This window comes from Nycticebus coucang, chromosome 10 (genome assembly GCF_027406575.1).
Source record: "Nycticebus coucang isolate mNycCou1 chromosome 10, mNycCou1.pri, whole genome shotgun sequence".
In the NCBI taxonomy this organism is placed as follows: domain Eukaryota; kingdom Metazoa; phylum Chordata; class Mammalia; order Primates; family Lorisidae; genus Nycticebus; species Nycticebus coucang.
The window spans coordinates 54,450,108-54,984,509 of record NC_069789.1 but is presented as its reverse complement, the minus strand read 5'-3'; the positions used below and the strand labels follow the sequence as shown (position 1 = coordinate 54,984,509).

Sequence of the window (534,402 nt, the reverse complement as noted above, 5' to 3'; positions counted from 1 at the left end):
CAATATGATGAGATTTCAATTATTAATATCTATGCACCCAACCAGAATGCACCTCAATTTATAAGAGAAACTCTAACAGACATGAGCAACTTGATTTCCTCCAACTCTATAATAGTCGGAGATTTTAACACTCCTTTGGCAGTGCTGGATTGATCCTCCAACAAAAAGCTGAGTAAAGAAATTCTAGATTTAAATCTAACCATCCAGCATTTAGATTTAGCTGACATCTACAGAACATTTCATCCCAATAAAACTGAATACACATACTTCTCATCAGCCCACGGAACTTACTCCAGAATCGATCACATATTAGGTCACAAGTCTAACCTCAGGAAATTTAAAGGAATAGAAATTATTCCATGCATCTTCTCAGACCATCATGGAATAAAACTTGAGATGAGTAACTACAGGAATCTGCATACACATACAAAAACATGGAAATTAAATAACCTTATGCTGAATGATAGCTGGGACAGAGATGAGATGAAGAAGGAAATTGCCAAATTTCTGGAACAAAACGGCAATGAAGACACGAACTATCAGAACCTCTGGGACACAGCAAAGGCAGTTCTAAGAGGGAAATTCATAGCACTGCAAGCCTTCTTCAGGAGAATGGAAAAAGAGGAAGTAAGCAACTTAATGGGACATCTCAAGGGACTGGAAATGGAAGAACAATCCAGCCCCAAATCCAGTAAAAGAAAAGAAATAACCAAAATCAGAGCAGAACTAAATGAAATTGAAAACAAAAGAGCAATACAACAGATCAATAAGTCAAAAAGCTGTTTTTTTGAAAAGGTCAACAAAATAGATAAACTTTTGGCCAACCTAATCAGGAAAAAAGGAGTAAAATCTCTAATCTCATCAATCAGAAATAACACAGATGAAATAACAACAGACTCCTCAGAAATCCAAAAAATCCTTAATGAATATTACAAGAAACTATACTCTCAGAAATACGAAAATCTGAAGGAAATCGACCGTTACTTGGAAACACATCACCTTCCAAGACTTAATCAAAAACAAGTGGAAATGTTGAACAGGCCCATATCAAGTTCAGAAATATCATCAACCATACAAAATCTCCCCCAAAAAGAAAAGCCCAGGACCAGATGGTTTCACGTCAGAATTCTACCAAACTTTTAAAGAGGAATTAGTACCTATACTACTCAACCTGTTCCAAAAGGTAGAAAAAGAAGGAAGACTACCCAACACATTCTATGAAGCAAACATCACCCTGATCCCCAAACCAGGAAAAGACCCAACAAGAAAAGAAAATTATAGACCAATATCACTAATGAATATAGATGCAAAAATATTGAACAAGATTCTAACAAACAGAATCCAGCAACATATCAAACAAATCATACATCATGACCAAGTCGGTTTTATCCCAGGGTCTCAAGGCTGGTTCAATATACGTAAATCTATAAATGTAATACAGCACATAAACAAATTAAAAAACAAAGACCATATGATTCTCTCAATTGATGCAGAAAAAGCTTTTGATAACATCCAACATCCATTCATGATTAGAACACTTAAGAAAATTGGTATAGAAGGGACATTTCTTAAACTGATAGAGGCCATCTACAGCAAACCCACAGCCAATATCATATTGAATGGAGTTAAATTGGAATCATTTCCACTTAGATCTGGAACCAGACAAGGCTGCCCATTGTCTCCATTGCTCTTTAACATTGTAATGGAAGTTTTAGCCATAGCAATTAGGGAAGAAAAGGCGATCAAGGGTATCCACATAGGGTCAGAAGAGATCAAACTTTCGCTCTTCGCAGATGATATGATTGTATATCTGGAAAATACTAGGGACTCTACTGCAAAACTCTTAGAAGTGATTAAGGAATACAGCAGTGTCTCAGGTTACAAAATCAACATTCATAAATCGGTAGCCTTTATATATACCAACAATAGTCAAGTTGAAAAAACAATTAAGGACTCTATCCCATTCACAGTAGTGCCAAAGAAGTTGAAATACTTGGGAGTTTATCTAACAAAGGACGTGAAAGATCTATAAAAAGAGAACTATGAAACTCTAAGAAAAGAGATAGCTGAGAATGTTAACAAATGGAAAAATATACCATGCTCATGGTTGGGAAGAATCAACATTGTTAAAATGTCCGTACTACCCAAAGCAATATATAATTTCAACGCAATCCCCATTAAAGCTCCACAGTCATACTTTAAAGATCTTGAAAAAATAATTCTTCATTTTATATGGAATCAGAAAAAACCTCGAATAGCCAAGACATTACTCAAAAATAAAAACAAAGCAGGAGGAATCACGCTACCAGACCTCAGACTATACTACTAATCGATAGTGATCAAAACAGCATGGTACTGGCACAAAAACAGAGAAGTAGATGTCTGGAACAGAATAGAGAACCAAGAGATGAATCCAGCTACTTACTGTTATTTAATCTTTGACAAGCCAATTAAAAACATTCAATAGGGAAAAGATTCCCTATTTAACAAATGGTGCTGGGGGAACTGGCTGGCAACCTGTAGAAGACTGAAACTGGACCCACACCTCTCACCATTAACCAAGATAGACTCTCACTGGATTAAAGATTTAAACCTGAGATATGAAACTATAAAAATACTAGAAGAGAGTGTAGGGAAAACCCTTGAAGAAATTGGGTTGGGTGAGTTTTTTATGAGAAGGACCCCCCGGGCAATTGAAGCAGCTTCAAAAATACACTACTGGGACTTGATCAAACTAAAAAGCTTCTGCACAGCCAAGAACACAGTAAGTAAAGCAAGTGAACAGCCCTCAGAATGGGAGAAGATATTTGCAGGTTATGTCTCCGACAAAGGTTTAATAATCAGAATCCACAGAGAACTCAAACGCATTAGCAAGAAAAGAACAAGGGATCCCATTGCAGGCTGGGCAAGGGACTTGAAGAGAAACTTCTCTGAAGAAGACAGGCGCACGGCCTTCAGACATATGAAAAAATGCTCATCATCTTTAATCATCAGAGAAATGCAAATCAAAACTACTTTGAGATATCATCTAACTCCAGTGAGACTAGCCTATATCACAAAATCCCAAGACCAGAGATGTTGGCATGGATGTGGAGAAAAGGTAACACTTTTGCACTGCTGGTGGGAATGCAAATTAATACATTCCTTTTGGAAAGAGATATGGAGAACACTTAGAGATCTGAAAATAGATCTGCCATTCAATCCTGTAATCCCCCTACTGGGCATATACCCAGAAGACCAAAAATCACACCATAACAAAGATATTTGTATCAGAATATTTATTGCAGCCCTATTCATAATTGCTAAGTCATGGAAAAAGCCCAAGTGCCCATCGATCCACGAATGGATCAATAAATTGTGGTATATGTACACCATGGAATATTATGCAGCCTTAAAGAAAGATGGAGACTTTACCTCTTTCACGTTTACATGGATGGAGCTGGAACATATTCTTCTTAGTAAAGTGTCTCAAGAATGGAAGAAAAAGTACCCAATGTACTCACCCTTATTATGAAACTAATGTAGGACCTTCACATGAAAGCTATATCCCAGTTATAACCTAAGAATAGGGAGAAAGGGGAAAGGGAGGGGAGGGAGGGGGGACGGAGGGGAAGCAGGGGGATTAATGGGATTACACCTGCGGTGCATCTTACAAGGGTATATGTGAATCCTAGTAAATGTGGAATGTAAAGGTCTTAGCAAAATAACTAAGAAAATGCTACAAAAGCTATGTTAAGTAATGTGATGAAAATGTGTCAAACGATCTATGAACCAAGTGTGTGGTGCCCCATGATCATACTAATGTACACAGCTATGGTTTAATAAAAATAAAAAAAATAAAAAAATAAAAAAAAAGAAATGAAAAAAAAAACATAATAGGTATAAAAGGAACATTTCTTAAACTGATACAGCAAACCCACAGCCGATATCATATTGAATGTAGTAAATTGAAATCATTTCCACTCAGATCAGGAACCAAGCAAGGTTGTCCATTGTCTTCACTGCTTTTCAGCATTGTAATGGAAGTCTTAGCCATCACAATCAGGCAAGAGAAGGCAATCAAGCATATCCAAATAGGATCAGAGGAGATCAAACTGTCGCTCTTCGCAGATGATATGATTGTATATCTGGAAATCCCAGGGACTCACTACAAACTCCTAGAAGTGATCAAGGAATATAGCAGAGTCTCAGGATACAAAATCAATACTCACAAATCTGTAGCCATTATATATACCAACAATAGTCAAGGGGAAACAATCAAGGACTCTATTCCCTTTACAATAGTGCCAAAGAAGATGAAATATCTGGGAGTGTACCTAACAAAGGATGTGAAAGATCTCTATAAATAGAACTATGAAACTCTGAGAAAATAAATAGCTGAAGATGTTAACAAATGGAAAAATATACCATGCTCACAGCCGTGAAGTACCAACATTGTTAAAATGTCTATACTACCCAAAACAATGTACAGATTTAATGCAATCCCTATTAAAGCACCTCAGTAATACTTTAAAGACCTGGAAAAATTAGTACTTCATTTTATATGGAAACAGAAAAAAACTCAAATAGCCAAGCATAACTCAGAAATAAAAACAAATCAGGAGGAATAATGCTACCAGACTTCAGACTATACTATAAATCTATAGTGATCAAAACAGCATGGTATGGGCACAAAAATAAGAGGGAGATGTATGGAACAGAATTGAAAACCAAGAGATGAACCCCAACACTTATCGTCATTTGATCTTTGATAAGTCTATCAAAAATATAAATTGGGGGAAAGATTCCATATTTAACAAATGGTGCTGGGTGAATTGACTGGGGATTTGTAGAAAACTAAAACTGGACACACCTTTCTCCTCTAACAAACATCGACTCTCACTGGTTAAAGGACTTTAAACTTAAGATATGAAACTATAAACATTCTTGTAGAGAATGCAGGGGAAACACTTGAAAAAATTGGCCTGGGACAATACTTTATGAGGAGGTCCCCCTGGGTAATTGAAGAAACACCAAAAATACATTACTGGGATCTGATCAAACTAAAAAGCTTCTGCACTGCCAAGAACACCGTAAATAAAGCAAGTAGACAACCTTCAGAATGGGAGAAGATTTTTGCAGGTTGTATTTTCACAAAGGCCTAATAACCAGAATCTAAAGAGAACTCAAACTTATTAATAAGAAAAGAACAAGTGTTCCCATTTCATTGCAGGTAAGAGAAATGAACAGAAACTTCTCTGAAGAAGACAGGTGCATGGTCTATAGACACATGAAAAAATGCTCATCATCTTTAATCATCAGAGAAATGCAAACTAAAACCACTTTACCTCTTTCATGTTTACATGAATGGAGCTGGACATATTCTTCTTCTTTTTTTTTCCCTAGTTATTTTATTTTTTTATTTTATTTTTTTCCCCAAGAAGTCTTTTTTTTTATTATTAAATCATAGCTGTGTACATTGATATAATTATGGGGCACCATTCACTAGCTTCACAGACCATTTACCAAGTTTCACATATACCCTTGTAAGATGCACTGCTGTTGTAATCCCACCAATCCCTTTCCCTCTACCTACCTTCCCTCTCCCTCCCCTCCCTTTCCCCCTTCCCCCTATTCTTAGGTTGCAACTGGGTTATAGCTTTCATGTGAAAACCCTAAATTAGTTTCATAGTAGGGCTGAGTACATTGGGTACTTTTTCTTCTATTCTTGAGATACTTTACTAAGAAGAATATGTTCCAGCTCCATCCATGTAAACATGAAAGAGGTAAAGTCTCCATCTTTCTTTAAGGCTGCATAATATTCCATGGTGTACATATACCACAATTTATTAATCTGTTCGTGGATCGTTGGACACTTGGGCTTCTTCTATGACTTAGCAATTATGAATTGGGCTGCAATAAACATTCTGGTAAAATATCTTTGTTATGATGTGATTTTTGGTCTTCAGGGTATATGCCCAGTAGAGGGATTACAGGATTGAATAGCAGATCTATTTTTAGATCTCTAAGTGTTCTCCATATCTCTTTCCAAAAGGAATGTATTAATTTGCATTCCCACCAGCAGTGCAAAAAGTGTTCCCTTTTCTCCACATCCACGCCAACATCTCTGGTCTTGGGATTTTGTGATATAGACTAGTCTCACTGGAGTTAGATGGTATCTCAAAGTAGTTTGGATTTGCATTTCTCTGGTGATTAAAGATGATGAGCATTTTTTCATATGTCTGAAGGCCGTGCGCCTGTCTTCTTCAGAGAAGTTTCTCTTCAAATCCCTTGCCTGGCCTGTGATGAGATCCCTTGTTCTATTCTTGCTAATGCGTTTGAGTTCTCTGTGGATTCTGGTTATTAAACCTTTGTCGGAGACATAACCTGCAAATATCTTCTCCCATTCTGAGGGCTGTTTGCTTGTTTTACTTACTGTGTTCTTGGCTGTGCAGAAGCTTTTTAGTTTGATCAAGTCCCAGTAGTGTATTTTTGAAGCTGCTTCAATAGCCCGGGGAGTCCTCCTCATAAAATACTCACCCAGACCGATTTCTTCAAGGGTTTTCCCTGCACTCTCCTCTAGTATCTTTATAGTTTCATGTCCTAATTTTAAATCTTTGATCCAGTGAGAGTCTATCTTAGTTAATGGTGAAAGGTGTGGGTCCAGTTTCAGTCTTCTACAGATTGCCAGCCAGTTCCCCCAGCACCATTTGTTAAATAGGGAATCTTTTCCCCACTGAATGTTTTAAATTGGCTTGTCAAAGATTAAATAACGGTAAGTAGGTGGATTCATCTCTTGGTTCTCTATTCTGTTGCAGACATATACTTCTCTGTTTTTGTGCCAATACATGCTGTTTTGATCACTATTGATTTGTAGTATAGTCTGAGGTCTGGTAGCGTAATTCCTCCTGCTTTGTTTTTATTTCTGAGTGAGTAATATCTTGGCTATTCGAGGTTTTTTCTGATTCTATATAAAATGAAGTATTGTTTTTTCAAGACCTTTAAAGAATGATAGTGGAGCTTTAATATGATCACATTGAAATTATATATTGCTTTGGGTAGTATGGACATTTTAACAATGTTGATTCTTCCCAGCCATGAGCATGGTATGTTTTTCCATTTGTTAACATTTTCACCTATTTCTTTTCTTAGAGTCTCATAGTTCTCTTTATAGAGATCTTTCACGTCCTTTGTTAGATAAATTCCCAAATATTTCATCTTCTTTGGCACTACTGTGAATGGGATAGAGTCCTTAACTGTTTTTTCAACTTGACTATTGTTGGTATATATAAAGGCTACCGATTTATGAATGTTGATTTTGTAACCTGAGACGCTGCTGTATTCCTTGATCACTTCTAAGAGTTTTGTAGTAGAGGCCCTAGTGTTTTCCAGATATACAATCATATCATTTGCGAAGAGCGAAAGTTTGATCTCTTCTGACCCTATATGGATACCCTTGATTGCCTTTTCTTTCCTAATTGCGGTGGCTAAAACTTCCATTACAATCTTAAAAAGCAATGGGGACAATGGGCAGCCTTGTCTCGTTCCTGATCTGAGTGGAAATGATTCCAATTTAACTCCATTCAATATGATATTGGCTGTGGGTTTGCTGTAGATGGCCTCTATCAGTTTAAGAAATGTCCCTTCTATACCAATTTTCTTAAGTGTTCTGATCATGAAGGGATGCTGGATATTATCAAAAGCTTTTTCTGCATCGATTGAGAGAATCATATGGTCTTTGTTTTTTAATTTGTTTAGGTGCTGCATTATACTTATAGATTTATGAATATTGAACCAGCCTTGAGACTCTGGGATAAAACCGACTTGGTCATGATGTATAATTTGTTTGATGTGTTGCTGGATTCTGTTTGTTAGGATCTTGTTGAATATTTTTGCATCTATATTCATTAGTGATATCAGTCTATAATTTTCTTTTCTTGTTGGGTCTTTTCCTGGTTTGGGGATCAGGGTGATGTTTGCTTCATAGAACGTGTTAGGTAGTCTTCCTTCTTTTTCTACCTTTTGGAACAGGTTGAGTAGTATAGGTACTAATTCCTCTTTAAAAGTTTGGTAGAATTCTGACGTGAAACCATCTGGTCCTGGACTTTTCTTTTTAGGGAGGTTTTGTATGGTTGATGCTATTTCCGAACTTGATATGGGCCTTTTCAACATTTCCACTTGATTCTGGCTAAGTCTTGGAAAGTGACATGCTTCCAAGTATCGGTCAATTTCCTTCAGATTTTCATATTTCTGAGAATACAGTTTCTTGTAATATTCATTAAGGATTTTTTGGATTTCTGAGGAGTCTGTTGTTATTTCGTCTTTGTTGTTTCTGATTGATGAGATTAGAGATTTTACTCTTTTTTTCCTGATTAGGTTGGCCAATGGTTTATCTATTTTATTGACCTTTTCGAAAAACCAGCTTTTCGATTTATTGATCTGTTGTATTATAATTTTGTTTTCAATTTCATTTAATTCTGCTCTAATTTTGGTTATTTCTTTTCTTCTACTGGGTTTGGGGTTGGAATGTTCTTCCTTTTCCAGTTGCTTGAGATGTCCCATTAAGTTGTTAACTTCTCTTTCCGTTCTCTTGAGGAAGGCTTGAGGTGCTGTAAATTTCCCTCTTAGAACTGCCTTTGCGGTTTCCCAGAGGTTCTGATAGTTCGTGTCTTCATTGTTGTTTTGTTCCAAAAAGTTGGCGATTTCTTTCTTAATCTCATCTCTGACCCACCTATCATTCACCATAAGGTTATTTAACTTCCATGTTTTTGTATGAGTATGCATATTCCTGTTGTTACTCAGCTCAACTTTTATTCCATGGTGGTCTGAGAAGATGCATGGAATAATTTCTATTCCTTTAAATTTCCTGAGGTTAGACTTGTGACCTAAGATGTGATCGATTTTGGAGTAAGTTCCATGGGCTGATGAGAAGTATGTGTATTCAGTTTTGTTGGGATGAAATGTTCTGTAGATGTCTGCTAAATCCAAACGTTGGATGGTTAGGTTTAAATCTAAGATTTCTTTGCTCAGCTTCTTATTGGAGGATCGATCCAACACTGCCAAAGGAGTGTTGAAATCTCCGACGATTATGGAGCTGGAGGAAATCAAGTTGCTCATGTCTGTTAGAGTTTCTCTTATAAATTGAGGTGCATTCTGGTTGGATGCATAGATATTAATAATTGAAATCTCATCAAATTGAGTATTACCCTTAACAAATATGAAGTGACCATTCTTGTCCTTCCTTACTTTTGTTGGTTTAAAGCCTATTGTATCTGCAAATAAAATTGCAACACCTGCTTTTCTCTGATTACCATTTGCCTGAAATATGGATGACCATCCTTTCACCCTGAGTCTGTATTTGTCTTTTAATTTCTGACTCTTGTATGCAACAGATATCTGGCCTGAGTTTTTGCATCCAGTCAGCTAACCTGTGCCTCTTTAGAGGACAGTTTAAGCCGTTCACATTAATGCAGAATATTGATAAGCCTGGTGAAGTTTTGGGTATCGAGTTTTTCAAAAGTCCAGTGGGCATTTTTAATCCTTTCACTAGTGTGAAAATTGGGGTTTGATCCAAAGTTTCTGAGTGAGTTTACTTTTGTGGTATAGGATTGGGTTGGTCATTATCGAGGATGGGTCTGAAAATATCCTGAAGAGCTGGTTTGGTTATGGCAAATTTCTTCAACATATGAATGTCATTAAAGTATTTAATTTCTCCATCATAAATGAAACTCAGTTTAGCTGGATACAAGATCTGGGGTTGAAAGTTATTTTGCTTTAGGAGATTAAAAGTCGGTGACCATCCTCTTCTGGCTTGAAACATTTCAGCAGAGAGATGTGCAGTCATTCTTCCCTTTGAAGGTAATGGTTTTCTTTCTCCTGGCAGCTTTGAGGATTTTCTCCTTCATATTAACTTTAGTGAAGTTAATTATGATATGCCTGGGGGATGTCTTATTGGGGTTGAGTCATGCTGGGGTTCTGAAACTGTCCGCTATCTGAATTTCAGAATCTCTAGGCATGTCTGAAAAATTCTCTTTCATAATTTCACGCAGAAGGGCCTCTGTGCCCAGCAAGGCCACTTCATCTGTTTCTGGAACTCCTATGATTCGGATATTCGCCTTCTTTGAATTATCCCAGAGCTCTCAGAGAGAATGATCCATTTTTGCTCTCCATTTCTCTTCCTCTTTGAGAGTTTGGGAGCATTCAAAGGCTTTATCTTCGATGTCAGGAATCCTTTCTTCTGCTGTTCCATTCTGTTGCTGAGGGATTCTACTGTATTTTTCATATCTTTGAGGGCTGCAAATTCTTGCTTCAGTGTGTCTAAGTCTTTGGTGGTTTTGTCTTTAAATTCGTTAAATTCTTGAGATAACTTTTGAATTTCTCCTTGAATTCCTAATTTCACTTTGTTAATCTTGTCTGCAAGCCAAATTCTGAATTCGATTTCTGACATCTCAGCCAGTTGTTTATGAAAAATGGGATCTTCAATTACATCTGCCATATCTTTCCTTGGGGGGGGCGGTTGATCTATTCTAGTTGTTCATGTTACCAGAGTTTTTCCACTGATTCCGCCCCATGGTTGTTTTACTCCCTTTGATTTTTTCCCCTGGGGCTTTGTCGAGGGCCTGTACAGTGTTGTGGCCTGAGAAACTGGGGCCCTGTCTGGTGTGGTTGGGCTAAGTGGTTCTGTCTTGTTTTCAGCTGGTTTCTGTTCCACCCTAGTGAAACAGATACTCTGGATTGAAGTCTCAGCTGTGGAGAAATATCAGCAATTAAGTCACCCCACCCCCCACCGGCAAACAATTGGAAAAGAAAAATCAAACCTTTCTACCACCGTGCACCCAGAGCACCACCTGATTTGTCCTCAGGCAATTGGTTCAGTTCAAAAAGTCCAAATCAATTGTCTCAGTCTGCACCTATCTCAGGTGAGAGAGTTTGAGAGGTCTCTGGGAACTGGATCACAGGGGTCTGGTGACTACTCTGGAGTGGCTTGCTCCAGTGCTGCGTGGAGTCAGGAGGAGCCACCCAGCCAATAGATCAGTCTGGGAAGGTTGATGCCTCCTTCCCCACCTTGCACCACTGTCACACCCAGTCACTGATAGCCCTGCAGTTGGCTGACCCAGTTGCCTGTAGTGAATTGGTACTCCAGGAGTTTGTACCTGCCTGAATCACAAGGACGTCTGCCAGGCGGCTGTGCTCTGTCTCTCTCTAGCAGGAGGAGGTGAGGCCTGACAACCTCAGGAGCTTGATGAAGGTTGAGGGGTTTTCACTCAGGTCCAGTCTCGCCCCTGATTAATGTTACTGACAGAACAGAACAGAACAACTCTGCGGTTCCCCTTTTGTTTGTATCCTTGTGGTCGCAACTTGCCTCAGCGGCATTGACATGCGTTCTTCAACCTTCTCTCTTAGTGAAGCTCAAATCCACCAGGTTACTTGCTGAATTTTTGTCCTTTAACTCTCCTTCTTGGTGGGAGCCTCTGTGGAAAGCTGGCTTCAGTCAGCCATCTTGTCTCCTCCCCTCCTGGAACATATTCTTCTTAGTAAAGTATCTCAAGAATGGAAGAAAAAGTACCCAATGTACTCAGCCCTACTATGAAACTAATTTAGGGTTTTCACATGAAAGCTATAAACCAGTTACAATCTAAGAATAGGGGGAAGGGGGAAAGGGAGGGGAGGGAGGGGGGAGGCGGGTAGAGGGAAGGGGATTGGTGGGATTACACCAGCGGTGCATCTTACAAGGGTATATGTGAAATTTGGTAAATGGTCTGTGAAGCTAGTGAATGATGCCCCATGATTATATCAATGTACACAGCTATGATTTAATAAAAAAAAAATTAAAAAAAAAAACCACTTTGCGATATCTAACTCCAGTAAGAGCAGCTCACATCACAAAATCTCAAAACTACAGATGTTGGTGTGGATGTGGAGAAAAGGGAACACTTCTGCACTGCTGGTGGGAATGCAACCTGGTACATTCCTTTTGGAAAGAAGTTTGGGGAACACTCAGGGATCAAAATGTAGGCCTGCCATTTGATCCTCCTCTACTAGGTGTATATCCAAAAGACCAAAAATCTCTTGGCAACAAAGATATTTTCACCAGATTGTTCATTGCAGCTCAATAATTGCCAAGTCATCAAAGAAGCTCAAGTGCCCATTGACCCATGAATGGGTTAATAAATTATGGTATATGTATACCATGGAATACTATGCAGCATTAAAAAAGGATGGAGACTTTACCACTTTTATGTTTACATAGATGGAGCTAGAAAATATTCTTCTTAGTAAAGTATTTCAGGTATGGAAAAAAAAAATCCAATGTATTCAGTATTACTATGAATCAATTTATGATCACTCACACTTTCATATGAAAAATGAATCCCAACTATAGCCCAGGATGAAGAAGGGAAAGGAAGGGGGATGGGAAGGGAGAGGGGTGGTTTGATAGAGGGAGGGTTAATGGCAGGACCACACCTATGGAGCATATTACAAGGGTACAAGTCAAATCTATCAAGTATAGAAACACAAATGTCTTAACACTGTGATTAAGTAAATGAGGTGAAAGCTATGTTAATTAGTAGGATATAAGCTCTCCAATTTGTGCAAATAATCAACACACTGAATACCACAAAGGCATAAATGTATTCATGATCTATGTATATATGTCTTTTTTTTATTTTATTTTTTTATTAAATCATAGCTGTGTACATAGATATGATCATGGGGCATCATACACTAGCTTCATAGACCGTTTGACATATTTTCATCACAATGGTTAACATAGCCTTCCTGGCATTTTCTTAGTTATTGTGCTAAGACATTTACATTCCACATTTACTAAGTTTCACATATACCCTTGTAAGATGCACCGCAGGTGTAATCCCACCAATCCCCCTCCCTCTACCTCCCTCCCTTTCCTCTTTCCCCTATTCTTAGGTTGTAACTGGGTTATAGCTTTCATGTGAAAACCCTAAATTAGTTTCATAGTAGGGCTGTATATATGTCTTAATAAAAGAAAATAAAGCTTTGTATCTTCACCTTTCCCCTTCATGGAGACTAAAATAAATAATCTAGGCATAGGAACAGGTTGGTATTAATGGTCTAGTCTTAACCCAGATAGCTATTAACAAACTAAGTCTTTTGGTTAACAAATATGCCTTCTATGACATATCTTTTAGTACTTTTTTCAGAGGTATAAGGGTGAGATGGAAAGGGTTTTCCTCTTATTCAGCACCATTGAAAACTTCTTAAGGCTGTCACAAGCCTTTCTCCACCTATACTGCTTTATCTTCTACCATTTAATTCTCCATGCATGTGTTACTGTGCTGTACATACTACTCTGAGCAATTTACCTTTACTTTCCAAATAGTGTACTCTCAAGGTTGATTAATTTGGTGTCATAAATACATGAAGAAACCATAAACATTGAGAGAATAATTGTTTGAACTATATGTTCATCTTTTTACAATTATACAGCTGCATGCATTACACTGATCGCATTTGTTAGCTAAAGTCTCTCTTACAATTGTTTCTTGACCACAAAAGGTGTGTCACATACCGAGACCCCAACCCCCTCACTCCTTCCCTCTCTCTGCTCTTCTCTTCTCCCAACGATTTCCTCTTTCCTTCTCTTTGCTCTTCCTTTCTCCCACCCTCTCCCTCCTCCTCTCTCTCTCTCTGCTCTCCTCTTCCCCCACACACCACTGTGTACTCGATCATTAATTGTCCTCATATCAAAATTGAGTACATATGATTCTTCCTTCTATATTCTTGTGATACTTTACTAGAAAAAATGTGTTCCACTTCCATCCAGATTAATACAAAGGGTGTAAAGTCTCCATTTTTTTTTAATGGCTGAATAGTATTCCGTGGTGTACATATACCAGAGCTTGTTAATCCATTCCTGGGTTGGTGGGCATTTAGGCTGTTTCCACATTTTGGCAATTGTAAATTGAGCTGCAATAAACAGTCTAGTGGAAGTGTCCTTATGATAAAAGGCTATTTTTCCTTCTGGGTAGATGCCTAGTAATGGGATTGCAGGATCAAATGGAGGGTCTAGCTTGTGTTCTTTGAGAATTCTCCATACTTTCTTCCAAAAAGATTGTATTATTTTGCAGTCCCACCAGCAGTGTAAAAGGATTCCCTTCTCTCCACATCCATGCCAGCATCTGCAGTTTTGAGATTTTGTGATGTGGGCCATATTTGATGGAGTTAGATGATATCTCAGGATGGTTTTGATTTGTATTTCTCTAATAATTAGGGACAATGAGCATTTTTTCATCTGTTTTTTAGCCATTCATCTGTCTTCTTTAGAGAAGGTTCTATTCATCTCTCTTGCCCATTGATATATGGGATTGTTGGCCTTTTTCATGTGGATTAATTTGAGTTCTCTATAGATTCTAGTTATCAAGCTTTTGTCTGATTCAAAATATACAAATATCCTTTCCCTTTTGTAGGTTGTCTATTTGCTTTGGTTGTTGTCTCCTTAGCTGTACAGAAGCTTTTCAGTTTCATTAAGTTCCATTTGTTTATTTATGTTGTTGCAAATGCCATAGAAGACTTCTTTTTTTTTTTTTTATTGTTGGGGACTCATTGAGGGTACAATAAGCCAAGTTACACTGATTGCATTTGTTAGGTAAAGTTTCCCCAGGCCAATATCTTCCCGTGTTTTTCCTATGCTTTCTTTGAGTATTTTTATCATTTCATGCCTTAAATTTAGGTCTTTTATCCATCTTTTTTGTGAGTGAAGAAAGGTGTGGGTCAAGTTTCGGTCTTTTACATGTGGATATCCAGTTCTCCTAGCACCATTTATTGAATAGGGAGTCTTTCCCCCAGTGTATGTTCTTGTTCGGTTTATCAAAAATTAGGTGGTTGTAAGATGTTAGTTTCATTTCCTAGTTTTCTATTTGTTTTCAAATGTCTATGTCTCTATTAGACCAGAAAGCTGTCTGTTGAACCTGAAAACATCTCTACCCAGTACAGCTCTGGATATGGTATCACTTGTTCAGAGAACAGAAACTGGCACCCAGGGATGCCCACATCTAAGTGTGTAAGAGGCATAACTCCTAAAACTAGTGGCCTCCCTCAAAGCTCTGTCCCAGTCATCATTGGTGACATTTAACTCAGGATTCATTTCTGAACCACTTAAAGGGAATTTTTTTTTTTTTTTTTTTTTTTTAGCGAATCATGGCGATTTAGGGGTGGCAAGTTCTCATGCTTTCACTTGAGAACAGGAAAAACTGAACCTTTTTTTTTTTTTTGAGACAGAGTCTCACTATGTCACCCTCAGTAGAGTGCTATGGCATCACAGCTCACGGCAACCTCCAGCTCTTGGGGTTAAGCAAATCTCTTGCCTCAGCCTCCCAAGTAGCTGGGACTACCAGCACCTGCCACAATGCCCGGCTATTTTTGTTATTGTTGTTGTAGTTGTCGTTTTTGTTTGGCAGGCCCAGGCTGGGTTCGAATCTGCCAGGCCCAGTGTATGTGGCCAGTGCCGTAGCCAACTGTGCTACAGGTCCTGAGCCGAAAAACTGAATCTTTACAGAGAATGGTACCCTAAACCTGGTATTGCTTATTACTAACTTAACACTTGCTAAACTACTAAACATATTGTTGTTCTATTTCTGGAGGGTCAGCAGAAAAAGCCTCTGTTCTCATGGAGGTCCTCTGAGGATCATTTTCAGAATAGATCCATGTCCCTTTGGGGAAGACTATTGTGGGATGAAAATGATTTCTGGTTTTCCTGCTCACCTCAGTTTGATGTTGGCCTTAATCCTGATCCTGTAATGTAGTTTTCCCTCAGTATAGAGGATGGTGGAGTATTGGTGTGAGGGCCCTCTTGGATCCCAAAATCCATCATGCTAAAGTCCCTTATATGAAATTGCATATAATCTAAATCATCTCTATATGAGTTATAATACCAAAGACAATGTAAATGTTATATAAATAGTTGCTTTATGTATGTTTATTTGAATAATTTAAATAATTGTTTAAATAATATAATTTAAATAATTTATGTATTTTTATTTGAATAATTTTTTAAAAAATTTTATTAGTTTTTTTCTTCCAAATATTTTTGATCTGAGGTTGGTTGAATTTTCAGATGTGGAGGACTGACTGTTTGCTATTGTCAGGTTGCAGTTTCCCTTATGGTGTGGAGAGGCTTCCCAGCCACATTCATTGTCTACATCCCTTTCGGCAGGTCACTGAAGGCTATGAGTAAGTACTCACAGGTAGAAAACTCATGCAATGTGTCCCAAGCCCAGGGGATGTGAAAATGGCCCTAGAGGTGTATAAGCTCTCCATGGAGACTGATCTAGTGGAACTACAGAGAACCAAGGCAAGAATGTTCATTCCAGAGAAAGAACTATAATTTTCCCAAAAGAGGGAGGGAAAGGTGCTTGCTGGTTTCAATTCAATATGGGCCATTTCTGTAATTTTACCATCCCATTGGCAGCAATATTTACAATAATAAATATTCATATATCAAAACTACTTTGTCTTTGGGGTCACTTATGATCCCAAAGAATGAGGGTCCTAAAAATGCTCATCACATAAGTGAATGCTTTCCTGCTATTTGTGTACACCTGGACATAATATACTTGAGTTCACAGCAGTGTGTATCCTTTGACTGCCTGTAATGCCCCAGAGCCTGTGCACATCACTTAGGTCCTCCAGGTGTGGATTAGATGTCAACACACATCGAAGGCTTGTCCATTCTCCCCATGTGAGGGAGTCACATTTTCCCAGAACTCACCTGCCAATTGCCTCTTTCACTCATGGCATATCTCCACTGCTGCTTTCCATGAGGGTTTTATAATTACAGCCCCAGAGAAGGAACTCTGAAAGACAGATGAAGGGGAAGGCCACATGTCAGCTTCCTGTTCATTGCTAAGTCTCCCACCTGATTTGGTTACCATTTTCCTCACTGCTAAATTAAAATGGTTTGAGCAGCTACCCCACAGATGAGAGGAACCCTGTATCAATCTCCTTTCTATCTCTGAGTACTCTGGAGGATTTTATTCCTTCAACTCATCACTTCCTCTGACTTCTTACTTCCTCAAAACTATCTTTCTCACATATTTCATCTCTTCTGGCTGTCACATCTCTTCTTGCACAAAAAAGTCTATGGGTAACATTGATTGGCCTCTTTGCTTTAATTTCCCTGACCACACTCCTAGAGGAAATGGTGTTTAGCAGGCTTTCTCCTTTTCATGAAAAAGAGGAGCTTGAAATGCTAGGGAAACCTACTTAGTATGAAAGGTGGATTTCCTTTTAAAGACCTAAGTCTTTAAAAGCCATTACCTACTAGGACACTAGGAATTTTGTTGTTTGATGTGTATTTTATAATTTTTGCTGATGCAAGGATTTATGGGCAACTAGTTTCCTTGGAAGGTGGTCACAGAGAGTACTGTGAATGGTGGGCAGTAAGATGAGAAGGGAGGAGAGATAAAGAGGAAACATTGCTGAGGGGACATTGCTGTTGCTAATGGGATCCGCCATGCTGACAGCTTCAGAGAGCATATGGAACTCAAATTTGAGTTGTCTGCTTCAGGATGAGGACCTGGGATATTACTTATCACCTTTTCCAATTCCCTCAATGGTGAAGTCTAGCTCTAGCATCACTGGCTCCCAGACACAAGGGTCCCACACTGTTGGCCAGCTAGGTGCAGGCTCGAAGGACAGTGATCTCCATGAGGCAGAGAGACATGGGTAGCCAATGAGGTTTATGGGGCTATTTACAGTAATCTCCATGATAGGCCCAGGGCATAGATGACCTCTCCTGCAAGGTGCAGCAGACCTTGTTGATGTCCTGTCATTATCTGTCTCCAAAGTCTACAGTGACTGGAGGGGAGGACGCTGCATAGTTTTCTGGGATCTGATATGGATATATTAATACATCTGGCAGTTCCGATTTCACTTACTGGCTCTGACTAACTCTAGCAAGAGTGACTAGTATCCCCTCCCTCTTCTTTTCCGCCACACCTGTCTCAGAAAAGTCTTCAATTATTACATTATATTTTTAAACATTAATTTCTTTTGTATTTTCTTCATTAAGTGTTACTAGATTAGTTTTATATCTTTAACAAGGTATTTTACTGCTTCTTCATATTAGAAGAAATGGACTTTTTTTGAGAGTAGAAGGAAAAGCTGATTTGTACTCTGTATTCTATCTTATCGTCACATTTTGCATGTAAAAATCCACTCATGAGTCCCTGAGTGCTAGATAATTAGGTAATTGATGTATGAACCATTATAGAAGTGTGTGTTCAAAAATGCAAAGGTAGTTCTTAGTAGTAAAAACAAAGCCAGGGGCATCAGCCTACCAGACTTTAGGCTGTACTACAAGGCCTGGTGATCAAAACAGTATGGTATTGGCACAAAAATAGAGACATAGACATCTGGAACTGATGACATCTGAATAGAAAACCAGGAAACGAAATTAACATCTTACAGCCACCTAATCTTCAACAAACTAAACAAGAACATACACTGGGGGAAAGAATCCTTATTAAATTTAGGCTGGGAGAACTGGATATCCACATGTAAAAGACTGAAACTTGACCCACGCCTTTCTGCACTCACAAAAAAGATGGATAAAAGACCTAAATTTAAGGCATGAAATGATAAAAATCCTCAAAGAAAGCATAGGAAAAACACTGGAAGATATTGGTCTGGGGAAAAACTTCATGAAGAAGACTGCCATGGCAATTGCAACAACATAAATAAACAAATGGGACTTAATGAAATGAAAAGCTTCTGTACAGCTAAGGAGACAACAACCAACGCAAATAGACAACCTACAAAATGGGAAAGGATATTTGCATATTTTGAATCAGACAAAAGCTTGATAACTAGGATCTATAGAGAACTCAAATTAATCCACATAAAAAAGGCCAACAATCCCATATATCAATGGGCAAGAGAGATGAATAGAACCTTCTCTAAAGAAGACAGATGAATGGCTAAAAAACAGATGAAAAAATGCTCATTGTCCCTAATTATTAGAGAAATACAAATCAAAACCACCCTGAGATATCATCTAACTCCATCAAATATGGCCCACATCATAAAATCTCAAAACTGCAGATGCTGGCATGGATGTGGAGAGAAGAGAATCCTTTCACACTGCTGGTGGGACTGCAAACTGATATAACCGTTTTGGAAGAAAGTTTGGAGAACCATCAAAGAACTCAAGTTAGACTGCCTGTTTGATCCTGCAAACCCATTACTGGGCATCTACCCAGAAGGAAAAAAATCCTTTTACCGTAAAGACACTTGCACTAGACTGTTTATCACAGCTCAATTTACAATCACCAAAATGTGGAAACAGCCTAAATGCCCACCAACCTAGGAATGGATTAACAAGCTGTGGTTTATGTATAGAATACTATTCAGCCATTAAAAAGGATGGAGACTATACACCTTCTATATTAACCTGGATGGAAGTGGAACACATTCTTCTTAGTAAGGCATCACAAGAATGGAGAAAGAAGAATCCTGTGTACTCAATTCTGATATGACAATAAATGACCTAGTACGCAGTGCGGGGTAGGGGAAGGGAAGAGCATAGAGAGGGAAGGAGGGAACAGGTGGAAGAGTCATGTGTGTGACCCACCTTTTGGGGGTGGGACAAATTATAAGAGAGACTTTACCTAACAAATGCAATCAATGTAATCTGGTTCTTTGTACCCTCAATGAATCTCCAACAGTTAAAAAAAAATGTTTTTGCAGTTAAATTTGAGTCATAAAGTGGGGCAGTGAAGGAGAGAAGGGAGGGTAACCATTAAGAGGTACATTGTCAGGTCTCCTACCACTGTGGGTGCTGATAGACTAATTTCGCAGGGAAAGATGGAGAGGCATGAAACACTTGCTTGAGGCTCATTCCACCAAAAGGGCAAGAAAGCTAGAGTACTGATACAATAGCCCCCATCACTCGTGGAAGTCGGGACCTGCTTCTGGGAAGTGTTAACTACCTGGAATTTCTGGCCTTCTCTGTAAGAAGTCAGAGTAGCTGTGGATGCTTCTGAGGAAAGCCTGGGCACAGCAAAGCAGACAGCATGGAGCTGCACGCTGCTCAGAGAGGGCCAAGTGGCAAGAGCTTAGTGATACCGACAGACATCCACAAGGTCTGGCTCTCAGTCTGTGCTCTCCACTTCCCACTTTCTGTTTGCTTCTGGCATTCACGTTCTACTCTTTCTCAATTTATTTCCTCATTTCATTGGAGCACAGCTTCTAGGAGCTGCCCGAGGAACGATACACTCAGGAAGTCAAATATGGAGCTCCTGTAAACTGTCTTTATCTTCACACTTGGCTGATAATTTGGTTGTGTATAGAAAACTGGGTTACAAATAATTTTCTTTTGCTAATTTTAAAGAATATCTTCTTTGTATCATAGTTGCCAAAATGCCAATAGAAAAAGTCAGAAGCCATTTTAATTCCTAATCATATAGGATTTTTCTTTATTTCTATCCTTCTATAAGAAAACTCATCTTATTCTGAGACAATTTTTGGTATAATTTCTTCAGTTTTTTGTTGGGGTGCTGGCTTAAAATTTTTTTTTTTCCTTTATCCTTAGAGAAATCCTGCTGGTCAGATAGCGGACCTCTTTCTCAATTCTGTAATTTTCTAACATTTTTCTCTCAGTTTACCATCTCTTCACTTCTGCTTTATCCCTCCTTCACATCTCTTGGGGATAGTTCCTCGATTTTGTATTTTAACCATTTTACAAATTTTAAAAATGGTTCCTTTCATTTCAAAAAAGTATTTTGTTCTTTATGCATCCAGTGAGTGCCTATATAAAATTCTCAGAGAATATTAGTATGAGTTTCCTTGTCAGTTTTATTCTGCTGTCTGCAACTTTCTGTTGATGATGACTCTAGGTTTTATCTTTATTTTTAAGTGGGAGGCCCATTTCAAGTTCTATGCAAGTGGGGAGATTGGGCAAGGAGCTGTTTTTTCTTACAGGGAAAGTATCCAGAGGCAGTTGTAGCAAAGACTGCCAACTAATTTGCAGTATCCATTTCCCCCTACTTGCTTTGCATAGTACAACTGCCCTCACCCCTTTCAATATTAGTAGGGCACTTGTTGCTCTGTGGCTCCTCCCTTGGACTAGCCTCCCAGTGTGTGCAACACTCTGGTCACTTTCTTCAAAGGAAAGCACTTGCTTGTCATTTCCTTTCCCCTCCTCTTGAGGGATGAAATGCTGACAGAGTGCTAGTGAGCTGGTTTCCACCACACTGAGGAACACAGTGCCCTAGGGATGTTAGTGTAAGGGAGAGGAGAGGACCTTGTCCCTGGATGACTTTGTCACCCTGGGTCAGAGTTGCTGACCAATCTGAACATACTTCTGACTCTGGACTGTTACATGAGAGAGATAAACTTCCCCCTGTCCACTGGTCAGCTTTTGTGTTTGGGGCTGGGTTTTTCATAGAAACTCAGCCTATGTCCTAACAAATTCAGACAGATCCCCAAATATCAGCATTTATTGGTATGTCCTCCATTGCCAACTAGTTTCCCTAGTCAAGGATCCTCCAGTCTTCTGCTTGTTTATGAACTTGAATTTCTACCATGCAACACAAGGAGATAACTGTTCCTATATTCTTGTTAAACTATGTTTCTTCTTCCATTCCTCAGTTTGTGCTACATTGCTTTTACACTGTCCACATTGAATATTTATACATAGCAAATGATGCATATTTACACACTTAAAGCATTGTTTTCCTGAAGAGTTTTCTATATTTTGTGTCAAACTCAGTGCCCAGCAGAAGCTTAACAATTTCAAAAAAACATGAGAATATGTTAGTTTATAATAACATGCATAATTTAAACTTGCTAGAGTGAAAATGAACAATTAAAATTATGTGAGAGATGTAGTTCTCTAAATTTAATTTTATCTATTGATTGTGATTCAATTTATTTCCAGTCACATGAAAATGGAAAATACAATGCACCAAATATTTACATTGCTTGGTAAAAGTAAATGCATCTGTTTTATAAGAGAAGATTTTCACCCCCTGTTATGAAAATAGAAAATAAATTTATTGCATGGATTACATTCCAAGGAACAGTGAATAAGATAATACATAATGCCTTCAACACTAGTTGATGAGCTCCTCACAAAGCCAAATATATCATCCCTGTATAAAAACTGAGATAATAGAATAGAACATCAATCATCATTGACACTCTTGCAGGGAAGTAAGCTACTGAGTTGCAGGCATGTATATAGGAGATCTAATTTTCTCAGAAAGATAGACCCTGCAAGACACAGAAAAATGACTGAATAGTATCTCTCTCAGAGCTCCTTCAACTGGTTGGTTTTGTATGCAGAATTGATTTAGAATTAATTTTTGCACATGGTAACAAGGAAGAGGCAAGTTTTATTTATTTATTCATTTTTGTATATGGATATACACGTGGTCTGGCATCATTTGCTGAAAAGATCACCCTTTCTCTATGGAATTATTATTGCATTTTTCCCACAAGCAATTAACCCTACATATATTGGTGTGCAGAGCACTTCATTTCTTAAATTCATGTATAGGCCCATTCCTGTGCAATTCCATAATGTTCTGATGATTGTGGTTTTATAGCAAGTGTTGGAATCTGAAGTGTGAGAACTTTGACTTTTATTTCTCTTTTTTATTTATTTATTTTTATTATTATTAAATCATAGCTGTGTACATTAATGTGATCATGAAGCACCATACACTGGTTTTATAGACCGTTTGACACATTTTCATCACACTGGTTAATATAGCCTTCCTGGCATTTTCTTAGCTATTGTGTCAAGGCATTTACATTCTACATTTACTAAGTTTCACATATACCCTTGTAAGATGCACCACAGGTGTAATCCCACCAATCACCCTCCCTTCCCTCCCTCTCCCTCTTCCCCCTATTCTTAGGTTGTAACTGGGTTATAACTTTCATGTAAAAGCCATAAATTAGTTTCTTAGTAGGGCTAAGTACATTGGATACTTTTTCTTCCATTCTTGAGATACTTTACTAAGAAGAATATGTTCCAGCTCACATGACTTTTATTTCTTTTGCAAATTTTTTAGTTATTGCCAGGTCTTTCTCATATCCATGCACATTTTAGAAATAGCTTCACAATTTCTGTATCTACTATGACTTTGATTTAGAAGCTTTGACTATAGATCAATTTGGGAAGAACTGACATTCTAATGATGTTGTCTTTCAATCCGTGAACATGGTATATTAATCTATTTGTTTATTTTCTTTGACTTTTTGTTCCCAAATGTTTTAGAGTTTTCAGTTGCCATGCACTATAGAAAACTTGTGTCCTTTATAAAGGACGTAATTGTTTAAATATAACTCTGGCTTCACTAGGAAGTTGTGACTATACCATAATATAAGGAGGTCATATGTACCTTTTGCCCAGTTCTCCTCTATGATTATATCTTACAAAATTATAATATAATTCTAAAATCAGGAAATTGACTTTGTTTCAATGTGTGTATATTTTTATGCTATTTTACCACATGTGTAGACTTATGTAACCACCATAGCAATCCAGATACAGATTATTTAACTCAGCACCTGTAGCACAGTGGTTATGGTGCCAGCCACATACACTGAGGCTGGAGGGTTCAATCCCAGCCTGGGCCAGCTAAACAACAATGACAACTTCAAAAAAAAAAAAAATAGCTGGGCGTTGTGGCCGGCACCTGTAGTCCCAGCTACTTGGGAGACTGAGGCAAAATGTCACTTAAGCCCAAGAGTTTGAGATTGCTGTGAGCTATGATGCCATGTTAGTCTACTGAGGGCAACATAGTGAGACTCTGTCTCAAAAAAAAAAAAAAAAATGATTTCCCAGGTACAGATTATTCCTTCACCACAAAGATCTCCCTGCTGTAACCCTTTCTAATCACACCTGCTCCTTTCCTGTGGCTAACTGTCTCCAACTCTGGAAATTACTGATTTCTTCTTTATCTCTATCATTTTATCATTTTAACAATGTTTTATAAATAGAATCATATAGTATGTGACCTAATGAAATTTTGTTTTCACCCAGCATATAAAGGCATTTCAGATTATAGAACTTTTTAAATTTCAATTAACAATTTTTCATTGCAAGTGTATAGAAATACTGATTTTTGTATTTTGACCATGTATCTTGTACCCCTATTAAGTTCTCTTCTAAGTACTCCCAGGTTTTCTATCAATACTTTGGGATTTACCATATAAATAACCATGTTGTCTTCAAACAAACACAGTTTTATTTCTACCTTTCAAACTGAATGCCTTTATTTAATTCCTTGCCTTATTGGACTGGCTAGACATCTAATATATGGCTCAGTGGGAATGATGAAAATAACATCCCGGCTTTGACCCTGATCCTAGGAGATAAATGTTTAATGTTTCAGCATTAAGTGATATTATTTATAGACTTTTTTGCACGAATTTCCTCACTAAAGAACTCTCATTCCAAAGGTATTGGACCCAACAGGAAGGTCCTACCAACTGCTATACTTTTTGGAACCATGGAAAGACAAATAGCTGTGTCCATAGTCATAGTAGATCTCTATGAGATGAACATGAACCAGGTATTCTCTTTTTTTAATGTTTTTTTGTTTTGTTTTGTTTTGTTTTTGTAGAGACAGAGTCTCACTTTACTGCCCTTGGTAGAGTGCCATCACGTCACAGGACTCACAGCAACCTCCAGTTCTTGGGCTTCCGTGATTCTCCTGCCTCAGCCTCCCGAGCAGCTGGGACTACAGGCGCCCGCCACAACACCCGGCTATTTTTTGTTGCAGTTCGGCCAGGGCTGGATTTGAATCTGCTGCCCTCGGTATATGGGGCCAGCGCCCTACTCACTGAGCCACAGGCACCACCCCCAGGTATTCTTTTATTGCTTGGCCCCTGTAGCTCCTACTTTTAACGGGGGTCATAGTAATGCTTTCTGTTCCCAGGTAACAGAGACAGGCTCTGTCCAACACGTCTTTAAAAAGCACAGCATAATTACTTAAGTCAATCACTGCAGGTTCCTTTTGGAAAGAATAGAGAATTACTAATATATGTATCTACTGTGAGATTGTGTGGTTCTTCCTCATAAGGAGCTGTCCTCTCTTTCAGTCTGAGAACTAATTGGAAAATTCTCAAGAAAAGCAAAGGTATTGGCAAGGGAAAAGCTAAGACATCATGACTTCTTATTGGAATGGCAGACATCAGTCTTGACCTCTTCTTATTATACATCAAGTGATAGCCAGGTTGGCTGATTCATGTCCTTAGGAACACCTCTTTATAAAGTCCTACAGGTCAGGACAACTGCCTCCAGCCTTCATTCCCATCTTGCTTGCTCTTCATGACTCACTCTTTTTTTTTTTTATTAGATCATAACTGTGTACATTACTGCATTTATGGGGTTTTATATACAATTTGGAATGTTTACATCAAACTAGTTAACATAGCATTTACCTCACTTATGTAATTGTTGTGTTTAGACATTTATACTCTACTCTTAATATATTTGACATGTACCCTTGCAATATAAGATATTTGCAGGTTTCTGACAAAGGTTTGATAATCAGAATCCACAGAGAACTCAAACTTATTAATAAGAAAAGAACAGTGATCCCATTTCATTGAGGGCAAGAGACTTGAACAGAAGCTTCTGTGAAGAAGACAGGCGCATGGCCTACAGACACATGAAAAAATGCTCATCATCTTTAATCATCAGAGAAATGCACATCAAAGCCACTTTGAGATATCTTCTAACTACAGTAAGAGTAGCCCACATAACAAAATCCAAAAACTACAGATGTTGGTGTGGATGTGGAGAGAAGGGAACACTTCTGCACTGCTGGTGGGAATAAACTAATATGTTCCTTCTGGAAAGAAGTTTGGAGAACACTTAGGGAACTGAAAGTAGACCTGCTATTCAATCCTGCAATTCCTCTACTAGGTACATATCCAGATGACCAAAAATCACTTTACAACAAAGACATTTGCATAATAATGTTTATTGCAGTCCAATTCATAATTGCCAAGTCATGGAAGTGGCCATTGACCCATGAATGGATTAGCAAATTGTGGCATATGTATACCATGGAATTTTATGCAGCCACAAAAAGATGGAGACTTTTCTTCTTTTATGTTAACGTGGATGGATCTGGATCATATTATTCTTAGTAAAGTATATCGAGAATGGAAAAAAGTACCCAATATACTCAATACTGTTATGAAACCAATATATAATCACCCATACTTTCATACGAAAGATAAAACACAATCATGACTCACTCTTAAAGAGGCACTCACCTCTCAGGGCCATATGAATTCAGAGTTAACACTTGCATAACCCTGAAAACAAGTGCTTCCTCAAATTTTGCAACCTAGATATATCTCTTGCATCACCTCAGTCCTCATTTTGCTGTCCATTACAGTATTTTCCACTCACCTTGCTTCTAAAGATGAAGTGCTGCCACTTAGCCCTGTTATTCTGGGATGTGACATCTCCATTGCTACTAGGCTGCCTAATTTGGTAACAGTATCTCCTACCACAAGATGCAGCCTACAAGGGGTCAGCCACTGTTGAGTTTTATAATAATATTGGCCCCTGACACTGGTGCATTCCTTGTTGCCCTCATAAACTGTACATCCTCAAGGTTCTCTTAAAGAAAATAGCTGGTTGATTTCTCTGGTCTCATAAAATAGATCATTCTAACATGTCTATATCCTTGAGCCTTTTATTCCTTCCTACTGACTCATATTTTGTTAATGAATAATATGCTCATATGTATAATGTGCATCTAAATTTTTCAGTCTAAATGTTCAGGGAAAAGACTTTCATTTAAATTTTTTAATCCGAAAATTTACTTGTTTAGGTACTTGTTTTTGTATTGTAAGAAAATTTTGTACAAATATCATGTAGTTTGTTCCCACCTAAGCTGTACAAAGAAAAATGTGTTTTCTTTTTGTGCGTGTGTGTGTTGGCTGAAAATGCTTTTGTTTCAAGTTCATTGTAAGTTAAAAAAAAATGATTACCAAAGGATACAACTATATCTCAGACTTTAGACTTTACCTTAGAAGCACAAATAATGTAACATAATAATAAATACTTTCACACTAACCCAAAATAGAAAAGAGAAATCAATAACCACATTCTGGGAGATTATTTTGCATATGGGTATTGCTTTTTAGAGTTATGCTTTTAATCCATAAGCATAAATGAGAGAATTAAAAACATGTATAAAGATATGGAATTGCTACTACCCATGTATAATGTTCTCATACTTACTTTTCCCACAAAAATTTTCGTAAAAGTAGTGTGCATTATACATGGCAAAATATGGTAGTCTGGAATGGCAGTTCAGGCATCTCTACCCTACTTAATGTTGAACATCTCTTTTCCTAAGTGTAACGAAACTTCCCAGCACCATACAAGACAAGAACTGATGCCTAGGCTTCTTGCCGGCGTGTCCAATCCTGTACTATGGGAGAGTGTCCCCAAGCTGACAGACTCTGCCCTGTCCCACGTTAGGATCCACTCCCAGGCACACTCTTGCAATTCCTTCTGACACAAGCTAGCTAGGTCCCACAGGTCCTGGGGTTTAATTTCTCTCCCCTCTTAGTATACCAACATTTTCTTCATTAGTTCATGCTGAGATTTAACCCCAGCTATGGGCCTGCTTAATTGTAGTGAAGGGACATACGGGCAGATCTTAGGGGTGACAAATATGGACTTATAAGTCACCTGCTTTATTTGATTCCTCTGCACAGTCTACAAGCAGGGAGGAGGGTTCCCTTACAACAAGGGAAAATTGGCCAATGATACAGGTCCTGTGTGTTTAGGAGAATCCAGGGTGCAAGAGTCTATAATACATCCATCCAGATAGCCTCATCCCAAATGCAAAGGCACCACTCCTTCTAACAATTACACAGGAGCAATAAGGTTGGTTTGTTGTTATTATGATATGCTACACCATGCATATAGTACTTCAGGGACAGTGGATACAGTGAATAATAATATATTATACATAAAAACCTTTTTAGTAGGAGACCCTTGAGAGAGCTAAGATGTCATCTTTTGTTGCAGTTCTCATATTCTTTTACAATTAGGCCCCGAGCAGGTCCTTAGCATTGTTAACCCCTAGCCACCTCAGAAAAAAGTTTCTTTAGAAACTAACAAGGAGGTATCTGTTTTTCACATTTGGATTTCAATTAGGATTGATTGCCTTGAGCCTTCTTGGTCAGTTAAGGGGTGCTTCTCAGCCACGCAGGTTTACAATACTATTGCTAGTTCCACCTTGCTTCTCAGATATCAGAGATATTACACAAACCAGTGCTCTCCACCTATGTTTACCAGGTGAAAAATAGGAATAGTTACTTTGGAACAGCAAGCAGGGCAGCTATTAATACTCCTTAACTGCCAGTTGGCCATCCACAGGGTTCACTTCCCAGGTTGCTTGTGGTCAGGTTGCTGGCTTTGGTCAGTTTCCCTTGAAGGGATTGAGGCATATATGAATTTTTGAGGATGTACTTTTCATGAAAAAGAATAAGGAAAAGAGGCAGGCAGAGAGGGAGGGAAAGGAGCTAAACCAGGATGTGTTCTCAGGAAACTTGTAGCCTTCACCAGATCCATAGTGGGCTCCAGACTGTACGTTGCACCTCAGAGCTTTCCGGACTTGAAGTAAGGGCTCAAGGCTTTTGTACCCCAATATCAGTCCAGCATTGGTTGCTCTGGGGGCTGGGATATAACTTCCTGGTTGGATCTGGTTGATGTGGCTCCTGTCCTCCAGGGCATTCAGTGGAGAAGATCACAGGTAGAACCCATTACCTGTAGCACCTGTAGCATCTGGAGGGTGAGCAAATTGTATTCACTGTATCAATGTACTCCCAAGTGGCTGAATTAGTGTCTTGATGTATAATAGTTATTGGCCAGTGAGTGGAAATTACTACAGTATAAGGAAAAGCTTGGATTTTGGAATCAATCTTGAACAGATTTTAGTTTAGCCACAAATTTTCTGAAAGACTTAGGGACATATATTTAATCTATCTGAACCTGTTAACTAACCTATGCAATGAGAAAAATAAGAACCATGTCAAAGACTTGTATGAAATTAATTATGACAATTAATTTAAAATTCTGATGTACCGTGTGTGTAAAAAAAATAACACCAGGTTAACAAAGGGTTCCGGTTAGTCATTTAAACATTTCCTCAGGATGGGTCCTCTTTTTACAAGAAGCAGCTGCTTAATGGATTTGTTATCCTTTCTCTCTGGGATGTTGAACTCAATTGTGCTTTCATCAATTTCCAAAGAAAGTTTCTCAGTTTATATAGTAATTCTTCCTATTTATTTTTGGAAGGTAAGCATTTTGGCTATTATTGGTATTTAGCAGTCATCCCAACATAACTGGCTGTGAAGATCATTTTAGGACAAGTTCTGGAGCCTACTCTCTTGTTTGGACAACTGTCTCTCTGTCGCTGGAATAGACTCCCACAGTTGGCAGGTGAGGCATAGAATCTAGATTGGTAGTTTTATCAGTCTCACTTTAGGAGACTACATTTCAGAAAGTATGGATGAATATCTAGACACTTCTGCATGACTGAGAAAAATGTTGTGGTTAGCTACCCATGAAGAAAACCAAGTGTGCCTTTCTATATTTTTTCTTTCAGTTTTAAGAGAGAAATTCTGAGCTTCACCATCACCGTATATCACTCAGATATTCTGAAAGCTTCAATAATCATCCCTTTTTCTTAATTCATCATCTTCAATCAGTAAAGTTTCAATGAGTGTTTTTTTGTGTGCTGTGAACACAAACTATTTTAAAAAAGTTTTCAAAATAAAATAGTATCACCAAGTGAATCATTTGGTGCTTTAGGTATATCAGTGGGAAACAGGTTTTCTTTTCCCACTGAAGGTTGTAAAACTAATTATTGTTTGGATGACATTATTGAATATGTTCATAGTTAGAGACTTGTATTACTCTCTTCTGGGGCTGTCTTGTAAAGAAATTTAACTTTGTAAGTTTTGTTAAAAAATTTATTCCTTTGCGAGCAACTCATACTATCAATTGAGGAAACCACTTTCCCTGGACAAGAACTGCTTGTCAGCCTGGGCTTGCTCTCTGGCTGTGAGTTTTGTTTTTTTTTTAATTTCAGGTTAATATGAGGGTACAAACAATTAGGTCAGGCTGTGATTTTTAATTCCTGTAGAGCCACCACATACATGGTGCCTCAGGAGCTGCAGTCCCTTTTGCCTTTTGTTCTTATATACCAAGAGAGGAATCATGTATACCCAGAAAGGGACTCATCACACGCCTACTAAAATACACACAAGAGTCACAGAGGGCTCTTGCATCAAGTTCCAGACTCTTCTGTCCAGGAGAGGGCCATAACAGCTCTTCAGGTCACTCCCCCTGGCCCTCCCCTTTAGTGAACTTACTGGGTGCTTGACAAGGCTGAGCTCCTTAGCTTAGGTACCATTTCAACTGTTACTTAGAGACAAGGTGTCTGGAATGTTGAGCCCCAGGGCGGCCCCTCTGAGATTCTGGGCCATGTCCTCCGAGTTCCAGAGCATTTTCCCAGTGTGGTGCCTATTTGGCATCTTGACTCTACTCTTGTGCCCTTCTGGCTTGTGTGGTGAGTACAGTGGTTATGGGGAAAAGGGAGAGTTTCTCCCAGGTATGGAGGAGGTTCCCAACGATGAATTAATCAACTACAGTTACCGTGTGGCAACTCACAAGGTTACTGAGAGAGTATAATGCACTATGTTATGAATAAAAGTAAAGAATTTTGAAATAACAAAGAAATGGTTGTAATCCAGAGAGAGGCTGTTATTAGAATAACAAAATGCTAGTATGCAAAAAGCTTCACAGGGCGGGTTTAATAAGGAATAAGTTTAATTTTTATTTATGTCAACAAATTGTTAGAAAATTATCTTATTTTAACAAAATTGTCATATTGTGATAATTATTTTGAACTATAAATAATAAAGTATCCTGAGGAAAAATACCTTCTTGTAATTTGCACAAAAATATTTTTTGGATCAGCTATGATACTGACAGTCTGAAGTTATAAACTCATATGGAGTCCATAAAGTAATGATAATTGTAAGAATAGTTTAGCACTTGACAAAGTACATAACAATAATTAACTCAATGAATCCCTTCAATGATTGTGGGCACTATTATTATCATCATTTTCCAAATGAGAAGACTTTTCACAAAGGTTAAAAGACTTGCCCAAGATGATGCACCTGGGGTGGGGAGGAAGCCTTTGATACCTTATGCTCTTACTTTTGCTCTGATGAAATGACAGTAACTATATCCTGGGGACTTATGGATCAGCGGTGTGAGGAATTTGAGGTGACTACCTTTGAGGTAGCTACAAAGCTAGTCAAAATTAGCAAACCATTCAAGGTCTCTGGGGATTGATCAAAGTGCTTATAACAAATCGAGAAGCATTTATTTAGCAAATATATGGTGACTTGTTATGAACACTGGGAGGACATCGAAAGAGAACTACGGATTGCATCCAGCCACCAACAGCTCTACCTTGTAGAACTGTTCCTGTGGGTTCACAAGTGGCACTTCCCATTTTCCCCAGCTCCCTGGTGTGTAACAGGGTGGATCTGACAACCAGAGAACATTGTATGATAGCATGTTTCAGAACTCTAAGCTGTGGAAGGCCTATATTGGATAGGTGGCAGCAGCCAGACGTCAGTGTCTGCTTCTCTACCCGGATTTCCATCATATAGGGAGGATGGAGGTGGGAAGGTGGTATGGAATTTAGGCCCCCTTTCCTGCTTGGCTTTCTGTTGCAGGAGAGCTGTTGTGGTGGGCTCAGTGGCAAAGTGGTACCTCTCATCTTCCCCAGTTTCCTAGACTGGAAGAACTATTATGAGTAGATTTGAACTAGCGAACATTGGCAGACTTCATTCTCCCAGTTCTGGTCTTTGGATTATGTGCACTTAGTTGTGGGCAATACCATTTCTACTGCCTCTTCCCTCCTCTTTTTCACAGCTTCTATACCATAGGGAGGACTCCAGTGAAGCATCTAGTAGTGAATGAGTTTTCTAATTGGCCCCATCTCCTGATCTGTACATGTAGAACAGATGTTTGTCCACAGGAGATATGGAAAAAGCTCCAAAGATTTGTCAACACCCTGCCCCGGCCAATGGGACCAACTGAAACTGGATCAGACTGTGAAGCATCCAGCTTTCTCTTTTCATCTCCTGTCATTTGTTCCCACCCTTTTAGCTTTCCCAGTTTCCTCTTCTTTTCTGAATCAGACTATGTCTAAGAGATTAAGCTGAACTTTTCAATTACTGTGTTTTGTTTCTTTGGATTTATTCTCTTTTCTTCCTCTATTTCTGGCCCATATGTCTTAATCTGCAGAAAAACACTTGTCCAAATCTATTTGAACCTGCCTACCTGAGCTTTTTTCCTCCAGTTGCCTCCAAACCCTCTAGTCAGACTGTCACTCTAATGTGAAATTCCTCCCCCACCCACCACCAAGAGCCTATAGTACTAAACACATCCCACTGTTTCCACCCTCCCCCCACCCCGTGTGTTTGATTGGCCCTTATGTTGTTGATCAGGACCCATTCCCCTGGTGGCAAAATCACGTGTCTTCTGGTAAGAAGGCCAAAGGAGCCCAAAGTGGCCAGGCCTTAGTTGTAGCTTATATGTTAATGCGAAAACCCCTGTCTCCTCTGGAAAAAATGTTTCCACTTTGCCAACCAAGACTTTTAAACCTGCAGATTCCCGAATTTCAGGGATGGAAATCACAAATTCCCTAAACAGGTCAGTTAGAGTGGTGGTCTTGGAGCCACTCATGCTTCCCTCTTGTGGTTACTAGACCCATGCCTTTATTTTATTGGTGGAACCCAGAGCCATACAAATGTCCAGCCTTTAACTGGCCATTCCAATGTTCTCACAGGTGAGCAGGTTCAGGTGATACTCTATGTGATTTGAGTAGTGGATTTCGTGACCATGGTCCCAATGCCACATCTTCTCACCATGACTGGGTCTTCTAGTTGGATGTGGTGGATCCTATGCCAATTGTTCAAACACTCTGTAACAGAATAGGCAATTTCATACCTGCAATCTTTGTCTATTTCTGTCAGAATACATTTTTCTTCCTTCCAGGGATAGGAGGGGTCTACTATAGTTAACCTGCTGCTAAATGGGTTTTTGGTTTCCTGAAGGGATGGTGTCACATTAGGAACTTAGCATTGTTGCTGGCAAGTTGAAAATTCAGTGACAACAATTAGCCTTGGTGCGTGGGGGGTCCATGATATTAGGAATATGCTTATTCATTGTTCATGCTACCATGGCCACTTTGCTTCTCTTTCTGGCCTTCCAAAATGCTGGGTTTACAGACAAAAGCTACTGTGCCAGCCTTAGTGGGTTTTATTTTTTTCAATAGGTTTAGGGAGTACTTTTTGATTGGTGAATGGATTATATAGTGGTAAAGTCAGAGCATGTAGGATATCCATCACTCGAAAAGGGTGCAAGGTACTCAAAAGGTAATTTTTAATCCCTCCTTCTGAGTCTCCAAAGCCCATCATACCACTTTGTATGGTCATGTATGTCCATTGTTTAGCTCACACGTGTACATGACTACATGCAGTACACTTTTATCCATTCCTCAGATACTTCACTTAGAATAATGGCTTAAAGTTCCATCCATGTTGCTGCAAAAGACATTGTTGCATTCCTTTGTATGGCTGAGTAGTGTTTCATGGTCTATATACATAACATATCATATTTTTCTTATCCACTGATCAGTTGATGGGCATTTAGGTTGGTTTCATATCTTTGCAATTGTGTATTGTGGTGTGATAAACATAGAAGTTCAGGTGTATTTTGATCAAATTACTTCTTTTCTTTTGAGTAGATAACCCATAGCAGGATTGATGGATTGAATGGTAGGTCTATATTTAGTTCTTTGAGGAATTTCCATCCTGGTTTTTGGTGAGTTTGTTCTAATATACATTCCCACCAACAGTATATAAGTGTTCCTTTCTTGCCACATCTGTGTCAAATTCAATTGTTTCTTTTTTTTTCAATTTTTAATAATGGCTATCCTGAGAAAGGTGAGGTAGCATCTCATTGTGGTTTTAATTTGCGTTTCCCTGATGATAAGTGATGGTGAGCATTTTTTCAATGTTTCTTGGCCATTTGTATATCCTCTTTTGAAAAATGTTTATGTCTTTTGCCTGCTTTTTAATGATTTTTTTTTCTTGCTGATTCATTTGAGTTCTTGGTCCATATTGGGTTTTAGTCCTTTGTGAGATGAATAATTTGCAGATATTCTTCTCCTCTAATTTATCTGTCTACTCTGTTGATTATTTCCTTTACTCTACAGGAAATTTTTAGTTTAATCATGTCTTTTTTTTTTTTTTTTTTTTTTTTGCTAATTTTCATTTGGGTCTAGCTGATAAGATTCTTTCCACAGCCCAATGTCCAGAAGATGATCATCAGGTTTCTCTTTTTCCTAAGTTTTCTTCTAGAATTTTTATGGTATTGAGCCTTACTTTTAAATCCTCAATCTTTTGTGAGTTACATTTTGTGTACAATGAGAGACAGTGATCCAGGTTCATTTTTCTTCGTGTGGCTCTCTAATTTTCCCAGCACCATTTATTGATTGGGCATTTACTTTCCAGTATTATTTTTGTCTACTTTGTCAAAAATTATTCAGTTTTAGGTATATGATTTTATTTCTGGGTTCTCTATTCTGTTTCATTGATCTATGTCTCTACTTTATACCAGTATCATGCTATTTTGGTTACAGTTATAGCTCCACAGATCATTTGAATTTGGGTAACGTTACACATCATGATTTGTACTCTTTGATTAGGATTGTGTGGGCTGGTTGGGTTGTTTTTGATTACATACAAATTTTACGATAGTTTTTTTTTTTAATTATGTGAAATGATGCTGGAACTTTTGTGGGAATTTTCTTGCATCTGTAAATCACTGTAGGCAGTATGGAAATGTTAACAATATTGATTATTACAATTCATGAGCATGGGATGTTTTCCATTTATTTCTACCATCAACAGTTTCTCTCATCAGCCTTTCATAGTTTACTCTTAGAGATCCTTCATCTCCTTGGTTAAGTATATTTCTAGGTATTTTATGTTATTTTGTTTTATTTTATTTTTGTAGCTATTTTAAATGTTATTGAATTCTTGATTTAATTCTCACTTTGGCTGTTAGTAATGTATTAGAAATGTTACTGATTTGTGTACATTAATTCTGTTTCATGAGAGTTTACTGAATTTATTTGTCTAATCTAGTAGTCTTTGGAGAAGTCTTTAGAATTTTCTAAATGTAAGAGCATATAATTGGCAAACAGGGATGGTTTGATCTTTTCTTTTCCAATTTAAATGTCCTTTATTTCTTTATATTGCATAATTGTTCTGGCTAAGACTCCTAGTACTATATTGAATAGAAGAAGCAAAAGTGAGTTTCTTGATCGTGTTCCAGTCCTTAGGGGGAATGTTTTTAATTTTACCCTATTCTTTATGAAGTTGGCTGTGGGGCTGTCATACATGGCTTTTATTATCTCGAGGTATGTTCCTTCTATTCCTAGGTTGTTAAGGGATTTGATCATGAAGGAGTATTGGATATTATTGAATGCTTTTTTGTCATGTATTAAGATGATCATATGGTTTTTGTTTTTAATTCTGTTATATTATGAATCCCATTTATGAATTTGTGTGCATTGCACCATCCTTGCATTCCTGGGATGAAATTCCTTGATTGTAGTGAATTATTTGTTTGATATGCTGCTGGATTGGGTTTGCTAGTATTTTACATTTGTGAAGCATATTGATGTATAGGTTTGTTTGCTCAGCACCATATCCTCTTTATTATTTCAATGTGCAAATTACCATTTTAATTTGTCTTATGAGCGCTTTTCTAAATCATTAAAAATGCAGTAAGTGTTTTCCTGGTGAGGATAGATGAACAGTTTTGACTGGGAAGCAATAACTGAGAGATTGTGGCTGTTTTAACTTCCTCACAGTTCCTCAAAGATGCACATCTTTGCATTTAGCCTGAAAGAGACTATGTGTACCACTAGTATGGTGTGACTTGGGGGATGGATGCAGACTTCATGCCAAAATGATCTCTAAAGAATGTGAAGTTGAGTGAACTTGTCAATAAGATGAAGGAAAACCTAAGGGCTTATAACTCAAGCCTTTCTACAGTTCTTCAGCCTGAAGCTTACAGGAGGGCAGCCTGAGCATGTGGGTTTGGCCATGTGACTTTATGAGCAGAAAGGATAGAAGGACAGAATGAAGCCTCCTCTAAACCATACACATTCTCTGTCATTTTATACTTTCTACTTGCTCATGCTCTCTCATTTTTGTTTCTCATAATTAAGGTTGCAATATACCTCCCTCTATCGCCCATGGACATCATACAGGAGTTCAATCATCAGTAATATATCATTATACTAGTTATCAATGTGATGAAGGATACACTCTTGTTGGAGAGGCAAAGCTCTCCTGCCGTTTTTCACACTGGTCACCTTCACCCCCTCAATGTAAAGGTAAGTCCATTGCCTTTTCACCCACGGCTAAGTGGGTGGAACTGCCATGAGAGTACTGAGAGAAAAGATTCTTCCCTGGCGGAGGCAGCATGAAAATATTTAATTTGATTTTATTTATTTTCAACAATCAATATATGCAAATATTACTCAATACAAAAAGTGTAGAGTGTAAACATGAATACAGAACTCTTCTACTTCTTTCTCCTAGTCACAAAATTCAACTTTCTTGAAGCAGCTCTTAGTTTCTTATAATATTCTATTACTAGAACTATCACATTTTATAGTTTACCTGTAGGCCTGTGGAAAATTTTCATGGAAAGTTGCTCTAGCATGAATGTGGGGTCTCCATGAGTGACAGGTATTTTTCCAGATCATTGTTCAGGGCAGCACCCACCAGGGCATAGTTTTGTGAATGTGACAGTGCCTCCTAGGTCTTAGTCTGTTACGGGACAGGTGGGATCAAAATTGGGTCACATTTCAACAGGCATGCCAATTTGCTGTTAACATGTGTCATTTTGCAATGCAATTTCAAGATTTGTTTGATACTACTATCTCCAATGCATGCAGGAGAATAATATGTGAGAAGGAAAATTTTATACTTAGAATCTTGTAGCAATCAAGACTGGGAGTCAGAATCACCTCGGTAGCTGAGAATTTGTGATCATGCATCTTATTTTAAAAATATTCTATCATGTCATTCAAAAAGGTTATGGCTTTGAGAAAATTTTGTAACCTCAGTGTAACTCAACTTTCTTCTCAATAAAATGGAATAATAACAGTATTCACTTCATAGGACTGATGATAGAATCATGATATGTTTAACCCAATGTCTGATAAATAGTCATGCTCTATCATATTGTGCCCTAATATTATTCTTATCAAAATGACAAAAGAGAAAATAATTAGTAACACCTAAATACAGTTCATTCTTACACTAGACTATTATAATGTCTTTCCTCTTGGATTTAAAGATTGTTTAAAAATATGTCTCAATTACAGCTCTGTGTGTGAAACCAACAATAGTGAATGGAAAACTGTCTGTGAATAAGGATCACTACTTTGAACTTGAAACTATCTCCATATATTGTGACTCCGGCTATAATAGAGTTGGTCCTCAAAGCATCACATGCTCAGAGAACAGAACCTGGGGCCCAGAGATGCCCAGGTGTGAGTGGGTAAGTGGTGCAATTTGAAGATGGTCTGTGCTATCAACTCTGGATTGTAGGTCAATCCTTCAAATCTCTGTCCCACTCAGCAATGGTGAGATCTGACTTGACAGGATTCATTTCTGGGGGACTCAGGAGAACTCTTTATTTTTCTGTAAAGCACTCTGAGTTAGGAGTGGCAAGTTCTGCTTTCACTTGAGAACAGGAAAAGCTAAGGTGCTACAGAGCACTGTCCCATAGACCGAGGAGTACTGACTCCTATCTTTACTTTTTCTATGCTATGTAGTATACTGACATTTCTGGAGAGTCATGAGAAATAACCTGTATCTCCTCCAGAGTTTTTTTGGCAGTTGTCATGTGGGACAGGTGGGATCAAAATTGGGTCAATGTCACTCTTAGATAAAAACAGGTCCATGTCCCTCTTAGAAAGTCTATTGTGAGACAAAAGTATTTTCTGGTTTTCCCTGCTTAACTATCATCTAAGGCTGGTTTTGGTCCTGATCCTGCAGTTCTTCCATTGTTCCTCATTGTGCGGAGAAGTCTCTCAGCCACACCAACCATCTATATCTTTTTTAGGAGTTTGCCGAAGGCTGTGAGCAAGTGCTTGCAGGCAGAAAACTCTTGCAGTGTCTCCCAAGCTCAAGGGATGTGAAAATGGCCCTAGAGATGTATAAGCTTTCCATGGAGGGTGACCTGCTGAAACTACAGAGAGACAAGGCAATATTGTCCAGTCTGGGGAAAGAACCATAATTTTACCTGAAGAGGGAGGAAACATCATCTTCTGCTTTCAAGTCAATATGAATCATTTCTTGTTTGCAACTTTACCATCCCTTTGGCCTGAGTATTAACAGAAATAAATATGTATATATTAATACTAGCTTGTCTTTGTGGTCATTTATGAGCCAATGAACGAGAATCCCGAGAAAACTCATCACAGAAATTACGACTTTGGGTTTACTGTGTATACCTTGTCAGAATGTACTTGAGATTACAGCAGGGTGTGTTCCTTGACTGCCTTTACTTCCTTGGTACACAAGTATACACCACTCAGGTCCTCCAGGTTTAGATTAGAACTCCATGCCTCCTAAAGCCCTGTCCATTCTCTCCATGTGATGGAGTCACACCTTCTCCTCAACTCACATGTGCTTTGCCTCTTTCCCTCATGGCACCTCTCCACTGTTGTTTTCCATGAGGGTTTTATATTTACAGCCCCAGAGAAGGAACTCTGAAAGACAGATTAAGGGGAATCCTACATGTCAGCTATCTGTGCATTGCCAAATCTTCCACCTGCTTTGGTCACCATTTTCCTCACCACTAAATAAAAATGGCTTGAGCAGCTACACCACAAATGAGAGAAACCATTTCATCACTTCCTCTTAACTCTTGCTCCCCCAAAGCTATCTTTCTCACACATTTCATCACCTCTGGTTATCTCGTATCTCTCTGCACACAGAACTCTATTGAGAATCTTGGCCTTTTGTTTCAATTTCCTTGACCACAAAATTAGCAGGTAAGGGTATATAGATAATAGGCTTTCACTAAATTTTATATATAACAAAGGGCTTTGAAATGAGAAACCCACTTAATTTGGAATGTATCGATATAGGTTCTTAAAAGCCATTATCTATTAAGATACTAGAAATTTCTTTGTTTAATATTTATTGTTTAATTTCCCCTGAGATGAGGATTTGGGGCAGCTGGTTTCACTGGAAGGTAGTCCTGGAAAGCAAGGTGAATGGTAGGCAGAACATTGGTGAGAGATTATTGCTGTTGCTAATGGGATCAGCTAGGCTGATAGACTCAGAGAACAACTCTGAGTTGTCCATCTGAGGATGAGGACCTAAGATATTTATCACCCACTGCTATCCCTCACTGGTGGAGACCTAGTCCAATACTACTGAATCCCCAACACCAAAGACTCACACTGTTGGCCAGGTAGGGGCAAGCTCCAAGGATGGGGATCTCTGTTAGGCAGAGAGACATGTAGCCAGTATGAGCCTGGATGCAGTAACCTTCATGGTAGGATGAGGGCATGTGGGCAGGGCACAGATGGGCTCTCCTACAGTTGCCTTTTCTGCATGGCCCTGTGTGTTGACACATCTTTCTAGTCTTCCACTCTCTCCCTGCTCCACTCTCTGATTTTCCTGTCAGAACCCTGGATCACTATGGTTTCATTGCCTCCAATATAATTTCCTTTACTTTATTAGAGTGAATTTTTTAGTTTCCCATTGGGTTCTGGATCTATTCTCACATGTGTCATTATCTGAATTCTTACAAATCGATTATTTGCTAAGCCTGTCTGCAAAACAACTGAATTAACATTTACTAAAAAGTCAAACATGCATGGTAATGAAGATTCATTTTTGATTCAGGGGATGGGGACATATCATGAGGCCTTGGTGACTCACACATTCTCTGAGTAAGATCACCTCCTCTGCTGTCATTGTCAAATGACTTGTGCATTATAAATATCACCTCCACATTATTTATCAAAAATGTGATGTCAAAAGTGGATGAGACTGTTAAGTATGTAAATGAGGACTAAAGAAACCTTATCAACCATTTACATGAGAGAAATGTGTCAATCTTTTGCTCATTGATGGTTTGAGTAAGAGGAAGAAAATGGAGCCAACTATTTTATACTAAATACTAAAAACAAACAGAAAAAGAATTATTATTGCCTAATCCAGAGGTGGGCAGATGTATTGCATTTTTTAAAAATTGAATAGCCAACATAGGCTCATGTTAGTATTAGTGTGTGACTGTGGAAGGAAGGGAAACTCAGAGAGTCCATGCAACCGTGTCTGTGGCTTCCGCATTGCTTGTTTTTATCTGTCTCCAAAGTCTGCAGTGACTGGAGGAGAGGACACTGACCAGTTTTCTGGAGTCAGAAATGCATACATTAACACATCTGGTAGTTCCTGTTTTACCTACTGGATTTGATTAAGCAAGAGCTTCCCTTCTCCCACCAGCCAATGATTACACTCTCCCCTCCCTCCTCTTTTCCAATACACCTTTCTCAGAAAAGCCTTCAATTATTAAATCATATTTCTTTTTTTTTTTATTGTTGGGGATTCATTGAGGGTACAATAAGCCAGTTACACTGATTGCAGTTGTTAGGTAAAGTCCCTCTTGCAATCATGTCTTGCCCCCATAAAGTGTGACACACACTAAGGCCCCACCCCCTTCCCTCCATCCCTCTTTCTGCTTCCCCCCCCCATAACCTTAATTGTCATTAATTGTCCTCATATCAAGATTGAGTACATAGGATTCATGCTTCTCCATTCTTGTGATGCTTTACTAAGAATAATGTCTTCCACTTCTAACCATTAATTTATTTTCTATTTTCTTTGTTAAGTGTTACTAGAATTAGTTTTATGTCCTTATCAAGATATTTTACTTCTTTCACATTAGAAGAAATGGGTTGTTTTGGAGAGTAGAATGAAAAGCTGACTTGTACTTTGTCTTGTATCATATCATCATATTTTGCATGTAAAAACCCACTCATGAGTCCCTGAGTGCTAGCTAATCAGGTAATTGGTGTGTGAAGCATCTTGTATAATCAGACATCCTCAGTGGACCTTTATACAAATGTGTGTTCAAAAATGTTTCTGCAGTTATTTGAGTAATCAAGTAGGGGCAGCTAGTAAGAGGTACGGTGTCAGGCCTCCTGCCACTGTGATCGCTGACAGACTAATTTCACAGGGAAAGATGGAGAGGCATGAAACGTGAACTTAGGGTTACTCCACCCAAAGGAGAGGAGAGCTGGGGTATTGATACAATAGCCCCCATCACTCGTGGAAGTCGGGACCTGCTTCTGGGAAGTGTTCACTACCTGGAATTCCTGGACTTCTCTGTAAGAAATCAGAGTAGCTGTTGATGCTTCTGAAAACCTGGGCACAGCAAAGCAGACAGCGTGGAGCTGCACACTGCTCAGAGAATGCCAAGTGGCAAGAGCTCAGTGATACTGACAGGACGTCCACAAGGTCTGCTGCACACTGCAAAGCAGTGCAGGCTCTCAGTCTGTGCTCTCCACTTCCCGCTTTCTGTTTGCTTCTGGCATTCACGTTCTACTCTTTCTCAATTTATTGCCTCATTTCATTGAAGCACAGCTTCCAGGAGAGGCCTGAGAAATTATACACTCAGGAAGTCAAATATGGAGCTCTGGAGCTCCTGTAAACTGTCTTTATCTTCACACTTGACTGATAATTTGGCTGTGTATAGAAAACTGGGTTACAAATAATTTTCTTTTAGTACTTTTAAAGAATATCTTCTTTGTATCATAGTTGCCAAAATGGCAATAGAAAAAGTCAGAAGCCATTTTAATTCCTAATCATATAGGATTTTTCTTTATTTCTGTCCTACAAGAAAGCTCATCTTATTCTGAGACAATTCTTGGTACAATTTCTTCATTTTTTTTTGGTGGGGAAGGGGCTTATACATTTTTTTTCCTTTATCCTTAGAGAAATCCTGCTGGTCAGACAGTGGACCTCTTTGTCAATTCTCTAATTTTCTGGTATTTTCTCTCAGTTTACCATCCCCTCACTTCTGCCTTATCCCTCCTTCACATCTTTTGGGGATAGTTCTTTGATTTTGTATTTCGACCATTTTATTAATTTTAAAGATTGTTCCTTTCATTTAAAAAAGTATTTTGTTTTTTATGCATCCAGTGTCTATTTAAATTTCTCAGAGAATATTAGTAACAGTTTTGTTGCAGTTTTATTCTGCTGTCTGCCTATTTCTGTTGATGATGATTCTAGGTGTTACATTTATTTTTAAGCGTGAGGGCAACAGGTGCCTATTTAAGTTCTGTGCACATGGAGAGATTGGGCAATGAGCTATTTTTTTCTTACAGGAAAAGTATGGAGAAGCAGTTATAGCAAAGATTGCCAGTTGATTTGCAGTATCCACTTCCCCCTACTTGCTTTACATAATACAACTGCCCTCACCCCTTTCAATATTAGTAGGGCACTTGCTACTCTGCTGGGCCCTCCCTTGGACTAGCCTCCCAATGTGTGCAACATCCTGGTCTCTTCCTTAGAAGGAAGGCACTTGCCTGTTACTTCCTCTCCCCTCCTCTAGAGGGCTGAAATGCTGAGTGACTGACAGAGTGCTAGTGAGCTGGTTTCCACCACACTGAGGAACACAGTGCCCTAGGGGATATTAGTGTAATGGAGAGGAGAGGACCTTGTCCCTGGATGACCTTGTCACCCTGGGTCAGAGCTGCTGACCAATCTGAACATACTTCTGTCTCTGGACTGTTACATGAAAGAGATAAACTTCCCCCTGGTCAGCTGTTGTTTGGGGGGCTGGGTTTGTTATAGAAACTCAGCCCATGTCCTAACAAATTCAGAGAGATCCCCAAATATCAGTATTTACTGGTATCTCCTCCATTGCCGTCCAGTTTCTCCAGAAGAGAATCCTCCAGTCTTCTGCTTGTTTATGAACTTGAATTTCTACCACAAAACATGAGATTACTGCTCCTATATTCTTGTTAAACAATGTATCTTCCTCCCTATTTTCACACTGTCCACACTGAAAGCATTTACGTTCTTTCTTGTAATAATTGTTCCCATCCTAATATGATTATTGCATTCATTTAATTGAATGTTTAATTGAAATATTTTCCCTTCCACTATGAATAGTTCATTTTTATATTTCCCTCAGATGTTTGCGTGCAGTATGTGCTGAAGGATTATATCATAGCATAAATAGTACATGACATTACATGAGATGCTACCTTGGAAGTAATGCAGTCCAGCAGTTCAGTTATAAAATTTCTCCTGCAAATATTCTCTGACTAAAGGGAGAAAAATTTTTAATATGTGATTTATTTTCTCTCCCAATAAAGAACTTGGGAGGAGGAAGTTGGTGAACCAGAGACTTTCACTGGAAAAATTATATATCAATGGAGACTAGGGTTGAACTGCCCTTTTGTAATGAGGAAAACTAAAAGAATAGGGTTTTCCTAAAATTTATCTGATCCAGAAATAGTCTTATGAATACACACCAGTCGTGTTTTCACATCATGTTTAGTGAATTATTAGTATTCTGACCCTGATTTTTTAGGTTTGAAGATATTCTGAATTGTCCCTCATTGTGAATATTTCTATATAACAAATGATGCATATTTACAGAATTGAAACAATTCTTCCTGAAGAGTTTTCTTTTGGTTTTCTATATTTTATGTCAAACTCAGTGCCCAGTAGAAGCTTAATAATTTCCAAAAAACTGAGAATATGTTAGTTTATAATAATTTGCATAACTGAAACTTGCTAAATGGAAAATTAAAATTATGTGAGAGATGTTGTTCTCTAAATTTAAATTTATCTAGTAATTGTGATCGAATTTTTTTCAGTCAAACTAAAATGGAAAATACAATGCATCAAATATTTACATTGCTTGGTAAAAGTAAATGTATCATTTTTATAAGAGAAAGTTTTTCCCCCTGTTATGAAAATAGGAAATAAATTTATTGCATGGATTACATTCCAAGGAACAGTGAATAACATCATGTATAATGCCTTCAACTCCAGCTGATGAGTTCCTTACAAATCCAAATATACTCTTCCTTCATAAAATCTGAGATGATAGAGTAAAACATCAATTATCATTGGCACTCTAGTAAGAAATTAAGCTATTGAGGTGTGGGCATGTATGTGTTGGAGACCTAATTTTATAACAAAGATACCCTGTAAAACATAGAAAAATGACTGAATAATATCGCTTTTAGAGGTCCCCGAATTAGCTGGTTTTACGTTTATCCAGAATTGACTTAGAATAAAGTTTTTCACATGGTAGCAAGGAAGAGGCAAAATTTATTTATTTATTTTATTTTATTGTGTATTTATTCATTCCTTTTTGTATATGGATATCCAAGTGGTCTGGTACCATTTCTTGAAAAGATCACCCTTCCTCTGCTGAATTATTATTACACTTGGTTCACAACCAATTACCCTTACATATATATTTGTGTATTTCTGCATTTCATTTCTTAAATTCATCTATAGGCTCATTCCTATGTCAATTTCACAATGTCCAGATCATTGTTTTAGAGTATGTCTTGAAATCAGAAGTGTAAGTCCTTCAACTTTTATTACTTTTGCAAAATGTTTTGGTTACTATTAGTCTTTTGCATACCCAAGTATATTTTAGAAGTAGGTTGTCAATTTCTATAAAAATGTCTACTGTGATTTGGATTGGGATTCCTAGAGCAATTTTTATTGTTTGTTTTTTTATTGTTTGTTTGTTTGTTTTTAATATTAAGTCATAGCTGTGTACATGAATGCAATCATGGGGCACCATACACTGGTTTTATAGACCATTTGACATATTTTCATCACACTGGTTGACATAGCCTTCCTGGCATTTTCTTAGTTATTGTGTTAAGACATTTATATTCCACATTTACTAAGTTTCACATGTACCCTTGTAAGATGCACTGTAGGTGTGATCCCATCAATCACCCTCCCTCTGCCCATCCCTCCCTTCCCTCCCCTCCCTCTCCCCCTTCCCCATATTCTTAGGTTATAACTGGGTTATAGCTTTCATATGAAAGCCATAAATTAGTTTCGTAGTAGGGCTGAGTACATTGGATACTTTTCCTTCCATTCTTGAGATACTTTACTAAGAAGAATATGCTCCAGCTCCATCCATGTAAACACGAAAGAGGTAAAGTCTCCATCTTTCTTTAAGGCTACATAATATTCCATGGTGTACATATACCACAATTTATTAATCCATGCATGGATTGATGGGCACTTGGGCTTTTTCCATGACTTAGCCACTATGAATTGGGCTGCATAAACATTCTGGTACAAATACCTTTGTTATAATGTGATTTTTGGTCTTCTGGGTATATACCTAGTAGAGAAACCATAGGGTTGAATGGCAGGTCTATTTTTCGATCTCTAAGTGTTCTCCAAACATCTTTCCAAAAGGAACGCATTAGTTTACATTCCCACAAGCAGTGTACAAGTGTTCCCTTTTCTCCACATCCATGCCAACATCTCTAGTCTAGGGATTTTGTGATATGGGCTAATCTTACTGAAGTTAGATGATATCTCAAAGTAGTTTTGATTTGCATTTCTCTAATGATTAAGGATGATGAGCATTTTTTCATATGTCGATAGGTCATGCACCTGTCTTCTTCAGAGAAGTTTCTCTTCAAGTCCCTTGCCCAGCTTGAGATGGGATGGATCACTTGTTCTTTTCTTGCTAATATGTTTGAGTTCTCCGTGGAGTCTAGTTATTAAACCTTTGTCAGAGACACAACCTGAAAATATCTTCTCCCATTCTGAGGGCTGTCTGCTTGCTTTACTTACTGTGTTCTTGGTTGTGCAGAGGCTTTTTAGTTTGATCAGATCCCAGTAGTGTAAGTTTGAAGCTGCTTCAATTGCCCAGGGGGTCCTCCTCATAAAATATTCACTCAGACTGATTTCTTCAAGAGTTTTCCCTGCACTTTCTTGTAGTCTTTTTATAGTTTCATGTCTTAAGTTTAAATCTTTAATCCAGTGAGAGTCTATCTTAGTTAATGGTGAAAGGTGTGGGTCCAATTTCAATCTTCTACAGGTTGCCAGCCAGTTCACCCAGCACCATTTGTTAAATAGGGAGTCTTTTCCCCACTGAATGTTTTTAATTGGCTTGTCAAAGATCAAATAACGGTAAATAGCTGGGTTCATCTCTTAGTTCTCTATTCTGTTCCATACATCTACCTATCTGTTTTTGTGCCAGTACCATGCTGTTTTGATCACTATCGATTTATAGTATAGTCTGAGGTCTGGTAGCATGATTCCTCCTGCTTTGTTTTTATTTCTGAGAAAGGTCTTGGCTATTCAAGTTTTTTTCTGATTCCATATAAAACAAAGTATTATTTTTTCAAGATCTTTAAAGTATGACAGTGGAGCTTTAATAGGGATTGCATTAAAATTGTATATTGCTTTGGGTATTATGGACATTTTAACAATGTTGATCCTTCCCAGCCATGAGCATGGTATGTTTTTCTATTTGTTAACATTTTCAGCTATTTCTTTTCTTAGAGTTTCATAGTTCTCTTTATAGAGATCATTCATGTCCTTTGTTAGATAAACTCCCAAATACTTCATCTTCTTTGGCACTATTGTGAACAAAATAGAGTTCTTGACTGTTTTTTCACCTTGACTATTGTTGGCATATATAAAGGCTACTGATTTATGGATGTTGATTTTATAACCTGAGATGCTGCTGTATTCCTTGATCACTTCTAAAAGTTTTGTAGTAGAATCCTGGTGTTTTCCAGATATACAATCATATCATCTGTGAAGAGCGAAATTTGATCTCTTCTGACCCTATATGGATAACTTGATTGCCTTTTCTTCCCCAATTGCAATGGCTAAAACTTCCATTACAATATTAAAGAGCGGTGGAGACAATGGGCAACTTTGCCTGGTTCCTGATCTGAGTGGAAATGATTTCAATTTAACTCCATTCAATACGATATTGGCTATGGGTCTGCTGTAGATGGCCTCTATCAGTTTAAGAAATGTCCCTTCTATACCAATTTTCTTAAGTGTTCTGATCATGAAGGAATGCTGGTTATTATCAAAAACTTTTTCCGCATCAATTGAGAGAATCATATGGTCTTTGGTTTTTTTTCTTCTTTTTTTATTGTTAAATCATAGCTGTGTACATTAGTACAATCACCTGTACCCATTCTAAGATGCATCATAGATGTGGCCCCACCCATTATCCTCCCTCCACCAAAATGGTCTTTGTTTTTTTACTTTGTTTATGTGCTGAATTATATTTCTAGATTTATGTATATTGAACCAGCCTTGAGACCCTGGGATAAAACCAACTTGGTTATGATGTATAATTTGTTTGATATGTTGCTGGATTCTGTTTGTTAGGATCTTGTTGAATATTTTTTCACCTATATTCATTAGTGATATTGTTCTATAATTTTCTTTTCTTGTTGGGTCTTTTCCTGGTTTGGGGATCAGGATGATTTTTGCTTCATAGAACATGTTGGGTAGTATTCCTTCTTTTCTATATTTTGGAACAGATTGAGTAATGTAGGTACTAGTTCCTCTTTAAAGGTTTGGTAGAATTCTTTTGTAAAGGCATCGGGTCCTGGGCTCTTATTTTTAGGGAGATTTTGTATGGTTGATGCTATTTAGAACTTGATATAGGCCTGTTCAACATTTCCACTTGATTCTAGCTAAGTTTTGGACGGTGACGTGCTTCCAAGTATTGGCCAATTTCCTTCAGATTTTCATATTTCTGAGAATAAAGTTTCTTGTAATATTCATTAAGGACTTTTTGAATTTCTGAGGAATCTGTTATTTCTTATTTACCATTTCTAATGGATTAAATTAGAGATTTTAGTCTTTTTTTCCTGGTTAGGTTAGCTAAAGGTATATTTATTTTATTGACCTTTTCAAAAAACCAACTTTTTGATTTATTGATCAGGTGTATAATCCTTTTGTTTTCAATTTCATTTAATTCTGCTCTAATTTTAGTTATTTCTTTTCTTCTACTGGGTTTGGGGTTGGAATGTTCTTCCTTTTCCTGTTGCTTGAGCTGTCCCATTAAGTTGTTAACTTCCACTCTTTCTGTTCTTTTGAGGAAGGCTTGCAGTGGTATAAATTTCCCTCTTAGAACTGCCTGTGCAGTATCCCAGAGTTTCTGATAATTCGTGGCTTCATTGTAGTTTTGTTCCAAAAATTTGGTAATTTCCTTCTTAATTTCATCTATGACCCAGCTATCATTCAGCATAAGGTTATTTAACTTTCATGTTTTTGTGTGAGTATGCAGATTCCTCTCGTTACTGAGTCAACTTTTATTCCATGGTGGTCCAAGAAGATGCAAGGAATAATTTCTATTCCTTTAAATTACTGGGGTTAGACTTGTGACCTAAGATGTGATCGATTTTGGAGTATGTTCCATGGGCTGATGAGAAGTATGTGTATTCAGTTTTCTTTGGACAAAATGTTCTGTAGATGTCTGCTAAATCCAAATGTTAGATGGTTAGGTTTAAATCTAAAATTTCTTTGCTCAGCTTCTTATTGGAGGATCGATCTAACACTGCCAAAGGAGTTTTGAAATCTCCAACTATTATGGAGCTGGAGGAAATCAAGTTGCTCATGTCTGTTAGAGTTTTTCTTGTAAACTGAGGTACATTTTGGTTGGGTGCATAGATATTAATAATTGAAATCTCATCATATTGAGTATTACCCTTAACAAATATGAAGTGACCATTCTTATCTTTCCTTACTTTTGTTGGTTTAAAGACTATTGTATTTGCAAATGGAATTGCAACACCTGCTGTATTCTGATTTCCATTTGTCTGATATATGGACAACCAACCTTTCTCCCTGAGTCTATATTTATCTTTTAAGGTAAGATGAGATCCTTGTATGCAGCAGATATCTGGCCTAAGTTTTTGTATCCAGTCAGCCAACCTGTCCCTCTTTAGAGGACAGTTTAAGCCATTCGCATTAATGGAGAATATTGATAAGCCTGGTAAAATTTGGGGTATCAAGTTTTTCAAAAGTACAGTGGGCATTTTCTATCCTTTCACCACTGTGGAAGTTGGAGTTTGATCAAAAGTTTCTGAGTGAGTTTACTTTTGTGGTAGAGGATTGGGCTGGTCATTATGGAGGATAGGTCTGAGAATATCCTGGAGAGCTTGTTTAGTTATGGCAAATTTCTTCAACATGTGAGTGTCAATAAAGTATTTAATTTCTCCATCATAATTGAAATTCAGTTTAGCTGGATACAGGATCCTGGGTTGAAAGTTATTTTGTTTTAAGATATTAAAAGTCAATGACCACCCTCTTCTGGCTTGAAAGGTTTCAGGAGAGAGATCTGCAGTCATTCTAATATTCTTCCCTTTGTAGGGAATGGTTTTCTTACATCTGGCTGCTTTCAGAATTTTCTCCTTCATATTAACTTTAGTGAAGTTAATTATGATGTGCCTGGGAATGTCTTATTCCAGTTATGTCATGCTAGGGTTCTGAAACTGTCTGCTATCTGAATTTCAGACTCTCTTGGCATGTCTCGAAAATTCTCTTTCATAATTTCATGGAGAAGAGCCTCTGTGCCTTGTGAAGCCACTTCATCACTTTCAGGGATTCCTATGAGGCAGATATTAGCCTTCTTTGATTTTCCCAGAGGTCTCTGAGAGAATGATCTGTTTTTGCTCTCAATTTCTCTTCCTCTTTGAGAGTTTGGGAGCATTCAAAAGCTTTGTCTTCAATGTCAGAAATCCTTTCTTCTGCTTGCTCCACTCTGTTACTGAGGCATTCTACTGTATTTTTCAGATCTTTGAGGGCTACAAATTCTTGCTTCAATGTGTCTAAATCTTTGGTCATTTTGTCTTTAAATTTGTTGAATTCTTGAGACAACTTTTGAATTGCTCCTCGAATTTCTCATTCCAACTTTTTCTCCATTCTATTAATCTTGTTTGCAATCCAAATTCTGAATCTGATTTCTGACATCTCGGCCATCTGTTTATGAATGAGATCTTCAGTTATGTCTGCCATATCCTTCCTTGGGGGGCATTGATGTACTCTGGTTATTCATGTTACCAGAGTTTTTCCACTGATTCCGCCCCATGATTATTTTACACCATTTGACTAGATGAGTGGATAAAGAAAAGGTGGGTTCGGGGCTCCTGGAGTTGCAATTAACCAGCACTTTGCCCAAAAGCTGGAACTGGTGTCTGTACCTATTCCCCTGGAGCTTTGCCAAGGATCCGTACAGTGCTATGGCCTGAGAAACTAGGGACCTGCTTAGTGTGGTGGGGGCAAGTGGCTCTGTCTTATTTTCAGCTGGTCTCTGTCCTACCCTAGTGAATCAGTTACTCTGAGTTGAAGCCTGTGGAGAAATACCAGTAATTAAGTCACCCTACCCCACACAGGCAACAATTGGAAAAGGAAAATCAAACCTTCCTACAACCACACACCCAGGGTACCACTTGGATATTCCTTGGGTGATTGGCCCATTCAAGAGGTCCAAATCAATTGTCTCAGTCAGCACCTGTCTCAGTTGGGAGAGTTTAAAAGGTCTCTGGCAACTAGATCACAGGGGTCTGCTGACAACTCAAATATGACTTGCTCCAGTGCTCTGTGAGGTCAGGAGGACCCACCCAGCAAATAGATTAGTCTGGGAAGGTTGATGTCTCCTTCCCCACCTTGCACCTCTGTCACACCCAGTCACTGATAACCCCGCAGGGCTGTGACCCAGTTGCCTCCAATGAGCAGATACTCCAGGGGTTTGTACCTGCCTGAATCACAGGGATATCTATGTCTCTTCAGCCAAGCTGCTGCTCTCTGCCACTATCCGGCAGGGGGAGGTGAGGCCTGACAACCTCATGTGCTGAATGGAGGCTGGGGCTGTTCACTCAGTTCCAGCCCTGTCCCTGATTGATGTTACTGACAGAACAGAACAACTTGGCAGAATTTGTTTCTGTCCCAGCTATACTCCCCTGCATAAGAGAAGCTGTTTGAGTCCATAGAACCTTTGCCTCAGGCCCTGTCTGTGCCACTGCCTGGTCTTGGCTTCCATTTGCATTTGAGCAGCATGGGTAGCTGTCATTTCCAGCCTATGCCTGCCCTCCTTTGTCTCAGCTAATGATTCCCTGAGGGCTGGGTACTTCCCAGGCAAACCTTCCCAGGTACCACTTCCCAGGTACATCCTCACACAAACCCTTTATTCAGAGGACCTGTGTTTTGGTCCCAGATCTGTTCCACCAGTGGCTGCCACTGGAGAAGATGCCTGGTCTCCTCTTGTTGCCCAAAGAGACATAGGATGTGACTCTAGAATATCTAGGGGTGAGCCCTACTGTTGCCAAAAACGCCTGGTGCTCTATACCTCGGGGCACCACCACTCCGTTGTGGTTCCCTCTCAGCCGACCATCCTCTCCTCACTCCCATGCCGCAGAATCAGCACTGACCAGCAGCAGTCCATGCCTTATGCACACCTCTCAAGAGAATACCCAAGAATCTGGACTCCTGGGGGGACAGGCTTCCAGACCTCAGAGTGAGAGTGGAGGGGAGTGCTGGGAGCTCAGAATTGCAGGTAAAGAGTATATATAGTTTTATAAGTTTTATGCCTGGCAGGAGCGTACCATGGCATCCTAGTAGGGGAAGTAGGTCCAGTTTATAGAGGGTCTCTCCCATGGGATATAATGGGAGGACTTTTGAACTCTGCTTGTTTGTTTATGGGGTACTCCGAGCCGTTCTCATGGGGGAGGGGACTCCTGTCCACTTGGCAATGGATTTTGTATATTTTGTTTGTATTTTGGGGGTTGCAGCTCACCTCAGCAGGGTTAATGTGCATTCTTCAACCTTCTCTCTTGGCACAGCTCCAATCTGCCAGGTTACTTGCTAAATTTCTGTCCTTTAACTCTCCTTCTGGATGGGAGCCTCTGTGGAAAGCTGGCTTCAGTCAGCCATTTTGCCCTGCTCCTCTCCTAGATCAATTTGGGAAGAACTGACCTACTAATAATGTTGTCTTTCAATCCATGAACATGATATATTAATCCACTTATGTATTTTCTTTGATTTTTTGTTCATGAATGTTCTGGAGTTTTCATCTGCTAAGCACCATAATACTTTCTCTTGTATAAAACTTTTACTTTAAAATGATTATAGCTTCACAGAAAGTTAAAAAGATATTATAATATAAAGAGGCCTCATATACCTTTCACCCAATTCGACCTTCATGGTCATAGCTAACAAAATTATAATACAATAGCAAAACCAAGAAATTGACATTGTTTTAATACATGTGTAAATTTCTATGCTATTTCATCATATGCGTAGACTCATGTAACTACCATAGCAATCAAGAAACAGATTATTCCTTCACCACAAAGATCCCCCTTGAGCACCCATTTATAATGAAGCCCATTCCATTCCCAGGCCCCACTGCCTCACTCTTGGCAATTACTGTCTTTTCCTCCTATCATTTTGTCATTTTGACTATGTTTTAAAATGGTATCATTTAGTATATGACCTTTTGAAATTTTAACTTCACTTAGCATATTGCCCTTTATGGTATTACATCTTAAATTTCAAATTCCAATTGTTCATTGTAAGTATAGAGAAATATTGATTTTTTTGTATATTGACCATGTATCTTGTATTTTTATTAAATTCTCTTCTGGCTAGGCACAGTGTGCCGGTATTCCTAGTACTCTGGGAGGCCAAGGTGTGTGGATTTCTTGGGCTCTGAAGTTCAAGATCAGCCTGAGAAAGAGTGAGACCCTGCCTCTACAAAAAATAGAGAAAACAGTGCACATTGTGGCCAGTGCCTGTAGTCCCAGTTACTCAGGAGGCTGAGCCAAGAGCATCATTGAGCCCAAGGGTTTGAGGTTGCTGTGAGCTATGATGCCACACAACTCTATCCCAGGTGACAGAAAGAAACTCTGCAAATAAAAAAATTGTCTTCTAAGTATTATCAGATTTTCTACAAATTCTTTGGGATTTACCACACAATCAATCATGTTGTTTGCGTATAAACACAGTTTTATTTCTACCTTTCAAACTGAATGCCTTATTGGACTGACTAGTACCTCTAATATTTTTCCGAATGAGAATGATGACAGTAAACATCTTAAGGGATGTTTACTGATCTTAAGGGAAAATTGTTCAGTTTTTCAGCACTAAGTGATATTATTTATAGACTTTCTTCATGGATTTTCTTGCCTAAATAGTTCATTCTAAAGGTCTTGGACCTAATGTGAGGGTCCGACAAGGGTTCCCATTCGGGAACCATGGAAAGATGACCAGGTGGCTCCATAGACACATTGGATCACTGTGAGATTACTATGAACCAGGAATCTTTTTTATTGGATTTTAGTAAGAGCCCCTGTAGCTTTTACTTTAACTGGGGTCATAGTGATGCTTTCTGTTCTCAGGTAACAGAAACAGACCCTATCTAACAAGTCTACAAAAAGCACAGTGCATAGTTACTTAAGTCAATTATTGAAGGTTCCTTTTGAAAAGACTAGAGAATTACTGCTATGAATACCTACTGTGGGATTATCTGATTCTTCCTTATATGGGACTGTCCTCACTTTCTGAGAACTGATGGGAAATTCTCAAGGGGGAAAAAAAAACAAAAAACTATTGGCAAGGTAAAAGGCAAGAGATCATGAGTGTATAATGGAGTGGCTGACCTCAGTCTTGACCTTGTTTTATTATACATGAAGCAATAGCCAAGCTGGCTGATCCATGTCCTTAGGAACACCTCTTTCTAAAGTCTTACAGGTCAGGACACCCACCTTCAGGCTTTGTCCCCACCTTGCTGCCCTCATAACTCTTAAGGAGGCACTCACTCTCAGGACCAGGCAAGTTCAGGGTCAACACTTGTACAACCCTGAAACTAAGTACCTTCTCAAATTTTGCAACCCAGATAGATCTCTTGCATCATCTCAGTCCTCACTTTGCTGTCCATTACAGTATTTCCACTCACTTTGCTTCTAAAGATGAAGTGCTGCCACTTAGCCCTGTTATTCTGGGATGTGACATCTCCATTGCTACTAGGCTGCCTAATTTGGTAACAGTATCTCCTACCACAAGATGTAGCCTACAGAGGGCCAACCACTGTTGAGTTTTATAATACTATTGGTCCCTGTCCCTGGCGCATTTCTTGTTGCCCTGGGAAATGGTACATTTTTAGGGTTCTAATAAAGAAAATAGCTGGTGGATTTCTTTGGTCTTATAAGCTAGATCATTCTAACATGTCTACTTCTCTGAGCCTTTGATCCTTTCCTATTTACCCATATTTTCCCATGTATAACACTCTCCTGGGACACCCAAATTTTTTGGCCCAAAATTTCAGAAAAAAAATCCTTTATTTTAATTTTATAATTTAAAAAGTTATTTGTTTATATTTAGATATTTCTTTTTGTAGTATAAAAAAAATTGTCTATCAGCTAGATTGCTAGCTTCCACCTAAAGTCTGAAGAGAAATAGATTGCTCTTCATTGGCTGAAAATACTTCTGTTGCAAGTTTATTATAAGGTCAATAAAACTGATTATTGCATTCCAGGGTACTATTTTGCATACAGATACCATAATTTCTTTCTGGAGTTAAACTTTTAATGTGTAAGCATAAATCAAAAAATTATAAACAGTAATATAGGTACTGAATTAGTACCACCCATGTATAACACATGCATCCTTATTTTTCCTTCAAAACTTGGGGCAACTATGGGAGCACTGTACACTGGCATATGTGTGGTAGATCATGTACATGGCAGTTGAGGGATCTTCACTCCACTTCATGTTGACCATCATTTTTCTTAAGTGTTCAGAAACATCCCAGCACCATACAAGAACTTACTCCTGTGGCACTGGCCCAGGTGTCAAATTCTGTACTATGGGAGAGCGTCCCCACACTGGCAAACTCTGACTTACCTGGCTTTGGGACCCACTCCAAGGCACATTCTCCCAGTTTCTGCTGACACATGCTAGCTAGGTCCCACACCTCCCAGGTTGAATTTCTCTCCTCTCTGAGTAGCCCAAACATTTTCTTAGTCAGTTCATGCTGAGATTTGACCCAAGCTATTGGCTTGCTAACTAGAGGGGAGGGAGAAGTGGGCATATCTTGGGGAAGGTTTTATGGGTTTAAAAGGCACCTGCTTTATTTGGTTCCTCTGCATAGTCTACAAGCAGAGCGGGAGAGGCACTGTCTTATAACTAGGGAAAATGGGTCAAGTGTATGGGTCCCGTGGGTTTAGGGATATCCAGGTTTCAAGTACATCCATCCAGATAGCCTCATCCCAATTCCAAAGGCACCACACCTTCCATCAGTTAGTCAAGAGAAATAGGATTTTTTTTTTTTTGGTGGTATTTAAGTGAATTTCTTTATGTTCTATTGTTCTTATTTTTTTTTAAAGGAAGTGTTTTCCAAGAGAATAAGTATAAGTCCATTTCAAGAGCTGAAATACATTTATTAATTCCAGTTGACTAACAAGCAAACTAGATTTTCCATCTATTTTACTATTTATACCACAAATTAAATAATACATTTATCTTATGTGTGATTTGTTTGTTTTTTCAAAGATGTATCAGAGTGTATATAGTATTTTGGGAAGAGTGGATATAGTAAATAATAATGTATTGTACCTAAGCACCTTTCAGTAGAAGACTTGTAAGAGACAAATTAATTATTTGTTGAAGTTCTGCTATTTTTTATTGGGAGGTCCTAAACCTGTTTTTCAGCATCCTTAGCCTCCCAGCTACTTGAGAAAAGAGTTTCTTTAGAAACAAACAAGAGGCCTCTGGCTTTCACACTTGGATTTGTATTGGGATTGATTGCCTTGAGCCTCTTTTTCAGCTAAGGGTGCTTCTTAGCCACCCAGTTTTACAATCCTTATTGCTATTTCCACTGTACCTCTCAGATGTCAGAGATATTGCACAAGCTAGTGCATCTCCTCCTGTGTTTCATGGCAGTTTACCAGGTGAAAAATGGAAATAGTTACCAGTAACAGCAAGCAGGGGGGCTATCAATACTCCCCCTATAATCAATTATGTGATCTAAACTGCCAGTTGGCCATCCTTAGAGTTCACTTTCTAGGGTCTAATTGGTCCATCCATTGTCTTCCATTAGTTTCCCTAGAAGGGATTCAGGTGCATATGAATTTTCGAGGACATGCTTCTCAGGCAAAAGACTATAAGGAAAAGAAGCAGTCAGAGAGGGAGGGAATGGAGCTAAGCAAGGACAGAGCCTTCACCAGATCCCTGGGGGGCTCCAGACTATAAATTGTGCCATAGAGCCATCTAGACTTGAAGCAAGGGATCAAGGCTTTTGTACCTCAGTACTCCTGGGATTGGTTGCTCCTGGGGCCTGGATATAACTTCCTAGGTGGATCTGGTTGTTGTGGCTCCTGTCTTCCAGGGCATTTTCTGGCAAACATCACAAGTAGAGGTCACTTACTGAAGCATCAGCAGGATCTGGAGGGGCAGCAATTGTCCTCAACAGATTTATTACCAAGTGGTTGAGTGTCTTAACACATAATCGTTATTAGCCAATAAGTGGAAATTACTTGAGTATCAAGAAAAAGCTCAGAGTTTGGAATCGGTCTTGTATATGTTTTGGTATAGCTATTAATTATCTGAAAAATTTAGAGCCATTTATTTAATCTATTTGAACCTGTTTCCTCAGCCTGTGCAATGAGGAAGATAAGAACCATAACACAGAATTGTTTGAAATCAATTATGACAATTATGTAAAATTCTGGTGTATTACATTTGTGAAAATTTAAACCAGGTGAATATAACCTTCTGGTTAATCATTATTATTTTTTTTGAGAAGTTAGCATAAGCATTTACTGTCATTAAAATAATTAATGGTATTAATAATTTTGTTATATAATCCTCACAAGAATCCTATGGGTTGGTACTGTCCAGAAATACTACTATTCCCATCTTACAGATGAGAAAGTGATGCTTAGAGATAACAAGCTGTTTAGAATCACAAAACTAGTTACTAGAGTCTGTGTCGGAATTAAGGGTCTGGGCTCTTGGTTACTTTATATTGGCTCCAAAGCTTCCTATTTAGGCACTGAAGATACAGCCACAAACACAAGTAATTATTATTTTTTTCAAGGTAAATTTATTTCAAGTGAATGTGAGGGTACAAACAACCAGGTCAAAATCTTTGATTTTGTTACGATTGTCCCTCTTGTGGTTGCGTCCCACACACAAAAGGTATGCCAAACACCCCCAGCCCATGCCCATTCAGTGAGAGCACCCCAACCCCTTCTTCCTCTCCCCCTTTCCCCCTCCTTCCAACTTGAAATGAAATGAGTTTTTCTCCTCTGTGGGCATGCCTCAGATAGTGTATTGGCTTTATAGTAGCATTGAGTACATTGGGTAATTGTCTTTCCTTTCTTGTGATACGTTATTAAGAAGAATGTGTTTCGGGCGGCGCCTGTGGCTCAGTGAGTAGGGCGCCGGCCCCATATGCTGAGGGTGGCGGGTTCAAACCCAGCCCAGGCCAAACTGCAACAACAACAAAAAAAAATAGCCGGGCGTTGTGGTGGGCGTCTGTAGTCCCAGCTGCTCGGGAGGCTGAGGCAAGAGAATCGCATAAGCCCAAGAGTTAGAGGTTGCTGTGAGCCGTGTGACGCCACGGCACTCTACCCAAGGGTGGTACAGTGAGACTCTGTCTCTACGAAAAAAAAAAAGAATGTGTTTAAATTCCATCTAGGATATTACAAAAGATATAAATCACCATCCTTTTTGTGGTTGAATGGTGTTCCATGGTGTGCATGTACCATAATTTGTTAATCCATTCCTGAATTGATGGGCATTTGGGTTGTTTCCACAACTCGGTGATCGTAAATTGAGCTGTGATAAACAATCTAGTGCAAAGGTGTTTATGATAAAATTATTTTTTTTCTTCTGGGTAAATGCCTAGTAATGTGATTGCAGGATCAAGTGGGAGGTCTAATTTAGTTCTTTGAGGATTCTCTGTACTTTTTTCCAAAGAAGCTGTACTAGTTTGCAGTCCCATCAACAGAGTTCCCCTATCTCCACATCAATGCTAGCATCTGCAGCTTTGGGACTTTGTGATACGGACTAATCTTACTGAGGTTAGGTGATATCTCATGGTAGTGTTATTTGTATTTCTTTGATGATTAGGGATGATGAGTATTTTTTCATATGTTTGTTAACCATTCATCTGTCTTCCTTAGAGAAGGCTCTATTCATGTCTCTTGTCAGTGATATTTGGCATTGTGACCCTTTTTTTTTTTTTTTTTTTGCTGATTTCACTTGAGTTCTCTGTAGATCCTAGTTATCAAGCCTTTGTCCAATTCATAATATGCAAATATTTTTTCCCATTCTGAAGGTTGTCTATTTTCTTAGGTTGTTGTCTCTTTAGCTGTGCAGAAGCTTTTCTGATTAATCATTTAAATTATTTCCTTATTATAGTTCCTCTTTATAAAGGAAGCAGGTGCTTAGGGGATTTATTTGTTTTCCTTTCTCTTTAGGAAGTTGAAACTCAATTGTGCTTTCACTAATTTCCAAAGAAATTTTCTCAGTTATATATAGTAATTCTTCTTATTCTTGAGAAATAAGAATTTTGGCTATTATTGGTATTTAGCAGGTATTTGAATTTAACTGGCTGTGAAGGTCATTTTAGGACAAGTTCTGGAGCCTACTCTCTTGTTTGGACAACTCTCTCTCTCTTGCTGGAACAGACACCCACAGTTGGTGAGTGAGGGGTAGAATACAGATTGGTGGTTTCATCTGTCTCACCTTAGGAGACTATATTTCCAAAAGTATGGATAAATATCTAGACAGTTCTGTATGACTTAGGGAAATTTCATCTTATGGTTAGCTACCCATGAAGAAAATCAAGTGTGCCTTTCAACTATTTTTGTTTCAGTGCTTCGAGATAAATAGCAAGCTTCACCATGACAAAGTACCATTCAGATATTCTGAAAATTTTAATAATCATCCCTTTTTCTTAACTCATCATTCTCAATCAGTAAAGTTTCAGTGTATGCATTTTTTCTGTGCTGTTATAGGATAGTTTTAGGATTAGAACAGTATCATTAAGTAAGTCACTCAAGTCTTAGATGTATCAGTAGAGAAAAAAGTGTTTCCCACTGAAGGTTGTAAAACTAATTATTGTTTGGCTGAGATTCTTGAATATGTTCATATTTAGAAACTTGTATTTCTCTGTTTTGGTGAGGTTATCTTATAAAGAAATTTAACTTTGTAGGTTCTGTTAAAAAAAAAAATTCATTCTTTTGTGGACAATTCATACTCTTGATTAAAGAAACCATTTACCATGGACAAGAACTGCTTGTCAGCCTGGGCTTTCTCTCTGGCTGTGACTTTTAATTCCTGTAGAGCCACTATGTACACTGTGCTTCAGAAGCTGCAATCACTTTTGCTTTTTGTTCTTGTTTACTAAAAGAGGAATTAGGTTTTCCCAGAAAAGGACTCATCACGTGATTACTAAAATACACAGAGACTCACAGAGGGCTCTTGCATCAAGTTCCGGACTCTTCTGTGCAGGAAAGGGCCATATCAACGCCTCTTGCCAGGAGTGTGCTCAGCACCTGGTATTCTGGTCACTCCCCCTGGCCCTCCCCGTTAGTGATATTGGGCCTTGTTAAAGCTGAGCTCCTTGGCTTAAGCATTTCAACTCTCTGGGAACATTGAGCCCCTCTGAGTGTGGCCCCTCAGTGTGTCCACTGAGACTCTGTGCCATGTCCTCTGAATTACAGGGCCCTGGCCCAGCATGGTGCCTATTTGGGGTCTTGACTCTACTGCTGTGCCCTTCTGGCTTGTGTGGTGAGTACAGTGGCTATGGGGAAAAAGGGTAAGTTTCTTGGAGAGAAGTTCCCAGTGAAAAAATAATCAAAGATAGTCACATTGTGGCAATTCACAAGGCTTTTCAGGAGAATGTAATGAACTATGTAATTAATAAAAATAAAGAATTTAAAAATACCAAGGAAGTGGTTGCAATCTAGAGAGAGGCTGTAATTAGAATAATAAAGTGTTAATATGCAAAAAGCTTTGCAGGGGTGCTTTAAAAAAGGAATAAGCTTTAATTTTCAAATTAGTTTCTCACATTCAAAGAATTGCTTTCAAATGCTTAAAACACATTTCTTTTCCAATTAGGTTAGTTATGCCATGTACAATCTTAGTGATTGATTAGAAAACATTTCCATCTACAAAGTAATAATATTATCTATGCTCACAAGTATTGAGTGAAAGCTTTGCAGACTGTAGTGCATTGTAGAAATGTAAGGCATTGTTATTGACATGTAGGGAAAATTTTATCAATAAATGAGAAATGTACGTGTTTGAGTGATGTTGCCAGAACTGGTTGAAGAACTATTGCTATGGAATTTAGTTATCATTACATAATTCGAACGGTAATGTCCTTTTAGAAAAGTGATGTTTTCTTCAAGCAGTCAACATTATTTTTATCTGTGAGGATTAATTTTTATAATAAATTAAAATATTTGCAAACATATTTGAATTAATTTTTATAATAAATTAAAAATATTTATAAACATATTCCTTAAAACAGATATCATGGCATCAAAATGGGGGATTTGGATAGTTTAAGAGAGACTATTCCAATCCTAAAATAATAGCTGCATGTTCTTCTGTGAGCCAGCAGATTGATATAAAACGTGGTAGCTGTGCTTTCTTCAGCATTGAGGGTGGTATGGGGGAAGCATGACTTATTAAGGAAATATCTGTATTTGGAAGATGATTCTTTACATCAGAAGCATGAAACTTATTGAGGAAGGGTGTCAATCTAGGTAATGGTGTTAGTACAGGATAAAGTGGCCAACTGCATCTTTTGAGTTCCCCTCTCTTATATTCTGAGGTAGTGGAGGAAGGCCTTACCTAATTTATTAACCAGTCTTTCAAGTATTTATCCATGTTTCTATTTATCTTTCTCTTTTTTCCTCGGATCTTCCCATTCCTTATGATCCTAACCCCCCTGAAAGGGCATTTAATGTCTATCAACTTGAATCTCTCTTTCTGCTGCTATCTTCCACTTGTCTTACAATAATAATCTTCTGATACCAGAGATTTATTAATCAGCTCAATATAATCTGCCTCTGCTATTTTCACCTACTTGGCTTCTACCTATCCTTGAAGATGTATTTTCAACTTATTCCATGCATAATTCCCTTGATCCTCCAGTACCTTCTGTTGTCACCACCTTCTATAGAACTTGTTCTCTGTCTGAATCTTTTAGCATTTCTTTGGCTTGTGCCATAGTATAACTACATATAGGGCTGTAGCTTATCATTTTAAGTACATTGCAAGTATGGCCCTTAATATTACCCAAAAAGCCTAGTATGGTGTTATACCAATGTACTTTTTCATAAACATTAATAGCTATTTTTGTATTTCTATGGAGGTTCTTAATCTGAGGTTTAGGAAAGGTAGTATGCAAGCCGTAGACTCACATACAGGTGAATTTCTATTCCCCATTACTAAAGCAAATACTGAGTGTGGAATGATGGTTACTATGCTTTCTGAACCCCACAGAGTAGAAGCTTTGGGAGAAGAGGGAAAGGAAACAATGCTTACCCAGAGCTGCTTCTTGGTCTCACGGGTGTTCAAAGCTTGCTCTTTCTCTTGGTGTGAATGTGTGCTCTTGAGGAGCTGCTAACTATAATTCCCTGGGTATGGTCAAACCCAACTCCTATTCTGGTTGACCACTTGTTCTTTTCTACCTCTTAGACATCTGGTGGCTCATAGAGTTTTGTTTTGTTTTGTTTACTGAAGCTTTTCTCCCACTGCAGTGTTCCTTTTAGATAGGGCTAAAAACAACTCCACCCTGACTGTTTTTCTCATGCAGCTCATTTCTAATCCACTGGAAGTACTCACTTATTCTTTGTTCTGAATAACATCAGGAGTATGAGCCAAATCTCAAAACAGCAGATATCTTTCATTCAGTCTTGCCATCGGAGCCACTAGGCTAGCCAGTCATCTGTTGTTATATTTCAGCTTCCCTTGCAGTGGTCACCCACTAGTCCACTGTGTCCTGCCCTTTCCAAACTGAAAGGAGACATCTTTGGCTTTTTCAGTGGACTCCTTAGAGTGTGGGGAAGTATACTCACAGTTTGCCTTACCTGGGTGATGGGGCTTGCAGGGCAACAAAAGCTTCACTCTAAAAAATCTTCTCCAAATATTATTCTTATTTCAATTATTTAATTTCTGGCCTTCCAATGTCTTTGATTGGGGTGAGGGAATTAAATGCTTTCTAATTGGTTCTGAGCCTCCTGCTCCATCAATTAGGGAGTGCTAGTTGACTTTGCAAGTAACAGGAATACTGTCCTTCAGCTTAAATTTCCATTTTACAGCCTTTTAAATGTCCAATGATGCCACATAAAGTATCTACCCAGTGATTGCTATAGACTGCAAAAATAATAGTATTCTAAGAAGGAGCAGTGGATGTGGTTCAAGCACAAGCCCAAGTTTAATCCCTAAGTTTGATTCATAGCACTGGCACTTAATATCTGTGACCTTATGCAGAATATCTGACTTCTCTAAGGTTGTGTTTCTTTTTCTCCAGAATGGATATATGATTAAAAATTACCTCACAGACTTACTGTGAGGATTAAGTGCTTAATACATAAATAAATGTATCATATATCTAAAATCCAAATGGTTAAGAACTAAATAAATCATTTCTACTAAGCGCCATCAGCAACCCAAGGCAAGAATGGTCACGTGTGCCAGTGTAATGTGTAGAGAAGGGCAAAGAACATCACAGCAGGGCTGATGGAGCAAGGATAGAGAAGTAAGAATGCTTGAGGCTTGATAGGAAAAAAACAGACCGATGACTTGCCTAAGAGCAGTGTTCCTATGGAGGAGGAGTTCTTAATGAGGATGCAGTCCATGAGAAAGGCCAATCAGGATTTTTCTACATTCTCATCGATCGGAGAGTGTTTTAAATAGTTTTTTGTTGTTGTTGTTTGTTTGTTTTTTTTTAGGAAATAATAGTTTTTAACTTTAACTTGGATTTATCCCTAAAAAGAACAATCTTCCCTTAATGTGGCTTTTAGTGACATACTAATGCACTAAATTTATTAAATTGCACTAAGCTTATTAAATTGAACTAAATTTCCTTTGCAAAACTTTTGGAACTGTAGATAATTCCTTTTCTGATAGGCTAAGTCCACATGATACATATATTTCTTAGGTAAAAATATGTCTTCGTTTTACATAATCTCAAGAAGTCTCTTTTCAAAACGTTGCCAAATGTTAAAACATGCTCATTGAGGAGGGTATGGTAGTTGGGAGAGTTAGAGATTGCATAGAGATTCCAGGTTCAGTCACTCTTTACACATTTTCAAAGAAAACTAATTCTTTTTTTTAAAAGCTTATTAGAATATAACACACATATGGAAAAGTACACAAATTGAAAACGTGCAGCAAAATGATTTATCAAAAAGCAAACACTTATGAAAACCTCAGCCCGGAAGAGAAGTGGAACATTGTTAGTTCCCAGACGTCCCATAGGTCCTCTCTTTTACCACCCCATCCTTTTTCAAATGTAACCGCCATCTTGATTTGCAGGGTAATTGTTTCCTTCATTTTATTTGTAGCTGTACTTATAGCTTAGTTTTGAATCTTTTAAATAAAAATGGAATCATACATCAGTGATCTATCTACTTTTGTTCAATGTATTTGTAAGACTCAACTACAGTACTTTATTCATTTTTAGTACTTTATTCATTTTTATTGCTGAATAATGCTCCATTGAATGAAAATACTACAATTTACTTACCTTTTCTGAAGTTGATGGACATTTAGGCTCTTTCATGATTGGCCTATTACAAATAATGTTGCTCAAAATATTTCTAAGCTTGTCTCTAGGTGCACAGGATCATGTATTTCTGCCACAGGAATGTCCATGATTGCAATTGTTATGGTCTAAGATATGACTATCTTCACCTCTGGGGGATAATAGTATGTTGTTCTTGAAAGTAACTGTAAGAATTTACATTCCCTCAAGTAGCACATTAGTGTTCCATTGTGCCATATTCTTGACAGTACTGATATTACCATTGTTCTCAACTGTAGCCATTCTGGTGAGTGTGTAGTGGTTTCTCATTGTGGCTTTTATTTGCATTCTCTGATGAACTTTAAAGTTGAGAACCTATTCATTTGCCTGTTGACCATTTGTATGACCACCTTATAGAAGAGTCTATTCAAGTCTCTTGCCATTTTTATATTGTATTATCTGACTTTAAAAATATCTGTTTTTAAGGCATTCTGGCACTTTTTATTTAGCCTCATAATTACTGAATATAATTCTCTTTCAGAGTAATTCCCTGTGGCTGAAATAATACTTTTGTACCAAAAAGTCCATGAATAGTGTCAAAAGTTTAGTGACATGAAATACATGTCTGTAGTATATTAATTTAATGACATAGTTCTATATAAGGCAGTTCACTGCTCTGAATTGTTAACTAAACTAGATCATTCTCTTCTATCCTTCACTTTCACTATTCCAGATTGCAAAATGCCTCCCCTCATTGACCATGGATTCTATAAGGATATGAGTTCATTTTTATCCTTTACTACTATGATCCACTATGAATGTGATGAAGGATATGTTCTGGATGGAAAGGCTAAGATCACCTGCTCACACTCACGTTGGTCATCTCCAGCTCCTCAGTGTAAAGGTAAATTCAACATAACTGCCCTTGGTAGGAACATATAACCACCAGGAACATTCTGATAATAGAGTTTTCTCCTAGACAAAGGCAATGCTCAGAAATTTGAATTTTACTTATTTATTCAATTTGAGTAATTAAAATATGAACCATCACACACTTTAACACTCTTAAACTACTACCATCAGTGTGTATCTTTCCAGAATTCGTCTGGAGGGCCACATTTTGCTCTGTTTTAATAGAAGCTTTAATTTAGAAATAACATACTGTAGCACTGTATACAAATTTAAAGTCTACAGGTCAATAAATTATCATGAAGTGAAACCACCCATGCAAACCACCACTCAAGTCAAGAAACATTACCATTACCAGAACTCCAGAAGTGTCCCCATGTCATCACCTAGTTACTCCTCAACTTTCATCCCTAACTCTTCTGACTTTTCACACTGTGGATTAGTTTTGTTGACCTTTTAACATGATATAAAGGAAATCCCATTTGTATTCTTTTGTGCCTGCGTTTCTTTAATCAACATTATACTTTTGGCAAATGTAGTGATAGCTTATTCATTTTCACTGGTCATGAACAGATCAAGGTTTTGAGATATAGCAGTTTTGAAAACTCATTTTCTAGGGCTATTGCGCTTAGGTTTATACATGATTTCCTATTCCAAGGAAAGCTATGCAACCTTGGATGAGTTGCATAAACTATCTGTACCTAATTTTTCTCTTTAACAAAATGGAGATAGTAGTGTTTGCATTAGTGTTTACACTGGTATGTAGTATGCACTATAACATTATCATTATTATTAACCTAATTATAATCATAAAATAAATGGAGGTAAAGAACAATTCTCAGCATGAGGTATGATTTAGCAGTTTTCTCATCCCTCAATACTCTTTACTATTGTAAGATCTTATTTTAGAAGCACAGGATGGTCACACTTTTTTCCTTTATAGCTCTGTGTCTGAAACCAGAGATAGAAAATGGAAAGCTGTCTGTCGATGAGAATCAGTATGTTGAGCATGAAAATATTGCCATCCTGAATCATTATATTGAACCTGAAAATGTCACTGTTCAATGTGACCCTGGCTATGGTGTGGTTGGCCCCAAAACTATCACCTGCACAGAGAACGGAACCTGGTACCCAAAGGTGCCCAAGTGTGAGTGGGTAAGTGGCACAATTCAAGGATGGTCACAGTGATCACCTAAAGCTCTGACCCAGGCAACATCAATGAGATCTGACTTGTGTCAGGATTTATTTTTGACAAATCATTTATAGAATTAGCACTGTCATTCTCAAAGCTCTTGTAAAGGCAAGTTCTAATTCTCTCCTTTTGTAGCAAGAAGGATCAAGCCCCCACAGGTGACCTAGCTTCTAGCCTTATGCTTTCTATAATAAATGCTATGCTTTTGCTCCATTTCAGATGGATCATCAGAACTCTTCCTTCAGTAGTCCCTACAGAGGCTCCTCGGTGTCCTTGGTCCTTCCTTGCTTCAGCAGTTATTTATTACTGCCTGAGAGTAGAGATGGTCTGAACTCCAGGATGAACACTGCTGAGTCATAAGTTTGAGATTTTATCCATCTGTCCTGAGGAGGGTTCTGATATTCAAATTTTGGTGTCATTAGTGATGCATCCAAAAGGAATCATATCTTTGGATTTAGTTTGGAGAGAAGCCTCTCAAAAAACATCTTTTTATTTCCTTTAGGATATGCCTAATGGCTGTGAGAAAGTGTTTACAGGCAAAAAACTCATGAAGTGTCTCCCATCCCCAGAGGATGTGAAGATGGCCCTGGAGGTGTATAAGCTGTCTCTGGAGATTAAACAACTGGAGCAAAAGTGAGACTTGAAGAGGAAGAGCACCAGTTAGAAACTCATACATCTACCTGCCTCCCGTATACAGCATTTGGTATACTATATTTTTCTCCAGGAATTCTACTGCTCCTTAGGTACTATTATTCACTAGAGCAGAATTTTTCAACCTCCTTTTTTAATCTCATGGCACAGTTGAACATATAGTGAAACTTCCACAGCACACTGAAATTATGTTGATCAATAAAAGAGAACTTACTGTGCTTTGAATTTCTTTTGAAAATAATTTAATTAATGATATTTAAACATTTTTTGCGGCACATCTAAGATCCTCTCACATAACACCAGTGTGGTGTGGCATATGAGTTGAAAATCACCACACTAGAGGAGAAAATACTCAGTGTTACACTGAGCACAGTGGCTTGTACCTGTAATCCCAGCTGCTCCGGAGGCTGAGGCAGGAAGGTCCCTGAGGTTAGAAGTTCCAGACCAGCCTGGGCAACATAGTGAGAGCCCTTCTCTAAAAAAAGTTAAAATAAAAATAAGAAATCAATACACCTGTAGTCACAGAAATTTGAGTAGCTAAAGGGCAGGAAGATCCCTTGAACTTGGGAGTTTGAGGCTGCAGTGAGCTATGATCATACCACTGCACTCCAGCCTGGGCAACAGAGTGAGACCCTGTCTCTTATAAATAAATAAATTAATTAAGTGGTCCTGATAATATGCAGCTATTCATGACTTATATCTTAGCTCAGTTTAAATTTCTGCTTTCCTGGATTTGGTGGATTGGCTGAAACAAATAATTACCCATCAAAAATAAAATAATTATTTTCACTTTGATTTTTTTTTTTAAAAAAAAATTAGAGTCCTATGCAAATCACTTCCAAATGTTCCTCTGATGAGCTTTCTTTACTATTTTACTGTATCACAGGGTACACATCCCCTTTGTCTGAAGTCTGTCTACGCTACACGATGGGCTTCCTTCCTACTCATCTGACCTATCTCAGGTCACGTCCCACATAGTTCTCTGTTTCCTTCCTTCTCACCCCATGTGATCATAAGTTTCTCTGAAGTAACTCCACATTTTCTCTTTATGTTTAATACATGTGGTTTTGTTTGACATTCCTTTAACCCAACAATAACAAATCTGAAAGTATTTGAAAGTATGATCTATGTGTAACCAAAGTATTCTTTTTGGGCATACTCAAATCTTCCAGTCCAATCTGAACACTTTTTAATGTTTTAATTAAAATGGCTTTGGTGACCCTTTTATGTCAAATTCTTCAGATTCATGTGTGAGTAATGTATTAAGCAAGTGGTCCCAGGAAAAACAGGAAAAGCAGCAGAGTCATCAGGATTGAAAAGGAATGGGCCTTTCAAAGCAACCAGGCAAAGTCCTAAGAGGGGTGGGGTAGTGCATCTTTATCCTGAAGAACTTTGTACTATAAGTTATGCCACAGAGTTTGCCCCATCCAGGCAAAGGAATTGGGCTTTTGTTCTGCTACACCAGCCAGTCACTGGTTCACCAGCTGGGGCACATAGCCCTGAGGGCATCTAGCTCTCTCAGTGTGTGGGCAAAGGTGCCAAACAGCGAGGGAATACGTTCAATAGAGCAGTAGATATGGCCATCAGAAACAAAAGCACCCAGAAGCCTGTAGAGGAAGGCATAGAAATGGTAAAAGGGATCCCAGAGGGGCTGGACAGAGCTCTTCTGGACTCCTCCACAGGTGTCCCTTTTATATATCTCTGGGTATTCTTGGGAGCCTTGTATTCCTCCTTCCCTCCCTTCTGAGTCTCAGTTTGTCACCGTGGGTAGAATGCTGTGGCATCACAGCTCACAGCAACCTGGAACTCTTGGGCTAAAGTGATCCTCTTGTCTCAGCCTCCCCAGTAGCTATGACAAAAGGTACCTGTCACAACACCCAGTTATTTCTAGAGACAGGGTCTTGCTCTTGCTCAGGCTGGTCTCCTGGTCTTAAGTGCCTGAGTTCAAGCAATCCACCCGCCTTGGTTTCCCAGAGTGCTAGGATTACAGGTGTGAGCCACCATGCCTGACCTGGAGCTTTCTATTTCTGACAGTCACCTCTATAAAAGCAATCTTGAAACTGAACAAAGCCAAAGGATCAATACTATTAGATTTCAGGACTGACTACAAAGGCATATTAACTAAGACTGTGTATTGTTAGTATAAGTACAATCAAAATAACTATGCAACTGAATGGAATGTCCAGGATTAGCTATATTACATATTATTTTGCATACATCTATGATGCATATTAGAAATACATAGATGCAGATAAATAAGCATAATTTTTAAACCTTAGTTGTAATAACTGTGACTCTTCCTGATTTTCATGATCTTAAAGTAGGCAAATACTTTCATATATAACAACAACAACAAATTATCTATAAAGGAAAAAAGTTATAAATTTCTCAATATTAAAAGAAGCATTTCTTTTTATTTAAAGATACCATTAATGTTCTTCAAAGAAGATACATAAAGGGGAAATAAGCATATCAAAAGATGCTCAACGGCATTAGTCATTAAGGAAATACAAATCAAAACCACGATACCACTATCCACCCATAAAGATGGCTATATGTTTTTTTGAAAATGGAAAATTAGTGTTGGGGAGGATGTGGAGAACTTTAAAGAGTCATGAATTGCTGGAGAATATCAAATGCTACAGTTCTTATGAAAACACTTTGGCAGCTCCTCAAAAAAAGTCACCTGCTGTCTCAATCTTTGCCTCCTCTGAAATCTCATTCTCACTCCTACTTACCTTCGGTGGCCAGCCTCTGGTTCTCCACTGTATCTTGCCCATCACCCCTATTCTTTGATGTCCTCAGAAGAGCAGCCACACACATAGGTTTTGGAGCAGACACTAGTAAGAGGGTGAAAGGTAAACCAGTCTAGAAAGCAGTATTCTCCATATTTGTGTCCAAATAAGAATCAAATCCAAAATACCTAAAGAAAATTTATAAATAAATAAGAGAAATATAATCAAATCACCAAAAGAATAGACAAAAAGCATGAGAAATCTTTATAAGCAAAGATAGCCAACTGGCCTATAAACACATGAAAAGTTGATCAACTTCATTTATCATCAGGGAATCAAAAATAAAACCACAGTACAATTTCAGCAGGTGCCCCAAAGAATAGTTAAAATGACAAAATACCCAGGGCCCACACAACAGATTGCAACTGTAACTCTGAAAAACTGCTGCTGGAAGTATAAATTGGTCCAATAGGCTTGCAAAATTCTTTGGCAGTAACTACCAAAGCTGATTGTGTGCCTACTCCCTGATCCAGAAATTCAACCTCTAGATATCACCCCTCTGAAACACGTACAACCATTCAACAATGGATACACATTAGAAGTATTGCAGCAGCCCTATTTGTAATAAACTTAAATTGGAAATGACTGAATGCTCATGAGCAATAGAGAGAACAAATTGGTGTATCTCATGCTGAAATATACCACAACAATGGAATGACTATTTGGATGAATTTCAAAACTTAAAGTGTCTAGGAGGCGGAGCAAGATGGCGGCCGAGTAACAGCTTCCTTGCATCTGGGCACCGTGAGTCTGGGGAGATAGGACTCCAGGCATCTCTGGCTGGTGGGATCTGCCTATCATCACCCCTGTGAGGATACAGGGAGTCAGCGAGAGACTTCTGGACCCCAAGAGGAGGACTAAAACAGTGGAAAACCTACAAGTGGTCTAAACCCGCCCGCAACTGTAAGTTCAGTAGCAGTAAGACGGCAAACCAGAAAGGCCTTACCTGTGAACTGTTTTGGTGTCTTTGGACTTGGCACTCAGTTGAACTGCTTTGGGGAGAGCCTGAGCGGGAGTGTGGAGAACTTTGGCTGTTGTCTAGGGCCCCAGTCTGAGCCACTGAGCCAGACGGAGCTAATAGTGTTTGGCTGTGAGTCACAGGGAGCCATTGTGAGCGATCTGCCCTGGCAAGCTCCACCCTCAGGGTCGCGGAGCTAGAATTGGGTGGGAGCTGGTAACCCAGTGACCAAGTAGCCTAAGGGCGGGGTCTGAGCCGCCTTGCAGCCCTAACCCTCAGGGGCAGAGTGAGACTGGTTTTGGCACACTGGGTAAGTGGATAGCCACTTCAGCAGTGATTTCAGCGACAAGCACTTTACTGGGAAAGCTTCTGCTCAGCAAGTTTACAAGTTCAAAGTGCCTTTTAAGTGGGCTGAAGAGAGATTTAGGGTGTCTACCTGCTGGGGTTTGAGAAATCAGCAGCCTCCAGTCGCATCAGAACTGTGATTAACATCTCATACCCCGAAGACCACGTGTTGCCTAGACAATATTCAATAACATATACATACTGCTTTGTTTTTGGTTGTGTTTTTTTTTTTTTTTGGTTTGGTTGGGTTTTTTTGTTTATTTTTATGTTGTTGATGTTGTTTTGTTTTTTAAGTTCAACCTTTTCCATACAGATTCTTTTTCTTTCTCAATTTTTCTAGTTTAATTATAATTTCCCATTGCTGCCTTTTTCAAAAATTAGAACTTCATTTTTGCTAGTGTTTCTATCACTATTATTTGGTTTTCCACCCAATTTTATCCCATAAAGTTTTCTGTTTGCTTGTTTGGTTTGATTTATAGTATTTTTGTCTTTCCTCTCTACTTGGTGGAGTTGGGGTACTGTGTCTGATCAGGTTAGCAAAGAGCTGCTGACCTCAAGGGAACCACGCAACTGGGCACCCCCAGAAGGTGGGGTTTTTAAGGTTGTGTCAAAGTACCCTACTGTACACATATATTGCTCTGTCTCCCTCTTTCTGTACCTCTCTTCTTTTTGTCAATATTCCTTATCCCCACCCCTTCTCCTTTCTCTATCTTTCATTTTTTTCTTATCACTCGGTCCTCCTTTCTTTCATCCCTTTTTTGCTCTTCAAACTTCTCACCCTTCTGGTCCTGTAACCCTTAGTCCACAGGCACAAGAACTTAAAGAGCAAGAGGAAGTGAAAGGAAAATTAGGGCAAGGAAACAGATAAAGCAAATCACTCATGAGGAAGAATCAGCAGAAAACTCCAGGCAACATGAAGAACCAGTCCAGAACAACCCCGCCAAGGGACCACGAGGTAGCTACTGCAGATGATTCCACCTACAAAGAAATGTTAGGAATGACAGAAAGGGAATTTAGAATACACATGTTGAAAACAATGAAAGAAATAATGGCAACAATGAAGGAAACTGCTAATAAAGTGGAAAATAACCAAAAGGAAATCCAAAAACAGAATCAGATAAGAGATGAATGATATGAAGAATATAAAAAGGATATAGCAGAGCTGAAGGAACTGAAACAGTCAATTAGGGAACTTAAAGATGCAATGGAAAGTATCAGCAACAGGTTAGACCATGCAGAAGAAAGAATTTCAGAGGTAGAAGACAAAGTTCTTGAGATAACTCAGATAGTAAAAGAGGCAGAAAAGAAGAGAGAGAAAGCAGAACGTTCAGTGTCAGTATTAGGGAACTTTATGAAGTGTTCCAACATACCAGTTATAGGAATTACAGAAGGGGAAGAAGAATGCCCCAGAGAAATGGAAGCCATACTAGAGAATATTATAAAAGAAAATTTCCCAAATATCACCAAAGACTCTGACACACTGCTTTCAGAGGGATATCGGACCCCAGGTCGCCTCAACTCTAACGGAGCTTCTCCAAGACACATTGTGATGAACCTGTCCAAAGTCAAGACAAAAGAAAAGATTCTACAAGTTGCCAGGAGTAAGCGCCAGTTGACCTACAGGGGCAAATCCATCAGAGTGACCGCAGACTTCTCTAATGAAACTTTCCAAGCAAGACGACAATGGTCATCTACCTTTAATCTACTTAAACAGAATAATTTCCAGCCCAGAATTCTGTACCCTGCTAAGATAAGCTTCAAAACTGACGGAGAAATCAAATCATTTACGGATATACAAACATTGAGGAAATTCGCCACAACAAGACCAGCTCTACAGGAAATACTTCAACCTGTTCTGCACACTGACCACCACAATGGATCAGAAGCAAAGTAAGAACTCAGAAATTAAAGGACAGAACCTAACCTCCACACTGATGCAAAAGATAAAACTAAGCAATGGACCCTCACCAAATAAGACGAATAGAATACTACCACACTTATCAATTATCTCAATAAATGTTAATGGCTTGAATTCCCCACTGAAGAGACATAGATTGGTTGACTGGATTAAAAAACACAAGCCATCCATTTGCTGTCTGCAAGAAACACACCTGGCTTCAAAAGACAAATTAAAGCTCCGAGTCAAGGGTTGGAAGACAACTTTTCAGGCAAATGGAATTCAGAAGAAAAGAGCAGTTGCAATCTTATTTTCAGATACATGTGGATTTAAAGCAACTAAAGTCAAAAAAGACAAAGATGGTCACTTTATATTTGTCAAGGGAAAAACACAACAAGAAGACATTTCAATTCTAAATATTTATGCACCCAATTTAAATGCTCCCAGATTTTTGAAACAGACCTTACTCAGTCTGAGTATTATGATATCTGATAATACCATCATAACAGGGGACTTCAACACTCCTCTTACAGAGCTGGACAGATCCTCTAAACAGAAATTAAACAAAGATATAAGAGATTTAAATGCACCCTAGAACAACTGTGCTTGATAGACGCATATAGAACACTCCATCCCAAAGATAAAGAATATACATTCTTCTCATCACCCCATGGAACATTCTGCGAAATTGATCATATCCTGGGACACAAAACAAATATCAACAGAATCAAAAGAATTGAAATTTTACCTTGTATCTTCTCAGACAATAAGGCACTAAAGGTGGAACTCAACTGTAATAAAAATGCTCGACCCCACCCAAAGACACGGAAATTAAACAATCTTCTGTTGAATAACAGATGGGTGCAGGAAGAAATAAATCAGGAAATCATTAACTTCCTTGAGCATAACAACAATGAAGACACAAGCTACCAAAACCTGTGGGACACTGCAAAAGCAGTTTTGAGAGGAAAATTCATCGCTTTAGATGCCTACATTCGAAAAACAGAAAGAGAGCACATCAACAATCTCACAAGAGATCTTATGGAATTGGAAAAAGAATTACAATCTAAGCCTAAACTCGGTAGAAGAAAAGAAATATCCAAAATCAAATCAGAGATCAATGAAATTGAAAACAAAAGAATCATTCAGAAAATTAATAAAACAAGGAGTTGGTATTTTGAAAAAATAAATAAAATAGATAAACCATTGCCCAGACTCTAACGAGGAATAGAAAAGTAAAATCTCCAGTAACCTCAATCAGAAATGATAAAGGGGAAATAACAACTGATCCCACAGAGATACAAGAGTACAACTCTGAATACTACCAGAAACTCTATGCCCAGAAATTTGACAATGTGAAGGAAATGGATAAATATTTGCAATCACACCCTCTCCCTAGACTTAGCCAGGAAGAAATAGAGCTCCTGAACAGACCAATTTCAAGCACCGAGATCAAAGAAACAATAAAAAATCTTCCAACCAAAAAATGCCCTGGTCCAGATGGTTTCACTCCAGAATTCTATCAAACCTTTAAGGAAGAGCTTATTCCTGTACTGCAGAAATTATTTCAAAAAATTCAGAAAGAAGGAATCTTCCCCAACACATTCTATGAAGCAAACATCACCCTGATACCAAAACCAGGAAAAGACCAAAATGAAAAGGAGAATTTCAGACCAATCTCACTCATGAATATAGATGCAAAAATCCTCAACAAAATCCTAGGCAATAGATTACAGCTTATCATCAAAAAAGTCATTCATCATGATCAAGTAGGCTTCATCCCAGGGATGCAAGGCTGGTTTAACATACGGAAGTCCATAAATGTTATCCACCATATTAACAGAGGCAAAAATAAAGATCACATGATCCTCTCAATAGATGCAGAAAAAGCATTTGATAAAATCCAGCATCCTTTTCTAATTAGAACACTGAAGAGTATAGGCATAGGTGGCACATTTCTAAAACTGATTGAAGCTATCTATGACAAACCCACAGCCAATATTTTACTGAATGGAGTAAAACTGAAAGCTTTTCCTCTTAGAACTGGAACCAGACAAGGTTGTCCTCTGTCACCTTTACTATTCAACATAGTGCTGGAAGTTCTAGCCAATACAATTAGGCAAGACTAGGAAATAAAGGGAATCCAAATGGGAGCAGAGGAGGTCAAACTCTCCCTCTTTGCTGACGACATGATCTTATATTTAGAGAACCCCAAAGACTCAACTACAAGACTCCTAGAAGTCATCAAAAAATACAGTAATGTTTCAGGATATAAAATCAATGTCCACAAGTCAGTAGCCTTTGTATACACCAATAACAGTCAAGATGAGAAGCTAATTAAGGACACAACTCCCTTCACCATAGTTTCAAAGAAAATGAAATACCTAGGAATATACCTAACGAAGGAGGTGAAGGACCTCTATAAAGAAAACTAAGAAATCCTCAGAAAGGAAAGAGCAGAGGATATTAACAAATGGAAGAACATACCATGCTCATGGATGGGAAGAATCAACATGGTTAAAATGTCTATACTTCCCAAAGCAATCTACCTATTCAATGCCATTCCTATCAAAATACCAATATCGTACTTTCAAGATTTGGAAAAAATGATTCTGCGTTTTGTATGGAACCGGAAAAAACCCCGTATAGCTAAGGCCGTTCTTTGTAACAAAAATAAAGCTGGGGGCATCAGCATACCAGATTTTAGTCTGTACTACAAAGCCATAGTGCTCAAGACAGCATGGCACTGGCACAAAACAGAGACATAGACACTTGGAATCAAATAGAAAACCAAGAAATGAAACTAACATCTTACAACCACCTAATCTTTGATAAACCAAACAAGAACATACCTTGGGGGAAAGACTCCCTATTCAATAAATGGTGTTGGGAGAACTGGATGTCTACATGTAAAAGACTGAAACTGGACCCAGACCTTTCCCCAATCACAAAAATTGACTCAAGATGGATAAAGGACTTAAATTTAAGGCATGAAACAATAAAAATCCTCAAAGAAAGCATAGGAAAAACACTGGAAGATATTGGCCTGGGGAAAGACTTCATGAAGAAGACTGCCATGGCAATTGCAACAACAACAAAAATAAACAAATGGGACTTCATTAAACTGAAAAGCTTCTATACAGTTAAGGAGACAACAACCAAAGCAAAGAGACAACCTACACAATGGAAACGATATTTGTATATTTTCAATCAGACAAAAGCTTGATAACTAGGATATATAGAGAACTCCAATTAATCCACATGAGAAAAGCCAACAATCCATATATCAATGGGCAAGAGACATGAATAGAACTTTCTCTAAAGATCACAGACGAATGGCTAACAAACACATGAAAAAATGTTCATCATCTCTATATATTAGAGAAATGCAAATCAAAACAACCCTGAGATATCATCTAACCCCAGTGAGAATGGCCCACATCACAAAATCTCAAAACTGCAGATGCTGGCGTGGATGTGGAGAGAAGGGAACACTTTTACACTGCTGGTGGGACTGCAAACTAGTACAACCTTTCTGGAAGTATGGAGAAACCTCAAAGCACTCAAGCTAGACCTCCCATTTGATCCTGCAATCCCATTACTGGTCATCTACCCAGAAGGAAAAAAATCCTTTTATCATAAGGACACTTGTACTAGACTGTTTATTGCAGCTCAATTTACAATCGCCAAAATGTGGAAACAGCCTAAATGCCCACCAACCCAGGAATGGATTAACAAGCTGTGGTATATGTATACCATGGAAAACTATTCAGCCATTAAAAAAAATGGAGACTTTACATCCTTTGTATTAACCTGGATAGACGTGGAAGACATTATTCTTAGTAAAGCATCACAAGAATGGAGAAGCATGAATCCTATGTACTCAATTTTGATATGAGGACAATTAATGACAATTAAAGTTATGGGGGGGAAGCAGAAAGAGGGACGGAGGGAGGGGGGTGGGGCCTTGGTGTGTGTCACACTTTATGGAAGCAAGACATGATTGCAAGAGGGACTTTACCTAACAATTGCAATCAGTGTAACCTGGCTTATTGTACCCTCAATGAATCCCCAACAATAAAAAAAATAATAAATAAATAAAAACTTAAAGTGTCTTGAGAAAGATGCCACACACAAAATAATATACACTGCTGTGTTTCATTTACGTAATATACAAAAACATATAAAGTAATCTTTTTCAAAGTCAGAATAGCAATTGCCCTTGGAATGGAGGCATGAGGAAGAATTTGGAAGCTGGTTCTGTTTTGTTTCTTCATCTGGATGGTGTTTCCTGGTGTGTTCAGTGTATGAAAAGTCAACTAGCTCCACACTTAAGATACTGCTCTTTTTTTATGTATAATGTATTTTAATAAAAACTGTAAAGAAGGTATATCCTGTATACTCTAGTGATCTAGGGTAAGTCCTCTATACTCTAGTGATCTAGGGAGGTTTTCCCATTTACTTACAATATCCTTACCAATGATGCATTAGATAAAGAAGGAATATTCCTCACAACAGGATTTATGTTTTCAACGTTTATATTGGCTGTTATGTTTTGCCCTTTTACAGCTATATATCCCCAAGGTTACCGTGTCATCAGTTAAGTGAAACAATGTTAAGTCCTAGAATTCAGAAGCTTCATATGTGCTGTTTTAGCTCCCTCTGTTGGCTCACTAATTTTCACCCAGTGCAGTAAACAAATAAAACAATATCCAAGATATTAGATTCTGCTCTTGTTGCTATTGTCTATGTTCTTCTAATCTTCTTTCACTGGGCCAGATCCTTGAGAATTAGTGGTAGGGCTTTCTTTCTTTTTTTTTTTTATTGTTGGGGATTCATTGAGGGTACAACAAGCCAGGTTACACTGATTGCAATTGTTAGGTAAAGTCCCTCTTGCAATCATGTCTTGCCCCCATAAAGTGTGACACACACCAAGGCCCCACCCCCCTCCCTCTGCCCCTCTTTCTGCTTCCCCCCCCCATAACCTTAATTGTCATTAATTGTCCTCATATCAAAATTGAGTACATAGGATTCATGCTTCTCCATTCTTGTGATGGTTTACTAAGAATAATGTCTTCCACATTCATGCCTCATTAGTAAGGTCTACTTCTCCCCATGCATCTCAAGGATTTAACCTCAAGCTCTGGATGATAAGATGACTTGGACTTCCCAATATTGTTGCCAAACTGAAACCGGCTTTGTTGCCTGTCACTACAGCCAAACACAGAGAAAGGGGGAGTAGATCCATAGATAGCTTTATTACTAGAAAAGCTGGCAGTTCTGGAGAATAGGGAGAGTAACCTTACTAATGCTCAGCCTGTGGTATAACTTCAGCAGTTTTTATAAAGCAATTTAAGGAAATAAGGACTAAAAATGTAACATAATTTATGTGACTGAAATTACAAGAAAAATAATGATTAAGAAATTGGAACAATTATTGAAAGGTAGCAATGATCAAAAAAGGTACATCAATATCTTACAGTCACAATGATTGAAAGGCAACAATGATCAAAGAAAGTACCTCAAGGTCTTACAGTTACTTTAAAGTTTCCATTATGTGCCATCACCTCCCAAGTTTCCCTTTAAGATGACCTTCTTTATGGCCGATCGCCAGCTGGGCCTGTGCTCCTACACGTACATTCTCCGTTTACATCTGAGTTCACAAGAACAATGCCTTTGGCTGTTCTATATTTTATCTTTAGTGAGATAAATAGTGTTTGTGTCCTGCTTAATTTTATCCTGCGTCAATATCATACCTCTCCTTTTCATTGTCCCATTTTTTCCCTCACAATGATTTAAACATATCGGTGTGGGGACTTTCCATCAAACCCACTATCTACCCACTGACAGTATTTGTAGCATTGCTAAAGATCAGGGCTGTGATGGATGGGAAGATCAAATGCTTTGGCAAATCAAATCACTTGCTTATTGAAAAAACACAGAAATATGCAAGGAACTCATCAAGACCGGGATACAGGGCAGAGGCAGTCACACTATCTTGGGTAGGTAGAGGTCACATTTTTGCCTTCAAAATCTTTATAGCAGATTTACCACAGCTGAGATGATTTCATCCAAGTGAGAGCCTCATGAGAACTTTGGTAATTCAAATTTTCCCTTAGAAGCACTGCTTCTTTATAAGTCTGGGGCAGTTCTACACATTGGCTGTTCCACGCATCCAAGCCCCATCAATATATAAAATAACTAAAAGCATAACGACTCAGCCTCCTGGCCAACATAGCTCACTCCTTATACCTTCCTGAGTTGGAACAAGGGTTAACTACTCAAACATCTCTTGGCATCAGACCAATAAGGCACTAGGGTCTATCCTATATTTACTCTCTGTACCTGAGTGATTATAATCTTCTTAAATAGAACCATTCTCTCCAAGACTGAAAACCATAGCTTTCTTCTCTTCCTTTTTCCTTTGCACTCTAAATGTAATCAGTCATATGATTCAGTTGCTTATCCCTCTGAAATATTTTTGAGAGAATAGAAAAAACGTGTATGTTAGGATTATGGAATTATTTCTACAATATGCATCTATGTTACAAATTTAAGTTATCCTAATTCTAACAATTCTTTGGCCCCAAATGGATCTCCATAAAGTCCTTTGACTCTTTTACTCCCTTTTTACCAAGCAGGCTTATAAGTCTTTTCAAGCAAGTAAATTTAATAATGATTAAAGAAAGAGGTTGAGAGTACAGGCAAAGAAATCACCATGGAGATCAATGATAGACTCTAAATGCATCCTCAAGTCTGTCATTTTTAATCAGAATACTAACCTGGCCTAAGACATTATCCTTCTGTCTTTAGTTTATCTCTCTTGTCCTTATGGAGAGCTGATGTGGTCATTCCTCTATTCAAAATTCTTGATTAGTTTCTCCTCACAGACTAAATTTCAAAGTCCTCATCAGGACCGGTCAGTCCCTATTTGGTCTAATCTCCCCTTATCACTCTGACATCATCTACCATCCCCTATACTTGCTCACACAGTTTTGCTATCCTGGCTGTGTTGTATGGCCTTTCCGTGTTCATTCTCATTCTGTACTTTAAACCTGTTGGTATATTGTTTTCTACCTTCTGTTCATTTCTGATGGAAGTCAGCAATTATTCAAAATATTCTCTGTAAGTGCTATTTTCTTTTCAAATGCTTTTAAGATTTTCTCTTTATCTTTAATTTAGTAGTTTCACTATCATGTGCCTAGGCATGGTTTGTCTTCCTGTTTATCCTGTTTGAGTTTCACTGACATCTAGAATCTGTAAATGTTCCTCTTTTATCAAGTATTTTTTCAAGTAATTTTTCTACCCTAGTATTTTCTCCCTCTCATTATGGGACTTCCACGACATGTATACAGGGTGGCCATAAAGTTCATATGCAATTGAAAATTTTAAATTGCACACAAACTTTATGGCTACCCTGTATTAGATTATTTAATATTATCCCCGAGGCTCTGTTCCTTATATATAATTTTCTTCCTCTTCTTTGTGTTGGATAATTTATACTGATTTATGTTCAGGTTTGTTGACTCTTTCCTCTGCCATTTTCACTCTGCTTGCTGCTAAATTCCTCCAATGATATTTTTATTTCAGAGATTGTATTTTTTGGTTCTAGATTTTCCTTCTGATGCTTTTTTATAGTTCATTTTTCTACTGAGATTTCTTATCTTTCCATTCATTTCAAGTCTATACTCATATATCTTTATATCATTGAACATAATTGTAACAGTTGTTATAAAATACTTGTCTGCTAATTTCAACATTTGGACCATCTTGAAGACAGTCTCCACTGATACTCTTTTCCCAGAAGGATGATTCATATTTTCTAATTTCTTCATATGTCTAGTAATTTTGGATTATATTTTGGACATTGTAAATGGATTCTATCATATTATCCCAAAGAGAAGGGTTTTTTTTTTTTTTGTTTGTTTATATTGGCTTTTTTTCTTTGTTTAAGCAGACAATTTAGTTGTACCCAAACTGAAAATCCTGTCTCTTGGGTAGCAGCTCAAATCTCAGCTCAATTCTCTTATTCTTAGCTGGGCTGTTTTTAGTCCATCCTGTTTATGGGTGATTCAGACATCAGCCAGATGTTTGGACAGAGTTTATGCATAGAATGAGCTCCCCTTCTTTCTGTTTTTCTAATTTCTAGGTCCTCTTTCATTTTCCAATGGTTTTTGCTGCCCAAAGCACTTTCTGTTTCTTTAAGCCAGAAAGACTGTTTTCTATCAGAGTTTTAGCTATCCCAGATGATGCTAACCTTGATCTTTTCTCAGTCTAAAAGGCATAACAAATGAGAAACTTATGCTATGGTTTCCCTTATTACAAGAGTGAAATCTCTTCTAGATGTTGGTATACTCCAATATACCTTCTGTTTATTTCTGATGGAAATCAGCAGTCCATGCTAACTTTTGTCTTCTTTTGTTTACTCTTTAGTCTATTCGGATATGTTTTTGTTGCTGTTTTCTTCTCTGTCTTTACAGTTTTTGATTTTTATCTTTGGAAGTTTAGGTGAAGTAGAAATATATATACCTATAATGAAAATGGAACTTTCCATGTTCTTACTCATTGTCAGTCTTATGAACTTCTAACTTAGTGTTCCCTCTTCAGAGAAAGTTATCCTCTAAATACATCCATGGCTCAATTCTTTACTTAATTCAAATGTTTACTCAAATACCACTTACTCAGAGAGACATTTCCTGACCATATTATCTAACATACGCTACTTACCCCACCTCATACATTACTACTTAGCATTTTATACTGTGTTATTTTATACTGTGTTATATTGTGTACAACTCTCCTTGACCTTGTGTTATAAAAAGATGGATTTTTTTCTATTTATCTTCCTTGCTGGACTATAGCTCCATGAATATGGAATTTTTTGTCTTCTTTGGGTAGAGTGGTAACCCCAGCACCTAGAATAGTGCTTGGCTCATAGTAGGAGCTCAGTAGATACTTGTTCAATGACTAGCCCATGCAAGACACTTAATACATCTATACACAAATATGTTGAGAAAGGATAGCCTTTTCCACCAATAATGCTAGAGTAACAGGACATCTATAGTCCAAAAAACAAACAAACAAAACACCTTGGTTTAAACCTCATATCTTATACAAACCTTAACTGAAAAGAATTCTGGACTTAAATGTGCAACATAAACCTAAAAAAAAGAAAAAAATGGAACCCTGCCCCCAAACACACACAGGAGAAAACCTCTGAATTCTAAGAATTAAATGTAAAGTCTAAAACTCTACTTTACAAAAACAATAGGAGAAAATCTTGAAATACATAGGATAGGAATAGGCAAATATTTTTTTAAACTTGACACCAAAGGCATTATCCATAAAAAGAAAAACTGATAATTGGATCTCATTAAAAGTACTATGGTATAGTCATACTATGGAACGCTACTCAACAGTAAAAAGGAATGAACTACTGACACACACAAACTTGAATAAATGTCAAGAGACTATGCTGAGTGAAAAATATATAATACCCAAAGGTTACACACTGTGACATTCTGTTTATATAACATTGTCAAAATATCAACATTTTGGAAATGGAAACCAGATTAGTGGTTGTCAGATTAGAGATAAGGGAATGGGCATGAGGGAGGTGAATGTGGTTATAAAAAGGCAACACAGGAGATTCCTGTAGTAATGAACTCTTCTGACTCTTGATTGTGGAGATGGATACACAAACCCATATATGTGCTAAGCTTGTGTAGAATTGAATACACACAGAAACATGAATATAAATAAAACTGGAGGAGATTTAAATTCAATCAGTGGATTGTATTAATGTCTATTCATTATTCAGTATCTTTTTCCTTTTCTCTCTCTCTTTTTTAGTGAGATAAGGTCTTACTCAGTTGCCTGGGCTTGAGTGCAGCAACCTCATCAAAGCTCACTGCAACTTCCAATTTCTGGGTTCAAGTGATCCTCCTGCCTCAGCCTCCTGAATAGCTGGACTACAGGCTCATGCCACCATGCCCAGCTCATTTTTCTATTGTTTGTAGGGATAGAATCTCTTGCTCTTTTACTCAGGCTGATCTCAAACTCTTGACCTTAAGTGATTCTCCTTTCTCAGCCTTCCAGGTTGAGGATTACAGGTGTAAGTCACTGTGCCTGCCAGTAGCTATTCCTTAATTTGGTCTTTTCACAGTGGCTTGGAGGAAGGAGACAAGTGTTTCCATTTCCTAGATGTTAACCCCATTTCCTTATCTTCCTTTTTTTCTACCTAATTACCTATTTTTCTGTGACAGTCATTTCCATTATTTAAAAAGGACTAGATTGTAGTGGAAAGTACAGATCTGGTTTTGGTTCTAGCTCAGCCACTTATTATTAATAAAGTTTTGGGCAAATGTTACTTACCCTTTTTTAAACAGGGATTTAAAAAACCATAAGGTTGTTATAAAACTAAATGTAAATCATTTACAGAAAGTACTTAGAATATAGTAGGTGCTTAATAAGTAAAGGAATAATTCAAAGTAGTCTTCTACTAAATGCCCTAAATTATTTGTTTTTCTACATAAAATTCAGTTAGCTTCTTGGATTCTCTTTCTAAAATTGAGTCATTTCATTGATGAATTTATTTGCTTCCTTTTCTTTCCACAAAGGTTAAAATATAATTGTGCCATAATGAATACTACATCATAATTTGCCCAGTTATTTCTGATAAGTGAAAACTAATTACTTTGGAGTTGGAATTAGTGTAGCAATAATCTCTGTGTTTGAATGGCATAGGTAGGTTTTTTAGGCCTCTATAAAACATAACTTTTTTTAGTAAAAATCAACATATCTTCAAGTATCCCATGGAAGATAATAATCATGCACATAAACAACTTGTCTTTTATGCTCTTGTCAAAGACATACCGAAGGATGAACGTTCCTTCTTGCTGGTAGAATGCTGTGCAAGTATTCTTAAAGTCTTGTGGAACCTTCCTCTCTTCATGGTTTTCCACTCCCAGCCACTTCCTTGGGTGCTGGTACATGCTTTTCAAGGCTTAAGATGCTACTGTTCCCTCTCCTAACAGAACAGAATGGCACCACAGTGCGATTCATTAGGCGACTTAGGAGAACTGGGAATAGCAAAAAGGAATGTCCTACTCAAATACCGTCTGAGTAATTTTGTCTGGCCTATCCATATTCTTGAGTTTTTTCATGTTTCTCTTGCCCCATTAGGCTTTAGAACTTCTGGAAGGAAAGTCAACTTTCTCCACCATTTTTGTTTTGTTTGTTGTATAATTTTATCTTGCCATTGGCAGTCCAAATTCACAACTGAAGCCACTACTTTCCCTAAATAGGCAGCACTCAGTAAAGGCTTTCTCACACACCATGATTTCCAGGCTCCGGTGGACCTCACACTTAGCTTTGTCACAGTCAAAGTTTGCTTTAGGAGTGACTAAGTCTGCCCACTCTGAACCAAAGTCCTTTTTCCCCCACCCTTTGTTTGTTCTGTCGTTCATAAGTGAATTATTTACATTTCTAGATAACAATTGAAGATCTACAACTACAGCGAAAAGAAAAGAGTAGGGTTATAATTTGAAATACCCTCAAAGTTTTGCACTTACTCCTGGCATCAGAACCTTGATGCTATAATTGAGGTTTTGAGGTTCCTTTGACTTGACTGATTCCAGGAACCCTAATTCCACCCTTTTCCCCTAAGTGTCCTTCTAATTCAGAGCTCAGCTTGACCTGACTTTGCTCCAGGGCGCAACTGCTCCTGAGTGCTACACAATCAATCTCCAGTTTGGCAGGTGCTGCTGCTAATTCACTGTCTTTCTTCCAGGTATTTCCAGGTGCATTCCAAAGCCTGAATCAGGGAGCAACTGCCCATCTCTGAGCCTCTGTAGGGTTCTGACCTTGCTCCTGTGCGTACCCCGCCTACAGAGGGAGCAAGAGAATAGATGGTGTACTGGGCCCCAGGAAGCATGAGTAAAGTGCACTATCAATGAAGGAGAGGCAATTTAAACCCATCAACTGCAGAGACATTTCTTCCATGTTAGTGTTATAGCCTATCCAGGTTCATTGTCCAATGCTCAACAGGAAGACAATATACTAGGGCAGTAGGGTTTACAGCAGAGAAAGGGTTTAATATATCTCAAGTGCCATGTGAAGAGATGGGAAGAATTTCTCAAATCAATTTTCCTGAAAATTTAGGGAGAAAGTGTTTTTAAAGATAGTTTGGCAGGCAAAAGGCTAGGCGATTAGGTCTGCTAATTGGCTGGGTTTAGGGCAGAACCATAGGGGAGTAGTAATTTTCTTCTTTGTTGAGTTGGTTCTTGAGTGGGAATCACAATACCAGTTGAGTTAGTTTCTTGATATAGGCCCCTGGTCTATGTGGGTTAGCCAATCCATTGGAATGCAGGGCCTGGACAATATTTCAAAAACTCCAGGTTTCACGAATGTGATGTTATTATTGATGGGGACAGTTAAGAATCTTTATGACCATTAGCTATGATTCTTGAGTAGCAATTTTAGGAAAGCAAACTAAGGGACAGTGGCTGGTTATTAGAATTATGTTTAGCTATACCTGTGCCTTTGAAAAGTTTAGGACTTAACACAGTTCTCACCTTGAATCCCTCTATTAATCTGTAAAAGGAAGTTTCATTAGGAATTTTAAAGATATGGTCAAATTGTAGCAAATTATAGCAATTTGTGAGCGGTATCTAAATTGCTGCTACAGATTTATTAACAATAAACAAATTATTTTATAGTGGTATAATAAATGGTTTGTTAATTTCCATTTTATTAATGAAGAGGTTTAACTACAAAATATTTTTAAAGGTTTTAATCCTTTTAGTTACATACTATTTCCATTACTAGAGAAAAGCTTGGTTTGTATATATTCCTGGGGTTCCACTCTAGTAAACAGATAAGGATGAATTATAATTTCATTTTCTTATATATCAATATAAATACAAAAATACTTGAAACTTGTTTACTTTTTAAATGAGTTCATTTTCCCATGCTTGATTTACTAATTGGTTATTATATTTTTACCTCTGTAAAGATAACAGCGAAGTTGTTTTGGTGTCCAAATTCTGAGAAAATTAATTAGATCCTAAATTCATAAGTTATGTGTATAAAAATTCCCTATAAACCATAAAACATTATATAAACATAAGGTTTTATTTTTGCAGTTTGGTAAGCAATGTTCATTATTCAAGTAATTAAAAGCATTTCCCCCCTAAAGTTTTTTTTCTATAAATGATTCAAAAACACAGGGTATTCTTGGGGTTGGTGGGTGAAGAGGTGCTTGGAAATTCTGGATTTGCACGATCCTTGTAAGTTTTCACAAAGCAACATCTTTTTAACTACAAATTTTTCTTGAACAATTTCAGTTTAAAAAAGAAAAAGTCTCTTCTGTTGCGGACTTTAGGCTTTATACCTAAAGGTCCTTCATATCCCCAAGTAGCACAGACAGCATATTGTCAAGAGCATGGACCATAGGAGCAACACGACACTGTGTTCCTCACTGGCAGTGGGACCTTGGGCAAGCGACTTCACCTATCCGTGCTTCTGTTTCCTGGTTCATAAGAAAAGGGTAACACCTACCACATGGTATTCTTGTGGGGAGGGGAATTAAATGCTTAAGCCCTTGCCAAAGCAAGCACTTGCACATTTTGATGAATATTTAAAATTACTAAAAAATTAGTTCTATACAAGGTGAAGCATTAACTCTGCTTCCCTCAAAAACACACGTATCCACTTTCTTTAATTCTCAACCACACAGTAATATGAAGGGGGACACCCCTGTTTTGTGAACTATGCCATGTTATTTTGGAGGCAATGAAATTGGAAAGAGTAAAAGTCTTCCAATAAATCCTCTTAGTTCTGAGCAGTTTTCTTTAATGAATCAGAGACAACTCTCCCTTCCTCTTCTCTCCTTCCTCCCCTCCTGTCCTCACTATGGAAGGCTGCAGCTCACCTCCCAGGATTACACATGGATGCTGTGAAGATATTGGTGAACCATCACTCAGAACTGGGGTGCAGTATGAATGCGAGGAAGGATAGGCTCTGGAATAGCTAAAATCTCCTGAAGGCTTTCTGGATGATCATCTTAAAACTCCTCAGTGTAAAGGGAAGCCAAGCTGCCCAGGCAGAATAGTGCTATAATATGGCTCAAGAAGTGACTCAGAGAGCAAGGGTCCTCACAGCCAGAGGCAGAATTGGCAGAGTTGTCCGGGGTATGTGCTTGAGCCTGAGTGAGGTCAGTCCTGGTTTAATTTTAAATAGCCAAAAAAAAGCACCTTTCAGTTTTTAATGCAGTCTAATCCCTTTCATGAGGAAATTGACCTGTGAGGTTTTCCTCCCTTTTTGGTCAAATGGCTATTAGGGCAGAACAAGCAAAATGCTCCCGATCAGAAGGCTTTTCAGAAGAAGCCTGTGGCCTGTGTTGGAGACTGCCCCTTTATGGTACAGGGTAGAAAAGGACCAGCAGGGCTTCCTGTTCTTGTAGCCATGCTCTTGGGCTGCCTTGTGATTTCTTTGGTCAACGGAACAATAGCAAGTACGATGCCAACAGAGACTTGCACAGAGCACTGTGTGTGTTGGGACTTGTCCTACTATGCCCTTGGAAACTCTGTATCCACCACCATGTAAATAAGCCCAGGCTGGCCTGTTAGGTGGTAAAAGACACATGATCCTTCTTTGCCCAGCTGATAGATAAGCCACAGCCAACTGCCAGAAAAATCAGTCCACAGGCAGCTCCCTCATGGACTACACTGCACGTGAGCACATCTAACCAAGATCAGCTGAGCCTGGGCCACTCCAGAAAGACTGGTAGTAGTAGTAGTCACTTTGGGCTACTAAATTTTGGCATTGTTTTACAACAAAAGCCAATCAAAATACCCGTTTGATTGCCATTTGCTAAGCAAGGTGTAGAAAGGACTACAGTGGCATGTGAATTGTCAGTGTTATCAGCCCTGGGCATCTTACAGAACTCATTATATGTGGGGCAGATTCAGCCTACAAAGAACTGATCTAGGCTTTGACACATGAAATTATTCACTTTCTGTTGTTTTGTTGAGCTGATAGTAAGTATGCACTTTGTGTTAGACTATATGGATGAAGAAACTGAGGCAGGGCACTCACCAGTGTATTCTATCCCTGGGGTGAGAGTCAGACACATTGAGCAGGCTCTGACTCAAGACTTGAGAGGAGGGGAAGGAAGTGTGGCAGAGGCTTGTTCTCCTCCTCCTGCCACACACCCTTCCTGTCACAAGCCAAAGGGCTTCTCTTTGGGGTGAGTAAGGGAGGGGTTCCAGAGATGACAGTGAGGATTTACACCTTGGTTCTAATGTAGCAGGCCAAGTGAGAAAACAGGAAACAAGATGAGTTTCGGAGACCTTCCTTGCAATCCCCTGAGAGAACCATGGTTCAGAGTGGGGACCACAGGGAGAGGGGGGTATGCTTCAAAATAACTTCATATTTGCTTTTTTCTGATTTCTCTGAGAGAGAATTGTGTAACAGATTCGTTAGGGTAACAAATTCTTTTTCTTGGAGGAAGGTAGCAATGGATAAGTTTTTTTCAGGAAGTGACTCAGAGGAGAGGAGGACTGTATTACAAGGGTCATGTGTTCAGAGCTCTGTGCCTAGACCTGGGGAGGAAGTGAACTTGCTCAACCCCGCCCCCAGCAGAGGAAGTAAGCACCTAGACCTGGGGGAGGAAGCAAGCACCAGGGTCCACAGAAGGTTCTTAGGGGCTGCAGAGCAGGCAGCAAGGTCCTACCCTTTTCGTATATTTAGTTAGGAGGAAATAGGTTTGCTGTCACAGCAGACAATCCCCAAATCTCAGGGGCTTTAACCATTAAGCTTTGTTTCCAGTCAACACTACTATATGCCCATCTTGGGTTGGTGGGGGTGGGGGGAGCTCTTCTCTGGGACCTACACAGAAGGAGTCTTTGCTTTGGGGGACGAAACATGACAATCCCACGCCGCTCTTTAGAATGTAACATAGTACTGGCAAAAGGAAATCATTTTAAGGGAGCTGTAAAAGGAAAAGGGAAGGATAGTTTCAAAATGTGCCTGGATGGGGAAGAATCAGAATCATTGGTGAACCATTTGAATGACCACCACACTGGGACTATGGAAATTTCCAGAAAAATGTACAATCATACATGTTCATTTTATTTGAGTTTCTTGTGATTCATCAAGGTATTCAGCTAGTCAGCACAAGAAGAGCCTAAACAGCAAACAGATACGGGAACACAGGCAGAGGGAGTGAGGAGGATGTGAGGAACACAGGAAGTGACCCTGCCAAATCTATTTAACTGAAGACAGCTCAAATGTTTATTAATAGGAGACTTGTTTAACTATAATGTGCATACAAACAGTGGAATTTAATCATTCAATAATTTACCAAGTGTTCATGGAGTACCTATTATGTTCCAGGCTCTGTTCTAGGCACTGAGGATACAGCACTGATCCTTAAAAAGCCATTAAAATGAAATGCAGCCATTAAAAAGAAGGAGGTATATTTATGTTACTGATGTAAAAGATACCTAAAATGTGTAAAATTTAAAAATCACATTACAGAACAGCATGGATCAATGATGATCCCATTTGTGTATATATCTATATATATACATACGTTATAAATAATCTCATAGTGATTATCTCATAACCATTAGCATAGCATTTAGTGGCTGGTTGGGAAGAGAAATCATTTATTTGACACTTTATACTCAGGTACCATTTGTAGTAATAATTTTTCTTTTAATCTTTATAATAATACCAGAAAACATGAGCATAAAATAATTTTAAAGACCAATAATTATATTTGGCTGCTCAAGGATGGAAAGACCGGGAGTAGGCAGTATTTTGAGCAGGACATCAGGTTAAGGAATACATTGGCTCCAATAGATGGGAGAAGAGGGATAGATGGGACTGGGATGAGAGAATAGTGCACATTTTTCCTGACAGAGCTGTAGGGGAAGAGATTCAGGACTCCTTAAGGAAATGACCTCAGATAGGATTTCTCCATTTTATGGGCAGGGGGGAAAGAAAAGAATGGGTGTGGATGCTCTTTGTGTATCAGGCATCCTCTATGATGGCTTCTGTTTTCCCAGTGAGGTAGGAGTGAGAACCCCCCTCAGAGAAAGGGAAGAGGTACACAAATTTACACTTTAAGAAAAGTAGAGAAGGGTTGAAAATGTTGCAGAAAGTGCAAGAGTGGAATTCCTAAAAGGGAGTTAGAATTTCCAGAGAGGCAGAATCAAGGTAAATTTATAGTTGTACCAATGTACTTAATTTGGGTTTTTTTTAAAAAAAATTTCTAGAGCTCTGTTAACATGGAAGAAAAGATCTTTGATTCATATACAACTGGTATTTTGTTAGATGGACATGATAAAGGGACAAAAGGAAGTAATAAGTTTACAATGTTGATGATACGTTGAAATGGGGCACCATTGGCTTTCAGTGGGGGAGTGAATAAAATAAATAAAAGGAGAGAGACTGGTGGACAATGACATGGAAGAAAAAGTGTTTGTAGATAGATTATTAAGAGTAAACAAACTCCAAAGACAAAGGTTGGGTCATAGAATGGAGTAGCTAAATATTTCACTCTTCAAGTGAAACAGTGCTGGGTAATGACAAAGTCTAGGCTGGCCATTGAAATGGGTGCTAAGTGAGCAAGATGAAGGCACTGGAGCTGTGGAGCTGAAAGGAACTGATGGGCCGGGCCCTGGCTGGGGTCATTTCCTGACCTCATGTCTCCCAGTTAGGAGCAGGAATGAGGATAGAGCAGTAACAGGGAAAGGGAGTTTATTTGGCAAGGCATAATTCAGTTGTTTCTGATTCCCATGGTCATATTGCTATTTATTCGTTGCCACCCAAATCCCTATGTAGTGTCTAATAATGAGATCCCTCTGGAGATCAGAGCTCCTGACTTAGCTCCTGCCTTCTGGGACCTCAAATTCCATCACTGGCCTGACTCATCAATCTTCTAGATCCTGTAAAAAGGAGGGCTTAGATATTTTGCTGTAAATATCCTTTTCCTTTATAATGCCGTTTGCTAGGCCTAGTTTATGGTCACGTCTATTCATTGTTTCTGGAAAACCTGGTACCAAGAGAGGATCCAGCCTACTCCCTCTCAGAGCTAACAGCCCTTGAGGACTAATTAGCAGAGGTTCTGCTGTAGATATTTTCTTTCTCATACAAGCTGCTTTTCTCACACAACCCTCTCAACCCTCCTTGTTGTTGTCTAATTGCCCCCAACCTTTCCCTATTTCAAACTGCTGAATTGTGTGAGAGAGTAATCTAAAACTAGAAATAGAAGTACTGGCTTGGTGCCAGTAGCTCAGTGGCTAGGGCGCCAGCCACATACACCAGAGCTGGCCGGTCTGAACCCAGCCCAGGCCTACCAAACAACAATGACAACTACAACCAAAAAATAGCCAGGTGTTGTGGCGGGTGCCTATAGTCCCGCTCTTGCCCCGAGACTGAGGCAAGAGAATTGCTTAAGCCCAAGAGTTTGAGGTTGCTGTGAGCTGTGATGCCATAGCACTCTACTGAGGGCGACATAGTGAGACTCTGTCTCAAAAAATAAATAAATAAAAGAAATAGAACTACTATATGATCCATTAACCCCACTACTTGGTACTTATCCAAAGGAAAAGAAACCAGTATATCTAAAAGATACTTGCACTTCCATGTTCATGACAGCACTGTTCACAACAGCCAAGGTAGGGAATCAACCTAAGTATCTATGAATAAATTAATGTGCAAATAAAATGTGGTATTATATATACAGTGGAATACTATTCAGCCATAAAAATAAAATTCTGACATTTGCAACCATATGTATGGAATTAGAAGTCATATTAAGTGAAATAAACAAGGCATAGAAATAAATAAACATAGCATTTTCTCACTCATATGTGGGAGCTAAAAAGATTGATCTCATGGAGTGAAATAATAGATACCAGAGGCTTGGAAGGGAGGACAGGAGAGATGAAGAGAGGCTGGTTGATGGATATAACAAACATATAGTTAGAATAATTTTAGTGTTCAACAGCACAGGACTGTGACTATACTTAATAATTAAGTGTAAATTTCAAAAAAGCTAGAAGAGAAGATTTAAAATGCTCCCAATAAAAATGACAACTGTTTGAGGTGATGGATATCCTAAATGCCCTGATTTGATCATTATATAGTACATACATATGTCAAAATATCACATGTACTCCATAAATATGTACAATTGTTATATATCAACAAAAATTTGCTTGCTAAAACTAAATAATTATAAAATATAGAATAATTATTCATTATATCAGTGACATTTTTACACATTTTCTTGACATGTTGGCATAATGACCTTTAATAGTGCTATTGAGTTATTTTATTGAATTTAGTCCACTATATTTTTATAAATATTTTCTGTAGAGACTTACCGAAGCAGAATGAAAAGGAAAATGTCAATGCTCTTACCTCAAAATTTGAGAGAGAAAATTTCCAAATCATATATAACATTTGATATTGTCATCAATTTGAATTTAGTAAGGTATTATAAGACATATAAGGAAATGAAAAAATTGTTAAGAAAAAATGAAAATAGTCCCTCAAATATCTTGCTCTTGCCCTTACCTCAATTCAAAGAGAGGGTTTATGAGGTGTCATAAGTAGGTGGTAGAGTAACTGTAAGAGCAATAAAGCATCTAACAGCACTAATAAATTCCTATTCCTGGATGAAGGCAAACTTTTAAAATTGACTACTAAATTTTCATAATACATTTGTAATAATTATAAACTGTTTTGGCTAAAACTTCTAATTTTGTATCTGAAGCCTCCAAAGCAGTTCATGATACTATCATAAGCTTTGTCCTCTACTTTGATCAAATATTATACTTTAATACTTGGCCATTTGGCTTTCGAACAAAATGTATAAAGGAGCGTCCCTGGAGACCCTTCCCAAAATGGGACACTTCCAACTTACAACAAAACTTCAAGCTTTTCCAGGCATAGTCTATATGAGGGCCACCTAGCCACTTCTATAACTTCTCTTCTTATGGCTCAAAATTTACTACAAGATTCTTCTTTTAAATTTATTTTTACTTATGTATTTCAGGGGTACAACACGATGTTTTGAGGTACATATACATAGTGAAATAATTACGACAGTCAAACAAGTTTGCATATTCATCACCTTCCATAGTTACTTTTTGTGAGTGTGGTAAGAACACCTAAAATTTACTTTATCAGCAAATTTTCAGCAAACAATAGGATATAATCAGCGACAGTCCTCACGTTATGCTTCAGATCTCTAGACGAATCAACGTATCTAACTGCAAATTTCTATACTTTGACGTACTTCTCCTCATTTCCTCCCCCTCCTTGCCCCTGGTAACCACTGTTCTGTTCTCTGATTTATTTTAAACTCCTAGAAGAAAACATAGAGGAAAAAGGCCTTGATAGTGGCCTTGGAAATGACTTGGATATCAAAGGATTTTCAACAAAAGCAAAACTAAACTATTGGGAATACAGCAAACTAAAAAGCTTCTACAAGGTGGTGCCTGTGGCTCAGGGAGTAGGTTGCTGGTCCCATATACCCAGGGTAAGAGGTTCAAACCTGGCCCCCGGCCAAAAACTGCAACAACAACATCAACAACAACAAAAAATAAATAAAAAGCTTCTACACACCAAAAGAAATAAACAACAAATGAAAAGGAGCCTGTGGACTGAAAGAAAATATTTGTAAACCATATCTCTGACAGGAGGTTAATATCCAAATATAAAAGTATATAAAATATAGATATAATACATTTTATGTATACAATATATAGCATTTATTTTATATTTGAATATATTATATATAAATATATTATACATAATGTACATAAAATACATAAAATTGTTTTAAATATACAATATATTAATAATAAGGAATTCATACAACTCAGTAACAAAAAAAATACAAATAACCCAATTACAAAATGGGCAAAGGAACTGAATAGACATTTCTCCAACAAAGACACAGAAATGACCAACAGGAAAATGAAAAGATACTCAATATCACTAGTTGTCAGGGAAATGCAAATCAAAACTACAAAGAGATACATTATCACTTCACCCCTGCTAGGACGACCATTAATCAAAAGTCAAGAGATAACAAGTTATCTAAGAGGATGTAAAAGAAAGGAACACTTGTTGTTGGGAATGTAAATTGATGTAGCCAATATGGAAAACAATATGCAGGTGCCTCAAAAAATTCAAAATAGAACAGCCATATGACTAGGTAATCCCTTCGTTGGGTACACACACCCCAAAGAAATGAAATTATCATCTCATAGGGATAGCTATACTGTCATGTTCACTGCATAATTTTTCATGATAGCCAAGATATAAAATCAACCTAAGTGCCCATCAGTGGGTGAGTCGATAGAGAAAATGTGACATAGATACACAATAGAATGTTATTCAGCCTTAATAAAAACAAGATTCTGTCATTGGTGACAACGTGGATGAACTTGGCATACATCGTGATAGTGAAACAAGGCAGGCGCAGTAAGACAAACACTACATGATTACACTTGTATGTGGAATCTCAAAGAGTCAAGATTCCTTTTAAAAGCCCTCCTTAGTGCTCTCCACATTTGTGTTCAATGAATATAGACAAAATGTATCAGGTCAATCCTGAAATAATTCCTTCACTGCTTCCCTCTGAGCAGGCAACATAATTAGATATCACCTTGCTACCACAGTGTTCTCTGCACATCATCTATATCCTCTCACTTAGAACACATTTTACATAAAATACTATTTTCATCCTTCACACTTTGTCAAACCAATGAACACCACCAAATCCTCAGCTTATCCTTATAAACACTCAATAGATCTTTCTGGAATACCCTCAGAATATTCTCCAAAAGCTCAAAGAATAACACATTTAGTCACAAAGAACTTGAAAAGGAAGAACCTAGTCAGAAAACCCACTGACTCTCCTCCTTGTTCGTACACATTTGCAGAAGGCAACGCTGTGAGTCCTGCATAGTTCACTCAACAACTTCTATTCTGTAGCCCCTGGGCCATAGACTTTAACCAGGGTAAAAGCAAGTAATACGCCTGCCTTGCGCATAAAATTTATGGGGTGGGGCGCCAAACTCAGTAACCAAGATAAATAATATATTAGTGTACTATTTTATTTTTATTGTTTGGGATTCATTATAAAGAGCATAAAGGTTATAAAGAATTGGTTACATTTATTGCATTTGTTAAGTCAAGTCCCTCTTATAATTGTATCCTGCCCCCAAGAGGTGTGACATACACTGTGACCCCCCCCCATTTCCCTCTCTCCTCTCCCCACTCTTTCATTCCTTTACCCTCTAGTGTACTATTTAAAGAAATAAAAATCATAGCCCCCCAAATCATGATGAACAATTCTGGAAGGAATTGATGAGACAACTAACTAGAAGTAGATAGAAATAAACATGAATTAGTAACCAATTCAGTAACCAATGTATGAGAATTAGTAACTCTATATTGTAAGCTGTGGATAGTGGGCTGGAAAGGAGGGTTAAGAAAAAAAGAAACCAACAACTAGAATCTCCAGCCTGCCTGAAATGGCATCATCACTAGGTGAATGGATGGATACTCCATTTGGGAGTAAATGAATAGTTCAGTTATAGACATATAAAGAAAAATAAAAGCAGCACTTAAGAGTTTTATATTAAAAGGAAGAAGAAAAATAGGATGATATATGAGTGGGCGCCAGGGTCAAGCAAATGTTTTAAAGTCTAGAAAAGCTACAGAGAAGGCTCCCAAGGAAGCCAAAGAAAAATTAAGTAAGAGGGGTATTGCCACGTACTGGAGTGTGGTTATTGACATAGAAATAATCTGAAGAATCAATTTGGGTGAGGCTACACTGACCACCTTCCACTTTATTAAGTAGAAGGTAAGATTAATTACTCAAGAGTGGGTCAAGTGAGGGGTTCAGAGTCGCAGCTTAACTATAGTAAGAAATTACAGAAAGTATCTTGGGGAATTCATGAGTGATTCAAGAAAAATGCATAACCTTTGTCTTGAGAAACAGGCAAATTACAGGGGGAACAGACTAAGAAAAAACTGAAGATACTAAAATCTCAGAAGAAATAATAGCCAAATACTTTAATACTTGCTGCCTGGACCCTGTCTCCATAAAAGCTGTTTTGCTCCTACCCCTTTCTTCTTTCCTCTCTCATCTGCGGCAACCCTTAGAAGGGACTGTACGGTAGTCAGGTCTGAGAAGAGAATATGCCCACGGAGTTCTGGGGGACTCTCCCTCCTGTTGCTGCTTTCATCTGCCATGCTTTCCTGTCCTAGACACGGACTTCTGGACACCAGTGCTGATTTCCCTCTCAGGTGGCTACTTCTGATCTTGTGGATTTTGTCACAGTGCTACTCTGCTCATATGCCCCACAGTTGCCATCCTGCTGGAAGTTCCCATTCTATACATTTACTGATCAATAACTCCTCCACTGAGGTCCCTAATTCTCTCCACTTCAAGTGGATGAGCATTTACCCATGTGTCCCATTTTTAAAATCCAATTTAAATAATTCAACCTCTAGGCAACCATATCTTTCCTGATCCCTAGCAGGTAGGGAATGAATCACAGTGGGGATATTTGCGTTAAATCACTCTGTCATACAACTTCCTTATGCCTGTGAGCAATGTTAAGGGTAGCCTTCAACTTTTTAGGTTGGTTTGCCTCATAGGCATCCAGGTACCTCATGAGGTCAAAGACTCTGTCCTCCCAAACCTTGAATTAGCATTGCACCATCCTTTGGCCAACTTATTTTCAATTTTCATCAATCTCTATTGGAATTTGCCCAAAGGGACTAAATGGTCTGTCTTGATGTCCCTGAGTTTCTCCCAAAATACATAAGCCAGATCCCACTACAACTCTTGATATAAAAGATTTTAAGCAACAACCAAAGTCTCATGGGAAATGGATATTAATTAAACAGAAGTTAAAGTATGCTAGCTGCTATCATAAATAAGCTGTTCAATTTCAATGCTGTAACATGGAAGTTTCTTTTTTTTTTTTTTTTTTGTAAAGACAGAGTCTCACTTTACTGCCTTCTATAGAGTGCCATGATGTCACAGGACTCACAGAAACCTCTAGCTCTTGGGCTTCCGTGATTCTCCTGCCTCAGCCTCCCGAGCAGCTGGGACTACAGGCGCCCACCACAACGCCTGGCTATTTTTTGGTTACAGTTCAGCTGGGTTTGAACCCGCCACCCTCAGCATGTGGGGCTGGCGCCCTACTCGCTGAGCCACAGGCGCCACCCGGAAGTTTCTTTTATCCTTTACTTAAATATTTATTTTTGGGACAAAGTCTCACTCTGTCAGTCACTTGGGCTAGAGTGCAGTGGCATTGTCATAGCTCACTGTAACCTACTGGGCTCAAGTGATCCTCCAGACTCACCTTCTGGAGTATATGGGACTACAGGCATATAGCATCACCCTTAGCTAATTAAAAAAATATATTTCATGTGAGGTGAATTTTTTTGTGAAGACAGGGTCTTGCTATGTTGCCCAAGCTAGTCGCAAACTCTTGGGCTCAAGCCATCCTCTCACTTTAGCTTCCCAAAGTGCTAGGATTATAGGCATGAGCCACCATTTTGGGCCTCTTTTCCTTTTGAAAAGTCTAAAATGGTTGCTCCTTGTCAGTGGTCCTCCAGACGGTAATGCGGAAACTCAGGATGCTGTTCTTGAATCTCCATCATTTGAAGCATTCAGCTTCCAAAGTCATTGTATTTATCTGCATCAAGCTGGAAAGAGAGTGTAAAGAAGATATATACTCTTCTTAACCACCTCTCGCTGAAAAAAACACACTTTACGTATGTTCACATTCCCCCATCTTTGAAGTTACTAGAACACTGCTTCATGGCTAAAACTCCTTTCTAGGGAAGAGGATTACAGGTATTTGGTGGGAGACTGGCTAACTTTGTCATACATCATGTGAGTAAGATTTTCATGCCTCTGGATCCTTCCACAGGAGTACTGTAGCTGGGCCCAGTGCAGAGTCCAGAGACACAGGTATGATACTAGGGGTGATCCACAGTTAGAAAATGTCAGGGCAATTATGGCAGAGGGTGGGCAGGACTGCCTATTTGACATCTCTACTTGGGAAATCTCAGAGACATGTCAAATTTAATGTGTTTCGAAAGGAGCCTGTTACCTACTCTGCCTGTTGTGATCAGCCCATATCCACCAGCTCTGTCATGACCATGTAAGTAAATAACACTGTGAGCAACCTTTGGTCCAAGTGAGAATCCTAGGGCTCATCCTTGATTCCTTTCCCTCCTTTGGATTCTCAGTTTAATCTTCCTCAAATTCTGTCAATTCTAGTTCTAAAATATATTTAAAATACTTTCACTTCTTTCTATCTTTTCTGCCATTTCTTTGCCATGATATCTGATTGGCAAAAGTAAGCAAGTGAGTAGTTCTGGATGAAGTTGGAAGGTGAGATAGAATTCCAATCCTACAAAATCTTGCAGGCCACATTATGGTGTTTTGAATTTGTTCTGCCATAGAAAGTTAATATTAGAGGATTAAGCAGTAGGTTTAAAGGCTAAAAGAAGTCAATAAAATTAGGTTTATGGGTTGAAAGACAACTGGATATACATTTTCCTTCCACTATAAAACATGTGGGTATAAGAGGTGGAGATTTCACATGAAGGGCAGCCAGGCACAAAGCATCATGATAGCTGAGTTTCTGTTTATCTGTATGATAAGAAGGAATGCAGGCAGAGCTGTTCAGTAAGCCAAGTGTGGGAGTGGCCCTAGCAGTGACGTCTAGAAGTGGAGAGCAGGGTGGAAGTCTGAGCTGCCATGATCTGATTCATAACATCTACAACATCCTCCTAATGGTTTTCCATGCTTCTACTTTTGTTTTCTACAAGGCGTACCAACAGGTCTTTTTAAAATGTAAGTTTCATCACATTAACTTGCTGCTTAATCCCCCTAATATTAACTTTCTACTGCAGAACAAATTCAAAACACTATAACATGGGCTGCAAGATTTTGTAGGATCAGAATCCTGCCTAACTCTCACCTTCATCCAGAACCACTCCCTTGCTTACTCTCGCCATACTGGCTCTTCTTGTCCTCAAAAATGCCCCAGCACATCCTACCTCAGGCCCCACATCCACGCTGCTCCTCCTGCTTTGCAGTCATTTCCCTGTCTCTTGCCTGAATAATTGAATAATTCCTACCCATCTCTCACACCTTAGCTTAAATGCCACTTCCCCAGAGAGCACTTCCATGAATACCCCCACCCCAAACCTAAAGAGAGACTCTGTTATTCTCTCTTGGTAGCCTTCGCAGATCTTCTTTGTAATTTGTAATTTATTTGTACACTTACTTGTCTAATATCGCTCTTCTGTTAGACTTTAAACTTCATGAAGACAGAGATAATGTCTGTTTTCTTTTTGAGTTGTATCCCAGCACTTAGCCTATAGGATACCTGGTACCTACTGAGTACTTGAACAATGTTTGTTACAAGAAGGAATGAATATGCAGATTATAAGGAACTGTTGAAAACCTGAAATCGGTTAAACTGGGAATTGTGTAACTATAACAGATTGAGTGGGAAAATAAAACGAGACACCAGAGATACTGGTAACAGTCAAAAGTTGGTTCAGTGGTGCTAAGGAAATGGTACAACTGTGGGTAAAGACAGAAAGAAGTGAGGGGATGGCTCAAGAAAGGAATGTGGAAATGGACTTCTGGGGTTTTGAGACGATTAGGGTCAGGGTGGACACACTGATGTTAAGTACAGAGCAGATGAAGATTGGCGAGCTGGGAAACAAGAATTGGGACACCACGGTGGACACAAATAGTTGGCACGTGCGGGTGGGGTGGGGTGGGTGTGCTTCAAAAAGGTTATTCCATGAAATGAATGATAATAGCAGGATCCTGGATGGAAAAGAAAAGAATGGGAGAGCAAATCCTAACGGAAGTTGTGAGGATCATAGATTTATATTCTAGAAATAAGTAAATATAGGAAGGGCTGGAAGGACTCAATAAAATTAGGTTGATGGGCTGAAAGTACAACAAGATAGACATTTTCCTTCCACTATAAAACATGTGGGTGTGAGAGGTGGGGATTTCACATGAAGGGCAGCCGGGCACAAAGCAGCATGATAGCTGAGTTTCTGTTTTATCTGTATAAGGAGGAACACAGGCAGGTCTGTTCAGTAAGCCAAGTGTGGGAGTGGCCCTAGCAGTGACATCTGGAGGTAGACAGCAGGATTGGAGTCACTTGGATTATTTTGAAGAGAAAATAGGGCTGATGGTTTTGGTTGGTTTGTTTTCAGTTTTTTTGTTTGTTTGTTTATTTATTTATTTATTTATTTTTCGAGAGAGTAAGAATAGATAGAAGAAATGAAGAAAACTGAATGGAGGCTTAAGGAGTAGGCTGGCAACAAAATTCAGCACTAGAGCAGAGAAGAAGCATCAGAGTCTATCTTATGAGCTAAGAAAGTTTGCTGTGACTGGCAAGGAAATAGCAAGTTGATTCATGGATGTGTAATTTCTTACAAATAGACACTCCCTGTATTCTAGTAGATATTCAACATCTAAGCCATAAACGTTTTCTGGAGCTATTTCCTTTCCCAACAACTAGAGAATATTTTGTCTGAATTCATATTTATGATCTCTGTGGGGTCATGGTTATATCCAGTTTCTATCAGGCTTCAGAGCACAGATGTGGGAAATAATGCCCTTTATTCCAGCTCAGTCACCACTGTTTTCAAAAGAAGGGAAGACTCTTGCCATAATTCAACGGTTTACATTTCATACTCATTAGCTTTCTGACATTTGTCATAAAATTAAAATAACTGAATTTATAATGACAAATATACCCACTCTCAATAGCGACCAAAATATCAAACCCTTTATTTTGGTAACATGAGCTTGTCCATTGCAAGCCTAATTCCACCTGACTCCCGTCTTTTCCTTGCAAAGGCTCACCCAAACTTCCCAGGTAAATCCAGGGTTCTGTGTAGGTTTGGGCAAGCTGATCTCATGAGAACATAGAACAGTAAGGATTTTATGGTGGAAATCTCATGCAAATAAATCAGTAGTTGTCACTTTATATAAAAAGTATAGTGGTAGAAAAGTCATCAAATCTCTCTGTTTTAACAAGCACTCTAATGACATAAACCCACTGATGAGCTACTGGGAAAGGAAAAATTAGGTAGTTTTCAATGTTAATTTAAGGGGGAGGATAACTTATATAGAGTTTTACAGGGCAAAGTATAGTTCTGAAGTGACTCCAACTTCATACTTAGGCTCACGGTATGGACAGAGGAATGTCATGTTTATTAATCATTTATGGTATTTTATATGATTGAATCTCTACAGGATGAAAGCATCTTCTGATTTATGGGATAGGGGAATCTCCTGTAAACATTTGTGTTATCAATCCCTTGGCTAAAATATGTGTTTTCAAGACCAGAGCCTAGGTCTCTAATGGCAACATATTTTTACAGGCTCAGGACTAAGATTCATTGCTGACCTTTTTAGTTGTTTTCATTCCAGGATACAAGGTCATCAAACAGCTGGGAGAGATGATCTCTCCATTTTAAAGTAAAGCAACCCTGGGGCGGCGCCTGTGGCTCAGCGGGTAGGGCGCTGGTCCCATATGCCGGAGGTGGCGGGTTCAAACCCAGCCCCGGCCAAATTAAAAAAAAATAAATAAATAAATAAAGTAAAGCAACCCTAAGGGATTTGGGCAGCAGTATTTGCCTTCTTATTTTTGCAAGAAACATTTATTATGATTACAGCTGGCCTCCCTGTCAGTAGTTGCTTACTCAGAAATAAAAAAAAAAAAACACACATACATTATTTTGATTTGGACTGGGCTAACGTTTGAATTTCTGTCACTAACAATGTATTTGTGTTAATCAGCACTCTTTTTCTGCATCTTCTAAGAATTTTTCCTCACAGAGAAAAGTTATCAAGCCCCCTTTGCTTATAACAAGAGGTGGATTTTTTTTTTTTTTTTTTTTTTTGTAGAGACAGAGTCTCACTTTATGGCCCTTGGTAGAGTGCCATGGCCTCACACAGCTCACAGCAACCTCCAGCTCCTGGGCTTAAGCGATTCTCTTGCCTCAGCCTCCCGAGTAGCTGGGACTACAGGTGCCCACCACAGCACCCGGCTATTTTTTTGTTGCAGTTTGGCTGGGGCTGGGTTTGAACCCGCCACCCTCGGCATATGGGGCCGGCTCCCTACTCACTGAGCCACAGGGACCGCCCGAGGTGGATATTTTTTAAATAGTCAAGAGTAATATTAAAGAACTGGCCAATTTATAGTAGAAAAAGCAATGGGTTTGGGGTGGGATAGAAAAGTGAGCCTGTTAGTTAAGTGTTAGATACACTTGGGACAAACTTTTCTTAAGTCCACTCTGCCAAGAATTGGTCATAGTTGCTCTTTTTGCCATATTTCTTTTCAGTTTACAAATGGGAACAACCTTTAGAATGGGACTCAGAATGATATAAGAAGTATATAATTTAGCTTTTAACCCAACTTTTATCATAACTTATGTTATCTGTTTTCCCTTATTTCAATTTCACCGTACTTGGAAAATAAGTTCTATCCCCTTCCTTCCTCTAAAGGTCATTGCCAGGTTAAAGGATGAAAGCAAAAAGAGCAAGTTGAATGTTTCATGTTGAAAACTTTAGCAGCTTTCTCTTCCCTACACAATGCATGTTTGATTTTACTGCAGCCAGTCTTTGGAAGATTAATAGAGCTGCAAAAACAGTTTGCTAGTTGGACTCTAGAGTGTCAAATGTTGAGGGAATCAATTTAGTCTGATGGGAATGAAGGAAGAGAAGAGAGGAAGAATTGTTCATTAATTAAACAAGCATTTAATGAGCGTTTAATATGGGCTTATTGAAGCCGCTGTCACTAGGACATGAGGAAAAAGCTATAAAAAAAGCCCTCCACCCTCTCACAACCCAAATCCACTTGGAAACAAGATATTAACAGAAAATAACTAAGTGGAAGTTCAGACATGTTTGGGTTGAATGTCAGTGTAGTATATAGGAATTTAGGGCCAAGAGATATCATTTTAGTTGGAAGCCTTTATAGAGGAGGGGTTTTCTGGCCTTGAACTTTACACTAAATAATTGCCTCTTATCCCTTATTCAAAACTAAAATTTTTGAATATTGCAATTTTTTGAGTCCTCTATTAGTTCAACTAAGCACACAGCAGAAGCAACATGGCACTTTTGTGGTTCAATGGAATGGGTGAAATATGATGACCTATCAAGTGGCTAGATTATTTTTTATTTATTGAGCCCCACAGATGCTAAAACCTCAGGGGGAAGATATGTTTTTTGTCCTCTAAGGGGCATTCAGAACAAAGCAAAAATCTGTCTTTTTTGAGTCTGGCAATATAATTATATACAGCTGGAACCTTTCCATTTCAGCTTCATCCAGCCAGGCCTTGAGCTTAGCCAAAGGCCTTGTAAGATGCTCAGCAATGTCTCTTTCCATGGTTATGAATTAAATCAGATGCTTCTCGGTATTTTTCATGGAAACCTATTCCCATGTGAAACCGGGTGGTCTTGAGCCTGCCAACAGGCTTGCTCTCCAAATGCTAGAAAGAAATATGAAGAGGAACATAACTCCAGGGTGGCATGAGGAATGGGAACTCTACAGATGTAGGGAGTGAAACAAATATGAAAAACCATAATAATTACTTATCCCAGCAGAACGAATGCCTGTGAATTCTCTTTTACTCCTAGAACAACGATTGCCACATGGAAGGTAATAATCTCAGTGGTATCTTAGTTCTTAGCCATGTGCCTGCCTTTTATTTCCCTGTGTTGCATCTCTCTAGTTCTAATAAGGAAATCATGTTGAGGGTTGAATTACTGAGGGTTGATGCACATGCACCCGGCACAGTACACTTTGCACTTTCCCTTAAGTAGCAGGTAGTAGCTCTTGTGCCACTCTCCCCACTTTTACCAACAACTCATATTTCTTTCCTGTCATTTTGTGGGCAAGCCCCAGAGACTGAATCTTCCAGGAACACATCAGGTTTAGCATTGACTGAACCACTATGAGATGTGTGGTTTAAGAGGGCATGACTGTTTGGCCAGAATCTGCCCTACCCAAAGTTTCCCACTTTATTTTTTTTTTTTTTCTCTTTTTCTTTTTTTTTTTTTGTAGAGACAGAGTCTCACTTTATGGCCCTCGGTAGAGTGCCGTGGCCTCACACAGCTCACAGCAACCTCCAACTCCTGGGCTCAAGCGATTCTCCTGCCTCAGCCTCCCAAGTAGCTGGGACTACAGGCGCCCGCCACAACGCCCGGCTATTTTTTGGTTGCAGTTTGGCCGGGGCCGGGTTTGAACCCGCCACCCTCGGTATATGGGGCCGGCGCCTTACCGACTGAGCCACAGGCGCCGCCCCAAAGTTTCCCACTTTAAATATCTGTGGTAAGGGATTTCTCAGGCAGACAATAAGAAATTTCCAGTTGTGAGATAATGTGTCAGGGAAATGGAAGGAAGTGGTACTTGGTCAGTAATTTCTTTGTGGCTCAAAGTCAGTATTATTCACATTCTTGGCTATTTCTTGCAGTAAGACTGCAGATTCTAAAACAAGGTTCATAAAGTATTTATACAGACACAAGATGGGTGTGCCTTTCTTTTAAAATTCCCTCCTACAGAGTGTTTATTTCTCCTTACTAATTTTCTTCTGGATTTTGGCATATCTGTTTTAAAGAATTACTAATAAAAACCAATCCCCACCACGTGAATATTAGGCATAAAAGTCACAGATTTACTTTTTGGGGAAAATTTGTTTTTCCTGCAGATTTTCATCTGGTCTACAAATTAAAAGGGACTTGCTCAGCATAATTGTCTTTGGGTGGGCAGAAACCCACATTCAGAAACACCAGAAACAAAAAGGAGAATGTTTTTGTCTGCTGTGAAGTATTTTATATTCTGACTTTGCATCAGCTATGCTTAAATTAACAAGAAAATAAATATTTTAGTGTCATTAGGGTATAAAGCTTCCTTTCTGCTCTAAACTAATAATGCTTCTATACTTTGCAACAAAATTCATCTGCAAAGCAGACAATTTGTTGTAGAGTGGGGAGAGATTCAAAAATTCTTTGGTGCTGATAGCACAGACAAATGGCCATCACCCAGTGTTTGTAAACTGTTTATTCCCTTTGATAAAGACTAGATGAATCTGGCATTTAGACTTGCTATCATCAGCACGTCATACCACTTTACAGTCTCGGATCACTAGGTAATTTAACAATGTGTTTTCTCTCCAGAAGTCCCCTTCTCCCAATAAAAAAGTAAGTTTAAAACCGGCATAATACCTTCCCGGGGTCTGCTTTGAAGGTCATTAACTAAATGTGATGACACTGATGATTCAAGGAACCTCAAATTTGTGATGTCCACAGTTGCACTTGAAATTGATGCCAGTTTTAAACAGCAGCTTCTAAGAAAATCTTTGGAAATATCAAGGCCCATAAACTGTTGTAAAGTTTATAGAATTTTCCTCAAAAATATTTCTGGAAAGATGGGAAAGTTGGTAGTGAACTTATTTTTTATTGGGAGAAGGAGGCTTCTAGGGAGAAAACACATATAAGAGTTTGAATTCATGTATCAGCTTCAGGTTAATTGAAGACCAAAAAAAAAATTATTTACTCTCCCTTAAATCTTCCACTCTGGCTGCTGCTGAGCAACCTCAGAGGATCCCGAGGGCCGAGGTGGCCAGCTGGGTTAGGCAAGCCATTTGGCATATATACCATGGGGATTCTGTAGAGCAGCACAGCCTACGATTCCCAAAGTGAGAATACAAGAGGGAAAGGGGAAATAAATAGATCTCAATTGAAGTACATTCTAACCAGTCACAGCTCCCTTTGGAAGAAATGAGCTCAAAATGTCCCTGGGAGTCACTCAAGTTGAGTCCAGTGATTACCACAAGAGAGTACAGCAAAAATATAGGTAATGTAAAATTGGGGTAAAATGCTCTTAACAAGGCCAAAGTCATTGGCTCAAATAGGCAACTGACTGGAAAAAAGTTTTACAAGTGTGGTCTGCGTGTAAATGGGAGATTTAAACTTTAGCCTTTACAAAAGTTGCTCCCAGTGGTGACCATCTCAAGAGCCAGATAGAGAGTTGCCAAGCAACCAGAGAAACAAAGGTAAGTTCCAAGAAGTTCATTAAAATCCACAGCTGCAGAGTTTTACGCTAATGTTCTCCACCCTAATGGAAAGGATACTCAGTCAGAATTAATAGCTCCTCTCTGGTTCTACCCTCCACCCTCTTTCTTCTGTGCTCCAAAACACTCTGGTTACACTGTTAACTTTAGCATGAAATACATTTTGCCTTATACTACAGCTTTTAGTATATCTCTATACATCTCAATTCTTTTAAGGCAGGAACCATGTCTTGTCTTCTTATTAAATTAATACCTGGAACAGTTATCCTTCTGTATATACAAGGTTGACAATAAATAAATTGAAATGTTAACTGCCGATTAATGATCTCTGCCCATTGAAGTTATAGCTTTCCTTTAAGGCCTATTTCAAATGTTCCCTCTTTCAAGAAGCCTTTTTCTTATCTCAAATGTGCTGTCATTTCTCTCTGAATTCCTACAGAATTTTTGAATCTCTTTCGTAGCATTTATTTTGCCTGTATTATGAACATTCTATAATAGTTCAATCTTAACTGTGTGAACTTTCAGTGTAGGAACAAGGTCTTAACTCTGTTTCCTTGGATACAAAGACTTGTACAGTCTGGCCCATTCACTTATTCATTCATTCCACAAACATAACTGAGGATCAACTATGTGGCTTCTGTTCTCAGATAGCAGATAGAAAACAAATAAAATAGACATAGCTTTTATTCTCATAATGCTTAAAATCTTAATGGGAATTTGGACAAGTAAAAGGAAATTAAACCTCAGTACTTTGATGAAGAAGTATACAGACCACGAGATCATTTGATATGATTCTGTGGTCAGAGAAGACATTTGTGAAAAAATCTTACACTCACACTGAGACCTAAAGAATGAAAAAACAATATACAGGCAACAGACAGGAAGTGTTAGACTGGTATAATTAGGAACTTAATGAAGGTCAAAGTTCAAACCGACTCAAGTTAAGAATGCTTTCAATTTACATTATATCTTTCCTTCTAGAAAACTGAAATCAACAGAGACAAGACATAAAAAGGGGAAAAGCATATATCAATGCCCAAGCCAGCAAGGAGCTCATGCATTCTACCTCCCATATCAGTTCTCTTTCCACTAAATATTTCTATTGCTTCATTTCTTTCAAGGCCAAGCCTTTCTTTCCGTATCTAAATCATGGAAACCTGTTGATGCAGGAAATACATATACACAAACATTTGATGTAGTTTATGTCTCCCCCAAGTCATTCATATCTTTCTATATTATAGTTAAACAGAGTTGCCTCTGATTAATCATTCTTAACAGAAAATCTGAAGCTCAAGAATGATGCACAGTGCTTTACCACAGTAAGTTGACTTTCAATATGTGGGAAACAATTTTATAGTTGGTGAGCATATACAACCAAATGTGACCTGGGCAAGGCTGGTTTTAGGAAACCAGTGTTTAGAAATCTTTTGTTTTGCCCATCTACAAAGTTTCAATGAAGAGGGGAGAAAATCAAACTGTAAGTATGGCTACCATATGTATTCTGCCATCCAAACAATGGGCACTTTGAAAATGAAAAGGAGAATTATTAATAATTATGCCAAAAAGACAGTTGGTGCAAACCAGACTCACCAGGAAAACTGGGACATGTGATTATTCTACCCATTACTAAAAGACCGTCACAGATATGCAAATGTTAATGTTCCATTTTCTTTGCCTTTATTCTTTTTACAGAATATGATCTGAAAATAGTTGATGTTGAAAAGTATCACTAACTCTACCCTAGAAAATAGGAGGGCCAGTTTCTCTTCTCTCAAATCTAGAAAATTGGGTCTGATGTCTACAATTACAAAATTTCTAAATTCTGGCCAACAGCACAACCAATTTTCTTGAATCTGTGTAGATGTCCAATGATTTTCTTGAGTTTACATAACTATCTAATGAAAGGAGAGTATTGATAATAAAGTAACAGAAAAAAGGGCAAAGACCCCAAAGAGAAAGATTGATAATAAACTAACAGGAAAAAAAGGGCAAAGACCCCAAAGATAAAGATCCCAAGGCACAACTGACCCTTTGTCTGATTAGCCACTTGTGCCTTAATTTGTTGTCTTTAAGCCCCCAAATGGGGTTTAACTTGTGGTCTTTGAAAAGTTGTTTCTATAGGCCTTCAAGAGCTCCCAAACAGACAGCAGGGGTGTGAGCTCTCTCCCACTTCCACCAGATCACTTTACAAGAAGTCTGATAAACCAGCCTCAGAGAGAAGAGAAAAGAAAGAAAAAAAAGAAAAAAAAAATGCAACCACTTCGTAGCTTTCTTCTACTATCAGCTGGCAGCAATTACTTTCTTTTTTCTTCCTCTTTATCCCCCCACTCCCAAAACCCCGACCACTTCCCTTCATCGCCAGCACTCCTTCTGTCTTTCACTTTCATGCAGAGAGAGCCCTTTCCTCTATCTGGGGCAGCGGTGGTGGGGTGGTGGGGAGTAAATAACTTTTTACTGCTATCCTAATCTTAGTGTTGAGAATTCTTTCTTATCCCCACATTGCAAGTTCCCACCCTGACACCTAACACTACATCAGAGCTGTTCAAAAGAATCTGCTACAATGACAGAATGTTCTATATATGCTCTGTCCTGTGTGGCAGGCTCTAGCCACATACATTATTGATGAGTTGAAACATGACTAGCACAACTGCAGAACTAGGTTTTAAATTTTATTTAATTTCCATTAATTGAAAAGTAAATTTAAATACCAACATGTGGATAGTGGCTGACATACGGAATAACACATCTATAGTGCTATATCTTGGTGACATCACTCGTCCCATCTATTTTTTTTTTTTTTTGAGACAGAGCCTCAAGCTGTCACCCTGCGTAGAGTGCTGTGGCATCACAGCTCACAGCAACGTCCAACTCCTGGGCTCAAGCGATTCTCCTGCCTCTGCCTCCCAAGTCGCTGGGACCACTGGCACATGCCACAATGCCCAGCTAATTTTGGTTGCACCTGTCATTGTTGTTTGGCGGGCCTGGGCTGGATTCAAACCCGCAAGCTCAGGTGTATGTGGCTGTGGCGCCTTAGCCGCTTGAGCCACAGGCGCTGAGCCCACTCTTCACATCTTTTTACTTCCTTTTACTTCTATATATGAGGAAGTAAAAAGGTGATGAGCGAATGTCATGAGGATAAAACCAGAACATCTTCCCCCACCTCACCTTTTTTTATCTCATGTACATACACCTAGCTCTGATCCTAGTAGGCCAAGGTCTCAGCTTTTTTTTTTTTTTTACTCTACCTCAAGAATTAATTTCATCTGTCTTAAATATAGGTAAAGGAAAACCTTAAAACATATAGGAATCAATAGTATTTGCAAAGCAGAACATTGACATGACCATCCCTTCTACTTGAAACACTATAAAAAATATTCCTACGGGTGGGAACGATGATAAACATAATCACAGGACTTCTTCATTCCATCACGTACAATGCCCAAAAGCAATCCAAGATTTCTAAGGAAAATCCTATTTCTGCAAAAACCTTCTATAAAGGGATCTTAAGGCTGTAAAGCATTTTATTCTTCTTAATGCAAAAAGGACAAGGCTCAAAGCAATTGGTATCAGATCTCTCCATCTCATCAAACTTTTCCTTCTATCCTGCCTTCTCAGTAAACTCCTTGTATCTCTTCTATGGCTCACGTTGCTTTATGTTTTGTATTAGCTGGGTAAATAATACAAAAGAGCAAAAATTGGATACTGTGGAAGGCAAGTAATCTTACCTCTCTTTCTGCAGAGGAAGTTCCATGAGGGCAAGGACTGCGTTTTCCACACCAGAAATAGTTCTTTGTGTATAGTAGATGTTCAGGAAATGTTAGTTTACTTGGAATTTTTTTGTGTAGATACCTCATATTCTGTAAAAATTGTTTCTACAATATGAAATGGGATAAGATATAGTCTTTATTCAGACAACAAGCCTACTGAAGGAGAGTTGTGGGAACTCAGGAGTGCCTTCCAGCTAAACTGCCTTCTAGATTAGTATTGCATATAAAATAATTAAATATAAACTGGAAGGTGTGGTGAGGTAAATTTCTTTTTCTCTTAGGATCGCAAGCTGGTACAATTCTTTTGGATGGAAATATAGAAATCTGTATCAAAAGCCATTGATGTAATAATTTGTATTGGGGACTTTTCCCAATTAAATGATTTTAAAAACTATTTCAAAACTATTTTTAATGATTTTTGACCTATTTTTTAGGTACAATCAAAATACAAAAAGCTGTACATATGCATTTGGAGGAAAGTATACACTTCTGAGATCATCACTACAATCAATGCCATGAACATATCCATCGTCTCGAAAAGTTTCCTCCCACCCTCTATATTATTTTTTGTGTGAATGCGTGTGAGAGAAAGAAAGAGATAGAGAGAAAAGATCACTCAACACTATCCTCTTAGCAAGTTTTTAAGTATGCGATAAAACCAGTGTGTGGTGGCCCATGATCGCATTAATGTACACAGCTATAATTTAATTTAAAAAAAAAAAAAGAAGTAACAATACCCCAGGCAGGTAAAAGCAGGGCAGTGCTGATAACCCAGGACGAGCCGTGCTTGTAGTTTCAAACTGTTAGTAGCCATGGGATAAAAAGTAAAAAGAAACACAGAAAAATAATTTTAATAATATACATCATTTATATTAGGTGAATAAAATATACACCTAAAAAAAGTATACGATACAGTATTATTAATTATATGCACTATACAGCAGACACCTAGAACCTACTCATCTTGCATGTTCTTCCGGTATTTACATTTCTACTAACAAGTGTACCTGAAATTTGTACACTCTAATAGGTCCCCATTTTTTCCTACCCCAGGCCGTTGGCAACCAGCATTCTACTCTGTACTTTTATGAGTTTATTTTAGATTACTCGTATACCATATAGTATTTTTCCCTCTGTGTCTATCTTATTTCACTTAGAATAATGTCCTCCAGGTTCATCCATATTGTTGCAAGTGTCAGGATTTCCTTCTTTTAAGGCTGAATTATATTTCATTGTATGTATACACCACATTTTATCTATCCATTCATCCATTAATGGATGCTTCCATGTCTTGGCTACTGTGGATAATGAACGCTGCAATGAACATGGGAGTGCAGAAAGCTCTTTGAGATCCTGTCTTGGCTACTGTGGGTAATGAACGCTGCAATGAACATGGGAGTGCAGAAAGCTCTTTGAGATCCTGTCTTGGCTACTGTGGATAATGAACGCTGCAATGAACATGGGAGTGCAGAAAGCTCTTTGAGATCCTGTCTTGGCTACTGTGGGTAATGAACGCTGCAATGAACATGGGAGTGCAGAAAGCTCTTTGAGATCCTGATGCCAATTCTCTTGGATAGACGTTGAATTAAATACTTGGAAGTGGGATTGTTGGATTACATGGTAGTTATATTTTGAATTTTTTGAAAAACCTCTATACTGTTTTCCTTAGTGGTATTATCAATTTGCATCCCCACTGACAGTGTACAAGGGATTCCTTTTCTCCACATACTCACCAACACTTGTCTTGTTTTTGTTTTTTGAATGTAGCCATCCTAATAGGAGTGAAGTAACATCCCATTATAGTTTTGATATAGTTTTCTATCCCATATAGTTTGATTTCGGTTTCCTGATGATTACTGATGTTGAGCATCTTTTCATATACCTATTAGATATTTATGTATCTTTTTGGGAGAAAGATCTATTCAGTTCCTTTGCCTATTTTTAAAATTATGTTATTTGCTTTTTTACTACTGAGTTGAAAGAGTTCTTTATATATTTTGGATATTAACCCTTTAACAGATATATGGTTTGCAAATATTTTCTCCCATCTGTAAGCTGCCTTTTCATTTTGTTGATTGTTTCTTTTGCTATGGAGAAGCTTTTTAGTTTAATGTAGTCCACTTGTCTTTTTGCCTGTGTGCTTTTGGTATGATGTCCAATAAATCATTACTAAGAACCAACGGCACGGAGTTTTTTTTTTCCTCAAGGCTTTCTTCTAGGAATTTTATAGTTTCAGGTCTTCTGTTTAAGTCTTTAATTCATTTTGAATTGACTTTTGTGTATGGTGTAAAATAAGGGCCCAGGGAGGAAACAATTTAAATATTAGGACATGTACACATGGGACATTCATTTCTGCCTCATTTATGGTAGTGAAAAACTGGAAACAACCTAAGCATCCAACAATAGGAGAATAATTAATAAATCACCGACCAATTACAAATAGACAACTATTGTAAACTATTGTAGAACAGTTTTTATTCATGTAAGAATGATCCTAACATAATCTTCAGTGGAAAAAATTCGAGAGAAGAAAGTTGGGAGGGAATACACTGAGATACTGAACACTCTTGATTGTACAATTAGAAGTGAATTTTATCCCATTCTTTTACTCTTTACATTTTTTAAATTTACCATCATAAATATGAAACCCATATTAGTAAGTAGCATGTGATTTTGACACTAATTGTTTCCCCTTTTTAGGGCTAATTCTAACTAACAGAGGCTTAGGACAAAAATCAAACTTCTAGATAGCTAAGCACTTCTAGGTTACCTATTTTGTTTCTTTGTTTTTTTAATGTGGGGTGTGTGGTAAGTAGGTGGGCTACCACACGCCAATCTAACATCATGATTTTGAACAAGAGGCTGAAATGCTAAGAGTTTGTGACTGAGTAAGTGAAGACTAATTAAAGATGAATTTCAAACTGAAAAGTGCCAAAAATATTCATGACAAAATGTATCTCAATTTTTATATGTACTATTTTTTAAAAACTGAGTTTTATAAAAGAATAAATATTAGCTCTCTCAGGAAAACTATCAATGATATGGGATACAGCTGTAATTATATTATTATGTGAAACATACTCTTGCATAAGTTGCGTATCTTTATTACCTCCCTGTGACAAAACGCAGACTGCTTTTCTGGCTGGCAGATTAAAGAACTGGTCAGTATTTGTGTAGGACATAGAGGAGAAGAGAAAATAGGAAGTAGAGGAAAAAGGAGTTGGGAAAAGTCCAGATGTAGATGTAGTTGTGTAGGTGAGGCTGTAGTTCTGATAGTCTATTTGGGAATCTGAACCAGAATAGTGCAAAGCTTACTGCACAAAGCTTTGCACACAGTAGACAATAGTTAAGTACTGAATGAATTGAAAGCATATGGGGTTCATATTTCACTTACTCAGAATATTTGTTCTTCAGAGTTTCTCTTTAGGTGGACTCTGCCTCTTCTAACAAGGGATAACTTAAAATGTAGCAGCTAAAAAGGAGTTAAGAATTATAGAAAAACCTAAGAAAGGTACAAACAGTGTTTTCCTAGAGGATTTGCCATTTAAAATTGAAACTGTTCTTAATGCCAGGTATCCTTGGTGGCCAATGCCTGGTGAAAGCACAGAAGCTGCAAGGGTAGGGTTCAAGTGCTCCCTGCGGGCATGGCTTGTAGCTTTCCACTCATTATGGAGTCAAGCCTTGATTGCCAGTCCCTATCTGAACTCCATGCACTGCCCTGCAGAGATGGAGAGAAGAGGTAAGAGTATAAAATGGAAGATACAGGACCAGTGATTAAATTTAAGGGATCTAACATTTTCTTAACTCATGCCTCATGTAACCATGAAGAGAGGAACCAGAGAACATATTTTAGGCTAATAACTAGGCTGAAGAAAGGTGCAGAAAATAAGGTTGCATGAAATCTCCTGTGCAGTGTCCTTGGAGTATGGGCCGTATGATACTTTCCCGGTCCTCTCAAAATTAATTTCAATAATATCAAAAGACTCTGTCTTTGCTTCCTCCTGATTTTCCTGCACTATTCTCCTAAGTCCCTCAGGGAAATGCAATGGTTATCATATTTACGTCTAACATTTCAAAATCGTTTTTAATACAACCATGTTTGTGTGGGAAAATAAGAGCTTTGGTGCCAGAGAAATTTGAGCCTGGTCCCTGCTCTACTATTTCCTAATTGGGTGTTCCTGGGCAGATGCTTAACCTCTCTGGCCCTTGGCTTCTTGAGGTGAAACGATGCTACCCACTTCCCAGGATGTTGTGTGAATCGGTGCTGCAGAGGACAAATCTGCCCTGAAATATCTGTAAAAGGGGAAACAGTAGCTCGCTCAGGCATACAGCCCCTAACTTTATTTCTTGCAGGCTTATACACTCAACAACACTAAGTTCTGTACATACACATTCTAATAATAAAACTAATTGGCAGCCGATGGTTTATATGATAAGAATACAAAGAAACTTTACAGAGCAAGCATAAAAACTTATTCAGCCATTTGTCTGAGAAAACAGGTGCAACAAGTAACTGAAATGCGCAATAGCTTATCTTGTTTTCCAATTCCGAGGTCCCTTCCAGGACATTCCACAGATAGCCAGACTCTGCTCACAGAGTCTGCCTCCCATATGACTAGCTTGCTAATCAGTCTGGAGGGTCTTAAAGGAACATCCCTTCATATGGACTCTGAGAAAGCTTCTTCAAACATAAGTCAATGGCACTTGAAGTTACAATGAGGCTACACAGGATTATTGTACACAGTAGGTGGTGCACAGTAACCACATGGTGAATTTCAGTTGTTACTATGTGCTCAACAAACAGTATGTTTTGGGCTTTTTATTTGCTACTAATCTAAGTCCTTGCCTTCCAAATCTAGAAAAGAGCAAAAGGTAGGCAAATGCAGGTATCAAACGAACCTAGATAATTAAAAAAAAAAAAAAAGATGAAATGACAGGGCAAACAATAAATAGCATGGGAATCTAAGAAAAAAGAGATCACAGAGATAAGACACCTTCAAACCTCCTATTTCATTTCATTCTCACTACAGTTCTGTGACAGAGGTAGAGGAAGTGGTGAACACATTCAACAGACTGGAAAAACAAAAGCACAGGTGGGTTTCAGCTCCACGGCAGCTGCTGTAAAACGAAATGATGGGGTCAAAAAAAATTGTGAAGTTTCTTTGAAGGCTGCAATTCTTTTATTCTTTGGCCTTCTTCCTAAAGTAAGCCTAGTAGTAAATGTAAGGGCTGATACCAGAACTCAAATTTCTGGATTCTCAGCCCAAGACTTGGTGCTAGGCCAGAAGAGCTTAGGGAGCAGGAGAACCTTGCTGTAAAGAAGAACGAAAATTCCATTTGCACAGGAATGTCCTCCTGCTTTTCTACTGGAAGCATTTTCAGACAGCCTTAAAATCTCAAAACAATGGCTTTGGCAATGTTTGTTCAAGAATGCTCATGCCTGAATGATGATTTCTACCTTCAGACATTAAAGAGCTTTCACTGTTGTAACTGCACCCAATTCCTGCTTTGTGTTGTTTGTTCTCTTTCAAAATCCTCCGTACTAAAGTGTTTCCTCATGCTGGAAGAAAAACAGCTTTCCACCTCTTGGATTTACTTCACTTATTTTAATTCTTTGATCTATTAAAATAAATCAATCTTGCTTTTCAAAATAAATATTCACACTTGTAGTTCTCATCTTCTGTCTAATGACAAAATAGACACCATAGCAGAAGAGCAAATTACACAGAGGATAGTAACGGTGGAAGCCAAGTATTTGTTTGTGGATGCATTCATGTGTAGGTGTCTCTTGTGTACTTGATGGTTAACTTCTTTAACTCAAGTTTGATCTGAAGTCCAAAGTGGCCTCAGCTCCCTAAAGACATTGGCCTTATTTTGTTCCAAGAGACAATGCCATAGCAATATCATGTTTGCCTGGTTACAAGGTCTTCCACAGAGGCCAACGTATTCCTGGCAAGGTTTTAGCAGAAACTATATTTAAAATAACTATAACATTGTTAAAATTTTATTCTTCTTGCTTTTATTCTATGAATCTGGATGTATGCAGCAAACCCCTATTGTGGGGATAAGAGGGGCTCGTTTTTTTAAATGTTGGATTAATTCCATTTGCAGTAGAAGTAAAAGAGTTACCTTTGTATTGCTAATTCATCTCTTTTTAATGTTTTGCCTTCTCACAATTATATTTTATCATTTTTTAAAATTTCAGAATATTAGTGGGGTACACATATTTTGGTTACATAATTTGCTTTTGTACATTTTAAGTCAAAGTTATAAGTAAAATGTGCCCTTCACCCAGAATGTGTGCATTGTACCAGTTAGGTATGAATTAAACCAATTCCTCCCTTTCTCCCACCACCTACATTCTTGATTCCCACTGAATTTTACTTCTATTAGTTTGCAGTTCCACCAGCAGTGTAAGAGTGTTCCCTTCTCTACACACCCATGCCAGCATCTGCAGTTTTTGTTTGTTTGTTTGTTTGTTTTGCAGTTTTTGGCCGGGGCTGGGTTTGAACCCGCCACCTCTGGCATAGGGGGCCGGCGCTCTACTCCTTTGAGCCACAAGCGCCGCCCTGAATTTTATGCATACAAATGTCGATCAACTGGGGTTGCAGTTTAGTATTGAGTACATGTGGTGTTTTTGGTTCCACTTTTGTCATACTTCACTTAAAAAATGATCTGTAGTTCCATCCGAGTTGTTTTTTATGGCTGAGTAGTACTCCATGATATACACAGACCACATTTTATTAATCTTCTCATGTATTAATGGGGTAGTACCAAACAGCATGGTACTGGCACAAACACAGAGATATAGATCTAGGAAGCAGAACAGACAACCCGAGAGGAAGCCATCCCCATAATTTATCTTTTTAAAAATGTATTATTTTATCATATTTACTAGATTATAAGCACCTTGATGTGTGGAGCTTGTATAAGAACAAGCTTGCCTTCATCTGGAACCTGGAATAGAAATTGGTACAGTAGAGAGGCGGAGCAAGATGGCGGCTGAGTAATAGCTTCCTTGCATCTGGGCACCATGAGTCTGGGGAGATAGGACTCCAGGCATCTCTGGCTGGTGGGATCTGCCTATCATCACCCCTGTGAGGATACAGGGAGTTAGCGAGAGACTTCTGGACCCCAAGAGGAGGACTAAAACAGTGGAAAACTGGCAAGTGGTCGCATGTGTTCAATCCGTCTAAACCCGCCCACAACTGTAAGTTCAGTAGCAGCAAGACTGCAAACCAGAAAGGCCTTACCTGTGAACTGTTTTGGTGTTTTTGGACTTGGCACTCAGTTGAACTGCCTTGGGGAAAGCCTGAGTAGGAGTGCGGAGAACTTTGGCCGCTGTCTAGGGCCCCAGTCTGAGCCGCTGAGCCAGATGGAGCTAACAGTGTTTGGCTGTGGGTCACAGGGAGCCATTGTGAGCGATCTGCCCCTGCAAGCTCCGCCCTCAGGGTCGCAGAGCTAGAATCAGGTGGGAGCTGGTAACCCAGCGACCAAGTAGCCTAAGGGCCGGGTCTGAGCCTCCTTGCAGCCCTAACCCTCAGGGGCAGAGTGAGACCGGTTTTGGCACACTGGGTAAGTGGATAGCCACTTCAGCAGTGATTCCAGCGACAAGCACTTTCCTGGGAAAGCTTCTGCTCAGCAAGTTTATAAGTTCAAAGTGCCTTTTAAGTGGGCTGAAGAGAGATTTAGGGTGTCTACCTGCTGTGGCTTGAGAAATCAGCAGCCTCCAGTCATATCAGAACGGTGATTAACATCTCATACCCCAGAAGACCACGTGTTGCCCAGACAATATTCAATAACATATACATACTGCTTTATTTTTAGTTTTTTTTTTTTTTTTTTTTTTCGGTTTGGTTGTTTTTTTCTTTTGTTTATTTTGATGTTGTTTTGTTTTTTAATTTCAACCTTTTCCATACAGATCCTTTTTCTTTCTGAATTTTTCTAGTTTAATTATACTTTCCCCATGATGCCTTTTTCAATAACTAGAACTTCATTTTTGCTAGTGTTTCTACTGCTATTATTTTGTTTTTCACCCAATTTTATCCCATAAAGTTTTCTGTTTGCTTGTTTTGGTTTGATTTATAGCACTTTTGTCTTTCTTCTCTACTTGGTGGAGGTGGGGTACTATGTCTGATCAGGTAAGCAAAGAGCTGCTGACCCACAGAAGCTGTTTTTTTTTTTAAGATTGTGTCAAAGTACCCTACTGTACACCTATATTGCTCTGTCTCCCTCTTTCTGTGCCTCTCTTCTTTTTGTCAATATTCCTTTTACCTACCCCCTCACCTTTCTCTATTTTTTTTTTTTCTTATCACTTGGTCCTCCTTTCTTTCATCCCTTTTTTGCTCTTCAACCTTCTCACCCTTCTGGTCCTGTAACCCTTAGTCCACAGGCACGAGAACTTAAAGAGCAAGAGGAAGTGAAAGGAAAATTAGGGCAAGGAAACAGATAAAAGAAATCACTCATGAGGAAGAATCAGCAGAAAACTCCAGGCAACATGAAGAACCAGTCCAGAACAACCCCGCCAAGGGACCATGAGGTAGCTACTGCAGATGATTCTACCTATAAAGAAATGTTAGGAATGACAGAAAGGGAATTTAGAATACACATGTTGAAAACAATGAAAGAAATGATGGAAACAATGAAGGAAACTGCTAATAAAGTGGAAAATAACCAAAAGGAAATCCAAAAACAGAATCAAATAAGAGATGAATGATATGAAGAATATAAAGAGGATATAGCAGAGCTGAAGGAACTGAAACAGTCAATTAGGGAACTTAAAGATGCAATGGAAAGTATCAGCAACAGGTTAGACCATGCAGAAGAAAGAATTTCAGAGGTAGAAGACAAAGTTCTTGAGATAACTCAGATAGTAAAAGAGGCAGAAAAGAAGAGAGAGAAAGCAGAACGTTCACTGTCAGAATTATGGAACTTTATGAAGCGTTCCAACATACCAGTTATAGGAATTACAGAAGGGGAAGAAGAATGCCCCAGAGAAATGGAAGCCATACTAGAGAATATTATAAAAGAAAATTTCCCAAATATCACCAAAGACTCTGACACACTGCTTTCAGAGGGATATCGGACCCCAGGTCGCCTCAACTCTACCTGAGCTTCTCCAAGACACATTGTGATGAACCTGTCCAAAGTCAAGACAAAAGAAAAGATTCTGCAAGCTGCCAGGAGTAAGCACCAGTTGACCTACAGGGGCAAATCCATCAGCGTGACCGCAGACTTCTCTAATGAAACTTTCCAAGCAAGAGGACAATGGTCATCTACCTTTAATCTACTTAAACAGAACAATTTCCAGCCCAGAATTCTGTACCCTACTAAGCTAAGCTTAAAAATTGACAGAGAAATCCAATCATTTACGGATATACCAACATTGAGGAAATTCAGCACAACAAGACCAGCTCTACAGGAAATACTTCAACCTGTTCTGCACACTGACCACCACAATGGATCAGCAGCAAAGTAAGAACTCAGAAATTAAAGGACAGAACCTAATTCCACACTGATGCAAAACATAAAACTAAGCAATGGACTCTCACAAAATAAGACGAATAGAATACTACCACACTTATCAATTATCTCAATAAATGTTAATGGCTTGAATTCCCCACTGAAGAGACATAGATTGGCTGACTGGATTAAAAAACATGAGCCATCCATTTGCTGTCTGCAAGAAACACACCTGGCTTCAAAAGACAAATTAAAGCTCCGAGTCAAGGGTTGGAAGACAATTTTTCAAGCAAATGGAATTCAGAAGAAAAGAGGAGTTGCAATCTTATTTTCAGATACATGTGGATTTAAAGCAACTAAAGTCAAAAAAGACAAAGATGGTCACTTTATATTGGTCAAGGGAAAAATACAACAAGAAGACATTTCAATTCTAAATATTGATGCACCCAATTTAGATGCTCCCAGATTCTTGAAACAGACCTTAGTCTGCGCAATATGATATCCAATAATACCATCATAACAGGGGACTTTAACACTCCTCTTACAGAGCTGGACAGATCCTCTAAACAGAAATTAAACAAAGATATAAGAGATTTAAATGAGACCCTAGAACAACTGTGCTTGATAGATGCATATAGAACACTCCACCCCAAAGATAAAGAATATACATTCTTCTCATCACTCCATGGAACATTCTCCAAAATTAAACATATCCTGGGACACAAAACAGATATCAACAGCATCAAAAGAATTTAAATTTTACCTTGTATCTTCTCAGACCATAAGGCACTAAAGGGGGAACTCAACTCTAACAAAAATGCTCAACCCCACTCAAAGGCATGCAAATTAAACAATCTTCTGTTGAATAACAGATGGGTGCAGGAAGAAATAAAACAGGAAATAATTAACTTCCTTGAGCATAACAACAATGAAGACACAAGCTACCAAAACCTGTGGGATACTGCAAAAGCAGTTTTGAGAGGAAAATTCATCGCTTTAGATGCCTACATTCGAAAAACAGAAAGAGAGCTCATCGACAATCTCACAAGAGATTTTATGGAATTGGAAAGAGAAGAACAATCTAAGCCTAAACCCAGTAGAAGAAAACAAATATCCAAAATCAAATCAGAGATCAATGAAATTGAAAACAAAAGAATCATTCAGAAAATTAATGAAACAAGGAGTTGGTTTTTTGAAAAAATAAATGAAATAGATAAACCATTGGCCAGACTAACGAGGAATAGAAAAGTAAAATCTCTAGTAACCTCAATCAGAAATGATAAAGGGGAAATAACAACTGATCCCACAGAGATACAAGAGATCATCTCTGAATACTACCAGAAACTCTATGCCCAGAAATTTGACAATGTGAAGGAAATGGATCAATATTTGGAATCACACCCTCTCCGTAGACTCAGCCAGGAAGAAATAGAGCTCCTAAACAGACCAATTTCAAGCACTGAGATCAAAGAAACAATAAAAAATCTTCCAACCAAAAAATGCCCTGGTCCAGATGGCTTCACACCAGAATTCTATCAAACCTTCAAGGAAGAGCTTATTCCTGCACTGCAGAAATTATTCCAAAAATTTGAGGAAGAAGGAATCTTCCCCAACACATTCTATGAAGCAAACATCAACCTGATACCAAAACCAGGAAAAGACCCAAACAAAAAGAATTTCAGACCAATCTCACTCATGAACATAGACCCAAAAATTCTCAACAAAATCCTAGCCAATAGATTATAGCTTATCATCAAAAAAGTCATTCATCGTGATCAAGTAGGCTTCATCCCAGGGATGCAAGGCTGGTTTAACATACGCAAGTCCATAAACGTTATCCACCATATTAACAGAGGCAAAAATAAAGATCACATGATCCTCTCAATAGATGCAGAAAAAGCATTTGATAAAATCCAGCATCCTCTTCTAATTAGAACACTGAAGAGTATAGGCATAGGTGGCACATTCCTAAAACTGATTGAAGCTATCTATGACAAACCCACAGCCAATATTTTACTGAATGGAGTAAAACTCAAAGCTTTTCCTCTTAGAACTGGAACCAGACAAGGTTGTCCTCTGTCACCTTTACTATTCAACATAGTGCTGGAAGTTCTAGCCAATACAATTAGGCAAGACTAGGAAATAAAGGGAATCCAAATGGGAGCGGAGGAGGTCAAACTCTCCCTCTTTTCTGACGACATGATCTTATACTTAGAGAACCCCAAAGACTCAACCACAAGACTCCTAGAAGTCATCAAAAATACAGTAATGTTTCCACAAGTCAGTAGCCTTTGTATACACCAATAACAGTCAAGATGAGAAGCTAATTAAGGACACAACTCCCTTCACCATAGTTTCAAAGAAAATGAAATACCTAGGAATATACCTAACGAAGGAGGTGAAGGACCTCTATAAAGAAAACTATGAAATCCTCAGAAAGGAAATAGCAGAGGATATTAACAAATGGAAGAACATACCATGCTCATGGATGGGAAGAATCAACATTGTTAAAATGTCTATACTTCCCAAAGCAATCTACCTATTCAATGCCATTCCTATCAAAATACCAACATCGTACTTTCAAGATTTGGAAAAAATGATTCTGCATTTTGTATGGAACCGGAAAAAAACCCGTATAGCTAAGGCAGTTCTTAGTAATAAAAATAAAGCTGGGGGCATCAGCATACCAGATTTTAGTCTGTACTACAAAGCCATAGTAGTCAAGACAGCATGGTACTGGCACAAAAACAGAGACACAGACACTTGGAATCGAATTGAAAACCAAGAAATGAAACTAACATCTTACAACCACCTAATCTTCGATAAACCAAACAAGAACATACCTTGGGGGAAAGACTCCCTATTCAATAAATGGTGTTGGTAGAACCGGATGTCTACATGTAAAAGACTGAAACTGGACCCACACCTTTCCCCAATCACAAAAATTGATTCAAGATGGATAAAGGACTTAAATTTAAGGCATGAAACAATAAAAATCCTCCAAGAAAGCATAGGAAAAACACTGGAAGATATTGGCCTGGGGAAAGACTTCATGAAGAAGACTGTCATCTCAATTGCAACAACAACAAAAATAAACAAATGGGACTTCATTAAACTGAAAAGCTTCTGTACAGCTAAGGAGACAACAACCAAAGCAAAGAGACAACCTACACAATGGGAAAGGATATTTGCATATTTTCAATCAGACAAAAGCTTGATAACTAGGATCTATAGAGAACTCAAATTAATCCACATGAAAAAAGCCAACAATCCCATATATCAATGGGCAAGAGACATGAATAGAACTTTCTCTAAAGAAGACAGACGAATGGCTAACAAACATATGAAAAAATGTTCATCATCTCTATATATTAGAGAAATGCAAATCAAAACAACCCTGAGATATCATCTAACCCCAGTGAGAATGGCCCATATCACAAAATCTCAAAACTGCAGATGCTGGCATGGATGTGGAGAGAAGGGAACACTTTTACACTGCTGGTGGGACTGCAAACTAGTACAACCTTTCTGGAAGAAGTATGGAGAAACCTCAAAGCACTCAAGCTAGACCTCCCATTTGATCCCGCAATCCCATTACTGGGCATCTACCCAGAAGGAAAAAAATCCTTTTATCATAAGGACACTTGTACTAGACTGTTTATTGCGGCTCAATTTATAATCGCCAAAATGTGGAAACAGCCTAAATGCCCACCAACCCAGCAATGGATTAACAAGCTGTGGTATATGTATACCATGGAATACTATTCAGCCATTAAGAAAATGGAGACTTTACATCCTTCGTATTAACCTGGATGGACGTGGAAGACATTATTCTTAGTAAAGCATCACAAGAATGGAGAATCATGAATCCTATGTACTCAATTTTGATATGAGGACAATTAATGACAATTAAGGTTATGGGGGGGAAGCAGAAAGAGGGACGGAGGGAGGGGGGTGGGGCCTTTGTGTGTGTCATGCTTTATGGGGGCAAGACATGATTGCAAGAGGGACTTTACCTAACAATTGCAATCAGTGTAACCTGGCTTATTATACCCTCAATGAATCCCCAACAATAAAAAAGTAAAAATAAAAAATAAAAATAAAAAAGAAATTGGTACAGTAGAGATTCTAGATATGTGATTGACAGAGATGCTGACAGCATGTGACAGAGGATAGCAGATACTAGGCAGTGGAAAAACTAAAGACGTGTTCAAGATCCAGGTTTACTGACAAACTTTGTAACCTGACCAAGTCAGCAGTTTCTTCCTATGAAAAATGGTGATAATAACAACAACATCCTCAAGTGTTACTGTGAGGACTCATTGTGAAGGTAAAACGTAATTACAAATGGATGTGCCTAGCACAGTATTGGGCACATACGAGGTGCTCAATAAAGTTGGTTAAATCTAAACTTACAAATTTAAAGAAACATACTGAGAATGGGCATGAGAAGTTTCTTGGAGGAGAAAAATGCTGAAGAATCATTAAAAGAAATAAGGAAGAATGTAGTTTTGTAGTTGGAATATCTACAAGGAGGCTGGCAATATCCCGGAGGTAAATGAGGACTAAAAGAAAGTGAGTAGGGCGCCGGCCCCATATGCCGAGGGTGGCGGGTTCGGACCCAGCCCTGGGCCAAACTGCAACAGAAAAATAGCTGGGCGTTGTGGCAGGTGCCTGTAGTCCCAGCTGCTCGGGAGGCTGAGGCGAGAGAATCGCGTAAACCCAAGAGTTAGAGGTTGCTGTGAGCCGTGTGACGCCACAGCACTCTACCCGAGGGCGGTACAGTGAGACTCTGTCTCTACAAAAAAAGAAAAAAAAAAAAAGGGCAAACATGGCAGGAATGAAAAGGGAGTACCAGTGACAGGTTGCAGGGTGTTTTGTTTTAGTGGTCTATGAATCTTCATGCTCAGTGAAACCTTTTCTATAGGACAAACTGATATTTATAAAAGTGCATGGATGCTACTTTGCTTAACCAAATGAACTTAAAAGTATTATATTTGTGAATTCACAAATTTTTTATCATGTATAGTTTATATTTGTGAATTCACAAATTTTTTATCATGTATATTTTAATCAAATGATACCAGAAATACTATTAAAATACTAAGATCCAGGTTTTGACACTGAAAACAGGTTGTAATACTGGGCTGGAAACCACTGGTTCAGAATGACAGCAATTGAGAGGCTGACTATAAAACTTGGTATAAGACCATGTTGGCCCCGTCTTTGAGTCAATTTTTGAGAGTTAATGTGTTCCCCAGTAAACTCAATGTTTTTCTTAAGAGCATGCACAAATTATATGTTAGCTTTACATATTTATATATGAAATTTTAAAATTCCCCCATGCCAACAACATGAAAATAGCTTCACATCAATTATTATAATAATAGCAACCACACACATTGTGGCCACATTGACAGAGAACAAACTGCAGCTTCAGACAAACAGTGGTCAGAGGGAATAAAATAGCCAGAAAATGGAGATACTGCAAAGGCCAGAGTCCTGAAGAGCAATCGCTCTCCATGTCTCTGTCTCATACACAGATGGGCTCACCTAGTCCCTCTGAGCTAAAAAGTTGTTTATTTTGCACAGGTCCTAGCAAGCCACAGTGGGAGTTTCTGGTCTTGCAGTTAGAGCAGGCAGTTGGAAGTCCAAGCTATCGGCTCTATTATCATGTATAATGCTGTCAGTGACTCTTCTCCCTTCTCTTAGCTTATCTATCAGTTAGAAAGAGAAAAGAATTGCTGCCTTAGGAAATGTTATGCTTCTTTAATGAAGATCTGTTTGTATCAGGCAGAGGATAGACAATATTTATTATGGGAGAATGTTAACATTAATTTGCTATAAGATAGAGGGCTGTGGTAAATGTCAGGAATATAGCACCCTGCAGGGATGTTAGATGACAGAGTCCACGCTTACTGTGCTAGTTAATCATAGGTGGACCAAGAACTTCAAGACCAAAAACAAATTGGCATCTGTGGGAGGCTCACTCAAACTCTAAAGGAGCTATATGAAAGCTTAGGAAAAGGAGGTGAAGTCACGATGGCTTGCATATGTGAAAAGAAAACATAAAACATACCCAATATACAACTTAGGGAAAGTTGACATCAGTATGATCTCAGTTTATGACTTCTTTCTCTGCTGCCTCAAATACTGACTGAAACCTTACTATCTCTTAAGCTTTGTGCTAGGGCTTAGAATACAAGAGTGAGCAAGACAGACATGACCTCTTCCCTCCTGGACCTGTTGTTGCTTCTAGTTATTTACACACATGGCACTGACTGATCACAAATCAAACCAACCCCCAAGTGGAGGATAGGGAGTGGGGATTCCTTAAATTGAAATGGATATTCACACTACAAAGGTTTGAAAAAGTAGGAGGTCTCTGAACATAGGACTGTTATGCAGCTCTGTAGGATAAAGGACCAATAATGTTAAGTGGGGTCTGTGTGTGAGGGAACCCCTAAGAACCTGACTTTTTTCTTGTTTTCTGTTAGGTTATGGTTACAATTATGTTTAACCCAAAGCTTTTGTTATATATCCTTTAAATTTTCCTTTATACAATAAAATCTCTACTACCAACTCTTAAGACAAATCTATCAAGATAGCTTTATGTAATAATATTGCAAGTAATAAATGGATAAAGTTTAAAAAAAAAAAAAAAAAAGGAAGGAAAACAGCCTGCCTTGTGAATGTGAACTCCTCTGCTGAATCCTATACATGCCTTTGATAAGGGTGTGCCCATGTGTTCCCAGCGACAGCCAGCAGCAAAGAGAAACTTTTCCTTAGGAGAAAGGGTAGGAGAAGCAGGCAATATGCAAAAGCAGCTTCCAGGGGCCCAAGAGACAAGCCTTGCTCCTAAAACACTAGGGAACTGAATCTTGTGGAGTGTGTTGACTGAAGGCTGACAATTAGAAGAGGAAATCTTCTAGCAAGGGTCAGAGAAATTTGGGGGGAAAGGGCAGAGACTTGAGAAAAGTGAAACAAAAATATGAAATAGGTGAGGTAGAAGATAGGAGAGAGGGTGATGAAGAAACACAGGCAATTCTAAAAGTTCAGTGAAGATGGTTTAGTGTCCATTGGTTTTCTTACTTTCTCCAGCAGATTATCTGAAGATTTAGAAATGAGGTTTATCCAGTTTTGTTATTTTGCAGGGCAGGTACAAAGGAAGAATAACAAGGTAGGAAAGTTATGGGCATAGAAAAGAAAAGGAAATGTGATGGGCCATAGAATGTCAAGGAGGAGAGGAAACGATGAAGACAGACAGGAACCGAGAGGATGACAACAGGTAGGATCCAGGAACTGGAGGTCTCAATGAGGACCAAGAATGCAGAGTGAGAGTAATTGGTTAAGGTTATGCTCAGAGAATCTGATGTCTGAAAAAAAATGTTTTCAGTGTAGGAGTAGTTCAAGGTGATAAGAAGTTCCAGGGTGTGTGTTTATGGGAATGGGTGTAGAGGCGGTCACTGGAAACGAGTAAGTCAAGGATATACGTGCCCAGGGTGACAAACAAGGAGATGACATCATCCTAAAAGATGGGTGGGTGTGGGGTGGCCAGGAAGACTAGAATGGTGCCAAAATCTGCAGTGAATCAAAAGCAGTGGCGAAGAGACATCCTTAAGAGCCAGGAAGCAGAAGCTCAGAATAGTATACAGTATTGCTCAGAATAGGACTGTCCCTGTCTCCAAAGGAGCAGGGACACTTTTTACAAGGGGGTGGAAGAAAAACGATCTAAAACCGAAAGTGTGGAACAAACATAGTGCTTCTGTTTACTAACAGAAACCACAGAATTGGTGAGGCTGAGTTGGTATTTTTAACTTTTTCTTTTAGAAAATCTTAAATGGAAAATGAATTAGCATCTTAGAAATGGCATGTAATTCTCTTGCTTGCATATTTTCTTTGAGTTACGTTTTCTTCCCCTTGAATTCACGTTAGTTTTAGGTTCTCTACTGTTCTACTCTGTTCCTGGTAGAAGGGGTTACTTGTTTGCACAGAATTTATATATACACATAATTAATATTATGACAGTGCATACCAGGTATAATGTACTATCTCCAGATCCTATGACTCACAATTCCTAGGAAAGACTAAGACATTTAATCCCTCATTTACAGATAATTGATCTGTTATTTATTGTTTTATCATTAAAAGGCTGTGAGATGATATCTCTTACCTATACAACCCATGAGACAGAGATTGCTAACAGAAGGAAAGACAATCAAACCAAATCTCTGTTCTTGGCAGCATCACTCATTTGTCCATCCATTCATATGTTTATTGAATATATCTCATATGTCACCCACTGCATTAGTTGCTAGGGATAAAAAGATAACTGATTCTTTGTCCTTAATAAGTCATGGGCTAGTGGCATAAACAAATAATTGCAGGTCTTTGTTAAATGCTATAATAGAATATTGTGCAAGGTGTATATGAAGGTCACAGAACACTTCATGAGATTGACAGTAGTGAATCCACATTCTGAAGTAAAAGAAGTTAGGCAGGTATGAATGGGAACAGCACTGTAGGCAAAATGCAAAGCATTTGAGGTGAAGAGAACACAGAACATAGAAAAGTGTAAACAAATCAGCGAGGCTTGTGAGGGATCAGGCAAGTGATTGAAATGGAAAGGCAGACAGGGAGTAGATCCTGTAGGGCTTTGAATGCCATGATAAGGGGTTTGATGCTAATTATAAAAAGTCAGTGATACGTAGGATTTAACATGAATCCTACGAGATCAGCGGTTCTCAACCTGTGGGTCACGAACCACAGGAACTGTATTAAAGGCTCGCGGCCTTAGGAAGGTTGAGAATCACTGCATTCGATGGTAATGCTAAGAATATGGATTGGGAATGGAGGTGAGGTGAAGGTAGGAGGAACTCAAGGCCAGAAGATCATTTAAGAGATTATTACAAAAACCAAGGCTGGGGCAGGGGTAAAACCTGGTGTGTGTGTGTGTGGAGGGGAACCCCAAACCAGAGAGAGAAATAAATAGGAGAGGTCCAGAAGGTAGAATGAATGAACTCCCCATGGGGAATGGGAGAGAAGTAGTACAATTCTAGAAAGATTCCAAGTGTCTGGCCCATCTTGGTTAGGGGTAACCCCATCATTTCAGGTGAGACCCCCAGATTCTGAGAGCTGTCTTTGTGTGGCGCTCACTTCTTTATTCGCCTAAGGCTTTTACTCTAATGTTCTTTTCTTGGGAAGGCCTTTCTTTGCCACCGTATTTGATTTTGTAAACACTCCATCACTATCTACACCACACTCTTGCTTTATATTTACTCAGTTCTTCCCTCTCTGCCTATCATACTATAGATTTTACTTATTTATTTTGGCTCTTTTTTTTTTTTTTGTGATTTTTTTGGCCGGGGCTGGGTTTGAACCTATCACCTCCGGCATATGGGACCGGCGCCCTACTCCTTGAGCCACAGGCGCCGCCCTACTTATTTATTTTATTGTGTATGTCCCCACATTTGAATGTCAACTTCTTCCAGGGAAAGGACTTCAATCTTTTCATTCACTGCCCAAATCTCCAGATTTTAGAGTGTTGCAGGAGGGGCTTGAAAATCGGAGCTCATTTTTTTTCTACCTATTAGGTTTGAAATGGTCTACTAGACCTCAAAATGGCATTGCCAATAAGGAAACTGAGTGTATATATTTATAATTCAGGAAAGTGATTTAGGCACGTGATTTGGGGATCACAGCGTTTAATACTATATGACTAGATGTTATCAGGGACATCTCCACAGAGAGGGGAAAAGGTCAGAGGGCTGAGCACTAAGGCACTCTAGTTATAAGTAGAATTTGGGGAGATGAAGAGCTGGCAAAGCCAACTGAGAAAATAGAGCAAGACAGGCCTTACTGCTCAGATATTTTTATCTTAGGGGCAAATAAGATTTTTCAGCTTATGCCTCTGTTCTCTATGTTGATAAACACAGTATTTACAAAGTGCCTAACTAGATGCTAAATAAATATTGTATAAAAGGGAGTCTCTGTTCTTTAGGTGATAATAAAGAGCATTATATGAAATGGATAAGCAGTGATACATGTGTGTGCGTATGTGTGTATATATCTCTATATATACACACGCACACACATACAGTGTTCGTAGTGACTTCCAGTTTAAAATGATAGTCTCAGAATACTGGTAGCTAGGCTTATACCTCTCTGCTCCACTCCAGGTAAGAATTTAGAGGATTTCTTCAGAGTGAAACGAATGTGTCTAGGAGAAAATACTTGCAGATGACGACATATGAAGTTTCTTCTCACACTGTCAAATTCCTAACCCAATAACCTACACTCAAGCAAACTAGGAAACCAGTTTGGACTATACACACAGAGTTTCAACTAGGGTTTGGAGCTTCATTCCTAAATATTAAAGGAAGGTCATGGATTGTGGACACTTGAGAAAGCCTTCAAAATGAACAGCAGAGACCAAAACTAATAAATACACACAAAAAGGAACTCAGAAGACAGATAATCCAAACAGAAGAAAACACCCCACCACAATACAGAATCCTGCATAATTAACAGCATCAGATATAAAAGACGCTATGTATTTCAAATGAGAAAAAAATGCTAGTTTAAAAAAAGATGACTCAGAGAATAAGTATTTTCATAGAAATTAAAAATACAGCAATAATAAAAGTTCAGTAGAACTGGCTGATAGTGTTAAGGGACTTAAGAAAATATAGTTGACCATTCAAGGGTCAAAACAGTGTTTGCCAACCTTCTATGAAGTCAAAAATCTACATGTAATTTTTGAATCCCCCCAAAGTTTGTTGGTAATAGTCAACTATTGCCGGCAAGCCTTACCAAAAACATAAGTAGCTTATTAAGACATATTTTGTATGTTATATGCATTAGTGCTGTATTCTTACAACACAGCAAGCTACAGAAAGTTAAGGAAGAGAAAATATATTTGCTGTTCATTAAATGGGAATTGATCATGATAAAGATCTTTCCCTTGTCTTCACATTGAAGAGGCTGAGGAGGAGGAGGAGGAGGAGGGGTTGGTCTTGCTGATTCGAAGGTGGCAGAGGCAGGAGAGGCAGAGGTGGTGGGAGGGCAGGCAGGAGAGACAGTCACACTAGGTGTAACTCTACGGTCTCTTACATCATAATTTCTGCCTTTTTTTCATTTTAATTTCTCTAAAAATGTCTGTCTTCCACTGTTTGTTTTAGTTTCAGTGCCTTTATGATAAAAGCGTCTGTATCATAAAACAAAGCAAAAGCAGTCTTGAATAACTGGACTTCTGCCAGACCGTCTAACGCCAATTTGTTTTCTAGCACTGCTTCTTCCACTGTCCTTCCTCATCATCTGGCCCTGGTTCAGAAGCATTCGTCTCCATCAAGCCCTCTTCTGTTAATTCCTGTGGTGTGTGGTGCCTGTTAGCTTTTGAATTTCCAAGATCCATCTCTCGAAATCCTTCACTCATTCCCATTTCTTTCTTCATATCCACAGTGTCTTTCATAATTTGCTTGATTGGTTCTGTCTTCAATTTTATGAAGTCATGCACAATAGCTGGACATGCTTTCTTTCAGTAGCAACTTCCTTTTTAGGGCTTAATGGCTTTTGTGGCATTTCCTATAATGATGATCGCATCTTTAATGGTGTAATCCTCCCAGGTTTGCATGATGTTCTCTTCCATAGTACTGGCAATCCTTTCCATAATACTGTGTGTAATGAGCCTTAAAGGTCTTTATGGCTCCCTAAAGGCTGAATTAGAGTTGTTAGGTTTGGAGGTATGAAACACATGATTTAGGTAGACCTAAATACAGTTCCTGTGGTTCGTGACCCACAGGTTGAGAACCACTGATCTATTAAGATTTATGTTAAATCCTATGTATTACTGACTTTTTATAAATTAGAATCAAACCCCTTATCATGGCATTCAAAGCCATACAGGATCTACTCCCTGTCTGCCTTTCCATTTCAATCACTTCTTGGTAGACCATTTCAATACCTTCAGTGTTTGAATTCACGGGTTTTTCGGTGGCTATGGGCATTGTCCAATATGAAAAGAACTCCCTGTGGACCCCACTGACCCAAACCAATTTACTATCTATTTTCAACAATACACAAAGTCAGCAACTAATAAGTAAATGAACGATTTTACCAGACTCTTGGGATTAAGTCACCATTAATGAAACAGGATTTCCAGTTTCTCAGGCTATAGACTAAGACGGCCAAACTAGTTTTCCAGGAGGTCCACAGGATTAAATGGTAATCCCTTAATGGCAAAATACTTCCTGACTTCAGAGAAAACATCAAAGGAACCAATTCAGAAAACGGGTTCTCATTGTCCAGGTCCAAGTGTTATACAGTCTAGACACTGGCAGTTGGTGTTTATCTTCCCTTCAAGGTTCAAGGATTAGCAGCTTTATAGCTAAGGGCAGTCCTGATCATAAACCTAATTGTATTTGCACAAAACAGTACAGTTAGCCTGTCCCTTCCTACCTTAAATCTAATGTTTGCTTTTCTTCCTTACTAGTAAATGTTTTTTGTAGCTTTTCCCCTCCCAAGCATAGGGCACTTTCATCTACATCAAAACCCTGTTTTGGTAGAATCATTTCCCCTCCAAGATTCTTAAGGCCTCTTGGTCAGCAAAAGCTACTTCTCCTGTTACCTTTTTTTTTCCTTAAGCCAAACCTCTTTCTAAAATTATCAAAACATCCTTTGCTGGCATTAAATTCTCCAGTTTTAGATCCTTCACCTTCCCTTTAAGTTGTTGTGTAATTACTTTGCTTTTTTCTCAAATCACATTGGTCTATAACAGCAGTTCTCAATCTGTGGGTCGTGACCCCTTTGGACTGTATTAAAGGTTCACGGCCTTAGGAAGTTTGAGAACCTCTGGTCTATAGGTACACTTCCCTTAGAGCAATCCTGTACCCATTTAAAGCTGTATTTTCGGTAAGAATTAAAAGGGTATTTCACAAAAACTTACAGGGGTCCTCAAACTGCAGCCCATGGGCCATATGAGACGGTGTGATTGTATTTGTTCCCGTTTTGTTTTTTTACTTCAAAATAAGATATGTGCAGTGTGCATAGGAATTTGTTCATAGTTTTTTTTCAAACTATAGTCCAGCCCTCCAATGGTCTGAGGGACAGTGAACTGGCCCCCGGTTTGAAAAGTTTGAGTAGCCTGCAGTAGCTGCAGAAACACCTTTCCCTTTTATTTTTTTTTTCACAATGACCTTTACATTGGATTCATTTGCCCTGAAATGGTGCAGCTGCAGGAGCAGACGTCAATCTATGGTGCATAACAAGCAATTCAGCTTTTCTTATAATGTGATGACTTTGCTTCTTGGAAGCACTTCTAGCATCACACTAGTGGCATTTCATATGGGCCCCATTCTGTTATGTAAAATAAAAATGATGAAAAACTTACAAAACGTGTGAGAGGTCACGTTTTACTACCATCCATAATTTACTGGAGAGAAAATTGTTCTGTGAAGATTTAATGTCACGTGATGTTTTAAGCTGACATTTGCAACACTTGAGCTCATTGCAATGAGCCAACAGCAGGTGGCTATGAAATTACCAGAGTAGCATAGTTACTGTAGCAATTTTGTGCAGTTATTATTAATACTGCATCTTTACATTTGTTTACATTTTATGACACCATACAGACTGTAAGTGTGGTGAAAAATACTGCAAAAAAAGAAAAAAAGAAATATAAAACATAATCTGTGGGGAGCAGACTTTGGGCAGCAGGTCCCCCATAGCCTGGGAAATGCTCACATCTCCTTTAACAACATTCTTTCATGTGGATTAATTTGAGTTCTCTATAGATCCTAGTTATCAAGCTTTTGTCTGATTGAAAATATGCAAATATCCTTTCCCATTGTGTAGGTTGTCTCTTTGCTTTGGTTATTGTCTCCTTAGCTGTACAGAAGCTTTTCAGTTTAATGAAGTCCCATTTGTTTATTTTTGTTGTTGTTGCAATTGCCATCCTTCGTATTAACCTGGATGGAAGTGGAAGACATTATTCTTAGTAAAGCATCGCAAGAATGGAGAAGCATGAATCCTATGTACTCAATCTTGATATAAGGACAATTAATGACAATTAAGGTTATGGGGGGGGAGCAGAAAGAGGGATGGAGGGAGGGGGGTGGGGCCTTAGTGTGTGTCACACTTTATGGGGGCAAGACATGATTGCAAGAGGGACTTTACCTAACAATTGCAATCAGTGTAACTGGCTTATTGTACCCTCAATGAATCCCCAACAATAAAAAAAAAAAAAGTATTAAAAGTAAACTAGAGATGATTTAAAGTATAAAGAATGATGTGTGGGAGGATAGGTGGTGGGAGGGTGATTGGTGGGATCACACCTACGGTGCATTTTACAAGGGTACATATGAAACTTACTAAATGTAGAATATAAATGTATTAACACAATAACTAAGAAAATGCCAGGAAGGCTATGTTAACCTTAAGGCTATAAAACCAGCGCATGGTGCCCCATGGTTGCATTAATGTACACAGGTATGATTTAATAAAAAGAAATAAAGAAAAGAGAAAAAAGAAAAAAAAACATTCTTTCCATTTGCCAGAAGTCAGGTAGCCCATGCATATTTTCTTTGTTATCGGCAAGTACACATTTTTTTCCTCTTTAAGGTTGATCTCTACCTCAATTGTTAAGATTTATGCAACCTTATTAAGATACTGAATAAATAAAGCTGTTTCCATGGTTCAGATGCTGGCTGTAGCCATCAGCTGCACCAGTCCTTCCGACGCCATCCTATCTCTCATCCCCTACCTTTCTTTGTCTCTCTCTCTGTCTTTTATGACTTACTTCTTCATTTCCCACTATTTCCACTCAGGTCAATTGCCAGGTCACCAGAGGTCCTCACACCAGCTTGCAAGAGGTCTTTGCACTGGCTGGCAAGAATAATCCTTACACTAAAATGGCTTCTATGGGGCGGTGCCTGTGGCTCAAAGGAGTAGGGCGCTAGCCCCATATGCTGGAGGTGGTGGTTTCAAACCCAGCCCCAGCCAAAAACTGCAAAAAAAAAAAAAAAGATGTATTAAAATGGCTTCTAATAACCATTATGACAGCAAATATTTAATTGTAATGAAATGGGCACCATTCCAAGTTATTTACTTATATTATTATATTACGTACTTTGTTCTATGAGCTAGATATTATGTGCCTAGAAACTGAAGCACGCTAAAATGAAGTAATTTGTCCAGGTCACGGAGCTCCTAGGGAGGCAGAATTTCAACCCAAGCAGAATGCTTTAGAGTCTGTATTGTTGTCTGGTGTGTCAAACTGCTTTATAATTTAGTTGAGAAGAACAAATAGAGCTAACTAAACAACTTTATAAGATTTAAGAAATAGTTTAACATAATGCTGGAGGAGACATCACAAATGAATACAAGCATACTTTAGGGAAACTGGTGTATTCCTCCAGGAGCACAGGAGAGGGTGAGAACTCTATCCGCTGATGGCCAAGGAAGCATTTCCCTGGACCACACTGGGTGGGGAGGGCATTCCTTGTGAGTGAGTCAAGATGCATGCCAGAAATCAGCATGGTGGGTAATTTGATCAGGGCACAGCAAGTTTTGTTCATCCATGAAATAGAGTGGTGAGGGCAAAGCAGGAATGGTCGGACATAAAATTATACAGGGTCTTGAAAGCAGGCTAAGAAGCTTGGACTTTATCCTATGGAAATGGGAATAATTTTGCAGAGCATAATCTGGATATAATCAATTGACAGGAGAAAAACATATAATGGTTTACTGTGATAGTCTGGGTGAAATTTATTTATTATGTATTATTTATTTATTTATCAAAATCTTGAACGAGACCAGGGTGGTGAGTGAGAATGGAAAGAATGGCCTGGGTCCTGAATGGGAAGATGCACTAAAAGGACTTAAACAATTTGCATTTTATCATCTCTAGATTTTCAAACTAGAAAGGATAGAAGGAAAAGAGAATCAAGTTGCAAAAAGTTCATGTATCTGCTTTGTAAAAATAAATCTCCAGGTTCAAACAAGTTATAACCAAGTGTGATCAAATACTTAGTTTTTATGCTTATGAATCAGGTGATTTCTTTTAAAATCAAAATGAAGTTTTCTAGATATAATAGTAATACATGCTCAATATGAGAAATAAAAATATAAAGAAAAAATCAGTAAGATTATTCCTATATCTTTACCTAAAATTTTGGCTTTTTTCCCAATCCTTTCTATATGTATAATTTTGTTTCCATGTTAATGCATAGTCAAGATTGAGTCCCATATTATACATAGAATATATCATTTTCATCTTGTTCAAATGATTAACATTTTAATAAAATATTTCATATTCCATTACAAATTTATTTGTATACATAACTCTTAATACTTGCCTAATATTTGGTAATATGAGTATAGGTGGAGAAAGATTTTTAACCATTCCCCTACCATTGGATAGTTAAGCACGTTCTAAATTTTCTTTTTACCTAAGTATAATGTCTATTTGCCTAAAACCTATTTTCTGTATTACAGATTACCTCTTTAGGCTAGTTTTCCAGATAAAAATCTTTAGGAAAAACAATGGAGAACCAAAGAAGTAACCAGCTTAAATATAACTTCTATTTAAAAGGGCATGAAACAGTTAAACTGCAAAACCTTAGTGAGGCAGCAAAATGATCGCTTTTAACCACACAGCCCCTGAAGGGCAGCAGATAATGACACAGGGGAAATAATCATAGGTAGAAAACATCTAAGGAGACACAGCTCAGGTCTGATAATTAACATCAGAACCACACCATAGTTACATACACATCTATATTTGAGTGTTACATATTGCATTCAATGTATTTACATTTAAATTAACCAGTAAAATGGACACAGTAGATTTTAAAGTGTGGGTATAATTATTCTCTTAATTCATCTTATTGTTGTTTTAAAACTCTGAATAGAATCTACATACATTATGGCAAAGAGATATCCAGATCAGTTAATAGTACTCACTGCCCCTTACAGAGAAAATTCTGGTGCTCACCATGAGCAGACCAAATACATAGGACCCTTTAAATATGGTATCTGCAGGAAACTGCTTTATATTTTGTTGTTTATTGGGAAGTATGAGTGGCATAATGGGCTAAGACAGATGATGTGGTTTCAAGTTTTGCCCTATCATTACTAAATGTATGACTTTGAACTCATTAGATAATCATTAGATAATCCTTGAAATTCAGTTAGTGAATGAAAATAATAGACATCTCGCAGAGTAGCTCTAACAAGTATATGTAAAATTGGTGAAGAACACTCTAAATTGCTGCTGTTATCACTTCTGTCTGCCACATTATCCTTGTGAAAGATTTAGCAGAAATTCGCTGAGCGAGGGAGTGGTCATTTGGAGGACAGCCATAAACCCATCTCATTAGCTCCAGGAATGTATCACTAGCTCTTCGCATGGAACAGTAAGAAAGCAGGTTGGGATTAAAAGAAAACGGACAATGGTGGGAAGTCACAGACCCTTCTGATGTAATGGGTGAGCACTCTGATTTGGCACGGTGCCTCTCAGACTATGCTGTCCAAATCAAATGGTTAATGTAATGTGATTATGCTTGTTTTGTGATTTTTTCCCCAATTTTCTCCTGTGTATAACAATTCAGTTTTCCAGAAGTCAACAAAGTGCACTAATGTTATAGGCTGATATTACTTCACAGGGTTGGTTAACACTACTAAAGGCTGATCTATTAAATTAGGAGGCAAAAAGAGAAAAAGTATGTTTGGTAGTGCTTTTCTTGACACAATGACCCAGGTAGTTCCCTGCTGGCCTACCAACTCCTCAACTGAAATCTTTGAAGCCATTTTATGATTTTTAATCAACTTCATTGAGGTGTAATTTACATAAAGCAAATGGAAACATTTAAAGTATCCAGTTTGATGGGTTTTAACAAATGTATAGACCATGGAACCACTACCCCAATAGATGTATAGAACATTTTGTAGTCAATTCTCCTACCCTTTTGCACTCCTCACTTCCAACAGTCATTAATTTGATTTCTATCATCAGAAATTGATTTTGCTTGTTCTAGAACTTGATATAAAGGGAAAAATATAGCATATATTCTTACATGTCCAGTTTCCTTTGCTCAGCAAGTTTTTGAGATTATCCCAATTGTATCATTAACTTGTTCCTTTTTAATACCAAGTAGTATTCCATTATATGGAAGCACCACAATGTGTTTATCCACTCAGTTACTGATGAGCTACTTCCAACTTCTAGTTGTTATGAACAAAATTTCTATGAACATTTATGTACTGTGTTTTGTAGATACTTTTATTTTCCCTGTATCCATACTTTGAAAAGGAAGTATTGGACCATATAGTATTTGTTTAACTTTAGAAGTTACCAAGGTTGTTTTCCAAAATGGTTGTTTTCTATACAAATCCTGACATAATTACTACAGACCTTTGGGCAGAATGGACAAGGAACAACAAGGAGAGGCCCTGTGCTTTGGAAACACAAGATGGAAGAAAGGATGTCAGGGAAGCGGTGCTACCCTATTTTCCCGAAAATAAGACATCCTCCAAAATAAGACCTACTTACAGGAAAGATAAGACGTCCCTGAAAATAAGACCTCGTGCATCTTTGGGAGCACACCTTAAAATAAGACTCTGTCTCATTTTCGGAGAAACAGGGTAGTATTAGTTGCGGGCTTGAGGAAAGAGCAGTATTGTCTGCAATATTGTTTGGTTGATGTAAATTACCTTCTTCATAGCAGACCATTTGGCTTCATGAGAAAGTGCATTTTATCCTAAGGAAATATTCTTCATTTCAGTAAAAGGCTTCTATTTGACAACTCAAAAGTGCCGGGAAAATACTTCCTAATGAATACTTCTGAGAATCATCAAGGAAACCCTTAGCTTTAATTATGCACCAACAAATATTAGGTAACACATATAGCAGAAGAAGCATAATTGCAGAGCTACCCAGACTCGGATTCAAGATTTGAATCATTTTCTTCTATTAACCTCTGTTTTAACACAAGCAAATGGATGCAGTAATAGTTTACTCATGACATTGCTGTGATGGTTAAGTGACGTTAGGTCTCAAACTGAGCAGTGCAATGGAAGATGATTCTTCCATATAAATTTTTTCTTTCTTCTCCCCTTATTCTTGTGCAATTCTAATAAGCTCAGATTGTAAGACTATGTCTTCATTTGCATGCCCATAAATCAAGGCAAACAAACTGCAGATGGGACTACAGTGGAGGTAGGGAAAGAGTCCAATGCTTAAATAATTCTGAATCTTTGTAAGTGACCTAATCTTTGCCAAAGGATGAATTCTATTTGGTGGAGACAGAATAATGAGAACAATTGGATGATCTCAACACTGTTAGCCTCTCTTCTGAAAATTTTAAATTGCTTTTAACATTTTTCAGATATTATGTCATGACATGTCCTTTTTTATAGATGACATGAAAAGTGGGCAAGTCCTATTATATGAAATGTCCATTCATGTTAGTCACTGCCATTAATTATTGCTCTTATTTATCGTGTATTTACTGTGGGCGAAGCAACATACGACTTTTTTTTTTTTTTTTTAAGATAGACTCTCGCTTTGTCACCCTTGGTAGAGTGCTGTGGCATCACAGCTCACAGCAACCTCAAACTCTTGGGCTCAAGTAGATTCTCTTGCCTCAGCCTCCCAAGTAGCTGGGACTACAGGTGCCACAACACCCGAAGGTCTCGCTCTGGCTCAGGCTGGTCTTGAACCTGTGAGCTCAGGCAATCTACCTGCCTCAGCCTCCTGAATGCTGGTATTACAGGCGTCACCACCATGCCTGGCTGTACCGACTTTTTTATTTACATCATTTCCTTTATTTTTCACAAAAACCCTGTGAGGTAGGTAATTAGATCACATCTGTTTTATAAATGAAGAATGTGTGTCACTGAGAGGTTGAATACTGGGCCACACAGAAAACAAGGAAGCAAAGGTATCATCGGTATTTGAGCGTAAGTCCGCCTCCCAAACCTGCCCACTCTGGCCCCGCTATGTTGTCTCCCATCATATGCTCTCACACTCACACAAGTTTTCTTGTATCCTGTCAGACGAAAATGTCACAGGGTATTAAGCCACTTCTAGATACTGCTGAATCTGCACCTAGTTGGAGACAAAAAAGATGCTATCTCTGTAGCAGTGCACTGACACCTTGATTAGTGAACTCTTGGAGAATACAATCCTTTAGAAGAAAGAGAAAGTCCGCTCAGTTGTTCACATTACTTTTAAAAAATATACTTCACTTATTCTGTAAAGCAGAACTACCTGTATTTCCAGCTGTGAGACAATAAAGGCTTCAATATAAAGTTTTCATTTGTCCTTGGACATTTTAAGGTAAGTTTGCGAATAATTCTAGGCTGAGCTATGATTCCAAACATGAAACAGACTGGTTCCTTAGATATGAGGAACTGAAAGGTACATGGAATATTTTGGAAGCAGGACCTGGGGCATGATGTCCTGGCTAGAGAGATTTCCTGGAAGTGTGATGCCTGAAGTCTGACAGAGGTGTTGAGCTCCTAAATCCCAGCTCTTCATCTGGTAAGTCACGGGGCTTGGGGTAGTTACTTCACGTCCTTAAACACCAGCTGCCTGAACTACAACACAGGCGATTAATATTTAGCTCACAGTTCTGTATTCTTTGGTTTTGACAAAAATTGCACTAACCTCTTCCCTTTCCACTATTTTCTTCTATCCTGTTACTACTTGTACTGTCGAATGTGGGGGTTCCTTAAGGCTCACCCCTTGGGCCTCCCTGTATTTCTATTGCTACTCTCTCCCTTGGTTACCTTACCTGCAGCCAGGTCTCTAGTTTACTCCAGCTCAATCTTGCCTCTATTTCAATCTCATGTTGTACATCTCCATGTAGACTGTTGCCTGCCAATTGTAAATTCAACAAACCTAAAGCCAAAGTTGTTATTTCTTCCTCCTCCTGACTTCGGAATGGACAGTTCTTTTAAATAAGGCCCCCAGTTTTACAGACTCCAAACTTCTGAGTCACCTTGAATACTTTTTTTCTCGTTCTTTATCTTATCAGTCAACACATTCTGTGGGTTCTAAACTTTGAAACTTCGTTGGTCAGAGCAGAGATGAAAATTCATAGGTGTATAATAATTGTGTCATAGGTCTTTACAGAGTAACATGATTCTTACTCCATAATATAGATTTATTAATTTTAAAATTCTAAAATTAAAGAATTCTGCCCTCTAATCTTAAATGCCCAGACTATACTACTGTTTGCTAAATTAGATTTTTGCTTACATAGTTACTCCCATTCTGTCATCTTGTACACAACTTCCAAAGTAACCATGTGCTTCTCTGATAATAACCTTCAACAGTTTTTTAAGTGCTTCTGAATAGTGCAAAAGGGAGGGGTGTTGCATTAATTGTGGTTTCAAGTCTCTTTCCAGCCTCTTTCAGCCTTTCCTTGTATTGTTCTGATTCCATTTCCTACATTCTCCCTAATAAAGTGCTTATGTTCCGTAGAATCAAAAGACCTTCTCCTGACCCCAGATTTTGCTCATTATCTCTTTTCCTATTTTTTGCTCTTCAGAGTAGGTATTCACTTGTCACATTTAGCTGAATCACTAGGCCCTTAGGCTCCCCCTCCTCAACTGCCACACTTTATTCTCTTTTTTGTGAAGCCCCACACCACTTTGGCTATGGCATTTGCACAGCATTTATCACACGCAACCTTACTACTAGATTATAGAATCTTGAATGCAACTATTGACACTTAGTGTGCTTCTGAGTATTAAGCATTCCCTAGTTCATTCAACAGTCTTTGATTCAATCTTTGTATGGTTCCTTGGAGCTGTATTCTGTAGCTCTGCCAAAATTCCATTTTATGTGTTTTGACCTAATTACATAAATTTGTTGTTTTGGATTAGAAAGCTCTGTGGAGACTATTTTAGTGCCAAACCTTTTAAATCAATGTGGAAATGAGCCCCTGAACGGGAGAGTGATAACTCAACTAAACATATACTGCTAGCTTTTAATAGATGAAGATGAATCCTTGGGACTACTTCTCACACCAAAAGACCCTGGGTTTCCAAATCACCTCCTAAAATACCTAATTCAGTGTTTTCCACATAGAAGAAATTTTTTTGCTGACTGATACCAGTAATAAGAATGCAGTGTGATCAAAAAGTATAGGTTTTAGAATATAATTAGATTTAGATTCTGTCCTGGTCACGTGTTAGGTGCACAGATTTTGGTAAACTGCCTCTCAGCATTATTTTCTCATCTATAAAATGTGGATAGTTCACTTCACGAAGTTGTGTTGGTGAAATGGTGTAATGGCTTCACAATAAACTGAAGTCATTCTTTAAAAAATCTTCAATAAGTTACTCATTTGCACATTTAAGTCAATGCTTAGATTTTTATCATAGGTCCCTTTTCTAAACTGAATAAATGCATAGTGGATTTCTTTTTATCTTCCCCTCAGAATGTTTAAATTACTTGGGTGGTTATAAGCATTAAGTGAGTGTCCATCAGTTATTTCTCATAAAAGTCTCTTTAAAAAAAATATTACTAGCTGGGCACAGTGGCTAACCCCTGTAATCCTAGCACTCTGGGAGGCCAAGCCGGGAGGATCACTTGAGACCAGCCTGAGCAAGATTAGGATCTCTCTCTCCTAAAAATAGAAAAAATCAGCCAGATGAGGTGGTGCTCACCTGTAAACCCAGCTGCTCAGAAGGCTGAGGCTGGAGTTTCACTTGAGCCCAGGAGTTTGACATTGCAGTGGACTATGATAACACCATTGCACTCTACCTGGGGTGACAGAGTAAGACTCTGTCTCAAAAAAATAAAACTAGAACTGTTTTGGAAGGTGAATGCTTAGAACATTTTGCATAGCTAAGCTGGGAAATAGAGATAACATTTTTGACACTTTACAGATCCCATTGTTTTCTCTAGTTAAAAAGCTATGACATGTACTTAGTGAACACTTAGGTCTAACAGGCCTCAGTGCTAAGTATTTCAATAGCTCCATAACTGTTCTTAACCTTCAGCTCTTTTTCACAATGTTACCTTGCCTTTCACACCAATTCTATGAGCCCAAGCAGGAATGAAGACTACCTGTCTGTAATGGCATGGTGGAAGAGAGTTGATCTTAGGGGGACTAAAGGAATAAATACTTGGTACCACTTCTAAAATACTCTTGGGCCCTGATATACTTTGTTTATAACAAATGTGAGAGTAAGAGGTGTTTTAATATCCAATATGAGGCTCATACTAGATGGTTTTTAAAGCACCACCCGCAAACTTCTAAACTCTAAATTGTTCAAATACTGTTAGGTTTCAATGAAAGCCTACAGTAAGCCCTTTCTTGGAATCCCTGTAGAATTGGTTCCAACACTGGACAAGATGAGATCCGGTTCAGTACAGGGTAAGCGTGAGTTAGAGAAATGCTATTGTGCTATTGTTGAATACTGTTGTTTCCTCTTTATAAAGTTCCTATTAACCAGTAAGAGGCAACAGAAGTCATTCAGGGAATAGCATGAAAGGATGTAACAAACATCCCCTTAGGTCCAAGGATCAAGGCATAATTCCAAGTGAGGGATTTCACTTAACCATTTAAGGGAAAAGGAATCTAGGCTAGGACTAACCAGACCCACATAAATTATTAAAGAGAATCATGTTGTCTGAGCCCCCATTAGGATGCGCAACCCACCTTGCCATCAATCTTTTAGTATTTTTGACAACGGCAGTGTTGGGCTGAAGGGATCTTTATTCCAACCGGTACTATATAGATCTGTGGTTTTCAAACCTACCTGAACAGTGGAGCAATTTTAAAAATCCTGATACCCAGTCCCATCCCTAGAGATTTTGATTTAATTTGTCTGGGGTGCAGCTTGGATATCTGGATTTTTAAAAACACCTCATGTGATTCTAATGTATGGCCAGCTTTGCAAACCGCGGGCTGTTCCTAGGGTCTTGTTTCAAACCTTCCTCTTAAAATCCACCAACACACCATTTATGAAATAGCTTTCTGAGCCAGTTTGTTTGTTGTTGTTGAGATCTTTTCCCATCTTTCCCCCCACACACATAAACACTCTGGAGGCGGGGAGGGTGAATCTCTAAGACTCAAACAATCCTAAAAGGTAATTCAGGAGTGACCGTGTTAAACAAGAACCCAGGTGAAGAAAAGTGATTCCCACCCAAACATGGTATGAACAAAGCTCACTTCCTGCTGTGTTGCTCAACTTGTTTTTTAGGTCCTTTCCCACTTGCTGTTTTCAGTTACGGAGTATTTTAGGAAACAACGCACTCCTTGGTTTCTTCCCCCACCCTCACCTTGGCATTTGAGACCTCCCAGTTGAAGGTCGGTGTGGTCAGTCTCTCAGTTCCAGAATTTCCCTGCTTAGCGTGGCTGCACGCAAGCGCGCCGCGGTCCCGCAAAACCAATTCAGAGTCCAGGGCAGCGACGCCTGCGCTCTTAAAACCACTCCCCTCTCCCCTGCCCGCTCTCGGTTTTTCTTTACTTAGCAAGCAGATGCGTTTATAATTCAAGTCCAGCCGACGGCTTATCGCTGGTCCCACAGAGCAGTGGAAAGAAAATGTCACTGCGTCCCGCACCTGAAAGCCCTCCCACCGTCCCGGAACCCGGCTGGGTGAGTCCTAGTTCCCCGGGGGCGGGTGACGCAAGAGCCCCGCCCAGCACCTTTGACCTCAACAAACCCTTAATTGCCCCGCCCTTTTGGTAACTCAGTCGGGCTCTGACACAGCTCAGCTGCTTTGCGGGACCTACGCTGCGCCGGCTGGTGTTCTTACAGATCCTCGCTCCAGCTGGCTTCCCCTCGCTGCAGCCTCGGCGGAGTCCGGGAGCCGGGTCCCTGTCCCCGCCCACCATGAGTGTGGCGCGGCCGGGCGCCCCGGCAGTGCTGCGCGTCCTCGGCGGTCTGCATCTGCTCCTGCTCCTGCTCCTGCTGTGGTCACCAGCTGCACTGAGTGAGTGGGGGCCCGGGTACCCAGCCTGGCCGGTTCAGCCCTTAGGCTCTGTGTGTGTGCGTGTGGTGGGATGGGGGGTCCGAAGGGTGGGCGGGTGGGTCTCCGTGATTATGCAAAGGGGCCAGGGACCTGGGAGATAAAGAAAGTGAACATCGGTAATTGTTCCCGTAACCTTTAAGGCTCAGCACTCCTACTTCCTTAAGCTCCAGTGCTAACCAGCATGTGGGAGATCTTGTTGTGACGGACCCCAACTGGCAAGCATGATTTTAGGGGTAGGCGTGGAGGCACTGGCTGAGTTTGCCCAGCAGTCTAACCTGGGAAAAGAAAAAGAGAGGGCTCAGAGAGTGAATTCCCGACACTCCAATAAGCTGGCCAAAAGGGTGGGCGGCCAAATACCTGACCACTCCTGCCTCTCAGCATTAGAGTCCAGTCGTGTGGCGCACACAGCCTACAAACTTGCATGTCATCTCCTTCAGGTACAGCGTTCCAAGGGGTCTAGCAGCGGTATCTACGTGGACACTGGGTACATTCCAAACCACCTTTTCTTATTTTTAAATAACGAAGGGGAAAGGGTTTATTTACTTTCGGTTTATTTTAGTCTTCAATTAATTGACAAGACGTGAAGCCTAGCAAGTTCTTGGTGTATATCAGCACAATACTGGGTAGAAATACCACATATTCATCAAAATGAATTGTTTCCCTTATTCTAAGTCTGGGAAGCAATATGGCTTTGAGTTGAAAAAACGTATTTCCTTCAGTTTTACTTTTTCCTCATTAGGTGACTGCCCCCCTCCTGCAGAAGTGCCTAATGCCCAGCCAGACTTGAGAGGTCTTACAAGTTTCCCTCTGAATACCACAGTAACATACAGATGTAATGATGGCTTTGTAAAAATTCCTGGCAAGGCAGAGTCGGTGGTGTGCCTTGATAATGATCAATGGTCACAGATTTCAGAATTCTGTAATCGTAAGTTCTTCATTTCTGTTCAGAGAAGTAATGGGAATGGAATGTATCTTAAGTTTATTTTTATATCTCTTTGGAGTGACTAGTAATTGATAGTTTTCTAGCATTATTAGACTCCAGGGAATACCATGTTGGCCCATCACACTCCTGCTAATTGAAGGCATTGCTTTCCTGAGCAGGTCCTGCTTCTTCACTAAGAGGTTTTTTTCTTCCTAACACTGTACCTCCTGAACAGCGAAGGTAAACAAAAGGTACTGTTCAGAGAGTAAATTATTTATGAGCATATTTGGCATTTACCTTGAGACACATAACATAGGTGGTCTGGTTTTTTAGATGCCATTTCATAAAATAGGACTTATGAGATCCAACTTTATAGTGGCATTTTAAAAAACCTTTAATATTTACTTCAAAATCTATTAGAATAATTATACATATTTATGATGTACCTGTGATATTTTGACACATACATGTAATGATCAGGGTAATTAGGTTATCCATCGCCTCAAACATTTCTTATTTCTTTGTGTTGAGAATATCCCCAATCTTCTACTTTGAAATACATGTATAAATTAAAAAAAGTGAACAAGAGGCGCAGTGAAGAGTTGTTGTAGGTCCAACAGAGTAACAGTGTTCAATATTAAGATAGCAATAGAAATAAGACAAATGAAGGTGTCTTGGTTTGGGTAAATATATACATTAAGTCATCCACACCTTTGGGCCCTTTGTTCAGTAAAATAAATGTTAGCATTATCTCAGAGGAAAACATTCTGTTATGTACACAATCCTAAATTAGCTTTGAGATATACAGTAAAGATACTACACTTGATCTTAGCCAAGAGGCCGAGAAGCGATGAGATATACAGTAAAGATAAAGACTTTGAATAGCTTAAAAGCTCTAGTAAATATAGAAACTGCTCTAAATACTTTTCTTACAAATGCCATGTATGAAATAGGCTTTAACTTTTTTACCTATCCATAGTAGAGACAGTACAGACATATCATGTTTTAGAGTTGATAACTTTTCCTCATGTATTTTTTTTATCAAATCCTCCCAAACAACTTCATGAGGTACGTAGGGACTCTTATCCCCATTTAGCTGTTGAGAAAACAGGCCCCCAGAGGTTAAATTGCTTCCTCAAGATCAGAAGTTCTTATGCCAAAGAACCAAGGCTCAAACTTGGGCTTTTCAACTGTAAAGCCAGTGCCCCTTTCACTATACCATGCCTTTCTAGATTCACACTTGCCTGGCTGTTTACAGTTGTTTTTTTTTTTTTTTTTTTTCTGTTTACAGTTTTTAAATACTGTGTATATACAATTGACTCATCTGATCCTTGTCCCCATGGCTTGTTGTGGGAATTAAATGAGTTTGTGTGTAAAATATTTATGTATTCAATAAAATTAGCAATTATTATTGCTGTTATTGCTGCTGTGCTGGACATTAACCCGGGGATCTGGAAATATCCATTCTCGTTTATCCCTGTGCCATATGGTGCCATGTAATTTCTTAGGGCAAGGTAAGGGAGCTAGCATTTATTGAATGCCAGAACTACCCAGGCAACTTAAATGGGTTATATTTTTTGAAAAGTGGGGATGGTAACATCTGTTTACCAAATTTTCTACCTACACCCTAGTAACTAGAAAATAAAGTATACATGTGAATACATCTGATACATTGCAAATAACATAGTGATGTTAATATAGGTAAATACCAAATATGTGCAAATAAATAAAGAAAAGGGGGTGAGTAAAGATCCAGATCATTCTAGATAATTAAACATAGATTATAAAATAAAAAGTGATACTACTTTTTGTGTTGTTGCTTTTGTTAATACCTTTAGGTAGCTGTGAAGTTCCACCCCGGCTACAGTATGGAATTCTCATACAGAAATATAGGAGCCTGAATTATTTTCCAGTCGGGTTCACTGTGGACTATGAGTGCCGTTTGGGCTACAGAAGGGCCTTTGGTGTATCAGCAAGACTAACTTGCCTTCAGAGTTTAGAATGGACCACACCAGAAAAATTTTGTGATAGTAAGTATTTTTTTTATAGTATAAGTTTTAAAAGTATTCCCTGTGTTGGAAATTTCCTCCTGCCTCCCAAATAAGTATTTCAATAATTTGGTATTTGGAGGAAATAATATCTCTTAATTTTTTCATGCTGGTAGTCTATGTGTGTGTGTGTGTGTATATATGTATATATATATATATACACGTATATGTGTGTGTATATTGAGGTATACTTTATAATAATTTTTACAAATTCCAAAGATTCTTTTTTTTTTTTTTTTTATTGTTGGGGATTCATTGAGGGTACAATAAGCCAGGTTACACTGATTGCAATTGTTAGGTAAAGTCCCTCTTGCAATCATGTCTTGCCCCCATAAAGTGTAACACACACCAAGGCCCCACCCACCTCCCTCCTTCCCTCTTTCTGTTTCCCCCCCATAACCATAATTGTCAAATTGTCCTCATATCAAAATTGAGTACATAGGATTCATGCTTCTCCATTCTTGTGATGCTTTACTAAGAATAATGTCTTCCACATCCATCCAGGTTAATACGAAGGATGTCAAGGCTACATTTTTTTTAATGGCTGAATAGTATTCCATGGTATACATATACCACAGCTTGTTAATCCATTCCTGGGTTGGTGGGCATTTAGGCTGTTTCCACATTTTGGCGATTGTAAATTGAGCTGCAATAAACAGTCTAGTACAAGTGTCCTTATGATAAAAGGATTTCTTTCCTTCTGGGTAGATGCCCAGTAATGGGATTGCAGGATCAAATGGGAGGTCTAGCTTGAGTGCTTTGAGGATGGGAAGAATCAACATTGTTAAAATGTCTATACTTCCCAAAGCAATCTACCTATTCAATGCCATTTCTATCAAAATACTAACATCGTACTTTCAAGATTGGGATTTTTTTTTTTTTTTTTTTTTGGTAAAGACGGAGTCTCACTTTATCATCCTCGGTAGAGGGCCATGGCATCACACAGCTCACAGCAACCTCCAACTGCTGGGCTTAGGCTATTCTCTTGCCTCAGCCTCCCAAGTAGCTGGGACTACAGGCACCAGCCACAAAGCCTGGCTATTTTTTTTTGTTGCAGTTGCCACTGCTTTTTTAGCTGGCCAGGGCCAGGTTTGAACCTGTCACCCTCGGTATATGGGGCCGGCGCCCTACCCACTGAGCCACGGGCGCCGCCTACTTTATAATAATTTTTAAAAGAACCATGATTATCATTTTATTTTAAGTTCCACAAATAATGTATGTGGTAGGAATACTTAATTCATTCACAAATTTCACATGTAATTTGTTTGCAGTTACCCAAAATGAAATAAATATATACTGTAAATATGTTTTTTTGTTTTGAAACTTACAAAGGCAGAAATAAAGAAGTCTAAACATAAGAAATGTCAATGGTTCAGATGATGAATTTGCGTTTGTGTGCCTAGCTTTTTAAATTGTTTCCGTCTTTATTAAGGTATATTTGACAAATAAAAGTTTAATTATTTAAGGTCTACAAAATGATGTTTGACTTATATATGCATTGTGAAATGATTACCATAATCAAACTAATTAACATATCCACTATGTCAGATAGTTAACTTTCTGTGTGTGTGGAAGCACAAATAATTTAATGAAAAAAAAATTGTATTCTTTTCTAGAAAAATCATGTCCGAATCCTGGAGAGTTAGTAAATGGTCATATCAATATAACAACTGATATATTATTTGGTGCAACCATTTACTTCTCATGTGACACAGGGTAAGTTTTGGCATACTAATACTCTATATTTAAGAAATGAAAAAATAAATTAGGACTTAAGATGCAGATTGTTAGTTTCATGACTGGTATTTACAGGCTGGTAGCAGGTAAAACAACCTTTCTTCTCAGAGATCCTTTGTCATGAACTCATCAGTTAAATTTAGTAAAATGGGACAAGAAAGGAAGATTTCTGAGATCACCAAATTCTCTAAATTCTTGGATTTCAGTATGTACGTGTTTCAATATCACATTTTACTTGTAAAGATAGAAATTTGAGATGTTAATCATACTTGCAAAAATAATCCTTCAAGTGTTAGATGTGATACCAATTTTTAATTGACCTAAATATTGAATTTGCATATGGATTTTTCTATATGGAAACAAACTTACAAAATATAGTAGGCCAAAGACATTTATTTCTAGTATGAAAATGGTCTGAAACATAATTTCTTTTATAAGTTCTCTATGCAGAGGAAAGGCACTCACTGAGTACCATCACTGTCTCAGACACTGTTGAAAGTTTACATTTATTTTCTTATTTCCTATATGCAGATTGAATTATGCTAGTTTATGTGTGTGTCCCTATTCTTTATAAAATAAAAACATCAGTATCACTTGTCTCCTACACCAAACATAGATGTCATTTGGTTTATTAACATAAAATCTGGGGCCAGTTAACAGTGGCTAATGCCTGTAATTCTAACGTTTGGGGAGGCCAAGGTGAGAGGATCACTTGCCAATAGTTCAATACTGTCAATATAGCGAGACTGTCTCTACACACACAAAAATATCTGGGAAGTACTCTGTGTGTGTGTACAAATATAAGTACATTCTATTATTATTCTGTGAAACCTATATTAATCCTTTAGAACTCAGAAATATAAAATAGTTAATCATCTGTATCATTTAATAATGTTTTAAAACACTTTTATGTTTTCTAACATATGCCCCAAGCACAGAAAAAATGTTCTACATGTCATGCGTTTTTACCCTTTGGTTGTCACCTTTTTAAACTTAATTTTTTTTCCTTTAAATGTCTACGTAGAGACTTATATCAGTTATTGTTTTATCTCCACCTACTGCTGCAATAAATAAGATGATATTCTGGACAATTTGAGGAAAGTCAAACATGTAAATGTAACACAGTCTTTTTTTCTGCCCCGCCTGCTTTAGGTACAACCTAGTTGGTGAATCTTCTAGTCTCTGTGTTGTTACAGGCAATAATGTTGAGTGGAGTAACCCACTTCCAATTTGTAGAGGTAAGACTGTTTAAAAATCTAAGCGTTCAGGTTGTGGGGCTGAATAATCAATATTAAATTACTTTCTGTTAATTAAGAATTATGGACAGTGTATGTGTAGTACCCTCACCTTGCAGTGTGTGAGGGACCTTTTCTACTGATGTTCCTTAATTTATTAGCTGTGGAGATAAACCATTAAGCTTTTTGAGCCCCAATATCCTTAACCTTAGAATGAAAATTAAAAACAAACTTAGGTTTGTATTGTGCTTGGTTATTATCTAACCATTCTTTCTGAAGTCAAGTAGTTTAAATAGGGCATTCCCACCCACAATTTTAGGGTAGAAAATACTACGAGTCAGAGAGTCAGTATCACTTGACTCCATATGCTAGAACAATATGGCAGTAGAAAGTGTTTAACCTAGGTATCTTCAAAGTCATCATTTTTGTAAGATCCAGTGTTATCTACACGCCTCTTCTTAGGACTATAATTATTAGCTAATTATCTAGAAGTGTTTCAATTATCATATTTTTTTATTAAATGAGGTTATACCATAAAAAAGAAATATGGTTTCTGCACTTGAGAATCTTAACTTCTCAAAGAAAGATAGTACACAAAAATAATGACATAAATGGATATGTCTAGTCAAATTTACATCCATTAGAGACCCCTTTCTCCTGAAAATTGAAAGGAGTAAAAACCATGCAAGATTTTTTGTATATAGGTTTATTTCTTCCATCCTGTTTTTCCTTACACTCAACTTAATTTTCTGCAAATGACTTCTGAAAACCCTATTGTCAAAATTATTCCTAAGTTCAAGTTTATTTTATTACTAGGAGTGGGAAACTAGAGTTAATGTAATTGATCAGTAATTTATTGATTGACACTGTATAGTAGGTGACATGTGGGGTCAACTGATAGGAAGGCAAATAACATGAAGCTTCGCTATCAAGGAGCCTACTCCTGTCACACCCACCCTGTGTCCCACCCTACTAAATCTTCTACTTTTCCTTTTTTCCTCATTATGCTTGTTTTTAAATTGTCATCATTACTACCCATCACCACCATTCCTATTTTCATTATATGTGATAATAAATTAAAGATGGAGAGCAAGGAAGAGCTGGACCATATGTGTGTGTACACTCCCCCCTGCCTTCTCCTCCAGCCTCTTATGGAGCTGATCTCATGGCTCTTACACCACAGGTATACTGCTGCTCTCATTTCTCATACTTGTTAGGAGAGCTAAATCCCTCCCCATGCCCTTTTCACCAAGGTGTTCATACACACATACATACACACACACTTTTTTTTTTTTGCCCAGGCAATGTGTCACAAAGTCCAGATAAGCAGCATCCCATCTGAGGCCAGCAGCAGCAGCTCCTATCCTGAGTTTCATAGGAATGTGGACACCAATATATATTCTAGCATAAAAGAACTTTGGCACTGCAAATCCACTGTGCCCACATCTAGGTCACAGTTCTACTCCGTATTTGGTATCTTGAACTCCATAGTGAACATCTTGAGGTTCATATTTTTCTCCTCGAATCTTCTATCCATCTCTCTAACTCAGCAACCACTGACATCTGTATTCTGCAGAAAAGAGTTCTTTTTCTTAAGCAACCCAAGTGTCTTCAACTGTTTTAGAGAGGCCTCCTCCTTTTAGGATCTAGTTTTGATTTTTCGCTTAACTTACATTTTTGTTTTGACCATACCAAAAAGATGGGGTGAGAAGTACATTATTAATGAACTGCTTTACCTCAAATATGCAGCCCTGGCCTATCAATGCATGAAGTTGCATTGATGTCCATGTGTGAATATGGATTTGAATATATGGATATGAAGAAGGAAGGAAAAATGGACACATTTAAGAATTGTCCTTAGTTACACATCAAACAGAAGTGGTACTTGTTTACCTTTGAGTGAAGCCTTAGTATCAAAAGAACCCCTTTGCTTATCTCTCTGCCAGTGTTTTCTTTTGCAAAATTAATTTTAGTTGACTGCTGATACCTGCTGGCCTGGAATCAATTCTTGCTATACATGTATAAGGAGTTTCATCACTCCCTTCATTTAACTCCCTACGTCTCATCACTAATTCATTTTGCATTACCTCCTCAGTATATTTTTCAAACCTGTATTTCACCCATGTAGACTACTGCAATGAAGGCCACTCCTACTATTTTCAGGACCCAGGCTATAATATAATTGGGGGTCCCTGGCATAAGACCCATCCTATCTCAAATACCCCTTCTTCTTTCCACACTGTGAGGGGTCCCTGGTACACATAAATAGACAACTTGACCTATGTACCCAAGTCATATCCTCCATGTCCCCATGATCCTTACCCCAACTCCATTGATCTTTTGGTTAGAAGTGAGTTATGTAAACAGCATAGATCACCCTGAAGAATGTGGACCAGGGAAACAGTCCTCTTAGGCACTAGAAAGGATATTAACACAGGGAATTCTGGGCGCTAGTTGTGGAGCATATTCTAGAATGGAAGAAGGGTTAGTCACTGAGCATATCCTCTCAGCCCTACAGATATTCCACCAAACAAGGGCCAGAGTGTAGCCTTCTAAATTGTGCTGGGGAAGGAGACTTAGTTGCATGTGTTCAAGAGTGATACTGAGGCAATGGCTTCCTGCCGCCATTCTTTCACTCTATTAATGTTTCATTTATAATTTACCCAAACTAATTATCTGAAAAACAGGTAGGACTTGTCCCTTTCCTTCTTAAGGTTATTAGTATCTCCCATCACTTATAAAGTCCAAATTCATCAGTATGGTGTATAAGGAAGCCATGGTCTACTTCTCCACACTCAGCGTCTTACTCCCATGTTTTATGCTTTATCCATACAAACTGCTTATCATTTCCCATGGACCTCATGCTTCTTTATCCCCTACATCATTCTTATGTTGCTGCCTGGAATGTTTTTCAGCCCCTTTTTATTTGACTATATTTTCCTCAGTAAGAGTCAGTTCTAGTCCTTCAGGAAGATTTCCAGGCTGGCTTCTTCTATGATACTGCTCACACTTTGTATTGAAATTTTCTCTTTGGGCTTGGCACCTGTAGTTTAGCGGCTGGGGCACCAGCTACATACACTGGAGCTGGTGGTTTCGAACCCAGTCCCAGGCTGCCAAACGACAATGACAATTACAACAACAACAATAACAAAAATAGGCGAATGTCATGGCAGGTGGCTGTAGTCCCAGCTACTTGGGAGGCTAAGGCAAGAGAATCACTTAAGCTTAAGAATTTGAGGTTGCTGTGTGCTGTGACACCACAGCACTCAACCAAGGGCGACATAATGAGACTCTGTCTCAAAAAAAAAAAAAAAAAGGCCAAGAAATTCTCCTGGAATCTTTTTTCCCCACTAGATTTTAAGGTAGAAACTATATTTTGCTCAGTTTTATATTTGCATTTATAAAACAATGCCTGGTACGTTTCAGGTGCTCAGAAATGTTGAACTGATGGTATCCCTGCACACTCGTAGTGTAAACCAGAATAGCTCCTTATTTTAATCAAAGGCCTAAGAGTAATTTATAAATTTGTTTGTATTCTCTTGGTACTTAAATACGTTTGGTGTAATATAATTCGACATACAGATGTGATTATTGCCCTCCTTCTTAAAAAAGAAAAAATAACTTCGTGCCTATACAGAACGTGGAACCACTGAATTTTTATCTCAGGGCAACTGCCAGGCAGAGGCCTCTTTTTTACTATGTAACTAGAGCAATTCTGCTTGTGTTTATTTTGCAAATTCAGCTGCTCAGTAAGATTTATTTTGAATAACAATTTCTTTGAGTCAATATGTGGTAAAAAATGTTATTCTAGAAGTCAAAATGTAATCAAGACATTTAAGATCTTTGCTTTATCCAAAATGTTCTGCATGCATTTCTCAAGCATGCCGCTTCAATTCCCAACTCCTTTCATTTGTCATTATTTCCCCCGAGAATGAAGAGCAATGCCCTTTTTTTCTGTTTTTTTTCTTAAAAGAATGATACATCTTAGAATTAAACTCAAGTTTAAAATCATTTCCTCCCTAAAGTCTTCTCTGACAGGTCTACTTTCGCCTCTAAACTCCTGCAGTATTTTCTTTTTATAGCACCATTTTGATATGTAACATGTTGTAATTTTTGTTTTGCATGTGTCTTCTAAATCTTATTTCTATGACTTGGTCTCAAGGTTAGTCTTCATGTCCTACAAGATTTGCATTCAAAGCTTGAAATATACTACCAGTTACTTAATAACCATCTATAAAACATTGCTTGTTGATAATGCTGAATTTAGAAAAGTGGTAGATTTTGATTTTTTTGAATTAAAATTATTAACATACTATAGTCTTATTTATAAAAAATACTTTGCCAGTTTTATTTATTTAAAAAATGTTGGATTTTTTTTAAAGTTATTTATTGTCGAGACCCACCAACAATTGACAATGGAAGAATAATTAGCGGAGAAAGCGGACAGTATACATATAATCATGCTGTGGGGTATGCATGTGACAGAGGCTTTACCCTGATTGGAGAACGCACTATTTATTGTACTGCAAGTGGTGAAGAAGGAGTGTGGAGCAGCCCACCACCTCGATGTCAACAAGGTAATCATGTTGGGTCTATCTATGGGCTGTAGAGATTCCATGAACTGCCTGAGAACTGAATGTAAAATGTTTCATATATGCATATTTGCATTTTTCTGCAAGACACAGTTTTTCATCACACTCTCAAAGGGAAGGAGTCTGTGGCATATATGTACACATATATGATGTATATACATATACAATCTCATTTTTAGCAAATTAACTTACATTTGCTGTTTCATACCATGTTACTTTCAGTAAGTTAATATAGATATGTCTTTGTTAATAAAAAGAGTGTATGAGTGATTTATTAAATTGGCAGAGAAATCTCATATTGAACTGAGGGCTCTAGAGTAGTGTTCATACATAGTGTGACACCTGAGAAACTCTTGCTTAGCCATTGACTTAATTGAATTAGATTTTCTGCCTCCAGAATATTTATTATTGACCATTCTTTCTTCTTCATCCTTCTAGACTTATTTTCCCTAATGTCTCTTTATACCCAGTCTGTCCTTTCAGAATCCTCAGAATTGTTTTTAAAAGAGATTTGAAAGATTAGTGAAGCTGGATTAAACATTGCATAGTACCAATAGGTGGCAGGTGTTTAAGTAGAATGCCAACGTAACATAAAAATAATACTATTTTATAATTATAACTGAAATTCTGTTAGCATGAATTTTTAAAACATTGCTTATTACTGAAAAATTAAGGAAATTCTTCAAATAGAATAAAAATAATACCAGGTAAAACATAAAAATGCAAGAGGAAATAAAGAACACAAGGGTTCTTGCAAGGGTAAGTGAATACTGAGTTTACAAAACAATGCATAGTCTTTGGATTTGATTTATATGTAGAATACAAATGTGCCATATCAGTAAAGCAAAGGCCAGAAAGAGGTAAATTCAACTTAAAAGTTACAAGATTCTAGTGGTGCTGAAAAAGAGGCGAAAGTGAAAATTGCATAATTGACTTATAGTCAATATATATTCTCATCTCTAGAGTTGCCATAAAAGAATAGTAAAAGAATGCATAAATCACAAACTCATAATGGAATCATAATAAATATTTAATCCAAAAAAGAATGAGAGAGAAAGAAAAGCAGAAACAAACATAAAATAAATGGGTGGAGTAGAAAACTAATAATTGAGTGGTTGATACAAAACCCAATTGTATCAGTAATTGCATTAAATGTAATTTAACTAAGACTGTCAGAATAGATTTAAAAAGAACACCTATTTATGGTTTATAAGAGATGCAGTTTAATTATAAGAATATAGAATAAAGAATGGAGAAATATGCATACATTACCCCCCAAAATAAATTGGTACAATTTATATTGAGATCAGTGCATATTTTGAAACAAGACAGTTTTTAATGATAAGGAGCCAACTCAACAGGAACATATCACAAGCTAAAATCTATATGCACTTGATAAAATAACTTCAAGTATGTAGCAAAAATGAACAGAATTAAAAATAGAGAAATCCACTTTCATACTTTGAGAATTCACACCTATCTCAATAGCTAATAGGACAAGCAGTTAAAATTCAGTAAGAATAGAAAAGATGTGAGCAACAATTAAGCACATTTACGTAAAAGAGCATTGAGCCTCATAATGACGGATGGCAAGTTTTAAGTGTACATGAGGCATTTATCAAATTCAACCATACCGTGGGCTCTAAATTGCAATGCATTCCAGGAGACTGAAGTTGTTCAGAGCATGCTTTCTGACCACAGTAGGATTAAACTAGACAGCAAGAAAAAGATAATTAAAAATTAACTTCCTGGAAATTTAAACTCTATAGTAGTATATAAATTCTCTGGACCAAAAAATAAGAACTTAACTCAGTAGAAGAAAGAATATATGAGAGCCTTAGAGTGAAATTTCATACAAAAATATCACTTACCCTTAAAATAATATTTATCATTTTTTGAGTCCTTGCTAAGTTCTGTGTTACTTGCTGTGCCTTACAGCACCCTGTGAGACAGGTAAGGAAGCAGGAAGAACTGACATGCACCATCAGTTTGTGTAGAGAAGCAAGGGCATGATGTGTAAGATGGGAGTAGTAGTACTGGATGATATAACTTTTTGTTTCGGGGACAGACACTGTGTGAAGTAACTTACTAAATTGTTTCCCTTAATTCTCATAATAATGTTATGCCATCTGGTCTCTTTTTATCCTCATTTTACAGATGAGAAAAATATAGCTTAGAGGGATTAGAGAATATGCCAAAGGTCACTATTATGTGGTGAAACTAGAATTCAAAACTACTTAATAATTGCCTTATTAGGGAGTTTACATAAATGACCCAAAGACAAACTGGCTTTGAACACCAAGGACATTGCTATGTTGTTAGATTTGTTATTCTCAGAATATATTCTTACCGGAAGTTTAACATTAGTAGTTATCTAACCTGAAATCCAAAGAGGAACTAAAGTAATACATGTAAAGCTGGTAACCAGCACGAGTTATTTTTATTCAGACTGATACATTACAAAGAAGTACAACAAAACAAGTTCTCAAGCTCACTAACGTGTCATGAAAGCAGTGGAACTGGGATTATCTCCGTTGGTCCAGCGATTGCATCTTGTTCTCTAGTCTTGGCTTGAGTGAAGGAAGGCAGTTTTGAAGAGAAAATAGAGACATAGCACAGAATAAGATTACTTTCTCCTCCAACTTTGGTTTCCTTTTCTTACACACACAGCAGCTTAAGGATCTCAGTACTACTTTGATACAAATCTGCTTCAGTGACCTAGAGATATAATTTATATCAAACTAAAAGCAATGTCACATTTCAGCTCCTTGGGAAATATGCAATAAGGCTTGCTTTCTTAAAAGTCACATCTAGGTGTTTGTTGGGAGAGAAAGGCAATAACTATAGAGCAAGTAACAGCTAAGAAATCTTAAGTTGGACAATAGCATTCAGTTAATTTTTCCTTAACATTTTTTCTCCACAGGAAAATCTCCACCTGGCAAGGGCCCAACACCAGGTCCTATCCCTACCACTTCGAGTACAGTGCAAGTACCTTCTCAGAAACCCACCAAAGAGACACCTCAGAGCCCAGGTATAGAAGCCCTATTAATTCTTCAAAAACACAACACAATAAATGGTTCAGCTACAGGAGTCCCACCAACTCTTCAGAAACCCACCACAGTAAATGTTCCAGTGACAGGAGATTCATCAACTCCTCAGAAACCCACCACAGTAAATGTTCTACGTAAAGAACTCTCATTAACTCCTTGGAAACCCACCACAGCAAATGTTCCAGCTACAGAACTCTCACTGACTCCTCAGAAACTCATTACAATACATGTTAAAGCTATAGGAGTTCTTCAGAAACCCACCACAGTAAATGTTCTACGTACGGAACTCTCACTAACTCCTCAGAAACTCATTAAAATACATGTTAAAGCTATAGGAGTTCTTCAGAAACCCACCACAGTAAATGTTCCAGCTGAAGAACTCTCACTGATTCCTCAGAAACTCACCATGGTAAATGTTAAAACCATAGGAGTTTCACCAACTCCTCAGAAACCCACCACAGTAAATGTTAGAACTCCAGAGCCCTCACTAATTCCTCAGAAACTCACTACAGCAAATGTTCCAGCTCCAGAGCCCTCACTGACCCCTCAGAAACTCACCACAGTAAATGTTAAAGTTATAAGAGTTTCACCAACTCCTCAGAAACCTACCACAGCAAATGTTCCAGCTCCAGAGCCCTCACTAATTCCTCAGAAATCCACCACAGTAAATGTTAAAGCTATAAGAGTTTCATCAATTCAGAAACCCACCACAGTAAATGTTAAAGCTATAGGAGTTTCACCAACTCCTCAGAAACCTACCACAGCAAATGTTCCAGCTCCAGAGCCCTCACTAATTCCTCAGAAATCCACCACAGTAAATGTTAAAGCTATAAGAGTTTCATCAATTCAGAAACCCACCACAGTAAATGTTAAAGCTATAGGAGTTTCACCAACTCCTCAGAAACCCACCACAGTAAATGTTAAAGCTATAGGAGTTTCACCAACTCCTCAGAAACCCACCACAGCGAATGTTCCAGCTCCAGAGCCCTCACTAACTCCTCAGAAACTCACTACAGCAAATGTTCCAGTTCCAGAGCCCTCACCAACTCCTCAGAAACCTACCACAGCAAATGTTCCAGCTCCAGAGCCCTCACTAATTCCTCAGAAATCCACCACAGTAAATGTTAAAGTTATAAGAGTTTCATCAACTCAGAAACCCACCACAGTAAATGTTAAAGCTATAGGAGTTTCACCAACTCCTCAGAAACCCACCACAGTAAATGTTAAAGCTATAGGAGTTTCACCAACTCCTCAGAAACCCACCACAGTAAATGTTAAAGCTATAGGAGTTTCACCAATTCCTCAGAAACCCACCACAGCAAATGTTCCAGCTCCAGAGCCCTCACTCACTCCTGAGAAACTCACCACAGCAAATGTTCCAGCTCCAGAGCACTCACTAACTCCTCAGAAACTCACTACAGCGAATGTTCCAGCTACAGAACCCTCACTAACTCCTCAGAAACCCACCACAGCAAATGTTCTAGCTACGGAGCCCTCACTAACTCCTCAGAAACTCACTACAGCGAATGTTCCAGCTACAGAGCCCTCACTAACTCCTCAGAAACCCACCACAGCAAATGCTCTAGCTACGGAGCCCTCACTAACTCCTCAGAAACTCACTACAGCGAATGTTCCAGCTACAGAGCCCTCACTAACTCCTCAGAAACCCACCACAGCAAATGCTCTAGCTACGGAGCCCTCACTAACTCCTCAGAAACTCACTACAGCAAATGTTCCAGCTGCAGAACCCTCACTAACTCCTCAGAAATCCACCACAGCAAATGTTAAAGCTATAGGAGTTTCACCAACTCCTCCGAATCCCACCACAGTAAATGTTAAAGCTACAGAACTCTCACTAACTCCTCAGAAACCTACCACAGCAAATGTTCCAGCTACAGAACTCTCACTGACACCGCAGAAACCCATCACAGATATTCGCACTACAGGAGTTTCACCAATGCCTCAGAAAACCACTATAGTAAATGTTCTAGCTATAGGAGTTTCATTGACTCCTCAAAAAATTGCCACAGTAGATGTTCCAGCTACAGAAGGCCCACTCACTCCTCAGAAACCTACCCGAGTAAATGTTCCAGCTACAGAAATCTCACCAACTCTTCAGAAATCCACCACAGTAAATATTCCAGCTATAGGAGTTGCACCAGCTCTTCAAAAAGCTACCACAGTTTATTTTCCAACTGCAGGAGTCTTACAAACTCCACAGAAACCTACCACAACAGATAATGTAGCCACAAATGCCCCAGCAACAACCCAGACACCTGTCACATCAAATACCCTATCCACTAAGGCCCTACCAGCACTTCAGAATCCCACCATGACTAATGCTTCTGCTATACTGGCCACACCAACTGTCCAAAGATTCACCACCCCAAAGGCATCACTTACACAAAGTCTTCCAGCAACCCGAAAACCCACTACTATACATGTCACAGTGACTAAGGGTCTCCAGATTATACAAAGATTCACTTCTGCTCATATTACAGCAACCCAGACTGAACAACCTTCCAGGACAACCATGCGTCCTCTTGCAACAAGTATACCTAAAGGAGGAGATGTCCCTTCAGGTCAGTTGACACTGTTCAGGTTTCCTGAGTATGGATCTAATTTGCTGTGGTGGAAATACGAACTTGACAAGATTATAAAATTAAAGTCTCTATTGTAGCCAGGGTTTTTCATACTAATGCTTTTAACTTTCTTTAGAGGCAGACTTGGATTGTGCCAGGGCAAATATTAAAAAAAAAGTATTTACAATAACATAGAAAAGGATTGTGCCCCATTAAAAAACAATGTTAAATTAAGATTGGTAAAGAAATTGTTTTCTATGATAGCTTTAGGGAGTCACTGAATTTGTCATTTCAAACAACCAAATATATATGTGAGTCACCATGAAAGTTTTGAGATAGATTGTTGTGATACATTATTTCACTCCCAAGAAATAGTTGACAGCTTCCTTTCTGATTGACTTGTGCAAGTTTCAACCTGCTCGGCTTATTGGTATTGCTGGGAGGGCTTTATTTGTCTTAGTCCGTGCAGATTTTACATTTCTTGATTTTTGTGTATCTCAAAACTTTTGTAATGATCAATGTACCATCCTTGAGCTTGAGTCCTAGGTCTGCTTTATTGATAGAGACCCATACCTCAAAGCGTATTAAGAGATCAATCCAGATTTCCTCAAATTGTTATTTTAGTACAGTATTTCAACAGTGTCTTCTAAGTAATTGCAAATACAGAGATTCTTTCAAATAGTTTACATGATTACAGGGCTCTATAAATGATAATAATATGAAAGTAAAGTATGCTGTAAGCTTCAGAATAAATATTGAATGAATGAATGAATGAAACCTGTCTTACTAATTGATGCTGTTTCAGGCCACCAGTGTGACTTCTTGCCTCGTAACTTGCCTAATACGTGTGTATATAGCCATTTTATTAGATATTCTTGCTCTCTAACGAAGACTACCTGTTTTATCTTTCTTAGAAAATATCAACAGGACTGAGTCAGGAGACAATTTTTTAAAAATTGTTTTAAATTTTAAAGTTAACACATAGAAAACTGCATAAAAATAAATGTATGGCTCCATAATTTTTCTGAAGCAAGTATTTGTGTCACCACTACAAATGTCAAGAAATACATTATCAGTTCCCCCTGTTTTCCACATGCTGTGTCAACCGAGAACTCTATCCTCTGACTTCTCAAGCTAGTGAGACTGGGGCTGCCTGCTACCCATACCTTGTGGCTTTGGGCCCTTCACTGCGTGAATGCACATGTAAACCTTGCCTGTAAACCCCATTTACTTCCCCTTTTTAAAAGAGGAACTTCAATTCCTGCTTGCTTTTGGGCACTTTCTAGTGGCATCGAATAATTGTTTAACTATATTTTTATAGTTTATGACCATATTTTCATAAGGATTTTATGTATGTTATAAATGTTATCTTGAAGCCAATTTTTCAGGTACCTAGTTGTTTTTAAGACTTTAAACATTACAGATATTATTGTTAAAATTCCCTTGTACATTTCCCTACTCCCAGTTTTTTCTCCCTAAGACAATTACTGCCCTGAGGCTGGTGGGCTTACTTACCTATACATTCTTATACTACATGTGTGCATCTATAAGTAGTTACTAATGTTGTTTTCTATTTTTTATAATTTAATAAACAATATGTCATGTTTCATTATCTACCTTTACATTTAACACTCAATATTGGTTTTGTCGTTTATATTGATTCATTTAGATTTAGTTTACTAATTTTAACCCTTGCATGGAGGTTTTGATGTCCTAAATTTTTTTTTTTTTTTTTTTTGAGACAGAGTCTCACTATGTCACCTCTGGTACAGTGCCGTGGCGTCACAGCTCACAGCAACCTCAAACTCTTGGGCTCAAGCATTCTTCTGCCTCAGCCTCCCAAGCAGCTGGGACCACAGCCCACCCCCGACAACGCCAGGCTATTCTTTGTTGCAGTTGCCATTGTTGTTTAACTGGCCTGGGCTGGGTTCGAATCTGCCACCCTTGGTGTATGTGGCTGGTGCTGTCACTACGGTGCCACCGGCGCCGAGCCAGATGTCTTATAATTTTGTAACATCTCTAGGTCTAAAATTTTAGATTATGTGTACCCAGTTTTTAATAGGGCAAGGCAAAGAAAAATAAAGTTCACTTTATATAAATTCGTTGTTGACCTAATGTGGAAATATTTGTTTCTATAAAATGTACAAGATAAATTTAATAAATTTAAACCTAATGAATTAATTAATATCATAAAAATATAATAAATGTAATTATATAATAATATATAATATACAGAGGGTGCCAAAACACATTTTAAGAAAGGAAAAAACTATATTAAAATTGTAAATCTTAAACTCACATTTGACTTGTGCAATCAAAGCAGTACTCAACATGTCTTGTACTCATCTTTTGTTAATCAGTATATATTGAGTATTACAATTTTAACACAGTTTTTTCCTTTATTAAATTTTGTATGCATGTTTTTGGCACCCTCTGTATAATAAAATAAATGGATCAACTTTTGTTCTTATGTACAATTAATTAATTCTATCAGGGAACAATGTAATATACCATATTTAGCACTTACTGAAAAATTATAGTAGTTGCCACTTAATGAGTGTGTACTCTAATGGCATGTACCATGTAACCTTCCATTTGTTAACACTAGTTCCTACAACAGCCTTGCAAAGTAAGTATGTTTACTTTCGTTTTATTGGTGAAGACTTAGATAGAGGCTTAGAGATTAGCTCATATAGTTCGTACCTAGTGCATAATTAATGGGGAGGTTTAAACATATATTTGTTGAGTCCAAATCCTGTGCTTTTTCTTGTGCATAGTATCACCTATTCTGAGTGGTCATCTGTAGTCATTGCAAGTTAAAAATAATAAGGTGATAGGGTAATTTTGTGTTTTGGTAGAGTCTACTGAAAGGGATTTGGGTTTCTTATAGTTTCTTGCTAGCCGGAGGGAAGCAGCAGTTATTTACTATTTAAACTTTTCAAACTTTTTTCTTGCCATGTTATATTACCAAATTTAGATGGTGTTTATTTTGTTATTTGATAACTCCTTATTATAATTTATGTGTAAAGTGTTGATTCTGTTGAACAGACATAGGAACTGATTAAGTTAATACTGTATAATTATTTTCATAAATTTCTTTACAATTCTTTGACTTACAGAAATTTGAGTTGCTTTGGAGTTTTCAAGTGCAGTTGATTGATACTATATTAAATTGCTAAGCAAATCAATGGGCTTTTAAATTTTTTATTTTTGTAATTCTTTTTTTTTTTTCTCCCTTCTTCTGTAGGTACTTCTCCAGTTGTACATGGTAAGTTTGCCTCTCAGGCATGAATTATCATTGTGGGATGAACAATCTATATTTCTGAAAGATAATGTCTTCTTTTTTCTTAAATTTTTTTTCTATTTTTATTTCAGATTAATGTAAGGGTACAGTTACGTTACAATATTTGTATTTGTTAGTTAGAGTCCCTTTTGTAAGTTGGGTACTGCACCCAAAAGGTGTGCCATATACTCTTACATTGGTGCCCCTTCAGTGGGAGCACCAATCCCCCCTCCCTTCTCTCCTCTTCCTCCTTCCTCCTTTTCCCTCCTCCCAACTTGAATTGAATTGAGTTTTTCTCTTAATATGAGCAGGTATTAAATCATCTACTGGCCTCATATTGATATTCAGTACATTGGACACTTGCTTTTCTAGTCTTGTGATACTTCACTAAGAAGAATGTTATTCAACTCCATCCAGGTTAATACAAAAGATATAAAGTCCCCATCTTTTTTTATTGTTGAATGGTAGGTTTATGGTATACATATACCACAGTTTATTAATCCATCTCTGGGTTGAATGGGCATTTAGGTTGTTTCCGCATTTTGGTGATTATAAATTGAGCTGTATATTTCATTACCTTTAAGCTACTGTGAAGGGAATTGTGTCCTTGATTTGCTTCTCAACTTCACTGTTATTGGCGTATACAAAGGCTACTGATTTATGGACATTGATTTTATAGCCTGAGACATTACTGCATTTCTTGATCACTTCCAATCTTATTTTTTTTTAAAGGTTTTATTTATCTATTTATTTATTTATTTTTGGTGTCACGGCTCACAGCAACCTCCAACTCCTGGGCTTGGGCGATTCTCTTCACCCTCCTGAGTAGCTGGGACCACAGGTGCCCACCACAACGCCTGGCTATTTTTTGTTGCAGTTTGGCCAGGGCTGGGTTTGAGCCCACCACCTCTGGTATGTGGGACTGGTGCCCTACTCACTGAGCCACAGGCGGTGCCCACTTCTAATCTTATAGTTTAGTCCCTGGGGTTTTGTAAATATAAGATCATATCATTGGCAAAGAGCAAGAGTTTGACCTCTCTGCCCCCATTTGGATGCCCTTAATGTCTTTCTCTTGCCTGATTGCATTCGCTAGACATTCCGGAACTATGTTGAATAGTAGTGAGGCAATAGAGGACATTCTTGTCTGGTTCTAGTTCTAAGTGGAAAAGCTTTCAGTTTTACTCCATTCAGTACGATGTTAGCTGTGGGTTTGTCATAGATGGCGTCAATCAGTTGAAGAAATGTGCCACCTATGCCTATTTTTTTAAGTGTTCTTGTTAGAAGAGGATGCTGAATTTTATTAAGTACATTTTATGCATCTATTGAGAGGATCTTATGGTCTTTGTATCAGTCTTTGGTCTTTGCTGCTATTGATATGGTGAATTACATTTATGAATTTGTAGATACTAAACCAAATGTGCATTCCTAGGTTGAAATCTACTTTTTGATGTTAAATTTTGATCTTGGTATATAATTATTTTAATGTGTAGATGTAATCTTTTGGCTGAGATTTTATTGAATATTTTTGCATCAATATTCATTAGTGAAATTAGTCTGTAGTTCTCCTTTTTGGCTGGATCCTTTCCTGGTTTTAGAATCAGGGTGATAGAACATGTTGGATAGAACACATCCTTCTCTGTGTTTTGGAATAGGTTCTACAGTATAGGTACGAGCTCTTCTTTAAAGATTTGATAGAATTCTGGTGTTAAGCCATCTGGTCCAGAGCTTTTTATGTTTCGCTGGAATCTTTTTTATTGTTTCTTCCATTTCAGTGCTTGATATTGGTCTGTTCAAAAGATCTATTTCTTCCTTTAAGTCTGGGGAGGTGGTGTGATTCCAGGTGTCGGTGCATTTCCTCCACGTTGTCAAATTTCTGGGTGTACTATTTTTCTGTTATTGCCCCTTGGTTGTTGATTGAGATTATTAGAAATCTTACTTTTATGTTTCTAATTAATCTGGCCAAATTTTTATTGATTTGGTTTATCTTTTTGGAGAACCAATTTTTTTTCATTAATTTTCTGAATGATTCTTTTGTTTTCACTTTCATTTATTTCTGATTTAATTTTATTTATTTTCTTTTTTTATAATTTTATTTATTTTCTTCTGCTAGGGTTTGGGATTGGATTTTTCTTCCTTTTCCATTTCTTTAAGATGATTCATTAGGTTACTGATGTGTTCTCTTTCTGTTTTTTTGGATGTAGGCATGTAGTGTGATAAATTGCCTCCTAGGCCTGCTTTTGCAGTATCCCACAGGATTTGGTAGCTTGTGGCTTCATTGTTGTTATGCTCAAGGTATTTAATAATTTCTTCCTTTATCTCTTCCTTGAGCCAAATGTCATTCAGCAAGTTGTTTAGTATCCATGCCTTTCTGTGGCATGAAAATTTATGTGGGGTTGAGTTTCACCTTTATTACATGGTGGTCTGAAAAGATAAAAGGTATAATTTCAATTCTTTTAATTTTGTTGAGTATTGGTTTGTATCCTAAGATGTGAGCTATTTTGGAGTATGTTCCATGGGGTAACAACATATATTCATTAATTTTGGGATGGTATATTCTGTATATATAGTCTATTAAGTCCAGTTGTTGTAGGGTCACATGGAAGTCCCTTTTATCTATGTTTAGTTTCTGTTTAGAGGATCTGTCCAGTTCTGTCAGAGGGGTGTCCCTAGCTATTATGGTATTATAGGCTATCATATTGTTCAGACCAGTTAAGGTCTGTTTCATAAATCTAAGAGTATTTAAGTTAGGTGTATAAACATGTAGAATTGAAATGTCCTCTTGTTATACTGTTCCCTTGAGTGGTATGAAGTGACCCTTTCTGTCCTTCTTAATTTTAGTTTGTTTAAATCCACTTGTCTCTGAAAATAAGATTACAACCCCTCTTTTCTTCTGATTTACATTTGTCTGAAATATTGTTTTTCAGCCCTTCACCTTGAGTCTTGTTTTGTCCTTTGAGGTTAGATGTACTTCCTAGAGACAGCATAGAGATGGCTTGTGCTTTTTTTATGCAATCAGCCAGCCTGTGCCTCTTCAGAGGGGAATTCAGGCCATTTATATTTATTGAGAGAATTAATACATATGGTAGAGTTCTATTCATCTTATTTTGTCTGTTGCTTAGTTTTATCCTTTATGCCATTGTGGAAGCTAAGTTGTATCTTTTAATTTCTGGGTGTTTACTTTACTGGTGGTCTGTTGTGATGGTCAGTGGGAGAATAGGTATAATTATTTCCTATACTGCTGGTCTTGTTTCCTCAATGTTTGGATGTCAGTAAAAGATTTGATCTCTCCATCAATTTTGAAGCTTAGTTTAGGAGGATACAGAATTCTGGACTAAAAATTAAGAAAGTTAAAGGTAGATGACCACTCTCTTCTAGCTTGAAAAGTTTCAGCTAAATGTCTGCTGTCACCACGATGGATCTGCCCCTGTAGGTCAATTGGTGCTTACTCCTGACTGCTTGCAGAATTTTCTCTTTCATTTTGACTTTGGACAGGTTTATTACAATGTGTCTTGGAGATTCTGTGTGTTGAGATGACCCAGGGTTTGATATCCCTCTAAAGGGAATATTTTGGAATTTTCGGTGATGCTTAAGAAATTTTCATTTATGATATCCTCCAGCAGGGCTTCCATTCCTTTGGATTATTCTGCTCCCCCTTCAGGGATCCCTATAATTTGTATGTTTGAATGCTTCATGAAGTCCCATAATTCTCTAAGTGATTGCTGTTTCTCTCTTCTGCCTTTTAAATGCCTGGGTTAGCTGAAGAGCCTTATCCTCTACCTCTGTTCTTTCTTCTCCATTGTCTAATCTGTTATTGATACTTTCCACTGCATTTTTAATTTCCCTGATTGACTCTTTCAATTCCTTAAGCTGTATTTTTTCTCATTTCTTCATGTCTTTCATTCATTACTTGCATGAGTTTTCGGATTGCCTTTTATTGATTTTCTACTTTTCCTTCAATTCCTGTCGTTTTTGCCATCCATATTTTAAATTCACTTTGTCATTTTCATAATTTTTTTTATAGGTGGAATTCTCTGTGGTAGCTACCTCATGATTCCTTGGGTTGAGGGTGGAGTTGTTCTCTTCTGGTTTTTCATTTGCCAGAATTTTTCTATTGGTGCCTCCTCATGTGTGTTTTCTTCTTGCTCACTTTCTTTCCCTACTTTTTTCTCTCACTTTTTCCTTCACTCTAAATTATCTTGTCTCTGTGTTTGGGTGTTGAAGTGTCCATCAAGGACACTCACCAAAAGGAAGAGAAAAGAGTGAGAAGGGAGTAAAGAAAAAGATAAAGAGAATAAGAGGAGGGTGGAGGTTTGAAAGGAAACAATTGAGAGAGAAGGACGGAAAGGGAGAGAGGAGAGATAGTGGTGTTTGGCAGGGTGCTTTGACTCACACAATTCCAGGACTCAGTGGGGCTGGAGGGTGTGCATCCCTCAAGAGCAAGAGTTCCTTACCAGCCTGAGCAAAAGCAAGACTGTACCTCTGACAACTATAAAAAAAATTTAGCAGCATATCACAGTGGAGACCTACCAATACCATCTTTCCAAGTGCCAAAGCTAGAAGGACACCCTAGTCCAGGGGCTCAAGGCTTCCTTTAGTTAGGTCAACACTGTGACACCTCAGCCCATGCCTCAGAGTGAGGCTCTGTCCCATAAATAGAATACGGAATGAAATAGAATAAAGCAGATTAGAAAAAAGAAAAATAATAATAGTATATAAAGAAAATTGAAAATAAAATTATATAAGATGTAAAAATAAAGGGATGTATAATTGTTTTTTGAGAAATTTATGTGGGAAAGATATGAAAAGTAGAAAAATCTCTACTAAAAGAGAAAAGGAGAGAAAAAGAAAAGAAAGAATAAAAGGGGTGGAAAAACCATAGCAAAAATGGAGCCTTTGCTATTTTTATCTAAGTATAATGGAAAAAACAAAAATACAACAAAACAGAAACCAAAAACAAAACTAAGGAAAAAATTAAGGAAAGAAAACAAAGTATTATTTTTGCCTGGACACCTGGTGCTCCCAATAGGAAAAAAGAGAAAAAAGGTATATAATGCAAGTATTTCCTGGCCCCCAGGTGGCGCTGTGGTATTAGGAGAAGCAAAATAAGCAAGTGATTTTGCTATATAAGATGGAGGCTGGAAGCCACTATCTACTTGCCAAGGAGCCCTAGTCCTGACTTCCTGATTTATTTGTCCTCAATCAGGGTTAGTTTGCTTCACTAGCAATCGATCTGCTCAGGTTTAGAAGCCGGAAGCTCTTACCAGACTTCTCAGGAGGCACACCTTGACCTTCCAGTAGTGCTCACTGGCCCCACAGGGGTGCGGGAGCTGCTCAACTCACCCCAAATATGACTGCCCAAGCTCAGCAAAGTTATCTTTTAAAAAATTCTGTTGCTGGAATTATGAGGCCAAAAACTTATTTGTTTTGCAGTTTTTTTTCTAGGATTTGGTTCAGTTTTTTGTTCATAAATATGTTATTTGATGTTATAAATTTAGAAGATAAGAAAAATGTTAAGGAGCAATACAGCTAATTTGGTATGGTGATAAATAATGTCCAATAGAAAATACACTTTTATAAAAATACTTATTTTTAAAATATGTACTTATAAGCTGAAGTCCTCCATCTTATGCATGTGTAAATTAACCAAGAGGTGACAAAACTGAAAACAAAAATAATATTACTATTATTACTATTATGGTTATTTTGCTCTTTGAATGAACCTCTTGTAAGCCAAAAGATTCACCCTGCAAGATCCCAACGGTTTGTATTTCACTTTGTTCTTTCTGTATTTTAAACAGAAATAAATATTCTAACTGAAAATTTGTGGTTTCATGTTTTAATGTTCACAAAAATGATGAATTTTTGATGAGCATATTCTCATTTGCTCAGTAGCATTCAATGAAGACTTGACGTACTTAATTTTTCGCTGAATTTCTCCAAGTATATATTCTGTGGCTTTCAAGAAAACCTTATTTAGTATTACGTGTAATTTCAGCTCCCTTCTTCTTAAATCAGAGATATGGCAACATTTGTTTTGTGATCTTATACTTTGTAAGATAAATCTGAAAATTATCTTTATTTCTTAGATTTATTCTGTGAATCAAAATAGTAAACTCTACTTGCAAGAAAACTGTTTTTGTCATTACACTGTAGTATAAGTGAATGGTACAGAAGATCTTAGAAGTATTTGACTTTTTTCCCCCATTTAATTCTGCTGAGAGGGAGAGACTGACTAATCTGCAGAGAACTTTTAATTTGCCTTGTAAATGATGCTTGTGTTGTAAATTTTTAAAGTATTCTTCCATTTTTCTGTATCAGTGTTTCTCAATTTTTTTTTCTTGCCCTTTCCTCACCAAGGACCTTTATAGATACTTTTTCTTTATCTTTCCCACCACACATATACAGAAAATCTGTTTCTATACCATATATATATGTCTATATATATAAACATATATATATATAGAGAGAGAGAGAGACCTTATACATTAAAAAAAGTAAACTTTGGCTGGGTTTGGTGGCTCACGCCTGTAATCCTAACACTCTAGGAGTCCGAGACGGGTGCATGGCCTGAGCCAGGGCAAGACCTCATCTCTAAAAATTAGCTGGGAGTTGTGGTGGGCGCCTATAGTCCCAGCTACTTGGGAGGCTGAGGCAAGAGAATCACTTGAGCCTAAGAGTTTGAGGTTGCTGTGAGTTATGACACCACGGCACTCTACCAAGGGCAACAAAGTGACTCTGTCTCAAAAAAAATAAATAAACTTTTTTTACACCTTCAGATATCAAGCCAATTGAGAATACATGCTTTATGGTGTTTGTTGCTGCTGTTGTTGTTAAGACCATATCAGGTAGAAGAAAGAACTCGTGCTTTGGAATTAAACCACTTGGACCATGATTTGAATTCTGTTTTTTTTTTTTTTCTTTTAGTAATTATTCAACTTAAAACAAGATTAATTTAATCTCTGAGTCTCAGTTTTCTCATTTATGAGATGGCAGTTGTGATTCTTGTTTAAAGTCTTTGAAGCTTAATGTGATGGTGAATATGAAAACTCCTAGCACAGTGGTAAAAGTTGAAAAAATATAAACTTGAAGAAGTCATGGCATGCAGTCGCTATTATTTTCCTTAGGTGGATTTCTGACAATTTTATTATTTCCCTGGCCACACCAAAGGATAAGAATATTCTTTCATTTGGGTAACATTTTCATGTTTGTTCTGTGGCAAATACTGGAACCTTGAGGATTGTATGTATTATGTTATGTACTTATCACAGCAGTCCTACAATGTGACATTTGTTCCCCACTTTCAGCTGAAAGAACTGTGGTTTTACAAGATTAGTAACTTACCCAAGGTCATAGAGCTAGTAAGCAGTAAATAGAGGCAGATGACAAGTACCAGGTACTTTATAGCATAGAAAAATTCTCTTCCCAGTGACAGCCTAAAAGATTGCATAACTCAAGTTAGACAATTAGACACTCCTTAGTAACATTAGCCTCAGTTGTTTTTCTAGTATTATCCATAATTTCTTTTGTAGTACAGATCAAAGGAATAGAGTCCAGAGTCATTTGTGGAGGTGGGAGGTGTTATGGAAAAAGGAAAGGGAGAATGAGCATGGTAAGAGATGAGGGCAATTGAGTGGTTATCAGAAGAAAGAATATAAAGCAAGCTATAAAAATGATTTGTCCTTGACCAACATATTTGACCAATTATTTGATATGGTTTGGCTCAAAATAGAGCTTTTAACCTTAAAAGTAAATATAACTTTCATAAATGAAATTTCATCTATTATACAGTGGATTGAACCCTGAAAAGCATATTCTGTAGGCAAAGTAAATGTATTTTGCTCTCCAAATCCCAAATGATAATAGTACAGGTAGCATCTTTCCTATGATGGGGAAATGCCTACATATTTGTAATCTGTATTATGAACTAAGTAAATGCCTCTCATTAACCACATGTGTAACTTCCGTCTTTCTGAGATTTAGTTTACTTACCTACAAAATGAGGGTGAACCTTAGGATACCCTTGAGCTCTAAAATGACATTCCATTATATTTGTTTTTTTTTTCCTTTTTTTATTTTTATTAAATCATAGCTGTGTACATTAATATGATCATAGGGCACCATACACTTGGTTCATAGATCGTTTGACACATTTTCATCACACTATATTTGAATGATCAATGATCAAAACATTTAAAATTGAGCATGGATGGATAAAAACACTTCAGGATCTTCTCAAACCCATCAAAAAAATTGTATTTGAGGATTGTGACCCTTTAAATATTTTATTTTATTCTTTTTTTTTTTTTTAAAGAAAACAGAATGAATAACAAGCAGCATTATTGTCAAACTTGTGACATTAGGAAGCAAAATGCAATCCACATTGCCTGTTTTTTCTTTAACTTCATAACCAATATGTATATCATGTGAAACTACACTAATGTAAAAGAATATGTAATTGCTCATGTTTCTATTAACTGTGTTACCATGTTTTCCCCCCTCAAGGACTTGTTGCTGTTTTTATAATAATTACTACCGTAAGTCTAGGCATGGCACTATGGAGATACAGGGTGAGCAGAATTCTGATGATTTTTAAAAATTTATTCTTTGCTTCTTTCCAGTAACATTTGATACTGTCCACTAAAATTAGCTAACTCTCTCAGCTTCGTTGCATTTTTTGACTTGCTATCTTTTCATTGTTTCTGCATATAATTGCTATCCTGGGTGAGTAGCCCTGGTGTCTTTTTTCCTCTCAGTATATTCAAGAACACTAAGCACATTTCAAAGGGAAGTGACTTTTAAACCCAAAGTGTCAGTTTGTGATCTAAACAACTTATCTTTTTTTCTACTCAGTGTAATCTGTGATAGTATCTGTCTGTTATACAGAAACAAATCTAGGAAAAGTCAACCTCTAACATATTGTGAAATTGCTTGTTTGGACCTTTTCTGAGATATATTATAAATAGATGCTAGTCTAAAACAGAGTGGGCCCAAAACAGCTCATTGGTTAGGAAGGCAGACTGTGGTGTCTGAATGCTCAGTCTGGTTCTGATTCTACCATTGAGGAGCTGTGTGACTGTGAGCAATTTAACCTCTTGTACCTCAGTATTCTCATTTGTAAAAATAGGAAATATAGTACCTACCTTATGAGAATATAGTAAGGATCCAAAGAATTATCACCTGTGAGGTGCTCAGAACATAGTAAGCACTCAGAACACAGCAACACTCACACACAATTAGTATTATTTGAAATATCTACATTGAATCTGTATATGTTAAGTAGATTGTTACCGTTTCTCTGATGTATCCTGTAAACAAACAGCAAGATTTAAATTGACACTTTCTGTTGTAGATTTAGCTGTACAGAAAACTAATTGTGGAGTTCATACAGACATGAGTTATTTCCAGGCTGGCTATGCCTGTTCATTTTTTTCATTAACTAATAAGAAAAACAATTTAATATTATTAAATTACCTGTTTTAATTCTTTGGACAGTGTGAGTTATTTACTTTTTATCCCCTATAACCTTTTCCATTCCACTTAAATTAGCCATATTACTTAAACCTGTTATGAACTAAAGTATATAAACATTTTTTAAATCTCTAAATGGATCAGTCTTATAGTAAAATATTTGACCAAAAGGTCCAGGGGCGGAGTTAATAGTTTTTATGGATATTTGTCTAATATCAATAAAATATTCTAGATGTTAAAATATCAAATTTAGTAAGATGTAACTTCTCCTCAAGATTTTTTAGAAACTTCTTAGGAATGTGGTTTAGAGCCTAGCAAAAACTAGCAGAGTTCTAAGTCACATAAAGTGAGTGAAGTCGGTACAGATGCCTCAGCCAAACTACTCCCCCCACAAAAAAAAGCACCAGTCTTCTGTACTTTCTTGCATTTGTTTCAGATCCCTTTTGAAATACTATTATCAATTTATCAAATTGTAAGTTACCAATTTATGGAGTAGTGTCAACTTACCAAAACCAGTGCTTTCAGGTTCTGTGAGTCAGGAGGGTGGAATGTGACTCACCCTCACTCACACTTTTCTATGGCCTTTATCAGTTTCTTTATGTACTTTGGTAAAGTGAGTGGCCATGATACTTTTAATAGGACAAAAAGTGCTAGAATGTAGAAGGGGAGAATACAGTATCCCCCCCTTTATCTGTAGGGGATACTTCCAAACCACAGATAGAACCTAACCCTGTATATAATCTATTTTTTCCTATACATACATACCTGTAAGATAGTTTAATTTATGAATTAGGCACAGTAAGAGATTAATAGTGAAACAGAGCAATTACTCAAAAAGATACTATAGTATATGTGAATGTGGTCTGTCTCTCTCAACATATCTTATTTTACTGTACTCACCTATTTTCAGGGTGCGATTGAGAACGCCTGTAACTGAAACCATGGATGAGGGGACTACTGTATTTGTTTTGAATTGTATTTTGGGATTTTGCGGTAAATCTACTCGTTCAGTTCCGAATCAGAGCAATCATGCAAACCTCAAAAAAGAATTGGCCATTTTCATGTACACATAAAGATCACTTCATTTGCCTTACTTTAGAAGTATAAAGCTGTTGAGGGTAAGAGTTAACTTTATATATCCCTGGTTAGCTGTTTGATCTCATACTGATTTAATTAAATATTTGATCTTAGAACAGAAAATATAATGCATGTGAAAGTCATAATGTAACTTCATCTAGTGATTCTTTATCTACCAAAAGACTTACTTCAGAAGCATTGTATTTGGATGATAATTTTTAGTTTAGGGATAAGAGTGTAAACAACTGCTTGATTTTGCTTTTTGAATGAAATTTAAATTATATAATTCAATTATTTTTTCTTCTCTACTATTCAGCTCTTAAAAAATAAGAACAACACAATATTCAGTGTTTTATAATTTAAGTGTGACTGTTGGTGCCTCTCAGAAATAAAATCTTCTGGAGAATTATAAGAGGTATATATGGCTTAATAAAATCACATTTTTTTTATCATGTAAAATATTCATTAATGCAGTTGTCTTGGTGTTCTCCATGACTTTTAAAGGATAATAGCAGTTTAAATCTTTGCTATTCCAGAATTATTTCTTCTTTGTTGAATGAATGACTAACACATTGAGTCGCTCATTACTCTGCCATATTGTCAGTTCTGAACTTGTTAGCAATGTGCTTATCATCTCATCCTGTATTTTGCACTTAGCGTGTTGTAATGTCATAATGGCACCAATACTGGGGGTGGGCATATGGAACATGAGGACTTAAAAAGAATGCCTTCATTATGACGATTTGCATCATGAGATGATTGGCCTATCTTATATATGTTTTTCCTTTGCTTGCTTGCTTTAGAGTTTTCAGTGTTTAAGAAATGTTACAATATGTGTTAAGATATTTTTCTATAGGTCATGTTTATAAATCTTAAATGACATCTGTTTTTGTGTTTACACAAAAGTAACTTGATATAAATGTATGTTTAAAACTTTGTAATTCTCTTAAGGAATCTCTCCTCTATTTTACATGTAGTCTTCAGGGGGTTTTCACTGACTTATTTATATATTTTTCAACATATTCCTCACATAGGAATTCATTGACTTTTCATCTGAATGCATCTTAATTGATACTAGCTTGGCCACTATTAACCTCAACTAAAAACTCAACTGTCATATTGTAGTTGTTGCTGTAGCTGCTAAACTATAACTGTAAAAGTTTGTGTATACTTTATAACTTACTAATTTTTCATTTTTTTGCACTACAGATTAACCATTTCTTTTTTATAATTTATCACATAGTAACTAAAAATTAATGTGTCTCACTAGTAAATAAAATAGTTTTGATTTTAACTTTTTCTATTTTTTATTTTTCAGAGCAAACGTGTTTCACACTGACAGTTTTGCTTATAATGCTAATAACCACTGGCTCACTGACCTAGCCAAAGAAGAATTAAAGAAGTCCACACGGAATGTTTCTACTTACTTAGACCTGTCTGTTAAAATGGATACAATAAATGTAATAGTCCTGTTCATTTCTAACATTATCATTGTGTTTAAGGTGTATTAGGAATGTCAACAAAGCAAGGAGAAAGAAAGAAGTCAACCCTGGAATCACAGACTTAACATACCTCAGCCTCTTGAAAACAGACCAGCTCACGTAATTGAGAATGATTGTTTTCCTAAAAGGATAGAAAGATGTAGACATTTGCTAAGACTGAGAATGGAAGCATGAAAGAAAGAAAAGAAGTGATTTTTTTCACTGGCTGTATAATATTTTTGCTTACAAAAGAAAATTTTTATTTGGAAAAAATGATTCTGCGTTTTGTATGGAACCAGAAAAAAACCCGTATAGTTAAGGCAGTTCGTAGTAATAAAAATAAAGCTGGGGGCATCAGCATACCAGATTTTAGTCTGTACTACAAAGCCATAGTGCTCAAGACAGCATGGTACTGGCACAAAAACAGAGACATAGACACTTGGAATCGAATTGAAAACCAAGAAATGAAACTAACATCTTACAACCACCTAATCTTTGATAAACCAAACAAGAACTTACCTTGGGGGAAAGACTCCCTATTCAATAAATGGTGTTGGGAGAACTGGATGTCTACATGTAAAAGACTGAAACTGGACCCACACCTTTCCCCACTCACAAAAATTGATTCAAGATGGATAAAGGACTTAAATTTAAGGCATGAAACAATAAAAATCCTCCAAGAAAGCGTAGGAAAAACACTGGAAGATATTGGCCTGGGTGAAGACTTCATGAAGAAGACTGCCATGGCAATTGCAACAACAACAAAAATAAACGAATGGGACTTCATGAAACTGAAAAGCTTCTGTACAGCTAAGGAGACAATAACCAAAGCAAAGAGACAACCTACACAATGGGAAAGGATATTTGCATATTTTCAGTCAGACAAAAGCTTGATAACTAGGATCTATAGAGAACTCAAATTAATCCACATGAAAAAAGCCAACAATCCCATATATCAATGGTCAAGGGACATGAATAGAACTTTCTCTAAAGACGACAGACGAATGGCTAACAAACACATAAAAAAATGTTCATCATCTCTATATGTTAGAGAAATGCAAATCAAAACAACCCTGAGATATCATCTAACCCCAGTGAGAATGGCCCACATCACAAAATCTCAAAACTGCAGATGCTGGCATGGATGTGGAGAGAAGGGAACACTTTTACAGTGCTGGTGGGACTGCAAACTAGTACAACCTTTCTGGAAGGAAATATGGAGAAACCTCAAAGCACTCAAGCTAGACCTCCCATTTGATCCTGCAATCCCATTACTGGGCATCTACCCAGAAGGAAAGAAATCCTTTTATCATAAGGACACTTGTACTAGACTGTTTATTGCAGCTCAATTTACAATCGCCAAAATGTGGAAACAACCTAAATGCCCACCAACCCAGGAATGGATTAACAAGCTGTGGTATATGTATACCATGGAATACTATTCAGCCATTAAAAAAAATGGAGACTTGGGCGGCGCCTGTGGCTCAGTCAGTAGGGTGCCGGTCCCATATACTGAGGGTGGCGGGTTCGGACCCAGCCCCGGCCAAACTGCAACCGAAAAATAGCCGGGTGTTGTGGCGGGCGCCTGTAGTCCCAGCTGCTCGGGAGGCTGAGGCAAGAGAATCGCTTAAGCCCAGGAGTTCTCTTGCCTCAGCCTCCCGAGCAGCAGGGACTACAGGCGCCCGCCACAACACCCGGCTATTTTTCGGTTGCAGTTTGGCCGGGGCTGGGTCCGAACCGCCACCCTCAGCATATGGGGCTGGCGCCCTACTCACTGAGCCACAGGCGCCGCCCGGCTATACAGCATTTTCTTCTTTCCTTACTCCATTGAAATGAGCCTGAATGGATTGGCAGAATGTTTTGAAGGAAAAAGTGCTAATGAGCAAGTATTGTTGGTGGCAAGGGAAGAATATAGAATGAAAGTTTGGTTCTTCCTTTGTAGTGTAAACACGGATAATGAACCAGGATTTAGCTCACGATTTGTAAGATGACATGCTGCAATTTTTTTTTTTTAATGAGGACCATGAAGATATCTTCTTTGACTTAATGTCTTTAAAAGTATCAGGGATATGGCGGTGCCTGTGGCTCAAGGAGTAAGGCGCCAGTCCCATATGCCGGAGGTGGCCGGTTCAAACCCAGCCCCGGCCAAAAAATCACAAAAAAAAAAAAAAAAGTATCATGGATATTATAATATTAACATCAGAAAAGAAGTGACATGTTCACAGCCAAATTATGAATTTTATTCTTTTATAATAATAATATTTATGGTGTGTCAGTAAACAGTGGTTTTACCTGTGTAACAAGGAAATTTCAAGAAGATATGTAAAATATTTATTTTCACAAAATATAAATAACGGTGATTTTATATGTATAACAAGGAAATTTCAAGAAGATAGGTAAAGAAAAATTTGTTTTCTCAAATAGAAGTAAATCATTAATCACTTTTTGTTCTCATGTAGTATTTGAAATTGATTTTTTTAATATAAATATTTGATTTCTAAATCAGATATTCTCTCTTAACCTCCCACAAGTAGTTTAGGCTGTCCTTTGGTTATCCTAGGGTGAAGTATTTTCAGTTACTTTTAAATTATACTATATTCACTTTTTCAAGCAGGCCATGTTCATCTTACTGATTTACATAAAGTCAATCACATTAATTTCTAGGCTCTTAATATATTCTTGCCAATTACATCTTAAGTATTAGACTGGACTGGAATACAGGCAGTCTTGGGTTACAAATAACCTGACTTACAGTGTTCCATACATATGAACGAGCTCCCAAGGTTCACATAAGGATAATCTATAACTAATCAAATTAGTAATGAATCATAATCTATAACTAAATAATCAAATTAATAATGAATCCAAATGGAGTAAGCAATTGATTGGCACAGCATCTTTATACTAGCAGCTGATCTCATTGTTTAGAGTCAGGCTTAGCATCACTTTAGTCTTAACTTTTTATTTGATTTTGTGAGTCTTAGTTTACTCTGCCTCCAAAGCTAATGTCCATTGCAAGTTTAGGTGAGCCTGCAGGGAAGGCAAAGGTGATTATAATAGAAACAAAATGTCATTATTCATTGAAAGCATTAGACGTAGTCACTCAACTGTCAGAACAATTATAAAGGATAAGGTGAGAATAATGGAATATGTGAAAGGCGGAATTCCAATGCAAACATCAATTACTAAGCAGCATAGTGGATTAATTATTGAAATGGAAATGTTGTTATTGATTTGGTTAGAAGATCAAAATAAGTATAACATTCCTATTAGCCTAAGAAAAGAAAGAACAATAGTTTCTGTAACTTACTATATTATAGTACCAGTATGATTATTATTATAGTATTACACTGTATTGTTATTACCACATATGAGCCACATATAATTATAGTATTATTACCATATAGTGCTATTCATCAGAAATCTGAGTTACATACAGTTCCTATCTAAAGACATTCTTAGGTACCTATCTCGTCTGTAACCCAAGAATAGTTTGCCACAAGAAGTCCAAACATATTTATGTACACTAGTTACATAAATATAACTAGATTTCACAATGATTATTTTATTATATTGCCTCGTGTATTTTTTTTATTGTTGAAGTACTTTAAAATTCCATATGCTTCATGGTATTTCCAATCCTGCCATGATGATTTCAACTACCAGTCCTCAGTCAGCTTACAGTCTCACCTTATTAAGGCAAAAAAAGTCCCTACTTTTAGAAATACATACAATATTTATATTGAAATACTTCAAAATGTATTTCTAAAAGTAGGCACTTTTTTTTACCTTAACCACAATCATCACAACAAGATTAATATTTTCCTAATAGTTGCTAATAGGGGATTCTTTGAATGTTCCTAAAAGTTCTGGTAATAGGCACCTATCTACCTATTCATTTATTCATTTGTTAAATCTAAGGGCCTGCTGTGCCTGTTCTTGGGGGAGCAATGATAACACCAATTCACTTATTCAGAAAAGTATCTTAGAGCCTACTGTGTGCAGGTACCACAGCTATGAATGTAACTGTACTGTGTCTGCCCTCAAGTTGCTTATAGTTTGCCAAAAGAAGTCCAAAACTGAACACTTATAACTGCAAAAAAGTATGTAGAGTTTTTAGTGCTTACATAGTACACACTATCCAGAATACACTGAGTACTGAAGCTGTTGTTAACTGGATGAGTGGTAGGGAAGAAAACATTCAACACAGGAAGCTGATTGAGAGGACTGGTGGTTGAATTAACTAGCATATAGTGCAGTACAACCCAAGTAGGAAAGTCATAGAAAAAAGGCCAAGAGGATGCCATGGGTTCAGTATAGAAGTAAAAGTTATAAACTCAAGGTTTTTTATTCTGTCTTGATCAAATTAAAAGTTAGAATCAATGGATGCAGGTTTGTAATACCAAGAGCTTTAGATGTTGTCAACTATTAAACTTTTAACAATATAATACCTCAATGTTTTCTTCTTATTATGAAATTATTAACTATGAAATGTCCCATTTCCTTAAGTCCTAAGTTTGACAGTTGATATCTCTGACATTTCACTTTGGCAGTTCTTTTTTTTCTTTTGTTGAGACAGTCTCACTTTGTCACCCTCGGTAGAGTGCCGTGGTGTCATAGCTCATAGCAACCTCAAACTCCTGAGCTCAAGTGATTCTCTTGCCTCAGCCTCCCAAGTAGCTGGGACTACGGGCACCCGCCATAATGCCCAGCTAATTTTTGTTTGTTTAGCAAGCCCAGGCCAGGTTCGAACCCCCCAACCCCAGAGCATGTGGCTGGCACCTTAACCACTGAGTTACGGGTACCTGACACTTCTTGTTTTATATTTATTGTGAAGGTACATCCTCCTTCAAATGCAGTTTGTCTTGTGATTATCTTTCAAAATTATTTTATAGACCAATTTTTGCGAAAACATGAGCAAGTCAAAAATTTGTGTTATTTTTAAATATGAGTTCCATAATGGAAACAATACAGAGCAGACAACTCAAAACTCATAAATGAAGTGTTTAAGAAAGATGTGAGTAGTGAGTGCACAGTACATCAATGGTTTGAGAACTTCCATGCCGATGATTTTAATGTCAAAAATGAGCCACATTGGGTACAGGCGAAACCTACTAAATGCAGAATACAAATGTCTACGTACAATAACTAAGAAAATGCCATGAAGGCTACGTTGAACAGTTTGATTAGAATATTTCAGATTGTATATGAAACCAGCACATTGTACCCCTTGATTGCACTAATGTACACAGCTATGATTTAACAATAAAAAAATAAATAAATAAAAATGAGCCACATGGGTGACCTGAGATGAACTGAAAGTTGTAGTGGAAATGCATCTGTCTCAGCCTACGCGTAAACTATTTGAAACAAATCAGCAAGGTATAGAAGCTGGAGAGATGTGTGTGAATTAAATGAGCATGAGAAGAGAAATCATCTCAAAGCTTGCTTTTCTTTGCTGTCATAGCATGAAGGCAAATCATTTCTACACTGTATTGTTATGTGTGATGAAAAATGGATTGTTTTTGACAATCTAGACCAGAACAATGGTTGGATACAGATGAGGTGCCAAAGCACACTCCACAACTGAACATTCATAAGAGGGACTTTACCTAACAATTGCAATCAGTGTAACCTGGCTTATTGTACCCTCAATGAATCCCCAACAATAAAAAAAAAAAAAAATGATGACTAGTTATGATAAAATTCCTGGGGCTCACAGTCCGTCACTGCCCACCTCTCCATTTGTCTAACCACCTTCCTCCCAGCCTGCTGTGGTCCAGACACTGTTCTCTTTTCTGTGTTGTGGCTGTAGAGCTTCCTAGGGAATCCCCTGGGCAAAGGGAGATTAAAAAAAAAAGCTAGTGCAGTCTGTCTAATGGTCCAGTTTTGGTATTATCCACCACAGCTTCAGGAAATCTGGTCAATCAATTATAGTGGATATCCCCTGCACCCAATTGCATAAAATGATAAGGATGCTTGTGATTAAGCAGCCAAAGTTGAGACAGGCGCACCCTCTTGCAAGGCAATGTTCAACCACATGTGGCATAAACAATGCTGCTCAAACTACAAAGGTTAGACATGGAAACTGTCATCCACCATCTTCCCCAGACCTTGCGCCAATGGACTACCACTCCTTCCAGGCTTTGGACAACTTCTTGCAAGGAAAAAATATTCAATTTCTCAGCAAGCTGTGGAAAACATGTTGGCATGATTTCATACTAAGCTACTATTAAAATGGCAAAACTGTGTCAATAGTTTAGGTGCGTACTTTGATTAATTGTTATACTGCTTCTTGTTTGAGATATAATAAACTAAACTTTTGATTCAAAATCAGACATTTCATATTTAATGACTAAATCTAGATAAGGGTAAAAGGTAAAACATTAATATTTAACAGTTTCCTTGAAGACAATAATAATATAAATAGTAGGCATGTTGGGGACAAAGGACTTTCTCATAGTACTTATATTCATTCTGTATCCTGTTACCATTGGGTAAAGCAGTTTTATTTTTTCTCAAGATAATCTTTCCTATGAAATTTTACTTCGATTGCAAAGATTATATTGCTTTTTCTATTGATTCTGATGCTTATTTGTTGTAGTAAATTATATTTGCTCACCACAGAAATCTGAGTTTTTTTGTTTTATTTTTGTTTTTTGTAGAAATGAGGTCTTGCTTGTTGCCCAGGTTGGTCTTGAACTCCTGGCCTCAAGCAATCCTCCTGCCTTGGCCTCCCAAAGTTCTGGGTTTATAGGTGTAAGTCACCACACTTAAGTTTGAGTTTTATAATATTAAACCCAATATTCACTGTCACATTTCTGGGAACACTTAAACATTAATATTTTTGTCTTATTACACTCTAGCCTTGTTTCATTTCATTTTGTTTTGTTTTTTGGCTCTTGGCCAATGTATAAATGCCTCATTTTCAACTCACCTACCTTGAGTGTTTCCTCCTCCTTAACTAGACTAAAAACAACCCCTTCACTGAAGGTGCTGCTTTCTTTACAGTCTGTGCCAGTGGTGGCTGTTCTGTCTTCTTATTCCATATGACTCATTATTGAGAGGGCAGAGGTGGTGTTTTCCTTGTTCCTCATTGCCACTATTCCATTTCAATACCCACACACACTTTAGAAAGAGTAACTGTTCATCTTCCAGGCCTTGTTACTGCAGTCTCCCTACTTACTGGTTGCTCACCCGTATCTATTGAGGGCTATGGAACCTGGCTCACTATTTGACAATTGTCTTACAACTTGACGTTACCCTTGATTATTTCACCATCGACAAGGATCCAGATTTCCAAATACCTTTCTCCAATAAAAGAAAAATATTACATACATGTTCTCACATACAAGTAGGAGCCAAATGATGGTTATATATGGTAATAAAGTATTGTCAGTGGAATCAAGAGGGAGGCTGAGAGGGGATGAGGGCTAAAAGTCTCAGGGGGTACAAAGTATACTATGCTGATGATGAACACACTGATTTTAGCATTATACAATTCATCCATTAACACAAAACACTCATTTTCTCTAAATCTATTGAAATTAAAAAAAGGAAATTAGAGTTCCTAAAAGAAATGCCTGATTCTAGGGGTGGGGCAGGGAAAATAAAAGGTAAATCTGAAATACCTTGTGGTATCAGAAATTAAGTGTTCCAGAAAAATAAGTGCTCAAAATATGATGTTGACGAGCTCCAGCTGACCAAATCTGGGACTACTTTTATCGCAAATAAATAATGATGGAAATGGCTTATAACACATAGAATAAAATAAGAATTTGAGTTCATACTGGTATAAATGAACAAACAACTCAACAGAAAACTTCTTACTGTAGAATTCCCATTACCTAAATGTAAAAGGAATGGTGAAGTGGACCTGTGGCTCAAAAGAGTAGGGTGCCGGCCCCAGATGCCGGAGGTGGTGAGTTCAAGCCCAGCCCCAGCCAAAAACTGCAAAGAAATAAAAAAGGAATGGTGTAATGAGAAAGCCAGCATTTGGCAACTGTCAAAAAATTATTTCAGGCAAGAATAGCCAGTGGATGCTAAATTAGTAAGTGAAAATCTGATGAGAAATAAGATAATTATATAGTCTCCAATTTCCTCCCTCACAAAATACTAATTGCAGATAGTAAACTTGCAGTGGAGAAAATCTGACAGACGCAATTTTAACCAGGTTGTCAAAATTAACATCACTGAGAATGGAACAAATAACATTTAGAACATTGGAACTGAAGGTGCTGCTTTCTTTGTATGTTGGCGGGTCAATTTTCTTACTCCATCTGACCCATTATTGAGAGGGCAGAGGTGGTGTTTATAGATAGAATATATTGAGAAGAATTCAGCATCATTTCTGTGGTATTGCTGCAAAAAGATGCATAGTATTTATCAAAATATGAAGAGACTTTTTTTGTTTTAGACAGAGTCTCACTTTGTCCTCCTTGGTAGAGTGCCATGGTGTCACAGCCCATAGCAACCTCAAACTCTTGGGCTAAAGCAATTCTCTTGCCTCAGCCTCCCAAGTAGCTGTGACTACAGACACCCACCACAATGCTGGCTATTTTTTTTTTTTTTTTTGGTTGTAGTTGTCGTTGTTTGACAGGCCCATGCTGGATTTGAACCCAACAGCTCCGGTGTATGTGGCTGGCACCCTAGCTGCTGAGCCACAGGCACTGAGCCTGAAGAGGCATTTAAAAAAAATCATTTGAGGAACATTCTATAAAATAGCTAACTTGAACTCTCTCAAAGTCAAAAGGTCATGAAAATCAAATAGAAGAAAGCAAATAAAAATAGTCAACTAATTTTAAAAATTAAAAGAGAAAATAATGCATATAAGTATAAAAATCATTGAAATAGAAATAAAAATATAGAGAGAAAATAAATAAAACAAAAACCTGGGTCTTTAAAAAATCAGTAAAATTGATAAACTTCCATTTAGACTTATAAAGAATAAAGAAAGAAAACAAAAACTACTACCCTGTTTCCCCGAAAATAAGACAGTGTCTTATTTTAAGGTGTGTTCCCAAAGAGAGGTCTTATTTTCAGGGGACATCTTATCCTTCCTGTAAGTAGGTCTTATTTTTAGAGGATGTCTTATTTTCTGGGAAACAGGGTAGTTATCAGTAATTCAATAGACTATAACACTACAGAGCCTAATTATTTTTTTTTAAAAAGAAAAGTAACAAGTACCTTCATACCAATAAATTAAAAAAAAAAAAGATGACATAAATTTATTGAAAGACACAAGTTTCCAAGCATGACCTAGTAAGCAATACAAAACTTGGATAGTCCTATTAATTTAAGAAATTGCATTTTTAGTTAAAAATCTTTTCAAAAATAATTTATGCCTAAATGCCTTAACTTGTAAAACTCTAACATTTAAGGAAGAAATAATGTCAATCATATGCAAACTCCTTCAAATAGAGAATACTTCCAAACTCACTTTCCGAGGCCAAAGACATCATAAAAGAAAGTTAAAGACAAGCATCCTTCATGAATACAGACGCAAATTTCCTGGAAAAAAAAATTTTTTTTTTTTTTTTTTTGAGACAGAGTCTCCAGCTATTGCCCCAGATAGAGAGCTGTAACATCACAGCTCACAGCAACCTCAAACTCTTGGGCTTAAGGGATTCTCTTGCCTCAGCCTCCCAAGTAGCTGGGACTACAGGCACCTGCCACAACACCCAGCTATTTTTTGGTTGTAGTTGTCATTGTTCTTTGGCAGGCCCAGGCTGGATTCAAACCTGCCAGCTGGATTCGAACGCACCCTAGCCTCTGAGCTACAGGCACCGAGCCACAAAATTTTAACAATCAAATCAAACAATATATGTAAAAGAATATTATAAATTATGATCGAATGGTGTTTATCCCAGGAATGAAATGTTTATTTGACATCCAAAAGTTAATCAATGTAATTCACCATATTAATAGAAGAAAATCCATATGATAAATTCGACAAATGTAGAAAAACCTTCTGATAAACTTCAACACCAATTTGTAATAAGAATCAATGTTTAGGTATTCCTTCTGCTATATCTCAAGTTATTGCCTTTGTAGGGATATCAGCATACTACCTAGCAAACTCAGTTTGCTCCAGAGGTTCAGAAGGATTGTAGCAAGCAGCTGACCCACTAGGGGGCACACATATTTGCTATTGGGTGTTTTATTATATATGCAAGTACCTTCAGGCTTTCCTGTATATTCATAATAAGAGTAAACCCATAACACAATTTTGACAATTTGTCTAGTTTGGGTTACCTTTTGGATACATTTTTCACAACCTTCATTATGTCTTGTACCTAAAGAAGGAAAGTGAAAAAGTCCAAAGCAAAGAATCAGTAATCAGTCCCACACCACTGCTGCTCATCCTCAAGCTTCTGCCGTGCGTAGACCAGTCAGCTCCTGGTATGTTATTTGTTCTTTTTGTTACTGCTTAATCCTTCCTCCTAGGACACCCCAAAGTCTCAAAGGGGCTAATGATACTCCCTACCCCCAATCCATTTTACTTATTGACCTGAAATAGTATATTTTTTGTGTACTTGTTTATTTTCTGTATCTACCCACCCCCAACTAGAACACAAATTTCATGAGGAGCTCTATTTGTTTCATTCATTGCTGAATTCATGCCTTAAGGTATACAAAGTCCCAGGAGAATTGTGCGTGTGTGGGTTCCCTGCTTGTAAAAACAATTTGATTTTAAAATGCATTATATATACTCAATACTAATATGAAACCAATATATAAACAACTACATGCCCACACAAAAGAAAAACCACTAGTCTAACAAGGGGGAGGGGAGAGGAGAGACAGGGGAGTGGAGAGGAAGGAGGGCGATTGGCTGGATCTCACCTAATGTGCACAATGTGAGTCTGTTCAGCATGCCCCATGGGTGAAGAGCTCAATTACAGCTTGAACTTTATCTTAGAATTGAAAACAAAGTAACCCCCCCCCAAAAATGTTTTGTTTTGTTTTGTTGTTGTTGTTGTTTGTTTGTTTGCAGTTTTTGGCCAGGGCTGGGTTTGAACCTGCCACCTCCAGTACACAGGGCCAGCGCCCTACTCCTTTGAGCCATAGGCATCGTCCAACCCAAACATTTGTACCCTCACATTCATCTGAAATAAAAAATAATAAAATTAAAAAATAAAAATGCATTACAAAATTCATGATCCCATGTGAAGTATAGTCATTTATCAATAAAATGTATTCATCCATTTCCTAATCATTCCCTATGAGGCTTCTTGAGAGAGTCCAGGTATCACCTCTTTCTTTTTGGATCCTGGATCCTCCATGTTTTTTTATTGCCAAATGTTCCCAATGTGCTGTTCCTGGGTAATTTTATATCTCTTACCACCATAAAAAAGATGACAATGCTGCTATCAATGCTAAGGCTCCTTAGAACCTGTTTATATAGGTTGAAATGATACAGATTTCCCTGCCCTTGTGGTTCCTAATGCTGTTTATTTATTGTTAATTATACCATTACTCCTGATGCTGATCATCCAGCATACTGCCCACGAACTCTAGCTTCCTTCCAATGACTCTCAAAGGTTGTTACTGTGCTTCATTGATGATAACCACAAATACAAACTTTATGCAGGAAAGGGAAATCTAAATAATATTTCAATTTCTCATCTTGTTAAATTTATGCTTTGGAATTTATAGCGTGTCTTAGTCTTGTACTCTTTGGGCCATAATCACTGCATACTTAAAGTGGGATTTCTTTCACTGTGTACTGTATCTCTGCCATCCTCACATTGTCACCGCAGAAGGACGGGCCATGGAGGAGTGAAAAAGCAGCCCCTTGATTTTTACTTTGGCACTGCCTATGTGGCCCTCACAAGGGAATTTGCCAACTTTGTCCTCCAAGACCAGCACGCACTCGACTTATTCTCCTGGTCCCAGGATACGTACAGCCTAGATGAACACTTCTGGGTAATGCTCAATAGGATTCCTGTCCACAGGCACGGGAACTTAAAGAGGAAGAGGAAGTGAAAGGAAAATTAGGGCAAGGAAACAGATAAAGTAAATCACTCATGAGGAAGAATCAGCAGAAAACTCCAGGCAACATGAAGAACCAGTCCAGAACAACCCCTCCAAGGAACCATGAGGTAGCTACTGCAGAGGATTCCACCTATAAAGAAATGTTAGGAATGACAGAAAGGGAATTAAGAATACACATGATGAAAACAATGAAGGAAATGATGGAAACAATGAAAGAAACTGCTAATAAAGTGGAAAATAACCAAAAGGAAATCCAAAAACAAAATCAAATAAGAGATGAACGATATGAAGAATATAGAAAGGATATAGCAGAGCTGAAGGAACTTAAGCAGTCAATTAGGGAACTTAAAGATGAAATGAAAAGTATCAGCAACAGGTTAATCCATGCAGAATAAAGAATTTCAGAGGTAGAAGACAAAGTTCTTGAGATAACTCAGAAAGTAAAAGAGGCAGAAAAGAAGAGAGAGAAAGCAGAACGTTCACTGGCAGAATTATGGGACTTTATGAAGCGTTCCAACATACGAGTTATAGGAATCCCAGAAGGGGAAGAAGAATGCCCCAGAGGAATGGAAGCCATACTAGAGAATATTATAAAAGAAATTTTCCCAAATATCACCAAAGATTCTGACACACTGCTTTCAGAGGGATATCGGACCCCAGGTCACCTCGACTCTAACCGAGCTTCTCCAAGACACATTGTGATGAACCTGTCCAAAGTCAAGACAAAAGAAAAGATTCTGCAAGCTGCCAGGAGTAAGGGCCAGTTGACCTACAGGGGCAAATCCATCAGGGTGACTGCAGACTTCTCTAATGAAACCTTTCAAGCATCTACTTTTAACCTACCTTTAATCTACTTAAACAGAACAATTACCAGGGCGGTGCCTGTGGCTCAAGGAGTAGGGCGCCGGTCCCATATGCCGGAGGTGGTGGGTTCAAACCCAGCCCCGGCCAAAACAAACAAACAAAAAAAAAAAACCAGAACAATTTCCAGCACAGAATTCTATATCCTGCTAAGCTAGGCTTTAAAATTGACAGAGAAATCAAACCATTTACTGATTTTATATGTATATTATCTTTTTACTACAGAAAACAATTTGGGCCTAATGTCCCTGGTGTCTTGTTTTTCTCCTTTGTCCTTTTCCTGTTTGGTGATTACTGGTTGTTGTTAATTTATATATATATATTTTTTCTGCCTTGTAATTCAGCCGAGACAGTGAGGCCTTTGAGTCTCAGTTAGTTTTCTTTTTCTTCATCCAAAAACTTCCTCAAGGATAGTAAGCGTTTATACTAGGAAAGAAAAACATTTTCAGTAATAATTTAGATTTTTCTACACATCTATGCATTTGTATTTTGTTTTTCCTTTTGTTATAAGGTAGCTTTATCTTTAGCCAATGATGACATAACACAGTTGAATGGAGCAGTACTTTTTAGGGGAAGGCAACATTTTTCAAGTAGAGAAAACATTTTAAAACTTGATTACCAGGTGGCACCTGTGGCTTAAAGGAGTAGGGTGCCGGCCCCATATGCTGGAGGTGGTGGGTTCAAACCCAGCCCTGGCCAAAAACTGCAAAAAAAAAAAAAAGGATTACCTGAATATTCATTTCCTTATCTTATATAAGTAATGGTTATCTTTGCAAACACAGTGGTTGCAAGAAATTTACTTCCATTTTCTTTTAACTTAAGAGAGGTGATTGTTATTATTTAATTGTCATTTTTGTTTCAGAGATAGCAACATTTTAAATTGTTAGGAATGTCATCTTGATTTCTTAATTTAGTTGGAGTTTTTGAAACTCCTCCCAGATTTATATATACATGTAGTGGTCTTTTTATACTAATGCTACTGAAATTGCATTGCATTTGAGAGACTTTATTGTCTTTGTATTTAAGAATTAAACACACACTGGGCGGTGCCTGTGGCTCAAAGGAGTAGGGTGCTGGGCCCCATATACCGGAGGTGGTGTATTCAAACTTGCTCCCAGCCAAAAACTGCAAAAAAAACAAAAACAAAAAAATTAAACACACAAACTGATCTTCATCAAATTTTCCCTTATGGAAACTGGGTTATAGCCAGAATATATCAAATATATCAGGGTTATCTTCAGTGTATTCATTTCATGTCTCAGGAAACACATACATCCTGATACCTAATAGCTCTGTATCTAAAAAGCTACAGCCCTAGGTAGGATGCTTGGATTTCCCTTGGACTCGGCATTCATGGGCTTTTATTTAGGGGGAAAGTACTGAACACTTGTAGTGAGAGAATTTTATCAAATGCTTGAGCAAAATGGAGGTTATGGCCATCATTTTTATCCAAGGAAAAGAAAGGAAAGGGATAGGTACCTGGAGCAGGGCAGATAGAGGCTGGCTTTGTGGACTGTTCCACGCACAGCTTCCTAGGACTACTCTGAGGTCCAAGAATACGAGGTATCACTTTGTATTCATCCACTAGGGGGTGGCAAGGGCCTCTTACTGAGGAAAGAATCCGGGAGGTCCAAGGTTTGCCTGCCGTTCTGAGAGACAGAGCTCCACTGCTGGTCACTAACTCTGTGAAAGGAAAACCTCCCTCTGCTGGGCCCTGCGTTGCTGGTGGTCACTCACACTGCAGAGGAAGCCTCCCTCTGCTGGGCCCGGAGTTTGCACACACAAAGAAACCCATAAGCATCACAAGAATGGAGAAGCATGAATCCTATGTACTCAATCTTGATATGAGGACAATTAATGACAATTAAGTTTATGGGGGGGGGAAGCAGAAAGAGGGATGGAGGGAGGAGGGTGGGGCCTTAGTGTGTGTCACACTTTATGGGGGCAAGACATGATTGCAAGAGGGACTTTACCTAACAATTGCAATCAGTGTAACTGGCTTATTGTACCCTCAATGAATCCCCAACAATAAAAAAAAAAAAAAAAAGAAACCCATCACTGGGTGAATTCTCAAACCAGAAATGCAGATTTTTGGAATTTAATCATTCTCCCTTAAATTCAAAGCTGTGTACATTTTCCTCCTGTCATTAATAAAGTTCTGGAACCTAGGGATCCAACCTCGGTAATATCTAATAGCCACATAGATGCCAGCTTCTCTGTATTCCGATGGCTCTGCAGATGCTCTCAAACACTCCTTTCAGTGGTGCTCTGAGCAGGTTGAGGATGAGATGGTAACAACGGCTGTCTTCTCTATGAGCCACAATGGAAGTTAACCTTTCCTGTGGGATATGCCCCATCTTAGTGTCATCATTCAATCCCCCCACAATAGTTAATCTACAAGAGACAAGGACTCAATTCTCTGTTTGAATAAAGAATCCACTATATGGGTTTCTATGTTTTGAAAACCAGCAAGAAAAATTCAAAACTCTTCCTTAAAAATAGGACACACACGAATTTATATCTTTGATAAAACAGATATTTGAATTTAAATGTTATCTCCAGGGCTAAAATTATTAAAACAGTTAATCAGAAGCCCATTGTTTTAGGAGATATGTTATGAACCACAGGATAGCTTTTACATAGCAGTAGTTCTGAGAGTTTTTGTAGGAGGGGTGGGGGAGAGATACATTCTAGCCAGGCTAGCATAATTAAGCAGCCAAGGCAGGCTTTCCCCTCCTGAAAGTCCCCTTCGGAGAAAAAGGCCTTTCAGTTAAGTTTAGGTAATTTGTAATGGGACAATACACCACACAGCTACCAAGATAACGGAATTATTTACTGCAGGGAAAAAAATTCAAATCAGAACAATAAAACAATTCATTATGGAAAAAAACTTAAAACAGCATTGTGTTGTGTTTAGGTTTCGGGAAAAGTAGGAATCATCTTGATTTACGACTTCAGATGCTTCAGAAAGAGGAATAAGCATAATTATTCATCTTCACCCTCAGAAGTTCAGGAGTTATACTGAATTTTAGAGTTCTGTCATTAATTTTAACACTAGCCATTTTTTTTTGTATCTTTGTTAATTATTTAAAACAAACTTTGTCAAAATATAAAATTAATCACAAAGGGCTATAATATGTATTTTATAATAGATAAACCAATAGAGAATAACACATACAATACGCAAACAAATCCAACAACATGTGGAAACTTAATTTGGAAGCTGACATCTCAATTCAATAGGAAAAAATGACATATTTTAAAAATTCAGCCATCATAAGTGTGTATCACTCTGGAAGTACAATTGTTGCACATACCATTACACATAAGGAAAATCCATAAGTACCTAAAACTTAAATGCACATGGATAATTTTATTCTGTATTATGTATATATGCATATATATGATAAAAATCAAGAATTCAAATGGAATAAATTTTAATAATAACAGAAACTCAGAAAATATAAAGGAAAATATTTGATTACATTATATGGCAACAGTCACTGTAAATGTGAGCCAGAAAGAAAATATTTGTGAACAATGTAATAGACAACAGGCTCATACCCAAGGTAATATTCTACAAGTTGAAAAGACAATCAAATAAAAAAAAATGGGCAAAGAACATGAATAGGCATGGACAGAGGGAGAATTGCATGTAGCTAATAAATACATGGAGAGGAATTCAACCTCACAGATATTCAGAGATGTACAAATAAAAAATTATAAGTTAGTTTTTATTCATCAAACAGGCAAAATTTTAAGCATTCAGCATTGAAAAGATTTTGGCAAAACATACATCAGTAGTAGAAGTGCAAATTTCTACAGTGAGAAAGTACTCAGAAAGTAATCTGGCAGTATCCAATAACACCTAAATATCTGTAATGCTTACCCTAGAAATCTGACTTTTGTGCTATCTATTCTATAAAAGGATATATGTGTAAATTTACATGTGCCTGTGTACATGTACATTTATAAGTACATAATAATAAACATAAGACATTTTCATAAATATAGAAATAATAAAGGAAATTGTCCTAGCTTGAAGATAACCTTGAATTGTAGAGAAAATAAGATCACAGAATTTAAGACAGACTTTATAAAGCAAATAATAGGCTTACCCTGAAAAAGGTTCTCTGAATTATGAGACAGAAAATAATGTCATATGAAAGTTTTCTGTTATTATATATAGTAGAAAATTTAATATTTCCTTATATAGAAGAAAATATATTCTGGACACTGTTATAAAAGCTGCATAAATGCTATTTTACTTTATTTATTAAAACTGACTTCTGCTGCCCAATTCCAGAGATTTGGGATATGACACATAGAAAGTACTTGAAACCTTCATAAATGGCAAAATCTTGTATTTCTAAAACATTGAAGATTCAAAGAAGTATATTGTATTAAAATAGTAAGGAAGTCGTTATGTTGGGCTGTTAATGAATATACTTCTTTCTATATACAATTATTGATTGGAGGGTGAGATGGGTTTTTTTCTTTTTTTAAATTTATTGTTGGGGATTCATTGAGGGTATAAAAAACCAGGTTACACTGATTGCATTTGTTAGGTAAAATTGCATTTGTTAGGTAAAGTCCCTGTTACAATCGTGTCTTGCCCCTTTAAACAGCAAAGTGGACTTTGATCAGTTATGGTTATGTCTCCATCTAGTGGTAAAAATATATTCTAAGCTGTGTGAAGCAAAGTGTTAAATAAACAGGAATTACTGTGATTCTTATAGGTTACATGTCCTCAGGATCACCACAATGTATCTTGCTATTCAGGAAAGAAGTAATACTTTCCCTTGATGATAATTTTATTTAAATGTTATAATCTTAAATACAAATTAGTATCATCACTTAAAAAGTTTTTTTTTTGCCTGTAGAGATGGGAGTCTCACTCTGTTGCTGAAGCTGGACTCAAACTCCTAGCTTCAAGCAATCCTCCTGCCTCAGCCTCCCAAAATACTTAAATTATTGCTGAAAGCCACCATGAACAGCCAGTAGCATCATTTTTTTGAAGTATCACAATGTCTTTTCCTATTGACTAAAATTCTAATTTTATAAAATATATATTCTGCAGTGGTTCTCAACCTTCCTAAGGCCTCCTAATGCTGCAACCCTTTAATACAGTTCCTCAAGTCGTGGTGACCCCCAACCATAAAACTATTTTGTTGCTAATTCATAACTGTAATTTTGCTGTTGTTATGAATCGTAATGTAAATATCTGATAGGCAGGACGTATTTTCATTGTTACAAAGGAGTCACAAACCACAGGTTGAGAACAGCTGAATTAAAGGCATTAGTGGCCCTTATTTAAGGTTTCAATTAGCTATATGAGCATCTTATCAGTTTTTCCCAAACTTTAGAACTGAGCTTCTTTTCCACACTTACTTATATCCTTCAGATTTCTTAAATATGAAGAGACGCATGTATACCATTTATACACTTTTGTGATGACTCTCCTTCATCTGTCAACTGAACTTTTTTTTTTTTTTTTTTTGTAGAGACAGAGTCTCACTGTACCGCCCTCGGGTAGAAGTCAACTAAACTTTTTTAGGCCTTCCTTCTTATCTGAGACAATGTCAATAAGCAGGTGACAAATCTATACTACTCTCTGCATCTATACACATTGTCTTATTCATCCCCTCCCACATCCGTGGGGTGACAGGGAAGGTGTGGTCTCTGTCTTACAATGAAGAAAATGTGGTTCAAAATGATCTTACAGCTCACCCAAACTCAATAAGCAGGTAAATGGCAAAGCTGTAAAATTAGCTTAGATTTCTTAATTCAAAGTTCAGTTCTCTTTGTAAGCTATGACTCCATTTACAATTATGATAAAGTGAGCTAATATTTATATAAATGCTTATTAAGTTCAATAGGAAGATAAATTATCGTGAAATTACATAATAAAGATAATAATGAGATCCCTGAATGTTAGAAGCTGACAGGGTGAGCAGGTAGAGAAATACGTCATGAAAGTATATACATCAGGCTAGTTTAGCTGACCATCAAAACAAAAAAAATCCAGAAATTTGAAAGCCCTGATGTACATATAATCTATTCAAACATATATTTTTCTATCTTCTCACTCTTTTTCTGTGGCCATTTTAAAACACTACTGGGTGAATCATTACTAAATGAAGGTTTCTGCTGCAAATGAGAAGAGTAACAAGAAGAAAATTCTACAGTTTAACAAACACACCTGTATAATAACAAAAAAAGTTACGTATGATTGTGTGAGTGTGTATGATTGTATGTATAAGGTGCTAAGTGTACGTGGGGGCTGGAGGCTGCTGTAGGGAAAAATAATACCAGGTTCTTTCCCTAAATGAATTTCACCCCCATCCTTAACCTTTCCCATTTCACTCTGTTTCCATCAAAGAGATACTGACCTGTATAACACTGTGGAATGGAAGAGAGAGATTAAAGTGAATCACATCTTTTTTTGCTCCTGTTTCATACAGGTAGCCTCCCAGTGTCAGTTCAGAGGTAACTTAAGTACCTTCTCTATGTCTGTAGAAAAGCCAATTCTGGATATATATTGTATAGAAAGAGCAACTACACTGCAACCTCAATTTCTCTTTATTTCTGTCTCCTAAAACACACCCCACTCCACCCATGAACTCAATGAAAAATGATGGGAAACAAAAGCCAAAGAATTAATCTCATACTCCTTGTCTTCTTTTTCAGCCAGCACAGAAAACAGAGGGAGATTGGAATTACTGTGGCCCTTATAATCTAATCAGACATACTCAAAACTGATCACAGATTTTTATTTTAGAATAAATATAAGGCCGAAAAATGACTTTGGAAACCTAGAATTTCTTCCCTTCTCACCACAGGCAATAAATCCAGGCTGGTGGCTGATGCACATCTTTTCTTGCCCCTGGAAAAGTTTCATTATGTGTAGTCAAGTGATATCCTAGCCCAAAGTCAATACTATCTTAATCATATGTCACAGACAGGCTAAAACAGTGTATTTTCTAGCCAAGAAGAGCTTTTGAGTTCTATCTGGAAAAAGATGGTAGGCTGGATGTCAGGACGTCATATTCTAGCCCTAGCTGTCACTGGGTTATGTGTTCCTGGGTGAGGCACCTACCTCTCGGGGCCTTATCTCCCTTTCCTGAGAATTTAATGGGTTAAAGTTGAGAATCTCAAAGGTTTCTCCTAACATTAGCAAGCTGATTTATTATCTAATCAAGAGCTGGAAAAGAATTGCTAGCCTGTGTTTCCAAGTTCCTGGTACTGAAATCAAACAATTCTGTTAGTGATCTTTGCCAAAAAATTGCTGGATAGACAGCTGAAGCAAGCTTGGTACAAGTTCTTCCAAGGAAGGATCCCACCACTTTTCCTTTAGGTTTAAAATATTGTTTGTCAACATAGTAAGTTTTTGGTCTTTCAAATGTCAAAAAAATAGACATTCAACTTCAGGGTTGTGTTTATCAACCTCTGAAGAATCACCATTATCATTGCTGTCCTTCTTCTTTCTTTTTCCTAGTAAGCTTTAATCTAGATTTTAAAATTTCACAGAAATTGCAGGTATTTGTATTCTTTTAGCTTTTTCTCAATATACTGTTTGAGTTTTTTTCTTTAGGTTGCTCTTTTGAACCTCTCTCTGAAAGAGGAGTTGCCCATGGATGGAATATTGTACTGTGTCCTCAATCAGGCAACAAGGCTGTCTTGCTCCATGCTGAGGCCATCCCACTCCTAAAAGTTCCCCTCATTCCTTACTACTTGGCTACTTCAGGGATCTTGGATTCTTTTGGAGAGAGGTTCCCTAAAAGCCCAATAGAAGAATCAGACATCCAAACAAGTTATTTTCCTGCTGTATTCCTCAAGTTTCTCAAATTAGTGTCACACTCTTCCCTATTTTTTTATGTGTCCCCCACTAACAAAAATTTTAAGAGTCCCAAGTTTTCCAAATGATTCATTTATTTGCAGAGGCCACAAGGAGTCCTGTCTTCTTCAGGAAAGTCTGGGGCAATCCAATTGACTAAACTTCCAGCTAGGGATCTCTAGGGATTTTCTTAAAAATGAGGAGGTGTGGAATACTTCGAACTACTCCTGGAAGTCTCCTGCTAACCAGAGACCCTTTCAGTCCAGCACTACGTAAGTCTTCTGGGAGACACCACTCCTGTAGCTTTAAGCAGAAGTGAAGAGATATCTCAGGGTACCTACTAGCTCCCCACTCCTCCTCACAGAAGGGTGCTTCTGCTCCTGCTTCTGACTCTGTTGTGGCTCAAGACCCTGATGTTTTCCATGAGCAGAACAATAACAGCCACTCAAGAGAACCACTGATCACTCCTCCTCCCCCCCCATTTGTAAGATTTTGTTTCTTATGCTGGTTGGTAGATATTTATTATATCCTTCTCTATACATTTTTATATATCTGAATTACTTAATTAAAGCAAATAAAATTGAAAGTGATTGGATCTATTTTATCACTTTTCACTCCAGCTAATGGAAGCATTGCTTCCTTGAGGAGGGAAAAAAATCTTACTGAATTTTTTTCTAATGCTATATTTTCTTATCAAAATTAGTAGAGAAAATAAAAAATAGCTTCTAGTTGAAAGATCACTTCACCCTTAAATATTTAATAATTATCTTGAATCTAACAAGAGTGAGATTCTGTCTTAAATTTAATTTTAAAGAAATTGAACTTAATAAATACAAGTTCTTGGTACAATTTTAGGAGACTTTTTGTTTTCTTTTCAACATATTAATCATTATACAGGGTGGCCATAAAGTTCATGTACAAAAACTTGCACACAGGGGCAGGGGGTGAGTCAAGATTGCCACCTGGAGCCAGCTTTCCACAGAAGCTTTCATCCAGAAGGAGAGTTAATGGACAGAAGCTTATGAAGTAAAGCTGAAGGTTTGGAGCTGAGCCAAGAGAGAAGATTGAAGAGTACACATCACCCCTGCTGAGGTGAGCTGTGAGGAAACAAACAATAGGTACAAAACCCATCACCAAGCAGACGGGAGTCCTCTCCCCCATGAGAACGGCTCACAGTGTACTTTCTACAAACAAACAAGCAAGCAGAGTTCAGCTCTCCTCCTATTTTATCCCATGGGAGAGACCCACTAAAAACCGGAACTCCTTCCCCAGAGAGAACCCACTTGTGTGCCTTGGCATTCTTCCACCAGGCATAAAACTGAACATATACTCTACCCACAAGTCTGAAATCCCAGCACTCCCCTCCACTCCAACCCTGAGGCATGGGCGCTACAAGTCTGTGCTGAATCAGCAGCATGGGTGTAAAGCAGGGACTGTGGAGTGAGGGAGCTAACCAGGAGAAGGGCAAATGGTGCCCTGCAGCAGAACACGGCAGTGGCAGCTCTGGCGGGAAGAATAGGGCTCACACCCCTGGTTGTATTTTGGAGAAACACTTCCTGTCTCTTTTAGCAATCAGAGGGAGCGAGGCCTCTGTTCCAGGGACAGCCATGGGTGGAGAAGATCTGGGATGGAAATGCAGGCCCCGTGAGCAAAGGGTATGCCTGTAGCAATTCCCGCCCAGGTGGGGCTCGGAGGGGACTGAGACTATGATGGTCACTTCATATTTGTTAAGGAAAACACTCAACATGATGAGATTTCAATTATTAACCTTTATGTGCCCAACCAGAATGCTCCTCAATTTATAAAAGAGACCCTAACAGACATGAGCAACCTGATTTCCTCCAGCACCATAATAGTTGGAGATTTTAATACCCCTTTGGCAGTATTGCCTAGATCCTCCAATAAGAAACTAAGCAAAAAAATTTTAGACTTTAAAATTAACCATTCAACAATTGGATTTAATAGACATCTACGGAACATTTCATCCTAACAAAACTGAATACACATTCTTCTCATCAGCCCATTGAACATCATTCAAAATTGATCACATCTTAGGTCACAAGTCTAACCTCAGCAAATTTAAAAGAATAGAAATTATTCCTTGTATCTACGCAGGCCATGATGGAATAAAAGTTGAACTCAGTAACAACAGAAATCTGCATATCACACAAAGACATGGAAACTAAATAACTTTATGCTGAATGATAGCTGGGTCATAGACACGATTAAGAAGGAAATTACCAAATTTTTGGAACAAAACAATAATGAAAACACAAATTATCAGTATACCTATGGGATACTGCAAAGGCAGTCCTAAGAGGGAAGTTTATAGCGTTGCAAGCCTTCCTCAAGAGAACGGAAAGAGAGGAAGTCAACAATTTAATGGGACATCTCAAGCCAACTGAAAAAGGAAGAACATTCCGATCCCAGTAATGTATTTTTGGTATTACTTCACTTGCCCTGGGAGTTAATCATCAGAGAAAGGCAAATCACACCAAGGGTCTGGATTTGAGCCTAAAGTCCCAGGCAATACTGGCACCTAGAAATGGACCCTTTAATGAATCTGGATATGAAAATTAGAATCCCCTGGCCACTAAACCAGTGAGGCAACAAAAAAGCAAGCCAAGTAGTCTGTGCTGTGGGAGAAAAAAATAAATAGGAAGCTCACCTCTTGAACCTTCCTGAGAGGGTTGTGTGAATTTGCATTATCCTGTCTGTGTGGAAAACCCCAATTGTCAAATTCTTATATAAACAGAAACCCCTGGGGCCTTGATAGAGGGTAGAGTCAAATATGCTCCTGTCTCACACAAAAACCTTCATAAACCAGTTCACTTGATTTCTGTAGGAACAGCTGCCACTGGAGATGAGTTCTTAGTAAGAATTTATCATCCACAAGAAATGACCAAGAACTAAGGAAGAGAGAGAGGTGGGATGCAGTGATCTAAGGAAACCACATCAAAGAAACATAGGTAATAGAAAAATATGAAAATACTTTAGGGATATTTACAATGCTCACAGAGAAGTAAGGAGGAAAAACCAAAATGCAGGAACAAGATATCATGAAAAGGATCAGATATCTTTTAAAAAGGACAAAACAGGGATTCTAAAAATTAAAACTAAAGTAATTCACACTTCCACATTCAGTCAGATAGCATAGTACTAGACTTCTTCTGCTGTCATAAACAACAAACAAATTGAATAAAACACACGAAGCAATTCTTTTCATATACTAAATAACAGCCAGGACAGAACTATGACCACTGAGAGAAAGGAAGTAAATTCGATGACCTATACAACTGCCTAGCATTTTGCATAAAGACACATTCTGAATCACAGCAGGAAGAGGGAAAACCCAAGCCAAGCAAAGTGGGCTCTTATACTTCATGAAAGGGAGTTCAAGTTTCGGGGAGTCTGAGGTGGCAGGAATTTTCTGGGGAAACTACATAAGAGAGTTACAGAAAGAAAGAGCTCCACAGATGTAAGGGTCACCTCAAGCTACACATTGTGTAGGAGGCAGCAGGATTGTGATCTTTGCAGGAAGGAAAATAACCAAGGTTAGCTTCATCACAGGAACAGCTTGCTTCCTGGAGACAGTCACTAGGCTGCAGACCACAGGGCCAGCAGTGTCCCTGATAGGGGAGACAGAGGTTGGCCTCGCTGTGGGCAAAGTGGATAGAATTTTCATGGCAGAGGAGCAGTGAGGAGGGAGCTACATGGAGACTTACAGTGGGGGGGCGGGGAGGATGAGTCTTTGGATGAGTACCACTTACAAATGGATGTGAAATTACTTAAGGCCGGAGAAACAATCACCTGAAAGACACAGCCGAAAGTTATTAAAGCTCAGCTATTCTGGGAATAATTTGTGATGTCACTAGTTAAGAATGGAAAGACCTCATAACACAGAGTATCAGGTAGAAGCCTAAAAAAGTGTTGCCTTTGTACTAAGGCTAAATTAACTCTATCTAGACCACCTGCTTAATAAAACTTAAGAACAGAAAAAAAGAAATGAATGCTTCTTTTAAAGATATTTTTATTATGGTAAAATACACAGCACGGAAAATTTAATTTTTTTAAGCATTTTTAAGTGTACAATTCAGTGTCATTAATTATATTCATCCTGTTGGATAGCTATCACCTCACTATCCATTTCCAGAATTTTTTCATCATCTTAAACAGAAATGATACATGTTAAACAAGAATTCCTTGTTCCAGCCGGGTGCGGTGGCTCACACCTGTAATCCCAGCACTGTGGGAGGCTGAGGAGGGAGGATTGCTTGAGCTCAGGAGTTCGAGGTTTGTCTGAGCAAGAGTGAGACCCCGACTCATGGAAAAAAATGGAAAAACCCAGCCGGGCGCCGCGGCGAGTGCCTGTAATCCCAGCGGCTTCGGAGGCTGAGGCAGCAGGATGCCCACAGCCGGAGTCTGAGGTTGCAGTGAGCTACGATGCCATTGCCCTCTGCTCAGGGCATAGGGTAGAACTCTGTCTCAACAAAAAAAAAAAAAAAAGAATTCCTTGTTCCTTACTTTCTCCAGCCTCTGGTAACCTCTGGTAACTTTGATCTCCATCTCTGAAAGTCTAGGAGCCCACTTTGCTTGGCCTGGGCTTTCTCTGTTGATATTCAAAATAGAATGGGTACAGGTTGAAACTTATTAAATGCAGAATACAAATGCCTACATACAGTAACTAAGAAAATGCCATGAAGGCTACGTTGAACAGTTTGATGAGAATATTTCAGATTGTATATGAAACCCGCACATTGTACCCCTTGATTGCACTAATGTACACAGCTATGACTTAACAATAAAAATAAATAAAAAAAAAATGAGTCTCCATGAAGAAAGGAATTGTCAAGGCCCATAATTCGTTTCTTTTCTTTCAGGTTCATATTTCTCTTAGGACGTTATCGTTATGGAGTTGTCTATGCCAGCTATCTGAGTGGAATCATACAATATTTGTCCTTTTGTGTCTGGCTTATTACACGCAGTATGTTTTCATGGTTTATCCACATTATGGCATTTATCAGAGTATCATTCTTTTTAAGGGTAAATAATATTCCATTATACATATGTATCACTTTTTAAAAGTCCATTATCTGTTGGTGGAAATTTGAGTTCTTTCCACATTTTGGCTATCATAGATAATATTTCTGTGAACATAGGTGTCTATGTATCAGTCCCATGTTATCAACATTTTTCTCTCCGTGGGAGAAAAAAATCCTGTATCCTGTATCTGTGATGGGTCCTTATTCTGGATATTCAAGAATGAATGAAACTCAAGACCATGCAAATATGTGACAGGACAAAATTTGTTTACAGGGAAAGACATAGAAAGAGGGGTAATAAAGAAGGGTTAAAAAAGCCTTGAGCAGTGGAGAGGGGGAATTCCTAAGTGGGAAGACCTGTGTGGGTCTTTTCTCTAGGAGTTCATACAGGGTGGTGAGTGGGGGGTTAGGGGTGGGTGGGTGAAGAGAGATGGTCTTGGAACCAAACAGAAAACATCCCGACCATGTTGATTAGTGAATGAATGTGTGTTAGGGAATGAATGCAGTCCCCACAGTTCCTGTCCCAGGCAAAGCAGCAGGGTGTTGGTGTCACTTCAGGAAGAGTGGTCCAGCTGAGATACTGGTCAGGCTGCTTTTCTCTGATCCTGCTTGTGTCCAGGGAGTATGGTTTGGAAAAAGCCTGTTTGTCGAGGCCTACAAAATGGGAGTCCCTGTCCAGCTCTGAATGGGGGAATCCTGTATCACCTGCTTTCAATTCTCTGAGTATATACCTAGAAGTGGAATTGCTATATTATATGCAATTCTGGGCTTAACTTTCTGAAGAACTGCTTTCTGCAACAGCTGTACCAGTCTACATTCCTATCAACAAATGTAAAAGCTTTCCAATTTCTTGACATCCTTTTAAAAAAATATGTGAATTAATTTAATCTAAATTTTAAAATTCTTCCTATCCATATGGTAGAAAAGGCTACTTCATTCCTCCTTATGTCCTCCACACCCAACCCAACGCTTTATCAAAGTCCAAAGGACTTATACAGGATGTTGGGGGTTGGGCCCCTTGGTCCACAGAGGTTAACTGCTAAAATGATCTTTGCTGCTATCTGACACCTTCAGGGCTGGCAGGTGTCCGTGTCTTCCACACCACTCTTGATTTTTTTTTTCTTTTTTTCTGTTCTCTCTTTCTTTTCTTTCCTTTTTTTTTTTTTTTTTCTTTTTGAGTCTCTGTTGCCCCTGGCTAGAGTGGCATGGCATCATAGCTCACAGCAACCTCAAACTCCTGGGTTCAAGCCATCTTCTTGTCTCAGCCTCCCAAGTAGCTGAAACTATAGTGCCTGCCATGACGCCTGGCTTGTTTTTCTATTTTTAGTAGAGACAGGGTCTCACTCTTGCTCATGCTGGTCTCGCACTTCTGAGCTCAAGCAATCCACCTGCCTCAGTCTTCCAGAGTGCTAGGATTACAGGTGTGAGCCACCCCACATGGCCTCGCATAACACTTGGGAGGTGAGACATTCTTGTAAGGCAGGGAAACCCAGTACCTGTAAATTCTGCTCCCTGTAAGATCATGTAGATTCAGCACCACCAGAAAGGGTATTCCTGGTCCCTCTCACTCTGAAATGTACAAACCTCTCTCTTAACACCTAGGAATCATTTTGTTCTCTGGAGGAAGTTTCACTGACCCCCACTTTTGTTTTATTCTAATTTCTCTTAAAAATTTTGCAAACATTTACACCCTCAAAAAGAAGACCGGAAATCTTGTAGTAACTTCTGCTTTCTTACTAACCTCACATCTTCCCAGAAACAATAAAGCACAGTCACAGTCAGTTACCTGAATAATTGATTGGTGAAGGAAATAGGGAAATTGGGAAGTGGATAGGTGAGGGAGGTCGTCAATACTTCAAAATACTATCTAGACAAATAAACAATCATCTATTTAAGCCAATACAAAAATAAAAATTTGCTCGGGGAGAAAATTTCAGAAATTCAATAAATTTAAAGAAAAATAGAAAATATTTGTAACCACACCACCCAAAGTTAAAATTTTGATATATATCATTCCAATGTTTTCTATAAGCCCAGACATGTACTTTACTATTTTAAGTTCATAGAAAAAAATATATATTCATATATGAGTGTATGTGTGTGTGCACGTGTGTGGGTACACATGGGGCTGGTGCCCTACCCACTGAGCCACAGGCTCTTGTCCTTTGTTGGTTACTCATTTTTTTATCTACTGCTTCTGGCTCTCTCTCAACACTCTGTGCTCTTCAAAACCATAGCAACAAACAACATATGGTTATTTAAATTTAACCTAATTGAAAATTCACTCCCAATCTCACCAGCCACATTTTAAATATTCAGTAGTTATATATGGCTAGTGGCTATCATATTAGTCAGTGCAAATCTAGAATATTCTGCCTTTAGACAAACTTTTATTGGACAGTGTGCTTTACATTACCTAAACTCAATCTGAACCCTCCCCTACACCTGTTACCATCTACCCAAAACATCAAAACCACATTGCTGCTGGTTATGTTATTTGAAAAAGATTTTATGAAGGTTTAACAATAGCAAAGGAACATTATTTAAAAAAAAACAGAAGATAATTTAAAAATGAATAGCAGGTGTCACTCTTGCAGAAATTCACTGACCCTCACTGACCCAGTGTATTAGCTGAAAACTCTTGTTACTTTATCATGCTCAACAATTTGGCTCTTGATTTTTTGAAACTTCTCTCTATCTAGGCTGGCCTGTGGCCTTGCCTTCCAGAGCTAAAGAGATTCCTTCATCATGGTTCCCTAAACAAAAGGGCAGTTTTTCCCCCAAGAAGAATTTTGTCATTCTGTCATTTTTCTAAAATGCTGAAGTAGCTACTGGGAAATTTGGTTTTGTAAATAACCTTTTTTTCTTCTTGTTTCATGCTACTTTTTCCAAGTCTCAATATTTCATAAATAATTTCTTTATTATTTTTTGTGTCCATAATAATATTTCATAGTTACACCCTACTTTATTTAACTTAACCTTGTTAGATATTTAGGTATTCTATTTATTTGTTTTTATCAAGCTACAAATACGGGGATTAGTAACTTTTTAACATACTTCTGGTTATTTCTTTTAGATATATTTTTTAGAAGTGAAATTATTTGATCCAGAATAGTGTAGCAAACACTCATTCCACTCTTACTGTGAGTTTTCACTCTTCCCCTTCACCTCATTGATGATGAGCTTGGCCAAGTGGCTTACTTTGGCCAATTGAACTTTAGCACATTTGATACAATTAGGAATTTTAAATGTACTTGCGTTGTTGGTCTTATGCTCTTGCACTTCTATAGTCTGCCATGAAAAGATCACACTGTGGGTAGCCACTGACCTTCAGCCCGATCCCCTAAAAAACATGTGGACTACACTTCAATCTAATCCATAGACTGGAACCAAACTCAGCTAACTCCTATAACTAAGTCACCCAGCTGAGAACATCATAGATCAGCCAAAATGGAGTCAACCTACAGAATCATGAGCATGAGAAAAAGAGTACTGGTTGATAAGGCACTGAATCTTAGGCTTGATCATTACATAGCATTCTCATAGTGTTTGCTAACTGATGTACTTTCCTTTTTAAGATTTTGTTTTGGTAACAAGACTTCTAAATGTTCTTCAGACATAAGTTCTGTAGCCAGAACTTATGTTTGTATCTCTAGTAAGAACAAAAGGTGAAAAACTTTTACAATACTAGAGAACTTTTTACTATATATGTACAACCAAAACCAAAATCTAACCTAAACTAATCTAACCTAACCTAATTTAAACCAGAATTTATATAACTCAAAGTATTAATTCATGGTTACAAAATCCTGTGAAATTTAGTTTTTCAACCCCAAGCAAGAATCACTGTGATGAGTTTAAAGTCCTTAAATTTAAAGACTGTAATAGTCCACAAGAAAATAGCTAAGTAACTCTGCTACAAACTGTAGCTTCTTGGCAGGCACTGGGTAAAAAGGAATATCCCATGTTTAGGAGTTCTATGAACAAGTACAACATTGTAGTCTCTACAACTGTGAAGAAAATAAGCATGCTTCTCATTTCTGCATCATTCTACAAAGCCAGTTTTAATGGAAGTGAAGAGAATCTAAGGACTATATGGTTTATCAATTAATTCTAAATGTAGAGAGAATGTGAAGAAAGTAAATCATAAGCTAAAGACTTTAAATTCTCAATATAAAGAAGAGAAAGGGTAAAAATTTTTCTGAAGCTGCAAAAATTTTTCTTTATCTGCTATTGCCAAAGGTAAAATAGTTCTGAAAAAAAAAAATTTTTTTAAACACTAAAGTTTTATCCTAAAAGTGACAGAGTTGCAATTAGATACTTTTATTTTGAAGAAGCTTAAATGAACTTCCCAGAGCTGTTATCTTGTAGGGAATGCTGATCCTTACTAAGACCTACCTTTACCAGTTCTCATTGTTTCTAAGCCTATAACCATTTTCAAATTCTACCAGTTCCATGGGTTTGGGTACATGTGTGACCTGGGAAGAAGTATTACATGCATGAAAAGAATGTCAAGATTTTTCTAATTTATGTCCACAAAAATTTAGGAGATATAAACAGGGATCCTAACCATGTTAGATTAGTTGGAAGAAATATGTTGTCATATTTTTTTCCAAATTTGGGGTAGGTTCACTAACAAGACATTCTGGATTTGTTGTATTAGCTTAGATAACTAGAAGTGGCTCTAACAGTTTGCTCCACTGGTTGACTAAAACCTAGATTTAAACATGTCCTATGATGAATAAAATTGAGATGCCAGAACTTTCTAAGTATATTGTAGAGGAAGGTTTCTAACCATAAGGAAATTTCTGCTTCTTGCAAAGATGGAGAGATAAGTACCAGATTTATTCTTTCACCTATAATGATTAAAAAATGTATAAAAAATATAAAAACAAAGAAATTGGACATTATGAGAGTGCATGTAGTGAGAATAAGACGGAGTTAGGGCCGACATGACACAGCTAGTCTGATTGGTTTGGGTCCTACGTGACCTTTACCTCATGTCTCCCATTCTTGTGTTTTATAAACTCAGCTTTAACCTAAAAGTGTGTGTCTTGAATAGTTTAGGGCAACTGATGTAGGAGTTTAACTTTTGAATTAAAAATATTATTTTGGGTTGTGGGTTATGTCAATTATTGTTTATTTTGAGTCATGTGTTATAGCAATTACTGTTGTTTAAAATAAGTGTTAATTACTATGGTTTTAAGTGTTAATTACTATAGTTTAAGATAAAGGTTATTATTGTTTTTGTTTAACTTTTATATATAAAACTGGTTTTGGTAAATGAAGAATAGAGCAGTCTTAGAGCATTATTCTCACTGTTCTCCAGAACTGCTGGCCTTCCAACAAATAAAGTTTGGTGGACCTATTACTGTCTCTGCATATCGGCAGAGACATATGACAGATGGCTGGACCCTCTTCATCTGGTAACAGTTAGAGAATGAAGGACAGTGATCCTGATCTCTGTGAGATCAAAACAAATAATATGAGACCTGTGATGGTCATCTTAATTCTCTGAAAGAATTTCCAGACTGCTACACAAGGAAAGGGAACTAAAGTAGACTGCAATAAATTCATAAGCTGAGACAATAGTGGAGGTCTGGGAAGACTTAGAGACCAAGGAAGGTAGAGGTCATAGGACAGACACACAGAAAAGAGACAACCACACAAAAAGAGAACTTGGGATCTACAAAAGGTCCTCTTGAGTATTCAGCTGAGTACAAAACAATTCATGCATGTGAGCAAGATACCTGTGGCTAGGAAAAGATTAGCTATGATAGTACTTGCAGCTCACAAATGAGCAGAAACAGTGCCTGTTCTCACAAGTTTGACTGTAAACCTAAAAATTCATTGGGCATTATGTAGAGAACCAGAAGATTTTGGCTCTAGGATGAGAATAATTATCCCTAGATTGAGTATTGTTCTGATCTCACCTGAAAAATCTTAAAAACAAGACCCCCAAACATCAAAGAATTGCCAAGCAAGTAAATTTTACCAAAGGATAAAAATGGAAGAATATTTATAGAAGTACCAAAATATTCAGCATCCAGCAAGGTAAAACTCACAATGTCTAGCATCTAATCAAAAATTAGCAGCCATGCAAAGAATCAAGAAAATGCAACCTATAATGAAGAGATAAATCAATCAGTTGAAATCTACCCAGACTGACACGGATGTTAAAATGAGCAGATAAGAATATTAAAACATTTATAACCATATTTTATATGTTCCAAGAGATAAGCAAAGATATGGAATGTATTAAAAAAGGCCTAAGTTGAACTCCTGGAGATGAAAATTATAATGTCCCAAAATGAAAATTATACTGGTTAGGATTAACAGTAAGTTAAATGCAGAAGAAAAATTCAGAAACATGAAAACATAGTAGTAGAAACGACCCAAAATGAAATGTAGAGAGAAGGAAAAAGAAAAGGTCAGAGCATCAGTGAGTCATGGGATAATTTAAGTGGTGTAATAGACACTAATAGGATAGATCAGAGGACAGGAAAATTATTGAAGAAATAATGGCCAAATATTTTACTAATTTGCTAAAACTATAATGCACAGATCAAGGAAGCTCAATGACCCCGAGGCACAAGAAACATAAAAAAATTAATAGTGGGGGCATATTGTCATCAAATTGTTCAAAACTGATTTTAAAAAGAAAATCCTATAAGCAATTGGACATAAACATTTATGTACAGAGGAGGAATGAATATAGATGAAGGCAGATTTATTGTCAGGCACAATGAAAGCAAGAAAACAGTGCAGTAGCATCTTTAAAATGGTGGAAAAAAAAAAAAGCCCTGCTAATCTAAAATTCAAGTCAAAATATCTTTGAAAAATGAGAGCAAAATAAATTATTTTTCAGGCATACAAAAACTAAATTAGTCACCTGAAGACTTATAAAACACAGTTAAAGGAAGTTTTTTAGGAAGAAAGAAAATACTAGTTGCAAATATTAACCTCAGCAAAGGAATGAAGAGCGCCAGAAATGATAACTATGTAGTTAAAACAACCACATAGAAGTTTTTTTTCTTATTATTCAAACATTGATGGATACAGGAATTCTAAAATGAAATATGTTGTAAGCTATTCATCTGCCACCTAATTGTGTTTTGCAGGATGTACAGCATATGATCTTCCCAAGAGTGTGAGAAATACATTGGTGAAAGGACTTCCAGAACTCTTTTAAGTCCTTTGCATTAGATGTTTTATTCAGGCCAGAAATAATGGCAAGAAATTCTGCCATTGAAAAAAATGGAGAATTCAATAGAGATAATCAAATCTTGAAGTGGTAAAGGTCAAATGGTAGACAGCACTTATTCAGGAGACCAGAAAGATGTGACTATTGTAATTAACATCCAGGGCAGAGCAGTAATCAGAATGGTTGATCCACAGGTATACTTGGCATTGGCTAACTGATTAAGTTTATCTCTTTGATTGATATAGGTAAATGATAAGTGGAGTTTTGACTCAGTGGGTTCATGTGGTCCCTGAACACAGTTCATGGCTATTTTCCACTTCTGCAATGCACAGTTGGAATATGCATAGCAACCTGCAGATCTAAATATTGTTTTCCTAATTAGTGTCTTGAGGGCTGGTCAATATCCTGACTGTTTCCCTAATACATGTATTTTCCTAACAGGAAAAGCCAAGTAATCGCTCTTAGAACTTTCTCTACTTAACAAAAAAGTAGTCAAAAAGCAACAGTACTTTACTGGAAAAATTACAGAGATTGGTATAATCATCAAAAACCTAAAGGATTTAGACCTGAGGATTTATACAAAACCTTCCTTCAACTCACCTGTTTGGCCTGCACAGAGAAGAAATGGTCTGGAAATGATTTTGGCATAACATTAATTTAATGGAAGTCTGATCTGATTGATAGAGCCAATCAACACAGTCTCTTCTACCTGCTATTGACTTGAAAAAATATTTTTCTCTGTACATGTTCATAAAAACCACCAGAAGCAGTTTGCTTTTCCATGGCAGAGCCATCAATACATCTTTTCTCTTCTACTTAGGGTCATATCATCTCTTAACTTTCTAACTCATTCTAGTCTGTAGGAACCCAGATCACTTCTTCATTACAAAGAATATTATAGCCCTACAGTGTGACTTAGAATGGAGAGAAAGCTAGGAGGATCATGATAGAAGGTGAGCTAGAAATATCAAGAGCCAGACAATGCAGGTTCTTATAGCCAAGAACTTTGATAATGTTAAGGATTCTGGTCTATAGCTTTAAAATAATGCAAAGTCTTTAAACATTTTTAAAGGTTCAGGTTTTGGCAAAAGTGTGTGCGTGCATGTGTGTGTGTGCGTGGGGGGGGTGATGATGATATTTTTTCTATTATTTCAATAATAGTGAGTCATTAGTCTAGCCAAGAAGAACAAAAAAAGGATTGCATTTTGAAAATATCAATCTTATCATGGTATAAAAAAATGGATTAGAAGGGGAGGCGCAAAACTTGAAGGGAAATTTATTAAAAGGCTAGTGTGTTATTTCAAGTTAGAGATGGTAGGACCTTGTAAATTAGCCACAGAAGATAAAAAGAGCATGAATGGATAGAAGCATTGTTTAGAAGAAACAAATAGATGAATCTCAAAAATGGACTCAATATTGAAGAACAAAAAGAGCGAGAGATTGTGGATGAATCTTTGTAAATTAGACAACTAGAACATTATGGTATTATTCAATGAGATTTAGACATATTGGTGGGAACAAACTTCAGAGGGAAGACCATGAATTTGACATATTGAGATATAAACATCCACATGAAGAGGCAAAATGAGGCATACCTGGTGTCAGGCCTAGAAGAGAGGTAGGAACTGAATTTAGAATTTTTTAAGTTCAGTATTAGATGTATTCACCTGTGGAGATAGACCATGAAAAGAATCTGGAATTGAGCCTTGAGAAATTGTGACATTTAATCACCAGGTAAAGGGGAATACATCTACCAAAACAAAAATTATAGAGAGGAAGTGTGGCCAGAGAGCTTGGTGGGAAGCTAGTAGATCATGATACCCATGGGAGTCAGCTGAGTAAGTTGTTTTAAAAAGAAATGAATGTTTAACATTAAATTCTACTGAGAACTGAAAAATGTTCATTGGCTCTGGTGACATGGAGGTTGATTGTTAACCTTAGTGAAATAGGCAGGGGTTAAATCAAAGTAGGATGAACATTAGTAAAAGGTGATGAAAAATATGGGCCATCTATAACTCAAGTGGCTAAGAAGTTGGGCTTCAAAAGTGAGAAGAAAGGGCTTTAGCTAGAACAGGGCTTGTGGAGAAGAGGTCAGGGGAAAGAAGCCTGAAACTTTTTTTTTTTTTTTTTTAGCACTTGTTTGAATTAAGGATTTTGGAAGTGTACAATATTAGGACATGACAAGATGTAATCTGTTTTATTTTAAACCATGCTTAATTTTCTGACTCTTCAAAGTCAATACAATTACAATTATAATTTTTAACCCTGGCCCTGGGGTTTATACTATTAAAATGCATAAATCCAATAGGAATGAGTTTTCTTCAATCTCTGAATCCATACTCATAGACTTCATTTACATGTCTTCAACTGGTAGCAACTGTAAAAATTTATATTTAGGGTTGCATACTTCCTCTTGATGGCATTTAAATTTTTTTACCCATTTAGCAGAATTTCCTAAGGCTGTGGTTCACAACCTTGGCTGATCATCAGAATCACCAGGTGAGATTTTAAAATTCATAAATTCTCAGGCTACCCACAGTTAACCTGTTCCAGTGTTGGTAGGTGAGACATGAGAATTTGTATATTTTAAAAGTTTCCCAAGAGATTCTGACATTTGGTCACGGATGCTAACTATTGCTCTCAGAGTTGGGAAGTATTCCTCACTTCATCTGTCTCTGATTTCTCAATTCCTCAATGCAAAGTTTGGAAACTAGACATCTCAACGGAACCAATAAGTGCTGGAAGAAGGGCCATGAACTGTAAACATATGAAACAAAAATGTACATTTCTTAGAGTTAATTTGTGGAATCTGATAATTTTTAAATATTGATACAATTCTACTATTTTACCTTCTGATTATCTAAAAGGAGCTACCTATTTCATAATTTCTCTATTCAAGAGTAATACTCACACAATAATAATTTTATTAAATTATTATGTTATAGTTACATGACAGACTTTATTGTAAAATGGTATAATTATTTGTGATATAAATTTCAAAAATTTCTTATTATCTTATATTATCTTCCATGTCTGAGTTTTAGACACTGAAAAAAGGGAAAACTTAGGAAGCCTGGGTTAGATGATGACGATGAAAGCTACAAAAAAAGCAGAAAGGTTCCAAAGAGGAAAAAATAGTGGAAAGTGATTTATAAGATAGGAGAGAAAAAAATTTGGATTATAGGTGGTATCTTCACATTTCTATAGAAGTTTGAAAACTAACTTTCTGCTAATCATATCTTTAAGAGCAACAAAGTAGAAAGCTTTTTTACTTTGAAGACAATATATTCAATCTTATTTCAAAGTATATGATTATTCCGAGTATTAGCTTTTTTTTTTTAACAAAAAACAATCAAAGACTTAAAACCAACTTTCAAAGTTGCTGTTGTCATAAACCTTCTTTAACCTAAAAGAAGAATTGAAAAGCAAGTGCAGTGTACCTTGGTTCCTATTTCCTTTGGGAACTCTTACTAGAGTTTGTGAAAAAACCCATGGGGGATGGAAGGAAATGAACGTAATTATGTAAGTCAGATCAACCAGGGAGTAGCTAGACTAAAATAGTAATAAAATTCACCAACTCTAAGTGGAGGAAATTATACCCTTTAAAGTCTATATGTTTAGAATGTAGTTCAACTACAACCACTATTGTGAAGCACGTGCATGATCTGAGTTTGTGCTTAAGTTAAATTCATTTTATTTTTACATTTATCTTTGCAAAAGAATTATTCCTGGCACTTGTCAGTTCACTCCAAATGGAAGCTTTACTTTGGCACTCTGAGTAACCTGGAAGAATTTTTTATTGTTGTTAATTTCTGGTTAATGTGAGGGTACAACCAGGTTATGATATTTGAATTTATTAGGTAGAGTCCCTCTTGTAGTTATGTCCCACACCCAAAAGGTGTGCCATACACCCCTACATTGTGCCTATTAAGTAGGAGCACCCCATTCTCTTCCTCCCCCCATGTTCCCCCTCCCCCCAACTTGAATTGAAATGTGTTTTTCTCCTATGTGTGCATGAATTAGATCATCTGCTGGCCTCATATTAGTATTGAGTACTCTGCTTTTCCATTCTTGTGATACTTTACTAAAAAGAATGTGTTTCAACTCCATCTAGGTTAATACAAAAGACCGTCTCCTTTAATGGCTAAATGGTATTCCCTTGTACACAAATACCATAGTTTGTTAATCCATTCCTGAGTTGATGGGCATTTAGGCTTTTTCCATATCTTGTCAACGGTAAATTGAACTGCAACAAACAATCTAATGCAAAGATCCTTACAATAAAATGGTTTTTGTTCTTCTGAGTAGATGCCTAGTAGTGGGAGTGCAGGGTCAAATTGGAGGTCTAAATTGAGTTTTTTGAGGATTCTCCATACTTCTTGACCTGGAAGAATTTTTGATAATGTATGCATTAAATTTATGATTGAGATGAAATAGGAGCCAGTAGCTGGAGCTGGTCAAAAAGATAGGATCCAAAATAATATTAACCTAGGAAAACTTTAGGCCAAATCTAACATGAAGAAATATTACAAATATAATTAAATACTATTGTAATACTTTGTTCATTAAAAAAATCTTCAAGTATTCAAACATGTAAGTTCACTACAGATACTATTGATAACATGGGTTAGGAATGGCACATGTGGGGCGGCGCCTGTGGCTCAAGGAGTAGGGCGCCGGTCCCATATGCCGGAGGTGGCGGGTTCAAACCCAGCCCCGGCCCAAAACCACAAAAAAAAAAAAAAAAAAAGGAATGGCACATGTGAAAAACAACTTCAGGATGTAATTAACTCAGTATGAGTTAATAATGTAATGGAACTGCTTAAATCACTTTTGATGTTTTGGACCACGTTAGTACAATTTGTAGTGTTCAGAAATGGGGAGAAGATAATCTCATCCTTCACTTTGCTGATTACACTGACCTATGTTGAGGTCAGCTTTGCCCATCACGTTTTAGAAGGAGCATGAGCAAAATGTGTTGTATGCAACAGTGAGTGAAGAAAATGGTACAAGAACTTGAATCCATAATTAATTAAAGAAGCAAAACACTTGACATGTAGAAGAGAGGGACTTCCTAGCTGGTGTCAAACAGTGAAGTAACATTCTGTGTAGTTCTAAATGACAGGACTCAGTAAGGTTTATGGTTGAAAAGAACAGGTAGGCAAATTTGTCTCCATCCCAATATATGGAAGGAGAAAATGTCTTGACAAATTTCAGGTCAAGAGGGAGCTCATAAGTCTCTCTGTGGATAATGGTAAAGTATACTGCCTTCCATAAGGCAGGGGAATGAAATGTTTAGAGGCCCTGAAAGTTCTCAAATACTAGTGCCAAGCTGAGAGCTGACAGCTGACACCCTTGAAATAATCACCTGGAAGATCATTAAGAACACAGATTCTAAATCCTTTACTCAGTGCCTAATTTATTTGGCCTGGGTCCAGACATGGGAATATGTATTTTTAACATGCTCCTAGGTGATTGTGATGGGTAGCCATGTTCAGAAATTACTGAATCATATTATTTCTAAAATTGTATTCCAAATCTAAACCTAATATGCTATTTTCAAATAGCGCAACAAAATATTCAATGAATTTAAGATTTAATTTATATTTATTAATTTATCATTAATTGACTTATAAGAATATACTAAAAATACGATCTAAAATAGAATATGGAAGCATTTAGAAACAAAAACAAATACTAGTTTGTTTATTGTCTAGTTATTTCACTAGATTTATTTTTAAAAAATTGATGTTTGTAAGACATCATGAAGTCCTAGGGTCAAATATAATATCCCTTTACTATCCTGCAGAAAACACTGGCCTTTCTTGGTTTGATACAGGGATTTTCCAAAATGGAGAAAAGGATCTTTTGTTCAAGTATCCAACAGCATTCTCTTATGGTCACTCATATTAGAAAATCACTTGTGATTAAAAGTTTCACAACACACAAAAGTCCTCTAGTCAGCATAAACATAAGCCAATAACACTCGAGAATTGTTTCTGTGATATCTGTTATCTACTTCTGGATTATGGTTCCACTGTGTGTGTGGAAGTCAAATATTTGGCACCAGGGCCTTGGAGAGAAATTTGTTATCTGAAAAAAAAAAAAAAAAAAACAGGATAAAGGCAAGAGTTCTATCACTGAAAACTCTGTTTTCAATAGCTCAGTCTTGAAAGTGATAAGGAAGAGCATAAAAATCATAACACGTAAGAGATGAAGTAGGTTTTAAGTATTGTAGAGTTCAAACCCATCAACTTTTATAAATGAGAAAATAAAGGTCTAAATAAGGAGTATGGATTAATCGAAGTCTTTCCCTTAGATAGTGTTAGGATTGGGACTAGAATCTTAGCTTCTATTCTCAGGCATGTAAGAGTGTGTGTTGTGAAACTTGTAATCACAAGTGATTTTCTAATATGAGTGCCCATAAAAGAATACAGTTGGATATTTGAAAAAAAATCTTTTTCTCTCTTTTGGAAATGAGAGATGACAATGAGAACTGGATGGTGTGTGTAGAAAATATGTATGTAGGGCAACAGTGATAGGGAATCAATGATTATGGTAAATCAAAGTCAAGGGCCTACAGAGAAAAACTGGAAGAGAAATTCAGGTTTAGGGGATGGAAATTTAATCTGAAATCTCTAGGTTTGTATTTACTGAGATGCTATTTATATCATAAGCAAAAATTTAGAAATATGAAGAGAGAACCAACAAACTTAGTGCACAATGATGATAGTACCCCTAAGAAAGAGATTTAGATGCATAGAACATGCTGGGGATTTTTAGGAAGGTGAAGGGGAAAAGATGATATCTGACAAGAAGCACTGGGTTTCCCTCCACCACCATGGTGTCTCACTATTTGTCACAAACCAGTGTGGCGAAGGGGAGTGAACCAGTGTGGAACTGGTGGGGAATGAGGAAAATACAGCATAAGAGAAGACACAGAAATGAAAGATGGGATCGGGAGGTCTAACTGAGTTGATGGCTGCAGCCAGCAACAAAGCACAAAATCAGCTTTATTTTATAGTATCTGTACAAGGTCATCCACGGGGAAGTAGCATAAACGATATGGGGAAATAGCATAAACAAAAGACATATTTTTGGACTTGAGTACAATTGGGAAATGTAAATGATTTTAATAAAGACAAATCATCTTGATAATGATTTTTGCTCAACTTCGTTAATATATGACAAAGAGTAAGAAGGAAAGATCACAAGGCTCTCTAAATAGTTAACGAAATAAAGGAAGAACTATGTGACTTGGTAGTTTCTACTCAACTTTGTTAGCATATGACAAGGAGAAAAAAGGGAAAGATCTCAAGGATCTCTGCATAGTTAACTAGACAAAGAAAGAGCTATTTGACTTCTGGAAGAAGGAGCATGAAGAAAGGAATATGGTTGTTTTGGGAATGGAGGAGAAGCAGTTGGGGGTTCACTCCCTGAATGTTCCCCAGGCTATGGGGGCCCTGCTGCCTCACAGCCTACTCTCCACAACTATTGGCACTAAAATAATTTAAAGTCATAGAACAATTTTAAATTTGGGATAAATATTAGAAGAGTCCTCAAATGAATCAGGGTCTAGGAGGGAATAGTTGGGCACATATAAGAAGAAAATTAGAGTTTTGGTTCTCCTGTCAAATTGGAAAACAGCCATATATTATAAAATAAGACTTCATAGAAAGTCTATAAATCTAAAATGTATGAATTGTCATTCAATCTTTTTGAATAAGAGTCTGGAGTTGTAGTCAAATTGGGAAAATGATTAAGTAATTTATGGAATATGTTTAGTAAGATATTTTGTGAATATTAAAGCAATACATTTGAAGATTTTAGAAATGCATTAAAGAAATTTTAAGACCTAAGATCAGTAAAAAACAAAGATATATATATATATATATATATGGTTTTCTGATAAACACTTGATATGTAAAGTAATATGTATTTTAAATATATATTTAAATATATAGTAATTTAAATAATAAAGTAACAAGATATAAAGTACTATTATTATACTACACAAAAATTATTCTTGCAGTTAGATAAAGATTAAGAAGGCCACAGAACACATGTTTTAAGATGATTGACTTATGGGGCTAATTTTTTGATAAAGTTGTTCAAATAATAAGCTTTTGTTATGAATAGTTAAAGTGAATCCTTGGCCAAAAGTGAGAACCCATGTGTAATATAATCTTTAGGGGGATTGATATGAGAAGTCATCACTTACCTTCTCTGCGCTGGAAATTGTTAGACTATTTCACATTCTGGCTTTTCTCCCAAACCCATGTTCTACATTTCCTGGCTATCAACAGAACTCGGACATCTCAATATTAACCTTCAAAATTCCAAATCCTTTCTCATTGGTGTAGATAAATTTCTGTCTTTTCACAAATACATTGTTAAAAGCACCCCCTAACTAGGGTGCTAGGTATTGCCTAGGTAGTGGGGATATGCCAATGAACAACTAGATTTGCCTTCACATATTTTGAAGTCTGAAGACATATATGAGAACATAGGCAAGTAAATAGGTGATCCTGGAGAGAGAAGCCTTGAAAATGGGAGTTCAGAGTGTTATGGGGGGTGATGGAGGGGCTGTGCCTTGGGCGTAAACAGTTAGAAATGCTTCTTGGAAGAAGTGAGGCCAAGAGTGAGACCAAATGGATGAATACAAATTAATGAGTCTTATCAAGGCTATTTTCTCAAGACTCAGCACAGAGGCTAGAGCAGAGGATTCTCATTTGTGTCAAATGCACAAATGACGGGAAAATGCCATTTCTGATAGATTTATAAACAGAAGACTCAAAGCTCTGAAAGGAAACCCTTTGCATGTTAGCATATGGACATTATCTTGTATGGGTTGGAAACAGATGACTGTCCATCTGAGACAAACTGTACTGATGACAGAGGAGAAGTATCCATTCTAACAGGTAGAAATGTGACCATCAACTAATGGCATCCATGTGCACTCCCTCCTGGCTACAATGACATTTAGAACAGTTAAGTAATCTAGTCTTATGGAATTGAGAAAGATCACCAGGGAATGTAAGCTCCAATTGGAAACCTGAGAAATTGAGAAGAAAATAGAATAGAGAAAAGAGAGATGGTAGTAGAACTGGCATCAGAATCTAGACATCAGAGGGTCACTTCTTAAGTTGGAACCAAAGAAAAAATACAAGGAAGTATATTGAGGGATATTTCACCCAAGCTTGTGGTTCTCAACCCTAACTGTACTTTAGAATCACTGGGGGAGTTTTTTAAAATCACCAATTCCCCTCTTAGAACAATTAAATAAAAATCTGTGGGGGTAAGCCCCAGTTTGGTTTTGTAAACCATGTAAATCATGTGATTCTAACATGCAGCCACTGATCTAGGACCTCATGAGACAGCTTCTCTGGTGAGTAGATGCTCCTGTCCCTCCAAATTCAGCATTTGCCTGCTGAATAAGAATGCACGCACAATGCCAACTTTTTTTTGAAGAAATTGAACATGGACTATAGCCTTTTATTTAAAAAGTGTTGCTAGTCCTCCCTGGGGCTCCTATACAAAAACAAAACCTAAAGTGAGGTTTACTCATGAACCCAGAGACTGGGGGAGGGTGTTGGGAGGCAGGGGGCACAGGACTGGGACTCAGCAAATGGAATGTGTGCTGGAGAGGGCGACCTGGAAGCCCCCAACCCCGAACTTCAAGGACAGGCTGTCCTCATGCCTCTCCTTGATGTTCACTTCAGCTGTCGGACAGCAGATCCAATCCTATCCCACAGACAGCATTCTGGAGGATCAGTCAGAGCAGCATATCTCCTTGCCAGAAGATGAGGAGAGGCTCCAGTGGGAGCCGAGCACTGGTGGGCTAGTTACCAGGCTGGAGTGGTGTTGGGAGACATCTCATGTGCCTTGCGTTCCCATCCTGGTCACAGATTTTCATCTCCATCTCAGCATTAGTCAGGATCTCCACGGTGGGCACCACTGGTCTGCATTGCCCATGTTCCGAATGGATGGGGATCTCTACTATGGGCAGGGGTTTCTCACTGAAGGCATGGGTCTTCTGATGCCAGCGCAGCTGTCCCAGGATGCTGTATGTGATGGCTGTAACAAACCCCCCGCCTAGCCCCAGCTCTGAGTATAGCTTCAGGGCAAACTTTTCTGGTGAGTTCTCCTTCTTCAACATGTCCACTCAAACTGGTTCACCAAGGGAAGGTTCCCCACATGGATGTTCAGCTTGATGATAGATAGATAGATAGATAGATAGATAGATAGATAGATAGATAGATAAACAGTTTGCTTGTATATACATTTATTTATTTGTATATTTACTTACATATATACATATAATTACACACACACACACATATATCTTTAACTTTACTAGACATGGCTAAATTATTTTCCAAAGTAGTTCTAATTTAGTTTCCCATCAGCAGAGTAGGAAATTTCCCTCTGAGTCACGCTCTCATCAATATTCAGTATTGTCAGACTTCTGAAGTTTTGCAAATATGATGGATGTGAAATAATATGAGTTTTAAATTGCAATTCATTGATTACTGTGAGGTTGAGTATTTTTTCATACATTTGTTGGCTGTACAATTTTTATTTGCTAGGAAACAAGAATTATGAAATTTTTCAGGCAGCATCAAATTGTTTAGCCAACATGGAAGAAATTCATGGTATTCTTTAAGGAGAAATTTTTCAAAAATGTGTTTATCAATGGAAACGTAAAACTAAATAGCCATTTGATCATGGATTATTACAAATTATATAGAATTACTTGAGGAAAATATTATATTGTTACATAAAAACATAAAGTAGAAAAACACGAGTAATTATACACTTTAGGAAAGCAGAGGACTGGGATGAAGCAATGAAAATTATTTCAACAGAAAAGGAGATGGACTTTTCATTGTTTTTATGAACTCCACATTTTAACAATCAGATAAATTATGTCTCATTATAGATCCAATGAATAGAGAGAATTTGCACTATAACCTTTCACAACATAAAGAACTTCTAGAAAGGAGATGAGATTTCAATAACAATAAAATCTTTAAGTCTTTTGGGAGTTAGAACATGCATAAAATCATTTTGTTTTTCAAAGATCTGAGGCTTGGAATCAACCTTTAGGACTATCTAATTACACTAGAATGAGACCTTTGATTTGTCTAGCGGCCCACACCATGTTGTTTAATAAATATTTATTTTCAAGCATTTTTCCCACAGGCTTTTCTAGAAATTTTACTGTTTTCTATCTTAAATTTAAATCTTTTATCCAGCCAGAATCAATTTTTGTCAGTGGTGAGGAGTGTGGGTCCAATATCAGTCTTCTACAAGTGGCTAAATTCTCCCAGCACCATTTATTAAACAGGGATTCTTTTCCGCAGTGCATGCTTTTGTTAGATTTATCAAAGATCAAATGGCGATATTTGACTGGGTTCATCTTCAGATTATCTATTCTGTAGATCTTTATCTCTATTTTTGTGCCAGTATCATGCTGTTTTGATCCCTATAGACTTGTAGCATAACCTGAAGCCTCCAGATTTGTTTTTATTTCTAAGAATTGTATTGGCTATTCGGTTTTTTATTTCTGGTTCCATATGAAATGAAGTATTATTTTTTCAAGTTCTTCAAAGTATGACATTGATGCTTTGATGGAGATTGCATTAAATATATAGATCGCATTGAGTAGCACAGACATTTTAACCATGTTGATTCTTCCCAGACACAAGCATGGTATGTTCTTCCATTTGTTAACATCTTCTGCTATTTCTTTTCTCAGAGTTTCATAGTTCTCTTTATGGGGATCTTTCAAGTTTTTTGTTAGATATATTCCTAGGTATTTCATCTTCTTTGGAGCTACTGTGAAGGGTACTGTGTCTTTGATTTTATTCTCAGCTTGACTGTTATTGCCATATATGAAGGCTACTGATTTGTGGACATTGATTTTATATTCTGAGATGCTGCTATATTCCTTTATCACTTCTAAGAGCTTTGTATTTGAACCCCCTGGGGTTTTCCAGGTTTAAGATCATGTCATCCACAAAGAGCTAGAGTTTGGCCTCCTCTGTCCCCATTTGATTACCTTTGATCTCTTTCTCTTGCCTGATTGCAATGCCTAGGACTCTAGCACTATGTTGAATAGCAGTGGCAACAGTGGGTATCCTTGTCTAATTCCAGTTCTGAATGGAAATGTTTTCAGTTTTACTCCATTCAATATGATATTGGATGTGGGTTTGTTGTAGATATCCTCTACTCGTTTAAGAAATGTCTTATTTATGCCTAGTTTCCTAAGTGTTCTTATCAAGAAAGGACGTTGGATATTGTTAAAAGCTTTTTCTGCATCATATGGTCTTCATTTTTTATTTTATTTATGTTCTAAATTAATTTATGGATTTACATAAGTTCAACCAACTCTGCGTCCCTGCATGCTTGATCATGATGTATAACTTTTTAAAAGTGTCACTATGTTCTGCTTGCTAAGATCTTATTGAATATTTTGTCATTGTTATTCATTAATGATATTGACCTCTATAGTTTTCTTTCTTTCTTTCTTTTTTTTTTTTTTTTCCTTTCCTGGTTTTGGAATCAGGGTAATATTTGCTTCATAGAATGTATTGGAGAGGATTCCTGAATGCTGGCTTGGGAAAAGAATTTATGATGAAGACCCTCCTAGCAATTGCAACAACACTAAAAAGAAATAAATGTGACATGATAAAGCTAAAAAGCTTCTGCATAGCTAAAGGGCAAACAGACAGGCTTCAGAATAAGAGAAGATAGTTGCATGCTATAAATCTGACAAAGGGCTGATAAGTAGAATCTACAGAACTCAAATTAATCAACAAGAAAACAATCCCATTTATAAGTGGACAAGAGACTTGAACAGAAACTTCTCTGAAGATGACAGATGAATGGCTAACAAACACATGATAAAATGCTCATCATCCCTAATCATCAGAGAAATGCAAATCAAAAGCACTCTGAGATACTACCTAACTCCAATAAGATTAGCCCACATAACAAAGTCCCAAATTTGCAGATGCTGCATGGATGTGGAGAGAAGGGAACACTTCTATACTGCTGATGGGATTGCAAACTAATACAACTTTTATGGAAAGATGCATGGAAAATTCTTAGAGAACTAAAAGTCGACCTTCCATTTGATCCCACAATCCCATTTCTAGGTATCTACCCAGAAGAAAAAACATTATTTTACTACACAGACATTTGCACCAGAATGTTTATTACAGCTCAATTCATAATTGCCAAGTTGTGGTAGCAATCCAAATGCCCATGAACCCATGAATGGATCAGCAAATTGTGGTATATGTATACCATGGAATGCTATTCAGCCATTAGAAAAGATGGAGATTTTGCATCTTCTATGTTTACCTAAATGGAGCTGAAACACATTCTTCTTAGTAAAGTATCTCAAGAATGGAAAAAAAATCCAATGTACTCAATGCTAATATGAATCAATATATAAACAATTACCCACACTAACAATAAAGCACAAATATGGTCTAGCAAGGGAGAGAGGAGAGGAGGAGAGGGGAGGGAGAAAAGGGGAGGGCAATTGGAGGGGAGGGAGGCCAGTTGGTGGGATCTCACCTAATGTGCACATTGTGAGGGTGTTCAGCATGCCCCTGAGTGAAATGCTCAACTACAACTTGAACTTTACCTTGGAAATGAGAACAAAGGAACCTAAAAATTTGTACCCTCACATTAATTTGAAATAAACAAATATTTATTATTGAATGAGTGAATAAGAAAAAAATGAATTCATATATTTAGTTTGTTAGTGTTGCTACAAAGGAATACCTGACACTGGGCAATTTATAAAGAAAAGAGGTTTATTTGGCTCACAGTCCTGCAGACTGTACAAGAAGTACGGTGCCAGCATCTACATTTGGTAATTACCGCAGGAAGCTTTTAATCAGGAAGGGGAGCAGGCATCATTGTGGCTGGTGAGAGGAAGAAAGCAACAGGAAGAGGGGAGGGAGGTGACAGATTCTTGTATCAATCAGCTGTCTCAGGAACTAACTGAGGGAGAACTCACTTATTACCATGAGGGTGGCACCAATCCATTCACAAGGGATCCACCCTCCTGCTTGATTATCACACCTCCCATTAACCCCATTTCCAATACTGGGGATTATATAAGATTTGGAGGGGTCAGATATTCAAACTGTATTGGATACTAAGACGTAAAGATATCATTGCCTTTGCCTATGATTTTTTTAAAATAATAAATCATATTTCAGCATCATATGCCATAGAAACATAGCTCTTAGATGGCAATGTAAATGAACAGTGTGAGACCTGAGCAGGGTGTGCCAGTTCTTTTGGAGTCTCAGCTTTAAAACCCCCTGAGGATTTACAGCCCCTTCAAGAATCACAAAACCGAAGATAAGCATGAGATAAATTGAATTACACTTACTGTGAATGTGGAATTTCTGGATAGATTTTTTTTTCATATTAGGAGTCCCTTTGGGAAGGCATGCTATGGGAGAAGTGGTGGCTACTATGTTTTCATGTATTTATTTATTTGTTTTTCCTTTTATTAAGTCTTATACACGTTTATCTATATGTGGAGTACAATGTGTTGATTTTTTGTACAATTTGGAGTGCTTACATCAAACTAATCAACATAGATTTTGCCTCATTTACTTGATTATTATGTTAAGACATTTATGTTCAATACTTCATAGATTTGACTTGTACCCTTGCAATATGCTCCATAGGTGTAGTCCCACTATTTACCCTCCCTCTATCAAACCTCCCTCCTCATCTCCCTTCCTCTTTCATTTCTCTCCTTCATCCTGGGCTATAGCTGTGCTACTAATTTTTCAAAAGAAACTGCAGATATGGCATGTTGCAACCCCTAATGCCCTGTCTCCATTTGAAGGGAACAGGCATGACAGGGATTGAAGTACAAGCTTGCAAGAGGTGGGCTAACCATAAGTGCAGGGTAGCCCACAGCAACCACCACAGTAGCTATTTATTGAGATGGTACATGACAGGTGAGGGGAATATTAGCAATGACCACGTGCTTAAGGATTGCCACAGTCTGGGGCTCTCTCTTTGAAATTCCAGAGGGTGATTAAGCTTTAAAACCTGGGGATGAGTTGCCCAAGGTCCACCCTCAAGCTGCAAATCATCTGGCTCAGAGGCCGTCTGGCTCTCAGTGTCCTCTACACTGGCAGCTTTATTCTCCACCACTGATTGTACCTCCGAGAGACAAACCAATGCTATAGACGCCACTGTGATCTGTTCATCAGCATTACAACAAAAACACTAAGATGCCTAATAATTCTCAAAACCCTACAAGACTTGCTCTTCCATTATATGTTAGGGCTAGTAGAAATAGGGGAGTAAATACAGAAACAGAATATTGAGATGGAGAAAAGGACCAAAGCCAAGTTAGCTGTGAAGAAACCTGTTATGCTAGGAGGAAACTGTGAAATATATTACTGCATGTTGAAACTGGAGACTGACTTTTGACTCACTGGGAAGCATCCTTGTTTTTACAAATACACTTCAGAGTCTGTGGGGAGAATCATGACAAAATTTACTGATCGTAAAGTTAATTTTTAACTAAGAAACTAACATTAAAAGAAGAGAGTCATTAAGATATCAGAGTGATTAAGAATTAATGCAGTAGGGGAGGGGGGCTGACTGTCAGACAGCAGCAAAGGTGCGTGCAGGGCCGGCGGGGAGGATCTTGTTAAGGGGCAAGCATCTTCCACTTTTGCTCCCAGCCAGATGATTTGCCTTCCAGCTTGGGGCCTTCAAAGCATTTCACTAGACCTCTGTCTGTTATGGCCCACTCTCTTTAGCCAAGCAGAAAGCTTATACACAGCTTTGAGTAAAGATGACTTCCTTGTTTGTTCAAGAAATTTGCCTCTCTAAAGACATGAAGAAATGCTCCACATTGTTATTAAATGAACTTTAAGCCTCTTAACCAAGGCTGGCTTGATAAATGTGACCTTTACACAGCCAGGCTCTGTATTTGGTTTAATGTTCCGATGACTTGAGAGCTGTGCCAAGACAGAAGGTTGAAGAACTCACATCAACCCTGCTGAGGTGAGCTACGACCCCAAGGATACAAACAAAAGGTACAAAATCCATCGCCAAGCAGATGGGAGTCCCCTCCCCCATGAGAACGGATCGGATTACTTCATACAAACAAGCAAGCAGAGTTCAAAAGTCTTCCCATTGTATCCTATGGGAGAGACCCTCCAAAAACTGGACCTACTTCCCCTATTAGGGTTCCATGGCACTCTTCTGCCAGGCATAAAACTGTATAAAACTGTATATATTCTCTATCTGCAATTCTGAACTCCCAGCACTACCCTGCACTCTCACTCTGAGGTCTGGAAGCCTGTCCACCAAGAGTCCAGATTCTAGGGTATTTTCTCAAGAGGTGAGGACAGGGCATGGACTGCTGCTGGTCAGTGCTGATTCTGTGGCACAGGAGTAAGGAGAGGACAGTAGGCTGAGAGGAAACCATACAGGAGCAGCAATGCCCCGAGGCACAGAGCAGCAACCACAGTGACAACAATAGGGCTCACCCCTGGATATTCCAGAGTCACACCCGCTGTCTCTCTAGGCAATCAGAGGAGGCCAGGCATCTTCTCTGGGGCAGCCACTGGGGGAACAGATCTGGGACAGAAAAGCAGGCTCTGTGAGTAAAGGGTTTGCCTGAGGCAGTACCAGCATGGGTGGAGTGTGGAAACTAGAATATACACATGCAGAGCCTACAGATTCCCAGGGCAGGGCTGACCCAGAGGATTGCTTTACTGAGCTTTGCATGCACCCGGCCCTCAGGGAATCATAGCTGCGACAAAGGAGGGCAGGCAGAGGCTGAAACTGACAGCTAACCATGCTGCTCAAATACAAACTGCAGCCAAGATCAGGCAGTGGCACAGACAGGGCCTGAGGCAAAGAAAGTTTCTATGAACTCAAACAGCATCTCTTTGGCAGGGGAATATAATCGGGACAGAAACAAATTCTGCCAAGTTGTTCTGTTCTGTCAGTAACATCAATCAGGGGCAGGGCTGGAACTGAGTGAACAGCCCCAGCCTCCATTAAGCCCCCAAGGTTGTCAGGCCTCACCTCCCCCTGCTGAATAGTTGCAGAGAGCAGTGGCCTGGCTGAGGAGACATAGATCTCCCTGTGACTCAGGCAGGTGCAAACCCCTGGAATATCTGCTCATTGGAGGCAACTGGTCACAGCCCTGCGGGGTTATCAGTGACTGGGTGTGATAGAGGTGCAAGGTGAGGAAGGAGGCATCAACCTTCCCAGACTAATCCTATTTGCTGTGTGGGTCCTCCTGACCTCACAGAACACCAGAGGGAGTCATATTTGAGTTGTCAGCAGACCCCTGCGATCTAGTTGCCAGAGACGTTTTGAACTCTCCCGCCTGAGACAGGTGCTGACTGAGACAATTGATTTGGACCTCTTGAACTGGGCCGATTGCCCTAGGACTATCCAAGTGGTAACCTGGGTGTGTTTGTGGGAAGGTTTGATTTTCCTTTTCCAATTGTTGCCTGGGGGTGGGGGGGCGGGATGACTTAATTGCTGGTATTTCTCCATAGATGAGACTTCAACTGATTCACTAGGGTTGGACAGAGACCAGCTGAAAACAAGACAGAGCCACTTAGCCCCACCAGACCAAGCAGATCCCCAGTTTCTCAGGCCATAGCACTGTATGAAAGGTACCGGTCCCAGCTTTTGGGTAAAGGACTGGTTAATCACTACTCCTGGAGACCTGAACCCAACTTTTCTTTATCTGCTCATCTAGTTAAATGATGTAAAATAATCATGGGGCAAAAACTCTGGTAACATGAATAACCAGAGTATACCAACCCCCCCAAGGAAAGATATGGCAGACGCAACTGAAGATCCCATTTATAAACAGATGGCCAAGATGTCAGAAATATAATTCAGAATTTGGATTGCAAATAAGATTAATAGAATTGAGGAAAAGTTGGAATTAGAAATTTCAGGAGCAATTCAAAAGTTGTATCAAGAATTCAACAAATTTAAAGACAAGATTACCAAAGATTTTGACACATTGAGACAAGAATTTGCAGCCCTCAAAGATCTGAAAAAATGAATCCTGCAACAGAGTGGAACAAGCAGAAGAAAGGATTTCTGACATTGAAGACAAGGCTTTTCAATGCTCCCGAACTCTCAAAGAGGAACAGAAATGGAGAGCAAAAATGGATCATTCTCTCAGAGAGCTCTGAGATAATTCAAAGAAAGCTAATATTTGCTTCATAGGAATCCCTGAAAGCGATGAAGTGCTTCACAAGGCACAGAAGCTCTTCTCCATGAAATTATGAAAGAGCACTTTCCAGACATGCCAAGAGATTCTGAAATTCAGATAGCAGACAGTTTCAGAACCCCAGCATGACTCAACCAAATAAGACATCCCCCAGGCACATTATAAATAACTTTACTAAAGTTAATATGAAGGAGAAAATTCTGAAAGCAGCCAGACGTAAGAAAACCATAACCTACAAAGAGAAGAATATTAGAATGACTGCAGATCTCTCTGCTGAAACCTTTCAAGCCAGAAGAGGGTGGTCATCGACTTTTAATCTCCTAAAACAAAATAACTTTCAACCCAGGATCCTGTATCCAGCTAAACTGAGTTTCATTTATGATGGAGAAATTAAATACTTTAATGACATTCACATGTTGAAGAAATTTGCCATAACTAAACCAGCTCTCCAGGATATTCTCAGACCTATCCTCCATAATGACCAGCAAAATCCTCTACCACAAAAGTAAACTCACTCAGAAACTTTTGATCAAACTCCAACCTCCACAGTGGCAAAAGGATTAAAAGTGTCCACTGGACTTTTGAAAAACTCGATACCCAAAATTGTACCAGGCTTATCAATATTCTTCATTAATGTGAATGGCTTAAATTGTCCCCTAAAGAGGCACAGGTTGGCTGACTGGATACGAAAACTCAGGCCAGATAACTGCTGCATACAAGAATCTCATGTTACCTTAAAAGATAAATATAGACTCAGGGTGAAGGGATGGTCGTCTATATTTCAGACAAATGGAAATCAGAAAACAGCAGGTGTTGCAATTCTATTTGCAGATACAAAAGTCTTTAAACCAACAAAAGTAAGGAAGGATAAGAATGGTCACTTTATATTTGTTAAGGGTAATACTCAATATGATGAGATTTCAATTATTAGTATTTATGCACACAACCAAAATGCGCCTCAATTTATAAAAGAATCTCTAACAGACATGAGCAACTTGATTTCCTCCAGCTCCATAATAGTCAGAGATTTTAACACTTCTTTGGCATTGTTGGATAGATGCTCCAATAAGAAGCCGAGCAAAGAAATTTTAGATTTAAACCTAACCATCCAACATTTGGATTTAACATACATCTACAGAACATTTCATTTCAACAAAACTGAATACACGTACTTCCCATCAGCCCACAGAACATATTTCAAAATCGATCAAATCTTAGGTCATAAGTCTAACTTCAGTAAATTTAAAGAAATAGAAATTATTCCTTGCATCTTCTCGGACCACCATGGAATAAAATTTGAACTCAGTAACAACAGCAATCTGCATACTCATACAAAAACATGAAAGTTAAATAACCTTATGCTGAATGATAGCTGGGTCATAGACGAGATTAAGAAGAAAATTAACAAATTTTTGGAACAATATGAGAATGAAGACATGAATTATCAGAACCTCTGGGATACCACAAAGGAAGTCCTAAGAGGGAAATTTATAGCACTGCAAGCCTCCTCAAGAGAACAGAAAGAGAGGAAGTTAACAACTTAATGGGACATCTCAAGCAACTGGAAAAGGAAGAACATGCCAACCCCAAACCCAGTAGAAGAAAAGAAATAACAAAAATTAGAGCAGGATTAGATGAGATTGAAAACAAAAGGATTATACAACAGATCAATAAATCAAAAAGTTGCTTTTTGTAAAGGTTAATAAAATAGATAAACCTTTGGCTAACCTAATCAGGAAAAAAAAGGGTAAAATCTCTAATTTCATCAACCAGAAATGACAAAGACAAAATAATAACAGACTCCTCAGAAATTCAAAAATCCTTAATGAATATTTCAAGAAACTTTATTCTCAGAAATATGAAAATCTGAAGGAAATTGAACAATACTTAGAAGCCCGTCACCTTCTAAGACTTAGCCAGAATCAAGTGGAAATGTTGAACAGGCCTATATCAAGTTCTGAAATAGCATCAACCATACAAAATCTCCCTAAAAAAGAAAAGCCCAGAACCAGATGGCTTCACGTCAGAATTCTACTAAACCTTTAAAGAGGAACTAGTACCTATATTACTCAACCTTTTCAAAAATATAGAAAAAGAAGGAATACTACCCAACATGTTCTATGAAACAAACATCACTCTGATCCCCAAACCAGGAAAAGATCCAACAAAAAAGAAAATTATAGACCAATACAACTAATGAATATAGATGCAAAAATATTCAACAAGATCCTAACAAACAAAATTCAGCAACACATCAAACAAATTACATATCATGACCAAGTGGGTTCTATCCCAGGGTCTCAAGGCTGGTTCAATATATATAAATCTATAAATATAATTCAGCACATAAACAAATTAAAAAACAAAGACCATATGATTCTAAAGCTTTTGATAATATCCAGCATCCCTTCATGATCAGAACACTTAAGAAAATTGGTATAGAGGGACATTTCTTAAACTGATAGAGAACATCTACAGCAAACCCACAATTAAATTGAAATCAGGAACCAGGCAAGTTTGCCCATTGTCTCCACTGCTCTTTACAATTGTAATGGAAGTTTTAGCCATCACAATTAGGGAAGAAAAGGTGATCAAGGGTAATTCACATAGGGTTGGAAGAGATCAAACTTTCTTTTTTTTTTTTTGTGGTTTTTGGCCAGGGGTGGGTTTGAACCCACCACCTCCGGCATATGGGACCGGCGCCCTACTCCTTGAGCCACGGGTGCCGCCCGAGATCAAACTTTCACTCTTTGCAGATTATATGATTGTATTTCTGGAAAACACCAGGGATTCTACTACAATACTCTTAGAAGTGATAAAGGAATACAGCAGTGTCTCAGGTTACAAAATCAACATTCATAAATTGGTAGCCTTTATATATACCAACAATAGTCAAGCTGAAAAAACAGTCAAGGACTCAATTCCATTCACAGTAGCGCCAAAGAAGATGAAATATTTGGGAGTTTATCTAACATAGGATGTGAAATAAAAAAGAAATTTAAAAAAAGGATGTGAAGTATCTCTATAAAGAGAACTATGAAACTCTAAGAAAATAAATAGCTGAAAATGTTAACAAATGGAAAAACATACCATGCTCATGGCTGGGAAGAATCAACATTGTTAAAATGTCCATACTACCCAATGCAATATACAATTTTAATGCAATCCCTATTAAAGCTCCACTGTCATACTTCAAAGATCTCAAAAAAAAATAATACTTTGTTTTATATGAAATCAGAAAAAAACTCAAAATAGCCAAGACATTACTCAGAAATAAAAACAAAGCAGGAGGAATCATGCTACTGGACCTCAAACTATACTATAAATTGATAGTGATCAAAACAGCATGGTACTGGCACAGAAACAGAGAGGTAGATGTATGGAACAAAATAGAGAACCAAGAGATTAACCCAGCTACTTACCATTATTTGATCTTTCACAAGCCAATTAAAAACATTCAGTGCAGAAATGATTCCCCATTTAACAAATGGTGCTGGGTGAACTGGCTGGCGACCTGTAGAAGACTGAAACTGGACCCACACCTTTCACCATTAACTAAGATCGACTCTCACTTGGATTAAAGATTTAAATTCAAGACATGAAACTATAAAAATACTAGAAGAGAGTACAGTGAAAACTCTTGAAGAAATTGGTCTAGGCGAATATTTTATGAGGAGGAGCCCCTGGGCAATTGAAGCAGCATCAAAAATACACTACTGGGACCTGATCAAACTAAAAAGCCTCTGCACAGCCAAGAACACAGTAAGTAAAGCAAACAAACAACCCTCAGAATGGGAGAAGATATTTGCAGGTTATGTCTCTGACAAAGGTTTAATAACCAGAATCCACAGAGAACTCAAACATATTAGCAAGAAAAGAACAAGTGATCCCATCTCAGGGTGGGCAAGGGACTTGAACAGAAATTCTCTGATGAAGACAGGAACACGGCCTACAGACATACGAAAAAATGTTCATCATCCTTAATTATCGGAGAAATGCAAACCAAAACTACTTTGAGATGTCATCTAACTCCATTAAGATTAGCCCATATCACAAAATCCCTAGACCAGAGATGTTGGCATGGATGTGGAGAAAAGGGAACACTTCTACACTGCTGGTGGGAATGTAAACTAATGCGTTCCTTTTGGAAAGATGTTTGGAGAACACTTAGAGATCTAAAAATCTGCCATTCAATCCTACAATTCCTCTACTAGGTATATACCCAGTAGACCAAAAATCACATTATAACAAAGATATTTGTACCAGAATGTTTATTGCAGCCCAACTCATAATTGCTGAGTCATGGAAAAAGCCCAAGCGCCCATCGATCCACAAATGGATTAATAAATTGTGGTGTATGTACACTGTGGAATATTATGCAGCCTTAAAGAAAGATGGAGACTTTACCTCTTTCATGTTTACATGGATGGAGCTGGAACATATTCTTCTTAGTAAAGTATCTCAAGAATGGGAGACAAAGTATCCAATGTACTCAGCCCTACTATGAAACTAATTTATAGCTTTCATATGAAAGCTATAATCCAATTAGAACCTAAGAATATGGGGAAAGGGGAAAGGGAGGGGAGGGGAGGGGAGAGGATGGGTGGAAGGAGGGTAATTGGTGGGATCACACCTATGGTGCATCTTACGAGGGTACATGTGAAACTTAGTAAATGTAGAATATAAATGTCTTAACACAATAACTAAGAAAATGCCAGGAAGGCTATGTTAACCAGTGTGATGAAAAGCTGTCAAATGGTATATAAAACCAGTGTATGGTGTCCCATGATTGCATTAATGTACACAGCTATGATTTAATAATAAATAAATTAAAAACCAAAAAAAAAAAAAAAGAATTAATGCAGTAGAAGAGAGAAGTAAGGAAATAAGCAAACAACCGTAAAACCTTTTGCAAAGGCCTGAAGCAGGTCCTCTATGTGTGATTATGCACTTTTGTTCTGCCCTAACGCTGAAGTAGAGAGTGAAGTCTAGTCCAAGCCAGGGTTGCCAGCACTGGGCTCTTTCTGTCTGGAGGGGGCCCTGTTTTAGTGGCTATTGTAAAATGGTACAAAGTACATCAACAAATCTGCATAACTGCTGTTAAGCTTTCAAAACCACCAGCAGAAGTAGCAGTGGCTTATAAAAAGCTCCCTAGGGGAAAACTACATGTCTAATCACTTTGGGCAAGACCACATTTGATTACTTATGCTACTTCTTATACTAACTGTTTTGGAGAGGTACAAGTGTTAGTTTTATGATGGATAATATACTGAGAATTATTATCTATAATTTATGGTGGCTGAAACCCTCCACAATGCTAAAAGATAAATGTTACTAATAGAAGTAGTAAACATATTTAGATGTAATGGTTCATCTATATTTTCATGTTATTAGTTTTGTTGCATGAACTGTTTTCTAAAACTTCTAAATGAAAATAGATTCCATTTCCTTTGATTTGCCAACAGTAGAACTTGAAATATATTGACAGTGGAACTTGAAATGGCTGTTAATTGCCATTTAAAATTATATGTTAGCTAGCAAGAATTTATAGACGTTCTGGGAAGTTTACATTTTGGGGTATGTAGACTGAGTTTCCTATCGTATGATTTTATGTATCTTTGCTCCACATTGACTAGAATTAAGGTGAAATCCAGCCTGTGTAAATGTGCATCAAGGTATTGACTCCCTATTGTTATGTGATTATAAGTTATATAGAGAGATCCTTTATAAACTTTGAATTTTTATCTATTTCCTATATTTCCAAACATCAGCTATCATTGATTTGCTTGTATCATATGCATATGTATGTACACATATAAATATATATGAAAGTGACATCATCTCAAATTATTTTATGTTACCCAATGACCTAGGAAGTTTTAAAAGAGACCTTCAAAACTGTTTATAAAATTAAGGTTTTGTTAGGTTTATTGTTGCTGTTATTTTTGATTGCTTTTGAGTTTAGAGAAATTGCTTTTATTTTAATCTTCAAATCCTATAAACTCACGTGAGCATACTAATTTGGAGCTCTTACAGATGTGATAAAATTGCCTTAATAAGTTTATCGACTTTTCATGTAAGTTGTTACTTCTGTGATGAAGAAATTAAAATTTTCACTGGGTTAATTATGATATTTTTCATATTAATAAGTAATTTTGTAGTCTATTAATTTGAAAGACATTAAAAACTTCTTCAATTACTCTTTATTTCCAGTACTGAGACTAATTCTTTCTATTGCAAAGTGAATTTTAACTTATGAAAGTCATTTTGCTTTCCATTAGAAAACCAATGTCCTTGGACTTTAGAAATACCTTTTTAAAATCCAACTTTGTTCTTCTTTTTGTAAACTTGTATATATGTCAATTAACTAGCAATAATCTGTATAGCTTGGCACTATCTTTTCTCAAATCTCCAGTGAAAACATTTTAAGAAAATAATAGCTGGATAAATTAGGACAGAGAGAATGATTTCTTCTAAATAAAGTTACATTTTAGGTACTTTTAAGTTCATTTATTGTTGTCAGTAAATTAGTTTATTGGCATTCTTTCTAAACTGAACTCCAGATATGAACTTCCTACATGTCAGGGAGATACAGAAACAAAGTTGATTAGACATGGCTAACTCTGTGTCTTCTTGAAGCTAAGCATATGTGTTTAAATAAAAATCTGGATAAACCGCAAGTAAGAGAAACAAAGGCTCTATTAGGAAAGTGTGGAGACGTCTGGAAGGAGTGTGAAAGGACACTGTCTTCTACTACTTACTGGCCCCTCCCTGTTGTTCCTAATCGCAGCCCTCTGAGGAGGCAGACATAAGGTGCCCTCATGACAGCCCAATTCCGTCAGGATGATGTTCTGGTATTCTGCCATTCTGCCCCCTGCAAACTGTGAATGGTCAGGTTTGAAACAAGTTAAATACAGTAAAATAGGATACGCAAATCCATGAGTTTTGTAGGAAGGGAGATTCAAATCGCAGCAAAATCTATGCCTTCAGTTCCAAAGATTGAAAACAGAAATGGTGATGAAATGGTTGCCAAGCGGCCTGGAAAGCCCCAGTGAATGTCCCTGTCCCCATCCCCCAACCATCCCACACCAGTTATCATTACCAGCATCACCAAGTGCTGTCAAAGTTCTGAACTGCAAAGAGATGGCTCGCCACTTTTGTGGATGGCTCCTTGGTGCGCACTATGGCATAGAAATCTTCTGGGGTAATTTAATCTGGCCACACACTGAGATAATCAAGGGTTTGGGAGGAGGAAGGAATTATCCTAGCCAGGATCTAGACACTGATTCTACTCATTTTGATACTACATTTTAATTCTGCTTCCTCCTTCTGTGACTCCTGAATGAACTTCTTTCTCCACTGAGGGCCCAACGTTCCACAGAACCCCATGCCAGTGTGGAAATCCCCCAAAGAGAGTAATTCCTATTCTTTTCGGATGAACTGAGCAGATGTTTCTTCAGGAAATTTCTAGGAATTGATTTTTTTAATGTATGGATTTTAGGTTATATTCAAGATAACACATTCCAAGTAATGTTCATTTGCTTAGATTATAAGAGATTACGGCTGTTTTAATTCCATGTAGTGTCACAACAGAAAACTGTAACTTATTTTTAAAATATTTGAGTTGGGAAAATTTAAGTCTCATGGAGAATGATCTTTCTTCTCTTTCAGCTGTCTGTGTCCTCTCTGCTATGCTCCTACATCCACTATAATATGTGATCTTGGCAATACCCCAGAAGGTTGAGGCCCCAGACTCCATAGAGTACCACAACTTGCCGATGTATTAGCCCCAATTGAACAATGGTGTTGCTTTGTGCTAGAACAAGGATCTGATCCCACAACCTGTGGTCTAATGAACTTGAATATGGATGTAATTCTGCCAAAAAGAAGAGGGACTTAACATCAATCTCTTATAATTCACCAGAAGCTAAGAAGTTCCAAAATTGATGCTAGTAATAGTGCTTTTGGATAAATCACAGATTAGGAAGCATTTTTCCAGGAACTTCTGGGTTGGTTCATTCAGCAAACTTGCCAGCTCTTCTTGATCTACCTGCAGTAATGGCCCCTTCCACATTTAGAATAGTCATCTTTACTTTTATATTTATCCTTCTCTCTATTCTTGATCACTCTAATTAGTTGTTAAATTAATTAGACTTTATAAAGAACATGATTGGGCTCTTTTTTGTTTTCCATTTGGTTGATTTTTCCTTTTAGTTTTAGTAACTCCTTCCTTCCACTTTCTTTGAAATTTTTTTCTAACCTCTCACAATAGGTGCTTGTCAGACTCTCTTCTTTTCAATATATCCATGTAAGTCATTGAATCTCTTTATAAAACATGCATACCACAAATTTTAATATGTAATTTTCCCCGTAGTTAAGTTTGAAATACATACTAATATGTGTTAATTTCTATTATGATTTTGATTTTCTTCTCTGGCTCATGTGTTATTTAGATTCATCTATCGATTTTCTGCTTTTTAAGTTACCTTTTATAGTGGTTTCTGATTTCTACCTTAATGACATTGAGCTCAGAGAACATATTCCTTATGACTTCAACTTTGACGTTATGGTCAATTTTTGTAAATTAACCCTGTGTACAAAAAAAAAAAAAAAACACAGTTGTATTCTGCATGTGCCTGGTACAGTGTTCTATATGCTTCATGTGACTTGCATGTTAATTAGATTGTATAAATATTTTTCATTTTTTAAAATTTCATTAATAGAGAGTATAATGTTTAGGTTACATTGTTTTCATATCTAAGGTAAAGTTCAAGTTGTAGTTGAACCCTTTAACCAGGAGGTGTGCTGTACACCCTTACATTGGGCAATTAAATGAGAACTTGCCAATCACCCTCTCTCCTCCCCTTGAACCTTTCCTTCCTTCCTTCCCTCTCTCCCTCACTTGAATATACTTGTGATTTTCTTTCATGTGAGCATGTAGTTGTTTATTCATATTGATTTCATATTAGTATGGAGTACATTGGATACTTGCTTTTCCAATGTTGTGGTACTTTACCAAGAAGAATGCATTTCAATATCATCCATGTAAATACAAAAGATGTAAAGCCTCCATTCTTTTTATGACTGAATAATACTACATGGTAGACATATACCATGGTTTGCCAATCCACTCATGAGTTGATGAGCACTGGGGTTGCTTCACATCTTGGCAATTGTGAATTAAGCTGTAGTTAATATTCTAGTGCAAATGTCCTTTTAGTAAAATGATCTTTTTTCCTCTGGGTAGATATCTAGTAATGGGATTGCAAGATGAAATAGGAGGACTAATTTTAGTTCTTTACAAATTCTCCATACTTCTTTCCATAGAGGTTATATTACTTTACAATCTCATCAGCTGCACAAAAATGTTCCCTTCTTGCCACATCCATGCCAGTATCTATAGCTTTGGGATTTTGTTACATGGGCTATTCTGACTTGGATTGGGTGACACATCAGAGTCATTTTGATTTTCATTTCTCTGATGGTTAGGGACAATGAGCATTTTTTCATGGTTGTGGTACCCTTTATCTGTGCAGAAACTTTTTTTGCTTGATCAAGACCCATTTATTTATTTTTGGTGCTATTGCATTTGCCAAGATGGTCTTCTTCATAAAATCTTTTCCCAGGCCTATTTTGTCAAGAGTTTTTCCCCATACTTTTGTCTACTATTTTTTTTTTTTTTTTTGGTTTTTGGCCAGGGCTGGGTTTGAACTTGCCACCTCCGGCATATGGGACCGGCGCCCTACTCCTTGAGCCACAGGTGCTGCCCGTTCTTCTACTATTTTTATTGTTTTATGTCTTACATTTAAATCTTTTATCGAGTGAGAGTTAACTTTTGTCAGTGGGTCCAGTATTAGTCTTCTACATGTGGCCAACTTGTTCTCCCAGAACCATTTATTAAATAGGGATTCTTTTCCCCAATGTGTGCTTTTGTTTGGTTTATCAAAGATCAGGTGGCAATATGTGTCTGGTTCATCTATAGGCTTTCTGTTCTATTCCATAAATCTATATCTCTATTTTTCTGCAACTACCATGCTGTTTTGATCACCATAAATTTACATTATAACTTGAAGTCTACTAATGTGATGCCTCCAAATTTGTTTTTATTTCTTAAAATTGTATTGGCTATTCAGGGTTTTTTCTGGTTCCATATGAAATGAAGTACTATTTTTTCAAGTTCTTCATAGTATGACATTGATACTTTGATGGGGTTTGCACTAAATCTGTAGATAGCTTTGTGTAGCATGGACATTTTAACAATGCTAATTCTTTCCAGCCATGAGCATGGTATATTCTTCCACTTGTTGATATCTTCTACTATTTCTTTTCTCAGAGTTTCATAGTCCTCTTTATAGAGATCCTTTACTTCCTTTGTTAGATATATTCCCAAGTATTGCATTTTCTTTTTTCTTTTCTTTTCTTTTTTTTTATTAAATCATAGCTGTGTACATTAATGTGATCATGGGGCACCATACACTAGTTTCATAGACCGTTTGACACATTTTCATCACACTGGTTAACATAGCCTTCCTGGCATTTTCTTAGTTATTGTGCTAAGACTTTTACATTCCACATTTACTAAGTTTCACATATACCCTTGTAAGATGCACCGCAGGTGTAATCCCACCAGTCCTCCTCCCTCTAAACACCTCCCCCCCGCCACGTCCCTTTCCCCATTCCCCCTGTTCTTAGGTTGCAACTGGGTTATAGCTTTCATGTGAAAGCCATAAATTAGTTTCATAGAAGGGCTTGAGTACATTGGATACTTTTTCTTCCATTCTTGGGAAACCTTAATAAGAAGAATATGCTCCAGCTTCATCCATATAAACATGAAAGAGGTAAAGTCTCCATCTTTCTTTAAGGCTGCATAATATTCCATTGTGTACATATACCACAATTTATTAATCTATTCATGGATGGATGGGCACTTGGGCTTTTTCCATGACTTAGCAATTATGAATAGGGCTGCAATAAACATTCTGGTACAAATATCTTTGTTGTGATGTGATTTTTGGTCTTCTGGGTATATGCCTAGTAGAGGAATTATAGGATTGAATGGAAGATCTATTTTTAGATCTCTAAGTGTTCTCCATACATCTTTCCAAAACAAATGTATTAATTTGCATTCCCACCAGCAGTGTAGAAGTGTTCCCTTTTCTCCACATCCACATCAACATCTCTGGTCTTGGGATTTTGTGATATAGGCTAGTCTTACTGGAGTCAGATGATATCTCAAAGTAGTATTGATTTGCATTTCTCTGATGATTAAAGATGATGAGCATTTTTTCATATGTCTGTAGGCCACGTGCCTGTCTTCTTCACAGAAGTTTCTCTTCAAATCCCTTGCCCAGCCTGCAAGGCTGGGATCACTTCTTCTTTTCTTGCTTATACGTTTGAGTTCTCTGTGGATTCTGATTATTAAACCTTTGTCGGAGACATAACCTGCAAATATCTTCTCCCATTCTGAGGGTTGCTTTACTTACTGTGTTCTTGGCTGTGCAGAAGCTTTTTAGTTTGATCAGGTCCCAGTAGTGTACTTTTGATGCTGCTTCAATTGCCAGGGGGGTCCTCCTGATAAAATACTCGCCCAGACCGATTTCTTCAAGAGTTTTCCCTGCACTCTCTTCTAGTATTTTTATAGTTTCATGTCTTAATTTTAAATCTTTAATCCAGTGAGAGTCTATCTTAGTTAATGGTAAAAGGTGTGGGTCCAGTTTCAGTCTTCTGCAGGTTGCTAGCCAATTCACCCCGCACCATTTGTTAAACAGGGAATCTTTTCCCCACTGAATGTTTTTAATTGGCTTGTCAAAGATTAAATAACGGTAAGTAGGTGGATTCATCACTTGGTTCTCTATTCTGTTCCAGACATCTACTTCTCTGTTTTTGTGCCAGTACCATGCTGTTTTATAGTATAGTCTGAGGTCTGGTAGTGTGATTCCTCCTGCTTTGTTTTTATTTCTGAGTAATGTCTTGGCTATTCAAGGTTTTTTCTGATTCCATACAAAACAAAGTATTGTTTTTTTCAAGCTCTTTAAAGAATGACAGTGGATCTTTAATAGGGATTGTGTTAAAATTATATATTGCTTTGTGTAGTATGGACATTGTAACAATGTTAATTCTTCCCAGCCATGAGCATGGTATGTTTTTCCATTTCTTAACATTTTCAGGTATTTCTTTTTTAGGGTTTCATATTTCTCTTTATAGATATCTTTCACATCCTTTGTTAGATAAACTCCCAAATATTTCATCTTCTTTGGCACTACTGTGAATGGGATAGAGTCCTTAAATGTTTTTCAACTTGACTATTGTTGGTATATATAAAGGCTACCGATTTATGAATGTTGATTTTGTAGCCTGAGATGCTGCTGTATTCCTTGATCACTTCGAAGAGTTTTTGAGTAGAATCCCTAGTGTTTTCCAGATATACAATCATATCATCTGCGAAGAGCAAAAGTTTGAGCTCTTCTGACCCTATATGGATACACTTAATTGCCTTTTCTTCCCTAATTGCGGTGGCTAAAACTTCCATTACAATGTTAAAGAGCAATGGAGACAACGGGCAGCCTTGTCTGGTTACTGACCTGAGTGGAAATGATTTCAATTTAACTCCATTCAATATGATATTTGCTGTGGGTTTGCTGTAGATGGTCTCTATCAGTTTAAGAAATGTCCCTTCTATACCAATTTTCTTAAGTGTTCTGATCATGAAGGGATGCTGGATATTATCAAAAGCTTTTTCTGCATTGATTGAGAGAATCATTTGGTCTTTGTTTTTTAATTTGTTTAGGTGCTGCATTATACTTATAGATTTATGAATATTGAACCAGCCTTGAGACCCTGGGATAAAACTGACTTGGTCATGATGTATAATTTGTTTGATGTGTTGCTGGATTCTGTTAGGATCTTGTTGAATATTTTTGCATCTATATTCATTAGTGATATTGGTCTATAATTTTCTTTTCTTGTTGGGTCTTTTCCTGGTTTGGGGATCAGGGTGATGTTTGTTTCATAAAACGTGTTGGGTAGTCTTCCTTCTTTTTCTACATTTTGGAACAGGTTGAGTAATATAGGTACTAAGTCCTCTTTAAAGGTTTGGTAGAATTCTGACGTGAAGCCATCTGGTCCCGGGCTTTTCTTTTTAGGGAGGTTTTGTATGGTTGATGCTATTTCAGAACTTGATATAGGCCTGTTCAACATTTCCACTTGATTCTGGCTAATTCTTGGAATGTGACGTGCTTCCAGGTATTGTTCAATTTCCTTCAGATTTTCATATTTCTGAGAATAAAGTTTTCTTGTAATATTCATTAAGGATTTTTTGAATTTCTGAGGAGTCTGTTGTCATTTCATCTTTGTTGTTTGTGATAGATGAGATTAGAGATTTTACTCTTTTTTTCCTGATTAGGTTGGCCAAAGGTTTATCTATTTTATTGACCTTTTCAAAAAACCAACTTTTTGATTTCTTGATCTGTTGTATAATTCTTTAGTTTTCAATTTCATTTAATTCTGCTCTAATTTTGGCTATTTCTTTTCTTCTACTGGGTTTGGGGTTGGAATGTTCTTCCTTTTCCAGTTGCTTGAGATGTCCCATTAAGTTGTTAACTTCCTCTCTTTCTGTTCTCTTGAGGAAGGTTTAAAATGCTATAAATTTCCCTCTTAGGATTGCCTTTGCGGTATCCCAGATGTTCTGATAATTCATGTGTTCATTGTCGTTTTGTTCCAAAAAATTGGCAATTTTTTTCTTAATCTCATCTCTGACCCAGCTAGCATTCAGCATAAGGTTATTTAACTTCCATGTATTTGTATGAGTATGCATATTCCTGTTGTTACTCAGCTCAACTTTTATTCCATGGTGATCTGATCTGAGAAGATGCAAGGAATGATTTCTATTCCTTTAAATTTACTGAGGTTAGACTTGTGATCTAAGATGTGATCGATTTTGGAGTAAGTTCCGTGGGCTGATGAGAGTTACGTGTATTCAGTTTTGTTGGGATGAAATGTTCTGTAGATGTCTGCTAAATCCAAATGTTGGATGGTTAGGTTTAAATCTAAAATTTCTTTGCTCAGCTTCATGTTGGAGGATTGATCCAACACTGCCAAAGGAGTGTTGAAATCTCCGACTATTAGGGAGCTGGAGGAAATCAAGTTGCTCATGTCCGTTAGAGTTTTGCTTATAAATTGAGGTGCATTCTGGTTTGGTCCATACATATTAATAATTGAAATCTCATCATATTGAGTCTTACCCTTAACAAATATGAAGTGACCGTTCTTATCCTTCTTTACTTTTGTTGGTTTAAAGCCTATTGTATCTGTAAATAAAATTGCAACACCTGCTTTTTTCTGATTACCATTTGCCTGAAATATGGATGACCATCCTTTCACCCTGAGTCTATATTTGTCTTTTAAGGTAAGATGTGACTCTTGTATGCAGCAAATATCTGGCCTGAGTTTTTGTATCCTGTCTGCTAACCTATGCCTCTTTAGAGGACAGTTTAAGCCGTTCACATTAATGGAGAATATTGATAAGTCTGGTAAAATTTGGGGTATCGAGTTTTTTGAAAGTCCAGTGGAAATTTTTAATCCTTTTGCCACTGTGGAAGTTGGAGCTTGATCAAAAGTTTCTGAGTGAGTTTACTTTTGTGGTAGAGGATTGGGCTGGTCATTATGGAAGATAGGTCTCAAAATATCCACAAGAGCTGTTTTGGTTATGGCAAATGTCTTCAACATATGAATGTCATTAAAGTATTTAATTTCTCCATCATAAATGAAACTCAGTTTAGCTGGATACAGGATCCGGGGTTGAATGTTATTTTGCTTTAGGAGATTAAAAGTCGATGACCACCCTCTTCTGGCTTGAAAAGTTTCAGCAGAGAAATCTGCAGTCATTCTAATATTCTTCCCTTTGTAGGTAATGGCTTTCTTCCGTCTGGCTTCTTTGAGAATTTTCTCCTTCATATTAACTTTAGTGAAGTTAATTTTGATATGTCTGGGGGATGTCTTATTGGGGTTGAGTTGTGCTGGTGTTCTGAAGCTGTCTGCTATATGAATTTCAGAATCTCTGGGCATGTCTGGGAAATTCTCTTTCATAATTTCATGGAGAAGGGCCTCTGTGCCTAGTGAGGCCATTTCATCGGTTTCAGGAATTCCAATGAGTTGGATTTTAGCCTTCTTCGAATTATCCCAGAGCTCTCTGAGAGAATGATCCTTTTTTGCTCTTCATTTCTCTTCCTCTTTGAGAGTTCGGAAACATTCAAAGGCTTTGTCTTCAATGTCAGAAATCCTTTCTTCTGCTTGCTCCACTCTGTTACTGAGAGATTCTACTGTATTTTTCAGATCTTTGAGGGCTGCAAATTCTTGTTTCAGTGTGTCAAAGTCTTTGGTGGTTTTGTCTTTAAATTTGTTAAATTCTTGAGACAACTTTTGAATTTCTCCTCGAATTCCTAATTCCGACTTTTGAATTGCTGCTCGAACTTCTAATTCCAAATTTTCCTCCACTTTTTAATCTTGTTTGCAATCCAAATTCTGAATTCGATTTCTGACATCTCAGCCAGTTGTTTATGAATGGGATTTTCAATTACATCTGCCATATCTTTCCTTGGGGGGGTTGATCTATTATGGTTATTCATGTTACCAGAGTTTTTCTGCTGATTCCACCCCATGATTGTTTTACTCCCTTTGTTTTTTCCCCTTTCGCTTTGTTGAGGACCTGTATAGTGCTGTGGCCTGAGTAACTGAGACCCTGTTTGATGTGGTTGGGCTAAGTGGTTCTGTCTTGTTTTCAGCTGGTTTCTTTTTGACCCTAGTGAAACAGTTACTCTGGGTTGAAGTCCCAGCTGTGGAGAAATACCAGCAATTTAGTCACCCCAGCCACCACAGGCAACAATTAGAAAAGGAAAATCAAACCTTCCTACAACCACACACCCAGGGCACCACCTGAATAGTCCTCAGGTGATTGGCTCATTTCAAAAGGTCCAAATCAATTGTCTCAGTCAGCACCTTTCTCAGGTGGGAGTGTTTAAAAGGTCTCTGGGAACTGGATCACAGGGGTCTGGTGACTACTCTGATATAGCTTACTCTAGTGCTGCGTGGAGTCAGAAGGAGCTACCCAGCAAATAGATCAGTCTGGGAAGGTTGATGCCTCCCTCCCCACCTTGTACCTCTGTCACACCCAGTCTCTGATAGCCCTGCAGTTGGCTGACCCAGTTGCTTGTAGTGAACAGATACTCCAGGGGTTTGCACCTGCCTGAATCACAAGGAAATCTGCCAGGCCTCTGTGCTCTGCCTCTATCTAGCAGGAGGAGGTGAGGCCTGACAGCCCTGGGTGCTTGGTGAAGGTTGGGGTTGGGGGTGTTCACTCAGATCCAGCCCCGCCCCTGATTGATGTTACTGACAGAACCAAACAGAACTGCTAAATTCCCCTAAAGAAGAGAAGCTGTTTTGAGTTCCAAAGCCCTGTCTTTGCTCCTGCAGTTTTTGTATTGGGTTACCTGTCAGTTCTATCCTGCTGCCTTCCTTTGTCTATAGGCTGATGATCCCCTGAGGGCCAGGTGTGTCTTAGGCTCAGTAAAGCAGTCTTCTGGGTCAGCTTTGCCCTGGGAGCTTCCCAGGTCTGTGAGTCAGTACTGCCTCAGGCAAATCCTTTACTCACAGGTTGTTGCTGGCCTCCTCTGGTTGCCCAGGGAGACAGGGAGTGTGGCTTCAGAATATCCGTGAGTGAGCCATATTGCTGCTAAAAGATGGCTCCGAGCCTCAGGGAACTGCTGCTCTGGTGCAGTTCCCTCTTAGCCAACCATCCTCTCCTCACTCCTGCGCCCCAAAGTCAGCACTGACCAGCTGCAGTTTAGGCACTGTCCACACCCCTCTAAAAATCACCCAAGAATCTGGACTCCGGGGGGACAGGCTTCCAGACCTCAGAGTGAGAGTGGAGAGGGAGTGCTGGGAGCTCAGAGTTGCAGGTAGAGAATATATACAGTTTTACACAGTTTTATGCCTGGCCGTATTACTGCTAAAAGATGGTTGCTGCTCTGAGCCTCAGGGAACCGCTGCTCTGGTGTGCTTCCCTCTCAGCCGACCATCCTCTCCTCGCTCCCATGCCCTGAAGTCAACACTGACCAGCTGCAGTTCAGGCACTGTCCACACCCCTTGAGAAATCACCCAAGAATCTGATCTCCTGGGGGACAGGCCTCCAGACCTCAGAGTGAGAGTGGAGGGGAGTTCTGGGAGCTCAGAGTTGCAGGTAGAGAATATATACAGTTTTATACAGTTTTATGCCTGGCAGGAGAACACCATGGCACCCTGGTAGGGGAGGCAGGTCCAGTTTTTAGAGGATCTCTCCCGTGGAGTGTAGTGGGAGGACCTTTGAACTCTGCCCATTTGTTTGTGGGGCACTCTGAGCCATTCTCATGGGGGAAGGGACTCCCATCCACTTGGTGATGGATTGTGTACCTTTGGTTTGTATCCTTGTGGTTGCAGCTCACCTCAGCGGGTTTGATATGCATTCTTAACCTTCTCTCTTAGTGCAGCTCAAATCCTCCAGGTTACTTGCTAAATTTTTGTCCTTTAACTCTCCTTCTGGATGGGAGCCTCTGTGGAAAGCTGGCTTCAGTCAGCCATCTTCTCTCCACCCCCCCACCCCCCAGGTATTGCATTTTCTTTGAAGCTACTTCAAACTCCTAGGCTCAAGCAATCCCCTTTCCTCAACCCCCCATGTAGCTGAGACTATAGGTGCCCACCACAATGCCTGGCTAATATTTTTTAGAGATGGGGTCTCGTTCTTATTCAGGCTGGTCTAGAACTCCTGAGCTCAGGCATTCCACCTGCCTCAGCCTCTCAGAGTGCTAGGATTGCAAGTGTGATTACCCACCCCTACTCAAAATTTCTTATTTTTTCTAGTTGAGTTATGAAGTTTAACTATAGTTTCAAATGTGCCATGAGATAAGAAAGGTTGAAAAACACTATTTTAATGGAATGATTTGTTTAGTTAACCCAGGACACAGCATTACTGAAAGTAGAATTTCATTGTTATGCCAATTTTTTTATTGATATTCTTTCCTGATTGATATGTACAAGCCCTTTATATATTCTGCATGATAGTCTCTTTTTTGGTTATATGTTTTGCAAATATCTTATGTAGTTTATGTGATTTTGCTCCTTTAATAGTATCTTTTAATGATCAAAATTCTTAGTTGATGAATTCAACTGTATTAATGTACTCTTTTATCATTTAAATTTTCATGTTTATTATAAGAAATACTTCCTTACCCCAAGATTGTAAAAATATTTTTTCTTCTACTTTTGTTCCTTTTTTTTTTTTGAGACAGAGTCCTACTATGTTGCCCTCAGTAGAGTGACATGGCATCACAGCTCATAGCAACCTCAAACTCTTGGGCTTAAGTGATTCTCTTGCCTTGGCCTCTCAAGTAGCCGGGAGTACAGGCACCTGCCACGACGCCCAGCTATCTTCTACATTTTTGTATGTCTCTCCATTGCTATTTAAGCCTTCATCCATTAGAAACAATTAATATGTGTGAGGGCAGGATCCAATTTCATTATTTCATAATGTGTAACTTATTGTCCCCAAATTACTTATTAAATACTCTCATTTTCATCAGCAAACTTCAGTGCCACCTGTGCAATAAATCTAGTTTCTGCATATGAGGTCTTTGTCTTTTTTTCTCATTAATATATTTGTCTACCCATTTACCAACACCACACTATCTTAAATACTAACAATTTATGTCTTGATACCAAATAGCAAAAGTATCAACAAATGTCACTTTAGCTATTCTTGTCCTTTTGCTCTCCTAAATTTTAGAATAACATTGTCAGGTTCTATGAAAAATGTTGAATTTTGACTAGATTTGCATTGAATGTATAGAACAGTTTGTAGAGCAATGATACATTTTTTAATCATATATTTCTATTCGTGAATGTGTTTGTTTATTCTCTTTAGTTAGGTCACATTTAACTTCTCTGAATAACATTTTATTATTTTTTAATAAAGATTCACATATTTATGTTAGATTTATTCCTATTATGAATGTCTAGTAAACATCCCATCTTTTTTAGATTTAAAATGAAACTAATTTATTTTTTTTTATTTCAGATTAATATGAGGGTACAATTAGGTTACAATGTTTACACTTATTAGAGAAAGTCCTTGTTGTAGTTGTGCACTATACCCAGGAAGTATGCCATATACCCTTACATTGTGCACCTTAGGTGGGAGCACACCAATCCCCTTCCTGCTCCTTTCTCCCTCCCTCCTCTGCCTCCCCCAACTTGAAATAATTTGAGTTTTTCTTTTATGTGGGCATGTATTAGATCATTTACCAGCTTCATATTAGTATTGAGTACATTGGATACTTGCTTCTCAATTTTTTTGATATTTTACTAAGAAGAATGTGTTTCAACTCTATCCAGGTTAATACAAAAGTTGTATTCTCCAAAATTGATCATATCCTAGGGCACAAAACAAACCTCAACAGAATCAAATGAATTGAAATTTTACCTTGTATCTTCTCAGACCAAAAGGCACTAAAGGTGGAATTCAACTCTAACAAAAACATTCAACCCCACCCAAAGGCATGGAAATTAAACAATCTTCTGTTGAATAACAGATGGGTGCAGGAAGATATAAAACAGGAAATCATTAACTTCCTTGAGCATAACAACAATGAAGACACAAGCTACCAAAACCTGTGGGATACTGCAAAAGCAGTTTTGAGAGAAACATTTATCGCTTTAGATGCCTACATTCAAAAAACAGAAAGGCAGCACATCAACAAACTCACAAGCCATCTTATAGAATTGGAAAAAGAAGAACAATCTAAGCCTAAACCCAGTAGAAGAAAAGAAATATCCAAAATCAAATCAGAGATCAATGAAACTGAAAAAAGAATCATTCAGAAAATTAATGAAGCAAGGAGCTGCTTTTTTGAAAAAACAAATAAAATAGATAAACCATTGGCCAGACTAATGAGAAATAGAAAAGTAAAATCTCTAGTAACCTCAATCAGAAATGATAAAGGGGAAATAACAACTGATCCCACAGAGATACAAGAGATCATCTCTGAATACTACCAGAAACTCTATGCCCAGAAATTTGACAATATGAAGAAAATGGATCAATATTTGGAATCACACCCTCTCACTAGACTAAACCAGGAAGAAATATAGCTCCTGAACAGACCAATTTCAAGCACTGAGATTAAAGAAACAATAAAAAAGCTTCCAACAAAAAAATGCCCTGGTCCAGATGGCTTTACACCAGAATTCTATCAAACCTTCAAGGAAGAGCTTATTTCTGTATTGCAGAAATTATTCCAAAAAATTGAGGAGAAAAGAATCTTCCCCAGTGTTTTCTAAGAAGCAAACATCACCCTGATACCAAAACCAGGAAAAGACCCAACTAAAAAAAAGAATTTCAGACCAATTTTACTCATGAATATAGATGCAAAAATTCTCAACAAAATCCTAGCCAATAGATTACAGCTTATCATCAAAAAAGTCCTACATCATGATCACGTAGATTTCATCCCAGGGATCCAAGGCTGGTTTAACATACGAAGTCCATAAACGTCATCCACCATAGTAACAGAAGCAAAAATAAAGACCATATGATCCTCTCAATAGATGCAGAAAAAGCATTTGATAAAATCCAGCATCCTTTTCTAATTAGAACACTGAAGAGTATAGGCATAGGTGGCATATTTCTGAAACTGATTGAAGCTAACTATGACAAACCCACCGCTAATATTTTACTGAATGGAGTAAAACTGAAAGCTTTTCCTCTTAGAACTGGAACCAGACAAGGTTGTCCTCTGTCACCTTTACTATTCAACATAGTGCTAGAAGTTCTAGCCAATACAATTAGGCAAGACAAAGAAATAAAGGGAATCCAAATGGGAGCAGAGGAGGTCAAACTCTCTCTCTTTGCTGATGACATGATCTTATACTTGGAGAATCCCAAAGACTCAACCACAAGACTCCTGGAAGTCATGAAAAAATATAATAATGTCTCAGGAAGTAAAATCAATGTCCACAAGTCAGTAGCCTTTGTATACACCAATAACAGTCAATGAGAAGCTAATTAAGGACACAACTCCCTTCACCATAGTTTCAAAGAAAATGAAATACCTAGGAATATACCTAACAAAAGAAGTGAAGGACCTCTATAAAGAAAATTATGAAATCTTCAGAAAGGAAATAGCAGACGATATTAACAAATGGAAGAACAAACCATGCTCATGGCTGAGAAGAATCAACATTGTTAAAATGTCTATACTTCCCAAAGCAATCTACCAATTCAATGCCATTGTTATTAAAATACCAACATTGTACTTTCAAGATTTGGAAAAAATGATTCTGCTTTTTGTATGGAACCCGAAAAACCTCCATATAGCTAAGGCAGTTCTTAGTAATAAAAATAAAGCTGGGGCCATCATTATACCATATTTTAGGCTATACTACAAAGCCATAGTGGTCAAGACAGCATGGTACTGGCACAGAAACAGAGACATAGACATTTGGAATCAAATAGAAAACCAGGAAATGAAACTAACATCTTACAACCACCTAATCTTTTATAAACCAAACAAGAACATACCTTGGGGGGAAAATTCCCTATTCAATAAACGGTGTTGGGAGAACTGGATATCCACATGTAAAAGACTGAAACTGCACCCACAAAAGTTGATTCAAGATGGATAAAGGACTTAAATTTAAGGCATGAAACAATAAAAATCCTCCAAGAAAGCATAGGAAAAACACTGGAAGATATTGGCCTGGGGAAAGACTTCATGAAGAAGACTGCCATGGCAATTGCAACAACAACAAACATAAACAAATGGGACTTTATTAAACTGAAAAGCTTCTGTACAGCTAAGGAGACAACATCCAAAGCAAATAAACAACCTACACAATGGGAATGGATATTTGCATATTTTGAATCAGACAAAAGTTTGATAACTAGGATCTATAGAGAACTCAAATTAATCCACATGAAAAAAGCCAACAATCCCATATATCAATGGGCAAGAGACATGAATAGAACCTTCTCTAATGAAGACAGATGAATGGCTAACAAACATATGAAAAAATGTTCATCATCCTTATCTATTAGAGAAATGCAAATCAAAACCACCCTGAGATACTATCTAACCCCAGTGAAAATGGCCCACATCACAAAATCTCAAAACTGCAGATGCTGGCGTGGATGTGGAGAGAAGGGAACACTTTTACACTGCTGGTGGGACTGCAAACTAGTACAACCTTTTTGGAAGGAAGTAAGGAGAAACCTCCAAGCACTCAAGCTAGACCTCTCATTTGATCCTGCAATCCCATTGCTGCACGTCAACCCAGAAGGAAAAAACATCCTTTTTTTTCATAAGGACACTTGCACTAGACTGTTTATTGCAGCTCAATTTACAATTGCCAAAATGTGGAAACAGCCTAAATGCCCACCAACCCAGGAATGGATTAACAAGCTCTGGTATATGTACACCATGGAATACTATTCAGCCATTAAAAAAAATGGAGACTTTACAGCCTTTTTATTAACCTGGATGGAAGTGGAACACATTATTTTTAGTAAAGCATCACAAGAATGGAGAAGCATGAATCCTATGTACTCAGTTTTGATATGAGGTCAATTAAGGACATGGTGGGGGAGGGGGAAGTGGAGAGCAGAGAGAGAAAGAAGGAGGGAGGGGTGGGGAAAAGAAGAGCAAAGAGAGGGAAGGAGGGATGGGGGTGGGGCCTGGGGGTGTGCCACACCTTTTGGGGGCAAGAGGGACTTTGCCTAACAAATGCAATCAGTGTAACCTGGTTTTTTGTACCCTCAATGAATCCCCAACCAAAAAAAAAAAAGTTAAAATGGAATACACAAAGACACAAATTGGTCTAATTATATTTCAAATGAATAACACATTCACACTGAAGACGGGATAATTAATCTCAGTAACTTCTGAACACAGCAATATTATTTTTATACTTTCAGGCTACAAATAAAATAAACCCTTAAAAACTAGTAGGTTTGACTTCCACCATTGTATGGAGTTGGCCATTTTAAAGTTCTTTTTGTGTATTTTAGGATAAAGTAAATATGTAAGTATATTGTGAACTCATTATCGAAAAAAGAAGTTAAAAACTTGGAAAGAGGGAAATTACAGAATGAAATCTATGGTAATGGACTGGCATCGGAATATTTGGTATGAATTTGAGACTTAGATACAAAGATAGAAATAGGATTACACAGACATAGGAATGTTATTCATACAAATATTTCCCTGCTCTGTCTGGTGAGAGAATGTAGAAGCAGTGAAACCCCAATAACAATAAACACAGAGCATTCGAATCTTTGTTTCTAAATACATTCTCTATTAAAAACAGCCAGCTTTCCTTGGAGTGGTGGTAAGTTACACTGCTGGTGGGTCTGGAAAAGCACAAGGTGAGTCTGGAGCATTTTTCTTTCTTTCTTATTTCTCCCTAACCTCCCAACTCTGGTAAAGGAAGGAAGTGTTCAAAGATAAGAACTGGTCAAAATGACAAGGTTTCCCACTGGCCAAATCAAGGACAATTTGAGCATAAAAATAAATCAAGACAGTAACAGATTATAACACATCGAACAAATAAATAGAATGCAATTTGATACAGACGGTGAGTCTGTGCTTATATAGGTAAATAAAAGAATAAATAAACAAGAGGGAAAGCTTTTTCTTTACAGCAGAATGCCAACTAATGAATACAGAAATAATGATTCAATTAGAAGAAATACCACTTGACAATTAACATAGTAATAATTAATCTACACAAGAATATTCAATGGATGCTAAAATTAATGGGTAAAAATTTGATTAAAATAATGATAAATTTATAGAGTTTTAAAATATCTCTTTGATTACAAAAGGAAAATGTTAACTTTATACTTAGAGTAGTGGTTCTCAACCTTCCTAATGCCGTGGCTCTTTAATACAGTTCCTGTGGGTCACAACCCAGAGGCTGAGAAACGCTCTACTAGAGAAACATGGCAGCCACCACCTTAAATAAGTGATCAAAGTTATCCACACCAGTAATGGGACAAATAGATAACATATTCCTCCTCATAAAGACATAACACCCTCTAGTATTCCTGACCAAAAAAATAAAATTCAATAACCTGAATATAATCATGAAGAAATTATTGACAAACTCAAATTGAGGGGGTATAGTAGCTAGACTCTAGAATGGTCCCCAGAGATCTTGAAGAAGATGGCCAACTAGAAGCAGCTTTCACCAGAGGCTCTTGTCCAAAGGAAGAGATACTGGACAGAAGTGGATTCAGTGAAGCTGAAGGTGAAGAGCTGAGCTAAGAAAGAAGATAGGCTAGTGCACATCATCTCTGCTGAGGGAAGCTGCAACTCCAAGAAAGACAATCCATGAAAACAAATTCCAGGTACAAAGCCCTTTGCCAAGGGGATGAGACACCCCTCCTCCAAATGAGAGGGTCACTGTGGGCTCACTGCAAGCAAGCAGGGAACGAAAGGCCTCTCATTTTACCGCACCAGAGAGAGCTGCTAAATACTGGGCCTTTTTCTCCAGGAGGTCCCAATGTGAACCTAGGCGTCATCCTGCCTGGTATAAAATTGAACAAATATTTCCCCCCACAATTCTGAACTCCCAGTCCACCCTTCTCCCGTCACCTGGTGATCTGAAGGTCTGCCCCATGCAGAGCCCAGAGTGTTTGGCAATTCCCTGAGAGGTTTGAGAATTGTGTTGGCTGCTGGACAGCAAAACAGTAACAATAGGAGTCCATGGGGGAGAGGGACCCACAGGAGAGAGAGATGAGCCAGTATGGTGCTGAGGTTCAACAGAGGGATCTAGGCTCCATCCCCTCAGGTTTGCAGGACAGAACTGCCTGTAGGTTTCTACTATTGGGCCGCTGGAGACTGGGAAAATCTGATTAGAACTCTTGCCCTGGGCTGTCCACCTGGGAACCCTCCAAGGTTGAGGGGCAGTTGTTTTGTAGCGGGAAAGGACTAGTTCTCTTTCAGCTGTTGCTGGCAGGGGGTGGGGCACCATATTATGAAATTAGCTGAGATTTCATAATACCATGACTCACTGGGATTGAGTAGAGGCTGCCTGAATTCAAGACAGAGCTGGCTAGTGCTTTCTCATCAAGCAGGTTCCCAGAGTCTCTGGCTGCAGCTCTGAAAGGGACCTTTGTAAGGCTGTAGGGGAAAAGCCACAATCATAAGCCCCAGCTCATTGGTAAAGGTCTGGTTAACTCCACCTCCTGGCACCCCCAATCTAATCTCATCCTACCAGATTTAATTGCCAAATTGTGGGAAACACTCATTGGTGTGGAACCAGCAGAAGAAATCTGGCAACATGAATAATCAGAGTAGTTCAACTCACCCAAGGAATGAAAACAAGATACAATAGAAGATGCCATTCATAGACAAATGGCTGAATTGTCAGAAATAGAATTCAGAATATAGATAGCAAATGAGATGAATAGAATGGAGGAAAAGATGGAAACAGAAATCCAAAAAGTAGTTCAAAAGTTGTCCTAAGAAATTAATGAATTCAAAGACAAAGTCAAGCATATAAACATAATGAGAAAAGATATAGCAGAACTAAGGAAGTGAAAAAGTTATTTGACGATCTTTGAAATACAGTAGAATCCCTCACTAATAGAGTTGAGCAGGCAGAAGAAAGGATCTAAGAAATTGAATACGAGGCTTTTGAATGATCCCAAGCATTCAAAGAGGCAGAAAAATGGAAAACAAGAACAGAACATTCATTGAGAAAGTTGTGGGATCGTTCCAAAAGATCAAACATCTGACTTACAGGAATTCCTGAAGGAGAAGAGATGGTCCTCAAGGCATAGATGCTCTATTCCAAGATATTATGGGGAGAATTTCCCAAGCACTGTAAGAGATATAAAAATTCAGGTAGTAGATAGTTTCAGAACCCCAGCAAGACTCAATCCAAATAAAGCATCTCCTAGACACATTCTGATTAACTTTTCCTAAGTTAATATAAAGGAGAAAATCCTGCAAGCAGCCAGACTTAAGAAAAGCGTTACCTACAGAGGAAGAAATATTAGAATTACTGCAGACCTTTTAGCTGAAACAGCAACAAATTTTTCATACTCAAAAAAGTCAAGGAAACTAAATAACCTTAAGCTGAATGATAGGTGAGTCAAAGACAAGATTAAGAAGGAAATCATCAAATTTTTGGAACAAAATGATAATGAAGACACAAATTATAAAAACCTATTGGATACTGCAAAGGTAGTCCTAAGTGGGAAATTGATAACATTAGAAGCCTTCATCAAGAAAACAGAAAGAGAGAAAGTCAACAATCTAATGGGTCATCTCAAGCAACTGGAGAAGAAAGAACAAAACCCCAAACCCAGCAGAAGGAAAAAAATAACCAAAATTAGAGCAGAATTAAATGAAATTGAAAACAAAAGAATAATTCAGAAGATCAATGAAACAAAAAGTTGGTTCTTTGAAAAGATTAATAAATTGATAAACCTTTGGCTAGCCTAACCAGAAATAGAAAAGTAAAATCTCTAGTAACATCAATCAGAAACGATAAAGGTTGTGGAGAAAAGGGAACACTTCTGCACTGCTGGTGGAAATGCAAGCTAATACGTTCCTTTTGGAAAGAAGTTTGGAGAACATTCAGGGATCTAAATGTAGACCTGCTGTTTGATCCTGCAATTCCCCTACTAGGTGTATGTCCAAAAAACCAAAAATCGCTTGGCAACAAAGATATTTGCACCAGATTGTTCATTTGCAGCTCAATTAATAATTGCCAAGTCATGGAAGAAGCCCAAGTGCCCATCGACCCATGAATGGATTAGTAAATTGTGGTATATGTATACCATGGAATATTATGCAACTTTAAAAAAAGATGGACACCTAACCTCTTTTATGTTTACCTGGATGGAGCTAGAAAATATTCTTCTTTGTAAAGTATCTCAAGAATGGAAGAAAAAATATCCAATGTACTTAGTACTATTATGAAACCAATTTATAATCACACTTTCACATGAAAGATAAATCACAACTATAGCCCAGGATGAAGAAGGAAGGGAAGGGGGATGGGAGGGGAGGGGGCCGTTTGTTAGAGGGAGGGTAAACAGTGGGACCACACCTATGGAGCATATTGCAAGGGTACAACTCAAATCTATCAAGTATAGAGCATAAATGTCTTAACACATTGATTAAGTAAATGAGGTGAAAGCTATGTTAATTAGTTGGGTGTAAGCACTCTAATTTGCACAAAAAATCAACACATTGAACTCCCGAAGGCATACATGTATTCATGATCTATGTGTATATGACTTAATAGAAGGAAAAAAAAAATTACATGTAGCAGATATTTAAAAAAAAAAGATAAAGAAGAAATAACAACAGATACCACAGAAATTCAAAAATATTCTCAATGATTACTACCAAAAATGCTATTCTCAGAATATAAAAATCTGGAGGAAATGAACTAATATCTGGAAGCACGCCACCTTCCTATACTCAACTGGAATGAATTAGAAATTTTGAATAGACCTATATCAAGCATGGAAATAGCATCAACTATACAAACTCTCCCAAAAAAGAAAAGTCCAGGACGGGACTAGATGGCGTCACATCAGAATTCTACAAAGAGGAATTTGTACCTATAACAATAACACATCAAAAAAATTATACACCACGATCAAGTTGGTTTTATCCCAGGGTTACAAGGTTGTTTTAACATACGCAAATCTATAAATATAATACACCACAGCATCCTTTCATGATTAGAACAAAGAAAATAGGCATAGATGGGACATTTCTTAAACTGATATAGACCATCTACAGCAAACTCATAGCCAATAACATATTGAATGGAATAAAATTGAAAATATTTCCACTCAAATCTGGAACTAGACAAGGATGCCCATTGTCACCACTGCTATTCAACTTGGTAGTGGAAGTCCTAGCCATTGTAATCAGGCAAGGGAAGGAATCAAGGATATTCAAATGGGGTCAAAAGAGGTCAAACTCTCACTCTTCATGGATGACATGATCTTATAGCTGGAAAACCCCAAGGACTTGACTACAAAGCTCTTAGAAGTTATCAAGGAATATAGGAATGTCTCAGGATACAAAATTAATACTTACAAATCAGGAGCTTTTATGTATACCAACAATAGTCAAGCTGAATATATAGTCACGGACTTTATTCCTTTTACAGTACTGCAAAAGAAGATGAAATACCTGGAAATTAATCTAACAAAGAACATGAAAGATCTCTATTATGAGAATTATAAAACCCTGAGAAAAGAAATAGCTGAAGATGTTAACAAATGGAAAAAACACACCATGCTCATGGCTGGGGAGAATTCAACATTGTTAAAATGTCCCCACTCAAAGCAATCTACAGATTTAATGGAATCCCTATCAAAACACCAATGTCATACTTTAAAGAATTTGAAAAAATAGTAATTCGTTTTATTTGGAATCAGAAAATACCTTGAATGGCAAATACAGTTCTTGGAAATAAAAGCACAGCATGATACTGGCACAAAAATAGAGATGTAGAGATACGGAACAGAATAGACAATCTAGAGATTAACCCAGCCACATGTCATCATTTGATCTTTGATAAGCCTGACAATAACATGCAAGGAGGGAAAGATTCCCTATTTAACAAATGGTGCTGGGAGAACTGGCTAGCAACTTATAGAAGATTGAAACTGGACCCTCACATTTCACCACTAACAAAAATTGATTCTCACTGGATAAAAAATTTAAACTTAAGACATGAAACTATAAAAATACTAGAAGAGAGTGCAGGGAAAACACCTGAAGATATTGGCCTGGAAAATATTTTATGAGTAGGACTCCCCTGGCAATAGAAGCAACACCAAAAACATATTACTGGTATCTGATCAAACTAAAAAGCTTCTGCACAGCTGAAGTCACTGCAAATAAAGCAAACAAACAGCCTTCAGAACGAGAGAAGATTTTTGCAGGTTATGATTCCGATGAAGGTCTGATAACTAGAATATACAGAGAACTCAAATTAATCAATAAGAAAAGAACAAACAACCCCATTTCTTTGTGGGCAAGAGACTTGAACAGAAACTTCTCTGAAGATGACAGGCATATGGCCAACAAAGACATGAACAAATGCTCATCATCTTTAATTATCAGAGAAATGCAAATCAAAACCACTTTGAGATATCACTTAACTCCAGTAAGATTAGCCCTCATCACAAAATCCCCAAACTTCAGATGTTGGTATGAATGTGGAAAGAAGGGAACACTTCCATACTCCTGGTGGAACTGCAAACTAATACAGCCTTTTTAGAAAGAATATGAAGAATTATCAATGAACTAAATTTGACCTACTGTTTGACCCTGCAATTCCATTACTAGGTATCTACCCAGATGAACAAAAATCATTTTACAACAAAGACATTTACACCAAAATGTTTATTGCAGCCCAATTTATAATTGCCAAGTCGTGGAAGCAGCCCAAATGCCCATCAACCCACAAATGGATTAACAAATTGTGGTATATGTATACCATGGAATACTATGCAGCCATAGAAAGATGGAGACTTTACATCTTTTATATTTACCTGGATGGAGCTGGAATATATTCTTCTTAGCAATGTATCTCAAGAATGGGGGGAAAGTATCCAATGTACTCAATACTATGATGAAACCAATATTTATTTATTTATTTTATTTTTTTATTAAATCATAGCTGGGTACATTGATATAATCATGGGGCATCATTTACTAGCTTCACAGACCATTTACCAAGTTTCACATAATCATTTATACCTTCATACAAATGAATAAACACAAATATAGTCCAGAGAGAAGGAGGGGAGAGGATGTAGAGGGAGGGGGAGGGCGAGTGGAGGAAGGGTATTTGATGAGATCTCACCTAATGTGCACAATGCAAGGGTACATTTCAAAACAACTAAGAGTGTATTATAAATGTCTTACCACAAAAAATAAGTGAGGTGATGGTTATGTTAATCAGTTGATTTGAGCATTCCATATTGTACAGCAATTCATCACATTCTACCCCACAAGTGTATACAATTATGATTTAATAAAAATTAAGTTAAAAAATTAAATAAAAAATAGAATGGTCCCCAGGGACCTCTGCCTCCTAGTATTGTCATCAACATACAATGCCCTCCCACACTGAAAAGGGCCAATCCATGTAATCAATAGGAAATAGCATAGTGTGATTCCTGAGGCTAAGTCATAAAAGACATTGTGGTTTCTGCCTTTCTTGTTCAGGGGGCAATTAGCTGCCAGGCCATAAGGACCCCAAACTCAAACAACCAATCTGATGTCAAGATCCACAGGGTGAAGAAATAAGGCATCCAACCAACAGCCAGGTGCATGAGCCAACTTAGTTGCCGATGCTCTGGTCCCAGTCAACCCTTCAGATGCCTAGAGCTTCCCCAATGTGTTGACTGCAATCTCTTGAGAGATTCCATGTCAGAAACAGCTAATCAACCCCAGAAACTCTGTGAGATAATAAATGTTTATTCTTGATTTAAGGCACTAGTTTAGGGTAGTTTGTTACTCTAGCAATAGATAATGAATTTAAAAGACATTGTACAAAAATCATTGCTATGTATTGTTCAAAAGTGTCAAGGTCATGAAAGATTAAAAAAAAAAAAAAGATTGAGGACATTTACCCAGATTAAAGAAGGAAAAAAGATATGATCTAGAGCAACACATGATCCTGGAATGATTCTGGATTGCGGGGTGGGGAATGTTGGTTGCTGCCGCTGTCGTTTTTTGCTATGGTGAAGATGATGGAGATGATTTCCAAAATTTCAATACAGTCGGTAGCTTATAAAATAACATTCTATCAATGTTAATTTATTTTTGATCATTGTACTGTCGTTATGGAAGAGAATGTGCTTGTTTTTAGGAAATACATACTGAAGTATTTAGAGGAAAGATAAACACCTGTAAATTATCCAACGGTCCAACGTAAGATTATATGATAATAAGTATATCATCACATACATATATGCACATATGTATCTGGAAAGCAGACAGAGGGGATGGTAAGAAAAATATAGTAAAATGTTAACGTCTAGGGTTAATCAGAGCGACAGGTATACAGGAGCTTTTTTGTGCCACACTCGACATTTTTGTGTAGAAATTACTTCCAAATAAAAAGAACTTAATAGTAGAGATGGCTGCTGTTCCTAAGCTTCCTAAATAGACAAAATGTTTTTTCAAACTAGGGGTTAAAGCCGTTAATAGGTTTTGAAATAGTGGATCCAAAACCAGAATGTTTAAAAGGACAGGATAAGATAGCATATTATAACATGGCATGGCTTAGAAGACAAGCAATGGTAGATTAGTAAAGATGAATACTACTCTGTGTACTTTTTGTTGTAGGAGCGGGAAAAGTGAGCGTAGTGGATGCGCGGTAAAAATGTTGGGAAGCCACCGCCACCACCACCACGCCAGGGTCTTGACCCAAGACTGACCGACCCCGCCCACCTCGCGGGGCCGCCCCGCCCCGCCCCCTCCATTCACAGCAGCGTGGCGCCCGCCCCCAGGCCACCTGCAGGTGTGCGCGCAAACCTAGCACAAGAGGCCAGGCGCTATTTAAGGGCCTGCTTCCCCCGGCTCGGAGCTGCCTGCAGCTCCTGCCCTGTCCTCCAGGAACTGCCGGAGGCTCGCAGGTCTCGGAACTCATCCCGCCGCGGGGGCTGCCGCCGTGGCATGGGCGCCGCGGGCCTGCTGTGGGTTTTCTTGGCTCTCGTCGCCCCAGGTGTCCATGGTGAGCCGGGAGGGGGATCACGGAGGTAGGGAGGCGTCTGGGGCAGGGAAGGTTTCAGTGCTATGATGCAAAGAAGGGAGCCCAAAGCGAGAAAGTGGGAGCAGAGTAGGAACGCTTGTCTGCTTCCTGCCAGCTCTGGGGAACTCAGCGATCCTTCTGGTCCTGAATGTCCCCACTAGTTTTCTCCAGGAGCTGGAACTTTCAGAATTGGAACTTGAACCACAGAGGGGCGCTGTCTGATCTGCCCGGTGTGGCAGGTGGCTTGCTCGACTTCTGCCTGAGCTCCACGCCCCCGGGGTTCAGCAGCCGCTTCTTGCTCTCTGCCCCAGAGGTCAGTCAGCGCCATCGCCAGCCCCCAAACCAAAACCTGCCTAGACTGTGTGCAAGCAGGGCTTGGCACCCGGGTTTCTGCACACACCGAGCTCCGCTTCTGCCCAGTGAAAGCAGCTGAGCCTCCGCTCCCTTGCCTAAATAAGAATAATATCTGGTTCCCAAGCATGGTTCTCAGCTTTTCTAAAGTTTAATGTGGTATCGATAGATCCTAAACGTTAAACATCTGGACTTTTTTTAAAAAGTTGAGATGTGAGTTAAAACTGTAGTTTTCGTGGTGACAGTTACTTGCGGTAATAACGTGGGCTTCCAGAAAGAAGGTCCAGCCAACGTTTATTATAACATCCCCCCTTCCCCAGATTGGCTTGACTTTAAAGAAGTATTGTAAGTTGTTAAGATCAGAGTCCCTTGGCTATAAGATAGGTCTAGTTTTCCAATAAGATGTTACTTATATGCAGACCTCAATAAGTGAGTGACTTTCAGCAAGTCATTTAGCTACCTGATCCTCAGTTTCTTCATCTGTAAAACGAAACTGGTGATAAATTGTTCTACCATATCACGGAGTTGTGTTCTGAATACTAGATGAAACTAGGCAAATGAAAGTTAGATGTCAGTTGTCACTACTAAATACCAATACTAACTTTATATGTAGGCACCTGTTTTTGTAGAGCCAGCATTCAAGCGACCACTCCCCCTCCACTTTATTAAGGTGTCTGGGTTACTGCATATATTGGTTTATTGCAAGTTACTCTGTCTGCTATCCTGCCATTTAAATGTCTCCTGGCCCTTAATTAAGCATTTCTCAAAACCATCTCTTCAACTCTTTTTCTCTTTTCTTCTTTTCTACATATTAATTCCCTTTGAACAAATGCATATGCACAACTTTCTCTAACACCTCCATGGGGTACAGTCCCACACATGACTTCTCACCTATTTTTAAATTTCAGACAAGATATTGTCAATTAAAAATCAAATTCTTCACCAGCCCAATTCATTAGCCACTCCAAGTAGGTACCCGGTACCAGAGCAGGGTCACTGTCTAGGTTTTGTAACTCCAGACCTATGAAAGACTGAGTCTGTCTGTCAACTTTTAAAGCAATTACTAATTTTGTCTTTTTGTCATTCTTATACTAGTATTCTGATTCTAAACATTGTAATTACCTGTGTAACAATCTCCTCTCTTCTAGGTCACTCTGTTTCCAAGACAGAGTGAAATCATGAAAACCAAAATTTAAAAAAAATTTTTTTTTTCATTATTCTACTCCTGGATCAAAAATTTTAAAGAACTACTCCCTCCTGCCTGCAGGAGAAAAATCTAATCTCTCCAGGTGTCTAAGCTCTTTGGAATTGGTGCTCACCTCAGCATGGGTCCTGATCCCCCCATAGTCATGTGCCCACTGCTTACCCTCTTGCCCACCTGTCACCATCCCTTGTTCCTTGTCACGCCCCCTACTGACTTTTACTGATACTGTGTAGCTAGCGCCATAGATCATCTCTTGGCTCTTTGCCAGTTCCTGCAGGTGCATATGTTTAAGAAACTCTGGAAGTAACTATTTAAAATGTAGGTTCTTCCTGGGGTACACCTCACCCTCCAGAGATTGGGATCCCAGATTCGCAGTGTGGCTGAGGAAGTTGCCTTTGTATGACTCAGGAGTGCTGGGTATATGCCTTTGTTTGACTCGGGAGGTCTATGTATGCCTCAGTATGACTTGGGAGCACTAAGTATGCCTTTGTATGACTCAGGAGCACTGGGTATGCCTTTGTATGACTCAGTAGCTCTGTTTATGCCTTTGTATGACTCGGGAGCTCTGTATATGCCTTTGAGTGACTCAGGAGCTCTGTATATGCCTTTGTATGCCTTGGGAGTGCTGTGTATACCTTTGTATGACTCAAGAGCATTGTGTTTGCCTTTGTATGACTCAGGAACACTGGGTATATGCCTCTGTATAACTCGGGAGCTCTGTGTATGCCTTTGGTATAACTTTCACTTGTACCAGTCTCAGACTTGTATGCGAAAGAAGATGTATAAATTTGATATTTAAATACATTGTATTCTGGGAAGGCTTCCCAGGGAGGCACTTTTTTGCCTGGACTTCTGGTCTCATCTGGGAAGGCTTCTTGCTCACTGCATATAAATCTCTGCATTGAAACTTGAGCTGTCTCTCAATATGTAGAAAAATTACTTTTCCAGGTACATGCTCACGTTTGTGATTGTTACCTGTCCCCTAGGATATCATCATCATCATCATTATTTTAAATCATCAATAGCTCACAGCAACCTCAAAGTTGTGGGTTCAAGCAATCCTCCTGCCTCAGCCTCCTGAGTAGCTGGGACTACAGGCACTCTGGTTGATTGTTCTATTTTTAGTAGAGAGAACCTCTTGCTTAGGCTGGTCTCTAACTCCTGAGTGCAAGCAATCCTCCCACCTGGGCCTCCCAGAGTGCTAGGATTACAGGCATGAACCAGTGTACCTGGCCACAAGTGAAAGGACTAGTTCATTTTATCTAGTTACCCATCAGAAAGTATTTACTAAGCTCTCTTTGGGGGCATATTACTCTACTAGATTGATAGAATAAAATAATGAAGAATAATAAATAAACATACTTTCTTCTCTGTAGCCCTGTGATAGTTATGTAAATTCATTTAAGAAATTTTAAAGGATCATACATGTGCTGAGCTTTTACAAGATCTCTATTGTGCTTTAGTTTCCTATGCTATCCCAGAAAATATTTTACTTATGAGATTTTTACTTATAAGGTTCTAGTTTTTATTATAAAAACTAGAGTTTTCTTCAAACTTAACAAATGGCATGCCTTAATTATGTACAGATTTTTGTGTAAGAATTATTGAAAAAATATTAATGAAAAAAATATTAATACCACCTCCCTTCCAAAAAAGAAACCCCAAACTGGAAACCTAGAGCCAAGCATTCCCCAAATGTGAGTGTCCTCTTTGCTCTACTCCACTAAAGGAAAACCAACTGCTTCCTGACTCTTTATGGACCAATCTTATCTCTTTTTTTGTAGTGAAATCAAGTGATGCATTCCAAACCAACTTCTCAATGGCATATAGTTCCTCCTTCTAATCTTCAGCACCAGGCAGAGGTTTTCTTAGCTTGTGATGGGGTAAATGTGAGGAGATGGGGCCTAAATTGAGACCTAGGACCTCTAGCTAAGCATAGCAAAGTGTGATCTCTAAAGATAATTGTTTTCCTCTTTGATTTTTCTCTCTTCTTTTCTTTATGCATTCTGTTACAACAAAGAACTTTGATTAACCAAATCCTCTTGATTTCCTTCAATTGTAGGCAGTATGAATGGCCAGAAAAAGCTATAAATTGTCCTTTCATCATTTGAAGAGCAAAACTTCGGTTCAGAAGTGAAGGCTCTTGCTATGGTGAATGAATAAATGATTTGGGGTTCAGTAAGAGGGTTTCTTGGGTGAACTTGGGGAACAGGTCTTTAACATTTTCTTCATTATGAAAGATGGCCTTTTTCTTCTAGATGATCAAAAGAACCTTGACACCTGGATGTCAAAGAGATGAGGAAGAATTCAAAATAGGATATAATTGATAGGATTTTTGCCCCTCTCTGTTTTTTCCTAGTCTGAAGTCATCATGTAGCTTGGCTGAATCACAAATGACCTTTTCTCCACAAGCCAGAAATGCTTAAAAAGACAGAACACATTCATACTATCTACTGAGAGAAGTTGTTAATTCCTTCTGCAACTGAAAATTGGTTTGTTCTGGTGATGATTTGCTGCCCATTATTGTTTAAGGTTCCAGTTAAATAACAAATCTTATAGTCAGTGTGTCCTGGAAGGAATGGCAGCACTCTGGAATAATACATTTCATGTCTGTGAACTGGAGCGGAAAACAAAAAAAATTCAAAAAAATATTCAAAATTCAAGAGGATCTTGCCTCTTGAATTTTGGTGTTCTCACGCATTTATCAATTAAATATATTATGTGTGCTTTGAACATATGTATGCCACTCTTTTCTGTGTTCTAGAATGTATGCCAAAATATCATATTTATTCAGTTGATTACATATTATTATACTATAGATACTGTAAGTATAAAGTTAAAGGTTCTCGAAAGTTACTTTTACTAAAACCAATTTAAGCACTGATGTGTTGAAACAATTTGGCTGTGCCTTTTTAAGCCAGTTCTTCTATTGAAGACATCCTCTTGGGGCCAAGGAGAAATTAACTGGAAGTTCTGGAGGTTGAAAGTTTTCCCTTTATTCTGAGATTCACTTAGAAAAAGTGTGCATATACCAAAGTAGCTATAGGCAATTAATAGCCATCATGCTAATTAAGACAAGTAAGTGAAGGATATGAGGTATTTTCACAAAACTTCTGTTCACTTCTGGTGACTTTTTCAAGGGGTTCTGGGGTCAGGGGATGACGAATAACCTATAGTGAGGCTGTAGCACCTTTAGTGCCAGGACTAAATGTGGTTGTACCATCTGCAGCCCCAGGTGTGTTTTGAAAACAGCCATTGAATAATTAGTGTGCTATGCTCGCCCTGTTCACATACATGTAGCAGTGGATTCTCACCACACCTTATGAAGTAGCTTGAATTGTACTAGAGACTAGGACACTGAGTATTAAAAAGGGTTAGGCTTGCCTAAGATCACATAGCTACCGAGTGACAGTGGGTATTTAAAGCCAGGCCTACTGTTTCCTTAGTCCCTGATACGTCCCCACATGTAATTATCATGTAATTAGTGTGTTATTTTTATGTGCTAAATTTACCTTTTGTTCCTTCATTAACATCGATTAGATTCAGAACTTCTAGACACACAGTTTCTTTGCTTAATCAAAATAGTTTATGATTTCTTTGCTAAGAATCAAGAGAGAGGTAGGAATTTAGGAGCTTAGGAATAAGCAGGGACTATGAGTAAGAAATAAATTAGACGAATGTCTGTTTCTAAAAGAGTGATATGACCTGTGTTTGGATCCTTTATCTAAGTTTATATCCTTTTATTGTTATGATTGGTTTGTCTACAGTGTTCTTTTCTGCTTTCCAGGGATTTCTTGTGGCCGTCCTCCTCCCATCCACAATGGTTGGCACAGTCAGTATTCTGAACCCATAGCTCTTGATACCATCATAAGGTACAGTTGTTCCCCTGCCTTCCGCCTCATTGGAGAAAAGACTATTTTTTGTATAAGTAAAGACCAAGTGCAAGGAGTCTGGGATAAGGCCGCTCCTATATGTGAATACTACAATAGACTTTCTATTTGCCCCATGCCCACAGTACCACACGGGTACAAAAGTAAAGGCTCCAGACCACCATACAGACATGGTGATTCTGTGACATTTGTCTGTGCAACCAACTTTACCATGAAAGGAAACAAAACTGTTTGGTGCCAAGCGAATAAAAAATGGGGGCCGACACAACTACCAACCTGTGAAAGTGGTGAGTATAAACATGAAACGGAGTTGAAAGGTTGGGGTCTTGCACACGTATATTGAACCCTCCTGGAGGAAGAACGGCATGAATGTGTGATGACAGGGTGGAAGGAGGAAGCAAGATCAAAGGTGAAAATTACAGTTTCCTGTTTTTGTTTTTGTTTTCTTAGTTGTGGCAGAATATAACTAATCATTGAAAAAAGCATTGATTTTTTGAGCAAGGTAGTTTGAAGTATAATGGAAAAAATGCAGCTGAACATACCTAATAACCAAGTAGATTAAGACTCATAGAATAAGGTGAGAGTTTGTTGGGGCAATGGAACTGAGGGAAACCTGTCTATCCAGGTTTCTGTGAAAATGAGAAGAAATGTGAGAAAAGTGGGCTTCACTAGTAAAAATACATCCAACAGATTTAAAACTGATCTATAAATAGCTGTTAATATGGTCTGGCAGAGGTGATTCTCTGTCCTGTGGTCTTCTAAACACGCTCTGAAGTGATTCAGCTTTTCTCCAAGTCATCTCCTAAGCCATCACATTTCAAATCAAATGCTTTTGAAAATAGGGACTAATGTAAATCCTTCATTCCTTTTTATTTGGTTTTGTCTATGTTGTTGCTGAAATCCAAACACAAATTTCAATTCTACAATTACGAGAACTGGCAATATTTGGAAAAAAGTTTATACCATCAGAATTAGATATTCCTTTTCTTAATAGAGAACAATGTTGATAAATTCTAAGTGGATTATAAGAACTTAAAAACTACTAAATTATTAAAAATAGGATTCTGTTGATCAATCTATTGATAAATAGTCTTGGAGGCAGATCTTAGGATACTCACAAAATGTAGTGGCTTTAGAAAACAATTAAGCCTTTATAAAGATTTAGGTAGATGTATACGTATTGACATGAAAAGATATCATGGGCATATTACTAAGCCAGGGAAGCAAGGGATAAAATAATATGTATTAGGTACACAGACTGATAATATATGTGTATATACATGTTACATATAGGATCCCAAAAAACTGTTAATATTTTACTAAAGTCTGCCAGAATAACCCTCTAGTTCAGTTTTTTTCAACCTTTTTATCTCACAGTACATTTGAACCTATAGTTAAATTTCCACAGCACATTTAAATTATGTTGATCAAAAAAAAGGAGTAAAAGGAAAGAATTAACTGTACTTTGAACATCTTTCGAAGCAATCTTTAAAATTTTTTTTCTGCACACCAGTTGAAAATCATTGCTGTAAATGACATCTTACTATTTTTGGAATAGAGAATAGGCTTAAGGATAGGGTGAGAATATAGGTGACAATGACTTTTTTTGATTATTGAATTTTTCATAAGGTAAATATAATTCATATAGTGTAACTAAAAATGTAAAATAATGTACTATTTGTGGCACAAAATGGGTACAATTAAACCACAGCTGTTTGATCTTTAGGAGTCTGGGTTGAAAGGTGAGGATGAGCTGTTACCATGCATCACGCATGTATCATTCATTTGGATCTATGTCTCAAGTCAACATCTAGGTTGTGAAAGATGCATCATCTGATGGCTTTTTTCCTGATGTGTATGTTGTGTGTGTGTGTGTGTGTTAAGATTTTCCTCTGGAGTGTCTACCACTTCCCATGATCCCCCATGGACATCACACGGGGGAGAATGTGGGCTCCATTGCCCCAGGATTGTCTGTGACATACAGCTGTGACCCTGGTTATTTGCTTGTTGGAGAAAAGGCCATTCGCTGTTTGTCTACGGGAGACTGGAGTGCTGTCGCCCCCACATGTAAAGGTATCCAACATTTACAATTTACTTTAAGACTGTGGGCTGTGCTGTTATTTGCATGCTTTTCTCATCTTTGCTTGCATTTTTAGAGGCAGAGTGCGAACTGCCAAGACAATTTCTCAATGGGCAGGTAAAGATGCCACCAAGTCTTCAGGTTGGCGTAACTGTGAACTTTTCCTGTAATGAAGGGTGAGTTTCCAGTGGGTCTATAAGACATAATTTATTTATTTGAGTTATATGTGCATTATGTGAACTGGGGAACTTGCAGAAGCCTCCTCTGTGAGGGTCTGTGGACAGCCTGGGGTGAGGCCGTGAGGGGTGATGCTGTTGGAAGGATGCATATCAATTAAGTGAGCTGGTCTTGGATTTTAGGCACAGGCTGCTATTCTTCAGCACAATCTGCCCCATAGTTCTGAATGACGACCCTCTGTCTCCAGGTATCGATTACAAGGCCAGTCTTCCAGTCAGTGTGTGATTGCTGGACAGCAAGCTGTTTGGACCAAAATGCCAGAATGTAAAGGTAGGTAAGGCAACTGTGGTTTGCAAGGAATAAATTGTGGCTTGTTCCTTGGTTGGAGGTCCAGTAGCACACTGCATTCTCAGCTTAACTAAAAGCTTTGGTTTAATCGTTACCATAAAGACTCTTATTGACCAAAGAACTAGGACTCTTTAAGAGATATCGTCTTCACTGAAGCATCCTTCAATTACCCTTTATTTCTGCTTCCTCAAGTAATACAGGGTTCCTGGGATTTTCCTTCTCTGAAAGCTATGTAGAATTGCTAAGGAGGCAACTAGATCCTGTACATAAAGGGAAATTGCCTATTTGATTTAAAAAAATTAAAGGATCAACAGAGTAGGTATACTTAAGAATGAAGCTTTAAAATCATGCTTTTAAATTAGATTGCCTGAGCTGCCTTGATTGATTCATTGCAGATTCATATTACACTGTTCTAGGATGTGAGAGAGGTAGCAAGGAGCATCCGAAGCATTCTTTGTTTATAGTATATCTGTGATCTTGTCATTTCTTTCTGTAATTTTCTTAGAAATTCTTTGCCCGTCACCTCCCTCTATTGTCAATGGAAGACATACAGGCCACTCTTCAGGGAATGTTCCATATGGAAGAACAGTCACTTATACCTGTGACCCAGACCCAGAGGAAGGAGTGAAGTTCATCCTTATTGGGCAGAGCACTATTCGTTGTACAAGTGATAGTCAGAAGATCGGGACCTGGAGCGGCCTTGCCCCACACTGTGAACTATCTACATCTGCGGTCAATTGTCCATATCCCCAGATCCTAAGAGGAGAAATATTAACTACATGGAAAGATAAATACACTTATAATGACACTGTTGTATTTGCTTGCATATCTGGCTTCACCTTGAAGGGTAGCAAACAAATCCGATGTAATGCCCAAGGCACATGGGAGCCATCAGCCCCAGTATGTGAAAAGGGTGAGTGTTCCAATACTCAGAGAAGGTGCTGTTGATTCATCTTTTAAAGAATTAGAAGGGATTTTGGGCTTTAAGCAGTGCATTTTCCAGTTTCTAATCCCCTCAACTCTACTAAATATAGAGAATATGGATTTTATAAAGGGCTTTCTTAACACCCTCCCTTTACCATTGTTGCATTTTGTGAGACTATGCTTGGGAAAATATTAGGAATCGTTAAGTTGCCCATTTCTTTATAGATAAAAATTATTGGGAGAAAAATTCTTGTTTGTCTTAGAGATTTATTTAAAGAGAAGTCTCTAAAGTCTCCTTCCCAGGGGTATATCAGAATCTTCCATAAAAGCATACAAGGTGATTCCTTAAAAAGGGAAGACACGAGTGAGGAGTTACAGCACCAAGTGGGAATTGAACAAAATTTTGCAGCAGTCTAAGTGCAGAAAAGAAAAAAAAAAAAAAGATTGAGAAATATTGTTCTAAAATCACCCAAATCTGAGCTACAAGGTATCTTCTGTATCATTCAACTGCCACCAGAGTGGAATTGTCATAATAATGGTAATTTCTTTGGCCTGGTTTCCTTCTGTTCTCGTTTACTTAAGGAGTTTTTGTTCTTGTTGTTTCCTTTGCTTTAGAATGCCAGGCTCCTCCTGAAATCCTCAATGGGCAAAAGGAAGATAAACACAGGGTCCGCTTTGATCCTGGAACATCGATAAAATATAGTTGTGATGTTGGCTATGTGCTGGTGGGAAAAGAATCCATACATTGTACCCCTGATGGAGAGTGGATACCCAGGGCCCCCCATTGCAAAGGTACCAGGTCTCAAATATAGATATTTTGCCAGTATTAACATTGCCTTGAGTTGATTTCTAATCCTAGTCTTTTTTCTTAGTGGCAGAGTGTAAACTAGTAGGAAAGGAGCTATTTACAAAACCCGAAGATCAATTTATTAGACCACATGTTAACCCTTTTTGCAAAGAAGGGTGAGTGAAGTATGTCTCAGCCTAAACCAGGTCTGGCTTATAAGTGGCCACTGCAAGCTCTCTGTAAAAGTTTATCTCAAGGTCCTCTCCTGTCATGTGTTCATGGAAGTGTCAATCACACTATTTTTCCATGCATGGAAATTATGCCTGTACAATGTACGCTGATGTTAGCTATGTTTGGTTTCTGTTGCTTTTTGTCCTGAAAGTGGAAAGTCTGCTTTACAGCCAACAGCTCTTGCTTAGCTTGGTGGTCACCTGGTGGCAAAATGACATGATGTTTTGTCTTTAGATACCGGTTAGGTAAAAGTGTTTACCAGCAGTGTCAAGGCACCATTCCTTGGTTTATGGAGAATCGTCTTTGCGATGGTGAGTAGCAAAAATGACATAGGAACTGAAATCATGTGAGATCTATGTTCTTCCTGGAGGATTTCTATTTTGAGCCATGTTATGGGAATTGCAGTATTTGATGCTATTCTATTAAGTTTTCCTACAGTTATAGTTGCGCAATTTTGCCATGTCTTTCTATTGTGACCTTTTCCTGCGTAAATTAGTTAAGTTATATGTACTTAGGTACTGATTCTCTTTTGTAATTTAGGATAATAAGAATAATGAGAACAGTGAGTATATGAGCCACCATCTTAGTTTTGGGTACGCCATAGTTTAATGGAGAAATCAGGGGATTGGTCTGATCTCAGATTGCTTTTCTACTACTAATAGGTGTATAAGCTTGGGCAATTTAAATAACGCTTCTGAAAGTCTAGCCTGTCATCTGTAAGGTTGGTGTGAGACTTAAGACTTAAAAGTTATTAGAATTAAAATTAGAATTAAAATTAGAATTAAAATGAGGAAAGTACATGTAACAAAATAGGTGTTTAATTAGTACCATATAAACTATTATGTCACCCCAGGACAAAGATGGTACTCAAGAAAACGTAATTCTATTCCCCTATTCCTTTTATTCTCCTATTGGCTATTTAAAAAATTGTGCATTTAAGTTGCAATTTACTACTGGGCATTACTGCCTCATAATGTGATATTGATCAAGCATGTTCACTTTCAGTAAAGATTTTTTTCTCCTGTGAACTATGTCTAAATTGAATTTTGCATGTATAATGAGCTTTGATCTAAAATTTACCCAAACTCTCCAGGAAACAACAGGTTTATTTCTATCCTTTGGTGTATAAGACTGGAACAGAATCTCACAATACCTTTTCATCTCTTCAGAAATCACCTGCCCACCACCCCCTGCCATCGACAATGGGATGCACACAGGGAGTTCCTCAGAAGATGTTCCATATGGAACCACAGTCACTTACACATGTAATCCTGGGCCAGAGAGAGAAGTGCAATTCAACCTCATTGGAGAGAGCACCATCCGCTGTATAAGCAATGATGAGGAAATAGGCACCTGGAGTGGCCTTGCTCCCCACTGCGTCCTTTCCATACCTGCTGTCCAGTGCTCACATGTCCACATTGAAAATGGGTACAAGATATCTGGCAAAGAACCCCCATATTTCTACAATGACAGCGTGACGTTCAAGTGTAATAATGGATTTACTTTGAAGGGCAGCAGTAAGATTCGGTGCAAAGCCAGTAACACCTGGGATCCTGAAATTCCAGTTTGTGAAAAAGGTAAAAACCCAATAAGTAAAAAGAAAGAGATATTTACTTACTTATTCTTGTTTATGGTATTATCTTCCACCCGAAGCTGTATTGTGGAAAAGGGCAAAGGGGCACAGATTACTTTCCACGTCTTCCATTCTGTAATAGAATGTTCTGTGAAGTGTGTGTGTTCTTTGTGTAAATGGCTCCTTGGATCTAGGATTATCTATTCAGGGCGGATAACAAGACCTTCTTAAAGGGATCTAGTTCCTCCAAAAGAGCGGACAGCATTCAGTTGAATTAGAATTCACATGAATTAGAGCTTCACAATTTTTGGCTTCAAAGTTACAGATTGTTGGTCAGGTGCAGTGACTCACACCTGTAATCCTAGACTCTGGGAGGTCGAGGCAGGAGAATCCTTTGAGCTCAGGAGTTCAAGACCAGGCTAAGCAAAAGTAAGACTCCATTTCTACTAAAAATAGAAAAATTAACCAGGTGCTGTCTAGTCTCAGCTTCTCCAAAGGCTGAGGAAGGAGGATCCCTTGACCACAGGAGTTGAGGTTTCTGTGACCTAGGCTGATGTCATAGCACTTTAGCCTGGGCAATGAAGTAAAACTCTGCATCAAAAAAAAAAAAAGTTACAGATCGTCTGCTGTGAAATGTCAAATATGTAATATTCTTGAGTCGAAATCCTTGTGTTGGTATTTATGTGGGGAGTTTTCTCTTCAGGCTGCCAGCCACCCTCTGGGCTACACCATGGTCAGCACACAGGTGGAAATACGGTCCTCTTTGTCTCTGGGATGACTGTAGACTACACTTGTGACCCTGGCTACTTGCTTTTGGGAAACAAATCCATTCGCTGTATGCCTTCGGGAAATTGGAGTCCTTCTGCCCCACGGTGCGAAGGTACTTTCAGTTCCAGAGTTGTCTTTGCCTTTGATACAAGGCATCTATAAATACTGTTATTCCATTTTTGCTCCTCCAGAAGCATGTCAGCCTGTGAGAAAGGACTTTCGGGAAGTTCCAGTTGATTCACGCGTGGAACTGGTTAATACCTCCTGTCCAGATGGGTAAGAGATAATGAAGTCTGAGGAAGGGTATCCACCTTGTTTTGCATATTGAATCTACCCTTAGCTTGTCTGGGGGATTCCCTTTAGAGGCTTCTCATTGTCATGCTTACAGAGAACATGAGGGTCCAATGCCCTAACTAGCAACTCTGAGTTGTCAGTCCATACTTGACATGGAAAGGGCTTTGCAGTGAGTACCTCTAAGTCTAAAGTCGTTTCTTACCTGGAAAGCTGAGAGTTTTAAGCCCTGTCTACCAAATTTCTTGTTTAAAAGACTCTCTGAGTCTGTGGTTTGAAGAGGCTAGGTTGCAGAAATGTGATATTGGGAAAAGGAAATGTATTATACTCTGTCTGTCTGTAGGTACCAGTTCACTGGATATGCTTTTCAGAAGTGTCAAGATGCTGAGAATAGGGTTTGGTTCCAAAAAAACTCACTTTGTCAAGGTAAGTTAAAAAAATAAAAAACCTGACAATGGTAATAGAGGGTGAGATAGGCCAGCTAGCTGTAACTGCTTCTACAGAAGCCTTTGGGTTCTTCTTCAGTGGAAGTAAGATAAGAAAAATCTTACAGTACTTGGTCAGCACGGGCATGGGGAAACAACATCATCAAGTAGGAACTATTTTGGTAACAATAAGCCCTTTTGCTAGGGCTTGGGAACAGAGTTGTATTTCTTTCTTTCTTAATATTATACAGTATTTCCTGAATTTTTTTGAAATGAGTATGCATTACTCATATAATTATAAGATTTGGTAAAGTTGTCTTAGAAAAGCATAATCCAGATTCCAAAATGGGAATCATTTTCCAGTCATGTGAAATATGTACAGCTATGTAGTGTCATTTGTACCTGACCGAAGGCCATCTATCTGTCTTGATGTACTAGCTAATGCTGGATTCCCTACATCTCTCCTGCAGTGATTCACTGTCAACCTCCACCAGTGATTGACAATGGGAGTCACTCAGGCATGATGGCAGGACACTTTCTATATGGAAATGAAGTCTCTTATGAATGTGACCAAGGATTCTATCTTGTGGGAGAGAAAAATTTACAGTGCAGAAATGATTCTAAAGGACATGGATCTTGGAGTGGACCTCCCCCTCAGTGCTTAGAATCTCCTGCCATAACTCATTGCCCTAACCCCAAAGTCAAACACGGATACAAGCTCAATGAAACCCATTCTGCATATTCCCACAATGACACGGTATATGTTGCCTGCAACCCCGGCTTCATCATGAACGGCAGTCACTTGATTAAGTGTCATACAGATAACACATGGGTTCCAGGTGTCCCAACGTGTATCAGAAAGGGTAAGACATTTTAAAGAACAAAATATGGGTTGTTGTACAGAATAAAGAAAAAGGTTTTGAATCTGCACTTGCCATTCTGTCTGAAGAGAAGCATCTAAAAGTTAAGGCAGTTATATTGTTTTTCACAGTATCTACCTTTTCTTATTTTCTCACCCAATTCTTTTTTCCCCTTCCTTTCTTAGTGTGTTGTGTAATAACACAGGAAAGGATGATGGTTGCCTTCCAAATTGATAGTCTCCGAATTTATTATTCTTATGAATTTGGAATAAGAAAAATGCACATACTCTTTTTTTTTTGGAAAATGTTTGACAGTAATATTACTTGATGATTTGATATTATAATACCAGCCAGAAAGAGAACTTTGGGTGTTCTGCAGAAGGAAGCGGGCCTTCAAATCCACTGAATTATCTTCCTTATGATTTTAGTTGTGATCTGCCATACTCATTCTTTTCAGTGACTACAGCAGAAGTTGACCATTGGTGACCCCAAAACTAAATTCTGCTCCCCAAAACTTTTTTCTTTGGCTAGCATGGTAGTCTCTTATTTTAAGTGAAACCCATCTTCAGCCCAAGGTAGACAGTGAACGTGCAGGCAGTGAGGGCCCCTTCACTGCCCTGCAAGACACCAGTGACTTCAGCTGAGCAGTGGCTGCCACTTTTAGAAGGATAGAGCTCTCTGATTTTACATGTCTGGTGGCTTTACTTCCTAGCTCCTGTTATCATCTAAATGTGTAACACGTAGAGACAGCCCACCTGCTATTTAAAGGGAAAGGAAAGGAATACTGTTGGCTGATGGATTACAATTGTGAACCGCAGCCTTTTTATGTTTCATTATTTTACTTTTGACACTTTTCTTCTGATCATATATGACATAGACAGGAAATTGGTCTGGGTGTAATGAATGAGTGTTTTTGCGAACCAATTATTTGACTTGTTACCTGTTGCCTTTCAGTATTACTACCACTCGGAGACATAGTGGTGGCTGTGTGTTCCTCTGTGCTGAATTAAAGACCCTTTCTTATTGGTGTGTAAGCTTTCTTAGGGTGTCAACCTCCATCCAAGATCCCCCATGGGAATCATACTGGTGGCGATGTTGCTGAGTTTTTCCCTGGAATGTCCATCCGGTACAGCTGTGATCCAGGCTACCTGCTGGTGGGAGAGGCACTCCTTCTTTGCACATATGAGGGAACCTGGAGCCAACCTGCCCCTTATTGTAAAGGTGCTTTATCTATTTTTCTATTATTCTTAAGTCAATTTTGTGCCAAGTAGATGTATTTAGTTAGGTACTTTGCTCTTAAAATCATCAAAGAAATGTATTATTTGGGTCATTTAATTAAATGCATTTAATTGGATTAATACTTTCATGAATCTAAATATCTCAAAATCAGAAAAAAAGCTTAGGCTGTCATCTACCTAGTCATTTACCTGGAGAAAAATGAAGTGCTTTTGTAACTTAAGCAACAAGTGCTTTTGTAACTTAAGTGTATTGACACTGTGGTGACAGTTACAATGAATGTGAACTTGACAACATGCCTGTAAAAAATGCAATAATCTTTTGAGTATATTGCCCGTGAGGCACAGTGGAAGGACGGGTCAATTTCTAATGAAAGTTTCAGAAAGTCATTTTCATTATCATAAACAATGCATGTGAAATATAACTTGTAAGCTCTTATCTTTCACTGAGTGTATTTTGCTCTTTACAGATGTATGCACAGCGTTTTATCAGCCTTTTATGATTTAGTCTTCATTAGAGCCACCTTGGTGCCATTATTACCCCTGTTTTATAGATGAGGTTTCAGTAGCATGGAGAGATTTGTAACCAACCCAGAGTCACATTAAATGTGACAATTACTTAATGTAAGTTCTAGACTAGAGTCAAGATTCAAATCCAAGGTCTGGCACTATTGACCCCTACACAGTAGAAAGCAGGAGTGAGAAAGCACCACAGGTGTGAGGAATTAGTAAGACAAGAGGCTGAGGCGGCAGCTGGGGCTCACTGAGTAGGGCACTGGCCCCATATACCAAGGGTGGTGGGTTCGAACCTGGCGCCGGCCTAACTACAACAAAAAATAGCTGGGCACTGTGGCAGGTGCCTGTAGTCCCAGCTACTCGGGAGGCTGAGGCTAGAGAATTGCCTAAGCCCAAGAGCTGGGGGTTGCTGTGAGCTGGGACGCCACTGCACTCTACCAAGGGTGATCAAGTGAAACTAGACTCTGTCTCTTAAAAAAAAAAAAGACTAGAAGCCGGTAAAGCAGCAGTTCAGAATACTGAGTATGACCCAGTCAATTCTCAGCATTTTTCTAAAAAGAACTTAAAATTATACAACATAGAACTGAAGCAGAAAGAAAGAAAATAATCTGGCTTCAATTACCTAGAAGTTACTGAGATAAACAGCAGACACTTCAAGACTGTGCCTAGGGTATTGTCTTATGCTATTTCAACAAAGCTTTTCTTGCCGAGAATGAAGTAAGTTGGTTTCATAAACCTTTATAGTAAGGATAGTCTCTGCTTTCTTGGTAAAAGAGCAAAATATGACTCTGCTTCAGCTAGATTCTTTTAATTTCAGAGGTAAACTGCAGTTCTCCAGCAAGCATGAATGGAATCCAGAAGGGGCTTGAGCCCAGGAAAATGTATCAGTATGGCGCTGTCGTAACCCTGGAGTGTGAAGAGGGGTACACCCTGGAAGGCAGTCCTCAGAGCCAGTGTCAGGCAGACCATCAGTGGAACCCTCCCTTGGCTGTCTGCAGGTCCCGTAAGTGCCAAAGGCTTCATTGCTGCTTCATTGCTGTAAGGGGCCCATGGAAACAAGAAAGCAAGGGGTCTCCCTCCATGTGGAGACTCTGGGGTTTTAAATTGACACAGGTTGGAGACCGTTGCTCTCAATAGCAAAGGAACTTGAAGTTGGTGATCTAGTCTAGAAAAGAAAAAGCTTTCTGAGGAGGAGTAAATATTTAATAAAAGAAAATAAAGAGGAACACTAACTTCAAAGGAACCAAAATGCAAAACTAACCACCTTACATTTTGAAAGGAGGTGGCTGTGGAGACTGCCTTACTTCCTGTACCACTATAACAATTAATATTTGCATTCTAACTGGAGAAAGCTCTGATTATAAAGCTGAATATATTGATGAGTTCTTCTATTCGTGAACTCCCTCACCCTACCTGATGAAAGTGAGAAAAGGCAAGAAGGAAGGAAGGACAGAAGGGAGGGAAGGAGAGAGGAAGAAAGGAAAGGAAAAGAAGGAAGGAAGAGACAGAGGAGGGAGGGAGATAAGGAGGGAGGAAGAAAGGAAAGAAAGAAGGGAGAGAAGGGGGAGGGAAGGAAGGAGGGGGAGGAAGAAGAGAAAGAAGGAAGGAAGGGAGAGAAGGGGAGGGAGGGTAGGGAGAAGAAGAAAGGAAAAAAGGAAGGGAAGGGAAGGGGAAGGAAGGAAGGAAAGGAGGGAGGGAAAGATGGAGGAAGGGAGGAGAAAGAGGAAGGAAAAAAGGAAAGGAGAGAAGAGGGAAGGGAGAGGAAGGAAGGAGGGAAGAAAGGGAGGGAGGGAGAGAAGGAAGGAGGGAAGAAGGAAGGAAGGAAATTCATCCAGTGAGTTATTAGTAAGAAAAGTGTGACACAACTCAGGACTCCAATTTATCTTTTAAATAGACTTAGGAGGGAGCTGAGTGTTGACTTCTGGCACATTACTATGGAACTTAGGCCTACATTGAATTATGCTACTGGACTGATATTTTCATGATTTTGTGTTTTCTCTAGGTACACTTGCTCCTCTTCTTTGTGGTAAGTTTTCTTAAATACTTGAAGAAAAGCTCTTATAGGGAATTTACCTAATAAATGTAATCAGGGTAACTTAATTCTTTGTACCTTCAATGAATCCCAAACAATAAAAAAAGGAAAAGTTCTTATGACGTTTTATAAAAATACGTAAAACTAGATAGAGGCCCTATATCTTACGTGTTAATATTTTTCAAGTTTAACTCATAAGAAATGATCTTTTTGTGTGTGTTGTAGGATATTTTCATATGCATGTCACATTACAAAATGTAACTTTGGAATAGAGTCCAAGTATGGTTATTCAGGAATTCAGTATTTATGGCCAAGAAGAGTTAAATGTAAGAGTCACATAACATTTTCCCCACCACTAGCAACAGGCCCCCATAATATGTTCAAAATAATATAGGTCTCGTTTGTCTGGTATTTGATACTAGATTTTTTTTCTAGGTATTTCTGTAGGTGCATTTCTTCTTATCTTCTTGATTGGTGTCACATTATACATGATACTAAAACACAAAGAACGGTAAGTTCAAATGCACTTTTGACCAAAATGTGCAGAACATTTGGGTCTCTTGCCTGAAACTAAATATAGAAGCACAAGTTATATGAAATGAATACCACAGTGTGACAACTAGAATGAAGTATCTTGTGTTTTCTGAAAGGAAGTCCTTTCCATTAAGACTTAAAGGATACTCAATACTTAATTTGTTTTATTGAGTGATGTTTATTTAGATGATGATACATTATAAAAAGTCTAGAGAATAGAAAGGAAACAAAACCCAAAAAAACAATCCCAGTGGGAACAACTACAAATATCTGGGCATATTTCTATCTGACCTTTTTTTATATTATTTTTTCTCTTTTTAAACTGAAATTTGGCATTATTATCTTTTTTTCCCATTTAGACTAATGTTCATATTTTACATGTCTTTTATTTTATTTTTTGTTATGGCCAGGGCTGGGTTTGAACCCACGACCTCCAGTATATGGGGCTGGCACCCTACTTCTTTGAGCTGCAGGTGCCGCCCCATATTTTATATGTTTTTAAATCATGTTTTCTTTTTAGTTAATTAACAGCATATTGTTCTACTATATGTATTTATTTAGTGTGGCAATTTTAAGTTAATTCTACACTTATTTTAATAATATATAAAGATGGAAGAAACACCTTTTCCATACCCACTTAATTCTTTAGGATAGATTTCTAGAATTACTAAGGATAAGTGTATGAGCATTTAATATGCATAATAAATATTGCCAAATGACTTTTCCAGATATCACATAATTAATGTACCTGGATATGTTGTGTTCCTCATCCTCCCTTTCTGCTTCATTCATTTGTCTAGTCTTCCGGTAAAATCACTTTGTGTTTAATTAGTATGCCTTTATAGTATTATAATATCTGACAAGGCAAGAATACCCACTATAAGTTTGGGGGAGGGGGTTTCTCTCTGTTCACTCCTGTTTGCTCCTATAGATGATTTTTAGAATAATTTGTAACTTTCTAAAAACTAACATATTGTGATTGCATTTAAGTGCATAGATTAATTTGTGAGAAGTTGGCAACTTGCTTAGTATTCTCATTCAGAAACATAGTAGGTATGTCCATTTGTTCAAGCAATCTTTTCTCTCACTTAGTTGTCTTCATGATTATTTAAATCTACTCCTGGATTTCTGTCCTTGCTATGTTTTGTTTTCTTATCCAGAAATTAGACATCTTTTTACAATTTACTTTTAATGATTTTTTAACACCCAAGTCTAGCAGGAATTTATTTTGTGGTATGGTGGTCAAAGTAACCCCACTTGCACTTTTTTTATATATAGTCAATTTTTTCAAAGACTATTTTGAGTAAGCCATCTCTTCACCATTTGCTTGTCATTTTATGTGCAAGATGAAGTGTACCTTTTCAATTTTTTTATAAACTGGTACTTTTCTCAAAGATATGTGACATAGAGGTGGAAGATTTTGTTCCCCTGATCGGCCTGTCTTTATGAGCCAGCACTATTAATAATTGTAGTTTTATAATAGTATTTTTGAGATAGTTCCATTTTCTCCTTTTTAAAATTATTTTAAAATTTTCTTTTATTCATTTTTGGAGGTAGACTATAGACTTATTTGTACCACAACTCCCCACCCCCAGAAGAAAATAAAATGTTAGGATTTTGAAGGAAGTGCCTTAAACCTACATATTTATATGGGAAGAACTGACTTATTCAAAATATTCGTTATTTCCTCCCAGAAACATAGCATAAAAGATATAATTATAAAAAGAGTTATAGTGTCATAAAAGATGTGATTAATATCAGCAATTTGCTATAAACACTTCCCTATGTGGTTCTATCTAGCATTATACACGTATGGATTTTTAAAAATTTCAGTGGTATTAGAAAAATAGAAGTAATATGAAAGGAGATAATGATCATATCTATTTATTCTTAAGTATTCCAGATAGAAGGAGAGGTGTGAGTAAAGGCCCAGAAGCTTGACTTTCCATCACATAACCAATGTGATGTGGCTGGGAAATATTGTGGTTGAGAGTGATTGAAGCAGAGGTGGCATAGTGTCAGGTGGAGGCATGGCATAAAAAATCCTGACACATGTACCTCATAGAAACTGTAGAATACTGATCTGTGCAAAGAATATACATGTACAAAGGATACCATCAGGTGTCAGCCTGGGAATGTTTTATGTGCATAGGTTCTTGAGTCTCGACATATGCTAGTGTTGGGAGAATAATCAGGTAAAATTTTACCAAGTCTCAGTAACTTCAAGTGGGGGATAACCATGTCACCCCAAAACTCCAGCAAAATTCCCTTAGCATGCTAAGTCAGCCAGAGCATCATTTACCGTGCCACCAGTGCTGTCTGATGCCCCTGTTCATAGTTGCGTAAAGCCTAGTGTAGGCATCCAACATGAAGAAGTCACATTGAAGCTACATACTTAGGGCATCTGGGAACAACCCACACAGCTTATTCCAGATCTGGGAGAGGCTGAGTATGGCCAGTCTGGCCAAACTTTACATTTGGATTGTGCTTAGATTACAGTGTTTATCAGGATGTGTCCCACACAATCTTGGTTTTGTGAATGACTTCAGGAGAAATGGTGTTCTATGCCCAAATAAGACTGGGAAATGCTGCATATTATATATATATTTTTTTCTTGTGAAGATTTACAGTGGCCATGAGAATATTTAAAATATGGCAACAATGAGAACTGTTTTATTTTAAATGCAAGTTTTCCAAACTTAATTGGACTATAGAACTCTTTTTTTTTTTTTCACATAATGCTTTTAATAACCCATGGAGCTGATGTTCCATTTAGCAGACATTGGGGACATCTATAAGGATCTATAAGAGCTAAGTCATCAAAATCCTTGAATGCCAGGACAAGAAGCCACAATTTATCCTATAAAATCATTTTTTTTTTTTTTTTTTGAGATGAAATCTCACCTCATTGTCCTGGATAGAGTGCTGTGGTATCAAAACTTAATAACAACCTCAAACTCTTAGGCTCAAGTGATCCCCTTGCCTCAGCTTCCCAAGTAGCTGGGACTACATGAGCCCACCACAACACGTGGTTAGTTTTTCCATTTTTGATAGAGACAGCGTCTCACTCTTGCTCAGGCTGGTCTCAAAATCCTGAACTCAAGAAATCCACCCACTTCAGCCTCCCAAAGTACTAGGGTTATAAGCATGACTCACCATGCCCAGCTATCTCACAGGATCTTTAAGCAAGGAAAGGTGTTCAGATTTGCATTTTCACAAGAAAGGGGGCAAGGCTGTGCTGGCCACCTGATCGACAGTGGCAGGAACAAAGAAGATAGAGCAGATGTGAGAGGCATCTTCCCTATTAAGAGGAAAGGATTTCCAGGACTTGATGACTTGGGTCTGGGGAGAAGGAGGTGTGTAGAATGACTGACATGAAGGTGACTAGGTAGACCCAGCGCTTCACTAAAGAGGAAGGAGAGGGGCAGGGTTGTGGGGGAAGAAGGTGAGTTCAACTCTGTTCATGATTTAGGACTTAACGGAAGGCCCAAGACTCGGGTGAGTGACACTAAAATCTTAATGGAAACCTTGAGACCAAAAAGAACGGAATAGGTGAAAACTGAGATGAGAATGGACTTCATAGGGATGGTAATGTCTAAAAGACAGGAAGGTAAGGAACAGTGAGAGGCAAAGAGAAAGTGAGTCATTTCGTGGAATTCAAGAGAGAAAATGTCTGGAAGGGGAAGCCATTGGCACAGCTTTCCTCACAGGAAGTTAAAAGATAATTTTAGCCAAGAGTAAATAGAAAATTGAAAAAATAGAAAATGTGGTCTGTTACTGGTTTCCTTCATGCTACTAAATTTGTTATCAGAGCACTGCATGTGCAGGAAAATTTGCAAATTTGGGGAATGCCTACAAGCTCAAATAATTCATAATGTTCCAATATTATTGTTTATTAACATGATTATATCACATACCATCTTTAGGTGCCTCAATTCATATGACACAAATGTTATCTATTAAACTAAATTCCTGTGTCACTCTCTTTATTTCCATTTGTTAACCTACTTCAATTTCTTTTCTGAAAAATCATACAGACCTTTATGCTGTCTTACGTACTTTTTGAAAATGAGATGAGTAGTCAATTTTAAATGAATGTCTAGTGACAAAATTAAATATGGTTAGGAGTCACCTACATATTTGAAAGTGACCATTCTTTTCTTCTCTAGCCATCTAAAATATTTTAACCAAGCCTAAATTTCACATGGACCTAAAAATTACCATTTGATATTCCTTTACTGTATCTCCTACACCCTGACCTTTTAAATGTGGTGGTGAATGATATGTTGTCAGGGTCCTTAGTAGTAATCTTTCTTCTCCAGTAATTTTGTAAAACTTCATTTTAGGAGTTCTACATAGTAGTTTTATCACATTTTATTGTCATTCAGAAATTATGGCAAAGTGGTTTTAGAAATATAGGGAAATACGTATGCTTTCAAAGGGTGAAAGTGAAAACCTTCTCTGGAAAATTATTTAAAACTTTTAGTACTGTGTGAGTAGGCAAAGATTTTGAGTTAAACATAAAATATAAAGATTGTCTTTTAAGTTGGACTGTAAGATTATATCTCAGAAGGGTAAAGTTACGATCATATTCTAAAATAAAAGCTTTTTAAGAAATATTTTCTTCAATTTAGGACTAGTAGTTGCTAATTATATAAGTCTGGGATCTGGGGTAAAACTGCCTGGTGCCAGCTTCTGACTTAGTCACTTAGGAGCCTAGCGAGGTATTTATTTTATAGGTCATCTTTACACATCATAGGATACCTTTCACCATAAAATGAATCATCCATGAAAAGTTCTTACCATGTGTTGGGAATTATGGAAAGCAAACAACTGTTATATCTTTATAGTCATATAAAGTACAGTTACATGTATATAGCAATTATGTTCAATGAGTTAAGATTTTATTTTTTTCTTCCTTCTTCTGGCTCAGCAATTATTATACAAACAAAAGTCCTAAAGAAGAAGCTCTTCATATAGAAACACGAGAAGTATATTCTACTGATCCATACAACCCAGCAAGCTAATCAGAAGACAAACTGGTATCTAATGAAATTGAAATATTCTTATTAATTTATATCTCAAAATTTCCATCCACTTATGCTTATCCTTAAGCATAGTATTCAGTATAAATGCTTCTGACTCTGTGATAATGAACAGCACTTGTTAACTTACCTACTAATGCCAACTAATGTTCCTAGGGTGTGTGTTTTTTTAAGTCCATTCATCCATTTAACAAAATTTTACTAAATAATGAAACAACTAAGAATAATATAAGAATTTGATAAGCGTTACAAAGAGAAATAAAGTAGGCAAGAGGACAGAGAGAACAGGGTGGCTGCAAGAAAGTCTTCATTAAGAAAATGGCATTTGAGCAAAGGCTCAAGGGAAGTAAGGAGCTGGCCACATAGCCAATGGGGCTAGAGCATTGCAGGAGGAAAGAGTAGTCTGTGCAAAGGCCATAAGACAGTGTGTGCATCAGTCGTGTTGGAGGCACAGCAAGAAGGTCCCCGTGGCTGAGAGTGCTAGAGATGAGATCAGAGAGAAGGGGGTAGGGTGGGGAGAGGATGATTGTACAGAGTGTGCTAGGTGCTTGGAATGACTTGGTTTTTATTCTGAGATGGGAACCACTGGAAAGTTTTAAGCAGAGGAGTGACACAGTCACCTTAACTGCTGTGTTAAGAACAGACTGTCGGAAGCCAAGGGTAGAAGATGAGTATCAGTGAGGAGGCTACTGCAATGATCCAGGCAGGAAATTGTAAGTGTCTACCACTGGGCTGGTGAGAGGAGGTCAGATGACACTTGTAGTCTTAAGACAGCAACAATGGGATTTGCTGACATGTTGTATCAGAATATGACAGGAAAAAGGAGGTATCAGTGATGACTCCAGAGGTTTGGGGCCTGAGCAACTGAAAGGGTAGTTACCATTAATTAAGATGATTAAAAATATGAAGTGTGGGACAGGGAAAAATAATCATGATTTCCTCTTAGGAGATGTTAAATGTGAGATACTAACGGAAGTGGCGAGAGGGAAGAATGGCTGGGGCAAGGTCTGGGTGCGCCAGAAGGGGCAGGATCTATTGCCTCAGCAGAGGAGCTGATCTTGGACAGGGTGTGCCTTAGTCACTGGAGGAAGAACAGACTCTGCAGGTGCAGCAGAGGGCAGGTGGGGGCTGTGCTTTGAGTGCATGGGTGGAAGCTCTCTCCAGAGGATTCTATTTTCTTAGTGAATAGAAAGCAAATTGATGAGCTGGGAAGGGAGATGTTAGAAAGTCAAGGAGGAAGGAGAAGTCATTAAATAGAGAATGGAGAGTTGAATACTGAATGGCAGGGAGTGCAGAGAGGTGGACAGGCAACACGAGGTGTCCACTTGAGGTTCCCAGAGCAAATGGGGGTGAACATTTGAAAAGAACTCTGACCGGGCATTAGGCTGGGGGTCTCTTATCCCTTTTCTCATTTAGCCCTCACTGCCACTTTGAAAGGTGGGATCAAAGGTCACTACGAAAATTTTTGAGACAGACCATGTTATGGTCCATTATTTCACTTCCAAGACTCACACTCAACAGCGTCCTTTCTGATTCACCCATGCAAGTTTCAACTTGGGTGTTGCTAGGAGGGCTTCATTTGTTCCCATCCACACAGTTTATGTTTCTTGATTTTTGTGTGTCTCAACACTTTCATAATGACCCACATATTACTCTAAGATGATACAAAGATGAGGAAATAATATCCAAGACAAGAAAACCAAGGCTGAAAGATTCTCTTAGATAAAGGCTTAGGTCCAGTAATTGGCAAAGGTAAAATTCACGCTGAAAGTTTCAAACAACTTTCTCCTACAAAATCTATAAAATATAAGAAGGATGCAACCTCTGCCCTCTTGGCACTTAGTTTAGTAAGACAAATAAGACTCAAGAGTAAGTACCACGAACAAGGTACAGAAAAGCTATTGTGGCAGTGGCAGGAAATGGGAGGAGGAGCACAGAGTTGGGAGCTAAGACGAGGATCATGCCCATGACCTATAAATCCAAACCAGAGGGTGTCCAGAGTGAAGCTATTTACCAAATATTTATTGAATGAATATAGGAATGAGAAGAAGAATATTGCCTCCATGTCTCCCTCATTTTGTTCTCTTCATGTTTATCAATTATTTATCAATCAATGTTAACTACATATGTATAAAATGTAGTTGTGATTTATTCTAGGTCATGTTATCTGAAGAAGACTCTCTTAAAAGAATGATATCCTTGGGCAGCACCTATGGCTCAAAGGAGTAGGGTGCTGGCACCATATGCCGGAGGTGGTGGGTTCAAACCCAGCCCCAGCCAAAAACTGCAAAAAAAAAAATGATATCCTCTGATAGCCTTGATGCTTCCTTGGTTATAACAATTATAAGGGGCACACATAGAACTAAGGTTAACACTCTTATTTAAACTTTTAGTTGCTCCACTGCTATTAACGCTGCCCCCTAAACAGAAATGATCTTCTATTTCAGTGTGCTTCATTGCTTGAAATCCAACTGAACATTGATTGTAAAAAAACCACTCCCATATCAACAAGTCTCTTGGTGTGGTCTCCAGATTGATGGAATGATTTCATAAGCTATCACTTCCTATACACACTCACCTCCAAGAGGACCTCTTCGTGGTGAAGATGGGAGCCCAGTTTCACTGCGGTGTGCTCTTCAAGGACTTTCTCTGTGATGTGTGAAGCCAGGCTGTGGCTATACATAATTACATGGCTGTAAAGGTATTGCCTTTTTAAGGAAGGCACTAAAAGGAGTTGTTCTCATATCTGGATTCTCTTTTTGTGAACAACATACTTACTGTTACCATTCAGTTTGGGTTATACCGTGCTTTTAATTATTTAAGCAAAGTACAAGTATTTCCCGTGGTTATGATGGGGATACCTTTTTATCCAGATATCTGGTTTTATTTTAATAAAAGTAGCTTGTTTCTTTGACATCATTAAACATTTCACTCACCCCCCCTTGGTTTGAGTTTTTTACCCAATACTGTAATACTTTTCCTTTCTATAATCATTTGGTGATTCCAATTGGTACGCGTTTTTTGAAATCGTGGAGTCAAGTTTTAATCCCAAAAATTTGGTGTACAATTTAAGCTTTGGATATTTCCTTAGAAGTTTTGTCATAAGCTCTAATTGCTTGTAAAATGTCATTCGATAATGTGTATATGGGCCATTGAATTGTATACATAAATTGTATGTATAAAAAACAACATTTGCCTTACATGATTTTTTTTCAGAGTCAATGATCAGTGAACTCTTGAATAACAGGCATACTCTCTGAAAAACAGGGTTTTTAGAGTTTGTGATTTAATCATTATTCATTCTGGATCCCATCTCTTGGTCACTTCGGCCAGACTTTCAGCACATAGATCTGATTACTTCACTCTCCAGACTTTCTTCTATATTTGTCCAGGCAACACCTTCAGCTGGCCCACTCAGCCTCTCCCACCACACCCTAGATCTAGCCGTGAATTTTCTCTGTTCCAGCCTTTAAACTATTGAGAAAATAAAACCTTGCTCATTGATGACCACTAATTTGCTCCCTCTCCCTTGCCATGGATGGGAAACTGTTTGGCTTCTTTTTTTGTTTTTTTAAGTTGTAGCCAAAAGGAAAAAAAGTGCCATAAAATTTACCATCTTAACCATGTTTAAGGGTATAGTTCATTAGGGTTAACTATATTCACATTGTTGTGAATGTGTCTCACACCTTTTTTATCTTGTAAAACCAAGACTTTATTAAACAATAATTCTGCATTCCTCCCTTCTCCCAGCCTGTGGCAATCACCATCCTACTTTTTTGTCTCTATGAATCTGACTGCTCTCAGAACTTCACAGAAGTGGGAGTGGATGGTACGGTGTGTGTCTTTTTATAATGGGCTTATTTCATTTAGCATAACGTCTTCAAATTTCCCGTGTTGTGGCATGTGTCAGAATTTCTTTTCATTTAAGACTAATCTTTCCTTCCATGTGCATACTAAGTTTTGTTTATTCAACATGGTCGATTCATTTATCGACCATGTAGATTATTTCCACATCTTGGCTATCCTGAATAGTGGTGCTACAAGGATGAGTGTGCAGGTGTCTCTCAGACATTGCTTTCAGCTCTTTGGGATCTGTACCCAGCAGTGGGAGGCATCTTTTATTCATTCACAGTCAGTGCCATTTTCACTTCTCCATGTTATTCACTCACCTCCAACCATCTACTCTATTCTACTTTTATCCTTTCTTCCTTCTCTTAGGAGATGATGTAAATGTCTCAGGGTAATTCTCTCAACTTCTTCCTCCACCTCCAAGCTTATCTACATCCACTCACCCTTACCCTCATTTCCATCTACCGCTTTTCAGAGACTTTATCTTTCTCTTCTCCTCCCTTCCTTCCACTTTCAGGACACAGTTCCATCAGTATCTCCCATCATCAGCAATTTCTTTCCACCTACAAACTTTCTTAATCCAGGTTTATCTGCAAGTGATGGAAATCCACCTCGCACTGGCTTAGACCAAAGAAGAATTTTATTATATCGCATGACAGAAGACCTGGGGGGTAGCTGACATCTGTCAAAACAGGAATTAAATATCCAAAGCATATCTTCAGGAATCTATCTCCTGGTTCTGCTTTCCCTTTCTGGCTTTATTTTCTGGAAGAAATACTCTAAAAATTAGCAAAATACTTGCTGACAATGCCAAGTGAACATCCTGTGAGCTTAGCAGTCCAGTAGCAGAGCTTCTCTTGTCTAAGTTCTCCTCCAAATGCCTTTGCAATAGCTCTCCTTTGTCCAAGTAGTGTCATATGCCCCCAAATACACCAATTACAAAGGCCAGGGTAGTAAATAAGTAGATTGGCAAGGCCTGAATTACCTGCCCAGCCTTGGAGTGGTTCTCAAGTAGGGTGATTTTGACTCCCAGGGGACATCTAGTAGTGTCTGGGAACATTTTTAGTTGGTACGACTGTACAAAGGGAATGTTATTGACATCTAGTGGGCAGAGGCCAGATACACTGCCAAACATCCAACAATGCACAGGACGGCCCCCCTACAACACAAAACTATCTGGTGCACAATGGCACTAGCATCAAGGGTGAGAGACTATCTTTCTGAACCTGACAGAACCAGGGAAAAGGGGGGATTTCCCAGTGGAAAAATGTGGGGACAAACAGTCACAGTGGTTCTCAACCTTCCTAATGCTGCGACCCTTTAATACAATTTCTCATGTTGTGGTGACCCCCAACCATAAAATTATTTTCGTTGCTACTTCATAACTGTAATTTTGCTACTGTTATGAATCGTAATGGAAATATCTGATATTCAGGATGTATTTCCATTGGTCACAACCCACAGGTTGAGAACCACTGGTTTAAAGCAATAGTCCACCATCCCCTCCATCTGAAAACAAATCCTCTTCCACACCACACAAGCTTCTTTCTTAAATTATCTCTCTTCTCTTTACCACCAAATTTTCTGAATCATTGCATTCATTTACTAAATAATTGCCAAAATCTTTTTGGGTGTTAAGAACTATTTTAGGTCATGGAATTTAGCAGTGATAAACTGCCATGTTCTCAGACAGCTTTTATTCTAGTGGGAGAAACACACAGTAAGCAGATTATCAAATGTTAATACAATGAAAAAAGTACACCTTTTTAATTACATAAGGCAGGGAAAGAGGAAAGGAATTTCCAAATAGATGTGCAATTTTATATTGTGGCCAAGGAAAGTTCCACTGAGTAGGTCACATTTGAACAAAAGAAATCAAGGAGATGAGGTAGCTAGCCATGCAGGGTGATGTCTGGTGAAGAACATTCCAAGCAAAAGGAACATTAAGTGGAAATAAAAACTTCAGAGGAAACACACTTGCTTATTTGGAGAAATAATTAGTTTGCATGCCAATGGTAAAATTCACTAGAAAGGGGAGAATAGTGTTGCTGGAAAGAATAATTCCTGAAGTGATGTCTTTGAGCAAATGAGAGCAAAATGAATCTAGTGCACAAGTGGAGAGGCTAACCTTAGATAAAGGAGTGAACAGTGTAGCTCTAACATGCAGAATAGTTAGCATATAGATAAGACAGCCATATAGGCCAAATACAGCTATTTGGATGGAGTGACAATAGAAGACTGTGGAAGTTCTATTTGATTATTTCTATTATTTTCAGTGAAAAAGAAGCACAAAGGCAATAACAGAGAGTAAGAACAATGGAGGAAATGTCGGAGTTCAATGTCAACATAAAAATACACAGGCTGGACACAGTGGTTCACACTTGTAATCCTGACACTTTGGGAGGCAGAGGCAGGAGGATTGATTGAGGCCAGAATTTTGAGGCCAGCCTGAATAACACAGTGAGATCCCGTCTCTACAAGAAATGACAAGATCAGCCACGTGTACTGGCTCATGCCTGTAATTGCAGCTACTTTCACAGGTACCGGGGCCAAATAATGGGGAACTGAATCTAACCAGGATTGCTACTTTGTCTCATGAATACAAAGCATGATAAAGTGAGAGATGAGCAAGGGGACTGAGGTTTTATGCAAGATGGCAATTACAATGATGCAGCATGGAATTTAGCCAGGTAAGCGTGAAAATGAAGACACAAAGGAGGTAAAAGACCAAGAGATAATGGTAGGATCACTGGGTACTAGTGATACAAAGCTTGCTAGATTCAGTTTAGGGTACTAGGAGTGAACTAGAGGTAGGACTGGTATTTGGAGAGTGGGACAGTTGAAATTATGCAGGGTGTGACAGCTTCCAGGGTATGGGCATGAGTATGAGCTGCAGGGCGTGGAGGACAAGACCAGTGACAGAGCAGAGGCAAGGCACTGAAAGGTCAGGGATTTGAAAATTCCATTGCTGTGAATATTGAAATCACTGAGGACTGTGACAAGAGTCATGGTGGAGAAGGTGGCTCTGAGCCAGGAGCAAAAACCATCAAGAAAACCACCTAGGATCTGAGGGTAGAAAGCAGATCGTAGGAGATGAATACAAACACAAGTGGTAAAAAATGGCCCATCCTGATGGCATGTGATATAAGGCTGGGGAACGGAATCTTCTCCTCTCCCCCTTTCCTCAGCTCAGTACAATCTGGCTTTTTCTCTCATTACTCTGTTGACAATAACTTGAAAGGATAGTATCACATCGGATCCTCAAAAGAATGGTTTTGGATGTATTGAAAAGGACATATGATATATGCTATGATCAAAGTAGATATTGTTTGAAAGGACTCTTGGGAGAGAGCCTAATGGAAACCAACAAAAAATAAACATACCTACCCTTGGAACAGGTGGTGGTCGGGGGGAGCTGAGACCTGAGTAAGACGGACAGGTGAAGTGTTCTGGAATGCTTGTGTGAGCTAAGACAGCACCTCCTAAGTGCATACTTTTACTGGACCCTGCATACACGAGGCTGCATTACTGACACTGCAGTCAGTAGAGAAATGCTCTGCCTTGAGCATTTTTTCTTCACCATGAATCACAGTTATACATGGAGGAGGAAAAAAAAGTGAACGTATTTACTAAAATATCTGTTACAATATCTTTCCAACCTTCATCCTACGTCCTTCTCTACAGCACTTGAAATTTGGAATTACTGCACTCTCCATCTCCAGCATTAGCAAAAACTGACCAATCCATAAATCTAGGGTTTTGTCTCAGGAGCCATAGAACTCCAAAGGTCCATGACTAGAATTATATTTCTGTTCACATAATTTGGTTCCTTGATGCATTAAAACTGTTTTAATGCAGGGCTAAAAAACAGCTCTGGGAAGGGATTCACCAGCTTGACCAGCCAGGCAAAATAATATACTTGACACACAAAGATGTTAAGAACCCCTGCATGGGTGTGACTCATAGATTTCAATTGTGATCTTCCTTTTGTTGATTCTATATATTCTCACTTGACCGTTTCATCAATTCCCGTGATTTTGACCATATCCCTTCCATTCCCTTGTTTAAAAATCTTCTTCTTGTGCCTTTCTGGAAGTCCGGCCTTGTAATCAACAAATTACTATGTTCCTAACCTTTTTCTTAAGCATTCCCACACATTCTGGCCTTTTAAACCCCCTCTGTTCCATGCCCACGTCTTTCCCCAGTTAAAAAAAAAAATAATAACCTTTGATGCTCTCCCCTGATAAAAGTACCCTTCTCCCCATAAGTTTCCTAATGCTATTGTAACAAATTACCTTGTGGCTTGAAACAACACGATTACAATTTCAGAGAGTAGAAGCCCAAAAGACCCTTACAGGGCAAAAACCAGGTATCAGCAGGCCTGGTTCCTTCTGAAAGCTTAGTGAAAAATCTGTTTCTTCTCTCTGCCAGTCTGGCATTCCTTGGCTCACGGCAGCAACCCTTTGATCTCTGCTTCTCTCATCACCTTCTGATCTTAAAGTTGGTGGTGAAAAAAAGATAGGAATCAAGAATTAGCCTGAGGATAAGAAGCAAATGGTGGTGCTACTTATTAAAGCAAGAAATAAGAGGGAGTGATAAATTTAGGGGAGGGAGTTAAGAATTCCAGGATGAATTTATTCCTCCAATCTAGCTGTAACCCTGTACCATTTCCAGTGGTTCTCAACCTGTGGGTCGCAACCCACAGGAACTGTATTAAAGGGCTGCGGCATCAGAAAGATTGAGAACCACTGCTTTAAACAATCTCTTCCCCGATCTGCTGCCTTCCTCTTATAAGGATCCCTGTGATTTTATCAGACCACTCAGCTAATCGAGGCTGCTCTCATCCCAGTGCAATATCTTTAATTAAATCTATCTGCAAAGTCTCTTTTGACATATAAAGTAACACTAACAGGTTCTAGGAATTTGTATGTTCATATCTTAGGGTGAACATACCTCATTTCTCTCATTCTCAAATTATTTATTATTATTTTTTAAATTGACACATAATAATTGTATATACTTATGGACTACAGCAAAGCAAACATCAGAGTAATGAGAAAACCTACAGAATGGGGGGAGACATATTTGCAAACTATACATCTGACAGAGGGTTAACATTCAAAATATATAGGAACTTAAGTCCATAGCAACTTAAGTCAAAAAATCTGATTTAAAAATGAGCAATAAAATCTAAACAGACAATTTTCAAAAGTAGACACACAAATGGCTAACTGGTATATGAAAAAGTGCTCAATATTAGTAATCATTAAGGAGATATAAATCAAAACACAGTAAGATACCATCTGACTTCAGCTACAATAATCCTTAGTGAAAATATAAGAGATAACAAGGGATATGGAGAAAGGGGAACTCCAATGCACAGTTGGTGGGACTCCAAACTAGTACAGCCACTATGGAAAATAGTATGGAGGTTTCTCCAAAAATTAAAAATAGAACTATCATATGATCCAGCCATCTCACGACTGGGTATATACAAACCAAAATGAAATCAGTATGTCAAAGAGATAAATGCACTCCCATGCTTATTGCAGAACTATTTACAACAGCTAAGGGATGGAATCAATGCAAATGTCCACCAACGGGTAGGTAAATGAATAAAGAAAATGTGATATACACATATATACTTGGCTTTCTGTGCTTCGCTTCACTTAATATAATGCCCTCCAGGTTCATTGCCACAGATAACAGGATTTCCTTCTTCCTAACGGCTGAATAGCCAGGCACAGAAAGCCAAGTATATAACATATATGTGGAATATAAAAAAAGCTGATCCCACAGAGGTAGCGAGCAGAATAGTGGTTACAGAGACCAGGAAGGGGCAGAGGAGAGGGAGAGATTGTTTAAAGGGCACAGTGTTACAGCTAGATTGGAGGAATAAGTTCATCCTGGAATTCTTAACCTCCTCCCCTAAATTTGTCATTTTCTCATATTTTGTTTTTATAAATAGCACCACCATTCACCTCTTATCCTGGGGCTGACTCTTGATTCTATTCTTTTTTTCACCACCAACTTTAAGAAAGGGAGTGGCCAAAATCCAATCCACAAGCGAATACTGTCCGTTCCACCTCCAGTGTTTTTGTTAATTGTCCACTTTATGGACCCAGACAAGGCCCACCTCAAACCTCCCCTGGATGATGACAAAAACTTCCTCACCGGTCTTCCTCATCTAGTGTTACCCGGATCCTCAGCTAGTCCCCATACTATACACAGAATTTTATTTTTAAAATGCTGGCTGCTCGGGAGGCTGAGGCAAGAGAATCGCGTAAGCCCAAGAGTTAGAGGTTGCTGTGAGCCGTGTGACGCCACGGCACTCTACCCGAGGGCGGTACAGTGAGACTCTGTCTCTACAAAATAAATAAATAAATAAATAAATAAAATAAAATGCAAATCTGGTTAAGTCATCCCCGTTTAAAAAATAATCTTTCAATGGCTTGGCATGTCTCAGGCCAGGTTGGTTCTTCATATTCCCTGAACACGTCGCCTCCAATTGTCCTTGAACACAGAGCAAGCACTTTGTTAGCTGATCCACCCACACGGATACTTGTTGAGGGGAAAAGTCACGCCTGGCGCGCTGAAGCCGAGCTGCAATATCCGACGATCCGCCGCCGGTGTCTGGAAGGTTCTTCTCGCAGACAGACTCTATCAGGGCGCTGAAGCGTTGTCAGGTTCCGCCGCTGCACCTGGGTCCCTAAGGTGAGCTCTGGGAGCGAAACTCCTTAGAGGCGAAGCAAATGGGCTCTAAACAAGACCTTACCCACGAAGCGGAAGCTGTGGTCAAAAGGCTTTTGTCCCGGAACCCGCAGCCCTCCCCAGTCCCTGGGCGTCGTCCAGCCCAACGATTGGTCTTTATTCTTTTCGCTGCGCTTTCCTCTTTTTTGCATTCTTTCCTCCAGATGATATCTGGTCTCTAGATGTGATTGGGGCGGATGGGGTCCTCCTCTCCGAGGATGCTGGAGCCTGTCAGGCTGCGGGCGCCCCTTCTCCGCTTCTGCTGCAGAAGAGCCAGGCTGGCTGTTCTGGTGCTGCTCGCGCTGCCGGCGGCCCGGGGTGAGACGCGGGGCGGGCGTGGGGAGGCGCCGGGGCGGGCGGGTCAGCAGGAGCTCCACGGCCGACGTGTGCGCCGCGCAGGCACGCAGGTGTGCACGGACAGTGCCGCAGGTGGGCTGAGCCCTGGAGGAGGCAGGGCAGGTCTGGGATCCCTGTGGGTCCAGACACCGTGGCTGCCTCGGAGTTAAGTGTGGAGTTCCCAGCTGCAGGGCGCAGAGGAGCGCGCAAAAGGAGAGCCGGCGCCACGGCGGGGGTTCTTTGCTTTGCGTATTCGGTCTGGACTGGCTGTAGCAGAGTGTGGCACTGATCATGGTGAAAGAGAGGAGGTTACAGAATCCTCAAATCAGGGTTCTAATCCTAGAAATTTAACTCTGAGGGAAGTTAATATACCTGGCTGGGTCTGTTTCCTCAACTGTAAAATAGGAACTATATACGTGTATCATGGTGTTGTCACCTAGATGGCATATAGTGTGTCCAACCACAGTACCTGTCATGGAATCAGTTTCTATCCTCCAATCATTACCTCTGTGCTTGGCACCCACGGTGTTTAGATAAGCAGTCCTAGGGATGCAGTTATCACCTGAAAACTGCTCTCATCCAACAACACTCACACCCTACTCCAAACCACCCCGCCGTCCTCACCATGCCCTGAATTGAGAGCCTACTTTAGGACAGACTTCAAGCAAGGCACAGAGGGTTAGAAGAACAAGCCAAGTTCCAGAAGGCTCAGTGTAACCAGTGCAGGTAGAAGGGATAGGAAAGGCGTTTACATATGGCAATGAAGTGATAGGTTTAATGCCAAACAAAGTCTATTCTATCTCTATGGAAATGTTGTGGCTGCATCTTCTTTCTTTTAATGTCAAATAGGTAAACATCTTGCTTAGACTCCTTAGCAACATCTCGGATGAAGTGACAGTCTTGATTATTTTTGTTCAGCCTCTTCCTGACAAGTCAGGGTTTGCTCTTCTCTGCCACATTTTGCATTTATTATTTGGTTGTTCCTCTCTTCTAAAAGAGTAAGGAAAAAAGACAACCAAGTTTCCACAAAAGTTATTCATGTTTTATCTCCTTAGACATCAAACAGTAACCTGGCACACTAACAGATGTGATAAAATTTTATTTTTAAAATACTGAGTACGTTAAGCAAATCTGTTGTCAATGCTTAGGCGTTTCTGGCATCCTTTTGAGTGTCTGGCCCCATTCTTACTGAGATGTTGTTACAGTCTTTTCATGTTTGTTAAGTTACTGTTTATAACAATCCCAGACACCATCGATTGCAAAAAAAATTCATTGAGGTTATCACAATAATCTCTAAATATGAAACATCCTAAACGATCTACTAATGCAGTTGCAGAAGTAATTTAAAAATGTAAAAATGCTGATAGAACGCCTCCAGTGTGCACCATACTTTGGAATTTAAAAGAAGTGTAAGAGAGAGCTAGGCCTCCAAAGTGGATACAGTACTTTAGAAGTAGGTGGTAGGAGGCTAGAGTTCTAATTTTCCCAGCCTCTGCTATTTACTAGCTGGAGCCTTGAGACCCAGCAAGTCAACTCACCCCCCTGACCTTCAGTGTCCACTCTGTTCTCTAAGAGTGTTATTGTGAAAATTAGATGAGGTAGTGCGTGTGACAGTGTTTCATAATCTGAAATCCCCATGAATTTATAAGAAACCATGACTAAGGTGTCATGCAAGACTCCTTGCAAGATCACTGAAAAGGGAAAATCTTAGCGCTAATAATCAGATAAGGCTCAGTGGAAGGAGCATGGCCTCGGCAGTACTTAAAGAGTGGATCCCCCCAAAGTTGTGTAAGATGATGTATGGGGACATTTATTTTTATATAAAAACCATCAGAGAAATTAGGATTATTTTGTTATGATAAGGTACCTGCATTATCCATGATGTAGAATAGTGTTATTTGGAAGTGGACTTGGATTAATTGCAAATATATAAGTTTTAAACCCTAGCACAATGAATGAAAAAAAAGAAAAAAGAAATATAATGGACATACTGATAAAGGAAAGAAAATGGAATTACATAAAATTCTGAGCCATGAAAATAGCTCACTAATTAAACATTGCAAGGACAGTATTTAATATAGGGTGGACTCTGGCGCCCTCACCTGGTACTCCTTTTGGGTCCTGTTCTGTTAAAGAGACAAGGTAGAAAGAATGCAAGTTGCAATATGCTTTTTGTGCGTTGTGATATATTTAAATTTACAAATGTTCAGATGAGTGGATTTGTGGCTTATATTATATATTTTAATCTAAAATAAAGCTCACACTGGGAGAAGTAATTTCAAAAGTGTCCTGTACAGAAATACTGGATGAAGATAATTCTAATAAGGCCAACTCCAACAGAAAAGAAGATAGTGGAGTTGAAAATCTCCTCCTCCTCAACAAGGAGACACACATATATAAGCTTTTTAAAACTGTTTAAAACTTTTAAAAGTATTTGTTTTAGTTAAAAAAATTTTAATTATAGGCTCAGCGCCAGTAGCACAGAGGTTATGGCACTGGCCACATGCACCGAGGCTGGCAGGTTCGAACCCAGCCCAGGCCTGCTAAACAACAATGACAACTGCAACGACAACAACAACAAATAGCCAGGCATTGTTGTGGGGACCTGTCATCCCAGCTACTTGGGAGGTTGAGGCAAGAGAATCGCTTAAGCCCAAGAGTTTGAGGTTGCTGTGAGCTGTGATGCCAGGCACTCTACTGAGGGTGACATAAGTGAGACTCTGTCTCAAAAAAAAAATTAATTATGAGTACCTTATATTTGTGTATATTATTAGGATATATGTGATATTTTGATACAGGCATACAATGTGAATTAATCAAATCAGAATAATTTGGGTATTCATTACCTCAGGCATTTGCCGTATCTTTGTGATTCTACTCTTTTAATCATTTTTAAGTATAACATAATATATTATTAATTATAGTCACTTTGTTGTGATGTCTAATATTGTTCATTCTATTTATCATGTTGAGGTAAGTTCCTTCTACACCCATTTTTTTGAGAGTTTTTATCATGAAGTGATGTTGAATTTTATTGAATTCTTTTCAACATCAATTAAAAGTGATCATATGATTTTTGTCCTTCTGTCCATTCTGTGGATAATATGGATCACATTGATCCAGTTGATGAACCATATTTGCAAGAGTTTATACATGGGTTCAAAGATGGGATGAATCTTTGAAGTGGGATGAATCTCACTTGATCGTAGTGAATAATCTTTCTAATGTGTTGTTGAATTCAGTTTGCTAGTATCTTGTTGAGAATTTTTACACCTATGTTCATCAGAGATATGAGTCTATAGTTTTCTTTTTTGTTGTTGTATCTTTGTTTGGTTTTGGTATCAAGGTAATATGGGCCTCGAGAATGAGTCTGGGAGTATTACAGATTTTTGGAATAAGATTGATACTCGTTCTTCTTTGAATGCTTGTTAGACTCTTGTTATTTATTATTGGTTTATTCAGTTTTAGATATCTTCCTGGTTGAATCTCAGTAGGTTGTTTGTGTCCTGGAATTTATCCATTTCTTCTAGGCTTTCCAATTTATTGGCATATAGTTGCTCATGATAGTCTCTATGATCTTTTGGATTTTTGCACTATTAGTTGTAATGTCTCCTTTACATCTCTGATTTTATTTATGTGGGTATCCTCTCTTTTTGTTTATCTTTTTTTTTGTTTGTTTGTTTTGGAGACAAAGTCTCAAGCTGTCACCCTGGGTAGAGTGCTGTGGCATCACAGCTCGCAGCAATCTCAAACTCTTGGGCTTAAGCAATTCTCTTGCCTCAGTCTCCCAAGTAGCTGGGACTACAAGCTTGTTTACTTTTTTTAAAAGCAACTTTTCATTTTGTTGACCTTTGTATTGTTTTGATTTTAATTTCATTTATTTCTGCTCTGATCTTTATTTTCTTCTAATTGTGTGTTTTCTTCTAATTTGTGTGTTTGTCTCTGTTGTTATTCTAGTTCTTTGAGATGCACCATTAGTTGTTTATTTGAAGCTTCTATTTTTTTGGTGTAGGCATTTATTGCTATAAACTTTCCTCTTATTACAGTTTTTGCTGTATCTCAATGATATTTTATTTATTTATTTATTTATTTAAGACAGAGTTCCACTCTGTCAACCTGGGTAGGGTGCCCTGGTGTCACTGTAGCTCACATCAACCTCAAACTCTTGGGCTCAAGCAACCTTCCTGCCAGACCCTCACTAGTAGCTGGGACTACAGGCAACTGCCTCAATCCCCAGCTAGTTTTTCTAAATTTTTAGTACAGACAGGGTCTTGCTCTTGCTCAGGCTGGTCTCTACCTCCTGAGCTCAAGCAATCCACCTGCCTTAGCCTCCCAGGATGGTAGGATTATAAGCAGGAGCAACTGTGCCTGGCCTATCTCAGAGGTTTTAATATGTAGTATTGTCATTTTCATTTGTTTCAATAAATTTTTTAATTTCTTTCTCAATCTCTTCACTAACCCACTGGTCATTTGGGGGAATATTGCTTAATTTCCATGTGTTTGTATAGTTTCCAATGTTCCTCTTGTTATTTCTAGTTTTGTTCCATTGTGATCAGAGGATCCTTAAGTAAAAATTCAAATATTTTTTAATTTTTTTAAACTTGTTTTGTGGCCTAACATGTGATATGTCTTTGAAAATGATCCATGAGCTGAGAAGAAGAATGTGTATTCTGCAGTTGTTACATGAAATGTTCTGTAAATACCTATTAGGTCCATTTAGTTTATAGTGCAGATTAAGTCCAATGTTTCATTGTCGATTTTCTGTCTGAATGTTCCTTCCAATGCTGACAATGGAGTGTTGAGGTCTCTAATGATTCTCATATTGCAATCTATCTCTCTCTTTAGCTCTGATGTTTGCTTTATATATCTAGGTGCTCCAATGTTAGGTGCATAAATATTTAGAATTGTTGCATCCTCTTGCTGCACTGTCCCCTTCACCATTATATAATGACTTCTTTGTCTCTTTTTTACAGTTTTTGTCTTGAAATCCATTTTATCGAATAGAAGTATAGCTACTCTTGCTCTTTTACAGTTTCCACTTGCATGGAATATCTTTTTCTATCCCTTTATTTTCAGTCTGTAGGTGTGTTCATAGGTGTGGTGGGTTTCTTGTAGACAACATGTCTTTGGGTCACTTTTAATCTATTCAGATACTCTATGTCTTTTGATTGGGGAGTTCAGTCCATTCACGTTCAATGTTATTATTGATTGGTAAGGTTTTACTACTGCCATGTTGTCATTTGATTTCTGGTTGTTTTGTGGTCCTTTATTTTCTTCCTGTCTTCTTTTGTTAAAGGCTGTTTTCTCTGGTACTATGTTTTATTTTCTTGCTTTTAATTTTTGCATACATGCTTTTAAGAGGAAGAAAGGCTGTTAGGCAAATCGCAACTGACCCCAAATTGCCAAAACAAAACATCTCTGTTAATAATAGTGAATATGAAACCAAGTATTTCAATTAGCTCTAAATACTTTTCAGACTATTTTTGTTTTTGGCAATTTGGGGTTAGTTGTGGTAAGACTAACAGCATTTCTTCTTCTTAGTACTTCTGATAATTAACAGTATATTATATTTTCAGATACTTCACCTGTTTGCCAATACTTAGTATGGTTAGTCTTTTTAATTTTAGCCATTCTGCCTCAATCCCCAGCTAGTTTTTCTATTACTAGTTTTCAAATATTCCTATTTCAAGATTTCCATTCAAGGCAGGTTGACTTATTCTGTGATATATGCAAAATTAAGATAGCATCACTTCCATATTTGTCCAAATATAAGAGATCAATCTGAAATATACTCCATTCTTCATGCTAACTATTGTTCTCTTTAAGAAAGTGACCTGCATATGTTGTGCTTAAGCACCTCTATCACTTTTAAATACTCTTTTAAATCATGCATTATAATTATAAAATTATATATATGCACATAATGCATATAATTGCATAATCACATGCATATAATTAGTAAAGAGATGCATTTTTTTCAATCCCAAAAGCCATGGTAGGTTTTGAGTTCCTGGAATTTATATTAATGTATTTATCATCAAAACCAGCTACAAACTGAGGGACTGATTGATAATAAAAGAGGTAAACAAAATGATTAAGCTTTGTCTGTTAACTCATATATTCCTTCTCATTTAGGCTATTATACAAACATATATTTTTGTTATTGCATATACTTTTCATATGTAAAAATGCAGGTAAGTATATTAGGTAATTAAAGGAAAGGAATGTTCATCCCACAAATGGTCCTTGGTTCCCGCTGTTGCTTTAGATCTCTTTCTATCCTTTCCTTATGAGTTTTGCTGCAACATTCAGCTTCTCCCAGGACAACTTTGGACACTGGAACTGACCTTCACTTGGAATCTCTTCCTTTGTCTATTGCCAATGTATAAGACAAACAACAAAATTATATTTCATTCTATATATCAACTAGAGAAAAAGTGAAGGAATAATATTTGAAATCACAAGAAGTGTTTTTCACTCAGTGAGGTTTCTTTCTTTCTATCTTTTTTTTTTTTTTTTACTGTTTATTACAGTGGTTCTCAAAGTGCTGTTATATATCAAAATCACCTGTAAAGATTTTTAAAAATATAAATTTCCGGGCTGTAACCACTGAATTAAATCCACTGAAATAGAGCTTCTGGGGATATAGCCTGGACTTTTAAGTTTTAAAGGGAAGTCTTCATTTATTTGTGTGTTGCAACAAATATTTCTTGAATGTTTATAAATGAGTGATGAGCACCTGAACTAGATGAACAAAAAATATGTGGTCTCTTGCCCTAATAATCTGCATATCTAATATCTACTGAGAGAATTAGATACTTATGCAAGTGCACAGAAAAGTATAAATTATATAATATTGTATTATTGTTATACAAGGAAAAGTAAAGAGTTTGTTAGAAATTATTATTGGGTGGGGTAGGGGTAGGTAGTTTAGATTTCAAATCCTTAAAAGAGTCAGGGAAGTCTTTAACAAAACAGTGGAATTTTAGCTGAGGCCTAGAAGAAGTTAGAACTCGGGTAAGAGTGCATTACACAGAAGTAATGTCATGGGGAAAGAATGTATGTCTTTGGAAATTTAAAGAAGGGAAATGGGCTATAGCTCAGTAAGAAGACAGTGTGGCACATGATGAAACAACAATTATAGGCAAGGGCACACTTGCTTAACAACTACTGGTTTAATAAAGAGAATGTGTGATGACAGATATATGCTGTCTAATATAAGAGAAAAAATAAATAAGAAATATGAACTTTTTTTGGAGTATCATCATCCTTTGCTTAAGCAGGAAGCACAAAGTAGGTCACCCAATTCTGACTAAACCCAATGTCTATAGGAAAAGGGAAAATCCAGGAATTTTTTTAGCTCTTGGTGATTATGTGGGTGCCATCGCAGAGTTCATGAGGTGCAGACAATAATGCCCAGGCTAAATCGGAGACATACTCATTCAGGAGACCTCTGAGGTCACGTATCACTGAGATCCTCCAGTGCATTCCCCCAAACATAGGCTCTTTCCAAACTATTTCTGCAAACTCGAGAAAAAGATAAACTCTTGGAAGCAAAGTGAGCATGATCACTATAGCAAAATATTGAAATCCCACTGATCACCCTCCCTCTGCCCAGCCTCTCCACTTCCTCCCCTCCCTCTCTCCCTTCCCCACATTCTTAGGTCATAACTGGGTTATAGCTTTCATATGAAAGCCATAAATTAGTTTCATAGTAGGGCTGAGTACATTGGATACTTTTTCTTCCATTCTTGAGATACTTTACTAAGAAGAATATGTTCCAGCTCCATCCATGTAAACATGAATGAGGTAAAGTCTCCATCTTCCTTTAAGGCTGCATAATATTCCATGGTGTACATATAGCACAATTTATTAATCCATTCGTGGATTGATGGGCACTTGGGCTTTTTCCATGACTTAGCAATTATGAATTGGGCTGCAATAAACATTCTGGTACAAATATCTTTGTTATAATGTGATTTTTGGTCTTCTGGGTATATACCTAGTAGAGGAATTATAGGATTGAATGGCAGATCTATTTTTAGATCTCTAAGTGTTCTCCAAACATCTTTCCAAAGTGGGATCACACCTGTGGTGCATCTTACAAGGGTACATGTGAAAGTTAGTAAATGTAGAATATCAATGTCTTAACGCAATAAGTAAGAAAATGCCAGGAAGGCTATATTAACCAGTGTGATGAAAATGTGTCAAACTGTTTATAAAACCAGTGTATGGCACCCCATGATCGTATTAATGTACACAGCTATGATTTAATAATAAAAAAATAAAGGCAGAAACAGAAAAAAAAATATTGAAATCTGTCAGCATTTTCCCTTTTCTAACAATACTAAGGTACAATTTAGAAGAAACAACCTAAGTTGCTCAAATTCAGACCCTACTTCTTCTCCCCTATGTTTTACCTTTTTTTCCAGTTCCAGGGATTTTCTGGTTTGCATAGTTAACACCTTTCCAAATAGTTCCACGCTCTCCTCCCATGCTGCAAAGTAACACTCCAAATTTTTCCTATGAAAGGGTGCAGCCTTCTCTATGGGCCAAACACGGTGATGCTGGTGATCAGCGGAGGAATTGCACTGCAGACATAAAACCTCTTGGTCTTTTTCACAGAATAAGGTCAGAACCTGATTGTGCTTCTCACATACAGGCGTCTCTTCCTGTCACGTCCTCTTGGTTCCTCTGACTTGGAGTAGCTTTGCCATCTCAGTCAAATTACCCAGCCGTTGATTGCTTATGAATTTCCTTTCAGGACAGCAAAAGAGGCAAGAAGGGCAGGGGAAACTGTTCTCAGACAACTACAAGGTAAAGAAATTGATGTTTTAGCAAAACTAAATGAAAACCTAACAAAAATTTCAGATCATGCCTCCTCATTAAAATGCCTATTAAAGGAGATCGAGAGCAAATATGCCAAGTCAAAACTGGAATTACTGGCAAATGTTAAGAGTATCTATCAAGATATAAAAACTTAAAATGCCCTGAACCATTTTCATGCAGGTTAGAAGAATATGGTTACTGTTTTCCTCCACAATATTCTGGCCTTAACAAAATTATCAAGCGATTTCAAGTAGATGTAATTCTAGATTCTCTAACAGCACATCATAAACTTACTGTCTCGGAAGACAGAAAAATTGTGCAATATGGAAATACACCACAAAAATTACCTTATAACCTAGGAAGATTTTATCTGTGCCCAACTGTTGTGGGTTCTAAGAGATACCAGTCTGGCAGACAGTACTGGGAAGTAGAAGTGAAAGACAAGCCTGTGTGGGTTGTGGGTATCTGTGATCAGTCCCTTCCCTGAAGGAAGAAGACTCAGAATCAACCAATGTTAGTACAGCATGGACTATGGGGCATTGGGCAATATAATGAGAGTAATTATATGGTATTAGGTCCTAAGAAAGTTAATCTTCTGCCACCAAAAGTAATACCTAGCAAGACTGGAATGTTTTTAGACTTTGAAATGAGTAATGTTTCCTTTTGCAATTTGAGTGATGGATCTCTTCTGTATATGCTGAATGATAATTTCACAGGACCACTTTGGCCTTATTTCTATACTGGCACTGACTCAAAACCTCTTTAAATCTGTATGGTAACAGGTTCTGAATGATGAACTATTGGAAGACTCTCATTTGTTTCTTTTTCTTTCAGTTTGTGGACATAACTGAGCCTGTAAATCTAGGCTTGACAATTCTTTATTTTCTTTGGTTTTTCCTACAAATAACCAGCATAATTTTTATCTTTTTAGCAATTTCTAAGATAAAATACTTGAAAAATGTATTACTTGGCTTGGTACCTGTGGCTCAGCAGCTAGGGTGCCAGCCACATACAGTGGAGCTTGTGGGTTCGAATCTAGCCCGGGCCTGCCAAACAACAATGACAACTACAACCAAAAAATAGCCAGGCATTGTGGCAGGCACCTGTAGTCCCAGCTACTTGGGAGGCTGAGGCAAGAGGATCGCTTATGCCCAAGAGTTTGAGGTTGCTGTGAGCTGTGATGCCAAAGCACTCTACTGAGGATGACATAGACTCCGTCTCAAAGAAAAAAAGTATTACTTAAGAAGGATGTTACTTAAGAAAATCTATTACTCTAGTAATCACCAATAAAAACCCAATAATATTTTTCTGTAAAAAAAAATAAGGTACAATTTATCAAATGCTTTCTGTATACGTGGTGCTACTGAATGCATTGCATATATTACTTTTGACCCTTCTAAAAAAATCTGCTAGCTAAGTATCATCCCTTTTAGGAAGATGAAGCGGAGACTCTAAGAGATTAAGTAGCTCATCCAAGACCTCAAAACTAGTATATAGAAATCAAAGCAGGTTTGTATGGATCCAAAATTTTTAGTACTATATACCATTATCTTTTGTGTTACTTTTCTATTGCCATTGTAACAAATTGCTAAAAATTCAGTGGCTTAAACAACAAAAATGTATTTCCTTCTAGTTCTGGAGGTCAAAATCTAAAATGGATCTATAAGGATGTGTTCCTTCCAGAGGCTCAGGGGAGAGGGGGTTTCCTTGATCATTTCACCTTCCATTCTTTACATCCGTTGGCTCATGGCTTCCTTATTCTACCTTCAAAGCCAACAGCATGGCATTTTCCAACAGTCTTCCTCTGTCTCCTTTGAATCTCCTGGTCTTCCCTCTTATTAAGACCCTTCGGATAACAGGGCCCACACAGATAATCCATGATAACTCTGCCCATCTCAAGATTAACACATTTGCAAATACCTTTTACTATTAAACGTAACATTTACAGGCTCAAGGGATTAGGGCATGGATATCTTTAGGAAATTTTTACCTAGCCTACCACATCTTTCTTCATAGATTGTAAAAATTTTAGCTGTGCCAAGTGAGGTAGTCAATTTCCATTAGGGCCTAGTTAGTAAATAAATACAGTCCAACAAACACCCTGCAGTTTCTATATGGCTTCCTTTAAGTGAAAAGGTGGAAGTTCTTCACTTAATAAGGAAAGAAAAAAACATGTTTATGGTAAGAATGAATCATTTGTCTATGAAATTGTGAAGAAAGCAAAAGAAATTTGTACAAGTTTTGTTGTCACACCCCAAACTGCAAAAGTTACAGCCACAGAGCTTATTAAGATGGAAAAGTCACTAAAAGTGTGGATGGATGACATGAACAGAAATGTGTTCTGACTGAGGTAGTAGCTGTGGTTTCAGGTATCCACTGTAGGCCTCCTGAAGTATCTTCAAAGCTTAAGGGGAACTACTGTCCATTTAAAATAATTTATACATCAGTGAACAAATCTACCATCTTATTATTTGTTTATTATTTATCCCACAAATAATAATACAGTATAATTTGAGGCAAAGTTCATTGCTAGCAAAAGAGATATTTTATTATGATAAAAAGGTCCTTCTACCACAAAATATAGCAATTAAAATGTTTATGAATCTCATAACATAACCTCAAAATACATAACATCAGAGTTGGACAAAATTAGAAAAAGGAAACAGACAAATTATAATAATCTTGCGGAATATTTCAGCAAGATTTTTTTAGTATCTAATAGAACAAGGAAACCTGAAAAAATTAGTAAGTAGATAGATTTGAAGAAACATGATTAGACCTCAGTGAGACGTCAACACTACACCACTCCTGCAGAACACCCAATTTTCACAAGTACACATGCTACAATCACTGCAGCTGACTGTATGGTAAGCCAAAAACCAAGCCTTGGTGAATGTCAAAAAATGGATAAAAAATATAGAGCTAAAAAATCCGCAAATGTTTATAAATCATGCAACACACTTCTTTAAAAACCATGGGTTGATGAAGAAATCATAATGGCAATTATCGAATATTTTAAACTACCCCAAACTTGAGGAATACTCCCAAATCTTGCTTAGAATAAAATAATAGTCTGACATGTTTATTTTAGAAACTATGACAAAATGGCAACATTTTTAAAATCTCAGTAATCAACTAAAGAAATTTATTTTTTTTTAAAAGAGCAACAAATAAAATAAAAATAGGAACAAAATCAACAAAGCCAAATTTGGTTCTTTGAAGTCTAAAAAAAATGATCTCTGGCTACCATCCATTCCTCATAATTTGAATCAATCAGCAGGGGGGAGGAACAGCTATTTAAATAAAACAAAACAAACGGGACTTCCAGAACTAAAGTTATATTATATATTCCAACAGATATTTCTTTTTGATTACATGTTGTTTGATTCTGCTATTTGTACTACATTACGTTATATCTACCAGACTGTAAGTGGCCTCACTGAGTCTAGTATTTAATGTGAAATATGTATCAGAAAAATACACACTCTCATAAACAGAAATGTAGATTTAGTTGTTGAGCATTGTCTGCTTTCTCTTGTGCTGAAATGACTGTTTGGCAACAGACTTTTGACAGTGGCAATGGATGCTGAGGGGCAGAGAGGAGGCTTGTTGTCCTACTAGCTCTGCGGGCACCACCAGAGATGGGAGATTGATGGTAAAATGCATGAGTCCATGTTGTTATAGGCGATAAAGATAAATGAGGGTAGGATAGATGAATTCTTCCTGAGTAACTAAAATGGGAAACTGTGAACCGAAGTTTCTCCTTCAGTGAAACACTATATAAATAGCTTAATTGCCTTCCAAAAAGCAGGGACATTTTAATGGGTGGATGCTGATTTTTTTAAGAGCTTATTTATAAGGTAACTTATAAGGGAATAAACCTTTTTGCCATTATTGAAATGTTCTTTTTCCTTTAAAAAAAAATCACATTTATAAATTATAGTAGAGAGGGGGCAGTAGAAAGGATGTTTTTCCATTAATGCTGTTTCTTTGGTCTTGATCTCTATCCAGGTCAATGCAGTGCCCCAGCATGGTTACCATTTGCCAGGCCTGTCAACTTGACTGATAAGTTAGAGTTTCCTATTGGGACATCTTTGAGGTATCAATGCCGCCCTGGTTATTATGGAAAACAGTTTTCTATCACCTGCCTCCAAACCTTGGTCTGGACAGAAGCTAAGGACTGGTGTAGGCGTAAGTAACTCTGGACTGGAAACTCCTCTGTGTCAAGCATCTGTAAGCTCTCATTCAATTTGTTCAAACTTTGGACCTGAGACACATATAACAATAAATTTGCCCAAGATATAGTGCCTGTGAGAGTTATTCTTGTGGATCATATCTTCTTACTGCTCTGACTTCCCGGTACCTTCATTTCAAGAGAAACAACCATCACAAGGCATGATTGAGAGAAAATACCCATTCTCTAGAGGTCTCCCATTTTCATGACTAAAATTAAGTAATGAGGGAATCAGACATAAAAGAGAAGTATAATAAAAAAAACTAGGAGACGGGACAATCTCAGGCTTTGATATCTGTCAATTATACTGGTTGAATTATGCAGTATAACATTTTGGTAATAAAGTTTAAACTTGTCTGGGAGGGATAATGTGAGTATGAGATAGATCTGGAAAGGAAGTTTTTATGAAAGTGATGATCATCAGAGCTGCATATGCTCTTCAGTAAGCTACTTTGTATACTGAAAAAAGTTCAGATCACTCTACAAAGATGCTCCAAAATTGTTTCTTTCTCATAGGTAGACCATGTGAAACTCCTTCAGATCCTATGAATGGTGTGGTGCATGTGATCACAGATATCCTGTTTGGATCCTATATCAATTATTCTTGTGATAAAGGGTGAGTTGGCAGAAATATCTCTTGACTCAAGAATTCTAGAACAGCGATACTACCATCTAGTCACATCTCAGAAAGGACAACTAGGCTATTACTATCTACTTTTAAAAGGCTTGGACATAGGTGTTTAACTCCTGATTGAAATGAACAAAGGTATAATATGATTAGGGGGCAAATCTATATCCTTGCTGGAAACCAGGCCCTGCAGGTTAGAAAAGAGTGGCATTCACTGGGTGGGAAGACAGAAAATGGAGAAAAGTGTGGTCAAAGCACATGAATAGCCCTAAACTAGAGTAGACATTGCTGGAAGAAAGGGAAGGCTAGGGAACAATTGCGTGAGAAAATAAATCTTAATGATAAAGTTTGCTAGGACTGCTATAACAACGTACCACAAAATGGGTGTCTTAAAACAACCAAAATTTGTTCTCTCAAAATTTTGGAGTCTAGAAGTTCAAAACGAAGGTGTTAGCAAGACCTTCCTCTAAAACCACTAGTGAAGAATCATTCCTTACCTTTTTTAGCATCTGGCATTCCTTGGCATATGGCAGCATAACTCCAATTTTTATCTCTGTTGTCACATGGCCATCTTCCTTCTGTGTCTGGGTCTTCACATGATGTCCTCTCTGTGCACATCTAGGTCCAATACTTTCTCTTATAAGGACATTAGTCATAATATATTTTAGGACCATTCTAATGACTTCATCTTAATTGATCATACCTACAAACAGTCTATATCTAAATGAGATTATATTCACAGAGACTGGAAGTTAGGACTTCAACATACCCTTCAACAGTTTAATCCATAACAGAGCCCTCTTTGAAAATGTCAAGAATAAAGTCCTCAAAGAGGACCACTGGTAGTGCTTACCCTTGGCTCAGCACACAGTGGCAGCACTTTCTCAGTCTCATTCTTAATGTGAATAGCTAAGTCAGTTAGCAAATACGGGCTAAACATGCACTACCACACAGGTAACCAAAGAAAAAAATGGTAAATTGGACATCAAAAAAATTAGAAATTTTTGTGTTTCAAAGGACATTATCAAGAAAGTGAAAAGACAATCCACAGAATAGAAAAAAAATGTTTGTACTTCACAGCTCTTATAAAGATCTCATAGGCAGAATATATAAAGAGCTTTTCAACCTCAGTAGTAAATAGACAAATAACCCAATTTAAAAGTGGACAAAGGATCGAAAAGACATTTCTCCAAAGAAAATATACAAATAACCAATAAACAATGAAAAGATGCTAAATGTCATAGTTATTAGGGTACTGCAAGTTAAAACCACAGTGAGATGCGACCACACACCCACTAAGATGGCTATCATCTAAAAAGCAAACAGTAATAAACTTTCAAACAGATATAAAAATTAGAACCTTCAGACATTGATGACCAATTTACCTGTTGAACAAGGCACTAGGCTAGCCTGTCTGAGGACTCCAGCAGAAAGCTCAGCCATTAACCCTACTGGATAGCCTGCTCAGAATCTCTGCACTTGAGTGGTGAAGAGCTTTTCCTGATGAACCCAGCATGTAAAGACTGGCATAGGTCCCTACTTAGTCAAATGTGCCAACACTAACACATGGCCACAAGGATCACAAATAATCGGGGATACACAAAACCTCCAGTGGAAAAAAAATAAGCAATAGTAACCTACTCTAAAGAAATGGAGCTCTATTTGCCAAAGAATTCAAAATAATTTTCTTTCTTTCTTTCTTTCTTTTTTTTTTTTTTTTTTTTTGCCCGGGCTGGGTTTGAACCCACCACCTCCAGTATATGGGGCCAGCGCCCTACTATTTTAAGCCACAGGGGCCACACCCAAAATAAATTTCTTAAAGAGGCTCAAAGAGCTGCAAGAGAACACAGATAGATAATTACACAAAATGAGGAACACGTTACACAAACAAAACAAGAAGTTAAACAAAGAGCTGGAAACCTAACATTTGTAGCAGAAACTTTGGAGCTAAAGAACACAATGACTAAACTGAAAAATTCCATAGACAGTTTCAACAGCAAATGAAAGTCTCAGAAGGAGCAGGGCAAGAAAAAGTGACAGAAAACATATTTAAAGAAGTAGTGCCAAAAATCTTCCTAAATCTACAGAGGGAAAAGAACATGTAGATAAATGAAGCTAAAAGAACCGCAAATATATTAAATATAAAGACATCTTTACCAAGACACATTATAATAAAATTCTCAGAAGTCAAACCAAGGAGTGAATTTTGAAAGCAGCAAGAGAAACACAACCTGTCATGTTCAATAAACCTCTATATGACTATGAGTAGATTTCTCAAAAAAATACTTGCAGCTAGGAGACCGGGGGATAATATATTCAAAATGATGGAAGGGGGACCCTGCCAACCTAGAACACTTCAACCTAGAGTGCTATACCCAGTAAGGCCGTCCTTCAGAAATTATGGAGAGATAGACCTTCCCAGACAAACAAAAACAGCCAGAGTTAATCACTTCTAGATATGCCTTTTAAGAAAATGCTAAAGGGAAATGAAAGGATACTAAATGAAAGGATACACACATGAAAGTATATAACTCATTGTAAAGGTAAGACTATAGTCAAATTCAAAATACTCCAATACAGTGATGCTGATACATACAACTTTTAACTTTTATGCTGGAGTTAACTTTTAAAAGTTTGAACTTTTAACTCCAGTAAAAAAGTTAAAAAAACAAAAGTATTAAAAATAACCATAGCTATAACAATTTATTAATGAATAGTCAATATACAAAAGATGCAAATTGTCATATCGGTAATGTAAAATGTAGGAGAAAGAGAAATTAAAATGTAGGGTTTTGTATGCAGTTGAAAGTTAAGTTGCTGTCAAGTTAAAATACATTTATTTTAACTGTAAGATGTTTCATGTAAGCTTCCTGATAACTACAAAGAAAACACTGTAGCTGATAGACAAAAGCTAAAGAATCAAAACATACCACTCCAAAAAAAGTCATCAAATTACAAAGGATGACAGTAAGAGAAGAAAAAAATGGAATAATAGAAACTATTGAAAATCATTTAACAAAATGGCAGTAGTAAGTTCTTACTTATCAGTAATTACTTCAATGTAAATAGATCAGATTTTTTCATTCAAAATACATAGAGTGGCTGAACAGATTTAAAAAACAAGATCCAACCGTATGCTGCCAAAAGAGACAGAGCTTTTGGCATAGTCTGAAAGCAAAGGGATAGAAAAAGATTATTACAAGAAAATGGAAATCAAACATAGCAGGAGTGGCTATATTTATGTTAGACTAAATTGACTTTAAGTAAAAAAGCATCACCAGACACAGTAGTCATTATATAACAATTAAGATGTCAGTTACTCAAGAGAATGTATCAATATAAATACTTAAGCACCTGACATTGGAGCATCTAAATATATATATCAAGTATTAACAGAACTAAAGGGAGAAATAGAAAACATTACAATAAAAGTAGAGGATTTGAATAACTCTCTTTGAACAATGGATAGATCATTCTGACATAAAATCAACAAGAAAGCAATAGTCTCAAGTAATACTATATACCAAATATATACAGAACCTTCTAACCAATAGCATCAGAATACACATTATTTTTAAGTGCACATCAAACATTCACCAGAATAGATCACATTAAGCTACAAATTATTAATAAAAAAAGAAGATGAAAATCTTATAGCAAGTATGTTTTCTAGCCACAGTGGTACGAAACGAGAAGTCAATAACAGGAGAAAAATGGGAAAATTTCAAACATTGTGGAAATTAAACAACCCACTCCTGAACAACCAATTGGATCAAAGAAGAAACCAAAACAGAAGTCAAAAATATTTTGTGACAAATGAAATTAGAAACACAACATACCAAAACATATGAAATACTGCAAAATCAGTTCTAAGAGGAAAGTTTATAACAGTGAACACCTACATTAAGAAAGAAGAGAGTTCTAAAATAACCTAATTTTACACCTCAACAAACTAGAAAAGAACAGACTAAGCTCAAAATCAACAGAAGAAAATAGTAAATCTTAGAGCATAAATAAATGAAATAAAGACTAGAAAACAATAGAAAAGATCAGTGACACTAAAAGATGTTTTTAAGAAAATACACAAAATTGGCAAACTTTTAGCAAGGCTAAGCAAAAAGAGAGAAGACTCAAATAAAATTATAAATATAAATGAAAAAGGAAACATTATGACTGATACTACAGAAATACAAAGGATTACAAAATACTACTATGAACAGTTATATACCGACAGATTGGATAACCTGGAAGAAATGTATACATTCTTCTAGGTTAAACATGTAACTTTCCAAGACTGGATCATAGAGAAATAGAAAATCTGAACAGACTAATAATCAGTTAGAAGACTGAATCTGCAATCAAAAATCCCCAAGAAGAAAAGCCCCAAAACTGATGGCTTTGCTAGTGAATTCTACCAAACAGTTAAAGAAAAATTAAGACCAATCCCTCTCAAATTCTTCTAAAAAGTCAAAGAAAAGGAAATATTCCCAAACTCATTTTATGAGACAAGCACTGATACAAAAGCCAGACAAGAACAGTAAAAGAAAAGAAAATTACAGGTCAATATCTCTGATGAACATAGTTACAAAATACTAGCAAACTGAATTCGACAGCACATTCCAAGATTTATACATCATAATCAAGTGAGATTTATCCCCCAAATGCAAAGATGGTTCAATATGTGCAATTCAATAAATGTGATATACAAAATTAGTAGAATAAGCAATAAACATCTTATGATTATCTGAATAGATGCAGAAAAAGCATTTGGAAAAATCAATCATCTTTTCATGATAAAAATTCTCAACAAGTTATGTACAGAAGCAATGTACCTGAACATAATAAAGGCCTTCCTTGCCCAACAAGCCTATAGCTAACATTATACTTAGTGGTTAAAACCTAAAATCTTTTCTTCTGAAATCAAGAACATGACAAGGATGTTTTTAATCAATTTTAACCAATGTACGTTAGTAATGGATGACCTAACCAGAAGATTCAAGCAAGAAACAAAAAGAAATAAAAATCATCTAAATTGAAAAAGTAAAAATAAAAATACCTCTTTTTGCAGATGGTATAGTACAGAGAGTACCCGAAAAGTATATACATTTTTAAGGAAGGAGAAAACTATTAAAATTGTCAATGTATACCAATAACAAAAGATAAATACAAGTCACATTTGACTTCTGAAATTATTAAGAAGTGCTCAGAGTAATAGCCATCAGCGTCCAGACCCTTCTGATTATGGCGAACTAGTGCTTTAAGCAATGTTGACCAAAGTGTCCTCTTGGAATGTATCACTGTGTGTCCCATTTCAGTTTCTTCATGACGTACTACTCACCTAACCAGTTTCCACATCCATTAAGGTCCAGGTAGAAGTTAAGGACTGTTAAATCAGGACTTGAGTTTCCCTATTTTCTCCTCATCTAACAGCCCTTGATTTCTACCTATATGTAGGGGCAGAGAGTGTATGAAAAATCTCTTTGTCTTTGGTTGAACACTGAGATGAATCAAAAACTGTTCTAAAACATAAAAGTTTATCTTAAAAAACTGCATATGCATACACAAACGCACACAAAGGAGTATGAGTAAAATAGGACATTTGAACAAAATCGGCGGATCATACCTATGTCAATATCCCGGTTTTGATACTATACCATTGTTTTGGAAGATTTTATCACTGGGAGAAAATTAAGGGTCTTTTGAATCTTCCTTATTATTTCCTATAACTGCATATGAATCTATGCTATCTCAAAATGAAAAGTGTTTTTTAAGTAACTGTTAAATTGCTAAGGGGAGATGCTTCCTACCAAAGACTGATGCACAAAATGTAAATAATTCACAAGATTTGTTTTTTATGCTCGCTTTTTCCTAACCCATCCGCCTGGTTCAAGGTGCATAGATTAAAAAGAATAAAAATAGAAACAGCACCAGGAAAATATTCCAGGCCTTCTTTGTCCCACTCTTGGCCCTGGGTAGAAGATTCCCAGACATCTAGATGTGTGTTACCCACAGGCTGTATATAGTTTCTGGGAATGAACTGGTCTTGCCTTTTTCTGAACCATGGCTTACTATATGACTTCACAACTGTCTTCTCCCCCAAGACACCCAAGAAGATAGGGTGTCTGTAAAGACTTTGACCTGCTGAAATGGATATGAAAGCCCTGGCTTCTCTTAAAACATGTAGAATGGGTCTTATCCCGCTGCCTTATTTCCCCATAAACATCCTGAGTGAGAGGAGTTCAAACCATTATTTGTTCAATTACCTCATCTACTTTGGGAGACAAATTTAATAACTTAAAACATTCATGTATTCCCTTGATCCGTGATTACAGAGTTAGCTTTTGACTCCTGGTGTATTCAGGACTGCAACACTAAAGCACAGATAATTAAAGAAGAGACATTCCACCATGTTGAGGAGGCACGATGAAGAAAGTAAAAAATTCTCAAGAAGAATGTAAAATCTAGGAAAGTGATAGATAGTGCTTGGACAAGTGGAAAATGTCCTTCTGAATTCTTTACGATTGTAATCTCCAGGAAGTAGCAATTTAAGCAGGAGATGACCTGTGTGTTTAGAGGATAATATTCCTTATTCTTTCCCTCTAGATTCCGTCTCGTGGGACCCTCCTCTGCCGCATGCATCATCTCAGGCAATACTGTCGCTTGGGATAACACAGCCCCTGTTTGTCAGAGTGAGTTGAAATATTCCTTTCTATTATTTTACCAATAAAATCTGATCTCCTCTGGAATTAAATAAAAACTTTAATCAGATTCCTTTTGTGCAGTCTGTCCTTCTGACAGCTGACGACAGCTGTCATGTTTTCAAAAGTTCCTATGAGGTTACTGGCAACTCTTAAGTTCTTCCTTATTCTGAGTGCCTTTATTGAATCTGGGGTCTTAAATGCACAAAAGCTTTAAATCTTATTTTTTTTTAATCTCAGTGAACTTGAAATCGTGTTGGTTCTATCATCCTTGGTATAACAGTCCTTCTGCTAGGCATATCAGTAAATATCTTAAACAATGATAAAATTCAAGGTCAGTGGAACTGTGGGGAATGAGCACTCTCATGGACCAAGAGATGGATATAAAATCCTTATTCACCATAACCCTCAAAAGTAGGCAGACATTTTAACCTACTTCTTAGAATTTATAGTTAGGAAATAAACAGATTCCCCCCCCCCAGGAGTTCAGTATAAACTTTTCATAACAGAATTATTTATAATGGTAACTATATTAAACTAACCTAAATGTACTACACGTTTCAAGCTATAGTCTGGAAATCATCTCCTGGAAGGAAAAAGATGTGTTATCAATGACTACTATAAAGAATTCCCTAAGAAACATAAAGTACCCATGCAGAATTAGAAAAAGTATATCTGTGCATTGGAGTGCTACACAGCCATAAAAAATGGTAACATAATGAAGCACTTAATGATGTATAAAGATGTATGTTTTATGTGAAAGAGAATCAGATGACAGAAGAGTATGTATGCCAAGATCTTGTTAAAAATAATTCACCTATATTTGGATAGGTGTAGGTATATTTTTATATCTACCTCAAATTCTGCAAACTTTCTGTAGCCAAACTCTGGTAAATGGTTTAAGTCCTCTTGCAAAGGCTAGGGAAAGACTTACAATATATACTTCTGGCTGTGTAGTGGGCTGCTTTCCTCAGGAACACCCAGTCCCCCATTCATTCAGGCTGCTCTAGGCCTATGAACTAGTTCAAGTCTGAATTGCTGGAGAACCATGATCCTCTTTTGCAACAATTCAAGCCAGACTTCTGTTCAATAGACCTAAACCACTTATATATGCAGATCAATTAACACTTTAGTCAGTTATCCATTTACTTCAGTTTTAAAGACTTCATGATCAATTAAACAATTTCAAAGATCTCTACAATCTAATCATTCTGACTGCTGTTTCAACTCTGCTGGCCATGCTGAGGTCCTTTTGTCCTCACTGAATTTGGAGAGCCTAGTTCAATGGCAACAGTTCCCCACTGTTATTTCTAGGCTACAGAGAATTAGCCATCTCAGAGTTTTTCAGAGATGATGAAACTCTCTGCATGAATGTACTTCTCCAGGCATTGGGTAAAAGGGCTACTCTTCCACACACTGTGCCCCTGCACTGTTCCTCACCACTTCTGACCAGAAATGACCTTCGGAGTGGAGTAATTGTTAATTAACTTCTGCCTCTCAAATACCAGACCAATTTCTCATGCTCTAACTGTATTTCAGAACCATATAGAGAAAGTAAGTCTAGGAAATTTAGTTCCACATTAGCCTGGTTGACACTGTGCAAAATCACAGATAATTATAACTTTTATATAACTCAATCCTTCCGTCCTTCCTTCCTTCTTCCCTTCCTCTCTCCCTCCATCCATCCATCTCTCCTTCCTTTCCTTCCTCCCGTCCTCTCTCTCTTTTGTTTCCTTCCTTCCTTATCTTCCTTCTTACTTCCTTTACCACATTGGCAACCAAACTTTGGTTGGAATAGAAGCCATCCTTGTCTTGTTCTCCATCTCAAAGAGAAAAATTACATACTTTATTAACCTGATGTTTCCTGTAGGCTTTTTGTAGATAACCATTTTCACTTCCAAGAAAGTTCTCTTATATTCTATATTGCTAAAAATTTGGGGCTTTGAATTACATTGAAGTTTATCAAACACTTCAGCTACATGTATTGAACTAATCATAATCTATTTCTCCTTCATTCTGTTAATTCATAAATTCGTTCTATTAATTTTTGAAAGGCAAATTAATTTTAAATTTGACATGATTGCAATAAGTCAACTTGGTCATAATATTTAATCATTTTGTATGTTGTAAATACACTTTTATAACACAGTTTTAGATGTTTTATTTAGATGTAATTCATATTCCCTAAAAGTTATCTTTTTAAAGTACACAATTTGATGGGTTTTAGGATAGTCACAAAGTTGTGTGCTACATGTGTCTAAATGTTTGTATCCATCTTGAATTCATTTCTTGAAATTTTCATTCATAAGGTGATGGTTTTGGTGGTGATTAGGGCATGAGAGTTGAACCCTAATGAATGGGACAGTGTGCTTATCAAAGAGCTCCCAGAGACCTCCTTGTCCTTTCTGCCATTTGAAGAGACACTAAATCTGATGGAGCCTGGACTTCCTGGACTTCTTGGACTTCCCAGCCTACAATATTGGGAGGAACAAGTTTCTGTTATTTATAAGTTACCCAGTTTATGGTATTTTGTGATAGCAGCCAAAACAGACTAAGACATTGTTCAACAAGAACTGTTAAATAATTTTAGAACACTTTCATTGCCCCATTCCTAATATATTAGACCAATAGAACCGTATTTGTTTTCTTATAATGACCTTATGAAATTTTGATATCAAACATGTGGTAGTCTCATAAAGCCACATGCTAGTATTTCATGTTAATTTCCCTATAAAATTTTTGTAAGATTGTTATTATTTACTCTTTAAATTTTTTAAAGAATTCAGTAAATCCATTGGGGGGAGGTTGGAGTTAATTTTGTTGGAAAGTCTTTTTTTTTTACTTTTTAAGACAGAGTCTCACTACGTTGCCCTCAGTAGAGTGCCATGGCAACACAGCTCACAGAAACCTCAAACTCTTGGTCTCAAGCTACTCTCTTGCCTCAGCCTCCCACATAGCACCCGCCACAATGCCCAGCTATTTTTTGATTGCAGTTGTCATTGCTGTTTAGCAGGCCCTGGCTGGGCTCGAACCCGCTAGCATTGGTGTATGTGGCTGGCACTCTACTCACTGAGCTATGGGCGCTGAGCCAGAAGGTCTTTTTATTCCAACAATTTTCTTGTACTGTGTAGACTTTTTACTGAAGTATAGCATATACACATGTCTATAAAAAGTGTACAGATCTTAATCATGCAATTCAATGGGCTTTTTGCAAAGTGAATACACATTTGTAAATGGCATTCAGATTAAGATATAGAACATTATCAGGACCACAGAAGCCACTTCCATGTCCTTTCCTAGCTATTGCCTTCCCAAAGGAACCATTATTCTGATTTCTATCACCAAATGTTAGTTTTGCCACTTCTTGAAATTGTGATTAAGGAATCCAGAAGTATGTATTCTTTAGTGTCCAGCTTCTGCTCAGTATTATATTTGGAAGACAGCCTGGTTGTTGAATCTTCATGTACATGTTCATATTTACTACGTATGAATGAAATTCATATTCATAATAGTGTAGAATTCATTGGCTCTTTTTATTATTGCATTTCCTTGCAAAAATATAATATAATTAATTTTTAAATGTAGCTGTCGAGATTATATAAATATACGGAATTGCATACATATATGCAGGAAATACTTGAGACATATATAGAATGATATAGAAATTTTATATCTATATGTCTTAGATATAGATATCCACATATTGTTTTATATATCTATATACCATGAGCATATCATACATGTATGTATGTAATTCTATTTTTAGCTTCTTGTGTTTTTTTGAGACATGGTATCTCTCTGTCATCCAGGCTGAAGTACAATGATGTGATCATAGCTTATTGCATGTTCAATGTCCTGGGCTCAAGCTATCCTCCCACCAAGGCCTCTCAAAGTGCTTGGATTATAGGCAAAATCTTTTGGATACTGCCAAAAGATTTTGTAAAGTGATTGTACAAATTTACTCTTCCACCAGAAGTATGTAAGAAGTCTAGCTGTTCTACACACTTGCCACTTAGTATTAAATTCTGTTTAAATTTTAGCTATTCTGGTGACTCACCATGGTTTTAATTTGAATTTCTTTTTTTGCAGTTTTTGACCAGGGCTGGATTTGAACCCACCACCTCCGGCATACGGGGCTGGCGCCCTACTCCTTTGAGCCACAGGCACTGCTCCCCTTTTTTTTTTTTTTTTTTGTAGAGACAGAGTCTCACTTTATGGCTCTCGGTAGAGTGCTGTGGCATCACACAGCTCACAGCAACCTCGAACTCTTGGGCTTATGTGATTCTCTTGCCCCAGCCTCCCGAGTGCTGGGACTACAGGCGCCCACCACAACGCCTGGCTATTTTTTGTTGCAGTTTGGCCGGAGCTGGGTTTGAACCCACCACCCTCAGTAGATGGGGGCAGCGCCCTACTCACTGAGCCACAGGCACCACCCTAATTTGCATTTCTTAAAATAACATGATGTTGAATACTTTTTCAAATGTTCGGGACATGACTGTTTCAAACTTTTGCCTATTATTTACTAGTTTGTCTTTTTATTGTTTTATAGAAGTTCTTCACATATTCTCATATTTTCCAGTAAATACAACAAAAATATTTGCTTTCAAGCTATGGTTTGTATTTACTTTCTTAATAATGTCTTTTGATAATGGAAGTTCTACATCTTAATAGTATCCAGTTTATGAGTTTTTTTCTTTCTAGTTACTACTTTTCCTATTAGACTTAAGAAATCTGCCTGTTAGGAAGATACTGTTCCATGTTATATTTTAGAAACTTAATTTTTTAAAAATCTTTCCTATTTAAGTCTATGATTCATCTCCAATTTATTTTTATGCATGATGTAGAGTATGCTCAGCTTTGGGGGTTTTATTTGTTTGTTTTCTTAATGGATAGGCCATTGATCTAATACCATTTATTAAAAGGACCTTTCCTTGCATACCACAGTACAATAGCACCATGGTCATCAGTCATGTGACCTTACATGTGGGTCTCATTTCAGAAAGTTTCTGCTCCACTGGTTTATTTATGATATTATTTTAAATACCATAGTGTTATATTAAAAACTTGATATCTGGTGGCATCTGTTTTCTAATTATGTGCTTCTTCAAGATGAACTTGGTGAGTCTTAGCCCTTTTGCATTTCCATATAAAATTTAGAATCAGCATGCCAATTTCCATAGAAATAATCCTACTTGAATTTGTGTTGAGTTTTTATTGACTATGTAAATCAATTTGCAGGCAATTAACTATTACACATTTTTGAGTAGAGGTTCTTAAGTTAATGACCATAATACAGTCCTCATTTCAGAAGTCTTTTTAATAGGCTGGGCTCACACCTGTAATCTTCGCACTCTAGGAGGCCAAGGCAGGTGGATTGCCTAAGCTCAGTAGTTTGAAACTAGCCTGAGCAAGAGTGAGACCCCACCTCTAAAAAAAAATAGCCAGGCTTTGTGGTGGGTGCCTGGAGTCCCAGCTACTTCAGAGGCTGATGCAAGAGGATTGCCTGAGCCCAAGAGTTTGAGGTTCCTGTGAGCTATGATGCCACAGCCCTCTACCAAGGGTGACAGAAGGAGACTCTGTTTCAAAAATAAATAAATAAATAAATAAGTCTTTTTAATGTATTATATAAAGTATAAAAATGGAAGAGAACTTAATTCTAGAATTACTACCCAAATTCTTAATTCTAGAATTACTACCCCTTAGCCTTGAATATTCCTCCCTTCAAGTAATTAGTGAGACTTCAAAAACCTGAAAACACCTTCCTTTCACTGCAGCTGCGCTTTTCAAGCCTGTCCACTTTCTTACTCTTCACAGTGTGCTTTCATTTTCCCTTTCAATAAAAGCTGCATGCTTAAAAAAAAAAATTGTCAGAATATTACAAGGGTACACACGTTTTGGTTATATAATTTGCTTGTGTACATTTTAAGTCAAAGTTATAAGCACGTCCTTCACCAGAATGCGTGCACTGTACCAGTTAGGGTGAATTTACTCAGCCCCTCCTTCGTCCTCCCACCTACTTGATCTCCATTGATTTTACTTCCATATGCGCACGTAAGTGTTGTTCAACTAGTTCCAATTTAGTATTGAGTACAGTATTGAGTTTGTTTTTCCATTCTTGTGATACTTCGCTTCAAAGAATGGTCTCCAAATCTGTCCAGATTGTTACAAAAGACACCAGATCACCATTTTTTTAATGGCTGAATAGCGCTCCATGACACGGAGAGAAAGGAATGTTTACCCTCTGTGGGTGGGACTGCAAACAAGCTGCTTGCCTTTGACTTACAATATGGCGCATCCTGAAATTCTTTTCTTGGATGATCACCAAGAATCTGAAAGAACCTTTACTCAGAGAACATTAACAGGGGCTGGAGCCATACTGGAATTATTGAGATTACCATTACTAGAAACAGAAGCCTCCTTAAGAATTTTTATCTTTAATTTCAAGTGTTTCCGGATTTGGGTTGAAGTAATTCAGTTTTATTAATTCTAATAGTGTCTAGCAATACAATATGCTATGTCCCATTTCTCCATTTTCAACTGTATTTAGGAGCTTTTGTGGACTAATATATGATCACTTTTACACAGATATCCTACTGTAATACCAAACATAGATTTCATAAAATGAGTCACTAAGCTTTCTATCTTTTATATGTTGTGAAACATTTGAAAGTATACTTGGAAGTATGGTAGCACTTATCTTTGAATGTTTTTCTCTATTCTTTCCTGTGTTTTGATCAATTCTGGCTTTCTAGATCTTCTTGAATGAATATTGGTAATTTATAAATTTCTCTTTTTCTCTCTTTCTTTATACTTTTTCTTTCAGCAAAGGTTTTTATATTTTATTATTTGAAAGACCTATACTCAGTTAATAAAAATATGGAAGTTAAGAAAACAATATGGCACAGTGGCTCACACCTGTAATCCTAGCCTTCTGGGAGGCCAAGGCAGGAAGATTGCTTGAGGATGGGAGTTCTGGACAATCATGAGCAAGAGTGATATTCCACCGCCACAAAAAATAGAACAATTAGCTTGGCATGGCGGTATGTAGCCTGCAGTCTCAGCTACTTGGGAGGTGGAGGGAGGAGAACCACTTGAGCCCAGGAATTTAAGGTTGCTGTGAGCTTTGAGGATGCCTCTACATTCTAGCCTGGGCAACAGAGCAAAACTCTGTCTAAAGAAAAAAAAATGTAAACAAAAGAAAGAGAAAAAGAGTAGAGGAAAACTCTATGACTCTATATGAATATAATTAAAGAGCCATTTGAAAAGAAGAGAATGTACTTTATTAATAAATGCATGAGTTTAGAGGAGATAATATAAGCAGAAAAAACAGAACATATGTTATTATGTTCACCCATATCACAACATTGTAGAAACTCGCTACATAGCAAAGATTAAAAGCAAATAAAGAGCAGACATGATGGTGCATACCTTTAGTCTAGACACTTGTGGGTGAAGGGGTAGGAAGATCCTTTGAGCCTAGGATTTTGAGAGAAACCTGAACAACATAGCAAGACCCCATCTAAAAAAAAAAAAAAGAAAGAAAAGAAAAAATGAATGTAAGAATAGTTACAGTTTAGAGACTTGTTGGGTTTTCTCACTTACTATTTAAATTTCCTATTATTTAACTTGCTTTCCCTTTCTCCAGAAATTTTCTGTAAGCCACCCCCTGCCATTCCCAATGGAGATTTCTTCAGCACCAGCCAAGAATATTTTGAATATGGACAGGTGGTGACCTATCACTGCAAACCCGGAAACCCAGGGAAAAGGGTGCTTGTGGGTGAGGCCTCCATATATTGCACCAGCAATGATGATCAAGTCGGCATCTGGAGTGGCCCTCCCCCTCAGTGCATTGTACCTAATAAATGCACGCCTCCAAATGTTGAAAATGGAATAATAGCATCTCATAACAGGAGCTTATTTTCCTTAAATGAAATTGTGGTATTGAGTTGTCAGCCTGGCTTTGTCATGAAAGGACCCAGCAGAGTGAAGTGCCAAGCTCTGAACAAATGGGAGCCGGAGTTACCCAGCTGCTCCAGGGGTGAGTCTGAGTAAGGCCTTGAAGGTGTCTACAAATTACATGAGCTGTTGGAGGATCAGGAGATTAGCATTTTTTCCTGTGTGGTGAATAGGCTGGGGAAGTAGATCTTGGAGTGGGGGAAAAAAGTAAAACTATATGCATGTTTATGTATGTGTATACATGCATGTGTGCTGAAATTGAGAAGCAAAGCTAAATCTTGGCAAGGATTATGATGTTTCCTTGGAATTCTCATAAATGGATCTCTCAGTTACTCTTGATTATAATAACCACTTGTACATAATGAGTGATTCCTTTAGTTAAGTACCATCATACAGGCTATGTCTGCATTTCATTCCTAAAACTATAAGGTAGTTACTATCCTTTTCATGTTTTGCAGAGAAAATGTGTCTTAGAGAGAGATTAGATAACTGTCCAGTGTGAAACAGACACCAACTTGAAGGCTAAGGATGAGTCCAATTCTGCCTGACTCCAGAGTCTTGGCTCTGCCAGTCAGCATTGAGCCAGGCAGGAAATCGAAACCCAGTCTAGGGGTCCACACTTGTAATCCAATGCTTTGGGAGGCAGAGGCAAGATTACTTGAGACTGAGAGTTTGAGACCAGCCTGGGCAATGTAGCAAGACCCCATCTCTACAAAAATAAGTAAAGTTAGCTGGGTGTGGTGATTTATGCTGGTAGCCCTAGCTACTCGTGAGGCAGGAGGATGGCTTGAGCCCAAGAGTTCAAGGTTGCAGTGAACTAAGATTGTGCCACATTCCAGCCTGGGAGAGAAGGCGAACTCTGTCTCAAAAACAAAGAAACAAACAAAACAAAAGAAAAAAAGAAATTCAATGGTGTGAGGGATTCTCTGCAGGGTAGGGATCTGCTGTTACACTAGGAACAGAGGGCAAGAGCCTCCCCTCGTGTTGAAATGGCCACTATGTCACTGGGCAGGCACCTTCTTGAACCCTACTAATGCTGCAGGAGCCAGCACTGCTGCCAGAATGTAGCTGATCTTGCTGGAGCCAAATCGTTGGCATTGCTAGATTTGAAGTTGCTGCTCTGCTAACTGAGAACCCTCAATACTGCTACTGTCTGAAACACCTTTGGAAGGAGAATGGCTTCTGGCAACATCCTGCCTTTTCATTTTGGCAATCATGGTTCCAATCGGCAAGACCAAACCAGAGCCTGGCTGTAAAGGAAGAGAAACACTTGTAGTTTTCAGGCTTCTGTCTCCAGCAGTGAAAGGAGAATGTAGCAATGTGAGGCTGGAGTCAACAGATAACCAGCACAGCACTTCAATATCCTATCACAAGGCATTGATTAGTCAAGAGACACATGGGGAAAACAGCCCTGGAATAGACCTTATAGCATCACAGTATTTATCAACTCCTCAAGGAAGGCATTTATTCTAGTCCGAACCGCACTCAGAACACTGAATGGAGAACTGATATGCTCAAAGCCAAATTGAAATTATTTTTTTGCCATTTTACAACAGTTTTATGTAAGTTAGTTGAGCCCAAAACATGTTCTGAATCCTTGAGTTCAAGCCAACTAACTTCATAGAGAGCCAGAGACTCCATTACAACTATATGGCTATATGCAGAATACACCCTTATGGTGACTGTGGGGTCTGTAAAAGATCTGTTCAATGCTTGCCCGTCTTCTCACTGGGGGGAAGTGAACAGCTAAGCAGCACCTTGCTGTACAGAGTGTGAAGGGGAGACTCAGAGTTTTCCACCAACGTACGTCAAGTGACCCCCAAGAGAGGACTTGAAAGGAGCCCAGGATAGACAGCTGAGCTATCCCCGCTATCCACTATCCACTTGTTTTGGTGCACCAAGTGTGTGATGGGCAACTGAGGGATCTGTTAGAGGAAGGAAGCTTGGCCACATTTTATTGCATAAAATGTGAAACTGTAAACTGGTGACACCTTTCTAGAAAGAAAGCGTGAAGACATAAAAATCTATCAGTCCTAACAATTCTGCACTGGGTGAACAGAATGTGTAAGCATTCTAGAATCTGGAACCCTGGTGCATGATCTTAGGTATGTGCTTTCTGTGAAAAACAACAGATTGAGGATGCCTCAGTTCTTGTCGCCGTTCTGCAGTGTATCAGTTCTCCATGCCTTCCACCCCGTGTAATTATTTTGTCATCAATATAATATAGGGGGTTAACCTACCTTTTTTTTGTTAACATATGGACTTATGATTTGCTTGGCCAGTTTACCTTTGAGCAAAAGTTATTTTCACACAATTAATGGGACTTTGATTCTCTTTCCACAGTATGTCAGCCACCCCTGGACATCCTGCATGGTGCACATACTCCAAGTGGCAAGGACAACTTCTCCCCTGGGGAGGAAGTGTTCTACAGCTGTGAGCCTGGCTACGACCTCACAGGGGCTGCTTCCCTGCGCTGCACACCCCAGGGAGACTGGAGCCCTGCAGCTCCCAGATGTGCAGGTGCCCGGACTCTTGTCTGGCTTGACGTTTTTAACCTTGTGTCTTTATTCTCCACATGCCAGTATTGTTTCCATTTGTTTTTCTTTTTCTGCAGTGAAATCCTGTGATGACTTCCGGGGCCAACTTCTTAATGGCCATGTTCTAGTTCCACTTAATCTCCAGCTTGGAGCAAAGATGTCCTTTGTTTGTGATGAAGGGTGAGTGTGAGCTTGCCTGACCTGCAGGTCAGTGAAACTAGAGTCTGGAGTTAGTCCTAAAAAGGGAGGTTTGGTGTGGCTTGAAAGCATATGCATACATTCACTTCTGGAGAGTGACTTTTGGAAGTACGTATAGGAAGTACGAGAAGAAACGTATATATATATACTTGAGACATCTCAAGTGAAAAAAATCATTTGGAGAGTCCCAGAAAAAAATATCTGATACATAACAAAAAGCTTATTCCAAATAGCTAATTTCATTTAAGAATCATTTTGGTGATTTTTTCAAACATCAATGGTGAAATGTATAGTGAGAGTGAAAGCGTAAAAATAAACTTTTTAAAATTCAGTCACATGTCATCTGGCCAGTAGTGGGCTGTGGGCTCTGAAATGGGATCATGGTGGCTGATGCTCATGTTTTAGGGAGGGCCAGGAACTTGTTCTATGGATCCAGGGCTCTTCACAGTATGCACATCTCTCTGTGGGAACTATCAAACATGGGCCAAAACAGCACACCCACTCAAAATGTTCCAAGACTCCATAGTGGACTCCAAACGCCAGCACCCAATAAGATTAGGAGGACATCAGGATTCATAGTAAGAATTTTGGGATGATTTTATACAAAAGCCATCTCCTCTGCTCTTTCCTTTTTTCTCCTACAATATTCAGTCATACTCTTCAATAGCCTAACACGCTGTTGTGAGCCCCCTTCACAGCCATCACAAGTGCAGGGACAAAAGCACCATCTCTGCTCTCTTGCCAGTTACTCTCCACATTCCTAGTATTAACTTGAAACTGTTTTATTTGCTGCTGCAGCATTAGAAGGATGTTGCACTAAAAGGCTGGGTTTTCAGTCATGACAATGAGTAGATTTATCAGGGTCATCATGGGATGATCAGTGAGACTCTGAGTCTGGGCCCAGGGTCAAGGAGAAGGTGGCTAGGCTATGACTGCCTTCTTCAGTTCAAGCTGGACAATCAAGTTACTGCACTTTGCCATCCTATCTTGCTCCCCTATTGAAGGCTGCCATTTTTCTAGAGTGATGTGGCCTCTGCACCTCTGCCGCCTGCTGGGTTCAGATCCTCAGAATCCTGAGATTTTTGGCTGGGCGTTCAATGGCCTTTTGACCAGAACAGCTCATCTATTCATCATTTTATTCTTCAGATTTCAATTAAAAGGCAGTTCTGCTAGTCATTGTGTCCTGGTTGGAATGGAAAGCCTCTGGAATGGCAGTGTTCCTGTGTGTGAACGTGAGTAAAGAAAAGTACATTTCAAGTTTACTCCTTTATCCACTTAGTGTTTTGACCTATGGCTTCACCCATTGTGGTTCTTCCATTTTCCAGTCTGAATTGTTACAAATTTTGCTTATTTTAACACCTGTTATATATGTATCTTTCTGTGAATCTCTGTGTGCATCACCTGTTTTGATCAATCTCTGCCATTTCGAATTCTGTGTTTTGTAGTAATACATCCCATGGTAGTTTTGGAGATTAGGTAATGTGAAGCTTGGACAAATTTTTCTTCCTTCCGTCCATCTGACCTCACTCCTTCCTTCTCTCATTCCCCTGTTCCTTCCTTCTTTTTAGTTATGTTCCCTCATCAAAGTGCAGTCTAATGTTCTCATGTATATTTGTTAATATATAAATATTAAATGTTTATTTATTCAACTTGCTATTTATTGAGCACAGACTGTGTGTCTGTTGTTCATCAAGGCACTGGAGTTATAGCAATGAACCAGATGAGCTAATTCCATGACCCTATGTTTCTTATACTCAGGTAGGGAGATGGACAAGAAAAAAAAGTCAACAAATTAAATGCCATGGAGATAATAGACCAGAGCAAAGAGGAATGGGGGAAAAGTAGGGATTAACATTAGACAGGTTAGGCAATTTGACTCCTTCAAACTGTCAAAACATGTACCTAGGTAAATGATGCTGAGAGATTCATAAGTAACAAGTAGATTTTTTAAAATTAATCTATGTTTAGAGCAGGCATCCTCGACATTTTTAAACAGGGGGCCAGTTCACTGTCCCTCAGACCGTTGGAGGGCCGGACTATAGTTTAAAAAAAAAACAAAACAAAACTGTGAACAAATTCCTATGCACACTGCACAGGAATCTTATTTTGAAGTAAAAAACAAAATGGGAACAAATACAATTCACACCACTTCATGTGGCCTGCGGGCTGCAGTTTGAGGATGCCTGGTTTAGAGTCACTACTGATTTCTCCCAGTGTACCCATTTGTATTTTCCTCAATAGAAGATAGAACTTTGCTTCATTTCTTCATTCTGAAGATTAGAAAATATGGGTTTCTTAAACAATCAAATTTTACTAAAATGTTCATCTTACTAGAAATCTACTTGGACATCTTACGGTGCTTCTCACAGTAAAATTTTTAGAAGAACATAGCTTGTTTACAGATCCTTGCTGTCCAAAACCCCAGTGCTCCTTGAAGGAACATGACAAGTGGTGATCTGCCCTCATGTGTCACAGCTCAGTGACTGCTTGCATGACTCGGATTGTTTCTTAGGTCTCACAACTCTTACTAGTTTGAAGTAGCTTCTTCCAAATTTCAACCTTAATTAAAAATGCCAATTTGAAGTTAGGAGGACACTGTTCTCAATAAATAAGCAGATGCTAGAAAAAATTCACAATTTTAAGCCTGACCAAAAGTAAAGAGAGAAAATAGACAAACGCAGAAATTTTAAAAAGCAAAGCATCCTGAATCCATTTAGAGTTTCCTGTGATGACCTGTGTATGTTTTAGCTCATTGCAACCTTGCTATAGTGCTGATTACTATAGTCATGGCTGGATTCCTGGTGACTATAAATAAGTAATCAGGGAAAGGCTTCATCTGCTTAAAGTGATTATCACACATGCAATTTTTTAATTTTTTAATTTTTTTTTTATTAAATCATAGCTCTGTACATTAATGCGATCATGGGGCACCATACACTAGGTTCATAGATCGTTTGACACATTTTCATCACTCTTGTTAACGTAACCTTCCTGGTATTTTCTTAGTTATTGTGCTAAGACATTTATATTCCACATTTACTAAGTTTCACATATACCCTTGTAAGATGCACCACAGGTGTAATCCCACCAATCCCCCTCCCTCTGCCCACCTCCCCCCTCCCTCCCCTCCCTCTCCCCTTTCCCCCTATTCTTAGGTTGTAACTGGGTTATAGCTTTCATGTGAAAGCCATAAATTAGTTTTATAGTAGGGCTGAGTACATTGGATACTTTTTCTTTCATTCTTGAGATACTTTACTAAGAAGAATATGTTCTAGCTCCATCCACATAAACATGAAAGAGGTAAAGTCTCCATCTTTCTTTAAGGCTGCATAATATTCCATGGTGTACATATACCACAATTTATTAATCCATTTGTGGATCGATGGGCACTTAGGTTTTTTCCATGACTTAGCAATTATGAATTGGGCTGCAATAAACATTCTGGTACAAATAAATGTATTTCGGGTTAATGTGAGGGGACAAACAACCAGGTCAAAATATTTGATTTTGTTAGGTAGCATCCCTCTTGTGGTTATGTCCCACCTACAGAAGGTATGCCAACCCTGCCCCCGCCCCGTGCCCATTCAGTGAGAGCACCCCCACCTCTTCCCCTCCCCTCAACTTGAATTGAAGTGAGTTTTTCTCCTCTGTGGGCGTGTATCAGATCATCTACTGGCTTCGTATTAGTACTCAGTACATTGGATATTTGCTTTTCCATTCTTGTGATACTTTACTAAGGAGAATGTGTTTTAGCTCCATCCAGGATATTACAAAAGATATGAAGTCACTATCTTTTTTATGGCTGGATAGTATTCCATGGTGACATGCATACATTTTAGAAACACTTCCTGAGAAAGTATCTCCTTGGAGGACAAAGACCTTGTTAGTGCTCCTCAGCACTATGTTCCCAGGACCCTGATGAGTGAATGACACAGAGTAAATGCTAATTTAATCTGTGGTGATTAAATGAGTGAATTACGTCCCAGAATGACTATTTTTCTTCTTTAAAAGTTTGGTGTTTAATTAAAGGCGTAATTTAATTAAAAGCGTAAAGTTTCTATTGTCCAGAAAACTCAACTATCGGGAAGATACAGGGTAGGCAAATTTCTTTTGTACTATTGCAAGAAACTTTGATGAAGATCCTCCATTTAGTCCATTTCTTTAAAGGTCTAATGTCCACTGCCATGTCCTTAGCATTTTTTAATAGCACCAATCATAGCACCCTATGATTGTGCAATATTTCTGGTAAAAACTTCCCAAGGAAACTTAGAGCTCTTGCTTTCTTTTCAGGGATCTTTTGTCCAAGTCCACCAGCTATTCTTAATGGGAGACACACAGGAAAACCTGTTGAAGTCTTTCCCTTTGGAAAAGAAGTGACATATACATGCAACCCCCACCCAGAAATAGGGATGACCTTCGGCCTCATTGGGGATAGCACCATCCGCTGCACAAGTGACCATGAAGGGAACGGGATTTGGAGCAGCCCTGCCCCTCGCTGTGGACTTCTGGGTTGGTACACATTTCTCCACATCTTAACTGGGCCCTCCCCATATTTCTGTAATTGCAGTGTGGTATTTACTTGTGCATTTGACACAATTAAATGCCAAACCAATAATAAATGGTTCAAAGATATGTCACACATAAGATTCTGATGACCTTTGCAGCTGGAGGGGCTGGTGAAAACGGAGGGAGATGATAGGTGGTGGGGAGGTCCTTAATCAGAAAAAATACTTTCAAATCTTAAGAATTGAAAACAAATACCTATGAATTTAACTAGTGTAAGTTATGCCATTTTCACAGATTTGGGAGGGAAGCATAAGCCAGGAGGGAACAAAACTAGGCAAAATCTATTTTAATTACCTATTTGTCCTGAGAACCCTTGTGTATTTTCTTTGAAAATTGGGCTGCGTTGCCAACACACTGCAAAGATTCCCTGAGCCCTCTGGACTAAGTTCAAAATTAAAATAAAGTCTAGCCCCACAGAAATTTTAGCCCTTGAAATCTATGTACTTTGGTGAAAGCAAAAAGTAAAGGGGGAAAAGCAAAATAAAGAGATTACAGATTTCTGAGATCTGGAGAAGGCTGATTAAGACACCCACCTTCAGGAAGTGAAGACGGGAAGGAGGAAGTAAATTGTAGAAGGGATGCTAGTCCTGGCAAAACACACTGACCACTGGGGAACTCTAAGAGAGAAGAGTTGTACTAAAAGGAAAGAGACCTTCAGGGGTGGTGGTATATACCTGTAGTCCTATCTACTCCAGAGGTAGGGTGGGAGGATGACTTAGGCCCTGAAATTCAAGGCTACAGTGAGCTATGATCATGCCTTTGAATAGCCACTGCCCAGTCTTTGAAATACAGTACAACTTTCATTGTTGACCACCTTCCTAAGTTGACCTAGTTTTCATAGACTGGGCATGCACCATATGCACATATCAGTACACAAGGCCTATTTTCTTATGGTGACTACTTCTGTATGTTGACCAGTTTGTTACAGTTCCTTGAGTGGTCAACTTGCAGAAGTTCTACTATACATAGAGACCCCATCTCTATAAGTAATAGTAATTAAAGGAAAGAAAAGGAAAAGGACCAAGTGGTGATTAGGTAGGAGTCATTTTTGTCCTCATTCTCCCCTCCAGTACTTTTGGGATGCACCTATAAGCCTATTTATAAATGCAAATACCTATATTTACCAAACTGAGGAAGATAGGCAATCTTCTAAGTTCTATGAGGTCTAGAAGAGTTTTTTCTATATTTTCTTCTGGGATTTTTATGGTTTCATGCTTTATATTTAAATCTTTTATCTATTGTGAATTAATTTTTATGTATGTCAAGAGATACAGGTCCCATTTCATTCTTCTCCATGTGGCTATTCAGTTTTCCCAGTACCATTTATTGAATAGAATTTCCTTTCTCCAGTGTATGTTGTTGTCTTCTTTGTTTAAGATCAGTTGATTTTAGGTAGATAGTTTCATGTCTGATTCTCTATTCTCTTCCATTGGTCTATGTTTTTACTTTTATACCCTACTATGTTGTTTTGATTACTATGCCTTTATAGTATAATTTGAAGTCAGGTAATATGATACCTCCAAATTTGTTCTTTTGCTTAAGATTGCTGTAGCTATATGGGACCTTTTTTGGCTCCAAATGAAGCATAGAAGTATTTTTTCTAGATCTGAGAATTATGGTGTTGGATATTTTGATGGTGATTGCATTGAGTCTATAAATCACTTTGCGCAGTATGGACATTTTATTTTATTTTATTTATTTTTTTTTTTTAGTATGGACATTTTAACAATGTTGTTTCTACCAATCTTTGAGCATGAGATTTTTTTTTTATTTGTTTGTATCATCTGCAATTTCTCTCATAGTTCTCTTGGTAGATATCTTTAACATCCTTGATTAAGTATGTTCATAAGTTTTTGTTTTCTTTGTAGCTGTTGTGAATAGTATTGAGTCTTTCATTTGATTCTCAGCTTGACTGTTATTAGTCTATAAAAATGTTAGTGATTTGTGTACACTGATTTTGTAACCTGAGACTTTGCTGAATTTATTTATCAATTCTAGGGGTCTCTTGGTGGAGTCTTTGTGATTTTCTAGATAAAAGATCATGTCATCAACAAAATGATAGTTTGATCTCCTCTTTCCAAGTTTGGATACCCTTTACTTCTTTCTCTTGCATGATTGCTCTGGCTAGATTTCCAGCGCTATGCTGAATAGAAGTGGTGACAGTGGGCACCTTTGTCTTATTCTGTTCTTAGGGAGAATGCTTTCAACTTTTCCCCCTTCAGTATGATGTTGGTTGTGGGTTTGTCACATATGGCTTTTATAAATTTGAGATATGTTTCTTCTATGCCTAGTTTGTTGAGGGTTTTTATTATGAGAGGAAGCTGGATTTTATTGAATGCTTTTTCTGCATCTACTGAGATGGCCATATGGTCCTTCTTTTTGTTTCTATTTATGTGGTGAATCACATTAATTGATGTGATTTTTTTTCATCAAGATCCTATTTTGGGACTGCAGTTCTAATCTATCAGTTAGATTTTAGGCTAGAGATCTGCCAGATCAACATTACGTGTGATTTGTTCTGAAACAGTACGTTTTTATCATGATATCAGTTCCTTGAACTAGAAATTAATAGAGCTAATATTCAAGGTTAAGATAAAAAGGAAACAGTCAATATGCATAGATAAATTTCCTGTGAAGATGCTTTGAAAATAAGACAAATTTTTGTGTTGAGAAAAATTTTTTTTTTTTGTACAGACAGAGTCTCACTGTACCACCCTTGGGTAGAGTGCCATGGCGTCACACGGCTCACAGCAACCTCTTAACTCTTTTTTTTTTTTTTTTTTAATTGTGGGCCCATGTGGATACATTATCATTAAGTAAAGTCCACAGTTGACCTTAGTTCACTCTTTTTGTCCCGCATTCTATGGGATTTAACAAAGATGTCATGACGTGTGTTCCTGACTAGGGTAAGGTACAGAATAGTTTCATCGTCCTAAATTCCCTTGTACTTTGGCCTCCCTACCCCTTAACTCTTGGGCTTACGCAATTCTCTTGCCTCAGCCTCCCGAGCAGCTGGGACTACAGGCGCCCGCCACAACGCCCGGCTATTTTTTGGTTGCAATTTGGCCGGGGCTGGGTTTGAACCTGCCACCCTCGGCACATGGGGCTGGCACCCTACTCACTGAGCCACAGGTGCCGCCCGAGAAAAATTGTTTAATTATGATCAAGAGATGAGAATCAGCTTGTAAATCTTCTAGAGCAGCGGTTCTGAACCTGTGGGTCGCGACCCCTTTGTAGCAATGAAAATACATCGCAGCATTAGGAAGGTTGAGAACCACTATTCTAGAGAATTCTTTGGGTGCAGAAGTAGCTACCTTTAGGGTAACTTTTACTCCTTGAATGAATAATTGCAAGGGAAGTAGAGGACTGCTGAAACAGAAGCTAAAAGAGAAGGTGTTGCCAAAACCAAGTGAAAACAATTTCTATTTTTCAAATCATACACATATATATATACTTCTAATTTAATATTTTTGAATTTAAATTCTTGAGCCTAGAGCTAATAGGCCAGACAGGTATGGAACTAAAGCTCAAATTTGATTTAAAATATACTTTGTGCAATGCTTTGTTGTAATTAGGATTTAATTTTTTGCAGTTTGTTTTTATTCTAAGGAGATGCTATTTATCTCCTGCTTGTTGCAATAGGTAGCTTAGGAATCATACCTAGAAGACTAGTAGCTATTTCATGGCTTCGGAAAACCTCCTGGGTTCTTCACCAATGCTTGTAAGTCTTCCACTGGAGTTTGATGCATTGAAGTACAAGAAAACCAAATAGGAAATGAGGAACCTGAGGGGAGGCATGTTTTCTGGTACCGTACAAATGTAAAAAATTAAATTGGATCTATTTTTACATGAAATTATATGACCAGAAAGAGAAGACAGCAGACTAGCCTTTCAGATAATATATTTTATGATAAGAATGTGCTAATGGAACTTTCCTTCCCCAAGTTACCAGGCAATTATTTTTCCATAACTAAAGGTTTCTTATGTTCTGGCATCAAATTTAACAAGGGAGAGAAAGATGAAAACTATTGGGTATCTTTATTAACTCAGATGTTCTTGATTTCTTGGTCTCTAGGTCACTGTACAACCCCAGATCATTTTCAGTTTGCTAAGTTGAGAACCCAAACCAACACATCCGACTTTCCCATTGGGACATCTTTAAAGTATGTATGCCGCCCTGGGTACTATGGAAGGCCCTTCTCTATCAAGTGTCTAGAAAACCTAGTTTGGTCGAGTCCCAAAGATGTCTGTAAACGTAAGTAACCATGCACTGGAATGTCCTGGTGTCTGCCAAATCATCTGTAGGCTCTTACTTAATTTTTTTAAACTTCGTATATGAGAAACCTTTTTTCGAAAAGTGTTCAGATAGGGGGATATAAGAGTTGATCTTGTATGACACCTCTGATTATTGTTTAAAGTGCTCATTTCATGAGAATGTTTCAAGGAATAGACGCAGAGAAAATCTCCATTTCCTATGGGAAAGCAAATAAATTATAACTCTAGGCCAGGAAAAAATTATGTAAGGAGATATAAATTATGCTTGAATAATTAGGTGGGAAGAAATCCTCTGAGAACTTTGAAACATACTAGTAACATATAAGGCTGTAAGTGACTTTTGCATTTTGATAAGGGATGCAAGGTGGAAATGAGACAGATCTAGGAGGAGGGTCTTTTTGAAAGTGGTACATAGTAGGTGGCTGATCCTGAATTTCCTCCAAGTGGAAAAATCTGAGGGATCATTAGAACCACATAGGCTTTTTGGTAAGCTATACGCAGATTGGATCATAAAGTTCTAGAAAAAGTTTAGATTACCCTACCTGGCTTCAAAATTCTGTTTCTTTCTCACAGGTAGACCATGTAAAATGCCTTCAGATCCTGTGAATGGCATCGTGCATGTGATCACAGACAGCCAAGTTGGATCCAGAATCAATTATTCGTGTAACGAAGGGTGAGTCAGCAGAAACCTCTTGATTCAAGAATTCTAGGCAATACTACCATCTAGTCACATCTCAGAAAGGATGCCCAGGCTATGAGCACTTGCTCTGAAAAGGATTGAACATAGGTGTTTAACTCCTGATTGAAATGAAGGGTATGAGTAGGGGAAAGAGCTACTTCCTTGCTACAAACCAGGGCACTGCATGTCAGAAAAATGTGGCATTCACCAAGTGAAGAGGAAGAAGATAGGAGCAGAGTATAGTCAAAGCACATGAAAAACCCTAACACAGAGTAGACAGGGCTGGAAGAAAGGGAAGGCCACAGAGCAAATGTGTGCGGGAATAAATCCTGCTGTTAAAGCACTGTCGGTTTGCGAGGATGACGTAATGAGGTATGGGCATGCCTCACTTTATTGCACTTCACCTCACTGTGCATCGCAGCCCACCACATTTTTCAACAAGTTGAACGTCTGTGACAACCCCATATAGAGTAATTCTATTGGCACTATTTTTCCGACAGCTGTGTTCACGTCATATGTCTGTGTCACCTTTTGGCAATTCTCAAAATATTTCAAACTTTATCATACTGCTACATCTGATATGGTAATCTGTGATAAGTGACCTTTGATGTTACTATTGTCATGGTTTGGGGGCTCCAACACATAGAAGATGGGACTTAATGGATAGATGTTGTGTGTTCTGACTGCCCCATGGACAGGCCATTTCCCAATCTCTCTCTCTGTCTCCTCAGGCCTCCTTATTTCCTGAGACACAACAACATTGAAACTAGGCCAATCGATAACCCTATAATGGCCTCTCGGTGTTCAAGTGAAAGGAAGAGTCATATCTCTCTACTGAAATATTAAGACAAATTAAAAAAAAACAGCTAGCAATGATTGAGCTTAGTAGGGAAGCCATGTTGAAAGCTGAGATAGGACAAAAGCTAGGCCTCTCGTGACCCTAAAAAAGAGGGTTAGCCAAGTTGTGAGTGCAAAGAAAAATTAAATGCAAAGAAAAATGGAGTGCAAAGAAAAGCTTGACGCCACACAGAGCACGGTCCTGCCATTGGTTCTAACTTGCTTTGGCATACAGGGCAGCGCTGCCTCAATCCCACTCTCCACAGGAACAGCTAAGCCAGTAGAAAACATGGACCACATTCGGGCCACTGAAACAAACACCAAAAAGAAACTTGTGCTATCTCACACTTTTTCCACCCTGGGCCTCACAGGACCTAGAATCTGACAGGGTAAAATTAAAATCAATCCAAATTCTTCTATCTTTTTCTGAGCATTTTAAGTACAACGTATAAATTCTGTGATTTTTCTCCTCTCCACACATTACTGAAAATAAGGGTGAACCTCTCTATCGTATAAAGCAGAAAACCATTGAGCTTTTGATAAGTAACAGGAAGTGACCATAAAAGAGACTCATATGAAAAGTCAGGTCAAATTTCCTCCTACAAAATAAAGTTACAGCCAAGAAACAGGGAAAACCTCCAGAATTATCTGCTAGTCATATTTTTTAAAGGATTCAATTGTACAATTGCTTCTGTGACACAGGCCAGGAAAGTTTGTACATGAATGAAAAGGATAATTTTCAAGCTGAAAAAAATGTATACACAGACACATACATACATATACACACACATATATGACATACACACTGAATATTGCAGAAAATTAAAGCAGAGAGTAAGAAAAAAAGTTAATTGTACTCTCAATGAATCCCCAACAATAAAAAAAAATATATATATACCATTGTAATTACCAAACAAACCTCCAGGAAGAGGTATGGCTTAAAAAAGTATTTTTAAAATGTAAAATTTGGTACATATGTACAAAAGTAATAGATATGTACATTTAAAAAATATAATAATAAATTAAAGACTCATGAACCAAAAAAAAAAAAAAAAAAAAAAATTACCAAACAAAACCACATCTCTGTACGTGAGGTAGAAAGATAAGGATAAAGACAAGTTGGAATTTAGGGATATGACCCAGAGCCTGATTAGACCCTTCAACTATGACCTGATAATCCCACAATCTTTTTCCATTATGCTTCATTTGAAGAGCTATTTGTTACTGTATTGTACAGCTGAAGTAGGATCAAGTATCATATGTTTTATATATGATATATGAATCGGTGTGTACATGAATAGGTATGTGAATTGTCTGTTCATGGCAGAATATTCATATGTAAATGTGATGCTTATGCCTTCCTGTCATAAATACTTCATTGGTTTCTGTTATGAGGTTTGAAAATGGAGGATTGGACCCCAGTGTGTTGCCTTTTGGCTACCTTTTGCACATTAAACATGTATGCTTGCTTCTTTAAAAAAAAAAAGAAAAAAAGGTACCTATTTATAAGATCTTTACTTCACCTCTACACTATTTGCTGCATTTGAAATTCATTCTTTATGTTAACAGACTTGAACTGGGGAATTTATGGTGCTTCATGGCTATTTTGAGAGTTAAGCTGTTGTCCTGGTTTTGATTTGTGATTGACTAATAGACACTTTTTTACCTGAAGCGTGAGAGGCCACAGTTGCCAGTGGAGAGCTATGAAACCCCTAGCTTTTTATCCATTGTTGTCCCACTCCTTTCTCTCATCTCTACTTGGCACTTTTCTACCTGCCCACATGGATCCATACACACTTTAGACATACCAATTATCAACTCTAAAGTAATTGGACTTTCTTTTCAACAAGCATGCCCGAACTTATATATCCAAATACAGCTTGTTCCTTTCAAAATAAAAAAAAAGAAAAAAAAAAGAAAAAAGTTAATCAAATTCTCCTTGAATTCAGTGGAAAAAGAAAAAGAAAAAAGGGAAGACATGTAAGACAGCGCTAGGATTCAAAATCCATGCAATGAAAATTTCGGAAGGGTAAACAGGCCGTACCTAGCTATCACCAGGAAACTTCTTGCATTTCAGGGATAGATACAAAACTTCAAGAATCCAAAAATAAAAATTTTTAAATATAATACCTACAAAAGAAATTAATTTATATTGGCACCACATTGATTCTATATGAGTAAATCGTATAAGATCGTGTTTCTAATGAGCCAAGCTAGTATTCACATCTAGAAGCTCCTGATATACATTAGAAGATAAGCAATAACCCCCAAATTACACCATTTATGCTCTCAGGAAAAAAAGATTAACCCAGCAATCCATAATTAAATTTTTTATAAGGAGAATGATGAACTGTAAGAGAAATATCAATGAGATGGAAAATGGTCTTAAATGAACAAACATACACAGCAAAAATATGGTCAATTATTTTTAGCAAAGTTATGAAACTAAATACAAGGCAGAAGCAATTATTTAAAAGAGAAATTTGTGATGTTATGATAATTTAATAACAATCTCTCTGAAGGGATAGAATGTATCAACAAAACTAGAAAATGAGAGATAGCAAGAAAAACTAGGCTAGACATACAACAAAAGAGATTGAGATATTTTGGCTCTAAGCCTGTTTTAAGAAAATACATTTAAATAATGTGTGCATGTCTATAATGCACACACACATATATAATCTCTAATGGAAAACACAGTATGTTTAACTTCCAGGTTCTTAGAACAACTAAAAGAGCTGGTCCACCTAGCGAATGAGAGGGAAAGAAAAGGAATAGCCAGGAACGTATCTGTCTCTTCTGCCAGAAATAAGCCCTCTTCTGTTTCAGAAGGTCAGGTTTATTCATTGCTTCATCCTCATTTTTGGCTATTGTGAAATAAACGTCAGAGGGCGATAGGGTGACAATAAAAGAAAGACCACGCACACCATGTATTGCAGTAGATCTGGTTTCATTTCCTCTTGGAAAGGCAAAGTCTTTGAATAGGATCAAAAGCCTCCCAGTCTTGTGATATTTGTAAGGAACACGCCTTAAGTAAAATGACGCCACGGTATTAGACATGTCATTATATACGCGAACCCGTCCGAGTGCTGTCCAGAAAGTATCCAGCCACGTACTGTGCAAACATAGAGCCACGTGGCTGGATATTTTCTGGACAGCCCTCATAGACATGGAAAGTGCAAGCAAAAAGGAGAAAAATAAAACAGAATTTCAGGGAAAACAAATCAAACATATCTACAAAAGAATTGTTCTATTTTGATGCCAGGTGCAATCCACGGTGAAGCCAAGAAATTAAAAAGCAGCACATGCCACCAGGAGTTAGGGAAGAAATAGTGGTTTTGATAATGAGAGAGAGGAAAGAGAAATAAGAAAAGCAGGATGCAATAGGTGGAGTGTAGGCCTTAGAATTCTCCCCCGACTGTCACTTTTCTGATTTGTCACATGCTGTGAGGAAATTGAGGAGGTGTGAACAGCATAATTATTTTTCTTTTTTTTTACCTTTAGGTACCGACTTGTTGGTCACTCATCTGCTGAATGTATCATCTTGGGCAATACTGTTGATTGGGGGACTGAGCCTCCAGTTTGCCAGCGTGAGTTAAAACTCTTTCCCCATTTACCTTACCTGTTAATCCTGTAGTTGGTCCCCTAAAATTACAAAGAATAAACCTCATCGGTTTGGGAAATGGAATCCTTCTGATATTTGAAGAATACAGTCAAAGCCTTAAAATAGCTCATAACGTTCCAAACTTCTAGAGCCACCTTGAAGTGTTTATGTTCTTATCTTGAGATGTAACTTATTTTCAACTGTAGTCTTGAGCTCATTTTAAACAGCCCCCATTTTCTCTTTTGTTGGTTGGACACGTCCCAGTTTGAAGAGCATTCTTCTGAGTGAAGTAAATAAATACAAAGTTTGTCAAAGTAGCTCTATTTCCTCTCTGCCATCTCTTAATATTATATCATCTATATAAGCAGGGAAGTTCCCTCCTCTTATTGTCTAAACAGAGACATAGCATCTTTCCTGTGTGTTGTTTGGAAGATGAGCTTTCTACACTTTGGGGAGCATAGAGGACTGAGCAAGTGCAAGTTAACAAAGAGTATAAAATGGATATAACCTTGAGTTTGGTGATAGCATAAGAAAATTAGTAATGTCAGACCCAACTGGTGGGAAGATGAGTGGGAAGAAACTTTCTATAAGGCCAGTATACAAAACCCTTAACTGTATGCATGCCTTAAATTCAGAAAATCTACTGTTTATGATTTGTTTAAAAAAAACAATCATCATGGGCTTTTGCAAAGATATTACTTTACAATGTCGCCTACATTATTGTTTGTGATAGTGTCAAGAAAAAGTTAAAATAACATAAAAGTTGAGCATATTCTAAGCAATATTTTGGAAATAATCTACTGAAATGAACCAGGTGTGTGTTCTGTAAAAAGGAAAAAGTTTAAACTATGCCAGGAGGCATTAGACTGTAGAGGCAACTCTTCCAAATGGAATTGAGTAGTACATTCTTACAATGGGATGTATTAATTAGCCAACAAAGATATTTTACAAAAAGCATGATTTTTTGTGTGTTTGTGAAAGAATACATTAGCAGTGCTTCTTTCTGGATCATGGCCTTAAAAATGATTTTTATCTATATTTTATGGATTTCCATAATAAATTTGAAGTTTTTTAAAACTTTTCTTAAAGATTAAAAAAACTGCCTGCATTAAAGTATACCTGCCAAAATGATGAATATATTTTATTGTTGTATACATTTTAGAATGATTCAACTTGCCTAGGAGTAAGTCATACTTAAAAATTAGATTAAATTTGTCTATGAAATTATTTGTGCTTCCTATCTTTTCAGGAGTAGTACTGTAATACGTTTTTCCATGTCTTCTATATTGGTGAGGTATTCAAAAATTTTACCTTTCCCAGAGTCGAGATTGGTGAAATATATCTTTACCCCTAATATTCTCATTTTCAAATTAGCATAGACTAGAACACAGTATTCAGTTCTTTTTTATTACTTCTGAATCTGCAATTACTGTGTTGATTATATGTAATGTTGCGTATTTGTGCTTTGTCTATTGTTAGTCCTTCCAGAGCTGTTTTTACTTATTTAATAAAGATGCTACATAATACACGTAGTATGCTTTACCATATTCCTAACCTGTAGTCTTTACCATCTTAATAAAGCCAACTGTCTTCCATGGACAGAGGCCCAAATTAACAATGGTGAAATAACCATTAAATTCTCACTTAAAATGGGAAGTAAACATGTGGACTCTAAGACTATATGGACACATTTGTTGAAACGATGTTAACTGAGAAGAGCAGAACTCATCATATTGTAGTTTCCTAATCTGAATGAGAGTGGTTTTGTGAATGTTTACTTTTTGGTAATTTGCAGTATACCAAAGCTATTTGTCAAAATTGGTAATTAGGTATAATTTTAAGAAACCAAGGTTTTTTTTATCTTAATCTTTTTTTCCCAGGTATTATTTGTAAGCCACCCCCAGCCATCCCCAATGGAGGTATCTTCAGCAACAGAGAATATTTTGAATATGGACAGGTGGTGACCTATCGCTGCAAACATAGAAACCCAGAGAAAATGGTGCTTAAGCTTGTGGGTGAGGCCTCCATATATTGCACCAGCAATGATGATCAAGTCGGCATCTGGAGTGCCCCCCCGCCTCAGTGCATTGTACCTGATAAATGCACACCTCCAAATGTTGAAAATGGAATGATAGCATCTGGTAACAGGAGCTTATTTTCCTTAAATGAAATTGTGGTATTGATTTGTCAGCCTGGCTTTGTCATGAAAGGACCCAGCAGAGTGAAGTGCCAAGCTCTGAACAAATGGGAGCCAGAGTTACCCAGCTGCTCCAGGGGTGAGTCTGAGAGAGGCCTTGAAGGGTTCTACAAATTACATGAGCTATTGCAGGATCAGAAGATCAGTGTTTTTTCTAAGGGAGGGATGTGTGGTGAACAGGGCTGGGGAGTAAATTTCGGGGGTAGAAACATGAAATGAAGGGGTGTGTATGCATGCACCTGTGTGTGTATGTGTCTCCATTTTGAGAAGCAAAAAATGTAATGAGCCATGAAAGGGATCTTTCTTCTGAGCAATTCTCAGGGCAAAGTCTCAGCTGCAATCTGTCTCACTCATGCTGAGGAGTGAGATGGACTTTGTTGAGGGCCAGTTGTGCCATAAGAACTTCATATGCATTGTCTTTGCAAAAACCTTTGAAGTAGTGCTACAGTGAAGTTAGCTTGACCTTACAGAGGTTAAGTGGGTTGTCCAAGTCACATTCTATTAAGTGACACACTCAGGATTTAAAAAGGCATGTGTGTCAGACCCCAGAGCCTGAATACTCTGGTTCTTACCATACTTCTATCAGCATCCACTGGTGAAAGAGACTAGCTTATGAAGATAGATACCATAGCATCAGAATAGTGACAGAGGCATTAGTTTGTCTATAACAGTTAACATCCTATTAGGAATCTGAAGTCAAGAGCAAAAGTAACCTGCTGAAGCCAAAACTTTTTAATTCATCTTTAACTAGATTAGATTGATGTAAAAATATGACATGATGCTGTAAGAATGCACCTAAATGGTTATGAATGAAGGCAGATCTTGCAACAAATACTCTAAATAAGATGCCCTCTCATGATGAGCACTGGCTGACCAAGGGGCTTCTACTCTTGATGGCTGGTCTTGTCTGCATAGGCTGTGCTAGCTGGTATAGCAGTGGAGTGGTTAAGTGTTGTGCTCAACATGTAGATTCAGAGAAGAAGCTAACAATTCTTCTCTGATACATGTCAGCCATGGGCAATCACTGAGAGAGCAGCTGGGAGGACAGAGAGAGAGAGAGAGAGATAAAGATGGACAGAGGATGACACTTCAGCCATGGGAGTAAGAGAGATGAGGGGAAATCCACTAAATAGATTTGGGCTCAAGTGACCTTTTCATCATCTAAACAAGGAGGCTAAAAATTGGGTTTGCCTTCCTGGGAAATATGTAAGTGGAGAATCCACCAATACTATTTACTCTGTACCAGATAGCCAGAGGTAAGGGAAGAAACCTCACGTCTTGCAGACTTATTTGAGACCTTCAGCTAGGGGAATTGGATTCTATTTCTGTGCCTCTTACTAGCTACAAGGCCTTTGGAAAGCATAGGGTATAGCAAAAGAAATCACCCCACAACTAGGGAGTACTTTTTTTTTTTTAAATAAGTAACCAACTTTATTAGAAAACTAAACAGCAGTGGACTGAGAGACACAGGAGGCCAGATTGCTTTAACTTCAAATGCCTCCTCCCCTGAAACGAAATACTAAGCAACAAACAAAAGAAAACTCTTCTCTCTGTCAAGCAAAACAGCAGTCTTGTGATGAGACAAATACACAAAACAGTCTCAAAATATTCATGGAAAGATGAAATTTGAACTTCAGTTGCATTCTGATATGAAATATCCTGGAATGTGCAAACGCAGGAGGAAGAATCTATTTCTGGAAAGTGACTAACAAGTACTTGGAAACTGTTCTTTCCACAGTGTGTCAGCCACCTCCACAAATCCTGCATGGAGAGCACAGCCCAAGTGGCAAAGACAACTTCTCCCCTGGGGAGGAAGTGTTCTACAGCTGTGAACCTGGCTACGACCTCATGGGGGCTGCTTCCCTGTGCTGCACACCCCAGGGAGACTGGATCCCTGCAGCTCCCAGATGTGCAGGTGCCTGGACTCCCTTTCAGTTTCTGGACCACTTTCTTTTCTCCTCATGTGGAAGTCTTAGTTTGTTTTGTTTTTTTCCTCCTAGTGAAATCCTGTGATAATTCCTTGGGCCAACTCCCTAATGGCCGTGTGCTGTTTCCACTTAATCTCCAGCTTGGAACAAAGGTGTCATTTGTTTGTGATGAAGGGTGAGTGTGACCCACAATAGAGACCAGGGATGGGACTCAGTGGTGAAGAGTGACTCTCTCAAGTTCAGGGGCTAATCCAAAAGGGGACTGTCCTAGTAGAAAGGAAGTACCCAGGGAGATAAACTTCCAGAAGGGCAGCTTTAAAATAAAGGTAGCAGGGACTCAGTGGCACTGAGGAAAAGGAAATTGTATGTTTAACTCAGTGTCACGTAGAAATATAAATACAATTACCAGTCCTAGTGAAAAAGAAGGTGGCGCCTATGGCTCAGTGAGTAGGGCGCCAGCCCCATATACCGAGAGTGGCAGGTTCAAACCCAGCCCCGGCTGAACTGCAACCAAAAAATAGCCGGGCATTGTGGTGGGCACCTGTAGTCCCAGCTGCTTGGGAGGCTGAGGCAGGAGAATTGCGAAAGCCCAAGAGCTGGAGGTTGCTGTGAGTCCCGAGACGTCATGGCACTCTACCAAGGGTGGTAAAGTGAGACTCTGTCTCTACAAAAAAAAAAAAAAAAAGAAGTCAACTCAACTTATTTAATTTCTCACTAATAGAGGCTCAGAAGTAAAATCATTTTGGAAAAAGTTCAGCTTCCACTAAAGGGCAATAACAATAGCAGAAATATAGCAACAAATCATGCATATATTCATGGATCATTAAGTGTTTGGCTTAGGAGTAACTTGTACGCTTCAAGAGATAAATATTTTAGGGGGTTGCTAAGAAAAGTTTGATATATATAAGAAAGTTGTACATGAACAACATGCAAAGATTGTTCCACGAAACTTTTATATGACTCAATAGTGAGATATAAACAGAAATGAAAAAGTAAGGAGAAGCATCTTTCTGGGGTGTAGAAGTAATTGTCATCCAATTGTGTCATTTAAATGGTGTTAGGGTTTGTTGGAGCGAGAGTGTGAAGACTGATGTTTGTGTTTCAAGTAACATCATTAGTTGCTATGAGAATGTGAATAATCTTAGTGCTATGTTCTAACACACTTGGCAGGTTAAAAGAAACCTTACCCTAACAGTAATTCAGGGGGGCATTGGTCTGGAATTAACCAGACATTTTAGGATGATTTCCTCCAGACGGTGCTCTCTTCTTGCCTTTTCTTTCCCCCAGATAATGTGGCTTTGCATTTCAATAATCCAAAAGATGTCATAAGTATAATTCAGGAATGCTCCAGATGTCGTGGCAAGAACGGTCTCTGGCATCTTTCCTAATGATTTGTTGACACAATTCCCCTGATCCACTGTTTAATAAAGGGGAATCCTATATTTTGCAATAAAAGATATGTTCCTACTAATGATAGAAAGGGCCTCTCAGAGCACTCAGGGAGCCGTGACCTCCTGAAGCTCCAGCACCAGACCAAGGAAGTGTCTGTCTGTATTTTTTGTCCTTCCTTCAGCTCAACCTTGTGGTATAGCATCTGTCTGGAGCTTTCCCAGTTGTAACTGGTTTGCCTCACTGGAAGCTGCACTTTTTCTGAGCTGTTTTGGTTTCTGAGCCTCTGTCAGTAAGGAACCAAGTGGGTTGAGTTTTTGCACCTGCACTTTAACTTCAGAACTCAATTGCTAATTCATTTAGGGATTCTCAGGGAGGAAGCTGAGGTCTGTCCGTGAAGGGAAGAATGAGGTGTGCACTCACCCAGTCACTACACCTCCGTTCCTCAGGTTCCGCTTAAAGGGCAGCCCCACCAGTTACTGTGTCCTGGTTGGAAGGAGAAGCCTTTGGAACAGCAGTGTTCCTGTGTGTGAACGTGAGTAGAGGAATATTTGCTCACATCTGGCTCTTTTTCTTTTTGTTTTCTTCCTTAATGTGTTTTGCCCCATGGAATTATCTAATGTCTGCCCCTCTGTGTATGTTTTGATAGATATGGCTCTTGGTTAGAATAGTTAGGAGGGATATTTGGGGGGGGGGAATAAACCTGAGCATCATGTGTTTTAAATACCATCCTACAAATATTTATAAACATAGTTTGTGCCATAAATGGGAAGAAGTGCTTTCTATAAATTAGTTTATGGCATTATGCCGGGCAAAATGTTTCATTTATTTCCTGTCAAAAGTAATAGTCACACTTCAACTTCTCTCCACTTTTCCTGATCATTCATTTAGTCATACATTCATTCTTTCAACAAATTTCTCTTGAGTATCTATTATGTGCCAACACGTCTTCAGGGAACTGGGACTATACCTATAAACAAGACAAGGTTCCTGTTCCCATGTTGCTTAGATTTTTGTAAAAGGATAAAAGACAAAAAAAAAAGACATAGAAATATTTAAATAATACTACGTATCATTAAGAGAAAAATTAGAGAAATGCAAGAAAATCGTTATGTAAAGGAGGGATAAAGAATCCCAGGAAAAGAATAAAGTTTCAATTTTAAATAAGGTAATCAAAGAAGTGTTGACTGAGAAAGTAACATGTGAGCACTGATGAAAATTTCTTGACAACCAATGTGCACAGAAAGAGGAAGAACTTCACTTGTACATGGAGTGGAAAGTCCCAACAGTCCAAGGCAGAAATGTTCCTGGTGTTCTCTGTAAAAAGCCTGTTCTTGCCATTTTCTGGGAAACTAAAATGGGTGGTAGGGAGTGAGAAAATACAGGAAGAGTGTGAGTTATGTGACAAAGGAGAAGTCAGTCACTCTACATCCTGTAAGAAATCAGCCTTTCACTATAAGATGAGAAGCCATTAAATGCAGTGGGAGCTGCTTTGGTATCTGGTGTGGTAGGCACAGGAGAGGCTGTGTGGGAGCCCATCCCTCACCTTTGGGGAGGCTGAGACAGCCAGTGCTGTTGGGAAATGAGATGACAATGGCATCAGTCAGTGCTTTCAGTGGAGAAGGCAGCAGAGGATCCAAAAGGCAAATGTAGCCCCATAAACCTGGGAGTGTATTTGAGGGCTCCAAGTGAGAGGCTATTGCAACAATCCAATCAGCAATGTTGGCCCAGGAAAGCAGTTGGGGGAGCTGGTGAGAAGTGGTTGAATGCTGGATATATTCTGAAGACATGACAGGATTTGCTGATGGTTTCGATAGAGGGTATGAGAGAAGGAGAAGAATAAGGGGTGGTTTCCAGGTTTGGGGCCAGTGCAACTGTAATGGTAAAATAGCTCCTAACTAAAATGGAGAGGACTACGTGAAAAGCAAGTTTGGGCATGGGGGGAAATCAAAAGTTGAGCTTGAGACAACTCAGCTTGGGACAACTCCCAGGAGATACCCAAGTGGATATCTTGGAGGGTTCTAGGATGGACGTAGAGATTTAGAAGCCATCAGTGTATCTATTATGCTTAAAAATCAGAACCAAAAGAGATCATCAACTAGGGAGTAAGTGCAGCTAGGAAACAGATACTTGGGCTGAGCTAGGGCATCAAGGATCAAGAATTGTAAAGATGAGAAAGAATCAGGGAAGGGGATTAAGAGGAAGTAGATATTGTAGTAAAAGAAAACATGGGAGGATGAAGTGAAGTGGAAAAATTCTTTTAAGGAGAGGAATCAGTTGTGTCAAATTCTATAGAAAAGTCAAATAAGATGAGAACAGAAAATTGATCGCTGCATCCAGCAACTTGGAGGAAGGAGTACTAAGTGGCCTGAAGAGCAGGTTCGGTGGAATGCTGGGGGCCCACGCCTGACTGCAATGAGTTCTAGGGAGAATAAATGGGAGGATTTGCAACAGGTCACAGGTGGCATCTTAGAGGAGTTTTTGTGTAAAAGGAGCATAGAAACAGGAGTATAGCTGGAGAGGGAAATGGATCGAGGGGTCATTTTTTACTTTTAAGATGACAGAAAAATAGTACTTTAAACACAGAAACACTACTGATACCTCCAATCTGTCCATTTATTTCTTCACTAAATCAAACAGGATATTGCCTCCTCTTCTGATCACAGCTATTGGAAAACACATGTTTACATCAGAATTTTGCTCAAACGAATACTTTCCTTTGCTTTAAAATTATTTGGATGTCTTGTACTGATTTATAGGATGAAACCCGATAATCCCATCTTTCATATATGGAAGTCAGCTGTTTGACAATTTTAACTTTCCTGGGACACTTAAGGAGTCTGAACAAAAGAAAGATAAAATATCCTCAGGAATCCAAAGATAGACCTGAAATCATTTCCTAGAGTGTGAATACTGGTTAAGCTATTTCAGTCTTGGATTAATTTATCTATAATTCTCTGAAGCTATGATGGCCTCTTCCAAATCCAAATCAAATTACAACGGAAAGGAGAGTCTCCAAACAGAGACACTCAGAGGAATAAATGTGTGCTTCCTCAGTGAAAAAAAATACCTGCAAAACCTGATGAGCTTCTCGGTTGCAAAAGGCCTAACATTCTTGGGCCTTTTGAAACATACACGGGCCTACGCAGTATATTTCATCCCATTGTGACAGTATTACTGTAATCCTTCATTTTTATTTTGAGACTCATAGCCTGGCATCATTAAGAAAAATTAATGAACTAATACACAAATAGGAAATATCTAATATGTTTTATCAAGATGCTTCTAGGGTGAAGATCCTTGATGTCAAATGTGATGTTTATCTTGCACTATAAATAGTATTTGACAACTCAAAGAAATGTTTGTTGAATTAATGGGAGATTTCCCTTTAATGTGGCTGAGAAGATTTTTATTTATTTTAAAGGAATACGGTCAATTATTATTCAGAAACCTTAACTATCTGAAGAATTCAAGATGCTTCTTTCTTTTGGACTTTGGTAATGCATATTGATTTAGGTGTCATTTCCTTTAGCTACACCTCAGCAGAAGCTTGATACATTTATTTTGTAGTTTCTACTCCCCTTAAGCAAAAAAAAGTATTGACTTAACTGGCAACACAATCACAACACACCATAATTGTAGAATCACCTCAGATTATTAAAGTTAAAAAACTTTGTTTGTAGAGACAGAGTCTCACTCTGTCATCGTGCAGAGTGGCTTGGCATCATCACAACTCACAGCAACCTCAGTCTCTTTCTTGGTCTCCAGAGATCCCTCTGCCTCATCCTCCTGAGTAGTTGGGAATACAGTGTCTGCCGCAATGCCTAGCTAATTTTTCTATTTCTACTGCAGACAGGTCTTGCTCTTGCTCAGGTTGGTCTGGAACTAAGCTAAAGGGATCCTTCTGTCTGGGCCTCCCCAGGTGTTAGGAAATTTTAACAGCATTTAGAGCTCTTGTCTTCTTTCTAGAAATCTTTTGTCCAGATCCTCCAGCTATCCTTCATGGGAGACACACAGAAACTCCTCTGGGAAATATTCCCTATGGAAGAGAAATATCCTACATGTGTGACTCACACCCAGACAGAGGGGCGACCTTCAACCTCATTGGGACAAGCACCATCCGCTGCACGAGTGACAGTCAAGGGAATGGGATTTGGAGTAGCCCCGCCCCTCGCTGTGAGCTTTCTGTTGCTGCTGGTCAGTACCCGCTTCCACATATCCTAAGTGGGGTCAACATATCTGGACCCAATTCTTTATGTGTCAAAATTACACACTATAGCTAAAACAGGTTCTAGCAGTGCCAAGGTACATTTGAACAGGTGAGGTGCCAACAACTCTTCTTGCAGGTAGAATGAAGTGAGGTAGGGTAAGAGGAGTGAGGGGAGGGATGGAGGGAAGGCTGTAAGGCACAAATTATGTATAACAGGAAGAAAAATGTATTCATTGGAGAGCACACGCAAACAACCGCCTGTGAACACTAACCAGAGTCGGGGTAACCAATGTACAATCTCCACAAGTTCATTGAGGGGCACATGGGCATAGAAAGGACAAAATTGGCAATATAAATTTTATTATAGTCTCCTGCTGAATGGGCTAAGTAACTATCGAGGTTTTCTCTGTTTTTGTGATTTAAGAAGACCTTGACTAAGAGTATTCCCACTTGTTGGCTGGCCTCTCGTCCCCATCTAAACCTTTGTGCTTGAACGGTTTGTACCTTGGGAGTGATAGTTGTCCAAAGAAAAGAGCACAAAAAGTGAGAAGATATTTATTCCTAAGGACTAGAGAAGTTTCCTTCTCCTTTAGGCCAAAACCTTTTTAAGAATGGAAGCTAGAGATTAGGGATGTGACAGCAGCCTTGGAACAGCACATCATCCCCAGGACACCCCTGAGAAAGAAGAGGCAAGGCTTAATCTGTTTTGTTCTTATCCTTAAAAGCTTCCCTCAGCATCTGTAGAGGGCTGTATTAGTTTCCTCGGGCTACAGTAACAAATTACCATAAACTAGGTTGCTTAAAACAGGAGAAATTTATGATCTTAAAGTATTCTAGACTCTAAGTCTGAAATCAAGGTGTTAGCAGGGCTACACTCCCTCCTAAAGCTGAAGAGGACACTCACCCCTTGCCTCTTCCAGCTTCTGGTGTCCCTATCACTCTTTGGCCTGTGGGTACATCATTCCCATCCCTGCCTCCATCTTCATAGCCTTCTCCCCTGTGTTTTTCTGTCTTAACCTCTCCACTTCTTTCCCTTTTAAGGACATTCTTGGATTTAGGGAAAACTTTCCCTAAATCCAAGATGATTTCATCTTGAGATCTTAATTATAAAACATCAGACAACCATTATTCCAAATAAGTTCCCATTCTGAAGTTCTGTGTGGATATCTCTTTCAAGGGTACAACATTCAAACCACTACACACAATAACCTCTATTTAGTGCCAGAGAAGCAGCTTAGGGTGAGAATGGAGTAGGCAGGAGCAGACGGAGAGAGATGACAAAGTATATCCTGCTACACATGAGGGCATTAGCACCAACAAGTGAAAATACTAATGGCTAACTCCAGGATAGGCACTGAGATAGGAGGCCTGATGTGTAAAATTGTAGGCTGAAGTTCTCACCCAGCTGAAATAAGAGCAGAAAGGCCAGAAAGATGAATGGTTTTCCATGTATAAAAATTTCCTAATAAGTAGATGCCACCAAAATGCTCCATCCTAAGATAACTTCCAGGAGAAGAAAATCTTTGGCCATTATTGTAAGTCTCTTGGCTTCTGTGGTCCTATCTATGGGCTCAATTGAAGAGAAAGAAGAGGTGGGGCAGATGTCTCTCTGCTAATTTGGGTATTCCTGTGGTTTTCTTCTCCAGGTCACTGTAAACTCCCAGAGCAATTTTCATTTGCTCGTCCTATAACCCGAACTGTTGAGTCTGAGTTTCCTGTTGGCACATCTTTGAATTACGAGTGCCGCCCTGGGTATTTGGGGAGCATGTTCTCTATCACCTGCCTCGAAAACTTGGTCTGGTCAAGTGTCAAAGACATCTGTACACATAAGTAACCCCACCTTGGGAGCTATTTCCTGTTTTCCAAGGCATCTGTGGGATCATATTTAATTTGTTCAAAATCTGGAGGCAAGATTTTAAATTTGCCCAAGGTGTTTAAATGGACAGTGATTTTACTGGTCACTCCTTCTTATTGCATAGAGTTTCTACAGCTTGACCAAATACTCATTTCATGGGGATGGTTCTCACAATAGTAACTGAAGAGAAAATTTCCATTCACTAGAGATTACCCTTGATGGCTAAAACCATGAATGAAACCATAAAAGAAACTAGGGCATGGAAGAAAATTCTGTGGGTTGCAGTGAATCACACTTGGCTAACTAAAGAGAGAAAGGAAATCTCAAATTTTAAGGCCTTTGATTTCAGCTGGTAAGATGAGAGTACAACTCTTTAGCCATAAATGGTCTGTATTAGGAGATGCAAGATAGTCGTTTTTAAAGGCTCTGTGGCTGCTTGATTCTGCCATTGTCTGGTTAGCAATCAATTCCATGGAACCCTCAGAACTAAATATGGTGCCCAGTGTGCTGTACTCTAGTTGAGCCTTACAAACACAGGTGATTTGAACTCTACACTTGGTCCTAAATTCTGCATCTTCCCCCTAGGAAAATCATGTGGAACTCCTCCAGAACCCTTCAATGGAATGGTGCACATAAACACAGATACCCAATTTGGAGCAATAGTTAATTATTCTTGTAATGAAGGGTAAGTTGGGAACTCTGTCTCTTAAATGTGAGTTCCAGAACAACAATGCCAGGCTCTGACTCAGCCATAGACAAACCAGACTACTGGCACTGTGCCTTAAAAAGTAAGCAATAGGACTGCTGGATGGATATGGTAGCTTGCACATAGGCATATGACTGAAGGAATAGAATTGATATCCAGAAATAAATCCTCACATCTATGGTCAATTGAATTTTTAATAGAGTTGCCATGATTATTCAATGGGGAGAGAGCAAACAGTCCTGGAAAAACTGGCTATCCACAAGTAAAAGAATGAAGCTGCACCCTTAACTTACACCATATACAATTAACTCAAAATGAATCAAAGACCTAAAGTTAAGATCGAAAACTATAAAACACTTTGAGGAAAATATAGAGACAAGTGTTCACGACCTTGAATTTGACAATGGCTTCTTGAATACAACACCAAAAGTCCAAAGGAAGAAACAGATAAACTGGGCTTCATTAAAATTTTAAACTTATGCACAAAAGACACTATAAAGACAGTAAAAGGACAACCCGCAGGAGAAAATATTTGCAATTTAACCCCCTGATAAGGGTTTAATATTAAGTATATATAAAGGTCTCCTAAGGTCAAATTAGAAAAAAAAAAGCCCAATTTCAAAATGAGCAAGGACTTGAATAGATATTTCTCCCAAGGTGACCTACAAATAATGAATAAATACATGAAAAAACGCTCAATATCACTTGTCATTAGGGAGAAACAAATTGAACCCACTTTATGCCTGTTGGGATGATATAATAATGGTAATTTAAAAAAAAAGAATAAAAATGTTGAGGATTTGGAGAAACGAGGACCCTTATACATTTATTTTGCTGATAGGAATATGAAATGGTGCAGCCACTGTGGAAAAGAGTTTGGCAATTCCTCAAAAAGTTAAACATAGAATTACTGTATGATATTGGGGTAGATATCTTAAAATAATGAAAACAGGGACTTAGACACTCAAATACCAATATTCATAGCAGCATTATTCATAATAGCCAAAATGTAGAAACAGCCCAGGCATCTATCAAGCAATGAATAAACAAAATCTGGTACATACATTCAGTAGAACATTATTTATCTATACAAAAGAAAAAAACACAGATAAATGCCACAAAATAGAAAACATTACACTAAGTGAAATAAGACAGACATAAAAGGACAAATAATGTATAATTCCACTTAATATGAGATGCCTAGAATAGGCAAATTCATTGACACAGGAAGTAAATTAGAGGTTACCAGAGTCTAAGGGGAGGAGAGAAGAGGGCGTTATTGCTTGATACATGCAGAGTTTCTGTTTGGGGTGGAGAAAATTTTGGAAAATAGTGATGATGGCTGCACAACATTGTCATTGCAATTGATGCTACTGAGGTATACAGGTAAGATGGTTTAAATGGCAAATTTTGTTATTTCTCTTTCACTATCAATAATGACAAAAAAGGAAAAATTTTTAAATATATGATGTAAATATCAGGAAAGAAGAAAAACATGGTGGCAATATAAAGAAAATAATTTAAATCAAAAAATAACATATTTGTTATTAAAAGATTTTGTTTATTTTTGTTGATACACAATGAAAACAAAACATCAAACAAACACTAATATAAATGAGAGTTCATTCATTTGAAAGATAAAACTCTGCCTTACGTACTTGTATTCTTAACTAAAGAACTGTCTTCACCACTGGCAAGGAAGCTCTCTCTTACCAAACACACAGCTTCCTGGGGTCCCCAGGGTTAACTTGGGTAATCTGGCTAGATGTGCAGAGGGACGAAGAAGATGGTCACCTTCCCAACCAGGTCAGCTGTTAGATCTAAGTATGTCCAGAGTGACGTATGGAAGAATTAAAACGTTAGTGTGCAAAAATACGCCCTGTATTAAGAGACAAGCAATAGACTAAGGGAAATTTGCATAAGGTAAAACAGAGAAAGTTAAGAGCACACAACAATTGATGATCAGTGGACAACCCGATACAAAAATGAACAGGGAATATACACAAGTAGGTCACAAACCGAAAAATAAAAATGGCTGCCAAATATTAACATTTAATCAGTGACATCCAACTTCACTATGACTTAGGAAAATATAAATTAAAGCAACAATGTCTCATGTTTTCTTGGTACAACACTGGGAAAATTTTAAAAGAGGGAAGTAGATGTAAGTAAAAATTTTGAGGAAATGAGTCCTCTCATTGTGCCTCATTGGAACTGTGAATTGTTACAGCCTTTAGAAAAACAATCTTGTACCTTCCATAACTTGTGAAACCGTGGATATCTTCTCACCTACTCATCTCATTCTTGGGAAAAGGAGTAATGCAAAAGGTTATTTATTGCAATATCGTTTAGATAAGCAAAAGGAGCAAACTCTGCCATCCTTTTATTAGCAGTAGGTTGAATAACTTGTAAGATACCTACCTGATGAACTGTTTGACAGTAATTGTAAAGACTTAATTAGATCTCTATTTAGTAACTTGAATGGGTGACCATGATGCAGAGTTAACTGAGAAAAAAAAATTGCAGAGAAGCATATAAATATTGTTCTAAATTTAGAAAAGTAATGACACATTTGGAAAAGATACCCTATACACATATGTGTGTTTGACTGGGCTTGGAAAAAATGGAATTGCCTCTGAAAGGTTTTATTGCGGAATGGGTGAGGATCCATTCATTTTACACTTAAAGTGTGAAGATGTTTAGCTCTCTCCTCTGGCTCTTCATTACTGGCTCTTCACAGTAAAGCCACCATTCTTTCCTTTTGAGTACCCCATGCTTGAAAGCCTTTAGTTTAAGGTGTATGCTGCAGGGGGTTATGCACTTCAATAAGAAATCCTCCCAGCTAATCAAGGAGCTTATCTCCTGGTTGAAGTACACATGGAGAGAATAGCTCTATGAGGCTCCCTAAAGACAAAAATCATGGAAAAATTCCATGATTCTGGAATGTCCCATGAGGAATAAGGGAAATACCTCATTCAGTTGTGAGGTACACAGAATATAGATGAATTGAAGAATTAAACATCTAAGCTTGTCCTTAAAAATAAAGGACTAATTGGCAGGTGGAGGTGGAATTTCTTTTTTCTGAGGTCTGCCATATTGCAAATCCTCCTGTCATTTGTAATGTCTACCTGCTACTATTCTCTAAGCAGTGACTTACATGGGAAATATGTGTAGAGTATGATCATTGTTCATTCTTTGCTTTAGGTATCGACTCATTGGTTCCCCATCTACTGTTTGTATCCTCTCGGGCAATAATGTCACATGGGATAAAGAGGCACCTATTTGTGAGAGTGAGTGGAAATATTGTTCTCCATAAATCCCTCCATTTGATCCTGACTTTCCCCCAAAGTTACAAAGAAGAAATCTAATCCTTCCTGTACAAAGTGATCTCTCAAATGTTTTGAGAATAGAAATAAGATGCTTCATCCTGTCTTTTCTTTGTCTAAAAAGATAATTTAAACTGTGGACTTGAACTCAGGTAAAATAGCCCTAATTTCCTATTTTGATAATAAACTCCTTCCAGCACAAAGATCATTCTCCTTAGTGAGTAAAGTTTAAAGCTGTTAGACAAAATTAGATCTGTCTTTATCAACCCTTGCTATCACATTACAATTTGGACTACTCCCATCCTTATTGTTCTGATTCATAGTAATAAAGAAATTCATAATTCTTGGCAATTGCCCCCATCCTCTGGCCGTTTTGAGTTCTAATCTTCCTTTAGTCTTTCAGGCTCATGCTATTAGTTGTATTTGTAATTGATTAGCTGACCCTCCATCTATCCCATGGGATATTTTTAAACAAACCCCCAAAACTTTGAGAACATGAAACAATGACTAAGTGCAATCCAACAAAGTCTTAAGGCTATAAAGAAATCAGCATCCAGAGCTGATGGCATTAAAAGTGGGCATGAACTTCGGGAAGACTAACGACCGGCATATACAAAAGCTGAAAGCAAATACACTTTGACCCTGTGGTTCTATTTCCCAGGACTTATCTAACTGCACCCCCAACCAGAATCATGGGAAAATTCCATGATTGTGGTCTAAAGATACTCAGTGCAATATTATTTATGATAGCGAAAAGCGTTTAAACAACCTAAATGTTCAGCATGGTTTGTAAATAGCTAGTAGAGAAACAAGACTTGTTGAAAATGGCTGTATGTTTTTTAAAAAGGTACAGAAGTGTACCATGAGGCGTCAAAGGTTGAGATGCCTCCTCCAAGTGGGGAGATAGAGCACATTTGTACATCTACATGACTGAATGTTATTTGGCCACAAATATGATATTATAGAAAATATATCCACACATATATGCGCATACACACATATGTATCTGAAAGGACATACGTTAAATTGTTATCTTTGAACCATTTACATTTTTTTCTTTTCATTTTAATGGCATTGACATTTTAAAATTCAAAGGAAATGAATGAGAAACCATATTATAAAGTGCCTCCTTTATGTGCCAAGAATCTAAAATTCTATGAAAAATTCAAATTATCCAAGAATTATTAGTTTACTATAAAAATTGTCTAGGCCTGGCAACTTTTTAAGGGAGGTATCTCTATACTTATAGATCAATAATCATTTAATTGATTCACTTTGTTACATGTTGTGTATGTGGGGGTGGGGGTCACTTATATCAATATTTTCACCATTACTTATGATAGAACATAGTACATGTTTATCTTTTCATTAGTATTCCCCCTGAACCTATGATATTTCATTTCTCATGCTTTATCTTTTTTATTTCCTTTTCTCTCTTTTTCTTAATAAGTAATGCCAGAAGTGGGATATTTAACCTGCCAAGATATTATTAAATAACCAATATAAAAAAGTACCCCAGCAGTAGATAAATAATTTAAAAATCTATGATAAACTCACATGAATTTTCCATTTAAAATCATAAATACATAAACCCTAATAACATATGGATATTTTTTACATGAAATTTTTATTAGGAGCAGAACCCATATTACCCACACATAAATTTCAACTATGTAAAAACATGTCTGATTATTGGCAAATATAAGAAAAACTAACAGAATTGTAATTAGTTATATTGGGAAATCGTTCAGCTCTGTGTATTTGTGATTTAAATTTATAGTAATATAACTCCTAGTTATAAAAATAATAAGCTGCTGTTCACCACATTCTTTCTTTTTTCAGGTATATCCTGTGAGCCGCCTCCAGCCATAACCAATGGCGACTTCTACAGCAACAATAGAACATTTTTTCATCATGGAGCAGTGGTCACTTACCGGTGTCACACTGGGCCAGATGGAGAAAAGCTGTTTGACCTCAGGGGAGAACAGTCAATATACTGCACCAGCAAAGATAATCAAGTTGGTGTATGGAGTAGCCCTCCCCCGCGGTGTGTTTCTGCTAATAAATGCACAGTTCCAGAAGTTGAAAATGGAATTAGAGTATCTGGAAATAGGAGTTCATTTTCCCTCCATGAGAGGGTGACATTTAGATGCCAGCCTGGCTTTGTCATGAAAGGGTCTGACACCGTGCAGTGCCAGACCAACAACAGCTGGGGACCTGAGCTGCCACGCTGCTTCAGGGGTGAGTTAGAGCCATTCAGACTTCGCCAGGGGGTGAGAGTGGACACAGGTGATCAGAGTTGTTGAAATTAAGAAAGCCATACGCATGTGTGTGTGTGAGAACTATGAAATTGATATAAACACCCTAAAATTCATATGAGCTCCACTACCTGTTACCTCTGTTAGTAATTGTCCGAAAGTATTGGTTTATTCTATGTCTCATCTCTAATACACACATTTTATACATATTGTTTAATACTTACAACAAATATATGAGGAAGCAACTATTCTTATCCCTGTTTTCAAAGAGCTAGTAAAAAAGAGAACAAGGCCTGGAATGCAAGAGTCTTTCTCACTCCAGACCCCAACGATAATGTAAAGTGAAAGTATGATCAGTAACAATATGTAATGATAATGGTCATACCTCTATTACTCCTCTATTACTGGACTGTGTCAGCAGGCAGAGGAGCCATGGGACTGAAATAATAGCATCACATTAAAAAGGCCTTGGACTTCCACTCCTCCACATAGGTTACTGAAAAAGTGAAGCTCAGAAACGGGATATGCCTTGCTCAAATCCAAACAATGTTTTTTCATTTTCCTTCAATTATATATGGTTCAAACCAAGTCACCAATGCACTCTGATGTCCTAAGTACACACCAATTGGGGTGCATGTGGATACAGCCAAATTTGGGGTCAAAATAGGCTCTAAAAAAATCATTTTAAAAGTCTGCGGCTTTTTTTCTTTTCAGTGGATTTTGTTTTTGATGGCCTCTCTTGTCTTCTCATGCTGAATTGGCTGGTTTAGCAGCAGAGTGAGAAACACTGGGGACTGGTCCCCAGAGACAGAGGGGCTTATAGATCAGCCCCAGGGTAACTGAAGGAGGAGTGGGGAGGGAAAGTGAAGAAAGCTTCCTGACTGTCTGCACAGGAGCTGAAGGAACCTGGTAGAGGAAGCTCGGGAAAATGCATCCCTTGTTATTGCCTTCAAGATGATGCCTGAAAGGCTGCCATTCTGGAAAGTGTAAGGGTGGAAAAGCCACCAGCATTCATTCATGAATCTGTATGGAAGGGCTAGAACCTAGAAGCAAGAGGAATATTCTGCCTTGTCGCCTTCCGAACGTGTTTCAGTAGAAAAAACACAGACAAGGTATCAGCAAGATCTTGATTCCAGTCAGAGCTCTATATCCTTAGTTTCTTTGTCAGTAAAATGTGGGTACTGAACTACCAGGTCTTTTAACGTTGCACTCTGTAATTATGTTTTTAAGGTCTCTGGCAAGCATGGGGTGTAGCAAAAGAAATTGTCCCATAACTAACAAGTACTTTGGAACTGTCTTTTCCACAGTGTGTCAGCCACCCCCAGGAATCCTGCATGGTGCACATACCCCAAGTGACAAGGACAACTTCTCACCTGGGGAGGAAGTGTTCTACAGCTGTGAGCCTGGCTACGACCTCACAGGGGCTGCTTCCCTGCACTGCACACCCCAGGGAGACTGGAGCCCTGCAGCTCCCAGATGTGCAGGTGCCCGGACTCTTGTCTGGCTTGACGTTTTTAACCTTGTGTCTTTATTCTCCACATGCCAGTATTGTTTCCATTTGTTTTTCTTTTTCTGCAGTGAAATCCTGTGATGACTTCCGGGGCCAACTCCCTAATGGCCATGTTTTAGTTCCACTTAATCTCCAGCTTGGAGCAAAGGTGTCCTTTGTTTGTGATGAAGGGTGAGTGTGATCCAGAAGAGAAACCACAGACTCGGTGCTGGCAGTGACTCTCTTGAAATCAAGGGCGAATCCCCAAAGAGGGCTGTGCTAGTGGAAAGGAAGCACCCAAGGAGATTAACTCATGGAACATTCACAGCGATTTTGAAGTGAGGGTAGGGAGGAACTCAGAGGCCCTACTACCAGGAAATAAATTAAAAATGGCACATATAACTCAATGTCAAGTACAAACCTTTATACAGTCACTAATCTTGAGTTCTCAGTTGGAACTTGAAGTGGATGGGTGAGTATTTATTTACAGGCAAAAAAACAAACAAACATAGTATTATGGAAGGTTTTCTAGAAAAAAGTGTTTGATGAATAAGATAAAAATTGTTCACTCTGTAAGTCAGACAAGGCTTGTTTCAGGAAACTTAAAACCAGTCAATAGTGGAATTTGTAATAGTGAATAGGTATGTTTTAATATGATCGCATATCTTCCGTGATGGCTTTTGGGATCATAGTTACTGATGTGACCATTTCAGATAGTATTATTACTTTTTTATGTGTATTCATTACTCTTGGTGGTGTGCAGTATTGGGAGATAATAAGATTGGGCAATTAAGTAGTTATTTCTGATCATTTTCAAGGAATCTTTGGCATTTACAAAGTCCACCACCCAGGAATGATTTTCAATTTCGGAATGATTTCAGATTTCAGAGGGACAGCAGGATCCAATAGTCCTAGGCATTTTAGGGTGACGAAGGCTCCCCTCTTCACCTTTCTTTTTGTCCTTCAACGTTTGCTTCAGTGTGCTTCAGTGAGCCTCCTTTTGGCCCATAACAATTGTAGTAGCAAGAAGCATAATGCCTGTTGTCTTTTCAGATATTGCTCACCAAATTGACAACTGTTCTTCATAACCCACTGATGAGAATGTGTGGGATGTCAGAGGCCATCAGTGAGGGATGACCCCAACTGTGTGGGTCTCGTGCACATGGAGAAGGCTGGTTCTGTGCTCAGTGCCTTCAGCCGGTGATGCTGGGCACTGAAGCCTGCTTGATGACACTCATCAGCAGTAATTGTTTTGCCAGTCAGAGGATACTGCAATTCTTTAGAATAATTTGGCTTCAGTTCCTGCCAAGTACCAAATTCAGGTCGCTAATGAACTGAGCTGTTTAGGCGAGACTGAATCTAAAACCCAGATGCTACTCAGTGAGGACGGTGCAGTAAGGAAAGCAGGCTCCTATCAGTGAAGAAATGAAGAGCACAAGGGGACTTGCTCACACATTTCCTACCACTGTTTTTTCTTTAGGTTCCAGTTAAAAGGCAACTCAGTTAGTCACTGTATCTTGGCTGGAATGAAAAGCCTTTGGAACAGCAGCGTTCCCACGTGTGAACGTGAGTAGACAGAACAACTGTGCATCCTGGATAGTGCTCTTTATTCGGTATTTTGGGGTTTTTTTTTTTTTGAGACAGTCTCACTTTGTCACCCTCAGTAGAGTGTCGTGGCAACATAGCTCACAGCAACCTCAAACTCTTGGGCTTAAGCGATTCTCTTGTCTCAGCCTCCCAAGTAGCTGGGACTACAGATGCCTGCCACAACACCCGGCTATTTTTATTGTTGCAGTTGCATTGTTGTTTTTAGCTGGCCGAGGCGGGGCTTGAACCTGCCACTCTCGGTGTATGTGGCCGGAGCCGTGCCGACTGAGCTACGGGTACCACCCTATTCAGTATTTTTTTTTTTCTTTTTTGCAGTTTTTTTGGCCGGGGTTGGGTTTGAACCCACCACCTCCAGCATATGGGGCTGGCGCCCTACTCCTTTGAGCCACAGGCACCGCCCAGTATTTTTTTTTTTTTTTTTTATTGTTGGGGATTCATACCGCCCAGTATTTTTTTAAATGTGTTTTGTCTTATGGAATCACTCCTTGTCTGGAACGTCATTTCATTGACAAAAATACTTCTTTGTTGGAAGAATTAAAGGAAAGGTTTTGTAGGTCTTATATATCACCTATTTATGTTACTATTATAATGTATAAATCACTAGATTAATAACAGTGTTGAATTTTGTGGGAGATGAGGGAGAAAATAGGTGCACCAAATTTTATCTATTCACCTTTCTTTTTTAGTTTTGTCAACAGGAGAGTAATCGCTTAAATTTTTATGTTTTTTTTTGTCCCCTCACATATCTATTTATTCAGCTTGTTATTTAGTCTATAGTTACTGATGGAAGGCTCCCCACGTGCCTGGACTTCCCAGGTATGGCAAGAGTAATAAACAGGAGAGATTTATCCTTGCTTTCATGGGGTTTATTTTCTAAGTAGGAAGCAGACAATGAATGTGAAAATAAATAAGAAAAAATTTTTAATTAGAATATATGACATGATATGTTAAATAGTGATGTTTAAAGAAAATAAAACAGAATTATATGATCAATCAGTATGGGACAGGGAGTTGGGACAGTGAATCAATATTTGAAATGATGAGATGTTTTAAATTTCCAAACCACTCACTTAAATAAAACAGGCCAAGAGTCAGTAATTGATTGGCGCATGCTTGTAATCCCCAGCACTTTGGGAAGTCAAAGCAGGAGATTCACTTGAGGCTAGGCGTTCAAGACTGCCTAGAAAACATCATGAGTTCCTATGTCTCAAAAAAAAAAAGCCATGTAGCCCTAGCTACTTAGGTGGTTGAGGTGGCAGGATCACTTGAGCCTAGGAGTTCTGATAAATCTGGGTAACTATTCCTAAGTTCACATACTATTAGAAGCATCCCTAATTCTAGGGAGGGAACTACTCCATGTAGACACACTAAAATCAGGAAGAAATGACAACTGAAAATTTAGAAGTTAAGAAAAGAAAGAAAAGAAAAGGCTCCCTGGAGCCATTTAATCTGGGTCTAAAGATCACTATATTTACTGATGGACATTGGTGACATTCTGGGATATTTGTTATTGGCAGTGATGATAATGGTCTTTTACATCTGTTAAAGTTAGTAGTGCATGTTTAATAAACTTCACAAAGATTTCTTTGGAACTTTAGGTCTCTGTGAGCTAAAACCTTGTCTTTCTTGAACCCCATTGTCAACCCAGGGCTCTCATTACGACTGATGTAAAGCAGGCAAACAACTGGTTGTTTTAAAGAATTAATTGCTTTGCAAGTTCATTACCAACTTATCTATCTGGATGCTCCAGAGTGACATCTTTTAAGCTTTTGAAATAAAGTATAAATAGGTCTCACCTCAGTTAATTCTTCTCAACAAAAACCTTATAGAATTAAATTCTATCCACTTAGTTATGCTCTTTCTAAAAGAAAAAGATTTATTCGTCACAACAAGGCACCATTATTTTATGGTCATCTTCATAAATACATACATCTTCATACATACATCTTTCATGGTCATGAAACATTAATACAATGTAAAGTATTTGTCTTTCTAGAAATCTTTTGTCCAGATCCTCCAGCTATCTCTCATGGGAGACACACAGTAACTCCTCTGGGAAATATTCCGTATGGAAAAGAAGTATCCTACATATGTGACTCACACTCAGACAGAGGGGTGACCTTTGACCTCATCGGGGCAAGCACCATCCGTTGCACGAGTGACAGTCAAGGGAACGGGATTTGGAGCAGCCCTGCTCCTCGCTGTGAGCTTTCCATTCCTGTTGGTCAGTACCTGCTTCCACATATCCTAAGTGGGGTCAGACTACCAAAGCCAGAACCTCTAAATTTCTGTAGGGACAACTGGTTTTGCTTGTGAACATGGCTTTGTCAGAGACAAAACTACCTCCCAGGTGAATAATAGTTGGGTTCTGGATGTGCCATGCTGTGTTTCTGCTGGTGATATTCTGATGGCCCTTCCTGTGAGCTTCAGAGCTCAGGGTGGTTAAGGAGATGAGCAAGTGGAGCTCATCTTGAAATCCAGATTTTATGGGCGGCGTCTGTGGCTCAGTGAGCAGGGCGCCGGCCCCATATGCCAAGGGTGGCGGGTTCAAACCCAGCCCCGGCCAAACTGCAACAAAAAAATAGCAGGGCGTTGTGGCGGGCGCCTGTAGTCCCAGCTACTCCGCAGGCTGAGGCAAGAGAATCACGCAAGCCCAAGAGTTAGAGGTTGCTGTGAGCCGCGTGACGCCACGGCACTCTACGGAGGGTGGTAGAGTAAGACTGTCTCTACAAAAAAAAAAAAAAAGAAATCCAGATTTTATAGAGTATTTTCAAAGCAATGAAAACAAATACCAAAGAAAAGACTTTCATGCCCTAGATGGGTGTGCTGTACGAAAAGTACATGCTGAGGGCATAATTTACTTCAAAAATGCTATAAAAATAATTAAAGAAACTCAGCTGTAGGTATTTGGGCTGTTTCATTACTTCCAGGTGTTCCGTTCAAGCCACTAACTGCATTTGGTTAGCCCTTCATCTCTCCATTAACCAAGAAAACTCAGGATGCCAGGCAGAAGTGGGATTGAATGATATGCTCTCAGCCTCTATGGATCATTCCTTCTACATATTAGTCTGGCTTTCAGTGACAGCCCCTGACAGTTGTAGGTTCATGTGTGGCTATGATTGTCTACACAAACTTCATCCTCCAGTCAGGACAGAAGAGCATTGAGCTAGTAGCATATAGATCCCTGGGGTACTTCCATCTGAAACAGGTTTCAGGTAGAGTATAAAGAGGATGGTGTTTATGCGAAAAGGTCTAGGTTTAAAGAGTCAACCATCTACTGATCAGCTGATGCTTAATGGCTTAGGACCATGTCTTCATGTGCCTCTAGTAGCCCAAGATACTATTAGTGTGTTGGAATGTTCATGCTTCTGTGTTTAACTTAATATCTTTTCTTGTGTTTCTATGTGAACTTGTTCTTAGCATGCCCACATCCACCCAAGATCCAGAATGCACATCTCATTGAAGGGCATGTATCTCTGTATCTTCCTGGGATGATAGTCAGCTACACTTGTGTCCATGGCTACCAATTGGTGGGAAAGGCCTTCATTTTTTGCACAGACCAGGGAACCTGGAGCCATTTTGATCATTATTGTAAGGGTATGTCTTTTTTTTGGCATTTTTCTTATTCTTGCTGGGTTTCTATGTAAAACTGATGCATAAGGTTAAAAAGCCTAAGAGATTACTGGCATGATGGTGACTAAACAGGGCCCAGAGGATAGTGAGTGAATTGAGTATCAGTAGAGGAGGAAAAAGCAGGACAGGGCGGCGCCTGTGGCTCAGTGAGTAGGGTGCTGGCCCCGTATACTAAGGGTAGTGGGTTCAAACCCGGCCCTGGCCAAACTGCAACAACAACAAAAATAGCTGGGCGTTGTGGCAGGCTCCTGTAGTCTCAGCTACTTGGGAGGCTGAGGCAAGAGAATCGCCTAAGCCCCAGAGCTGTAGCTGTGACACCATGGCACTCTACCAAGGGCGACAAAGTGACACAGTGTCCCTAAAAAAAAAAGAAAGAAAGAGCAGGACAAAAGTCAGAAAGGATGGCCACATAAGGAGCCTCACCTCTACAGAAGAAGTGGGAAGAGTAGACGGCATTTCCAACACAATAGTCATCAGACATCAATGTTAAATGCTTTATTGGCTTAAAGGATCTCAGAGCATCACAGGTCATTTTCACAAATACCCCTGGATGGTAAATAAGAGGCTAGAAGCATTCTTGGTTGTGAGGAAAAATGAAGCTTCAAGACAGGCAGAGTCTTTAATTGGCTTGTCAAAGATCAAATAACGGTAAGTACCTGAATTCATCTCTTGGTTCTCTATTCTGTTCCAGACATCTACTTCTCTGTTTTTGTGCCAGTACCATGCTGTTTTGATCACTATCGATTTATAGTATAGTCTGAGGTCCAGTAGCATGATTCCTCCTGCTTTGTTTTTATTTCTGAGTAATGTCTTGGCTATTCGAGGTTTTTTCTGATTCCATATAAAACGAAGTATTGTTTTTTCAAGATCTTTAAAGTATGACAGTGGAGCTTTAATAGGGATTGCATTAAAATTATATATTGCTTTGGGTAGTATGGACATTTTAACAATGTTGATTCTTCCCAGCCATGAGCATGGTATGTTTTTCCATTTGTTAACATTTTCAGCTATTTCTTTTCTTAGAGTTCTCTTTATAGAGATCTTTCACGTCCTTTGTTAGACAAACTCCCAAATATTTTTTCTTATTTGACACTACTGTGAATGGAATAACTTAACTTAACTTTTTTCAGCTTGACTATTGTTGGTATATATAAAGGCTCCGATTTATGAATATTGTTTTTGTAACCTGAGACACTGCTGTATTCCTTGATCACTTCTAAGAGTTTTGTAGTAGAATCCCTGGTGTTTTCCAGATATACAATCATATCATCTGCGAAGAGCAAAAGTTTGATCTCTTCTGACCCTATATGGATACCCTTGATCACCTTTTCTTCCCTAATTCTGAAGGCTAAAATTTCCATTACAATGTTAAAGAGCAGTGGAGACAATGGGCAGCCTTGTCTGGTTCCTGATATGAGTGGAAATGATTTCAATTTAACTCCATTCAATATGACATTGGCTGTGGGTTTGCTGTAGATGGCCTCTATCAGTTTAAGAAATGTCCCTTCTATACCAATTTTCTTAAGTGTTCTGATCAAGAAGGGATGCTGTATATTATCAAAAGCTTTTTCTGCATCAATTGAGAGAATCATATGGTCTTTGTTTTTTAATTTGTTTATGTGCTGAATTATACTTATAGATTTACGTATATTGAACCAGCCTTGAGACCCTGGGATAAAACTGACTTGGTCATGATGTATAATTTGTTTGATGTGTTGCTGGATTCTGTTTGTTAGGATCTTGTTGAATATTTTTGCATCTATATTCATTAGTGATATTGGTCTATAATTTTCTTTTCTTGTTGGGTCTTTTCCTGGTTTGGGGATCAGGGTGATGTTTGCTTCATAGAACGTGTTGGGTAGTCTTCCTTCTTTTTCTACATTTTGGAACAGGTTGAGTAATATAGGTACTCACTCCTCTTTAAAGGTTTAGTAGAATTTTGACATGAAGCCATCTGGTCCTGGGCTTTTCTTTTTAGGGAGATTTTGTATGGTTGATGCTATTTCAGAACTTGATATTGGCCTGCTCAACATTTCCACTTGATTCTGGCTAAGTCTTGGAAGTTGACATGCTTCTAAGTATTGGTCAATTTCCTTCAGATTTTCATATTTCTGAGAATAAAGTTTTTTGTAATATTCATTAAGGATTTTTTGAATTTCTGAGGAGTCTGTTGTTATTTCATCTTTGTTGTTTCTGATTGATGAAATTAGAGATTTTACTCTTTTTTTCCTGGTTAGGGTAGCCAAAGATTTATCTGTTTTATTGACCTTTTCGAAAAACCAACTTTATTTATTGATCTGTTGTATAATTCTTTTGTTTTCAATTTCATTTAATTCTGCTCTAATTTTGGTTATTTCTTTTCTTCTACTGGGTTTGGGGTTGGAATGTTCTTCCTTTTCAGTTGCTTGAAATGCCCCGTTAAGTTGTTAACTTCCTCTCTTTCTGTCCCCTTGAGGAAAAATTCCCTATTTAACAAATGGTGCTGGGTGAACTGGCTGGCAACCTGTAGAAGACTGAAACTGGACCCACACCTTTCACCATTAACTAAGATAGACTCTCACTGGATTAAAGATTTAAACTTAAGACATGAAACTATAAAAATACTAGAAGAGAGTGCAGGGAAAACCCTTGAAGAAATTGTCTGGGTGAGTATTTTATGAGGAGGACCCCCCGGGCAATTGAAGCAGCTTCAAAAATACACTACTGGGACCTGATCAAACTAAAAAGCTTCTGCACAGCCAAGAATACAGTAAGTAAAGCAAGCAAACAACCCTCAGAATGGGAGAAGATATTTGTAGGTTATATCTCCAACAAAGGTTCAATAGCCAGAATCCACAGAGAACTCAAACATATTAGCAAGAAAAGAACATTGCAGGCTGGGCAAGGGACTTGAAGAGAAATTAATCTGAAGAAGACAGGCACATGGCCTACAGACATATGAAAAAATGCTCATCATCCTTAATCATCAGAGAAATGCAAATCAAAACTTCTTCAAGATATCCTCTAACTCCAGTAAGATTAGCCCATATCACAAAATCCTAAGACCAGAGATGTTGGCGTGGATGTGGAGAAAAGGGAACACTTCTACACTGCTGGTGGGAATGCAAATTAATACATTCCTTTTGGAAAGATGTTTGGAGAACACTTAGAGATCTAAAAATAGACCTCCCATTAAATCCTATAATTCCTCTACTAGGAGGAATTATATACCCAGAAGACCAAAAATCACATCATAACAAAGGTTTTGTAGCAGAATGTTTACTGCAGCCCAATTCATAATTGCTAAGTCATGGAAAAAGCCCAAGTGCCCATCGATCCACGAATGGATTAATAAATTGTGGTATATGTACACCATGGAATATTATGCAGCCTTAAAGAAAGATGGAGACTTTACCTCTTTCATGTTTACATGGATGGAGCTGGAACATATTCTTCTTAGTAAAGTATCTCAAGAATGGAAGAAAAAGTATCCAATGTACTCAGCCCTACTATGAAACTAATTTATGGCTTTCACATAAAAGCTATAACCCAGTTATAACCTAAGAATAGGGGAAGAGGGAGGGGAGGGAGGGGGGAGGATGGACAGAGGGAGGGTGATTGGTGGGATTACACCTGCGGTGCATCTTACAAAGGTACATGTGAAACTTAGTAAATGTAGAATATAAATGTCTTAACACAATAACTAAGAAAATGCCAGGAAGGCTATGTTAACCAGTGTGATGAAAATGTGTCAAACGGTCTATAAAACCAGTGTCTGGTGCCCCATGATCGCATTAATCTACACAGCTATGACTTAATAATAATAAAAAAAAGACAGGCAGTGTCTAGTCTACCACAGATGAGCAAAGAGATCCAGCAATTAATTCCTGAAATAGTATGAGGCCTCATTATGATCCTTACAATCCTCAAAACCAAGGAAGAAGTCCCCAAGAACTATTTCCTTTGTTTATTAGTTTGGGAGTTTTTTGTTTGTTTCCTTTGGGTGGGTTTTTTTGTTTATTTGGTTTTGAGATAGGGTCTTGCTTTGTCTCCTGGGGCAGTGGCATCATCCTAGCTCACAGCAACCTCTAATTCCTGGGTTCAAGTGATCCTCCTGCCTCAGCCTTCCAAAGTGTTGGGATTACATATGTGAACTACTGTACATAGCCCAATTTCCTTTATTCCACTCTATGTGTGCAAAAATGCCAGCTGATTTAAAATTTTTCTTGTCAATGTTCTAAAAGCTACAAAGTAAGGAATACAAAATAATATTCTATGACTAGACAGGGTTCTGAGGTCTTCACAAAAGTTCTTGTGTTAGTCTCCAAAAGGATCTGATGAGGTGGGCTTATTATTCTTGCTGTTTTACAGAGGGACAGATTAAGGGTAGAGAGATCCAGTAAGTAGTCCATGTTACGCAGCTTGTGAGCGGTGGTGCAAGGCTGGACTTAGCTTGGCTCCTGCTTTGAAACATTGCTCTGTATAGTGTCTCTTTTTAAAAGCCATTCTTTTGACTTTAAAAACAGTAAGGTAAGTGATTTCACTTTTTCTTTCTTTTCTTGTCTAATCATTCTTTTCAGAAATACTTGACTAAGGGCAGGAATGAGATAGGAGGGACTTCATACATACCCATGTTTCAAATCTTAAGGAGCAGCTCTGGTTGCAGGAGCACAGGGCCCTTTCTGTCCTGTCCTCAGAGTCTTAGAAATCTTTCTTATCTTTGTAGCCCTCTTATTTTAGACATAGAGAAAATGGGGCTCACCATAAAGAGGGTAAGTGATGTATCTTGCTTATCTGCAAGAATAGATTGCACAAAATACAGAGTCCTTGGGGCTCTGCCTCCAACTAAAAGTTTCTCCCTTCTGTACTTTAGCCACATACAGAGGCATGAAGATTCAGGAAGTATTTCAAGGATTCATTGTACATGTTGAGACACTGGGATGATCCTTCTCCTGGAAGTAAAAGGGCAATATTCTATTCTTTCTCTTCATTTATATTAAATTCATTTTGTCTTATGAGTTATCGCCTTCAAGCATGCTTTATAGCCATCTTTCGATATCCTTTCCTTTAGCAACATCAGCCAGGAACCTTTTTAAAAAGACAGATTCTCAAGCTCCACTTCATGGACTCTGATTTTTACTCAGAACCTGTTTTGAAGTGGGTCAGAAGTCTATTTTTTACAAACTTATCAGAATATTCTGATGTAGGAACACCTGTAGCAGCCTGTATAGCCTATGACTAGGAGGAGTAAGAGTTATAAGAAATACCTGTATAGCTCAATAATGGAACACCTTGGTGGAAAGGGCATGGAGAGGGATTTAGCGCTCCTAACAAGCATGAGAGCTCGCGAGATGAGAGCAGTGGTGAATTGGCAGTCTCTACACCTGTGTTTTGAGAGGCATGAGATCAGCCTTATATTAGGCTGGAGGAGAAGGCAGTTGGGAGCATGTGCATTCTATCACAGACTCGCTTACTCTGACTCGGTCTCCTCTCCTACCTACAGAACGCCAGCATGGCGTCTCTGCTGAAGATTACCAAGCTCTACTAAAGACTAAGATCTATCTATTCTAAGACTGCTTTGCCCTCTCTAAGTCTCTCTCTCTCTCTCTCTCTCCTGCTGAAGTAGATAGCCCTCAGGCACCTAAGAGAAATTGTTTCTGAGCAAGGTAGCTTAGCGGTACATGTCCGGAACCTAGTTAAGCCAGGCCCGAGACCCGGCCAGTCCTGGGCCCTGACAAGTGGTGGCAGAGGTGGGCTGTGACAAACACCATAAGCCATACTTCAACAAATACCACTTTATTTTAGTGGTTAATAAAAAGGAGAAAATGATTTTAGGCTAATTTTGAGACTGTTACAATGGGGGAAAAGGGGCTTTGCTTGAAGTTGAAGTATTAATGGCTGGGCAGAAAAAAGAAAGCAAAACAAAAGATGAATGAGAGAAAGTAAATTAAGCAAAAAGATACTTTAAATTCAGAATCATGATTTACCAACTTCTTTGCTCTATGTGCAGAAATGGGAGGGAAACACATTTAATCAAGAGCAACCAGTATTTGTTGTGAATCTAGAGAGTTAACAACGTACTCACTCCTGTTTCCTCCTATGTGGGCCAAGTGGCTCCACGGCCAGAATGTGTTCATCCTAACCTTAATCTCTACACCACTTTCCAGTTCCAGAGTTTTTAATAATAGAAAATGGATATGCAATATAGTTCATATTCTTTTACTTTACATTAAGAAATGAAAGTCAGAATTTTAAATGCCTGGGGGAGGAACATCAATAATTCCTGATTGAAAACATGCCCCATCTTTATCAAGAGCGAAGTAGGTTTGGGGTCATAGATCTCTCCATTATGGAAATGAAAACCACCAATTAACAATAAAAATCTTAATTTCCTTCTGTTGTTTTAAATTTCAGAGGTAAATTGTAGCCTCCCACAGTTTATGAATGGAATCCGGAAGGAGCTGGAAATGAGAAAAGTATACCACTATGGAGATAAAGTAACTTTGGAGTGTGAAGATGGATATACTCTGGAAGGCAGTCCCTGGAGCCAGTGCCAGGCAGATGACAGATGGGACCCTCCTCTGGCCATATGTACATTTCGTAAGTGCAAGGAATCTTGGCCCTTCCCAGTCATGCTTACTGTTCATTCATTTGCATTCGTTCATCCTGGCATCAAGTGTGATGTGACGTTTATGGCATATGCTAGGAGCTAAGACCCTATCTCTTCCCAGAAAGCCCATCACAATGCGAGTAGGGCTAGCCTCTCTCTTCTCACAGTTCTCACCCAGTCTCTGCACCACTGTTATCTATATCACTCGCCAGTTGCATGCATCACACACTAATAATTTATTTACAGCCTGTGAGCTTTAAAAGCCAGGAGAACATCAGTGGTAAAGTAGTACTTCAAGAAATGTTTTAGGCATGAGTTAGGGAGTGCTTTCCAAGCTGTGGAGAGCAGCCAGCCAGTCTCCCTCATTGTTGCAAGCTACAGGATTTTAAACTAGTTACAGCTAGAGGCTTCGGATTTAAGACTTCATGTATCATTGAGCTCTGTAGAAGAGTAGCCCTCTGCTGGTGACTGGAGGGTATTTTAAGACAGAAGAAAATCCTAAAGCCGGTGCTTGGACACATCAAGAACCAGATGAACACAATTAATGATGAATAACCTTTCTTATTCCAAGTTAGTGCTATACTTTCCCTTCTCCCAGATCTTATTATTCTTATTTACAATGCATGTCTGTATACCAAGATTGTGCAGATCCACTTCTACAGTTAATCCCTTAATATTTCTAAATTATAGCCTTGTCACATCCTTAATACCAAATTATACCCCCTTCTTACCCAAAAAGCTCATTGGTTAACTTACTGAATGCCTTCAGAGTACCCTGAAAATCTGGCTGGGACTGACAGGATTGATTCCCCAATTATCTGAATTCTCTATCAGATATTAAAACAAAATATAAAGCCAAAATACATAAGTCACTTTGTATCAGTGTAAGAATAGACACTTAAATAAGTGGAACAAAATCGATACTTATAAAAAGGTTATTATAAATAAAAATAAAAGTTTCTTAAATATATAATAATGTATGCCTCATAAACCCATGGAAAAGAGAAAGTTATCAAATAATATGTTTATCATTGGAAAAAAAATTAAAATCTTTCTTTTCCTCTTACAATAAATACCAGGTGTAATGAAAAGTTGTAATAGCTGTAAAGGACCTCAGAGAGCCAAACCACAGAAAAGTAAAGTTAAAAAAAAAAAAAAGGAACATTCATTAAACAACTTGAGGGAAACCAACTTTTTGAACTGAGATATAATTAAAAAAAATCACAAAAAGAATTGACTTTTTTGACCTATCCACCAATTTGACTTTGAACGTAATGTACTTTGAAAAATAAATAAGAAATCCATAGATGGGAAATATGTAGGAAATACAATGAAGGCCAAGGTCCCAAACACCAGACAATAAGCAGTTCTTCAGATTGATGAAGGAGAGACACAAAGAATAAGAATGGGCCAAATCACTGTTAATCAGTGGGCTCTTGGAACTCAGACGTTAGTGTGGACTCCTCGTGAATTAGGTTGGGCCACATGTGAACTCCTTTTGTCCTTTTGGACTGAGACCTACCTAAAGGAAGACCCCTTTGCATTCTTCTTCCTCATCTCTTTACCCTATCTAGTTTTGGTCTTTGGAGTCTTACCACTTTGTAGTGAGAAGAGGCAAGGAAATATGAGACCATGGAAAAGAGAGAGAGAAAAAAAATAAATGAAACAGCATTTTCCCCTAACCTTGGGATAGATTGTTCAAGATACTAGTCCTAGGCCCTTTTAAAATAGAAGATAATGGAAGTAAACTAGAAAGGTGGTCTAGGTTTGAAAATACATGCCATAGAGAGTTTTAAGTGAGAACAGAAATCCAAACAGGAGAAGTAACCTCTTGGTACTAGCATCAGAGAGTGAAGAATTTACTGGAACGCTCAGATCTACCATATTCCCATCTCAGTGGCCCAGTTAGGGAGGACCCCTGACTCCTACATGTATCAGCACTTTCCTCAGAGCAAGGGGTGATCTTGAGCTCCCCCTTGAGGCCAGAATTAAAACACCTAACCCTTTTAACTATGCTGTCTCAAGGTTAGCAAGTTGCATGCAAGACAAATGAGTTCAAATCCAGAACAGATGTAAAAGTTCAGAGAATTTTTTACTAGAATTTCTCAGAGGAGCTTAATACATGACACTCATAAAAATGTCCTAAAATCCACTTCATCTATGTCTGCTCCCCAGAGTCCCATTCCTTAGAGCAACTGCTTTCCTAGAAGCTGGCTTCTTTCTTCCGCTTAGATGTTCTTTCAAAAGCACCAACCCAAGTTAGCTTATTGGTCTCCTAGTGGCTTCCTCACCTTGTAGATCTTCTTAGTTCACAAAAATCTCCATGATATTTCTAAAGTAACTGGAATTTCTTCAGTTCTGCACAGTTCAACACAACACAGCCCTGGAAAAGGCGCAGGGAAAGCAGAAACTGTCTTAGAATGCAGAATTTGGAGATGAAGTGTAGACAAAATTTTTCTTTGGCACATAAGGATATCGAAACTGTTTAACCTCCCTAGAACTGAAGAAATGAAATAGAAAAGAACAAGGTACCATTTTTTTCATTGCCCATGATATTAATACAACAAAAAAGGTTCTTTTTTTTTTTTTTTTTTTGTAGAGACAGAGTCTTACTTTATGGCCCTCAGTAGAGTGCCGTGGCCTCACACAGCTCACAGCAACCTCCTACTCCTGGGCTTAAGTGATTCTCTTGCCTCAGCCTCCCGAGTAGCTGGGACTACAGGTGCTCACCACAACGCCCGGCTATTAACAAAAAAGGTTCTTATGTGAACAACCAATAAAACCCAAGGATGTTATGAAACAGATATCCTTGTATGTTGAAGATACCATTGTAAGCTGGCCAAAAAAAAAAAAAAATTAGGAAAAAACAATTATGTAATATATGGAGAGAATAATACAAATATTCATGTCAATTAGCTCTCTGAAGAATCCAATCTAATGAAATAATGTAAATTATAAAAATAGTTTTTGTATTTTTATTTTTATGAAAACTAGAAACAACTTAATACACAGTAGAAATCGTTGAATACACTATGATACATCTACCAGAATCAATTCTATTAGTTTGCCTCAGGTCTAATTTCCATTTCTATCATATAAATATGCAAAGCTTTAGATTCAAAGAGAAAATGTATCAGAAGAGAAATACCAAAGTATTTGGGGAGTGTTAGGATTATGAGTGATACTTTTCTTCTGTGTTTTTTCTTTTTTTTTTTTTTTACAAATTTTAGGCTGTAATCATATAACTATTATGACAAGAGTTTTAACTTAAAAGAAAAACATCTTCACTGAGTACACAAGGTAAAATTAGAGTGTGTGATTCCAGTGGCTTTTTATATTAGGAAACATATTAGCCTGAGTAATGAAGAAAAGTTAGGACCAGTCATCACTGGTTCAAGGACCTGTTCAATCATGCTGTGTGCCAGACTGATGTTTTCATGGCTTTTGTCTTCCTTGTAGGCCAACGTAATGCTGTCATAGTTGGTAAGTTTTATGAAGGGTTTGCCGAGGAATTCTATCATCTTTAACTGTGAGTATACACTTATAGGGAATGAAATATAAAAAGAGAAAGCAAAATATCTTGAACTGTCAACTCAATTAGAAAGAAAATAATGCTAAGTTTAGGTCAAGTGAAACTGACAGCCTCACATGCATATAGAGTAACCTTCATCCAAAGTTTCTTACTATCTTCGAGCCATTACAAATGAATAATTATTCATCAGTGTCAAAAATTCTTTATTTTTATGTGGCTGAAGAATTCAACTTCCTCCGTGGTTTATCCTTCCAGATGGGTTATCAGGCCCAATTGAAGGCCACGAGAGCAGTTTTTGAAGCCCATTTCTTCTATCTGCCTATGTAAGAATAGTTTTAGAATAGAGTTTGTTCCCAGGGGAATTTCTGTTGCACAGAATAGCCTGTGTCTTGTTGCACACACAAGAAACATGGGCAGGGCACAGAGAGCTGAAGCCCAGCAGCCCCACAGCTGGTTATCACCTGCTTGTAGACAGGCTGCTCTTAGACTAAAGATTCAGAACTGGCCGGGCGCAGTGGCTCACGCCTGTAATCCCAGCATTCTGGGAGTCTGAGGTGGATCCCTTGAGCTCAGGAGTTCAAGACCAGCCTAAGCAAGAGGGAGACTACATCTTTTCTAAAAACAGAAAAACTAGCTGGGGTGTTGTGGCAGGCACCTATAGTCCCAGCTACTCGGGAGGCTGAGACACCAAGAGCTTGAGGTTGCTGTGAGCTATAATAACACCACAGCACCCTACCCAGGGCACAGAGTGAGACTCTGTCTCAAAAAAAGAAAAAAAAAAAAAAAAGAGAGAGAGAATTGCTCCACTCACCCTGTTAACTGTAAGCCTGTGGAAGTAAGACAAGTGCTCTAGAGAAAACCCAGAGTAAAGCAGAATTTATAGTTACATCTAAAAGAAATCATTGGCAACCCCTACTATTTTCCATGCATCTAACGACCTTGCTTTACTACCCTAGGCATGTTCTTTGGTCTGACCTTCTTCATTTTAGTCATCATTGTTCCCTGTGTGATAATTCTAAATCGCAGAAAGCGGTAAGTACAGCCATATTTTCCTAGAAAAGGTAAACTGTACTTGCTGCTCTTGGAAGTCAAAGGGAAGTAAAAGAAAACTTAAAAAGAAAACAAAACAAAAAACACTGCTCTGTAAACAGACATGGTCATTCTTACCTGGAAAGACCTTGACACACATTATAGACATAAAAATATTCACACTAAAGGAATTATGTATAATCCTAAGAACACTTTTTTTTTTTTAAGCTCAGCATTGTAAGAGGGAATTTAGTTTTACATGAAGAAAAAATAGAAGTTTTCACAAAAGGTATTCATGAGGCTGGGATCCCCAAGTTTTGCTAAGACATTGCAGGCACTGATCTCTAAATTCGGATCCCATCACAGTACTAGAAATTAGATTGTGTCTCCCCACAGAGACACATATCACTGGCTACCACTGTGGAAGAACTGAGAAGTAAGTGTGTTTTGTAAGCACAATACACCTTTTAAACTTCCAAAATGCCTTGCAAAGATGACTATCTGAATAAAGAAATGTTTTTTGACAGGGAAGAGACTGTACACAGCTTTTGTACTGTTTGATTTAATTATAGCAAAAATCAGTGAGGTCAGAGCCACTAGTGTCAATGTTTTAAAAAGCTGACGAGCAAATTCTATACCCATGAGAAATACCTTTCCCAACTTTTAAGTGAATAGTTTTCTACAGCAAACTTTCCAAACAAATGCAGTTTCCTACCAGAAGCTTTGCAGAAATTGAAATTTTGGTATATCACAGGGAAGCCAACACACTTTTTGAAAAGGTAGATAGTCACAGTAAACCTTTTTATAACCAACCTAGTCACGAACTCCATTTCATAAAACAATAATCAATTAGCAGAGATTCAATTTTGTGATCCTTCCTAACTAATGCTCTCTATCTTTTGTGGCTTTATGTGTAAATTTTCTTTGCCCTTTCTCATTATAAAAAGAAAAGGTATGTAGCCTGACAGTTTACGTTCATAAAAGTATTCATGTCAATACATTTTCCCCCTTAACATTTCTCATTAAGTACCACTATAATTTGAGTCAACTTTTAAAAATTTTTACAAGTGAAAGAATTAAAGAAGTTGGAGCTTTTAATTTTCTGTATCTGTACTGATCTCTGGTTCCTACACAGGGGAAATGATTCTATCTTCCTTTTGAAAATATTCAGGATGATTTTTCCAACTCCACCCTTCTCACTACTTCATTCTTCATCCTCTGTGGCCTATTGCTTGTTAATCAATCAGAGGGCCAAATTCCCAGATCTCACTACTGATTTGTTTCACCCATGTAATTTAATATCATTTCCTCATATTAATCATCTTTAGGAAGAAACATGACAATAATTATTTCATTAAATTATTTCCTTAGAAATGATTATCTTCTCCAAACAGCCTCAGAACATATACCATCCTCTTCTTAAGACTTTTTCTATTCTTTCTCTGATTGGTAGGAGACCAGGGGTGGGACGGGGGAAGAGCATGGTCCTCGTTAGCATTAAAAGTCAAGGAAGCAAACCTCCCAAACATCTACGAAACCCACAATAAAACCTATTGCATATGTGTCATCCAGGAAATTGTCAAAATATTTTCTAAACTTTTATTTGGGCTTGTTTTACCTCTTGGGCTAGTAAGTGCACTACTGTAACAAAATCCTATTTATTTTCATGTTAGAAGTAGCATATGGATAAAATTGAGGAGAGGAAGTATTAAACGTAAATAATCAGAATGCAAAAGGCCCTGCTCTTGGAAGCAGTTGGGCTGATGAATCATTCAGTGGGCAGAAGCAGCAAGCTAAGTCAGTGCAGCTGAGTGGGGAGGACTGATTATTCAGCAGTTCTCAACATGTGGGTCACGACACACAGGCACTGTATTAAAGGGCCGCGGCATTAGGAAAGTTGAGAACTACTGGATTATCTGGAACTCAAGCTTTTCTCATAGGAAGGCAGGGCTATCAAGGTCCTCAAAGTAAAGAAGAAAGAGGTTCTGGGAGAAACACAGAAAATAAAAGTAGAGAGTGCCTGGCGGCACCTGTGGCTCAAAGGAGTGGGGCCCCAGCCCCATATACTGGAGGCAGCAGGTTCAAACCTGGGCCCGGCCAAAAACTACAGGAAAAAAAAGGGGGGGGGGTGGTGGGGGCAGCACTTGTGCCTCAAAGGAGTAGGGTGCTGGCCCCATATACCGGAGGTGGTGGGTTCAAACCCAGCCCTGGCCAAAAATTGCAAAAAAAAAAAAAAAATACAGAGTGCCTTCCTGGTTACCTAGCAAGAAGAGCAGGTTATCTCAGAGTTTGAAAAAGACTGACAGTGATAGAATAGTTTAGAACAAGGTCACCTGCTCTGTGGGAAACCTGCGCTCAAACCAGGCCTTGAAAAGGTAGAGGCTGAAGTGCCCCCCTCTCGCAGGAGACAATTCAGAAACTGCATAAACAGTCTGAAGATTTACCAAGAAACTAAAATGAGACAAGAATAGAAAGAATACTCTGACACGCAGAGAAATGACCTGACCTTCTTCAAAACTTTCCTCCACGAGGCTTACTTTATCCTGTGAAAGATTGCGTCTCCTGCTCTCTCCTACCCTGCTCTGTTTTGTTCATACCCTCTCCTCTCTATCCCCTCTTATTAAAATGAATTAAGCTTCATGTTTATTGTCTCTTTCCCTCCACTAGAATTTAAACTTCATGAGGTCAGCAATTTCTGTCTTATTTCACCAATGAGTACAAAACAAACCCGAACTGTCCCTGGCACAGAGGTGCACGATAAATATTTACTAAATGGATGGACGTGCTAAACACCACTGAGTGTCACCACAAAAGGAAACGTTCTGCTATAGCTTTCTGCTAAGTTGAACAGGCATCTTTAACTTATTCTAAATTTATCCCAGGTTTCGAGGACGCTTATTGTTCTAATAGACCTACTCTCTTAGTCTGTTTGGGCACGCCTGTGGCTCAGTGAGTAGGGTGCTGGACCCATATACTGGGGGTGGTGAGTTCAAACCCAACCCTGGCCAAACTGCAACAATAAAAAAAACTTAAAAAAAAAAAAAAAAAAAAAAACAAAAATACCACCGACTGGGTGGTTTAAACAACAAGCCTTTATTTCTCCTTTCTGGAGGGTAGAGAATCCCAGATCAAGGCATACCTGCAAATTCAGTGCTTGGTGAGGACTTGCTTCTGGGCTGATAGGGTGGCACTCTCCTCACTGTGTCCTCTCACAGCAGAAGAGGAGTGAGGGAAGGAGCTCCCTGGGGTCTTTTTTTACAAGGGAACTAATCTCACTTATAAGGGCCAGACCTTCATGACCTATTTACTTCTCAAAAGACCCTACTTCCTCATACCATCACCTTAGGAGTTAGAATTTCATCATACAAATTTAAGGGGACAAATTCAGTCCATTGTGTCAACATCAAAATCTGTTTGAACTCACAACACATTATTGATGATTTCATACACCTTCTCCATCCTTAACTTTCCCAGATCCAGATTATGTAATTACTCTGTGCATTTCGCCCTCCCCCCACCTTGGCCTTTCCACACTCTGTTAACATTCTCTCCCACGGACCATGTGCCAATCACCAGCCAACACCTCTTTCAGACCATTCCTCATCTAGCTACTAAATCATCACTCCTGGGAAGCTCATGACATCTAGCTATACTCTGCCCCATCCATGGGCCTCAAGTTGGCCTTCCTCTTCCTGGGAAAACACTGGCCTCTGACTCACAGCCTTCCTCTGGGTCTCAAGTGATGTTATCATCCTAATTTCCATGGCAAGGTAAAGAGCAACCCAGTGATGAGGAAGTAGTGGTGACTGGAGATGTGAGTTAATTCTGTGCTTCCCGTCTTAAATCCCTAAGACCAACTCATAAGATCTGAAGGTACTGGCATTGTATTATTTATCATTTCTTTGAAGTAAAATGTAAATATTTAAAAAAAAAAAAAGCCAAAGATGCATATAGCACACCAGGTGAGAGCATAGGTTTTGCAGTCAGTGTGTTCACAGTCACTTATTAAAATGAGGCTCTAAGAAAGAGACTTATCCTCCTTAACCTTCATTTTCCTGGCCTGGGAACAAGGGCTAAGAATAGTACTTACCTTAAATAACACAGTGTCTTGCTTATGATGAATGTCAGAAAGTATTAGCTGCTATTTACACATGATTATTATTACTGATACTGAAAAGTGATTAAATACTTACTTTTACTGTTAGTTCTTATATACCTTCAAGACAGCTCCTGCTGCTTTCCCGACTGTGAGTATTGTTTGCAAAGAAAACAGAACATCTATCTTTACTATGGAGAAAAAGGAAGCCTCATGTAAGATCGTGCGGCAAACCCATTTACATCGGGAAGCTTAACTGTCAAAATCTTGAGCATAAGCCATATTTACTAACTCACATTTTTTAGAAATTGTGAAATGTGTTCTTTTAAGGCATGGACTCCTGTATAAAATCAATTTAAGAGTCTTCTGACGCAATATATGAGGTGGTTTTGTACTATTTCCTAATCTGGGTTTTACTTAGTATTGAAAGATGAGATTCAGTTGTGATTTTCCCTGAAGACATCTTGCAAAGATATCAGGAACTTGAGGCAAATGATACCTTCAATTTCAAAATGAACCTTACAAATTTCCTTCAAAATAGAAGCTTAAATGATTAAAATAATTTTTTTATTTTTTTCCTGCCAATTAGCAATAATACAGAGGAAAAATCGGAAGAAGTGATTATCCAGTTATATCCTCAGAAGCACCAGAGTGATCATCCTCAAACTCCGCAAACTAATCAAGAAAATAGCAGATACCTAGACACATACTGAATTCAAAATGTTTTCAACAACTCAAGTATTAAAAATGTAACAGGACTTAAATATGATCTTGCACTAGGCAGGTCACTGATAGCAAAGAAGTTAGAAAGCACTTTGGGGAGTAGAAATTCCTTTATTTTCCCCTTGGATTATTATTATTTCCAATGATTTGGGGTGATGACTCTGTCAGTGCACTGCGTTTTCAAAGCATCCCTATGCTTTTGTGTATTTTATTTATGCTGTGAGCCTTTGAGAAGCAGCATGCTTTTTCCTTTTGTTGTGGAACCCAAGCATTTGCTGCCTGGGTGTACCCTCAAGTCATCCAACTTCCTTTAAATGTGCAGGGTGGCCAGGTGCCATGGCTGATGCCTGTAATCCTAGCACTCTGGGAGGCCGAGGCAGGTGCATTGCTTGAGCTCATGAGTTCAAGCATGAACAAGAGCGAGACGACCGCATCTCTACTAAAAATAGAAAAACTGAGGCAAGAGGATCGCTTGAGCCCAAGAGTTGGAGGTTGCTGTGAGCTATGAGGCCACAGCACTCTACCCAACAGTTTGAAACTCTGTCTCAAAAAATAAAAAATAACTGTGCAGGGTCTCTTACTGGTCCTCTAGAGACTTTTATTCTCCCTCCCTGTGCCTTTCCCCCTCCTTCATTTTTGACTTTCACTGAATTCTTCACCTCACCAGGCCTCCTATGATTGCTTTCTCCTCTTTGACCCCTCCACTTGGGTTTATTATAATACCTACCCCTTCATTCTGCCAATTCCAAGCAGCCTTACCACCAGCTGTTGTATAGTATGTGTTTGCTAAAGGTCTGGGACAAACAGGGAAATTATACCACAGTGCAAAGTGGCACACAACAAAAAACTGAATATTAGAAGTCACTGAAGGGCGGCGCCTGTGGCTCAGTGAGAAGGGCGCCGGCCCCATATACCGAGGGTGGTGGGTTCAAACCCAGCCCCGGCCAAACTGCAACAACAACAACAACAAAAAATAGCTGGGCATTGTGGTGGGCGCCTGTAGTCCCAGCTACTCGGGAGGCTGAGGCAGGAGAATCCCCTAAGCCCAGGAGTTGGAGGTTGCTGTGAGCTGTGTGACGCCACGGCACTCTACCGAGGGCAATAAAGTGAAACTCTGTCTCTACAAAAAAAGAAGTCACTGAACTAAAAAGCTACTGGCTCTACTAGGGGTCAGAAAACTACTATCTGTGAGACTAATCCAATTGGCCATTTGTTTTGTAAATAAAGTTTTCCTGGGACACAGCCACGCCTGTTTCCCTATTGTCCCTGGCTGCTTGTGCACCAAAGTTGAGCAGTTGCCACAGAGAGCTAGAGATAGCACAAAGCCAAAAATATTTACCATCTGGCCCTTCGGTAAAAGCGTTTGCCAACCCCTGCAGTGTATTATACTATGAGGAATTTCTCACTGGCTAGTCCCTCCCTGGAGCCTTAGTTTTCTATACTTTCCCTAGGCCTTTTTCTCTTTAGACACCCCTCCATTTTGTTCAAATCTTTTCCGCATTCTGAGGGTACCTCATGTGAGACTGTCTTCTTGCCAATTCAAAACTCTATTTTTTTCTTTATCATACAGAGAAATTCACGTGGCTGTTGTTTACTTTAGCATATCCAGGGATTCTCAAATTTCCTAGCCATCAGTGTTCACAGCACTTTCAGAAACAATATCACCATATGCCCTAGAAAGGAATTGGACCACTCTTATAGAAAGGGGAAGCAAAAACATCACTTTCGTTACTAAATTTCTTTATGTTCTACCTTTCTCTTATCAGTGTGTATTAATTGAAACCCGGCATGTTATACCTGCGCACAAATCAGAAATCCTAAATTCAACATATAGAAGGGGCCACAGGAAAACGTAAAGGGGTGAAAGGCATTTTTTTTTTTGCAGTTTTGGCCAGGGCTGGGTTTGAACTCACCACCTCCAGCACACGTCCTACCCCTTTGAGCCACAGACGCCACCCTAGGAAAGGCATTTTTACAGTTAACAAGGTACAAGTACAGGCAATTCAAATTCTTCTAAACAAAATAAATCCAGGTTGTGTCCTATTTCCTCCTATAACAGAAATGGATTTGCAGTGCCCTGTTTATTATCTGGCTATTTAGTCACTTTGCTTCTGTCTTATAGATTATTTTTCGTTACTGTTAATGAAAGCAAATGAAATAGCCATTGCTTTTTTTTTTTTTTTTTGTAGACAGAGTCTCACTTTATTGCCCTTGGTAGAGTGTCGTGGCATCACAGCTCACAGCAACCTCCAGCTCCTGGGCTTAAGCAATTCTATTGCCTCAGCCTCCCCAGTAGCTGGGACTACAGGCGTCCGCCACAACGCCTGGCTATTTTTTGTTGCAGTTTGGCTGGGGCCGAGGTTTGAACCGGCCACCCTCGGTATATGGGGTCAGCGCCCTACTCACTGAGCCACAGGTGCCGCCCATTGCTTTTATACAAACTCAGAACTGGTATTTTACTTTTGGAAGCCTCAATGATCGTTTAGTCTGCTCCCTCCTCAAATGCATAGTCATATATGATCTAGGGATGCCTGGTTACTATACCAAGTGGAAACATGAAAGTCACCAAGGTGCTCGCTTCAACAGCACATGTGCTAAAATTGGAGCAATACAGAGAAGATGGGCATGGCCCCTGCACAAGGGCTACAGGCAAACTTGGGAAGCACTCCATGTTTTTGCACAGCTCATGGAGGTCAAAGTTTGTTGAACAAAAGAAAGAAAATCATGAAATGAAATTGGCCTGGCTTCCTAGGACAATATCTTTCTTTTAGGACAATATCTTTTTCTAATGTTATTCCAATAGTTCAAAGGAAAAGTAGCATTATTTATCTTTTAACACAAATACATATATAAGGGAACAAATAAGAAAGAACACAGGAGATTTTAAGACAAAATAAGATAGACAATATCATGCTTTCTAGAATGCTTTAAGCTATGCCTGCCAGGTACTTAGGCGAGGGATCTATTCTCCTTTACTAGGGAGGTGCTCTCAGGGAAAAAGTTGTGCAGAACTGATTCAAGAGCAGCTGTGCTGCCACCAATTATAAACAAAACAACAGCAGACTGTAAGGGCAATGATCGTTTTTATGAGTTTATTTTAAAAATATTCCACAATAGTTTGATGTGGCCTCATTCTTTCCAGGTTACCTGCTCAAAACACTTTCTAACCTTTCTTCCTAAGTTTCGTTAACCTTGCTCAGAATTCATTCACCCAAGAAGCTCAACCAACTCCAGTCCAAAATTATGACTCTCTCTGAAACTTCCCTTTCCTGACTATACTATTTTAAAAATAAACTATCTTCTTGTGAGAATAATACACATTATAATGTGCTCATTATTATAAGCAAGAGACAAAGAAAAATTTAAAACATATAAAAATGACCTGCAATAACCTCCACCCTAGTATTCTGAAGCTTCTTTGCATATTATTTTACATTTGAGATCATATTGATTGTACATTATTGAACCCTGCTTTTTTTCATTAAATGACAAATATTTCTCCCATTGTTAAAACTATACATAAACACACCTCATGGTATTTGACATATCATGTGTTGTTTTTTGCCTACTAACTCTATTGCATTCATTTAACTTGACATTTGTCCTTCATTCATTAACCACTTACAGTATATCACATGTTGTGCTTATGGGTTTTTTCTTTCCTGTGCTAAATTATTATTGGATAACTTCTTGTAAGTAGAGACCATTTTTAAAACTTTCCTCGAACCTCTAAGTATAGTGAGTCAGAGGAAATATGTTCAGTAAATACTTGAGAATGAATTTATCAAAAGTTTATTTATCCTCAACTTTTTGGAAACACACTTTTACATCCAAGTACACCTCCAATTTTGTACATTGACTGTTTATCACCTTTTTAGAGAAAGGTAGTAAGTCCTTAATAATTTTGTCCTGAATTTCTCTTTTAAGATTGGAATTTTTATCACAGTGTTCACAGGAACATGGTTAACCATCTGTGGCAAAATATGGTAGACAAGGAGTGATTAGAGTCTGTGCTGAGTGCAAGACCAGGTGCAGGGGCAGAGTGGGGGATGCAGTCAAAGAAGGTCCAAAGACAGAGCTGTGTGTGGAAGGATATGAGTTTTTGGAGGAGATGCAGGTAGAATAAAGATGAGGAGTCAGGTGACAGTACTAACGGTGGGGGTCAGGTGAGCTGGTGGGCTGGGGTTTGTCCAGAGGTGGGAGGATGTTATTCCTGGCCTTAAGAAGAGAGGGTCTGGTCTGGCCAGAGAAGCTTCAGATATCTTGTACTGAATACACTGCTGGAGCTCATTCTGGACAGTAATTAGAAAGGAAAGACAAGCTGCTTTCTGAAATTGACCCTTCTCTAAAACTACCAGCTCCTTTTTCTGCTTCCTCCTACCACTGTGGTTCAGAAGAGTCTCAAAAAAATGATTTTTGTGTCATGAGTGACCAGTATGTTTTCTGGAACTAGGCTTTTTATTTACTTGCTCAACTGTGGAAATACTTGTTCTTTGACAAAAGAAAAAAGGAAAAGGTCAAGTTACTCATTCTTCTCCCTCTTATCTACTCAATGTCTCAATTTACACTGCACTTTCTTGTGCCCTAAGTAACACTGCCACAGAGGGCAATAAATACTTCCAATGACCTTGTCATCTATAGGTAATGCCAGCATCATGATTATTAGCACACAAATTCTTTTTTTCTCTTAACAATTTTTTAATTAAATCATAACTATACATTAATGCATTTATGGGGTACAAGGTACTGATTTTATATACAACTTGGAATGCTTACATCAAACTGGTTAACATAGCCTTCACCTCACGTACTTAATTATTATGTTAAGACATTTATACTCTACTCTTAATACATTTGACGTATACCCTTGCAATATGCACCATAGGTGCACCAATTACCCTCTCTCCACCCCCACCCTGCCCCTCCCTCTCCTCTTCCCTCCCTCATCCTGGGCTATAGTTGTGTTTTATCTTTCGTATGAAAGTGTAGATGATTATATATTGGTTTGCATACAGTGGAATATTATGCAGCCATAAAAAGATGGAGACTTTACCTCTTTTGTGTTTACATGGATGGAGCTAGAACATATTCTTCTTAGTAAAGTATCTCAAGAATGGAAGAATTAGCATACAAATTCTGAGTAGTTTAGTTGGCAACCATGCTGTCATCAAAGTCAACATATCCTGCAATTTCAGTGTCCTTGCCTGACAAAGTATACTATGAAGTCGGAGAACACCTTGAATTACACATTGGTTGGAAAGGAGCCAATTCACTCAACAGAATAAGATTTGAGATTCATAAAGTCTTTGAAGTGACTTCACAGAGTTGCAGATGTGCACCTGAAGATGCTGAAGCTTTTCTAGTATCTCTCCAAGCTCCTCCTCCTTTAGTCTGTTTCCTGTGACATCCTCCCCCTCTTTCCTATACTAAATGCATGTATTATCTAGTTGGAGAAAGACTGAAGTTAGGATGCAGAAAATAGTTTGGATTACCTAAAGGAAAACAGCATTGCCTGGGATTTCTGGGATAAGTTTGTAATTTTTTCTTATTTTAAAATATTCATAATATAGAATGAGCTCATTAAGGAGAATTAGAAAATGCAGAAAGATATGACAAATAATGAAGTCACATACAATTATACTACCTAGTGACAATCACTGTTAATAATTCATTTTCTGTCATTCTTTGTTTTGTGTTTCTTTACATATATCTCTCCTTTTTTCTTAGTTTCCTTTTATTTTATAAAATAGAACCCACTTCTTTTAAACAGATTGGAGTAAGATACATGTTATATCAGTTCTCACTTTCTCTAGAGAAAAAAAAAGTAATTTATGTTTAGCAAAAAAGACATTAAATGAGAGAGTGGTTGATACTACTCAAGAGAAAAAAATTAAGCTTTGAATATTTCTTAAGCTCTATTTCAAAAGCACTTTTTACTATATTCTACATTAAAAGCATACTAAAAATTGAAATAAAAGAGTGATTTTTTTAGTTTAAAAGTACCTTAAGTATGAACTTAGAATACACTAAATTAACTAATGAAGCACAACTTTTATGAATTTATCAAAATAATAGACATGTACTGACACTTTTTCAATCATTGGCCTTGTACTCTTTAGCCAGTCCACCTCTTCATAGATCAAAACTTTGTTATGATATTATGGGCCATACTAATGATCTCTAGAAAATATCAGAATATTTCTGGATATTTAATAATAGCTTTATTATGGTTACTGCCAATTTTTATGTAAGTCTATGTTTTAATTGTTGCTCCAGAGGTAGATTCTATCACATTTATTTTGACAGCAACATAAGGAATGACTATGGAAACAAGGAGGATCACTGGAGCCCAGGAGTTTGAGGCTTCAGTGAGCTATGATCACATCACTGCACTGCAGCCTGGGCAACAGAATGAGATACTGTCTTAAAAATTTATTTTATTTTTTTTTTTTGAAGACTAATCCTCCCCATTCCCTACAAAAACTGGGCAAATGACCCATACCCAGCTCACCAAGAAGGAAGGGCAAGTAGCCAAGAATATATGAAAAGATATTCAATCATAGGATTTTTGCTCAAATATCTTATTTAGGGGGATTATGAAGAAGTAACCTGTGAAGGAAGACTAGAAACTAAATGCTTGAGAATTGGTCTTTCCTAGGATTAAAATTCCCCATCACAAGAAAAAAAAAATCTATGTTCTTTTTTTCCAGAATGGTGTAGGTCAGTGAGCAATATGATTAATAAATATTGGTGTCTGTGACTTTTTAAGTGCAAGAGAGCCATGAGATTTTTTTCCCATTACATTAGTTATCATGGGAAATACTCCACATGTTATGCCACCTATGGGTAAAATACTATCTTTTCTAACTTTACTTGTATTATTAAGCAATTCTATTAATCTCTGCCTTTATATTTTCATCTGGAAAGCAGAGGCTACATCAATTGCTCTTCAAAGCTATTCCTAGTGCTAGTATGCTAACATTGTTTAGTTTTCCTTTTTTTTTTTTTCAGAGACAGAGTTTCACTTTATCGCTATGGTAGAGTGCTGTAGCATCACAGCTCACAGCAACCTCCAACTCCTGGGTTTAGGCGATTCCCTTGCCTAAGGGAATCCCTACTTGTCCCAAGTAGCTGGGACTACAGGCACCGGCCACAATGCCCGGCTATTTTTGTTGTTGTTGTTGCAATTTAGCTAGGGGCAGGTTTGAACCTGCCACCCTCAGTACATGGGGCTGGCGCCCTTGTTTTCCTTTCTTAAATGTGACGTGTAATTAAAGTCTATGACCTTTAAATGAAATTTTCGGTCTCCACCATTATAATGACAAATGAATAAAGGACTTTATCTCTGCAAATATAATTATAGAATAAAGTTTGTTACATATTTGCCTTTTTAAAGCCCTAAAAAAAACCAAGAGGAAAGAATAAATATCCATTCATTTTGAGAAATGCTTTTCTTGATTGTTTACAGAATCCCTGTGTTAGGTGCAGCATGCCACATTAATGCTCTTGATTGTAACAGGAAAGAGAATCAGACACAGCTAAACAGGAAAGTCAGTTGCCTCACAGATGCTTACTAGGTGCAAATAGAGCCCCATTCATGCTGCTACACCTACTTCTGAAAAGCATAATGTAAATACAGTCTTCCAGTTTAGGAGGTAAGGAATCATCTAATATTAAATTTTTAAAAGGTTGGCCATGATTTAAATGACATCCCCACACATTGACCTCCACCCCCACTACCCTTCATAAAGCCTTAAAGGCAACTTACACATAGTTCTAAACTTGGTCCATAAACACATGTAGCCTCCCTTTTCTCCTTTCTTCTCTTTGGCAGTTTGATAAAATCTGTAGCAGGAGTTGGAGGAACTGCAAATTAATCTACTTCACTCAAAGCCTTGACTCTTGAGTTCTACACCTGTCAGGGCCCCAGGAAGTTCACTCTTAACAGTCTCCCTTGGAACTGAGTCATTAAAAGGATCTCAAAGATAAGGGATAAGCAATAGCTGCACTTCACAAATAAGCTTGCCGTGTTCAATTTAAGAAAGTTTTCTAGGCAGACAGATGTAGCTCATTCCTTTTAGAGACAAATCCTGCTTTGTTTCCTAGTGCTTAACATTATTAAAATCAAAATCTCTCAGAACTTTAACAGTATTTAGTAAATTCATGCTGGGGGGAAATGGCAAACGCATTTTATATACACATGATAGCAAGAACAATTTATTTCATACAATATTTACCAGGTATTCATTGTGTACCTATTACAGATTTTGGCACTAGAAATACTGTAAAACAATTGTATCACTGCCTCATGGAACTTGTCTAGAAAAATAAGGAACAAGATCAGAATTTTTCAAATGGAGTCTCAGTTGGGTCAACTTAAAATAAGTGTTAGAAATTGAACGTAGAAGTCTTCCAGTATATTAAGAATGGCTTGATGAAGCCCAGTGATAGAAATTTCTAATTGATAGTTCAAATAACATACTAATCTTTGATCTAATCTAGCACCTGAATCAAGAAACCAAACACTAGACATATTTTTCCCCTGTTTTACATTTTTTCACAAGAGAAATTTTTCTTCTAAGCCTTGGAATTTTTCATATTTATTGTTGCAGAGAACAATATTAATGGATTATTTTTACAAATAAGCATCAACATTGAGCCACAGAACATGTCCATCATATCACTCTTTCACATGTATAAGCATTAGCAGAAATAATAATTCCCCAAGTTCCTATTTACTGTCTCCTTTAATTATACCTTCATAATTATACCATAATTGTCATATCTGGACTTGATATGTCATATCTGGAATATCTGGACTTGATAATCCAAGAAACTAAGGTATTTATTTCATATGTCACCTTCTTACTTAATGTCTTATATTCTCTGCCAACACTTTAAAATTTTGTATTGGTCTGACAGGAAGAGGAAATCCCATGGTTTGATGAACCCCGTAAGTCTTCAATAACATCTCAGGTGTAGAGCTGTATTGAAGATACATAAATTCTATAATTCCGGAAGACCCATTTGAGGTTTATACTGTGAGCCTCCCTTTCCTCACCATCCTCTCACACCTAAACCTCGTGTAATACTATATATGTACAAGTTTCTACCTCCATCATTCTGTGAGCAAAACAGCCCTTGGTACACATACATAGGCTGGATTTTAAAACTGTTTTTCTTTGCCTTATTCTAAATGTAACATAGGGTTAATATAGAAAACTAAAAAGTACAGAGAAAATAAAATATCTATAATCTTATCAATTATTGTTGATTTTGTTGTATTTCCAACTAGTCATTTTTTTTATGTGTACTATGTATCATCAATATCATACTTTTGATTTAATAAAAAGAATGCTAAAAGGCACATACTGATCTGGAAGCTTCTTTTTCCATTTACAAACATATTAATAATTTATTGTGTTGATAATCTTTAAGGCACATACTGATTTGGAATCTTCTTTTTCCATTTACAAATATATTAATAGTTTATTGTGTTGATAATCTTTTTCAATGCTGGATGTATTGAAAAAGATTATCAACATAATATAATGATCCATTATATAACGGTACCTACCTCAGATTCCCTAATACTTTTATTTGATGCTTAGGGTTTACATTTTTTCCCAATATTATAAGTCTTCGCTCAAGCTCTAATGATTTCTCCACGATAAACCATAAGTTTAGAATTGGTGGTCTAAAAGTTGTGTCCACTTCAAGACTTATACTGAAAAGTTGTGTTAAAAACTAAAAGAGGGCTGGTCCCCCACACTTTATTCTTTATCATTCTGAGAGGAAGAAAATTTCAACTCTTTGTGTTAGCTTTTAGTGCCAGTAGTGTCGTTCCCCCCGCCTTTTTTTTTTTTTTAACAAATTATAGAGGATTACTCACAACTTGATCAATCTTGCTCATTGTGATTTTCCAGCATTGTTCCAGAGATTGTTTCAGCAGAAAAGTTCCCCCACTCCCCATCCACTTCACCTAATGCATTCCCACCCACTGCAGATCCTGTGGTATTTTTATTGTTTACTGGAATTTGACACTTAGCACACCTCTGGTCCTTACGTTTTTCTTTTGGGGGGTGTGTGTCCTTACATTTTTCATACATGTATATTTCGTCTTCAATAAAACATTCAGTTGCTCAAGAACAAGGCCCCCACAGAGTCCCAATATACTAATAGCCCGTTGTTGCTTAATAATTTACGTTCCTTTGGGTTCTTTCGGGAGTAGAGGGAAGAGCCAAGTACATTAGGGGTTGAGAGTGTAGTGGCCAAATCTCTAAGATTTTGAAAACTAGGGGGTCCTGACACCATTCAATAGCAGACATTCAAGCAAGGAAAACTCAGATATCGTCCCTAATAATGCTTGACTAATGCCAATCTCAAGTAAAGGTCCAGGTCGTCCGGACGACGGCCTGGAAACCCGAGGTGTGCTGGCCCACTGTGACTCATTGTTCTGGCTCTGGGTCTCTATTTTTAGGTCGATGTCATCTATTTTTCAATCCCCAGTTTCCGGAAATGACGACCAGCTAGCTCAGTTTCTTTTCCACCCTTCCTGAGTTTCAAACACGGCGGGGATCCAGCTCTTTCCCGCAGGTCACGCGGGTTTCCGGATCCGTAGTCTGGGGACCCAGCGAGTGACAGTCCAGCTCGTGGGGAGGAGCTGACAGCGCGGGCAGAACCCGGACCTTACGCCCCAGGCCGCACGGGCAAGTCCCTGGAGCCGAGGCCCCGCCTTGCAGCCCGCAGATTGGCCCCAGCCGCTGCGCCCTCAACTCACTTCCGCCCTCGGCCCGGGCGGGCCACGCCCACTTGGTCACGGCTACGGCCCTTGACACTTCGTGTGGGGATTGTTGCGTCTCATAACTGGACTCAGAAAAGGACTCCCTGCTCAGCTGGCTCTCAGTTTCTCTACTCATCTCCAGAAAAACGACGTTGTCCTCCGTGCGGCGCATGGCGCCTCCCCGCCGCTCCGCGCGTCCCTTTTGTTCTCTGAACTTCCTAGGAATACTTCTGCTGGCTCTTTCCACGTTCTCTGGTAGGACCCTGGAGAGGGTGTGTGCGGTCACCACGAGGCTGGAGCTTTGCTCCGCAGGTCGGGACTGAGGCGCGGGGCTGGGGTGAGCCAGGTTGTGCGTAAAGGGCGTGACTAGGGTTCTCCGCAGTGAGCGCGAATATGTGTGTGTGTGTGTGTGTGTGTGGCGAGGGAACCGTGCAGCGTCCCAGGTGGTCACTTGCTTGGTGAATGCATTGAGCAGTTCCAGTGTCCACTTGCTTGGTGGTCTGCATTGAGCAATTCCAAGGTAGTGGGTGAGGCCAGTGTTTACTCAGGGCTTAGTTGAGTCCTTGGTAAAAGCTTGCAGCATTTTCGGGATTGAGCCAAAATCAGATGGGGAGCGCAGACTGGTGACCCAGGTGAGGGTTTGCGCTGGAGTGGCCAGGTGCGCTGGAGAAGTTACTAGGGTCTGTGCTGTGCCGGTGTTTAGAGTTGCCTTGTGTTCCCTGGGCAGGGAGCGTTGGAGCGTTGGTGGGTGGGTATACTTGTTTAGAGTTTAGCAGTATGTCTGCTTGGCTCTGATGGCTTGGGCTGGGCGAGCACTGGCTTGGTCGGGTGCTGCTCTGAGTGCGCGAGGGGGCTACCCTGCGGAGCCAGCTCACTGCGTGCTTTATGCCAGTGCCTGGGGTAGAGGGACGGGAAGGGCACACCGTGCTTTTTGTCCCTGCAGTGAATACTCTAGTTGCCTCGGGAGACACCGTATTGCTCTTGGTTTACAAGTGCCTCCTATATCTTTCTCTTTCTTCCTGTTCCCAACCAATATACACAATATCTGATTTTTTTAAACTAATGACTTTTTGGCGTTGTTTTCCTTCTTTTAATCAGTTTGGGTCATATTTGAGAAGAGATGTAAAGCAACCTAAAAAACATTGGTAAGCAAACCTAGTGAGAAATCAGTAGCCAAAGAAAAAACGATAAATGTTAATCTGGTTTTCCCCTACAGCTCATAAACGAAAGCTAAACTTCCACCCCACTAAGGTTGTTTTGTGTTTCATTGAATAGAATAAATACTTAAAAAAAAATACACGTTAGAAAGTACATGCTTGTAAAAAAAACACAAAGTACAGCCATTTGGCCACTTGTAATATTTCCTTCTGACTTTGTGTGCTTCGTGGGTTTCTATGCCCAAATTATATTTAGGGTCCTATTACATTACAGTTTGTATGCTGCATTTCTTTCCTTGGCAGCATTCTTTCACCGAGTATTTATCTTGTATATCCACAGTCTATGCTCATCTTGATGATACACTGATAGGCAATAATGAAACATTTCTATCTCCATGATCTGTATTTCACTGTTTACATACACATACTGTAGGAATATAAACAAGGACTTTGTTTTGTTCATTGTTATGTCTCCAGTGCCAGGAATATAGCAATCAGTCATATTTGCTAAAATTTATTGGGACATTAATTCTCACTCTGTTGCCCTGGGTAGAATGTTGTAATATCATCATAGCTCATGGCAACCTCAAACTCTTGGGCTCAAGTGATCCCCTTTGCCTCAGGCTCCTGAGTAGCTGGGAATACAGGTGTGTACCACCATTCAAGGCTAGTTGCTCACAGAAACCTCAAACTCTTGGGCTTGAGCAATCCTCTAGCCTCAGCCCCACAAGTAACTAGGACTTCAGACACACACCACATGCTCCGCTAATTTTTCTATTTTTAGTAGAGATGGGGTCTTGCTCTTGCTCAGGCTGCTCTCAAACTCCTGAGCTCAAGCAATCCACCTGCCTTGGCCTCACAGAGTGCTAGGATTACAGATGTGAGCAGGTGTGCTGGACATTAATTCTAAACATTATTCTTTAAAAAAATTCAAAACAGAATACTAATGAATATATTATACATGAAGACATAAGCTCTAGATAGAGGAAAGGATACTATGACAGCATTTAACAAACGACTGGAGACAGGGGAAGCCTTTTTCTGCTTATCACCCAAGCCCAACTCTGCTGCTTTGGGGCATCTGCACTTGGTGTTTCCTCGGCCCTGGAGCCTTCTCCCCCTGACTCACTTTGTAACTGGTTCTTTCTTAGCCTGCACACTCAGCTAGAATGTTATTGTCATCAGAGAAACCTTCTCTGAGCATTCCATCTCAGGTACATACACACACTTCCCATTCCAGCTCAACTCCCCTCAACTTGTAATCACCTTTCCAAAGGTGATCTTTTCTGTTCTCTACCTCTCCCCATCAGAATGTAGAAATCTCCATCTGTCTTGTCACACTTGTGTTACAACTGCCCAATTTTTTGCCTCAGTATCAACATCTACTTAATACTAGAAAATTCAATATAATATCTGGCTGGGCCTTAAAGCTTAAGAAAAGATTCTTCCTGATTCCAGGAAGAAGATTCTTTAAAGAGCCATGCTTAGGATGGCTTTTCTGTGGTACCCAAAAAGCTAGGGTAGGGGCAGGTGAGAGTCAGGAAGTATCTGCTTCCCTGTTTGTGTAGACTCTGCAGTGCTCCCAGGACTCCAGTCTCACATCTTACTGATCACCAAAAAGTTCACTTTGAAGAAGAATGACAGGGGTAAGTAGCAGTGGTGGTAAGGACAAAAACGTTAAGAATAATGTTTAGAATAGGCTTAAAACTAAAAGGTGAAGAAGGCTGTAAAAAGCTATTTGAAATAGAGGAAAATAGATAAATGAAATAAAGAGGGTGCAACATAGAAGGTAACAAAACTGAAAATGAAAAGAAGGAAAAACAAGGTTCAGTTTAAGCGTGAAAGGCAACATCAAAACAGGCATGAAACCCAGGGGAAGTGAAAATGGGAGTTCACTATCCTAGGCAGTGAGGATATATGGATGAAATAAGCATTTCATTTTTGGAGCAACTCATGCTCCTGAGGAGGTTTTGTAAGCAGACAGTGCTGCACAAGGGAGGCCTGCCATCTCAAAGGCAGATGCCAAATGATACAAGATTATAGTGAGGGAACATGGGCCATGTCAAGTTTCAGGACCACTTGGATGCCCTCCACTTGGATGCCCTCCAGTCATGAAAATATGCCATTATAATATATTCTAGAAGATTATTAGACTGCCTTCCATATTTAGATCTACTGTCCACTTAGAAGTGGACAAAACTTTTTTGGACAAAACTCACACTCTCCTACTGTGTGTGGTCTCTTCAGCCTGTTTTAAGTCTTTTCCTACTTTCCAATTAAGGAAGCCAAGATCACTAAGTAATTACACAGTAGTTCCTTAATTCCCTTATTCTATATACTACAGTCCCTTATCTGGTCAACTGCTAGATTCCCAGAATACTGAGAGATATGCAGCAAAAGAAATGGCTAAATCTCCTTTTTTCCAATGTGTAAAGCTTTAAGATCGTCATTTTCGATGTGAAATTTGTTACAGTGTATTCTACACTATTGTTTTGTGTTTGACAGCAGTGTTCGTCGATTACCAATATTTTTGAATTGCTGCTATGAGGAACATATTGTGATAGATGTAGTCCACATGGATGGATGGATGGATGGATGGATAGATGGCTGGAGTCAGGCATGTTCACTATTAAATACAAAAGCATGGGGAAGTTACTGCTTCCTAGAGGAGGTGATGGGTGGATTAAGTTAAGGAAAACAAGAGTTGAGCAGGAGCTACAGCTGACCATGGAGGGAGGGTATTCACAGAAGAGGAAGCAAAGTGAGCAAAGGAAATAAGCTGTGACACAACTGCACTGCCAAGCAGGAGGGTAATGACAACAGTAGAGGTAGCAATAGAGCAGAGGAGGCAAGAAAACTGGAGAGGACTAGATGACAGAGTGAGCAATTGTGAAAAGCAACCGCTCATTAGGAATAGTCAGTTACCTTCGTAAATTCAGGCTATGATGTTATCACCTGTCCTTTTAGGACAACTTGAGCTCTTTTGTTTGACTTGCCCCAGGACGAATCTAAACTAGAGTTGTTTAATTTCCCCAGGCACAGAATACAGTTTCTTGAGGACTAAATTGATGTGGGAGTTCCAGATTAGTGACAATAATGGGCAACAGTCCGGTGGTGGTTTACCAGGGTGACCTGGAACTCAGCTGCCTGGCTTTATTACTGGGTCTACCACCTGCTTGGAATGTATACTTGGGCAAGTTACTTCACCTTGCTGTGCTTTGGTTTGTTCATCCCAAAGAGGGATAAACAGTTTCTATCTCATTGGATGATTATGAAGATTAAGTTATTTTAAAAATACTTAAAATAATGAATAAGTAAATAAAATGATGAATGCATGGCAAAAGTAGTGCTTAATGTTTGTCATTTATAAAATTATTATCACTATTATAAGAAGCTGAAATCTGTCATTACCAAACTTCAGAAAAAAATACAACCCACATTATCTGGAGTTTACCTTTGATAATGTTAAAAACCTGTTTCATAAGACCTGGTATTTGATAGATCAGTAGGGTAGAAATAGTTAACATTAATTGATAGCACATTTCAAAATGGCTAGAAGAGAATAATTTATATGTTCCTACGGTAAAGAAAAGATAAAGATTTAAGGCGATATCCCAGTTGTCTTGATTTGATTGTATAAAAGTATCAAATTATCACATGTACTGCAAAAATATGTATAGCTATCAACAACAAATTTAAAAACTAAACATTTTAGAAAAAGAAAAAAATACCATTTCTAATAACACCAGTAATGGAGAATGGACTCATAATAAAGTAATAAAGTGTAAATATCTTGTCAGGAAAGAAATGAAAACCTTGATAAAGGGAAATGTCTATAACCAAACTAATGAAGAAATTTCAAAGACAGTCATAAAAACAGCAAAGAAAAAAATCACAATTTGCAGATATTGCTGAAGCAAGTTGGCTAAACAGTAAAGAATATGAGTTTTGATCTAAGAATGAGTACTGGTAACATTATTCATTCAGCTCATTAAGCTCTGGCACTAGGTACTAGAAATGCAGAGATGAATGAGGCCTGATTGGTCTTCAAGAAGATGACAATCTCCTAGGGGATCTAAACAAAAACAAATCATAATATGAAAAGTGCTATGAAAGAAGTAAATTAGGTCATCATGAGGGCACGTAACCCAAGTTTTTGTGTTGGAGATGTCAAGAAAGAAGTGGCCTCTAAGATGAAACTGGCAAGATGTGTGGTGGGAGGAACAGCTCAGTCTCTGTTCAAAACCAAAATGAAGCAATGGGAGGAGGCTTAGAGTACAAAAGCAAAACCCACTGGGCACTCCAAATAATTGAGCATGTCTTGAGAATAGTGTGTGGAGTCCTGACAGTGATGGGTTTTAGAAGTCTCTTAACCATTAAGTAGACTTGGACATTATTCTGGGGGAGCCATTGAAATCTGTTTTGAAAAAGCCTTGATTATTATATCACATACATACTACTCTGGTAGCAATGTGAAAAAAATGAATGAATGGTGACAAGATAGGTAAGAAGACCTATTCAGTATCTCTTGTAGCAATCTGGATACAAGAAAAGATAGTGACTTGAAATAGAAGTAAAGGATAGGGCTGTGCATGGGGGCTCACATCTGTAACCCCTGCACCGGGGGAGGCCAAGACAGGAGATTCACTGGACCCTGCAAGTTTGAGATCAATGTGGGCAACATTTAGCAAGACCCAGTGGTCTACAAAAAATGAAAATAAAAATTAAAAATTACCTGTGACTGGGCGGCGCCTGTGGCTCAGTGAGTAGGGCGCCGGCCCCATATACCGAGGGTGGCGGGTTCAAACCCAGCCCCGGCCAAATTGCAACCAAAAAATAGCCGGGCGTTGTGGCGGGCGCCTGTAGTCCCAGCTGCTCGGGAAGCTGAGGCAAGAGAATCGCGTAAGCCCAAGAGTTAGAGGTTGCTGTGAGCCGTGTGACGCCACGGCACTCTACCCGAGGGCGGTACAGTGAGACTCTGTCTCTACAAAAAAAAAAAAAAAAAAAAAAAATTACCTGTGACTGGTGGTGTGTGCCTTTAGTCTCAGCTATGTGGGAGGCTGAGACAGGATTACTTAAACTCAGGTATTATTACTTAAGCCCGAAGTGAACTGTGATTGTGCCACTGTACTACCACCTGGGCAATGCAGCAAGTCCCTATCTCTAAAAATAAATAAATACATATATAAATTTTAAAAAGAGAAGTAGTAAAGGAAAGAACTAAAAGATTGAACAGCCATTTCATTGTGGCAGAATAACTTGTTTGCTGGGTATATGTGGGCATGACAAGCAAAAGTGATTACACTTGTGTTACCAGACAAAGGAGTCCAGCCACCTGTCACTGTCCAGCCAATATGTCGAGACGAGATGGGGGGATAGGTCCACCAAGCTTTATTATCAGAAGGCAAGCAATTTTGGAAAACAGTGAAAGTAGCCTCTCTGACTATCCTGGCTTGGTTACAAACATAACAGTTTTTATAGAAAGTTACAAGGAAAAGACATCTAGCAAATTATAACTTAATCCAAAAATTAATTTATAACAAATCAAAATAATCTTTTCTCAAACGATGGAACTACTTTTTTCCTCTCTGTGATGTTTCTTTCTAGAATTGTTTGCTCAGTTCCTTAAGATACACATCTTTATGGCCTGGGTTGGTGGCATCAAAACATCAAGGAAAAAGAATGTGCTTAAGCAAGGTGGTGGTGGGGTTATAGAGTCTTTTAATTTTAAACCACTCCTACTTTAGTTTAACCACTTCATTTTCCTATTTCTCTTTGCTAACACTTGGGCTTCACTGTGTTATTGGAGATAGCAGTGACTCATTCCAAATGGAGTTGTGTAGGGAGGCAATTGAACATACAGACTTGGTGCCCCAGCCAGAGATCTAGGATAGATGGAGGGATCCAGCTGGGAGACGGCTGATAATCAGTGATAACAAGGTCTTTGGTAGTGTGCCTACTTACCTAGGGGGACCTGCAGAATGAAATAACAAAAAGTCTTTCAACAGACCCTTTAGGGACATTACCTTATTCCATCTGGTAGAGAAGGAGGGATAGCCAAAAGGATGCTTTAGAAGCCAGGATGGTGTGCTGTCCTGGAAGCCAAGGGGAGAGAGCTCTCCAGGAAAGACAGAATAAGCAGAATGTGATCAGTAGTAGCTCTAGAGCTTATTGAGAGGTTAACTAAAACTACTGAGAAATAGACTGTTAGGATAAATTTAACAAGGAGGAGGCCACTGAATGACTTTATAAGTAATTGAAATGATTTTTGTGGGCCTGAAAATGAGTGAGAAGTGAGAAATGAAATTGACAGATGAAGATGTCTATGTTTTGAGGAACAAAGAAGTTTAAAAATTGGTTGTGTGGACAGTAGGAGAAGCAGCAGAATGGTCAAGTTTCTTTGCAATTCCAATTGTAATCAGATACCATGAAGTTCTCTGGTGATAGCAACCTCAGAAGGGGTATGTGCACTCTGGAGAGTTAATTTTGCAAGTGGGTTTGAGTGTAGCAAAGGCGAACAGTTTGGTGGATCCAGTGCAGAGAATAATTCACTTAACAGAAATTGACCTGGAACTTTGGTGAATTTTCTGAATGCAGCCTATAGTATTCAGTAATGGTGTCTATTGTGTGACATTGCAGCTTAGGAGGTGTATTAATTACATTGTAAAATATCTAGAAGAAATTAAGTCGAGATACTGTTTTTCTGGAGCTAAAAATATTTAGTTTGAAAATCTCCCTTGGAAGAAAATTCAGTGTTCTCAGCAGGGGAAAAACATTTTATTATACAAATGTGATATTGGAAATAATTATTACTGTACATGAGGACTGTCTGGAAAGTACCCAGCCATGGAATATGAAAAATTACATTAACAATGGCTGGATGTTTTCTGGACAGCCCTGGTATAAAGCATTTGATACAGCGGTCAAAAAAACAAAAATTTTAAACTCTGAACATTGTTGAAAATATGCGTTTTGTGGGGTAGATTAGGGAGGATAATAGTTAAAATTAGTTGAAGGGACTAAACCATCGAACTGATCATTTCTTTTCCCATATAGAGCACTACATGTGAAGGTAAGGTTAGGAATCCTCCACGTATCCGCATTCAAGAGACTTACTAAAATTAAAAGCATAATACAGGGGACACTGATTTAACGCAGGCATGCTGTTACTTCATTTCTGTCTTAGTGGTACCAGGAAATTCTAGAATGATGTTACGCATTTTTATCTAAAACAGGATTATATATCATTTCTAGCCTTTTTGATTTCCTATTGTAAAATGACAATGTCTGACTCAGGGTGATTAGTCAATTTAATGTTAGCAATAAAACTCAACTCAGTGCTAATTTTCTTTTTAAATAATGCTTCCATTATTCCAATGCCTCCATTACTAGGGCTTTTTGTTTGTTTTAGGCAGTTAATTGAGGAACATTGTCAGATAGCAATGTCATCAGAGTGGAAGTATTGAGAACTTAATGTCAATGGCTAGATCATAGGACATACGTAAATAAAATATTGGACAGGTACATATAGAAGAATTTTAGAATTTAGAGTATGACATGAAAAGAGGATGGTTAGGGTTCTCTTGAGCAGTCTTTCAGTCTGAAGTATGATGGAGATCCAGGGAGTAAAAACAAAAAGGCTACTCAGACATCAAAATAGATCTACCTTAGATCTATCTCCTCTCACAGAAGAGGCTTTTGAAGGATTTCAGCCCGTTAGGCCTTTACATGATGTCTCTATTGTCATCCTATTTTACATAATTGTTCTAACAGATTTGTTAGGTTTACAAGCCTACAGATAATTGAAAAGAGAACGAACTGCTGGAGTAGAAGTGATACCACCCACTGTAGGGACCAGAAATAAAAAATTTTGAAAGCACAGCCATATAGTATCTGTACTGTTAGGAATATGTTGGGTAAACAGCCCAAGAGCCATCTCAGGGAGCTTCTGGGGAATTCATGATGCAGTGATCAGCAAGGGAATATTAAATTGCATTTCATGTTAAAGAAAACCAAACCAAACCAAATTCCTGGAAGGCTATCTAAAGCAGTAAATTTTGATACTTAAATGGCATCTATTCACTTATAAGATTATTATAAATAGCATATAAATTATTATTGTTTGAAATAAATGAAATGAGTCTTGTATTTTGAAATACCTTAGTCCATATTTCTTTTACTCCATGAAATTTGCCATGTTTATTTAATAATCATCTCTTATCACAGCATTTCTTGAGCACGTTCTGGGTACAGAAGACATGGTCCTCAATCTCTAGGAATTTGACTTCTAAGAGCCCGAAGTGGCAAGGTGTCATAAGTTTTTGTTTCAAACTATGGGAGAGTAATCTGAGCAGACTATGTACTATAGAAGATTTCTTAGAGGAGAGGTTAGTTTTTAAATGAATTCATAAAAACGTGAGGGGAAATGCCTGTGTGTATTTTTTTAAGACCATAGATATTGATGCTCTCTCTTCAGTTTGCTGTTGAATGAAAATTTGGTTTATTCCTAAACAAAGCAAAAGCTAATAAGATGTCACTAAAACAAACAAGACACATTCTTCCACAACTGCCACCACTGTAAGCATGAAACAATCATTTAAAATCGTGCCAAGGATCTTTCTATTTTTTCTATACAATCTGCTGCTAGATCATAGTCCCTGCTTCATGAAAGTGCTATCAATGCTTCATTTTCATGTTCTTATTCTTTTATCCCTAGATGCCTGCGAGGAGCCACCACAGTTTCTAACTATGGATATTGTTCAGAGAATTAAACCCGAATATAACATTGGGGAAGAAGTAACTTATACTTGTGCAAAAGGCTATTTTTATGTGTGTGGTAAACGTCCCACCCGTACTGTTTGTGCTCAGAATAATTCATGGTTACATGTCACAGATGACTGTTGTTTTAGTAAGTATACAAGCCTCTTTTTCTGCTTGCACACATTTTAGGGTACATGTTTTATCATGTGAAAAAAAGGTTTATGATAGTAACATATTTTTTTAGGCTTTGAGAAATCTCCAGGGAATCTTTTTCTTGGCATTTGATTTCCTGGGTAAAGGTGAATTTTAAGTTTGCCCTTCTAATAGTTAAATGCAGAAAATAATATTCCTATGGATTCAAAAGTGCAAGGTCAAATTTGGATTTTGATTCAAATCTATTATGAAATTGGATTGAAACATTTTAAAATTATTTTCTTTTAGGGCTATCATGTCGACCCTTACAGAATCCTACTTATGGCCAAGTAAAGTACCTAAATGGATCTTTTGGATGGGGTTTTTCAGCGCATTTTACTTGTAATTCTGGGTAAGTAACTAAGTTGTTCCTTAGAGGAAATGAAGTATGTTACTAATTTTATTTTGTTTTGCTTCATATGAACTTGATTTAATTTTGCTGTCTGTGTGACAAGTTGTATTTTTACAAGTGGTATTTTTATAGCAAATAACTCTTGAGTGTTTTATGGAAATAGAAAAGATGTGTAATAAATAGAAAAAAGAAACTGAAGAAAATCAAAACTATATAATTGTAATATCTAATAATAAGCCTATTATAAGAATTAGGAATGTAGTAATTTGACGGAGTAGGTTTGCTCACGCCTATAATCCTAGCACCCTGGGAGGCCAGGGTGAGAGGATCGCTTGAGGTTAGGAGTTCCAGAAATATAATAATCATGGTGACTTCATCTTTCTCTACCAAGTGCACCGTATTTAAATCTGCCAGCTCTTGGAGTTGAAGTAGGGCTTACAGAGATGGGAGGTAGAATTGTCAACCAAAGATATTCTTATATCTAGATAACTCTGTAAGATGTTATCAGATCAAATTGACCATCTGGTTAGCTCTTTAATTAATCTATCGTGTTGGTTAAAATCTCTCAGTTGGAAAACCTTATTTTTGAGACCGCTGCAAATAAGTGAACATCTCAAAGAGGAGCTGAGTAATCAGTAATAGCCTTTGTTCTGTAGGGCTTCTTCAATGATATATATTGGGGACACTGGGCATTTATGAAAAACGTGCTTTTGGAGAATGAATGAAATTTTCTTAGTCTGTTTTCTGTTGATATAAAAGAATACCTGAGGCAGGATAATTTTTAAAGAAAAGACATTTATCCAGCTCACAGTTCTGGAGGCTGAGGAGTCCAGGGACATGGCAGCAGTATCCGGTGAGGGCTTTCTTTCATGCTGACTCAGAACATGTCGCAAAGTGGAAGGGAAAACAAGGGCATGTAAAAAAGACAAAGCTGGACAGCCTGCTCTTGTGGTAACTAGTCCCATCAGGACAGAAGGCGAACTCACTCCCTCCCTCCAGAATTAAGTCAGAACTTCCCTTGAGAAAGGTGTTATTATCCCTCTTAACAACCTATTCACCTCTGCAAGGGCCCACCGTGTCTCTATACTGTTAGGTTGGCAATTAAATTCCCACAAGAGTTTCAGTGGGGACAAGTCCTATTCAAGCTACTGCAGTAATACAGTATAATATAAAAAACAATTGAGTGAGCCTTGACTCACTGTGACTGTGTAAGGTGGTTTCACTGACTGTTTTTTAATTTAGTCCAGACACATACTGGAACATTTAGTTAAAAGTTACATAGAGCGAGCTTGCTAGGCATTTTGAGAGATAACAGAAGTTTAAGACCCCCCTTCTCAAAGTAGTTATAGCCATATTGAGAAACAATATATATAGGAAAAGCTATCAAGGCAAAATAGTCAATGAAAAATACCAAATAAGTGGAATTATTCAATGAGAGTCCAGAGGAAGGAGCAGTTCCAGTGAATTTAAATCATCAGGCAAGATTTCGTTGAGTAGGGATATTTTTGAGGTATTCTTAGAAAGATACTCTGATCTAAATAGTAAGAGCTAAAATACACCTAGCCCTTACTCCGTGTCAGATGCTAACTCATCTAATCCTCTAAACAACCCCATAAGGTATATACTATCATCCCCTTCTAATTGATGAGGAAACTAAGCAAAAGGAACTTTAAAAGACTTGCCCAAGCTCAAGTAACTAGTAAGTCATGCAGCAGGGACTCAAGTGCAGGCAGTCCAGTTCTAGGGCCTGATCTCTGTGTGTGGTCATTGTCCTTGCTGAGCAGAGTGGCCTGAGCAAGGGCACAGAAATGAATGTGTCTGTGATGTGATTGCAGGAGACGGCAAAAAAAAAAAAAAAAAAAAGGCCAGACTGATAGGCATGGCAGATTTATTTAGACATCTTTGTTCTTAGCCAATGTGTGTTCAAATAGAGAAACTCGTTATGTGATTAAATTGTGTAATTATCACTTTCATCATCTAGCATGTTGTTTAAGAAACCTATCCCCCAAACTACTGTAGCATAGAAAAATGACCATGTAAAAATTGCATTCATTATTTTGTACATCTGAACGGCTAAAGAAAATAGTAACCTTTTCTTTTCTCATGTAGGTTTTACCTAGTTGGTGAATCAATTCTACACTGTGAACTTAAAGAGAAAGATGCATATTGGAGTGGTAAAGCCCCAGTATGTGAAAGTAAGTAAATTTTCTTTTTAAAATTTGGACCAACAGTTTTCACACTTTTTGGCCTTGGGACCCGTCTGTGCTTTAACTTTAATAAGGATCCCAATGATCTTTTCTTTCTGTTATATCTATTGATATTTATCATATTGGAATTATGATAGGTGAGAGGTTTTTTAATATTTACTCATTTGTAAGAACAATAAACTCAGTACGTGTCAACATATGTAAAATATCTCTCATTAAAAATAAAAATTTTCCAAAACACACAAAAAAAATCGAGACTAGTGGCAGTGCTTTACATTTCTGCGAATGTCTTCAATATCTGACTTAAAACATTTGGATTCAGTCTGTTGTGTTATCACACATTATGTGGTAGAAAAAAAATCGCTGAATACTTGTAAGGATGAAAATGAAAAAGACAATAATATCTTGGTTTTACTATAAACCACCAATTTAGAAAATGGTTATCTTTAAAAATGATAAAGCATTTCTCAAGTAACACTCAGTTTTGCTTTTAATCACAAGCATATTTCTCATTGTTATGCATATTGGAGTGATCAGCATCTCTTATGATGACCAGAAGAAAGCTTAGCATGGCTTTGCAAATAAACATAGGTATTACATACTTGAAGAAAATGAGTTGTTTTGTTCTGAAAGTTCATTACGGTCTTGATGGTTTGAATTTGAGATCATATATTTTTCTCATAAAAGCCCTTTTACAAATGGATGTTGTAGACATCTGAGACTGATGAATTTATTGAAGGCAGTGCATAGAACTTTATTAATACTGTCTTAATCTTTTATCTTTCCTTTTGCCTTTTATTTCCTCTTTTCCCCCTTTTTAAGAAATTAAGTGCAAACCACCTCCGAAAATAAAAAATGGAAAGCACACCTTTGCTAATGTACAAGTATTTGACTATTATGCAACAGTAACTTATAGTTGTGATCCTTCAAATGGACCAGATGAATATTCCCTGGTTGGACCAGATAAGATTTACTGTGTCAACAATAATAAATGGAGTGATGATGCTCCTGAGTGTAAAGGTAATAATCTTTCATTTATTTCCTTCTTCTTTTGTAAATACTGGAGAAACATTTAAGAAATAAATACGTTTACTTGGCTCGGTGCCCATAGCACAGTGGTTATGGCGCCAGCCACATACACTGAGGCTGGCAGGTTCCAACCCAGCCTGGGCCAGCTAAACAGCAATGACAACGGCAACAAAAAATAGCCCGGCATTGTGGCAGGTGCCTATAGTCTCAGCTACTTGGGAGGCGGAGGCGGGAGAATTGCTTAAGCCTAAGAGTTTGAGGTTGTTGTGAGCTGTGATGCCACAACACTCTACCAAGGGCAACATAGTGAGACTCTGTCTCAAAAAAAAAAAAAAGAAATAGGTAACCACAAATAAACAACACATATATATATGCTTCCTCCTCCTGTAAAACTGGTTTCTAATATAATTTAATATAGCTCAATTCAAGTAAAAATGTAGTTCTAGCTATAGAGTTCCTATCACTTACCCTCAGGCATTCTTGGCATTTCACTTTATACACTATGAACTATTGTGTATATACATAAATTAGGATTTTTTTTTTGCTTGAAAGAACCAAAACACCCAACATACACTGGCTTAAATGCAAGAAAGTTTGATCTTGTGTTACAAGAAATCTAGGAGTTCTGACTGTAGGTAATGGTAGAGTAGATTGTAACAGACTAACCCTTTTACCAATAAGAATGACACACTCTGGATAAAATTTATTTTTAAAAAAATCCTCAAATGTTTAAGGCACTGGACAGTGACCAAAAACATGGAGCCATAACAGGGAATTTGCCCCTTGAAAGAAAGGAATCACTGAGTAACGATATACACTCTTTTTGAGTGCACACAAAACATTCTCTAAGGCAGACCCAATTCTAAGCAGTAAGACAATTTTTAACAAATTCCAAAAAATTGAAATCATTCCAAGTACATTGTCTGATCCCAATGGAATAAATGTAGAAATCAATAACAAGTATATCTAGGCAATCTCCAGAGAACTGAAAATTGTTCAGGATACTTCTAAATGACCACTGGGTAAAAGAAGGGGGCAGGATTAGAAAGTGTTTTCAATCGAATAAAATAAAAACACAACATATCAAAATGTCAAAATTTGTAGGATGCAGCTAAAGCATTGCTTACAAGGAAACTTACAGCATAAATTCTTACGTTAGTGTCTTTGCATACTTATGCAAATACTTATGCATGTGGAAGTAAATTAAAGACAGAACAATGAAATGAAAAAATGTTGAAAATCAATGAAATTAGTTACTGTTTCATGGAGATCAATAAAATGGAAACCCATCACCAGACTGACACAGACACAAAAAGGCATAAATTACCAATATCAAGAATGAAAAAGGGGGGAGCAAGATGGCAGACGAGTAACAGCTTACTTGCATCTGGGCACCGTGAGTCTGGGGAGATAGGACTCCAGGCATCTCTGGCTGCTGGGATCTGCCTATCATCACCCCTGAGAGGATACAGGGAGTCAGCGAGAGACTTCTGGACCCCAAGAGGAGGACTAAAACAGTGGAAAACCGGCAAGTGGTCGCGTGTGTTCAATCCGTCTAAACATGCCCGCAACTTCCACAGGCACGAGAACTTAAAGAGCAAGAGGAAGTGAAAGGAAAATTAGGGCAAGGAAACAGATAAAAGAAATCACTCATGAGGAAGAATCAGCAGAAAACTCCAGGCAACATGAAGAACCAGTCCAGAACAACCCCGCCGAGGGACCATGAGGTAGCTACTGCAGAGGATTCCACCTATACAGAAATGTTAGGAATGACAGAAAGGGAATTTAGAATACACATGTTGAAAACAATGAAAGAAATGATGGAAACAATGAAGGAAACTGCTAATAAAGTGGAAAATAACCAAAAGGAAATCCAAAAACAGAATCAAATGGTTTGATTTCTAGCATTTTTGTCTTTCCTCTCTACTTGGTGGAGGTGGGGGTACTGTGTCTGATTAGGTTAGCAAAGAGCTGCTGACCTCAAGGGAACCACCCAACTGGGCACCCCCAGAAGGTGTTTTTTTTTAAGGTTGTATCAAAGTACCCTACTGTACACCTATATTGCTCTGTCTCCCTCTTTCTGTGCCTCTCTTCTTTTTGTCAATATCCCTTTTACCCACCCCCTCTCCTTTCTCTATTTTTCTCTCTTTTTTTTTTTTCTTACCACTCAGTCCTCCTTTCTTTCATTCCCTTTTTTGCTCTTAAACCTTCTCACCCTTCTGGTCCTGTAGTCCACAGGCACGAGAACTTAAAGAGCAAGAGGAAGTGAAAGGAAAATTAGGGCAAGGAAACAGATAAAAGAAATCACCCGTGAGGAAGAATCAGCAGAAAACTCCAGGCAACATGAAGAACCAGTCCAGAACAATCCCGCCAAGGGACCATGAGGTAGCTACTGCAGAGGATTCCACCTATACAGAAATGTTAGGAATGACAGAAAGGGAATTTAGAATACACATGTTGAAAACAATGAAAGAAATGATGGAAACAATGAAGGAAACTGCTAATAAAGTGGAAAATAACCAAAAGGAAATCCAAAAACAGAATCAAATCAGAGATGAATGATATGAAGAATATAAAAAGGATATAGCAGAGCTGAAGGAAACGAAACAGTCAATCAGGGAACTTAAAGATGCAATGGAAAGTATCAGCAACAGGTTAGACCATGCAGAAGAAAGAATTTCAGAGGTAGAAGACAAAGTTCTTGAGATAACTCAGATAGTAAAAGAGGCAGAAAAGAAGAGAGAGAAAGCAGAACGTTCCCTGTCAGAATTATGGGACTTTATGAAGCGTTCCAACATACGAGTTATAGGAATTCCAGAAGGGGAAGAAGAATGCCCCAGAGGAATGGAAGCCATACTAGAGAATATTATAAAAGAAAATTTCCCAAATATCACCAAAGATTCTGACACACTGCTTTCAGAGGGATATCGGACCCCAGGTCGCCTCAACTCTAACCGAGCTTCTCCAAGACACATTGTGATGAACCTATCCAAAGTCAAGACAAAAGAAAAGATTCTGCAAGCTGCCAGGAGTAAGCGCCAGTTGACCTACAGGGGCAAATCCATCAGAGTGACCGCAGACTTCTCTAATGAAACTTTCCAAGCAAGAAGACAATGGTCATCTACCTTTAATCTACTTAAACAGAACAATTTCCAGCCCAGAATTCTGTACCCTGCTAAGCTAAGCTTCAAAATTGATGGAGAAAACAAATCATTTACGGATATACAAACATTGAGGAAATTTGCCACAACAAGACCAGCCCTACAGGAAATACTTCAACCTGTTCTGCACACTGACCACCACAATGGATCAGCAGCAAAGTAAGAACTCAGAAATTAAAGGACAGAACCTAACCTCCACACTGATGCAAAAGATAAAACTAAGCAATGGACTCTCACCAAATAAGACGAATAGAATACTACCACACTTATCAATTATCTCAATAAATGTTAATGGCTTGAATTCCCACTGAAGAGACATAGATTGGTTGACTGGATTAAAAAACACAAGCCATCCATTTCCTGTCTGCAAGAAACACAGCTGGCTTCAAAAGACAAATTAAAGCTCTGAGTCAAGGGTTGGAAGACAATTTTTCAGGCAAATGGAATTCAGAAGAAAAGAGGAGTTGCAATCTTATTTTCAGATACATGTGGATTTAAAGCAACTAAAGTAAAAAAAGACAAAGATGGTCACTTTATATTGGTCAAGGGAAAAATACAACAAGACGACATTTCAATTCTAAATATTTATGCACCCAATTTAAATGCTCCCAGATTCTTGAAACAGACCTTACTCAGTCTGAGCAATATGATATCTGATAATACCATCATAACAGGGGACCTTAACACTCCTCTTACAGAGCTGGAAAAATCCTCTAAACAGAAATTAAAGAAGGATATAAGAGATTTCAATGAGACCCTAGAACAACTGTGCTTGATAGACACATATAGAACACTCCATCCCAAAGATAAAGACTATACATTATTCTCATCACCCCATGGAACATTCTCCAAAATTGATCATATCCTGGGACACAAAACAAATATCAACAGAATCAAAAGAATTGAAATTTTACCTTGTATCTTCTCAGACCATAAGGCACTAAAGGTGGAACTCAACTCTAACAAAAATGCTCGACTCTACCCAAAGGCATGGAAATTAAACAATCTTCTGTTGAATAACAGATGGGTGCAGGAAGAAATAAAACAGGAAATCATTAACTTCCTTGAGCAGAACAACAATGAAGACACAAGCTACCAAAACCTGTGGGATACTGCAAAAGCAGTTTTGAGAGGAAAATTCATCGCTTTAGATGCCTACATTCGAAAAACAGAAAGAGAGCAATCAACAATCTCACAAGAGATCTTATGGAACTGGAAAAAGAAGAACAATCTAAGACTAAACTCAGTAGAAGAAAAGAAATATCCAAAATCAAATCAGAGATCAATGAAATTGAAAACAAAAGAATCATTCAGAAAATTAATGAAACAAGGAGTTGGTTTTTTGAAAAAATAAATAAAATAGATAAACCATTGGCCAGACTAACGAGGAATAGAAAAGTAAAATCTCTAGTAACCTCAATCAGAAATGATAAAGGGGAAATAACAACTGATCCCACAGAGATACAAGAGATCATCTCTGAATACTACCAGAAACTCTATGCCCAGAAATTTGACAATGTGAAGGAAATGGATCAATATTTGGAATCACACCCTCTCCCTAGACTCAGCCAGGAAGAAATACAGCTCCTGAACAGACCAATTTCAAGCCCTGAGATCAAAGAAACAATAAAAAATCTTCCAACCAAAAAATGCCCTGGTCCAGATGGCTTCACTCCAAAATTCTATCAAACCTTCAAGGAAGAGCTTATTCCTGTACTGCAGAAATTATTCCAAAAAATTGAGGAAGGAATCTTCCCCAACACATTCTATGAAGCAAACATCACCCTGATACCAAAACCAGGAAAAGACCCAAACAAAAAGGAGAATTTCAGACCAATCTCACTCATGAACATAGATGCAAAAATTCTCGACAAAATCCTATCCAATAGATTACAGCTTATCATCAAAAAAGTCATTCATCATGATCAAGTAGGCTTCATCCCAGGGATGCAAGGCTGGTTTAACATACGCAAGTCCATAAACATTATCCACCATATTAACAGAGGCAAAAATAAAGATCACATGATCCTCTCAATAGATGCAGAAAAAGCATTTGATAAAATCCAGCATCCTTTTCTAATTAGAACACTGAAGAGTATAGGCATAGGTGGCACATTTCTTAAACTGATTGAAGCTATCTATGACAAACCCACAGCCAATATTTTACTGAATGGAGTAAAACTGAAAGCTTTTCCTCTTAGAACTGGAACCAGACAAGGTTGTCCTCTGTCACCTTTACTATTCAACGTAGTGCTGGAAGTTCTAGCCAATACAATTAGGCAAGACAAGGAAATAAAGGGAATCCAAATGGGAGCAGAGGAGGTCAAACTCTCCCTCTTTGCTGACGACATGATCTTATACTTAGAGAACCCCAAAGACTCAAACACAAGACTCCTAGAAGTCATCAAAAAATACAGTAATGTTTCAGGATATAAAATCAATGTCCACAAGTCAGTAGCCTTTGTGTACACCAATAACAGTCAAGATGAGAAGCTAATTAAGGACACAACTCCCTTCACCATAGTTTCAAAGAAAATGAAATACCTAGGAATATGCCTAACAAAGGAGGTGAAGGACCTCTATAAAGAAAACTATGAAATCCTCAGAAAGGAAATAGCAGAGGATACTAACAAATGGAAGAACATACCATGCTCATGGATGGGAAGAATCAACATTCTTAAAATGTCTATACTTCCCAAAGCAATCTACCTATTCAATGCCATTCCTATCAAAACACCAACATTGTACTTTCAAGATTTGGAAAAAATGATTCTGCGTTTTGTATGGAACCGGAAAAAAACCCGTATAGCTAAGGCAGTTCTCTGTAACAAAAATAAAGCTGGGGGCATCAGCATACCAGATTTTAGTCTGTACTACAAAGCCATAGTGCTCAAGACAGCATGGTACTGGCACAAAAACAGAGACATAGACACTTGGAATCAAATTGAAAACCAAGAAATGAAACTAACATCTTACAACCACCTAATCTTTGATAAACCAAACAAGAACATACCTTGGGGGAAAGACTCCCTATTCAATAAATGGTGTTGGGAGAACTGGATGTCTACATGTAAAAGACTGAAACTGGACCCACACCTTTCCCCACTCACAAAAATTGATTCAAGATGGATAAAGGACTTAAATTTAAGGCATGAAACAATAAAAATCCTCCAAGAAAGCATAGGAAAAACACTGGAAGATATTGGCCTGGGGAAAGACTTCATGAAGAAGACTGCCATGGCAATTGCAACAACAACAAAAATAAACAAATGGGACTTCATTAAACTGAAAAGCTTCCGTACAGCTAAGGAGACAATAACCAAAGCAAAGAGACAACCTACACAATGGGAAAGGATATTTGCATATTTTCAATCAGACAAAAGCTTGATAACTAGGATCCATAGAGAACTCAAATTAATCCACATGAAAAAAGCCAACAATCCCATATATCAATGGGCAAGAGACATGAATAGAACTTTCTCTAAAGATGATAGACGAATGGCTAACAAACACATGAAAAAATGTTCATCATCTCTATATATTAGAGAAATGCAAATCAAAACAACCCTGAGATATCATCTAACCCCAGTGAGAATGGCCTACATCACAAAATCTCAAAACTGCAGATGCTGGTGTGGATGTGGAGAGAAGGGAACACTTTTACACTGCTGGTGGGACTGCAAACTAGTACAACCTTTCTGGAAGGAAGTATGGAGAAACCTCAAAGCACTCAAGCTAAACCTCCCATTTGATCCTGCAATCCCATTACTGGGCATCTACCCAGAAGGAAAAAAATCCTTTTATCATAAGGACACTTGTACTAGACTGTTTATTGCAGCTCAATTTACAATCGCCAAAATGTGGAAACAGCCTAAATGCCCACCAACCCAGAAATGGATTAACAAGCTGTGGTATATGTATACCATGGAATACTATTCAGCCATTAAAAAAAATGGAGACTTTACATCCTTCGTATTAACCTGGATGGACGTGGAAGACATTATTCTTAGTAAAGCATCACAAGAATGGAGAAGCATGAATCCTATGTACTCAATTTTGATATGAGGACAATTAATGACAATTATGGTTATGGGGGGGGAACAGAAAGAGGGAAGGAGGGAGGGGGGTGGGGCTTTGGTGTGTGTCACACTTTATGGGGGCAAGACATGAGTGCAAGAGGGACTTTACCTAACAATTGCAATCAGTGTAACCTGGCTTATTGTGCCCTCAATGAATCCCCAACAATAAAAAAAAAAAGTTAAAAAAAAAAAAAAGAATGAAAAAGGGGACATCACTAAATATCTTACAGACATTTAAGGGATGATAAAGGAATAATACAACTTTATGCCTATGACAATTTAAATGAAATTGGCAAATTCCTTGAGAGACACAAAATACCAGTACTTATTTGAAAATATAGATAAGCTAAGCAGTCCTATATCTATTAAAGAATTACAATTTGTAACTAATAACCTGGTAAAAAGTAACATACTTAATGATAAAAAAAAAACTTTCTTTCCGTTTCTAATTAAGAAAGGAAATACTTAAGGCAGGAATAAGGCAAGATGTCCACTCTCACCACTCTCTTCCTCATTGTAACGAAGTTCCTAAGCAGTACAATAGGGCAAGAAGTAATAGGCGTACCTATCAGAAAGGAAGAAATAAAACTGTTTCTATTCACAATGAAATACTTCTAGACATTTACTAGAATGGCTGAAATTTAAACACACACACACACACAACTGCCAGTACCAGGTATTGTCAAGGGTATGAAATAGTTAAAACTCTCATACGTTGAATGTAAAAATGCAAAGTGGAATGAGCACTTAGAGTTTCACATACACTTACCATACAACCCAGCAATCCAAGTAAATTGAAAATATTCTCACATAAATAGAGACCTGAGTATGCTCATAGCAGCTTTGTTTAGAATCACACCAAACTGGAAACACCCACATGTTCTTCAGCTAGTGAATGGATGGACAACCCGTCTCGGCAATACAAAGAAATGAACTCAGATGAATCCCAAATGTATCATGCAGATTGAGATAAGCTGTCGTCAGAAGGTCATGATTCCACTTACCCTGTTTTCCCGAAAATAAGACCTACTTACAGGAAAGATAAGACGTCCCCTGAAAATAAGACCTAGCGCATCTTTGGGAGCACAACTTAAAATAAGACACTGTCTTATTTTCGGGGAAACAGGGTATATGACATTCTGAAAACACTACAAGGAGAGAAACGAGGTCAATGGTTGGCTGGTTGGGACTGGAGAGGGAAGGGTAAATCACAAAGACAGATGAAGAAATTTGGGGGAGTAATGGAACTTTTATATATCTTTACTCTTACTCTGGTGGTAGTTATGTAATTATCGTTTGCATTTGTCAAAACTCGTGCAGCTATCTATACACACGAAAGGGCAACTTTTATTGTACAAGCATGTAAATTATATCCAATAAACCTAACCTCCAAAAAGTCATCAGGTGCAGTTGGACACAACAGAAAAACAATGAACCTAAGGACAGGTCAATAGAAATTTAACATGTTTTAAGAAGAAAGATGAAAAAAAAAAGAGCCTTATAGAGATGTGGGAAAGTATCAAGAAGTCAAGCATATGTGTAATTGGAGTTTCAGAAAGAGAGGAGAACAGGTAGAAAAGTATTTGAGTATATATTGGCCAAAAATTATCCAAATATGATCCAAAACCATAACATCAGGTCTGGGAAATTCAGTGAAGTTTGAGCAGGATGAATAAATCATTAAAATTTACCCAAACCCCCAGGAGTTTGGAAGTTTTTACCAAACTACTTAAAACAAAAGTTAAAAAAGCAAGTAGTGAGAAGGAATCAAAACAAAACAAAAACAAAAAAACATTACATTTGTGGAGGGAGGGGGACAAGTAGGAATGACAGCTGCCTTCTTTTAAGAAACTGTTGCAGCTACAAGACAATGATATCTGTTAAGGTACTGGGAGAATTCTTACTCTAGAATTCTTAGGAAGAATATCAATTAAAATGCTTTACGTTTACATTTTTAAGACATGAGGTCTTTCTAAATTGTTTTAACATCTTGCCTTCCATTCCTTGTCTCCCTGTTCCCACCAGAAATGACTACTTTGTACTACTTTTTCTGGTCCTATATTAAAGAGGATTTCTGTTAATTTTGGGCTTTCCTTTTCAGTGGTCAAATGTCCATATCCAACAGTCAAAAATGGAAAACAGATATCAGGAATGGCAAAAAAATTTTACTACAAAGCAACAGTTATATTCGAATGCAAATCAGGTCATTACCTTCATGGCAGTGACACAAGTGTCTGTCAGAGTAATAATACTTGGTACCCTCCACTTCCAACATGTCCTAAAGGTACAAAAGTGTTTTTTTTTCCTTGTTTTTGTTTCATTTTAGACTTTATTTCTTTGACATTAATTATTAGTAATACAGAATAATTAAAAATCAATTTTAGTATTTAACTCTATCTGATAGATTATATGATAGAAATAAATATCATATAAAATTCACACGAAATATATCTCATATATATATAGTAAAAAATTCATAAAGAATTCTGCTGTTGTGGTTGTGTGGGTTTTTCCAGGGGTCTTAGTATGTTGTGTATATAGCCTGGGTATATAAATTTCTGCTGCTCAGTATTTCTACCTATTATACATAGGTGGATTGCAATAACTTTTTGGAGCATATCGAAGTATGGCATTTTTTTATCTTAAAAACTCAAGTATAAAAGATGTAATTCATATACATGAAATAAGAGCAATAACTTCCAAGTTGTTATTTTGTTTCCCAGTGCTGCCTCCTCCCAGTACAACTTTGAGTCATTCAGGTTTAGTAACTTCCTTCTTATATTTTTCAAAAATCTTGTAAATTCCTGGTGGAGATGCCAGCAATAACTCCCAAGTGCTTGATCCTATCTACACTATTCTTTTGTTTTCCAGTGTCGACTCCTCCCAGTACAATACCTCCGATTTCCAGTGTCTCAGGTTTAGTAATTTCCTGCTTATATTTTTTAAAAAATCCTTTAAATTCTTGGTGATTTTTTTCACAACTGCTTTAGATTTTTGATGATTTCCACTCATTCATCATTTTTAGTAATGAAAGGAGGTGGAACATTGTACAGCCACTGTAGTTGTGACGGATAGTGATTCTAAAATCATTTGCCATAGCCCACAGATATAAACAGGAATGTGAACTTGAGAAAGTTACATAAACTTGAAATGTGTTTACTCATATAAAAATGATTTGTTGCCTTCCTTCCTAGGTGGTAGTAAGGCTTAAATGGGATAGGTTTAATGCACTTAGCACAGTGCTTATATAGGAAGCTCTTAAAGGTAGGTTTATATGACTTATGTCATCACTAAAAATATGTTAGTGAAAAGAAAGGTGCATGGCTTCTGTGTGTAGTCTGTATTTTGTGTGTGTATGTCAGCAAGAATAAAAATCTGTATTTTATTCCTTGCAGAAGTGATCTGTTGACTCCATTACTTAGTATGTTACTAGTCCAAGACTACGTTTCATTTCCTGGAATGCAACTAGTTCAGTTTTTTTCATGTAGTACATTTAAACTCAGATATTTCTGCTGTCTCTAGAACAAGACCTGTATTTGTGCCTCCTCCCTATCGCCTTCCCACCTTATACAATTATTTTTTTTCTCTTTATTGTCTAATTTTATTTGCCAACAGAAACTAAATTTCATAGCAACTGAAAGGCAGGAGAAGTTGTTATTTACTGAAATGGAATGGGGATTTCTTGCAAGGACTCCTGATCAACTGCTGTGCTTTTGACTGGAGAGATTATTTTGATACGATGGAAGGAATTATCCTGATTTTAACACTGCTATCTCTGACTTCACTTTGGTTGCAGCAGAAACAAGAGACAATAGGAGTTGGGGGAAGAGCATTAGCCTAGGCAGACTCTGTGCAGATTCCTCGTTTGGCTCTGCTTAACTCAAGTAACATAATTCCTATGGTCTTGGTTTCCTTTTAGTTTAACGGAGATGTTGAATTTAAATAAATATCAATTACTGGATTCTAATTTGTTTTTATATATTTCCTACCTCCCTAATATTTTAAAGGGTACAAGGGAATTATGCATGGTAAAATAGTAATAGAATATATTTTTAGAATTCCTGTAAGGAGCCAGTACTTGGTAGCCTCTATGAGTACCTTAGTTGAGTGCTGTGGGGTTTGGGGGAGGGGCACAGAAAAAGATGGTTTTTTGGTGGACCGATACATGAAAAAACTAAGATTGTATGTGAAATTTATACCTCTTGAGTAACCCATGTTTATTCATATGCTCCTTGTGGGTATATACTATGGAATACTAAGTTTGCTGATATGCTGTTCTGAAAGAGTTAACTATAAGCGTTTTTATAAAGGATTTGTGAAACACTGATGTAGCTTAGTGTTTGAAAGATGGGGAGAGATTGATTGTGAGACAAAATTAATTTAAAAAAGAAACTACAGGGATTTTTTAAAAATCAGAAGTCATAATTCCTTATGAGATTGAGGACCGATAAACCATGTTTTATTGCCAGAGAAAGATGATGTTAAAAATATCAGTAGCCACATAGAATGCTATGTGAAGGTAGATCTAAGTGTGCTAATATGAAAAAAATGTCTAAGAAATCCTCAGTGGAAGAAGAGTAAGATGCAAATTATGTAGTATGATACCATTTAGATTTTTTTCCCTATAAACAGATACATATATTTACTTTAAACACTTTACTTTTATGATTTACTATTAACTTCTAAGATTTCTATTATAAAACACAAAGTATAGTGAAGATTCTCATGCATACAACTGTATGTAATTCTGCAAAAATATATACGTAGCTTAAATTACGAGAACTGGAACTGGCAAAGTTCATAAAGTATGTGTATTTTTCATTTTTATAAATAATCTTTAAAAAATAAGTAAATTAAATCTATACTTTTGTATTGAAAAGGCTGTTATCAATAAGGCCACTGAATTTATAGAACCAAATTTATTTTTCTAGGTCCTAAGCCTACTCATCCCAAGAAGCCTTCAGTTTCAAATTATCCAGGTTCGGTAACTCTTTCTCCTGCCGATATAGAGAACTTTTTAAGTGATAGATGAAAACTGACACATTATAATTTGCATTTCTTTAATCAATTGCATTGAATATTTTTGGTCTACATTTATTTACTCATAGCCTTTGCCTAGTTTTTGATTAGGTTTCTAAATTTTGTTTTTTGAAAACTCATTATGAATTAAAGCCCTTTTAATGTGAAGTGTCAATTTTTTCTCCTTTTTTCTTTCCTTTTTTTTTGAGACAGAGTTGCTGTTGGTAGAGTGCTGTGGCATCACAGCTCACAGCAATCTCATACTCTTGGGCTTAAGCCATTCTCTTGCCTCAGCCTCCCAAGGAGCTGGACTACAGGTGCCTGCCACAACACCCAGCTGTTTTTTTGTTGTAGTTGTTGTTTAGCAGGCCTGGCCGTGTTCAAACCCGCCAGCCCTGGTGTATATGGCCAGCACCCTAACCATGAGCTACGGGCACCGAGCCCCGGTTTTTCTTCTGTTTTATTTTTATCAGTCAGTTTTCTCTTAAGTTTTTAATACTATTGAATATAGATTGCTTTTTATAACTTTTTATTATGTGAGTAGTATATGAATATTTTTTGTAAAATTTCAGACATTACGAAAAGTATACAGAGTAAAAGATTAGTTTTCTTTCTAGTCCATTATCCAAGTTAACTACTGTTACTAGTTTGGGTTTTTTTTAAATCTATTTCTGTACATCCACGCCTTTTTATGTGCAGTTTGGTTTACATGTAGTTTGGTATTTTTCCTTAAAAATGACATGCTGTACTCATTTTTCTACTTGTACCCTTTCCATGCAGTCTTGGATTGGTGTTGTATTCAGATTTATTCTTTTCTAACGATGACTTGAATATATATCATTTTATTTAATAACTATTCTATCAGTGGTCATTTATACGTTTGGAAGTTTTATACTGATAAGGTAGTTGGATGTATTGATCTCTTCTGTAACAGCTATGAGTTTTGTGTCTTTCTTATAAAATATTTAGGTCTTCCCCAAGATGAAATTATATAATGATTTCAGCCAAGTGTTCTGACTTCATTCTTTGCATTTAAATTGTTGGGACATCTGAAATTCATTCTGGTATATGCAACGAGGTAGGGTTCCTCCCCAAACCATCCTACCCCAATGATAGCTAAATAACACCATTTGTGGATAAGTCGTCTGCTCTCCAAATGATTTGACATGCCACTTTTTATCAGATATTGAATTTATAGGTGTTCTAGCCTCCTTTTTCCTTTGAACTTTGTCCATTCCTGTAACAGAATCAAGTCTTTTTATTTGTTTGTTTAACCTGTAACACTATATGCATTTTAATATCTGCCAGAACACTTTCTTTTCAGAAAATTGCCAGGCTACTCTCACATTAATTTTTCCAAATCAGCTGTTTATTTATTTTACCATTTTAACCATATTAAGTCTGTAATTCGGTGGCATTCGATACATTGAAAATGTGTTTATAACCATCACTGCCATTCAGAATTTTTTCATTACCCCAAATGGAAACTCTTCAGGGGTCCTCAAACTGCGGCCCGTGGGCCACATGAGGCGGTGTGATTGTATTTGTTCCCGTTTTGGTTTTTTACTTCAAAATAAGATATGTGCAGTGTGCATAGGAATTTGTTCATAGTTTGTTTGTTTTTTAAACTATAGTCCGGCCCTCCAATGGTCTGAGGGACAGTGAATTGGCCCCCTGTTTAAAAAGCTTGAGGACACCTGCATTAAACAATAAACACAAATTTATTTCTCATATGCATCACATGTTGGAAGGGTAAAGCGAGGGTGAGAGAGATCAAGGACAAAACCACTCACTTAATAGCACACATATTTCTGCAATAAAAGCATTAGTCCCTTCATGAAGGCAGAGCACTCAAAGGTCCCATCTCTCAACTTTACACTGGCAACTAAATTTCACCATGAGCTGTGGGGGTACAAACATTCAAACCGTAGCACCATCCTAATAGATATGTCATTGCAGTTTTTATTTGCATTTCCTCAATGATTGATGATGTGTCAAACATCTTTTCATGAGCCAATTAATCATTTACATATCTTCTTTAGAGAAATATCTATTCAGATCCTTTGCTCATTTTCAAATTAGGTTGATTTTTGTTTCTGAGTTTTAGGAGTTCTGAAGATTAATCCCTTATCAAATATATGATTGGCAGATGCTTCCTCCCATTCTGTAGACTGTCTTTTCCCTCTGTAAATGTGTCCTGTGATGCATAAAGTTTTTCATTTTGAAGTGTAATTTATCTATTTTTTCCTGTGCTGCTTGTACTTTTGCGGTTACATCCAAGAAATTATTGCCAGATCAGACGTTATAAAGTATTTCCGCTATGGTTTCTTCTAAGAGTTTTATAATTTTAGCTCTTTAGGTTTTTGATTCATTTTGAGGTAATTTTTTGAGTATGATAAGGGTCCAACTTCATTCTTTTTCATGTGGATATTCAATTTTATCAGCACCATTTGTGGAAGAGAATCCCTTTTCCCCCACTGACAGTTTTTGGCACTCTTATGGAAAATCATTTGACCATCTATGCGAGGGTATATTTCTAGGTTCTCTATTCTGTTCCATTGGTCTGTACATCTTGTCTTTATGCCAGTACCACTCTGTTTTGATTCCTGTAGTTTTGTAGAAAGTTTTGAAATCAGAAGGTGTGAGTCTCCTTAACTTTGGTTTTTGTTTCCAGGATTATTTTGGCTATTTGGGGTCCCTTGAGGTTTCACATGATTTAAAATGGATTTTTCTATTTCTGCCAAAAGCATCATCAGGATATCTATCGATAGTGTTGCACTGAATCTGTACATTGCTTTGTATAGTCTTAACCCTTTTCCAATATTAAATCTATCCATGAACACAGGATTTATTTATGTCTTTATCCTTTTGTTCATTGTACTAGTCTTGTGCCTCCTTGGTTACGTTTATTTCTAAGTATTTTATTCTTTGTGATGTTATTGTAAATGAGATTATTTTCTTAATTTCCTTTTCAGATTATTCATTGTTAGTGAGAAAATACAACTGATTTTTTTGTGATTTTTGTCCCCTGCAATTTTGCTGAATTCATTTGTTAGTTCTAACAGGTTTTTGCATGAGTGTGTATGTGGAATCCATAGGGTTTCCTACATCAAAAGATCATGTCATTTGCAAACAGAGGTAATTTTATTTTTTTTCTTTATAATTTGTATTCTTATTACTCCTTCTTCCTGGCTAATTTCTCTGGTTATTTCTTCCAAGACTATCTTGAATAGAAGTGACAAACGTGGACACCCTGTCTTGTTTCTGATCTTAGGCGAAAGCATTCAGTCGTGTACCACTGAGTTGAGTATGCCATTAACTGGGGACTTTTAATATGTGGCCTTTATTATGTTATGGAAGTTTCCTTTCACTCCAGATCAGTATGTTAGAATCGCATTGAATTCGTAGACTAATTTTGAGAATATATTAACAGTAAAGATAAATTTGCATCCTATACCCACAGAATAATTGTCACAGGACATCTTAGTATGTAGGAAGAAGAAAGATAATGACATTGAATATAAATTTATAAAGTTTTATGATATTGATGTAAATGAGCAAAGTTAATAAAGTTTATAAGGAAAATGAAATTTTAAGAGATTTGTAAAATGATGAAAAAAATCAACCTATGAATTTAAAGGATTTTAAGCTTTACTTTTTTCCTTTTCTTTTCTTTTCTTTCTTACTTAATCCATTTTTCTTCTTTTTTCTAGGATATCCCAATCCAAAAGAAGGATTTTTTGACATTGGCGAGGATTTGGGTTGGTGCAGATAACAGGACAATTATAAGTGGTAGTATGAATTAGGAACATGTAGGTAATTATAGTTTTTATTAATAAGAGGTCCCCCAATATAGGATTCCTAGTCAGGTGAGGCAACTTCCTTAAATTCTTATGGTTACGTGTTGCTTTAAATTTTATTCCACACAATTTGCTTTCCACATGACAGCATCCTTTTTTGTGATGGCAATTTGTATATGAATTCTTTCTACTCATATTTGCTATACACAAGCCTTAAAGTAACATAAATTGGGTTAGTTTTTCCTCGTAACAGGCTGGTTAAACATACTTTATATAAGGCTGTACAATTTATATAGCATATATTAAAAGAAAATAATAAAGTATAGTTATGGCAGTTAAAGTTCAATGAATTAAAAACATTTCTTAATAAATAAAATAAAAGAAGACAAAACCCTATTACTTTTCATTGCTTAGTTTAAGCAATTTGATCAGTCTTTTTATACAAGGCACCTCAGGCTGATTTTTGAGCATATGCTTTCATTCCAAACTCTGCGGTCAAACTGTCATTGTGCCAGGAAATCCAATACCATCTTAAGCTGTTACACACTTGATAACTTTATGAAGTGAGGTGAGCAGAGTTAAGCATGACACTGTATGCTTTGACTTATAGCAAGTTAATACAAATAATTACAGTTTAGAAAAAGAGGTACCCCCTGAGAGAAACACTTCTACAAGTTAAGATTGTATAGAATGATTTAGTTTTCTCTAGATAGTCAAAAATGGATGCTCAAAATTCTTGGTATAATTTTTATCCATGTGCCCTGGTGTTTCATTTATTTTAGAAGGAGTCTCCTTGGTATTTAGGACTATGTCTTAATTTTTTTGGAGGGGAGAGGATGGGGAGTGGGGAGGTAAAAAGGCTAGGAGGGGGGTTAATAAGATTAACTATTATTTGCAAAGACTCTGCAAATACCATCTGTATGCTAGATTAATAGAAATTTATTAATGACTTATTCTATATATCTACTTGAAAAATATAAATTAAATTCCTACCAAAAGTTATTAAAATATGATTGAATGAATACTGAACTAAACCAACAATGGGATAATACTTTTAAGAATGACTTTAATCTAATGAACTGTAGTTGTTCTAATAACCATTACTAAGTAAAGATAGCTACAGAGCACAGCAATGAAAAGTGAGGTGCCTATTACTAGTTTCATTAAGTTGGACCCTAAACCTGAGAGGTTAGAAAAGTTCTGAGATCAAAATGACCCAGCCACAATAGCAGTCATGCTAAAATGAGACGGATAAACTTTTTTGCTATACTGTTTAAGATTATCTGATTGAAATAAAAATGCAGCTGCTATCCGGAAATCTGTACACCTTCAACATCTTCAAACTGTTTTTATTTTTACTCAGGTCCCTGGGTCATCGTTCTAATTATTGTTACTCTGCGTAAGTATCCACGTTCTGACATTACTTAAATTTTAAAACACTACTTATGTAGAAGTGCATTATTTTGTAAATGGTTCTTTAGTTTCTATAGTTTTTACAGCTTGAGATTAAGTAAAACAATTTATAAAACCTGACCTTTTATATGATACACTACCTTGTGTTGGCGATTTTATATTCTTGTATAGTTTACATATCCACTTAGTACTAAAGCGTAAGTTAACAGATATTTTCTAGAGATGATTAGTAACATGAGTTTACTTCTCAAAAGTGCTTTTGATAATTTTCTAAAGTAAGCAACTTTACTAACTGAGGACTCTGTAAGTGATTCCAGGGAATTGAATTTAGACAGCAGAGTCTGGATAGAATATAAATGTTCAGTGCTTAATAAAATAACATTTTCTGGCCACTGAAATATAACCAGCATTTATTTCTCCTGCTAGATTTTGAATTTGGGTAATTAGTTTTCAGAGTCAAACATCATTTGTTTCCTGTTTCCTTATAGTTGTTGGAGTTGCAGTAATCTGCATCGGCCTGTATAGATGTTTTGAAAGGAGGAAGAAGAAAGGGTAAATTAAAGCATGTTTCTTCCAACTTACTGGTGCTTTTCATCCTTGACATGCTTTTATGCTGCTTACATTTGTACTTTGCATTGTATGCCATCTTTTTTTTTTTTTTAAGTGTGCCTGCATTGTTGTGGCCTACGAATTGCATTTCTTTGCTAACGATATTTTCTTTCTTCTTTTTTTATTAATATTAAATCATAGCTGTGTACATTAATGCGATCATGGGGCACCATACATTAGTTTTAAACAGTTTGACACATTTTCATCACACTGGTTAACATAGCCTTCCTGGCATTTTCTTATTGTGTTAAGACATTTATATTCTACATTTACTAAGTTTCACATGTACCCTTGTAAGATGCACCGCAGGTGTAATCCCACCTATCACCCTCCCTCTGCCCATCCTCTCCCCTCCCTCCCCTCCCTCTCCCCATTCCCCGCATTCTTAGGTTATAACTGGGTTACAGCTTTCATATGAAAGCAAAAAATTAGTTTCATAGGGCTGAGTACATTGGATACTTTTTCTTCCATTCTTGAGATACTTTACTAAGAAGAATATGTTCCAGCTCCATCCATGTAAACATGAAAGAGGTAAAGTCTCCATCTTTCTTTAAGGCTGCATAATATTCCATGGTGTACATATACCACAATTTATTAATCAATTCGTGGATTGATGGGCACTTGGGCTTTTTCCATGACTTAGCAATTGTGAATTGGGCTACAATAAGCATTCTGGTGCAGATATCTTTGTTATAATATGATTTTTGGTCTTCTGGGTATATACCTAGTAGAGGAATTATAGGATTGAATGGCAGGTCTGTTTTTAGATCTCTTAAGTGTTCTCCAAACATCTTTCCAAAAGGAATGTATTAATTTGCATTCCCACCAGCAGTGCAGAAGTGTTCCCTTTTCTCCACATCCACGCCCACATCTCTGGTCTTGGGATTTTGCGATATGGGCTAACAATATTTTCAGCTACTTTGAACATCATTGCAGCATGAGGAATCTGCAGAGTTGCTTCAGTTGCTATTACGACCTTAAGAAAAAATTCTGTGGGATTTGAGGTTGAAATTCTTTAACAAATGATGGATCACTGCCAGGATTTCCCTACCCTAAGTAGGGAAGGAAATGTTCCCTAAATTAGACTAGTGGCCCAAATTAAATTTAAAGTAGTTCATTGTTGAGATTTTGACAGTTGTATTCACTGTAATTTTTAAGATGAAAATTTTTATTTGTCTCTAAAACTTAGTTATAAGAAGCTATGTAGATGTCTTCTTCAGATACCTAATTTGATTTTTTTTCAGTTATAATATTTATGTATTTAAACCAGGGAATCAAAAACAACACATTTGATTTCCCTTTTATGTTGTCTTAATTTTTTAGACTGCAGTAAAACTGATGGGGTTAAACTAAAAGTTGCTCAGAGGAGTAAGATTTATAAGGCAGCTCAATTAGCTTTTGTGTGTGCTTTTATCTATAAAAATGAAAAAAGGGAGGACATAGAATAGGAAAAATATATATAAATACACATCTTCTAATGAAGATGGGATTTTAAAACACCAAACTTAAATTTTAGTGAATTATTTCTTTTTTCTTTATTATCTTTTATCTTTATCTTTTATCTTTATTACAATTTCACAAAAGATTTCAAATAAATCCTGCAGCATAAGCAAAGATTAGGTGATTTGGAATTTCTGAAAGATAATATGCATTTTTATTGACTTTTCTTCCCCTGTAGCTTTAGAAATAGCTTTGAAATCAAACCTAATAATTTTTCAGACTTTTGGTGCTCATAGTTTTATAATACAACTTCCTTTTACATTAGTCATCAGATTTGGGCCATGTCATAAAAGTACATTCTTCATTCATAAGGAGCTCAAACATTTTTCATATGACTTGGTTATCTTTTTAAAATAACCACAGTGCCTTCATTTGAATCTTAAATCTTGTATTTATGGAACATATGATATGCATATTTGATTTCCATGTCAGTTGTTTATTTTAAAAATTATATATGTGCAACAGTGTGAGTAGGAAATGCTAGTGATGAAATATTTTTATAAGTCCAAAAGGTTTGTGTAGAATTAACTTCTCAAGAAAGCAAAACAAAGTCATATTCTGCTCATTTTCCTTCTTTGTTTAATATATCACTGCATCTGAATCTTTAAAGGTTCCCTAACAAGCACTAATCAAACTCTCTCTAGCTACCAGTTAATGGGGCTATTAAAGCTCAATGGTTAATGAGATCACTGTACTCCCAAGTTAAAGTTTCAATAGCAGTAGTGATCTGTGATTCCAAAATTAATTTGGTGGGTGAATTTTTTAAAGCCTATATTTTACAGCATAGGGTCTATCAGAAAATTGTTCTAGGAACATTTTAAAATATTTTGGGGAAGTTTTATGTCTTTAACCAACATAGTGTCCCCTATGCAGCAGCACAACTTGAAAAAAAAATTCAAAAAGGGTGTGAGAGAGGTAATTCATAATTGTCTTTGAACTAAAACATTAACTGTAGGAGAGTATCTTCTGAGATATACGTTGCACCACTTATGACAGGAATATACTCAGTTAGAAATTCAATATAATGTGTAATGGCTGAATCCAAAGTTAGGGTCTTTTTGTGAATTGTTTGGCTCCAAGACATTGAAGCTCCATTCAACTCTTCAAGTTCCATATTATTTTAATAGCTGAAGTTTGCTCTAACCTGAGGGTGGTATATTTTTGTTCATTAGAGGAGAAAGCAGAGCTTCTCCAACTTTAACGTGCAAGTTAATTACCTGTAGATCTATTAAAGTACAGATTCCAATTCATTAGGTCTGGGACGGAGCCTGAGATCCTGAATTTCCAGTTATCTCCTACGTGATGGTGTTACTAAGCCTGGACTATGCTTTGAGTAACTAGCATGTAGACTATTATTGATGTGCCTAGATTGTTGAAATTTGAAGGAATACCATCAATTTACCATTGGCAAATTTTTCTGATATTTAAGTTCACTGGAGTTTTTAAGACTTCCTTGTCTAAAAAAAGGTGTGGGGTAACCCCTCCAATTGGCTGTTGTTGCCTTAAAAACTTGTTACACAGACAATAAAATGTATGAAGTTACTTCATTGCTAGGGGTAACTCTGGAAGCAGGGTAGCAGGCACAGATAATCCCCAAATTGCTGTTAAAGTGTGACTCAAAATGGTTTTGATATAAACTGGTACTTATGATGATTGGGGAACACAATTACTATAGCTGCTTTCATCTCAAAAAGTACAAAAATAGTATGAGTAGTCATTTTAAAATCATTCAACATCATTTAACTAGAATAGGGTCTTGATTGGTCTAGAACATGTCCCATCTTCATTGCTTCTTACTTTTTCCTTTCAGCTTCCCTTTTTAACTAATTCTTTTGTACTTTCTAGTCTTGGAAGCCACAGCTCTTTCCCTGCCTGTGCTACTGCTTGAGTCCCATATTGCATGTCCTGTGTGTTTCTGAACAACAGATGCCTTTTGTTTACGTAATTATTTTCATAACTTGCAGTAATTATTTTCCCCCATAACCATATGATTTTGGTTTTTTATGACAGTTAAATTATCCCCAGATAGGTGACAGTTGACTAAGTTAATAAGAATAATTTGCATAATTTATGTTTATTACCTGTGACAAAATAGTTTTTTGTTTTTTTCATTGTTTAGCACAACTTCAACCTACTTTTAATGTTACATTAATATGGACTGACCTAATTACTTTGTAATTTTTAAGCTGTCTATGCTTAAATAGCAGTTAATAAATGCTGTGGTTGAAATAGTGATCAGGGCAGGTAACTGAGGACTGTGAGAACAGAGGGCAAAAAAAGGATCAAATTAACTTGTTTTCAGCATGAAACATAACGAACAGAAATTTCAAATCTGTTCATCTGCTGGATGATCTATAAGACTCCAGAGGTCAAGTAGTTTCTTGTGTTTCCAGTCCCTTGGGGAGAAATTAGAAATTCTTGATTTATGAACCTGATTCTCAGCTTTCCTTCTGTTCTGTTCCATCCTGGATTTTTATCCCACTTATGCTATACTTGCTTCTTTTTGATTTGTCACTATTTTATTCAGCTATTTTCCTTTCCTCTGTTCAGCACATACGTAACTGGTGAGAGCTACAAAGAAGTAAATTTTACTTCTCTCTGAGAAGAAGAGATGAGAGAAAGGTTTGCTTTTATCATTACGAGGTATCTGCTTTCTGTTGTTTCTTTTCAGAGATGTCCTTTCTTTTGCAAATAGTTAATGGATGTTTAGCTATCACCTGAGCTAAGAAAGTTGGCAAGTAAACTTTCAAGAGGAAATTTAGATTCCTGTTCCATTTGCTAAATGATTGATGTTTGTTTATAGCAGTTTTTAAAAAAAAATCTAACGTAATATGCTTTGACATAGGCTCTACTAGAGTTATGCTTCTCTCATCCTTTTGTCAGACTACCTAGCTTCCTCTAACTTGTAGAGCAGCTGTCAGCCCCAAAGTCAGGGAATATGTGAGCCTTTAGAATCACAGAATCAGTTCATTCTAAGTCCAGGGAAGAAAAAATGCCCTTTTACAGAAACTAGAATGTATTTTAATTTTGTAAATGTATTTAATGCCAACGTATAAATAACTCTATAAAGGCATTTTACCTGTTTCCCTTGAATATATTTAGTCTACTTGAGAAAAAAAAACTCTCAGATTTTGAAAAATTATGGATTACATTGCCTTAAACCCTTTGACTCCATTCACTTCCTGTCTTTCAGTTGGGATGGGGTAGGTAAGTGTTCCTCCTTGTACTAGCATATGTGTCTGGGTAGCAGGGAAGAGAGGGAGATCTGTGTCCCACCTCTTCTAATGTGCATGAGAGTAAGTAACTGACAAAGACAAGATTGAAAAAATAGTTTGGGGAGTAAGAGCTACAAAGACCAATGGTAAAGGACAATTTTTTAGTAACAGCAAAGTGGTGCCTTTGATCAGAGGGGCAATGGAAAAGATAAAACAGACCAATAGAAATGGCATTTGGGGCCAACCCAGCTCTATATACAATAATACCCTTTTACGCACAAGGGATACAGTCTAAGACCCCCAGTGAATGCCTGAAACTATGGATAGTACCTAACTATATATGCTGTGTTTTTTCCTATGTATAGATACCTGTGATAAAGTTTATAAGTTAGGCACAGAACGATAAATAGCAATAACTGTTAATAAAATCAGAGCAGTTATAACAATATGCCAGCATCACTACTCTTGTGCTTTGGGGCATTAAGTAAAATAAGGGTTACTTGCACATAAGCACCGTGATACTTTGAAAGTTGATCTGAGAACCGAGACAGCTCCTACGTGACTTAACGGGCAGGTAGCATAGACAGCAGGCATACACCAGAAAGCGGGAAAAGTCTAGTTCCGCATGAGATTTCATCATGATACTCTCTGCATGGCATGCAGTTTAAAACTTACAAATTGTTCATTTCTGTCATTTCAATTCAAAGAGAGAAGGTGGGGGTCAAAGAGTTCAAGGCAGTGCAGTTCATTAATGTTTTTGGACTGACCTTGGGTAGCTGAATCTGCATAAAGAGCCGGGAGAATGGAGGACCCATCTTCAGTCGCTTAGGATTCTTGTGAGGCTAAAGCCAACTAGGGAAGTGGTTTCAGAGTGTCCAAAAACATTTGAAGATAATAATACTGAAGTTTAATATAAAATAACTGTAATGGGCAATTGAGTTTCAAATTTTTACCATCCTCAAAATAGCTTCATTGTCATATCAAATGAATGTTTCTTGAGATTTATGTTAATGGTTTTTAACTTCTTCAAATGTTGGATTTCTATTTAAAACTCTACTTTAAAGACTACTATTAATGGAAAAAAGAATTCAGTGACAGGCTAAACTACTGAGTTCCTTCATCACATTTCTTAGTAAACTGCAGTATCACAAGTACAGTCATGTGACAATGGAGTAACCTAGCAATGGCCTCTCCTACAAAGGGGAATATTAAAGTATCCAGAATTAACATGGCTAGCTGTCACCCTGGGTATTCATCTCTGAAGTGTTTGCTGTGGCACATGTCCTGGTAAATAACCGACTGGTCCAAATGTAGTTTTAGTTTGTCTATTAAAGTCAATTTAGTAGGCAGTAACTGTGGACTTCAAAAGAGGCTAGTCCAATGTAAGATGTGCTGTAAGTAATATACACAATAGATTTCAAAGACTTAGCACAGAGAAATATAAAATGTATGTCAAAATGATAATATTTAGGCTAGACTGGGTTAAATGAAAATAATGTAAGTTAGCTTTTCCTATTCGTTTTCCTTTTTTAATGTAGCTTCTAGACAATTTGAAATCACACATGTGCCTGGCATTATATTCCTTTGGACAGCAGATTAGAGTAACAGATTTTCTAAAGATATGTATTGCTGCAATAAAAGTGTGATGTCAACTTGAGTTATTTAGGAGAATCTTTTACCAGAAGACATGATTTTCTTGACAGCAAGGGGTCAACAAGGTATTATTTACCACACTGGAAATGCTGTCAAAATGATAATATTTATGCTATCCTGGGTTAACTAAAAGTAATAAGTTAGCTTTTCCTATTTATTTTCCTTCTTTAATATGGACTCTAGACAATTTTAAATTACACATATGCCTGGCATTATATTCCTTTGGACAGCAGCAGATTAGAGTAACAGATTTTCTAAAGATATGTATTGCTGCAATAAAAGTATGATGTCAACTTGAGTCATTTAGGAGAATCTTTTACCAGAAAACATGATTTCCTTGACAGCAACGGGTCAACGGGCATTACTTACCGCACTGGAAATACTGTCAGAACCATTACCTTTTGAAAGGTTGTGTCTCGGGGCCGCAGCTTTAAGATCATGATGATAGGAAAACTCATGTTTCTCTCCAATCTTTCACATTGGTCTTTAATCACAGGGAGAAAGTATTTACTAACTACTTTGCGTGCTAGCACTCTACTTCTTGTTTTGGAGGGGATGTGAAAAACAACAGAAGGAGAGAAGGGTTTTTAGCGTGAGACTGGTTGAAATTAAAGAATCAGTTATTTCCAAGTTTGAGAACTCAGTAGGAGAAATTGTTGGGGGGGGTTAATTTGTCTATTTTGTAAATAGGCTTCTGGAATTTTATTTCTGTATTTAGTTATATTTGTCTTTGATACTGTCTTTATACCTTGCCTTGTAGGAACAGAGAGGTTAGAGCTGACTATGTCACTTACCAGCATAAGTCAACCACTCCAGCAAAGCAGACAAACTGAACAGTTCCCACAACCTGCTTTACCAGTTTATCTTTTGATTCTGTTAAAATCTTCAGTTGTACAATAGCTGCTCTTTAATTTCACTCTCAGGAGTGCATCTGTAAAGTCATAATGTTGTATCTTTATGTCACTTGAGTGTGGTCACCATCCTCTGATGCTTCCTTTGAATTTGGATGTGAACATATTGCCTGTTTTCCCTTCAATAATATTTCTATTTATGGAGCAAATCAACATAGCTTCCTTGGTAGTATTAAGGTAGGAAAATGATTTATAAAACTGGAAAATTTAAAGAAATATAGACCAAAATGAAATTACATACTCAATGATCTTGAGAAATTAAAAAAAAACAAATGTCATTTTATTTTTGTTAAGAAGTTAATTTTAACATCTTTTTTTATTCAAAGATTCATTCCAATGCTTACGATTCATTCTTTCTACAATTCTAACATTGCATATATTGTTCATTATAAAAAGCCTTTACAAATGTATCTGTACTACTGTGGCTCTTATCTGTTAAAAACAGGAACACTATAATATTGGGAATATGGACAGATTTGATTTCCTTAGCTAAGAATATTGTTGGAAAATTATCTAAAAGTTAATAGGATAAAAGTTAGGTTGTTTTTTGTTTGGTAACATCTTTGGTGATTTAAAGAAACAAGAATGTTTATGTATGGCATTTATTGTCACCTTTTCTTACCCATCAATCAACCCTTAAGAAAGGGTTGATTTCAGAATCAGTTGCGTCCTTTCATTTGAAGTTAGAAGACTGACATCCACAACAAGAATGTTGGTTTGTGATGCAAAGTGAACGCTGTGACCCTGTGGTCATCTTTCACTAATGAAGTCAAAGAGAGCTTTTACTTTAAACATGCTCTCTTAAAAGTAAGTGGTTTTGTAAAGACAATCTCAAGTTGGGTCAGGATCTTAGTCCATTTACATTGTGCTTGCTATCAGGAGCATCTTCTCTATGTATGCACCTTACCTCATCTCCTAAAAAGGAGAGTAAAAATTACTTCATACATAGTAGAGAAGGACACTTCACTTTTGTCTATTTGCTTTTGGTCGTATTTAGGGACAAAAAACTAACCATTGCTCAGGGAGCATGTCATGCTCAGGGAGAATAGATCTTGGTCATCTACTGAACCCCCAACTTTGGCACAGTCCCTTTCAAAGAAGCCAGTGGGCAAAGAGAAGGGGCAACCATTCCAGTTCAAATGTTGTTTTAAGTTGTGTTTTGAACTTTTGTGTTTGGAATCTAGCTCAAGTTGGGCCAAAGAAATCTTGCCTTGAGAAGACTGACTGGGGAAGCAAGTGTGGATCCAAATATTGTTTTACTGTATGAAGACATGTTTATAGTCTTCCCTTTGTAATCTCCTGCGAGATGAGATGCCTTAGGAGGGTAAAAGTTGGAGGAAACATAAATAGGAATTCGAAAAGCATAGAGTTCAAGTTTAACTATACCCATTTTCAGTTTTCAAGAATATAGCAATCGCATTAGAGGCAAGGAATGGCTATGCTTTTTTTTTATAAACTTAATTGTATTTTCAACTAAATTATTGCTTACAGTAAGTATACTTTTATAGCAGTTTCTGCTTCAAATTTAATTTTTATATTTGAGATTTCTATATGTATATATATTTTTGTCTAATAATTTGTGAATCACTTAAATATATGGAGAGGTCTGTTTTCTTTAGAACTTTGTATAAATGATAGGAAGAAGCATATTTGAATTTTAAGAAAAATGTATTTGTGATAAAATGAGAAATCTCATGTACAGAGGTTCTTTATTGCTCATTTTTTCGGAAAACTGGCTCTTGAAATATGTTAAAATAAAATTGTACATTTGGAGAAGCTTGATTTATGATGATGTGTTTATTTCTGGTGTGTTCTGTCTCAAATCAGTGTGTGTTTCTAATTGGGGCCTGTCTTCTAACCATCCTCCTCCCACAGTCCTCTCTCCTGCCCTGTACTGCTCAGACCCTTCTCTCCAGGCATCCCTGTACCAGCCCATCACCCAGATGCGACTCAGTGTTCAGTGACCCCACATTGCCTACAGGATGAAGCTAGATTTCCTAGCCTGATACTTGATGAGCTTCTGCAATTAAATTCCAACTTTTTTCCCAAGCCTTTTCTTTCTGCTACACTTCACATAACCGCCTCTCAGTCAAGCCTGACCATTTGCCCTGTGTTTTCTGCCATATTCCTAGTTCACCATTGCTTGAAGTACCTATTGTTCTGTCCAGATCCTATGCATCTTCCAAGGCCCAGCTCAAATATTATACATTCCAGAAAGCTTCTGATTTCTGCTCAGCTCTCAGTCTTTATTACCTAACTTTGGATTAGCCACATTTAAGTATCTGTGTACATGTGTCTAGCAGATTTATCTTCCACATCCCTTTAACATATACACAGGGCTAAATAAACCCAAGTTGCAATAAATAAGGCATAAAATTGATTAGCATAACTAACAGGTTTGGTTTTGTTCATACAAAAATCATTCTCACTGTTTTTGAAGATTTAAATTAAATAATATTGCTACATCTCTCAGATCGGCCATTAGTGTTTCTCAGCCGTGGCTACACACTAGAATCACCTGGGACAACTTCCTGACACCTGGGTCCCATCCCTAGCGATTTACAGAGTAATTGATCTGGGATGTAGCTTGGCTATAGGGATTTTTTTAAAGTTTCCCAAATGATTCTAAAGTTCAGCTAAGCTTGAGAACCTCTGCATTAATGATTCTTAAGCCCCACAGTCAATTTCTTCATATAAACTTAGACAGACAATAAAGGCTTATATTTACAAAAGAAAATTCTGGCTTTATTCCACTTAGGAAAGAAATCAGAAAATTCAACTTGAATTAAGGTTTTATTGCCTAGCTAACGGAACAAGGCTATGGTTAGAAAAAGAAATTCAAGCTTTCTGTTTAATATCAACATGGGACAAAGATTATAATTACTATAAATAAACCATTTTAGAAAATTTTATGTTGCCTCAACATAATTATTTTATAATTTTATAAAATATATAGGGAGAGTAAGCTAACAACACAAGTCTGCAAGAATGCTGACAAGACCCGAGATGATTGGAAAGAATATGAATTTGCGTTGTTAACGTTATCTTAGGGTTTAAGACAAATAGGCAACTCTATCACAGTCTAAAGCAGTGGTTGTCAACCTGTGAGTTGCAACCCACAGGAACTGTATTAAAGGGTTGCAGCATTAGGAAGGTTGAGAACCACTGTTCTAAAGCTTAGTAATGACTTTAAGCTAACATTTTAACCAAGAATAAGTTTTGCATATTTAAAAAATTTGTATACTTGTGACTCAAAAGCAGAATTTAACGGAATCTACTAGCTTGCAGAAAATGATGCAAAACCGAGTGACTGTACATATGAATTTTTTCCCCCCCAAGCTACATTGGTTTCATCAAAATTTCTAGGCTCATCCAGAAAAGGTTACAATAGGAAGTGTAATTCTTTGTACTTTGTAGCACGGCTGCCCTCCTGTGGACTGTTAGGGCATTTGCCAACCCCCTCCTTACCCATTCAAACTTTGCCATTATTTAATTGCAGACATTGCTGATTTCCAGAAGCCATTTTTTATTTCACTTTGGATCTTCTATAAACTCGCTCTCTTCTGCTGCTTCTGTGACATTAACATTTTTAAAAGGGTTAAACTTTCAGAGCTAGGTGCGGTGGCTCACACCTGTAATCCTAGCACTGGGCTGCAGGAGCACTTAGGGCCTGAAGTTTGAGACCATCCTGAGCAACAAAGTGAGACATCTCCCCTCCCCAATGGAATCTCTACAAATACTAAAAGAAAAAACAAAAAAGACAATAAGCCAGGTGTGGTAGTACACATCTGGAGTCCTAGCTACATGGCAGGCTAAGGCAGGATCACTTGAGCCCAGGTCAAGAGACGGCAGTGAACTATGACAAAACTGCACTCCAGTCCGGGCCACAGAGGCTCTGACTCCCACTGCAAAAGGGGCGGGAGTTGTTAAACTCTGTCCATTGTTAAATATGTAGGAAGTATAATATTTGGAATCCATGACCAGTACACAATTTTTCCTTTCTTCTCACATACCAATAGAAGGTGAACAAATCGCCACAAATACAGGTAACATGAGAATGCTACCCATCTTGATTCCTGACTTGACAGATCCAGAAAACCTGTACAGAGGTAGTACCCTGTTTCCCCGAAAATAAGACAGTGTCTTATTTTAAGGTGTGCTCCCAAAGATGCGCTAGGTCTTATTTTCAGGGGACGTCTTATCTTTCCTGTAAGGTCTTATTTTCGGAGGATGTCTTATTTTCGGGGAAACAGGTTAAAACTTAGGAGAAGCCACTGAAGTGTATAAAACTGAATTCCCTGGTGTAGCTTTTAGAGGATTGAACTATTATTGAATGTTCAATAATAGTGGAACATGCAATAATAGTTCACATCCTTTGTCAAACAACTATAAACAAGTTGCAAATCCTTTGTCAAACAACTATAAACAAGAGCTCTGGCATCTTAGCTCTAGGGCTTGTGGCTTGAGAATTCAGGGGACTACTAATGCTTAAACCAGTGCTTATGTACGGTTGTCTGAGAAAACTCTCCACATCTGATTACCCACCTTCACCTGAAAGTGCTGCTAGGAGGTGGAACTCTATTACTGAATAATTTGCTGGATAGGCTTCCATAGCGCCATGCTTCTCATTTTAGTGTGCAAGCGAATCACCTGGTGATCTTGCTTAAAAAGCAAATTCTGACTCAAAAGGTATCAAGTGGGGTCTGAGGTTCTCCATTCCCAGTGGATTCTCAAGTACTGCTGTTTGTAGTGGGATGTATCATGGCCTCCAAAGATAGCCACCTCCTAATATCTGCAACCTATGAACGTTACTTCATATGGCAAAAGGGTCTTTGCAGATGAGATTAAATTCAAGACCTTGAAACAGGGAGATTAGAGTATCAAGGTGAGGCCCTAAACGTGATTACAAGGGTCTTGCTTAGAGGGAGGCAGAGGGACATTTGACTATGGCAGAAGACAATGTGGCCACCAAAGCAAAATGCTGCACAGCTGGCTTTGAAAATGGAGGGCGGGATATGGCCAAAGGATGCAGCTCTAGAAACTAAAAAAGGCAAGAGAACCAGCCTCCCTCCTGGCACATCTGAAGGGAGCGTGGCCTTGCCAATACTTTGATTTCCTCCCAGTGAAACAGATTTCGTTCTTCTGACCTGAACTGTTAAGAATACATGCGTTAAGACATGACTTTGGTGGTAATTTGTTATAGCCATGACAAGAAACTGCTCTATCAGTGCTGGAGGTGGTCCTCAGACCGCGCCATGAGTAAAGCCTTTTGAAACAAGACCACAGGAAAATGGCTCAACTCTGGCTGAACACTAGAATCACCTGTGAAAACTATAAAACCAAGAAATTGCTGCCCAGGCCCTGTTATTCTTGGTTAAAATGTTAGCTTAAAGTCATTACTAAGCTTTAAAGTCATTACTAAACCAAAGCCTATCAGGGTGGGACCCAAGGATCATTAATTTAAAGGCTTTTGGGGTGAATCCAGTATAGGGAGACAGGGTGCTGCACTGTTGCATTAGGATAAACCCAAAATAGAACTTTTCTTGTGTTTAAGGAAAGCTCTTTAACTCCCCAAAAGTTTAGACACACTTGTCTGCTAGGTACTTCCCTGAAACTATACACCAGCTTCTTTGACTTGTTTTTATGTCTCCTGATCTGGTCAAAGAGTTGACTTGTCTAACTCATGTTAAAGACTCAGGAGCATTCTTCTCACGGATGGCAGGACACAGCCAGGACAACTTGGAAGAGGCTTGCGTGTGCCTTCCGTCTAATAACCCTTTCCACTTACATACTCACAGCTACAAACCATGGCAAAATTCAGGTAAGCAAGACCCATGCTTTCTACAGACTGCATTGGTGGCGATGGCTTCATAAACCTGATTCAAGATGCCATATCCAGAAGAAATAGCCTGTATTACCAATTATAAAAAACCACTTCAGAATGCCAATTATAGGTAAAGGGCTGTCAGCATCCTGAGGAATAAAACAAAATATCCTGTTTGAGAGGTGTCCTGGTTACATTTTGCTTCTCATGACCTAGCAATGGGGCACTTTTTAAGCATTCAATGGATGCCAGAAATTTTTACAGAAGAGATGCCTCAGGTCATCGTCTTAGTGCTGTGATGCTAAACTTGAAGTAGCACTTACCCATTTAAGAGCTGAAATCAGGGCCACCTGAGAGCAGAATCCATGTCTTGCTTGCATGTGCAATACCTATGCTGGAGCCTGGGACATGGTAGATGAATCAAAGGTCATTTTATCTACAGTCAGTACAGAAGACTCAAAAGATATCATACCTGCAGATACTACCACAGCCTAGCTCAGGAGGGAAGTGAATAAAATAATACAATGGAGGGGTTTAACTATTCCTACCAGCATATCCTGGGGATTAGAACTTGGATCCCTCCCTTGACAGCCTGAAATAGTGCTGCAGTTGCAGTGAGGGGGTGCAGCGCACTCACTGGCATGGCTTCCTGGCAAATGCTGCTTCTACCCCCTACACCTCCAGCCCACTGGGCACGGCAGCCATCTGGGGGGGGGAGACTGTGATGGGAGGTGCACTCAGAACAGGCTTCCTAGATGGTTGAAAGAGAACCGAGAACCTTGAAATAATTGTACTGCAGGTAGTTCACTGTTAGCCATGCACCTCCTGTAGCAAGAACTTGATGCAGGGGCCACAGCCCACCTTTCTAAAGATACTCCAAGCTTAATCCGCCAAGAAGTCAAATCTGGCTAATCTCTGAATAGCTTTTACAAAATTGGCTCACTTTGTCTACAAGGGTTGATATAAACTAACAGCCAAAAGTAGAATTCCATCTTTTATAATGCATCTAATCTAAAATCAGCACTGTTCCCCTCTAAGAACCACGTGACAATACACAGTTCAGCAAAAGGTCTTCACGGGAACACTGGCTGGCAGAGGGGCTGTGTCTGCAGCCCATTTAGAAGTGAGGGCAGTTTTCCTATTCGTCAGGAGCACCCCTCACCCTAGATCTTCAACATTTCTTTTCTTCCCTAATGTTTTCTCATTTTATTTCTTGGCTCAGAGAATTTCATTCTTGCCTTAATGGGCTTCATATTTAATGTCTGACTGTAACCTACTTCAGACTCTTTATGAAGTAGGCAGAATTGGCACAGCAAATTAATTTTTCAGGACTCATAGAATTATGAATGGAAAATAGTAGATGAAAAACACGGACATGATTAATATAGCAAAGTATTTATTAAGGTCAGAATGCACGAATAGACTCTTTTCAACAAAAAGATAATTCAACAGCAACCAATTTATAGAATTTATAACAGCACTACATTTCAGCAAAATGCAACCAAGGACATCAGATAAATTACAGTCATTTGTTTTAAAATATCCATTAAATTATCTCTTACCTCTGCAATAACGTATCATAAATGCAGTTAAAGAAGTGAGCAGGGAAAAGTGTGAGTGTCTTTCCTCACTCTCTGCCCATCCATCTTCCAGGAAACCACAGGCTGTTGCTGAACGGTCTTGAACGGTCTTGACATGAGGCTTTGAGACTGCTGCTTTTCCCCCTACATCATAACCGATTTCAAATGGTGCTAGACAAAAACAGACTCTGAACACCAGGAGAAATCGGTCAGCCTGTGTAAGAGATGGGCCTGTGGTGCTCCTAGGTCTGCACCTTGACACTGCAGGTGGCAAATGAAGCTGAATACTCCAGGGCATCCTCTAGGAACAGGCCGACAGCATCGACGCGGTTGGAACAGTCCTCCGGTATACAGCACTCTCCTCCACCCCATTCAGTCTATACCCAAGACATGTTCCCCAACTGAATAATACAATCACCACACTCAAAGGCCCCACCAACATATGCTAGTGACAGCTGCTAGCCGTCAACAGAAACCGTCACCACCTCTGTCCCTGCTCAAGCCACTGTGTTTATTTTAAATACAACCCACCCCCCCCCACCGTCACCCCTCCAAAGACCCACCATATTGCAGAGTATATTTTGCTTTTCCAGTTCCTTCAACTTCTTGAACAGGCTCACGTGGTGAGAGGAGAGGAGCCAGTCCCAGGAACCACAGTTCCTTTGCAGTCCGCCCTTTGCTGTGCTGCATTTCTTACTCCTAAAACACTGATTTCAAATGGTGCTAGATACAAAGATGGAAAAATCTAAGCCACCATGTGAAACCAGCTTCCAGAAGAAGAGGATCTCACTGAAGAAAGGGAGGTGTGATTGGAAGACCCAGCCTCCGCCCTGAGGAGAAATGTCTTCTTGCAGTTCTACTTATGACATGACAGAATGTGCCATCAGAGAGGACGGCTATACAGCTGGTCAGAGCTACAAGGAACATCACAGCTTAGGCTTCAAACAGGCAAGAATGATACAAAACTCATTAAGTCTAGGATGATTCTAAGTTCACAGTCACTAGAAATTATTATACAGGTGATGAATAAAATAGCCAAAGCTATTATTAAAACACGTTAATATTTACATTCACACTGCCTTGCATTTATACAAAATTTCATAGCATCCAAGTGTTTTCAGATATATTATCTTACTTCCTCAGGACACAAGCACCCCATCTGCCTATGGGGCTCCAGCCTAGCTACTACACAAAGGTGAGTTTCACCTGGGCCAAGGCAACACTTTCATTTGACCTATTCAGGAAGAGTTTGGGTTCCTCTCTCCCACCACATATTAAGTATCAGAATATTTATATATGACCCCACTAATTGGCAATCTTATTTAACCTTTGACATAACTTTAAAAAGCTGGTATCCTACACTTGCATTAAAAGTAGATAATCCTCTAACACCAGAATTGAGCTTTATTTTCAAAATCTGTCTGAAAATAAGGTTTCAACACTAGGTTCTGAATAAGATCCCCCATCTCTTAGATGCATCATCTTTTGTGGTCGTCTGAAGCTAAGAAAACACGTGTATTTCCTCTGATACCATAACCAAGAGAAAGAGACAGAGTAGAAGCTGTATCTTTCGGTTCCTTACCAATTCTTTAGACCTCTAACAATATGCTTATATATTTTTAAGGCTCCTGGGCAGTAACAGTGTGGTATGTGCTGCTACAGGGAAAGGAAGAAAATAAAATTTAGACATCAAGATTTGTGCTATTTAATTCTCACAATAGTCCTATGAAGCAGGTGTTATTCCAGTTTTTGCAGGAGAAGAAATTGATGCTTCATGAGGCTAAATCGGTTGTCCCCAGCTACACGGCCAATAAATACAGATCCTGGATCTAACTAAGAAGTCTATGTTTCTGCCCCTCTGCTCTCTACCGCCTGTGCCACAGCCTACCATTTTGTTTTTGAACTTAATTAAGATCGAGACTGACGGGGGAGGGGGACTTCCTGGGCACTATTTCTGCCCACAAGCGGGATAACACTGACTATGCTAACATGTTGAACTACAGTGGGGACAGGAGCACAATTTTTGTAACTCAGGGCAGCTTGCTGTGTTCAGTGCGTTCTCCTGCACTTCTGGTGCCTTTGCAGTCCTCCCCAGAATGGGGTTAGATCCTGGTGACAAACCTGCCCGAACAGTTCTGACAGCAGCACTAGGCATCTGCACAACCTTCCAAGGCCTCAGTCCCAGATGGGAGGGCTGGGGGGCAGATCTGCACAGGGGCTCTGAGTGCTGACACCTGCTGTCAACACCTGGGCCTTGTTAACCAGGTAAGGGGAATATGTTTTAAGGTCAGGAGTGAGTGTTCAATGACAGTTAGTACTAGGAGTCCAAATCCTGTAAAATGAAGGAGTTGGATGAGATTCTTGCTATCCTGCTTTTCAATTCATTTAAATTCTTTCTTAGCAACTTCCAATATCCACACATACAGGCATCCTGCAGTGATCCAGAAAGCACCCTTCCGCTCAGCACATGGCCCCGCCTGTGCTGCTGCCTCTTTCTGGAATATTCTCCACCCACTCTCCCTTAGCTACCACCTTTCAGGCCTGCTCCTATGCACCACCACCCCAAGAAATCCTAGCCATCCTCCTTGTCTCAGCTTAGGAATGCCTCCCCGGGTCTAGCCCAGCTTGCTAGAGGGTTAAGGCCTCCTCAAATTCTTTCCTTCAGAAGCCACTTATCTCATTTGGTCATTAGTGTGATTATTTAACTAAAGTCTCTTGCTACCCACAAGGCACTATCCAGAGTCCAGCAGAGGCTGCACACAGGGGAGCCACTGCCACTGAGGGGACAAACAGGAGCCGGAGTCTGGTCCCCCATATTGAGTTTTTAAACTTTAACTCTTAGTTCTCTGGAAGGGGAGATAAGAAACCATTAGCAATACACTGCTTTAAACAGTCTCAAATGAGAAGGGAAAAAAGACATCTTTTGCCCCTCTAATTCCACTGAGTAAAGGGATCCACTTTACTCAAGCCCTCCTGATGCCAGGATTCTCTCCTCTCAAAGTCAGCAGATCAATGACTCTTTTCTCAAACAAGCTGGTGGCTTTCTCCTAGCTGGAAGTAGCTGGTTAGTTTGATATGTCTGGAAAGAGGCACCAAGATTCAAGGTCACCTAGACCCATAAGCAGGCAGCCTGCTGAAGGTTTGCCATCCAAGGAGGACGATGAGTTTCTCTTACTTTGGCCCAACTATCCCAAACAAACTGGCTAATGACAAAGGGGTTGGCAGGGATACCTGGGAGAGTAAACCACCCACCCCGAGAGGCGGGTATGTCAGCCCTGGCATGCCTTCCGGGGAGAGGTGTGGGGAGCTATGCCCAGGCCCCCTTTGGCTTCTGTGCCCACATTCTATCTGCATATCCTCCACCCTGTCTTGCCTCTGCCTGGGCAGGATAGAGGAAAGGTCACCACACACTGAATTAGAAAACAGTGGCTTTAATTCTTGCTCAGCCCCACATTCTGAGAAAGGGACCTGCCACTCACTCTGAATGGGCCTCAGTGTCTTCCTCTGTAAAGAGAGAAGGCTGGGCACACAGGTCACCACACATTCAAATGCTCAGATGGCATGAGGAGGAAACTTGAGAGACAGAAGCAGCAGCAGTGTGCAGCATAAACACAGTGACCGAGAGAGGCCAGCATTTTGTGCTAAGGCATAAATAATCAGATACATTAAAAAACAAATAACCCCCCCCCCCCCCCGGTACACACATGTGAGGGTTAAATACATTTCATGGACCTCTGGGTAAAAACAGCCTGGATATTGCAAAGATAGCTTCTACTTCATTCTATAAACGATGCTTTCAATGTCTTTTAAAGTGCTAAATGTCTTGGGCCCAGTATGGTACCCAAAAACCAACATGGGAGGAAAACAGGAGGGTGAGGGAATCCTAGTTTCAGAAATCCATAAGCAAATCTACTGCATAGATCTTCACCCCCCAGGAACCTAATCCTGCTTGCTTGTTCTGTGCTACCACAGTGTGTTCAAACCCAGAACGTGGGAAGATGCCTGCCAAGGCAGCAGCTTCTCTCTCCTGACCCAGTGAGATGCTGAGTCACAGCTACTTACGTGCCCAGCCAGAGTGGGGGAGGGGTGCCGGAAGCTGGAGCCCAGATGGTCCATCCTCCTGGCTCTGGGAATGCTGGTTTCAGGGTTCCTGGTAGTGAGGAAGAAATCATCTTGGTAAGAAAGGGGCCTGGGGAAGGCCCTTTAAGACAAGGGGACCATCCTGCCCTCAAGACAGTCCCAGACCATTACATATACGAACTGAGAGGCCAGCCCGGCTTCCTGTCACGCTTCCAACATCCTGGACATTTTGTCTTTAGCTGTGAGGGTGGGGACGGTAGTTAATGAATCAGAGGAAAGGGGGATAAAATGAAAGGTGTATGTATGAGGGGTTAAGAGTGGAGGGCAGCATGGAGCTGGCTGGCCCTACAACCTCCCAAACCTCCACCAGCCCCTTCCTTTCTGGCAGCTTGGCCCCCAAGGAGGGCTTAGTATCCAGGGACACTGCACTTTCCAGACCGTGAGTCACAAAGTGGGACTAATATCCGCCAGACCCAGGTAACAGGGCAAGAAGTAAAAGCCTTCTGAGTCTACATACGCCTGACATCAGTTCTTCTGGTTTCCCCGGGGTCAGGCGTGTGGAGGTTCCTAGGCAGCTGCACTCCCTAAAAGTGAGGCTGTCTGCCTCTTCCTCAACACTGCTGACTAAAATCTCAGGCTGAACACTCCCACAGTCAGTCCAGGGCACATAGGCCCGGGGTCAGGATCGCTGGCTGGACAGGAGAGGGCACCAAGGTTACCCTGCCCTGGGCTGGGGAGGGGCAGCAGGTGAGAGCAGAGGACAAAGGGAAGAAGGAGGGACGGAGTAAAGAGCAGAGCGTGCTGCCTCCATGCTCCCATGGCAGAGGGCTTAGTTCTGGTGGATGAGGAGAGGCTTGGCCCTGAACTGCTTTCAAGGAAACCAGAGCTTTCCACAGGAGGAAGAATGAGCACGCCTATGGTCTATTACACAGACACTATGCCCACCACACAGTTCATGGGTCCAGACCAATGTGGATTCAAAGGAAAACCATCAACACTGCTCCCTGGTCAATCCCAGATCATCTACCTGACTCATGAAGATGCATGCAGAAATGAAACTTCAGGTGAAATCTGACACTGGAAGTCGGGAGAGAGACGGCCCAGAGACCCCAGCTTCCCGACCTCTCCCAGACGAAGCTGGGCCACCCCCTCCTTCAGCTACCAGAAGTAACTAACAGACAGTTTCCTACCAGGCACCACATTCAGGACCGCGTGCCTGCTGGCTGGGAGAGCGAGCCCATTCCTGTCTGCGGGAGCTCCTCCCGGGCATGCCCCAGCCTCTGCAGCAGCCTCTGCTCCTCCCTGGAGTAAGAGCAGAGCATCTCAAAGGAGACAGCCTTCTGACAAGTCAGACGTCCTCCCTGGAGGAGTGGCGCACAGCCCGAGGGGGGCACCAGGAGGCTCAGGGTACAGCCACTAGCCTCTGAGTGGCAGTTCTACCTAGTACCTGGGCACACACCTGGCGAAGCACATGGACTGGGGCACACCCTGTGACGGGACTGGTTCCACTTCCCTAATTGCAGGGAGGGAGGCTAGGCCAGACAGAGGGTAGGTCTTAGCCCAGAGCCAACTGGGAGCTCACTTCCTCTCCTGCTTCTCCTTTGGCCCAACTGGTAGCTGTACCTCCATGGCTATTCCAGCCTCATTCTGTTATCAGGGCCTCCAAGTGCCAGGCTCAGGAACAGTGAGTAGCAGAAGGAGGCAGGGGAGGAGGGAGGAGGGACAAGGGAGGAGGGACAGGGAGAGGAGGTGGAGGAGGAAGTTTCACAGTCTAGTGCATTCCCATCAGATCACAGAGGGGAACACATACAACTTCCCTTTTTCAAGCACTTCTCTGCCTCCCCCTTTTGTTTCAGTTCCTTCCTCTCTGGACAGGGGATGGTGCGGCTAGTGCGCTGGGCAGGGGCCGGCACCAGGTACGCAGCCAACTGGGCTCTCGCCCGGCTCCATCTCAGGCCTGGCACGCTCCCTCGGGCCGTTACCCGGCATGCCCTTCTCCTTGTCAGGGAGGCCGCACCCTCTTGTTTTCAAAGTTTTATAACAGTATTGTTTGTTGTCCAGCAGATTAAATTCTTTGGAGGCTGGGAAGGGGGGCGGAGGAGGAGGGAGGGAAAAGAAAAGAGGAGAGAAAATACAAATAACTTTTATTAGGGCTAAAAGATTAAATGAGTTCCTTTCTGAATATAAAGTCACCTTTCTTAGAGAGAGGCCAGCGGCCAGGAGCCCGTGTGCTTTTCCTGTCTATGCCCATCCTCTCTGGTCCCCTTCTCACCAAGCAGGGTGATGTGCAGGGTTCAAGATGAAAAGAAGTACCAGCTAATGCAGCTGGGGAGGCATGCCTGAGCATCCCCCACCCCTTCAGGATGCGTGACGTAGGGGCGAGCTGGTCCCAGCAGGGACACCCTTGATTCTCATCTCCAGTGTCTGGCCGAAGTAGTCCAGGACTATGGGGGGAAGAGGGTCTGAAGGCAGCTGCCAGCACTCGTCTCTAAGATACCTCATCCCTGGAGCGAGCCAGTGGTTTGTTTACACTTCAAATTAAAGTCACACATTCACTGATGCCAGTGGCACTGGAAGAACTTTGGGAAGAATACCCCCAAAAAACAACACAACTGCATGAATATTTACATACACTTAAGGAATGAGAAAGAGTGGAAAACAAGAAAGAAAAAGACAAAAAGTCAATATAAAATAAGCATGATCTTACACACAGGGCCTACTGAACAGGCCTCGGCCTGCAATACCTTTTGACACAATCTGTGGGTGGTGATAGCACAAAGGGATGCGTGAGTCCCCATATTGAACACAACTCTCATTTAGCCATCACTTGATTTATTTCACACTTTGGGTTACCTCTAACAGTAAGTCCATTTGAACACCTATCCATGCCTGACTATACAGGTGGCAATGCCTATGACTCTCAGAGCTGTAGGCCTGCCCTGAGACGTTGCTCTTCCCTTCTTCCCAGCAAACTGTCTAGCCCTGCCTCCTCCATATCATTTTCCCCAGGCGCCCCCACCCCTTGGTAAGGCCCACTGGAAATCCTGGGGCTGGGAAGGTCCTGATGATACAAAGACCATTAAAGGAGCTCAGGGCCCTTTCATGGAAGGGATGAGGGGGCAACATGCATTTCTCCTTTTTTAATATGCAAATAATACCAGTTTCTTCAGGGTCAATACCAAAAGTTCTCTCTGCAATGCGAAACAAGGTCCAAGTTCCACATTCAATGTCCACACTGGTGCACCCCTCAAACCCCTCTCCCGAAACACACAGCTCAGCCTTGACCTGTCTTGAAGACAGAATGGAAAGATGGACAGAGAAGCTTGTACTAAATCATGGTATCCAAACCTCATGCTATTCCAGGGATGGTCTCAAAGTCCCATAGACTCAGGAATCAAGGAATGAGGCTTTGTCTTCCCTTGGAAACCCTCAGCAAAGGAGACACACATCCTAAATCACACTCCTTGCTGCAGATTCTGGCCCATTCTCTTTTTTATCTTTCAGGTGAACAGAAAGAACCAGGTCCAACATGACAAATATTCACACATGAAGCTACTGAAGGTTTCATTTACTAAAAGAACTCCCCTTTGGATTTCCCACCACAGGGCTTCTCTATAATCTAAGGGTGAATTTGGGAAATACAAATGAACAGATATCCAAAGACATGTAAGCACATGTCCCCAACCAATCTCAATCATTCCTGAAGGAACACCCCTAGGAAAAGCCTAAACCAGATCTCAGCTAAATTCACTGTAAATAAACATTTTTCCCCCTTCACACAAGTTCTGGGTCTATTCAAATAAAGATCAAGTGGTGAAGAAGTCCAATACTCTGTCTTAGCAATACAGAGTCCAATACCTGTCCAATACTCTGTCCAATGCAGTCCAATACTCTGTCCAATACCCCCTTATAATGAGTGGGGTTATGCTCAACATTTAAGGAAAACTGACACCCACCAATTCTCTTACCTAGCTCACTCTCCATGGGTAAAGCCTCCTTTTCCACGTCAATCGCGAAGCAAGCATCGAGGGCTGAAGTCAGTGTGTCTAGTATCTTACTTTATTCTGTACATGAGCCAAAGCTTCCAGCAGGTGCTGTACCTCAGCCAGCAAACAGGTAAGTTACACACAACATGCATGCTGGGCATGGCTCAGGGCTTTCCTTACAAATCTGTTGGAAAAACCTCAAAGACCACATGATGAAGCCTGGTCTCCAAGTGAGCTGTACTCAGCAGAAGCCTGCCTACGTGCACAGGCACCAAGTGCCATACAGATGCAACAGGATGGGCTGAAGCATCACATCATTCCAGAAGCTTCCAAATGTAGGAAACCTCTCCAGGAACACATGGTGAATGGCTGGCCTCCCAGCCAAGACGTGCAAGCCAATTCTCACAAGAGCTCCAAGTCATCTGAAGAATCAGGGTGTTGGAGAACTCAGACACTCTGAAGTTTCTTTCCCCTAGAGAAGGAACCTAAGGGTCTCAGAGAAGGAGTAAACTGGCCAAGACCCACTCCCCTACTCCTGCCCCTGCCCCACGCTCAGACGAGGGAAATGACAACTGAAGTTGGAGACCTGGGGTAGTGTCTCAAATTAAGCAGTATAAGCAATTATATCTTGGCAGGACTCTATCTGGCTCAGTTTTTGTCAATGACAAGGATACCACTTATCCTCACAGGGCTGCGCGAGGACCAGACGAGCAAGTGTGGGAAGAAGAACATGAGAGTGACGTAACTAATGGTTACTAATCAACTCCTCTCCTGTCTGAGTCCTCGCCCAAAGTCCTGTTCACTACAATATACCAGGGGTAAAGAGGTGAGGGCGAGCTCACAGTTATTATGAATCCCAGGTAAACATTCTGCAAAGCAGCAAGCAGTTACAGTCTTAGAGAAATGCAGTTATTTTTAAAACTGCGTTCTGTGAAGCAGATTGCACAGCATACCCTCTCAGCCCCAGAGGCTCCTACCCACGTAGCCCTGGAGAAGGGGCGGACGCATAGAGCTGAGGCTGCTGCCAGAAGCTAGGCCACAGTCCCGGCCGCCCCTGGTCCCAACTTGGCTGGGCCTGGGGCCTGAAGCTATCCTGCATTGTTTTGTTTTGGCTATCATTAGACAAAAAAGCTAATACAGAACGAGGGGCTCTGAGATATTTTTGGTTTTCTCTTTTCCTTCATTGTCATCTTTTTGAAAAATCGATTAATTGGGTGGCGCCTATGGCTCAGTTGGCAAGGCGCCCACCCCATATGCCAAGGGTGGCTGGTTCAAACCCAGCCCCGGCTGAATTGCAACCAAAAAAATAGCCAGGCATTGTGGCAGGTGCCTGTAGTCCCAGCTACTCAGGAGACTGAGGCAAGAGAATCACTTAAGCCCAGGAACTGGAGGTTGCTGTGAGCTGTGTGATGCCACGGCACTCTACCCAGGGCCATAAAGTGAGACTCTGTCTCTACAAAAAAAAAAAAAAAGAAAGAAAGAAAAATCGATTAATTTTATTTTTTAACAGAAGGCCTCAAACAACACATGAAAAAAGAAGGCTAAATATAAAGGAAAACTTCCTGAGAGCAAGGGGCACAGACCAGGGGACAGATACCCTCCACTACTCCCATGTCCTGTCATCTCTACAGGATTTAGGGCCAGACAGGATGGAGCATCTTGGCTAGATCAGGGTCTCTAGGCTTAGCCCCCTGTAACCCCACAAGCCCTCCTAGCAGCTCCCACACACTCCATCTCCGACAAGCCTCTTGCAGGGAGCCTACCACCATGTCCTCAGCCCCTGGTACAGCCTTATCTGTCAACCACCTGCACACAGTCTCCAGCCCCTTCCCTCCTCCTTCTGGGAGGGCCTTCAAACTGTTTCTGCCCACCCACTCTAATTCATTTTGACAGGTCTTTCAGATCCTTCACATTTTCTTGTGGTAATTCAGATCCAGTTTTCCATGTTCTGAGTTTCTGGCTAAGAAATACCTCCATGAACATCTAGGTTAGAGCTGGAACCTCTGGTTCAATTGCCTCACTTCATACATAATGAAACTGGGGCCCAAAGGAGTAAACTGAGTAAGATTTTACCAACAGAGCCAGGGCTGGAATCTAGGTCTGCTGATTCCTCAATAGTGAGGAACATAAACCCTATCTTCCCTGGCCCATCTCCTCCCTGAACCACACTCCCTCATCCTGTGCAACTGCAGACCCCTGGCAGCAGATGGCAGTCTCCACAGTCCACATGGGCCAGGCATCGAAGACCAGCCAAGGAGGCAAGAATCACGTGGCCTAACTCAGCCCGGGCCAGCCACCTTCCTACCAAGTAAACAAGTCTCGAGCCCTGGAGCTGTAGGCACTGACAGCATACCCTTGCCGTCTTCAGCACCACTAACCCATCTCAACCTCTCTAGACAAAGAGCTCAAGCAAGCAGTGACACAGGTAACATCTCCCTGCGCGGTGCCTGTCCCTTCCCCACTGCCCTTCCCACCACCTCTCAGAACTACACATTCTGGCAGGAGACACTGAGCTCAGAATATGGTCCTGTAGGCACGTGTTTGACCAGTGACTCAGCAAACACCTAACCCTATCCTGTGCTGCGTGGACAAGGGGGGAGCAAGGTGACCAGGCCTAGGAAAGAGAGTCAGCTGGCACCAAGGAAGGTGGGAGATGGAAGGCCCAGAGCAGTCACAGCAGATGGGAAAAGCTGTCTGCTGCAGACCAGAAGTGTGATGTCCCCTCCACCTTGGGCCCTGATTCACCACAGGCTCCTATAAGGTATAAGGATGGCAGGTGGATTCTCCTAGTTATTAGGAAGAAAGAAGAGCTTAGAATCTGTAACAATCTTGACTCTTTGGAAGAGAGCTCAACGTGTCCTTCCAGGTGACTGCGGTACTTGAGTCTCTAGGTCCCCCTCTTGATTACGTGGACCCTCCTTCATCCCCACTCCATCTCCATATATGTCTCTTTTATACATTTCTTAATTCTTTTTAAAAAATATTATTAGTGACCTTTCCCCACATTGAAAGGTTTGCTCCATTAAAGTAGAAATCTGGTTTTGTTGAGTTCTGCATCTACCTGGTACGGCCCCACCACACAGCAGAGGCTCCACCTGTATCAGCAGAAACAACGCCTTTGCCTTGCACAGCCCTACCTGCCCGCAGATAGCAGAGGGCATCTGCCTATGCCCTGCCTGCCCAAAGGAATGAAGCACAGCCATCCCCAGTGACTGGGAAGTTCCTGGGGGTCTGCCTTTCCCTCTGGTTCTTAGGATCTCAGCTCACAAAAATGTCTGACTTTAGCCCAAGAGGGTAAAGAAAAAGTACAGGCTTTGGAATCAGAAGTGCCTGGTTTTAAACCTCGACAACCCCACTTACCAAGTGTGTAACCCTGAAGTCACTTAATAATCAGTTTCTTTATCCATATGGTTGTTCTGAGAATGAACTCAGGAAAGTCAAGTAGGGTCCTTAGAAAAGATCGGTTTCTCTTTATCTGGATGGTATGCAGAGACCAAGAGCTCCAGTGCCCATCGCATGCCATCATACCTCATTATGGACTCTGAGGTGGGCACCATGCTGCCTTTAGTACCAGGCACTCAGACACAAATCCTTCACAGAGGACAGACGTGTGTCTTGGATCATGGCAGGCAGCCTGGCTGGGCACTGGACTTGTCCTCCTGCACCTTCCTGGCCACGCTCCTCTGATCCAACCATGCACGACACCTCCCCAGGGGGCTCTCCCCATCCCTGTGCCCCCACTCCAACCGATATAGGCTTGATGCCAGGGCACGAGGCTCAGTGCAGGCCATGGGGCCCTAAAAGTGTTCTTTAGTATTATCAGTCTGTGAGTAGGTCCTGTGGAAGGAGCCAGCAAGAAACCAAACTCAGCCTATGCTTTCTTCATAGCCATTCCAAGTCCCAGCAAAGCAAAGCAAACGAGGGCCTCCCACAGACGGCTGGCTGGTGGGGAAGGCTGGGATCTCTTACATATCTCAGAGGGAGGTGACATGCCCCCAAAAGTGACCAGCACAAGGTTCAAATCCTCTCCAAAGCTGTGGCTGCAGCCTTAAGGGGGCACTTAAGCCAGGGGACAGAGCCAAGATATGCATTAAACAATTCACAGTGTGGTGCAGACCAGGACTCAATGGACTAGAGAAGGTACTGACCAATCAGGGCCCCTGGCAGGGCCCCTCCCCTACAACTCCCAGCCAAGCCACACCACCCCAGCTCCAGAGCCATCAGCTCTGTTAACCTCTGTGGGATCCAGAATGGAAGTGCCCCATGCTACCTCCTGGCTCCCAGACATCAGGGACTCAAAGGTCAAGAAAAAAAGCACCAGATGTGCCAGGCCCCTCTCTTAGGGATGCCAGCTCTTCTGCTAGCCTGACTGGCAACACACAATGCCCCATGTCACATCAGTAGGAGCCAGGATGGTAAGCTGGGGGAAGGAACTAGATGAGGGACAAAAATACAAAAATCAGTGGGGAAGCACCAATCCCAATTCTGAAAACACTGGAGACCAAGGAGACAACTGCATGAGCAGGAGCAAAACCAATTTCCCTACACTATCCACCCTGGTTTCCCCAATCTAGCCACGGATAGAGCTGAGGAAGGGAACACAGGTCACACAGAGGCAGACCTGGGGACACACCACACATGTTGAGAGCTGAGGCCCCCAGCAAGGCCAGCAGCTACATCTGGCTCCGGCTCTACAGCCAGTGCTGGCCAGACTCTAGCCCACACAGCCTGAGGGACTTGGCTCCCTCCTCTTCATTTCCCTGGCTGCACTAATTCTAACTGCTCCCCTTTACCTGCTCTCCACTACAACAATCACTGCCACCCTCAGTGCTACTGCTAGAGGGGCTGAGACTTGTCAGGTTTCCTAAGAAGGAGACACGGGATTCTTCCAAACAGCCCTGGATCCCTCACTTGGTGAGGATCACAGGCTGCTCACAGCCAACTCAGAGTCTCATCTCAAATGGGAAGAGAAGACAGAATACCGAGAGGGAAGACTGTCCAGTCTTCCCTGGATAGTGATGGAAGCAGCATGGGAAAGAGGGAATAACACCATACCCCTGACACTTGAGCAGACAGGGATGACCGCTGTGTGGCCAGAGGTGGGATTCCACAGATACCTCATGAAACAACCCAGCATCATTCCTGGGATCATTAGACCCAAGAAATACTGCAGTAATCTACACGATTCAGAACAAGATTTCCTGGTGATGTGAATGAAAGCAATGACAATCTGCTTTCTGAAGTGTATCTATAATGCAACAGACCTTCCCAGTTCTGTAGGCTGTCATCAGTTTTAATGGCCACAGTTACTATGACCAGCAACAAGTGTGGTACATAAAAAAGCATTTTATACCTCAACTGCCTAGAGATGGACCAAGGATTTCTTTTTAAAGTTAAGGCAATAAGGCCTAGAAAAAGAAAGTAACTCATTCAAAAGAAAACCCCAAAGCAGAGAAAGAGCCCCAACGCCCACTGTTCAACCCAGTCTAAACTCCATACCCTAGACCTAGACTGAGCCCCCTCAAGGCTAAATGTATCTAGAGCAAGAACGAATCTCCCCAAGAGTACACAGAAGAGAGGATGCCTAATCCCCAGGGGCCCCCAGGATCACTGAAGGCTTAAACCCAGACTCTCATGCCAGATGCTGGGGGACAAGGAGAGCTTCTAGTATTCACTGTGGGAGGCGCCAGGGCTCTTCCCACTGCCATACCCAGCAACACTGTGCAGCTATTACCCACTGTCCTCCAAGCCTGACTGATTCAGCTGGCCACCCTGCCCCCAACCCTTTGGTGGTTACTAACCCCATTCACAGAATAGCCAGAAGTAGGAGAATGGAAAGAAGAGAGTGATTGTTTGTGAGATTCTGAATGGAGAAGTCTGAGGACTGACCCACTGAATAAGGAAAATGACCTTCACTGGAAGGACGGGCTGAGGAAGGCCAGAGGGAAGAGCCCACACCTGACTTACCTGGGAGGCAGGAAGGGGTTAAGTCCTATGTTCCTTGTTGCACCTGGTTTCCAATAAACAGCCTGGTGATGATTCACTGACAAGACTGGGATCATGTCACGTTGATCAGCATTTATGGTCACGGAATCACACAAATTGGTGGCTCAACAGTACCTATGAGAGGGCAAAGGGGAATACCCTGCTCTAAACTACCCAGCACACCCCAACTTCTCCTGAGGACAGCTGAGCCATTGCTGCCTGAGTAGAGGCAGATCTCCAAACATCCCAGACAGGTGAGGATGTAGAGCAGACACAGCTCTCGGATGCCAGTAGCTGAGTTTGCCCTCATATATCCTAAAGAAAATCAAAGGAAGGAGGAGGAAGTGGTGGAGGAAGGCAGGGAATGCATGAGGTCCAAAAGAAGGAAGAGACAGGTCAAAAGATATCCTTGGGCAAAGCAAAGCAAACAAGAAACTAGGAAGAGAAACCGGAGGCTGATCATTGAAAAAGGGCACAACTGTGCCGTCAGTCACGTCAAGTGCCCTAGACTCTCCACTTCGAAGCCCAATATACACAGGAGAGCTATCAGCCCCTCCTGGCCCTCTTCCCACATCAGGCATGACCTTTGAATCCATGGGCTTCTGAACTAGGGGAGAGGAAAGTAAGCAGTCCCAACCGCCCCCCACAACACACACACTTGGAGATGGCTCATACTCTCTAGGTTCTGGTTTTCTGATAGAAATGCTCATCTCCTGCAGGGGAGGGCAGACACGTCTGATAAGAATTGCTTAGCACAATGCTATATATACTCTAGGTTCCTACCAGCCTAGGGATGTGGAGCTAGAACTTGGCAGAGAACCATGCTAGGTGCTGGCAAAAACCATCCTCCCCCACCCAGCCAATGGAGAGCCTCATTTCCCGGCTGGGGACAGTAAGGGCACACAGGGTCCTTCCTGGCAGTCCATTAAATACAGAGGGACACAGGCTGTTGGCTCTGTTTTAGGGAAAATAAACTTCTTCCAAATGTGAGGGGGATGTGTGGGGGCTGAACAACCAAATTCTAGCCTCTCTGCAGCTTTCCAGTAGCATCAGAAAATCAATCTAGCTCTCTCTTCTGGAGGACTAAGGATGGGGTATGCCAGAAAAGAATAGAGAAGGCATAGCAGGTGGCTGGGCTCAATAAAAATCTATCCACTTTCGATGTTTGAAGAAATAAAAGAATGTAAAAGAATGCAGACGAATACTTACCACAGAAAGCAGGGCTGCCAGGCTTTGCCTTCTTTTGTTCCAAATAAATGCAAGTGAGCCATTCTACCCGGCAGTATGACGCTGTCTTCAGCACACTGGCCCCGTCCTCAGTTGAGCCAGAGTCGTCAAGAGGTTGTCACTCACTCATGGAACGAACTGCACTTTCCCAAGTGCTCTCTATGGGAAAGAAATAGGCAGACAGTTTATCTCACAGAGCCAACCAAGCCATGAACTGCACAGACCCCAACTGGGGTCCCATCTGGAATTAACATGCAGCTCCGAGACCGAGGCCCTCAGCCATTGCCCACCATCCAAGACAGAAGCAAGACAATGCTGGGTAAAATGATGTGGGCCCATCATCCCGGGCCAATATCAAGGGGTACAAGGTCTGACCAGAGGGCCTGCCCATCACCTCTTTCAGAAAACAAAGACAGAGTGTGCAAGAATGGAGAAGGCATAGAGACAACAGACCTTTCTGAAGCATGAATCCATCATATGTGCAGCTCAGGACAAAGAAATACAAGATACCAAAGGTTCTAACAACCACATACACACAATCTTTTTAGGTCAAGTTGCTCTCTGCTCAGGCTCAAAAAGACTTGACTCAAAGGGGCTATGTCTGCCTGTGCACTCTGGGTGGGGATGGCTGGCTCTCATCCGTTGCCCTGCGTCACTGTCTGCTGTGACCTCGGCAATGTCTCCCTGCCCCCTCTGGCTCCCAAGACCCAGGAGCCACTCCCACCAGAGATCCCAAATGAGTCATCCTAGGAGGTCCTTGGGGAGGAGGAGCTGCCCAGTGACAAATGTCAGTGCTAGCATCATCCCCCCGGAAAGCATGAGCCTGGACAATGGTACACGGGCGAGTGGGGAGAGGGAGCCAGGCTGCCCCTCATCCCACACACCAGTTGTTTGTTCCTCTGCCCCCTGACTCTGGCTAAGGGGGATAGAGGAGAGAAAGGGATGATGGTCTGGCCAGGAACCTGCGGCAGTGGAGGCGCATCTTCTCTCCTGCTCCCAAGAAGGCGGCCGGGTGGGGCGGGGCAGGGCGTGGCGGGGGGGGATCACGCGCCTATGGCGCAAGGCTGCACAATCAAGAAAAGCCTAGAACCCTGAGCCGCCATGATGATGCGCAAGAAGGAAAAAAAAAAAAAAAGAAAAGGTCAAGAACTCAAGGTCCACGACTTTTAGGTCCACATAAGAAGGAAATGAGAAAGATGAAGGGGAGAAGAGAGACTTTGACATGGGTCAACAAGGAGAGTGAAGGCTGACACAGGCTAACCAAGAGCTGGCATTGAGCTGACAGCCCGTTCCGTGGATCCACCATTATCACACGGTGCCCAGCAGAAAACTCCTGAGACGCCACAGCCACATCCATGACAGCCACCGCTCCTGGAGTGCAGGAATGTCAGTATTCACTCAGATCCACCCTCACCCCAAAAAGGGAATCACTCTTTATGTCAGTCAGTGACCACCAGACTATCACAGAGCCATAGTGAGAAACCCCAAAGGGCTTTCTGGTCCTGGGAAGATGTCTTGTCATTTGTGACCAGTGACAAGAGCTCAAAAACTGACCCGCTTTGCCAAGCTCATTGAACAAAACAGACAGCTATGTTTTGTTTTTTCTTTTAGACTCTAAAATTCAAGAGTACACAGAGCCCTGCTGAGTTACCTGGTGTTGCCCCCATCCTGATGTTGGGCAGTGGCCTTCTTCTCTGCCCAACCCTCCCTGAAAATGACCCTAGGCTAAGGATCAGCTTAGAGCCCCAAGCTGTTTTTGCTGCTTTCATGTTGACAGAACATCCTGGCCACTCGGCTGAGAGCTCCATCTCCCGGCTCCTGATACACTGAGTCATCTTCCAAAGAGGAAAAAAACAACAAAGCAGCCGTCACCAGGGTCCCCACTGCCATCCACTGACGACTAACTGGCTGTCGTCACTCTCCGCTCTGCAGCCCCAGAATTGGTGACGAGGGGCTTCAGGGTGCCCAACTCCCCTCCCACGGGACTCAATAGCGTCAGGAAGCAGGCAGCCACTGCTGAGATTTGGAAAGAAGGGAAACTAACCTGGCATCAAAGGGCTCCCAGGAAGGCTCTCTGGGAGTTAACCCTCACTTTGCCACCACCAGTCCTACTGCCTCGTGCCCACGGCACGTTCCGGACACAGAAGTAAAGTGGCATTTACTCCAGGGGGCACAGGTACTACCTCTCAGGCTTGAGGTGTGTCCTGCCCAGTTACCTCCTCTCTGACCCTCCTGTGACATCATGAGGGCACACAAGCTCCCTTCTTCCCATTTTCTTCTCTAGCCCCTGGCTCTGATCCCTTTTAAAGTTCTCCATAAAACACTGGGCAGGGGTAGAGAGCTACATCAGTATTTGCTGAGAACGTATTTGCCTGACAAGATATTAGGCATTTCTATATAATAATTGTGGTGACTCTATCTCATTGATTGAGGACATGAAGACTTAGAAAAATCATACGACTTGTCTAAAATCACCCAGCTGAGACGAGGCAGCATCAAGATGCAAACTTAGGTCTGTCCAAATATGTCTGGAGCTTATTCTGCTCTAACGATGCTATAATTTCCCCCCTCCCTGCAACCTCCTCTTCCAGAAGAAAGGCAACCAGGATAACTAAGTCTATTAACCCACCAATTTCAGCTACAAAAATGCCATCATCTTGAGTGAACCTTGCTATAAAGAGGGGAAAGTTAACAAGATAGGTATGGGACTAGCTAGGTGACATAGACCATGGATACAAGATCAGCCATCCAAACTCCCACAGAACATCAGGAACTTACAAAATTCCTTAAATAGACACATTCTGGAAGTATACTTCATAACAGGCATCTTGCAAACACTGAGGCTTCAGAGAGGAAAAATGCAAAGGCTTTGGAAGCCTAGACTTCTACTGATGGACCATGCCACTTACCCACTCATGGGACCTCCTTCCAGGGCTGTGGTAAGAAATAAATTAAAGAGCCTAACGTGGTATCTGGCAAACAGAGGTTCCAAATAGATCTTTGTTTTCCTTTCTCCTTTCTCTAGCCTCCCTCTTGGAGCTCCTAATTGTGACATGAGACTTATACACAAAGAACCATGACGCAAGTAAAGTACCATAAAAGAGGGACAACGTGTACAAGAGTTTGGCTGAAGGGGTGGGGGTGGCTGTGATTACCCAGCTTCTTTCAAGGGCAGTCAGGAGAGGTCCGTGGAGAAGGTGGGCCTGCGACAGGTGGTTACAGTGAAGAGGAGGCACAAGGAACACCACCAGGGAAAGCAGAGAGGCAGAAAAAGCAAGAAAAAGTCAGTTGCCTGGTATTGTTGGCACATGTGGTCTACCTAGGGCAGCTCAGAGAGGTAAGACTGTGCAGGAAAGCTAAGGCCAGTTACAGCCAGCCTCGAGCATCATGCCAAAGGGAAGGGATTTTATTCTGGGAACGATGAGAAACCATTTTAACTTCCTGAGCAGGAAAGACAAGATGGCCGCTGCACGCAGAAGGGCCTGGAGAGAGGACTGGGCAGCCGGGAGCCTCACGAGAGGACTACAGCTGGAGGCATGGCACCGGCAGGGGGCATGGAGGAGAAACAGAAAAGAGAGACCGTAAAAAGGCAGGGCCATCAGAACAAATCCTCACAGGCCATGGACCTCACTCCTTGTCCCCATTGGGAGGCTGCCGGAGACAGAGCCTATTTAGGGAACACAAACCCCGGGTCTGACACGTCTGCGATGAGCTGCCTACCTCTGCCTCCACTCTCCCCCACAAACACCCAGCTTCTCCCAAAACTGCTTTAAGCCTCAGGCTGATAAGGGGATGGGAAACCCAATGCCCACACTCTGGCAAAGCTGCACCCAGGTAGTGAACCCCCACCCAGTACTAGGAGGTCTGCCCCTGGGGCCACCTTCACTGCGGCAGCCACCACTGTGCCCGCCTCTGCTGAGCTTTTGCCCCCCCGCTCATCATAGCCCCCGCCCCCCGCCCACTCTGCGGAACTGGCACAGCAGGACCAGAAAAGCCAACGCCACCATGTCGGAGACCAGAAGAAATGCCTCCAAAATGGCAGCCAATCCAAGGAATCCAGAAGATTATACATCCACCCAGGAAGGGGAAGCCAGTGACAAGGGGCGTGAACTGTCAACCACCTTCCAACTAGACTCCCCACAGTTGTCACATCTTCTCCTCCAGAAACTTCCTCTCAAAAATCAGAAAAGGTATGAGGACATGGGTGCTACCCTCATCCCTATCCCCTGAGAGACCCTGAGACCTATAGGTGGTACGGGGCACTCAGAAGGACGTTCTGCGTACCCTGCCCCAAGGTGAGAAAAGTAAACCATTTCGGTCCTCAAACCCAGCTCCTACCACTAACCGGACAAGGGCTAGCCCTCCCAGGGGGTGTGATTTTCCACTGCTCCCCAGTCAGACCCTCCCCAGCTCTGTGGGCCCCAGAGAGCAAGGAGGTAGGGTTGCAAGGAAGGGCCGAGAAGGCACACATCGTGCCCTCGGTTATGTAATAAGAAGGGCGGTGCTCGTCCCAGGCCAGAGACCCAGTGCGCACTGCGCTCGGGATGCGCAGTCACGGGTAGGGGCCACTGCGCATGGCGCAGGGCTTGGGAAACCCCCTCCCCATAAACGTGACATCCGCAAGGACTAGATGGGGAGCTGGGACCCTGATTTTTCCAGGCCTCCCTCCCCCAACCACAGGCGAATAGCCTGCTGCCCTAGTTTTTACTATGACTCCTCATTCTCCAGACTGACAAACCTTTCTAACCTGGGACCTCCAAATCTCCCATCCCTCACTGACTTCTCTGGAAATTCCACCAAATATGCAGGTTCTGAGCAATTTCTTAGCGTCAGTCTTCCATCCTTACCTTACCAAGCACCTGACGGCAGCAGCTTCCAGAAGGTAGATCTTTCCCACACTGGGCTCAGCACACAACTGGCTCCTGGGGGCCACTGGACAGCCCCGGACGTCAATGCAAATCTCTTGTCCCCAGGGAGTAGCCCCGAGTCAGCAGGAAGCCTGGGGTGGTGGCAATATCAGCAGCAGCAGTTCTGCCCTACCTTGTCTATGTGTTTCCAAGGGAGCCAAGAATTATTTTGCCGCAACACTGAGGTGTGGCTGATTGGAAAATTCCCCTTTCCAACACCAAATTAAAGGATAGATATTTTCTTCCAATTTGGTCAACCCCTTGCGCACCTATCTACCCAACCTTCCTCCCACCAAAAAAAAGTTTGAGGAGCCCTGAGCTCTTCTTTCTTATGCTGCATAAAATTTTAAAAAGGTAAAGGAAGAGGCTCCAACTGGGCAGTCAAAAGCAAGGATAGACACAAGAGCCTACGCACACCCCTAAAGAGATTTTAGAAAGCTGCTGGGCTTCTCCCCCCCTCCCCTTTAAGCAAGTGAAATGCAAATTCAGATTTGACACCCTGCCCTCAGCCAATCAAAAAAAGCTTTTCACCTGCCATCAGCTTGTTCACCAATCAGAAGAAGTGTCTGGAGTGAAAGCCCTCCCCTGGCCAATGGAAGGCCAGCTCAGTCACTTAGTTAATGATGCAGCAGTACAGGGAAGGCCATCACATGTGAACTGGAAGGGAGCCAACATGGAGACACAGAGAGCGCAAGGTAAACAACTTTCCAACGCCAAAGGATGACATTTAACTCTAAATGCTAGCTTCCCTTCTCAGCTCATCCTTAACCCCTCTCAGCTGGCCCCACAGACCCTGGGAGCCTCACTACCTGTCCCCATAGAGCCTCTAACAAGATGCAACAGTGACTGCGTCACCATTCCCCACTTTCTCCAACTACGCAGTGACAAACCTACCAGCTTTACCCCACTTCTCCCAGCCCACACCCCACCCTGGCCTCCCGCTTCCCACTAGCCCCAAATTCCCGGGGCCAAACATTTCAATAAGGTAGCCCCTGGGGGAGGGAAAAAACCAAAAACAAAAAACCTATCCCTCTGTCTTCCTCTCAGCACTTCTCCTCACTCCCTACTTTCCACATAAGACCTACACAGACAGATGGACAGACGCTGACACCTAAACAACCTGGAGAACCAGTCTGTCTGTCCACTAGAAGGAAATAGGGTAAAGGCTGGGAGGTCAGGTGGAAAGCCAGAGACTACCCTGGTTAGGCATGAGCAGCTGACACTAAGAGAAAAGAAATCAAAGTGGAAAAAAACCCTCCCTCAGAGAAATAAATAGCAAAAAGCGAGAAAGAAGGTGAGAAAGACAGAGCACCCACATACGCAGAGATTATCGCCCCTCATCCCAGCAAATACATACGTGGGGGAAGAAGGGGGTTACGCCATCAAGTCCTGAAGCCCGTCGGACCACCCATCGCAGCCTGTGCAGACCGAAATCTTGGTCTGGTTGTAAGGTGCCGCAGTCCCGAATGTTCTAGAATTTGGTCCCGTCAAACCTTTCACTGTCGCCCCGCAACCTCTTGCTCCCACCCTTGCCCCCCCACCTCCTCCCCGCGGGAACCGCCCGTGCCACCTTGCGCGTCATCTCCTTAGCCTGGGCTACCCAGAGGCCTCTGGCCCCCGCAGATCTCTGAACGCTTGGCAAGTGAGCTGGCAGAACCTGGTGCCCAGTGTTGCTATGACTTGTTTCTTGATTTCTCTCTCTCTCTCTCTGCTGCAGCACGGCTGTTGCTAGCAGACCTATCGACGGAGCTTGCTCTCTCTCTCTCTCTCTCACTCTCACTCTCTCTCTCCTCTCTCTCTCTGAGCTCTGTGACGCAGATCTAAATTCTCCAGTCTGCTCCTTGTGTTGCAAGAGCAGAACTGCAGCTTTTCCCCTGGAGAGCCGGAGGGCAGTGCCAAGGCTGGTCAAACAAGGCAAAAAAAGTTGGGCCTACACTCTGTTTCCCCGACCATGCTTTTCAGCTTGTTCCCCAACTCCTCCCGCACCTCACTGTGCTGGGGCATAGAGGTCCCAGTCCCTACAGACTCATTCCTTCCCTGAGGGCTTCCCAGCCACAGGACTACTTAACTCTTTGAGTAGCAGCCTCCAGAGCCCAGATAGGGCTGCCCCATGTTAAATGTTGCATCATCTTTTCATGAGCCATATAGGCTCTCCCAACATTGACAAAAAAGTGGTCCTCACCCTGAGACCACCATCTCATTAACTCTTCCTGCCATGGACAAGTCCAGGGTTATAGCCATAGCTGATTTCTATTATTGTTTTTTGCTTTTTTGGCTACAAACCTTTTTCTCCCTGGAATTTCCTAAGGACAAAAAGTGTAATCAAAACATTGCTTGCTTACCCTACGAATGAGATCCTTCTATCAGGGAAGGAATTTGAAAAATCAAATTGAACTGCAGCTTGAAGAATCAGAAACAGTTTGGATCCCCATTCTTCCTGGCCTCAAAATTTTAGAGCCTAGGTAGATACATCCAATTACTTCTCAAAAGGCACTTAGGCCACGTGGTCTCAGAGATTCAGGTTGCTGAGTCATTTGTTCCCAAGAAGATCCTTCTGACAACATGAAAAGCGGCAAAACAGAGTGACAGCCAAGCCTGGACCTGAAGTGGGCAATGGCTGGGTTCTCTTCTCCAGCATGGGCAACCAAGTAAGATTCACATCCACCAGCCCACTCCCTACTCTCTCCCCCTCTACAATGGCAATGCCCGTGCGTCCAACATACCTGGAAATTCTTGACAGGGTAGAGAGTTCCCCCACAATGCTCTGGAGACTGATTGGGATTATTTTTGGATACTCATAGGTCTTCACTGCAGCAAGGCACATAGCTACCAACATTCTTCTTCCCTACAGACCCCAAAATGCTTCCAAGACCAACTGAGATACTAACCCACTGGATTCTACATGCTCAGACAGACCTAGGGAGTCTCAGGCTCCCACACCGCTACACTCAAAGAAAACAGACCTGCAAGGCTTTCTGATAACCAGTTTCATGGTATGAGCCTAGAACTGACCAGAAGTGAGAGATAGATTCAGGTCCCAGGCAGATGACTCATAAAATATAACACATCAAGAACTTAGCAACTTCCAAGAAGATGAATGAGAGTAAGAAACCAGGCAACCACATTACCCCATACCTGAGAAGCCTTCTTGAAGCAAATACTCTGGGCCAAGATTTCATCCAACAGAAAGAAGGACCACATGGAAGACAAGCATGGCACTACAAGGTTTTTAAAGAAGCCCAGAGCATCGTGCCAGGCTCCCAGCAGGGGGGGAAGTGCTTCAAATTCACACCGTCTGGGCTCCAAGGTGGAGCATGCCAATAAAGAAGTCACTTACTGGTCTGATGACTAAGAATGTGGCCTCGATGGCACTAAAGCAAGTCCCCCGAAATGGTCCTCCGCTTACTTCAATCCCATTTGCCATAGTTTCCTTCTCCATGGAAGAAAAACATGCCTAAGTTCATGTCAGGACATTCCTGATTTATCCAAGAGCCCAGGACCAAATAAACAAAGGGCGCTGAGTTCTGCCAGGGAGCCTCCTCCTTCAGGAGGGAGAACCAGAGGGAAGTAGGCTCAGCACAAAGTTGGCCCATCACCCTGTGAACTCAGTGAATGACGTGGCTGCTTACTGCCATGGCAATGGAGATGTCACGGGTGGGTGGAAGTGAGAGAGGAAAGTAAGTCATGAGAGATGGAGCAGGAGTGAGGCAGGGTCAGAGGAGGGACACACACAGCCACAGAAGTTGTAGACAGAGGCGGACCGTGGTCTACAACCACAGCAAAGCTGAGCTTGAGTCCATGCAAGATAAGTCCCCATCTCATGGGTGTGGCATGGACCAATTGTGATTGGCAAAACATTATGCGTTATGACAACACTCTGTTTGGGAAGGGTTTGTTTCGTTTTGCTTTCATCTGAATCTTTTTTTTCCCACGACCCCATTACACCCTTCTCACAATTTTACTAGGATTTAAAAAATCATTTTAAGTGCTTCTGCCCAATTCTAGGTCTTCCTTTTATTAACTCCATTCTGCGGGGCACTAAGAACAGAAAAATCCAAATGGGATGACCAGGAAGCAGAAATGAATTCAGTTCCAAAAGCATGGGAGGATGTTTACTTAGCCAGTATGCTCGAGCCTACAAGGAAGCAAGCAGGGTGCTTGCGTGCAGTGTTTGATTTCAGGGGTAAAGATAACTTCGGAGTGAGGAGAAGGTGCCGGCTCCTTCCACTCACCTTTGGAGGCCTGGGGAAGCCAGGCCAGTGCAAACTTGAAAGGGCAGGGCTTCAGCTTAAGCCTAACACGTCACCGACTCTCTTCAGCCTCTCAGCAGCTACAGGCCCCAGAAACTAAACAAACTCTTCAGATCTGGCTGATCTGGGTCAAAACTTCAAAATACCAAAGACAAAGAATTTTTCTTCTTTAAAGGGAATGAGCTGAACTTTGACCTGCCTTTGTCCAGGGTATGGAATGCAAAAACTCTGCACTGGCCACAAACTCCAGTCCAGCGGGCATCGGCCAGGAAAACAGGCTTCCTGCCACCTCTGTCCTGCCTCCTCGCTGGGGCCGACGCTGTAGGAACGCCATCTTAACTCAGTGAGAGAAACTGTGCTCTTAAGACCAGGGAGCTGTCCAAGGGACAGATTCTATACTCTCCCTGGGTTTCTAGATCTAGAGTGAATGTTCTAGGTAAACAGGCAGCAATCTGGTCTCAGGTGGAACTGACATGACCAGTCCACAGCAAGATGGCATTTCTGTTGGCTGTCTGGGAGCAGGCAGAAAACAAGCACTTGGTGACCCTGCGAGATAAATAATTTATAAAGTCCCTACTAAGTGCTAAACCCGTGTACAGCACAGGAGAAGGGTAAGACTATAGGCCATCACCTCAAACATACACATTCTGAAGACCCTCTCAGGGGTCCTCAAACTTTTTAAACAGGGGCCAGTTCACTGTCCCTCAGACCGTTGGAGGGCCGGACATTAAAAAAAAAAAACTATGAACAAATTCCTATGCACACTGCACATATCTTATTTTGAAGTAAAAAAAAACAAAATGAGAACAAATACAATCACACCCACCTCATGTGGCCCGAGGCCGTAGTTTGAGGACCCCTGCTCTAAAGTATTCCCAAACTGGCATTTTGGTATTGTAAAAATGTTCTCTTTAAAAGCTGAAATCCACTTTCAGCTTTGATATTGAAATAATAAACATACTGGTCGGGTTTCCAGGCTAGCCCACAAAAGCCTATTTTATCTACTTCAGGAAGTTCCCAACTCTAATCCCTTCAGGGTCTGAGAGGTAATAACGGAGTGAAGCAGGCTGGGGAGGGGATGTGGCAAGTGAAATGAACATGCCACTCCCAACGGGCAGTCCCTCCCGGCTCTGCCTGCTTGGGGTTCTCTGGGAATGGAGAGCCAAAGAGCCTAGGTTGCCCACTTTTTCAGGACAAGGCAGAAAACTAACTTTATTATGTTAATTTCTTCTTAACCACTGTCAAATTTTTATTTATTTATTTAGACATTCTCACTCCATACCCTGGGTAGAGTGTCATGGCATCATAGCTCACAGCAATCTCAAACTCTTGGGCTCAAGTGATCCTCTTGACTCAGCCTCTTGAGTAGCTGGGACTACAGATGCCCACCACCATGCCTGGCTAGTTTTTCTACTTTTAGTAGAAACAGGGTTCTCATCTTTCTCAGGTTGCTCTCAAACTCCTGAGCTCAAGCAATCCACCTGCCTTGGCTTCTCAGAGTACTAGGATTACAGGCCATCAAATTTAAAAAGTCAAAACGTATCTATAAAGTTTCCAGATTATTCTCCTAGTCGTAATATGTCCAAAATATGATACATTTGCAATGAAAAGGGGGAGAAAGCACTGCTAGAAAAGGGATTAATAAAATACACAAAGAAGACTATAACTGAAGAGATAATCTTTACTGCACAGATGCTGCTATTTAAGGAAAATAATAGCCTAAAGGAAAATGAGGGAAATTTAAACTTCAGGTCAATGATTCTCAACCAACCCCACCCTGAGAGCTGCAGGTGGAGGCATGTATTGAAATTATTTTTAAGTACCTGTGATGCTATTAAAGTTATAATATTTGCAACCTGATCTGACCTTCCAGAACATTGTTTTTCAGCCTTTTTTATCTCACAGCACACTTGAACCTATAGTTAAACCTCCATAGCGCACTTAAATTATGTTGATGCAAAAAAAGGTTTTAAAAAAAGAGTATGTAACAGTGCTTTGAACTTCTTTCAAAAATAATTAATGACCTTTAAAAATGTTTGCAGCTTACTGAATGTCCTCTGATGGCACACCAGTGTGCCGTGCCACATCACTGTTCTAGAAGGGCAGAAAAGTGATGCTGATATGCTGATATGTTCCCAGTTGAGAACTGCTGCTCCAGACGTCAACAAAGGGTACGTCCAGGGTGTCGGTGATAAGAAGGGGAAGCGTTATTATAATCCACATGCCCACCCAAGGTACAGGGTCCTTCATGAGCAAGTCACTGTCTCACTTCTACTTGATTCAACAACTCCCACTACACCTTTGGAGGATTCAAACAACCAGAACAGGACTGAGATAAAATCTCTCTGCAGGTAAATACGAGCCTTTAGGTCTTTGCTCTGCCTCTGGAGCCCTAGAGAACAACTACACTTCCCCAAAGACTTTGAGATATTTTAGCACAGTTGTTACAACGCTGAAGTTCATAAGCTAAACAAGAAGGTACAAAAAGGGAAATGAAAAAGGAAGAGGGGGCAAAAGAAGCCAGAGAAAAATATTCTTAAAATAGCTGATCAAAAGTTAACAAGCCAAAGGAAAAGAGGAAGACACATTTGCATTGGTGAAAAAGGAGCCTCTTGGGGCAGAATGAATAGCTGAGTGAAGAGGCACACAGTCCACACACAGAAGAAAATGACAAGAGCCACCAAATCAGACAGTTCCCAAAGCCAGCCACCAGGTTGTGCCAATGATCCAGGACAAATTGGGTGAAACCTAGAACTGGGAAAAGAACTGGATCCAACTTACAATTATACATACAGGACATTCTTTTGCCCAACTGCAGGAAGGAACTCTTTTTCTTACAGATTTGTTGAAGTTATTTATATATCCTGGATATGAATCCGCTTGCCAGTAATAGGTATCTCCTGTATCTTTCCTCTCTGCTTCCCTTTGCTCTTTTATTGATGTCTCCTGATGATCAGAAATTCTTCATTTTAATGTCATCCAACATGTCAATCTTTTCCTTTATAGTGAGTGCTGCGTCTTAAGAAATGTATGGCTACCTGAAGGTTAAAAAGATATTATATGTTCTCCTGCATATGAAGTTTTATTTTGCTTTAACATTTAGATTTTGGGAATTTACTTTTGTATGGTCATTTCTTTCCTGTGGACATCAGTGGAAGAGCACTATTCATTAAAATGAACATCCATTCCCCATGGCCCAGCAATGCTCTCTGTCATAAATCTGGTGTCCAGATACGTATGAGTCTGTTTCTTGGATCCCTGTTCCACCATTGCATTATGGATAACTGATCATAAACCAGGTGATTTTAACAGGAGGATGTGTCTAAAAATAAAGTTTAAGAGCATATACATTGAGGTAAACTCAATGTGGGTAAGGCATAGTCTGAGAAGCTGGGGGCTTCTCAGAAAAATTAGGATGAGCAGAAATAAACAGAAAAAGGAAAAAAAAAGTGAAAGCACCATCACAAGCTAAGGGAGGGAAAGCAAGTAGAAAGGCCTGGGGTAAAAATGAGTCTTACCATTTTGTTTTCTGTGTTTAGAAAACAACACAGTGATTAAGAGAACAGACTCATAGTTTTAAGAGATAACCTGTATTCAAATTCCCCAAGATGATTCAGTTGTGTAACCTTAAGCAAGTTACTTTGCCCCTTCGGAGCCTCAGTTTCTTAATCAGCAAAAGGGGAGTACTCTTCCTTGTTGGGCCATAAAGATTAAATGGGCTATTTGATATAAGTCACTTAGTACAAAGCATAGCACTGTAAGTATTCCACAATTGTGGGGTGCTATTATTAGTGATACCATAGAGACTCGCCAGACTGTTAGAGCAATTCTGCCATTCAACAACATACTGAGCACATACCACTAAACAAAAACAGTACAGCCAGTGGTTAAAAACTCTGACTCTAAAATAAGGCAGATGTGAATTGGAATTCTAGAGCAGCCTCATTACTAGATATATAAACTTGAACAACTTACTTAACCTTTCTAAGTTTCTGGTTTCAGCTTCATCCATACTTCACAGAGGCTTTCTTGCATAGGGCATTAGGAGTTTCAAATGCATTTGGCACAAGACCCAACACAAAGTCAGTGCTCAATTAATCCTAGCTATCATTACGATAATGGATAAGGGTGAAGACGAGATTTTGCACTCTGTACAAGAAAAGACCTACAAACACCTCCAAAGACCTATAATGTCAATCATTTTCAGGTCTCCTGTCCAAGCACTAACCAAGCACAACTAGGCCTAGCTTCCTACTGATAAGATCAAGTATGTTCAGGTTGTAGGCCCAAGATAGATGAGGAGCTTAGAGAAAAAAGGTTGGTTTTGATCAAAAGACAAATTACTGGAAAATTTAATACTTGGTAAGGAAAAGATAAATTTCTACTATCAGGGCACTTCAAAAACAAACAAATGCACAGAATCTCTAAATATATATATTCACAAAAAGACTGAAATGTGTGTGGACAACAGGAGGATCGGCCCAGAAATGGTACTAAGAGTAGCAGCCTGATGGCTATTATGGGGAGAAGGTTCCTAAAAGAAGAGCACCGTGAATGGCTTAGGAAAACAACTTGACCTTCAGTCTTCAGTCATCAAGACCACACCTGATCAGCCTCCTAGAGGAACCAGCCCAGAGCCACTGAGAAGTTTTTCCCCCAACCCATGACCATGGCCCTTACACCCAGGTCACTGAGCTGAAACGAAACAAGGCCCAGTAGTGACAACAAACACTCCAAGGGCACAATGCAGTGCCAGGTGCCAAGTGAAAATCGAGAGACAAGGGCTGGGGACAGCCTGTGCTGGAGGGTAGGTCCTGGCAGAGGTGAGACGCAGACACGGACACCACAGATGGGGAGCCGGAGCCAAGCAGCAGACAGCAAGTGGTCTGGCAGCCGCTGGCCGAAAACACGGGACTCCCCCAACTGCAGGGTGAAGGAAGATGAGCAGAGGCCAATTCAAGTGCTGAATCTGCAGCACAAATGGGAGTGAACCCCCACACTGTTAATGACTCCAATGTGCAATATACCCAAGGGCAGCATAAGGAGGGGGCATGTTTGTTTGCAGGGAAGGTCAGAACGGGGATGGCAGATATTATGACCAGGATGCCCTGTTTGTAAATAGATGCTTTTTCCTGGGCAGACTGAGTCAGTCTGTCTCTCAAGCCAAATATCTAGGCTCCAAAGCGTCTTGCCCAAGCTGGCTCCCATCACCTTCTGGGTAAGTGAAACAGGCCAAAACATCTATCTTGTCCTAGGCCACTAATCATTAAACTTCAGCTCCCACTCCAGAGGGCTCACACTCAGCCTTAAGCAAAACCCAGTCTGACTATGGGACTGACACACGCTATTCCAATAATGGGCTGGAGCCGAGTGAACATGGCCACTCTGCTAGCCACTGGTCACAGCTCCTGGACATGGGGCCTCCAGTAGTGCCCCAAAGGGCACAGAGTCTTCTTGGGACTCAGGGAATAACCCCATGCACCTCTTGGCTGGCTGCTCAAAATCCTGGCCTTGCCAACGGATAGAAATAATTTCCAGAGAGATGGAGAATAATTTCCAGAGAGATGGAGTGTGGCTGGGCCACGTGAGTCAGACTGAAGAGCACACACTCCAGGCCTGAACGGTGAAACCTATAGCCTGTGCTGTGGGCTTAGATGTGGCCTGGTGGGGTCTTGGCCAGATGTTCCCCAGGCACAGGCTGATGCTCTCAGATGCCACTGCTGTTCCTGTGGGCAGGAGGAGCTGTCTCTAGGGTACAAAGAACCTGGGCCGCTGATGACTCATGGAGCTGGGCTGACCTCTGTGCTTAGTGCCATGTGACTTAAAAACGGAATCTCCTTCCTGTCCCAGGACAAACTAATGCTTGGTTTAACTGAGTCACAGCTAGACAGCAGGGATTATGAACATAAGTGGGGCAGGGGCTTCTCCAAACAACTCTGACTTGAGCTTGGATTTACACCCTGCCTCCTCCCCCATAGAGGGGATGTCTGTACCTGGAGTCTAAGACACAGGAAGAAAGAGAACAGGACCATCAGGCACGGCTGGGGGCTGTCAGAAACATAATCACTAATGCCATCGTGTGGGGCAATATTTGAGATACATTTTCATTTTGTCTTCACAACACAAAACCATACCAAAAGTAAGGCTCCACAGAATCTTTGAGGATTTGAATCCATCCTCTGCAGGAGTCGGGGTTGTTGACCAGAATCTTTGGGGGTGAGTGGCAGTGCAGTGGTTGTTTTATTTGCTGAAAGAAGGCATTAAAACAACACTCTTCTACAGGGTTCAGCTCTATGAAGCCCTCTGGGACCAAAAGACAGCATTATTTTCAGGCGAGGATCTGGCACATGGCTCTAAGGCAGGGGTTCTCAACCTGTGGGTCATGACCCATAGGAACTGAATTTAAGGGCTGAAGCATTAGGAAGGTTGAGAACCACTGCCAAAGGCCAAGTTATTTTTTCTTCTTCCTCTACAAACAGCACAGCAACGACAGTTCTGTCTTACAAGACAGAAAGTTACACTTAAGACGCTTCACCCAATAATATGCAATTTGAGGTGAAGAGAACTCTCCAACATCCTCCCTCTGAACACTTAAAACCCTTCAGAAGCCCGGGTAAACATTTAGAAAGCAGGTGGGCCTTTGGAAAGGACTGACATTGATTTATTCCTCAAAAATGTGTTTGGGCCTCCTGTGTGTCAGACACAGCATGAGGCTCTCTCTGTGGAACTCTACCCTTGGCCAGCAGGGACTTCCCAGTTAGCATAGGCTGGCGAACTTGAAAGGCAGGATATGAGGAGGACAGCTGACTCCTCAATCCCATCCTGGTCCCCTCAACAAGACTGTGTGAGTCCTGCCACTCCTGCAGGCCTAGGCACCTGGACATTGGTCTGTGCCTCCTGTGTCATCTCTTGCACCTAGCATGGGGCAGACCTAAGGCTGGGTAGGGAGGACCTGCAAGGGAGTGTGTGGATGACATAATCCAAAAGTTCGTGGTGATGCTGACATGAAGAAAAACCTCTCTGGAGCTTCTGAGAACCTCCAGTCGTCAAAGAGGTGAAGGAGCTTAGAATTGAGGTGAGTCGGGGATGCCACTGCCCACTTCTCCAGAGAGGCTCTTTCCTAGCAGCCAGGGGGACACCCCTGCTCAGGGCCCCCTAATTGACCTCATGAGTAGGCACCAGCATCCACAGTGAGGTCACTCCAAGAGTGGTAACCATCACTCCTGCCCCAAACCCAGAGAGCCTCCCACCCAAACAGCCTGGATGACCAGCCAGACAGAGCCTTTAGAACCTGGGGTTTTAAGGCACCCTCAACACCATCTGGCTGCACCTTCCACCCACCAAGACACGAAGAGTCACCCTGGGTTAAAGCCCAAGGTGTGGGATCTTGGGTGAGTTATTTCATCTCTTGGCCTAAATTTTCTCATTTATAAAGTAGGGCTAATACGTTCATGAGACCTCATCATGGTGCTTTTGTGACAATATAAATGAGTCTATACAAGTAAAACACTTAGTAAAAACAGTGCCTGGCACCTAGCAAGTATTTGGTGAGGAGTAGCTATCACCACCGCTTTTATCATTAGCATCCCTGTGTGGCTGTCATGTGCTCATGTGTAACTCTATGGAGCCCAGAGGAAGAGCTCACCACCTCCCAGGGCCACTCACCTTCCCTCCCTCATGCCTTTCACAGCTCCAAAAGGAGGAAGTAATTCAGTGCTGCACATCCACATCTGCCTTCCTGTTGCTGCTGACCCCCAGGGTACTCCCACACCACCTGACAGCCCTTAAATACTGTGCCCAGCAAACCCCCTCTCATCAATGTCTTTCCCTGTCAGGGGCAAACAGTCTCATGTTTTTCACCATTCCTCACATGTCAGCAGCCCTGCTCTGTACTTGGTCTAGTTTGACATTTTCCCTCCTAATTGAAATCAAGAATTGAAATAACCCTACAAAAGAGGCCTGAGCAGACCAAAGCACGGCAGACTCTGATCTTTCGTGGACCTTTCTTCCCCAGGAGTTCTTGATCCTCTCTCTTCCTAGTCCACTCTTGTGGCTGTCCCGCTCTCTGTGCCCACCTGGCTCTCCCGCACACCTTGTTTGAAGTGCCTTCTTCATGACTCTCCCAGTCTTGATCTTAGGAACCTATCGATAAGGCTTTGTTGAATAATTTCTATGTGCCATAACACTGAGCCTTTTCACATATATTATCTCCATTAATCAGCTCAATTTTCCTTAACTGGGAATCAATCCCAAAGCTCACCTGCTCCTTTTCCAAGGGTTCGGCTGGATGGATCCTTTCCACCTGGCCAAACTCCAGCAAAGAAAAAGCGTTTTGACACTGTTGATGCTGGATGAGAACCCGAGATGTACGGTCTTCTCCAGACTAAGCAACAGGTCTACCTTTATCCTCCATCTTTTCCTGGGTGCAAGAGATGGCAATCCTGCAGTCCACATGTCCACCACAGTGACTGTTCTCCCTTCTCTGAATGCCAAAACACTTTAACCTCTTGTTAAATTTAGAGCTGGTAATATGCTGTCACATCTCATGTCTCATGTGGCTCATCTGATGCCTCCAATCAGAGCCTGAACTTTTCAAAAACAGGGCCCTGACAAGTTTCAGATTTCTTTTGCAAGTCTTCCCAAAGCTAAGCTTCTAGCAGCACTCAATCAATACTTGTTGATTGGCTGATGGGACTGGATTAGGCCTGTCAACACGATGACACCCCCCCAAAGTCCCCAACAAACACACTGGGCTCACCTGATTCTAATCCCTTCCCTACCCTCGCTCGTCCTCTGGGGTTTCTGCTACTCTCTCCTTCCTTTGATCTACACTTATCAAACAAGAATGCACTTGTCTAACTCCAGCTTTTAGAAAGGGTCCCTGAGCAAATATCAAAGGGATGCCCAACCTGTGGTGTCATAAACACCAGTGATCACCTTACCCTCAGGCTGATGGATGCTAAGAGCAGCTCACCCCAGGCTAAAAACAGTGCAACCCCAACACTGAGCCCTAGGGCTCTATTATGTAGTTTCCTTTTCCCTGTGACCCCAAGGGAGGCTGAGAACAAAGGATACACACATCGGCTGTCCTAATCACACAGGTGGGAAGGCTACTATCAAACCCACCCTCTCTTCAGAATCAAAGACCAGACACTCTAATAGCTCCCCATGGCTACAAACTGTACATTTCAGCTAAGGAAAGAGCAGAAAGCCAACCTTACCTGATAACAGTAACTTCAGAAGAGAAATAAATAAGCAAAGGGGTACAATCCAAGCCCTCCAGAGCAGGTGGAAAGTTGGAGCCTTGCATGCCTCTGGCAGGTAATGGGCTGAAATTCTTACTATCGCTAAGAATGCACAACATCCTAGGAAAAGTGGGGACAAACCCCCTGTACCTTGCTGCCTAGCTCTGAGAATATCACAGACTCTGATGTGCTCCAGACAGCACCTCAGGGCCCATCCTGAGACATGATTAAGTTGTGACCTCACAAGAGGAGGCCTAAGATCCTTTAGAGGCTGTTCTAGGTAGCGGCTGTAGTTAATTAATGAGCTTTTACCAAGAATCTCCCAATTCCTCTAAGTATGTTCAACACCTAAGACAAAGCCAGGCACACAGTGTTTGTGGCTGCTGCTTAATCCAGGACAGGAGGGAAAAGAGAATCAAAATTAAATGTAAGATATGGTTCATAACCAAAGGCGTTCCTAAAATAGCTTTCAGAGCTAACGTGATTTGGGAACAGTTATAAAACAGCCTCGCTGCTAGGAAGCTTCTCGCCAGCCTGGACAGCAATGTATGGCCCTGGTCTATCTCCAGTAGGAACACATCTCTTTCCAGTAACTATCTGCTGGGTGCATGGACCAACAAACACCGCAAGGGAAACACCACAACTCCTTTGGGGCCTACTTCTCAACATCTGAAATATCAAGTTTACCCCTCATTTTTGGAAATATTAAATATTGAGATACTCCTCACTGACCACCTCCTACCTACTTCTCAGAGTTGATATATGTCACCTTGTGTTGATACACACACCTAGCAGTGTGTCCCGGCAAGCCGCTCCCAACATTTAACCTCCTTCTCAAACCTATCCCCAAACTAGGCTCCCCATCTCCTTTTCCTTTCACATGCACAGAACCAAGTCACAAGTTAAAAAATGGCAGGAACTCTTTCTGAGTAAACTTTGTTCCCTGGCCAAGATGACACAGCCAAGCTTCACCGTGGAATGCATCCCTCCTCTGGTGATTTATAACCTGCTCAGGCACAGGCTGGAATCTGGCCAGCTGACCTCTAGGAGATAGCTGTTCCCCTGGGGCCTGCAGGAGTGTGGGCAGAGGCCACCTACCTGTCAATGCTTGGGCCCATAACCCTGACCATGACTGGCCCCTAGCTTTGGGAGCTGAGGAACGGGAGAAGTGGACTCTCCATCTGGCTTAGAGCCTTTTTTTTTTTTGTTAACAAGTCTGGCTTCTTCCCAATACTGTCCCAGGAGCTTAGCCCTCAGTCCCATCAGGAACAGTTTCTCCTTGTCCCCTTTCAAATAAGGCCAAGACCCCAAACAAGCATGCCCCTTGCTTTTTACCTGCACAAACAGCACACTGCTCATCCTGACCCTCAACATTCATAGCACTCACCACACGTCAGGCTGGTGCTCAGCCCCATGCTGCCTCACAGCTCACTGGGACCTTCACGACAATGAAGCAGGTACCATCATCACCTCCACCTTCCGTGTGGGAACTCAGGAGTTCACACATGGAGTCACAGCTGGTAACAAAAACTCAGAGCCGCATCTCCAAGCCACCAGGCTGCTCATACAGATGACATCCCGTCCGTCTGAAGAGACTCCCTCCCAGCGCCTGCCGTCGCTGATGAACCACTCCCTTTCTTCACACTTGACAATCCCTGGTATCAAAGGCTGGATAACACACAAAGAGGTCTCCTTTAACACACAAAAAGCCCAATGCATATATGCCTTTTTTGTACCTATTTTTAAAATAAGCTTTTACTACTCATTTAAATAAAGTGCAATGTACGTTCAACCCCTCCTAGTTTACAAAAGCATTTTTGTGACGTATTATCTAACTTCATTGCCTGCTGAAGCCTTATGAAGTATACACAATTATTCTTCCCATTATACAGATGAGCACATGAGAAAAGGTAGGAGAGTCAGCCAAGATTGCTCAGCCTGTAAGTGGCAGAGCAATAACTTAACCCAGGACCTCCATGTCTTCTGGGTACCCACTCAGGTGAAAGAAAACAGCACTGGGATGGAGAGTGGGGGCCTGGAAGTCAGAAAGGCTCACAACAGCAGTGTGACCCTGGGCAAGGTAATTCCCTATATCTTGTATTAATGAAACAGTGCTAATAACAACTATAACCATGGTTACTGCAAAGATTAAATGAGACAACGTATGCAAAGGACTTAACATGAAGCCCAACACGTGGTAAACACTCAATAAAGGCCGGGATTCTTATTATTCCCCACTGCCCAAGCAGAAGCTATAGTTAATTGTCTATGTGCCTGTCATAATGGAAACAAGACACAAAACTCTGTACGCAAAAGGTACTTAACACAGGTTCGCTAGGAGCAGTCGACTTCCTTATATCCTAGCCCCTGCACGTCACAGCAGCTGTGGCCAGGAATCATAGGACACGGACGACAGTAAGCCTGGTGCCACAGGCAGGGCCTGACTGCCACACAGGTTCGCAATGGTCAGGATCTGTCTTCACCCACCAGGAAGGCCTATGCCAGGCTTCCAGCCACAGCGACCGACTGAGAAGCAGCAGTGTCTATCCTAAATGAACATGCCCCAGACCCACAGGGACATGCAGGTTCCTAGCTGCAGTCTCCGGCCACAAACAAAATGGCCACCGGCTGCTGGCACGTGTCAGCCGAGCACAGCTGCATCTTCCCAGGGGCAGCGGTCTATGTTTTCTCCACATTCTGTCTCAATCTTCCCACCCCCCTAACCCCCCAAGGCCCCAGGTCTGTGCTCCCAGGGCTTGGGAACATGCCTGTCCTTGGTGAGAAGAGCAAATAAAAGCACATGGCCTACTTCCAGCAGCCTCGCTGTTTCTCACTTTAAGATGAAAATAATAAAAACACACACATACAGAGGCTGGAGAGTGAGGGGGAGATTAAGTGGCGTAGAAGCTGCGGCACAAGGACTCACTCAGCACAGGGCTGCAGTAACCTGGCAACGTACGAAAGGTGTGTCAGAGTGAGTAGGATGCAAGCAGACAAGCACAGGGCTGGGAACAGTCAGGGCTGGACGGGCAAGGTCACAACATGCTGGTCTGAGCTGGGGGTGGGATGGGGTGGGGAGGGGCACGCAGATACGGAGTTATTGTCCATACAGTTTGTGACTTCTAGCCGTGCATCCCCAACAGCCTCATAACTGGCCACCCTGCCCAGGCTTCTTCCTCTCCCATCCCATCTAGATGCTTCCATCAGTATCTTCTCTGAAATTTTGAAATGCCAGTCCATCCCCCTGCTCTGAGACCTTCCATCGCTCCCCAGTGCCTAGCCTAGGCATCCTCTAGCATCTAGTCCCAATCTGTCCCTCCCACCTTAGTTTTCACCATTCTCCCACTACTGTCCAGCCCACCTAACTGCCCCTTCCATATGCCTCCCTCTGCATATAGTAAGTCTTCCCCTGACCTTAGCCTAAATCCTGAGGGCATGGGTTTTTTGATATCAGGAACTGGGAAAGTACTAAGACTACAAAAATACTTAAGATCTATCTGCCCAAAGTAAGTTCATGGTCATAGGGCAAATCAAATAAACCCACCAATGCTAAACCAATGTGACAAGTAATACAGGAATAACAGACGCAGAGCCCTATTTTTATTTTTTTTTTTTTTGCAGTTTTTGGCCGAGGCTGGGTTTGAACCCACCACCCCCAATATATGGGGCCAGCGCCCTACTCCTTTGAGCCACAGGCACCGCCCTTAAAAAATTTTTATTAGGGACCTATTTACTGGCTCATTTAATCCTTTCAATAACCCCAAGAGGTAAGTATACTTATCATCAGCCCCATTTTACAGATATGGAAACTGCAACATAGCAAAGGTCAAGTAGAACTTACTCAAAGTTGCCCTAGTGAAGAACAGGTTTTATGGACATTGAGTATCTCTGGGAGACAGGTTGGAGTGGACTCTGAGGTCCAGCAGGGCAGACGGAGGTGGCCACAGTCATGGATACAGCCAAATCCAGGATGCCACAGCCTTGGCCCCAGTACCTTCTTCTCTACTTCCTGAAGAGAATATTCTGGAAGCGGGCACTTCCCAGATTAAAGAGATGCTCCATATGGTAGGTAAAATACTACCTAAACTGTCTTCCCTCATTCTAAGAAAGAAAAGGGGATGTATATACTAGCAATAGCAGCTGTCACAGTGTGACAGGACAGGAAGCTCAAATTCACATCAAATCCACAACAGCTACGTTTCCCCCAGGTAACTCAGTGGGGAACTTTACTGCTGATTACTGGGGGCTCAGCAGCTCCAGTCTCTTGTCTGTGGCACAAGCTGGGCAGGGGGAATTTCTAGGGCCTCTTCTTTCTCTTCCTGCCTGGCTACTAGCCTCCACCTGGCTAGGAGATTGCACACACCCCTATCAGACAGGCTGCCTCTGCACCTGTACCAGGCAATCCTTACCTGTGCCATGGAGGACAGGAGGGAAGATGCTGGCACAGCCCTTTCACAGACAGGCACAGGGCACTGTGACCCAGTCCTCAGACTGGGCATCTCCAGCTGGTCCTGCTCCTCCCGCCCTCTGTAGATACGGTGGTGAGGGGGGCGGGGGGGCTTCAGGTTTAGGCACAGAAGGGCTCCCTGTCCCTTTGGTCCAACCCTGTGGCCATTCCTCCTCCTCTTCATCTCACAGGAGAAATTCAAAAGCCTGGGATCCACATAGGCCTCCAGGGCAGCCTCTATCCTGCTCCAGCCCCACCCAGCTTGAGGTTCTACCACTGACCAATTAGAACGGACTCTTTCCTCCTTCTCTTTTTCCAGAAACCCTGTGGGGCGCTTCCTGAAAACTGGCTGCAACAGAAGCTCCACGAAGATGGGATTTCTGCCTGTTTTGCAAACTAATGAATCCTCAGAGCTTAGAACAATGCCTGAAGTATGATAGGTGCTCAGTGAATACCTGTGGAATGCATCATTATCATCTCCACCTTACAGATAACAAAAGTAAGGTATATTTCCTAGGACGTAAAGGTAGTGTATGGCAGAACCAAAATGCAAAACAAACCACATTGCGCAATCTTTAACACCACTGAGTTCCTGACATGGGCAAGATATTCAGAAGGAATAAAATAAATTCCTTTAATAATTCCATATGGAAGATGATCCCCACAATTAAAATATTTATTTTATTTTTTGAGACAGAATCTTGCTATGTTGAACTCCTAGGCTCAAGGAAGGTGAGAATGGCCCACATCACAAAATCTCAAAACTGCAGATGCTGGCGTGGATGTGGAGAGAAGGGAACACTTTTACACTGCTGGTGGGACTGCAAACTAGTACAACCTTTCTGGAAGGAAGTATGGAGAAACCTCAAAGCACTCAACCTAGACCTCGCATTTGATCCTGCAATCCCATTACTGGGCATCTACCCAGAAGGAAAGAAATCCTTTTATCATAAGGACACTTGTACTAGACTGGTTATTGCAGCTCAATTTACAATCGCCAAAATGTGGAAACAGCCTAAATGCCCACCAACCCGGGAATGGATTAACAAGCTGTGGTATATGTATACCATGGAATACTATTCAGCCATTAAAAAAAATGGAGACTTTACATCCTTCGTATTAACCTGGATGGACGTGGAAGACATTATTCTTAGCAAAGCATCACAAGAATGGAGAAGCATGAATCCTATGTACTCAATTTTGATATGAGAACAATTAATGACAATTATGGTTATGGGGGGGGGAGCAGAAAGAGGGAAGGAGGGAGGTGGGTGGGGCCTTGGTGTGTGTCACACTTTATGGGGGCAAGACACGATTGCAAGAGGGACTTTACCTAACAATTGCAATCAGTGTAACCTAGCTTATTGTACCCTCAATGAATCCCCAACAATAAAAACAAAAAAAAAAAAAGAAAAAAAAATTTTTTTTTTTTGCTGTTTTTGGCCGGGGCTGGGTTTCAACCCGCCACCTCTGGTATATAGGGCCAGCGTCCTACTCCTTTGAGCTACAGGCACCGCCCTTAAAAAATTTTTTATTAGGGACCTATTATGTATAAGGCACTGTGGGACATAAAGATATGATCTTTCTTTAAAGGCTGTGTGAGTGTTACACACACATAAATATGTGTATGCATGTATACGTTCATATACATATATACACCATAAACATATGTAAATATACATAAATATATGCTATTTATATACACAGTTATGTAAATATTGTGAGTGCATGCAAGTATCTTCAAGTTTTTAAGCCCATCACTAGGCAGTATGGGGAGCCCAACGACTGAAATAGCCAATAAATACAACAGGAACAAGGAAGGGGCAGAAACCACTGGAGGCAGAGGCTGCATGAAAGAGGCAGAAGTCGAGGGAGGCTCTGAAGACTGAAAAGCCCTCACTAAGAGTGGAAGCAGCAAAGGCACCCCAAGGGGCTGGTGTGGCAGAACAGCATGGGAGCAGAATAGCACAGGCTCTCGGAAGAATTTGTAGAGACATTTGACTGCCCAAAGGGGTTTTTTCTCCTTTTCCTTTTTTTTTTTTTTAATTCATATCCCTACTCTTAACTGTTTCGTATTCTGTACCTATCAGTAATAGTTTCTTTGAAGAAAATGTTCCACTGCAATGAAAATATGTATTTTTTGGAAACTACTGCTCAAATTCGAACTTATTCTCCTATAGATGGGCAACTGGAATTGCCCAAGGTCCCAGAGGTAGTTTGTGGCAGAACTGGGGATAGACCACAGGCCTCTAGGCTTCCCACCAGTTGTCAAGGACACTATTAAATTTCACAGGGTGAGGAGGGAGGAGCACAGAAGGTGGGCTGCCCTGGAGACTGGGCATTATAATGGGGCAGGCCTCCGTGTCCTAACTGGTGAAATGAGGGGTCCTCAGGGCCCTTCTCAGCAATGTGTACCTGACTGCGGCACCTAACAGGGATATTTGGGCCTGTGCAGCTGAGGTCTCCCCTCCTGCTGGAGTGACTGCAGGGCTTTTTTGCTGGAAGTCATGAGTTGTTTGTTGGTTTTTTTCCTGCTTGGCTTGTTTTGACATGAGGAAGAAGCTAATCCTCCTGGCAAACCTGGGTAACACAACAGGGCCGCAGTCTCCTCCCTTGAAGCAGCAGGGGCAGCTGGCTCCAGCAGGGAGAAACCGGATCTCCGAGTCTGATTGGTCAGCAGCTGACCTCTCTGCTCTGGCCGCTGGTGGCTCCTACACATCCCACTGGGGCCGTGTTCCCTTAAGAGTACAGGCTCTGGAACCCAACTGGTTCAGCTTCTGTCTGTGCCTATTCCTAGCTGAGTGATCTCAGGAAAGATACTATACCTCTCTGTGACTTGGTTTTCTCCTCTGTCAAATATAAGAATTATCCCCTGGAGTTACTGTGAGGTTTAAATGTGTTAACACACAGAAAACATTTACAACAGCACCTAGAGCACAATGAACACATGATAAATGTGTCTGTCATTACTATGTTACGTTTGTACATAAGGTGCCTGAAACCTCATCTCAGGTGCCTACCAGACCAGGTGGGATGCGAAGGTAACCTGCTGTGGGGCTGGCGTAAACAGTGGTGCCAAAGATACCGCAGACACAAGCCTACAGAGACCTATAGCCTCCTTTAGGGTCCTGGCTTCCCTTTCAGCACCTCATAGCCAGAGCTAGGTAGGAGATGCCTCTTGCCTCCCTGTTACACAGGAGCAGGCAGGGTCTCCAGCCTCTCTGGCCTCTGGTCCACTGTCTTGGTTCCTGCCCTGGTGGGTGGCAAGGGATTGGTTCCCTGTAGAGCATATTCATGCTCCACAAGCTCCAATACTTCATTTACATCCTGTGGAAATGCTCTAAGCATTCTCCTGGAGATAAACAGCTTCCAGGCATCCTGAATTTGGGGGAAGTTAGAAAAATATTATCTTTAAAAGTCATTTCCTTGAGACCTGGGGCCAACATTGTGGGTGTACCTAAGAATTCACCAAGCCCCTCTTTCTGAAAGGGAAAGGGGATCTACAAGACAGCACAGACTTTTGCCTGGCCCCAGGGCAGAGGATGGGGAGCTCAGCACTGGTGCATGAAGCTGCAGAGAGTGAGCCAGGGCAGATGAGGCATCCACTGTCTCAGTCCTCAGCCCACGATTTCCCCGGGTTCTGCAGAAAGGAAGGTCTCCAAGACTCAGGCAAACCCAGGTCCAGCCCAGGCTCAACTTTTACTTCTTACTCTCAACCTTTGGGTCCTTATATCCCAGCATCTAGCAGGAGTCCAATGAATCCCGGTCAAACTGACTAGAGGTTATGATTTTCCAGCGTGGAACTCGCAAACAGCCAGTGATAGCTGAGCCAGGTGTATCTGTCACATGCAACTAGATCTTTACAACCATTGGTGCCTACTGTACATACTGGGCATCGAGTTGTCCTGGGGATTTCTTAGGTGTCCAGTAATTATAAATAGGATTTGATATGGGATATAGTGTTTAGATATAGATTAGTAAAGCTTCCCAAATGCCATTCATGTTAATGGGGAGGACCTAAGGGACATGTCAGCCTTGTCCCCCACTTCCCACACATGTCCTCTGCCTTCTGGGTTCCTTACTGTCCCCTGTGCCTCCCATTCTTTCCACCAAGCTCTTTTTCTCACTCTTCTGCCACCTGAGGTGTCCTTCTCTTTATTCTTTATAGTACAGAGTCCACTTGTACTTCAAGTCCATGCTCAAGTTCAAGACTTCCATGAAGCCCTGGAATGCTATGTGCTAAAGAATCTTCTCTTTACTGCTGTTTTGCCTGTTGCTCGTCCTAGCACCTCACTTGGTTCCCAGTATCTAAAAGCCCTAGCAGCTATTTTCAGGTACATACACCCGCCTTGATCGTGCATGCTGGACTGCACCACCACCACTCTATGGCAATCTCTTTCTGAGGTCAACAATGATGTCAGACAGAACTGAGTTGAAATCTTGGCTCCATCACTCTTTGCCAATTCCAGTGATCTTTCCTCAGTCCTCATCTTGACTTGGATGCTACTCATCATCCTGCTCTTAAAACCCTTGTCCTATTTTAAGCACATGGCATTATCCTGAGACCACCTTTTCCCGAACCTTTCATGACTCTGCTCTCACCTGTGCCAAGTTCCTGAGCCTACTGCTCATCTCTCACCCCCGAAGGAGATTCCAACCCTTAGTCCTAAGTCACCCTGGAATTCAACAATTATTTGTTACTACAAATCCAGGATCTGTCCTAATCATTGGTGAGCAAACCATATAAAAACCCTTGTCCCAAGTGTCCACTGACAGATGAATAGATAAGCACAATGAGGGGAAACCATCTGATGGGGCATTATTTAGCCTGAAATGGGAAGAAATTCTGACCTGTGCTACAATGTAGATGAACCCTGAGGACATTACGCCTGTCACAAAAAGACAAGCTTGTCACGAAACAACAAGCAACAATTTGATTCCACTTACAGGAGGTTCCTTGAGTAGGCAAATTCGTAAAGACAGAAAGTAGAACGGTGGTTTCCACCGGGCCGGGGAGGGGAGGAAATGGAGAGTTGTTGTTTAATGGGTACAGAGTTTCAGTTTTGTCAAAAGAAAAAAGAGTCCTACAGACGGACGGTTACACAATCTGAACGTACTTTATACTTAGAAATGATTAAGATGGTGAATTTTATGTTATGTATATTTTACCACAAAAATGTTAAGTCCCTGCTCTCTGTGCACTGTTCTGTAAGCTATGCTTCCATAAAAATGAAAAAAAAAAAAAGAAAAGACAGACTTTGTCATCTTGGAACTTACATTCTAGACTCAAGATCTCGGTCATCATCTAAGTAGCTTCCTTCTCCACATCCCCATCACTTGTATTGCCATCCTGCAGTCCACCTTTCCCCCATATCCCGAGTATTCTTCTATCTTTCCACTCTAAGGACCACACTCAGTCCTTCTGCCCAGAACCACAATTCCCATCATTTTCAAAGGAAAACCTGAGGAAGTGGGGAAAACTCTACAGTGCCTGCTTCCAGAGATGGCTTTCTACTTGCTAAATAACTTCTCACTTAAGCTTTAATTTCCTCACCCATCAAATGAAGACTTTGACAAGACATTCATAAAGGCTCCCTCTGGCTCCAGCACAGGACAAGTCTCCATTCATGATTATGCAGCCTGGCCTGAGGTCTAGTGTATTCTTCCCAGGCACTCTGAGCAGCCGGGGAAGAAAGGCCTCATTCAGGAGGGGAGCCCAGTCCCGGGTTAGCTCCCTCCAAGCGTTCCTTGGCTCTCTCTCCAGCCAGCCCGAACTTTTACTGTTTGCAACCTTGTGACTTTGGATTACCTGACCTTGAATCCTGCCAGCCCTGTACTCCTGCTCTTGGAGGTCCCTGCTATGGGACCTCTTCTGACCTGACTGCCCATAACTGGGACAGCTTTACCCGCTGACATCGGACCTTATTTTGCTGCTACAAAGTGGGCTGCATGGTGGCTGTACAACTAACTGGGATGCTGTTAGCCAAAATGAGAATTTTCTGTGGGCCATTACCATGGGCCCTGTTGATGTACCTGCCTCAGCCCAGGTTCCTGTAGTGTCTTCTGAGTTTACCCCATGTGCTACAGCAGGGTACTCAATCTGCTTGTGATTACTCATTCACTTCTCAAATCATATAGATTCACTCAATGTGATGCTTCTTCACACAAGCACTGCTCTAGACAACAGATGTGTCAGTATGGAACACAACTGCTTCCCATATTGACACAACCCATTGCCAAGGCAAACCGCCCTACTCAATGAAGACCTGTCTTACTAACCACTACCAAATTATTTCATGCAACACGTATTTACTGAGCACTTCCTATGTGCAGGGCACTGATCTAGGCACTGTAATAAAACAGCAGTTTTGGAATATAACTTTCTATGTGGTATAACGGTTAAGGGCACGGGCTCTGCAGCCAGAATCTCAGTTGTGTGACCCCGAGCAATTACAAAACTTCTCTGAATCTCAGTTTCCTCACTTGAAAAAGAGTAATAGCAGTATGTGTATGTAACTCTAAGTTTTTTTGAGAAATAAATGATATTGCCCATGTAAAATGCTTACGCTATATGGTACACATTAAACACTTGGATAGTAACACCTTGTTTTGATGTAACTACAGAGGTACCAGCACTTAATGTGAAATACATCAAGAACTTCAGGAGTTCCTGCCCCACATTACATCACCAATATCCCAAGAGTGCCTCTGCAGACGAGTTGTGGTAGCAGTAGTCCCAACTTCAACGTACCTAACAAAGAATAAAAGACTCCCTGTGCAAAGTACCATATACAACTCTGATGTTTTCACATGGGGTAACTTGGATATCTCCAAAGATATGGATACCAAAAGCTACTGGGTGAGGAAAATATTTACAATACATATAATCTAACAATATAGAAAGAACTTGCTACAAACCAGTAAGAAAAAGACAGACAACCCAATAAAAAAAGAGCAAAAGACCTTAACAGAATTTCACAACAGAGGATGCCCAAACTGCCAGTATCACTAAAAAGCACATTCGGACCATAGTACAATATTATTACATACCCACAAGGGTAAGCACAGTGAATAAGGAAGCTAATATCAAATATGGGCAAAAACTTGGAACAACCAGAACTTTCCTTTCTAGTGAGAATATAATTGATAAAACTACTTGGGCACTATCTATTAAAACTATGATGTAACAATTCTGTTAAGTATATACCCAACAGAAATATGTATATGTGTATATACACAGACATGTATGAACATGTATGCATACATATATTTACATATATATCCATTCACCAAAAAACATTCATATTCACCCTAGCATTGTTTTTGTTTTTTGCCTTTTTGGAGACAGAGTCTCACTCTGTTGCCCAGGCTAGAGTGCTATGGCCTCCGCCCAACTCAGAGCAACTTCAAACTTCTTGGCTCAAATGATACTCTTGCTTCAGCCTCCTGCATAGCTGAGACTACAGGCACCTGCCACAATGCCCAGCTAATTTTTTCTATTTTTTAGTAGAGATGGGCATCTCGCTCTTGCTCAGGCTGGAGTAGCACTGTTTGCAATAGCCAAAATATACACACAGCCCAAACATCCATCAAGAGTGTAACAGATAATAAGTCATGGTCTATTAATAACATGGAATAGTACACAGCCATGAGAATGGAAAACTGTAATAGCACACAACATGAATGAATGTCACCAACAGAATGATGAGTAAAAAAAACATACTCCAAAAGAGAATACACTATGTGATCCCATTTACACAGGGTGTCCATAAAGTTAAATAGATAACTATTTTAAATTGTACATGAGCTTTATGACCACCCAGTATGAAGTCAAAGAGTAAGTAAAACTAATCTATGATTTTAGCAGTCAAAACAGTGGTTACTTCGGAAGGGCGATTTGTCATTAGAAAGAAATTCAGAGTGTCTTTCGTGGGGTCTGATAATGTTCTGCTTATTTTCTTTATCTGGGTGATGTTTACAGGCTCTGCACTCTTTCTTTGTGCTAAATACTTATGATCCATGTAATTTTCTGTATGTACATTATACATCAATGAAAATATTAGTTAAAAAAGCTCATGAGAAAATTAACTTTTATCCAAATAGGTTGTTGCCCCAACACCAAGAGATTTTAGTGTTTGCTCACAAAACCGGAAGGAAACATGCCATTTCTGAGCATTTTTCTATTGCATTTTAATAATGGCAGAGATGTTACTCTGTAAAATTTCAATACCATAAAATATAAACATGTTTTCAAAACTCTAAATTAATCTGTCAAGATTTATATTGTATGAGACCAAGTCTGAAAGTGTATTCAGGTTTTATAAATGCATGTTGAAATATAGAAAACTTTTTATGAGAAATAAGATTTTTTAATGAGACAGAAGTGGTGGGGGCCAGGGATGAAGGGAGTGAAAACCAAGAAGACTGAGGCGATGAGACAATTCCAAATCAGCAAAATCCAGGGCTTAAATTCCAGTGGCTGCCAGAACACTGAAGTAACTGGACCTGGAAGCCAGAAAGTCCCAGCAGAAGCCAGGGACTCAAAGATGAGCTCAGGATCTGAAAGCAAGAAGGTAGCTAAATTGTGAGAAGACTAAGGAACAGAGGCGAAAGAATCCAGAATGCAGATAGATGATAATTATAAGCTACCAAGAGGTTAAGAGTGATCTGCACTTCCTGACCCAGTGCAGGAAACAGTGGCTGGGCGTGGGCGGCCTTGGGTACATAAGGAAGTGACTTCAGCAGATCATGGAATAAGAGGATGTAACCTTGGGTGTGCTCTGACCTGCAGCAGGGATGAACAAGCCAGCCTTACCCAGAGGTTCTTTCTTTATTGGGTGTGAGTTTCTAAATATACACAGGCTCATCTATTCAATCCATTCAAATATTTACCATCATTGAACAGGACTTCTGAGGTTTTTGGTTTCAACTGCCCTAGTTGCTAGTTAAGATGGCACTAATCTAGAACCTGGTTCCTGAGCCCACAGGCACCATCTCAGTCCCTTGCATGAGAAGTGAAGTAGTGAACCTGAACTCAAAGAACATCAGGATTTGCCATATCCCGGTGATTTCCACTAACCAAGGAAGACATACCAAAACAAACAAACAAAAAAGCAAAACAGGCAACTGCAGCATCACTTGCAAAATGTTATTTGCGCTCCTAAGTATAAAGACTTTCCTAAACTGTTTAGCTTGGGCTCAGCCAAAAAATATATATTTGCCTCCCCAAAACATAGAAACATTGAGGGTGTGTGCCACGAGTAGAGAAACAACACTGGGACGTTAACTGGAGGGAAGAATGCCAAAGGCACCCAAGGAGAGCATCTATACATCCACCAGGCTGGCCGGCTTCCCTTGGCTTCTGCTCTGCCAATCTTCTCCCCCGAGTCCTATAATGCCACTCATCCCTTCACTCTCTGACGTTGTAATTAGGTCAGATGGAAAGAACCTTTAAACCTGTCCTGAAATTTATTAAGTCAGCATATTCTAGCAGCCACACCCAGTTACCCACCCTTCACCAGCTAGAGCAAGTGAAGGTCCTCCCTGAGGGAGGCATCTCATTTCTCTCTTCTACCCTTGAAACAGCCTTGCCAACTGCAAGAGAATGGTGCTGGCAGATGAGAGGTGCACGAGGCTGCTGAGGTGTCTGGCCACAGGTTGGGTCTCTTATCTAGGAAGCAACATCATGTTCCCCAGGGCAGTGATTATGTGCTTGGTACATTTTAAAAACTTCAGCAAGTAGAACTCAAGACTAGGAGACAGAGCAAATACTTCAGCTACTAAGAGAAAGTAGGAAAACAGCTCCGGTCTAGACTCCGATCATTCCCACATGATGCCTGCTTGGAATGGCTTCCCTGCTGCCCTTAAAGTTCACCCTATAGGCATCGGCACCCAAATATGTCAACGTCATAAGGTGATTCAGGTGCACCGGGGACACAGCTACACAAAGCCAGCTGTGTGACCTGGAATAACAAGTGTACTTAAAGAGTGGGAGTCTAGGGGAGACTACCATAGCAGCTTCAGTACCTGCCTGGACACCATTTCCTGAAACAATTTTCATGAAAAACTCTTGAGTATTTTTCACTAATGAAGATCTCTGTAAATGCTGAAAAGAGAGGGGAGCAGGAACCAAAGGGAGTGGGCAATAGCTCAACAGCTCCTGGTTTCTAGTCATTTCCAACAGAAGCAAGCGGAGAGCTGGACGAAATGAGCTCTCAGGGCCCTTTTATAAAACTGTTCCCCTGTACCAAGGTTTCTCAACCTCATCCTGGCTTGATATTTTAGACTGGACAACTCTTCATCATGAGGTGGGCTGTTGGGTGTGTCGTATGATATTGAGCAGTATCCACTAGCTCAAGTTACTAGATACTAGTAGCATCCTTCCTGCTCCCCAGTTCTAACAAATAAAAAGTGTCCCTGGACATTGCCAGATGTCCCCTGGGAGCCAGAGGCAGGGGGTACAGAATTGCCCTTGGTTGAGAACCACTGCTTTATACTAACAAATCATGCTACATACACATGATAATCCCCTAATGGTATAATCATCCACTTTGGAAAGAGATGAGTAAATTTACCCCAGTCATTATCTCTTAGGGCATTAAGGAAGAGAAGCTCCTTCAGGCAAACCACCACCATCAGCTCTGAGGATTCAGAAGGAGACAAAGTTCTGTCCCTGCAGACCTCCATTCTCCAATCCCACAAAGCCCATCCCCTGCCTGTCCACATCATCATAGAGAAACTCCCAACTGTCTGAGAGTGTCTCGTAGCCACTCCGTCCCCATCATAACTCACTCTGGATATTAGGTATCCAACCTGGCTATGTTTCTGGGAGGAGGGAAAGTACCTCCCAATCCCTCAACTAACCACCCCATTTCCTCCCTTTCCCTATGCCTTCACTTGACCAAAAGGTGTCCCTGATGCCTCCGACCCTAAAGAAAATCTACCAAAGCTCAGGACTTTCCCTCCAGGGCTTGGGGAGTCAAGGTTGGCAACACTGGCCAAAGGCATCAAAGAATGTACAAACCAAGGCATGGTACTGACGTGAGAATCCAGACATATGAGGGAGGGACGGATGGATAGAAGACCAAAACCTGAGGGGCAACACCGGCAGAGGAGGTGGGGCCAGGGAGGCCTGTGGGACAGGCTGCCAAGTTTCTGGGCTCAGAAACTAAAAGATCCTGTACAACCACGGACTTGCCCAAGCAGAGACGCCACTAACAGTGCTGCTGACTATAAATCCAGTCCACTTGGGGCTGTGTTTGGCTCACTCCAGGCCAGCCCCCCACCAGCCACAGTTTTGCTAAATTTAGTGCTGTTCCCAGCCACCCAAACGACTCTGCTCTTCGTGTCCATTTCAGGTTCAGCTGGGGACAGATAGAGAGGGATGGGACTTGTCCAGAAGAGAGCTGCCCTCATGTGACCCTCTCTGTTCCCGGCCTAAGTCAGCGGCCCAGGGGAGATGTGAGAAACCACAGTCGGAGGTCTCCAGGGCTCTGAAAGCAGGCTCTGCCTTGAAGGTGGCACGCGGAGTTGAAAAGGGGCCCCTACCTCTGCCCACCCCCATCCTCCTAGGTCTCACTCTTTGAGAGTCCCTGATGTTGTGGGGGATCCTGCTCCCTCAGATACCATGGTGAGTGGGTGCAGAGACAGTCTCAGGTTGGGGCTGGAGGAGGCCCCTCTGCAGTGCTTTGGATCATCTTGGAGATAACAATGTAGCCAGCCAAATATTCAGAGGCCTTAAAAAACAGAGATTAAAAGAGCAGTTCCTAAACTGAGCTGTACATATGAATCACCTGGGAAGTTTCAAAAATTATAGATGCCTATGTTTCTTACCCATCCCTAGAGATTGCAATGTAATTGGCCTGGGCTTTGGAAATTTTAAAAGATTTCCAAGTGATTCTAATATTCAGACAAGTTTGGGAACCAGTGGGTTCAGAGCATGGGCTTCTGCTTCATGGAGTTCTGCTTGCAGTCTGCCCAAGTGGACTCCTGACATCCTCACCATGTCACCTTGGGCAAGTGATTTAACCTTTCTATGCCTCGGGTGTACCAACTGTGAAGTGCACAGGGTGACAGAGACTAATCTTGAGGGCTGCTGTGAAGACATGATAAGACAATTCCAAAAAAGTACACAGAACATGCTGTGTAGCAAGTGCTCCATAAAGGCTAGGAATTAGTATTATTGTGTATTGTTATTATGATAAAGAGGAGGATGATAAAAAAGGGGTACCCAAGAGCTCTGTCTCTGTCATCCAGGGAGTAAGACCAGGTAGGAGCCTGCCCACCTGTCCTCCCTGCCTCTGTCCACGCCATCCCTCCTACCTTTCCATGTCCTCCGCTCTCATCTTTGGAAGTCCCTGCTCCCTCCACCCCAAGGCTTTCTCTCTCCCTTCTCTAGTCTCCAATGATACTTTCCTCTCTAAGCCTGTTATGTGATTTCACTTGTTCGTTTACCTATTTATTTATTTATTTTCAGAGACAGGGTCTCTGTGTAACCCAGGCTAGAGTGCAGTGATGCCATCATAGCTCACTGCTGCCTTAAACTCCTGAGCTCACACAATCCTCCCACTTCAACCTCAAGTAGCTGGGACTAAGGTGAGAGCCACCACGCCCCAATAACTTGTTACAAATATTTTTAGAGACAGGGTTTTGCTATGTTGATCAGGTTGGTCTCAAACTCCTGGCTTCAAGTGATAATCCTGCATTGGCCTCCCGGGGTGCTGGGATTAAAAGCGTAAACCACCTCACCCAGCCAATGCCTATTATTTCAGAAGTTTATAATTTTCGCCCCTGAACAAGTAAGTATCTGCCAAAGGGAAGAATGACTGCTTTGATATGTATTGGTCTTGGCATGCCAGAAAGACAATAAGCAACTCAGGGAGGGCCCAGTTCTCATACTTCCGAGTGTTCCCCATGCGCCCCTGTGCCAGGCACAGGACTCCGGGTTAATCAATATTTGTGGACTAAAAATACATGTTGAACCAGCAGAGCTGACTGCACATCAGGAAGGACCTGGGCTCAATGCTCAAGAGAAGCAGACGCAGCACCCAAAACCCGCGGGACTCTGGACTCCCCACTCCATCATGGCAAGGACACACCAAGACCCCACCGCAGCACGAGACCCTGCCTACCTGCCCCAGGGCCCGAGGTTCCTGTCACAAAGCCACTGGACCTCATGATTCCCTGAACCCCAAAACAGCTCTGAGAAGCCCAGCTCTGCCCGCATGGACATCTAGAGCAGCTGGCACCCAACAAGCAGTAAGCCTCTTACAGATTAAAGGTCCTAATTTAAACCTCTATTTGAGGTATGACAAGTGGGTCAGCACTCTGCAGGCCGGTCAGTGCAGCTGGCAGAAGGAGAGGCGACTATGATGCGAGAGAGGGCCCTTCCTTCAGGGGAAAGATGGAGCCAGAGGTCACGGAACTAAATGGAGTCACTGAAGGGGGAGGCGGTTCATACCGATCCACCAGGAATCTCTCCCCACGTCATCTGAACTCTAACCTCCCTACGCAATGAACCAGAGAAGCAGAGAACATAAGGGCAAAATAACAAGTTGGAATGGCCTTCCTCTCCCTGCCCTGGCCTTGGTATTTGTGGAAGAAGGAAATACCCTGCTAAAAAATAAAATAAAAAATGTTTTGAAACAAGGAAATAGCTAATAAATCCAGAAACCAAGAGAAGAGAGAAGGAGCTGGGCATGCTGCATTCTAGGGAATCATACTCAAGTGGCAAGGGAAGGGAGGGCGACCTTTGCCCCTATCCCCTGGCTGAGGCTTTCCTGGCCTTTCTCCCTAGCTTCTCTGCTGCAGGAAACACCGGGCATGGGTAAGCAGCTGCAGACAAGCCTAGGATCACGCTGAGACAGCCTGATTCTGGCTGCTCTTTAAAAAAAGTCCTCTCACCACATCTGTCTCCATAGAGATGGCCTCTAGGGAAGTGGCTGGAACCCACTGTCTACACTAAGAGCACAGAAATCCTTCTATGACAATGTTTCTCAATTTTCTGAACCATGATTCACAGCAAGAAAGAAATTTTACACAGTGACCTGGAATATGCATACAGACACACTTGTACTTATGTATCTCTCTCTATATATAAACTGAAACAGTTTCATGAAATAATATTCATGTTTATTACATACACAATATTTTCTATTATATATATATATATATATTTTTTTTTTTTTTTTAACTGCTGGCTACAACCCACTAAATTGATCTCACCACCCATTACACATTGGGACCTGCAGTTTGAATGTCACTATGGAGAAAATGGAAGGGACTTTTAAAACTCCCTCACAGACTCACCTCCCAACAAAACCAAATCCCAGTAGACATCTGAGTGGGCAGGTTTGGCAGAGGTGAGGAAGTCTGAACCTCAACTGCCAAGTCCTTTCTCTGCGATATCCATCAAGTAGTGGCTACTCCGAGGTTCCCCTGTCTCTCTCAGGGCACAGGAGTTCTCTCCTCACACCTTATGGTGCCTTCTGGGGCTGGCCCAGCATCTAAGCACAATCCGGGGCAAGGCTGATTCTCAACCAATGTCCACTCGGATCAAGCGCTGCCTCACTGCTCCCCAAATGGCCTCCTCCACTGAGGGAACTTACCTATGACACACAAAGGCAGAAATGCCCACAACTGTGCAGCTGACGGTCTTTCATTTCCCCCAACACTCCATCTGTATATCAGACACCCTACAAAATCCTAGAGGACAAGTGGTTTGTTTTTGTTTTTTTTTTAATTGATGGTACAGAGACACTTTTATGGGATTTTTTTGACAACAGGAATAAAGCCAATCCAATTTTAGACTATTCTCAGCTCAGCCTTTCTGTTCTTCCGAAAGGTCTGTGAAATCTCACCACCACTGCCACCTCCTCCAGACAGTCCTCCCTGATGGATCAGGACTGCTGAGAATTCTTTAAACCCTAAAGCATGGTAATAAGAAAGTGTAATGACTCTTTTCCACACTACTGTTCCCACAAACGATGCACACTGCCTCACTGTGCCTGTTATTACTGTCAGGGTGGGTATCTGAGCTAGAAACTATGTCAAAGAAAAAAGGTAGTATACACAGTCAATATTCTGAATTTGTTAAGTTTTAAAAATTAAAGTTTTTTCTTATGTCTTCCCAGGTAAGCTTTTTTTGTCCCCTGCTAAGTGGAGAAAACACTCCTTTCATGTCAGTGTACAGGCCATACAAGTCCAGAATGCCTCTGCCTCTGCAGGACACTTGGTTGATTCCCAAAGACTGTGGGGTAAAAAGTGTCTGATTGCTGTCTTAAGACCTCAGTGAGCATTTGACAGCTCACCTAGCCTATAGCAAGGTTTCATAACTTGAGACCTGTGAAGCCTCTGACAGAAAATGTCAAATACTGAGCTATTGTAATTTGTTTTTTCCTAAGAGAGAGAGACTATAACAAACTGTGCAAAAAGAAGTAAAGAGAGGGCAGCGCCTGTGGCTCAAAGGGTTGGGCGATGACCCCCTATGCCGAAGGTAGTGGGTTCAAGCCCAGCCCCGACCAAAAACTGAAAAAAAAAAGAAGTAAAGAGCCACCGAAACCAAATTCTTAGAAGCAGATCAAGGCCCTGCCAGGACTGCCACTCCCTATCCACAGACAGCCCCTCCTCTGCCACGTACACTCTCTCCAAGGACCCAACCACCTTTTACCAACAGGCCATCTCCTCCTTCATCTCTGGGCCTTGGCGCTGCACTTCAAGGTTAAGTCCCACTCACCCCTAAACACCTACTTGTTAACAAACACCTATTTACAGATACTGAGCACCTGATGGGGGCCAAGCACCATGCTGGGCTCTGAGGATACAGCCATGAACAAGACAGATGAGATCATGCTTCCGTTCCAAGAGATGCCCCCAATTCTCAACCTGCTTTCTAGCTAATCCAGCAATGTCTTACCCTTCATTTGTGTTCCTTTTATGCATTATCATCATTATTTTAAGTGAAGGTGTCTGTCTTACTGACGTGTCTCATCCTCTCCCATCCCCACCCCATCCCATTCACAAAGAGAAAAAGACACAAAATCTTTCACACAGGACACCGCATACCAATGTGCCATACCATCAGTGAATGCTGACGAGTTCACCACTGGTCCAAGTAGCAAACACTAGTCCTCTGGGGACAAGCACACTCAGGGAGACAGTCCCTGCTGTAGCACATGGAGGCTTCTGTTCCACAGTCTGCCCTTCTTGTTCTAGCTGTTCATCTTTCAAATTGTGCTGCCGGTCATGGTCACAGCAATTGGAAAAACAATTCCAAGGTAGGTATCCAGCTGACCTACCTTCCAGGCAATCAAGGTGGAGGAGAAGAGTATCTGTCAGCATATGGTTAACTGACAGAAGACCCAAAACAATGTTTCAAAGACACGCCACCTCTCGCTTTAAGAAGAGACCTGGCTACTACAGCTACGATGGCCGTCTCTTCCAGCAGTCCCTGCCACCTCACTTCCAGAGCAGCATGTGAGCACAACCATCCACTCCTTAAATCATAACACAGCAGTGACTACAGCAGCCACTATATTTGCCACCTGTCAGATCCAGAAGGTTGCACAGCCAACAGCATCAAGACCACAGTGCTAGGCCAAGTGCAGTGGCTTACACCTATAATCTCAGTGCTTTAGGAGGCCAAGTTGGAGCATTGCTTGAGGCCAGGATTTGAGACCAAGCCTAAGCAACATAGCAAGACCCTGTCTTTACAAAAAACAAAGGCAAAAAGATTAGCCAGATATGGTGATGTGTACTTACAGTTCTAGCAACTTGGGAGGCTGAGACAAGAGAATTGCTTGAGCCTAGGATTTCCACATTACAGTGAGCTGTGATCAGGCCACTGCACTCCAGCCTGGGCAATAGAGCAAATGACCCTGTCTCTTTAAAAACAAAACAAAATAACAACAAAAACTTCACACAATGATGCTGTTTTGCTATGACAAAAGCTTTCACCACTGCTAATGAAATGGCTCTATTAACCACCAAAGAAGTATGAGTACCAGACTTTCTTGTCTAAGAAACACAATGTTATGACACTGAGGTCACAGAACGGATCTACTCCCCAGCATTATCCATTCAAACCCAGCACTGGTAAGTACGAGGAGCAACAGAAAAGACAAAACTCAACCCTTGTGTCGATTAAAGATTGGGTAAAAATGAAAGATTAATACAGAAGAACCAATTAGAGCAATCACCTCTGATGTGGCATGTATAAGAAGATCCATTAGGATGGAGAAGAAAATATTAGGATGAAAAATAATAAACTTTATTTATTATTACAGAAACTGGCACGGGAACACTCCCTTGTGTATTGGGTGCTGGGTGTTGCTATCTGTTGAGCTACAGGAGGCATCCTTGTGTCTAGGCAGGAGATTCAAACACAGAAGGGTAAACAGTGGTACCCCCTTGTCTGCTAACTTAGTACAGCTTACCTGTGCCTTGTTAAGCAAATTTAAAGACATTGTATCTTAAATACAATGAATGATAGTCCTTTGTCACCAGAGCATGATACTTAAAAATCACGTGACCTTCTATCACTGATTATATCAGGGGGAAGTACCTGAGCGGCTCAACATAAAAGTCAAGAACTATAATTTTTTAAACCAGAAAACAAAATTTACCAACCTTTTCTGTAATGAATATTTGTAAGAAAAATGCTTCTTAATGAGTATCTGTAAATAATTATTTAACCTATCTCTTTAAGGTGAAGGTGGCATTTCTTTTTAAATGGTTAGGAAAGCCATTGCTCTTCAGAGAGGATTTTAAAAACAGCCACTTAGAAATCATTCCCACCATTATGTGACCCACCATTGCCAATTTCAATACAAGGACGTCATCTCTAACATCTCCTATCTGTGCACACACTCAAATCAGAATATCAAAATTTGTTTTAAAATTCCCCCAAATGAACTATTTCTGATGTCTTGAACCCACTTACAACATACAAAATCACTAATGTCTCCAATGAGTTTGCAAGAATAACTAATTGATATCAAGAAAGACTGAAATGTATTAGCTGGATTTCAACAAAAATTTTTGCAGAAACTGGTAGATGTAAATAAAAAACAAGTATCAAGATTTCTTAAGTATAATCTAGGATGCATTTCTGCCAGCAGGATCTGTGAGGTCTGAATTTCAAATTGCAAGTGATACCAAGATATTCTGAAACAATAAAGTATGCTCAATTGCAATACTCTTACTGAAAAAAAAAATGCTTCTTAATAATTCATTCCATTTAATTCTTCAATAAAATATCTATTTCTTTTAAATGCAGGTACCATTCCACACCCTGGAATACAGCAGAGAGCAGAACTAACAAAAATCCTTGCTCTCATGGAGCTCTCATTCCAGTGAGGAGAGAGAGAAAATATACTAATAGAATGTTCCTTATGGCTCAATTCACAATTGCTAAAAGGTGGAAGCAACTCAAGTGCCCATCAACCCATGGATGGATTAACAAACCATGGCATATGTATCCCATGGAGTACTGCTCAGCCATAAAAAAGATGGAGACTTTACATCGTTTGTGTTTACCTGTATAGAGTTGAAACACATTCTTCCTAGTAAAGAATCTCAGAAACAGAAAAAAAGTCTCCACTGTACTCAATACTAAAATGAAACCAATATATGAACAACTACACATCATCTAGCAAGGGGAGGAGGGAAGGCAATGGATGGGCTCTCACCTGATGTGCAAAAGGTAAGGGTGTTCAGCATGCCCCCGGGTGAAGGGCTCAACAAAGGACTTGAGTACAACTCAAACATTACCTTAGAAATGAAAAAAAAAAATGTACCTAAACATATGTACTCTCATATTAATCTGAAAGAAAAAAAAATATATATATATATCTCACACATTAAATGCTAATGGTGACTATGGAAAAAAAGCACTGCATGAAAGGGATGCAGAAAATACTAAAAGATGCTGGGCAGGGGCAGCGGTGCATTGAGAAGGTAACACATCTGAAAACAGACCCAAAGGAAGTAAGAGATTCCGCTCCAGAGGCACCTGGGGAAAAGCATTCCAACAGAGGTTAGGAATCAAAGGTGAAGGAAAGGCCTCATAGTATATCTGAGGAACAGCAAGGAGGCCAGTGATGTGGGAACGAATGCAAGACCAAGACGGGAAGAGCAGCAGGTGATAAGAACACAGGCATATGGGGCCGGCGGCGCCTGTGGCTCAATGAGTAAGGCGCCGGCCCCATATACCCAGGGTGGCGAGTTCAAACCCAGCCCCGGCCAAACTGCAACCAAAAAATAGCCGGGCGTTGTGGCGAGCGCCTGTAGTCCCAGCTACTCGGGAGGCTGAGGCAGGAGAATCGCCTAAGCCCAGGAGTTGGAGGTTGCTGTGAGCTGTGTGACGTCACGGTAATAAAGTGAAACTCTGTCTCTACAAAAAAAAGAACACAGAAGTAAAGCGAGGCCCAATCACAAGGACCCACGCTGTGCAACGTGCGCGACGAGCAATGTAAGGCGACTAAGCACAGGAAATGCAGCTGGTACAAATGAGAACGTGCTGTGAGTGAGACATGGTACAAAAGAAAAAGAAAACTTCAGAAAAAATGAAAACAATGTAACATTTCTCAGAAATGAAAATGTTTGACACACACATGTCAAATAAAATACACCAGTAAAGTTAATTTCAACAATTTCATTTTCCTGACCATTTTCTTTTATAAAAAAATGTTATAATTACATATATGGCTGTCATGTGTAGCTCACATTATATTTCTATTGGACAGTGCTATGTAAGCTGTAGGGTTTGTGGACCACAGTAAGGACTACGGGTTTTACTGAAAGAAGTCACTGCAGAGGTCTAGGCACAGCAGGGCATGATGGGACTTGGGTGTCACAGGCCTGCACTGACTGCTAGGAAGACATCACCCTGTAAGGGGCAAAGGAGAAGCAGTTGAGAGATGATGGTGGGTTGGACCAGGGTGGGGGCAGTGGAAGTAGCTCTGATAGGTCAGATTCTAGAAATATTTTGCAGAGTCAACAAGACTTGATGGATCAGATAAAGAACATCCAAGAAAAGGAGAAGTGAAGCATGACCAGAGGTGTTTTGCATGAGCAATTGGAATGATGGCATTCCTGCAAAGAAGATGGGGGAGATGGCAGGAAGAACATGTTTTGAGCAGGAAAACCAGGAGTTCAATTCTGGACATGTTCAGTGAAATATCTATTAACTTCAAAGCTGAAATATTAAATAGGCACAGGAGTACACAGGTCTACAGTTCAGGAGGGAACTTAGGCTGGGGACAAATAATTGGGGTTCATCAGCATATAGATTTAACTTTTCATCGTGAAAAATTTTTAACACAAATAAAACTAGAAAGAACAACATAAGAAACCCCTAAGTACTGATTACTCAGCTTCAGCAACTATCGTTGATGGTCAATCTTGTTTACCTCCCAGGATTACTCTGAAGCAAGTTCTAGACATCATTCCTATGGATGGTATTTAAAGCCGAGGGACAGAAGAGGATCACATAGAGACTGAGAGGAGATGGAGAGGAGGGGCCTCAGTCCCTTTAATAGTTAGGTCAGGGAGTTGACACACCAAGAAGGAACAGTCAACATGGCAGGCGGAAAACCAGAAATATACGCCCCAGAAACCAAGTGAAGAAAGAGCGTCAAGGGAGAAGGTATGACCAGTGGCGCTAAGCACGACTAAAGAGCTGGAATGAAGACTATGAAATGACCACTAGACTCAGCATCGTGGACGTCACTGGTTGAGAGCACTTTCATTTGGAGCGCTGTAATTAAGGGGGGGCATGAAAAGAGTAAGGACTGAGCACTTTGCGGGGGGAGAAAAATGAGGTAGCTGCTGGGAGAAGCAGGGTCAAAGAAGGCTTTTTTAAGATAAGAAAAACAGCAGCCTATGGAAATAACCCAGCGGCAGGAAAAAGTGGTGATGGCGAATGAGAAGGAACATGTGCTAAGGAACATCTTGAATAGTTGTGGGGAATAAAATTCAGTGCAAAGAAGAGGGCTACGCTTAAATAAGACCAGAAATAGTTCATGCAGAAGGAAAGTAGAGACTGTATCACGGCCATTTGAATTTTTATTTTGTATTTTATAATACATAAAATATTGCATATAAATTATAAATATATACACACACACAAAGGGAGTTGCTCAAAACTTTTAACTGATATGAGCACATGTTCAAAATAATTAAAGACCACTTTATTAGAAGAAAAGAAAACATATTATCAAACCCTAACTCACATGGCCCTCAGTGACAAGGAAATGTTTTATCATGGTATATTAAATGTATTCTGTATTTTTCTAATATATTCTTTATTATCTCTGTAATAAAGAGTATCTCAATAAAAGATCTAGGAAAGGAAAAGAATATTAATCTTAATATGTGAGGATGTATTTTTATTAACCAAGACTTTAAAAAAAAAAAAAAAGAAGGCTTAGACACTACAATCCAGAAACTGTAATACAGCTACATTTGAACTATGAATGCAAAACTATAATAAGAATTATGGACCATTCTCAAAATTGGAGTGTCACAAGAACCCAAGTCTGATTACTTTTTTACATAGAGAAATGTAAATCAGTTAAAAGATTTTATTAGCAGAACAGGACTGAATTGTACCATCGGATTCTGCTACGGAGATAGTGTGGCTACCCAGCAAAGTATACTGCTCAGCAAACAACAACAAATCAAGAACATAGGCTTCATCAAAGTAGCACAGCTGTTAGAGTGCAGGTCACATGGCTATGAAATAAAGAAGCCACAACTGGTTTCTTGAGTAGTTCTAGTGGCATCTCTCTCAACCACATAAAATGACAGCATGAAAACAAGAACACCAAGCCCTAAAACATGAAGGATCTGTCTGCACAGGAGTGATCGTCATGGTCACTGAACTCAGCTGGGGTGAACACCTGGGGACTAGTAACAAGAAGCAGCTCTCACATGGTTGGACTGCAAGCTCCAGGTCAGTAGGCCCCTGTCTGACTTTTCACAGGTGTATGTCCAGTGTTCAGTATAGTACCTGGCACAGGGCAGGCTCTCAAGAAATAAAGGAAAAACTGACTAGTTACCATAAATCATACAGGCAAGAACAATAATGAAAAACACTCAAAATCTGAGTTCAATAAACTGAGAAAAGCTGCCGATGGCAGCTGACTAGAAATACAAGTGGGCAGCTAAGTAAATCTGAAGATAGAACTGAAAAACATATTTTAATAACCATAATCTTTATTAACAGAGACTTTGAGATTTACCATCAACTAAATGAAACAGGTAGATCTTGTTTGGTGCCTGATTCAAACCAACCCTTAAGAGAAAAAAATGTGACAATCAGGGAAATTTAACCACTGTTTGGATGACAGGTGATGTTTAGGAATGACTGCCTTTTCAAGATGTAATACTACTACTGGCATTAGGGTTTTAAAAGGTATTATCTTTTAAAGATACACAATAAAAGATTTATGAATGAAATGGTATAGTATCTGTGATTTGCTGTAAAATAATCCATAAAGGGGGTAAGGAAAAGGTGGGTGGAGGTATGCATGAAATGAAAGGCCAGGTGTCAATCACATGTTGAAAACCTGGGTGATGGAAACATTGAGGTGTATCAGGCTCGCTCTCTCTACCTTCATATACCTGTGAAATTTTCCATAGTCAAATTTAAAAAAAAAACTAGAGCAACCGTAACATGAAACCACTGTTAATTTCCTTGCATTTGCCCCATCACAGCCAAGTAACTGAATGGTTTTCTTCCTCATACATGAACCCTCATTTCCAAGGAGACCTGCAGAACAGACCCAAGTCCCGTTTTTTCTTCCTCCCTGCCATCATGTTCATCTATGACTCGCTTTGCCCCTGCTTTCCTCCTGGGGGGAGATGCACCCATGTTTGCTCTGACACTGGCTCCTACTCTCCTTCCAAATCTTCCCTTCCCTGCCACTGGCTGGCTCTTCCTTCTTCTCCCAGCTCTCCCGGGCTTTATCCAGTGATGCTGATTGCCTCTTACCCATCCCTTTGAACCAGGTTCATGGCCCTAGTGCAAATTGACTCTCTAGTGCCCCATGGCTTTAAGCTTTCCCTACCCTTTTTTCTTTAAAGGCAGTCACATTACCAGTACATAAAGGTATGTCCACCTTTCCCCAAATCTGTCACACTTTCTGTTATGAGCGCCTCTCTTCCTCCACTTACCTACTCAGATCCCTCCTGTACATTTCCAGGACAAGACCAAATAAGGATGGGTCAGTCAATTAAATATCTGCATGCCTACCGTGTGCCAAGCTCTGTACCCAGCACTGGGGCAACAGCAAAGAACAAGACAGAGGGAGATATGCTCCTTTGAAGCATATGATCTAGTGCAGCTGGAATTGACATTGATTCAACTGTCCAGACTAGACTGAATCCTTTATTGACCTCTGTATCCTGAGAGCTTTGCACAGTGTCCAACACATAACAGGTTCCTAATAACTATCTGGTAAATGAAATCAATGTTCCTCCAAATCACTGCACTTGTCTCAACTTGAGTTTAACTCCATATAGTACAGGGTCACGCAAAACTCTACAAATGAAAAAGTACTTAGAGAAGACTTTCTGGTGAGGACCTTTTTTTGATGAGAACAGCCTCTGGGGAAAATGTGTGTGTGTGGGGGGGGGTATGAAGGAAGGCTCCGAGAGCCAGGCTTACCATTACCAGCTAAAAGCAGCTCTGGGTGTGCTCAGCTTCTGTCTTCTTTGCTATTCTGGATTGTCTGCTCCCTCCTCCCACTGCCAGCCTCCTCCCTTCCAGCTGCAATGGGAATAAACCTCAGTCACCCCTGTCCCCCCACCGCACTTAGAGCACGCGGTTTCCTCTTGCTACCAACATGTCTCACTTCCTATCTCAGCCCTGAACAGAACTGCCCCAACTGCTGGGCTGTTGCTGTTCTGTAGCAGCGAGAACTTTAACCCTATTCCTAGCCAGGAGTTTCATTAAGACTCCAGTTTGAGAACTAGGACAACAAAGTAGAAACAAGGACATAGGAGGATTCTGTAAAGGTTGGCTGCAAGAATACTGAATGCGGATTCCAGTCTCAAGCCAACACAGACACAAAGCCCACCAACTCCAAGCTCAGGGCCTTGTTCTGACAGAGTGGATGTGTGCCATGTTTAGGCAGACAGGGTAGGAGGCTTTCTCTGCAGCAGTATCTCCTGGGCTTTGGCACTAACGGGGGCAGTGAGGTCAGCATGCTGCAGGACTTGGTGGAATTGATGAGCCTCCCCTTCTCATGCCTCTGGGTTTGGGTTAGTCCAAACTCCTCTGCATGGGCTGAGAAATCAGAATGAGATAGAGGATAGCCTGTCACACTAAGGCCACAAGTCAGCTCTGCTGAAGAACTTGGCCTCCGGGATCTAGGGAAAGCACTGAAAATGAAAGGGTTTTACCAGATACAAAACTACTATTTGGAGATCTGATGCCAATAATTTCCTATCTCAACTACCAGATTATCTTCTCATGGGATTACAACAGTAAGGCCTAATATAAGATCTTCAAGAACTCTAGAAATCTGAAACAGCCACAGTAAGCATCCTTAGTAGAAAGCCAGACACTTTTCTGGTAGCCTATAGTAGGGGTTGGCAGACGTTTATCTTACAGGGCAAGATACTTAATATTTTAGGCTTATGAGTCATGTGGTCTCTGCTGCAACCACTCAGCTATGCCACTCTAGCATAAAACTAGCCACAGATAATACACACACAATGGGCATGTCTGTGTTCCAATAAAACTTTATTTACAAAATAGGCATCTGGCCCATGGATCACAGTTTACCTATCCCTGGTCATTGGGAAAACCTGCTCTTCCAGCATTTCCATGCTTGAAAGAAAAACAGAAGCCACCATCACCTGGAGGGCTCCCATCCACTCTGGGGATAGGGGCTTACTCCAGGGACCAGGCCTCTCTCCCTGCTAGTCGGTCCCACAGGGCACTAAAGAAATCTAGTCTACTTATTCAAAAAGCCTGGTCTTTATCACAAACCTAGGCAATGGAGGAAAAAGATACAGACATCAAATCCAAAGGTTTCAGTGCTAGAAAAACTTAGGTCCCTTCCACTAGACAGGTAAGCCTTGAAAAGGAAGTGATGTATTCAAGATCACATAGCTGGCAAAGGTCTTCTTTCTGTCCAGTGCTCTTTTTCCTCCAGGCTATGAGTGAAAAAGAAGCATATCAACGGCATGCTGATAAAGCCCAAGGATTAGGGCATGCTTCTACAGCACATCCTGGGGCGATGTGCGAATGGTACAGGACAGGTCAAGGGTAGAGCTTGGGGAGGTAAGAGTATGTGTGCATGTGTGTATGTATGTGTGTTGAGTGCTTTCTTGAAAGCAACATTTCTAAAAGTGTATCACACATGATTCTCCCAAGCAAGCTTGAACCCTAATGTTTCTATTTCTGTCAATCACTGGGGCTCAAAATTCAGTACCTTCTCTTCCCCACATTCTGTCCCCAAGCCAAAGTGGCTCTCTGAACTATCTCTTCCTCTCCATTCCCACAGGCTCCACCCTAACCCACCACCTCCAATCTGGGATATTGCCAGATTCCTGTCTGGGGCCCCAGATTCCAGCCTTGCAACAATGCCAGCTCTTCCCCCATATACTCATCCTCCTCCCCTCCACTGTAATCTCTTCAAGGTCAAGGCCTAGTGCCGCTTACCTCTAGCTGCCTAGCTTCCAGAACATCACCTACAGCTAGGGCAGTGGGATGGTGGAGGTGAGTACATAATAAATGCTGATGAATGAATCCTAGTTTTCAACACAATAACAACACAAGAAATCCCAGGCCTTCCCTAGTTCACACAACCTGGAGCCCAGACTGCCAAGCTCTGCAAGCCCTCTTGTTATCTCACTCATCCTGTCCACCCAGCTCCTACCATTCTAGAGATGGACTCTCGTCTCCATCTAGCTCATCAATGCCTGACCCTCCTTGTGTACCAGTCATTCTTGCATCCACATCTCTGCCCACGCTCTGCTCACCCTGCCCTGCAATGACGTCCATGCCCTTCCCCCTTCATCTACTCCAACTCCTACGCAACTGCCAATTGCCAAGCCGGGGGTGGGGGAGATAGGGGATGCAGGAAAAAGGGTGATAATAAAAAATATTTGGGAAAAGGGGACGTGATGAGGATACATTGGGGTCTCTCTGATCCCTGAAGCCATCACCCTCCCAATGGGTCGCCAGCAATTAGAGAAGGAAGAGGCGGAAGGAGGAGCCAGATTTTTCCACTGAACGAAAGGCATGATTTTCATCACTGCTTCTGTTGCCCTGGTAACCAGGGACAGCCCAGTGGAGAGTACAGTAAAAGAACACCATGTTTATCTTTGCTGTCTGATCTGCTTCCCTGTACACCCTTCCCTGACCATCTAATCCCCTAGCCCCACTCCAAACCTCTCATACCACCACCATCCTTCTAGTCACACATGCTCAAAATCTCAAGAGCATTGCTGATCCCTCTCTCTTTAGCCAACCTGAAGTATTATGTGTTCTTCCATTACAACATTCTGGGGGTCATCTCACCACACCCACCTGCCAGGCCAAGGACCCCAAGAACAAAGAACTGACCTCAAAGCCCAAGAAGGGCATCATTCCAGACAGGACAAGCAGGGCAGGAAGGTGATAAAGGCTGCCTGGCCAACCCCTCTTTCTCACCCCCTAGACACCTGGTGTGGTATAGGCCTTGTTCTCCCAGCTCCCCTCCTCTGTCTGGGATCAGGAGCCAAGTTGGGGATGGGAGGAGTGGGTCCACCCACAAGCTTCCACAGATCCTACCTCCTACACGGACAGTGTCTGCGTGACCTGAGAGTGGAGACACAGCACTCGCCCTGAGAGATTATATAAGTGTTATATAACATGGTGGCACCAATAAGCACACAGGAGCAGTTGTCGACTGCCAGGGACAGGCCAGGGGTGGAACCAAACCGAAGGGGCCGGAGGTACAGCCCTCTTGCCACCAATGCCAAAGCAGCCCCAGCCCTGTCTATACCTACTCCTTCCACCCCAGAGGACGCAGAGAGAAACTTGCCTGGCTCTGCATTCTTCTTCCCAAGCTGGGCAGCAGGGAGGGGCCACAGCACCATCACCACCTTGGCCCACAGCAGCCTCTGTCCATCTGGCTTGAGGTGGTCTGGCTGCCCTTCCCACAGAGGAGAGCCAGGGATCTGCTCAAGGGAGGGATGTGGGCCAGCGGCCCCTTCCTCTCTGTCCTCCTACTACACTGTGCTTGTTTGGGGAACAAGTGCTGCAACAGCTCCAGGATTGGCTGGGCCAGCCGTCCCTCTGCTCTGTCATCTGCTGTTCCTCTAAAAAAAAAAAAAAAAAAAAAAAAAAACAAAACAAAACAAACCGAAAGGGAAAGAAAAAAAAAATAATGAGCACATTTAGCAAATCCCAAATCCCAAATTTTGGCCTATGGCTGCAAACAAAACCTGAAGAAGGGGTCCTAAGGAAATTACCCTATTTGCCTGCAGCCCCCATCTCCCACATATCCTGGCCAACCCACCAACTATGTACTTAGGCTGTAAGCCTGAAGATTGCCCTTCAGCCCTGGATACCCCACCCCTGCCTTATCTCTGCAGCCGCCTCAGTTGGCTGCCCCAGGCACCCCACCTCCACTCCCCTGCAGCCCTTATCTCTGCAGCTGCCTCAGTGGGAGCTTCTTCAATCCTGGGCATTCCCCCTCCCCCCTCTGCAGAGTGCTCAGTCTGTGGCTCCTGGATATGCACAGGGGAACCAGGAGGCCAGCTGGGGGGCAGTTGGGACCAGGTCTTCATCAGACTCCTTCACCATCATCATCACACCCACTTTATTAATTCTGGGGGGTATAGGGGCCTGAACAGAGACAGAGCCCAGTGACATCTCCGGCAGCACCTGCCCTCTCCCGAGCTATGTCTCGGGCCTTCCCGCCTCCTCCTCCACGCGCACCTCCGCGCCCCCTGAAGAAGGGGGGAGAAAGAAATACGCATTAATATCACGAGCTTTGGCGCACCATCCCTCGCCCCCTCAACCACCTGTCTCTGAGCTCTCCCTCCCCCATAGCCTTCCTCAACTCCAGGCGCCCCCTCTGCTGCAGAGGGGTACCACGCCCACTGCGGAGCGCAGAAATGGAAGTGGGGAGCGGGTAGGGGCTCACGTGGGGGGTGAGGGGGCTGCTCATCCACCTCCTCGCCCAGCCCGCCCCGGCCTTAGAACCCAGGGCCCGCCCGGGCTGCTCCAGGCCGCGATCTGCTCCCACCCCCGCGGTGAGGGCAGCAGCGCCCAGAGGGACGCTCCGCATGAGGCGGGGGTGGGGCGCGACTAGGGCGCAGCCCGGACCCCTGGCGTCGCCCCCTGGGAAACCACCCGGCCCCGGGACGTTCGGGGACCGCCCTGCGGGCTGGGCCCACAGTGTCCGCTCCCACCGGCCAGGGCCCGGTTCTCACCTCAGCGGCCGCCTCTCTCCCGGGGGGCTGCGCAACCCGGCTGGCCGTCCCCTAGGCGCCCAGCGGCAGGCGCGAGATGCGCAGCCGCTGCGGACGCCGGCTCCGCGGCGACCGCTTCCCGGGCGTGTGAGCTCAGCCCGCCCGCGCGCCCGCGCTTCCCACGCTCAGCGCCCCGCGCCGCGCCACCCAGCGGCCACGTCGGGCACCGCATGCTCGCGTCCGGGAAAATCTGCCGCAGCCGGGGCGACAGATTTGGAAATTCCCAGAATTTGACCACGGGTTTGCGGCGGGGCGGGGGACCTGACGGGTCGTGTGACTGTCCCCAGCCTTGGAGCAGAACAGCTCCCACCCACCTGACTCCGAAGGAGATTCCAGAGTCTTAGCAAGATACATTATATGGGTATCGCCCTGCTCCTCTGACCTTGTCTCCCTGTATTTTCTCCCAGGACGGTGGAAACGGTCGGGATTCGGGAAGGGCAAAGGACGGCAAGCTCTTGGGGCTGACATTGCAAGGTCTCCATGGACCTCCCTAAAGACCCGAGGTGTGCACTGAGTCACTTTCGAGCTTTTTAAAAAAGACACGCACGGATGCCCCAGTCTCCCTGCAATATCTAACTTGGGAGATGTGGAGTACCGTTTTTGATCTTTTCTCGTAGCTAGACCCTTTTGAGAATTAGGGGAGAGCTGTGGGCCTTCTCTCGCTCTCCCCCCCCAAATATGAAAGCATACAGAAGCACTGTTTTGCACAGTATTTCAGGCAACTCTATAACTTAACATGGACCCCAGTTTAAGAACTCAGTCTCTGCAGACGCTCTGTGACCGTGGGAGATGAGCTGGTGATTACCCGAATCCGTTGTCATCTTCGTTCATGCTGTTTCCTCCTTCAGGAATATCTCCACCAGACTCCAGTCCCACATTTCCTCCTACAGAAGTCCCACCTCTCCTTTACGGCCAGCTCCAAAGCCTCTTCCTCCTCGATTTTCCCACTCTGAAGTGCCATCTATGACCTTGGTTCTCTGGGAACATATTTTTTTATGTCTTCTATGCCTGTTAACATGATATACATACACGTGTAGTTACTTCTGTGATCAGTTGTCACATGTCTTCTTTTAGATTATAAACTCTTATAAGATCAGTTTTCCCAGGCTGGGTGGGGTGGCTCCCGCCTGTAATCCTAGCACTCTGGGAGGCCTAGGCGAGTGGATTGCTTGAGCTCAGGAATTCGAGACCAGCCTGAGCAAAAGCAAGACCTGGTCTCTATAAAGAGCCAGGCGTTGTGGCAGGTGCCTGTAGTCCCAGCTACTTGGGAGGCTGAGGCAAGAGAATGGCTTGAGCTCAAGAATTTCAGGTTGCTATGAGCTGTGATGCCACGCATTCTACCCAGGGTGACAAAGACAGACTCTGTCTCAAAAAAATAAATAAATAAAAATAAGATCAGCTTTCCCCTCTGCAACAACTAAAGGGCTTTACATAGTATCCCCTTGACAAATAGTCCCTAAATAATCAAAGAAGCTGGGATGGAGAGGGACATGAGGCCCACAGGGGCCCAAAGAGATGAATGCCTTTGCTCCAGAGAAACCTGTACTCTTTCCCCGGCCCCCTGCACACCTCAGTGCCTGGAAAACAGAATCCTCAAGGTAGCAGACCTACTCATTCATTCCACCTCCTCTGGACAAAGCAGCCATAACTTAGGGGTTCCTGGACGAAACTAGGATACAAAATATGCAAGATGCAACTGCAAAATGGCAAATATTCTACCACCAATGTCCCCTAGTCCAAACAGGAACATCCCTATCCCCAAGGTGTACATGTCAGAAGTAACCTGGATGTCACCCATCCTTGACTTGTCTAGCTCACTTCATTCCCTGCACGCACATACCCCAATCACCAAACCTGAATCCACTTCTTACATCCTAAATCTCAAAGACCTTCTGTCCATTCCCAGGTCAGACTACCATTATGTCTTGCCTGGATTTCTTCTCTGGTCTCCAGCTAACTATTCTACCTGCCTCCAGCTAACAGATGTGGAGAGGCTTAGATACATTCTCCACATATGTTAGGGACTGAATGTCTATGTGCTCCTAAAATTCATGAATCTACCTCCAATGTGATAATATTAGGAGATGGGGGCCTTTGGAAGGGAAATAGGCCATCAGGGGAAGTCCTCATAAATAGGATTAAGACCTGTATAAGAAGAGACCTCCCCCCAAAATAAAATAAGAGACCCAGAGCACTACCTTTTCACCCCACTTTCTACTCTCCATCATATGACGATACAAGATGTCCCATCGCAAGTGGACCCTCACCAGAAATAGATTGAGTGGTATTCATTCTTGAACTTCTCAGCTTCCACAACTATGAGAAATAAATTTCTATTGTTAATACCCTTCAGTCTATGGTAGTCTATATAGAAGGTTGAACTAAGACAGTACCCCAGCCAAAAGAATCTTCCAAAAGTATCAGTCTCTCCCCAACTTAAAACACTTGTGTACCTTCACATTGTACAAAAGATGAGGTCCAAACCCCTTCACCTGCCTCACGAGACCGGAGGCCTCAGGAGACCTCTGAGATTTGGACTTCATTGACTCTCCAGCCTCCTCTCTGGCACTGTGCCTGATCTGCATGCTCCATTCATACCAAACACCATGTCGCTTCCCACACTGAGGTGAGAGCACTCCTCCAATTTTTATCTTCTACTCATTCTTCAGGTTTCCCTACTATCTCCTCTGGCGTCACCTAGTCCCTCTTCTGATATAATATGAAAAAAACAGTGTTTTTCTCATAGAATGCCTACTTTCCCTGCCACACTAGGACCTCTGCAATGGTATCCTCAGTTCCTAGCACAATATCTTGTATCAGATAGAAACACACAACTGTTTATTAAACAAATGAGTGCTTTGAACAGGACACATACCTCAGAAGAGAGACACTGAGGCAAGTGCATTGTGACCTAAAAATGGGGTAGGCCCACTGCTTTTTAATAATAGCACACTCACTGTTTTCAAGTGAATTTCGGTCTTTCTGAGTCTTAAATTTCCCCAATTGAAAAATGGGGATAATAATACTCAGGATTACTATGAAGGTACCCAGAGATGATATGCATGGAAGTATTTTTTAATTTTTTTTAATTTTTTTTTTATTAAATCATAGCTGTGTACATCAATATGATCATGGGGCACCATACACTTGTTTCATAGAATATTTGACACATTTTCATCTCATTAGTTGTAATTTTTAAGTCCTCTTCCCCACCCCACCGTGTGTGTGTATGTGTGTGTGTGTGTGCGCATGAGAACTATTATATTACTTCACTAGATCCTCACAATAACATTTTGAGTAGACAGCTGGCACTTCCCACTTTGCATGTGAGGTAACTGCTGGTAGACAAGGTAAAGCTGTTTGCATAAGGTCACTTGGTTAGTCATCAGGGAACTGAATGTGATCCTGAGTTCCAAGCCCAGGCTCTCTCCTCCATGTTACTACTGCTCCTCACTCCCTTTCCCAAAGTAGAAAGCAGGTTGGGACACATATGTGTTGACAACCTGAGAATTATGTAGCTCACAAATGTCCCCAGTTACCACTTCTGAAGAATGTGTTGGATGGGTGGGTCGTGGGTGGAAAATGAACTTTTCTAGCGAGGTAGAGTATATTTTAAAAAAGGAAGGTGGAGAAAAAGAAAATGGACTAGATAGCAATAGTTATCAGGACTAGAAGGGATGAAGTGGAGAGCAATCAACTTTGTGTTTGATCCTATGCTCCATCCCTGTTCCTTCTCTGACTCTAGTGGAGTTACATTAATTGATAGCCTCCTTTTACCATATAATGGGACCCCTGCAACCCCTTTCTATTTCCTCCATATTTCCAATTCTGTTCAACAGCAAATATTTACCAAGCTCTTACTATGTGTTATGTCATGGCCCATAAAGCCTGGACAAATTACTTAACCTCTCTAAGCCGCAGTTTCCCCATTCTGCAAAATGGGATTGATAATAGCCCATCATAAGACTGTCATGAGAATTAAACAAGATAACCTAATAGCTGTTGGTGAGCTGCTCCTACTGGACACATCTGCCCCAACACCCTGCTCTGTGTCTGTTTTTCATTTGAGGGCATAGGACTATCTGTTTAGTAACTAGAGCAGAATAGCATGGAGCAGAGAAGCTAGAAAAGTGAGAAAGGGAACATGAAGGTCACATTATACCTCACGTTTATTTCTTTTGGACATGGAGACAACTTTGGTGCTCAGAGCTGGTTGGAATGCTACAAGAATGACTTGTGAGCTTCGGGGCCCAGGCAGAGCACATTGGGTTTGTGAGACAAAGTCAGACACGTGATGAGGGGCTTCCCCAAGCTCTTGGTGGGCAGGGAGTATGAATCCCTAAGAGCCACAATAAGAGAGAAAGAGCAGTGTGGCCATCTTTTGGAGAGCTCAGATGAGGTTCCTTTTGGGGAACTCCCAGAAATAACTCAAGGGCACTCTGAGAATGCTGCTGAAATCATCAGAGAAGTCATCAGAGACATAAAGAACAGAGGTGGCGCCAAGCACATAGTGTGAACAGTGTGAACTCAATACGTGTTAGTTTCCTAAGATGTGCACACCTGAGCACCAGGCGCTGAGTCCTGTGCTCCTGGATCTTCTGATATTGCTGCCTTTGCACTAAGCATGTTTGTTTCTTGCTGTGTCCTGTGCCCCAGGAACACCCAGTGGAACTACCCTGCACAGATCCCTGAGTGTGGTTTTGGTGGCGTTCTCTTTAAAGATTAAATGTCGCCCTCCTTCCTGCTCAACAAAGACAACAGCCCTTTGGTTTTTGATAAATGTTCCTTTCCTACTAGCAGGTGGATTTGCCCCAGGCACTTAGAGCTGTGCTTTTAAAACAGACACAAACCCAGCTGTTTGAATCTGCCACTTCAGTCTGTCTGTCTTCTCTTATCTCCTGCCCCTGGGGCTGGGTTTTCTTTGCCTTGGCAGGCTGATAACGTGTGGAAGGAAGAGAACAGTTCTAATTAATAGACTAATTAGTGGTACAGGCCTTTCATGGCTGATTATAGGAAAGTCATTCCCCACCCCCCAAGTGATTTATTTATTGCTGTTGTGCTGCATTATAGCAAAATAGTCAGCTTCTAATTATCTATTGGCTGGTTCAATTAGGCCCTTTCCTTCTCCTGATTCTCCTTGCTAATGTTGGGCACAGGGAGAAGGGAGAACCCACACCAGCTGATAAGCTCTGCATAGATGTAAGTGTTGGGATTCTGCTGCCATCCCATCTTGAGAGCTCTGGGCTAGAAAGGAAAATGGAGGTATAAGGGAAAAGAAGGCAAGAAAATCCCACTCATTCTTCTAGGGTGACCCCCCTGTGGCCCTTCTTTCATGGTCCCTTCCTCTCTGTACATCATAACTCACAAAGATTGTCAGTTGCATTCAAAAACAGTGTAGTGTGCAGCTTAAAAGCATGCACAGAAATCCAGCTGCCTGAGTTCAAACCTTGGCTCTCCCCCTGGCTAGCTATGTAATCTGGGCCACGTGTCTCAACCTTGCTGTGCCTTGTAGGGTGAGAAAGAATTGTTCCTCCCTAGGATTGTTGAGAGGATTAAATTAAATAAGCTATGTAAAGCACTTAGCACAGTACCTATAACATACTAAGCCCTCAGTAATGTTAGCTATGATAATTACCACAATCTGAAATTATTTAACGTACCCAATACATGGAAGGAAGTTGATAAATGTTTGTAGAATACATGAATGACTGTATCATAATTTTCAAGTACATCATGAGCCCTTGAGGTCCAAAGGGGTGAAGAAAAGAGGAAATTGAACACTAAATCATTGTAATAATAGGTACCTTTGGTTGAGTGCTTATCAAGTTCTGGGCATTGAGCTCATTACTTTATGTATGTTCTCTCCTAAAGTAACCTGATTTTTATCAGCCTTCTTGGATAATGTTTTCTTTCAATAGCCTGAGTCCCTAAATTTTGTAGAGTGTCCAGATTCTCCCAAAAACTCTTGGGGGATGGGCTGACATTTTCGTGATCACTTTACTTTATGAATTCCTGATCCAGCTTAATTCGAACTCTTTCATCTGCTTCCTAACAATGCTGTCCTCTCTTCCCATCGCTCTCACTGAGAGCATGCTGACTTCCTTCTCTTCTTCTTTTCATGAAGACCCCCAGAATATAGGGCCATTTCATATAGAAGACTCTTACTGAAGGTTGAGGGCAATGTCAGATAATTATAGCACCACTCAGGTCAGGCAACACTGGAAATTATGATGTTAACATGCTGGCGCCCTCCTTCCTAGCTGTTCTGTCTCCAAAGCCCCATCTGCAGTTATTTTTCCCTTTGACCAAGATTCTCCTTTGTCTCTCTATTACTCTCCACCTCTCCCTGAAAACATCAGATTACTGCTACTTTATTACACAAAGAAATTTAGCTGTTTTGAACAAACATCCCCATTCTGGGATAGTCTCATTCTGGGCTGAGAGAAGGGGCTGAGGATTCAGATGCCTCGGTTGCTTTACTTAACCAAGAATGTTTAAAAAAATGTCTTTTCTCAACAAATGAATGAAACACCTCTGTGATGAATCCTGCTCCCCCCTAGAATGAAGAAATAATCATTTTTTGCATAACATCTTTTTCTTCCTGTTATAGTTGTGGCAATACTATGAGATGGATACTCTAATTCCCTTTTTTTTCCCCAGATGAGGAAGCTGAGGATTAAAAAGTTTAAAAAAGTAAGCTTTTGAAGTCACAGAGCTAACATTGGAGCTGGACTTTAAATGCTGGCATGTCTGACTCCAGAGCCAGGGAGATTGACCACAGAACCCTGTGGCCATTTAATGCAGCTCAGGCAGGTCTAAAGTGGGCTCTACTCATAGGGCAAATCATGCTCAGGAAATCTTTCTATGTGGGAGGTGGTATGGGTCAGAGGAAGGTGAATTGATTGACTGAAGGCCAAAGACATAAAAACAGAGTTTGAGCTAGGAATAGCTACCTATCTATAGCTTCATGTCTGAGACCTAAGAGGAGCTGTTGCTATTAATCACTGCTGAATGATTACTCTGATTGCTTCATTTGTTGATGTTGCAGTTGCTAAATTTTACTGTGCTCTATTCGACCTTGGGTAGGGGCCCCCTCTTTCTGAAGATAAGACAGATTTTTTTTTTTTTGCCTAGAAAGTGCTGGCTTCATATCATATGTAAAATTGCCAAATCGAATTGTTTGCCCATTGGTGTCTAAGAAGGCTGGCCAGGTAGCAAAGACTCTAAGGAGGACCTAAATAAATGTGGACTGAAGGAAAGAATGTCTCATGTTAATTTGTCTGTTCTCTTCCTAAGTATTTAACCTAAGACAAGTGGGGTGAGCCAGGCAGATCCAGATGAAGAACCATCCTACTTGAAAAGGACTCTTTAACAGGTCGCTGGTAGATGGTTCAGGAGGATACTGTCACATACAGCAGTTGGGACTTTGGTTTTTTCATCCCTAAAATGAGGGTTTTGAAACTTGGACATTTCCCCACCAATAAGTATAATAATAGAAAAAATTATATCTTTTATTATTATTTACTCTTTAATCTACTATAACCTGGTTTCTGCCTTCCCATACTCTAGCGACTGCTTTCACCAAGGTTATCAATCATTGAAAATTCCAGTCCTCTTCCACCCAGGAGCAAGTGACACTGAGCTATTAGATATTCTCTTCCCTGGCTTCTCAAGACCCTAGTCTCACAGTTCTCAGATGTCCTTGACTACTCCATCCGGAGAGTCTCCTTTGAGGCATCTGTATTCTTTATTTGTTGCTGCATTAAAAATTACTCCAAAATGTAATGACTCAAAACAACATTGATTATCTCACACAGTTTCTTAGGGTGAGGGATCTGGAGCAATGTAGCTGGGTAGGCTCAGGATTTCTCATGAGAATGCAATTCTTTTATTTATTTATTTATTTATTTATTTTTAATTAAAAAAATTATTTTGAGGATCCTCTTCCAAGATCTTCCAACCTCTATTACATGGCTGTTGGCAGGAGGTCTCAGTTCTTTTCTATACAGACCTCTCCATAGGGCTGATCCTAACACAACAGATGGCTTCCCACAGACGAATGAGCATGTGCAGGGAAGAGGTAAAGGCTAGTATGTCTTTCTGAGCCAGTCTCAGGAGTGACTTGCCATCCCTTCCTCCCCTCTTGTCACACAGACCCATGTGGAAGGAACTGCAGGGCCTGCCTACAAAGAGGTGTGTGCGGCCATATTGGGAGTTGTCTACCCCCATGCTGACCCTGAAATGTCAGTGTTTGCCAGGATTTCAGCCTCACACCTGTCACCTTTCATTCTCCACGTGCCCTTGCTAGTGTACTGCCCTCCAAAACCTTCAACTACCATCTAAGTTCTAGAGACACCCAAGCAGGTGGCATGTCTAGCACACTTCCTTCTGAGAAAGTTCAGGCCCACACACTTACCTGTGGGAGCTTGAAGCCCCTCAAAGTCCACATATTTAACACTGAACTCATCAACATTCCACAGTCCTATTTCTCCTCCACTGTTTCTGTTTGGGGAATGACAACAGTGTCCTCTCTGTTTCCAAGGAAGAAACCAGAAAATAACTCTTGACTGCCTTTCTACGTTTCTCTCCCATCTAATCAGTGATCAGCTGGTCTTGAACTCCTGAGCTCTGGTGATCCATACACCTTGGCCTCCCAGAGTGCTAGGATTATATGCATGAGCCACCATGCCAGCCCCATTTTTTTATTTTGAAAATTCTCAAACCCACAAAAAGATTGCAGGAAGAATAAAGTGAGCCTCTATTTACTAGATTACTTTCATCTAGACTTAAAATTGCTAATATTTTGTGCAGCATTTTCTTTCTTCCTCCTTCCCCATGTGTATATGTAGGTACAGATAGATAATAGTACTAAGGTGCTGTTTGCCTTCTCATTTTCTCACAGTTGTATGCTGTGTATGTGTGTTTTTATGTGAATGTATTTGACATTATGACACTTTATACCTAACAATTCTTGCATGCATCTCCTAAAAATAAGAACATTTTCTTATACTATAGCCACCATGCCATTATTATACCTAAGAACCAAATTCGGTTAATTTCTTCTTCCCATGATGTCTCCAATCTAGCCAATTTTCTTTAGACGAGTCTCCTCACCTGCAGTAGTACAATCACCTCCCAACTGGTTCTTCTCTCAGTCCATACTCCAGACAGAAGCAAAAGTGAACTTCCTAGAATGCAAATATGACATGTCCTTTGCCTACTTCAGACTTTTCAATGGCTCCACATTACCTTCAAAATAAAGAATAAACTTCATGTGGCACCTTCATTATCTAGATTCATCTAGAATGGCATAGCCCAGTAGACATACAATGTGAGCCATCATACCATTTAAGATTTTCTAGCAGTCACGTTTTAAAGAGGAAACCAAAGTTAAAGTCGATTTCAAAATACTGTTTATTTAATCCAATATATCCAAAATATCATTACAGCAAAACATACTCAATATAAAAAGTGTTAATGAGATGTCTTGCATTCTGTTTTCTAAATCCTTCAAATCTGTATTTAGCCCATACAGCACATCTCAATTCACATGCTAAATTTTCATAGGTTAAAGTGAAATATTATTCCCACCAAAACCATAAGGTTATGTTTGGAAAAAAAAGACCATGTTACACTGCTCCAATTTTTAAATTTGAATTCATTAAAATTAAATAAAATTTAAATTTCTGTTTTTCTCATTTGAGTTCACCCACATTTGAAGTTCTTACTAGCCACGTCTCACTAGTGGCTACCATAACAGTATAGGTGTGCAGTCTGTTCCCAACATGTGATCCAGGTCCCTTGAGGGGTCCCTAAAACATTTCCAAGGGTCTCTGAAGTCAAAGCTATTTCCATAATAATACTAAAATGCTTTATGCCTTTTTTGTGTTTGTTCTCTCTCAAGTATACAGTGGAATGTTCCAGAGATTCCAGCTATACATCATATATTATCATAAGAGATTGAATATAGAAGCAAATAAAAAGAATCAGTAGTCTTGTATTGAGCCAGGTATTTGAGAAATTTGCCAAAATATAGTACAATGACACTTTTCTCCCTAATAGTTTTTGTTTTAGAAAATGTAATTATTGTTCGCTTAAAATGTGTTACATTATCATGTAATGGGAATAGTTATTGTTAGCTAAAAATGAATTAAAAAGTAATTTAAAATTTTCTTAGTTTTAATTTCAGATGCAGTAATTATTAATAGATATGACCCTCAAAATCAAAGGCTCTTCAATGTTCTAGAGTTTAAGAGGGCTTCAAGAATAGCTGGTCTAGAACTTGCCTAGCTCTCCAATCTCATGCTTGTGATTTCTTCTTCTTCTTTGTATTTTTGGCTTGAACTTCCAGTTCCAGACAAGATGGTGTAAACAAACTTCTTCCTTTTCCTCCCACTATATACATTAAAAACCCTGGACATTATAAAGCAAACATAAGGAAACTCTGATAGGCCTCAAGGAGGCCATTCCTTGAGGAATGACATGGCACCAGGATGACGTCAGCAGGGACCTAGAAGCCTGAGCTTCTACCCTGGCCCGGTAATAATGAGGTATATCCTTCCCTTCACTTCTTCACACTCCTGGTGAACGAGTTGGTGATGGATCAACAGCTGGATGGGGAACCTAGACACACTGGTCCAATGTAAGGATACCTGCTGAGAAAGAAGGTTTAGATTAAGATCTTACAACTTAAAACCACCAGTAATATCAAGATCCAGGAATATTTCTATTGAACAAGAAAAGACAATTGACAGACATTAACCAAGAGATGATAGAGATGCTAGAATCATCTGACAAGGATTTTAAAAGAACCATCGTAAAAATGCATCAATGAGACATTACAATGATGTGCTTGAAACAAGAGAACAGGAAGTCTCAGCAAAGAAATAAAGGGTACAAGGAAGAATTACATTCTTTGCTTGGGCCTTGAAAGGATCACTCCTCTTTCCAGAATGACCACCTTCACTTTACACCTGGGTCAAGGCTTCTCCTTCTCCCTGGAACACAAATTCCTCTCCCATTCTCCTTTTTACTTTCTGCTTTTCTCACAGATCCAGGCCAGATGTTCCTCTTCTAGGAAGCTACCTATGGCCTTGCATACCCTTTCCACTCAGAACTTCCTACACCATCACACTCAGGCTCAATACAAATTGTTCCATCTGTCAGTCCCTATAACAAAAAGGACTGTGTCTTATCCCAGGTGTCTGGCATAGTGCCTGGTTTATGATAAGTACACAAAAAACACCTGTTGAATAAATAAATAAGGTAATGGATAAATGGAAACTCTTCAGTGGTCCCTCCTTTTCTATTGAATAAAATTAAACTCTGTGGTCTAGCTTTAAATACTCTACAAACTGGGATATGTTGATCTTTCTGAGTCTCAGTTTCCTTTAACACATCCTACTTCCCTGCCATTACAGGAAAACACATTGTCCTTTGCAAGTATCTTATACTTCCCCATCTCTACATATTGTATGTGTCCTATCAGCCTTGGAGGTCTTAACCTATTATTGTCCCCAAAATCTTATTCATTTTTACAGACCTACTCAGATACCATCTGTCCATGCGTGAGTCTCAGAGTTCCCCAGCTAGAAGGAGTCTTACCACCCCTGGATTCACAGTCTTCATTTAGTCTTTTCTTGGGTTATTTCTCACTTTATGTCTTGAATTTTTTTTTCTCATTTGTTTGAATGTACTTGAATTTTCCCCAAGATTTAAAAACCTGTAGGTTCTAATAAACTTGCATCTTACTCCTCTCTGCCTCTTCCACTGAGTATCTAGCACAGTCCCTTTTTACTCTCTGAGTTTCCGGTTTTTTCAGAGATAATAGTACCCACTTCATAGAATTCCTGTGAATGTTAAGTAAAATATACTACTTAAATGTTGGTATGGCATCTCAATTTCTATACAGTAAGTATTCAATAAGTGTCAGCTACTATCATTGTTATTGTGATTATTATTTGAAGGAATAAATGGACTGTGCAAGTCCTGTTAGCTTATTTAGAAAATGTAATTTTTTGTAATTCAAAACATCTTTTGAATTCTGCTTCATCTCACCACTACCAATATTATCGCCTACTTCCAGTCAACACTGTTTCTCTTGAAACTGTCACTATAGTCCATCCAGTATCCTTCCTTCTGTTCTCTTGTTCCTCTCCCTCTATTCTCTTCCCAGCAATGTGCATGATCCTTTTAAAACATGAAACAAATTATATGACTTCTCTGCTCAAAACTCTCCAGTGACTTCCCAACCTTCTCCTAAAAGGCCTCATGTGGTCTGGCCTCTTTTCTGTCCTTCTCCGCCTTACTCTCTGACACAGCCTCGAGGCCTTCTTACCCTCCCTCACGAAGAGCTTTCTGCACTCAGGGGTTTGCATTACTGAGTTCCGCAGTTGACATTTCTTCTGTGCAGTCTGGGATGATCTCTTCCAGCCTGGAGTACAACTTGCTTCTTCATTTCATTCCAGTGAATCTATATTCTCACCTGTTACTTTTTTAAAGTCTCTAACCAATGGGGTCAGGGGAGGTCAGGGACTGACTTCATGGAAGGTTTTTTTTTTTTTTCTAATGTACATCTGTTTAAGTGGGACAACACAACATCAAAACCATTCCTGACCCCCCCTCATTGGTTAGAGACTGTTTTAAGAGTAGCCACCACATGTAAAATACCAATCATTACTCTCATTTATTTTACATTTCTTATAGCTCTTAATCTGACCTGAAGGCATATGCATAGGTTTACATAAATAAAATAGTTTATTGTCTTTCTCCTCTGCTAGAATTACAAGATCCATGAGTATTTCTTCTATACCTGGTCTCTTAGAACAATATCTGACATAGTAGATGTTCAGTAAGACTGCTGAATGATTGAATAGTGGCTGGGAACTCCTCAAAGGGGGCTTTAGGAACAGAAGCACCATCCTGTTGCACAGCTTAAGACGAAATTTCTTCCCTCTTCTGGGTTTGGGTGAAGAGGAAGAGTGGGATCAATCTACCTAGAAGGAATGGGATGGTGTTGATCTATTTATGCAGACTTAGAGGATACTGCTATCTATTCATTTAGATGAAAATCTGGCAGCAGATGACTCCAGGCACACTTTTCATAAATGTAATTCTCCTCGGCTGACTGTGGGCATGACCTTCAGTGATCTTTATACCTAGGATCCTGCAGGACCTGCTTGGCTGACCAGGTCTGGAAGACCATATGTTGATGAAATGCTGCACAGGAGAAGTCCCCTACCTCTCCAGACACTGCCACACTGGCTTCATGACATCTGATTGGAGGAACCCAGAGACCTCAGCAGAAAGTAGGATGATAAGACCAAGGAAAAAGCATCAGATTCAGGGCATGTGAATTCTGGGTGATTGGGAAAGCCACACCCTTTCTTCGGGCTTTAGTTAACTGTATTATAAGCGAGTTGAATTGAAGGTAGTTCTAAAGTTCTAACCAGCAGTGACTTTGTATAATTATATGAGCTTTGTGCATGAGAGAAATTGGTCTAGACTGTGGAGGGCGCAGCAGCTCAGACAGAAAACCAACATGGAGGCAGTTGAATTAACAGCTGAGCAGTATGAGCTCGGCAAGGCCAGCAGGTGGAGCCATTGCCGCACCTAGAGTGAGCAGGCCAATGGTGGAAAAGTTTGATTTTCTAGAAAGCAAGTGAAGTACATCAGGGCAAACTGTCCAGCATCACAGGGAACCAGGAGCCACCCACCAAAACACATACACCCTTTCCTCCCAAAGCCTACATACACATTCCATCAAATTCAGGTGAAATGCTATTGCAGGTTGCTAGGCCGGAGACGGAGATGTTTCCAAGACTCAGTCGCCTTTTTTCCTCCTCCCACAGAGAAAGGAGTCAGATACCCTGAAGGCATTTAGGGCAGAGGGCACAGTTCAGAAGGAGAAGCCCAATATTTCAGACTGTATATGGAACCAGAGCATTGTACCTCATGATTGCATTATTGTACACAGCTATGATTTAAAAAAAAATAAAAAGAAAGTCACAAGAATGTAAATATGCTTAGCTAAAATAAATGTGATCCATAGAGATCCTTTAGTTATTTTACGTTAGCCATAACATCTTTACCGAAGATAAAAGGGTGGATTCCTTTAATCGGCGCATGCCTGTGTGCAATTGAGGCAATAGTGTCCCTAAATGAATGACCCTCATTAGCACAGTAAAAATCACACTCACCAGCACCATGACAGTTCACAAAAGCCATAACAACTCCCAGAAGTTAGATAAGGTCAAGCAAAGGCAAGGGTTCCCAGTTCTAGGATTTAAGAATGACATCTTCACCCCTTTCCCAGAAAATCTATGGATATATTCTACCCCCAGCTTATCATATAATTAGGGTTGACCCTAAACCTGGGGTGACATTGTTCCTCCTTGGTTCAACCCATTCTTTTGCCTTAAGATTGTACTCTGCTTTTAATAAATCTTTTTACTTCTTCCTGCACCTCCTGTTTGTTCTTTCTCTCACTCATGCCCTGGGCTTGAATTCTTTCCTGTGTGGAGCGCAAGACCCTCTCTGCTCACACATGCAGTGGTGGTCTGTGGCAATATCCCCATGTTTCCAGGGAGTCTGTACTCCACTCCCATCCCTCTCCCTGGCATCCCTGCCTGGGCCTGACCTGCTTCTGGACACTTGCACAGCAAGATGTTCTACTAGATGTAGGCCAACTGGACTTACCTTTCCCATTAACCATCTTCCCTTGATATAACCAAGCCAGCCAAACCCTTTAGGGAAGACTATAGAGCTCATCTCTTTATCTCCCTGAAGTCCTGAGGATGAACTTTTAATTAAAGAAGTTGGAGAAAAGCATGGAGGAGATAGGGGTGGGCGAGTGCTAAAGAGAAAGGTTTGGCCTTTGTGAGATAAGATCAGAAGAATCAACCTTAGTTTGCCTCAACCTCCTCTGCCTCTGATGCCATACTTGGGTGTTTCCTGGAGCTACTCGGTAATGTCAATACTCATTCTCCCACTTTCTGTGGCAGGGTAGGGTTGTGGGGGCATCTGGGTGTAGGTAGGTGCTTACAATTTTTTCCTCCTTTTTTATTTTATTTTATTTTTTTGAAGTTAAGCTGCTTTATAGATCTTGAGGGCAGAAACCAGCCCCCTTCTGTAGTTAGTAGCCAGATCTTCAGAACAACAGTCCCCGCATAGTCCTTCACTGTGCCTGCTCTGACCTGGGGGAGGAGGCAGTCTAATAATAGAGGGTTCATTGGACATCGCTCCTTCCCTATGCTTTGCCTATTTTGCAAGCAGTGAACAGCATGTCTCTCTTCTCTCTTCTCAGAAGGGTGTCTGTGAAGGATGCAGCCCACAGGGCCCCAACACACCACCCTCCATCCTAAGGCTGCAATTGGGCTTGCCTTTCTTCCTCCCACTGGAAACATCCAGTTTTTCTGGAAGCCTCTCCACCTCTCCCATGGAGAGGAGCAGTTGTCAGAGTTAGATGAAGGTCCTTAGCATCCTCACTGGGACCTGTGTCTGCTGAGGTGGTCCAGCCCGGCTAGCCCCTGCTCCTCACATCACTGCAGAGTCCAGTCACATTTGATGGAGAGACCACTCTTGCATTCAGACACACCCAGGTAAGATGGAGCCATAGAACAGATGGTGTTTCAGCATCACTTTAATTACAGTATTTACCCACACCACTTTTTATTGAGAAAAAAAGTTCACCCAATCCTTTCATCTCTGGAAAGTTCTATTTCCAACGTCATTGAAATCAGGATCCCGGCCCATACCTCTGGAAAAAAAACCAACCACAACAAACAAGGACCTGGGTCACCCACAGAAGAGGCAGCTTGTGGTAAGCATCCTTAGGAGGTGCCCTGGGGCTCTGAGGCTACAGGGTACAGAGCAATGAAGAGGTTGGTGGCAGGGAGACAGTGACAGACAGGAGTCTGCTGGGGGACTGAGGCCACAGCTCAACCCAGGAGTCGGGGGGGCAATCAGAGGATAAGGATGGGACCTAGCCTCCGAACAAGAGGGTTTCTCAGAAGAGCGCAGGGCAAGAGGCCTGGCTCAAAGATCTGGTCCCACGGTACTGTCCATATGACCCAGAGGGAGAAAAAGGAGCACAGGAGAGTCTCTGTGTGGTCCCAGAGAAGACAAGGACTGAGCTGTTGGTCTAAAACTCAGAGCCCGTTCCAGGCTCCAGCCAGAAAAGTATACGTGTGCCTCTATACAGAGGGGGACATGTAGAGTTTAGTGAAACTTAGAGAACAAGGGGGGTTAGTGACCAAGTCCACAGTGTCTTGCAGGAGGGATAAGGGAAGTGGTTTAAGATAACATATTCTTTTGGCTATATTGTTACAAGGGAGCAGGAGGTATAAGGCTTACTTTGGTTTCTCTGAAGTAGAGAAAGAAAATATAGGTAAGAAACTGTAAAAATCAAAGCAGTAGAAATCAAAGCCTCCTGGGAGGAAATGATGACCTAAAAAAGCCCATCCTTTCCCCTGGGGGCACTTGCAATTCAGCAGAGAGGAGGAGAGGAGGGGAAAGAGTCAATGTGCCAATACCGCAAGGCCATCAACCCTTCCTGGGAGATTCTCTGGACCTTAGCTTGTCTTCATCACATCTTTACCCAAAGAAGAACGGGGTTTAAGGAGCTGAATGCATAGGGGGTGGGAGTTTACCTGCCTCTGCCCCAGAGAGGGTCCCAAGACAGCCCCTGAGCTGTGCACAGTGGGAAAGGATTGGACAAAGGGACGTCACCTCCAGCATGGAGGCAGCACATGGTCAGATGAAGGGAGGGACTGCTTTCCCAGACACTGCCCAGCCTTGCCCTCCCAAGCTGAGTCACAATTCGGTATCAGCCACCACGTGTTGTCTTGCTGAATGGCCGTTTCTGGAAGTGGCCTGGCCGGTGCCGTTCTCCTGAGCCCCTCGATTCACACTGGCCTTTCCCTGAGCCTCAGGGGAGGCCCCGGGTCCTGAGCTATAGCCCTGGCCTCCACCATTCTCCGTGTAATAAGGGTCTTCGCCCTAGACAGTGTATAAATAAAGTAGCATTATCAGGTAAGCAGGGGTATCAGACACTGAGAGGGGAGGGACCCAAGCAGGAAACGGGGGGCCAGGACCAGGAGGGGGGAAGGGAGGTTGCGGCTGCGTGAGCAGACTCCTTTCTTCCTGAAGAGCAGTCAGGGCTCCAGCTCCTAGAGGAGAAAGGACAGAGGAGAGGCACCACACCATGCCACTGTGGCTCGCAGCCAGCTCCCACAAGGAGACAGGCAGTCCCAAGGGTGGGAATAACCTCCCCAGACTAGGTAGCAGGCCACAGGCCAAGAGCCCAACCTCAGCCTTGTCCTCCCTTGTCCAGAATACTTCGAAAGTCATCTTCCTTCGATATGTCCCCTTCTTGTGAACAAGATGGTACCCAGTGGGTTGCAGATAGCATGGCTGATTCTGGTGGTATCCAGCTGAATTATCCCAGAAAACATCTGCTACCACAGTGACTGGGCAGGCTGGCCCCAGTTACTCCCCTCTCCCCAGCTGGCTACATAATGTTTTGAATCTTCCAGGGACACAGTGTGCACGTGCATGTCCCCATAGAAGGGCACAGAAGTGCCTTCTCTGCTATTTCTCCTCCCCTTCTGTCCCCTGGGACATCCACGGACCTCCCCAGAAGACCTTATCTTCCTCAATTCCTTTGCCCTGGATCCCAGGACTGACCAGCCTTTCTCCTGTGGGGCTCCAGCTGCGGCGATTCATCAGGAAATAGCCTGTGAGGCCCAGGACAGCCAGCAGGATCCCCGAGGTGACCAGTGCAATCAGGGTCTTTCGGGAATAGCTTTGGTGACTCACAACATCTTGTTCAGTGACGCCTTGGATCCCCAGCTTGAAGAGCGGGCACAGAAAAGATAAACTGACACTTGTGGAAAGTGGGTTCTGGAAGAGGAGCCCAACCCACTCTAGACCCCTGTGTGTGACCCAAAAGGAAATAGATGTAACAGGCCATGACCTCAGAGAGCTTTGAAAAGGGGTTTAAGAATGGCATCTCCTAATTAATCTGTGCTGCAAAATTTTTGGTTCAAGCCTAGAAAGTTGAAGACTGTCAGAGAAGAACGGAGAGGCAGGGCAGGCAAAACAGGAGAAAATAATTATCTCCCCTCCCCACACCACCAGCTCACCTGACCCAGTATTCCCTCTGAGACTTCACGTCTCAGAACTTACTTTTCTCAGGTCAGACTGGTGCTTTTTCAGAAATTGGAGCTTGTTGAAAATTTCTAGAATTAGAAACAGGGTTTATTGAATGTAGAAGCTACATTAATTCATCCTGCTCTACCCTTCCACACAGTTCTAGAAGATGCTGTGACGTTCTGTCTCAGGAGTGCCACGCCCAAGTCAGCCATTTCCTATAGTCTCTAGAGCTGAGGTTCCTGGTCTCCCTCCACCCAGGATCTTCTAACCCTAGTCCTGTCTAACATCAGTCCCACTCCCTTGCAAGTTCCTAAGCTCCCCAGACAGATGTGCTCCTTACCTGTTCTGTTGGCCAAGACCAGCAGTAGGCACTGAGGCTTAACCTCAGACTGGGCAAGGAGCAGGGAGCACACATGGGCCCCATCCTTGGAGTCAGCCTGCTCCTCCCTACACAGTACTTGGGCCAGGCCCTCTCCTTTGTCCTTTTTAAAGTCCTCCTGGGAAGGCAGAGAAAAGTGGAGAGCAGGAGATAAAGTTACTGCTGTATCTTAAACTGCACCTAGAGTCGCAGGTGATAATGCTGATTAAAGTCACATTATCACCCTGCCACAAGAAGGGTTCCTTTTTTCTAAAATTCTAACTAAAAAACAAACAAACAAACAAAAAAACACACACACACAAACACTCCCCCCCTCAAACCCTACTAATTGTATATGCACAACAACACGATAAGAAAATCCTCAAAAATTTCCCTCAAAAAAAAACCCTCAACATACATCTATTGACATCTAAGATGTCAGAGAACAAACTTAGGAAACGTTATCTTGTTTAAGGATTGACCACGTGCATGTGCTATTCAAATTAAATTTTAAAGAATTACCACCAATAGAAAAAATTAATGATACAATAATAACTAAGAAAAATTCCTTAGTTTCAAGGTTACAATAGCCTTAAATGATAGAAGAAAAGCCAAGGGAAGTGAGGGATACATAATAAATCCATGACTATACACTCAGCAGGATCCTCAGTAGCTTCCTCTCTGACTATCCAGAGGAGTCTCTACTCAAGCTGAAATGGTGTTTTTGTCTGGTCATCCATCCCCCTTTTCCATTAAAAGCATGGAGCCCACTTTTAATGAAGTTCATAGCTCTTCCTCCAGGTCGCTGACTGGTCCAAAGGATTCAGGAACTCGGACTCAGAAGATAAACCCTGACAATGGTTCAACAATTGCGTCCCAGGAAAGGCATGAATTGGAGGCATTAGCTATGTGCCCTTCAAAACCCTCCCACTTTCTCCCACTTTCCAAGATTTATTCCAGCAGCCTCCAATCAGAATGACCTACCCCGCACAGGAAAGGAACCGAAACTAAGACTTTCTCCTCCGTCCGGATAACAGATGGAAGAGGAGGAAATGCCTGAACAGTTCTGACATCTTTCCTGTTAGGGGAAAACTGCTGGGACGTGTGACCATCAACAGAACTGAGCCCCTGTGGAGGGGAAGCTTCCTGTTTGCAGGCAGGACTGCTGCTCAAGACGAAGCCAGAGTGTCCTCCCACTTGGAAGGGAGCCCGGGTATTTTCCTACTGTTGTGACCGAAGGCAGGAAAACCCAGGCTCCTTTGCCCCTGCACAAGGCAAGGTCAAGACTGGCCTCAGCACCCAGCTGGAATTTGAAGGAACTTAGGGAAAATAACTGGGCTTGGATGAGGCCAGAAGAACATGGCTAGGGAACCTCTAGGTCACTGAGACATGAGTCCAAAAAGAGCCTCAGAAACCCCCAAGAGATTAGATCACAGAAAAGTGAATTCTCAGGTCATTGCTGCTTCATCTCTCAGGAAAAAAGCCAATTCTCCAGGTCCCAGTAAGTCCCCAGACAGAGGCTCTGCTTCTGGAAAAACCTGTTCTTTAAAATAGCATTTGCAGTAGGTAGTCTGGACACCATATTGGATATGCCGAGGCGTCTCCCTCCTTTCTAGACGCAGCTCTCTAAGGAAACCTCACAAGGCTTCCCCTCAAGTAGCACTCCCTCCCTAGCACTGAAGGAGTAGCAAGATCCTTGGTGGGATGACTCTGGGCTTCTGAAGTCCCTTGTTGCAGTACATCTGCTTCCCAAGAGAGGCAGAGGGACTGGGCTCCTGCCGGGCCTTATCTAGCCAAATAAAATGGCACCTTCCTCCACTTGCTGAGTCTAGGAAGCTGCACCTTGACAATACTGGATTCCACTGCTCTGACATTTATCAAGCCCTGAATACAAGACACTGTGAAAATCTGTGTGGGGGGCAGTGTACGTGTGTGTCGTATGTCATGTGTTGGGGGAGGATGGGGGGTATTTATGTATGCCATACAGACAAAGCTCTCAGTTTGTATCTATGGCAATTCAAGGACACCCGCTATGTCACCAGCACTGTTCTATGTGCTTGACACATAGTGACACCATCTAGGCCTCAGACAACCCTGTGAAATGGACACTATTATTCTCCTACTGTAGATGATGAAAAGGAGGGACAAAGATGCTACATTCTTTGCAAGCTATGTAACTTGTCTGAGTGTCAGGTTCCTCAGCTGTCCACTGAGTTGCTGTGGTGACAAAAGAGATGCTTGTGTAAAAAAGTGACCAGAATGGTGATGGGAGCCCAATGAGTGTGAGATAAATGGCAGCTATTACCATTATCAATGGCAATACCTTATATACTATATCATCTGCAAGCCATAGTTTATCATATTCTGCCTTTCTTTTATTGCTTTTATTTTCTTTTATTCTTCTGACTAGACTGGATGACTCCTAAGTGTGGGCTGGGAGGTGGAGGGTGAGTGTACATTGTACACTATAAAATTTTGAACACAGACTGCACTAATCATAGCATCAAACAAAAAAAAGAACTTGGGGAATTGTTGTTCCATTTAACATCTCAACTCTTTGGCCTTCATATAGGGTCCCTCCACCCCTTGCTTAGTTTCCTGGACTAAATTCAAGGGAATAACAGCAGCCAGCCTCCCACTCTGGTATCCAACAGCATCAGTGAATTGTGTTTGGGCCCAAGAGGAGCAGGTGGATCCTGAACAAAGCACAATACTTCTCCGGATGCCTGGAATAAACATCCTCCCCCAAGAGAGGCTGAGGCCAAACATCATGGGAGAGTGGGCAGGGAGAAGCCACAGCTTCACCATTTTTCTAATTAGACTCAGTTTTATAAGCCTCTAACTATACCAGCTCATACATGTTTATTTGCAAAAATAATAAAACCATGTAGTTTATTGCTATAGTCGCATCCTCAAACTTTAGTAAAGACTCTTTAACGTGGTAGAGAATCATATCAAGCACTGGGGTGGAGAGAAGGAAGAGTAAGCATTTTTCTAAATGACCTTTAAGATATTTCCCAATGTTGAGGTTCTAGTTCAACGGTTTTCCCCACTCCTTTTAATATAACTTTATCTACTTTGGTGTGAGTTGAACAATGCAAGTATACACTCTATTTTCACATAGGAACTAGTGTAGTTAAGGGATCTCCTACAAGTTAAGTAATGAGTGGGCCATTAACCAAGGCTGAAAAGTTGGACTGTCTCCAGATATCAGGCTCTTTTCAGTAGACACACCATCTTCATAAATCCTTCAACTATAATTTGTGTTCTGTGCGTGGAAGCTAACCTTTAGTGTTTGGGCAGAGGGCAAGGAAAGCATCACGTAGTGGGTAGATCTAGGTTGCTTCAAGTGCAGTCAACATGGAAGAATAAGGGTAATGTGAGCTACTGAGTAAATACAAACTCCACATATAAACAGATGTGATGCTTAAGAAAGGTAATTCTAAAAAATGAATTGGTGAGCAGAGGACTGGAATAGACTTTTGTCCAAAGAAGACATAAAAATAGCCAATAAGCACATGAAAAGATGCTCACGTCACTAATCATCAAGGAAATGTGAATCAAAACCACATGGAGATACTCCTCATACCCACTAAGATAGCTAGTATAAAGAGAAAAAACAAACAAACCAACCAGAAAATAACGAGTGTTGATGAGGATGCAGAGAAATCGGAACCCTGTTTCGTTGCTGGTAGGAATGCGAAATGATTTGGCTACTAGGGAAAACAGCCTGTTGGTGCCTCAAAGAATTAAAAATAGAATTACCATATGATCCAGCCGTTTATTTTGAGACAGAGACTCACTTTCACCCTCAGTAGAATGCCATGGCATCATAGCTCACAGTAACCTCAGACTCTTGGGCTCAAGTGATCCTCTTAGCTCAGCCTCCCAAGTAGCTGGGACTACAGTGCCCACCACAACACCTGGCTGTTTTTAGAAACAGTGTCTCTCTCTTGCTCAGGCTGGTCTCAAACTACTGAGCTCAAGCAATCCACCTGCCTTGGCCTCCCAGAGTGCTGGGATTACAGGCGTCAGTCACTGCACCCAGCCCTGATCCAACCATTTTATCTCTGGAAATGTACTGACAAGAACTGAAATCAGAGTATGGAAGAGATATTTGTACACTCATGTTCATAGCAGTGTTATTCATAATAGCCAAAACATGGAAGATCAATGGACGAATGGAGAAACAAAATGTGGTAGATACACATGATGGATATTAACCAGCCTTTAAAAGGAAGGAAATTCTGATACATGCTACAATGTGGATGAACCTTGAGGACATTATGCCAAGTGAAATAAGCAAGTCACAAAAAGCCAAACTCTATATGAGTCTACTCACATGAGGTACCTGGAATAGCCACATGCATAGAGACAGAAAGTATTAATAGAAGGGTAGTTGCCAGTGTTTGGAGGAGAGAGGAGTGGGGAGTTATTTAATGGTACAGAGCTTCAGTTTTGGAAGATGCAGCGAGTTCGGGAAATTGTTTATACCACGATGTGAGAGTACAACACTACCTAACTGTACACTTAACAATGGTTAAGGTGGTAAACTTTATGTGGTGTGTATTTTACCACAATTAAAAAAACTAATGAGGGTTCTGCTCTATGTGGAATATTTAGGCATGTCTTCTGGACACACATCCTGTAGCCCAGGCGTCCTCAAACTTTTCAAACAGGGGGCCAGGGATGGACTATAGTTAAAAAAAAAAAAAAAAAAAAAAAAAAAACTATGAACAAATTCCTAGGCACACTGCACATATCTTATTTTGAAGTAAAAAAACAAAAGGGAACAAATACAATCACACCGCTTCATGTGGCCCGCGGGCCGCAGTTTGAGGACCCCTGCTAGATATTTACTTCCCAGTACCACTCTGTTTGTTCCCCATCCTTCACATTTAGGCATCCAGGGAAGGAAAGGTGATACTACACTCTTCTTTAGCACCTGCTACCATATCTCAGAACCCTCATTAGCAGAAGGTGTCTACCCAAATCTAACATTCATTCTCTCTGCTAAAGTGTCAGCTTAATTTAAGTCTTTGTGGTTATGATTCCCCAATAGTTTCCAAAATGTGAAGTTACTTTATTCTTTCATGCTATACCCATTTGTCCAGAGGAATTCACCAAAGTAGTTTTTTTGGACAATGACCCAAGTTCAATGTGAACTTGAAAGAGCAACAGATAGACACTTAGAAGGCTCTGCAGGTAGCCCTAAATCCTAAGTACAAAGAATTAGCATTCTGGCACAGACCTGTGTGACACATAGGAAAATAAACGTTCCACTAAGATGATAAGGAAAATAAAAAAGGAAGTGGTCATATTCTTTAGCTACAACTGGAAAAGGATTTGACAATTTTTTCCCTAATGAGCAGAGCTGAAAATCAGCATCAGAAACACACTGTGTATAACTTGCACGTTGCATGTTCACTATTAACTTTCTTTGCAAACTGAATTTAGTTATTCCATTATACAAACTCATGTCTTCATAATTTCTGTTGTTTTTAAGTCTCCTAAGTTAAATAATTCTTTTATATGTAGTTTTAAAAAAATTTGATGATGATTAGTAAGATAGCGGTAATCAGAATGAACAAATATCTTATGCCCTCTCCTCACTGAGATCTTTCCAATCTATGCATGCCACACATCCCATATATGTTTTCCTTAAACGGATTCCCAGCCTGTGAGAAAATGTTTTCTACTATAAGTAAATACCACTCTTCCCTTTTACCCTACCCTTCCTCCAGAGCCTTGTTACTATCAGGAAATTGGATTTACTGAAACAAAGCAAGAAGGCCTGCTATCATCATTAAAAATTAACACCATGCTCTACACATTCTTACCAATGCAATAAGACATGACGCTGAAAGTGGAGACATACCTACTAGGCAGGAGGAAGGAAACGATGTAGTAGATAACAAGTAGGTTACTTTAAAAACTAAAAAGAATGAAAAAAAAAAATTCCTGGAACCAAGTTCAAGAAAATGGACAAGCCCAAGATAATTATTCAAAACTCCATTAACTTTCTAACACATCAGCAACAATCAATTTGAACATACTATGGGAATTCAATGCTATAGATAACTCTCAGAAATCCACCAAACCCATAGGAAAAAAACTGATCTTTAAAAATGTGAAATACTGGGTGGTGCAAGGAGTAGGGCGCCTGTCCCATATGCCGGAGGTGGCAGGTTCAAACCCAGACCCGGCCAAAAACCACAAAAAAAAAAAAAAAAAAAAAAAAAATGTGAAATACTAAGAGATTAAAAAAAAAGAAAGAAAGAAAAAAAGGAGGGATTTTAGAGTAGTTTCATTTAAATGTTTAATGCTACTTTTTTTATCTTTTCTAGAAGAAAAAAAAGAAATAAATACTTCACATTTTCTACAGTGTTATGAAGAAAGAACTTCCTGGATGGATATTAAAAGTACTGCAGTGTAAATGTACCATATTTTTGAAAATTTAAAACGGGGCAAAAGTATAGACAAACTGAACAAAGAAAATATCTCTGAAGAATGTGCCGTGGGACATTAAAAAACCTGAAATAAGCTAAAGGAAATATTCATTCCATAAGTAACGTTAGGAAAAATAGTTATGTGAAAAAATACAGTGTTAACAAAATAAATTCTGTGTGGATTAGTGTTATATGTAAATAATAATAAAGGAACTGACTGATTAGCTTATATCTAAATAGTGAGAGGACTTTCTTAGCAAAAAAGCAAACTTAACTTTGACAACCTGTATGTATGTGCACATACACAGATGATGCCAAAAGATATATACACGTTTTAAGAAAGGAAAAAACTGTATTAAATGTGTAATACTCGAGTCACCTTTGACTTCTGCAATGACAAGAAGCTCTCCATGTGACTTGTATTTATCTTCAGTTATCAGTATATGTTAGCTATCACAATTTTAATATGTTTTTTTCCTTTCTTAAAATGTGTATACACTTTAGGCACCCTCTGTATATACTAACTGTACTATAGAGAAGGGGAAAATTAAAATTGTTTTTGCCTTTTTTGCCCACCAGATGGGGCCTCTTACTTCCCGAACCAAAAGCTCCGTAAAGAAGTAAACTGACCCAGCTCATCTCCCCTCACCTTTACCACAGTCCAGTCCAGTCCAAGAAGGCTTAGTTCAGAAAGGCTTAGGGGATCAGAGGGGCGGAAGCAAAGTGAGAGGGGGCTGACTCACACAGCTAGAGGTCTCGTTCAGCTCCAGGCAGATGCCTTGAGTCAATCTCACTTCTTTGATGCCTGAACATTTGATTTCTCCCTGTATTAAAACAAAAACATAATAAATTAGCCAGTATCTTTGCAGCTCATTTCTTTCCCACCTTTTTTCCAGTTTCTTTTCTATGGGGTAATCTATTATAAAAGATTTTAGGGAAAAGGAAATTTAAAATGTGTCAGGGGACTAGAGATTTCTAAGAGTTATACTTGCCTCTTCTATCTTACCTCATCAGATAATAAACTTTTGTTGCTAGCCCAGGCCTGCAGATAAGTAGCTATTTGCAGTCTTAGTAAACATTGGCTTGGATGGTGCAGGAATTGAGAGGATCTTTTCCCATTTGGGCTGTTTTCCCACCAGAGAAATCCACCTTTTGGGAAGCCATACAGGCAAACAGGTAATGGGGTGGTCTGGCAGATCCTAGTAACACCCATTTCCTCCTGGTCCCCCAGACCCTCTAGATTCTAATTATGGCTCCTTCAAAAATGGAAAGCAGATAGATTGCTCAGGCCTGTCCCAGGCTCCACAAGCTCATATTTTCTGCCTTTCATGCTAGAAGCTGTTGACAGCCACCAGCCCCATGGCTGAGGAGGACAGGGTGAGCTCACCATCCCTGGTCTGCACAGTATGCCTGGCACCACCAAACCCTCTCAGAGTGAGGACATGTTATTTGTCCTAAACATTTTACAAAAGGCAGCCCCATTAAACAGGAGAGACTTTCTAAATCTTGCCAAAGGGGAATGGTGCAGTCTGAGGTCAGTGACAGCAGTAGGTACTGAAGACAACCACAGAGGATTGGATGGATCACCCACAATCCCCTTAACTCTCTGCTCCCTAAAATGCAATACCTAAAGCACTTATCAGCCTTGTCACCTGACTCTAGCCCTCATCGCCCCTTTCTACCTCTCCCATCAATATTTCAACTGTGTGTCTCCATGCTGATTCCTACAGAACTGACATCCTATTGATGGGTATGAGGAGAGGGGGAAGAGAAGACAGAGCTTGCCCGCATACATATGAAGTGAGGGGGCAATCTGCCATTTTTGGCCCAATTCACCCACCTTGATGGTACTTGTAGTAGGAGAAGGTGTTATATAAGGTTCAGTGGGAGATGGCTTAAAGCTGGTATGGATAAGTGAGGGATCTGAAACACTTCCAGGAGATATGCTAGGCTTCCAGGTCATCTCTGAAGTTGAAAACTTGGCTAGGGTGGTGGACGCTGTGATGACTAGAGAGGTCTGTGACTGGACAGAAGAGTTTGTGGTTGTGAGGACTGGAGTGACCACAGAGGTAGATGTGAAATTGACTGCAGTCTCTGGAATAGATCAAAACACACGTGTGCATATATACACACACTTGCATGTGCACACACACACATAATCTCAGTTCATGACATGAGCATGAATTTCAACACAAAAAAAGGGAGTTTGGGGAGTTAATAGTCACTTCGTGTCCTAACACTGACTGAACTCATTTCAAACCAGCTGTCAGAACCATAGCTATAATCTGGAATGTATTAGAGATGCCCTCAGGGTTCTGAGACTAAAATAGATGCTGGTCCACCCCCAGAGAACCAAAGACTGACAGTTGGAATCTGTACCCACTTTTTTTCATTTGGAAGAGATCAGAGATCTCTATGGAGTCCCCATCTGATCCTTAGTTTATCACCAAGCTAAACTCAGTGTGAGAGAAGGGGTACTGGAAGCATTACTCATCGAAATTGGCTGCCAAGCATGGGCCTAAAGAAGCTGTCACTATGGGAAGAATCATCTAGAACTTACTTAAGGTACCCGAAGCATAACGTTCAAACCACTAATGGAAGGTGTTTGCATGATTTCATCTGTGGTGAGGGGAGCTGTCTGCAAACATCTTACATGCTTTACCCAGGCATCGGCAGCATCTTTCTGGGACCTGAGGCAAATATTCTTCTTACCTGAGATGGTTTCTGTGGTCCCATTACTGCCCAGAGTCACAGGCAATGGGCTGGTACTTCTGACACTGGTACTTGGTGTTGCAGTTTGCTCGTGGGATAAATTTGTAGGAACAACTGAGAAGGTCCGTGGGGTAGATGACTCTGTAGTAATAGTAGTCAAATTGTCTGTATTTGTGAACACAGAGGCTATAGGGAAACAGAGAGGGAAAATCAGAACCCAAACCTTCTTGGAAACTCATGACATCCCTTGGTACAATTTCTTGACTTCAGGTAGATTCCATCTAGAACATTCTCTGCTGCCTCTGACAATGGAGCAGTAATGAGAACATCTTCCTGGACAGGGAACTAATTTTTCACTACTAGACCATTTAAAGAAATAGAGAAGGAAAAAATTTTATGCATACAAGTGTCTAGTATAGCATTATTTATAGGAGGGGAAAGTTACAAGCCACTAAATTAATTACAATAGGATAAATGGTACTTGCACTTAATATACCATAATCATTACATAATTATATACATAATTATTGCAAGCAAAAATTGATGAAAATGCAATAACATGGAAATATAAGGCAATGTTCATAATATGTTAAGTAAAACACTAAAATATAAAATTATACCTGCATAAATATTGCAAAGATCTAAAAGGTGAGAAAGGATACGCTTCTCAATGTATCCTTGATGGTCAAAGGATGGCTCCTTTTTGGTCATTGTCTACCCAATGCATTAACTCTTAGGAGAATCACTAGAGTCACATCACTCTGTGCAATCCCCTTAAAAAATCTTCTATCTTGGTTTGGCACCTGTAGCATGCACCAAGGCTGGCAGGTTTGAACCCAGCACAGGTGTGCTAACAACGATGACAACCGCAACAACAACAACAACAAAAACAGCTGGGCATTGTGGTGGACGCCTGTAGTTGCAGGTACTTGGGAGGCTGATGCAAGAGAATTGCTTAAGCTCAAGAGTTTGAGTAATGTGGCTGTGATGCCACATTACTCTACCGAGGGTGACATAGTGAGATTCTGTCTCAAAAAAAAAAAAAAAAAAAAAAAAAATTTCTGTCTTTCTCAGACTTTGCCATTCTCAAATTCCTTTCATCCTGTACCTCACTGTCTTCAAACCCATTCTCCTTCCCATTTGCTAAGGAACTCATATTTCTTTTCAGAAAATCTAACCTAGGAATACAGCTGATGGACTAGAAAATACAAGGCCTGGTTTCTCAGCAAATGTCATGGGGAGATGAGAAGCTTAGTTCTGGCTCTGCATAATTTAATGTGTGTGTGTTTGTGTGTGTGTGTCTCAGTTTACTACTCTCTAAGTAAGGGTCTTTTCTGGCAACCTTACATGGATTGTTGAGAGAATCAAAGAGAAAAGGAATGCTGAATCACTGTAGCATGATGTCCCTAAATCTTGTTATTCTCTGAAGATCTTCCTGAGTGTTCTTGCTCTCTCTTCTACATATCCTGGGGTATTCAGTGGTATCATCCTTAGACCCAAGAAGAAAAAGCCTCTTGCCTAGACCTTGCCCCTTACAGGGCCCACACTCTTTGCTGCTTCCCGTAAAAACCAACCAGAATATACCATCTATTCTAGATCATACTTTGGGGACCAAGACGTCCTAGAACTTCTTGCTCAGATGCCCCTTGGCTCACACCCAGGACCTGCATGGACCTTTTCTCCCATGCTTCTAAGGGTGAGCTTCAGCACTAAGGTGTGCACCGAAGTGGTCCCAGTGGTAGCTAAAGGATGGCTGCTTGCAGGGAGAAGGGTTGGTGTTTAAATGTGTGAGTGGGATATCCCACGCATGAATACAAGATCCCCACAGTGTGGGCAAGAGTCATGGGTAGGAAGAGAAGGGGACTGGGCTGTGGTCAGCGGCCATCTCTTCCTGCTCAGCCACATTACGGCACTGAATTCCAAAACTATGAGAGTCCTAAACTCAAACTTGGCCTTGCAGGTAGCCATGAAGGTATGTTTGTCAAGGTAAGAAGACAGAAGATATTTTATGTATTACTTGGCTGCCCTGATTAATAACTTTGAAGTATTTAGAAATATATTCTGTAGGCCTCTATTGTACTCTTGCCTTGGGCCCTGCCAGTGTTAGGAGTGGATTTGTATACAGAGTTCACATCAGCAGTTCCAATCCCAAGGAAAGGCCCCTGAGGGTCCCAGGCCACTTTAACGCTTGTCTCTCTAAATTTTCCTGATTGGGATCTGGGTCTGGAATTTTTAGAGGTTCCAGGTAAATGGCAATGCAGAATGCCACCTCTTGCTCACTTTCAGCATCAAGAAAAGAGTTAGACTTTTACTTTCAAGATATTTAACCTGGGGCTAAGAATAATTCCTGAGAGGTGATGACAGAGGTCTCACTCTCCCACATCTGTCTCCCTCTGCAACCTGCTGCAGGTAGGTTGATGTTAATGATGAGAGCTACAATCATGTCACGTCTTAACATCATGTGCCAGATAAACAGCTGAAGAAGTGCTATTACTACCTCCATCTTAGAAATGAATCACCGGAATCACCAATCTTGGCCAAGAGGGGAGACTATAGTTCATGAAGGGCAAGGAGCAATGGGATGCTGAGGTTTTGTGGACTCTAGAGTAGATGAAGCAAGGGGGTCAGGCTTGGTCTAAACTGCTAAAAATCTGGATGTATTTTCCATGTCTCGGGAGAGAAAAAGAAGGGCTTTCATTTAGCTGAGATGGGAAATGGGTTCATTAAAATACAATAGATATGGAAGCTAATCCAAGCTTCTTCCCTGTTTAGACTGAACCATCTTACCACTCTGATTTTAAGGTCAAATTTGTCTGAAGTCATCATTAAAGGATCACCCTCTCAAAGCACAATTTCAAGACATCCCCTGATATCCCTCTCTCCGCCCATCCTCCTAGCCTTTCCCATCAGGTCAATTCCTGGGAATCGCATCTGGCCCAGCCTGGCCCAGCCCTATTCTGTCTCCAAAGAAAGCTGGGCCTGGCTAAAGTGATGTCATGCTTTTGAACACCCCCCCACAGGGACCTCCTTCACCCAGACAAATACTTTTGAACTTTTCCAGATGAGAGACCTGCTGCTGGTTTTGAGGACAGGGGTGCCTGCTCCAGAGAGCAAAGCAGCTCTGGATGCAAGCCAGTCGCCCACCCACGATGGGCAGGCATCCAGCTGCAGCTGCCTCCTCCCGCCCACCACTTGGCCAGGTGCTGAGGGACAAGTAGCAGGGTCCATCTGCAGATGAGAATGGGACCTCAACTTCAGACTCATGTCCCTGAGCCTAGGATGAGCAGAGAAACCTCTGAGACTAAGGAATAGGACAAGAGGGAGGGCCAAAAGGCAAGGTTGAGAGATGGGATATACGTGAACTTGCACAGAGCAAGGGGACCCTTCCACCAGGGGCCTGGAGCCAACTGTGACATAGGTGCTACAGCATAGCCATGATCAGTGAGTGAGTCTCTCGAGCTCACAGTCTCTAGAGGCCCCTGTGCTGTGCTCCCATGTAGAGACTGGGCACTGGAGGAATGATATTTATAAGAATCAATGGACCATGGATCTCTTTTTATCCTATCTGTCCACACACATCCACGGTATCAAACCATCAAACACTGACCTTTCTCTATCTGAGCTTCTGACCCCCAGCTCTACAGGGAAGTTACAGCAGCCTACAGTCAGTGGAGGCTTGTCAGATTCTAAGAGCCAACTGATGAGACCTTCACTCCTTTCCATTTTAGACAGAAAGAACAGCCCTACCTTCAACCTTACAAAGAATTATAATGCAACTTGAAGTTGAATAAAAATCTGTCTGCTGTTATTTACTTCTCAGTCCATCTTTATTAACTGTGTCTTGCTCGGGACCCCATCTGACCCTCGTGACCCTATTTGATCAAACCTGGAGCAAGGGAGCAAGGGGAGGAGATGAGGCATCAGGAAGACAGTAAAATGAGGAGGCTAAGAAGCCAAACAGATGTCGCAAAATTCGTGCAGCAAAAGTCACACATTGAACTTATCCAAAGGCAATGATTCCTGTTTTTACACACAATACTAATAAACTTGGTTATCTGATATCCTAGCTAAAGCTGACTATTAGGAAGAGACTACTCGAAGTAAATAATAATGAGAAACAGGAGCTGAAAAGTAAGAAATAGAAATAAATGAAAAACAGACATACATATCAAAACCCACACTAGTCTAGAATCATTTATGGTAGGAATGAATGGATATATACACCTTAAAAAGCCTTAACAGTGTCACTGAGTTGCCACATAGCCACAGCATTCTCATGGTGCATCTGAGTCCTGAAGGTTAAAGTCTTTGGGTTTTTTTTTGTTTTGTTTGTTTGGTGCTCCAAGGAAGCAGAGGCATATGCAGTACATTCTGAAAAGATTTCTACCTACCCGTGGAGATTCTTTTGCTCTCGAAAGTGGGTTTACAAATTCTCAGAGGCTCAGAAAACTCTCTTACTCAAATAACTGA

At 39.4% G+C, this 534,402-nt stretch overlaps 6 protein-coding genes, 1 long non-coding RNA gene, 1 other non-coding gene and 2 pseudogenes across 27 annotated transcripts in view; 7 read left to right on the top strand and 3 right to left on the bottom strand.

Annotated features, from left to right (window-relative positions):
* Nucleotides 1-59,702: 59,702 nt before the first annotated feature.
* Nucleotides 59,703-67,480, top strand: LOC128597591 (C4b-binding protein alpha chain-like). 3 transcript variants are annotated; one of them, XM_053608080.1, is made up of 4 exons: nucleotides 59,703-59,976; nucleotides 64,680-64,850; nucleotides 65,799-66,010; nucleotides 66,267-66,536. In XM_053608080.1, exons 1-4 carry the CDS (start codon nucleotides 59,892-59,894, stop codon nucleotides 66,405-66,407), a joined length of 609 nt encoding a protein of 202 aa, XP_053464055.1. In that variant the 5' UTR covers nucleotides 59,703-59,891; the 3' UTR covers nucleotides 66,408-66,536. The 3 variants fall into 3 exon arrangements, with proteins under 3 accessions (XP_053464055.1, XP_053464057.1, XP_053464056.1); XM_053608082.1 differs by lacking the exon at nucleotides 66,267-66,536 and adding an exon at nucleotides 66,617-67,480 and having other exon boundaries at nucleotides 59,708-59,976; XM_053608081.1 differs by lacking the exon at nucleotides 66,267-66,536 and adding an exon at nucleotides 66,550-67,470 and having other exon boundaries at nucleotides 59,711-59,976.
* Nucleotides 67,481-143,648: 76,168 nt separating this feature from the next.
* On the top strand, nucleotides 143,649-177,135 carry CD55 (CD55 molecule (Cromer blood group)). 8 transcript variants are annotated; one of them, XR_008383290.1, is made up of 14 exons: nucleotides 143,688-143,711; nucleotides 143,826-144,048; nucleotides 144,827-145,012; nucleotides 146,848-147,039; nucleotides 148,674-148,773; nucleotides 149,947-150,032; nucleotides 154,412-154,606; nucleotides 157,545-157,652; nucleotides 160,173-160,253; nucleotides 163,501-163,521; nucleotides 172,039-172,103; nucleotides 173,915-174,122; nucleotides 174,398-174,496; nucleotides 175,400-175,417. XR_008383290.1 is itself a non-coding variant. In XM_053608072.1 (12 exons), the coding sequence occupies exons 2-12, from the start codon at nucleotides 143,949-143,951 to the stop codon at nucleotides 175,418-175,420; spliced, it is 1,155 nt and encodes a 384-aa protein (XP_053464047.1). In that variant the 5' UTR covers nucleotides 143,688-143,711; nucleotides 143,826-143,948; the 3' UTR covers nucleotides 175,421-175,552. The 8 variants fall into 8 exon arrangements, 5 of the variants coding, with proteins under 5 accessions (XP_053464045.1, XP_053464047.1, XP_053464050.1 ...); XR_008383289.1 differs by lacking the exon at nucleotides 173,915-174,122 and having other exon boundaries at nucleotides 143,687-143,711; nucleotides 175,400-175,552; XR_008383291.1 differs by lacking the exons at nucleotides 160,173-160,253; nucleotides 173,915-174,122 and having other exon boundaries at nucleotides 143,687-143,711; nucleotides 175,400-175,552.
* LOC128597745 (uncharacterized) lies at nucleotides 145,696-145,861 on the bottom strand (annotated as a pseudogene).
* Nucleotides 177,136-258,396: 81,261 nt separating the features above from the next.
* On the top strand, nucleotides 258,397-285,061 carry CR2 (complement C3d receptor 2). 3 transcript variants are annotated; one of them, XM_053608069.1, is made up of 21 exons: nucleotides 258,529-258,583; nucleotides 263,944-264,028; nucleotides 264,172-264,333; nucleotides 265,931-266,119; nucleotides 266,203-266,302; nucleotides 266,551-266,633; nucleotides 267,157-267,564; nucleotides 268,191-268,367; nucleotides 268,448-268,538; nucleotides 268,828-268,904; nucleotides 269,763-270,170; nucleotides 270,870-271,046; nucleotides 271,126-271,210; nucleotides 271,569-271,651; nucleotides 272,121-272,513; nucleotides 273,546-273,731; nucleotides 275,079-275,264; nucleotides 276,264-276,287; nucleotides 276,729-276,804; nucleotides 281,761-281,869; nucleotides 284,320-285,061. In XM_053608069.1, the coding sequence occupies exons 3-20, from the start codon at nucleotides 264,258-264,260 to the stop codon at nucleotides 281,852-281,854; spliced, it is 2,913 nt and encodes a 970-aa protein (XP_053464044.1). In that variant the 5' UTR covers nucleotides 258,529-258,583; nucleotides 263,944-264,028; nucleotides 264,172-264,257; the 3' UTR covers nucleotides 281,855-281,869; nucleotides 284,320-285,061. The 3 variants fall into 3 exon arrangements, with proteins under 3 accessions (XP_053464042.1, XP_053464043.1, XP_053464044.1); XM_053608067.1 differs by having other exon boundaries at nucleotides 258,397-258,583; nucleotides 263,944-264,333; XM_053608068.1 differs by lacking the exon at nucleotides 270,870-271,046 and having other exon boundaries at nucleotides 258,397-258,583; nucleotides 263,944-264,333.
* Nucleotides 285,062-292,653: 7,592 nt separating this feature from the next.
* Nucleotides 292,654-387,776, top strand: CR1 (complement C3b/C4b receptor 1 (Knops blood group)). Of its 2 annotated transcripts, XM_053608064.1 has the most exons (30): nucleotides 292,654-292,789; nucleotides 305,648-305,827; nucleotides 306,387-306,486; nucleotides 313,102-313,187; nucleotides 320,842-321,234; nucleotides 323,496-323,672; nucleotides 323,767-323,869; nucleotides 325,034-325,119; nucleotides 328,178-328,396; nucleotides 332,529-332,708; nucleotides 333,302-333,401; nucleotides 337,749-337,834; nucleotides 339,729-340,124; nucleotides 341,784-341,960; nucleotides 342,046-342,148; nucleotides 343,812-343,897; nucleotides 347,332-347,559; nucleotides 350,013-350,112; nucleotides 353,338-353,423; nucleotides 355,302-355,700; nucleotides 357,025-357,201; nucleotides 357,296-357,398; nucleotides 358,687-358,772; nucleotides 360,811-361,038; nucleotides 362,235-362,411; nucleotides 368,841-369,026; nucleotides 372,496-372,519; nucleotides 373,525-373,600; nucleotides 378,283-378,387; nucleotides 384,723-387,776. In XM_053608064.1, exons 1-30 carry the CDS (start codon nucleotides 292,669-292,671, stop codon nucleotides 384,775-384,777), a joined length of 4,623 nt encoding a protein of 1,540 aa, XP_053464039.1. In that variant the 5' UTR covers nucleotides 292,654-292,668; the 3' UTR covers nucleotides 384,778-387,776. The 2 variants fall into 2 exon arrangements, with proteins under 2 accessions (XP_053464039.1, XP_053464040.1); XM_053608065.1 differs by lacking the exon at nucleotides 341,784-341,960.
* On the top strand, nucleotides 295,773-302,429 carry LOC128595597 (tripartite motif-containing protein 60-like; annotated as a pseudogene).
* On the top strand, nucleotides 380,987-381,093 carry LOC128597882 (U6 spliceosomal RNA). Its single transcript, XR_008383437.1, has one exon. It is a non-coding gene; the product is annotated as a U6 spliceosomal RNA (small nuclear RNA).
* Nucleotides 387,777-389,199: 1,423 nt separating the features above from the next.
* CD46 (CD46 molecule) lies at nucleotides 389,200-430,112 on the top strand. 5 transcript variants are annotated; one of them, XM_053608077.1, is made up of 13 exons: nucleotides 389,203-389,454; nucleotides 399,073-399,264; nucleotides 399,558-399,660; nucleotides 401,770-401,855; nucleotides 402,690-402,887; nucleotides 412,238-412,420; nucleotides 412,860-412,895; nucleotides 413,008-413,052; nucleotides 418,869-418,916; nucleotides 420,319-420,354; nucleotides 420,857-420,920; nucleotides 425,028-425,120; nucleotides 428,106-430,112. In XM_053608077.1, exons 1-12 carry the CDS (start codon nucleotides 389,370-389,372, stop codon nucleotides 425,077-425,079), a joined length of 1,128 nt encoding a protein of 375 aa, XP_053464052.1. In that variant the 5' UTR covers nucleotides 389,203-389,369; the 3' UTR covers nucleotides 425,080-425,120; nucleotides 428,106-430,112. The 5 variants fall into 5 exon arrangements, 4 of the variants coding, with proteins under 4 accessions (XP_053464053.1, XP_053464054.1, XP_053464051.1 ...); XM_053608076.1 differs by lacking the exon at nucleotides 425,028-425,120 and having other exon boundaries at nucleotides 389,202-389,454; XM_053608078.1 differs by lacking the exons at nucleotides 412,860-412,895; nucleotides 413,008-413,052; nucleotides 425,028-425,120 and adding an exon at nucleotides 415,068-415,115 and having other exon boundaries at nucleotides 389,200-389,454.
* A 6,104-nt stretch (nucleotides 430,113-436,216) lies between these two features.
* On the bottom strand, nucleotides 436,217-502,343 carry LOC128597592 (uncharacterized). 2 transcript variants are annotated; one of them, XR_008383293.1, is made up of 5 exons: nucleotides 502,222-502,343; nucleotides 500,822-501,102; nucleotides 450,921-451,093; nucleotides 449,694-449,846; nucleotides 436,217-441,821 (listed from the first exon to the last, which is right to left on the bottom strand). It is a non-coding gene; the product is annotated as an uncharacterized LOC128597592 (long non-coding RNA). The 2 variants fall into 2 exon arrangements; XR_008383294.1 differs by lacking the exons at nucleotides 500,822-501,102; nucleotides 502,222-502,343 and adding an exon at nucleotides 497,456-498,512 and having other exon boundaries at nucleotides 450,921-451,097.
* Nucleotides 502,344-517,888: 15,545 nt separating this feature from the next.
* CD34 (CD34 molecule) overlaps nucleotides 517,889-534,402 on the bottom strand; it is a 23,535-nt gene continuing 7,021 nt past the window's right edge. For 2 of the 3 annotated variants that reach the window (XM_053607653.1, XM_053607652.1), the window contains exons 3-9: nucleotides 529,933-530,118; nucleotides 529,061-529,314; nucleotides 527,964-528,044; nucleotides 520,754-520,910; nucleotides 520,447-520,499; nucleotides 519,946-520,110; nucleotides 517,889-519,258 (exon numbers count right to left, since the gene is read on the bottom strand). In XM_053607653.1, the coding sequence (XP_053463628.1) occupies nucleotides 519,073-519,258; nucleotides 519,946-520,110; nucleotides 520,447-520,499; nucleotides 520,754-520,910; nucleotides 527,964-528,044; nucleotides 529,061-529,314; nucleotides 529,933-530,118 (1,082 nt within the window). In that variant the 3' untranslated portion in view covers nucleotides 517,889-519,072. Of the gene's footprint in view, nucleotides 519,429-519,945; nucleotides 520,111-520,446; nucleotides 520,500-520,753; nucleotides 520,911-527,963; nucleotides 528,045-529,060; nucleotides 529,315-529,932; nucleotides 530,119-534,402 lie in introns of all 3 variants that reach the window. The other variant, XM_053607654.1, reaches the window with a different exon arrangement.

Bases quoted from the DNA above. Each gene is read 5' to 3' on its own strand.
- LOC128597591 (XM_053608080.1), top strand. From the start codon at position 59,892: ATGTCCTCTGAATTACAGGGCCCTGGCCCAGCATGGTGCCTATTTGGG. The intron at 59,977-64,679 runs GTGAGTACAGTG...TCACTATTCCAG, and splicing joins GTGCCCTTCTGGCTTGTGTG to ATTGCAAAATGCCTCCCCTC. The intron at 64,851-65,798 runs GTAAATTCAACA...TTTCCTTTATAG, and splicing joins TCCAGCTCCTCAGTGTAAAG to CTCTGTGTCTGAAACCAGAG.
- CD55 (XM_053608070.1), top strand. From the start codon at position 143,658: ATGTCACTGCGTCCCGCACCTGAAAGCCCTCCCACCGTCCCGGAACCC. The intron at 147,040-148,673 runs GTAAGTATTTTT...ATTCTTTTCTAG, and splicing joins ACCAGAAAAATTTTGTGATA to AAAAATCATGTCCGAATCCT. The intron at 157,653-160,172 runs GTATAGAAGCCC...CTCATATTACAG, and splicing joins AGAGACACCTCAGAGCCCAG to CAACCCAGACTGAACAACCT.
- CR2 (XM_053608067.1), top strand. From the start codon at position 258,526: ATGGGCGCCGCGGGCCTGCTGTGGGTTTTCTTGGCTCTCGTCGCCCCA. The intron at 268,368-268,447 runs GTACCAGGTCTC...CTTTTTTCTTAG, and splicing joins CAGGGCCCCCCATTGCAAAG to TGGCAGAGTGTAAACTAGTA. The intron at 275,265-276,263 runs GTAAGTGCCAAA...TGTTTTCTCTAG, and splicing joins CTTGGCTGTCTGCAGGTCCC to GTACACTTGCTCCTCTTCTT.
- CR1 (XM_053608064.1), top strand. From the start codon at position 292,669: ATGGGGTCCTCCTCTCCGAGGATGCTGGAGCCTGTCAGGCTGCGGGCG. The intron at 325,120-328,177 runs GTGAGTAAAGAA...CTTTCTTTTCAG, and splicing joins CAGTGTTCCTGTGTGTGAAC to GGATCTTTTGTCCAAGTCCA. The intron at 361,039-362,234 runs GTCAGTACCTGC...ACTTGTTCTTAG, and splicing joins TGAGCTTTCCATTCCTGTTG to CATGCCCACATCCACCCAAG.
- CD46 (XM_053608076.1), top strand. From the start codon at position 389,370: ATGGCGCCTCCCCGCCGCTCCGCGCGTCCCTTTTGTTCTCTGAACTTC. The intron at 399,265-399,557 runs GTAAGTATACAA...ATTTTCTTTTAG, and splicing joins CACAGATGACTGTTGTTTTA to GGCTATCATGTCGACCCTTA. The intron at 420,355-420,856 runs GTAAGTATCCAC...GTTTCCTTATAG, and splicing joins TCTAATTATTGTTACTCTGC to TTGTTGGAGTTGCAGTAATC.